The sequence below is a fragment of the Macaca mulatta genome, chromosome 17 (genome assembly GCF_049350105.2).
Source record: "Macaca mulatta isolate MMU2019108-1 chromosome 17, T2T-MMU8v2.0, whole genome shotgun sequence".
In the NCBI taxonomy this organism is placed as follows: domain Eukaryota; kingdom Metazoa; phylum Chordata; class Mammalia; order Primates; family Cercopithecidae; genus Macaca; species Macaca mulatta.
The window spans coordinates 96,102,565-96,679,280 of record NC_133422.1 but is presented as its reverse complement, the minus strand read 5'-3'; the positions used below and the strand labels follow the sequence as shown (position 1 = coordinate 96,679,280).

Genomic DNA, 576,716 nt, shown 5'->3' with positions numbered 1-576,716 from the left:
TCTCATTCATTGTTCTCTCCACAGAATGAGAAAACATTGTGACTCCATCAGATGTTCCAGCTGACTTGTAATGTGATGACTTGTCATGCTGCATTGAGTCAGCTCCCTCTCATTATGTTGTATCCCAGAGTCCTGGGCTTCTGGAGGGTACAGTCTCTAGGGAAATTGAGTTGTAGCCTCTACATTAGCGTTCTCTCCTTTTGTATCTGCTGCCACATCATACAATCTTCTCCTTTCCTGCTGTTAGATAAAATAGTGCATTGATCCCAGAAAGAAGAGAGGCACAGCTGTTGAAATCATGGCAAACACAGCGCTTGCATTTTCCTCTGCTGTGCGGGCCTCACTTTTCTAGGCTCATTCTCCTGAGATGCAGCATTTTGTAATGAATGGCTTTTCAGGCAGACGGCGTGCTGACACCATGCAATATATGGGCCCCACCTCTCCACACTGTACCTCTCCACGCTGTGAGCCGAGCTGATATAAAGTCTTGGTTTCATGTGCATTGAATTCCAATTGTGAAATTGTTTCAAAGTGTTTTGCTGAAACCAAATGATTCTTTGCAAATAATCCTTAAAATTGATATAAATGCTTTAGAGCCAGTGAGCATTCTTGCTGAATAGACATTGCATCCTAATATAACTCGGCGCCGGGCTCTCCTCTCTTTTCTTAAGCTTATGTTTCAGCATGGGTAGCTCAGATCTTGTCCTGAGAACAGCTTTACAAATCAGGAGAAAGTAATGCTGAGGTGACAAGCCTAAGAGTATAAGCCTTTTAAGTCTCTGAAATTTATGGTGTCACTGTGTGTGCGTGCATGAGTGTGTGTGTGTGTGCGTAAGCACAGGCTGAAATATTGATTTGAATGGGTCTGTTAAACTTGGTGTTCTTTTAAAATATAGAACACTTCTTTTTCTCCCAGGAATTGATCAAACCTAAGGTTTCCCTTGTCATGTGCCCCACTTTAACCACCACTTCTCATGATGATTCTATTGTAGAACTATTGTATTTTCTTTGTTATTTTATTTTACTTTATTTGCATACTGGTATATGGTTTTGTTACTCTTTGGCACACCATGATTTTCCATGGTTAGTTACGGTAAGATGGGATTCAAAATATTCTGGAAGTCAGAATATGCTTGAGATGCACTGAAAAAGTAACTGATCATGAAGATACTATAAATACTGGCATATGGATTCATGGAAAGGGATTCCAACTTTTAAAGTTTATGGGTAGGGTATTCAAGGATTTTCTTATTTCAAGGCATTTTTCTTGTGTCTGAGGCAATTCCAGAAAGTGAATACACAGTTGTGGTCAAGTGAAGTTTTGATTGTTGTCATGAAGTTTATCCTCTGAAGAGTCTTGGACCACAGTTGGCCCCTGTGATCTCCTTGTCATTGTTCCTTCTCATGTAGGTTTCATGAAGAAAACTTAGGAAATAAAATCTTGGTTGCTTAGAGGTGAAAATCCAGAAGGGATGAATAGGACATAGCTGGGATTGCTGCTGCCTTCCTCATGGTCCTTTCCTCGTGGACGACCTCCGTATGGTACCATCCTGGTATAGCTGTGACAGGGCACCTGCAAGGGTCATTGTTGTTCCTGAAGAGGAGTAAAAAGCCAGTGACAGTGTCAGTCCCCTGCCTGACTCTCCCCCAAACTGTGCCACACTGATATATGGGTGGCCCGCATAGTGTAGCCCGATTGGGTGTAAGCATTAAAGACCACAAACCGAATACAACCATGCAACAAAACATGCCTCAAAATAAGTCAGATTCTATACTGGGATTTCTCAAATGCTACGGAAAGATAAAAACTACATCATTGCTCAAAATACCTTAGGACCCTATTAGTTTTCCCTCCCATCCACTACGTTCACCTACTATGGCTGTTCTTGCACCTTTTTTCCAAGGTGTTTTATTTTTCTGTGCAATTCCTCCAGCTCTCATCCCTTTGCTTCTCTTGTTGCCCACTTTGTCTATTTCTTTCTGATTCTGAATCACAGAGCACAAGAAGTAGTCAGACAAACTCTCCTTGCAGAGTGGGAGAAGGAAGAGCCTGAAAGCCAAATAGAAACGTGATTTAGTCGGTAGTGAGAGAAAAGGCTGAAAGCAGTTGCATTTCAGTAATTTTGATTCCATCGTGGATATAAGCTCCCGGTGGGTAAGGTCCTGTGCTGCAGGCTGTTTGGTCTGAAGGGAATGTGAAGCTGTGTTTTGGAGTTTTGGAGTCAGCCATCAGTATCTTCATGTTGAATGTCAAGAGCAGCATATTTCTCACCTTCCCATGATATAAATTCAACATCCCCTCATCATTTTTATGATTCCCATGCCAGGAGGCTAATGAACACATTTGTAATGTTAGAAAAGTACAGCAATGGATGTTAATTTTGTTGTTACTCTTAAAACCTGGATGAGCAAATGAAAAGAAACCTCATCACCATTATTCCTTAATGTTTCATTTCTTTATAAATTGTTTTATTAAGAATTCGTATGAATAGGTTTGACTATAGATTTCTGCCATGGGCTATACATACCCTTTTGGCCTTAAGGAAATACATTTCTAAAGGTCTTATGGAACCCATTTATGGACTCAATGCCCTTCAAAGGTCCAAAATGAAGACTGCCAATATTGTTATGCTTTTTTTCCTGTTTTATGTTTTCATTATATCTTTATTGGGGTTTTAACCATAGTTCAATCAAATAAGAAAACATAGATTTTTGATCTTTAAGCTCTAGAGGAATGTTTACAGTTCTAATATCATAATGAGAGTGGAATGTTTCAAATTTAACTAAACTGTTATTAAATTGAGCATAAGAGGAAGAACTTTTAGTGAAAAAAGCGTGGCTTCCTAGTAACTCAAATCTGAATTATAATCCCCAGTACTAGCTGTACAAATGTGGGCAAATAATTTAGCATTTTTGAGCTTCAAATATCATAAGTGCATAAGGAAACCTAACGCATTGTGAGGAATAAATGGTGTGTAATGTGTTGCTAAGTGCAAACTATATTCTCATTATAATGAACAATTTTAATTTCATTTTTGCAACAAAAATAGTCTGTGCTTAGATCTTTTTCATGATCAGGACTCTAATTATAAAGGGTATGAAATAAGTATGCAGAAGTGGAGAAAAATTGACAGGTGCATATACTCTTTCTGGGTGGTTACATAATAGGACAAAGCACAAAATACTTCATAAAGCATAAATGTAAAACATTAACATTTCTTCCACTTACGATTTTTATGTAACTATATGGGAGGCATGGAAACCAATTTGATTTTGACTTACGTTATAAAGCTGTTGCCAACCATCCTGTGCTTAAGTCATGTTTCATGGGGAGACAGCAATGCCTAGTGCATTTTTATGTAACATGGATCTTAATTTTTACCTGTAAGATCAGAATGACAACATGATTTCATTGAAATTCATACTGAGTATTTGCTTATACCATATTTTCCATTGAGAATAACCTCAGGAGCCTAGATTGTTATGGGAACAAAAGTAAGACAATTACATTGAGGGGGAAAGCTGGAGGGAGGTTTGTAGCTGCTTCTCCCACAGACACCTTTCCTCCAGGCTTCCCTGAAGTCCCTGTGTGGGACTGAGGCTGTCCCCTGACATTGATGAGATAGGGATCGACCCAAGACATCAGTGAAGCCGTATGCCTGGACTCTTCTTGAAATGGGCTCCTACTGTTCCAAGATTTTGCAAAGAAGATCAGAAGTCATCTTAAGGCCCCTTCCTGTGCTGAAACCATGATGTTCATGCGAATATTTCCCCTGAATATGTTTATTTCAGCCTTCTTTCATTGCCTGGTGACTGTCTCAAGAAATTGACCTTTTCCTGTGCCTTTGTTGCCCTTTCTTTCTGCTGGCTGGTTGGTTGCAGCTATTTCACAACAATGATGCTCAAAACCATATCTACACAAACTGACCCTGTAGGGTCCCTGCCTCATCTTTGAAGGCATGTGGGGGCATGTCCTCCCTGGGACATTCATCTCTGGAACCTGGGGCAGACTGATTAGAAAAGCATATTAACTTTTACCACCCAAGAAGACTTTACAGAGTACATTTTTTCTTGGCTTTCAATAAGATTATCTAAAAACAAATTATCCACAAATATGCTTCTTTTACTAAAGTACATCATTGTTTGCAGGAATTTGGGGCTTCAATAAATAATGGTATTATAAATGAAAAATCTCTCATACAGTTACCTAGTGTTGCTAAAAATTATATTGTATACTTGACACATAATACTTTTCTCTCCTAAAAAGAGGAAAAGGCAAAGAATTATAGGAATTACAGCCTGCCCTTTTAAAAGCTCGTAGTCGCGCGGGAGTGGAAGGACCATAATATTTAAAGAGAATTAAGGTAATTTTATAAGAAGTATTTCAACAATAAATATCGAAGATTTTCTTGTCAAAAAAAAAAAAGAGAGGAATCTGTAGTTTATATATTTGTTAACTTGTTTGTTGACTGTCCCCCATGCAAGATTATAAACTCTATGAAGACAAGAACAATGATTTATCTATTGCTTACTCCTATATTCTTAGCATCCAGCATTGAGCCCAATGCATAACAGGGCACAAGACACAAGATGTGTTAAATAATGAACTGAATAATCTGGAGTCTTTTCCCACCGTTCTTACTAAATGGTTATTCTGGTCTCCCAAACATCAGTTCTGTTTCCATTTTGGCCCACATTCTATATGGATAAGTGATGGGAGTGGAGATAGTTCTGTTTCATAAATTATGTTATTCCAAATATTTTCAATTTTTTATCTTATAAAATCTCAAAGTCAACTTTTTTCTGTAGCTTCTGCTTTGGGCTAAGTTCTTCAAAATTATAGCCTGGAGGAGCTGTAATGGTTAGTAGAGGTCTTATAGTTAAATGTAGCTTAAGCTTTGAGTTATTTGTAATGACACAATTCATGTCGATCTACACACATGATACTATACTGGCTCAAGTCGTTTCATTTTTCAAATGCATTTATTTCAGAATATTTTGTTCATTGGGCTAGCTCTGGTGTAAGATAAAATATTTGTGATGTAACTGATCAGTAGATATAAGAGGGGCAGTTTATAAATATGGGGATCTAGTTAATGAGAATGAGATGGAAAAGTCTTGCATCCTAAGTTATATTATTATAAAAGGAAAAATATCTGATACTACATATAGCAACAGTAAGCTTACCAAATCAGCTTTTTAAACATAAGAACATCTGCTCTAAGTAGATCTGGCACTTGACTTTGAAGAAAGACACACACACAAGGCAACATGAGAGTCTCATTTCGCCCTCCTTTTTGAAGTGCTCGTTAGTTGATTTTGGGATGATTTCCAAGCCTGCGAAGTTACCATGTGTGCTGTGACAATCCTGTCACCATTGTTTGTATATAAATCAGGCATGTTTTATTTCTGTACTGATGAGCTGTGGATTTCTAGCATGCCCAGAGAGTGTGTTCTGCTGAGCCTCATTTTTAGCTGAATGCTCCTTCCCCTGTGGAGAGAAAAGGCACATTCTAAGGATAGCAAGACAGGTAGACTTGCAAAGCTCAGGAGAGATGTGAATGCTGTACACAAGATTAATAGGGAAGATTTTAGGTAAAATGATTCACGAGGCAAAATGTTAATTTGTTTATAGCTCCCAGTTTTTCCTTATTTGATCGTCAATTATTCTGAAAGAAGGGCATCTGTGATTTAAAGCTTTAAAAATGAAAAACAAAAAAACCCATATTCCCTAACATGAAGACTTGGGGTCAGTATAATACCTAATTTTCTCAGTGGCTTCCTCAATACATGGAGTATTTACTTAAGTGCCTAGAAGCACTTAATAAATATCTATAGAAGTGTAAGCATCTGAAAAATAGTAAGCATTTTATCAATGCTTTAGTCAACTCAGGCTGCTATAACAAAAATACCATGATCTGGGTACTTACACATGACAGAAAGTTGTTTCTCATTGTTCTGAAGGCTCAAAAATTCAAGATCAAGAGGCCAGCATATTTGATGTGTGGCGAGGCCTGCTTTCTGGCTCACAGATAGCACCATCGCACTTCCACTGGCGGAAGGAGGGAAATCAGCTCCCCTGGGTCTTTTTTGTAAAGACCCAGTCCAGTGTGAATACTAATTCCATTCATGACAGCTGTGCTCTCGCGACTTAATCACCTCCCAAAGGCACCACCTCTTCATACCAGCACATTAGTGACTAGGTTTCAATATAAATTTGGGGGAAGCACAAGCATGCAGACCATTCGGAAAGAAAGAGAGAAAAGGCATCAAAACTTCTGTCTTTTGAAAGACACACTTTTCTTTCCTTCCTCCCTTCTTTTGGGGTTTTCTAACAGTGACAGTTGACAGAGTTGTGTCGTACCATCAAGAACAGATAGCAGAGAGATTTAGGTGTGAGTGGGGTGAAAGGACACCAAATCAAAACCCAGAGGTGGCCACACTCTGCCAATAAAGGGTGATGAATAATCAGAGAACATAAACTTCTATTAGTTTCTCTCTATATAATAATAATTTAAAAAAGCCTCCCTAAGATTGTCACCTCCTTTGGTGTCACAACAATAATAGTCATTGAGAGATGTTGCTATGGGAACACCTGCAGGTTGGCCTGGAATAAATACAGGTAAATAGTGAAAGGATAACCCATCAGCCCAGTCAAGCATGAAGACACACACGTGCACCCACATCCAGATTCCAACAATGTCCTAAATTATTCTCTTCTCTAAAAGGCTATAGTTAGCAAACAAGATTATACCAAGTCAAGCAAAGGATGGATAGCTTAGTAAATAAGATAGCCATAAGCTAGAATTTTCTAAAAAGTTTTGACATTTCTCATAGATTTGAGAAAACTTACTATTTTTGACATTTCTTTTATGTGTGGAATGAGTAAATTGGAGGAATTCAAGATAGTTGTAACCTTTGCAACATGGTGTGTAAAGTATCATTAGAATTATATTTCCTGCTAGCCATTTGGGATAGTAGAAAGAGTATATATTAGAGGAAATTTGTTTATGTATCCCCTTTCTCCTCATTTAATATCCATTTATATTGAAAGAAGAAGAACATTTGTGACTTAAAGCTTAAAAAAGAAAAAAAAGTCCTCTGTGGAACTATAATGATTATAATATGTAGTCATTATCTATATTATATGTAATATATAATGCATATTATACTATTTTATAAATATATGTATGTGTGTGTATTTGTGTATGTGTGTGTCTGTGTGTCATGTTTCTTTTTATTTCTCAAGTTGAGTGAACCCCTGCTAATTAGGGAGTTGGTTTGCCAATTACTCTTACTAGAAAGTTTGATTTTAAATCCAACCTTGACTTGGGAATTGACTATGCCAAAGGAGGAAAGATAGCCTGGCCTGAGCATTAAACATATTCATAATTTACTCTTCAAGTTCCTAGTTATTCTGATTTCTTAGACAGCCAGTTTAGGTTTATGAGTTTACTACAGAGGGTAGAAAGCTCACATTGTCAACCGATTAACAGAATCTAAGTCAAGCTATTAATAGAATTTGTTATAAAAGTCTTTCACTGGGTTCAATTCTAAGTGAAATCTGGTTGTTACGTAGTGAGAAGCTTCTTTTCTCACTCAAAAGTGACCTTTAAAACAATTTTTAACATAAATAATGACTCAGAGTAAGAAAAAACATGCAAAATAAGGGAAAATTAAACTCTGAACCCTTTATATGTACTGCTCTACCCAGTGATATTAAGATGAAAAATAGTTTTATTTTTAGCCATTAAATACTCTCATTATTCCTGACCAGTTCAACTGGATTAAATGCGTTAAGAACTATAAAACTTATGTACAGAATATAGACGATAAATAATACAGAACACTATACTCAGTTCTGTGAAAAGTAAAATGACCAAAAGATAGCAATTTTTTTAAAAAGCTTATTTTAAAAAAATTCTACTTAATGTGTTTAAAATTTTTGAAGAACTAGAATAGGAAGAAACACTTACCAATTATTTCAATGAAGTTAATATTACTCTAATATCAAAATAAAAGTATATTACAAGGAAATAAATATATTAATATCCTTTATGAATATAAATGAAAAAGTTTTAATGAAATATAAAAAAATCTAGCAACATATGAAAAGAATATATACCATAACCAAATGGAAGTATCTATCCCAGAATGCATTGTTGTTACATACATAAATTCTTCGAACATATCGACATCAGACTAAATTATGAAAGACTGAATGATTTCCCCCTAGAATAGGGAATAAGACAAAAATGTCTGCTCTCACCACTTCTATTTAACATTGTATTTGAAGAAGTAAAATTATCTCTATTTACAAATGACACAACCCAGTATATAGATAATGCAAAAGAATTCACACACACAAACACAACTATTAGAACTAATAAATGAATTTGACAGTGTTACAGGATACAAGCTCAATATAGAACAATCAATTGTATTTCTATATACTAGCAATGAAAAATCTGAAAATGAAATTAAGAAAATGGCACTCACAATATCATCAAAAGAATAAACACTTAAAAATAAATTGAACAAAAGAAACACAATACTGGTTGGGTATGGTGGCTCATTCCTGTAATCGCAGCACTTTGGGAGGCTGAGACAGTCAGATGACTTGAGGTTAGAAGTTTGAGACCAGCCTGGCCAACATGAGGAAATCCTGTCTCTACTAAAAATACAAAAATTAGCCAGGCACGGTGGCACACACCTGTAGTCCCAGCTACTCAGAAGGCTGAAGCATGAGAATCGCTTGAACCCTGGAGGTAGAAGTTGCAGTGAACCGAAATCATGTCACTGCACTCCATCCTGGGTGATGGATCTGTCTCAAAAAAAAAAAGTACAATACTTGTTCACTGAAAGCTACAGAACATCATCAAAATAAATTATATAATGCCTATATAAATAGACATCCTATATTTATGGACTAGAAGACTTAACATTCTTAACATGTCAGTATGTCAGTAATTGCCAAACTTAAGTACATTTTCAACTCAATTCATAATTCATATCAAAATCCCAGCTGGCATTTTTTTCAGAGTTTGGCAATCTGATCCTAAAGGTTATGTGGACATTGAAGGGACTTATAGCCAAAACAGTCTTGAAAAATAATAAAGTTAGAGGATTCACATTTCTAGATCTCAAAAATTACGACAAACCAAATCAAGCAGTATGCCAGTATATAAGGCATAAGAGTAGACATATAATATATATAATATAATTATATATGTGTGTGTGTGTATATATATATATTCTGTTTTATGTATATGTATATATATACACACCAGTAAAACTGAATTGAGAGTCTGGAAGTACATCCTAACATTGATGGTCAATTGATTTTTGACAAGGGTACCAAGACTATTCAGTGGGGGAAATGATAGTATTTTAACAAATGGTGCTGGAATTAACAAATGGTGCTGTTCAGTCAATTTTAACAAATGGTGCTGTTCGGTCGAACAGCCACATGAAAAAGATTGAAGTTACACCTTTACCTCACACCATATACAAAAATTGAATCATCAACCTAAACTATAAAACTCTTAGAAGAAAAATTGGTATACATATTCATGACAGTAAATTAGGCAAAGTTTTCTTAGAAAAGACACAAAAATCACAAGTCATAAAAAATAAAATAGATATATTTAACTTCATTAAAATTAAAAATACTTATGTTCTAAGGGAGACCATCAAAAAGTGAAAAACGCCTCATATTATGGAAGGAAATATTTACAAGTCATGTATCTCATGAGAGATTTGTTTTCAGAATATATAAAGAACACAGACAACATTAAAAAGAAAAATAACCCAATTAAAATGGGAAAAGCATTTGAATAGACAGTTCTCCAGAAAAGTTGTATAATTACCAATAAACACAAGAAAAATGCTCAACATCATTAGTCATTATGAAAATGCAAATACAAACTACAATGAGATACCTCTTCCCACTCCTAGGATAACCGAAATTAAAAGTCAGACAAAAATAAGTGTTGACAAGAATGTGGAGAAATTAGAATCCTCATACATTGCTGGCAGAATTGTAAAATGGTACAGACACTTTGGAAAACACATACAGCTCTTTAAAATGTTAAACAGAGTAACTCAGGAATTTTATTTCTAGGAAAATGTTTATATACCTAAGAAAACTTTTTTTAAAAAAAACACATGTTCATGTAAAACTTGTACATAAATTTTACAGCTGCATTATTTATAATAGTGAAAAAGTGGAGACAACCCAAATGTTCATTAACTGATAAATGGAGAAATAAAGTGTGGTAGATCGACACAATGGAGTATTAATTGTCAATAAAAAGACATTAAAATATCTTGGTTTGGGACGACAGCTGTTCTCCCTTCAATATTCTTGTTTATCTTCTCCCACTGGGACCTCATTTAGATTCCCATGTTTATTGACACCTTGTTATTTTATTCTCCTCTTATGCATTATTTCAATGATCCTTATGCCAATGCCCTAAACTTGCCAACTGAGGCCTTGCTGTACCTTGACAGGTACAGTACTGACGTACACCCTGTTATGACATAAACGAACCTTAAACATTTTTTCTAAGTGAAAGAAGACAGACATAAAAGGCTGCATATTGTATGATTCCATTGATATGAATTGCCCAGTATTGGCAAATTCATAGAAAAAGAACATAGATTAGTTGTTGTCAGGGGCTGGGGAAAGGGAAGATTAAGAAATGATTGATAATGATTATGTAGTTTCTTTTTGTGATGATAAAATTTTTAAAATTAGAGAGTGATGATGTTGCCCAACTCCAACAATATACTACAGAACTCTAAATTGTACATCGTAAAAGGTGAATTTTATGGTATATGAATTGTATCTCAATAAAACTGTTATAAAAATAATTTATTAAAAGCTCTATTAAGAGCTCTATACCCTGAGATGTCTAATCTCATGACTTTTAATCAAGTGTGTTCTTCCCATTATTAAAAATCTGTAGCACTTTAGTTGGTAGCACAGTGGAGTACATGGAGGATCAAATTTGCCTTTAAGTTCACATATTGGTTTGCTTCTTACTAGGTATATAACCTTGAATAAGTGCCCTAAATTCATTTACTTATCTATCAAATGAGTTTTGAAAGGCTGATACTAGGGTTAAACTGTAACACTTTCTTTAGTAGACATCTGCCAATCAGTTAGACACTGCCTGGCAGTGGTGATCTGTTACGTATTTTGTGTGTGGCTGTGTGTGTGTGTGTGTGTGTCTGTGTTCGAAAATATTTTACTACTATTGTACAGTTTTCCTACCTGACTGTAAATTATTTAGAGTAGAGCCCTTCCTTTAACTTTGCCTTTGTCCTAGGGAGCCCAGCACAGGGCTTCACACAAGGTACTTCCTCTGATTTGTTAACAGATTGGGAAATTTTCTTAAGGTATCATAATGGGAAGTTACATTTAAAGTTTAATGGACATGGTGAAATCTAACACATTAAGCACTTACACAGAAGTCAATGTTTATTAATACAGAGGCTTTGTACAAAGATACTCTCTTTTTATAGTTTAAAATGGAACTGGCATATATTTCATTTGAATATTATTTTACTATGGTACAATTCTTAATATTTTGTGCAATTTCAAATATCTTAAATGAGTGGCTTCTTTGCCTTTCATTTGGCTATTAAACTGACTAAATGTATTGGCCATGTGAGACGGTGTCATCTATTTATGTTCTCTGGCATCCCTCCCATTAATTTATAATTCTCCAGCCATCTTCATACCAATTCAGCAAGATTGGGTTCCTCTGAGCAGATGGAGTGAGGAAAAAATAAAACAGTAACAAAAAAGGGAGGTTGATAATGCCATCTCTTTAAGCGAGCGCGTTTAGCTTGTCATCTCAATGATTCCTTGTTCTTATGACTCCAAGAGACTGAACAGCTTTGTGGACTTTGTTTTTTAAGGCCTGTGATTAGGGAATCTTCCAATTGCCCCTAATTTGCTCCCTCTCTTCTCATTTTCATTTAAACGGATGAGTTCTGGCAATACAAAGGTATGATGCCTGCTTGTCATTTTTTTGGACTTCCAGGAGAGGTAATGGGCTATGTCCTTTAAAGAACAGAGGGCTATTTCTTGCCCAGATTAAAAAGGAAGCTCTTTTTGACTGTTCACTAAGGCCATTGAATGCGAGGAGGGGGGTGCTGCTTAACAGCATTCTGGAAGTTTGTAGGAGGGAATCCATGAAGTAAGGTAGAACTAGGCAGGGTGTCTGCCCAAGTGGAAGCAGAGTAGGTATGGCAGTTCTATCTGGGGAGTCCCCGAGAATCATGACATCATTGATCCTGGGAACTGGAAAGGTAATCAGTGATCATCCAGTTAATCCTCACTCATGTTCTAGGTGAGGAGGCTGGGGTTTGGGGTTATAGGTAGTTGCTCATGATCTATTAGTGGAAGAGCTAAGAATAGAAGCCATGGCTCCTGCTTTCTTTTTTTTGCATGATCTGAAAAGAATATGCTGCCTCATGTGTCAGATACATGTATTAGGTCCCAAGGATGATGGACTAGGGAAACAGTTTGGTATTTCTGGCAGTGAGTATAAATTATCTCATCTGTGGACTCTTAGTCAAAGTAATTTCTCACCAAATATATGTTGAATTTAATTGATCAACAGTTTTCTCTGCTTGGTCCAGAGCAAACCAGTTTTCCATATCTTTTGCTGAGTGTCCTTCCGTTAACTTCGACTATGCCAGATACATGGCATCTCTGTCCTGTGACTCAGGGCTGCTGCTGAGTGACAGGCAACACATAGTTACTCATAAAGGGCGCCACCAGAAAGAGTAAGAACTAAGAAACCTGAGTTCCCCTACACTTCTCCCAAAGGGCTCTTTCTCCTCACATCACATTTCCCCAGGATTAGGAAGTGAGTTGCTCAAGATATATACCTTGAACTTCACTCCCAAAAATATATCATTGTTTCATCCTCCTATTCACTATCCATCTTCTGCTCTTCCTTTATCCAAGACTTTGGCACAAGACTTGCTGTCTTCTTAACTCTAAGTCTGCTTCCTCTGTAATGATGCATAATCTCTTCTACTCTGGGCCTTCAGTTATTTGGCGCCCTTATCTCCAGTGTTTTTCTTCCGTCCACTTAAGGCACATACACCCAATAGTCATACCCTTAGCTTGTCATCAAAACTATCCACTTCCAAAACCACTAATCAAATACCTTGTACCCTGACCACAACCTATTCTCCCTCTAACCTTCTTGTTTATTTTCTCCCTGTGAGGCCATTCTTCAGCCTTTTTTGGATCCCTATGTTCATCGACATCTTATTTTCTCATTCCCTTCTTATGTGCCATTTCAATGGTCATCATGCTGCTTCCCTAAACTAGCTTGACTCTGAGTATACATTGTATTTGTCAGGTAACATCCCATTTGTGTAGTGACACATTCAGAGTTCCTGCACTCTAGTTGTTAAATGCTGCTAGAGAAAGTCACAAACACTGGGAAAATGTTAATTTGTTATGACCAACCTCAATTGTACTCTTAGCACTATCCAAAATCCTGCTCCATTCTTTTAGTCATCTTACTTTTCCACTCTTCTGCTATTCTCTCTCTATTTTGTTTCCTTCCTTCCTTCTCTCTCTCTCTCTCTCTCTCTCTCTCGTTCTCTCTCTCTTTGTCTCTCTCTCTTTCTCTCTCACAGAGTTTCGCTCTTGTTGCCCAGGCTGGAGTGCAATGGTGTGATCTTGGCTCACTGCAACTTCTGCCTCCCAGATTTAAGCAATTCTCCTGCCTCAGCCTCCCAAGTAGCTGGGATTACAGGAATGCATCACCATGCCTGGCTAGTTTTGTATTTTTAGTAGAGACAGGGTTTCACCATGTTGGTCAGACTGGTCTCGAACTCCTGACCTTAGGTGATCTGCCTGCCTCTGCCTCCCAAAGTGCTGGGATTACAGGCAAGAGCCACCGCACCCAGCCTATTCTCTCACTCTCTTACCTCCTCCTTCTTGGCAATAATATGAGTCCAACTCTCATCCTTTTAACAGAAGGACAATTCTGCCTCTCCCAGCTCTGTTTTTAAAGTGTGCAGTTCTTACATAAACAAACAACGGAGCATACCTTCAGTACAAGTACAACATGGAGAGAATTTAATTACGGATGTCTCAGGATTCAGCACCTGCCAAAGGCTTGCTTAGAACATCTCATTTTGGGGAGAAACATTTAATCAGTACACTTTAAAAGTAGAAAAAGTGTGACCTTTAGAATCAGAGACCTGTTTGAATACCTGCTCCATTACTTACTACTTATGGAAATTTAAGCAAGTTATTACTTCTCCAATGGAGAGGCAGGGACATCAGCCTCAGGGTTATCCAGGGAAAGATGGGATGTTTACCTGTCATAGAAATCAGGGAAGTCAGAGGCAAGGCTGGCACTGGAGATGCTCTTGAGTGGGGCACTCAGGACCCCGAAAGTCTTAACTAGTAGAGGAAGGCAGGTGATTAGACACAGAGGATGTCCTGATTGTGCCTGGAAACAGGTCAGCAGAACCCCCGTGAATCATGACATAGAGCCGCAGAAAGCGATTCTTAAAACCCCACTGGCTGATAGGACAAGAGTTACTGATACTCTCTTCTGAGGAAAGTTAGGTGGACTCCAATTCACTTGGAGCTCAAGATGGTTAGGATGTGAGGATAGGGTTTGACCAACTGACTATATTCTCAAAATTGTCATGATTGTTAGGTTGGCTCATCACAAAGCTGAGCATATTGTCGTGATGCCTCGCAAAATGTCTTCATTGAGTTGAAACTTGGTGATTGGTATTTATAGAGGACTGATAGATAAGGAAGTGCTTTGAATGTGGTAGATTATAATGATACATATTCTCAGTCTTGATTGAGCATGCAGCTCATTGTGGGTATTTGTAAAATGTACATGTGCAAGCCCCATACTTGAAAGTTCTGATTCAGCAGGTCTGGAATGTTATCTGGTAGTCTACAAGTTCCACATTGATTCAGATGTAGCTCATTTAAAAAGAGCTGCCATATTTGAAAAATATTACTATGTAAAATGTTGCTAAGCCAGAGGAGATGAACAACTTAGAGACTTAAGAGGAAGAGTTTTCCAAGTTAGAGGAGCTGGATGAAGAGGCTTCAGGGATGGAGGACGATGGAGAAGAGACCTCAGGGCTGGCGGAGGAGGCCTCAAGGCTAGAGGAGAAAGAGGAAGAGGCCTCAGTGCTGGATGAGGAAAAGGAAGAAGAGACCTCAGGGCTAGAGGAGGAGGAGGAACAGACAGTGTTCTGTAAGGAACAGGACTCAACCTTTCAGGGTCATACTTTGGTAGATGCAAAGCATGGAGTTGAGATAACCAGTGATGGCATGAAAACTTTTCATTGACTCAGTAGAGGATTCTGAGTCAGAGGAGGAAGAGGAAGGAAAGGGCTGTGAAATAGGAAAGGTAAAGATTACCTCCCTGACTGAGAAATAAGAAGCCTCACATAGACAAAAATAAATACCCTTTAGTTATTTGGTTGGGGACTCTGGGAAGAAAATGTTGGTGAAACACCAGGTGGTGTACAAAACCCAGGAGGGAAGAGGAAACAGCTGTGCTCACATGTCAAGGAACTGGCACACCCTGTCTGACTTTATGTTTGGCCTCTCCCTCAAAGTCACTAGAGATAAGTTATGATAAGCATAAAAAGCATTTACATACAAATTTGAGTATTTCAACAGGAGTCACCAAACTTTTTAAGAAAACGAAGAAGAGAGACACAGAACTCTGCAAACAGAAGAACTAATATCCAAAGAAGCAGACTTAACACAGGAAACAGGATAAAATTTGAGAAGTATTATGATTAATAGCATCAGAGAGAGATACAAAAGGAGATTGGAAATTTGAAAAGTTCCCATCCAGGTGTGTTGGAAATTAAAAATTCTACAGATCATCTGAGTAGCAGAATGGACATACTTGAAGAAAGAATGAATAGTCTGGAAGATCAAATTGAAGAATTCTCTAAGAATACAGTCCAAGTGACCAAACAGATAATTAATAAAGAAAGGCAAAGAGATAGAAAGGATAGATCCAGAAGCTCCAACATTCGTTTGATAGGGATTCCAGAAAAAGGGAATAATGAGAATGGAGCAGAAGACATAATTAAGGAAATAATTGATGAAAACTTTGCAGAACTAAAGAAAGGTTCAAGCCTCGAGATTGTCAGTGCTTGCCAAGTACCTAGTAAGATTGATGAAAAGAGACTGACTCCTAGACATGTCTTGGTGAAATTTTGGAATTCTAATGATAAAGAGAAAATAATAAGGGCTTCTATAGAGAGAAGAGAAATAATCTACCAAGGAACAAGAATCAGATTGACAGCAGACTTATCACTGGACACACTGGATGCTAGAAGTAAATGGATTAATATCTTTAAAGTTCTTCAGGAAAAAGGCTTTAATCCTAGAACCCTATATCCAGTCAAACTGGCACTTGACTGTAGGGGTAAAACAAAGGTATTTTTTGATACTGAAGAATTTAGAGATTATGTTTCACATATGACCACTTTGAGTTAATTACTGGAGAATAAACTTTAGCAGTCTAGGATGACTATACACACAATATGCTTTTCTCCCCCAGCACACATTCAAAAATCAACAAGTAAAACTGGACAATACACTCTACCCAGAAGGATGGACAGCTAACAGCATACTTGGGGATGAGGAAAAAGGAATATTACAGATATTACTTATATGTTAATAAAGTTAAGGGTATGTTAAAAAAAATCGGCTGGTCTGAAAGTAGTGAGTTATTTCAATTGATTGTTCACAGTCAGTTACAGATAGAATTCCTTGTTCTACTTGCCCCCTGCCCCATCTCACTACTGCAGTTGACTAGTCTTTTTAGAATTTATACTGTCCTAGCTTGTCTAAGAGTAAACTTCCTATACTACCAGGGGGAGGGGTGCACCTGTCAATATAACCACTCAATGTAGCAGGAAAACAGGAGGAGACAGTAACAGAAAAGCACAGGGGGAAAGATGGCAAGGTTAGTTAAAATAGAAAAAGCCACTGCTGTGCTCAGTGGCTCATACCTGTAATCCCAGCACTTTGGGAGGCCAAAGCAGATGGATCACTTGAGCCCAGGAGTTCAAGGCCATCCTGGGCAATGTGGTAAAACCATCTACAAAAAATACAAAAAGAGGAAGAAGAAAGGATATTTCATAAATTTGTATCATTTGTCATGATGTGAATCTTGAATCTTTATATTAAATATTTTTCCTTTGGGGAAAAAAAAGAAAAATATTACTATGTAATCTGGTTCTAAGACCTATACAACACAGCTCACATTATGTTTAGGTCTATGTATTTGTATTACTTCTGGTCCAACAATAAAAAATTTTTAGAAAAATCAGCTGTAGCAATTCACTAATCTCAGTTATCTCACATTATTCCCTGTTTGTTCTAAGTGGCCTTGTTTAATTTTTAAATTTTAAAATATTTGTTTTGCATTATGTTTAAAATTTTAGAAATCCTTTCAAATTATCCTGATAGTAGGTTAGTTAAATTTTATAATACATATAGTCATATATATTGTGGTACAGGAAGAGAAAATCATTTGTTTTTGTAATTTCCCTAAGCCACAATTTTCTTAACCGTAAAATGGAAATTATGTAGATTCCAGTTAAATTACCTCCTAAGGTCATTTGGATGACTAAATGAACTGAAATGCTTAAAATGATGCCTTGGCGTATATTGGCCACTCAAATGGAAGTTGTTATTCATGAAAATAATGAATTTTGTTGTCTTTTATTGAGAAAGGATATTATGCCAAAATTCATACAATTCTCTTCCAAAGAGACTAATAATAATGCTCTAATCTCTCAGCTTAGTTTTGGGCACTAATATATTAAATTTTGGAGAGTATTTCTCTTGTTTTTTGCAATTTTTTAATAGCACAAAACTCACTGAAAATGCTATTGAAGCTGAAAAAATAAGTTTAAGACTATTTCTGGGGAAGAAATGCATATTTTGTTTTTAAGTTGAATTTTTTTTTCTATTTAGGTAACAGCATGCATTGAGCTTTTAATTTTATTAAGAAGGCTGCTTTAGGATCTTTGAAAAAATAGCACAGAAGGAGACAATTTTGGTCCTACCACCCTATCCTCCGAGTCTTGACCCCTTGGGGAGTTTACAGTCTGTACATGACACTGATGCATTGCCTCCATGTTTGATGGGCAGAAAGGAATGTGTGATGATTAGTCCACATATCCTCTCCAGGGAACACTTAGAAACAGCCTACCATGAGTTTTCACGAAAAGAATTTATTTTATAGTCTTTCTTTGTGTAGGAACAATGGTTGATAAGAAAAATTAATGTATAATTGATAGCATATATTTGTAGTGCTAGTCTTAAAGGTAACTATTTTTTTAATTCATTCTTCCACTATGGATCTTTTGACAATCAAGCATTTGCAAGCATAGAGCCTGTGACAATGTGAAATAAGTTAACAGATTAAAAAATATATATTCCTTTGGTGATACCAAAGCAGAACTTTTTTCTATTTAGACAGATGTGTGGTAAATAAAAGTATCTAGAAATGTAAACAAAGTCTAAATTCTGCTGGTGTTTCTCATTATAAATTATAGCAGGCTGAGCACAGTGACTCATGCCTGTAATCTCAGCACTTTGGGAGACTGAGGCGGGTGGATCACTTGAGGTTAGGAGTTTGAGACCAGCCTGGCCAATATGGTGAAACCCCATCCCTACTAAAAGTACAAAAATTAGCCAGGCGTTGTGGCACAGGCCTGTAATCCCAGCTACGTGGGAGGCTGAGGTAGGAAAATCGCTTGAACCCAGGTGGTGGAGGTTGCAGTGAGCTGAGATTGTGCCATTGCACTCCAGCCTGGGCAACAAGAGTGAAACTCCTTCTCAAAATAAATAAATAAATGAATTTTTAGCAGAACAGAAAAATCCTTTTGACTGAATCTAGACTTCAATCATATTTTACACATGTGACTTTTCTTAATTCTGATGCCTTCTTTCCCTTTTTTTTCCTGCAACAAAGAACCATGGCGATTAATATGAAAAAGAAAATAAGGTCGTCATATTTTATTTGTGTTTTTAGTTGTTCTCTATTATGAAATAATCATTTATATATGAAATAAATGACTTAGGAGTAGAAAATGGAAGACTTGTGTTTTTGAATAATCAAAAGTCATTTTATGTCTTTTTAAAATTCAAATTTCCAACTCTTGTGGACTGCATTGCATATCATTTTTGTTTGCTTTAGTTTACCTGCGATCCAAGTCAATGCACTTGCGATAATACTTAAAATATAGACACAATCGGCTGGGCACTGTGGCTCACGCCTGTAATCCCAGCACTTTGAGAGGCCGAGACAGGCGGATCACGAGGTCAGGAGATCGAGACCGTCGTGGCCAACACGGTGAAACCCAATCCCTACTAAAAATACAAAAATTAGCCGGGTGCGGTGGCAGGTGCCTGTAGTCCCAGCTACATGGGAGGCTGAGGCAGGAGAATGGCGTGAACCCGGGAGGTGGAGCTTGCGGTGTAGTGGAGATCGTGCCACTGTACTCCAGCCTGGGAGATAGAGTGAGACTCCGTCTAAATATATATATGTATGTAGAGAGAGAGAGAGACCAGAGAGAGAGAGAGAGAGAGACAATCTTATGACTTCCTGGCTATCTTTTATACTTAGCTTTTACCATGCACTATTAGGAATATGTCTGGTTCTGGTCAATCTATACATATGTGAAATTATACTGAATATTATAGAGTTGTTAAACTGGTGGGAAGAAATTCATTTAAAAAATTAACTAAAAGTTGCTTTTTGCATTATAGCTATGTTAGTCAACCAAAATTTTTAAAAGGCACAGAAGAAGAGATAAGAGAGTTTTAAGATCAGTGTAGTGTATTTCAGTACTCACTATTTATTTGTGATTTCGTCTTTCCACTCATCAGTTCAGGCACTATGAATAGTGATTCCAACTGGGCCAGGCTGCTGTGGTTCAAGTCTTGGCTGCATCATTTACCTGTTTGACTCTAATGTTCATTAACTACTCCGTACCATATTCTCCTCTTATTTAAAATGATACTTTTATAGATTTTTAATTTTTTTGTGAAGATTAAATTCATTAATACATTGAAAGTACCTGACGTATAGAAATCACTCATTGAACATTAGCTTTTGACCTTCCTTTGTGCTCTTTCTATTGGAAGACATCTTCTCTAAGCCTGATTATGCCTCTTACAAGTTGTTGGACTCTAAGCAAGTCCTGTCATCTCCCCATCCTAAGGTATCCTCAGTTTTAAAATAAAGATAAAATGCTTATTTGACACAATTGTCCTAACAATGAAATAAAATGTCATATATGATTGAGCCTACTAGGTAGTAGTGGAATATGAAACAAATAGACATGAGAAATAAACACTTCCTGGCAACCTTGCGCTTCTGAGATTGGGAAGAAGGCTGATTAAGCCTAGGAAATCACTTGTCGTGTTTCAATTGTCAAATTGTGCAGCCAATGGATTCTATTATTCAAGAATTGCACAATTCCTTTGGGTTTATGAATCTGTTTATAAATTCATGTTTCAGTGGGGAACATCTTAAATAGCTCCATAGCAAGACAGCAGATAGTTTGTGAGCACCTCAAAATTTGTGACAGAAACCTAAAATACAATTTGACAGTGTTTTCTTCCAAGATGATAATTCTTAGAAAACCTGTAATACATGCAATTAGTAATTTTCTTAAAATGTCTGTATTTTTAACATTTATTCTCATGGTTTCCTCACAAAAGCTTATGATTGATCAAATTTTTAAATTAAATTTTAGCACACCTGAGTAGGAAATACTACATGTAGAAGGCTGAGTGCATTTAATTTTTACATCATTTCCTTCTTTTTCTTTGCTCTTTTCTTTTCCCTCTCCTACTTCTTTTTATCTCTGGTGTTTTTTGTTTGTTTGTTTCTTTTGTGTGTGCGTGACAGGGTTCTGCTCTGTCATCCAGGCTGGAGTGCAGTGGCACGGTCATAGCTCACTGTATCCTTCACCTCCTGGGCTCAAGCAATCTTTCTGCCTCAACCTCTCAAGTAGCTGGGACAGCATGATTCTGTTTTAGTATCTATATTTTTTACTAAAATTGGTGAGGAGATGCTTTGAATGGGTAATTCATCACCTCATTAGCAGTCATGAATACCCCAGCTTGTATCAACTCCATTGTTGATCACTTGGCATCACTTTATGAGAATAAACAGAGATGAGATTAATAAGGGGGCTCAGACATCCAGAAGAGGCGGGTTTCATGTGCGAGCCAGTACTGGGCACGGATGGAAAGGCTGAAAATAGAGAGAGAGGCAGTGCCATGGGAGAGCTGCTCTCTATCCTCACAAGCCCCAGAGCGGGAGGGGCTCCTCTTCTCTTACCGTCTTCATTTTGTCAAGGTCCAAAAAGTCAAGACATTACATGACCACACAACTTTACTTTTATCTATTTAACTTGTTTTGCTTTTTTTTTTTTTTTTTTTTTTTTTTGGTGTTGAGACTTATTTCATTTCACTGCAAACAGAAATCTACTGTGAAAGATTAAGTTTTGGCGCTGCCTGTCCTTTATCAGCTGCCTCATGTTTGTCTAGCTATATCCTGCCAGTGACTAAAATGACCCCCAGATGACAAGCTTTGGCAGGAGCATGTGTATGAACCTTTCAGACACAGACAAAATAATCTAGAGAAAAATTCTCCAAAGGCCCAGACATAACAAAGGCCTGCTAGGAGATCTAGATTGTTACCAGAGAGTAACTACTTGTCACCATAGCATTAAAGACTTTGATTTCTCTTTCCAGACTCAAGCACAGGAGTGAGAAATATTATGATTATAATGACATTTTAATTTTCACAATATTCATGGCTTGTGAAGCTGAGATCATGATCTTTTCTTCTCTGCCCCTTCACCCCCACCCACTCCTTCTCTTCTGTCCGTTTCCACAAGGCACTGTCAGGTCACTGGATTGGCAAATTGATTAGTTTATATTTAAAATTTAGAGACTGTTCAAAACTGAATGTGATATCTCCCTTAGCAGCAGCATGATAAGAGACCATGGTATTTTACTCCTGTCTCTCGTTTTGGTCTACAAGCTAAACCTAGAAAAATCTCGTAAAACAATTATATTTGGGTAGCAAAAAAAAAAAAAAAAAAAATGAATTTATCACCACAAATTACCATTCATGAACAAAGCCATGAGTGATTGCTGAAGATGGATGATTTGCTTCATCTGTCCTTTAGTTAAGCAGTTCTCCACTTAATTCAGATTCTTGGAAAATATTTTCTTAGCAGATGGGTGAACTGGAGATGAGTATTTATAGAATCATCATACCCTGTCACATTGTTGCAGAGAACACTCTGAGAGCTGGATGACCAGAGACTTTGCACTTCTGTGGTTGCATTTCTGTGGTCTTTCCGGAAACCCTCTTCTAAGGACTGTCACTCCCTGTATGGCAAAACGTCTTCCAAAAGGTGTTCTGAAGTGATCCTGCCTGGATTTGTCTGAGCTGCTCTCTATGCGCTCAGCTATGGATCAGCTTCATACTCATGCAGCATTAGGAATAGACACTTAAATCTTATCGTTCTCCTAGGTATGATAAGAAAAGGGAAGGAATATGGATTGTAGGTCAGTTTTTTTAATATATTGGGTATATTTTGTTGGAAGCTTCAGGAGAGAAGGATCAAAGTATGTCATCATAGTACTTTTCTCCAGATTAGGAAAATATAATAAAAAGGCAGTTAATAAAATGTTATTATAACAATACTATCCTAAATGATTCCCAGAGGAATGCAATATAACAAAAACAATGTCTTCAAGTTTTTAAAATCATGTTCCCATGGAGATGGGACTCTCATCTTTTCATAAAGGGCACATCACTAAAATAATACACTAAAATGAACAATGGCATTATTAAAAATAGAAAACCTACTCTAAGTATATTCACTTCTTAAATTTAGCATATTCTGATTTATGTAGGCAATGTTAAGAGAACAAAAACTCACTTTGATATTCTTAAGTGTAAGTTTCTCCATGTTCTCTCATCCTTCATCCCTACCCACGGATGATTGAAATTGAGCAAGTGGCTGTCACTGTGATATACTGCCCCATTGTTTCCTATCTTTCACCATTCTGCCATTTGCTGGTTGCATTAGCTAAAATACAGTAATCTGGTCAGGAAAGCATTGTTATCATCTTTATTTCACAGAAGAGAAAGCTGAAATCGAGGGAAGTTAACGTATCCCAGTATTGCAGCTGGTAAGTGATGAAGCCAGGTTTTGGAATTAAGTCTCCTCAACTTTAAAACCTAGGTTTTTCCAGAAGCTCAGCTGTGATCACTTCCCTAGGATTGTTTAGCATTGACAATATACTGTGCAAATAAAGAAAAGCCTATAATATCATCTTTAAAAAAAATAAACACTTTATTTTTTTTTCTCAGTGGTTACACCAAAAAACAGGAATTCGATTCTGGACAAAGCTGATTAGTAGTGTTATTAGTTCTCTTATCTCTGTGGGACAGTCTTATCTCTGTGCTCTAAAATGTGGACCCAACCAGGCTAATGTTGTGCTCCAGGCTTCTTCCTCTCTCCGTAGAAACAACCCCAGCCTTTAAGCACTGGTGACATACGCTGCCATTTTAACTGTTTGGGTTGACGGTTTCACATCAACTTTATTTTCTGTTTCAAACCTGTTATATAATATAAAACCCACTGTGAGAGAATGTTCTGTTTCTAAACTAAAGTGAGGAGTTATGGCATTTCCACCATGCACCTAGTAAAAAGAGAATGGCTCATTTGAAGTGTGAAATAACTAAATAGGGCCCAGAGGTAACAGCAGTACCATCTTCTTTTTCTCTGCTCCACTGTTTCTTAATTTTAGAAGGACTTGATTCTTTCCTCCATTTCTCTCTAGGTATATTATTTTCATCATTCAACATTTAAGAACTTTTAGATCATGAAATTTTATAGTCAACCTTGGCAGGGTTTCTATGAAGAATTGGAAATATTGGCGGTCTTGTATCATCTCTGTATGGCTTTGGAAGGCTTAACTAATAACCTCTATATTTCTAAAACATGTGGGGAAGGAGAGGAAAAGAGAAGTGACAGTACTTTTGATTCTTTAGATTATTTCCTTTGGAAATCTGGTAACCAGTCTGTAGTTTACCTAGTTATAAATGAGTTGAATCTCTTATCAAAATTGGTAACACAATGACACATTAAAACAAGAAATAACTAGTTTTTTTTTTCCAAATATAATGACTAGTAATTGTGAAGATGTTCAGAAATTTTCAAGCTCATATCTTCATGGTGGATGTTTAAATTGGTGTAGACTTTTTGAAGGACAATTTTTAATCCTCATAAAAATATTCAGAAAAACATATTTTTGACTAAAATTTTATTTCTAAAATTATATTGTAAAATAATTTAGAACATGTGTATAGATACTAATATAAGTATGTTGATTACAGTGCACAGTGAAACCACAAACTCATGCACATCAAACTGATACGAAACTATTTCCAACCAATTAACAATAGGAGATTGATTGGAAAATTTACCAATGGAGTTAAATACCAGTTAGCCATCAAATATTATATTGTAAATATCTATTACCTTTATATCCACCCATCCATCCACCCATCTAAACTGTTCGCATGGAAAGATGCTTACTGTATATTACTAAATAAAAATGTGTTACAAAATATGATTTCAAGTATGATCTTATAGACATACACAATACACACAAGGACAAATGTACATGGTAAAGCCTGAATGAATATACAACAAGGTGTTAAATATGTAAAATATATGGCTCTTTCCCTAATTTTTAAATCTGTACTCTCCATTTGTTTTCTTCAAAGGATATGTATGACTTTTATATTAAGGGAGAAAATGTTTTTTTTTTTTTATAATTTCCTCCTCATAACCAACAAATATGCAAGTTGATCTACATTTTTAAATAGTCTTCTATAAATCGGAATGGATATATTTGATCTTTATTAAGGATATAATACAGATTTAGAATTGGTAAAATTAGATCCTATAACAGGAGTAACTAACAAATGACACTTTCTCAATCTTTGCCACCCAAAAATTAAATTGTGTTGTGATTAGACATCAGTTTCACTGTTCTTAAAAGTCCCTACTGAAAATGTGTTTGATTTATATTAAATGGATGAGTTCCCGTAACAAGTTCAAGAGAACAGCTGCTCACATCCTAGAAAACATGAACATTTACATCCATATTGATATTTTTGTTGTTCAAGAGAGCAATAAAAAAACATGTGGAAAGAACTGAGAAATATACCAACCATCTTGTTATTTCAAGTCTGTCAATTATCCTAATGTGTGACCCAAAGGCAAAGGAATTACATTACATTATATGACTGAATGTCACTATCATTGTATTTTCCCGGCGTAAGATGTCAGGTCTTTCTAGTGCCTGACCTATGATATCACAGTTTAATGGGAAGACTTATAGAACCCCAAAATGCGAAGATGCCTTAGGAAGAGCAGAATAGCACTTTTCAGTACTGAGGTCTGTTCATCAAATGAACAGTCAACAGACATGATTTTTAATAAAGGTGGAGTGACTTGAAGCGGTCTTTCCTCACACGAGAAATAATAAGAAATTCAGTAGCTGTGGATCAATATGTTTTCAAGACAGATATGCAGAAGATCATTCCATTGCTTTCAGGTAGTAAAGATTTGTGCCCTTCTCTAGCAGCCCAAGCATACGTAATAGATACACACCAATTAGATGATAGTTGGTAATCTGATTTTCCTTTATTTTTCTCTTTGCGATCATTATAGTGTTGTCTAATAAGATGGAATTAGAGGATCTCTAGAGGATGGTAATTTCTACCTGAATTACAAATAGGGATGCAGTGAAACAGAGTGATTCATTCTCACCTGTAGCCTGGTCTCATCCCTGCCTTGATTCTTAGTGCAATCTAAAGTTTGTTGTGTTATACACCCATTCCCTAGTTTATTTATTCTTCATCTGTTCCACTTTATTCCAACAAATAACAAAATGCCTTAGTACTGAAGAAACTCATTATAGCTTTCTCATTATTGTATTAGCTTAAAGACATCCCCAGGAGAACCATGTCCTTTAAATATAGCAATATAGAGTGAAAAGTTAATACCCACCTGTCATTATTTTGATAAAATCAGAGGCATTTTCACAGCTCTTCCCTTTTCAGAGTGAGCTCTTACAGGGATGAGCTCCTTGGCAATTAATATAAAGAGTTTGATGAACATCAGTTGACAAAGAGATGGAGTCACAGATTCCCTGAATGTCACCACCTGTTGGCCAGTGTCAGAGCGAGGTGGGACTCACCTCTCTTACCTACCCAGTTTTGATTCATGCTTTATTGCTCACTAACTAGGAGTCCAGAGATGTGCTCATAGTTCTACACTCTGCCCAGTTTTGTTTTTATCCTATTTCCCACATCTATACAATAAATGCAATGCATTCATAGCTTTTGATTATGAGACACATTTGCCTCAAAATACAACTTGCTAAAAATGCCTCAGACTTATTAATACTTGAACACATACACTATACATGAAGCATTATATTCAGTTTAGACCATTTCATGATCCAGAGGGAGATCATCACAACTGAGTTCATACCTTAGACCCTCGTTACTCATGAAAACCACTACTCCCTTTCCTTTTGTTACCTCTAAAACAAGTTTAGAGGACCATGCTAATTAAAACAGCTGCACTGGGGATTACAGTTTAAAACTTTGTTTATAAATGTGTTATATCCTTTGTTTTCTAGAAAATTGACTTCTTTCTGATTTATCAGTATTTGGCCACACTCTAAGAAGTAAGATTCTGTGACTCATATTTCAGTCTTTGGTGTTTTTCAAGGCCTTTGGTTAATTATTTTGACCTATTGCAGGTATTAAAAGGCCTGTGTCTTTCAAAATTCAGTTTGGTTGCTTTTGGTTAGGGTGTGCTTGGGTGGAACAAAAAAAGGAGTTACCTTTTAACAAGGGTCAGGAGTTTCTACAAAACTTCTGTGATATTTTGTGGTATTTGTAATATAAGTTTGCTTTCAGAGTCTCACTACATAATGACAACAGATTGAAAATAATTGGCCTCAAACTGAGGCAGTGATTTGCCAGATCATCCTTGTGGTTAACTGGCTGGCTTGTCCCAACGCCTCCAGTATTCGCCATCAGTATTGTTGATTGACAAGTAACTCCTGCTGTTCTTCTTCATCAGCTGTGTTTATTTATGCCTTATTGCTTTACAATTACACATGGATATATTTTAGTTCGCCAAGAAGATTTTTGTAACAATTATTTTCTTGAAATAATTTCAGGTTTACATGAAGTTGCAAATATAGTATAATGAGTTCCATATACACTTCCCCAGGTTCTCCCCTTGTTAACATTTTCCCCAATAAGATCCTTCTTGATGACAGAATATGTCCCATTTGTCTCTCGAGCCCCTTGTAGCACTAATAACTTGTACCTAGTACTTACTGATTATATTTGAATAAATTGAGGGTAGATAGACAATTGGAGAAGTGATTTCAGCTCATGTACACTTTACAGATAAGTAAGAGTGGTGGTTTTATTTATTACAAATACAATACAAACACCCTACATAATTGCAAGCTCGGGAACAAGCTCTCACTTGTTTTAATTTTTCTTATGACTTTTCAAAATGATTATCATCATGGCCTTAGTTATGCAAAGGCTTTGCCTAATTTAACTCAGAAATGCTTGAGAGATCAAAATTGGTCCATTTCTCCAAACTGATTACAAATTATCAGGAATAATATTTCAGGAAAGATTGACATTTGTTTCACGTATTATATCAGGTTTATGTGTTTTACTAGCTAGTTTTATAAGATTAATTTATATCATTGGACTTTTCCATGTTTTATTAGTGCTGAGAAGCCTTTAAAAACGTGTCATCTAATGTCCTTTTTCGGATGACTTTGGAACTCTCAGTGGTCATCTTTGTAAATATCATATTTGCTTGTGCTGATGTGCACTGAACTTCAAAAATCAATCAGAGAAACTTCTAACATCATTCAGAAGAACATACATAGCATATTAGAGAGATCCGTGAACTGGCATTGTTCCTGCTCTGTGGAAAGAAAAAGATGAAAAGCAATAAAACCTTGAAACCTAGTGCACATTAAATGTTTTGTATGGTGCTGGCATTGAACACAGAAATCTCTGTGCAAGTTTAAAAACTCCGATTTGCATAGAGAATGCTGTAATTCAAGAGCAAAATAGACATTTCTTGGGCTTATTTGCATTTGATTATATATCCATGTAGGGATTTTGATAACAGCATCACTGAAAGGATATGGTAACTAAAAAGAAGTCCTTTCTGTGGAAAACAGATACTAAAGCAAAACTTGCACAATTTGTATTAAAGTTTGAATTACTTTCTCAGAATAAATCCCACTAATACATGAAATCAAATGTCCAAATATCATCCATTGCCTGACATTCCTAATGCAGTCTCTTCTTTGGAAAGGAATTAATGCCTCCACATAAATGCCTGTGTGTTAGTTCATTTTCATGCTGTTATGAAAAAAATACCCATGCCTGGGTAATTTATAAAGGAAAGAGGTTTAATTGACTCACAGTTCCACAGGACTGGAGAGGCCTCAGGAAACTTACAATCATATCAGAAGGGGAAGCAAACACATCCTTCTTCACATGACAGAAGGAAGGAGAAGTGCCAAGCCAAGGGGGGAAAGCCCCATATAAAACCATCAGATGTTGTGAGAATTCACTCACTATCATGAGAAGAGCAGCATGGGAGTTACAGCCCCCATGATTTAATTACCTCCCACCGGATGCTTCCCATGACATGTGGGGATTATGGGATTCAAAATGGGATTTGGGTGGGGGCACAGCCATACCATATCAGCCTGTTTCTCCGAAGGCAACTCAGTCAAGATAATTACTGAGGAATAAGATAACCTCACATCCAATTCCAGTCAGTAATCAGGTTCATTGGTGCATGGAGGGACTATAACTAGAGAGAGGCATGTTGTCATGGAGAGAGAGCATCACTAAAGTTTTCACACATTCCAGTAAAGATCAGGTTGCTTTGCTACAGAGAATACTTTGGCTAAAGTGTCTCTGGTTCCAAAAGAAGGCTCTCAGTCACACTTTTGCATATGCCATGGCTTTGTCTATGTAACTACTTTGTCTATGTAACTATGTATGATGAACCTAGTACATTCCAGTCTGGTCTGATGAAACAACTGTTTTCTACTCCTGCATTGAACATAACATTCTGAAGTGACTCATCTCTTTTCTCTCCTCAAATGTAATCAAACTAGCAGAAAATGTCTAGAATTATTTCTAGACCCTTTTCAAGTAAAAGTTTATTAGAAATGTCACTTTCCCTCTCTTCTAAAGCCATTATATACCTTACCTTCAAACCTGATGGAGCAAATGCTATCTTGTTTTATTTGTATTATTTTGATTGAATAATGCTAGTCAATGCAGAAGCATGGGCTACAAGCTCCCTGATGAAATCTGGGACTCAGCAGCACTTGAATCAACTTGGCAACTTTCCTGTCAGTGGGAATAACATAGAGATAACTCTCTGGGGAAGTATGAGAAAGCAAGAGGGGACATTTGAGAAAACAACAAAAGCACCAGGGAGTTGAAAAGCTGGGATCTCTTCTCCATTTGATCACTAACTGAGTGGTGTCTTCAGTTTCCTTGTTAAGTTCAATGTCTATTTATTTTGGCTATATATATGGGCATTGAAAGCATTTAAAATATCCGCTAGTTCCAACTAGAGGATGCCGTTTTTGAAACCAGAAGAAAGCTGTCAAAGGAAAGAGGAGGCCTTGCTTCTTCAGGTATTTCTTAGCATTATGTGCATTTTCTATGTAAATTGTTCTCAATGCCAAAATTTTTTTTTAAAAAAGGTAATCCCTTGCAACAAAGAAACAAGCAAACCAAACAAAATGAAAACACCCAGACAACAAAAAAACTCAAACATGAGCTTGGTCATGATATCTTTGATGTAAGAAACTAAGCTTATCTTTGGCCTGTGGTCCCCAAATGGGAATATCCTCAGCTTAGTATTGTATGCTCATAGGAATAGATATGTGGTTCCTGAGACAGCTCATCCCTTACACTGCCCTGCCCACTATTAGGCACAGAAACACACATTTATAATCCAGTCAGCCTCATCAAATTTATTTCAGTTCCTAAAGGTGAATTTTTTTTTAATTTAAATTTTTTATTTTCTCATTGAAACTGTCAGCATTAAAAATTTACCTGGAATCCCATGGCTCCCTTTATTCACAGGGAGTATTCAATTTCCTCTGTAGTACATGGTCTTCTGGACATATTCTAAGCAATATATTTGTTAGCACAGTAGCTTCAACTGGGTAAAACTTACTGTCAATAAGACTTGAATTTAATTTGTTATACATTTCCAGTGATAACCAAACCTTACGTGCTTTAATATTATAAATTTTAATTCTCTCATTTTTTATATCTATGAATACTTTAATTTTCCAAGCATGACTATTCATAGAACACATTAAAGTAACTGTCTATACTAAATTTTGGAGTTTTTCCATATATCCACTCCCAAGCCTGTCATTCTGTGACTTTGCTATTAATTTCAGAAAACAGTATTGGGTTTATTAATTTAATGTGGGAAAGTCAACTGTAAGGACACAGCTGTAAGGAAAGTCAGCTTGATATTACCCATATCATCTGTTGGGTTTATTAGTTTAATGTGATTATCAATTTGATGATAAGCAGAATGCTATTGCTGATTCTGCAGTGATAGCATTCAGCAGTACTTGCAGGTCAGAATGAAATCCTTTTCCAAAAGAGTTTTAGCTAAGTAAGGTATCTTAGTAGTTATATTGCTCCTAATCACTTGATAAGGGCTCTTTAGCAAAGAAGACAAGATAGTCCTATTAGCGCTAGGTAATAAGGTGCAATAACGTGATCAACAGTCATCTATCGAATCTTAGAATCTGTTCCTGAGATTTTAAACTGTTCTTCAAGTAAAAGGGCAAACATTTTGGCAGCCTGCAGATTCCATTTGTGTTGAGAGCATTCAGAGCTCTCACAACTGACTTCAGATTTTCCATTGTATCATACTTGTTTGCAGCTGTAAGGAAAGTCAGCTTGATGTTACCCATATCACAGTAGGCTGCTTCTCCTCCACTTCTTCTGGACAGTTTTATACCTTTCCTCTTCAGGTTCAGGTTATACTCCTGCGAAGAACCGTGATGCTTATCATGTACAACAGCAGCAGAATTTCTCCAAAAGGAAAAAAACTGACTTGTCTTTTAGATTTATATGGGTATGGATCCAGTCTTCTACAGTCAGATTTTGGTAAACATCATTGGAAATTAACTGTGAAATGAGCCAATTTTTTCTTTTACTGTGCTTTTAAAGCCAGCTTCTGGAATCTTGAGGGGTTAAGAATTACTGAAAGCCATTCGCCATTGGCAGTGGGATCAAGGGTCCTGGGCATATTTTATTTCACTTTTTTGGCTCTTGCTGGGTGTGTGCACAGCTGGCATCCATAGGTTTTATATTTTATAGCCTCCTGTGTTGGGAATATACCATTCCTAATCATGAAATTGGATCCTCCCAAGAGCTAAGTGTAAGCTGCAGTGCCTGTAGCACCAGCCAGGGATGGTCCCAGGAGGTGTACACGTGGGACCTAGCCTCAGGGTCTCTGGTTCACACCTGCCACCTAAACGAGGGGCACAGGATACAGCATACCTCCCTTGGAATTAATCTTTTTGCTCTTCTCTTTCTCTGGTTTTCTTGGAGTGCTCTTCTCCTTATTTTTTATTCCATTAACAAATCCATTGGTTTCTAAGTTAGATGTTATTTCCTTGACAATCATTCCCAATCTACTCTAGATGAAATTAGGCCTTCATTTTAAGTGGTTCTATAATCACTTGTGATGTCCGTAGCATAGGACTTATGTCCCTACAAGGCACTACCATATAATGTAATATAAATAGTATATCTCTTTATCTATATTCCCAACTCTAGAGTTACTCTTATGGGTGTGGGATGCACCCATGTTCTTAGTATGGGCAGTGGACATGTGGATCATTTGATCTCCTTACCCTCAAGGGTCCTTAGCAGAGTTTAGGGTCTCATCCCTTTATTCCAGTAAAAATATTATATTTTCTGAGTGCCCAAGTATGAAAGTACATGATCCAAATGTTTCTTTGAGTTTAATGCTTGCTGGTTTTCCTGTCATAAGGCTTTCTTGGCGAGCATCCATCACTCAAAAATTATGTTCCTGGATTTTATCCCTCCTCTGAAACCAGGTATTATGCTTAGGATGGTTTTCCTTATTTCCAATCATAAAAGACAATGTATCAAAATGTTTTTAGTGTGTCCTCTTCCCAGAATTGTTCTTAAATAATCAATACAATATTTTTCTTATGAATCCTTTTAAATGTTTTCAATTTATTCTTTAATTGTTCTGTTCCTGCTGCTACATATATCATAACAACATTTAATACTCTAGATCTTCCTTCTTGGTTTCCATGATATCACCTTCGCTATTTTTGCTCTCTGTTTCCTGACTCTATTCTTCATCCCAACCCTGAATGATGACTCTCCCCCTAAACTCCAGCCTTGAACTTTTGTTCTATTCTCTACCCTTTAAGGGTTCCTTGGCTTTTGTTCTCCAGGATTTTTCTATCCTCAGTAAATAAATGACTTTCCATCTCATCTCCAGCTGAAGCCTTTCACTTATAGTTTCAGTTGAATATAGGACATTTCCATTGGCATTTTCTATCACAGCCAAATTGTAAGTGTACAAAAAGGAGCATTAGTTCCCTTTGAGATCAGAGGTGTAGTGAGCAGGTGAGCTGAGATCAGTATGAGCATTTGCATTTGGGAACACAGTGATAATGGGAATCAGGGATGAAAATTTAGGGTGACAAAAAAGCCAGGGATAAAGGGAGAAAGTCAAAAGTAATGAACTAGAAAAAGCCAGCTCAGAATATTTCCTTGCTGAAATGTTTCTCTGCTCTCCAGATATCTTTTGTCTTTTATAGTAACAAAAATACCTACTTGTGAAGAATATATGGAAATCACAAAACTATAAATGAGGCTAATTTACCTGCAATATTAGCACCTAGAGTTAATGGTCATTAATATTTTGGTGTATACTCTTCCATACACCCTCTTTACAAGTATTTGCATCATAATGTGCTTACTTTTCGTACTCTGCTTTTAAAACAATATATCATAAGCATTTTCACATGCCATGAAATCTTCTAGAACATTACTTTTTTTAATGGATATACTGTGCTTCAGCATATATGTTTTATATCATGCACTTAGAAAAGTCCCTATTGTTAAATCTCAGAGTTAAGAATACCTTTGAAGAAACCCAAGGAATTTGAGTGACCTATGGAGAAACCCCCTTTGAGTGGATCCTTAGTGGCAGAGATGGAGAAGAAATAGGGTGAACCACTAACAGGAACATAGCTTCAAGAGTCAGAAGATAAGGGCCTGGCACTTCACTTATCATATATATGATGGAATCCATTACTTCACATCTCTGAGTCTCTTTTTATCCATAAAATTAGAGTCTTGTGTTAGTTTACCTCTCAAGTCCTTTAGCTCTGACATTTTAAAAAGTCACTGAGGATAATGCGTGAAGAATAGTTAAGTGCATGGCATGAAATTATAGTGGAAGCCGAGAAATGTGGAATTCAGGTCAAAGCTCCTGAAAGGAGAATAAAGTAAATTGTCCCATTTCCAAAGCAGCCACCCACTCATGGATTCTTCTGTCCTCCCAGCCTCTCACCCCTATCTCCAGCAGGCAGATGCTTCCACCAAGAAGAGCTACTTTGCGAAATAGTTTGCTGCTTTTGGAGATCTGTGTGTTAAGAGGAGAATGGAATAAAGAAGCTATGAAAAGCAGAAACAGCTGATGCTGTGGGTGACCCAGACTACCACACCATGGCCCTCTGGTCTTTAACCGAGTCTCTACACATTGCTAGATTTTTTTCCATTTTCTTTTGACTCTCATCTAGAAATTCAACTCATGATTTAATCAATTTCTTTTGGTGTTTCTTATCACTTATAAATCTATGTCACCTTTGATGAAGATTTAAAAACGCACATTCTTCTTTAATGTCAAATTATAAAATGAATACTATGACTAATTACATAATAAGGTTGAGGTTTTCTCATTGATTGCTTTCTAAATAAATTATACCCCAATCTGCCTCTCCCTAGTCTTAGCATTTGGTTTTTCACTTGGAGATTCTGAGAAGCATAGTTTGTTTGAAATAATTTATAGAGTTAATAAATTAGATGAACCTCTTAGAATACTAGGGTTACATTTTTGGCTTATAGAGATTTTAGAAAGTATTTTGGAAAAGAAAAAAATGGGCGTTTAACAAGCACATACTATAGAGGAGGCACTGTAGGTGTTTTGTGCATGTGTGTAATCTTATGGGATAGGTATTATTCTTCACCACTCACCCCATAGGGAAACAAAGGTGCAGAGAGATCCAAAGCCACACAACTGAGTTGGCATGCAAACTACATTTTGACCACCTACAAAGTTCCTCCTATGACATCATGATCATATGCATACACCAACTGGGAGCCTCCAACCTATGTGCAGATGTGAGGATTTTCAATGTGTGAGGGTAGACTGGAACACTATTTGAAAGTCTTGCACAGAAACTGTAAATATATTTCAGAAATACTTCAGAAGCACAAAACAAAAACCAACTAATAAACAACAACAGTCTTTCAAGATCTGATTTTAACCTAATACAATTTTCTAACTTATCTAAGATGATCATACCCCTTTGGATAGTCGTATTTGATAGCTATTAACCCACTGTAACTAATAGCACCCCATTCTCTCCCAAAGAGCTCTGGTTTGTGTGATAAATAACTTGATCCTTCTATTTATATTATGTTTAATCATTAAATTTTTAATGGTCTTAGATCATAAATCAAAAAGGGCCCAAGGGAAAACATTTAAAGAGGAAATTCCCAGGGCCTTATACTGCATAATTGTACCAAGAAATGCTCCAATATTCTTTAATGTTGTCTTGAAAGTACGCAGAAGTCCTATGGTGCATTCTCCTTCTAAAGATATCTTTCATTTTTCCATTAGCGCATCAATGCTTTTTTAATATGAATTTAGTTTTTTTCGGGAAGTGTATTGCAACTGAATGAAATGGAATATGATATCCTAACCCAATTATCAAATCAAAAGAGTTCCAGACATCTTAAAGATTATATTCAGGATTTTTTGCTAAATGAGTAATTTTAGCTGCTCTGGCCACACACTCACAAAGGGGTGTGATGATATATTAATTTGCTTCACTATAGTAACTGTTTTGCTCTCTATAGGTATCCCATAACATCATGTTGTGTACTTAAATATGCACAATTAAATTAATGTAAAATTTCTGAAAAAGAAAGAAAACTTCAAAAAATGGTCTGAAATTCAACTCCAAGCCTTGGGGACAGATGAACAGTAATCCCTTCTATTAGGGGCCTACTATTTTGCCACCAAAATACTGCAACTTCTAAACTCCCAAACTCTGTACACTTCTGTCATGTTTATGCTACAATTATGTTATAGCTTGGAATGCAGTGGTTTTCAGTTTGGTCCCCAGACTAGCAACATCTCTATCACTTGGGAGCTTGTTAGAAGTAAATTTTTGGACCTGCCCCAGATCTACTGAATCAGAACCTCTAGACCTGGGGTCCAGCAGTCTGCTTTTAAACATGCTTTTAAGGGAGAAGTGATTCTGATCTATGCTTGAATTCTAAAATCACTGCTATAATGCCTAAAATCTGTAAAATCATGAGTCTTAGCATTAATAATTTTATTTAATTTAGTAAATAAGAAAGGACATAGTTGTTTTGTGATTGAGAATTAAACATGTAGTAACCGATCAACTTGAAAACTCTTGAAACTAGGATATCTGAGAGCTCCAAGTCCAAAATCAAAGCAGCATTCATTCATTTAGTTTTTATTTAAGACTCAGTGCATAGTGGGCACTGTTGTAGAAGCAGATGGTATAGCATTGTTTGTAAGTGAAACAAAGGCCCTGCTCTCATGGAACATTTTATTTTCTACCGGAGAAAGAGAGACAATAAACAATAAATGCACACATGTTGAGTAGTGTATAGTACCAAGACTAGTGGTGAAAACTGCTAGGAAGTGCTTTGAAGCCTAGTAAAACAGTGCCTGGCTGAGTGACCACTGCTAATTCAGCTGACTGCAGAAGCCCTTCTCATCAGAGGGTGTTTAAATAAAGTGAGAGTGAGTGGTGCCCTCAGCACAGGGAACAGCAGGTGCAAATGCCTTGAGGCAGGAATATGCCAGGCATCAGAGAGCACCCTTCCTACACTTGTTTTATAATTAGGGTGCTGGTGGATTCCGTTGGTTTCTATTGCTTCCTCTCTATGTTTGGAAGGTAGAGAAAATTGTTCCATGCAGCAGTAATTTTGTAAACCAACTTCCTTGATGTCACTCATAAGTTTGAAAAGAAGAGCAATAAAAACCTTAAAGGAGATCACTTGAAGAATCAGGAGTGCCTTTTATTTACTGGCCACCAATTCCTAACCTACTTACAAACTAGATTTGTGAGAGAGCTACTACATGAATTTCCAATGCTCAGCTCTTTATTCTCAGATCTGCCTCTCTCTGAGTTCCATTTCAGGGACAAGATTTCAACCATGCCAAGTTATATTTTATCTCATCTTTTTCTTTATCCATCCCCCAAATCTAATCTGAGTTTATCAGCTATATCTCCTAGATGTTTCCGTGATCACTTCTCTTTTTCTCCTCATCATTTTTCACCTGAATTACTCTAAAAGCCCACAAACCACTGTCCTTGTCTCCTTTCTGTAAGTCATCCATTTTGCCACTGGAGTCTGATTCCAAAAACAAGATAATTAATCATAACCCTCCTCAGAAAGTTTCTCCATCAACACAATGCTCAACACAATCTACTGAGCTCCAAAATCAAGGTCTGCCATAATCTGCCTCAAACTACTTTCCCACTCTCATTTTTCACATATCTGGCAATTTGTACCTATTCAAAACACAAAAAGCTTTCCCTTTTTTGTTTTAATATATTTTATTTATTTTTATTTTTAATTTTTGTGGGTACATAGTATGTGTATATATTTATGGGGTATAAGAGATGTTTTGATACAAGCGTACAGTGTGAAATAAACGTTTCATGGAGAATGGGGTATCCATCCCCTCAAGCATTTATCCTTTGAATTACAAACAATTCAATTATACTCTTTACGTTATTTTAAAATGTACAATTAAGTTATTATTGACTATATCACCCTGTTGTGCTATTGAATAATAGGTCTTCTTCTTCATTTTTTCTACTTTTGTATGCTTTATTCCTAACTCCCCGCCCCCCACTACCCTTCCCAGCTTCTCATAACCATTCTTCTACCTACTATGTCATGAGTTCAATTGTTTTAATGTTTACGTGCAGTTTTCAAAGTCCCTTTCATATTTCAAGGCCCAAATAACATGCCAGCTCTTCTATGCACAATTCCCTGATTTGAGACTAAAGAGAATTGTTCTTCTGTCCTCTTCTGTGGCACAGTAGCTTCATTTTTCTTTAGTACTCAGCCTTCCATTTCAGTTACATGTTGCCTTATATATTATCCCTCATTAGATTCTGATCTGTCTTGAAGTTAAAAATGAGTTTTAGTCATTTTTATATTACTCTAATTGGTGAGATAATGTAATGTACCTAAGTACTTGTTAAATTGAATTCAATTAAGTATTAGTTGAAATAGTGTACGTTATAAAATAAATGAGTTAGCTCAGCCCTAAGCAGAATATTTGACTCACCACCATACTCCTGTTTCATCAAAGCTGAAAAACAATTATTCCCCTTTTCCTGAATTGCATTACGTGCATACTTCTGATTTTGTGGTACCTGAGAACTTTTATCTTTTCCTTAAACCATGACCTTTTGGATTTAGGGCCATACTATGTAGAGAAATTCCTCACATAACCATCTTATATTGAGTGGCGCACACATAAAACACATGCATGCAAATATAATTCTTTCAAAGGGTGATGGAAAACCAAAAAAATGAGACTTTCAATGAATTTTAGAAAATTACTGCTCTTCAGATATTTTTATCATCACATGTAACGATTGATAACAGACATTATGATACTTTAACAATATGTTCTATTCAGATTGCTATAATTATTTTTATCCTGTGGTTAAGAAATAATTTAAAGTAGAAAAATAGGTGTTTATAATGGCCTTGCAGTTTTATTAGTATATTTGTAATTATTAGCCAAATAATGTAATGCATAATTATTAGCCATATAATGTATAATATAATATGCATTATATGTATGCATATGTAATGCCCAATTACATAACAAAATTTGTAATAGGACTGTAACATGTCTTTTGATTATGTTGGGAATATACTATAGAATGCAAGGCATATTTTGAATAACTAGGAAATTAACTCAGGGAGCTTAGATTTTTAATAAGGGATAGCATGAAATACAATTGTTAATTTACCAGAGTGTGTTTATATTAGCTCATTTTTAATTTCACATGCTACTCATCTTATTTCCTGAAGTTCCTATAAGTCTCAAATTACATATAATTACACAATTATATTACTCAGGAAATGAAATAAAAGTTGCACAATTTGTAATTCATGGGTTTACGTGACTGGTGGCTGATGATTTGGTAGTCTCTTGAGGACAAAACCAACTTACAACAGCACTCTGGAAATTGGAGTAAAAATAAGTAACAGCATTACACACAAAACATCTTGTTATTTGTAAATTTGAAGAACAGGTATTATCAAGATAATTGGTAATAAGTCCTCCAATAAGCCTTGAGATTTTTCAAAAGACAACTTAAAGGTTAAAATATAGGTTTTTATCAAGACCTTTGCTGTAAAACCAAATCTACAACAAATAAAATAGGTATATACTGACATTAATTAGTCCATTTATTTATTTTTCTAACTTTTTATTTTATCATGTATTGAACATGTAGGAAACTAGAATGAACTATACACTAAATGCCATATAACAATCATTTAGAATCAACAATCATTGAAAATTTTGTTCTCTTTATCTTTATTTGCACATAAACACATGCACACACACACTGGCTAAATCATTTGAGATTAAGTTTCAGACATCATGACATTTCATTTCTAAATTATTTGCTATGCATCTTTTTAGAATAAAGTCTTAATCCCATGTAACCATTATACCATTATCACATGTAAGAAATGAAGGAATTTCTTGATCTCATCTAATAGCCAACCTATATTTATATTTTCCCCATTTTTCAAAATTGTCTTTCATAGATTTTCTTTGCTGCTTTTCTCCATTTTTTGCCTTCTCTGTTTCTAACTGAGCATCCTATATGATCCCATTTTCTCTTTTCTCTGAGATTATCAATTATACATCTTTTAAAAAATTGTTAGTGATTGCTCAGGAGTTTGCAATATACGCTTAAAAGTAATGTTTATCCACTTTTAAATAACAGCATACCACTTCATGTGTATTGCAGGCACCTTTGAGTATTTCCAGTCTCTCCTGCTCATCGCTATTATACTGCTGCCATACATTTCACCATTTCACTATTCACCAGCTATGAATACCTCATATATTTGTTGCTAAAAATATTTTGAAAAATGTTATCTGTTAAATGAAAATACAAAAAAGAAAATATTTTATGTTTACTTATTATCTAATGCTCTTTCTTTATTCATTTAAATCCAAGCTTCTCACCAATATTATTTTCCTTCTATCTTAAGACCTTTGTTTAACATGTCTTGCAAGGCAGTTCCACTGGCAAAAAAATTCCTTGTTTTGTTACTCTAAGAGTCTTTATTTCACTTTTGTTTTTGAAGGATAATTTTTTAGGATATAGAATTCCAGGTTGGTAGTTGTTTTTGTTTGTGTGGGTTTTTTTTTTAAATCAATGCTTTAAATATTTTATTCTACTTTCTCTTTGAGTGTGTGATTTCTAAAGAGAAGTCTGGTGTAATCCTGGTCATCATTTCTGTATGTAAGGTTTTTCCCCACTGTGGCTTCTTTTGAGATTTTCTCTTTCTCTTTAATTTTCTGCAGTGTGAGTATGATATATTTAAGTGTAGATATTTTGCTATTTATCCTTCTTTGTGTTCTCCTAGATTCATGTCTGCAGTTTGACATCCATCATTAATTCTGAGAAATTCTTTTTTTTTTTTTTTTTTTTTTTTTTTTTTTTTTTTTTTGAGACGGAGTCTCGCTCTGCCACCCAGGCTGGAGTGCAGTGGCCAGATCTCGGCTCACTGCAAGCTCCACATCCCGGGTTCACGCCATTCTCCTGCCTCAGCCTCCCGAGTATCTGGGACTACAGGCGCCCGCCACCTCGCCCGGCTAGTTTTTTGTATTTTTTAGTAGAGACGGGGTTTCACCGTGTCAGCCAGGATGGTCTCGATCTCCTGACCTCATGATCCGCCCGTCTCGGCCTCCCAAAGTGCTGGGATTACAGGCTTGAGCCACCGCGCCCGGCCAATTCTGAGAAATTCTTAGCCAGTGTTACTTCAAATAGTTCTGTTCTTTTCTCTCTTCTCCTTTTGCTATTCCAAAAATGTGTGAGATATACGTTTTTAATTATTTCCCAATTCCTGGATATTCTGATTTGGTTTGGTTTTCAATTTCGGAAATTTCTGTTGACTTACTTTCAAGGCCAATGATTCCTGTCCATTTTAAGTTTTCTGATGGGTCCGTGAAATAAATTATTCATTTCTGTCAGTTTCTTTTTTTAAAAAAATCTTATTTTATAGCATCTACTTTTGATTCTTTTTGGAATTTCTATCCTTCTGCTTAAATTTCTCGTCTTCTCTTACATCTTGTTCACATTTTTTCATTCGATTCCTTAACATATTGTTCAAAATTGTTTTAAATTTCTGGTCTGATAACTCCAAATTATTTGTTATATCTGAGTGGAGTCCTGATTCTTGCTTTGATAATTCAGCCTGAGGTTTTTGTTTTGCTTTATTTTGCCCCTTAGCATGACTTTGTTGTTGTTGTTGAAAACAGATATGATGAGTTGGGCAAAAGGAACTGGAGTCAATGGCCCTTTAATATGAGGTTTGATGTTTATCTGGCTAACTTGCTGTGTTTACTATTTCCTCTAGCTATGGTGTCAGTGGCTAAAATTTTTGTGACTGGCCTTATTTTTGTCCCCCACCCCCCATCGCTTTGAGTTTCCCAAAAGACTTTTAAAGTAGTGTCTGAGGGCCAGGCATGGTGGCTCACGCCTGTAATCCCAGCACTTTGGGAGGCCGTGGCGGGCAGATCACGAGGTCAGGAAATCGAGACCATCCTGGCTAACACGGTGAAACCCCGTCTCTACTAAAAAAAAAATACAAAAAATTAGCCAGGCGCGGTGGCGGCGCCTGTAGTCCCAGCTACTCGGGAGGCTGAGGCAGCAGAATGGCAGCAACCCAGGAGGTGGAGCTTGCAGTGAGCCGAGATAGCACCACTGCACTCCAGCCTAGGCGACAGCGCAAGACTCCATCTCAAAAAAAAAAAAAAAAAAAAAAAAAAAAAAAAAAAGAGTGTCTGAGGCTTGTAGTTCTTTCAGCTATAATCCTCTATTTTTTATATGAAAGCCCTATTAATATGGTGGTGAGGTGTAGAAGGAAAGCATCTGTAGGCTTATGTTTAGGTCTGAGTATTTAATGGGCCTCTGCTCCTGGCCTGTGGCCTTTACAAGTACTCTCAGCTATCTGAGAAGAATCGAGGGGGCTGTCACTGGGTATTTTTCTTTCTTCACATGGGTTATGCTTTGGCAAAACCCTAATCAATTAGACTCTGGTGAAATAGCTGGCCTTGGGGGCATATTTCAAAATGGTCACTTTGTCCTTCTCCCTGCATGAAGGAAACACGAGGGGATTTTTCTCTGAGAACACGATGAAGCTGCTGGAGGTAAAATTTAAGAAAGTGTGGGCTTCTGCCAAGACTAGCCCCTTTCCTCAGATTTTTTAACTCTCAACCTGGTCCACATTGAGTCTTGAGTCGTTCACCGGTTACAGCTTAAGTGTTCCTACTGATACTGGCTTCATCTGTAGGACCCGGCCCTGGATTTCTCTGCCATTTACATGTGATTCTCTGTACCCACCTGTCTCTCCAGTTTGGGAACAGCCGTTGTTCCTATGATCTAAATTACCTGATAGATCTAAGCAGTGTTGTTGATTTTTAGTTTATCCAGCCTTTTTATTGTTATGAGAATGGGAGTGACAACTGTGAAAACCTTCTCTTGTCAGACCAGAAACTGGAAGTCTGTAATTTTTCTGTTTCAGACCCAGGAACTAATCACAGGCTACACATTTCAGTTGATATCGTTCCACTGTATTCTCCTTAATCTAGGAACAATCCAACTGAATTCAAACTTTTTTAAAAAATGTCATTGCCATTTCAATTATAGAACTTTTACACTGATTTCATCAGATTGTTTTGTTATGGAAGAGAAATCCTTTGGTGATATTGAAAAATAAAGAATATATTAAGTGTTTGGTGGTGATTGTTACCCAATTCAGTATTCTAAAAAATTATTGAATTATACACTTTAAATGAGTAAATTTTGCATAGTATACAAATTATATCTCAATAAGTTTATGTTTTAAAGCATGTGTTGGATATATAACTAATCTTGAGAAATTCATTTTCTGTGAAAGATACAAAACAAGTTTTTCAATTGCAGGATTAAAGAAGTGCATTAGTATAAATAGGAGCACATTAGTACTGCTTCTTTTCACTTAAATTTAGATTCAGTTGTGTTAGATGTTATGTTGATTTTAGTTAAATTACCTTTATCAACCCTCATGACAACTTTGTGGAGTATGTTTTATTATCTTAATGCTATATGTGAAAAACTGAGATTTCAGGAATAATGTAATTAAGATCACGTGGCTCCTAACAAGCTAGAATTTATTTAAACAATTTTTCTCTGATTATAATGTTATTTGTAGCTAATGAATGCTATCACTCCCGCATTTCTACAGAGCAAGTTATCTAAGTCAGAAACCCCAGAGACCTGTGCATCGCCAACCTGCTGCCCAGGCCTGTGAATGGGCCACCCCAAAGCCCCACACTGATGCTGTGCTAGAGATGGCCATTTTTTAGACCTCATGGTCAAGTCCTCCCTCAAGGACAATCATCCTTCAAAGTCAAGTAACTTTGAGGCAGTCACTAAGTAGAACTTTTAATATGTAATTGGACATAGATGTAACTTGCATTTAATTAGAAAAAAATGTTGAGTAAACATAAAGGATTTTGATAACCACCCATTCTAAGGTATTTAAAATTGTTAAAAATCATGCCGTTTCTTAACTACATAGGCCTGTGCCACGAAATTCTAATTCAAGGTTCCAGTTCAGGAAGAGCAAGCAGAATTCACCTGTGTGAAAACCCAATAAATCTGTAGTTGCTGTCTGTGGTTGTGTGTAAGGGATTGTGAGGCCAAAAGTGGTCGGTAACTGACGAATGATGTCTACCATGCTTGATGTTGGCAGTAGCAGCGCTCAGGCCCTGTGATTGCTAACCCTACTCAAAGTGAGAGCACGAATCATAAAATGTGGACAGAGATTCAATTAGATATTTTCTTGTTTGTGGGTTCCAAGTTTTGACTCATATTGTTTTATGAGCACCACAGCTCATATGATTTTGGAAAGTTATTTCCAAACAAAAAGTTGACAGACATATTTGGAAGAAATGGTGAGACAGAGCTCTTTTAGGGATAATTTATTAATCTCATAATAAACCCAGGTTGTGCTTGGAATGAGTAACACAGAGAACTTGGCAAGAATTTATAGTTCGAAGTTCTCAGTGAAATAGCTACAGGATGACATTCAAAAGGATTAAAAACAATGAGTTCAGTGAGGTCTCTAGCTCCTACAAAAGACCCTGTACTAGAGAACCTAGTTAAAGCCCCATAAATGTTACTGTGGAGAAAATCAGAAGGCTTGCTTACCTCTTTGCCAAGTAGTTTAAGACTAAAACATATTTATTAATTAAAAATATTACTACATCTATTAACCTAATTAATGTATTTGTAAGTTTTAAACCAACAAATTTGTATCTATATATGCGAAAACATATATGTGTGTCTCTATGGCATGGTCCATGAAAACTGTATTTATTAAAAGAATTGCTGTAGTATTTCATCAATCAGGCAATATCCCTGTCTAAGGGATTTAGGAAATAGTCACTGTGAAATTGACTAAGAATAGTACAGTACTTATGAGGTATAGAAAACATGTTATAATGTAGGAAACAAAATGTACATTATTCTTCTTTATAATCAACATAGAATTATCTACAATCTTTCAGAAAAGTGAAAACTCATGGATAATTGTTTTGCCTGTGGGAGGTGACTATGAAAGGCATAAAAATTCACTTAAAATTATATTTGTGAATTGGAGCTTTTAATACTTACAAATCAAAATTGTAACTTTTTATAATTTAAAAAGTAAAATTTACAAATAACAATATATCCCAAACAGAGAGGATAGTAAATTACTTGATTATTTCAAAACCCTTTAATACTCTCGGGCCTATACAGCTGTTTTGAAAAGTATATCTTTAGTGAAAGAAGTGATTATTAAAAGATTTTTTTAAAATCATGTTTAGTGCCAAAAAGATTGAAAAACTGAGGAAGGCTGGCAAGAATTGTCTGATAGGTATTTCTCAAGCAATCTGAAAATTCATTGTGACACATCCAGATCCTTAAAAGCAATTATGTTTTATCTTAGGGTTGAAGTCTTTAGGTACAAATTTTCTGTCTGGGAGTTAGAAAAAAAAAAAACAAATAAAAGAAACTCTACAACAACAAAACATTTATTTGTGTTAGGTTGAATATATCAGAAAATATTGCTTCATTTAGCGCTATCCATGGTGCTAGCCAGTTACCCTTTCTTCTTTCCTGAGCAATTTTGATGGACCTGCCATCATCCTGTGCTTCAGCTTGTTGGCTTCTTGGCCAACAGTGGTTGCCATCTGTTTCTGCAATTTCACTTTGCTATGTTTTGTTCATTAACATCAGGACTAACATCTGCTGATTTGATCACCATTTGTTTCCATCTCTGCTACAACTAAGACCCTGCTTGATGTGTCTTTGCTAATAATTCAGGAACCTTCTCACCTATCTAAAACTAAATTACTGTATGTTCCTATATAAACTTCATTGTCTCTAAGAGATTTACTTATGGCTTCTTATGCAGGAAATATTTATCTATGTATTTCGTTTGTGATTCTGGAGTGGTAATGAAAATACATCATAGCTATTCAGTCAACACTTAACACATGTGCCAGGATCAGTTGTGGGCACTGATTATATATCCATAAACATAATATATACCTCTGCACTCAGGATCTCATGCTCTGGTGGAGGGAGATGATGATCAATCAATGACTCAGGTGATGTGTACTATGAATTTTCCTTAAGAATAGTAATGAAAACATAATTAAAGACTTCTTAGAGAAAAACATATTATATCTTGTGTTCACATTGGTTATTTCAGTCATTCTTGATAGGATGCCCACATGCAGAACATTGCTGTGGGTACTGAAGATAACGTGCAAAAGAAAAGCAAACGAAGTTATGCTCTCTTGGAGCTAATATTCTGACAGAGGGACATAAAAATAAACTAGTAAAAATACAAACTTTCTTGTATAAATTATGTGATAAAAAAGATAAATTTGTAAAATTAAGTGCTAAACCTTGCTATGTTTTAGAAAAGGGGGCAGGGAAGTGATGAAACGAAAACACTTCAATATACGGGGGTCAGGAATAGCCTCTCAGAGAAGGCGACATTTGAGCAGAGACCTAAAGGAAATGAGAGAAGAGAAGCAAACATCATGGGAAATGGCGAGTTCTGGACAAAGACAGACAGCTGAGCAGGAGCACCAGTGTGTTCTCAGAACAGGGAGGGAGAGCAGTAGAGTTGGGAGAGGAAGACTGATAGGAGAGGGGGGTGCAGTCGCTGTCATAGTGAGAGTGTAATATTTTTACCTGGAGTGGGATGGGAAAGTATTGGAAGATTTTGTATAGAAATGTGATATAATCCAAACCTTGTTTTTACAATAAGATACTATGTAGAGATTAGATTAGAGGTGGAAAGAGTGGAATCAGGGCAAGCAGTTAGCAGACTTACACAGTAATCTAAGCCAGAGTCCAATCATGGCTTGGACTAAGGTGGTAGCAGTTGAAGTGGTAGGAAGAAATTAAATTATATTATGAAGATGGAGCTGACAGAAATTCATGACAGAATGGTGTGTGTGTGTGTGTGTGTGTGTGTGTGTGCAGATGCATGTGTGTGTATACATAGAGAAAGACAAAGAGACAAAGACAAGGGTGTCTCTAAAATTGTTGACCTGAGAAACTGAAAAGTCACTACTGGAACCGAGTGAAAAGGGGGAGGTTTAAACATGAATAGGTTTTGGTTGGGGGATATCTAGAGTTCAGTTTTAGACAAGGATTCGACACATCTGTGAGACATTCAGTGGAGATTTTGTGATGTGCACATGGATATGTAATGTGTTTTCTGAAGTATCTCAAAGATGCTACTTGCTCCTGAGCAAGGCTTGCTCTTATTAAAAATATTTCCTGGCCGGGTGCGGTGGCTCACACCTGTAATCCCAGCGCTCTGGGAGGCCGAGGCGGGCGGATCACAAAGTCAGGAGATCGAGACCACCGTGAAACCCCGTCTCTACTAAAAATACAAAAAATTAGCCGGGCACAGTGGCAGGTGCCTGTTGTCCCAGCTTCTCGGGAGGCTGAGGCAGGAGAATGGCATGAACCCGGGAGGCAGAGCTTGCAGTGAGCCGAGATCACGCCACTGCACTCCAGCCTGGGGGACAGAGCGAGACTCCATCTCAAAAAAAAAAAAAAAAAAAAAAAAAAATATATATATATATATATATTTCCTAAGCCTCAGTTTTAAAGTTCTTAGAAATTTGGCAATAAAAACAATAACAGCAAGACCTACGTAACTTTGACTCATTGTTTCCCTTTCTTACTTGACTCAGAAGACTCACTTTCTTTGGGGTTCCTATGAATATTTAATCAAATATCAGTATTCCCGGGGGCACAGCTTGGATATGCTAACTTGGAATGTCAATGGAGAAATATTCACAACTCCAGTGTAAGATTGCTGTAGATTCAACATATGAGAAAGTTACTGAACTATTATTGTGTCATAGCTTTTCAGTAGATATTGCCAGGAAGTAGAGCAGACCATCACAAACCAGAAAGGTTTTCTTTTAGTCCAGAAAAGGAAACAAAAGAAACCCAAGTTGAAAAACTTCTGCACTACTGGTATTATGGAAAATCCTCATGAATAGCTAGAAAATAATAAACAATGTCCAAAAATGATTGTACTTTTTCCAGGTAATAGTGGTTTATTAATCTTATAATAGACCTAAATAATAGTCAACTTGACATTAAAACAAACAAACAAGGATCCTTAAGTATCAAATTGAACTTACAGTGTTTTTTGCTCCAGGCAAAATTAATTTCTTAACCTTGACATTAGATTTTCATCTGTCTTCTGTGTGCATGTAGATCAGTCATTAAGAATCAGAAATGTAAACCCTGATTTTAGGTAGCAGTTGGATGTTTTCTGAACACTTGCAGATTTGGTAGGAGGGGTAAATATGGCATGGCCTAGTAAGAAGCTATTTTGATAAATTTTTTTAAGAAAATGGGAAACTGAAAGCTCACTTTATTCTACTTTTAAATACTTAAGCTGCATCAAAGTCCCACAGCTCATTCAGTTTATATTTTGGTTAATTTTTGTTGTAAGCTGAATAGCAATTATTGTTCACAAATTTATGCATAGCATTTTACAGGTTGTCACTAGGAGCTGGAAAAAAGAGCCAGAGATAAAGATGAAAAACACATATTTTCAGGTTTCTTTATTACAACTGTAGACTTTTTTTTACAGCAAAGAAAAAGCTATTTCCTTAGTAGATGTTCTCACACCATGAAGGACAGTACTAATGCATTAGGAATATGTCATCTATGATTAATGCTGATGATTCAGTGAAACACAGCAAGATACTGAAATAATGGGATTTTTCTGCCTTTTAGGAATGCAATCATCTTAACACATGGTTCATGGAACATTTTAATATGAGTGCTATGTTTTTTATTTTTAGTAGTTATTTAACATCATAATGTAATGAGTTATGCATAAATAATGAAACACACATACATATAACTCTTCTTTTTCTAAACCGAAATCACATACACATATGGAAGTTCAGCCAGTTTATTTAATTAAACTAACTTAGAAATTGCCAGTGAATTGGGAACTCCCTCTATACCTTAAGCTTCCGTTCAGGGTTAAACACCTTTTTGAAGATGATAAAAGTAGCCTGAGGGTCTGCTTCTAGAGGATTAGAAAAACTGTTTTCTGAAACTAATTTCTGAGATAATTTTTTGTTGCTGTTGTGCCAGAAAAGAAAAAAAACAAAAACAAAAACAAAAAAAAAACCTTGAATTCATGACCAGGTCCTTTATATGCTCATGACAATCCATATGGTTTTATGATGTAGTTATTTTTTCACATTTTAGGTTCTTGTCTTTCCTAATCTTATAAAATCACAGAGTTTAAACCATAGTCCAAGTAAGTCTTACAAAAAATTAGATTTTTAAGAATATTTTTGTGTTTTTCTTATTGTTGATTATCCAGATTCAATGATGCTACCTGCATATAATTGTAATATTTTCATGGCTCAAGCCTGTGTCCCCAAAAATACTTCTTTTCTTAAAATTTTATGAACACATGTCTTCAGTGTAATTTAGTTGTCATGATTTGTTTTTCACTTCACGTACGTGTCTTTGGGGAATACAGATCCTACCTGCCTCCTAAAATAGGCTAGTCCTACCTAGGAGAGTATAGCATTTTATGGAAATTGATAGTTCTGATGGACTTACAAAATAATGCTGGTTAAAAATGGTTAAATAAAAATACAATAATGTAGAATTGAACATATGCCTTCTTTAAGTATTCTTAAAAATTGCAGTTGGAAGTGAGTTTCAGTAAAATATATTTTATTCACTTATACATGAACAACTTTCAAAGAAGAGCAATTTGATGGGGTCCTCCATCTTAACAGATTGAAAATCAGGTACTAGATAGATTTTTTTTAAAAGAGAGTTTAAAAAAACTTGATTTATCAATATTGCTTAATGTTCATGGTTACAATTGATGGTTGAATTAATAAATGGTTCTTAGAAAATTTAAGTCTACTAAAACTGATTAAATGTGCATTTTCTTCATATTTTAGTATGAAATACGAAGAAGATGCAAAATGAAGAAACATCACAAGCCCAATCTTGGGATTTATTTACCAGGTCTTTTCTGACATCAACATATCAAGATAGTCACATTTTTTAGCACAAATTCCATAGCAGTTACTTTACCTACGTCTTGTTTAGTCCCCACAGCATTGGCAACAGGAAGGTGATATTATCTCTGTTATATGAATGGATAAATGAATGAGAAGGCTAAAAGAGAAGCTAAGTAATGTATTTAAGTTACAGAAATAATAAGTGGAAAACCTGGGTTTCGAATTCAGTTCTGACTCCAAAGTATGGATGGGAAAGTGTGACCAGTGATCCCAGATCATTAGGAAACATTGTTGCCTGCGTAGCCACTAGCACCCAATCTCTCCTCCTAGGGGAAGCCCAGCTAGTAAGGCAGTTCTATGTGCGTGTGAGCCAGGTAGACATTGGCAGGACCCATTTTTATCCAGGAAGGTGTTATCTTATTTTTCGGGTAGTCGATGCCTGCCCAGAAATCCCTCAGCATGGCCCTGGATTTGAGTTTTTTGAAATATTTATTCTGTCAATACTAACTCAAGGTCACTGGCGGAAAAACATGAAGATAGGTTGTTCATATCCTAAAGGTAAAGTATTCCAGCTAATGGAGTAACTAAGACCAGGAAAACAATGTGAATTGCACACGCAAGATGCCATTAACTGGCCTGCTCTTTCTACCTTAGTGGACGGATCCAAGTAATAATCAAAGACATTCAAATGTTTTCTCTTTTTTTCTTGGTTTGGATTCACTACTTATTGCATTCCTATTCATAACAAGGATCTTATTTACTTTAAATATTTAAAATGAGCTTTTGATACATGGCTGAGATCTGACCAACGACTTGAGTTTCAATTGTACAGTGTTGGAAGTATTTTAATAGTAAATGAATATGATAAGTCACAAAGACAGTTGAGTATTTATTGGAACCCTTTATAATTCTGATATAAAATATAGAATTAACCTATATGCTATAGGTTAATTCCTTTGTCAGGAATCCTGAATGCTTTATCAGGAATACTGAGTGCTGATTTGGAGAGATACAAGGGTACAAATGATCTGGGTAATAAGCAGCTGCACAAACGTTTTTTTATAGCCTAACATGTTAATTCTGAAAGCCTCTTTACCAGTTCATTTATTTATAACTCCAAAGAGACAATACACAAACAGCCATTCATATCAACTGCTGGCAGTACTCAATTGATATGCTTTTGTTCGCACATCTGGGTAGATTGTTTCCATGAGAACTTTTAAGTAGAAAGTTCATGCATAAAGGAGCTTCTGTATAGCATTAATGTATCCAAGCTTTTCATGTAGACCTTGTGTCTTAAGAAATACGGGTTTGTATAGGAAAACATTTTTTCCAGTTTTTTCATCTGTTTGCTGGAAGCCTAACTTGGATAAAATGATGCAGAGCCTTTAGAGCTTTCTTCATATTTATGCAAGATAAAATGTTTAAGTCAGATAATAAATAAGGTTTTATGTTGTTTGGTTTTGCTTTCTCCAGGACAGAGAGGTCAACTATCTTCACAGGGTACTTCAGGCAAAATGAGGATAGGGCTTTTTGTCTTTATAACCCAGTTCCTTACGCTTTTGTGAAACCCAGCATGCCTAGCTACCTAATATTTAAAATGCAAATTTGCACTTTTAGATAACGGATGAATTGTTGTGATCTATTTTATAAAGAATATCCTACAAGTTAGACATTCGTATAAAAGATGTTGCCTTTTAATGTATCAGTCTTAGGATGGCAGAGTGTGCAACACCTTTATTCTAGAATATGGCAGTATTCAAAGCTTTGCTGGCAATTCTCTTTTGTAGTTCTTACTCTGCAGCATTTTAAATACTTTTCATAGTGTCAAACCTTAACATTTTGAGAAACATAATGAGAAACAACAAACCTTAACATTTGAGAAAGAATTTTTGCAAACAAATACTTTTAGATCTAAACCTGCTGCGTAAAATAGAAAAGCATAATTTAAAACCATGTATTAATTAGAAATATATATTTAGCATGTTCTGTAACCGTGATGGAGCAGTTTACATCAAACAAGCTTTGGAATGAGAAGAATTAGTCTAGTCTTTTTATACTTGTTGTTCCACCATAATTGTTACTAGCATCACTTCTTAAAATGGTTCTCTTTGATTGTCAAATCTTATGGTCACCCTACTAACTGGTGAAATTAGAGAAAAGCATTCGTCCCCTCATTTTTCACTCAGTCACTACTCTGGACATTAACTAGGCTACATCATTTATTTTCCCCTGAGGTCCACCCTGTAGGCAGTATACATGTCCCTGGTAGCTAAGCCTATGGAACTCGGGGTAGTCTCCTTCAAAGGCTGACTTTGCTAAATTGGCCTAATATCTTCCACTAGCTTATCTCTTGCTGTTCATCCTTAGCTAAAGGTGGAGCTGATTTGTTTCATCTCTGCCCTTCTCAGTTTCTGTTTCACCAGGAGTCTGAAGAGTGTGTTTTTCTTTCATGGAGCCTTCCTAATCTTCAACAGACCCCTGAAGACGCCAATTTGAACTAAGCTGGAGAATCAATGGTTTATATTGCCTCTTCCCACCCTAGCATAATTTTGAGGGTTTGTTGTTGTTGTTGTTTAATTATGGCCACTTTCTCTCCTGTGGGTTTCATCTTCTGATCTTTCTCAAACCTGTACCCCTTACAATGCTGGCTTGCTTTACTGGCATGTTGGTTAGACCCCACCTAACTTTTCCATGTCTACTACATGTTGTCTTAGTCTATGTGGGCTGCTATAACAAAATACCCCAGACTGGACAGCTTGTAAACAACAATTTATTTCTCACTGCCCTGGAGGCTGGGAAGTTTAGGATCGAGGTGCTGGCAGATTTGGTAGTTCGTTAAAGCCCGTTTCCTGGTTCATAGATGGCACTTTCTAGCTGTGTCCTCACGTGGTGGAAGGGGCAAGGCAGTTTACTGGGGTCTCTTTTATTTTTATTTTTTTGAGACAGAGTCTCACTCTGTTGCCCAGGCTGGAGTGCAATGGTGCAATCTTGGCTCAATGCAACCTCTGCCTCCCAGGTTCAAGCTATTCTCCTGCCTCAGCCTCCGGAGTAGATGGGATTACAGGGGCATGCCACCATGCCCAGCTCTTTTTTTTTTTTTTTTTTTTTTTTTGTATTTTAGTAGAAATGGGGCTTCACCATGTTGCCCAGGCTGGTCTTGAACTCCTGAACTCAGGTAATCCACCCACCTTGGCCTCCCAAAGTGTTAGATTACATGCTTGAGCCACTGTACCCAGCCCCTGAGGCCTCTTTTATAACAGTATTAATTCCACTCCTGAGGGTGGAATCACCTCTCAACGACTCTACCTCCTAATACTATCACATTGGTGATTTGATTTCAACATAGGAATTTTAGGTAGACATAAACAACTCAGACCATAACACATGGCTTGGATATATTTGTTCCAAAAATCTATTCCTTCTGCATTCTGTCCTGTGCTGTGAAATGTAGGTGTAACATTAGGAGTTATGCTTTAATGTGTTAACCCTCCCTGATGGCTTGTTGGCACTTGGTAAGGGAAAGATGGTTTTCTATAGAAGATGCCTTGACCCACTGTAGTAAATGTATCGGAATATTGCGGAACCCATAAGAGATGTTTTCAAGGAGGCAGCTGCCTCTTCAAAGACCTTGAAAATTTTAAACAAATAAAATCCACACACTGAAATTTTGTCGTTACCAACTTCTCTCTAATGGAAAATCTATCAAAATTATTATAATGCTCTAGTTTAAATATTGTCTTTGTTTCATTTACAGTAGACTTCTTTTATGTTATTTCTCTACATATATGCAAAGACTAAAAAACACTCTCATAATTGAAAACCTTAGAATGCTTCCTAGCCCCGTTTTTTTTGACATTTTCCTGTAATAAATGATATTATAAAACTAACCACTGAATCGATGTAAAGTCCAAATAAAAAGACTAGCCTTTATCTGTAATTTTTATGTAGGTAACTTAAATTATTAGAACAAGTTACCTCATCATTTTGCAATTTTACTTAATTAAATTAGACTTCATTGCACATTTATCTGTTTATGAAATAGCAGGGCGTTTTATCTACTACAGAATGCCAGAAGTAATGAGATGGCTTACTTGTAGATAATTAATCCTTTCATTCTTTATAAATAGTAGCAATAACAGCATGAGTCTTGGCATTTCTAGGTAGTAAAAAGTGCTTAAAAATGGTATTGGTTGCCTCACTACTGAGAGTGGGCAGCTGTTTTCCTTGCAGCAAATAATTTAATGTTGACTGGCAATTTAGATGGGAATCTAGTGTTTGCATTTCTGATGCCTTATCTGGTTCTACTTTGCCCTTTGCTTATGGTAAATGGCTCTGTATTGTCATCAAAGTGAATGTCTACATTGTGCCTGGTTTTCTTGTCATTTTTTTTTCCTCGGTAATCAGTTCTATGTAAAGCTGTTTTGTTTTTGTTTTTGCTTTTGTTTTTCCATGGGGTGTACTAACTTTGATTATATGATAGAAATGAGAGAGACCATCCCCTTTTGCCTTCAACTTATTTAGTATTTGTCTTTATCTGCTGTATTTTAAAATACCTTCTTTCTATTTCAACTTCAGTCCTTTACCATCCTATCCCAGCTTCTATAAGGTTGTGCATTGGAAAAAATAAGCAAATAAACAACACTTCAGGTTTGGGAATGATGGGGACCTGATGTAAATCATGGCGCCCAGGGGAAGTTATTTGAACTCTCTGTTCCTTGGTTTTCTCTTCTGTAAAACAGGGCTAATAACAAGGCCTATTTTGAAGTTTGTTAAGGGAAATTCAGTGAGATAAAGGAAGTAAAACATCTGTTCCTTTCTCCTTTGTGGGAGCAATGAAAAGGGCAAATGTCAGTAAACAGCCATAGTAAATGTCAGTCCCATTTATTTGTTTACTTACGAAATGTGTATCATACTTGATATTGTTCTAAGCACTTTACATGTATCAACCTATTTAATTTTCATAACTGCCCCAAGAATTAGGTCCTACTCATTTCTCCATTTTTATGCTTGTGAAAATGGAACCACCAAACAGTGCAGCGTCTTGCTGAAGGCCGCATCGTTGCCCAGGTGGGATGGGAGCCAGGAGGTCTGACTCTGGAGCTCATGCCTCCAACCACACCACAACCCCTCCTTGCTGGACTTGCACTCTCTTTATTCCCTGCTTAGGGAAAGGGTTTAAGGTGACAAGCTCTCTTGTCTGATTCGCCCATGGCTGCCCTCTTGGCTATTACTCCTTTCCTTTGGCCCTCAGCTTTGGAATTCCATCACATCATGGCCATTTCTCCAGGAAAGCCTCTGTCACTTTGTGGCAGGTGTGGTGTGTGATATGTAGCAAAAGCTGGCCTTTGCAGAGCTAGGGAAAATGAATTCTCCTCTTCCAGGGAGGGCTTATCCATTAGAGGTACTGTCATTCTTCTGGAATCACTGTACCCCTTGGTGGCCTGATAAGAGGTAATTTATTCATGGCAATAGAGATACTCTGAAAATAGAACTGGCATTTACTAGAATTATCATTGTTTCCAGAAATGCTTAACAAATTTAAGTGAGGTTATCAGCATAGTAATATTGGAGATATATCCCTAGTCTGGTTTTGTACTTATCCTATTTTAATGCTTAGAAAACCCATTTGGTATTTAATTTAAAAGCCATCTCTTTGTTTTCACCACAACAAATGACCTCATTTTTTAGAAAAATATCATTTGCTTTGGCTTTTTAAAAGCATTGGCAAAAAATGTCTTTGATAACAGTGTTTTTTGGATGCTATTTAGTGACCCTTCTGGCTCCATGCAGTTATGATTAAAATCAGAATCTAGGATGAGATGTCAGGTCTCTTATGCAGATTAGGCAGAGACAATTAAAGAGTGTGATTATAGCAGGCTAGAAATGTCAAGAAAATGCCACATCAAATATCACCATTCTGCACATATTATAGATGAGTGGAAAACTTCATTAGCAAGACAAGGACAGCTAGGAAATTTAGCTTTGAAAATGCAACTCCATTAAAAGAGAATATTTGTCTGCTGCATCTGGAAGGTTTCACTAAACAGAATAATTTAAAACCACAAAAAAGCACCTGATTTTTGTTAACCTGTTTAAATCTCCCTGTTTTGGAAGAGATATGAGTGGAGTTAATCACAGAGTCCTAGAAAGATGAACCAATTATTGCAGAAGCTGGCTTGGCTGATTTTTCTCTCAAATGGAAATTTTAGTTCACTAGCATTTTCTTTCCTGTTGGGAAAATTATATGCTAGTTTGTGTGTGTGTGTGTGTGTGTGTGTGTGTGTGTGTGTGTTTTACATTGAGAAATGGCTGCTTTACATTACTGAAGTTTACAGTTAGCTGATATTTAACTGATCTTATGATTTAGTAAGCATGTAAGTTAAAACCCAAATTCAGATATACTCATATAAAATGGGAGTTTATTGGCACACATTAAGGTAGAGTCCAATGAAGATTCAGTGGTTCTAAGATGATACCAGGGAACATTTTTTGTTTTTGTTTGTTTTTCATTTTTGCCAATCTGCCGTCTGTGCTGTTGGCTGCATCCCAGGGATCGCTCGGTTTCCATGTGCAAGATTGCTGCCAAGAGTTCCTGGGGTCATCTGCTCTCTTGTCCAGCTCAGAGACACTATCCTATTAAAAACATAAAAAGAAAGAAAGCAAAGAAGGAAGAAGGAGGAGTAGAGAGGAAAATGCTGGGCCCTTTCTCTGACTGGGTCATCTTAGGCCATTTGACTACCATGGCCAGGAAATTCTATGGCACAATTGGTTTAGGTTCAGATAAGAAGTCCACCCTTGAGCCTTTAAACCAATTTGGGATCAATCTGCCCATCTTTATAGCTGCTTCACAATGTGGGAGAAGTAGATGATGATCAGGAAACAGTCATTTGTTTTTTTCACTGCAACTCAGAAATGGCAATGTTTCAGAAAAGTCCAGTATATTCATAAACAGTACTTTCCTGTTTAGGAATCTCATATATGATGTAGAAGTCAGGATTCTGGTTAACTTTAGGGAGGGAGGGGAGTAGTGCCTGGATCCTGGCATGAGGGATTCTCATGTGTATTGTTAAAGTTCTACTCCTTGATCTGATTGGTAGTTATGGGGATGTGTTCACTTTCTGCAAATTCTTGTATCTATGTATTCATGATTTACATACCTGTGTGTGTTAATTATGCTTCTATAAAGAAACTGCATGTAAAACTTAATGACAATAGGAAAGTTTCTAAAGTTATTTGTGTACAGTAATTTACATGGATTGTAGTGATAGTATCCAAGGTTCTCAAGCTATGCACTGAGGCACTGCAGGGTACCACAGCAAACTCAGAATGACACCATGGGCTACTTTAGAATTCTGAAGGAAACACAGCAGTATGCGATATCTGCTGGTCATTGTGTAAACTGCCAAGTTGGGGTAGTTTACAGCTTTTATATAAGATCATGCTATCTTCCTTTCAATGATATCCTAACTTTACTAATATATTTTTGTTGTTGCCATTCTTGGCAATTGCTGTGATAAAAACCAAGTGCTGAATGAAAAATCAGTGAGGAAAGGGAAATAAGGGTGATGGCACAATGTCCAATCTGATTCTAAGATTTAAGAAGTTGTGCAGATAGACATCGCAGACTACTAGGGTGGGGAAGGAAGAAGCCGGGTATGAGTGGAAAAACAATCTACTAAGTGCTGGTTCACTACTTGGGTACAATATGCCCATATAACAAACGTGCACACACCCCCTTCTATCTAAAATAAAGGTTGATTTTTTTAAAAAGTCAGTTGTACAGCACCCAATAGGAGCACATGGCCCATTTGTAATTATGGTTATTGAAGAATAAAACAAAAATATCATAGTATTCTTTTCAATCGGCTACTAAGTTGCTAGAACATCAATGCTTATTAAATTGCTTAAACAGAACTTATTAATAAGTGTTACTGTTTTATATTCCTTCTGAAATACAAAGCAGATAAGGTATAGAGAAAAAACTGAGACATTAATAGTGCTATGAATTGAGAAACTTTGGGAATCACTGGATTATACTATTTTGGGACTGATCAATTACCTTTCATTGAGGACTGAACAATCAGGTCAACACATTAATGAACTAAAAAAAATCAATGACATATTGTATAATTCTCTGCTTTCTAAAGCAGAGCACATTTAATAAATGAAACATTTTCATTATAACCCAGGCTCATGGTTCTGAACACCAGTCATCACCCTGGACTTTAATGCAGGCAAATGCTTAAAGTTCCAAATGCTTCCCACAGAACCAGGCCGTGGTTGGCAGGCCCTGTGGCCCTCATGTGGCTTTGTGTGGCTATTGACATCAATATATTTTAGGCTAATATTTTCTACTTTGTCTAAGTGGATTTTGTTTTCTCCTGTCACAAAAACAGGATACAGTCATGGAAGGGTCATGGGCTTTAGAAAACCTGCATTAGAATTCTGGTTTTCACACCAGCTTTTTTTAAATTTTAGTAAGTTCCATCTCCAAATCTCAGCATCTTTACTGTAAAAAAAGAGGCCAAAAAGGCCTATGTTTCAGCAGGAACGACTTTGCAAGAAACCTGGCAGGTGATAGACATTTAAAACCCTGTCAATACAATTTTTTTTTTTTTTTTTTGAGACTGAGTCTCGCTCTTTTGCCCAGGCTGGAGTACAGTGGCGCGATCTCTGCTCACTGCAAGCCGTGCCACTGCAAGCTCCTGGGTTCACGCCATTCTCCTGCCTCAGCCTCCGGAGAAACTGGGACTACAGGCGCCCTCCACCACGCCCAGATAATTTTTTTGTATTTTTAGTTGAGATGGGGTTTCACCGTGTTAGCCAGGATGGTCTCGATCTCCTGACCTTGTGATTCGCCCGCCTGGGCATCCCAAAGTGCTGGGATTACAGGCGTGAGCTATCACGCCCGGCCAATACAAATATTTTTGATGTAACTCATCTGTGCTCAAGCCCATGGAGGCTAAAACCGTGATTAAGACACAGCCCTGTGTTTAAGAAACTAAACCATGTAACAGAGGGAGTCGCGATGTCATGGACGAATGAGGCGGGAAGTGGAGGATGGTGTCTGGAGGTTTGAGAGTGATGAGAAGAAGGAGGAACATAGAATGCCTTCTGGGTGAAGAGAATGGAGAACGTGTTTTGGAGAAGGTGGTGTTCATGGTAGGGAGTCAGGCATGAGCACATTTCACCAGGTGAAGGTGGATCTGAAGGTACTGAAGTGAGGAGTCGAGGGGGTTAGTGCTGGCTCCCGCTGGAGCCTGCAGCCAGGCCTGTGGGGTCACAGCACAAAGTAGGAGGTGAAAAGAGTACCGTGAGAAGAGGCTGGAAACACAGCTGGGGCAGAGGAGGCTGGAGTTCGGGCTTCCGTCTGTGGTTGAGCGTTCTGAGCGGTACCAGGGAAGGTGTCAGTCATCTTGGAACGTGAACACCCAGACGGGCATTCAGGAAGCCAGGGCCACCTCAATCAACGCATCCCTTCATCTTCTCTCATCGTTTTTGCTTATTATTTTACTCTTCCCAGCCGGCTCCCCTGCCTCTCCGAGCCTCTCGTCTTTAGGCGTATTTCTGGGACGCATCTGTATTTCTCAGCTTCTACCTCAAGACATTTGGCTTCTTTACCCATCACATCATGCTTAGTGAGAAATCTCTTATTTCTGATCTGGGCCTGGACATACTTTCATTCAACAAGAATTTGTTGGATATCTGTTGTTACATTATGTGGGAATTTGATTTTGCATATTATCCAAAGAAAAATTCTTTTTGTACTACCTGCGGTTCACCAGTTTTTTTTCCACTGTCCATGAGATTGTTTTTTAACTGGTTTATCAGAAATCCTTGTATGACCAGGGCTGTCAGAGCGACCCTGCGAGCTCAGTGCAGTACTTCAAGAGGGATCATTCCTGTAGTATGTGATGGGGACAGTGGCCCCTGGAGTTGTGCAATGTGTTTGCTCTGCTTCAGAGAGCAGAAATATATTGTATTAGGGTAATTATATTTAAAATATTGTTATGCTGCATTGTAATTGAGTACAGGAATTTTCAGTCATGAAAGCTAGTTTATATTAATATAAACTAGTCATACAGCTAGTTTAAATGTTTTGTGTGTTTTATGACAAACTAATATGAGAGGTATGCTGCATAGTCATGGTCCTGGGGAGTCCCAGGTCTGCCACTTATTAGCTGTGTGACCTTGAACAAGTTACTTAATGTCTTTGAGCCTCAGCATCCTCATCTGCAAGATGAAGAAAATGCTACGAAACTCTGAGAGTTCATGCAAAGATTAGCAACCATAGATGAGTTATAAAGGTGTGACTGTAAGAGGATCTTCAAATGGTAACAATTCAAACTTTACAAGGACTGACTTATTTCTGTATTCCCTATTTCTAGATGTGGACTTATTCTCTCTTGACTGAGTAGTAGAGGCTAACACAAGTCAAAAAGGAAGAATAGGATACATATAATTTATTAACCAGATTTTAGGTTGTCAATAATACATCATTCAAAGATTGCAATGAATTATATTGCATGAAATATTTCCATTCTAATAAGTAAAATAAACATCAGACCTTTAAAGGAAGATCTAAGGAAGCAGATATAATAGTGACTAGCAAATAAACTGAACAACATCAAATTGAGATTTCTTTATTGTAATGGTTAATACTGAGTGTCAACTTGATCGGACTGGAAGATACAAAGTATTGATCCTGGGTGTGTCTGTGAGAGTGTTGCCAAAGGAGATTACCATTTGAGTCAGTGGGCTGGGAAAGGCAGACCCGCCCTTAATCTGGGCGGGCACCATCTCATCAGCTGCCAGTGCGGCTAGAATATAAGCAGGCAGAAAAATATGAAATGAGAGACTGGCCTAGCCTCCCAGCCTACATCTTTCTCCTATGCTGGATGCTTCCTGCCCTCAAACATTGGACTCCAATTTCTTCAGTTTGGGGGCTTGGACTGGCTCTCCTTGCTCCTCAGCCTGCAGTTGGCCTATTTTGGGATCTTGTGATCGTGTGAATTAATTCTTAATAAACTCCCCTTTATATATATATTATATATATATATATAATATATAAAATATATATATAGACTCGAAGACAGTAAAACACGAAAGTTATTTTCCACTATAAAGTGCTGTCCCTTACAAAATCAAGTTAGTAATAACACAGTGCAGCCAATACATAAATGTTTGAAATTTCACACATGTGTATTCTATATGGCAGGGCCTGAGCCATGTTGCCCACCACTGCCCTTGCCGTGGAGAGATCCAAATGGGAGCTCAATGCTTAGGAACACAAGTAGGAGGAGCCAGAAACACTGGGGGAATAACACGAAAGCTATACACACACACACACACACACACACACACACACACACACACACACATCTATATATAGATATATAGAGAGAGATATCTATATATCTATATCTATCTATATTCAATTACTTCTGTCCCTCTAGAGAACATTGACTAATACATTCATTCAGTGTAAAAGGGAAAGTAAAATAATTACTGTGACAAAGGAGAATATCTCCAAGCCAACCTGCATTATTTCATAAAATATTTATCTTTATACATGATGTTCAAGTTTTCCTTTGAAAGAATGGATATATTTTATTTAAAGGTATTAGCAGGTTTCCATGACTACGACCTCTGGAGGAAGGGGATAACTTTTTTTAAACCTTCCTGTGTACTACTCAGTTCCAATTATGTACCAAACCAGCTGGTTCAATGCATTCTCAAGAACTTTAAACATAGCAGTAAAGGAAAAAGAAAATGAAGCGCACTTTGTGATGTGCTGTCAGCTAGAGACAGCTATGAGAAAAGTGAAGAGAGTTTTCTTCTTTTTAAGTGAAGGAGGCTATGGTACTCAGTGGGTGTTTGTCCAATCCACCGAGCAAGTCAACAATATTTCTGCAAACAAATCTCAGACCTTCTGTTTATCACTTTCTTCATCAAGCTTATCTCTTTCCATAAAATCAGCTCTTTCTCATTGCAGCTGAAGCTCTCCCCCAGCAAAGGAAAATCCCTATGCATTAAATTCTTGGGTTTGGCTTACCTGAACAAAGTAAAATAAAATACATCCTTAAAAGAAAGTATTTACCAATAAGATTGCAATGAGCCATGAGGGTGAGAGGAGCATCTTTTTCTCTTTATCTGAAAGTGAGAAAAGAAAAACCTGGAGGCAATGATCTCTCAGGCCACTTGCACTTCCAAATATTTTGAAATTAGAGAAAATTGGAAACAGGGAATATCTGCAGGTGAGTCAATAGCAATGTGTTTTTCAGATTCAACTTTCCTTATGCCAAAATATGGTTGCCTCAGGCAAAATTGTCCATGACATCAGGCGCCAATCCTTACGTAACTACAAAAGTGAGACCTTTGTATTTATTTTAATATTTTCATGTGGCTGCTTTGAAACACTCTGAGTCAGGTAGTTATTCATTGTGCCTCATGAGAATCTGCTGTGGTACCAGCAACCTCGCTCAGCACTGGGCTCGCAGGTGAGACAGGATGGGAATGAGCTCTGTGCTGTCCTCACTAAAGCACAAACAGAGCACCCCGGAAAGCACGACCGTATTTATTTAAAGCATGTGATCTTTCGTTCCTCTGCCATTGTACTGAGTCTGATTCATCTGGGACTCGTGCTGGAAACTTAAAATCACATTGGTGGAGGGGCGGAAACATTTGTTTAATTCAATGTATTCCCAGTATATGTTTAAAAGTCATTCCCCCAGTGCTCCTGGCTCCTCCCACTTGTGTTCCTAAGCATTGTGCTCCCATTTGGATCTCTCCATGGCAAGTGCAGTGGTGGGAAACATAGCCCAGGCCCTGCCATATAGAATACACATGTGTGAAATTTCAAACATTTATGTATTGGCTGCACTGTGTTATTACTAACTTGATTTTGTAAGGGACAGCAACTTTATAGTGGAAAATAACTTTCGTGTTTTACTATCTTAGAGTCGAATACCAACTCTGACACATCTTAGGTGGCCCAAGTGGTTTATTTCTCTGGGTCCTATTTCTCTCATCTGTGAAATGGAGTGATAATAACTACTTCAAAGTTCTATGCTGAGGCTGGGTGTGGTGGCTGAAGCCTATACTCCCAGTATATTGGGAGGCTGAAAAGGGTGGATCACCTGAACTCAGAGGTTCAAGACCAGCCTAGATGACATGGCAAACTCCCATCTTTACCAAAAGCACAAAAAATTAGCCAGGCGTGGTGGTGCTTGCCTGTAGTCCCAGCTACTCGGTAGGTAAGCTGAGACGGGAGGACTGCTTGAGCCTGGGAGGCAGAGGTTGCAGTGAGCCGAAATCATGTCACTGCACTCCAGCCTGGGCGGCAGAGTAAGACCTATTTCAAAAAAAGAAAAAAGTTCTATGCTGAGACCTTGAAGAGATAATTTATATATCTGGTACATAATACACATTCAATAAATGAGCTCCCTTCCCCACTTTTTCCCTGAGACAACTTGTGTTCTTCAAACTTAGAAGTGTTATATAGCTTTAAAAATACTGAACAGAATTAAAACTTAATTTTGCATACAGAAATTTCTGTATCTCCTATTAAGTAACTGGAAACATCACTGCAAAAACCTATAAAATCAATATTTTGTTATTTTCTTATCTATCTAGGATCTATAGGGGTGAAGGGAACTTTCCACCCATCCTCTGAAGGTTTGATCTCTGTAATAAACTTGGTAACTTGATAGTAGAGAGATTAACAGAAGAAACAGCATACAAATTATTATGTGCATATGCATAGGAGCCCCCAAAAATATGAGACTCAAAGAAGGGCCAGATGGTTGACTCTTAAATACCATTTTGAGCTACAGAGAGAAATAGGGGCTTCAAGCCTCCTGGAGGGTGGTGGCGACAGGCTATGGGAGGGTTGGTGGAGGAAATGCACTATGAACGAAAGTTGTCTTATTACGCAGACAAAGTCTCTTAGGCAGCAGAATAGACGAAATAGAAGAATAGATGAAAAGTCTGTCTGCTTGTAGTGTTTTGAGTGGGGAGGTCTTTAATATGCTCTCCTGCACCTTCTCTGGTTAATTTAGATTCCAAGGAAGCAGTTTAGAGCAAATGCAATTTTTCTTCTAGTGGAACTTTCCTTATGATCAGATAGGGAAACTCCAAAGAAATGCCCTTCCTGTGCTTTAGAAGAGGCAGAGGGACAAAAGACACAGGACAGAAGAAGGTCAAAGCAACCTTGATTCTAAGTCTTCTTTAGTTGAAAGTACTCAGCATGTCAAAAAGGCAGGCCTTGGGGTATTGTTTTCTGAGGGAAGCAGATCCCAGGATCTGAATATTTGATTTATCTGCAATCCTGGAAAGTCACTCAGGGGATCCTCTAGACAGAACAAATTACAAGAGAATCTCAAAAATGTTTTTGGTTGAAGGAACCACATGTAAAGTACAAAATATATTGTGTAGAAGGGCAATTAATTTTAAACCCATACTGGGAATACATTGAATTGAATAAATGTTTCCTGTTGGGAGTTGAAAGATCTGCATACAAGGTCTAGATCTCCCATGCACTGTCTCAGTGAAGAACTGAAAAATATGTAGCCTCTCTGAGCCTCAGTCCCCTCATCTTCAAAATATGACACTTAAGTGGAGTCTCCCACAGTTGATAACCAATGGAGTGAATGAGCAAAAGTTGCCACACTATTACTCATTTTGAATAAAAGACAATCAAGAGAGATTAAGAGATTGCTATAAGGCAGATGACAATAAAGCCAGAAGAGAAAGCATCCAAAACGTTCTGACCCAGAAACTACCAACGTTTGCTACTGGCATGAATCATTAAAAGGAATGATCACTCAGTTTTTGCACTTTAAAGGCACTCATGGTCAGGATATGGGGTGTTTTGTGGACTAGAACAATAGAGCAACCTCCACCCAACCCCTCCTTTCACCCCAGTCATCATGACTCAGGGCCTCATCAAATAAAAATTCCTTTTTTCTAATTGGATGCCACTTTTCTACTCTAGGCAGCAAATTTTTCATATAAAATGTAACATAAGCCAAAATTTAAAATTGGTAGAAATATGCAAACTTTGAGTTCAATTTAAGGTGAAAGATAGTCTTATAAGCAGTCATGTGGACATAGTGTGTGCAGTGATAATAAGAAATGAGGAGGGCGACCACAAGGCTATCGAATAGGGTTTCACAAATGACTCATTAGACCCCTGTTCCTTCACCCAATTGAAATACAGTGTTTAGAAGGCATCAGGAAACTTCAAAGGCAGGAGTATTTTGGCTTTGCCAATGACTAACAGCCAGAAACACTAGACTATACCATTTTTTATCCTTCAATCCAGGGTCACAAGACCAGATGAAATTGTTTATTTGGTAACTTACCCACCCCTGATAAGTGACAACTATGAGCTAAGTGCTGGCACAGGTAGTTATGAAGACCTAGGCAGTCCACCCCTTCACAAAGGTGGATCTATGCATGACTCCAAGACGTGGAACCCACTGGCCAGATTTCCCTTACCTCCCCTTCCATTGACTGTCCTTGTTTCTTTCAACTAGTGAGTTCTATGCCAGCTGCAGGCTCTAGGCATGCCCTTCTCTTCTGTCCATACCAAGGAATTGTGGATGGAAAGCGACCTGGTGATAAAAACCCATCTTCCCGAAATTACCCTCCCTGCTTCCAAACCGCCAGCTTTTTTCACTGAAACAATGCCCAGATTAAAAAAAAAAAAAAAAAAAAAAAGGCTGTTGATGGAATGCATGATTACAGAACAAATGAAAAGTGAGTTAAAAGAGTTGTAGTGGAACAAACACAGTCTGGCAGCTGTATGCTCTCACACTTTGGTGGCCGTGACTTTTGTAGTTGAGGTATTCTTAAATATAAAATACAGGAAATATTAAGCTGTATTTTTTAATGTGTTCAGTAGCTGTTAAAATACCATTTTGTACATCCAACAGTTAAAATATTTTGTTACTGTTTGGTATCTTGCAAAAAAATACTTTTTAGACTTCTTGTCAGGCTTATGACATGCTTAATGAATTAGGCATAGCCATTACATAACAATTTCACCTTTATGCATTTATATGAATTTATCTTCATTTCTGAGACAAGATTTATTGACTTATAACTGCACTTTCACTCATTTGAGTAACAGAGGTTGGTTGTAGAATGTAATCAATTGTAGATTCCCCTCCAAGTCATCAATCATGCTAATAAAATGAAGACAATCATTTAAAAAATTATTTTCAGGTGTTAGCAGAGAGCTACAAATTTACAACATGACCATTGACCCAGTGACTCATCTCCATTACAGTTATGGGTGAACTTGCAATTTGGAAATAGAAAATGTTATCTCTGTTACCAGCATGTCCAAGCCATCACCCCATTTTATCCTGGGAGTATTCATGTATCAGATTTTCCTCCTTCTGATTAGGCAGCAGGAATTTATTGGGTGTTTAATGTGTCTAAGCCATGCAATAGGTTTTGTAGAGGATTCAGTAGAGGTTAAAAAGACATCAAGAGCAAAGGCATGCTCTCTGCCCCCTTTTTATGCATTTGTGTTTTACCACCTCCAGGAGACTGCCCAAAGACTCTTCAGTATCATGGAGTTGGTAAAGCACAGATGCATGAAAAATTCAATGTGTAAGATATCTAAAGAGGCACCTTGATTAGAGGAATTGATGAGAGGAGAACATTTAAAAACAGATGTGCTTACTTATGCCTTCCAGTGCTTCCACTGTTTTTCTTGCATCTTGCTTGTGTTATTCATTAGAAGGAATTAGAGGTTCCTCCTACACAACATAAATGTTCTCACTGCATGACCTTGAAATAATCATGCTTTGCTTATACTGCAGAAACTGATATTGGTACACATTTAGCTCAACAATTTTAACTTTACCACAATCAGAAGGAAAACATTATGAAAGCAGTCAAGTAAATATAGAACAGTGGTTCTCTTAATGTATACAAGGATTATCTATCTGAGATTAGTTTAAAAATGACTTTAGACCTTCTGACTCCATAGAATACCCCACCCTCAGACATTCTTATTCAACAGAAGAGGTCACTTTGATTCAGTAGGTTTGGGATGAGCCCTGAAAAATCTGAATTTTAAGGTTCATTCTAAGTGACTGAGATGCAGGAAACCCAAAACCATCCTCTGAGATGTTGTGCTACAAAACCTAATGAATGTCACAGAGATGCTAGCTTCGTGCTGTTTTTCAAAGAGCTGAACATAATAGCATTATGTCAGTCCTGGCTGTTCTTATTAAAAAACTTGGTTTAGGTAACTGCTGATGTTAGGTTTTTTTTTTTTTTTTTGAGACGGAGTCTCGCTCTGTCACCCAGGCTGGAGTGCAGTGGCCGGATCTCAGCTTACTGCAAGCTCTGCCTCCCGGGTTTAGCCATTCTCCTGTCTCAGCCTCCCGAGTAGCTGGGACTACAGGCGCCCGCCACTTCGCCTGGCTAGTTTTTTTTTGTTTGTTTGTTTGTTTGTTTGGTTTTTTTTGTATTTTTTAGTAGAGACGGGGTTTCACCGTGTTAGCCAGGATGGTCTCGACCTGCTGACCTCGTGATCCACCCGTCTCGGCCTCCCAAAGTGCTGGGATTACAGGCTTGCTGATGTTAGTTTAAACTGACAGACCAAATTCTTACATTCGTAGAGTAATATTCTTTGGCATTCCTTTAAGTTTCTTTCATTATATGAGCCAGAGTCCAGCTACACTTTGCCAAACAATAACGAACTATTTTATGATCCTTCTGTCTTCTGTCTTTCTAGGTCATCCCTAAGAAAGCATCAACAACTGAGTGGTTTAAACACAATGAGTTATTCTCTAACAGTTCTGTAATCTAAGTCCAAAATCAAGGTTTCTGCAGAACCGTGCTCCCTCCAGAGCCTGTGTTTGCCTCTTCCTAGTTTCTGCAAGTGGCCATTAGTCTTTGGCAATCCTTGACATTCTTTGTCTCATAAATCATCACCCCAATTTCTGCCTTCGTCTTCGCATGGTGTTCTTTTTGCATAAGTGTTTTTCTCTGTGTCTAAATTCCCCATTTTTATAAGAACACCAGTTATATGGCAATAGAGCCCACCCTAATGACCTCATTTCAACCCACTTACCTTTGTGAAGAACCTGTTTTCAAATAAGCGTATAGTCTAAGATCATGGAGTTTCAAACTTCAACTTATCATTTTTTAGGGAGTGGGCACAATTCAATCCAGAACATTTTCCTTCCCCTTAATTCTGTTGTTGGATATATTTAAGCACTCAGGAAAAGTTAGGTAGCAGGAATGGAAAAGTTGATTGTGGCTTGTTGACTGTGATGTGTGGCTACATCTGGCTGACTTCTTATAAAAGTATAAAATTACCAATTATTTTTTCTTTATGGAGTAACACTTTTTAGTTGTGCCCATGAAAAATGTTTGGACTGGACTGTGTTAAATGAAGGGAACTTGCTGTAACCTCATCCTGGGGTTAAGTCAGTTCCTTAAAATTGATTGCCTTGTATTTTTAGTATTCTTTTTTCTCTACTTAAAGTAAATTGGCTTCTTCTTATCCATCTTTTTTTCTTTAGGTTTTTGGTTTTTTCTTTCATGTTGCTTAAAAAAAAGACTAACACAAAATCCTTTTTAAGATCTCACATTCATCCTAACATTAGATACTGGAAAACAACATTTTATTCTCTCCTTAAATATTTGGATTAAAATAAAATTTGCCAAATTGTCAAGACTTAAAGGCAGAGCCTCTGATGATTCTCTCAGTTGTTCTTAATCACTTAGTTATTAAAAATTTTAAAATAAAATCCAAGTCAGAAAGTTAAGAATTTTTTTTATATTTGATGTTTGGTCAAATTTGACAAAATTTAAATTTTTCATAATTTTATATAGTAAGTGAGCAGACTGTGAAGTTATTCTGCCATGCAGTTCTTCACATAGCATTGACTCATGAAGATCTTTGTGCAGCTTACCACCTGTGAAGGCATGTGTAGGGTTTGCAATAACTTCATTCTGTAGTTAACTAAAAGAGGATTTATTTAGACAGAGTCTTGCTCTGTCGCCCAGGCTGGAGTACAGTGGCTTGATCTCAGCTCACTGAAACCTCTGCCTCCTGGGTTCAAGCAATTCTCATGCCTCAGTCTCCCAAGTAGCTGAGATTATAGATATCTCCCACCTCACCCAGCTGATTTTTTTTTCCTTGTATTTTTAGTAGAGATCGGGGTCTCCCCATGTTGGCCAGGCTGATCTCGAACTCCTGACCTCACGTGATTCACCTGCCTCGGCCTCCCAAAGTGCTGGGATTACAGGCATGAACTACTGTGCCCGGCCATAAAAGAGAAGGTTTTGAAGGAGATAATATGCACAAAAGCCAGAAGGAGAACCAGAATGAGAATGTGCTAAATATGAAAACAGAAAGCTAACCATAACTATTGGGAGTTTCTCTGTCAGGGAAAATGCATAACTATTTGTATCCTGAATAAAGGATAGACATTGGCTTATGAGGCTTGCCATTGAAAAGAAAGAAAAAAATGAAAGTAGAAAAGGAAAGGGAAATACTATTCTTTAATTGCTAGAAAAGGAAAAAAGGAGAATTACAGCAGAGAAGATGCCATCTAAAGAGTAATTATTTTTATTATTAACATGGTACTTCTCAGGTCACTGGCACATGGAACAGTCTCAATTCTTTCTCTGGGCTCAGTGATACTCTCTGGATGATGGCTTATGTCATCATATTTCTTTGTTCATGTTGTGTGATATCACAATGATGAGGCTGTGCTCTAAGGACAGGTGGCAGGCACTGTCACAAGACAGGATTGAAGTCCTCAGCCCTTGCGCAGCAGGCTGTTCTTCATGGGCTGGATAGACCCAGCTCCAAGAATGCATAGATCAGAAGTCGTGTTTGACAAGTTTTCATTAAACATCATCCTTAGGAACCTGTCTACATTTCGTATCCAGTTGTGGGTATACACATTTATTAGTATAAATAATATATTTTTGTCAAACAAGACATGACAACTTTTAAATACCCAAGTTAAAAAAAATCTTTACAATTAAAAAGTCATTGGGATAGGAATAATTTATCCATAGGAGAAATCCATAATTTAATATATTTAATACATTGAACTAAAAAGAACTTTCTTGATTGTTAAATACTGCCTATAAATGTCCAAAGTCAGACATCCAACGTTGACTTTCAGTGGTCTTGCTGAGGAAATCGTGGTTTTAAGATGGTCATGTTTCATGATAAATTCCCTTATGACTTCATGGTTTAAAAATAAATCATGTTTGAAAACCACTTCAGCATTTATTATTATATCTTTTTATTACATGTATATTGTCTTTCCTCACACAAAGTGTTTCAACTCCTCTTGCCTCAGTACATTACACTATTTTACTCTAAAATTGAATTTATGACATTCCTGCCTTATACTAAGTACTTAAAAATCCTCATAATATCAAATTTTCTATAACTGGAAATGTCTCTGTATGTAGAAAGTAGTAGGTGTTGATTAAATCTTTGTTGGATAATAAAGTAATCATTGTGAACACAGAATGAGTTCAATGATGCTATGGAAACCAATATGGCTACTAATAAGTTTATCCATACAGAAAGGTGACGGAATATAAATGCATTCATATCATGGATATTCTTGAAAGCCATGGTCAGGAGCTCATGCATTTATCTTTAGAAAATGGAGAGCTATTGCATATTTTGATTACTACTGTATCTTAGAAAAGCAAGGAACTTCCGGCAGAGGTGGGTGGGGCACAGTTAAGGATGGGGATGAGCATTAGTTTGTGACGTAGGGGGAGAAAAGGGTGAATGAGTGCCCCAGAAATGTCAGAATTAGAGAGACCATTTGTGGCATGTAGAAGGTGGAGAATGAAGGAAATGGAACAACTCAGTATACCAGTAGAGTCAGAGAATACAGCCAAAACAAGTGAAATTTGAACAAAGAAAGAAGAAAGGATGCAGCACTGCCTAGATAAATAAAATGGGGAATTAACATTTCTAGAATAGAAGAGTCACAAGTGTGAAAACATGAAGCAATCATCAGATGATGTAGGTTAGTTGGAGCAATGGTCCTTAGAAATGAAACCAACATTTCATTCTCTCCTTAAGTATTTGGATTAAAATAAAATTTGCTGAGTGTCAGCAGTTGAGAGTGAACAGGATTGAATGGCATGAAAATGCCATGGAACTTGATCCTGCCAGTAATGGGAGACTGTCAATGATTTTAAACGCAAGAATCTTGATCATATCCAAAGAAAGAAATCCAGGAAGGAAGCTATGGAAGTTCTGTGGAAGATGAATTGTAGTAATAACAGTTAATACTCAGTTCCACTTCCCACGTGCAAGGTGCGATTGCAAGCAGCTTACATTTATTCATTTAATCCTCATGCCAAAGGACACAGTTAGGGGCTCTTATCACCACCACTTTTCAGATAGCGAAATGGAGCAGCAAGCTGGATGCAGTTCTCTAAATTATTGTGCTATTTAGTCTCCAAACAATACATGCAGAAAAATAAACATGTTACATACAACTGTCATCATGAAGTTATCACATATTTTATATTCAAAATATAAAAAAATTAACTGAAGCTATTCATAAAGTATAGTAGAGCTCTGTATAATTTATTTTACAATTTCAGTGAAAATGAACTTTATCCTAAATGGATTTATGACAAATTATGTCTGTTTTTCAATAGTGGTTTTTTTTTTTCCTGATTTTCCCTTGAATGCCTTTGGTTTTGATCACAACTTTAGTCATTCTGTGGGTTACTGGGACACATTAATTCAGTTTATGTTTACTAATATTATATCAAAATTATAATCTGATTAAGAAGGGGGACACAGGATATACAAAATCAGTATGCAAAAATCATAAGCATTCCTATACACCAACAACACACAAGCAGAGAGTGAAATCATGAATGAACTCCCATTCACAATTGCTACAAAGAGAATAAAATACCTAGGAATACATCTAACAAGGGAAGTGAAGCACCTCTTCAAGGAGAACAACAAACCACTCCTCAAGGAAATCAGAGAGGACACAAACAAATGTAAAAACATTTCATGCTCATGATTAGGAAGAATCAATATCTTGAAAATGGCCATACTGCCCAAAGTAGTTTATTGATTCAATGCTATACCCATTAAAACTACCATTGACATTCTTCACAGAATTAAAAAAAAAAACTATTTTAAAATTCGTATGGAACCAAAAAAGAGCCTGTATAACCAAGACAATCCTAAGCAAATAGAACAAAGCTGGAGACATCACACTACCCAACTTCAAACCCTACTACAAGGCTACAGTAACCAAAACAGCATGATACTGGTACAAAAACAGACACATAGGCTGTATTAGTCCATTCTCTGCTATGAAAAATACTTGAGACTGGATAATTTATAAAGGAAAGAGGTTTAGTTGACTCACAGTTTCACAGGACTGGGGAGGCCTCAGGAAACTTATAATCATTCCAGAAGGGGAAGCAAACATGTCCTTCTTCACATGGTGGCACCAAGGAGAAGTGCCAACTAAAAGGGGAAAAGGCCCTCATAAAACCATTAGATCTCCTCATTCACTATCATGAGGAGGTAACCGCTCCAATGATTCAATTACTTCCCACCAGGTTGCTCCAACAACATGTGGGGATTATGGGAACTACAATTCAAGATAAGATTTGGGTGGGGACACAGCCAAAGCATATCATAGACCATTGGAAGAGAATAGAGAACTCAGAAATAAGACCAGACACCTACAACCACCTGATCTTTAACAAGCCTGACAAAAACAAGCAAATGGGGGAAAGAATTCCCTATTTAATAAATGCTGCTGGGAAAATTGACTAGACATATGCAGAAAATTGAAACTGGGCCTCTTCCTTACATCTGTTACAAAAATTAACTCAAGACCATTTAAAGACTTAAATGCAAAACCCAAAACTATAAAAACCCTAGAAGAAAATCTAGGCAATACCATTCAGGAAATAGGCATGGATAAACATTTCATAATGAAAACGTCAAAAGCAACTGCAACAAAAGCAAAAATTGACACATGGGATCTAGATAAACTAAAGAGCTTCTGCACAGTGAAAGAAACTATCGTCAGAGTGAACATACAACCTAAAGAATGGGAGAAAGCTTTTTCAATTTATCCACCTGACAAAAGTCTAATATCCAGAGTGTACAAGGAACTTAAACAAATTTACTAGAAAAAAATCCCATTAAAAAGTGGGCAAAGGATATGAACAGGTGCTTCTCAAAAGAAGACATTTATGCTGCCAACAAATCTATAAAAAAAGCTCAACATCAATGATAATTAGAGAAATGCAAATCAAAACCACAATGAGATACCATCTCACTCCAGTCAGAATGACGATTATTTAAAAGTCAAGAAACAGCATATGCTGACAATGCTGAGGAGAAATAGGAATACTTTTACCCTGTTGGTGGGAATGTAAATTAGTTCAACCATTGTAGAAGACAGTGTGCTGATTCCTCAAAGACCTAGAACCAGAAATACCATTTGACCCAGCAATCCCATTACTGGATATATACCCAAAGGAAAATAAATCATTCTATCATAAAGGTATATGCAAGTGTATGTTCATTGCAGCCCTATTCACAATAGCAAAGACATGCAATCAACCTAAATGCCCATCAGTGATAGACCAGATAAAGGAAATGTGGTACATATACACTATGGAATACTATGCAGCCATAAAAAGGAATGAGATCATGTCCTTTGCAGGAACATGGATGGAGCTGGAAGCCATTCTCCTCAGCAAAAAACCAAACACCACATGTTTTCACTTATAAGTGGGTGCTGAACAATGAGAACATGTGGACACATGGAAAGGAACAAATCACACTTTGGGACCTGTCAGGTGGGGGATGCTTGGGGAGGGAGAGCATCGGGAAAAATAGCTAATGCATGCTGGGCTTATTACCTAGGTGATGGGTTATAGTTGCAGCAAACTACCATAGGACATGTTTACCTGTGTAACAAGCATGTGCATACTGCCCATACACCCCAGAACTTATATCAATTTAAAAATGAAAGGAGACAAAGTAAACATTTATTTAAAGCAAATTCTCAAGGCCAGCTTATATGCTTAATACATACCACTTCTAGTAATTACTGAATTGAAAATAAAAATATTCAGGTTAAGGCAAGTGAAACTGAATTGTGTTAGTCAACAAACAGTTGGTAATTTGACATTTTAAATTCAATAAATGTGTTTGTTACTGTTACATAGATGAAAAGCTTTAAATGGTTAAGCTGACATTATTAAATTAATTTACAGACACCTCTCAAAATTTTCAACTTTAACTGAGCAGTTTGACTTCATCTTCAGATCCAATTTAGCAAATATTTATTAAAATTTTATTACATACCAAGCAGAGACCAGGCAGTCAACACAGAAAGGAGAAGAGAGACGAAGCATGATTGGAATTCTCATGGAGCTTCTATATGGAGTGAAGAAGTAAAGAAGAATATAAATCACTATAGTGCAAGATCAAATAAAGTAAATGTCAAATAGAGTATGAACAAAACACTGAGAAGGAAGTGATAGGCTTTGACCAGAGAAATCAGAGAAATTTGCTTGTGGAATTTAACCCGAGCTTTGAAAGGTAAACAGGGTTTCAGTAGCTGGGAGCCAGAGGAAGGAAACTCCAAGTTGAAATAACAGCTCAGCACGTGCAGCCTTGTGAAAATATAGTGCATGTTGAGGAAATACAAGTAGTTTAATGAAACGAACATGAGACTGAAAGTTGTGAAACAGAGGGCATTCAACATCACACTGAATTGTTAATGCTTTTCACCCAAAGACCACCAGGAATACACCTGTAGTTAAACAAATTTTGTTACTATGCATTGCAGTGAGAGAGAACATACACCGTGGGGAACTGTGGGGTATCTCGGTAGGAGCATGCTAGAAGGAACCTATTAGAGCAGGGTTTCCAACCCTGAAGGCCTGTTAGTAACGAAGCTGCACAGCAGAAAGTGAGTGGTGGCTGAGGAGCATGACCGCCTGAGCTCTCCCTCCTGTCAGATCAGTGGTGGCACAAGATTCTCGTAGGAACACCAACCCTATTGTGAACTGTGCACTCGAGGGATCTAGGTTGTGTGCTCCTTATGAGAATCTAATTAATGCCTGTTGATCTGTGGTGAAACAGTTTCATCCTGAAATAATCTGCTACATTAGAGGATTGAGGGTTTGCTTGGGTAATTTCAGGGCGATCTAAGGGGTGGGGAGGTGTGCTCTGAATGCTGTCAGAAAGTAATGGCAAATATCTGGGTATCTCAGTAAGTCTTATCTATAGGGAGGAGTGACTACATTGAGAATAGAAATGCAGTTGGTAAAGCCATAGCAATTGCTTTTGTTGGCCAAGAGGGGATGTTTAGTATTTTGGTGGAGGCACAGTGACCTTGATTTTGTCATTGCTTAGGCAAAATTATAAAATACCCTTGCTTTTTCTCACTTTATTATGGTCTCAGAGTGACTTTTATCTGAGGTGTGTATGTTCTGAGATTGTTTATACACAAGAGAATATCTGAGTGTGAGACTGGCTTCTAAATGACAGGGATGCTCTTTTTTTTCTCTGTCAAGACTAATAGTAGCATTCTGTATGTAGTCAAAGTCGAAGACTTGTCAGGTAAGAATTAATCCCTTCTGACTTCATTGTGCTTTGAAGATCAGAAAGTGAACTGTGGAGAGAACACAAGCCAGAAGAGCCATTGCAACAGTTCAGACAAGAAGCAAGGAGGCCTAAACCAGACTGATAGGCGAGCAGGACCACTGGGGTCCAGGAGGATACACAAGGGCTTTGGACTTATAAGTGGGACAGGAAGAAGTAAAGGAAAGTAAAGGAGTGATGAAGTGAGTTCATAATTTGCCAGGGGCTGGCACTCCAACATGTTTAACATCTTCAGATTCCCTGCCAACACTGGAAGCTGCCAATCATGGGTCACTTTTGATTAACTTCCCTCCAAGGTCATTCAGAGCATTGCTTCTGGAGGAATAGAAACACCTTCCTTTATAGATTGCCAACCTCACAGACACAGAACGTGCTTTAGAGAAGCTCTGTGAGTTTAGGAAAGTTCTCAAGTTCTCTGAAAGCCGAGTAGGAGGAAGGCATCATTTCCAACAATTAGATGTTCAGGTGAAAGTTGTTTACAGATGTTGACACGTTTGCCATAGACAGTGTGTTTTATTTACTATAATTTATAGTATATTTTATTATATTTTAAATCGTTATTTTCCTATACTATTTACTATATTTATTTACTCTATTTTAATTCATTATTTTGGACCCATTTGGCCCTTTCATTCCACGTTCTTCAATTTTTTTTTCTTGTCATAGATGAATAAGTAACTGCTTTTGAACACACATATGGTCATATATTATGTGGATTAAGACAGTGATAATGGTTTCCTGAAGTCATGCCACCCATCCTCCTTTAGAGTTGAGTCTCATATGTGTTTGCATATAAGCAAATAGTAGGCCTGTGTAAATGGATAAACATTGCCTATGGGAAATGATTTCCTGGTTCTGAGATATTAGGGTGGATGGAAAAGATGAGCTCTCATCATAATAGGCCAAAATGGATGGCTCTGAGTTAGATCTGCTCAGATGCTAATATGCATGTGAGTCACTTGGAAATCTTGTTAAAATGGAGAGTCTGAGCTGGTGGGTTGAATAAGATTGAGAATCTGTGTTTCTAACAACTTACTGACCAATGGCCATGCTGTTGGTCGGGGGACCACACTTTGAATAGCAAAGCTCTTTGTCTTTGCATTTACTTAGTTTGTTGACTATTTAATACTCTGTAAGCTCTGGTTCAGTTTCTCCTAAGGTTCTGTATTTTCTTTGTCTTATTCCTCTTATCTTTCTCTCACATAAATAGTCTCTCTTTATTCCTTTCTTCTACTCTCACCTGCTTTTCTTTCCCTAAAAGAACAACCTTAGTAAATTCACTTACTTTTCTACTTTACACTTAAAAAACACACCCAAGTTTGGAAATTAGACAAGAAAAGTGCAGCATTCAAGGGATGTTGATTCATATATCTGTATTGTATATTCTGTTTTGTATTATACTTCACATATCTCAATGCAAATTTGAGTTCCTGGAGTGAAACCTTGGGAAGATAGGCCCTCCTTGGAGTTCAGTATCTTCTTTATATCCTGGAAAGCATCTGCACTCATGAAGCAGATTCTTGATTAAATTTCTACATATTATCTTGAATATATTGATTATATTTAGCTATGGTCTTGTTATTCTCCTAATTAAATGTGTCATGGTAGTAAAAGCTTAATTTTCTACCTCTAAAATGAAATAATGAAATCTATACGTGAGAAAAAGAGGAAAAAAACAAAAACAGAGGAAGAACATCTCTTTTTCTTCTTTCCTGGGAGCATCTCAGCCACATGTCTTTACAGTCTTTTTTTTTTTTTTTTTTTTTTTTTAATACTTTATGTTCTAGGGTACATGTGGACAACATGGAGGTTTGTTGCATATGTATACATGTGCCATATTGGTGTGCTGCACCCATTAATTCGTCATTTACATTAGGTATATCTCCTAATGCTATCCCTCCCCCTTCCCCACAGTAGGCCCCGGTGTGTGATGTTCCCCTCCCTGTGTCCAAGTGATCTCATTTTTCAATTCCCATCTATAAGTGAGAACATGCAGTGTTTGGTTTTCTCTTCTTGCGATAGTTTGCTGAGAATGATGGTTTCCAGCTGCATTCTTGTCCCTACAAAGGACATGAACTCATCCTTTTTTATGGCTGCATAGTATTCCATGGTTTATATGTGCCACATTTTCTTAATCCAATCTGTCACTGATGGACATTTGGGTTGATTCCAAGTCTTTGCCATTGTGAGTAGTGCTATTATAAACATACGTGTGCATGTGTCTTTATAGCAGCATGATTTATATATATATAGTCTTGTAGACTTTCAGTAAACATACTTTTACTTTTTCTCTTCTTTTTTTTTTTTTTTTTGGTAAAGTGAATAATATCTGAAGATCAGGGAGCTTTGCATTTAAAGACCACCAAGAGTGACTCCTTTTGCAAATCAAATAATAGTTATAAAAGTTATTCTGTATGATATGTTACTACTTAAATAGCTTGTGGATATTATATTTTTACCTCATTAACTCTAGCAGATACTTAGGTCCATCCTCATTGTTGTTTGTATATTGTTGAGAACCGAGGCTCAGAACTAAGACATTTTTCCAGGGAGAATCTAGCCAGAGAGTGAGGAAACCAGCAATAAACTGCCAGTCTCCTGATACATTCCAGGCCTTGTATATTTCACCTCATGGAATAATCATTTCCAAATATAGATATTGGGCAAATTCAGATTTTTTTCTATTTGACTTAAAAATATTCACTACTATAATATGGTAGTGTAATCTAAAATTGGAGAGGAGTTACATGATAATATGAAAAGTCACATGTGTATTTTGTAAATAGAGATGTTAAGATCCATCTATCTATATCTATATCTGTATCTATCTATCTAAAGTTTAATATTCTTATTAACAGTGCAATTTATCACATGAACTTGTGAACCAATGGGCCATTTTCTTTACTTGGGTAGAGATTTTTCATGCAGCATGCCTCTCATGTGTGGGAAAATAGTGGAATTGACTTGTTCCCCCAGAGAGTTGCAGAGGTTGCAGGAAATATTTTGAGATGATGAAGTGACAACATTTTTATAGACTACTTTGTTTCTTCCTTAGATTTCTCTCTGAGTCTTCATCAATGAACCAATTTGCCAAATACTTAAATGAAAAGTGAAAGTGAAAACATGGGACTTGTTTCTTGCCTCTCTACTTTGTCTGGGTAACACTAGGCAGCAATTGTCTTTGGTTTATGTATCCATCTGAGGTTTATCTTTTTAAAAACTCAGTTAATGAATAAAAGATAACTTTGATGGTAAATAGCTCTCTTGGATATCCATGCACCTGTTTCTTTATCAAATGTGCCTTTCCTTTTATGTTGGAGCAAAGGTCTTGATTCCAGATCAATCTGTTAAGAAACATAAATGTTACCACAGTTATTTTACCATAGGGAATACCATCGGAATCAGCTGTCCACATAGTTTCTGGTCAGTATTGGACACTCATGTTTCACGCTTCCCCTCAAGAGACTTGCATGTGAAGGTGGCGTGTCATGCACATCCAATGCTGTCATCTATAACTTTGACACCTAGCTACCTATGCATTTTATAATTTTTTCAACTATCTTCCCATTTTATTGACATGAAGCAGTAGAATAAATCATGTTGAAAGCTAATTTTTATGTCTTTGTGAGCTTGTTTCCTTGCATCACGAATTGTGTCCCTTTGTATTTTCACAAGAAACTAGCTTCTCCATGGCTGACACAAGCCACAAATCATTGCCCCACTCACAAAGGCAGGGGACCTTCTGGTTGTGAGAATCATTGAAGCCACATTAGATTAGCAGTTTAGAAGCTAAACCCAATTGCAGTGTAGAATGATTTAAAGGCAATTGCCTACTAGTTCAAAGAGATTCCTGAAAACTGAGTTCCATTTGGAAAACAACTTTGGTGCATTGCTAAAATTTTCAGACAGTTAAAATGAAAGTGTTCTAGCTGAAGTGGCCATAGCTCATTCTGGCTTGCTAGATCTACCTACAGTCTCCAGCTGGGAATGCCCCCATCCACACTATTCAAGAGTTAGAGGCTTCAGTACAGGTGGAAGCTTTGTTCAAATGAAAGAACCGAAAACAACCTAACAGTTGGTAAAAGCCCCAGCAAGAGTTTCTCTCTAATTTTTATTTTGGAAATAGTCTTCATTTCAGATTGAACTTGGAGAATGGGGGATTATTAGTCCATAGAGACCATATTATTTAATCTACTCCTCCTGACTAAGACACTCTCCTCCAGGCTAAATCTGTTAGCTGAGATGCTTAACAGCCACATCCAATACTGATTTCCTTCAGTCTCTGAATTCTCATAGCTGCTAGAACTTATACTGCTATTTTGTTATCTCTAATGTTTGCTTATCTTATGGGCTGTGCATGTGCAAACACACTCGTGCACACACACACACACACACACACACACACACTGTCAGTGAATTTAGAACTGTCTTCGGCCGAGTTCCCTCAGGGGCCGTGGGAGCATAGCTCAGCCTACCCAGGTTTTATATGTTGGACTTTCCCTTAGCCTTTTATTGAAGAAAGAGGTCTACAATTAATAGAAGAACGAAAACCATTAATGTGTCTCAGATCTTTATTTTCAACTTCTTGCAAGCATAAAGGAGTGTTCTCAATACTGACCATTGGGCAGTAAATCCTAACCTGGACTTGCTTTTACATGTTTCTTCAAAAATTTAGAAGAGGGCCCGTCTTCTCTCAAGCCCATAGTGCTACAATGAATGAAAACTTTAGACCAGGGACATTATTTGAGCAGACTCTAGTTATTCCCTCAAATTCAAATACATTGTTGATGCTCCATGACTCTTCATGGACTGACTAATTTTACTGAACAGAACAAGTCAAGGTCAGGTCTGGTCAGGTTTTTTGATGTTACAGAGATGAGTCTGACATCATCAGCTTCCCTGGTGATTAGTTACACCTTTAGTTCTACAGGAATGTTCTCAACACTGACCATTGAGCAGTAAAACCTAATCCGACCTTGCTTTTACCTGTTTCTTCAAAAATTTAGAAGGAGAGTCTTCTGTCAAGCCCACAGTGCAGTAATGAAAGAAACTTTAGACTATAGACATTGTTCAAGCAATCTCTAGTTATTCCGTCAACTTCAATTAATCTTTTTTGTTGAGACATAGACAGAGGGTGATGGATGCCTTGATCTAAAATTTATAGTAATAGGTTGGTAAAAATGTAGAAAGCTGGCCGGGCATGGTGGCTCACTCCTGTAATCCAGAACTTTGGGAAGCTGAGGTGGGTGGATCACCTGAGGTCAGGAGTTCATGACCAGCCTGAGCAACATGGTGAAACCCCATCTCTACTAAAAATACAAAATTAGCTGAGTGTGGTGGCACATGCCTCTAATCCCAGCTACTTGGGAGGCTGAGGCAGGAGAATCGATTGAACCAGGGAGGCAGAGGTTGCAGTGAGCCAAGATTGAGCCATTGTACTCCATCCTGGGCAAGAAGAGCGAAACTCCGTCTCAAAAACAGATAAATATATTATATACATTATATATTTAACTATATTGTATATAATGTATATAATATGTATTATATATTTAAATATATATTTTATATATATATATGTATATAGAAAGGTAGCAATTGACCAAGTAACATTTCAAGCAGTAGAAGGAACCTTTAGAGAAGGGTGGTCCAGGAGTGAATGTGACACTGAGTTGGAGTCCTGAAGCCACCTGTCACTTTGCTGCCATATTTGTTCATTTCTGTCCTACCAGAACACCTCCCAGATCTCCTGCTGGGTTAAACACTCAGGATGTTCAGCTGAGTAGAGAGACTTGACAACTATGTGCAGGTGGTGGAATTAATTAAAAAGGAAAAGTTAAACAGAGAAAAGTCAGAAGAATATAAAACTGTTGGTGCACAGATGAACCTGAAGAAAAGATGGTTTTCAATCTGTGCAAACATAACAGATGAAGGTAGGACTGAGATGTTGACAAACTTTTCAAAATGACATAGAACAACTGTTGACACTTCTGAGATTGTAAAGTAATAAAGAAACTCTGACCAAGTAGTAGAGGGAGGGTAAAAAATGGGCTATCTATACAACTTTCCAAGACAATTTATTTATTTAGAGACGGAGTCTCACTTTTGTCGCCCAGGTCAGAGTGCAATGGTGCGATCTCGGCTCACAGAAACCTCTACCTCCCGGGTTCAAGTGATTCTCCTGCCTCAGCCTCCTAAGTAGCTGGGATCACAGGCACCCACCACCATGCCCAGCTAATTTTTTTGCATTTTTAGTAAAGACAGAGTTTCGCCATGTTGGTCAGGCTAGTCTCAAACTCCTGACTTCAGGTAATCTGCCTACCTTGTACCTCTAAAGTGCTGGGATTGAAGGCGTGGGCCACCACACCTGACCTCTAAGACATTTTAAAAATTTTATGTTGCTCCATTCATCAGAAATAGTTTAGGAATAGTCTAGATGAAGTTTATTTTGGTGCCAGGTTTCTTTGATAGGTGTCATTTGCCTGTTCTTTGCCATGTCAGGGAAAAAAAGAAAGAGCTCTATGAAGGCAGGCACTTGATATGATGCCCTTAACTACCAGTGGAAACAGCCACAGAAAAGTTATTTTTGCCAATTGTGTCATTTCATCATTCAGATTTATTATTCTTATGCAACAAACTAATCACCTCAGACAAAACATTTTTTTTTTTTGCCTGGGACTTTTTTTCTTTCAGACAATAGAGACGGAAAAAAAAAAAAGAGCAGCCAAAAATGGACGAAGAAGCAGTTATGAAGACAGCAGTAAAAGAAAAACAGGATCTAGAGAAGTCCTCATTTTAAAATCTAACTTCGTGCTGTATAACAAAGGGAAACATCTGATTATCATAGTGTATGGTAAACAAGCCAGCCTTGAATTTGCAGTGGAAAGACTTGGAATCCTTTCCAAGATCTACTGTACTCTTACAAGATTGTAGACAAGTCATCTTCTTATCCTTCATTTTCTTATCTATGAAATGGGATAATAGTGCATAGTTTGCATGCCTATTTCAAAGACAAAATTTTAAAAAATGAACAAAATGTCTTCCAGCATTTAAAATAGTAGGCACTTGACAAATGTTGACTGGGTTTAATTAAATAAATTGTATCACACTTATAAAGCACAAAGTATTAAACACAGTGGGGTCATTTTGTTAATATGATTGGAAAATTCTGTAAACACTAAAGTTGATATATTGGCTATATTCAAATATTTGATGGGTGATTCCAAGAAATTTAATATGATGTAGTATTCTCCTTCTGGTATTAACAAATTTAAGGATTGAAAAGAGTTAGAATAGTCTGGGTTATTAATGTTATTATTAACCATAAGAATGATAAATGATGATAATGATGCACTGTACACTGTGAGGACATGTCCACATAATTATTAATTAGTTTCCATTTAGAATTCTTGTGAAAATCCTGGTTATTATTTGAGAATGACATCGAATTCTGAATTGGTGAATCTGAAGGCTTGAAATCATCTCATCTGAAAATCAACAAGCTCAAGCAGTCATAAAAAAGACAAATAATGTTGAAATTCATCCATTTTAAAGAAACAAGGAATATTAATCTTCTTGGGAAATATAACTTGAGCCTAATTCTTCTACCCTGTTCCTTAATGTTTCCAAACTTCTAGAATTCTTAATAAAATCCCTAAAATTGTCCAATTTACAGATTATATAATTGGTTCTAGAAAACTGAAAAAAAAATAAATAAAGGGATTAAATTATTTCTCTTCCTCTTTCCACTGCCATGCTCTATGGTTAGACTTTCATGACCCTCTTAGATGGGTAAAACATCTGAACTTGTGCCCGTATTGCTAATGATACCTTTTTCATAGCGCAACTTTCTATAACATGCATCAAATCATATGAACGTCATTCTTTGACCACAAACTTTCGGCAATTTTCCATTTTCATTCCTGAATAAAGGACAATGTTCTTAGCCTGATTATAGGATCTTCAATGATATGATGGCAAAGAGCCATTTATCCCACTGCATTACTCTTGAAGTATAAATTTCACCAACAATTCATGCTGTTGCTTTAGTTATTTTCTTTAGTTAGAATTCTCATTATTCACCCCCACATTAACCCAAAAGCCAAAAACCCAACAGAAATTTCTAAACTAAGCTACTAGTAGTTTTACATACCAAAAACCTACCTACTCTTCAGAGCGCAGCCCAACACTTTTCTCTTCTTTAAAGACTAAGTAAGCATTTCAGGCAAAAATAACCCCTTTTTCTTTTTGGTATCATGCCAATTATTTTTTTAAATTTGAACACTTGAACCACCTCTGCAAACCTGTTCTTCTCCCATTAGCTTGAAAATTCCTTAAAGACAAAAAAAAAAAAAAAAAAAAGGTTTTCTGTTTAATAGGATGATCACATTTTAAAATTGGCATTCAAATGCAAAACCTGCTGAGAGCACAGGCCTGGCTTAACTAGCTTTTCCCTTTGAACGAAAGGGCATTTTAAAGTTGTGACTACACAAACATATCTTTGAGAGGCTGGTTTCAGTGATCCTAAGTTGTTTGACATTACTGGGTTGACAGTTATGCAAATTTTAATGGAGTATTTCTGAAGCATCTCACTCTAGGTGTCATGTTTAGAGACGGGATATTAAAAGACAATAAAAGGCATGCTTTCTATCACTAAGGACTTTACTAACTAATGAAGAAGATTAAAATGACAAATCAACACAATCAAGTACAGCTGTCCATGGAGGGCCTGAGTTAAGCTTCCCTAAGGATAACTAATGTTGCTTTTTATTCACACCTAGAAAATACCTAAGCGTATCAATTAGGATACATTCAGCTACATGTAACAGCGTAGTCAACTACTAGTAGCTCAGTTTAGAAATTTATGTTGGGTTTTGGTTGTTTGTGTAACTTAGAATGTCTGGAGGGAGGTCATTATAGGCTTGTTGAGCGGCTAATGACTTAGAAACCCGGGCTTTTTCTCTTCTTACTGGGCACCTGGTAGGTACAAGATTACTTCCATAGCTCTGAGCATCTCTTGCTTGTAAGGATGTCCCAAACAGAAAGAAATAGGCCAGGCAGAAATGGATTGTCATTTTATCAAGAAGAAAAATGAAAAAAAGAAAAGAAAAAGAAAGAAAGAAAACTTGCCTATCATCTCTTCTACCACACCCTACTTCCTGCCACCTGCCCAAGACTTGCCTTTAAAAAGCAACTGGCTCCAATAGCTGCACATATCTTCAAGGAAAGCAGCAGAAATGAATTTCTGGAAAAGGGAAGTGAGTTAGCTGTGGTTGGCTTCGAGCAGCTGTGTTTCATTCCCTGGAGTTGAGCACATTGTCGCAATGAATGAGATTGAGGTTCTCTCGACAAAAATGGATGCAATGCTGCTTGGTGAAAACTTAGTGTATTCCACAGCAAGCAATTCGAAATCTTTTACTAACACTTCTTTAGCTGTTTTTCAGTGAGTTAACGTGTTTCTGGGGAAAATATAGGCATTTGGGAATATGCATGAGCCCTCTTAAATCCCCATAGTACAATAACTAAAGGCCATGCATGTCTAAGAACCAATGTGCCTTTACTGAATTTCTTTTCTGTTTACTTTTCAGCAATTACCAAATTAATGGTATCTGCAAATGGCATCCATTTACTAAATAGTACCCCAGTGGCCCCAAAGAACTACTAGTTCAGCTCCTCAAGTTTCTGCAGTTCCACAGCCAAGCAGCTGTGAGAGGCACTCAGGAAGAATAGGAAAGCAACTTTCTAGACAGAAAGCACTCCAAGCAGTAGTCATCAGAACTGTGTCACCATCGAAGTCCACACTGGGCAGTGATCGCATTAGAAAGTAGGACAGAATTTTGAGTTACTACCAGGAAAGGTTCCCGGTAGAGAAAAATATTGGGCCACCTTTTCAATTTTGGTCAGATTTCAATCTCCTCAAAATGCAGTTTATTGACCATTTCATAGAGAGAAAAACTGAGGCACATATTTAGAAATATTAATCTAAATGTAAAATAGACAAACCACTGGTGAAAGGGGTTTGTGCCATTATCTTGTAGTTCATCACTCAGTTCCTGTTGCTGCCTATCTCCCCAGCCCCCGACACACCCATACAAATGGAAAAGAGATAGCAAATCAGTATTTTCTCCAAACCTTCAAATTCATACAAATGAGACCATCATAGTCACTTGAATTGAGCTTAAGATTATAGAACACTGATTTTAAAAAATAAAACATGACAAAACAAAAAAAAACTTGCAAAATTGAAGAAAGATTATGTTTGTATTTCAAAATTTCAAGGCAAAGTTGAGCTGGCATATGCCCTATTCTAAAAACATTTGATGAATGTATTTATTTTAAAAACTTTGGCAAATGTGAACATTCTATACCAAACTTCTTTTTTATTTGTTCTTTTCTTCATCATAAAAAAACTTTTTTATTTACCATTAACTTTTGCTTCTTTGTCTTTAATGAGGCTTATGTATTGGGAACCCATTTACTATCATTACGAATGAGCTCACTTTAATATCCACATTTGTGATGAAGCTGACTTCTTTAGAGAAGCCTAGAAGTCTGCTCTTCTCATAGTGAAAATGTAGTACACCTATTTCAACCATATCTATTCCCTCTTCTATCTCCCTCTTTCTCTTCTCTCTTTTTCAGTGGTTCCTATAGAATTCTTTAACAACATAATTCTGAATTTGCATTTGGCATGCTATATATTGGGCAAGGAAACCTGAGCTATTTTAAAATACATGTTGACGACTAACTACTACTAATAAAAAATCCAAAAGTAACATATAATATGCCCTACAAAGATATGACCACATATCTTTGCTTCACCTTAACATTTCCTATGCATCATTACTTAATTTCAGCATATTGAAAACACCTTTCGACTACAATGCTAAGAATTGACAAAAGACAAAATGGTAGTAGAAATGCATGCAAATCGCCTACTTGGACACCATCACCTCTCAGCAAAGTTTTTCTTTCTTTAAAACATGAAACTAAATTTTATTTGAATCAATATTCCTTACTTGTCCTGAAAGAATTGGTCTATTTTTGAAAGTCTTGTTTCTACCATTAAGTTGTTCTACATATTATTATTGCCTCTTACATATTGCTTTAATTTTTGGAAGCAACAATTTTTTTCTTCAACTTTTATTTTAGACATAAGGGGTACATGTGCAGGTTTGTTACATGAGTATATCAAATGATGCTGAGGTTTGGGTATGGATCCTGTCACCTACTTAGTGGGAACAGTACTCAGTAAGTAGTTTTTCAATCCATGATCCCTCCCTACCCCCTGTAGTAGTCCCCACTGTGTGTTGTTCCCATCTTTTTGCTTACATGTACTCAATGGTTAGCTCCCACTTATAGGTGAGGACATGTGGTATTTGGTTTTCTGTTATTGCATTAATTCACTTAGAATAATGGCCTCCAGCTGCATCCATGTTGCTGCAAAGGACATGATTTCATTCTTTTTTATGGCTGTATTCTACGGTGTATATGTATCAGATTTTAATCCAATACATCATTGATGGGCACCTACATTGATTCCGTGTCTTTGCTACTGTGAATAGCACTGTGATGAACATACAAATGCACGTGTCTTTTTGATAGAACAATTTATTTTCCTTTGGGTGTATACTCAGTAATGGGATTACTGTGTCAAATGGTAGATCTGTTTTAAGTTCTTAGAGAAATCTCCAAGCTGCTTTCCACCGTGGCTGAACTAATTTATATTCCCACCAACAGTGTATAAGCATTCCTTTTGCTCTGCAGTCTCACCAACATCTGTTATTTGTCGACTTTTTAATAATAGTTATTCTCACTGGAGTGAGATGGTATCTCATTGTGGTCTTGATTTGCATTTCTCCAATAGTGATGATGAGCATTTTTTTTTTTTCATAAGTTTCCTGGCCGCTTATATTTCTTCTTTTGAGAAGTGTCAGAAACAACTCGTGTTAAAGAACAATTTATCTTTAGGATTGCGTTATCAGAGAATCTCAGCATTAAGTGAGTAAAAACTTTGGGCACCGAAGAGTTCTTTCTCTAGATATAAAAATATAACCTCACTGGGTTCAATATTGTAAAAACTATTAAATCTCAGGTAGCCAAGTGTCTCAGGAAATGATCCTACCTCCCAAATCCAGAGACAAGCCCCAGTGAATTTATCTAATGTAATCTACCAGTGACAGACTTAGCATCAGCCATGTGACCTAGTCCTAGACAGTGAACTTGGAGGACTTTGGAGAAAAGTTTGTATTCTTAAAAAGTAGTCCCTGGGAGAGACTGTTTTCCTCCTGGATGTTACAGCGACTGTTCGTGGTGCCAGAAGCTGCTGTAATCATTTTACTATTAGCCTGAGGAAGAAAAACTAACTTCACAGATGGCAGAACAGGGAAACGGACAGACCGGAAGGGTGATATCTGAGAACATAGTTGAACTACTGGATCAACCATATGGACTGCATTGCCTTTGGACTTACCGCATGTTAAATAATGCATTTTGTTATTGTTTAAGACAGTTTGATTTGGAATTTCTGTTATCAAAAAACATCTAAACTGCTAGAGGGGGACTTGGGACGCAGCTTCTTTTTTTGTTTTTTTCATGGAGAAGCAGTGCTTTAATTGAATGAAATCAGAAGGGCAATAGAATAGGAAGTTGGGTCGATGTGGGGACAACAGGGAGACAGTGGCAGGGCACGACTGAAGATCTGTGGAAACTGCCTGAAAGAGTCAGCTCTAAGGCATGGGAGTCCTGAAGGTGAAAGAGAAAAGGGGAAGACTGCCCTTTGATCATATGAGGCTGAAATAATGAGATCTTAAACACGAGTGAGAACCCTATTGCCCCCACCCAAGGTGACTTTAAATCCAAGGTATAAAAGATTAGCATGGATATTAGTTTGAATAAGGGAAATGAGAATTCTTTATTTGAGACTGAAAAAATGAAAGAATTGATTTTTGATTAAGAATTGATTAAGGCTGCTCGATGATTCAGAGTGCAGGGATGGGAGACAGAATAAATTCCCTAGTGACCCATGTATAAAACAGTCTATAAACAAGAGAATGAGACTTGAGGTCAATGAAAGGTCATCTTGCCCATGCCACCATGGAGGGCAACAGTGCCACAACACTACGTGGGCATTAACAAGCACTGCATCCTTCCATTTCCTCCCCATGTTGAAAAGTGTGCCGTGTCACAGCAGCAGAGCTGCCTGGGCTTTGGCAGGTCAGGAACACACACTGCTAATGCTTTGGGAGGTAGGGATGGGGATGCTGGCCCTGGCTTTGTGGGAGTGCAGACAGAAGGAAGGCAGAAGGGAAACAGGCTGCTGGGCAGTGCTTGTAATATGGGGTGACCATGGCAGGGGGGCAGTAGCAGACACAAGAGTTGCTTTATCAGGCCAAGGTGCAGGCCCAGAGGTTCATCCTCTTGCCACGGTCCACCAGCATCCCTGCCAAGATAGAGGTCTCCCCCAACTCCAGCAGCAATTGTGTGTGGCTAACTGTTCTAACAGTTCGTATAAAATACAACAGGAGCAGAGCAATAGTGAAGACTTGTTTGTTTGGATTTTTTTTTTTTGCCCTTTTATTCAATTATTTTTTTCTTAAAATTGTGTTAAAACAGGCATAATTAAATATTATAACAACTTTTTTGTGTGTGATGGAGTTTCTTGTTGCGCAGGCTGGAGTGCAATGGCACGATCTTGGTTCACTGCAACCTCTGCCTCTCGGGTTCAAGTGATTCTTCTGCCTCAGCCTCCCGAGTAGCTGGGATTACCGGCCTGCACCACCACGCCCAGCTAATTTTGAATTTTTAGTAGTGACAGGGTTTCTCCATGTTGGTCAGGCTGGTCTTGAATACCTGACCTCAGGTGATCTGCCTGCCTTGGCTTCCCAAAGCACTGGGATTACAGGCGTGAGCCACTGTGCCTGGCCTGTCACCATTTTTAAGTGTACAGTTTTATGATGCTAAGTGCATTCACATTGTTGTGTAGCCATCACAACGATTCACCTCTAGAACTTTTTTTCATGTTGCAAAACCAAAACTCTGTACCCGTTAAACACTTACTCCCCACTCCATCCTGTGGCAACCACCACACCACTTTCTGTACCTATGAATTCGGCTATGTTAGGTACCTTACAAAAGGGGAATCATACAATATTTGTTCTTTTGTGACTGGCTTATTCCACTTAGCATAATGTCCTCAAAGTTCATTCATGCCATAACTTGAGTCAGAATTTCCTTTCTTTCTAGGGCTGAGTAATATTGATTTGCATGTATATACCACATTTTGTTTATCCATTCATCTTTTAAGGACATTGGAGTTGCTCCCACATTTTGGCTATTATTATTTAATGCTGCAACGAACATGGGTATAAATAGTGAGCTTTAATATGGTAATTAAGTTTTAATCTTTAATATGTATTTGATAGTCCAACTCAGAGATTGGCAAACTATGACCCTCCAGTCAAATCTAACCTGACATCCGTTTTAATAAATAAAGTTTTAGATAATAGGACAACATTGAATTTGGTTTGGGAAGGAAGGAATGTGGTTTGTGGAGAGTAGAGTTTGCATATAAGATTGACCAAAAGAAAAAAATAATGTGTAAATACTTTGGAGGACAGAAATAATCACTTTTAGGGATGTGTTCTGTGTCAAGCATTACAGTGAAATAATCTTTGCATTATTTCATTTAATCCTGAGGAAGACCATAGAGTAGAAATTCTCTATCCATTCCTCTTTTTCTAATAGATAAAGAAAACTGGGCTTGTAAGGTTTAAGTATTCATGCCTCTTTGGCGGTAAAACCTCTGCTCTTTCTGCAGTATGGCACTGTCTTTGAAAATAATCAAACAACTTCACAGTCTAAAAGCATTTAATCCATCTCACAACCATAATTGTCCAGTGAAAGTGGTTTTGTTTTATGCCCCCCCCCCCTTTTTTTTTTTTAGAAGAAGTTTCACTCTTGCCCAGGCTGGAGTGCAATGGCGCTATCTCGGCTCACCGCAACCTGCGCCTCCTGGGTTCAAGCGATTCTCCTGTCTCAGCCTCCCCAGTAGCTGAGATTACAGGCATGCGCTGCCATGCCTGGCTGATTTTTTTTTTTTTTTTTTTCAGTAGAGACAGGGTTTCTCCACGTTGGTCAGACTGGTCTCGAACTCCTGAACTCAGGTGATCTGCCTGCCTCAGCCTCCCAAAGTGCTGGGATTACAGCCAGCCTTTTGCCATTTTTAAGGGAGGAGATGGAGAGGTTTACGGAGTCTGTGCAAATGTCTGAATGCATGCAGCGGGTAAGTGGCAGAGTCAGGGTTCAAACCCAGCTTCTCTTACTCTACAGCAGCTTTTCTCAACCCCTGCAACAATTGATGTTTTGACCTGGATAATACTTTGTCATGAGGGGCTATCTTGAGCCTTGTAGAATGTTTAGCAGCATCTCTGGCTTCTTTCTACCAACTAGACGTCAGTAACACCTCTTCCCTCTTGTGACAACTAAAACTGTCTTTAGATTTTGCCAAATTACCCCTGGGGTGGCAATCACTTGGAGTTGAGAACCACTGGTTTATATCCATGTCTTTCGACCATGCCTCTCTGGTTTTCTACTCTGAAACAATTCACAATCTAGTAGATGGTAGCAGACACACGGTAAGTGTAAAACAGGAGAGTATTATACTGAGAGTCAGTAGGGAACCCAGAAGAGTGAACCTAGTAGTTTCAAGATTATAGGCTTTCCAGCTAGACTGCCTAGTTGCAAGATTCAGATCCCACATTGACTAGTTGTTATCCATGGACTAGTTATTAGCATTCTTTACTTCAGTTTCCTCATCTCTAAAATGGGAATAATACTAATACTTGCTTGACACAAAGTAAACACCATGGCTATGGCAAGCTGAGGCCCCCTGCTGTGCAGGGCAGAAAGTGGGGATTAAGAGGGGTTCTATTTTGAGCCCACTGCCTGGTTTTCATGAGCTCTGCTGATTGATTTCCATAATGCCAACCCTGAGGGCTGGAGCCTATGTTTCTGGTCTCATTAGGGAAGGAAGAGTTGTTTTATACAGTTATTTTCTGGATAGAGATTAAACAATTAACACCTTACCTGATTATACAAGTGTAGCAAAGGCTTTTAGCTCTAGTCTATCCTGAGAGAGTCATAGAAACACAGACACCAGTGTAGCAGTTCTTGGCCATTTTCTAGTTTAGCTACTTCCTTTACAGACAGGAGATAACTAAGATCAGAGTAAAATGATAATCTGCCCAGAATTGCAGAACTAGTTCCTAGGAAGCAAGAACTGATCCGGACCACTGATTTTTAGCTCAGTTTGTTTCTTTCACTAATTGTCAATGTTTTCTCAGAGAGATATAAATTGCATAAAATACACTCGAGAATGATGGTGATTGGATATTCTGCAGCTAATAGATCTGTTCCATAAATTAAAAAGACAAAATCAAATAAGTACTAAATTTTTAAGTGTGCAAATTTATTTCTTAATATTTTCATGTTCAAGAATAACACTAGTATTTTTTTCTAGATTTTATTTTGTTGTTTTTCCAGAATAGTTGCCTATGTTACAGACTTCTGCTCTATCTAAGGGAATAAGGAGAAGGCATTTCCTGAGACATTAAACAGGCTTTTCCTTAGTTACTCTATGGTGATAACTAGAGTAACAGTGTCCACTGCTGGCAAATCAGATAATTGCACCGCACTTTACACAGTTGCTGTATGTGAGGAATAACATTTTACTTTCACCAGGATGTATTTTCAGGTAAGGGTTTGAAGGCATGCAATATGAAAAGATGCCATTATTGTTTAAAAGAAAAATGTTAGTTTTATATTAGCCCAATAGTCAATTAATGACTGATAAGCAATCAATTTGCCTCTCTAAACCTAAGAATACAACGTAGTAACAATTCCTATTTTAAGATAGTTGAGGTTTAAAATATTAAGAAGGTAAAACATATAGTTTTACAAAATAAGGTTTGTACTTAATGCTACCCAATAAGCAAAATCAATGATTACCATGATGCAAGTAAATTTTGTCGTCATTTAAAACAATTATCAAAAATTTACCTGGATTTATTTATTCTTTTCAGGACACTCATTATAGGTGTGGAAGAGGAAAGTAGAAGACTATGGGAATGGGAAATCTTCCCTAATTTATTTGAAACACTTAAGGACATTTCAATTTGTTAAACTTTTGAAGCACATTTTGTAATCTAAGAATTTAATTTATTTAACTAGACAGTTGAACAAAAGCCTAACTAGAAATGGCCTCTTTTGCAAGATTTCTGTGTGCTTTAGAAAAGCTTCCTGGGTTCAATGCCAAAAACAGGCAGCAGAGGGCCCAGGAAATGTAACTCAGGAGACTTGCTGCAACTCAGGACAGTTTATTACTCCCCCTTTAAAATTTATCCTTGAAATTTGTGCTTGTAAATGGTGAAATATGTATTTTTTTCTTTGCTATAGGAAGAAAAAGTCACTAGAATACACGGATAAAATGATTTTATCACGTTATTATAACTTATGGAAATCTACAAATAGCAATTCTAGTTATAGAAATAATAGCTTGGCCAGTTAAGAGCTAGTGTGGAATCTTGCTGTTTACTTGCTTTGAGATTGGGTAATTACAGCTGTAGCTGGGAGCATACACTACACATGAAGATGGTGCATATCGATGACAATTGTTAAATTTTGTGAAAAGGTGGTGACTTCATCTATGCTCAGTGTGTCCTTGCTTTGTGATGAATCCCATTTCTTGAGATTTGGAGTTGTAGGGTCTGAATATTAGGACTGAGTAGGCCGAAAACATAAATCTCTCCACAACGTTGCTCTTTTCAGCTCATGTGTTTATTCTTCTATGACCCTTCAGGTTTTCACTTGACCTGCAGGATCAAGTCTTGTTTTTTTATTCTAAGTCTTAGAGGTGGCTCCAGAAGACTCTATCTGTTCTTAACATACTTTGTTTTCATTTTCTGTCTTCTAGATCTTTCCATATGCAAATTGCATTTTGCATATGAAAAATTTGCAATTGAATGAAAAATATTTTTTAAAAAGCTCTTTCAACAAATGTTTATTGAATTTTACTCTGCCGGGAGCAGGGAATAGAGCAATGAACAAAACCTAAGGGGCCCCTGATCTCGTGGAATTTACACTGTAGAAGAGGAAGACTAATCATCAAATGTATAAAGACAAAAATCAAAATGAGATATCATGCTGACAAAAGATTTAAGCAGACAAAGAAAATAGGTGAGGTCTAAAGAGTGCAGGTGGTTACTGTGGATTGTCAGTTACTTTAGATTGGATGGGCAGGGAATGCCTTTCTGAGGAGGTGATATGGAGTAGAAACCCGAATGAAAGGACAGGGTCAGCCCTATCAAGTAGTTCAAGTAGAAAAAAGCAATTTGTACAAAAGCCTCAAGGCGAGCACAAGCTTTTCATGTTTGAAGAATGGAAAGTAGGCCACCCTCTCTGCCTGTACTGTTTCCCATTCACCTTGGAAAGAACAGGTGTGAACAGGGGATATTTTTTACATTCTTCTCCCACTGGATAATTATGGCTCCATTGAATGCTTGAGCCTCCCTTCCTCTCCCTTGACCGCCACCTCTTGTATACCTCCAGAGGAAGAGGTGACCTTTTTTGGGAGACCTCCTGATCACCCTTTTAAGACCCTGTTCTGCACTTTTTCCTGGATTCGACTTGTATTTGACAGCCTGCCTATTTCAGTGTGTGATCCCTGAGTTTCTCAGTAGCCAACCCAAGACACGGATTCAACTAGGGATTCACTGCTTAGAAGGACTTGAAGCCAGATCATTCAAGACAAGTCCTCTTTTGTAGGTCAAGAGAGGTGACCTGGCCAAGGCCGTTTTGCCAGTTTAAGGAGAAAAGAGAAGCGGAGGATTCTGCATCCCACCTAGAGCTCTCTGAATTACCTTGTTCTGTCTGTTGTAATATATCCCTCTGCAAAATGTTGTTTTCTCCAACTACTTTTTTTTCCTCCTTCTCTTGGATATCATGGTTCTTTCACTTTTTGACACCTTCATTCATACTATTTCTTTCTAAAGCATGCCATTTCTTTGTCTTATTTTTATTTAATATGAGCTACTGGTGGTTTTGTCTTTAATTTTTTTCCCAGTAAACTAGATTAAACACAAAGAGTGTACGTATTGAATCCTCATGGTGAGACTAGTTCAGATGGATAATGCAGTATACAAAACAGATTGGTGTGTACCGTCTATGAATTAGAAACAAGGAGGAGGATAGAAGACTGCATATTGGTGAGATTTTTACAGAATTTTGTTACTCAAGATGTAAATCTAATAACCGTGGTCAGTGGTGCATTTTAGGGTCTTGCATTAACCCAACACCCTGGGGCTTCCTGGCCTAAGTGTAACATCTTCACTCAACCTTACTCAAGGTAGGAGTTAGGCTTACTGTCGGAGATAATGGACAGAAAGGATGTGCTGTAACTCTTGGAACCATGGGAAGTCAGACAAAAATAAAGTAAGAAATGGACTGAGATTGTTTAGTAAGCTGTTTATGGCTTGCGAAGTTATTTCTAATCATTAAAATGAGTTTGTGTAATGGTGCTGTTAATAACTTTAAATGCATTTTTAGGAGAGCTGAAGAAATTCTGCCACTAATACTCAGACAAAGGAAAGCAAGAACATTTATAAAACACACAGAATTGTATTGAACAATTGTTTCTCTGGAATGAGAAAGTATGACATAGGAAAAGTTAGAGATCAATATAAAACCTGAAAGTTTTCAGGTTTTTCCATCCTCAAACATTGAATGTTTGACTAGGGCCATCCTAAGTTATTCTGATGTTTCCAATCTGCTCACTCCATGCCAGGGCTCCTCAACCTTGACACTATTGGCATTTTGAGCTGGTTAATACTTGGTTGTGGAAAGGGTTGTGCTGTGTGATGTACAATGTTTAGCACATCCCTGGCCATCAGTGCTCATCCCCATTCCATTGTGATAACTGAAAAATGTCTTCAGACATTATCAAATGTTCCTTGGAGTGCAAAAATGCCCTCAGTGAAGGACTACTCTCCTTACTGACGGTATCTAATTTTCTAAAAAGGATAATTCTTAATTATCATTTATGCCCTAATTCCAGCAAAGAATTTTAAGAAGTTTATGGGGAAAAAGCAAAGTTTGGTACATTTAAATACTGAAGGTTAAATGAAATGTAGTGATGAGGGAGAGACACACACCCGTTATCTAGGCTGAGGACAACAATTATATTTAAAGAAGGTGCTTAGCTTTGAGATCCAAGAGGATACATTTAGAAGGAAAAATAAGTTGTATAATCCTCATCAATTTATAAAAGGGAAAAATAAATACTAATTTTCTATGAACAAAATTTTCTCTATGGCATGGATTTTATTGGGACAAACGTAGCAGAGTAGTATTTTGGTAGCCCTTTTTATTAGAAACTAAATCAATGTTCTTTCCATAGTCATGTCTAATATTAAGTTGAGATAAAAGCTGAGCGAAGAATTATAAACATTAATTTCATGAAGATATTCTCTACCAGATGTTCATCATAATTAATGTTAACCGTGCTTGAAAAAGAGAAATCATTCTTGGTAAATATTCATGACAGACAGGCCTTTCTATACCAATGGATGTTTTTTGTTGTGTATGAAGCAAAGGGTCAAATGCAATCTTTGCCTGCAAGGGGATGGTGCTTTTTATTCATAAGTGGATTTAGTCTCCAAGATGAGAGTGAAATCAGAAGTGAAAGCTTGATGGGTTGACCATCCCTACCCCCACTGACGTCGACATGGAAGCACGTGGCTGGCAGAACCCGGTGAGGACCTGGCCTCAGTGGTGTCCTGTCTGAAACCCGGTGTAAAGCCATTGCTTGTCTATTCAGTGCATGAAGGCAGGCATTCTTGATTTCAGATTTTTTTCTTTTAATAGGAGGGTGAGTTCATTTTCAAATAATGTGTTAGTTTTCTAAGACTGTCATAAGAAAATACCACAGACTGGGTGGCTTACATAACAGAAATGGGCTGGGCGCAGTGGCTCATGCCTATAATCTCAGCACTTTTGGAGGCTGAGGCAGGCAGATCACGAGGTTAATAGATCGAGACCAGCCTGGCCAATATGATGAAACCCTGTCTCTACTGAAAATACAATAGCTGGGCATGGTGGTGAGCATCTGTAGTCTCAGCTCCTTGGAAGGCAGAGACAGGAGGATCAAATCGCTTGAACCCAGGAGGCAGAGGTTGCAGGGAGCCGAAGTCATACCACTGCACTTTCAGCCTGGAGACAGAGCAAGACTCCATCTCAAAAAACAAACAAACACAAAACAGGCTAGCAGTCCACAATGAAGGTGTCAGTAGGGTTGGTTTCTTCTGAGGCCTCTCTTCTGGGCTTGCCCATGGCCACCTTCTCGCTGCATCTTCACATGTTTTATTTCTGTGTGTGCACAATCCTGGGATCTCTGTGTGTCCAGATTCCCTTTAATGTGAACACCGGTCAGATTACAATGGGACCCACCCGACAGCTTCATTTTTACTTGATCACCCTGTCATCAAATGCAGGCACATTCTGAGGTACTATGCTTAGGTCATCAACATATGAAGCTGGGAGGAACATACTTCAGCCTGTAACAAATAGCTTCCATGTTAGTACCATAGATTCCTGGGAATTATTCTGATACATTCATTATTCTCAATTAGTTCCACTAATCCATAAAAAGACATAGATATAAAGAGAGTTATTTTATCTACAGTGGCAGTGGGTTTCAAGTCTGAAATGTCCTTCAGGGCTGAGGCAGGCTTGGAGATGCTGTGACAAGTTAAAGTGCCATCCTTTTTAGCAAGGGGAGTTTGCATTTTTCACAGAGATTTTGAGTTGTATAAAATAATCTTCATTCCGCTGGTGTTTCAAACACCCCCATCCCTACCCTTTTGATCTGACATTTTTAAACAGATTTGCTCCTATATACTCATTAATTTTTCTGTCTAGGAAGAGAACATTCATTTGCAAATACCTTATGGATGGTAAATTAAGGCTTTGTAGCAATTGACTGAATATTCCATTCTGAGCGTATTCTCTCATTTATTCAGTCCTTCATTTATTCTTTCAGCACATATTATTGACAATATACACCATGGGCTCAGTATTGTGGGGAATATAGTGAACAATACCATTCATTGCTTGCTCTGGAAACAGGAAAAAATAAGAGAACTTCAGGAAGAAGGCAGCTAGCTCCCAGAGGATAGATTTCTGGTGCTGACTTGGCATGGTCGTCCTGCATTCTAAATCTTTTGAAGCAGGCACTAATTAAAATCTGTTATCCCATGATCCCCACAAACTGTTGAAATGTCCCTGAAATGCCAGTGTTTTCCTATCCACAGTCACCTGCCTCTCATAGTTACAAGGTTGGAAGACTGATACTGGCAACTGGTATTCCTGACTTGAGTTTTGAAATCAGTGGTGATTGTGACTTAGCAATGTTTAGGGATATGAGAATGGCCTCAGGTATGGACTTTAGGGTACCTGAAGGCAAGTGGCAGGATTTGTGCATCCCTCAAAACTCAACTCTTCTCAGTAAACCACTAATAAATCAACTGTGAAGCTCTTTTCGCGTCTTGACCATGTAAGTGCCCACAACCCTCGTGGGTCAGGCATTAAGAAGGAGCCCTGAGCTGGTCTCAGCAGACTGCAAACAGCATGACTGTGCCTCATCTGGACAATGGAAGGGAGAAATTCTCCTTTATAAAATTGTCTCAAGGATTAAATAAGATAAGGTATGTTAAAACTTGTTGCTGTGCCTGGCACTCGATACATATTAGTTTATACTTGATGTTTAAGACCATGGAAAGATCCTTTCTATGACTACCTTCAAAATTTCCCCTTCATTGACCTGCCATAGAACCACCAAAATATTATCCTTTTGGGATTTCATACTATGTTTAAAAATCTCTAATCAAGGATTAAAGCCTCTCACCTAAGCAGGAAAATATGATGTGTTTAATGCATCCTCAAATTAATCAGTCACAGTAGCTAGATGATAACTTAGAAGCTCTGTGGAGAAAAGAGACAATTTGCTGGATGGATAGAACATCTGTGTGTGTTTTGTTTTGGAGGGGATATGTTTCTTGGGATTTGGTTGGTGTATTAGTCCGTTCTCAAGCTGCTACGAAAAAATACCTGAGACTGGGTAATTTATAAAGGAAAGAGGTTTAATTGATTCATTGTTCTGCATAGCTGGGGAGGCCTCAGAAAGCTTACAATCATAGCGGAAGGCACCCCTTCGCAGGGCAGCAGGAAAGAGAATGAGTGCAAGCAGGAGAAATGCCAGACACTTATTAAACCATCAGATCTCATGTGAACTCACTTACTATCACGAGAACAGCGTGGGGGAAACTGCCCTCATGATCCAATCACTCGCCACCTGTTTTTCCCACAACACATGGGGATTATGGGAACTGGAATTCAAGGTGAGATTTGAGTGGGAACACAGCCAAACCATAGCAGTTGGGGTCAGCTTGAGAATCAGGACCAAGAAGCACCTAGCCGCTCTGTCAGCAGAATGTGAAAAGTCAAAATTGCCTGGTTAGTGAGGACTCAAAAGTGGATTCTAGGGGCCCCAAGTAGCTGCTGCATGTAGCCCTAAAGGGGCAGAAAGGAGGATACTGCTCTCACATCAGCTTGCTTACATTGGCCTAAGCCTCATTTTAGGAAATGATGAGCTTTCCTTTATTATTTCAACTTTAGTAAGAAATATTTTATTAAAATGTATTCTTGTAAATAATTGCCCTTCTTTTCTTTCTTTGAGTTCAACGTACTGTATAGCTCTACAGTCTCCTTTTATATCTCAGAGAGCCTAAAACAAGTTATGCAAGATGTGTAAGTTATAGAAGCCAATACAATATGTACAATATCGTGTCTATAGATAACAACACTGTATTATACACATGAAAATCTGTTAAGAGGGCATATCTCATATTAAGTGTTCTCACTGAAAAATATTTTTAAAAAATAGAATTGAGTTTCCTTTGTAACAGTGGGAACCATGGAAATACCCAGCAGACAGTCTGCAGCAGGAGAACATTCCATTCTCCTAATCTCCACCAACCATTAGGGGGTCTTCCTGTATAGAAAATGGCAGGGTAGAATGAGGGGCATTTGGGCTTCCAGAGAATCTGCGTGCCCTAAAATTGGGAGTGGGATTGATGCTTCATTTGAGTTAATGGTTTTTTTATGTTTTTTTCATGCTCATTTGGCTTAATGTTCTTATTTATTTTGAATAGCACTTTATTGAGGTCTAACATATACAAAGTAGATAGGTAAACACATCAATGAATTTTGACAAATGTGTAATCCCTGTAACCATTGCCCATATCAAGGCAAATAATATTTCCAGCACCCCAAAAAGTTGCCTCTTGATGCTTTCCAGTCAATCTCCCACCTCAGAGACAAAAATTCTTCTGATATCTATAGATACCACATTCCATTTTTAAAAATAGAATCATGATTGTGCTCTTTTGTGTCTGGCTTTGTAACTACTCAACATAATGATGTTGAAGTTTATTCTTGTTACTGGTATACCAGTGATTTGGGCTTTCTTTACTGATAGGTAGTACTAAAATGTATGAATATACCACTTTGTTTTACATTCTCTTACAGATGACATTTGGTTTGTTTCTGTTGTGCTTTGAAGAGTCAGCTGCCTTCACCTGCCACTGCAGCTTGCAGACTGCTTTCTGATTTAGCAACAACCACACTTATTTACCAAATCATTTAAATATTTCTTATCTTCCCATTATTTCCTTGCTAGGAAGAAAAGTCATCACTTAAAAATATTAACCAAATTGAATATAAGAGTTGATAATTTTATGCTCTGCCAACAAGGACAATCCAAAATAAATTGTGAAATTAAAATGTGTTTCCTGCTCTGAATTATACATATATATGTATGTGTGTGTGTGTATACATATGTACAACACATACACATATATAAAGTATGATTTGTCAAATATATATACATATGAGCAGTAATATTTAGAATAATATTTGGTTATCTAAATGTAAGAAAGATTAGAATAATATGTAAAATTTAAGACACGGATTAATTAGATAAATATACCAATATATTATATATATTTTTGTTTGTTTGTTTGTTTTTTGAGACAGAGTCTCACTCTGTTGCCCAGGCTGGATTGCACTGGTGTGATCTTGGCTCACTGCAACCTCCGCCTCCCAGATTTAAGTGATTCTCCCGCTTCAGCCTCCTGAGTAGCTGGAACTACAGGAGTTCACCCCCACCCCCGGATAATTTTTGTATTTTTAGTAGAAACAGAGTTTCACCATGTTGGCCAGGCTTGTCTTGAATTCCTGACCTAAAGTGATCCGCCCGCCTTAGCCTTCCAAAGTGCTGGAATTACAGACACGAACCACCATGCCCAGCCTGCCAATACATTATTAATAACTGCAATTCAATAGAATTCAACAGAAATTCACAAAGATAATTTGAAAATCTTGTACTGGATAACTTCTTATTTATTACTCTCTTAGTATTTGTTCTGTGAATGATGGAAGAACCTGTAACCTCCCATTATTCATAGAACAAATGGGAGTTAGAGTTAGACACAGTATGTCTGCAAACACAAGCAAAGAGGTCAGGAAAAGGGGCATCGATAACTTTGGTTAGTTTTAATGCATTTGTTTGGACTTGTTTTGAAGGATAAAAATAATTAAACCAAGTTTTTAAAACATTAAGAACCGAATATATAAAATATCACCCACTTTACTGATAATAATTCAGTCATTTTCATATTATGATCAAGTAAGAAAGATGAAGATAGAGTGAAAACTTATGACAAAAATAGACTATTTTGAAAAGAAACACACCTAGGAAGAAATGGGACTTCAGGGCATCACTGTAGCTCATGAGCTGTTTCGATTTTCCCCTCAGCTCCTATCTCCCATCTCACCAAATTTGATCTCAAAATTCATTGGATTGGATTTTTGTCTTTCTCTAAACTTGTCCACCATGTTAAACACTAAAGCCAAATAGATCTTGGCCTGGGATTTCAGAATCTGTTTCTGGTCCTCACAGTTTTTTCTAAGTGCTTTTTTTTTTTTTTTTTTAAACTGTAATTTTAAAAGGGAGAGGGATTTATCAAAAGTATATAGGGGCAACCGACTGACAAATAACTTCACTTTAGGAAACTTGCCTATCTCCTAATTCGACTCAGCCAGTAGTTACTTGTGGCTCAAGAAACGTACTACCCTACGTAAATCTGTAATTTTATTATCAATTTTTATGTTTTGTAATTTCTTTTTTTTTTTTTTTTTTTTTTTTTTGAGATGGAGTCTCACTTTTGTCACCCAGGCTGGAGTGCAATGGCGTGATCTTGGCTCACTGCAACCTCCACCTCCCAGATTCAGGCGATTCTCCTGCCTCAGCCTCCTGAGTAGCTGGGATTACAGGCACCAGCCACCATGCCCAGCTAATTTTTTTTGTAGTTTTAGGAGAGATGGGGGTTTCACCATGTTGGCCAAGCTGGTCTCAAACTTCTGACCTCAGGTGATCCGCCCGCCTCGGCCTCCCAAAGTGCTGGGATCACAGGCATGAGCCACTGCACCTGGCCTGGAATTTATTTTTAAAAAGCAATGAAAAGAGCACCATACACATTTTCCCATGGGCTCAAAATAAAGGGCAGACTGTGTTCCACTAAAGAACTCTGTTTTCTACAAACTAAAAGGAAAATTGCAGAGCAAGGCTACAGGTCAGCATATGAAAGAAATACATTTCCACAAAATATTTGAAAAGATATTGCCTTAATTTTAATGGAATGCCTGATCATTTATATAATATCTTAATATTTGTCATTGATCTTGGAGAGCTTTTAGGGAAAGTTCTTATAACCAATGCATTATTGGTTATAAGACCCACCCATCCCCAGAGAATCTTTTAAAAGTGTCCTATTTGATTCCAGTGGGCAGCTCTTTGGAGCTCTGCTGGACTCAAATAATAAACTAACTTCTAATAGGAAATGTGATGAAGAAGACTTAGGAGTGATATGCAGCAAGTTTAAAATGGTTCAATAGCATCCTTTAGGTGCTTTGTGAGGTACAGATCCACTGAAATACTTATTCCATTTTCTCCATGGTGTGCATTTCTGATGTGAGGCTTTCACATGGGCATCAGTATCCTGTCCGGCTCACCCAGAGAAAACCAACCTTTCAAAGTTACTCAACAGCTGTTCATTGAATCGCTTCTGTGGGGCAAGCACAATGCTAGCCTCTGAGGGTAGACTGGATATGCAGTGAACAAAACAAAGTCCCTGACTCAGGGAAGCTCAAAATCTCTCATGCCTTTCAAACATAGTGGAGGAAGAAAGAGGGGAGCAGCCAGTCCTAAAGGTTTTCAGAGAATTGAGATAATTGCAGCCTCATTTTGAAGTCTCTTGGTGTTGTGACTAAAGAGAACATCAAAATGTATATTCAAGAAGTGCCGAAGAAAGCGAATGCAAACTACTAACTAAATTGCTGGTGAAAAACCAAGAGACAGAAAAACGAGTGAAGACGTGGAACTGAGACAGTGTGAGGGAGAATGGAAGGGGCTGGGAAGCCAGGACCAGGAAGAACGAAAAAGATGGGAAGGGCTCCTTTGCATTACAGAGACAAGCAGAAAAAATCTACAGGGTTTGTGTGATCTCAGCAATAGCTCTCCTGGATGGGTCAATGTCAGTGAGGTCTCCTGAAACTAAAGGGACAGAAGTAAATAGGGCAGGTTTTGTAAGACCATCATATGGGCAATAAGAGAAAGATGACTGGACATTTAAGAAAACCAGGCTTTGGGGCCAGTTCTGAGAAGGGCATGCTAAAACTCAAGCCATCTGAAAAAAGGAGAGGGGTAAATTTGTTGGACTCTAAATCGTTGGACTGTTTCAGTGGAAAACAGACATCCTCTTTACAGGGTTGTTAGAACACTGTAGGATCAGGTGATTACAAGGCCCCTTCCTACTGAACTTTTGAGCAGAAGAATAAATGTGGATTTAATAAACTAGCCTCTGGAACTCTATGTGAAAACAGTTATTTTTATTTTCCTTGGCATACCTAGAGGGATTAGCAGTATTAGTTTAACTCTGTGTGTGAGTGTGTGTGTGAGTGAGCATGTTTGGAATCTACAATGATATGCAAGGATTGTTACAGCGTAAAATAATTTTCTTCTGTGAAGAAAATGAAGTTGAACTGTTCATACCAAGTAGCCAAGGAAAGTTGATGGGAAAAAATTTGCAACTGACTGAGTTCCTCTAGGCTAAAAAGAAAAACACTGAATGATGGTGTAACCACATAAGGAATGTTAAGAAAATGGAGTATTTCAGTGGCTGCGATTCATTTCTGTGTTTATCAATACAGCATTAACACTAGGATATGGGGACATGAGTGTGCTATAAATACAATGAAGTATGTTTACCCAGAAGCCAAAATATGAACATAAAGAGAGCAGTGTTTTACTGCAGGAAATTAATTTGGCTCTTTTTGACATAAGACCTTATACATACTCTCAATATATCTCTAAAAAGCTATACTGAAGATTGCAACCTTGATTTTTCAAGGAACAATATTTTGGTTTTTTTGTTGTTGTTGTTGTTGGATTTCTCGTTTGGTTTTTTTCAAATGTCTTATTGGAACAGAACTATTTCATGTCTTTGAAAACAGAGAAGGGAAAAAATTTGATGTTTAAGAATTAGAAATGCAAGGCTTTTGATGTCATATAAATAGAATAAGCTCTCACGTTAAAAGGAGTAATGGGATGAGTTAAAATTTAGAAGTAAAGCCCTCTAATCAGCTAGTGGATATCCACAGCTTGCTCCGCAGCTGAAGACATTTTCCTTTATGTATGTGTTAGCCCTTTTTTCTCTTTTCTATATGAACACCTATATTAAAAACAAAGTCAACCTTCTATGATTATGCAAGTTGCACATGCTCCTTGTGAAAAATCAGGGGAAAAGTGCAAAGAATAAAAAACGTAAAGGACTACAACCTACCACCTACTGAAAAGCACTGTTTATACTTCAGTCTATTTTATGTGAATGTGTGCATGTGTATATATATATGCACATATATGTATATATTTAATGATGTATAAACACATATAAACAAAGATGCCACATCGTGTGTACATTTTTAAGTCCAGTGACCATGTCTCACACATTAGTAGAAAAGCATGGGAAGAGGTCAGCATAAAAACAGTGAGATGACGTGACAATGCCCAGTTAATTGAGTGGGTCATATTGCAAACCTATATGGAAAATAGCTCTTCAAGAATTATTAGTTAATGTTTATTAGCTTAGCTGGTTCTACAGCTGATACGAATGTCCCCAGTGACATATGAAATTCCTAATTTGGTCACTGACAGGCTTTTTGTATCCTTTCCCCCGACACAGATTAGGCTGCTTCCGCTTACCTTCACAGATTAAGCTGTGCCCGTAACTCAGGGTTCCTCTATTTTGACATTTTCTGACTGCGATCCCCATACCCACCTTGAGGAGCTGGTGACTATCTCCCATCTTTTTAATCTCAGCTCCAGGTGTTATGTTTCCACGAGACCTTTCCTAACCCATACCAGGTGGAGCTGACTGTTTCCACTGTTCTTGCATGTGCTTCGCACACAGCATCTGAGACACTTAGGCACAAGTGCCTATGCTGCCATCTTCTCCACTGTGTCTGAGCCACTAGTGGGGAGATGCCTGAATGCTGGGTCAAGTCCAGTGGTGCAGAGTTAGCGCTCAATAGATGCATTAATGTAATGAATTATTTGATGATAAACAAATAAAGGTTGATCATATAAATCAAGAGGTAAATCTTTCTGAAAATTACATTTTTATGAATATATTGACCAAGGGAGGCCTATTTTGCAAACATCGGAGGTAGTAATTCATATCCAACTCAGAGTATTTAAGAATAGTATGTATATCTGCATAGAAAAAATAACGGACTGTGCTTAACAAGAAAAGAGAGAGGATAGTCATGTTCCAGAAATGTTCTGGAGAGAGTAGAATGGCCACTCTTCTGCACTGTAGCCAAGGTCTTCTGAGAAGTACAGAGCTGTGATGGAGAGGTCCTGGCACACCACATCAGGAGAGGAGGATTCAGGCTGGGAGCTGCTGCCAGTTAGTCGTGAGCTCAGCAAATTACCTAACCTCCATGAGCCTCAGTGTGTTGATCAGTAAAATTGCATTATTAGTTTAAATCATCTCTAAGGCTACTTCTTGTTCTAACCTTCAGCCTGGCAACAGAGCGGGACTCTGTCTCAAAAAAAAAAAAAAAAGGGAAAATGAGATAACAAAGTAAAATTTCAATTAAAAGCCATAAATGAATAAAATTGAGAAATATAATATGAAAATATGATTCTGATGCACAGTGACTTTCCCTGTTGATTGAAGTTAGCAAAAACTACACACACACACACCCCACAACAAGTTTAGAATGTTTTAAGTATACCATTACAAATTTCAAATTGTATTAGTTTTCAGTGATTTGAATAAAAGATGGTCCTTGATTATTATGTTAATATGTACTAAAATGTGTCTTTATTTTCATACTCATTATTATCAGTGAAGCAGAGAGCCTGCATTTGGTTGACTTTCTTCCTTTTCCTTTGCATATGCCATTCTCTTTTATTAAAATGTTAGGAAGATCTCCTGGGCAGCAGACCCTCCTCTTTCTTCCACTTGCCGAGTACCCAGCTTGTGGTCATCGAGAACTCCATAAGCCTCTGCCCACAAGGCCTCTTTTAGTGCTTCAAGAATAAAATTACCTTCTTCTAGAGAGGGACTATTTTTCTTTTTAGATCTTTTGAAAAGTTCTAGTGTCACCAGAGATGAAAGAGGGAAATGGGACTGAGGGCATGTGTCTTACCATTGGGTGGAGGATTAAAGACATCAGGAGCAGTCCAGAACCTGGAACTATTCCTTTCTGAGTCTCATCCTCCCTTGGACAAACACTGACTGAGTGCCTGTGGTGGGTCAGGCACTGCTCCAGGCTCTGGGGAGGTGGAGCCCCTGTGATCAGGAGCTGTGTGTTGGGAAGGCCAGGAGTGTGTAGGAGTCAAAGAAATGATCCCCAGAGAAGCAGGGAAGCTGAGAGTGTGTGCACATCATTGACTCACTGAGGGTAGAATGACCCTTCAAAGAGGCCAGAAAGGGGCACTTCCCAGTCCTGGAAATGAAGCCTATGACAAAGAGCTGGGAACTAGAGTATTTGAGTATCAGCTTTGACTCTTGCAGCAGGGCAACGAGGACTCAGATCTAAACTTTGTACAGTACAAACACGTTAAATTGCTGTCTCCTATCTGTACTCAAATACCCATGACATAAACGAATCTGAAACTTTTCCTGCTAGAACTAAATCTCTTGAGAGGAGCACGAAGCCCATTTCATGGAGAAATGAACACAAGCCTGTGAGCATGGCCAGCACAGGCCTCTCCTGAGCACAGCTGACTGTATCGATTAGGTGTCTTGGGGAAAAAATTCTGTTTGGACAGTTTATCCCTCCCTGTTGGGGAGAGATTCATTTGCTGATATGTCTTGGTGCTTTCAAATATTTTATGTATTTATACAATACATATAAAACAAAACCCGTCAAGTGCAATGACTGCTATTCCTGACGCACAGCCAAAGACTTCTTTTAACGATTGGGTACCCTCATCCCTGAAAGCCGTTTTCAAATCTCTGTAGAACCTTAGAGAAGGGCAAAGAGAGAAACAACACAAAAAGGCCAAAAGGGGTGAAGGAATGAGCAAAAAAAAAAAAAAAAAAAAAAAAAAAAAGACTGAGGTGAGCAGGGCTTGTCTCAGGGCCCTAAAATTTGTTTATTTAAAAATCTCCATGATGTTCTCTCTGAAATAATTATTTTTCCTGTGGTTCCTCTTCCTCTGTCCACATAAAGCTCTGGGAAATATTTCTGATTTCTTTGAAAATCTCTTGCATAAATGGTACCTTTCCGTTTGCAGTCAGTGTCAACCTATAGAGTTAAGGCAAATTCTTACCTAAGGAGCTAATCTAAATTTCTAAAAGGAAAGAGCAATTATCTACTTCCCCTACAGCTATATAAAAATGAAAATGGAATGGGGAAAAAAGACTTGCAGAATCTATTTCCTTCATTTGGCAATAGCCTTAGGCCCCAAATCTCATTTTGCAAAGCATCACATGTCTAGCTTTAGTTTTATTTAGCTGGATTCTATGGTCTTAAATCTCATGAAAGGCATGTTATAAACTCAAGAAATTAAATTCTTCATGGATTTGTGTGGGGCTTAGAAAAATGCATTCTCACAATCCATGGCGGAGCATAATGGTCCTATTTCCACAATCACTGAGAATTGCTGTACATTTTTTTCTGAGAGATGCAATAATTAAAGTCATAAGAAATTCAGGTAAGCAGGTGGTACTAGAGCAGTCCAGCAAATGACAACACGTAACACTGAGCAGGGAGTAAAGCAGCCGAGGAAGCAGGAGCAGGCAATCATTAGAGATTCAATCAAGTAAACAGCTGGTGTTTAAAAAATTATATTGGTAGGAAACAGGACTCTCATTTAAAAACTGGCATTTGAAAGCAGCTATTCTGTCCATCAGAGTGGCGTTGGGTGGGTGACTGTCAAATGCTAGGTAGGGTTCTGTTTCTGTGTGTTTTGGTTACAGGGTAGGTGTGGTAGACGGAATTGCCTCCCCCAAAATGCCCATATCTTTATCCCTGCAACCTGTGAGTATGTGAATACGTCAATTTACATGATTTTGCAGATGTGATTAAGTTAAGGATCCTGGGATGGGGAGATTCTCCTGGATTATCTGGGTGGGCCCAGTGAAATCACTAGGATCTTGAATAGGGAGTCATGAGGATCAGAATCAGTAGTAGGAAATGTGACAATGAAAGCAAGATGCAAGACATGGTCTGTGAGCCAGGAAGGCAGGTGGCCTCTGGAAGATTAAACAAACAAACAAAAAAGCAGAGAAATGGATTCTTCTCTGAAAGCCTCCAGAAGGCTAGGCAGACATCATGACTTAAATCCAGTGAAATTGATTTGGGACTGTCTACAGAACTGTAAGAGAATAAATGTGTGTTTTTAAAAGCAATTAAGTTTATGATAATTTGTTACAGAAGCAATATGAAACTTATACTGTAGGTTACTGAGAAAGACTCAGGGAAATAATTTAAGGATCTATATTTTTAGTAGTTACATACAAAGTAGAAACTAGGCTCAGGAATAAGGCATTAATTTAAAATTATAACATTTCCTACATGTGTGCACTTTGGAAATTACTTTCCCTTGCATCTTTTAGAAGTAGATTACAAGATCAGAGGCAAATTAATAGCAACTTTGCCAGAACTGGAAGGCTTCTGGTATTTAACTTGACTTTCTGAAACCCTGCACACTAAGGTATCAGTTGTTCCCAGAGATTAGAGCATGCAGAACCTTCAGGAGGAAGTGCCCTCTTAGTTGCAGATAGTTTTTGGAAGAATGTAGAATATAGTAGTCGCTGGTACACTTTCAGATCATATAATTAAAGTATATGATCTTTGATACACTGGCTTTTACTGCATTTGTGTCTTCTCAGTCACCAAATTGGGCCAAAAATATGATAGCAAATTTGTATGTAAAATAATGTTTTAAAAAACTGGAAAAATATTCCAAATCGTTTGAATGTTGGGATTAGAGGCAATTTTTATTTGTCATTTATTTTTATATTCTAGTTGTACTTTTATAGTCAGAAAATGTAGAATTGGATGTTGTGTTCTCATTCTTTCTTTGTCCTCCTCTGTAGTTGTGGGTTCTTATTCTTGCTTTGCTCATGGGGCTTTTTAACAATTGAATAAAAATTGTGAACCCTGGTGTTATCAACATGCACATGCACACATTCTTTTCAGCATAAATTTCAGGGGAATCACAGATAATCCTACACCCATTCTTGGAGCTTCTGCAAGTCCTTGGCTCCCATGTAAGAGTTCTTACTCTACGCTGGTCTCTGTGTCGGATACATATATTTCAAATAGTTGTCTGCTGGGTGGCAGATAGTGTGATAGAAAAGGCATGTGCTTAAGATCTGGTTCTTCCACTTCCTAGCTGTGTAACTTTGGCAATCATTTAACATGTCTGGGGCTTGATTACCTCTTCTATTAAAGAGAGATCATGATGTCCACTTCACTAGAACTAAAAGCTTTTCACAAACTATTATACACATATTATTTGGATGTTTTATAAACGGGGAGACATATTCTTGTTCCTATTTAAATAATTATGACTGAAATATTCTCTAATTTATTATTAATTTCCACTAACGATTATCCAGAAAATTTCGAATGTGAATGTAAAAGTTCTGTACTGTGAAGGTAGTAATGAAAACAGGTTACTAAGAGGCATGAACTGGGAGTATGAAAATGGCTTTTTTAAAAAAAATCACTATTTTAATTACTTTTAACAGAGTCAGAAATTTAGTTTTGTATTTTGGCACACATGCAGACAAGCGTGTGTGTGTAGATGTACAAGTTTACATATGTTTAACTCATGTATGCTAAATGCAAAGAACATAATCTCAATCCAGCTCACTTATTTCCTATGAAAGTGGTCATTCTAGAAATTATTAAAAAGAAACTCATTACAGTGCTAAATATGAAAAAGATTACATCACATGTGCACAGGGACTCTCTTTGCATTGAGATTATAAATGAACTTCCCTTTCTTAAACTTTCTTGGAAATTGAGTAATTTTTTTTTCTATTGAGGTATTCAATAGTGTTAAAAATTCACTGATCTATTATTAAAATGCTTGGTATTTTAATCTTCCACTACTGATTTAGAGTAGGAAAAGATATGCCAATATTCACAACTCAGAAATGACTTCTATGCGCATTTTGGATTCACTTTAGTATTGAAGGCTGGAAGCTACTGAGAATATTTTTTTCCAATGTATTAGCCGGATTAAAAGAAAATCACTAAATTTGTAAAGCTAAACCATCTGCTAGTATCAATCTGGTATTTCTTCTATAGGAAAGAATGTTCACAAGTTTTTAGTATCAATAGTTTCTACTTTTCCTTTATTGAATCAAAACATTAAGCAACAATAAAATTCCTTCCAGTTTTTTAATAGTAGAACTGTGTTGCCTACCAGAAATAAATATATCCAGCAAAATTAATCAACACAACTGCTATAACATTAATGCAATCACTTGGTTTTTGAAAATCTAATTTGGAATTATTTAATATTCAGTTAGATTATCCCTTGATTTTAAAGTAAAGGTCAATAATACTATCACAGAAAAAATAAAACGTGATCTTGAACTTAAACTGTAATGAGCAGATAAGCAGTCAGTCTTAATTAACTAGTTGAAAATTTGCCCCAAGTTAATACTAATATGACTTTTTAAATATTCTTCCAAATGAGTAAAAAATGAAAAGGGACATCAATATTGATTACTTTTCCAAAAGCATCTCAAACATTTTCAAATAGAACCCATTTATCGAGGAAAGAGATGAAAACAAATGCCGATATGTATCATATTTAATTCCACTGAAGCTCACCCCAATAATTTTATAATAATTGTGGGTTTATATCATAATAATTTTATAATAATTGTCGAAAAATAATTTTGGACTTTCATATTTTAGCTTTAATTTGGGAGATGTTGAAAAATGTCAAAAGTGATTCACAAAGGAAACCATGTGACAAAGCAGAGTGAGTCACTTAATGTATGAAAACGATCAAGTACACATCATATTTTAGTGATTATTAGATGCCAATACTTTTTATATATAAACACGTTTAAAATTCATATGCATATTATAATCTATAAAATAATATAGCTTAATAAAGTGTGTTTATTTCTTTCATCAAAGTACCTAAAATAATCTTAAAATTAACAGCTTCTTAAATTTGACAAATTTAGGAAAAGCAAAATAGTGGCTGTGACAATGGCAGAAATGAAGGAAAAGCAGTAGATTGTTAATTTGGAAAAATAACATGATAGAATTTAATATAGATATCAATGTACAAAATATGTTTTTTGGATTTTTTGTTCATTTGGAAGACAAATAAAATCCAGGCACGTTTTTGTTAGTAAGCCGCATCGAAACTTATCTACTTGGAAGGCAAACAATGTATGCAACAAAGTCATCCAGAACATAATGGAGCTCAGAATGCAATAGGAAAAACTTTAGTAATAAATTCAATTTCAATAAGGCTGCTTCTTTTTTATATACTCTCTTCACTTCGGGTTTATATACTTTTATATTTATAGATAACTTTAACAAATACATTTATCTGGTGTCAAATTCTATAATGGATTACATGATTAGATGTAGCAAGTTTGAAAAGGGGCATATTGTCAATTTATCAATCGACAACCTGAAAACAAGGAGGCAAGATAGAAAACTCTGTGTGTGTGCGCGCGCGCGCCCGTGTGTGTGTGTGTTAGAAAGTGTAAAGAAGTGGTGAATCACAAATATCAGAAGTCCTTTTTGATTCATGGAATCAGTCTTACATCCTTCAGTAAGCCCCAAGGGTGTCACTGTTGAAATTCAGAACTCGAACTGCTTGTCATGTTTGGTTGAGCCCAAGTCATCAAGCAAAGGCTAAAGTATTTTCTGTATATCCTATTTATGAAGTTGAGATTGTGTGTAATCCAGATAGAATTTTAGGTGTCTTGGTGCTTAAAGAGATCAAGGATCTCTTTAGATATCATGGGGTACTTCATCCTTGACAGACTGGGTTAAGCAAGATTTTCTGTTCCTCTTATTTGGTATTAACTGTCTATTTGTTCAGATATCCAATGTCTTTGTCCTTTCAATACACAAATCTTTTTTGAGCACCTACTTGCCTGGCACCATTTTAAGCACTGGATATGTGGCAGTAAACAAATGAGACGAAGTCTGTACCTTTATGGGCTTATATTTTAAACAGGGACGACAGCCCAAATAAATAAGGAAAGTATATAGAAATTTTAAAAGTTGGATGTGCTACATAGAACCATAAAGCAGGATAGCAAGAAGGAAATGTCTGTGTTTATAAGTTGTAATTTTAAATAGATGTGTGAGCAAAGATGTGAGGAAAGAATCAAAGGAGATGAGAGTCAGATGAAACAGCAAGTATAAAAGTCCTGTCGTAGGAGCATGCCAGGTGGTTTGGTGGACAACAAGTGGTAAGTGAAGGGAGATAAATAGAGAGGATGCCAGAGTACAACTGAAGGCAGAAGTGGGGCACAAATCACATGGGGCATGGCAGGCCACTACAGTGAGGACTTTGGTTTTGACATATAGGATTTTTAAGTTACTACTGTAGTATAATTGCCCAAAAGAAGATGGTGGTAGGTAGTAGTGGAAATGGTGAGAGTGATCATATCTTGGATATATTTTGCAGATAGACAGAATAGATCTTACACAAATATATATGGGGTATTCAAGAAAGAACTGACATTAATATGATACTAAAGTTTTCAGCTTGAGGAACAAGAATGAACTTGCCATTTCAGAAGTGGGGAAGATTGGAAGAACAGGTTTAAGAAGGAAGAACATAGCTTGGTCATGGCCATATTAAGCATGAGACACTTACCTATCAGACATATTTTTAGAAATATCAATATAGCTCTGTCTTTATTCAACAATTGCTGGTGTTAGTAGAGAAATTATGAAGTTTTTACAAGGTGCCTTAGATTCAGTGTTAATTAGGGGTAGGTGGTAAGAAGTTTCCCAGAGAAGATACCTATGCTGAGACGTAAAGTATAAGCTCCATCAAGAAAGAACCAAAAAGTCTCTTTATTTTTATTTAGAAATCAGTTGGCAAGGCATGGTGGCTCATGCCTTACTCTTTAGCTGCTGATTTTTTTTTTTTTAAATCACCAAGAGGAGTATGAGGATGGGGCAATAGAAATTTTCCAGGTAGAGGGAACAACATACTTAAAGTTGGAGGGCCAAAAGGATCATAGCATCTTCAGGAGACCATCAAGCACAGTGTACTAATTACCTTCCAAACCGATGCTTGTATAGTACTTTAGTGTTTTTAGAAGTACTCTCTCAGAGGCCCTCATCATAGTCTCTGAAAGGTGGAGAAATGTTTTTATTATCAATAATCAGTTGGTGTGAAAGTAGGCTCACGGGACTCAGTTCACAAATCTAGTCAATAATAACTAAGGTTTGAACTTGGGACTTATTTCATCAAAACTTAAAATAATTTTGTATGTTTCTAATTATTTAAAATTTTGTCATGAATCCACTGTGGAGGGGGTGAGGAAATATAGGAATACATATATTTTGATACTGAAAATACATGAAAACCTCAAAAGAATTTACAAGATAGAAATGGGTAGTCTGGAAGGTGATGATAATACAGTCATAGCTGTCATTTTCAATTATTTAGGGTGCGCCAGATGCGGTACTAGGATCCTTACATTTATTTACTAAATTTAATCTCACAACAGTTGAAAAGGAGGTTCTGTTTTCATCTCAATTTGAGAGATGAGGAAATTAAGGCTGAGAGAGACTAAAGCAACACATTGGAGGTCGTTATACAGCTAGGAAGTTGCAGAGTCAAGAAATGAAGCAAGAACCTCTGAAATGAGAGTTCAGGCTCCTGATAGCTTGGTCAGGAGCTACACCACCTGGGCAGTACTTTATTTTCCTCTTTATTACGTCAAAGGTGGAATTAACAACTCAAGGAGGTTCTGATGAGTGAGAAATTATTTTCTGAACTACAGTAACCTTTACATTTGTGTTCACCGGTCCTGAATCGGTTTTCACCCTAGCTTTGCACACTCTTTTATCACAGCTTAAGACAGCAGATGGCTCTCTTGCGTTTTCTTTCACTTACCTCCATTCGTAAACAACTAAACAGCGTTTTGGGGAGGTAAAATGAAAACGCAGATATTAAGCTAAAAGACCTTGATTATCCCAATGCTGCCCCCCTCTCCAAGCTCCCTTAAAATAGGAAGATATGTAGAAGAGAAATGACCGCTTGAGGCTCCTGAAATTCACAGCCAGAATAGATGCCGGGAGACTCTGGAGTCCGCTGTTTCAGGCGCTGCGCCAGGGGTCGGAACGCTCGAGAAAGAAAGTATCTCTCAGTTATGGAAAAGCTGAAAGGCTTTGTGCTCCAAGGTGTGTTATTAATGTCGGTAGAAGCTGTGAAGAATAATTTCTTTCCCACCTTGAGGGAAAAAAAGTGAGAAACTGCTTTTAGGGGAGGAAAGTGTCAGAGACCCTCACAGCCAGCGCTTTTCTCAATCAATCAGCGAACTTGCTTCTGCTGGGAGAGGTATGGCTGGGGCGGGATCCCTGTCCGCGGTGCTGAATGTCAGGCTGGTCTGAGGCTGCTGAACAACGGAGGGCTCTGAGAGGGCCAAAAACTGACCTCCTGACCCCCCAGTCCAAGGATTTGGGGGAAAGACTGCAGCATAAGAAAATACCTGCAAAAATATAGGCACAGCTATAAGAACAAGAAGCTTAATGTCACTCTTTTCAAATTAATATAGTTGGCACATACATCAAAAGGCTTAAAGAATCTTTAAAAATAAACTAAGTGTATTGGCTGGGGAAGTCGTACTAGATTTAAGAGGTCACTATACTTAACATTTTACTTTTTTGAAACACTCACTGCAAGAAGCCTTAGATAATAAACCTGGATGCTTTAATCTTACAGACACTTGCAAATTCAAATCTAGAACGTCTGAAATGTACAGATGGCCTTTCTTCAATAATGGAAACCAAGAGTAGTGACTCTTAATGTTCAGTAGGACTCATTTCAGTGAATTAAAACAACAGACACACTCAGTAGCCATTTAATTAGTTATTTTCCTCTCTCTATAGACGTCTTTCCCTTTTTAAGCAGGACTATAGCAACACAATATAAATGTACACTCACAAAAAAAAATGGAAGAAAAAAGACATATGAAACAGAAAATAAAGAGGTAAAGGCAGAGCAAAATAATTAGCATGCCCCTTTTTCTCACTTTTGCTATTTTATGAGTGACTAGGGATTGCAGGTTTCTAGCAAAACAACTCTGGCATATTTCTGTTAATAACTGTAGAATTTGTAGAGGTAACTAGCAAAGTATAGAAAATAAACTTCCACAAGTACACTTTTTAATATTATATATGACATACACATTCCTAAAGCCAATAATGCCTGCCTTAGATCTAAATCTACACATTCTCATCAGGTTGCATTTCCTTCCCGAAAGGAGACTTGTTGGTTAATATGGAGTGAAGGTAACGAACAGCAGCCCAGCAGTGTCTGCTTCCGTGGAGAAGCTGTGGATATGTTGCTTAGAGCAGAAGGTGCCCAGCCACCCTGTAATCTGCTGCACTTCCCCCCAGTTGCCTGGTGGCGAGTACTTTACTGCCTATTCCTGAGACAAAGAGAAAGTGTGTTTTGGTTGAGAACTGCTCCCAGGGCTGCCTGCGTAGTGTGCCTGCCCTCTTTCTGGCTCTAAAGCAGTCACTGGAGAAGAAGGTTCTTGCAAGTCTCTTGATTACCAAGTGAGTCTTCTTTCCCCCTTGCTTCACACTGAATTTCTAGAAGTCTAGTTTGAGCATTTCTTTTTCTTTAGCTGCCTGAGCTGATAGGCAAAGCAGTGTAAAGGGACGGGGAGAAAAGTAAGAAGCCTGGAGTCAGAGCTGCACTTGGTTCTGCCACTCGGGTGTATCCTAGAAACCACGGAACTGTATTCATCCAAGCATGAAGTGTTTCTCTCCCAACCCCCCAACCCCCCAACCCCCCCCCCCCGCTTTTTGTTTTTTTCGGGTGCCCTCCACTGCCGCCCTTTCTCTTAGACCTTCACATTTTCAGTTATCCAAGAGAGAACCACTGTCGGGACACAGACAGAAAATCAAGGGGAGACGGCGGCTGTTGTATTTGAATTTCAGACACAGTTCAGATGGCTTTGCTCTCTGACAGAGCTTCTCTGCCCAGGGACACCAGAAGACGACAGCTGAAATTGGAGTGTCCTGTCTGGCTGCTTTTCACTGTCCCTGGAATAGTGTGACATCCGCCTCTGCCCCTTATATTTCTGCCCTGACTTCTTCAATATTCTCCTGGGCATTTATCCTACCCAGCTGCTGTTCTGTAGCAGCTACTGCGGCAGTCATCTCCTCCTCCCAGGGCTGGGGAGCATATTTGGGAGTGGGGTCTTTCTATCTCGCATAATCACAGCTTCTCTCCTTCTCTTCCCTCCTTTTTGCTCCGTGTAGCCTTTCAAAATGACAAACCTATCCTTCCTGCAGCAGAAAGGAGGGTCCTGCAAGTTTGGGTGGACTAGGTGAGGAGTGGAGGCGCCTCCCTCCTCCCTCCACCCTGGGGTTGGGGGTGGCGGGGGGGCGTTGGTGCTTGCGGGATTAGCAGGGAGGGCGGAAACCACCTAGCTCTCCAACCGCTGCTGAGAGTTTCTGTGCACCGGGAACCACGTTAAGACCGAGAAGCCCCAACCAAGCCGCGGAAGCCTCGGGAACCAGCGAGTTGCATCTAAGAAAAAGCGCCCCGATGTTCCTTCAATTCCACCTGCTTTGGCTCGGCCTCTTAGCACCCCACCCCTGCAATCCATCTTAGCTTGCTTTCTTATTATTTTTAAATCATTATTATCTTTACGTTTTGTTTCTTTCTGAAGAGGTACATCAGGAGGGGGGACCACATAGGTGGAGGGGGTGTAGTGGGGTGGGAACGGAGCGTTTGATTAGAGATCTCAGGGGAGAAGATTGGTCTCTCCAGATGCTGATTTCCAAAGCACTTGACAATCACTGGCAGAAGCCTAGAGCAGGCAGCGCCGGCGGCGGCACCGGCCCGGGGGCAGCTGGAGCCCGGCGCTGAGTCCTGCCCAGCGCGACCCGGACCGACGGACACGCAGAGACCCTGCCGGGACCCGCCCTCCGGCCGGCCCCCGGGGAGCCAGCGGCCGACCGACTCTACCTCCCGCCCGGGAGGCGGGCAGGGCGAGAAGGCAGCGCGAGTGGCGGTGGCGACCCCCGCCAGCGTTCCGACAACAAGCGGTTACCGGCAGCGCCCGCAGCCGCGGTCCGGTTCTCCACTCGGACGTGGCCAAGCGGCGGCGGCCACGACCTCCGGCTTCCCGGGATCGTCTGGCTGCGCCCCGGGCGCATCTGCGCGCCTGGTCCCGCGCCCCGCGGAGAGGGCGATGGGTCCCAGTCGGGACTGAGCGCCCCTTCCCCTCTCCCTAGTCCCGCCTGGCGCCCCCTCCTGTGCCCCGAGTGCGAGCCACAGTCTGCGCCGCCGCCTTCCCCTCCGGTGCCCCCGGCTCGCAGTCCTCCCGCGCCTTCCCTCCCCGGACCCATTCCCGGGGCCACCATGGCCGCGGCCATCGCCAGCGGCTTGATCCGCCAGAAGCGGCAGGCGCGGGAGCAGCACTGGGACCGGCCGTCTGCCAGCAGGAGGCGGAGCAGCCCCAGCAAGAACCGCGGGCTCTGCAACGGCAACCTGGTGGATATCTTCTCCAAAGTGCGCATCTTCGGTCTCAAGAAGCGCAGGTTGCGGCGCCAAGGTCTGTGAGGGTCACGGTCGGGAAATGCACCCCGGGTCGCCCCCTCCCCGCCTAAACGGAGCTTCTCCAGGGTCCTTCCCTCCCTCGGTTTTCCTGGCCCACCTGGCCTCGGCCTCCCTTCGGAGCACTCCGGGCGCCGTCGCGGGGACCCTGGAGTCCGCCGTCGGGCAACCTGTGGCCGCCGAGAAGTGCAGTAGCCAGAGCTGGCAAGTTGGCTGCTCCTCCCAGGCGGCTCCTGCCCTCTGCGTCCCTGCGGGCTGGGCTCTGGAAACCTGTTCCCCCTGAGTCTCGGCTTCCCGGGAGGACAGGATCCGGCTCTGGAACGTGGGGTACCCCTTCCTGCCACACCCGGGGTCGAGCGGCTGCTCGCAGTCTGATCTGAGCTGGCGGGGGTTTCTATGGGGTGGGCCTGGCCTCACTCGGTCCCTGGGGTCTCCTGGAAACCCCCCCGGGTTCCCAGACCTTGGCCAAGTGTGGGGATCCTGGCGGTGCCCGCAGCGGGAGCTGCTGTAGAAGGAGTGGAGGATGTGTGAACTATGGCCCAGTCCGCTGAGGTTTAGCAGAAGGCTGCTTAGCGCGCAGCCCGGGGCCCTGCAGCCCTTCAATCAAATCCTGGGATGGGGACAGAGGCTCAGGGAGTCTAAAGAAAGAATCCGAATTGCGGGGAGCAGGGAGGCAGAAGTAAAAATCCCTAATATGTGTCAGTTTTAATTGAAAAACTGGCGAATTGCCTGAGACACAAGCCGTTACTATATAAAGGTGACTAGAATAGTTACCTTACTACAGGTATTTCTTTGAGAAACTAGTTGCGAGGATGACCTTCTTTCGCTGCCTTTGAAATGCCAGGGTCTGAGAAGGCATCCTTCTCAGGAGCCAGGCGCTTTTGTCTCTCTCCCTGCCTGTCTCTACATCCAGTTGCTAAGGCTGGTGGTTTTGAGAGCATGTGGCGTGTTCTGTGGGGGAAATGGGCATTGCTAGCTTTTCATAACCAAGTGGGATTGGTAGGAAACATTGAAGAATATATTTACGTTAATGGGAGAATATGTTTGCCCAGCACATTACATTCTCGGCTCCCAGCTGTATTTGTTTTAAATGCCCTGTTGTTCCAAAGACGGTGGATAGAAGCATAAGCTATACATGTGTTTCTCAGTGAGTGAGTGCGTGTCCTTACATTTGCAAATTGATGACCAAAAGTTTTGATGCTTTTTTTTAAAGGCTAATGCTAAATATTTTAAAAGGACAATTGCTTGTTGTCAAGTTTAAGAAATTGGAGATTAGTTGCTCTTATCATCAAGCTTCAAAGGCAAAGATAGGAAGAAAATCAGAGTGGAAGTTCTGTTATAGAAATAAAATTGTATAAGTAAAATAGGAACTTCTTGTTGGAGAATTTGGGATCAATCATACTTTCAGACCAGGGTAGAAGCCATTAAAAAAAAATGGATTTTAATTTTCCATGTTAGCCTAGAGCCTTATTCAGCCCACCTTTGTGTAACAAGACCAACTCAACTGCCTTAATCACTGTTGATAGACAGAGGATCAACCTATTATGACTTAAATTGTGCTTATCCTCTTATGCCATCAAACAGACTATCTTTTAGAACACAGTTTTCACCACATACAGCTCCGAATTGGCTGTCTACATGTAGTAAATTAACATACTATCTACTAAATAAGCTTATTTTAATATAAAGAATGATTAAAACTTGTGTGTATTTCTTAAGAATATAGGCAGTAGATTATTTTATAAATATGAACAATAAATGTTTTGTGCCATATTGGGTGGCGAAGGAGGATTTGCCTTACACTTAATGAATTTTCAGTTGAGGGTTTACTTTTTTGCCAGTATAGAAAGATATCTGAGTTTTCTAATGGTCCATTTCTCCATTTTCAACCCTGACTGCTCTGTTGGTATTCCTGATTTTGAAATGATAAGCAATCTTCAATGTTCTATAAGAAAAATATATTTTAGGTCACTTTTCTACCTTACTTTTGACAGGAAAGTAGAAGAGAAGATATGTTATAAGGAAATTTTATGAGAATTTTTTATTCTTCTTATATTTCTTATGTATAAGTATATATATTATTCAGAGGAGAAAAATACAGATATATCTCTTTAGTATCAGAAAAGGATTATTAGTATCATTAATTTTAAGCAAAACAAATATTAAGACTTTATGTTGTGTATATTATATATCAACATTTAATGATATGCTTTTATATTATATATAACAATATAATTATTTATTTAATTAAATATTATTTTAGGACATATTTTCAAGCATATTTCCCTTCTTCTTATGCACTCTTTACATAGGGAATGGCCCTCAGAAAATTTTAAAAAATCATATTTATTAATTTAAAGATACAACATTTAAGTCTGATGGTTTTATATGTCTTTATAGCTGAAAATAATTAATATAACAATTATTGAATCTTTCCAATCTGTTAGGCTTTGTAGCAGGTATTATGTATATACAGCAGTGAATAGAAGAGTTGAAGTTCCTGCCATCATGGAACTCACAAACATGGGGTAGAGAGTCATTGCTTATGGAAAGGAACAAATAAGAAATGATAAAATTCAAAGTCCTGTAAAGCATGAAGAGAGCTGGGATAAAGAATTATGGGGGAGAAAGGGGTGGGGAGAGGGATCTAATTAGATAAAGTAGTTCAGGGTGGGCAACACTGGAGTCCACAGGTTGAGAGCTGACAGGTAAGAAGGATGCAGAGATTTTAAGAGCAGGTGGAAAAAGCAATGTGTGTGCAGAGACCTTGAGGTGGAACAAATCTTGTCCCACTGGCAGAAAAAAAGAGGCATAGAAATTTTAAGCACATTGTCAAGTAGAATATAGTTTGATATGCTTGAAAACAGAATAAAGAATAGCTCCACATTTTGTGTTTTGGGGAAGGGTAATACACATTTTTTAAATGTAGGGTTTTTAAAAATCCTTTATTAAGTAGTAATTTATTTAATGTAAAGATTACCGAGTTGGAGCCCTGCACACACACTCTTTCCTATCTCCATCACCCCTCCCCCTATAGAAGAGCGATGTTTGTACCAGTTAACTTGCTCTTATGAAGGACAGAAATTTGCAAGATGGCTATTAATGGTGTGGTAGGCAGCATGACTGTAGCCCACTTTTCCAGATTCAGCTCCATCTACCCTCCACCAACCTCCACAGATTTCAAACACAATTCAGTGCTGCCCCCCCAAAAAATTAGTCATATGCTTTCAAATCCTTGTCCTTTTGTTTGTGCTTTACTGTGTGCCTAGCATCTTCTCCACACTTCTACATTCACCTGTTGAAATTATGAAATTCTTCTCATTTTGAAAAGCTGAGAGAAAATGCAGTCTCCTCTGAGAAGCCTTCCCTCACTGGATACAATTAAAAATAATTCTGTGGCATTTCATACCTCACCGTTGTTGTTTATACCTGATAATAATTCAGTATACATATTCAGTTGATTGTAGGTAAGAAGCAAAGTCTGTGTTTTCTGCATCTTCATAGGCTCTCAAATCTTGATAGAGTGGTTGCCATACACTGGGTTCTCCTCATTGCCCTTGGATTAGGGTGAAATATGGAAGGTCAATAGGCCCAAGCTAAAAAAGAAAGTATCCTTGAACCAGAGTGATCTAACTAGATAATTTTAGACATAAAAATACTTCTCAAATTTTATACCTTTTTTACTTTCCCTAAATAAATATAATTATATATTTTTAAAGAGAATTAGAGGGATTACATATTTGTGGATTATTCATAAGAATGCAAGAATATAAACAACCTCATTTTAAAGCTTCACTAATATATGAACATAGATATTTACATATATTGATTTAGTTAAAGGGGAATTTACAAGGAAATCAACAGTTTGCAAATAGTTTTATTATTTGGAATCTTAACAAAAATGAAAACTATAGTAGAAACTGATTACAATGATGTATAATGAACATTTTATCCCCCAAAGTGTTATGTTTTTATTATGAATTTTTTCAATCAAACAAGAACCATAATTGTTTACAGGATAATAACCTTTCTAAATCCTTGGCGTGGCTGCTAATGCAATTGTTTCTTGAGATTTACTTTTTTGGGGCTGTGATCATAAGAGCTATGGTATTACGTGCCATGTATGTTTAATCACTAGGTGCATGGTCTTCTTACTAACATTTTAACTAAAATAGATTACAGTATGTATAAGGAATGGAAAGTGAGATACTTAAAATGTGTTTTCAAGTTAATGCATAACATAAAAAGCAGAAAGGTATATACACCTATAGAAATAAAACTGCTTTGCTCCAGTGTGATAGTGAAATTCATCAGTTATCCTAAGAAAAGTGCCCTTCTTTCTTACAAGGTGCTATGTAAGGAAACAAGTGTCTACCCTCTCAGAAAATAATCCACAGCAAATAGTCATCAAAAAGCCACTGTTCCAGCTACTCAGGAGGCTGAGGCAGGAGAATGGCGTAAACCCGGGAGGCGGAGCTTGCAGTGAGCTGAGATCCGGCCACTGCACTCCAGCCTGGGTGACAGAGCGAGACTCCGTCTCAAAAAAAAAAATAAAAAAAAAAGCCACTGTTTTTTGTGCTACTGTTTTAGTGTCATTACCATGTGCTCACACAAAGACCATGTGCTTGTTTATTTTGGCTGTTTAGGTTAAACTAAAACAAGGGAACATTTTTCTTCAAAGCATTTTTTATTTTTTGGAAGATATTTTCTCTTTGATGTTGATTTTCTAAGGTACCCATTGGAGTCTTACTACATATTAATACTTGTTGCTAACTTTTTGATAATTATAATTTTATTATTTGTTAGTTGTATTAAGGTTAGATCAAATTTTGGTCTTCTAAATTAAAATGTTGAATTTTTTTGTTTTGTTTTTAACAAGGGACATACTATAAATGCAGTTTCTAAGCAGGGAATCTTATGAGAATATTACCAGATTGGTCAATGAAATAATGTTAGAGACAAAAAAGGCGTTCATTGATTATGCATTTTCTTCCTGTGGCTTAATTGTTATGATTTCACATCCATATTTGCTATAGGTTTCTGAAAATGTTTAATACCTCAGTAGTTCAGTAAGTGAAGTGTAAAATAGTGTAGCAGGTTAGGTATAATGTAATTAAACATAAATAACATGGTTTGCTTTGGGTTTAGTTATATCCATAGATTGAGTTGAGCTTACATCTATTAAAAAATACTTAATAATCTATGGCCAACTCTCTGGTGAAGACATCCTGTGACCTTTCCTAACAAGATTTCAGATACACCAAACCTTCTGTCCCAAAGTTACCATAATCAATTATAGGTTTCACTTTACATTTTGAATTTGAATACTTTTACATTTAGCCCCAAACTTGTGATTTTTGTTAGTAATTCCATTCTGTATAATGTTACTGTGAGAAAAAATATTTTCAAACTCAACAAGAACCTCCCTTCTCTTTGGTATAAAGTTATGTCTTCTAAATTGTATTTACTTAATTTTTTTTTAATGGTAGAAATTTAAAAGGAAAGGTTTCTAAATATGATTTATCCACTTACTTCTGGAATTCTATATTTTTCCTAGATATAATTTATATTAATGTCTCCCCAAATGGTGAGAAACTTTAGCCAAAGAGGACAATGATATTTAGATAATACAAATGTTATATAATATTTCAAATATTGTTTTAGCACCCAACAACTAAAACACACACATACGAATCCAAATCTCTAAGAGACCATTTCAGAGACGTCAATGCAATTTAAAGCCAGTTACAGTGTTTGCATTAGAAAACAACTTAAAGTATAATAATAATAAATAAATTTAAAAAAAATGAAAACAACTAATTTAGTAGTTTTTGTCTATAATGGTGCAGCATTCAATTTAGTAAACTCGGATCACATGAAAATGTCACCATTTGCTGTTTACCGGGGTGACAGGATAACAGTAGGGACGTGTAGAAATCCAGACACAGAGTCTACACCATTTTATGATAGGTACTACTTTGTCATTCAGAAAAATGTCTCCTTTCATAAAATTGTGTTTTGTAATTTATTTTGTGGGATGTGTGTTTCTCCTTTTGATTTTACGGTTTTTGATATTGCGATTGATAGGAACCCATATGGCATCACCATAGGGAAGGGCCACTTCAAAGTCACTGTCTCACCAGTGCTTGGCGTACAGCGAACACTTCAGAAGTACTTGTTGAGTGAATGAAACATACCACATTTGTCAGGGCATATATGCAGCAGAAGCATAGAATACCAATTGAGATCAATGAACACATAGCAATGGCTATAATTGGATAATTATTGATGTATTTAACAACTACCTGCATGACACTCTGCATCTGTTGAGTACTATTTAATCTTCACAACAAACCCATATGGTAGGTACACTACATTACCCATTCATTAATACACTAAATTATCCAGTAATGGATAATGCACTAATATTATCCATTCATTCATTTTACAAATGAGGAATCTGAAACAAACAAAATGAAAAGCTTGCATAGCTTTAAAGAGTGGGGCTGGGATTAGGAGAAGGTCTGCTAACTGGTTAGTCCAACTGCCTGCTTACTATTTACCTGCACTTACAAGGCTGAATTTGGCTGAAGAAAAATACACAGACACATTGGTACGACTTTAAATTCACAGTCAGTAACCTCAGGGGGCCCCTTGGTACATTTATTTTTTTTAATCCATTTTCACTTAACATGATCATATTTCTTAACTTACTTCCCTTCAAACATCTTATGTTTCCTCTCCCATTTCTACTCTCAGCTATGTCCTTACTTCTATTTGTCTGAGAAAGTAGAAATAAGAAGTAAATATTCACATACTTCACAACTGCTTTTATAAGTCTATCTGCAGATCTGTCCATTTACTCCTCCTTTTATTTTTTTACTGAACTGGGGGATAAACTCCTAGTGCTGTAATCTAAGGTCAAGATCTCCTCGAATTTAGCATTAGACCCTCTCTCCTACTCAGGGAAATCAATCCAATAATTTTCCCCTCTTCTGCATCATCCTACTGTATTATCCCACATCCTCCTGTATTATCCTCACCAGCATTTAAATATGCTCTAATATTTAGAGCATCTTAAGTAATTATCCCATCTTAAAAAGAAATCCCCTCTTGATCATGCATTTCTCTCTAGCTGTTGAATTAATTGTCTGTTATTGGAAAAACTTTTTGAAAGAGAAATTACAACTCTCCTTCTCCCATTCTTTCTCGGACCTTTTCTAAACAGGTGTTTGTCCGCAGTAAAAAAACTGGTCTTGTCAAGGTTACCCATGACCTGCAAGTGATCAAACTCAAGATTCTGTTTTCAATCCTTATCCTAACTGTATAGTATTTGGCATTCAAATTTCCATAATAAATTTATATTTTTTACTACGAAGTGGTAGAGTTAGCATCGAAATAGTTTTAACCTACCATTTACCCAACCAGTACACTTTATGTGATCATCTTTTTATAGTGACAATATATCTGGGTTTCTAATTGAGAGTATTAATACGTTAACTATTCCATGCGATTTGATGTTCAGCCCAACACTATTAGTACTAGTTGGTATTCGGGTACCATTAGAAGGCAATGCTTGGTGTTTCCTTACTTGGGAAGAATATTCCTTTCATCACATGTATTTGTGTTTGGACTGAGTGACTTGTCTCTATAAAACAGAGGAAGATGAATGGTCTTTCTGAGAATTAGTCTTTATATATAAATATAATAGATTTGTGATTAAGCAATGGCTGCTTTTCAGACTCCTTAATTACTATCATAGCAAATAATAATTGGCAAACTAAAATATTAGTTAATTTGCTTAATGATAAATATTACTCAAGTTTAAGCATTATATAGAAAGAAATAGTCATAAACTTTGGAAGGGCCATTTACCATGGTTCATTTTCTCTACGTGGAATGTTTTCATGGATAGATTTGCTCCGTATTTTTATGCCTAAGGTTTTCAAGTAGTGATAATATGTTCTACGTCTTCTTTATCTACCTATTACATAGAGAGACATAATTAAGGTAATGATTTTACATTTGTGTTTTTTTCTATGTTAATTTTTGTCAAAATGACAAACAGCTTCTAAGGTATAAGCAAATGGCAAAGAGCTGGCAATTAGAGTAGATGAACAAATTTATAGACAGAATAATATCTCTTCCAATGATATTTTCCAGGGGTAACATGTAACTACTGGGCTCAATAGCTAGACATGAATGCACTGTCTTTTCTCAGGAAACTGTTGCATGATGGATGGGTATTTGCTTGTTTGTTTTCTTCAGAATCCAACAATTCTGTTTCTTTTGAAAAAGTCTTTAAAATAGTCCAAATCTCATTGCTTAGTATCTTTTTATTCCAACACATGCCTCATTTTATCTCTTTGAATTTCTGTAAATAATTCCTGCTTATCCTTGGATACAACATGCCCTTTAAATATTTGTTCATGGCTTTTTTATTCTTCTCACCATTTGGCCAACTTACAATTGTTTAACTCTATTAATCTTTCTGCATAAGTAAATGCCACCAGCACCTTAATCATTTCTGTGGCTTAGATTGTTCAGTAGTTACCTCACCCTTATTCTAGCAAATGAGATGACTGCTGTTTTCATGAAGAGAATTTCATGCTGAGGCCAGACTTTGGGTAGTAGGGAAGACTGAATCCTTTTGCTGTCTCACTTCTCTCTGGGGTAGGATCTGATTTGAATACAGGGATGATGATATTGTACAAATCTATGCTAGGTAGAAACAGTCTTCTTGGTTTCATACCTGACAAATTAAAGGAAAGTGTAGGGAAAGTAACCAGACATCTTCACTGCATCTGCTCAGATTGGAAGTGTTGCATACCACATCTCATACTTCTCCCAACAACAGGACATAGTTGATATCATTTTCATTTCATGGATGAGAGGAAGTGAAGGAATTTCTTCAGGGACTCATAGTGGCCAGGTGTAGTATCTGAACACAAGTCTGACAAATATGTACAGTTTTAGAATTAACTCAATGAATCCTAAATCATAATAAAGGTCAGCATTATATTCTAGTGTCTTCCTGGATGCACCCCTAGAACAGGCTAGAATGTCAACCACAAGATTCCCTCTGTTCATTCCTACAATTTTATTATTATTATTATTATACTTTATGTTCTAGGGTACATGTGCACAACATGCAGGTTTGTTGCATATGTATACATGTGCCATGTTGGTGTGCTGCACCCATTAACTCATGATTTACATTAGGTATATCTCCTAATGCTATCCCTCCCCCCTCCCCCCTCCCCCCACCCCACCCCACAATAGGCCCTGGTGTGTGATGTTCCCCTTCCTGTGTCCAAGTGATCTCATTGTTCATTTCCCACCTATGAGTGAGAATATGTGGTGTTTGGTTTTCTGTTCTTGTGATAGTTTGTTGAGAATGATGGTTTCCAACTGCATCCATGTCCCTACAAAGGACATGAACTCATCCTTTTTTATGGCTGCATAGTATTCCATGGTGTATATGTGCCACATTTTCTTAATCCAGTCTGTCACTGATGAACATTTATTATTGTTATACTTTAAGTTCTGACGTACATGTGCAGAATGTGCAATTTTGTTACATAGGTATGCATGTGCCATGGTGGTTTGTTGCACCCATCAACCCGTCATCTACATTAGGTATTTCTCCTAATGCTATCCCTCCCCTAGCTCCCCACCTCCCAACAGCCCCAGTGTGTGATGTTCCCCTCCCCATGTCCGTGTGTTCTCATTGTTCAGCTCCCACTTACGAGTGAGAACATGCGGTGTTTGGTTTTCTGTTCTTGTGATAGTTTGCTGAGAATTATGGTTTCCAGCTTCATCCATGTCCCTGCAAAGGACATGAACTGATCCTTTTTTATGGCTGCACAGTATTCCATGGTGTATATGTGACCCATTTTCTTTATCCAGTCTATCATTGATGGACATTTGGGCTGGTTCCAAGTTTTTGCTATTGTGAATAGTGCTGCAGTAAACATACATGTGCATGTGTCTTGTAGTAGAATAATTTCTAATCCTTTGGGAGAACATGATGCAGAAGCTCCTGGGACAGTAATGTTACAAATGATGGCCACCCTGCAGAAAAGAGCCTTCTCCAGCTCTGCCTCCCCTTCTTTCTGTTCAATGCATGGGACAATAGTTTTAAAAGCTATACAGGACAGCAGAGTTCAGACACGTTTGTTCCATCATCTCTTAGACTTTCCTTTTGGAGTAAGCCACTAAAAAGGGTGAAGCAAAGTTGAAGTTTTCCTATAATATTTCAAGTATTTCATGTTTGTCCAACTTTTATTTTCTGCATCCTAATGCCTTTGCATTTTGGAAAATTATAAAAAGTTACAAAAGTTCCTGAAGTTTCAAGAATATGGCACTAATGAGCAAAGGTTTCCTGTTCCCATGCTACTGTTGCTGAACTGACAGAATTTTTATCATTAGAAATGCCCCGGTGTCCAAACACTCCCATAAATGTTATCATTTTTACTTTCTGCATGGTTTATTGTTGTATAGCCAAGTGAAACTGAGATGCATATTACAGTATTAAGTACTTTTTGCAACTTTCTATACTAACAAATCAGGCTAACCTGAAGGTAAAGGTACAATGTTTGTGTCTGTGTGGGTTTTCCTTTTGCTCTATGGTAGTAGTTATAAGGAATTCTTCAGCAGAATCTCCCTAGGAACATTCGTTTACAAGCTAAGTCTTTCTATCTGTTCACTTTTTTAAAAAGGAAACAGCAATTTGCAATATCCATTTTTTAAGCACTAACTGGTGTCATCATAACTGACTGGCCTCACACTACTATCCCTTCTCTTTTTTGAATTTTCTACACCATTCTCATTGACATCTCCAGAGACAGAGGTCTGTTGATTTTTTTTTTCTTAAAACATGAATGTAAGAAAATACCCCAAATTTCACCTGCATTGTGTCTCACACATTTCCATCAGTATTATTTACCACTATCCTTACTAGAGCCCAAAGGTCCACAAACAACTGCCACCCTTCATGGTGTGGTGGGTGCTGGTAAAGCCCAGGAGGCAGACACAGAAAACTCTGGGCCTTGTGCTCCCACAAACTGGCTGGAAAACTTGGGCAGATCTGTCAGCATGCAGAGACCTCTATGCAATGAGCCCATTGAACAAAACAATTTGATAGATGCCTCTCAGCTTTCACTTCTTCTTTTGCACGCTGTGTAGAGTCCCTCATGAATTAGATCTTAGAAGATTGAGGCAGAAGTGTGTTCCTTTGCCACAGGAATTACATGTTACATGAAAAGGCTATCTACATTGTGGTTTTAATTTGTAGGATGGATACTTTAAAAGCCCTGACTTCAACACTATGCAATCTATGTCCGTAACAAAATTGCATCTGTACTCCATACACTCATACACACAAGCAAACAAACAGAAAAGGCCCTCTGGAGAACAGGATTGTCCTCTGGATGCTGACAGTTTATGTTCAGTGTCTGTCTCCCTGTCTCTGCCTCACCCCCTTTCTTTAGGGTTGGCTTTGACTCCATGCTTCCTGTTGGCTGCTCATTAAATGCAGCCTGAAAATAGTTGGTTAATCATCTCTGTATATTCTATAGATTCTACATATTTGTGGCACACAGCCCTCCCTCCTTCCCTGTAGTCACCCTGCTCTATATTTAGGTATGTAAAAGCTATAATTCTCCTATATTCACAGGTTTGAATATTGAGACAGGAAAAAAAAGCCTACCCAAGTCTCCACTAAAAGTCTGTTTAATGCCTCCCAGTATTTATAGAACTCGATTCTTCCAGACACTTTTATTTGTTTTATCTTAACAAGTCTCATTATTTTCTTCTAGGGTTGGAATCTGCACAGAATTATTTTAAAAAATTACAGCTTGTGTACATAAGAGCAGTCACACTAGGTGCAAAGTTAAAACCCATTTAAAGAGAATAAAGCTTCAATGAGGAAATAGGAAATAATGACAAGCCTAGGAAAAGAGGTCTAACTAACATGCATGACCACACACACACACACAGACAGACACACACACCACAATTAGAGTCTCCACAACTCTGGTCTGTAACTTAATGAATGTCAAATTGCCTCACAGGAATTTCAGATCTTCAGTTTGAAGTTCTGGTAGGTAATATTGAACATATTCCTCAACAACAGCATGCATGCTTCTAAATAGCCACTAGAATTCATTTGAAAAGAGCAATACACACACACACACACACACACACACACACACACACACACACACACACACACACACACACACACACAAACCCAGAAAACTGGCAAGCTGATCTAGATGGCAACATTGGATGAACTAGAAAACTGAGACCACTGGATACTAACCAATTTGAGTTAACAGTATCAGCTAGCTTTCTTTGGAAAAGAGAGAGAGGCACTAAACAAGTGAGGTTCTCAATTTTAATAAGTTTCATTAGTCAAACATAGGACTAAAGCTATTGGATTTTTATTAAAAGTGCCTCCTTTGAAAGAAGGCTAGACTAATGTGTTTCTGATTAGCAATCAGCCAGTGAAATTTCAGATTCTCAAAACTATGACAGGATTTTGAGCAGGAAAAACATCCCTTGGTAAAACTCTCAGTAAATAGTAATTTTCCAAGTGAAGAAAATAATTATAAGTCAAGAGAATTGCTTTATGGCTTCAGGAAGTTAGTTATTCTGCACTTACTGGCGCTTACATTCAAGGTGATTTCATTTAGGTTGTATTACACACAGATGGTTTGATTAAACCAACTGAATTAATAGTGGCTGTATCAATATTGGCTGCATCAGTATTGGCTGCAAGCATCTTGTTTCAGGAGGAAAAATGGGGTGTGCTATAAACTGCATATCTTGACATGGTATTTAAAGTTCCAGTAAAGAAACTACATAACACACAGAAATATTTGGTATTTGTCTGTTGGATTTGTTGTTAAGAAATGTATGAGCCTCTTTCATTTAAATACCTCTTGACACTGTAAAGAACCTTAGATAGACACAACAAAAGCCAAGAAGCTTAAAAAAAGGCAGAGCATAAGGAGAGAAAATACTAACATAATAAAAAAGGGAGAGATAAACCTGTAAAATGTAGGTGCCAGAATTCTTGGGATGGAGGACCTTGCATGCTCTTGTCTATATTCTCATGTCAGAGTGGCTCTAAGTATATGGTCCTCTTTAAGCACTTTTCGCTTTGAATAATAATGTGGCTAAATTGATAAAACTGAGATATTCCTATGGTTTCAAGTAAAAAGAAAGCAACCAATATCTTAGCTCATCAAACTTCATCATTATATGCATTGAACTTCACAGAAACTTTGATGTGGTGATGCTATCACAAGTCTATGAATATGTCCAACTCATCAAAATAAATTGCATTTTTGTATGTTCAGTATGTCTCAGTAAAGCTTAAAAAACCATTTAAAGTAGACAATATTCTCCCTATTTTTCAAGTGAAAGAATGGAAACCGACAGATGTTAAGTAATTTTTCCTGGGCCATATAATCTATGGTAGTAGTAGTACTTTTCGATTTCTACTGCACAAACTTCTCGGGTTTCTGTTTGGTTGGTTGGTTGGTTGGTTGCGTTTTTTGGGTTGTTTTTTTGTTTGTTTTTTGAGACAGAGTCTTGCTCTGTCCCCCAGGCTGGAGTGTAGTGGTGCGATCTTGGCTCACTGCAACCTCCACTTGTGGGGTTCAAGCAATTCTCCCCCCTCAGCCTCCTGTGCAGCTGGGGTTACAGGTGCACACCATAACCTCTAGCTAATTTTTGTATTTTTAGTAGAGACGGAGTTTCACCATGTTGTCCAGGCTGGTTTTGAACTCCTGATCTCAGGTGACCCACCCACTTCGGCCTCCCAAACTGCTGGAATTGCAGGCGTGAGCCACTGCACCCTGTCTGAATTCCCTATTTTGATATGATTCCCTCTTTACTTGGGGTCTCTTTGATAACAAATAAGAAAAATGAACAGAGGGCTAGTTGCAAGAAATCAGATTTGGAAGTCACTACTTTGGAAGTGGGAGGGAGATATCAAGAATTATGGCTTTAGTTCATCTTCTCCCACCCCTTTCTCTCGAATGTTGCTATTTCAATAATAGGAATTCCACCATATTTTTTTTCAGAAAGACTTTCTTTATATTTTCTTGTTTCATAAAATTTGAAACACCATAAAATCCAGGAGACAACCTAAAAAAGTAAATGTTCTTCCCAACCTTTGAGAAAAATTAGAATCCTCTTTTGTCCATTCCTAGCTTTTATTTCTCCTCCAAAAGGCATTTCTTGTATTTTGATTAGAAAATCCTTTCAGTATTTCTCAAGCAAGACTAAAGCTGAACTAGAGTAGAGCACTTGGGCAGATTTATTAAATAACCTATATAGTGAAGATGATATGGAGGCCATTTAATTCTATTTCATAAATGTTATAGCAGTTTTTACATTCAAAATGGTATTTCACTTTCAAAATAAATATTATTGAGGTATAACAAGCACATTAAAAGAAGTGCAGAAATCACACGCAACTTAATGAATTTTTGCAAAGTGAATAAATACACTTGTGTGAAGAGCATACAGATCAAAAATAGAACACTACCAGTCCCCCAAGAAGCAATCCTCATGTGCTTTTCCAATCAATGAAACCTAAAAGCAGCCACTCTCTTGACTTCTAACACAACGTATTAGTCTTGCCTGCTTGAAAAAACTATATATCAGTGATGTTATGCAGCATGTACTTTATTGTGTCTGGTTTCTTTTACCTAATATTGTATTTGCAGGTTCATTCATGATATCTCTGCTAGTAGTTCATAAAATCTGTAGCGATGTCCCCCCTTTTTTTGATATTGACAACTTGTACCTTTTCTCTTTTATCTCATGCAGTTTTGTTTGGGTGTATTAAATTTTATTTAGTCTTTTTCAAAGAAATGACTTTTGGCTTAGCTGAATTTTCCTATTGTAATTTTTTTGTATTGATAAATTTCTTCTTAATTTTATTATTTGTTTTTAATTCGTTTAGGTTAAATTTGCTGTTCTTTTAACTTGGTGCAAGTATAAATTGTAGGCTTGTTGATTTTAAGCCATGGAAGAATTTAAGCATTCATGGAAAATGGTAAATCTACCTGTAATCATGGCTGTAGCTGCACTAAAAAGTAGCGCTCTGTTATATTTTAATTTTCGCTTAGTAAAATATTTTCTAATTCTGTGATTTCTTCTTTCACCTAGGATTATTTAGAAGTGCTTGTTTACTTGCAAAATATTTAGCAATTGTCTGGTTATCTTTTTACAATAATAAATTACTAAATTTCTAGATTAAATCTACCATAATCAGAGAACAAATAAAATAGCAAATTGAAAACAAAATGTTTATTTTACTTTGTAGCCAGATACAATATTCTCTGTATGACACTTACTTTAAGTTTATTGATTTTGTAGTTCTAATTTTTATTTTTTGATTTACTTTCTTTTCTCCATTTTTATCGGTTACTGAAGCAAACTGCTTTAAAAATCTCCCATTGCAATTGTGAATTTTTTTATATTTCCTCCAGACCTGTCAGTTTTTGCCTTCATTCTTTATAGGCTAATATAAAATTATTATATCTCACTGGTAGATATGTCCTTATGTCATAATATATTGCTTTTCACTTTCATGTTTACTTTTTATTTCCTATTAGTAAAATAACACCAGCTTTCTTTGGTTTAGTATTTGCATGGTGATTGTTTTCAATGCTTTTAACTTTTCTATGTTTTTATATTTCAGATGAACATCTTGTAAGTACAGGTTTATTTTGTTTGGTTTAGTTTTTGTTTTGAACTCACTCTCATAATCTCTGATTTTAAGTGAATTATTCAGTCTATTTACATTTAAATAAATTACTGATATAATTGAGTTTAAATCTACCATCTTAATATTTGTTTTCTATTTGTCCAATCTCTTCTGTGTCCATTTTACTTTGTTTTCTGGTATTTTTTTTATCAAGAATTTTTTTCACTCTCCTATTTTTCACCATTATGACTTGTGGCTTATAAATATATTATAATATCTTTAGCAATTACCCTAGATATTACCACATTTAATATTGACAATAGATTCTAATATAAATTTGAATACTTACCACTTTTTGTGAAAATATTGGGATCTTAGTTTTCTTTGTCACTTAATCTCACTATTTTTTGCCCCTTATCACCTATCCTGCTTTTGTTTTTACATATACATAAAGCTTATCAGAAACTATTTTTATTTTTTAACAGTATATTCAATATTTATTTAGTTATTTACCCTTTCCATTGCTCTTTATCCCTTCCTGGATTTTTGTGTTAACATTTGTGAGGGTTTTTTTAACTTCTGTCTAGATATTCATTCATTCATTCGTTTTAGTATAGTCTATTTGTTATGAATTCTGTCAATTTTGTTTGTGTGAAAATTTCTTTATTTTGCCTTTATTTTGGTGGAATAATATTTTTACTGGGCATAGAATTCTAGACTGGAAGTGTCATTCTTTTGTCCTCTATCTTCTTGGAAATTCATCTATAATCTTATTGTTACTCATTTGAAGTTAATACATGTATGTGTTCCTTTATCCCCTGGCTACTTTTAAGATTCTCTTTCATCTTTTATGTCTATAATCTTATCAACATGGTGGTTTATTTGCATTTATCTTGCATGAGGTTTGCAGCATATTCTAAATCTGGGATATAAGGTTTACATGTCACCTTCATGATTTTTTAGTATCTCCAAATATTCCTTCAGTATTACATTTCTTCTCTCACTTTTGTCATTCTAGACTTGAATTACATTTATACTGGTCTTTATCATAATGTCCCACATGTTTTTACTCCCTTTTTTAGATTTTATACATTTTTTTATGTTCTGTGCTTTCTGGTGGCTATTTTCAATTAAAACATTTTAAAATTACTTATTCTTCTCTTGCTATTGGACTCATCCATTGAATTTTCCTTTCCAGTATTTTTTTTTCCAGTTTTAAATCTTCCATTTGATTAATTCAGCTCTTTGGTTATGTCTCCATCATTTATTTTCTTAAACATATTAATTATAGTTATTTTAAAATCTGTGTCTGTTAACTCCTATATGTATTTATTTTTTTAATTGTTCCTTTTGGTATCTTTGGCAATTTTAGTAGTTTTTAATTGAGTGTTGGACATTTTAGAGAGAAAACTATAGAAGCTATGATTTTATCTTCTTTGAAGAGGATTTTTTTTCTTTTTATTACAGTTGGGGCAGAAGATTCCAGTTTACTGTAGTATGAAATATATTTGAAATTGGCTTTCACATGTATGTGTGTGCTAGCTTGTCTATTTCTAGTTTGATTTTTGGCTAACGTATAGTTTATAGGGGCTCCAACTGAAAACCTGGATGTTTACCAAGGCTACTCTTTATTGGCAAGCCCTAAACTTCAATTTTTGTCTCCTTAGCATTGTGGATTGCCAAAAGCTTTGCTCTGATTCTCAGCTTTTTGCCTTTCTCCACTTTCGAAGCAGCAAATTCTTGAGAGAAAGAGTAATGTACAACACAGTGCTCATCTCCATATGTTTTCCTTTCTTCCAAATGTTGGCCCCTTAAGTCCTGGTTGCCTTGGAAGCTTTCCAGTGCCATCAACCAATTTTCTTTCTTTTCTTTTTTTAAAATATCTAGCTTTCACATTTGGTAGGAGTGTTGGTCTTATGCTTAATAGTTGGTTATAACTAGCAGTGAAAATTTTAAATCATAATTCTCAGAGAAACTGGCTATTAGGAAATATTATTTCCATGTTGGGTCCCTAATTCTTAAATATAGAAAGACTATCAAATATCTTGACAAAAATAGAGAGGATGTTTTTGTCATATAAAACTCATGACCAAGTCTTCAGCTCCAATTTTTTAATGTAAATTTTTTGAATTTTTTGGAAGAAAAATATTGACTAGCTTTTTATCTGATTTGATCTTTCAGAACATTACCCACTGACTAAATCCATATTCCACTCTAATTTTTAATAAAATCTGAGGCAGAGATGGGTATTTTTGTCAATACTCATTTCTGGGTGTGTGTGTGTGTGTGTGTGTGTGTGTGTGTGTGTGTGTGTGTGTTGTATGTTTCATGCCTTTATACAGGTTGAGTATCTTTTATCTGAAGTGCTTGGGATCAAAAGTGTTTCGGATTTCAGATTTTTTTAAATTTTGATATATTCGCAGTATTCTTACTGTTTGAAGATCCCTCATCTAAAAATAGAAAATTCAAGGTGCCATGGCTCATGCCTGTAATCCCAACACTTTGGGAGGCTGAAGCAGGTGGATCACTTGAGGTCAGGAGTTCAAGACCAGCCTGGTCAACATGACAAAAACCTGTCTCTACTAAAAATACAAAAATTAGCTGAATGTGGTGGCACACACCTGTGGTCCCAGCTACTAAGGAGGCTGAGATGGGAGGATCACTTGAACCCAGGAGGCAGAGTTTGCAGTAAGCCGAGATTGCACCATTGCACTCCAGCCTGGGGAGCAGAGTAAGACTCTGTCTCCAAAAAATAAAAAATAAAATAAATTAAAAATAAAAATCCTAAATGCTTCAGTGAACATTTCCTTTGAGCATAACCATTGAACATCATGTTAGTGTTCAAGAAGTTTCAGATTTAGGAGCATTTTTGGTTTCAGATTTTTGAATTAGGAATGCTCAACCTATACTTATTTATCATTATTTATAATTCCAGCTGGTAGTATTTTTGTTGTAAAATTTGGGTTATTCTTTCACTTTCCAAGTACGTTTCCTGGCAGCAACGAACTTGTAGATTATCAAACCACCTTCCAGAAAGTTAAAAACCTATGAACTTACCTGAAAAAGTGCCTTATAAAGATTTGGGTGGGATCTAATTACGACTTAGCTCTTAAAGTTCACAAGAGAGGTTGGAAACAGCATATCTCTTACTCCAGGCTGCTATAACTCTGGGCAACGGATGTATTCTTACTCATAAGCACCCTGCAAAGACTGGAGTAGCCCTAACAAGAAATCTGAGTGTTCTTCCCTGAAGCCCATGGTTCATTGTGATGCTGCTAATAGCTTTGGCCACACCCCAAATAGACTTCTATTTGCAGAGCTCTTCCACATTAGGCCTGTGTGCTTTTGAATAAGTGATTCGGCTGCTCTAATCTTAATATTCTTATTTCTCAACTAAGTTTATAATTCTGTCTATTCTGCTTAACTCACAAGTAAAACTTGAATGAGATAACGCATGTGAGAGTGTTTGTTAATTGTCACGCTCTATGCGCATACGCTGAGAAGGGCAAAGGGGACCTAGGTAAATCTTTCCACATGTCTATTGATCAGAGCCCTTTTCTTCTCCTGTACACTTAATAATATATATCCTAGCATACCATGTTTCTAATTTAATTTCCAGGGATATTGATATAAATCAGTTTGGAAATGTGAATTGGGAGAAAAAGATAAAAGTTATTCATCATTTACTTCCATATTTCTTATCCTTATTCATGTTCTAGTATATTTTCTTATGTCTTGCCTAGAAGCAGTTTCAATGATTATCAGTTCAGTCATCTTATTTTGTAGATAAAGTTACCCCAAAACATAGATAAGGTCCAAAAATGTGAAATCCCCTATTATGGTCTCATGGTGAGTCATTGTCAGAGCCTGATGAGAAATAACTCCCCTAACTGGTTTTATTGATTACTGTTGATACAGTATTGCATCACTGCATCATTGTAGATAAAGCACACACACAGATATACATGTCTGCCTATGTGAGTGTAGGTGCACATATGTACTCCAAAAAATAGCTTATCTGAGACTGTAAGAAAGGATCTATTCTATTTTTCATCTCTTCCTTCATCCCTAAGTGACAGGAAAGAAGGGATTTCCTTTCCACTCAGATTCCCCTCTGTTAAAGCATTACTGTTTCCTTTTTGGAGCCTTTTGCTGCCTCTCGTTGTTTTTCTTCATTGTGGAGTAGGAGTCACACTATGAGAAAATCTGAATATTAGAAGACAAAAGTCTGTGGATATGACCCATAGGCTTGCTGAGGAGTGATGTAATAGCCAGGGAGTGATGCTAGATGAGAGGTGAGAGATGGAATGTACAGAGTGGGGAGCATAGAAAAGGGAGCTATGGGGTTCAGGCAAGTGCAATGCAAAAGCCACAGCACCTTAGTGTGAGTGCCGTCGTCTGAAACTTTGTCCTTGGTGGTGTGGGAAGCATTGATTTGGGGCAAGAAAGAGGCAAGATATTTAGCTGATACTGACGTGATGATAGGAACACAAAATGAGAAAAATGTTCAGGAACTGTTATTGCTGTACCTTATTAGTAAAAAGAAAGGGAAGGGAGGTTTTTGCTAGCTAACAAACTTTGCAAATGGATGTGAATACCCTTGGAGAACCAAGCAGTACATAGGTATGAGAACCCATAGGTTTATCTTTATGCAGTATCAATTTTAATTATGGTTAAGTAACTTTAAATACTTGATATCAAGCCAAACAGTTATTTAGTAGATTATCATTGTTAGGATATTTGAGTAGAATACGAGATTCAAAAGAAATTCTCGATTACCGGATGCTTTGGGACTCCATCCCTCAGGCTCACCAGCAAACATGACCATTTACTTTCCTCTACCATTGAAAGTACTTATGTAAAAAAATACTTGAGAATAGCTAGAGCATTTTTGTTACAGAATATGTCTAAGCACTCCATATAACTCTCACAAATCTCTCCCTTCATTTTTGTCTTCTAAATAGCAAACAACAGATGTTCCCTTTTTAACTTCCTAATGCAAAGTATAGAAAGTTGATTCATTGCAATTTATGCATTCTTTTCTTACATTTTAACTTTTTAAAGTTACTTCTCTCAGGCAGGTGTGTTTGCACTTCAGTGACCCTTCTGATGAGAGTAATCATCTTTCACATGGTTTTTAAAGGTTTTAAAATTTTGAGTGATTCTTTACTCAGTATAAGACAGCATGTTACATTCATGTCTAGAATAAGAACAAGTATTTTTATTGTGCAAAATTAACTTTGAATGAATGAACAGAAGTAGGAAGTAACTGGAGGAATGGAGAAGAAATACATAAAATATTTCTTTATGCTTTGCCTGGATTTATATACTGAAATTGACATCCTTACTTTGTACTTATAAAGGACTAAAGGCATTTGTAAGAAAATTACATTATCAGACTTCAGGAACTGTTGAAAATTCAATGATTTCTTTAAAAGTGTTACTTCATATACTTTGTAAAATCATCTTTCCCAAACAGTCATTAGGAATTTAATGGCAGGTAAGATCTCTGAAGCATATACCCACATTAACATGACAAGAAAAGGATGTACACTTTGACCTTTATTTAAAGAAGTCCAGAAATGGATATTAATATTAACAGAATCTCAAAAGTTGAATTACTGAGGATATATTCAGCAAATAATTTAAGAGTTCCAGATTTAATTATTTGAAACATGTCTCCATATTGGATGAACTAATATTCTTTATGTGATTCTTAAATGAGGGCAAAGAACGTTTTCATCTGTTTTATTTTGTTGTCTAAGGTTACAGCAGAATTAATATTTTTTTTCTTTTTCCATGCTCTGCTTCTCCATGCAAATGCAAATTGTGCTGGAAAGGCAAAGTTGAAGGTGGCTAATAAAGAGCAACAATACATTTGTCAGTTTCAATTACAGACACCATTGCGATTAAGTATATTTCTCCTCATCTTCCTTCCTTCTTTTTTTCTTTAATCTTACAGTGAAGGAAAATCTTATTATATGTCCCAAACCGTGATAGGAAGTTAGAGAAGCTCAGTTTCACATGTGATGCTCACTCTACATTAATTACCAATAAAATCTGTCAGTGGGTACATGTTAAGCAAGATAACAGGCTATAAAGAGCTCCTTGGCAGAAATAGTATGTTAAAATGGGAGTGGAAATTTCTTCGTCAACTTCGCAGCTGTAGCGCTGGGTGCGGGGCAGGACTTTGTGTTTCCGAGACCGCTTCTTTGTACTTAGGACAAGGATAAGTCTCAGTCAGGTCCCCCGACCGGGGGAGTTCATTGCACTAATAGATAATTCCTGAGATGCTATCTACCACTAATATTTTATGTCTATGGCCCATACAGGTGGTGTTTCTTCAATTAGAAGCACCAGCAAGCTAAACAAAGTATCATGACAGTAATCACACAAAGGTGAATTTAAAGCTTTACCTCTTCTCTCACCTACCCATTTTCATCTTTCTATCTTCTCTTCCATATTTGTATATTTGTAAGTTATTTTAATCATAATGTAGATACAGTCCAATCTTAGCAGGAGTTGTTAAATCTCAAATGGGTTAAGGTATATTAAATCACCTTTAAAACTCTAAAGCCTATTCCAAACGCAAAAGAAGCCTGCTATTATTGTCACTCTTTCTTAAATATCTTTCCATATCTCTGCAAGATAAGAAGTGTGGGGGAAAAAAAAAAGACAGGAAAGGTTGGGTTGGGCTGCTGTGTTCAGTGAAAGCACTTTCGCAAACACAGAGGACCTGCCCTATGATGATGCCTCTGGGAGTCAAAGAAAACACAGGCCCGCCCCTTGAGATGCTAAGAATCTCGTCAAGTGTATTGGTTTCTCACTGCTGTAACAACAAGTCATTACAAACTTCATGGCTTGAAAGAACATAAACTGATTATCTTATAGTTCTGTAGGCTAAAATGCTGACATGGATCTCACCAGGCTAAAATCTACTTGTCAGTAGGGCTCTGATCCTTTTTGGAAGCTCTAGAAAAGAATCAATTTCTTTGCCTTCTTCCATTTCTAGAGGTCATCTACATTCCTTGGCATGTGGTACTTTCCTTGAACTTCAAGGTCAACAATGTTGCATTTTTCTGATAATTACTTCATAGTCACCTCTCTCTTCCACTCTCCTTTTAAGGACCCTGTTATTATACTGGACACACCCAAATAATCCAGGATAATCTCACCATGCCATGGTCCCTAACTTAATCTTGTATGCAAAGGCCCTTTTGCCATGTCATGTAACATAGTCACACACTTCAAGTATAAGAATGTAGGTGCTTTCAGGGAGCCACTGTTCTCTCCACCAAAGCACAGCAATCACACAGACACATAATCACAATACATTATACTTAATGCTATAGCAGCACTTGGCTGCAGAATATTGTGATGGTACCACACAGGCTGACTTCATGCAGTTCAAGGTGCAGGAGCAGGAAAAACCTGCCAGAGGAGATCATGGACAGAGAGCTAATGACAGGATGAATAGGAACTAGCCATTTGAAAAGATGCAAAGACTGGCTTTCAATAGCAGGCAGCCCACGCAGAGAGCAAGCCTCCATTAAAATCCTACTATCCTGCCTCCTACATTACTCTTGCAATTATGTCCTTGTCATGGTCCAGCCTCTGAGAAAGGATCTGGCATCTATTGCAGGGTCATGGGTATGGCATCATAACTGCATGCATCGTAGCCAACATCCAGTGACCACAGCAATACTTCACCTGTCTACATATGATCTTGCCACTGCCTGCTTTAATCTATTGACCTCAACTATTCTTAGGATGCAATTCATTTTTTATATAATTAGCAGACCTCCCAAGATTTGGACACTTGGCCATGTTTTCCATCCTCATTCCATGGTGATGCCCCTCGCTTTATCTAAAATAACATATGAGATTCATGCGGCATCCTGTGCTGTCACTTGGACAGATATTGTTATGTCCACATTTCAGAGAAATTCGAGAGGTTGTGACTTACATTAAATCGCATAGCTCATTGGCAACTGAACCCCACTGTTTTCCCGGCACACTGTCGGGAGGCCAGCCTACTGTCAAATGTTCGATTTTGTTCCTGGAGATTTCAGGATGGATTTGGGACAAACTACCTCCTTGTTTTCTGCAAATTCATTTTCCCTTTAGCCATATAACACTGGATTTGGGGTATTTTGGGGACATGGTAGTGAGTCATGACAAGTTTAATTCCTTTTACTTCACATGTTCAGTGGCCCATGTAATTACAAGGCACAGGGATTTCCTCTCTGCTGTTAAGAGAATTATCAAGTTAAGAATGTCTTGATCTTAATTAGTTTTTACTAGGCCTTTCTGATGCCCAAATAATATATGTGGCTAAATGGTAAACAATAAGGATGAGGCCTATTTTTTGTTTGTTTGTTTCTAAAACACTTTTCAAAGAATGTACAGTGGGAACCTACAAGGAAATCTTCGTCTCAAAAGTTTTTTATATAAAAGTTTAATATAAGGCACTTTTCCTTATGGTAAAATTAAGAGTTTAGATAAGGGATACATTTTTAAATAATAAAAAAAGTAAAAAGACGCTTCTTTTGCATCTTTGGATTGTGTTGTGTTCAATTCCATATTATTTTATTTTCCTTGCTATGCAAACTCTAGACATCTTAAAAATTAGCTATTGGTAATCTTATCAATTCTCCTGTAAGTCTGCCACATAATTGGATAGCTTTTTTGTTTTTTGTTATGTTACATCTTCTTACCCCTAACATGTACACTCTCATTCTCTGTATTTTTTCATAGAGTTCTCATCTCTCAACTTCTGTCTCTATTTCTGATATCCTCCATCTGAAGCATGTATCAGAAGTTCTCTCTGTGATTGGTGGAATAAATTAAAACTGTGTGATTATTTCCTACTATATTCAGCAGCTTGGATCAAAAGCTTAGATTTACAACTTTCTAACTGTGTGAACATTATCAAATATCTGATTGGGTTAAGTTTCTAATTTTATATGTATATTTATATGCGTGTGTGTATATATATGTATATTTGTATATGTGTGTATATGTAGAAATGTAGAGATCTGTGTGTGTATTTACATAACTAAAATTAGTGCATTAATAATAGATCTGCATGGTTTTCAAAGGATGATGTCAATTAATGTTTATAAAATTCTTAGTAGTGTGTTTGACACAGTGAATAATGGCTAAATGATGGTTGTCATTCTTGTTACTGTTGTTATTACAACCAGCATGGTGACTGCATATGGGAAGATACAGAGCAGACTATGAGGACCAGAAAGAGAAGGATGCCTTCTTGTATTATTACTAGGCATTAGGTTGCTTTCTGCAAGGTGGCGGCTATAAAGTATTCTGGGATGGCACTATCTGAATGCTGAGAGCAAAGGGCCCATCTCCAGAGGGCACATCTGGAATTGGGTTATATTCCTCACAACTGGAGAGAGGGAAGGCCAATGTGATGTGAGGGCCCAGGCATTTGGAGCAAGGTAACTGGACTGCAGGGGCTTTTGTAGAAGAAGAGGTACAAAGCAGAGGGTAGTGAGTCTCCTTACACAAAGTATTCACCTCTCTGTATTATGGTTGCCAGTTTCACAGATGTGAACTATGAATTCAAATTTAATTTCCTGTAAAAGGTACAGTGAAAATAAATAGCAAAAGAAGAAAAAATGTTAACCTCAGCTTAGCCTCTGCTAAGGGCCACGCAACAGTTCTGAAACCACCATCCACTGGATCTTGGTGATCCTACCTTGATGGGGTAGACATTATTCCCCTTGTCTTCTTATCAATAAGAAAAAAAAAAAAGGCTCCTGAAAGGTGAGATACCTTGTCCAACTCAGGGATCTGGTGAGAGGGTAACTGGCTCCACCTTTGTCCCGATTTCAAGTTCTTTCTTCCTCCACCCCCAATCCCCTCTTAGCCAGAGTCAGTGCTGCAGATGTGTGAGCGAGGCAGGTAGAAGGACATGTGGCTCTGGGCCTGACATCTTGCTGTGTGTGGCATTGCCAGGGAAATGCTCAGCTACAGGACCCCTTGACCTGTCTGCTTCCATGAATGTACAGAAGCGTAAATTCTGCTCTCTGACTGTGAAACATTTTGTTCCCACATGGAGGTTGTGTGAGAGTAGAGCATTGTGGATACACCCCATATTGTTGTAACCTATTTTCTGCTGTTCTTGCTGAGATCTGAGGATTTTTATTTAAAGTTCTGCCTTTCTGGGTTGACCTTAGGAGCTATAGATTTCATTTTCCTGGAGGGACTTAGAGGAACAGAGGTCCCCAAATGGTTCTCCCTGGCTCACTGCAGAGCAAAGCAGACAAAAAGGTTTTTACAAGTCCTGGGCAGTCAGCATTAGTCTGTTTTCCAAGAACGATGTTTTTTTCAGGTAAAACAGGAAATGCTTTTCACACATTAAATGTAGAGGTGTGCTACAGGTGTGGACTGCCTAAGAAAGAAAGAAAGTCATGAGACAAAAGCACCCAAACCTCCTCAGCAAGGCTCTGAAATATGCAGAAAAGCAGTTCCTCTCTAGTATTGAAGCCCTCGCGTAAGTGAAAAATTATATCAGAACTTAACTATTACATTGTTTAGTCTAAAGGAGCTATGCCTTTTGTTTTGTTTTGGTTTGGTTTGGTTTTGCTTTTGTATTGTTTAAGTGAATTGAGTTTTAGAACTCAGCCAAGATGGTTTGGTACAATATCATAATTAGGGAATACAGACTGGTTCTTGACAGGAGAGATTAGAGACTATTTCATAAACGGGGATATTTAAGCTAAGGCTTGATATAGGGCAGTGTTTTGACAGGTGTAAAGGCATAAGAAATCATCTGAATAAAGATGAATGCGATAAAAATGCATGAGTGTAGGCTAAGTAGCACTGCAAAGCAAAGTACTCTCAGAGCCCGAAACGTGTAGAGGTTGGAATCAACTCTCTCTCTCATTAACCAGTCAATACTAAGCAGATGATGCCTGTTCTCAGATCCAGATTTTCTCCATGTGTTACATGGAGTAGGTTAAAGATGGAAATAATGTATGTTAGAAATTTCTAGGTTAAAAAGTACATAGTAAAGTTCCCTTGCTCTTTCCTTTATCTGACAAGACATCAGCTTGACGTTTTGCTTTGACGAGTGGTTTGCAATCTATTTCCCAATGTGGAGATGGATGGATTTCTTCAGACATGAGTTTATAAATATGTCTGGTTTTTTTTTCCATTTATTTATATTTCACATGAGTAAAACCAGGGGCATAAAATAGCTCTACAATTCCATTAAACTTAAAAATCTAGAAAATGTATCATAGTACTTAAATGTTGAGACAGAGAGTGAATATCAAATTCCTTTCATCAAATACTGTAGTGAATGAGAAAAGGCAAAAACTATCCTGGGAGCCAGGCATTACAGCTCAGATTTTTCTCATCATTAGCTACATAGTCCTCTGAAGTGAAGCCGGTTTTATCTCTAAATCAGTGAACATGGCAGTTGAACTTTATTTTTTTAAATGGCAGTTCCTCTATGAGTCTGCTGGGGCTACCTTAACAAAATATCACAGACTGGGTGACTTCAATAACAGAAATGTGTTTTCTCACAGTTCTGAAAGCTACAAGCTCAAGATTAAGGCATTGGCATGCTTGATTTCTCCTGAGGCCTCTCTCCTTGGCTTGTAGATGCTGTCTTCGCCCTTGGTCTACATGTGGTCTTTTGTCTGTAGTTGTCTGAGGTCCTAATCTCCTCTTCTAGAAGGAAACCAGACCTATTGGACTAAGGCGCAACCTAATGACCTCATTTTAACTTAATTACATCTTTAAGGGCCCTGTCTGCAAATGTAGTTCATTCTGAGCATTAAGACTTCAACATATGAGTTTTAGGGGGACACAATTCATTTAATAATACTTCCTTTGAGGCTTTCACACCATTAGACCCAAGTAAGAAGAAATGCATCTTTGAAGAAGTGTTTTGTTGTGCTCTATCAGAAGGTAATCTTGGAAACACGGGGTCCTTTACAGTTGTCTGCCTTTGAGTTGACCAGGGAGATGCTCATTTATTTAACTGCATGAAAACATTTCAGAAAAATGTTGACAGGGATTTAAAGCTTTGCTATTGTGTATTAATGATCTTGTTATATATCCTCCTATCATAAAGCTACAGAGTAAGCTTGATTAAAAATTAAATTAACCCCCTGTGGAAATGTCAGTAGGAATCATATTGAATTACCTAAAGTCACATAATGTCTTAAAAAGCCTCCCAATTCTTGAGCACAAACTTTAAATTTTACACACACACACACACATATTCATGTATATATTTATATGTATGTATATGCACACAGAAAATGCTACCATTATTCACAGAAAAGCTTAAAATTTCAGAAATAGAAAATTAGAAACACAGTGCAGTACTTTTTCAGGTTAAAATTTTAACATTTATTTTTAGCAAGCATCTGCTGTGTGAAGAATAGGTTGCCCCTACCAGCAGTTCCCAGTGTTCTCTAAAATGTGACTTTGATGGGTCACTTCTTGAGAAAAAGATGAGAAAATATGTTTACTATTTCTCTAATGTTCAGTGTGCAAACTTTTAGCTTGAGTTTCATGTGTGCCCAGAGCTGCCTGCAAACTGCTGTCAGCCTCACCTACCATTATCCCCAAAGCCTACAAATCCATCTCCCTTCAGAAAATACTTTGGACTTCCTCCCAAGAGGACATCTCCTTACTTGAAAAAGGTACTTCATTCTGTCATCCACATCTTGGCCATCTCTGACTCAATTTCATCTCAGTTTCTCTCCAAACCCTTCCACTAACCACCTGGATTAAAATGACCAGATGTTACAATTTGTATCTATAGCAAACATTTTTATGGTTAATTTTTTGATACATAATGATTGTGCATATTTCTGGGGCATGTGATATTTAGATACATAACTGCAATGTGTAATGATCAAATCAGGGTAACTAGAATATCCATTGCCTCAAACATTGTTCAATTTCTATGTGGGGAACATTCCAAATCTTTCTTCCTGCTATTTTGAAATATACAGTAAATTATTGCTAACTATAGTCATCCTAATGTGCTATCAAATACTAGACCTTATTCTTTCTATTTAACTGTATTTTTGCGCCCATTAAACAACCTTTCTTCATCATTTACCCCTACTCCTTCCCAGCCCCTGCAAACCACCATTCTGCTATCTCCATGAGATCAACTTTTTTGGCTCCCACAAGAGCATGAGATAGCTGTTTTTCTGTGCCCCTTATTTCACTTAACATAAGGTCCTCCAGTTCCATCCATGTTGCTGCAAATGAAAGGATTTCACTCATTTGTATGGCTTAGTAATATTTCATTGTATATTATATAAATTCCATTATATATGTGCATGTGTGTATGTGTGTATATATATACATATATATATGAAATATATTTACATACCACATTTTCTTTGTTCATGCACTGATGGACATTGACCCCCCCCCCCTTTTGGCTATTGTGAATAGTGATACAACAAACATGAGAGTACAGATTTTTTTTTTTCAATATACTTATTTCCTTTCTTTTAGACATATACCCAGCAGTGGAATTGCTGGATCATATGATGTTCCACTTTTTATTTTTTGAGAATCCTCCATACTGTTTTCCATAGTGGTTGTACTAATTTACTTTCCCACCAAAAATTGTATGAGGGTTCTTCTTTGTCTGCATCTTCCCTGGCATATGTTATTTTCCTCATTTTGATAATAGCCATGTCAACTGGGGTGAGATGGTATCTCATTGCGGTTTTGATTTGCATTTCTCTGGTGATTAGTGATGTTGAACATTTTAAAAATATAACTGTTGGCCATTTGTATGTCTTCTTTTAAGAATGTCTATTCAGATCTTTGCCCGTTTTTAAATTAGGTTTGTTATTTTGTTGTTGTTGTTGTTATTGTTGTTGTTGTTAAGTTGTTCAAGTTTCTTACATATTCTGGTTCTCAATCCCTTGTTAGATAGTTGGCAAATATTTTCTCGTTCTGTAGGTTGTGTCTTCATTCTCTTGGTGTGCAGAAGTTTGTCAGCTTAATATAATCCCATTTATCTATATTTGCTTTTCTTGCTTACACTTTTGAGGTCTTAACCCCAAAATTCTTGCTCAGACCAATGTCCTGAGACAATTCTTTAATGTTTTCTTCCAGTAGTTTTAAAGTTTCAGGTCTTAACATCTTACATTTAAATCTTTAATACATTTTCAGTTGATTTTTTAATATAGTGAGAGATAGGGATCTATTATTGTTTTGCATATGGATATCCAGTCTTCCTAGCACCGTTTATTAAAGAAAGTATCCTTTTCCCGAAGTGTGTTCTTGGTGCCTTTGTCAAAAATGAGTTTGTGAACAAAAATGTGTGGATTCATTTCCGGGCTCTCTATTCTGTTCCATTGGTCTGTGTGTCTGTTTTTATGCTGGTATTATGCAGTGTTAGTTACTATGGCTTTGTAGTATATTTTGAAGTCAGTCAGTGTGATGCTTCTAGCTTGTTCTTCATAGCAAGCATTTTTAAAGTTACTTCTAAAGGATGATCATCTTCCTTGGCCAGTGACATCAAATAAATTACTATTAAGTGTTTTTCAGTGCTGAGCTGTTTTCTATATAATCCAACCTGATGGTCACATAAAGCTGTAAATATTTTAAGGAAGAAAATACCTTAAACTTCCTAGTAGATTTGGATATTAACACTGTCTTTTCATAGAGCTGAAATTAAAGGAGGAGTTTTTATTTGGTTTTCACACACATGTCCTGAGGCAATAACCTGAAATTTTAAAAGTGGTTTCAAATGTTAGATTTTCTATCTGCTGTACAACTGTACTATAAAATTAAAGGAAACAAAAAACAGGCATGGGCATACGATAATTAGACGGTATTCCCGAGTGTGGTATTTTGAAGTTTTGCGTTTTGGTTTCCTCGTGACGTTCATTTGAAACCTGGTTCATTGAGGTCTAGCTGCAAACCTTCCAGATCTTGTCCTTCTTTGCAGCTCCAGGTTTCTCGGGCCTATGGTTCTCCAGGACCCTGCATTTTTTTTTTTTTTTTCCAGAGACCTGTGTCAGATTAGTTACACACACAAAAAAAGGCTTTTGGGTAAAGGGAAACTTCATGTACTGAGCAAGAAGCATGAATGTAAAAATATAGAACCCCTAGGGATAAGGAATTCAGTGGCTACCTATGCCATTCGAAAGGAGTGTGCCAAAATGTGAGCTGAGTAGTGCCTTTCCCAGCATTTTCTTTTTTTAGAAATTAAAAGTATGGGTCTGATGCCAAAGCTACAAACCATGCATCCAATTTAAGTGAAGGACTTAAATGTACATTTGGGAGAGTTGAGGGAAAGCAGAAAGAGGATCTGTTTCTGAATCACCTCGCCTCTTTCTCTTCCTCCCTCCCACCCTCCACCCTGAAAACATGTCCACACAGTGGGATTGCTTGTTAAATTAGCACACTATGACTATGTAACTATATTTGTGAAATAGAGTCAAATTAAAATTGAAAGAAAATAACTGAAATACAAAAACTATGAAAAGAAAGTTGAATCCATCATCTAGTGCAAATGTTCTTCCAGCTCAAACTACCTCTAAAATAGCCCTGGCCTGCCTACAGCTCCACATCTCACAGTTTGCTTTATGAAGTATCAAAATATTCTCAAACTTTTGACTACGATAGGTTTCCGTGTTTTTAAACTTTTGCTCCAATAAGCAAGGTCTGTCTGTTTTCTTTTAACAATTTTATAAGAAACTGTTTCCTTTTCTCCTCTCCATTCATTCACTCATGTCCACCCTTCCTCGCTTACTAATTATTCATAGTCCAGCCCCTAAGAAGAAGAAAGCCGCAGCGTTTGCCGTACTTAGTGTGTGTGTGTGTGTGTGTGTATGTGTGTGTGGGGGGGGGTGGTTGGGACGAGGTAGGGAGACAGGGATCCTAAACTAGTGCTTTTCAAATGGTAATAAATTTCCACTTTTTAAATAAAGTATGCTTTTTTCCTCAAGATTTTTTTCAAAGCAGCAATTCCCTTCCCAATTCCTGTAGCAAATGACCATCCAACTTCTTGAACACTTTCAGTAACAGGGAACGCATTACTCTGTGGTAGAGTTAATTCTTTCACAGGATAGCTAAGAGTATTGAACATTTCGTTGTCCTTTTTGATTTATTTATTCATATATTAATCATGTATTTATCGAGCACCTGCTATATGACAGGCTCTGTTCTAGGCACCTGGAATCTAGCAGTGACCACAGGGACAGCAACCACTGTCCTTATTTATGTTCCATCTTGGCGTCACTCCACTAATTTGTCCTAATTCTGTCTTCTGAGGCAAAACTAAATAATTCCACTCCCTGTTTTTGTGACAGCCCCACAAATTGTTGAAAATGACATTTCATCATATTCAGATTAAACATTTTCTTACACGGTTTTCCCCAGGCCCACCCTATCTGTTACTCGTGCCCCTTCATTGTGTGTTTGCATCAGGGGTGGTCTGAGAACACTGGGATGCCCACCTAGAGCAGAGCTGAGTGGTACCTGGGCAGCGTGAGAGGCCAGACCACAGGGGCTTTAACATTCACGCCATCATTTCCTTTTGTGTTGCTCTTGCACACATCACATAGTGACTCTCTGACTCCATTTGCTTATCTTTTTTTTTTTTTTTTTTCCCCAAGATGGAGTCATTCTGTCACCTAGGCTGGAGTGCAGTGGCGTGATCTGGCCTCACTGCAACCTCTGCCTCCCAGGTTCAATTGATTCTCCTGCCTTAGCCTCCAGAGTAGCTGGGACTACAGGCACGTGCCACCACACCCGGCTAATTTTTGTATTTTTAGTAGAGATGGAGTTTCACCATGTAGGCCAAGCTGGTGTTGAACTCCTGACCTCAGGTGATCTACCAGCCTCTGCCTCCCAAAGTGCTGGGATTACAGGTATGAGCCACCATACCCGGCCTCATTTTCATATCTTAAAGTGAGGATAATAATGCTACCTAGCTCAAAAAGTCACTTTGCATATTAAATGAGTTAGTATTTTTAAAAAGAGCACTTAGAGTCGTTTCTGGCCCAAAGTGTATGCTCAGGAAATGATAGCTATTATTCTTACTATTGTTATCATTAGTATTGGATATTACCTTTCTGTTTATACAGCCTCATTGTTTTAGGACTCACATCATGCTGTTGGTTTACTGATGATGTGGACAATTGACAGCAACCTGCTTTGGCTGTAAATTCCTCTCAACTCCTAGCAAAATGCTTGGTCAAAGTATATTTACAATAAACGTCTCCTAAAGGAGCAAGTTAAATATCTTGGCATTTGAAAACATGCTTAAACAAAACATAGACAGGATTTCTTCTCCTGTTTTCCAGTGTAAAATGATGTATTTCTGTGGCTGTGTTGTAGAATTCTAGAGACATATGTGTCATTAAGATTCATTAAGGGTGATGTTACGAACTGCCTTTCTAAAATTTTAAGCCTTAATAAATAAAAATGGTGAAGAGGCATCACTTCCTGGTGATAAAATATGCAGAAACTTAGGGTTTTAGAGATGCATATAAGTGGTTGCAACTGAATTCAAGAGCAAATGCTACAGTATCCTTCATGAAATGTTCACACTGATTTCCAGGAGTATTTTTTTCTTTCTTTCTGTTCATAACATCTGGTTGAAATGTTTTTCCTGTCTGGTTAAAAGTGTAGATGTCTACTTGGATTCACAGGTATCATATCTCTGAATGCCGCCTCTTTTCTTCTCCTTCCCTTGCTGCTCGGGAGATTCTGTAGGGAGGATTATTAATTAAAAAAAAAAAAAAAAAAAACTTTTATCACTCCTATCTCCTCCCAGAAGCAGCTAGAAGACAAATGTCTGGAAAACAAACTCAGAAGGGGACAGAGCTCAGATGTTTGCACCTTTCCTTAAATGGAAGTAGCTTTAAGGTGTTTATCACTATCATTTCCAACTATCTATCCATTAGGTGGAGGTCTCTAAGTAGTTCTAGATATGAACAGACAAGATGAGTGATATACTTGCTCCAAAATGTTACTTCTTAAATGCATGAGCCTCAGTTCTGGATGATGAATAGATCAGTCCTTGTCATGTGCAGTTATTTTCTAAATTCACCCACTGCTTATTTTTTAAACATAAAACATTTAAAGAAATGCTTCCTGGCTCTAAAGCAAATGTATGAAAAAAAATCCAGAAAATATATTTTTTCAGACAAAGTTCCCAGTTTACTGCTCTACTGTTTATCTGAAGAAATTGATAAAATGGCACATCTGGTGTAATTCTTGTTTTCCTGGTTAATGCAATATCCTGATGCAATATAACTTTTGCTGAAAGGCTTTTGATTCTGAATTTTATTTAGTAAAAATGCACTTTAATTTCAACGGATGTCTTTGGTTCTTTAACATCTACTTTTCATCATGCTAATTCTATATTTCAGACAATGTAATGATAGCTGAAGAACAAATTAATATGGTCTGCTATAGGTTTAACTGACTGTGGAAAATTCTGTGAATGAATCAAATAGCAGTTTTTCTTCAGATTCTTTAAATTCAGGGAATCCCATTTCTAGTTTCCGAAAGGAGAAGTGAATCATTCTTCATAGTGACTTAGCTGAATATGTTAAATCTGTGTATTAAATTTAACATAATACTGTATCTACAGTTAAAAATGAATCGTATTTAGATAACAAACTGAAATATCTCACATTTCCCTCTTTAGTTGTCAATAGCAATTAAGAACTTACATAAAATGCTCTTTGCTTCATAATCTGGGAAATATTTACTCTCTCAGCTGGCAGTGTATTCCTTTCTAATATTTATGTTAATAGAAGGACAAATAAAGTTCCTGAAAGTACCATAAGTATGTCTTTTAGTGTTTGGTGTCATTGACATATCAACAAGGAGTCTGAAGATGAGTAACACACCCACCTCTGTCAATGCCACAGATGATAACATTGATGGTGATGAATAGATGGCACTTGAGCAACACGCGAGCACCCCAGACAGAGCACACAGCTTCTTTGCCTGCGTGCTTGTGTTCTGGGAAGGAGCAAATGAAATCATTCACAAATCAGGAATCCCTGGCACAGTATAGAATCAGGAAAGCTTTTTCTAGATGGGATTGTAATGATGGATTGACTTGGATCCCAAATATTGTCACCAAAAGATACATGCTTTTCTTACTGAAATAGGCACAAGAATTTTGCTAATTGTTGTATTTTGCAATTACATAATTGATATTTAGGATTTAATTTTGAAAATATGTAATGACAACTTAATAAATTAGTAGGCCAAAGCGCACGATGTTTTATCATACAAGTATTCATCTTTGTAAGTGATGAATAAATAAGGTGGAACAATAGATCTGATATTTTGGCCATTTTATTGTCCGTTTCTGGATTATGTGGGTCATGAGAGCTACAGTGTGTTTCTAATATGTTGGAACTTTGCAATGAGAAAATTTCATTGGAAAATAGTGTTGGAAAGAGTGCTTCTCTGAGTTCTAAAGATTTCCTTCCTTCTGTAGTTTACATACACTAGATACTCAAAAAGCTAGTGAGAGTTCAACCCTGGGCTAGGAATCCTGAGATACTCCTGTTAGGTCTGCTCCTTGGAGATAAGGGTCAAGTGTTAAGCAGGATTCTTACAATCTCCCTTCCTTTTAATGATCTCTTCAAACATTTTCCCCAGAAAAGTCTTTGCCCCCAGTCATTCTCTTAGTATACCTTACCTAGAGGAAATGTTTTAGCTACAATAGTTTTTGGGGGAAAAGCTTAAAATTATTGGTGTTTCCATTTCAAAACCCACACTTATCTTCAGCTCAAGCATGCTTTTCTCCAACTCTTAAATACAATACAAAAAGTGCATTTTACCTCAAAGGCCATTTAGGACTTATATATAGATACTTTAAAAAACAAAACAGAAAGTGAATTCGGTTCAATAAATACTAGTTGAGCCCCTGTTCTGTGGCAAGCACAGTGATAGGTTATTTTGAGTGATATGCAAATTATCAAGGGATTTATCATTTATTTGCAGAGCAGAAAGACACACAAACTCACTAATTTAACACATGGCTAGTTGATATAAAGCCATATTATAGTTTCTTTCCTCTCCTCAACAAACAGCAAACTCTTTGAGGGCAAGAGCTGTTTGGAGTTTTCTTTGTTTGTTTATTTGTTTTTTTTATTAGTTTGTTTTTGAGACGGAGTTTTGCTCTTGTTGCCCAGGCTGGAGTATAATGGCACACTCAACTCACCACAATCTCTGCCTCCCGGGTTCAAGCAATTCTCATGTCTCAGCCTCCAGAGTAGCTGGGATTACAGGTGCGTGCCACCACGCCCAGCTAATTTTGTATTTTTAGTAGAGACAGGGTTTCTCCATGTTGGTCAGGCTGGTCTCGAACTCCTGAACTCAGGTGATCTGTCCACCTCAGCCTCCCAAAGTGCTGGGATTATAGGTGTGAGCCACTGTGCCTGGCCTGTTTGTTTTTAATGCAAGATACTATCTCTAGTGCCTGCAGACATAGGATTCTGATAGGCAGAGAAGTGGTGGAGAGATATTCTAGCCTGTGGGAGCAGTGTTAAAATTTAACACACATAATAGTACATTGGAATGGGACCCTGAGTTGGGTAAATCACTCTGAAGTAACTGGAACCAGGTTCCTAAGGGAAAGGGTTCTGGAGGTAGCATTGGGTCAATCCATGAAGGAAATTGAGTGTAATCTTAAGGGATAAACAGAGATAGCAAATTTTCCCATGCCTTTAATTTTATGTATCATTTTCTTTAGTGTCCCTATCCCACCTTTATTTTCTCCGTCCTTTGGATAAGTTCCTGGACATGGTTTATTTTTGTGGTTGGATTATATGATAATGTATATCTTTAAGCAAATTATTCAAATACTATTTTGGGCTCCTGGGAGTGCCAAAATCTAATTAGATCTGCCACATTTTTTTTTTCTGCAAAAATGTATATTACAAAGGTTGTTTTTACCCTATAAAAATGTGTGATTTTCCATAGCTAATAGAAGAGAACCTACGTTTAAGAACCTACACTGATAACCAATTAGTACTGAGATTTATGTGTGTATAAACATAGTTCATATGATGTATATACATTCATGTGTTTGCTACGGAAAAACATATGTCATAGTGTACATTTCTCCGTTGAAATCATAGTTTAAAATATATACACCATTTGATTGATTATCCTGATTCTTCTTTTGCCAGTCTTCCCATTGCATGAAAACCATTTATGACAGTGTTTGATTTAATTGAACCCACTTCTAAGAGAATGAGTGTTTTAATTAAAAATGTTGGGTATTTTCCCCCTGAATATGAAGGCGGTTGGACTGATTTGCATTTCTTTCAGTTCGGAGTGTTGAGGGTAATCTATTATGAAACATCTTTTTTCTTGATATGTATGCACATTAGTTTTCATTATTTCTATTTTAATTAATATCACAGATCGTAGTTAGCACAGAGTTTTGTGCAAGGGGTATCCTCAAAACATTTTTAGTAAAATTATCAGGCACACTAAATAGAAAATAAAAGACAAAACTGGAGGAAAAGGGGAATTAAGATAGGCAAAGAAGAGATTCTAAGTTTTGTATTTTCTTAAGCAGAGTAGGTATTCTGAACACAAATATTTTAGAAGAGAATAAAGAGCTCTAATAATTTTATGAGTTAAGAAGCATTTTGCATTTTTGCATGGCTAGCTAAAATATAGGTGTAGGACTTTAGATATTTATTTATTTTTCTATTATTCATTGGGAATCTGTATTGTAAGAGTTTGGGATACATCAGTATTTAAAACAAAAATACTTGTTCTTGTAGGCCTTATATTTAACATTTACTAGAAAAATATGCAAACCTTATTCTATAAGCTTATTTAAAAATGAGCATGTATATTAATACATGTTTGTATTACATGTGATACATGTATCACACATGTAATATTTTCACACTTTTATATCTGAAGCTATTATATGCATTTAGGATAAGGTTTCATTTTTTATCATGGTAACTATATTTCAGATTGTCTTTACATTTTCAAACTCCTTTGGCTAATTTCATGTTAGATTTCAATAGATCATCATTTGTTTTGTTATTAGTTTCTGTACTTGCTTTTAACCACAAAATCCATGTAAGAGAAAAGTCTCATCTTTGTTATTTGTTTAGTGTTTATTTTTGCTTATTTTATTAGTATCATGTCTAATCCTTATTATCTCTATAGGATTTCCCCACCTAAACTATTCTAACTTTAGTTAAACTAGATAATATAACTTATAAATCTACTTAACCCAGAACGCATAAATTGCTACATACTCACCTATGATACCATACAATTACCATAAAATTGTCCAAAGGAACAATTTGACCTCATCTGAGGTTTCAAGAAAGTGCTCTTGAGGAAATGGACGTGTTGATAGAACCAGAGTGGGGAGGAGGAAAAGGAGGCAGCTATGCAAAGGTATGTGCCTGTGGGTGCATACCTATACAGATGTGCAAAGGGGCATTCTAATGCAGGTGGCCATATTTGAGATAGATAAGGTTAAGGGAACAGGATAGATATGGGAAATTATGGAATATTTGTAGGTAACCCACAGTGAATCAGGTGAGGCTACTTGCAGGGGATGGGTAAGGGCTATAGTGAGCAGAGCCATCAGATAAGATAGGGCCTTACTACAGTAAGGTGCTTACGTAACTCAGTGGACAGTGAAGAGTCACTGCATATTTCCAGATCTGAGGGACTTGAACAGGAAAACTGCAGGTGGGAAGACCACCTAAGAGAGGTAATGAGGGGCTGGCAGTAAAAATAGAAAAATAGAAAAAGAGTGAGAGACACTGTGAAGATACTTCAAAAGGAATTGAGCAACTCATTGGTTTTAAACGTATGGTACTGAACTAGCAATTTTGGTAAGGTTTAAATGGGGCAGAGATGTATTGGAAATGTGGCCAATGGAAAAGTGGGATGGATCTGAGAAGAGATTTTTCAAGATCTTTGATTCTTTCTAACCTTTGTGTTGCTGCTTTGTAATCACAAATTCAGCTCTGGCTAGCAGGATTTGAGTTTAGACACAGTGGTGGTTAATCTTCAAAATACAAGTTGGTTTTGGTTTTTTAAACAGATTGATTTGCATTTTATTTTTAGTGTTGAAGACATTTTAGTTCAATTATTCCACTTGTAGAGGCTGCATCAGGTAGCAGTTAAGTGGGCAGGGTCCAGAGCCGAGTGATCAGATTCCAGCTATTGACTTACTGGTTATGTGCCTTTGGTCATATTGTTACTATCAATTGCTCTGTATCTCCATTTCTTCATCCTCTAAGTGGGCTTCTATTAAGTAAGGTAATGGTGAGGATCCAAGAGTTAAAAATAGAATGTGCTTCTAACAATGCCTGGCACCTGAGAAGAATAAAATCAATGGCGTTATGATTTCTAAAAAGGAAAAACATCGAACCGTATGCAACCAGATGAATCAAAATCAATTTGGTTGTATTTTCTTGAAGTTAAAGGAGAAAAACATAATTTTACATTTTATTTGTGCTCCCTCATCCAAAATGAGGCATAATCCCAAAGGGGTCTGTTTGTGTAAGCATGAGGGTGCGTGTGAGTGGGTGGGTAGGTGGCTTCTCACTGCCTCACCTGATCTAGTTAATTCAACTTCAGAAGACATAGTAGCTCAAATAGAAGATTGCTTAGGAATAAGTGATGTCAGAACATAAAGGTTTTACAGAAAAATCGTCAATCACTAATATTCTCAGTATTTTTTCTTGACAAGAGAATAATAAAAAATTCTCTTTTTCACAGTTTTTACTCTTTTTGCTTTTGTTCTCTTCTTTTCCATGCTACGTATTTTCAGGGAAGAGCATAAATAAAATACAGCAAAACTAAGAAAGAAGTCTTTAGTACTTAGCCCAGTCGCACACTAGTATTTTTTTCCGCTAGTGCATATCTTAGAATTATGTGATTTGGGAAGTTATATGCTACAGAATAAGGAATATATGTAACACAATCCAATAATCACATAGAAATTTATTTTTTAAATCCTACTCTTTCAAAAGCTTTCATATTCTAATGTGGCTAGTCATACTGATGTTGTGGTGCTCTGCTGTTCATGCATTCTTTTCCAAAAGGATTTTTCCAGTCTTATACCATCTATGAAGCAAGTCTATGTACAATGGAGTCATGTCTCAGATGATCAGTTTTAAATGATGTGCATAGAAATAGATGTTGAAATTCTTTGTAATTTCTTCAGGACTAATAAAGAGTTTAAGGATAGCTCTCAAAAATTTTTTTTTTGTCTTCACCTATTTGCAAGACCACAATTTTTCTATCGATTACAAGGTGCTAGGTTTCATTACTCAGTAACGTCCGACTGTTTTGACAGCCGGGTTGCATTAGCATGGCCTATTCAGCTGTTGCGGAGAGATGCCAGTTGCCATGGTGAAGATTATGATGTCCCACATCCAATCTGTCCCTGAGATGGGGATGGCTTTTGCAAAACCACATGCAAATATTTGTTTTCAAAGGTACAACTGACTCTTTGTGAAGCACTGGATTACTAGAGTGGATGTCTTTTCAATGAATCATCAAACGAGGATCTATTACCACATGATTTCCCTTTTTGTTTAAATAAACTTACACTGCCCTCTATCTCAATGCCCGTTGACAAAGAATCAGATTTCATATTGTATAATTTGACTGTCCTTTTTAGTTACACAAGTTAATGAGTTTATCTGTTTAACTTGTCTAATTTCTCTATTCGATTGCCTCAGAGCTGACCTCATATGCATGGGTTTGTTGTGTTTCCCCTAGCTCACAAGTAGAGTTTTCCATTTTCCTGTGGATAATGTCTAAGTAGCACAGATACTTCCGTGGAAATAACAATGACCCTTTGAACATCCAGGGGTGTTCTCTGAATTGGGGCTTTTCCTAAGAATATGTATCAAATGTTAGTATGAATGTTTTTAAAATATAGGTATTTTTTGTTTTGTTTGTTTTTAATTTCGGGAATACTTGTCAACTTAAGTAAAAGGAGAACTCCATTAAAAAACCTTTTAATAAAATTTCTGAGAGTCACCAGTTTGCAAAACTCTTATAACTGCCATCATGAGTGCTAATATTGGTTATATTAATTAGTTTATCGTTTAAACTAATAATTCAACTGACAGCTTAATTAGTTTAATAGTTTTCATTAATAATTTAAATATGCATATACTAGTTTTATAAAATGCCTGTTTCTGTGGCTTACTACTGCATTTCCTTTACCTTCTATAAATAGAATACTGCAGGTTTGATAAAGCACAGAAGAATCTGAGAGACAAAATAAAATGTGCTACTTGTATAAAATGTCCTCTTCTGAAAAAAGAAAGAGAAACAGAAAAGTAAAAGGAAACTTGGTGACACACTGTGAGGCTTATGATAACTATGTTTGCCTTTCAGATCCCCAGCTCAAGGGTATAGTGACCAGGTTATATTGCAGGCAAGGCTACTACTTGCAAATGCACCCCGATGGAGCTCTCGATGGAACCAAGGATGACAGCACTAATTCTAGTAAGTGACAACCTCAGGCCACCAGTTACACAGTTGGTAGAAGATACACTGCTACTTAAGTGACTTTTTAAGATTCATTTGCAAATTTTTGGTCATGTTGGTTCATCTTTATAAATGTTACACGCTAGAATGCCATTTACAATTTTATTTACACTATGTGGATGAAAATATTAATGGAGCAACCAAAGAAAACTGTGGTTTAAAGATGATTATGTTAAACAGTTGTCATACCCAGAAAAGTATTATTACTTTTAATCTTATTATTATAAAAGTTAAGTAAGTACACTAGTGTATTTAGGTAAAAATTAATTACATGTTTTCATTGGATGTATTATTTTATCAGGCTCTGAGGTTCTTAATGATGCCTGTGGAAACTCAAAATCTACAAGGAATAGTTTTGTTTTGTTTTGTTTTGTTTCGTTTTACATAGTAGAAATATAATTTAAAATTATTTGCATTTAACAAAAAAAAGTATAGAAAAAACATGAAGGTTGTGTACTTTGAAATTCATTGTGCAAAGTGTTTAACTACTTTATAGAATTGCATCTGTGATAATTTTTAATTAAAAAGCTACACATCTTCCATTGTATTAATGTCTGTGTTCTTTTTCCTATTTCTTTATGTATAACGTTTCTCCGTCTGGTGCCTCTCCTTGCTCAACTGTCTGTGTTTTGCTCTCCCATTTTCTGTTTATATTGGCATTCGATTCATTTTTAATTTAGCATATTAGTTCCAAAATAAGCATACTTTTTACTGTTTGGGGGAGTTAGTGAAAAGCAAAACTGTTTTTATTAGAAATATTTAATCATAAGAAACATTACTGGTGGATCAAAAGTAGATATGAATTTTTTAATTAATGTATCTCTTATTCTTCACATATAAACATCATTCCATGAAAAGAAGTGAGGATTTGAATAATACACATAATCAAATCAGAAGGCACTTCCTTTTTTATTTTTATTTTATTTTATATATTTTTATCAGCTCAATTTAAAATTCAGCACTTCCTTTTTTAAATTCTAGTGATCAAATTGCCAGTAACACTGATTCTGACAGTAGTTAGTTATACAGAATAGGTTATTTTTACGTGTGGTTTTGCCATGTAAAATATCACTATTTTTCCAGCCATTGTGTTCACTTTTTATATGTTGTGCATTGCTTCACTTTTTATTTTTTCTTCAATTCCTTTTTAATTTTTGTGTTTATCTACATTGTCCTCATCAATTCCTAACCTCTTTACTCTCTTTGTGTCTCATATCACCCTTTTTATTTTAAAATTTTTCCCTTTTATGTTTATTGGTTTACTTTTACTTTATTTCCTTTTTTATATAGGAAAAGAGAAGGTAAAACAATTCAACTACAAAAGAAAGGGGAGGCATTTTATGCCAAACATTATTTGTGCAGGTTTTGTTATTAGTTTGGACTTTCAAAGATAATTGGTACTTGACAATCTTTGACCAGCAAAAGATGTCAGTTTCTTGTGGTTCAGGCTAATACATGTATCTCTGCTCAGTTTCTTTTCCCCTTTAACTCCTTTTGCTGACAAAAACCATTTGCTGACAACAGCCATTTCCTTTCTCTTATGTGTTACTGTTGTGTAGGTCACAAAGTTTAGGGATTCATAATTTCTGATGTCTTCAGTGTTCTCAAATTTTGTTTGGCCTGGGAGGATTAGAACGTGATAACTGGATTCCCATAACTCTGCTCGCTAGATGAGCTATGACACTCTGAAAGATTCATCAGACTAAAGACTGATGCCGTCCATTTTATGACAAAAGTTTTCAAAACAGGACATACACCATAGCTTCATAAACATATTGCTTTATTGGACTACTTGAAAATAATTTCACTCAAAGGTTTTATGTGTTTTTTCTATAGCTTTTTTTCTTTGTGTAATTTTTGTAGTGCCAACCAAATTGGTTACCTCTAATGATAGGAATCAATATCATTTTGAGAAGTGTCTATTAGACATTGCCTTTTAAAAGTCATACTGCTTCAGAATTGAATAAGCACTTTCTAAATATGGAAGTGCAGATTTATTATGTGCACACATACAAGTCTGGTTATCTGAATAATTTTAAAGACTAAACTGGAAAGCTGAGATACTAAAAAACACTCCACCTTCTGTTCTGTAAATGTATGGGGATTTTTTTCCTTCTGTATCTGCAGTAGAAGGAGCAAAAACTCAGAACGAATCTTGAAATTTGTTCTGACACTCTAAATGCTAGTGAGACACAGTCCTGAGAAGGAAGATGAAACAGGATCTCCTTTGTAAAAACAAATCAGGAGAAAATCATGCTCACACTCAAGGGGCTCAAATTCCTATGCAAAGTTCTGGTTCACAGCTTTTCTGAGACATTATATTGCATTTCAAGTGCACTGTAGGCCAGTTAGTTTAGTTTTGTTACTATTTCAACATTTGCAAAGAAATAAAGAAAAACAGTGGGTAAAATAAATGTTCCCTCCTCAAAATGTTATACAAATTACATGACTATAAAATTTAATACAATTGGCAGAATCTTAGCAGATTTATAAAAGTAATGGAAATTACTAATTAACTTTATTTTTATGTACTCTGACCTATGTAAATTGCAAAACGGTGTTTCTTAGGATGAATTTAAAGACATTTTCTTTTCTCTGGTTCATTTCAGTAGTCTCATGAATCTTATGAAAGATGTAAGCACTGAAAAATTCTTTAAAAATAGGGATGTGCTTTCGAAAGGCTGTCAGGTCGTACTTAGAGTACAGCTCTTTTGTTGTGAGGAGGGAAGTGATGTAATAATGCTATAATCCTTCATAAAAATGTTTCCATTTTTTATAACTCCCTGAATACAAACCATAGGTTAGTTATCCATAACTAGGAAAAATAATTAAAAAAAAAAACCCTAAAACTCACCCAGATAGCACTCTAAAAGTCACTAAATAACAAAATTGAAGGCTTGAACTTTCATATCTTCATGATTTGAGTTCAGTTCATTTCCCACACTAAGTATGAAATTATTTAGAATGAAAAAAAGAACCATCCTGCTAAACTGCCTTTGTTAAAAATTTCAGATGAATTAAGAGGAGGAAAAAAAGGCCCACTGGTAGATGAACCTTGGTGCCTCTGTTCTCCAAGGGTTTCCAGTCTAAGATCTATAGCTCTCTGGGAAGGAAAAGTAGCACACAAATCATGGATGATGGGTAAATGGTTCTGGTGGAGAAAGTACTATAGCAAGTCGACTGCTTATTATTGACTACCATAATAATGGAAAGATCTTTCACAAAAGGAAGTGAGCACCTAGGTAACCTCGTAACCACTCTCAATTTCAGAGGTTTATTTCTTTAAAATTCTTCTAAACATCAGCATCCCCATGAACTATGGTATCTTATAAGTGGGTGATTTTTCTTTTCCCCCGGTTTCCTATTGGGGATGCCATGGATTTTTTCTGTGCTGTTAAACTTCATTGTTCCTATTGACAGACAATAGCTACTACAAGCAGAACAGGACTCTACAGATACCAATACGCTATTAACTATGGCAAAACGTCAGAAGTCCCTCTCACCTTAGAAATTCTCAACCTGGTAACTTGATGTGCAAAATACTTCAATCACTCAGTGGACACCACCCCACAGGATGTCAGTTCTCACCTTAGTTGTATGTTAGGGTCATTTGAGGAACTTTTCAAAAAAATTCCTTCTGTCCTAAACCCATTTCCAGAGATTGTGATGTAGTAGGTATGGGGTTGAGCCTGGCCACCCTATGTTATGAACACAGCTAGTTTTAATGTGCGGCCAGAGTTGAAAATCACTGTTATATGAAGAACTGGAGTGTTCCACGAATGAACAGAGTCACAAAAACTTCTTCGTTATTCTTACTCCCCTAGGCTTTGTGACATTGCCTTATAATTATGTAAGAAACAAAGAGAGTGGAGAAATAAAATTGTGTCTCAATTAATGTGGGTATCTGTGGTTTTAATTAGCACCAGTTCCATCATGGTCAGCTCTGAATGGTTCTCCACATTTTAGTGTTTATAAGCATTCACTTTCCACTATCATTCTGTAAATTATAATGCCTTGTATTTTATTTTTATTTATTTATTTATTTATTTTTGAGACAGAGTTTTGCTCATTGCCCAGGCTAAAGTGCAATGGCACAATCTCAGCTCACCACAGCCTCCACCTCCCAGGTTCAAGTGATTCTTCTGCCTCAGCCTCCCGAGTAGCTGGGATTACAGCCGTGTGCCACCACGTCCAGCTAATTTTGTATTTTTAGTAGAGACAGGGTTTCACCATGTTGGTCAGGCTGATCCCAAACTCCTGACTTCAGGTGATCCACCTGCCTTGGCCTTCCAAAGTGCTGGGATTACAGGCGTGAGCCACCGCACCCAGCCAATACCTTGTGTTTTATAATTCAGATCCCAACCAAAACCCAAGGGAAAAACACTAGTATTTTTTTCAGTATGATCATTTTAAACTATCTTGTATAATTTTTTGGTTCCCATAACCACATCATTTTGGTGAATTCATAATCTGTTTGTTTTCTATATCAAATATGTGGCACCTTCAAATATCATTCAGAGTGTGTGAAAGTTAGAAGAGGAAAGTTAGAATAATTATGTTTGAATTAATTAGGTTAGTGTAGCTCGCGTGGACAGGCATATGGTTATGGTTTCCCTCCAAAATTTTGTACATAAATCAGGAATTATTCTATGGTGCCCATTCTTTCAAGATGTAAGGGAGATGGTACAGTTCAGGTATTCTAAACAGGAGTGAATATAGCCATCTCCCACCAAGAAGGAATACTGAGAGTTGCCAACTAGCACAGGTAGCTCCCAGTACTCAACAACTCACATCTATATTTAATATTAAATAATGGAAATGAGGAAAAAACGAATTCTTTCATAAGAATAACATAATCCCCTAAAATCCTATAGCAGAAAATCTGATATTAGTTTACATAGTGAAACTAATATCCAAGTAACCATAGATGCCCCTGAGTATTTTTCCAGGGATAATATTCATGGCTCTGGCCTGAGGTTTTCCTTTTATATTTATGTAGCACAGACCTCTTGGGATCTTGAGAACTGTAGCATGTAATAATCAAAAGAAAGGGTGTAATTTTCTTCAACCTATTAAGAGGAAACATGTCCCTGAGAATTAAATAGAACACAATTTGTAAAGTTTGTTTTTAATTATGTACTACTTAGACCCTTGGAATGAAGTCCAAATTGCCCACATTTTTCAAATGATTTGCTTTTGTGCAATAGAGAGCTTGAGTTTGGATATTGTACTTACCCATTTATGCCACTATTTTAGTATTTTCATTTCCTGTTCTGTCCTGCTTAGAATTAGACTTAGTTAAGAAGGACTTGAGTAGCAGCAGATAACCTCACTGTAAATAATTAATAGTTATCTTACAAATGTATCTATAATAAAATCTCCAAAATCATCAAGCAGTTATCTCTAAGAATGATGCTAGAAGACCTACTAAACATTCAACATGTAACACTGCCATGGAAATGCATTAAAGGGATATTAAGTTTTTTAATGTTTTAACATTGCTATCTTGCAAAAATAGATAAAATGCTTTTAACGATTTATCAACAGAGAAGAAACAAAACATGGAAACACAAATGAGTAGTCTCTCTGACATTTGCATGTCATTCAGTTTTGATTAGTTCTTTCTAAATTTAGCTCATTGGCAGGTGCACATCTTTTCCTGGCTTTGCTGGCATATCATGTTGGTTCTACCACAGTCATTTAGTTTTGGAATCACCTTTTTAACTTCTGGCCTGATCTCATTGTGGTGACAAATCACACTTTCTGTGTAGAGGGTTAGAATAAACACTCAACTTGGACTTTTAAGATTCTGCTCTTTGAGAGACTTCACAGTTTATTTCTTTTAGTATCTAATGGTGTCAGAGACAATGTTTCTAGAGGCACGATTACAGGCTTGATTCTGTTTATTATCGCATCAGTTCTTCAGAATGCTGTCAGCAAGACTGCTAACATTTAAAGATTGAAGCTGAAGTACTCATTTTACCCATAGCAGAAACTTCTTACTTATAAAGCGAAATAAAAATTATTTAATTGGAATTTCTTGGAAAGTATCGGTAAAGATGATGTTTCTTAAATAAAATGAATCAGAAAGAAAAAATTACATTGTGCCCTGCTTCTTCCTGCCCACTCATGATAGACCATGTTTATCTTCACAGCGCTCTTCAACCTCATTCCAGTGGGACTGCGTGTTGTTGCCATCCAGGGAGTGAAAACAGGGTTGTATATAGCCATGAATGGAGAAGGTTACCTCTACCCATCAGTAAGTAAGACGCCAAAGATCTTGGCCATTCGTTCAATGCACGTAAAATAACAATGGCAGCAACAACAGAAAGAAAGTTCTGCATCTATTGTTTCTGCCAGTTTTTGCCTTAGTGTTCAATCTTTGCGAGAATGCTTAGAAGCTGCTTATTTATCATCATCAATGTTTAGTAATATGAGTTTATCTAAAGGAAGTGTAGTACTATGTCTTAAACAGTGATTTTGCCATAGTTTAAAAAGCAACCTAGTTTACACATGAATCGAATCTTTTGTATTTCTAGTTAGAGTTTCTTGTACATTGTTTTAAAAGAAACAATATGCATTCTAAAAAAAAAAAGAGAAAAGTAAAAGGAGAGTGTTTTTAAAATCAGAATTCAAAGTGTGTGGATATTTTATTGAAAAAACAACTACTTATAATATTGAAATGTGTATCTCTTGCAAGCCTCTGTGTTTTGTGGTAATATTTATTGGAAGCTGAGCACTTTTCTAACTATACGGCCTCTTCTGAAATATTTTCTATTTACAACTAATTTGCACTCAGATATGCTGTATTCATGCATATAATGTAGTTAGAATTCATTTCTGCCACAGGTTTAAGCAGTAAAGACTCCAGTTAAAGGTGCTTTTTTCTATTATTCCTTGAGCAAAAATTGATGAAGTCTTAAATGCATTAAAATATGCTCTTACGTGTCATCCTCATGTAAATTCTTTAAAACTCTGTCATTGTTAAATATCACCACCAACAAAACTATAGGTAAGCATACACACACATTTCGTGTGTGTGTGTGTGTGTGTGTGTGTGTATCTTAAACAGAAACATTCTCCAGGGGGCCTCCCAGAAAATGTAATCGATTTTCTTCAGTCAATTTGGGAAATCCTATGACATGGAAATGAAGTTTGAGCTGTGGATTCCCTTCATGGTGTGCTCAAAAGTGCTGGCTCTTCTTACTCTTGAGCCTTCAATCTGAGTTCCCTGAAGGGTGTCCCCGCATGCAGAACTGGGTCCCACATTATGCAAATTGTGTTCTCTAGCACAAGATAAATATGCAGCATGTTGCCAGCAAGATCAAACTAGAATTCCCTATGCTCCCTTTAGAAAAAATTAAATACAAAAAGGATCACTTCCTAGACATACTTTATTTTCAGATACAACTCAGTCTTGTTGATTTGGAATTTGCTCTGTTATTTTTGTTTCTTTATTTTCTTCCCAAGTAATATTTTAGAGGCCTCAACATTATTAGATGCAGTGTGTCTGCTGTAGCTTCTAGTTCTACTTTCTGTTAATAATTGCATCACAATGCTGTACTCTGATACATATGTTGATGACAGGGAAATTGAAATGTTTGTCTTATCTTTGTGCTGCTGCGAGAGTTGCTTTTCATTTTTTAATTTTTGTTTTTTGTCATGAGGTTGTAAATGTATGTTATTCTTTTTTAAAGGTAGGGTATATCATTCTGAGTATGTGTCTAAGCCTAAAATAAAAGTACTGATTATGCTTGGTGCCGGCTAAGCATCAGGAATAGAAACAAGAAATGCATTAACTGCCAAGTCCAGTCGCCTGAATTTTGAATACAGTTTCTGCACGCAAGAATCAGATCTCATGAGGGTCACTGAGGGCAATAGCATTTGCCCAGGGTGAGTCCCAGGAACAATTTCAGCTTATTACTGGGTGTGTTGTTCTCTCCTCTCCTCCTTCCTTCTGATTCTCCAGTTGCTTGGCTTCCAGGCCTCCCCTCGGTGTCTTTATTCTCTGACTTACAGATGTTGGTTTTCTCCTCTTCCCATCCTTGACTCCTTGCTCTGAACCCAAAGTCTGGTAAGAGACACAGTTTACTCAGCCCCTACCCTAAGAGATCTCCTCTGCCTAAGCCAGGCCCCTGTACGCCTTAGCCATCTTTAGAAAGAGGACTTAGATAAAAACCAAAAGCAATTATGAATCTGTATTAGTACCTCCTAATTAAACTGCTCTGTTTATTTCAATGTAAAAAATTTTGAACTTCAAATATTTCAGTACAAATAATGTTTATCTGCAAGTATTTATTCCATAATTTGTTACTGAGGCCCTACTAAAATAGTAATATAGAGCAAATATAGCAATTATTATCCTATATAATAATAATAGCTATACCTATACGATAACAATAGTGGTGATATTTGTACAATCCACTCTGCCTAGCACTGTTCTAAGCACTTTACCTGTATTAGCTCATTTAATTATCCCAATAACCTTTTATAAGCAAATATTATTAAAATAAGGACACTGATAATACAGAGAGTTTAAGAATCTGTCCAGAGTCTCTCGGGTAGCAGATAGAAAAGATAAGATTGGAGCATAGTTAGTATGACTCATTAGCTTACATTTTTAACTGTTTTATTGTACTGCTTTTATGTGCCAGACATTTTTTCATAACACGGTCTGACACCTTTTCTAACAAGAAGTTATAAACACATTATGATGTAATGAAAAACTTTAGGGAATTGTTACCTAGGGAATAAACTGTATTTCAGTGAAATTATTGAGAAGTATAATTTCAAACATAATCTGTTTCCGTTAAAGATTTTTGAGTAAAAATTAAAACCATAGAAAATTTGTCAAGAAAAAGTTTGATGTTGTATAAGGGGTATTAAATATTTTTGATATTTATTACATTTAACATTTGAGCTTTAAGTTTTAAAAGCCATGAGAAAAGTTGTTAACTCAACTAAGAAGTTTTGAACTAAAATGAGTACATTTTTGAAAAAATGACAACTCCAGTCAAGCTCAGATTTAACGAAAAAAGTTAGTGGAGATTTAAATTTGAGAAATAAATTCATCCATTTTAAGCTATGCCAATTTTTTAAAAAATTAATTTTTGTGCAGTGTAAACTAGTGTCTAATATGGAATTGATGTTTTTGAAGATCCATAGGTTTAGATGTAGTCGATAAAATACTAAGGTCATTTCAGTTGAATTCTGGTGAATGAATATCACAACGGTGATTTGACTTGAGGTGTATCTTCCTCTATTTTTATTTCAGGAAGTAACTTTCATAGTCCTTTGCTATCCAAATAAGATATTTAATGTGTCAGATAATTCCATCTTCTGGAGACAGAAAAAAAAGTACTTGACTAAGATGTAAGTTCCCATTTCCAATGCTAAAGGTGCCTGTTCTCTGGGGGATTTTTCTTCAATATGACAATAGTTATTTCTTTTGTGTTCCTAATGATTGCAATATAGTACTTGATATTGTGTTATAGGAGATTTAATGTCAGATACAAGCCATTTGATTGAAGGTACAGTGTGGGCTACAAGGACACAGAACAGAAACTGGCAGAGTAATAATTCTGCCAAAAATTAGATAGTTTAAAATGATATTTGTGAACAAAAATGTACTTTAACCACCTATAACTATTTCTAGTGCTGAGAGAAGCAGTCAAGTTTTTTGTTTGCTTGTTTGTTTTCCAAACCTGTGACTTTTGAAAGACTAACAAAATCCTCCATAGAAAGCCAAGGTTTGGAATGTAAATTGTAAACAATAAGGAAAAACTGGGAATGAAAGGAAAACGTCATTCGTCATCAGGGCAGGGATAAAGGATAGTTGAAGTGAGAATGTGTTTCTGGCATAAGAAAGATGGAGAAGAAAAAGAAGGATGGAAAAGAGACTGATAATACAGTGAATAAATCTCTAGGCTTTATTCCGAACACCTGGGTCCTGGATCTGACAACCAATACCTGTGTTAAAACTTCCTAATCTCTCCTAGTCTGTCCCCTCATCTGTCAGATTACAGGATTTCTCTTGAATCCTTCAAGAGTTTAGAATTCTGGTTTTAGTCTGATTGATTTTTCTGAATGATAAGGTAATTTTACATAAAATGCATAAAGATTCATTATTGGTATTTTATCACAGGCTGGCATTTATGAGAATATTATTTTCCTCCTGGTGCCATAAATGCTTCCATGTTCTAGGTGCAGGCATCTGGGTGGTCATAAGTGCCAGTGGTCTCCTGAAATTAGCATCTCATCTGGGTCTGTTGACCAGATTGTATAAGTGGAGAGAAAGATAATCCCTTTTCATGTTAATTTTAAAAATAAACAAGGAAAGTGCACGGCTACCATGTTTTGCAAATATTAGGGCTCATGCGAATCACCTGGAAAGCCAAGAAAAGTATAGATTTCTTGGATCACCCTCTAGATATTTTAGTTCAGTGGGTCTAATGGGAGGCCCAAGAATCAACAGTTTTTAAGGGTCACCCTCCCTCACTTCTGCTGGTTGTTCTAAAGTTACTATTTCAACCGTGGACAACCACACAACAAGCATTGCTGCAATGGTCTCTGGGGGAGATGGTGATAACGTTAGACCAAGGTGATGGTAACAGAGTTGGTGAAAATCAGTAAATGGACTACCCAGGCACTGAAACTAAATATTTGGATTTTCTAACTTTTCTACCACTGAGCTGAAGTTTACAGAAGTTTGAAAGCAGACCAGCATACTGCTTCACTTATGCAACAACCCAGAACTTCTGGAATAGGGGCTGGTCACCTCTGTGGGCTGGCATTACCTCTCCTACCTATCGATACAGGATGAATATGTATATATGCGTGTTACTTATTCAAGGAAAGCAAGATAAATGCTATGTATTCCTCAATAAGCATTTTCAAGGTCCTCAAAGTCTTATCCACTCTACATAAGATAGTGTTCTGATACCATATCTTTCAGGAGCATTTTCAAATGAGCGTCTTCTACAAAAGTGGTTTCACCTGCCCTCCTCTGTGCCAGCAGGCTTCTCTTATTGATGTGTCCTGAGTTGTGTTTCTGTCTGTCCTTAGCTTTTCAAGGGCACCCAGGCATGAAAGCATCCAAGCTACTCACCTCATCCTTCCATGAACTGTTCATCTTCTTGCAGGATCCATAATTCTAGCAAAACAAGGTGGAACAATGTTAATTTCCTCTTGACATTTATTCCTCTGTTCATTGCTCAAGTTTAGGGTATAGAAATACAACTGCTCTGTGTTATCAGTGTGGTACCTATCATCCTTCAGAGTCTTTCTATTCTTCCCTAAGAGTTACACACCCAAAGACATACATGTCCTTCACCTGTAAGTCCACACCCATGGGGTATTGCGTGAATTCATTGCCCATCCCCGGCACCTGTCCTGTCTCTGAGTAACACTTTTACACGCCTATTCTCATAAAAATGTCCGCTATTTACTCAGGCATTGGCAGGGCTTCCTATTCCTCCTCCCCCAGGTTTTATGTTTATTTGTTTTGTTGTTGTTGTTGTTTGCTACCAGGAAGCGCATGTGCTTAATCAAATAAACTGAGCTCCAGTGGCCATCACTGGCCATCAACATCTATCGCAGGCAAACCAAGGACCTTGGCAGCATTTGAGGGTTGCTCATCCTGGGGAAGAGCCTTTCATTCTCCCTGGGAACCCTGAGGCAAAGCTACACCAAGTTCATCTAGTTACACATAGGTGCCCCTTCAAGAATCGAAATTCCTCTATTCTTCATCTTTCATTCTTCATCTCTCTGAACAGGTTGGTTTCTTTATCATATTTTAAATTTGAGATGATTATTAATCTCTCCAATTATTATAATAATCTATTACACTATGCATGTTTTTCTGCACAAACAATATCTAACACTTTTTGAGGATATATATACACATATACACACATATATAATTCCTATATGTATGTGTATGTTTCATTGGAATTATGCATTCTGCTCAAATTATATGTATACTTATCCCATGATTATGAGTGTTTCTGTTTATATTAATAAAATGTTAAATAACAGTTTTAACATCTGCACATACTTTAAAGTTTTACTTGTTACGTTTTAAAATTTTTTCTTTTTTTTTTTTTTTTATAAAGCTTTTCTGTGACTTCTTTCACTTTACACTTCAGTTGGATATATCTGCCAGGTTGAAATGGCTATTATCCTTTCTTGGTATCTTGGCTAAGATAATTTATAGTAATAATAAAGCAAGTATGATACTTCACCTAATTCTCCCTCCAATGCTAATTTCAACATCCAGCATTCATGTAATTCCCATGACATTGAATATTGATGCACAGAATGTAATTGGTTATGTCCAAGAATGCCATTATCTACCTAGGTTCACTAACTGGAAAGAAAAAGAATTTGAGAAACAAATACAGCTAGTAAACTACATTTAACTAATTATAAATCATCTTTTGGACATCCAATTTTTTATTTGTTAGGCTGAAGCTAGATAGATTACTTTGATTACAGAGATTACAGAGATAAATTACTTTGATACTATCCAGATTCCAGTGACATTTTATGGAAAATAAAGAAAGAAGATACTTTATGGAATATAAAGAAAGACATTGGATAGTGAAAAAGATACGGACAGCCTAAGAAAAAGAAGAGGCAAAAGGATAAATATAAAGGAAAGGAGATAATAGAACAGTAGTAGTCAGATGCTTTGGCAGCATTGTGGAAAGAAAAGAGAAAAGAAGAGAAAGGAGAGAGGATGGGAGGATGAAAATGGAAGGAAATGAAGAAAACCCATCACAAGAAGAGAAAGAGAGACCTTGTTTTCCGCTCTCTCCACCATGTTCCTGGAGTCCACCTGACTCCTGATTCTAACTTTCTACATGGTGTGGAAAAACAAAACCATCCCTCTTAAAGCCCAACCTAGTCTCCTACCATACCAAAATTACCTTATCTGTTATAGATAGCTCTTTGGCCACATTCACCTATTTCCCCGTCCTGAAAGTCTTCTTCTAGAGTGATGGCTATGCTTGCTTCATGTGAATTTCAGGCAAAACAAAGAACAAACAAACAAACAAAACACTATGATCATAGTTAACTTCCAGAGGATTTCACTGGTGACAGTGAGAATGAGTGGAAAGGGATGTCAGCAGTATCTAAAATCTACTGCAATCGTCAAAATGAGGATAGGTGAAAACTTGAATTAAGAAAGCAAACTAAATAAGACTTGAAAACTACAAAACATTTGTCATTGTGCTTTCTTGTCTTGTTTTTGGATAATGTGTGTGTGTGTGTGTGTGTGTCTGTGTGTGTGTTGTGGGGACAGGGATTCTGTGTGATCTGAATGCCTTTAGGTGAGACATGTACTCCACTGCAGCCAAATGGTAACCACTCCTTAATTTTAGAAAGGAAGACACCACACACACAGGCTCCCTTTGTTTCTAAATATATGTTGACTTTGTTTATGTGCCTGCAGACACTAGTGTCAGCAACTCCTGAATTGAGGGGGTGGAAAAAATGAGAGATATTTAAAAGTTTTCTGAGGGACTGTGGAAAGAACTTCATGGTTGTCTGGGTTGGAAATAGCAGAGTCAAAGTTCACCTGGTAAGACTAGCTTAGAACTAGGTAAGCTGTGATGCTTTTCACTAAGAAAATAAAGCCCAGAAGCAGGATGGGGTGGGTGGATGGAGTAAGATGCTGTATTTGGTTAGGGACTTGCTTAGTTTGCCCACAGAACATCCAAGTGGATTATAGTCACAGAATGACTATTGGATGATGGTGAAGCTCATTGATCCTAGAAGGATCACGTCTCAGGGCTGCTTTGGGAAAGGTATGCAGATAGAATCACTCTGCGACAGATAGTAATTGTTGTTCTATTCTTCCTGCGTGTGAGACAAAGATGAACATGCTGGTTCAGTGACATCAGCATAAAGTTAGATATTACAAAGAAGTTTATTAAACGGCATGAGGCCTTGAGAAATCTTTCTCACATATTTTGATTCTTAAGTATATAGAATCTATATGGTCAATTTTGGATGCTGGATAATAGAGCAGAATACTAGCTGAATTAAATTCAAAACTTGTGTTTCTATAAAATTGATGCTAATAATATATGAAGGGGAATATCAGGGCTTCAGATCCTCTCATAGTGGTTCATAAACATCAACATCTATAAGACTTACTCAAATGGTTTTGCAAATGGCCTGATCTCAGATATTAACAAAACAGAATCCAAGACTCCAATTAAGTGGTTTCAACATGCCTCAAGAATCATAATTTTGAGGGCCAGGCACAGTGGCTCATGCCTATAATCCCAGTGCTTTGGGAGGCTGAGGTGGGGAGATAACTTGAGCCCAGGAGTTCCAGGATGCAGTAAGCTGCGATCACACCACTGCACTCCAACCTGGGCAACAGAGTGAGACTCCATCTCTAAAAAACAAAAAAGGAACCATAATTTTGAATATGTATCCCAGGCATGACTAGTGCTGGTGACTGAAGGAGAGTATCCTTTGCCAAACCAAGGTCTAAACTACTTTCCCACAAATCATGACTTTTCAACTGCCTACTTTTATATGTACCGTTGGTTATTATCAATGCTGTTATTATAATTTATAAATTCCTAGTTCAGTTCAAGCCCCTTGAAGTAAGCAGAACGACATGACCATACATAGATCTCACCTTTTCCATTAACCAGATGAGTTGGCCTTTGGGGAACTCATCTCTTTGTTTTCACTCTGCATATTACAAAAATGGCAACCAATTACTTAAATGTCAAAAAGGCCAATATATCATACAGTAAATGACAAATCGACGTTAATATTGAAACAACAATAGCCACTAAAATCTGAAGCAAAATTGTGCATCTTTAAAAATTATACACACATATAAGAGGACTCATGACTGAAATCTCAATATACCATCTATCCAAGTTGAGTTAAATTATTTTCCTTTTTTTAAAATAATTCTTCTTCTTCCTACTTCTGGGAGGGAGAGTGTATGGGAGCTACCTGTCAGGCACTGTGAGAACCCTGGGCTCTGAACAGATACTGGGTATTTATCTCAGTATCCTCAATGCGGCTCCAATAACTAATCCCATTTCTTAATCACTTTGGAATTATAAGAACAATAATTTATTTTAGAATTTCACAGAAATATGAAAAAAGACTTCAGTTTTCTTTTTTCTAGAGAAACAACTAAAACAATTCTTACTGAAAAGCCAAACTAAACATTTTTCTTCACATGTTGTATACTAAAATTGGCAAAATAACTCCCTCAGTACTTTCATTGTTTATTCTTTCTTATGCTATTTGTTTCTGCTGATTTTAAAACTATAGTTTTAAAACTGTAAACTGTTGAAGCAATAGTGTTTATTTATTTGACTGAAAATATTGGCTACATTTTTATTCTAATATGACCTGTCCACCAAAATTGATCTAACACATTCTAGAGCTAAGAGAAAAATAATGATGACAAAGATAGACGCAGATGCAGTCTTGTGAGACCTAAGAGTTTCTACGGATGTGAGTTCCATGCACACTACATTTTAAGTTTGACTTCACTACGTTATGGAAAGACATATTGTGTTCTGTGCTATTTAGGGTTTCACTAAATGTTGGTTGTTGGTGTTAAGATAACTCATCCAGCCTGGAATGCAATTTCATGGAAAGGGTGCACAATGTTCTTTTCAGCAGAAACACATTAGATCTCTGAAGGGTTTTGTCCAGGGTTAGACCTTTGTTTTAAGATTTGACCACTCCACCATGTTAAATAAAGAGAGATGAGTCACATGTTAATAAGCATGTCCCAGCCCATACAAAAGCACCATAATTGGATGCTATTTGCTCTTCCAATAGAGGTAGAGACTGAATGGGAATAACGTATTTTTTTGGGGAGGCTTAGGAATAACTAGATTTTTGTTCTCTGACAAGGTAGAAATATTTTATTTGGGCATTTATCCTGGCTCCTATCTATTATTTAGCAGAAATCATTATGTGGGCAAAAAAGATATATCATTCTACTTTACTATTAAGCTGACACTAGTGTCTAATGGTACTAACCCAATAAATGGTGAATATTGGTTTATTCCATGAGAAAAGCATCTGTTGATGTTATGAAATAAATTAACTGTGTGTGCCCTTCATGAGGAAACAATGACAAAGAATTGATACTTAATGACTCCCGGTTAATGTAAACATCTCCAATGAACTCACTTGCCTTTCAACTGTGGACCTTTTCTATTACTGTTTCTATTACCTACACCTTAGACCATGTGCAAAAGAGATGCCTGTCACAGCAAATTATTTTCTATGGTGGGCAATGCTGTGTTATGGTTTAAAAGTATTGGATTCCTAGCTGTATTTCAGACATAGCTTTGAAGAAATCAATGTCTTTCTTGCTTATAGGTAACGAAGAATAAAATTGTAACATGATGATATATTACCTTTGAGAGTTGTCTTATGACAAACGACTGTTTTATTAGAAGTGAGGTAAAATGCTTACAATGCAAAATGCAAATTTATTTGCGAGTGCCTTCTTTGTGATCAAAATGTGCTCATATTCTTATGGTTGTATTAAATGATAAAATAATGGTAACAAAATTATGCAACTCTGGAAGAAGTCATAACCTCGACCACATTATTATTTAAATATTGCCATTTAACATTTCACTTCCTGTTTTATAATCATAAATTGTTATCAAAAGAAGTAATAACATTTTTGTATTAAAATTATCAGTAGTAATTATTGAATAAAATTCTTCCTCTCGGTATATAGTAATAAATAGATATTACCAGTTGGATAACTCTGCGTCCCATTTAATGGTAGCCACTATGCCTAACTTCTACACTATTTTTCAAAAATATCAATTAGAAACCTATATTTCTAGCAATATTAATAACAGAAAAATCAACTTTTAAGCCATTCAAAAGTTGTCTAGACAATTTTTACCTAGAGGTGAAATAAGAAGCATTCTTTTAATGTCCATGGAGAAATAAACTCTAACTTGAAATATTATATTACAATAATAAAAATTATTAAGAAATTTTTCCACGGATGCCATAAATGGTTTAGCTATTTTCCTAATGCAGTTTGAGTCATTTGAAAGACGGTTTTACAGAGTTAGCAAAGCCAAATGTATACCCAGGAGAAGGAGCAGTGAGACTTTATTTAATTTAAAATTACATTATACAAGAAGGCTTGCACACTGAAGTGGATAGACAGAAGAATTACCTGGGGCAAGAGTTCCCCTGTGTTTTTTTAAAAAAAAAAAAAAACTTGTAGGAATTTGAATGCAGACAAAGGTATTATTAATTTTTATGCATCATTCATACAATAACAACAACCATAAGAAGAAAAGAAAACCATGTCAGCAATATGTGGTTGTTTAAATGCAAAGTATGTTCAATTATACTCTGGTCCTCTGAGCCACAAAAGCCAGTCTTTATTTTACTTTATGTTTCATGGTCAGGCCTTCAAGTCAATTAGAAATCCCTCAGACTTTTCAAATCATGAACTATCAGGTCCAAAATATGATGCTATTTTACATTTTTTATAAATAATAGCTTCATTTTGTTATGTTTCTAATAGTGATTAGAAAACACTGCTGAATGTGGCACATAGCAGGACGTAATTTCAATTATCGGATATTCCAACCATTTTCTTAACAAGAAAGAGACTTGCCCAGGGGTCTCCTGAAAAATTTCATATCTGGCAAATGATTAGTGTACACTAATTTATTCAGTGGTAGAACGTTAAAATGAACTTAACCATTCTGTTCAATGTCTAATTGCATTTTCTATTGATGTCAGTGTTTTACCTAGAAGCATTTGGTACTTTAAAATAGTTTTGACATTTAAAAAGTGATATGTTGCATTCTTGATTATGTGAAATGCTGACAGTAAGAACAGCAAGTTGAAGATGAAGACACATAAAGCCCAGGTTGTGCAAAGGTAGGAAACCCAAAGCCCAGAGTCACTGTTAATATATTAAGAAATTATTATTGTTAATGTCACTTCAAAGTGAGTTTGTTAAGGGTAAGTCTATAACCTGAGGAGTTGAATGCAGAATACATGGGTATGATACCACTAGAGAAAAGTAAAATTAGTTTATTAAGTATGTTGTGTGTGTGTGCATTTGTGTACAATTATTATATAATCGTGAACTACTAAGACAAAGTCTTTGCTACACAATGAAAAGGGTACACACATAAAATCTGTTATTCTGATATGTACTTATAAGTATTTTTCTCTTTGTTATAGTTAAGGGATTTTCCTGCACACTCATTTGTGGAGGCTATGAAAATGGAATCCATTCTTAGGGCTATTGTATAAGATCTATAATTCACAACTTCTGATATTTTTAACTCTTCAAAGGCAAATGACTTCTAGAATTCATTTCTTAGACAGGTTACAGAGTGGGATTGATAGGTGGACAGGTATCATGGGAGGAGAAAATACCCAGCTCAAAAGATTGAATGAGAGCTGGCAACAGGACCAGCACTTATTTTTAAGCATTTGGGCCTCTGAGTGACCTTGAGAATTCTGAATGACTTTTTACAACACGATGATGACATTTGAAATGCTTTCCGAGAAATGCGTAAAACACTCTATTACATTTTATCTAATCTTCAGATATTGTGATTACATTCTGGCAGAATGGTGGCATTAATTATACTAGGTCAGCAAACATCACCATGTCCATCATATACACATGAGGAACAAGTCAGAATTTCAACAGCTCTGCAGTAAGCCTGGTGGGTTTAGTGCCAGCGTCCAGTATTCTCCTCTCTCTGATAGTTCTTCTAATGCCATACAGAAATCTCAGTGATGAAACATCACTTTAGTAGGGAATGAATGAATGCTCTTTCTTTTCTCTTATATGCTTTGGGATCACTCTTAGAAGTCTTCGGAAGATTAAAATTATGATAACAGCAATAAGTATTTATATTTATGCGTGCATGCAGATACATACTTGCTATAATCTCAAATAAAGATTCCATCCAAACACATGATTCTTCTAAATTGTACTCACACAGTTTGAGTACCTGTAAGATATCTGCAAATGTGGTTAAAGGTAATAATTTCTAACATTGTGTTTGCCTGCGTTTAGGAACATATCTCAACAGTACTGTAAGGTAGAATAGATAGTTTAAATGAGCATTTTTATCTCATATCATATAATAGTGATTCAGCAAATATGATGGTTGTACAGAGATGTTTGGGACTGAAACCAAAACTGAGCCGTCAATGCATGTAATAATTTTGAGGTCACATAATGAGTTTGAAATAAAATTAATAGAGAATCCTTTTCTTTTGATGAGGAGTTAAAATATATACAATGAATACTTCAGTATCAATCTGTAATTTTTTTTTATTCCCCAAAGTGATTAGTAGTGAGGGCTATAATGTGGGGGAACATTTAAAATATTTATATGGCCACGCATGGTGGCTCACGCCTGTAATCCCAGTGCTTTAGGAGGCCGAGGCAGGAGGATCACTTGAGGAGAGGAGCTTCAGATCAGCCTGGGCAACATGGCAAGACCCTGTCTCTACAAAAAACAAAATTTTTAAAAATTGTCCAGGTGTGGTGGTGTGCACCTGTGGTCCTAGCTATTTGAGAGGCTGAGGAGGATCATAGGAGCACAGCAGTCAGAGGTTATAGTGAGTCATGATCATGCCACTGCACTCCAGTCTGGGAAGCATAGCCAGGACCTGTCTCTAACTTAAAAAATTAAAAATTAAAATAAATCAATAAGTAAATAATACACTAAAATAGTTTTGTGCAGATGTATCTGATATGTGTGCTATTATTGCTTTCACTATGAAGAGAGAATTTGTTGGTAATAGGCTAGTATTAAAGTTGCTTCTTTCGATGACTGTCAGTCCCTTTCCTTGCCACTCCCAAAGGGGTGATGAGGTCAGATATTTCCCCATGAACCAGAATAGACAGTAGGGTGACAGAAAGGTCATCTTGGAAATAGAATAAGAGAAACAAGGTGGCGGGCCAAGATTGGGTATCCTACACACCTCCGATAGTTATTTTAATCTCTTTATGTGATCATCCCAGGTGATCATATGACTGGGCAACCATCTCTCTCACTGTCTCATACACCTGCATCAAGCGAGGTGTCCCTAAGTCCTAAATATTCTAAATAAATAGCACTTTCCAAGTATCTGCCTATTTCTGTAGGATTCCCTCGAGGAAATTATTAATTTCCTTACCATAGTCATTAATTCAGCAGAAATTGATTTAGGGTAGAATTTGCTTCAATTGCTGGTGTTTAAATAGTAACCTAAATGAAATTGTTAGTTTCCTGTGAATATAATCAAGGACACCAAGCTTTCTGGCATTTAAAATATTTCAATTATTATCTGCTAAGCAAAACATCTATTTGCATATGGTGTTGGGAAAAGTAGGTATCTGTCATCATGGGTCCTTGTCTTGGGAAAGGTGGATCAGGTAGGGAAAAAATGAGGAGTTTTGACATCAAGTATTCTCCTTGTACGTCATTAGGCCTGTTGTGGATCTCTGAGCCCTGATTTTCTGTCCTGACAAAGATATTTCCTTTAAGAGGGTGTCATAAAACTTAAAGAAAGGATATAGTTAAAAGCACTTACCCCCAAATCCATACTCAAGTATTATGACTGTGTAGACAGCCCCATGTATGCAAAGGGTGTTACTGTTTCATATTGTCTTGTCATTGACTTTTGTCGGCAAGTAACTTGGGATTGTTTTTTTTTTTCCTTCAAGAAAAGGATAAAATAGTGTTATGCATAAGAAAAACCCCATATTCTTCGTATGGAAGGTTATTTGGAAATTCTACCATTAGAAATATTGTGATGCTTGTGGGTAATTAGGAATTATGATATGTATTAATGTCTTATTGGAAGGATTGCAATGATATGAATAAGGTTGAAATACATAGACCCACATTTTCTTGATGTCAGCTTTTCTTTGAACACTCATGTGTTTTGGTGGCTGGCATTTCAGAATTGCAGTGATATTGATACACACAGCAACCAGCCTGTGATGCAATTATTTTAGTAAAATAAAAATACCTCAGTAGCATAAGTGTAATTTCAAATGTTACTTTATTTTTGCTTCTTTTTTTTTTTTTTTTGAGACAGAATCTCACTCTGTCGCCCAGGCTGGAGTGCAGTGGCGCAATCTTGGCTCACTGAAAGCTCTGCCTCCTGGGTTCATGCCATTCTCCTGCCTCAGCCTCCCAAGTAGCTGGGACTACAGGTGCCCGCCACCATGCCCGGCTAATTTTTTGTATTTTTTTTTTTTTTTTTAAGTAGAGACGGGGTTTCACCGTGTTAGCCAGGATAGTCTCGATCTCCTGACCTCGTGATCCACCCGCCTTGGCCTCCCAAAGTGCTGGGATTATAGGCATGAGCCACTGCACCCGGTCACTTTATTTTTGCTTCTAATCCTCCACTGGGAAAGTCTTTTCTACGCTAGCAGATTATCCAAAGAAAAGCGGAATCTGTTCCTTGAGAGCCGCAGCCCTAGGCATGGCTGACCTGACCGAGCCTCTGATTCCACCACCTACAAACTGTGTGACTGTGGGAGGTTACTTCCCTTAGTGGATAATAATTGAAATATTTTAAATGCCAGAGAGCTTGTGTCTGTGATTATGTTCATAGGAAACTAATAATTTCGTTTAAGTCACTATTTAAATACCAGCAATTGCCTTGGTTTTCTTTGGTTTTAAATGATGGCTTTACATTGTGACTATTGAATGAATTAAAAGATTAAAGTAGTCAGAATGATGCCTAACACTTAGCAAGGGCTCTTAAAATGTTAGTAGTGATGAAGATGAAGAGGAGGAGGAGAGAAAGGCAAGGGGATGAGAAGAAGGCAGAGGTATAGGTTGAAGTCCCTTGCTCTTGAATTGCCTTGTTTAAAATCTTTCTTAAATCAGTTGCAATAGAATGTCACTTGATCGTTTTATATTATTTCCTTGTCCAGACTGTAAACTGCTTAAATGCAAGTGACTGGTTGTAGGAGTTTGCTAGGACTGCAGTAACAAAGTACCACAAACCTGGTGGCATAAGCAACAGAAATGGATCATCTCATAGTTGTCGAGGTCAGAAGCCTGAGATCCAGGTGTCAGTACACTTGGTTCCTTCTGAGGGCTCGGAGGGAGACATCTGACCCATACCTCTCCCATACTGAGTTTGCTGGCAATCTTAGGCATCCCTTGACCAGTAGAAGCACCATCTTGACCTTGCTGTCATGATCACATGGCAGATCCCACAGCACTAGGTAAATCCCCCTGTGATCCTGCCTCTGTCTCTGTGTTCATTGCCCCTCTTCATAAAGACACCGGACAGACTGGATTAGGGCCCACTCTAATAGCTCATTTTAACTTAATTAAAATGAGTGCTAAGTGTTAAGCATGGTTCCGAGTACTGTAATGTTTCAACCCACTTTAAAGACTCTACCTCGGAACATAGTCACATTCATTCATAGCTACTCGTGGTTAGGAGTTTGATGTCTTTTGGGGAAACACAGTTCAATCCATAATGCACATCTTATTTAACTTCCTACCCCTCACAAATTATATGCAACACCTTCCGCATCTTGGAGACTCAAAAACATATTGAAAGAAATGACTGAAAAAATGAAACAGTTTTGGTTAGAACGTTGCAAGTAAAATATGAAGAAGGGAAAAATTATTCTCATGACTTTTAGCATTTCATATTGAGCAAAAATCTATTGGGCCATAGTTCTGGATATAGAATACATATTTTATATATATTATATATATAATATGTATATTATATGGATATTATATATATAATATATAATGTGTATTATATGTATATTATATATAATATATAATGTGTATATATTATATATAATATATAATGTGTATATATATAATATATAATATATACATGTATATTTCCTTTTGAGACAGAGTCTCACCCTTTTTGCCAGGCTGGAGTGTAGTGGCACGATCTGAGCTCACTGCAACCTCCACCTCCTGGGTTAGAATGATTCTCCTATCTCAGCCTCCCAAGTAGCTGGGACTACAGGCGCCTGCCACTACACCCGGCTATTTTTTTTTTTTTTTTTTTTTTTTTGCATTTTTAGTAGAGGCGGGGTTTCACCATGTTGGCCAGGCTGGTGTTGAACTCTTGACCTCAAGAGATCCACCCACCTTGGCCTCCCAAAGTGCTGGGATTATAGGTGTAAACCAGCATGCCTGGCCAGAACAATTAAATTTTATATCCACTTGAGTCAGAATTTATTTTGCTTACATTGCATTTAGGTAATGGATTATTTGACCCTTCCTTTTCTTCCTGCCCTCCTCTCCCTCTCTCATATTTGCTTCTTATAAATCTCGTAATTTTTTTCTTTATTAAGGAACCACATTTATGAAAAATTCTAACTTGTGTGTTGAATTTGGAATAGCCTACAGTTGTCAGAGCTTTGGTGGTAGCCTTGTCCCACATCTTCCTTTCATGATGGTGGATATCCCAGAGGAGCTGAATGAGTCTTCTAAGTTCAGTGAATTAATTAGGGGGAGAGCTGGAGTTTGACCTGGCGCTCATGACCCCCAGGAAGAACATTTCCAGGAACTTAATTACCTCTCAACCATGCAGCGATCCGGCATGGAGTTCTATACCATCCCTAAAAGAAAGCTTGTCCAGAATACACCTAAACTATGCTCAGCCATATATCTCTCTTTCGTCCATTTCTTTCTTGGATCTAGGTTTGTCTTGTTTAATAATCATGTTTCCTCATATTTGTCTAGATTTGGTACACAGGTAAGTCATACATTTTATGTAAGTATCATTAAATTATTTGTTGAAAGATAGTTTGGATTCTATCTAAGTTTAAACATCCAGCATCTTCTACATCAGTGCCCCTGTGCCTAGAGAGGGAAAGTGTGGAGAAGCTTGAGTTGGAGACCTTCCTACTTTTTGTGCACAAGCGGTTGCCCATGTTTATGAAAATTAATGGTACAGAACTAGGGAGTTAATGTAGTAAAACAAAAATGTTCCTCTATTTAAATAAAATTATAAGCAAACACCTCCTGATTTTGTTATTTGTAAGCATTTGGTTTCAGATCGCTTATGGTGATCTTGTGTCCCTTACAGTTCTCAGAAAACCGCCTTTTCCCACTATAAATGCCGAACATATGTCAGGAGTTAGCAGAAACTACTCAAAGCTGCAATTTGTTAAAAGTATAGATGTGTGAATAGATTTTTCCACACAGAGAGACAGAAAAATTCTAACTAGTGGCACATGTCACATGCAAATAATCAGCACTGCAAAAATGTCCCAGTTTAAAATACAGGCTGGAAGAACCGAGCAGGGAAGAAAGAGAAGAAAGGAGGACAGAAGATATAAAAAACGAGCAAGCAAGTAAAAGAAAAATACAAGTCCAATACACTTTTTTTCATTTATACCAACATTTTTATTTTTTCAGGGTAGTTTGCAAAGTAAAGAAACTATTAACATTCAGAAAATCTTTTTGTATGAGTTTCTTTAAATTCCAAACAGATTTTTATTTTTTATTTTTATATATCTTCGAACTTACAGAAAAGTCGTGAAAATACTGAGAATAACTTCTGTATCCTTCATCAAGGGTCAGTAATTGTTTAATGTTTTGCCACATTCACAAGTACTTTTCTCTCCTTCTCTTCCCCTCTCTCTTTGGGTTTATATTAGTACTATTTTCTCAAACCATTTAAGAATTAGTTTGATGATTATTCCAGCCCAGAGTGACCTTCATTGTGATAGTCTCTCTTTTTCTGTTATCCGGTGGCTGGAAAAACTATAGTTCCTGGATTTACCAATCATCTCTAAAACGTGTAACAAATCTAAGTCTCATTCTCACTGAAGGAATGTGTCTCCCTTGGCAGTCACTCATTTCTTTTGACTCCTCCTTCCTCTTGTTTTCCATACTAAATTATTACATTATGCCCTTTTAGGTTTTTGGAACTTGGCATTTTATTAAATAGAAATGCAGTGGAAGGACAACTGGAGTAGGAGTCTATAGAGTTATGTTGTAATTCTGATGGTATATAAGATTACTGTTATGTTCTAACTGTTTTCTCTTTGTTCAACCTTTGGGTCTCTAAGAATACATTCATTCTGGCCGGGCACGGTGGCTCAAGCCTGTAATCCCAGCACTTTGGGAGGCCGAGACGGGTGGATCACGAGGTCAGGAGATCGAGACCATCCTGGCTAACACGATGAAACCCCGTCTCTACTAAAAAATACAAAAAACTAGCCGGGCGAGGTGGCAGGCGCCTGTAGTCCCAGCTACTTGGGAGGCTGAGGCAGGAGAATTGCGTGAACCTGGGAGGTGGAGCTTGCAGTGAGCTGAGATCTGGCCACTGCACTCCAGCCTGGGCAACAGAGCGAGACTCTGTCTCAAAAAAAAAAAAAATTTCATTCAATAGTATAAAAGGTAAAATGCATATCTTGACAGGGTTGATGAAAAGATAAAATGGCATAAATTTATGTATATTAAATATGCTTTATTTCCTTGATTTTAAAAAAATATGATCATAAGCCTTATAGGAGGTATAAAATGGTTGCCTCCCCAAATGAAATATGTTAAGTTTAGAATATTAATGTAGTTTTCTAACCATCTAAACCATTTTAAAAGTTCTTAGTAAAGATGAGAGTTCCCTGCTTGCGTTGACAAATAGACCCGTTTTCCTACCACATTTAATACTGGTTGTCTCCATTACTCTATTAAATGCAAGGTAGACTGCATTTTAATCATAATTCTCTTTCTCTTAGTTCTTTGTACTTTACATGCTCTGTTAAATGTTTCCTGTGATTGGGAAATGGCTTAATGTTGTTAATAGACTTTAAATTTCATTGGATTTCTTCAGTCTGAAATCAACTGAATTCTGCTTTTTATTATATGGGACTACATTAAAGAGATTCTTCTTAAGGTGAAGCCTATGATATTCTTCAATAACTGTAGATTTGAAGATGTATTAATAAGAATTGGAGTTTCTCTGAAAGGATTAAGTGTTTATTTCATTCATTTCAGAGTATGGCATGAAGTCTTTAACAGAAACTTGATTCCATCAGTCACCCCAGTACTTGGCTAATTATCATGTTTTTGTCTATACAGACATGCTTAATCACAAACATGCACACGATCATGTTCATAACAAAAAGAAAGATGCAGTTGTCTTGTTTTTAACATTTACTAGTTTATTGTCTGCTACATTTGTTCCCATTTCTGATTCAGAGAAAAAAGAGCTAAGTTATACTTGATGTTAACACCTAAAATTATCCTATAGCTCATATAAGAAAGGCAGAGAGAGTTGACACAGATTGAGAGTCTCAGTGGACTATAGCTAGGAGGGTTTTGATAGGCATTCAGCTGCCTTCAATCAGAGGCAGTGATCACTGACAGTGACCCCAGGCATATAAAACTACAGTTTCTTTATAAAGATCTCCAGAGACAGGGATAGTTTTACTAACTTTCTCAACCCAGGTAAGTGTTTCTTCTTTATTTCTAACCTAAATTCTGGTACTGTTTTCTAGGGAGGTCATTTTCTTTTGTTTGTCTCAAAGTTGGCTAGATAGAAGTGTTGAATTTTAGAATGGAAAGGAACATCATCGGTCAAATGTTTTAACTTCTTCAATTGAGGTATGAAAAATCTGAGGGTAAAAAAGGGTGAGGAATTTATCGAGGACCCAGTTGAAAAGGCAGAAAGATAATTCAGATTTATTTTCCATTATACTGCATGGCTTCTTCTCCCGATTAATTGACTATGAAAAATCCATCTGCCAAACTTGGCTCCTCTAAGCCCTCTGTCTTCCCACATAATTCTTTTGTAATGCTAATTTCCTTCTCCACTGAATGAACTCAATTTCCCAAACACTTTTGAAGCCATGAACTTACACTTACCTGGAGGCCTTTAGAGAGGACTTGGTCATGGCTAAAAACATTGATATAATAAATTCTGAAACAGCCACTCTGGCTATCTTAGTATGTAGACATAAGTTATGTCATCCCATCAGGGAGAAATCCGAATTTTAAGATGAATGTTGGTTATGCTGAGGTCATCCTATGTGCCCACTCCTTTCATTCTCCATCTTGGCCACAGCACCACTGAAGAAATCGAGGAGATTACATTTCAACAGAGAAGAGGGGAACATTTAAGAGTAGGCAAAAATGCAGTGAATTGAGGGTGTAGTCAATATAGACTGCACACATTCCATTCCAGAGAAAGAGTCAGTTTATGTAACTGGAAAATGTCTGCATTTTTAGTAGCTCTTAATATGCTGACATGCTACCAAGTAATACACAAATTTTTCTGGTTTTCTGAGTTTCATAAAGGCTTTGACATTTTTTTTAAAAAGGTGGAGTAATTTTTTAATGTAGTATTCCAATTAACAAAGTGAGATGCCCATAGGAAAAAAATGACCTGGAGCTTTGTGGTCAAAACGTTTTCTTTTCCTAAAGATGTTTAACTCTGTTCATTTCATTGATAGACATTAGTATTTCTTTATCTCAAGCCTCCACTAATTATTACTATTTTTTAAACTCAAACTACAATGTTAGGTATCATGGTAGCACTATTAATAAATTGTATATATTTAGCAAATACGTTAGACTTAATTTCTATGAAAGTAACTGTCCACTGGACTTTGAGTGAACAATATGACACAATATTGGAAATATATAGTTGCATGTTGGCCAGATTATTGGCACTTTGACCAGATATGTTCACTATACATATGACCATAGTTATATGCACTGAGCCCTGCCACCACCTACCCACTGCAAAGGAAAGTCATGACTCTTTTCTCTGGAATTCAAAGCTTTCTGTCAACGTAATCTATGGAGCCATTCATTCCAGTCCCACTACCCCTAATCCCACTGCATCTTAAAACAAAGAATGACTTTTCCTGTTCTTGAAATACTCTTAGCATGTTACAGTACCTCATTTATGCCTCTGGTGCCATTCTTTATTTGCTTATAGGCATTTGTTTACAAGTCTAAGATTATCTCCTGACTACCCTCTTATCTAGTCACCTTCTCTTTCTCTCTCATACTTCATTTTATTGTTTTCTGTCTCTCTCAGCATGCCTTCACTGTCGTGTCTCTGTATTTTCCATGTTGTGCTTTTACCACTGGTCCCAAGTCATAATTAGTTTCTGCCATTGGGTATTTTCAAGTTAATCATTCACCTTTACATTTGCCTTTGTAAATGGCCACATTAGAAGTCTGTTCTTTTCCATGCCAGCATAAATTCCCCCTACCCAGCTGTTATAATTAGAGGAATTGCTCCCCAAGTTTTCATAGCAGATCAGAACTGTTATTTGTTGTTTTGCAAGGTCTCTGCAAATAAAGACTTTTTAAGCAAAACATTTATGGTCTAGGATTAGAAATGCTTCGGCATGCAAACGTAGACTGTGATAGCTATTGTGACAATTTTTGAAAAACACAGCAAATTTCTAAATATCACCTACGATTTAATTTTTCAGGAAATTTTGCTTCACCGATGAAGGTGTACTGTATTACTGTCTATATTGTCTATTTTCTGAGTTGCTGACATTACCTGATGTTTACAAAGTACTAACAAAGGCATGGCATGGTGATTTATATCTTGTAGGACATGTCCTTCCAGGCTCAGGGTTTACATCTGAAATAGATGGTGGGGATTTATTATTATTCTACCAAGTACCAGAGACAGTCAGCTGAAATGAAACATTTTCTGGACTTAAACCCATCCCCATAAATTTCTACGATATCAGGGGACCCGGGAGTGTTAGTTTCTGGCATTTGCAGTGTAGTCTTCTAGACTCCGCATCGTAACTCTTTGCTCCTAGTTAATTGTTTTGGATTTGCCAAGGTATGCATGTTCAAGCACACACATGTACCCCCATAGAAATTGTTCCTAAGCAAATAGCTGTATGTGATATAGGGAAATTATATTTTTCCTAAACGTCAATGAAAATGTACACTAAGAATGTATGTAATGATTATATTTTATCACTGAGTATTTGGGAACTATAAAATGGGAAAACTGCACTGACCATGTTAAGCCCAGAGTATCATATATTATAAAATTGGTGGTTCTGTTCTGCAAGGGAAAAAAGGATTAAAAAAAAAAAAAAAAGCTCAACCATACTGTAAGAGAACTATAAAATACAATTAAATATGGTTAAATAGAATGCTAAATCCTGTAATTATATGGTTATTATGATAAACAGCCTTTAAATATATGTTCTTCATTAGCCAGGGTTTCAAAGCAGAATGATTTCTATGGAAGGTGATGCTCTTATGCACGGTCTTCAAGTCAGTTTCAAGGAACGATGTCTTGTGAGGTTGACAGTGCAACAAACATGTTTTCAAACAGTGAGTCTATGTATAAGTAGTATAATCTCAAAAATCACTGATTATACTACTTTTCCATGTATCTGGTCTTCCCGGTTTTAGTAAATCCCCCATTTGTTAGCAATGCAAAGATACATTTTTCATGATTTTAAGACTGTTTCATTTTAGAGGCTTCAGTTTGTGTCCTGATGTTTGTGGCAATAAATAGAAGACACACAAAAAAAGGCTTTTTGTAGTTGAAAGGACTTGTATCTTTGAAACTAACTCTGTCCTTTAACACATTTCATTTACATAATCACTTTCTATCTTGTCCACAGAAGGTCTTTACAGTATGACACTATGGATTAATTTTATGTCTCCTATTAGGGTTCTTTTTTCTAATGATAATTAAAAAATGAAAGATAAAAATAACTGACAATATTTTTTCTATTTGTAGGTCTCATGTTCTTACTGTAAATCCCACCGAGTTTGACAGAGTTCTCTTTACATGCATTTCACTGTCTTTCAATATGCTCTCCTCTGTCTCTCCCCAGGCCACCATTCATGCATTCACTGTCAGGAAAATTTCTATTCATTGACCTTAGATTAGGACAAAGGCCATGTTCACTGATCCCCTGAAGCAGATGTGGTTATTATTTCTTCCTAGTCCCTCTGTCCAGTTACATAATCCTTGTGTTCCTTATGATATAATAAGGATTTGTTTATGTTGCCGTCTTTTTCCTGTAACTAGAGTTAAGTACTCAAGTTAAGTATATATTTCAATTTTGAAAGTAGCATCATATTATGCGTAATTTACTCAAAGTCAACCACACATATGGACTTGAAATACGAATAAATGGTGGCAGAACATCTGAGCATGTGCCCAAAGTGAGCATCAGTGGGAGGCACTGGCCTGCCCTTCCCTGTCAGACTCAGCTCTGCGGATCCCTTATGCTGTAAGCATCTCTGCACAGTGACTACACTTTGCTGTATAGTAGATGTAACAATATGAAATTGTAATGCACATCGCCCCCTAAGTGCGTGTCTCCTACTTCTTCTGCAATACAATGAGGTGGGGGCAGGGCTTGATTGGTTTAATGCTATAGGAAAAACTAGATCTGTTACCTATGTTAAAATGATATATTAATCTTCAAAAAAATTATAGGCTCAAGAAGCGCTCAAGAATACTTTTGACTACATTTAACTTCTGTCCTGCTTGCTAATTTTAGAACTTGGTTATCCCCTAATTACAGATGCAACTCTATTATACACCCAGCCACACTACAGGTGCTTAATACATATTTATTGTTGAAAGCCTCAATCCTGTGTATGTTTCCGTGTAGATGAAAAGTCATTAGGATGATCGTTTGTCTTAGTTTGGCCGGGACAGTTCTGCTTCACACAAGTTGTTCCAGTATAAATATTAATAGCACCCTCTTTTATCCTCAAAGGTGTCCCAGATTGGAGGATAAATTATATAGTCACCCTAGCTATAGTGATATTTGAAATTATTTTTGTAAGTAATAAGGGAATTGGCATACATGATGTAATAGAAATAATGCTTCAGGCAAAAGACTAAAACCATGATGAAACATGCTTAGTGATGCCTCTTGGTCTCCGAGTCATGCTGCTCAGATCTGCTGGCTTGACTCTGTTCTCTCCCTCTCCTCAATTATCTTCTTTCCTCTTACTATTACTATTTGCACTAAAATAAGACTCTTTCTACAGCCCTTTTGTTTTCTCAGAGTAGTTTGAACATTCCTACCCAGGCGTCCAGTAGCACATATCCTTTGGCTTCCGGAACATGGTCCTCACATGTATTCACCAATCCTTTCTTTTCTGGGTCTGAATTTGACCTGTCAAAGCCATAAGCTCTTCTGCCTTGTGGGCTTCTGTGTTGAAGAGGATCTTTATTGCTCCATTTACCATTTGTAAAACTAATATTATACAGGCAGTAACACTGACAAGTGAAGCTTGACCTTCTGAAAAGGACTGCTAATGTGCTGAAGGGAGGAAAGTCCTAGATGTGTTATTAAGGTAAAGAGAGCAGAGGAAAAGAGAAGAGGCACAAAGATGAAATGAGGATGTGATAGCAACCACTGACGCCTGTTTTTGGAGGGCAGAGAATACTGGAAAAAGGACAAAAGAAATTTCGCACCCTACAGAGCTTAATCTCGTTTTTTTCTATTACCTGTATCTAAAATACTTCAGCAAAGGTTAGATATAAGCCTAAAACCACACCAAATGAGCAATAAATTCTGTAGCTGAGCGACCGTGAATAGATCATAACGTTGCCAAAGAAAATTTAAAATATTTTAAAAGTGAATACATTTAATTATATGCAAATGAGTCATATCCTGCAGGGTAATTAGGTAGTTCACATAAATGATTATAGTGAATGAGTATTCTTTTCACATGCAGAAAAGGTGAGCTCCTGCGGACTGCTGTAGAAAATGTGGGACGGGCAAGGAATGCTGAAAGAAACAAAGTCTTGCATTTGTAATTCAGGGACACAGATGATCAAAACACTGGACCAATAGAAAATCTGAGGCATGATTCAGAGAGAACACCGACAACAAGACAGTTTGTGTCTCCTACAGAAAGACGAGTCCTGTGAACCTGGCCACCCAGCAAATGTTTGAAGGTCAACCATTCATCTCCTAGTGACTATTACCATTCCAGTGTTCAATCAGTGCTGGCAACTGCTTTCCACCTCTGAACACTTTTCTTGCTAGTCTTAGGTTTCACGACTTCTGGGATATGAGACTGAATTTGTTTGCATTTACTATAATGGGATTTTGTATTATGTATACTCAATAGTAAATAATATGTATGCTTAATAGTAAGTTATTTTGGAAAAATGTCTATTATTGCTACAATTTAACTTAGGTTAACTCAAAGTTTCTTTGACTTGGTAAGCAGTTTAGATACTGGAAAAAAAATCAGAACAGATCTTTGACCTGGAACCCAGTATACGAGTATATAGAGATTATTTGTTTTAGTTCAATTAGTGGCCAATTGGATAATTTCCTGGTAAACCACTATCCCCTTATTCCGTGTTTACAGTGTATTTGGAGTGGATAACATAATGCAATGAGAAAAAAAAAATAATAAAATAACGAATTTAAATAGCTTTTTAATTTTTATCTCCTTATTGTATATGCCACTTAAGATTTTTTTAAAATCAAAGGATAACTACTACCATTGAAAGAAGTATTAATTTCCATTCCAAATACCAAGGGGATGCCAAACTTGGACTTCCTTGATTTCATAGTTTCCTTACAGGAAAACATAATTAATCCATTATATTTACCAAGGAGGACTTTTCCACTTAACCTCCACACTTGAGATTGTAAATTTCCCACACTTGACAGTATAAACTCCTCATTACAAAGAGACCTAGAGGACAATTGCCCTGATAATGATATATTTGTACCAGTTTATGTAGACATAAAAAGTTTAAAACTACTGAACTCAGTTAGACTATTTATTATCCATTGTAAAAACACTTATTCTTGATTTTCTCTAAGTATAAATAGGTTTGAATAGTTAAGATTATGATAAGAATAAAAGCATGTCATTTTAGGGGAAAGGACTCTGTTAGGTGTGCATGCTGACCTATGTGTTGCAACAATTTGGTTGATATACATGCACAAAATATTACATTTACAACACTGCATGAATGATTTAAATGCAGGTAGCAATGCCTTTGACTTCAATCCATGATTTATTTCAGTATTATTTCAATACCATTCTTTTCAATACCTTTTAACTCTTTTAACTATAAATTTATAAATGAGTCTTGTAGCTATTAAAGTTATATGATAGAGCCAGTCAAATTACTATAAAGTATATATTAATAAGTATATTAGTGAATAAGAGTTATTGTATATGCATCACTGAGGGAATTAAAATAACTGACACTAAATATATCTATTTTAAGTAACTGAGAAATAAGAAAAAGTTGTCTTCAAATAATCAAATAAGCTGTGAGAAATTAGGGATTGGTTTTTCATAATGTATTTTAAATGGGGGGAATTAATAAATATAAAATGGCCCCAATAATTTTTGTGAATCTGATAGAACAATAGGGTAGAATAACTGAAAATTAGTTTATAATTTAAAACAAATTTAGAATCCTTTTAAAATAAACGTACTCAGTATTTTCTTTATCACATGACATTCAAAATATCAGGTATCCGTTTTACATTGGAATTAATTGAACTGGTATTTATATTTCAAAATATTTATTTCTCATTTGCTAAGAAGAGATTGAGGCATGGTTTTCCTTCAATAATATCTTCATTATCTTCATTGGGCATTAAATCACGAGTATTTATTAAACTGCTCATGTTAAAGGGACACAAAAACAGGTGAGCTATTCTTCCTGAGTAAAATAGATTTTATTTTCTCCTAGCTCTCTTCATGAGAGTGAGTTCTAGCCTTATTTCTTTAGGCAGAAAGATCCTCGGAGTGAAGATAGACTTCTAATTTAGTTTTCAAAGAATAGAGGATATGTTACATTTTCTTCATTTTGAGTCTGTACACATGTTGTGATTGTCAAAATGATGTATCATTACCTATGCTTTCTTTAATATTCCATTAACTATAATTCAATTTCAGCAACAAAAAGAGCAATTGGAAAAACACCATAGATGTAATAAATAAGGAAACTCTATATTTCAATTACGATACCTCATTTTCCATGATGTGGTTATCATGCATTGCACACCTGTATCAAAACATCTCCTATACCCCATAAATATATACACCTACTATTTACTCACAAAAATGACAAATTAAAAAATACGTATATATATATATTTTGAGGCTACCCCAAACCTCCTTTCCAGTTTCTGTGGCCTTTATTAAGCCAAGAGCACTGGTAGTATTACTTTTTCATGAGAGTCATAATTGGCCCAAACCCAATCTGTCTTTTTATTTCTAAATATTGCCTTCAAGTACTAAATTCTATTTTTCCGTAAAGTCAAAATCCAAGACTTTTCTCAGGATCACATTTGTATGTCTGTAAATTAGACTTCACATGGGCCATGATTGCTAGAAGGAATCAAAGAGACCCTAACTTTGCATTCAACTTAAAAGTAATAAAAGGTTTTGAATAGAGCATATTAAAACTGGATGTTTCATCAGACATGGAACAGTGCAGTGAAATGGGTGTTAAAATTATTAGGTTCTAGATATTAGTAGAGATACACCATTTGTATTACATCTTTCATGTTAATTTAAAGAACTAGAGTTCAGCCTTGTCTACACCTTGGGCGACTTTTAAATTATATTGATGCCTATAAATCTGATATGATGGTTTGGGAAGGGGTCTGGGCATCTGTATCAATAATTTTGAAACCTCGCTTGATATTTATAAGAGATACCCTGGCTTCATCTACTTATAGTTCTAAGATCAGACAAAAATGTGCCTGAAAAGAAGTGGAAAATATAAGCTTCTGCCTCACTGATTACTGCTGTCCATTGGAATTTTTGCTTGGCACCAATTATGTATCAACTTTTTCATTATTGGGAGTTTTAAATAGGTATAACTTATTTGCATTAGTTGCTTCTCTTGAAAAACTTTTTTTTTTCCCCCTGAGTTAGCTGCCTAGCTCAAGGTCATATTACAGCAATGTTTATTTACATGAGGATTTTGTTTTCGGTCTACTTGACACAGTGCCAGAACTTCTTGCTTATTTGTGTTAGATCCTTGTAAGAACAGGAGGCTAAAAATGTGCATTTACTTTAGAAGAGTTCTTACGAAGGTTATGTGATTACCAAGTGACTAAAATTCTTTGCATAAGCACTCAGTTCTACAGCAATTCTCTTTCAAATATAAATTTTAATCTTTGGATAGTGACTCCCATGCACATTTTGGCTTCGGGATGAATCACCATGCCTGGAGCAAAATCTTTGTCAAGGATGGAGCCAAGCATCCTAAAGAGTGGCTGGGAATCACAGGGGAGCCCTCTGTCTCCAGGTCACCTCTTAGGGGAATAACAGGACATCACAGAACAAAACTGAGGGCTGCAGGAAGTTGCAGGGTCACAGATAAGACTTTTAAAATATATATATGTGAACAGGGTTAAGAAGAAGTCCCTATTGAGGACTGTATAAGTCAAGGTTCTCTAGAGGGACAAAACTAATAGGATAGATGTATACATAAAGGAGAGTTTAGGAATATTAAGGAATATTGACTCATATGATCACAAGGTGAGGTCCCACAATAGGCCTTCTACAGACTGAGGAGCAAGGAAGCCAGGCTGATTCCCAAAGCTGAAGAATGTGGAGTCCCATGTTCCAGGGCAGGAAGCATCCAGCACCACGGGAGAAAGACGCAGGCTGGAAGAGGAAGGCAGTCTAGTCTTTCTATGTTCTTCTGTCTGCTTTTATTCTGGCTGCACTGGCAGACTGATTAGATGGTGCCCACCCAGATTGAGGGTGGGTCTGCCTCTCCCAGTCCACTGATCAAATGTTAATCTGTTATGGCAACACCCTCACGGACACACCCAGGAACAGTACTTTGTATCCTTCAATCCAATCAAGTTGACACAATATTAACCATCACAAGGACAATTAGAATATATTTCAGGTTAAATTGAAAATTTCGGAAGTGATTATTATAGCGGGATCGGGGGAAAACCCCACCCCCGATATTTATCGTGGGTTCTTTTCTATTTCCTAAGCGTCTCGGCTGGCTTGAGAAATAAAGGGAGAGAGTACAAGAGAGAGAAATTTTAAAGCTGGGTGTCCGGGGAGGCATCACACGTTGGAAGGTTCTGTGATGCTCTCCAAGCCGTAAAACCAACAAGTTTTTGTTAGTGATTTTCAAAAGGGGAGGGAGTGCACGATAGGGTGTGGGTCACAGAGATCACATGCTTCACAAGGTAATAAAATATCACAAAGCAAATGGAGGCAGGGCGAGATCACAGGACCACTGGATGGTGCAAAATTAAAATTCCTAATGAAGTTTCAGGCACGCATTGTCATTGATAACATCTTATCAGGAAACAGGGTTTGAGAGCAGACAATCTGTCTGACCAAAATTTATTAGGTGGGAATTTCCTCATCCTAATAAGCCTGGGAGTGCTACAGGAGACTGGGGCTTATTTCATCCCTTTGGCTTCAACCGTAAAAGGCGGTCGCCTTAAGGGGGCTGTCTATAGACCTACCCTCAGGGTGCATTCTCTTTCTCAGGATGTTCCTTGCTGAGAAAAAGAATTCAGTGATATTTCTCCTATTTGCCTTTGAAAGAAGGGAAATATGGCTCTGTTCCATCTGGCTCACTGGCAGTCAGAAGTCTTATCTCTCTTGTTCCCTGAACATTGCTGTTATCTTGTTCTTTTTTCAAGATGCCCAGATTTCATATTGTTCAAACACACATGCTCTACAAACAATTTGTGCAGTTAACACAATCATCACAGGGTCCTGAGGCGACATTCATCCTCCTCAGTTTATGAAGATGATGGGATTAAGAGATTAAAGACAGGCATAGGAAATCACAAGGGTGTTGAATGGGAAAGTGATAAGTGTCCATGAAATCTTCACAATTTATGTTCAGAGATTGCAGTAAAGACAGGTATAAGAAATTATAAAAGTATTAATTTGGGGAACTAATAAATGTCCATGAAATCTTCACAATTTATGTTCTTCTGCCGTGGCTTCAGCCGGTCCCTCCGTTCGGGGTCCCTGACTTCCTGCAACAGATTATCATTAGATGATTTTAAGGAAGTTTGACTTAGGAGTTTGTTAGCCATGAACCCAGGTATATAGGTTGAGGGAGAGTTTATAAAGTTGCCTTTCTTAAAAGAACAATTTCTCAAAGATCAATATAAAAACCTTTAAAACATCATTGTTGTTAGATATACTTTTCATATACAAATGCCCTAGGGGCTTTATGATGATAGCCATCATTTATTCAGCACATTATGCAACAAACCTGATTGTAAGTGCTTTCCACACATTCTCTCATTTTATTCTCACAACAAACTTTATATTTTCAAAAGTCTGAGACATAAGAGAAGGCAGCAATTCCCTAGAGTTCACACAAGTAATAAATGGCATAGCAGAGCTCACATTTAAACTCAGATACACCTACATTTTTTTAGTTAGGCCAGAAGTGGCAAATCTGACAAATAATGAGAAAATAACTAGAGAATATTAAAATTTAGATAGCCATTCTAACAAAACATGACCAAGATGGCATATAAATACACACACACACACACACACACACACACACTCACACACATAGTACCAGGTCAGTCACACTTGAAAAATTCAAAATAAAATATTAGCAACTAACTCCAGTGCTTGATTAGATAATGAACATGACATGCCTAAGTAGGGTTTATTCTTCACATAGTTTAGCCCAACATTATATTAAAAATGTAAAGGAGAACGTTCCTCTCATTATATTCATAGATGCTAAAAGAAAATGTCTAATAAACTTCAGCTATCAATTCTAATTAAAAAATTGTAGGTGAAATTGAAATATGAGCTCTAGAAATATGAACTGTTAATAAAAAGGTCATTATTAAATATTACATTAACTGTAAAATGCAAAATCCAGTGGCATCAAAATGGTGAACTAATCAGGCATGATTTCTCTTCTGTCAACTCTCAAAACTCTTTTGCTGAATCTATTTAATGCAATAGGACAATAAAATAAAGTAATCATTATGAATACTAGAAATTAAAGTTTTAATTTATATGATACTATCATACACTTGGAAAAGATAAAATCCTTAATAACTAGGAACTAATAAGATATATGAATACAAGATAAATATATGCAAAATATGTATTTTTTACAATTTAGTTTGCTAAACAAGTCATGTAGGTGAAGATGAATTTATAAATCAGTCTTATTATTATTCTTCTACTCCACTTCCAATTGGCTCTACAAACTAATTATTGACTCCTTTGGTTGTTACCTCAGGCAAGTCCTCACTTTTTGTGCTTGTTCAGTCACAAAAACTTCCTGACATTTAAAATTTTGGTCCAGTATAGCACTAAATTCCAAATTCTTACTGCAACTAAAACATCTTTATTTATCTAATGTGGGCCTGTCTAGTTATTGCTGAGAAACCTGTAATAACTAGTGGCTATTTTGGATGGAGGAAAATGAGAGCATACAATCAGGTGGAATCTTACTTGTCTTAGAGCAGTCATAATCTCTTAGTCTTTTGTTCTCGGCAGATGCACATTTACCAGCTTGTCTCTTGTTCTCTCCGGTTCCCTCACTGGAGACTTCAAATTGCTCAGTCTTTTACAAGCAAAGTGCTAATGCCACAGTCATGTTCTGACTTACTGTCAGTCGCCTCAGATTAGAGTAATTACTGCCTGTTTTAGAAACATATCACTGCACCAGGTCACTATTCTGCTGCTTATCACTATTATGGATTCTGCATCTGGTCTATGCAAACCCCCCATTTTTAAAAGTACAACTGGCTCCCAACACAGCCCTCTCTCTCTTTTGCATTGTACTTCCAGGCAGCCTATAGCCTTTAGATTTCTTCCAGCAACAGTCAGACCCCATTGCTGTGGCTCTTAAATATCCAGGAACATATCTTAAGCTTTCTCAAGTTCTCTTGAAATCTTATTTCCTGCTTGACTTTATAATAAGGGAGGCACATCCACTTATTCCCATGATGGTAGGAGTGGGTAGTGCAAGCACAGTGCCCTAACCATTCTCTCGAGAGACCTCCATCTTGCCAGTCTCTCCACTTTACTTACAGAGCTTATTGTGTATTGGAGCAGAGCTGGTTTCTCAGACCCTCCACATGTCCTGAGGGGGGGTTAGCACTGCACGTTAGGACACGGGACCACTCTATGCCTATTTTACCCTTGATATTTGGCTACAGCTAAAATCATATCAAAAAAAGTCATATTGATTACCCTGCTATATTGGCAATAAGAAGATATAGTCAACCAATAAAATTGGAAAAATATAAGAGCAAGACACTGCAAATGGCATATAACATATTCAGGGAAATGAAAACTAAAACAACAATAAGATAACATGGTTTTTGTCCTTGACACAGGCAAAAATTAACAATTGAAAAAAAATGTGCAACTGTCCAGTTTCATCAAGTTTGTGAGAAATTGTATATTGAAAAAGAGAAATATAAATCTGTCTCTCTCTCTGTCTCACACACACATACAGTCTCTCTCTCTCTCTCTCTCTCTCTCTCTCTCTCGGTCTCACACACACACACACATACACAACCTCGAAAGGCTGAGCAGAAGCAGCACTATTACTTTATCTTCAAAGGTTATTACCAACTCCAGGTATCAATCTAAAGAGTAAATTTGAAACCTTCTTATTTTGAAATAATAAGAGAAGTTGAATGTAGATTTATCATAAATGATTTTAAATGCAGTACTATCCTTCGTCATGATTTACAAAATTATTTCTCTTGTTTCCAGATATCCATATGCCATCATAGTTAACCTCTGTTTCTCCCTGTGAACCAACAACAAATATGTTATGTCTAGTCCATGTGTGGCCTATAAATATAAGTAATATTTACATAATTTGCTTTGACTTGGTTAAGATTAGTAAGAAACTTATGGTACCAGAGCATCTTAACCAGAATACTTAGGACCCTAACACTGTATTCCTTGTATATAACTCTTGTGCTGGTTAAATATGAACTCTCATTCATATACATTTATTTGTGGCTTATCACCATTGACATCCAGGAGGTTTTGAGTGACTAAGTACCTTCACCAATCTGTTTCCCACCCTTTTTTTCTGGATTGTTCTGAAATGCAGAGGAAGAATTATGTCCCAAATGATTGTCCTGTTGAGAATGGAGATTTAAATGTATTCAGTTATTTTCCCAGGTCTCCCTTTGAAATCCTATTTTAGAATGATACTCAGCCTTCTTATTTCATGTTGAAAACAATAACACATACTACCTGCCACTTAGCACATATAAGTGGGTGTTTGGAAGAATGTTTTGACTATGTTTAATGAAACAATGCTGAATTAAGTAAAATCTTGTATCTTTTTCTCAGGTAGTGACTCTCTATAGCTAGGGACCACCACATATTTGCCATCCCTTTGCTGATGGTTTGATTTGGGATGTGTCATTTCGCTTGTGAAATGGGACATATTCAAGGTACCCATGTGCTCAAGTGCTTAGATTATAACAATGTTTTGATGCAAATGTGCGAAGTACTCAGAGATCAACACTATGGTCTAATACAAGGCCATAGCAAAATAGAGCAAATGAATCCTGTGAAATCAGAGAGAAGGCATAAAAAAAAGATGTACTACCTAAAGTGCAAAATCTACTAGGAGCACTTTGACATTTCAGTTCAAGTTCTACTGTGTTTCACTTTTTTTCAGTCTCTATTGTAGTCTCACTTGGAGGTGATTGCTTGATCACTAGAGGAATATGATATTATTCGTTTGAGAAATGAAGCAGCTTTGGTGTTCTCTTGTGAATAGCACTAGATATGAATTAGGATTATGATCTTGTTTGTGTAGAATGTTTCATTAAATTTCAGATATTTGTGTCAAGATATAACAAAGTGCATTCATCAGCTTAGGAGGTTTGCTAACTTCAGCATTCAGCATAAGTTTAGTTACCCCAAGTCTACAATTAAACAACAACACACAACAACATGCTTTGAATTTTAATGGAAATTGGCAAGATGCTGAATTGCAATTAAACCAGTGAAGATGAAGAATTACTTCAAATTTGAACTGTGTGCAAACTAGCCAACATCAAGCAAATAGTCTTTATGATTTCTATATATGTATGTACATACATATATACACACATATGCATATATATACACACACACCTATCTGTATGTATGTATGTGTATACACACACAGAGAGCAGTATTTCTATATAGTCCTTTAAAAAATGTAGGCATCTTGTGTCTTTGCACAACTTGAAAGAGATTATCTTCTCATTGTCTGGTTATAAACTAAACTTGTAGACCTTATTATTTTGTCTGAAGAATGAGAACGCTGTTTCCTCAACTTTGTATCCCCAAGCATTGAATAGTTTATACCCGTAACAACTATTCAGTCAACGCTGTTGAAAATATGTCTTAACTGAGAATCCACTCCTTTTCCCTCACAAGCTAAAAGATACATACAAAAGAGCAGTGAGGCTGATACATCTGACTTTTCAGAGGCACTTATCAGACAGAAACTTCCCATTCTGAAAAGTATTTGTGTATCAGACTAGTTCAGACTCATGGCTGAACTGGTTCTTTAAAAGCAAATAAGCTCTTAATGCCATGCCTGTTTAGAAAGGTGCAGAATGGCATGTGCACTGTGTGGAGAGACCCTACCTCCTACCCACCCTGGCCTGACGTGAGTGATAGGAAGAAGTGGAAACCTTCTCAGCCCTGGGCTACCCATGCTAGACCTCTGATCCCAGGACAGTGAACTTCTGCTTTTCCTGGTGTGTGGTTTCTTTCTGATTGTGGTGCCAAAGAGATCTGGCAAACAAAAGTAAATTCATTTACATACAATTGACCAGAATGTGTGAGGAAACCACAGGAGAATGGCAACCTTGGAAGTTCTTTTTAAACATATATATTCCAAACCCTTTTATGAATAACTCAAGTGCTTCTTTTTATCTTAATTTTGTGATATAAATTTATCCCATACTACTCCTAAAAACATTCCCTTGAGAATTCTTATGTCTTCCTATCTCATTACTGTTTACTTAAAAGTTCGTGTCCTTTTCACTCCATAATATCATTATCATGGAGCAGTGGTCCCACTGCCAGGGTACACGAAAGTGGGGTAGGGAGGGATAATTTCAGTCTCAGCTGCTACCTTCTTTCTACTTGCTTTTACTTCCACTCTGTTCTTGGGTTCTCTCAATTCTTGGGATTGAAAATGCCAACCATGCTGCAGGACATCGTGTCTTGTCTCCCCCTCCATGAAGTCCGGCTGATCTCTACAATTTCTTCAGAAGTGACCATCTCAAGCTTCTTCTTCCTAGATTTAATGACATTCCTTCTCTTTAAACATTGGAGTTCCCCACCTTTTTAATACTTCCAGTGCGAGTTTCCCGTGGCTGCGGTAACCAATTACCACAACCTTCATGGCTTAAAACAGCAGACACTGATGCTCACACATTGATGCTTCTCCAGGCCAGAGGTCTGAGATCAGTTTCAGTCTGTTTAAATCAAGCTGCTAGCTGGGCCGTACTCCCTCTGGGGCACTTAGAGAAGAATCTGTTCCTTTCCTTTTCTGTTTTCTGGTGGTTTCCAGCATCCCTTGGCCTGTGGACACATCACTTAATCTCTGCCTCTGTGGTCACAGTGTCTTCTCTTCTGTGTATGTTGGATCTCCCTCTGCCTTTCTTACAAGGAGACATATACGATGGAACTTAATTCTTACCCAGATGATCAAGGATAATCATCCAATGCCAAGATCCTTAACTTAACTGTATCTGCAAAACCTTTTTTTCTAATAAGGTAACCTTTACTGGTTCCAGGGATTAAGACCTGATATATTTGGTGTCCATTATTCATTCTACTTTAAATCCCAGTCACACACTCTCATGCCCAATATTGGCAGCTTATTTCTACCAATCCTTCTCCATCAGCACTGACGTGCTGTCTGTTTCTCTGCAATCTTAGATTTTACTCTAGCAGAGACCAGTTCTGCCTATTTGAGCCTGACAGCAGAATGTATTCATAATTGGTCTTATTTTAATCCAGGAATTGATCTGCCAACTTTCTAGCTCATTAACAGGTGATTTGAGGCAAAGATCTATGCAGAGTCTGGCACAACAGAAAAGTAAATGGTTGCTAAATGAGTGAATAATGAATTCTCAAATTCAGAACATTCTTGAGACACCAAAGCCATTTTGCATCTCCTGGGGAAATTCACTTTCCAATGGTCTAGGATTGTAATTTGGCCTCAGACCTACAGAATCTTCCTGAATGTATGTTGCAGTGTTTTTGAACAGAGATACTGGTAGAGCCTGGGTTTTCTACAACAGGAAATATTCATGAAGCGTATGATAGAAGATGCAATTGAATGGAATATCCTATAACTCTCTGGTGAAAATTCAATAGTAACTATAGGCTGGGTACAGTAGCTCGTGCCTATAATTTCAGCACTTTGGGAGGCCCAGGTGGGGGGATTGCTTGAGGCCAGGAGTACAAGACCAACCTGGCCAACATAAATAAATAAATAGTAACTAACATATGTAATACTTGTTAGACATCTGGTACTTTTCTAAGTGCCTGACATGCTTCATTTCATCCTCAAAAAATCATTTGGGATGGTAGGGTAGGCAAAATGATGTCTCCCACCAAAATGTTCATATTTGAATGGCAGAACATACCCTATTACTATGTTACCTTACATGACAAAAGAGATATAGCATACGCAATTAAATTAACGACCTTGAGATGAGGTTAACCTGAATTATCCAGGTGGACCAGATATAATCACAAGATTACTTAAAAATAGAAGAGAGAAGCAGAAGAGGATCAGAGTGATTAAATGTGATTTGGCTGCCATTTCTGGCTTTAGAGATGAAGGGAGGAGCCACAAGCTAAGGAATGCAGGCAGCCTCTAGAGCTGGAAAGGTGAGAAGGTAGACTCTCTCCCTAGAGCCACCAAAAAGGAACATAAGTCTGCCAACACCTTGATTTTAGCCAGTGAGACCCCTCATAGACTTCTAAACTGCAAAACTAAGATAAATTTGTGCTTCACTGGGCCCCCAAGCTTATGTTACAATGCTAACAGGAGTTAATATAGGAAAAATTAGGAAAATGAGTCACAGAGAGAGGAAGTGACTTATTTAGGGTCAAAGGGCCAGGAGGTGGTAGAAGCAGAGTTCAAATACAGGAAATTCGCTTCTTGAAGTAATGTTCTCAACCTTACGTTAATTTGCCTCTCAGCCCATGTACAACCAGTAACTAAATTTATTTCCTGAATTTAGTCCTCCTTGTCTCATACTGGAACGATTTGATGCAGCTGTAAAATTCAGGCCTGTCAGGGACCTGTACTTCCCAGGGCACTTGACAAATGATAGAACATCTGGTGCTGCTGACATAAACCTTGTGCCTTTCCTTCTTTCTATCCTTCATCACAAGAATTTCTCTATTATCGCTGTCTCCTCTCCCAGTCCCAGGATAACTATAAGAGCCTCTCCCAAGATGATGATAATGACGTGGAGAAAAAATCAAATGGTTGCTACTAGACTTCTCTAGAGCTACAAGTTTGCTTTCCTAGGTTTCTGCTGCAGTCACAGTTTCATTTAAAGCACCACAACTGTATTCAGTAGGCAGGGATGTTTCCTGTTACATACATTTTACATGTAAGAGAACTAATGCTTCGGGAGATTCAGTTCCCTGCCTAAGGTCTCCCAGGGAGAAAGTGGTGGGAATAATGGCCATCCCTTTTCTCGTCCAGTGCCTGTGCCACAATGAAAAGGACAAAGGTTTTGAAGCCTATAGACTTGGTTTGATTCTAAGTCATAATGCTCAGAAACATCATTTAAATATTCTGAGCCTCATTTTAAGCACCTAAAAAATGGAGGTGAAGAGCCTACCTCATATATTTGCTGTGAGGACTAAATAGAATAGTTGGCTGAAAAGTTTGCCTAAGAGTGAAAATTAATGGAATGCTAATAGAGTTTTGAAATCTTAACCTCTAGTGAATCTAGAGTCAACTGTAAGTCCCTGATGGGGTCATTCAACCAAGGCAGTTATTTCTGAAATTCTTCCAACTCGAACAGATCGTGGTATTTACTTTAGCCCTGGGTCATCAGTTTTCCTAATGAACCACACAATTTTTTTTTTTTTTAATGATGACGATGCTGGAAATGGGTTTTCAATAGGGTAAATTCTTATTTGTTCCCAATACCTCCAGAATAGCTGAAGAGTGAACACTTTGAAGAGTGATTGGCAATGCCAACTGGCTAGTGTATTCTTAGGTGGTGCAAAAGCAGTATAATTCACTACTTTTTAAACCACTATTAAAACTCCTGTTTTCAGGCTTTCAGTGCTTGTGATTTATACAATTTTTATTCTCTTATTATGGTTGCTGCTTCTTTGTAAATTAAACTCAGGAGGAACCTGTAATAACACATTATGATATTGCATAGACCTGATTTCACACAGATTCAGTCAAAGTTGATATTACCCTACTCTTTGACATCTGCATCTTTAAAGATGCTTCTTCCACAGGGTTGTCTAATAATCAGGCTAGTCGTGAGCTAGCTGGTTTCTTTCCCAACTTTATGTATGCTTTCTGTAAAGACTTTTCGATGAGAATAAAGTTATTCCTTGACTTTGCTTTTCTTTTTTCCTGGATGTCAGTGCTCACCTGCAATTAGATCTATCTCCCAGCCCAGGGATAAATAGCAAAAACTTGAATTTGGAAACACCAGAAACACCGCAGTTACAGACCCTGAGGGGCAGAAACCACAAATGAGTTTCCCTGACCTTGACTTTGATTGCCATCAGCGGTCTCTAACGCCTAGTGTGACATTGGTAATGAGTTTCTAATGAGATGACAGGAGAGGTGTGAGGGAACTAGGGTGGAGCTAGTTCTCTTTGTCTTCCATTTCTGAGTACGTATATAAAAATAAATGCAACCACAGCAAATCACTACACTTTTAAAAATACATGTTCCTTCCTTTTTAAAGCAAGAGATATTTTTATCTCAACCCAGCATGGATAATTGGAATAAAATTAGAGCATGTATGGAATTGAATTAATCCATGGATTAAACTCATATATTTGGGAGATTATGGTTATTACTGATCTAATCTAAACATCAGTGCTGGCCATGTGGATATGTGGAACCCAGTGCTGTATGAATGCTAAGAATACAGGATGCCTTTTCAATCTTCAATTTGGAAACTTCATCATGATAATATTGATTATCAGGTAAACTCAGAAACAGTACAAGGCATGCTTTCTCTCATCGCCTCGCAAAAACAAAACCAAAAAAGTCTGTTCTATTTTTAAAGTATTTGAAATAGTTCTATCAATTGTTCAACAATTAATGATTATCATGTGGTCATAGAAACAGTTACCAGGGATGAATATGTTCATTTTAAGTGACTTGGAGGCCGAATGCAGTGTGAATATTCAATTCTCGATGAACAGTCTTACAGAAATGATTTTCCTGCACTTTGCTTGACTTAGTCATGTAGAAGAATGGCATTTTGGATATATTGGGGTCTGCAAATTGACTTGTAATAGGTAGTTCAACTATTACATTACAGGAATTGCAAATCATCTATTCATGGTTGTTCTTTTTAAAAGAGAACAATATCTGTATGTGATATATATTATATATGTGTGTGCATATTTAAGATATATATATATGTGTTTTATTTGTAATGTATAAATTATTTGAATGACTTATACTTGGGAGATTAAAGTAGTAGATTTCATAATAATTCAGACATGATTTTGAAATTTATATCTTGACATGCCTAATGTGAGCAATACCAGTGCACCACATTTTCTTTTCTTTTCTTTCTTTTTTTTTTTTTTTTTTAAGAAATTAGCCACATTTGAAGATGATTTGCTTAAATTCACCTCTAATGATTTACGTTAATGACTGAGTAGTTGAAGGTGTCTTATGGTAGGAAAGATCTATATTGGCATGATTCAATTAATGAAATTAAGTAAAGCTCTGTGCTTTGGTTTTACTTAAGTTAGCAGTAATTGTTAATTTAATGTTTCATAATTGTGGTTTCCATGAATAGTCTTAATCTCATAGACAATCTGGGTTATAAAAAAGCCTGGGTTAAAATATGTTGTTTTCATTGTCAAACATTTCTTTATAATAAACCACAAAAATAATTGTAATAATTTTAGCGCATGCTTTCACAGGTATTTTATATATATCTTATGAATAGCCTTACTCTTTCTTGAAGTAAATAAGTATAAAAAGCATTTATAAGGAAATTTATAAAAAAGAAATCTTAGATGGTTTTAAATAAGGATGATACACTATACTTTAAAATACAAATATAAAAACTCACATTTATTTTGGAATACCAAACAACTGGAAGAGTTGGAGGTTGATATAACATTTTATTATCCTTACACTACTTAACAAGTGAGTGTTTGGCAATATACTACCTCTGGTAACTGTTTTGTCAATAACACCAAACTGTGCATTTTAAATATAAAGAAGATTATTTTCTCGTACTGTACAAAATCCATTTTTAAAATATGACATCTACTCTCTAAACATTAACTCTCTAAAAGTTTGCTTTTAAAAATGAAATTTCTATGTATGATTATATTATGTATTGATAAAAATAGAAATTGCTTTTCTAGCCGGAAGCTGTTATGTTCTTAAGAATGTAAATTATCATATAAGTATATCCTTTAATTTCCTACAAAGTAAGATTTACTATTTTAATAAATGTTCACAAGATTAAGTTACCTCTGTACCTATAGTGTCTTTAGTAGTTGTTGCTGTGACTACCAGGGCAATTGGTTATTTCATAAGCTAAATATTTTGAAGTCCTACATGTCAGAAAAGCCACAGTGCATCTACTCTGCATTGTTCGATTCAACTCTCAATACATTAGAATTGTAAATATTGCAAAATATTTTCAGATGACTGTTACATACAAATCTCATACTTAATTTTTAAATGTAGGCTAAATGTAGAATAATTTAAAATGTATTAGTTACATCAATTATCCAGCTTATTTATCTGGCATCAAATTATGTACACCATTTTAGGTACAACTACTAATTAATAGATTTTACTATATAAGAATGTAAGACATTTCTATTTATTTTAATTAGAAGCAAATCTAAGATGGTGCTGTGTACTTTCCATTCCACATACTACATTTTCATGAAAAGCAAATTGAGAGCTTTGGGATATGAGAAGCTTGAGGTGATGAATTCTCTGAAGTCAATATAAATTGACCAATACAATTGGAGATTTAATTGGGAGAGTTATTTCATTGGTTTTCTGTTTATGATCTGTCTACTCAAAATTTGATTAATATCAATGTGGGTATTTAGTGATAGGTTGAAACAAGTGAATCAAATTATAATCAGCCTCATAAATTTCTATAGAATGTACCTCAGGATAAAGCTTTATTGCTAGATGTTTCTGTGGATCAGGGGAGTTTTAGTCATGAAAGGGTATTTAAGTATGGAGACATTGAGAGAATTATAGAAAAGACTAAAAGATTAATATATTTATGACTGCATGTTTTAACTGTGAGAAAGAAAATTCTCATTTTTGAAATGCATAATTTCTATTCCACTTCCCTACCAAAGGCAATAGAGGTTTAAAATGATAGATAAAAGTTACACAGATACACATTTATGTATAAACTGAATTATAATTTGGTAAACAGGATGTGTCTTACAAATTTATGATAAAGACATTGCATAACAGTTTGACATGGTCTTATCAACCAATGTTAGAGGACTCCTTGTATTATCTTTTAGGGATATATGTGATAGGATTCTTATCTTCAAAAACTTTATATCAGGAAATATCAAATTCAACCCTCTTACAATCCTCATGGGATGCTTCTAAGGTGATTTATGTTTTGGGTGGAGCTGTCTCAAGTTAAGTGCATGATCATCTTACAAATAGCTTGAGACAGTTGAATCTCAATGTATTTTCATAGCACCTGCCCACCTACTTTAGGTTTTGTAAATAATGGATACATATTTATTTAGATTTTATCTTTTATTTGATAAATAATGCATTCTGATGATATTTACACCTTAAAATCTGATTCAGGATGCATGCTTTATATCAGAGTGGATTTTTCTGTAGTGCTAACTATAGTGATAAGTATTATACCATACTATCTGGTAAGATTGGAGGTACCACAGTCTATTCTAGATTTCTTAATAATTGGAAAAGATTGAAAATGTAGAGATGACATTAGTGGTATTTTCTTATAGCCCTACTATTTCAAGAATAGCAATTTAGTAAAAGTTACAGAGACAGGATTGTGTTGAAATCCTTGAGTAATAGGAAGAAACAAACCATTTCTTCTCTTACTATACTCTCAAGAATCTTTACTTCTGACACCAGATGTGATTTTCCTTACACACCTCCACTCTCCACTGGACACCAACGGGAGTCCTATAATTCAATTCAATTCAGACACTATCTGCCTGGAGTTAGTGTCAGATCTCACAGGCTAAGGGTTCAGTCCCACGAGACTGCCTCCCACTTTAGATGCTAATTGCAAGTCCCGGCCTCTGGAACTGCTGACTGACCAGCTATAAGTGGTGGCTTCCCAGCTCTTCCTCAGGTTCCATCATTTGCTAGAGTGGCTTACAGAACTCAGGGAAATGCTTTACTAATGGCCGATTTATTACAAAGGACATTTTAAAGGATACAAATTAGAGCCAAATGAAGAGATACATAAGGTGAGGTTCAGAAGGCACCCAAGTGCAGGAGCTTCTGTCCCTGGCATGGGGATGTATTCAGCAACCCAGAAGCTCTCCAAACCTTGTCCTTTTAAGTTTTCCTGGAGGCTTCATTTTGTAGGCATGATTGATTAAAATTATTGGTGATCAACTTAACCTTCAGCCTCTCTCCTCAGTTGGAGGTTAGGAATGAGGCTGAAAGCTAGAATCCTGAAATCACGTGGTCGGTTCCTCTGGCAACCACCTACCATCCTAAGACTATTCAGGAAGTTTCAGCCATCAGTCATCTCAAATGCACATAAAAAGATATTATTTTGTAGATATCAAGAGTTTTAGGAGCTGTGTCCCAGGAAACCTGGACTAAGACCAAATTTTTTTTAATCAAAAATCATACCTCAATTCTTCATTTTAGTTTTAATACCAAATATTTATTTACTTTAGATGAAAATGGCGTAGCAATTTAAAAAATCAAACCATAGAATTGCCATATGACCTAGAAATTTGACTCCTAGACTTTTACCCAAAGAAATGCAAACATAAATCCACATAAAAACTTATATACAAATGTTTATAACAGCTTTACTCATAATAGCTAAAAGGTGGAAACAATACAAATGTCCATGAAAGGATGAATGGGTACACAAAATGTAGCATATTCATACAATGGAATATCATCTAGGCATAAAAAGGAATGAAATTTTGACATATGCTGCATTATACTAAGTGAAATAATCCTGCACAGAAACCCAAATATCATATGTTGTCATGCATGTGTGGGAGCTTAAAAAAATAATCTGATGTGGGTAGAAAGTAGAATGATGGTTACCAGTGGCTGGGAAAAATAGTTGTGGATGGAAGGATGAAGAGAAATTAGTTAATAGGTACAAAAATATAGGTAAGTAGTAGGATTTAGACCTAGTTTTCAGTATCACAACATGGTGACTATACTTAAAATAATTTATTGTATGCTAAAATAACTAGAAGAGTGGCTTTGAAATGTTCCCGACAAAGAAATGATGAATATTTGAGGTGATGAATATTCCAATTAGCCCTGATTTGATTGTTACACAATGCATGCTCTATCAAAATATCACATGTACTCCATAAATATGTACAAATACGCCATGGTCATGAATTGGAAGACTCAATACTGTTAAGATGTTATGTCTCTTCAAATTAATCTAAAGATTCATTAGGATCCATGTCAAAATCCCAGCAGGTTTTTTTTTTCTTTTTGGTAGAAATTTACGAGCTGATTTTAAAATTTTTATGGAAATGTCAATGTTATTGAAGAAACAATTTGAAGTACTTACACGAACAGATCTCAAGATTTACTATGAGCCGATGTTGCAATAAGACAGTTTGTGCTTTTGGTACAAGTATAGGAAAATTTTATATTGGAATAGACTAGTACATTTTCCTGAATTATGGTAAAGTCTCTACTGCAATTCAGTGGATGTGGAATGGCCTTTTCCCTAAAAAGGTGCTTAATCAATAGCATATCTATATGAGAAAGAAGGGAGCCATCATCCCTACCTCCTATTACGTGTACATACATATTTGAAGTAGGAACTTAAATGCAAAAAGTAAGGCAAACAAAAAGTTTCTAAAAGACAACACAAATGACTATCTCAATGGCCAAAGAGTAGACACGGTTTTCCTACAATATATTAAAAGCACTATTCACTTAAAAAATAAGTGAGCAACTGAACTTTCTTAAAATTCAGAACTGTTCATTACGAGACAGCATTATGAGAGTGAAATGATGATATCTGCAATTCTTGTATCTGACAAAGAACTCATGCCCAGAATATTTAAAGTATTCCTATGAAACAATAAACAAGACTGACAAATTACTTAAAAATGGGCAAATAAATTGAAATAGTATTTCACAAAAGAAGATATACAAATAGCCAAGAAATTTATGAAAAAGTGCTCAGCATCATTACTCATTAAAATACCACAAAGTGATACCATTAGACTCCCACCAGAATTGCTAAAATTAAAATGGCTGAGAATACTGAATGTTGGTAATGTTGTAGAATAGAAAGAACTCTCATGTATTGCTATTGGGATGTCAGTTGGTATAACCATTTGGGAAAACATTTTGGCAAAATCTACTAATGTTAAACATACTTACACATTAAAGCATAGCATGTCCACTCCTGGGTATATATTCAAGAGAGATGAATGTTTCTACTAAAATTTCATGTACAAATAATGTTAATAATAGCATTATGAATAATGGCCCCCAAACTGGAACAATTGAAATTTCCATCAGTAGCAGAATGGATAAATAAATTATAACATATTCATACAATAGAATACTACACAGCAGTGAAACTAACACACTATTGATACACACAAGAACTCAGATGGATCTCACAGACATAAAAAGGAGCAAAAGAAGCCAGACACAAAAGAATAAATGCTGAACGATCAATATGTGTGAAATTTAAAAACAAGCAAAATCTAATCTTCTATGATAGAAGTCAGAATAGTGGTTACCTCTGGGCAGAGACTGTGGACTAAAAAGCACAAGTGAATCTACAGTGCTAAAAATGTTTTATTTATTGATCTGGTATCTGTGTGTGAGTTGTGTGTGTGTGTTGTGTGTGTGTATACTGTAGCTGTAGCTATAAATTTAATACTTGGGCACTTTAATATGTGTAAGTTATATTTCACTAAAAAAGAAAAAAAGGGGGTATAACATAGCATAAAAAAGAACTTTCAAGGTGCTTTTCACAATTCCCCTTGCATAGTCATAGATACTATCTGCATAAATGAAAATATATATGTAATTGTATTTTGATAAGCTTTTATATGAGAAACATGATATTGCTTTAATTCAAATTAATTTTTCTTCTTCAATATTAATTATGACTTCGCTGCACACATTCAACCCAGAAACACAGCCTGAATGTAAAGGCTAGTCTTCATCTTGGATATGTTAATTTTAGTCTGATTTCACAATTTTAATTTTGTTATCAACCAGTGTTTTTTATTTTAATCTGTTTTCCATCATTCTTAATTGCAGAATTATTAAAATTATATAGGACTAATCAATTCACTATTGGTGATATGAATAAAGAAATCTTGCTTTAAGTAGTATATCTGCTGAAAAGTGTTTTTTTTTTCCTTGTACAATCTCATCACAGAACACAGCATCATTTATTGTTATAATATGTTTTGTCAAGCATCAGAAACATTTGGTTCATTGATATATTGCTGCCACTGTTTCTCTGACATTTTATATCCTTTGGGGCCAATGAGCAAGTCCCATAGGCTTGTCCCTTGGTGGCTTTATATCAGTGTAATTAATTCTCATCTTAAATCTTTTTACCTGCTGTCAGCCAAGAAATAGCTAGGAAAGCTGATTTTCCAAAACCTTGTGGATCTTAGATGACAGAAATGATGAGTGTAATTTTGAGGCTCATGTACCATCCTTTTTTCTAATTACGCAGCCTTTTCCCTGAAATATCTTTCAGTCACTTACGTCAGGGATGCCCTCAACATCAGAGGGAGAAGTGCATGCCTGTGCAAAAGTGAGGATTTAAAGTCCCAAGACAGAAGACATCAATACATGTTTTCTCTTGTATCATAAGACATGTACTTGATTTATCATGTATCTTCAAAACTATTCTAAAAATCCATATTATAATAACTTTGGGAATGAATGAGTATCAATGCTAGAAAAGAGGAAATACCTTCTTTTCTGATGCCAGAGGTAAAACCAAGCTGATGATTGATGATGCAGTTATTTTGAAGTAACTTGAAAGATACAATTTCACATCCTTAAATTTTAAGTGCCAAAATTGAGCCATATAATTCCTTTTTATTTATTTGTAATTTTGGTTTACTTTTACATCATCGATAGGTAGAACATAATGGAAGATAGCTATCCTCTTACTAAAGCATCCATTTCTCTACTGTTCACACTGAGTCTGTGAACCCAATTTCAGTGCAAGATGCCCCACGGCTAACATGGTTATCATAGGGATCTCTGGATTAATTCATGCCCCATTCTGGGGCTTTCAGTTGAGTATATTTTATTTTTCATAAGAGAAGTAACTGTCTTATGAAGAAAATAATCTTGGCTGTTTTGCTCTCCTTTGCCTTTCCATCTTTTCTTGCTTCCCTTCTTTAGATGATTTAATTTGTCACAAATCAATTTTTAAGACCTCAATTAATTTAAGTGTTCTGAGATATTAGTGACTTCTCTAAGTTCCCTGAGCTTTAGTTTACTCTACTCTAAATTTGGGATAAACGATCCCTACCTTGTAAGCTTGTTATGACGACTGAATGGGTACAACAATTGAATTTTTACAGAAATAAAAGATTAAGTGCCGTTTCAAAGAATATATTGCAAAACCAAGTAATAGCATTAGAGATGATGAAATTGTGTACCTGAAGGTATATTGGACAGAAAGGAAAAAATGCAGTTTGACTGTGCTTTGCTTTTCTGAATAATCTGTCACATTTTTAAATTTGAAGATAAGTCTCAAAAAAGTGATCAGTGTTGACATTTTAGAGCAAATTTTGTATTTAAGGTTTATCCAGAGTTTTATTTCATGCTGTTTCAGGTATTTAAAGATTCTTTGTTAATTAATTGTAAGACAAACTTCATATCTATGTATTAAAGAGAAAAAAAAAAAACAGGAAAAAGAAGGAATCATTTCTTCAGCAATGATTATAAAATAAAGGAGAAGTAGCCTGAGCATTGCTAGTATTCCAATGCCCATTGAGAAACCAGGCCCCATGATCCTGGGAGATAATCACAGTAGATTAACTTATGCACATTTTTGGAAATTACTTAAGTTCTCAGAACAATCCAACGAGAGTGCTCTGTTAGTCCTCTCACAAAATTATTTAAAGAGGAGAGGAAGAGGCAGGTGAGATGTGGCCTGAAAAGTTTCTTTTGAAAGAAGAAAAGATTATTTTACTTAGCTTTCAAAACCTTCCTGAAATGGATAAAAAAGTTAGTCAAAATTGAGTTTTTAAACTTGAGCTTAGCAAAGTAACAATTATGCTTAATGTTACAATAGAGAAAATTTCCCACTGGTAACAGTGATTATCTTTCTGTTGTAGAAATAAAGTGATAATTATTTTAAAATTTACTTCCGTATGATTTTATTTTCTGATAAAAATAAATATTACAAACAATATTTTAGATTTCTCCTTTGTTTAACTAAGAATTTGATAATCAGATGTCTATATAATAGAATTGCACTTATGCAAGAGGGCATAAGAGCATCAGTAAAGAGGTAGAATAGCAAATTTTTTTATTAAAATATGCAAAAGTCATGAGAAGATGAGCTGAACTTTTTGTATCCAGTCCAAGTAAATTACTGCTTATGACATATAATTTTTTCAGATCTCTGTAGCTGTAGGGCTTTTCATATAATTTTGTTTTATTAAATCACAGATCAAAACAGTAACCCAGGTAATTATATTTTAGGGAACAAGTTGCTGTTTTCTTATTTGTTAGCCAATTGTATAATTTCACTTTTAGGTGAATTTTTAATCCTTCTCTTTCACCATGTTGGCGGGGGAGGGAGAGCAAGAAGTTACAAAAGTCAGAGAGATAAGCATTAAATAATACATTTAACCCTGAAATCTCCCTTTAGATTTCAGGTAAGCCAACTTTTTAATAGCCTTCACAATAATGCCAAAAATAATCAGAGTTTGAGTTTGACTGTTAATTTAGATGAAATTCCCCTTGTCTGTAGCTAAGAGGGCTTATTCCTTCTCTTGCTCATACCCATCACCCACCTGTCAGCACTACACTCCTCAGTTTCTTCCTCATGTCATTCTTGATTTTTGCCCAATCAGGCACTCAGAACCACCGAGTTACCTCTTGATAAAGTGCTTAGGAGAAATCTACATGAGGGAGTATTATCTCAATGGGCTACATCATCCTCTTCCAGCTGCAACTGGTTAGCACCTTGGGTGAGTTGAGGAGATCCCTTTTAAGTCATTGAAGGGATGCAGTCACTAGTGGTGGTGACTGTGATGAGGTACGATGAAGCCCTCACTTAGCTTCATTTATATTGCCTTTTGCCAAAGTATCTCCAATCCACGCTGCTCCCTTCTCTTGTTTTCAGTGCTTCTTAAAATATGAGGTTTAGGGCAGCCTGAAGAGCCTGGTCGCTGCCGCTGCATGAAAGCATTCCAGGCAGGCATCATTGACCTGGTGGAGGGTCTCTGTGATTAGACCTTTGGAGGTGCCATATTGTCCAGGCAATGAGCATTCTTTAAAGACCTAATACTTGACCACTCTGAGTAAGCCTTTCATCTTAACATTACCTCTTGAGTGCCTTTCCTCCTCTGCCTGTCATTTGTTTCCCAGGCTTAAGCACTCTCTCCACCCTCCACTTAACTCCTCCCACACCAGTCCAGTTATTGTAATTTACCAAAAACATGGATGCTTACTGTTGACTCCCATCTTTTCTTTCTTTCTACCAGCTCAGATATCAGTATCCAGTTCTAGTAGGAAGGTCACTCTTCCTCTAACCCTCTTGTGGAATTGCAGAACAACGTTCTTTCTTCCACTTGATAGCACAAAGCTCCCTCTGTGCAAGCCTAGATACCCACCTTGTTGGCACACATATACTTCTTGCCAGAATAACCATCAGGGGTACTAATAAGTCTCTTTGAGTCTTTTGTTGATGTGTTGGTTTATTTTATTTACATGTTACTTGTAAATCTGACTGCTAATTAATACTTTTCAAAACTATTGTGGAAATACAAAGACTTATATGAAAATGTTTATGGCTGTATTATTCATAGTAAGCCCAACACTATAAAAAACCCAAATATCCATCACTCGATGAATGGATAAATAAAACGTGGCATATCCGTAGAATAAAATGCTTACTCACTGATCCCTATAGATTTACCTCAAAAGCATTATGCTGGGTGAAAGAGGCCAAGCGTGAAACACTAAATATTATATGATTCCATTTATATGAAGTTTCCACAAAAGACACAATTAGAGACTCAGAAACCATGTCAGCCATCACTTGGGGGTAGGGATGAAAGTGAGGATTGGCTACAAAGAGGCAAAAAGGAATTTTTAAGAATGGTCAAAGTGTTCTAAAACTCAGTTGTGGTTATGACTGCATGATTGTCTAACTTTATTAAAACTCATTGAATTTTACCCTTAAAAGATAAATGTGATGGCATAAAATTAAACAGTAAGCTGTTAAAAGTTGTGAAGATACATTTTTGAGGTCACATAGCTGCTTTTGCGTAATTTTATTTCACATGTTTTTCAGTTACATTCTCTTTGTAAAAGTCTTTCTACAGTCTTTCACCCCCACCCCAACATGGTTTTTCAGCTCCAGTGTTCTTTGGACAAGGTTTCTTAAACCCTAATGTGCACTTGAATCACCTGGGGATCTAGTTAAAATGGGATTCTGATTCAGTAGTTGTGGGATGGGAACTGAAATTCTGCATTTCTAACCAACTCTCAGGTGATGCCGATGCTTCTGCTCTGGAAACCATGCTTTTCGTAGCAAATATTTAGTTGTCTGTCCACTTGCTGAGCCTGTAAGAGTAGCTTGATTTCCCCTCTAAATAAGTGGAAACATCCATAATTTCATCCAACAGCTTACAACATGGAAATAAACTGTTTAATGAATGAATTCTTTAGTTATGTCAGTACTAGGTCCTTTGCCCTTTAAAATGTTTGTTGCTGCTTTATACCACTTTCAGTAGTCATTTACATTAAGCCTGATGATTCTTTTGGTTTCTCAAATCCCCTATAAAAGGCATGTTGTTGTGGTTTTAGGAACAAGTATCTCTGTGAACAGAGTGTTCTGAAGAAAGAGATTACCTACATAAACTTCCATTAGAGGTAATGCAATTCAAATACCCGATGCCTTTATTTTAACTTTAAATACATCTGTTTCTGGAACACTTTGTACTGGGTCAATTTGAAATACTTTTTTTTTTTTCCTGCTCATACACTGTTTGAGGTTCAAATACCAAGGGCATTGTAAATGGTGACTGTCTTCATCTGTTTTTGCTACTATGACAAAATACCTGAGACTGGGTAATTGATAAAGAACAGAAGTTTACTTTTTGCCATTGTAGGGGTTGGGAAGTTCAAGATCCAGCCACTGGAATTTGGTGTCTGGTGAAGGCTTCCTGCTGCATCCTCTAATGGTAGAGTGGGTCAAAAGTGCCAAACAGACAAGCACTGTGTTCTCCCATGGCAGAAGAGTGGGGAGAGCCAACCCACGCCCTCAAGTCATTTTACTAGAGCCCCAATGCTATCCATGAGGGCTCAGTCCTCAGTAACCGCCTCCTAAAGCCCTCACCTTTTAAAATTATCACATTGGCCATTAAGTTTCAACATGGGAACTTTGGAAGACACACTCAGGCCATAGCAGTGAGTTGGCAAGAAGGCATGGCCTGGTGGAAAGGACACTGGTTTACAATACAGGAGATCTGGATGCAGGTAAGGGTTCTTTGGGTACCTCTATGTGCTACTGTAAGGATGTCACCATCTCTCATCACCTGTACACAAGGAATGTTTTGCCATGAATTTCACCTCTTTGGCAGTCTGCTTAAGTCTTTGACTTCAACATTTAAAGAAAACATTTTGAAATGCACAAAAGTATAGGATTGCTAAGGAAAGCAATTATATTGAAATAGAGTTTTAGCCAGGCATGGTGGCTCACGCCTCTAATCCCAGCACTTTGGGAGGCTGAGGCGGATGGATCACCTGAGGTCAGGAGTCTGAGACTACCCTGGCCAACATGGTGAAACCACGTCTCTACTAAAAATACAAAAATTATGTCATGTACCTGTAATCCCTGCTAGTCAGGAGGCTGAGGCAGGATAATTGCTTGAACCCGGCAGGGCGGTGGAGGTTGCAGTGAGCTGAGATAGCGCCATTGCACTCCAGCCTTGGCGACAACAACAAAACTCCATAAAAAAAATTATATATAATATATATACATATATATTATATATAGTTTTAAAAATATAAAAAATATAATGTGCTTTTTGAAATTAGCACATTAAATAAAATCTAGTGGCAAATCTAAGTGGTGATGATCATAAATATTTTGAGATCTCTGTAACAACTAAATATAATATAAAATATAAAGTTTATGGATAACAAGATATTAGGTTTTGACAATATCACTGTCATTTGCTGCTTATGTCTATAATTGAAAGAAATGCTGAGGTTTAATAAGATATTAGAGAACATAAAGACGTATTATTTCCCACCTTAGTTTGAATTTCCTCTGAACCCTGTTCACTCACAACTTGGGAGTCTATGGTCCTCAGATTAAGAAATCTGCACCAAAAATTCTCTGAAGTCTAAAATTTAGCAATTAACTGATTATTCAAGTAATAACATTTCCAATCCTGCAATATCTTTAAATAATTTAGAATACTATCTCATATCTTCCTGTGAATGACTCTAATGGGGAAGAATGGCATCTTTTCATCTCTTTTTTTATAGATGAAGGAACTTAGATATAATTTGAAGTGGCTTAGCAGAAGTCTTCTAACTGTTTAGTGATAAATCTTTTTGAAATCAGATATGACCATTTCTGGGACTCTTTTTCACATCATCCTTCAATTTAGGGAATTAAATAATGAAATTCACTGGTTCATCTTTCACTGTGTAATTTAAGCCTTACAAAATTACTTGTTAGAGACCTTCCAACTTTATACCTACAAGATAAACTTGAATATTTAGGTCAATTCTTTCCTGTTACAGATGAACCAGTGAGGCTCATTCAAAAAACAGTTTGCTACCACTACACACCTGTTAGAATGGTCAAAATCTGGAACACTGTCAATGTGAAATGTTGAGGAGCAACAGGAACTCTCAGTCATTGTTGGTCGGGATGTAAAATTTTACAGCAATTTGAAAGACAACTTGGCAGTTTCTTTCAAAACTAGACATAATCTTGCCACACAATCAATCCAGCAACCATGTCCCTTGGCCTCTATGCAAAGGAATTGAAAACATATGTGTACACATAAAAAATGCTCACAGATGTTTATAGCAGCTTTATTCATAATTCCCAAAACTTGGAAGCAACCAGCATGTGCTTTAGTATGTGCAGAGATAAATAAATGGCACATCCAGACAATGCACTATTATTCAGCACTAAAAGGAAGTGAGTTATCAAGCCACAAAAAGACATGGAAGAGTGTTAGAAGCCTATTACTAATTGAAATAAACCAGTCTGAAAAGGCTACATCCTGTATGATTTCACTATATGACATTCTGGAAAGACCACAGTGATAGAGACAGTAAAAAGATCCATGGTTGGCAGGGGTTATTGGTGGGGGAGGGGGGAGAAATATATTGGTGGAGCAAAGAGGATTTTTCACTTCAGTGAAAATACTCTGTGTGATAGTATAATAGTGGATATATGTCATTATATCTTTTCCCAGACCCATGGAATGTGCAACACCAAGAGTGAACCCTAATGTAAGGGATAGACTTTGGGTAATTATAATTTGTCTGTGCAGTTTCATAGATTGTATCAAATGCACCACTCCAATGGGGAATGTCGATAACGGGGGGCAGGGGGGAGGGGAAATGTGTGTGTGGGAGCAGGATGTATATGGAAAAATCTTCATAACCTTTCTCTCAATTTAGCTGTGACCTAAAACTGCTCTAAAAATTAAGTCTTTAAGAAAAATAAGTGAAACTAGTAAAAAGTAAGTGTCATACCCAAGTTAAGACCCATGCTTTTCCATTTTTTTCCCTACGGCATCTTATGGGAAGGACAGGAATCCAAGATTTCTTTGAAAATCCAAGACAGTCGGAAATATTTGAAAAAGCAGAATATTTTGGAAACTAAATAAAGGCCTTCCTGTCTGTAGGAATGGATTGTGAATCAGCCTAAAAGAAAGAGCTCTCTTGAGGGTTGGGTATTGATGTCAAAAATGTCCTATCAGGTTTAGAATACAAAGATGAGGCTGTGAGACAGAGACTGCACAAAGGCAAGAGAAGAGGGGGCTTAAGTTATGTGGGAGACTGGCAAGGACAGAGTCATCCAGTCCTGCATGTCAGCGAAGCCGGAGATCTCTAAGCAGCATGACATGTACCAGTGATATGGTTGTCAGCGTTAGATTGCCCACTAAGCAGGCTTCATCTAATGCATCAAATAGAGTATAATGTGAATCAGGGTGTTATCCTCCTGATATAAGTGATGGGAAGGATGGAACTGTGACGATTCTATTATTTTTAATTCAAAATTTATTTTAACTGTAAGTAAGTTCAAAGAAACCATTATAAAACAATACTATACACAGTTGTCTGCATATATCATAAAAAAAAAGTAAAAACCAGAATGCTGAGTGGGTGCTGGTGGTGAAAACTGCAGGGCTAAAACTTGCTCAACAGTGAACTAGAGACCACTATGGCTTAATGAACATGGCCCACCCCTCCCACTAATGGTTTTGTCAACTTTTGGACCTAGAAATTCTAATATGTACATTTGGGAGGTAATGATGAAGTGGGAGTTTTGACATCATGTCTTAGTACAATTGTGTACAAATGACTAAAAGCCACTAATCTGTAAATACTATAGGAACACAAAAATGATTAAGCTGTGGATTCTGTTTTCAGGATCTTAGGTAGCTAGATCAAAATCTTGATTCAAATCCAAACTCTTCCAGTTCACTAGCTAATTATCTAGTTGTGTGACCTTGGGGAGTCTCTTCCTCTATAAGATGTGAATTATAATGGGAAAAAACCTTATAGGGTGGTAGTGAGAATAAAATTAGTTTATTGGATAGCTGGCTTTGTTTGTTGGGTTGACATCTATCAGTCAACTCCATAACCCATTTAGACATGAGTTAATCTACACAACATTCAGAAACTGCAACATTTAGGAGTCCTATACAACCCTGTTTCTTTTTTTTCTTTTTTTTTTTTTTTTTTTTTTTTTTTTTTTGAGACAGTCTTGCTCTGTGCCCCAGGCTGGAGTGCAGTGGCGCGATCTCGGCTCACTGCAAGCTCCGCCCCCCGGGTTCACGCCATTCTCCTGCCTCAGCCTCCCGAGTAGCTGGGACTACAGGCGCCCACAACCGCGCCCGGCTAATTTTTTTTTTTTGTATTTTGTTTTTTTTAGTAGAGACGGGGTTTCACCATGTTAGCCAGGATGGTCTCGATCTCCTGACCTTGTGATCCGCCCGCCTCGGCCTCCCAAAGTGCTGGGATTACAGGCTTGAGCCACCGCGGCCGGCCTACAACCCTGTTTCATGCTCTGTTATGTTATAATCCTTTAATCAGTTATGCACTCTGACTAGATCTTTTGCCGTAGATCCAGAGTGGGAAATGTGGTGAGCTTGTTGCTGCTTTTCTATACGTCTGTTTCCCTGCTTAAGTCTGCCAGCCTGTGTCCTCTCAATTGGTAATAGTCCACTGTGCACATTTGTAGGGTAATTAGTCTAACTGTTTAGTGAAGCAGCAAAATGGAGTCCCACTTAACTATTGTGAGTTTTGCTGTTTTTAGATTTTCTGATAAACTCTCGTAGCCTGCACCTGGGACAGCCTGGAAGTGTGATAACATCTACAGATAGGACATGAGACTATTGACTGCCACCGTAGCTATTGGCCATCAGTGAAAAGGCTTAAGATTAAAGATTTTTAATCATGTGTTCTGAAAACAAAAATAATTTTCTGGAATCCAAATTAAGTTCTTTCTCTCTATATAAAGTATTTTTCTAAGTATGTGCATGTTTATCAACTTATCTTGACATATTATTTTACTGTAAAACACATAAAACAGGTGAAAATTTTTGCTTGAATTGTGAAAAAATAAGTTTTGCTGTCACACTCTCAATATAGGACACATATTAAAGTGAAATAGTACTGGATCAATTCCCCAATTTATCAAAAGTCAAGAACTCCCAGAGATTTAAAAGCATGGATTCAAATGTTGTCTGCATCCTGGGAACTAATTAGAATGGAAGAGAGTAAAACAAATTCAACAGTGGAGTGTCCAGGAGCTGCACATGAGGACTTACATTTCCCACATGATATAGGGAATTGTAAAATTACATTATGCACTAAATTACTATATTTTATGAATGTTTTCTATATTAATAATAAAGTGTTACAAAGTAACATAATTTACAGATATTTCTGTTTTATATCTAGACATTGTCAACCTCATTCAATATCTGCTTGAAGTCTTTGCCTGAAAAAAATGTCTAAAGTAATAGGTTAGCTCAATCTCTTATCTACTGGGACTCCTACCTCTCAGTATTCATTTCCAGTAAGTAGCAGGTATATTGTAGAATCACAGCTATCCAACAAGAGAGTGGGGCCAAATTATAGCTACCAAGTCATATTTTCATTACTAATAGCTCATTTTAGTTTTGTTAGAAAAGCTGTTTTGTCATTCCTTGGATTGAAGGTGAAGACGGTATTTCCCATAATTTATTTTAAAATCACAATTCACTATTGTAATTTTTAAAGATACAACAAACATTAATTCAGAGTTTTTAAAATTGGGCATAATATAAATTAATTCAAAGTTTTAAAATTGAGCATAATATAATTTGTATTAGATCAAAAATAATTAATGCATCATTTCATTTCTAAATAATGATTAGCAAATGGAGAATGATATAGGTAAAGAAGCACAGAAAGAGGAAGATGGGAGAAAGAAAAGATAATATGAAAAGGATAACAGAACGAATAGGGATAAGAAACAGAGAAAGCTATCTCTCAGAAGGATATTTAATAGATTCACAGATGCATGTAAGTTACATTAAATGGGTTTATCTTCTTTAAGTACTTAACACTGCAAATCACTTGAGCTATGAGTTTTTATTTGCTACTTTTTTGGAAATATTTATTCATTAGTTTTCTCATTCCATAAACATATATTCTACCTTCTGGACACAAACCACAGAGCTAAACTCCATGTGGGATAACAATATATGGTATATTTCTTGCTTATTAGCTATTATTTGCATCCTTCAACTGCTCCAACCTTTCAACCATTGCATTATCCACTCAGACACAAATCATTTCTGGGCTCTACCAGTATTATGCAGAATAATATCATTTCTGTACCGTATAAAACCCTATTGAGGGCCTGAGAATCCAGCATTCTTCTTACTTCAATGACATGTTATTATGGAAGTTATTAAAAGTAAAATTGTAAGCTCAAATCATTAAAATATCTCTGTGATGTGGCAGCATGTAACCATCTTCCCAACCACCCTCTATTTAAAACTGCAATGCCAGCCACTTCCTTTCCACTTACTCCTTTGTTTCAAAGTGATATAGATTAAGTATACCTTTCCTGTTATAGAAATTGTATATACTCAGCAATTATTTTCCTTGGCCTAAGGGTCAGGGAATGGTACCTACCCAGAGCATTTATTTTTTATTTTTTTCAAATTATAAAATGTTAGGTGAGATAAATGATGCTTTAATTAAGAGCTCAACACAGCAAAATGTACATATAATCCAAAAAACACTCCACTTAATAGAAGGTAGTAAGTGAATACATGTAGCATATTGTGTGGATACCTTTTAGCTTTCAGAGAGAATATTTAAGGTGAGTAGTCTTCATCCAGTTCCAGGAAACATTATAATATTATAGGGCCGCTGAGCCTTTCTACTTTAGTAGAAAATTCTACTCAGCCAAATTAGCAGCTGGAGGAGCATTTATGAATTTGTGGATTTGCTCAAGAAATAAGTTAAAGTACTGATGCAACTCTAATTCTTTTCAGTGATCAAAATGGGAATGAGTAGTGATTATGTCCAGAAACTGATACATAAAAGAATATAATTTATGCTCAGCATTGGTGGCTACTCCACTAAAAGTGATGTGCTGTCTGGAGTGAACTGAAAGAATAAGGTTACAGTCAATACTTTTCTTCATTTTATTCTTATTCTCTGTCTTGCACCATCCCTGCCCTTTTCCTTTTTTTTCTTATAATCTTCTCCACTTCTTTTTGTTTTTCAATTTAGTGTGCTATGTTAGGCTGGATAGATGTTCGCATAGAACGTTGTGAGGAGCTTTTATTCTAGAGAAGTGAAAAAAAAAATCACTCTAAGTAGGTATTAAATCTAATTCTCTTGAATTCGGAAGCTCTATCACTGTGATAGAACACCAAGATTCTTTTCAGGAACAGTAGTCTTTAATCGCCAAACCTAGCATCATTAGGTCCCTTTTATTTCAAGATGGGCCTAATGATGCTATTTGATGATGCTATTAACGATGCTATTAATGTTAGAAAGAAAAGTCTAGCTAGTTTTATTTTTAATACTTTGATACAGGCAAGTTAAATAACATTTTCAGGATATTATAGCACAATTTTATAAATTACTGTACTCCAGTACCTAAATGATTCTATTAAACTAGATTATTTTAAAGCTATATCTCTTTTTCATAAAATATAATTTGTCATTGACTCTTACATTTATCAAATATTTGAATGCCTAATAAATCCCAGATGCCAAGATGATTTTTAAATTATTTTTTGTTCATGTTTTGACTTGGAATGAAAATGATAATTTGTAGATTAATATATGTGTGCATGTGTGTGGGTATACACACATTAAATTAAATGAGAGTGTACAAGTGTTATCCCAAGGGCAAGTATCATGATAAATACAGACATAAACTTATTTGAAACCACATTTGTTCCCAAATTTTATCCACAAGCTCATGTGGATAACATATATAATTTAATGTCCTATAAGAAAGTTGCTATGTGTTTAAAAAAATCAGTACCTTATACCTTGCCATATAACAGTGAATAACAAATTGTATGACATAAAATTTATTTTAAAGACTTTTTTTCAGGCCAGGCACAGTGGTTCATGCCTATAATCCCAGCACTTTGGGAGGCCAAGGCAGGCGGATCACCTGATGTCAGGAGTTCAACCCCGTCTGTACTAAAAATACAAAAAATCAGCTGGGCGTGGTGGCGGGTGCCTGTGATCCCAGCTACTCGGGAGGCTGAGGCAAGATAATCACTTGAACTTGGGAGGTGGAGGTTGCAGTGAGCCAAGATCATGTCACTGCACTCCAGCCTGGGCAACAGAGTGAGACTCCATCTCAAAAAAAAAGAAAATGTTTTTCTGAATATATATATATATACACGTTTCTTTTTTTCTTTCTTTCTGGGACTACAGGTGTGTGTCACCATGCCTGGCTAATTTTGTAGTTTTAGTAGAGACAGGGTTTCACCATGTTGGCCAGGCTGGTCTTAAACTCCTGACCTCGTGATCTGCCCGCTTTGGCCTCCCAAAGTGCTGGAATTACAGAAGTGAGCCACTGCTCCTGGCAATATTTTTCATTAATGCTTTTATACATTAAATATTTCCATACCAGTGTGACACATGAATTATATATGTATATACATTATATACATATATTAAGTATATATATGTTTAATATACAATAATAAAACTGATAAATATATGTATATTTACATACATTTTTATACATGTCTATACATTTGTATACCTAAATTGAATATACATATGTCATATATATATCCATGTTTAATATGTACTAATAAAAATGATGAATTTACCTTGTTTTAGGAGAATTTTTTAAAACTCCATTTGGGCTTTTGTTTTTTGAAATATTTTTACTGAAGTGTTCTTTGACTTGGGTTGTGCAGAAGTTGGCATCATACATAGTAACAACTTCATAGAGTAACACTGAAGTTAATCTGCTTTGGGGGAGTGGTCAGAATTTTATACTTATTGTAAACTGGTTGTCTGTGCAATTTTGATAATAAGGTTGGTCATTCAAAGTTTTTCTTAAAAGGAATATTATGTAGCCACATTTCAGATTAGCAGAGACTGGAAGCTATTGCTTCCATACAAGTCTTTAACTTCTCTGTAGGAAGACGCCACTGCATGTTTGGTGCCCTTAATGGCCTTTCATTTGCCCCCAGAATTAACTGTCTGAATTTGTGTGTCTGACATTGGATAAAATGTTTATGTTTCTTACCTGGGAGAAGCTCAGAAACCCAGCAGTAGAAGTGAATTTCAAAGCCTTTGGAACCAAATCACAGTTGTCTATAGCTTTTATATTTCTTATGTTTTAAAAATACCACCATTAATAGAAATTTCTATAACGTTTTAGATATAATAATTTACCGATGATAAATATCTTTATTGACCTTCACATGATTTCCTTTGCATTTTCAACCTTTGTTTTCAAGATCCTCTCAAAAAGGCAACCACTAAGAGAGCTGTTTTAACTTACTGTAGCTGAGAGGTTCTCATCCCTATCAGGCCTCAAATACACTTCATACAGCAAACATTTGAAACTGTCCCTTTGCTAATTTGGCGTGAAATTTATAGACACTATCACCTGCTTATAGTCATAATTTTTTAAACTGTAATGTAATACCTTATTATAATATAAAGAAAATATTGTAGGAGATGCTTCCAAATTTAAAATATATGTATTTCAGCTGTGACTTCTCAAGCATATGCATTACAACAAGACACAATGATGCTGTATGTTTCCATCTTAGGTTGAATCATTATGAATCCAACAGTTACAAATGCAGATTGATGTAGGTGTGTTGCATTGGGTATTCAGGCATTAATGAGGGAACCATCAAAGATGTGATTTTCTTGAAACAATTCTTGGTAATGGTCAAGTAAAACAAAAAATAATCTTTCTTTGGTTTACATGGTAGTTGCATTTTTATAAGAACTAGTATATAGAATATACATTAGTGTATGTACATATGTGTGTGTGCGCGCGTATATATATGTATTTTGTATGTATAAAATACAGTTACCGGGAGGCCGAGACAGGCGGATCACAAGGTCAGGAGATCAAGACCATCCTGGCTAACACGGTTAAAACCCTGTCTCTACTAAATATACAAAAACTTAGCCGGCCTGGTGACGGGCGCCTGTAGTCCCAGCTACTGGGAAGACTGAGGCAGAAGAATGGCGTGAACCTGGGAGGCGGAGCTTGCAGTGAGCCGAGATCCTGCCACTGCACTCCAGCCTGGGAGACAGCGAGACTCCATCTCAAAAAAAAAAAAAAAAAAAATATATATATATATATATACACACACACACACACACACACACTATATATATACACTATATGTACTTATATATACTATATATACTGTATATACATATACACACAGTTACAATTTAAGTCTAGATAATTTAAATGTGTGTATGTGTGCTTGTGTATGTCTAATGGAGTTGTGATTTAAGTGCAGATGCTAATAAGTAGGTTTTTTATCTACCTGAATGTCCCACAAGGCATGGAAAATCTGTGCAGCATGCAGGATAGCTCCCTTCTTGTGTGTGGGACTATCTTCTTGTGTGTAGTAGTGTCTGTGACTTTTGTATGCTAAATACCAGCAGTACTTACCTTTACATACCAACAAATTTACAAAATTCCTTTAGGATGCATTGTAATCCCTCTTCATTACCATTGCTGTAGTTTTTTTCTTACTCCATTTCATTCCATCACTTTCTATCTACTCTGGAACCCACTTTAATGTGGTGTCCACTCTCCTTACACATCCAGCCCAAACTCAAAGAACTGTATTGAAACCACTCTCACTAAGGTCCCTAAGTACTGCAAGTTGTTAAATGCTCATAGCATCTAACTCTGAAGTAACTGTAGACACAGATTCCCCATCTGGACCACCTCAGTGATCTCCATGGTAACACATCCTTTCCATGCTCCTTCTTATTCTCTGGCTTTTTTTTTCTCTAAATAATCTTTAAATATTGTGGTTCCTTCGAACTTGATCCTATGCCCTTTCCAGCCTCACACACCTATTCCTATGCCTAAAATTTTCAACTAAATGCAAATAGCTTCTATATATTTCCAGCTTAAATTCCTCTTCTGAGCTCCAAACTTGTATATTAATTCAACAGCCTACTCAAAAGTTCCATATCGATGTCTCACATGCATCTGAAATGCAATATGTCTGAGATTGAATTCGTGTCCTTCCGCCCAAAACCTGGCTTCCTCCCGTGTTTGCTGGCTCAGTAAATGCAGCAACATCTGCCCAATTCCTCATGCCAGAAGCCTAGGTGCCATCCAGGACACATCTACAGGATCATATAGTCAATCTGTTACTAAGTTCTATATAGTCTACCACTTATTTTTTAAAATGCATTACTGTTTATTTAACTTTACTGTTTATTAACTTCAGCATTCTAAACATACAAAAAACAACATTGCGAATTATGTTTAAGCACAGAGGTTCTTGAACTTTGATTGATGCTGTGGCTCTTCCCTTTGCTGACAATGAACAGTTCTGCAGTTTGTTTAAGAACAAAGTTTCAGCTGGGTATGATGGCTTATGCCTGTAATCCCAGCACTTTGGGAGGCTAAGGCGTGAGGATCACTTGAACCTGGGAGTTCAAGACAAGCCTGGGCAACATAGTGAGACCCCCATTTCCATAATAATTTGTTTTTAATTAGCTGAGTGTAGTGATGCACACCTGTGGCCCCAGCTGCTTGGGAGGCTGAGGTGGAGTGATCCCTTGAGCCTGGGAGGTTGAGGCTGCAAATGTGCTGTGATCATGCTCCTGCAACAGAGCAGGACCTTGTCTCAAAAAAAAAAAAAAAAAAAAAAAAAAAAGTTTCAAAATGACTGCACTTAACTAAAAAAACTTCCAAACAATTTTCATGCCAGCTGACCCCCTTTGTCCAGAGCAAAGAATGGCAGCAGAATGCTATGTTACTATACACAGAAACAAGACAACCAAAGCTAAATGGAGGCGCATTGCAGTGGCAGCCAGTCCAGCCTCACAGTGCATACACTGAGCTCCAGTTTCTCCAAAAGCTCTTCCCCCACAGCCTCAACACGAAGCCAGGGGCCTCAAGAGTTTGTCTTTATTGTGTTCTTTTTACAAACGATATATATGTACAGTTGGCACCTCAGGATTTCTAGCCTGTAGCCAAATAGTAAACATCACCTTACCCATGTTTTTAAATGTCAGAAACATGTTTAAATGCTGTATCACACAAACAGCAAAGTGCACAGTGTGAAGAAAACACAAGATTGCCTTTTTATTTTTAAAAATGTTTGGAAATACATATAATTTTGATACAGTTTCAGGATGCTCCAGACACCCACGGCCACTTGACATAAACCACTGACAATTTCTAGACCACTTTGAAAACTACAATATGATTCTGATCAGATTTTGTCATTAAGCCTTGTGAGGGCAATAGACACTTCTCAAATAGATATGTCAGTTACAGCACTCCCCTTCTCTAAGGTATTCACAAAGAGACAGATAAAACTGTTGTTGTTTTTTTAATCCTCCTCCTCCACTTCCTCTTTGTCCTCTGCATCTTCTTCATCTTCCTCTTCCACCTTTTTCCAGGCAACTTTAGCGGGGTGCTTTGAGCCATCAAACTCTCCTTTACACTTACTATCAGCAACATTCTTCTCATCCTTCTCTTTCAGCTTCTCCACCTTAGTGATATCAGGCTGCTTTTTTCTGTCACTTAAGTTATTCCACATCTCACCTAGCTTTTTGCCATGGATGCCAGGATTTGCAGATTTGACCTTGAAGTGGACTTCTGAACGGAACGGAAACAATTCAGATGGCGACCTTTTTGGGACATTAGGGGCCTTCTTGCCTTCCTGAGCTAGTCATGGTCATTCATTTCACCATCAGAACCTACGTTTTCTGCCTTTGCCTTTTGTCAGATTTATACTTATCTTTCCCAGACACTGTCTTTCACCTCTCAGAGCACTTCTTGAAAAATTCTGCTAAATCGACAGGGACCTCTGGGTTTTTCTTTTTGTGTTCTTCTCTGCACATCTGCACAAAGAAAGCATAAGCAGACATCTTACCCTTTGGTTTCTTGGGGTCACCTTTAGCCATCCTGACTATACTGTTTGCTAATGTGGGCAGTGTAGGGCATGATGCCTTGGCTTAGTGCTTTCCAGCATTGAGCTAGCTGCCTCCATGAGAGGTCCCTCTCTACCACTTAAATAGCTCTTACGTCCATCAGATATTCTCCATTTCCATTTCACCATCAACACTGAAGTCTGCCAAAGTCATCGGTTCTTGCTGGGGCCTGTGTTTCAAACTAGTTCTTAACCAACCTGTTTTCTCAGATGCTTTTACTTCTTCCAATTACCCCCCTCTAAATAGATCAGTCAGAACTAGCTTCTAAAAACCCCCAAATCTCAGCACATGGGTCTGCAAGAAATGTCCCGTGGGCCAAATCTGGACAATCACCGATTTCTGTAAATCTCTATTAGAGCACAGCTGCACACTTTCTCAAGTAGTATTTTCTATGGCTGCTTTCACATTACAGCAGCAGAGTGAGGAGTTGCAAGAGACTTGATACTCCCCAAAGCCCAAAATCTGTACGGTCTCTTTAGAAAAAAAAAATTGTCAACATCTGCATTGAGCATATACTGAATACACAGTAAATATTTAATTAATTGTTTTATATCATATTTTCCAAATGCAGCACAGCTCTCCTTATAGACCCTAAGCCTCTATATGGTTCCTCATAGCTTTCCTTATAGACAAAGATCTTGTGTTTTCAGAACCTGTGTTCTGTTCAGATTTCAATCATGTGAAGAAAAGAATTATTCATTTAGCATCAATAACAGCAGATGCCAAAATAGTGATTTGAGATAGCTTTCAAGTTTGTGCTCTTTGAGAGTCAACTTCTAGGTAGCTGTTCCTCCCTCAGACACCTGCTTGCTGGCACCCAGTTTTAATATTTCTTTTAAAGAGAATGTCTGAGCATTATGTCACGTGTTCTGAAACAGTTTAACAGTCCTTCCTCCAGGCAGATTCATTATTAATTCATTATTAATACATAATGATAATAATGATATGAAGGTTCAGGATGGCCTGTCTTTTGGTTATGGTTGTGAAAGTTTTCCTACTAAGGTATGAACTCTATATCCAAAACTCCCTAGAACAAGGTGAAAATGTTCTCCGTAAAGCTGAGCTGTACTTCCTCGGATTGTCCTGCCATCTGTCTCCTTCAACAAAATATGCCAATCAAAAGTGTCTGGACACACAGAAAATAGGAATTGTTGATACATTTTATTTCAATTGTTGAAGTAGATACCTATTTTGTAGATGGAAACTTTTATTGCATTATAGTTAGAAGAAGCATTATGATCGGTTGCTGTTTTTGCATAATCGAGGACCAGAGTTTTAGATTCGTGCAAACGGCAAATGGATAAGTCCCTTTTGGTTTGACACACTTCATGTTTTTTTATTATATCCACTGTTATTACTATTATTTTATATGGATATTATCACATTATTACATATGTAACTTATGATTATCATATTTAGCAGTTAACTGTGAAGAATAGATGCCAATTCTCATTAGTTTTTATATTTTATATTTCCATATCATTTGTAAGGACATGAAATAGTCTTTGAAATATAAATTACTTCAATTACTTTAGGTAACTTGAGGTTACCCTCTTCTAAAATCATTTAAGTGACAAAGCAGAGGGCAGTCCCACAGGAAAGTAAAATACATTTTCAGCTGACACACAACCCATAATGATTTTCAGATACTCAATTTTTATTCGAGAAACTTCCTGTCTGCATATTCTAAAATGCTAACTCATTAAAATAAAAGGCCATTTTTTTTATGTCTCTATGGAGACATTTGTCTAGAGAAGTAGGTAGAGAACATTCTTTAAAAATTGACATTCCTTCTATGTAAAGTTTACCTAAAAGGCAATTTATTTGTCTGCACTAAGTCTGATAAAATCCATATACAATAGTCTGTATATGTTATCCTATAACCCTTCTTGTAATTTCCATGAAATCATTACTGTGGATAATTCCGAAGACTATTTTTAGGTGCCCTTTTCCCCTTGAGTTATTCGTTTTGAGCATTTTTATAAAGTCCTTAGTTCCTAATGTCCATTTGTATCACTGTCCTTCCATTGATCTTTTTGCTTTGGGTAGTCTTCCAATTATCCTAAGAACAGTACACTTTGGGATGGAGTGGGAAGGGTCTGCCGGGTAGAGCAGAATCAATGATCTTCAATCCAGACAGTGAGAAAATGTAATGACTATTGCAGACTAATACATGCATACTATATATTTATCAGTTTCCCCCAAACGCTTCAGCTGCTCACTGTTTCTGTCATTGCCACGCATTATTTAAATTGACCTAAAGCCATGTTTTGCTGCCTTAAATCCTTTATTTCCAGCACTAAACTATGCAAAGAGATCTTCTGCTGTGGCAAATCAACTCAGCAGGGCATTTGCCTACACTGCTTGCAGGCTCCCCTCTGCTCACCAAGAGAACAGCAGCTGAGTCTGGAAAAGGGAGAAGACAGGCTTCCGAGATATCACATCAATGTCACACGAAGGCACTGATGTGACTTCTCTATCCTTTGGGCTCATATATCCTATGAAACTTCAGGTTTGAAAGACAAAATGAGTATCAGAGAGAACAGCATGAATTTGAAATAAGAAAGATCAGACAGGGAGAAAAAAAGTCTCCAACTTCCCGTTCCCAAATGGACTTCAGGTAAAGAAAAAGCCAAATTATGCTGAGACTTGAGTAGATGTAGAACAATTTTGTGCATTCATGTTGCATAAAACATTCACTGGAAGTCATCCATATGCAGCAAATAGTTATTTTGTGTTTACCATAGATGTATGAGGCAATCTTTACCTTAGATTAACTCATTGCAAAATGATTAATGTTCTAATTATTTATTATTTATACATCTGCCGAGTAGCAGAAAACTGTATAGTTTTAGGAAACAACACTTCAAAATTGCAGTTAGCTCAGAATTTTGCAAATGTCATGCCAAGGTCATTGATGAAGCTGACTTTCTCACTGCTTATGCGAGGCTGCACAGTCATAAGTTTAGTGTACACACACACACACTCACAAATACACATCTCACTTCCTTAATCCTGCATTTCAGTGACTTAAATAAGCACATATCTAAACAGCCTTCCCTTAGACACAGGCAAATGCAACCCGTGATTTCACACAGCAAAAGTGGCAACTTGCAAGATGTACACAATTTTTAAATTGTATTAGCCTATTCATAGCAAGATTGTTCATTGGCCTATGTGCATATTCAATGTCAACCACATGCTCCCCAACCCCAGCCACCAAAAGACCCGTTAGAGATCTCAGATGTGGAAGAGTGCTATTCAGTTTAGATATTTTTTTCTCATCTATTACTTCTAGATGAACTATCATGAGTTAAAATGTCAGTAAGGCCACCTGTTTATCATCAATATAATTGAGCTATTTTAATCTCAAACTATTTCATCAAGATAGTTTTCAGTTCAGAGGCTGAGATAAAGTCCCAGCAAGTTTTCCAGGACACACATCATTAATTAGAAAACAAATTCTTACCTCCTTGTTCGTTGGTTTTACTTACATGACAGGAAACATCTCTGTGGAATTAAATTGCGCACTACATGCTCTTAATCTGTTTTGTTTTTATGCTTACTCCAGGGAAAACTGTGAAAGACAAGTTGAGATCAGGATTTGTTGTTTTCTTTTAATATAAAAACATAGCAATTCAAGTCAGCTTTTTTCTTGTATGAGAATGCAAAGTTCCTTAAGATCTAATATAAAGAAAATAGAGTTATTTAAAAGCACTGAAAGGATATAAAAGAGAAGACATTTTAGACTACAGCTTATCAAAGAACAGCGAGTAACGTTAGCACGTACTCTCTTAACTTTCAAATCTTACCATTTCCTGAGAAATATCATGAGTTTTCCTAATTCTTTCTTGCTGTCTTTATGTCTTTGAACAAAAGACTGCCTTTTGAAACAACCTCAAGACAATGATTATTGAACAAATGATTATTTGGTTATTGGAAGGTTCCTAATTTCCAAGCTAACATTTTCTTATTGACTCTCACCATCTCTGTTTGTACTGAGGTTGAACACACACACACACACACACGCACAGACACACAATTCATGACATTTTCTTTAGCTAGTGCCCAAGGTTGAAAATCTTCATTTTCTTTGGTCAGATAGTACATGTTCATAATGAAGAAATGGAGTGCACCTATGAAAGCCAGTACATAACACTGGAAAGCAAAGGCTGAAATCAAAGCTTGGTCAGCCTGCTTATATGATGCACTCTCTCTTGATGAATCACCTACCAATAAATATTTGTTCTGTTAGCTTTTACTGTGGCTCCTCCCTCGTGCCCAACCCCACCATTTATATTCTGTAGATATTTTATGAGAAAATTGACCCTTGCTTATGTGCGTCATTCTATTCACCAACAAACGTTTTTATAAAGGAGGCACAATTACATGTGACAAATTAATTGGTCATTTCATTATTTTGTGTCCAGAAAGTACTCTTTGGGGAATCATAGGGCAAGAGCTGTCCTAGCCACCTCGTCTATAAAGATAAATAAACTTAACCTGTATACTCCAGGATCCTGCTACCTAGAAGGAAAAACCAAAAGTATAAACAATCCAAAGTGATGTAGCATAGAGTATGTTGTAATTCAAGAAGAATGCATTCAGTAAGTTTACAAAGAATCAACAACTGTGTTTGCACACATACTGTCTCATGTTGTAAGGTGGGTATTATAATTCTAATTTTAAAGATGAGAAAACGAAGACTTGAGAGACTATTTCCCAAGCTGATAGGCAGCAGAGTTTGGCGCTGGGTCTGGCTTTTGTGATTCCAACCCCAAGCCCTGCACCACAGAGGAGAGAGGATAGTTATCCCTGTGGAGGGCAGGATTTGGAAATACTTGACCAACGAGGCCTTGATTAATCTGGGCATAGAAGGTAGAGCAATAGCTTGAATGACCTTGCAGGAGGGGACAGCAATGAGGATATTTTTGTTTGCTAGGGTTGCTGTAATAATGTACTACCAACTGGGGGGCTTAAAGCATAGAAATGTATTTTTTTTCACAGTTTTGGAGGCTGGAATTCTGAAATCCAGGTGCCGGCAGGATTGTTTCTTCTGAGGCCTCTCTCCTTGGCTCATAGCTGGCTGTCGTCTCCTGTGTCTTTTCATGGTCATTCCTCTCTGAGTGCTTATGTACAAATCTCCTCTTTTTATAAGGATACCTATACTATCGGATTAGGGCCTATCTTCATGATCGTTATTTGTCTTTAATTGCCCCTTTAAAGACCCGATCTCCAAATACAGTTGCACTCTGAAGTACTGGGAGTATGGACTTCAATATATGAATTTGGGGGGGAATACAATTTATCCCAAAACTGATGGTAAGAGGCCACAAAAACAAAATATGGGGGCATAAGGACCCCCAGTGCATACTCAGGCTCAACATTAGAGCAGAGTAGACACAGAACGGGGTGGAAGGTGAGCCCCAAGATAAAAAGGGACAGGGGAGGCAAGATCAGAGTGGACAGGTCTGGAAGGCTACAGCAAGGTTTTTTATCTAAGGCATTATTGCAGGTTCTTGCTAGAGAGTGATAATTGAGAGTTTAAAGAAGTGAATTTTGGCAATGGTTTTTGGCATAATCTGTTTTGTATATATTAAATGATGTTCACATAATTTAAAAATATTAATTTTAAGCTGTTTACTAAAGAAAAACATGACCACTCAGTGGAACTTTATATCTTGCCATTTCTAAAAATAGTATAGGTTATTTTTCTAGGAATTGGTATTAATTTGGGCCATTACTGCCATATACTTTGGACATATATATTTTTGTTAAGTGTCTGCGATTACATTCAGTATCTACATGTAACACACTTTACACAACCTAAATTATATCATATGTGGCATTTTTCCCTCAATTCGGCTGTATTTTCAGAGAAAACACACAAGATTACAGAGCTATTTCTATGCTTAATGGAATACTGTCTAATGATTTCTGCAGGTAGCAAAATCCAACTTTTATTGGCTACATGTTAATCACCCACTAAATATTTGCAACATGAATTTATCTGTGACTCACTTGATGTACTGTGCTTGTGTCTGCATCCTAAGATGTGATTCGTGTACTACGGTTGGTTGAGTAATTGTCATGGCAGGTTTGCCCCTCTAGTCTTGGCTTCTTGTTTTGCTTTGTGCTGCTTTTCTCTGCTATCTAGGCTGCCATTGCTATTTTTATTTTCTATTTCTGATGGTTCAGGAATATGAAGGCAAAATAAAAAGAAAGTGTGTGTTGCCTAACTGCCACTATAGTATGATATGAGTCAGGGGTATGGAAAAGCTGAACTTTTAAGGAGGCAGCAAACCTCACCAATTCAGGAGATTTAATTTCCCCTCCTCATATCCCAGAAAGTCTAAGTTACTAGTTAACTTAAACAAAAGAAATAATTAAACAAGGGAGAAGACACTATAGAAAAGTTTTCCTTTTCTTTTCTTTTTAAATACACTTCTTGTATATAGTCCTAAAAGGACTTTCTCTCTTCTTATAGCTTAACAATGAAACAACAGCTTAGGGCAGCATTTGGCAAACTGTAACTGCTGGTTAAATCTGGCCTGTCCCCTATTTCTATAAATAAAGCTTTATTGGAATGCAGCCACACTCATTCATGTGAATGCATATTGTCTGTGACTGCTTTGGCAAAATAGTGGTGGAGTTGAGTAATTAATATAAGGGCTTTTCAGCCTTAGAGCCTAAATTATTTACTATCTGGCCAACTCACTTTGTGGTTTAAGGTAATGAAATTTTAATTGCACATAATAAAGTACATATTTTAATATGTGGCAATAAACGTTTTGCTGCATTTATGTAGCACGTTTTTGAAATTGAAAATAAACTTGTAATAGGAATATAATTCTAAAGAGTTTCACCAGCTTGTAGATTTTTGATAACTTTTTCATATAAAGTCAATACATTTTTATAGAATAAAATATTTTAGAATCCATCTGGTTTATAGTAAAGAGCATAAACATCTGTTTTGATAAAGTTCCACTAATAAAGACATACCTTGAACACAAGCTGTTGTTTTGCATTTGCCAACTTTTCCATATCATAACTGTATTAAATTATTAGAGATGGCTTTTTAGTCAAAGACATTAGAATATTCAGTTGAATATAACATGGGCTTTGAGGCACATTTTTGTTGTTGTAGTGGTGGTGGTTTTGTTTTTAATTCTCTGCTGCCAGGTAGCACTAAATCCCCAAGGGACACAAAGATGGGAAACAGAAAAAAAAATTTCAGGCTTTGAACTGCTGCTAAAACATAGAAGCCCTGTCCATGATTGCTATTTAGCCCTAGAAAAAGGGACCACTGGCAGTGTTGTATATAAGAGGTCCTGCTTGGTTTGCCCATGTAGTATTTATCTCAGTCCCTTCTGATCAGGGCCAGAAAGTCTACCCAACAAGAACATTCTATATTGAGTAGCACCTGACTACTGACCAAATCAGATGTTTTCCTTTGGTAGATTTAAGAACCATAGAGAAGGAGCCGACTGCAAAGTGCTAGGAATGACTAGAGACTTTGAGAGAGAGCACAGATGCTTACAGAGAGCCTCAGTAGTTATTGGCAGGAAAGAGAACCAGGGGGAGAGAGAGTGAGCAAGAAAAGGAGGAGAGAGAAAGATGGAGAGGAAATAAAATAAAAACAGACGAAGCAAAAAAAGAAATTGAGTCAGAAGAATGACAGAATGAATATGGTCAGAAGCCAACTGCACCCATTTATGAGGACATAACTGCTTGAATTGCTGCTGTGACACTGGAAGTTTGTGTGTGTGTGACGCAGTGGCATTCCAATTCACCCTGAAGGTATTTACCTATCTCCCGTATATTTCCGTGTATCTGCAAGAAGCCTTATCGCCTATGACAGAGCTACAAACATCAGAGTCTCACTAATATATATAGCTAATTGATAAATTTCAAAATAAAATGTGGAGGGAATGAATCAGACAACAGCCCTATTTATAGTTTAGCAAATGATCTCAAACTCACATGTTTAGGACATCAGACGCGTCAATGAGTGAATCTGTTTGGGTGTAGGAAGTGATGGGTCATGTTGAGGGACAGAAGAGGCTGTGCACTGCTGATGGGACTGTGAATTAGTGCTGCCATTATGGAAAATTGTATGGAGGTTCCTCAAATAACTAAAAATAGAATTTCCATATGATCCAGCAATCCGTCTTCTGAGTATTTACCTAGAAAAATCAGTATGTCTAAGAGATGTCTGCACTCCCGTGTTGATTGTGGCACTGTTTGCAATAGCCAACTTACGGAATCAGTCAAAGTGTCCATCATCACGTAAACAGATAAAAACAATGTAGTACATACATATACACAATGAAATACTATTCAGCCTTACAAAGGGAAGAAATTCTGTCATTTGCAATAACATGAATGGAATTCATTACGCTAACTGAACATTATGCTAACTGAAATAAGTCAAACACAGACAAATACCACACATTCTCATACAGAAAAGTTTTCCTTTTCTTATCACTTACATGTGGAATGTAAAACACTTTTATTCTCACTTATATGTGGAATGTAAAACAATTGCACTCATGAAAACAGAGGGTAGATGGTGGTTACCAGAGGCTGGCGGGTGGAAGGAATGGGGAGATGATAATCAAAGGATACAAAGCCTCGGTTAGGATAAATAATCGTGAGTCTTTTTTATAGATCTGTTGCACAGTGTGGTGAATACAGCCAATAACTGAGTAATGCACATCTCCATATCACTAAGAGAGTAAATCTCAAATGTTTTTGTTGCAAGAAAATGTCAAATATTTGAGGTGATGGATAAGTTAATTAGCTTGATTTAATAATTCCACATTGTATTCAGAAATCATAGCATTGCTTTGTACTTTATATATATATATATATACTTTATATATATATATACTTTATATATATATATATAAACTATAGTTTGTCAATATACAAAAAAAGCCAATCAAATTTTTTAAAAAGTGAAAATAGGCAGGTTCTACTCAGCTCCAACTGATTGTTCTGTCAAGGACTATAGGGCCCCTTGCTAAATCTTCTGATTTTTCAAGAGAAGCTAGAAATCACAGCTTTATGTGAATTCTCCTGGTTTTTAAACGTAGAGTTAATTGGTTAAAACAACAAAAATGGTATGAAGGGCAAAGAAAATACTTGTGCACAAGATTTGTTTTATGAGGTTGGATTTACAACTAACAACAATTTTTATTTTTCACAGCCCTCTTGCAATGGCGGTGTATGTGGGGCATAAATCAATAACTCTTTTCTATGATTTTTTTTCCTCCAAGAAAATGGCCTTGCTTCTAGTGCATCTTGTGAAATGAGATTTCACTGTGTTATTCAGAGTTTTCATTTTTGCTGGAGGCTTGCAAGACCCACATCCTCAAGATAGGCAGTGATGAGTTGTGACATGTATCCTGTGCATCAATTGTCAACCTGAGTGACACTAAAATGAAGAGCTGTCATTTTGTACCAGAAACCTCTTAGCTTTATTTCCTGTTGTTTCAGCAATCCAAAGCAATGGTGGTGTTTGGGTGTGGACCAGGGCTGTTTACCTCAAATCTAAGGATTTTGTCTGACAACAGAAAAATAGCTACAGTTCACTGTAGTTGTTAATCTTTGTACCACTCTTGCTAATTTTGTTTTTCTTTCTTTACTTATTCTACTTGCATTTTCCTTAAACTCTACACTGTTAAGAAGGTAGTCTCTTGTTTGGATATTATTTCCTATTAACAATTATAGATCTTTTTACTGTAATCATTTAGATTTACATATATTTTCTCACTTGTCACAAAGGCCAAATAAGGCGTCAGTAACATTTTCTATTTATATTCATTGGGTAGTACATTTCATTGCATCATTCTCTAGGGAAAGTTAGTACTGTGTTAACTTTAGGCTCTAATGCCAATATATAAATACATCCAGTTTGTCATTTGGTATCCAGTGAACATTACTTTTCAAGTGGGTTCTCCCAATGAATGGGTTTGACTCAGTCATCTCATTTCCTTAATGCACACAAGTTTGTAGACACATTTTCACACTGTGGGTTTCAGTGAACATTTGTACATTTTACTCAAAGTTGGTCAGAAGAGTTGATATTAACAATAATGGGTGGAAATGGGGTAGGAAGGTCAAAGATCATCTTGAGTGATCTTGGCTTTCAGAAATCTGTCAATCTGCTGTGCCTTAGCAGTTGCAGAAGGCCATGATTGACTCTCTCCCTAATAATAATCTCCTTGCTTGTAAGGAAGTATTGGAGAAAGGAGTTGAAAATAATATTAGCAAGAAGCCTTTACTAATGAGTAGGCATGCTTGTAAAGTCCCTCACTTGAAACATTTGTCAAATGACTGTCCTTTGTCGACTGCTATATTTTGAGAAATTCCAGAAGAAATAAGGTAAGACTTCAGAACTTACAAAAAAAAATGTAATGTGAAGGTTAGAAGTGGCGAGTTGGTGAGTGTAGAAATGAGAGAATAAAATTGTCAGCTCATTAAGGCTAGAAAATCCAGCATACAATGCCTCACATGCCAAAGTATTCATGCCACCTATATTTCATGCCTGTTACAGCACCTTACAGTACATTTCATTTGAGCCTCACAACCTTTTGAAGTAGGAAGTGCCATTCACAGAGTATACTCAGAGAGGACACACGTTTGAGAGGTTTTGTGTTTATTCAAGGCCACCCAGCTGTAAAGGGGAAAGGACAGAAATAGAGCATGGGACTTCCTTGCCCACCAAGTGTTCCTTTATAGCCGCTCACAAAAAGAGCTAATGCTTGTGTGTTAGCAAATACGTTTCATCAACATTTTGCAAATTCTTTACTTCATCTGACTTACTGATAGAACAAAAGAAAACACAGCATGCACTTTCAAATGCAAGCACCTATATCTTTGGCACAAATATCGATACCAGATCCACATTATAGTTGGTACACATAAAAACAAATATAACGAATTGTAATGTTCTACAGATTTATGGCTAATTACTCTTCTCTAGTTCTTCATCTATATTTATCATAATGTGATCCAAGATCAAGTTGCATCAAAATCACCAGGATCCTTACATAAAATACTCATTCACCAACATAAGTCCAGAACTATTTAACCAACATCTTTATGGTGGACTCAGGAATAAGGCTTTAAAAATTTTCCAAAAAGGGACAGTGAGGCATGCTGAAGTGTGAAGAATTCACCTAGCTTTATGGAATTTGGTGTTTAACATCTAGGTGGTGTATTTATTTTAATAATGTACAGTTAATTATGGAACACACATAGATAGTTAAAAGCAAAGGAATAGTACCCAATGGGTAGTTTTTTAACCTTTGCACCTTCCCTCGTTACCATCACACAATATACCCGTAACAAACCTGCACATGTAACCACTGAATCTAAACAAAACAAACAAACAAAAAAAAATGAATAAAGCCAGCTAGTAAATCTACCCCAATTCTAGTTCTCTTCACTCAAATATAGTTGACTGTGCTCTAGACATTATTAGGAATAGCTTAGTTCCTACGTGTTTATGGCCGTTACTCTTATTAGATATAATTAGATAAACGAGGGAATGCCTTGACTACAAAATAAAAAAAAAAAAAGAAAAGTAGAGTGGATAAAAGAGGGTGAAAAGAAGTTACTATTTTTTAAAAAATAAAGCTTGGTAAAAGTGATATTTGGGGGAAATTAATGAAAATTGAAAAAAGAACCCAAAATACTAGAATTAGAACCTCACCTAGGGAACAAACTGAAATGATTATGAGATTTGAAGGTAGAGATAGGACCCAGAGGTAGAATCTGAGGTCTTAATTTCAGAAAGGCATTTAACATCTGGTTGAAGACCAAAAGCAAAGAGAAGAAGCCTCTTTCAGTATATATTATTTGCAAGAAAGAAAAAAATAAGAATAATGTAAGGGCATTATTAATAATAATAATATAAATAATAATAATGTAAAGGCATTTATTAAGGGGAGATTCTGAAAATTGTCTGACAGGCATAATAGAAGCTTTTTAATAACAGGTCCTTATTAATATATGTAAATGTTATTGGAATTTTAAATTTAATATACTTTTTTATCTTAGAAAACTAATACTATCTATCAAAAGTTTCATATATTCATGTTAAAATTTGTCTTCTCACCCTAGTTTACCTTGGGGTCTTAAGTCCTGAGATCCTTTGAATTTTACTGGAACCTTTTCAAGTGGGAGAACACACGAAACTCCGGTGCACGACAGCTTGCATTTTACATTTTGAAGTGATCCAAATGATTAGAGAAGAGTTTAGAAACTTGCATGAATGAACTTTATGATGGTCAGAGAATCTGTGAAATATGTTTCAAAAAGAGGATCTAATTTAGCAGAGAGTAAGGGGCATGATCTTCCAGGTGAGTCACAAATTCTGTTTTGGGCTGGGAAATGAAGATCAAATCTCACAGGACTAACCTGGAGATCAGAAACTGGGGCACGAAGGCACCTATGAATCTCCGAAAAGCTGATAACATTAGGTGCTTGCTGGCCTGTTGAGGAAGAGAGAACCCCTAATGGTTCCAGAATCACAAGCCTGGAGACGCGAAAGAGAATGTGAGTGGTGGGAAGCATGAAAATAGGGAAAATGATGTCTTAAGAAAGAGAGCTCCATTTCAGACATTAATTCTAGATACTGAAAAATTTGAAGGGAGAAATTCTTATGCATGTTCAAATACACCACAGTGGAAGAGAAGTAGAAAGCTCTAAAATCAAAGACATTTGTGAGTCATGGTGGTTAATAAATCCCTGAAGGGAGATTTGGAAAAGCAAATCATGGGTCCTTCTGTTGAAGGAAAGAAGAGAATCTTGTAATAAATGTACAGAGTAAGAATATATATATATATATATATATATATATTCCACAAAGGCACAAATAACAATAAAGGATTAGGATTTCCCTTAAATCAGGAAGTACTCTGGGAAAAAAGGGCAAAGAAATATCCAAAATCCTAACAAGAAGGGCTGTTGATGCTTCCAGAACTGAAAAGCAAATTCTTCTGGTTAATATCACCAACACAAACTAGAGAATTGCATAGAAAATACACTTTGAGAAATCCAATTAAATGCCTGGCTCTCCTCCACCTTTTATCTAGTTTTGAACTTGATCACATTCAAAGTAAGCAAGGAAGGCAAGCATGTAATGTCCAAGTCACATTAAAGGAATCGAATTTGTCTCTCTTACAACAACATGCTTTGGGTTCATAATAAATTAATTAATCCAGCATTTTATCTCAAAACTGCCTCTTTTTATTATACTAGCAGATATTTCAGGGTTTTCCTCAGTGCTTACATACATGTGTAAGTTTTCTGTAAGGATGATGCTGATTACAGTCCCCAGAATTAATTTTCCTATGCAAAGTCCTCATTATCATTTACTTGCTCTAATCTGACAGAGACAGCCTGGACAGGGAAGTCAGAAAGCAGACATTTCAACAACCTCAAATTAACTGGGTGGTTATCCCATATCACTAGGTCACCCAGCCCTGGAGTACCTGCACTCCATATCATGCTAGCAGAACTGCCGTATGATTTGAGAAAAAAAAAAGTGGGGGGGATTGGGGGGGCAGTGGCTCATGCCTGTCATCCCAGCACTTTGGGAGGCCCAGGCAGTTGGATCACCTGAGGTCAGGACTTCGAGACCAGCCTGACCAACATGGTGAAACCCCGTCTCTACTAAAAGTACAAAAATTAGCCGGGCGTAGTGACGCACGCCTGTAATCCCAGCTACTCAGGAGGCTGAGGCACGAGAATCACTTGAACCTGGGAGGCAGAGGTTGCAGTGAGGTGAAATCGTGCCACTGCACCCTAGCCTGGGCAACAAGAGCTAAACTCTGTCTCAAAATAAGTACATAAATTAAAAGGTAATTGAAAACAGCCTGGCATTTCTGTGTAGTTTAAGCTTTTCAGTGGACAGAGATGAATAACAAGGTGAAAAGAAACACCAAACCCAAGCACAGTCCCACACATTGCTGGGGTGGGTAACAGCAGAAGAGACTGAAAATATGCTTACATACCACTATGGATGGGTGGGGACTTGGAGGCACTGGGGAGGAGGACAGAAAAGAAGACTGCTACCTAGAAAGAAATGCAGCTGACATGCTCTGAGGAGAAGCAGTCAGTCATCAGAGAGCACAGTGAGTTTCTCCTGAGAACCATGTAGGGTTATGCATTGAGCAAACTGAGCTGCTTGCAGACACAATCCTTTTTTTTCCAGGGGTTTATAACTCAGTAGAAAAACAGATGAGTAAAGTTACAATTAAAATACAGTATAAGAAGCACTGTAATAAAGGTAAGTGGAGAGAGTTATGAGATCCATAGGAATGGAAACTAACTGGTTTTAAAGGATAAAACGGCAGGTCATCCATTCATTCATATGACAATAATCTTAAAAATGGACAGTGACAGCTATTCAATATGCTAGATGGTACTTTACAGCTTTCAACACACATTCATATAGAGCTTAACTTTATTAAAACACTATTTGAAATCAGGGAAAGTATTATTGGCTTAGTTTTATGATATCCTTTTGGACAGTGTGTTGAAGGATACATTATTAATTTATAACATGGATGATGTCACATTTTCTGAATTATAGTCCAGTGTTTTTTTTTTTTCACATGACCTATTAAATATTTTGAATGAGCACCTGGAAATAAAGAGCAGAATTAGCCTTGGATTCTGCATTTTAGATAATACATAGCAGAGTGGAATTGGGAAGACAAGACAGATTGTATATTAGAAGGTGGGACAGGATTAAATAGCAACATGACGTGAGTCATCAGTGTTGACCTCCCTGGCTTGTGTGTTCAGAAAATCCAGTGTGGAGACAGTTGGTTCTTTTTAAGTTTCTTAAAAGACACAACACCATCCAACTTCCGACAGCCTATATAAATTCTGTGTGGTTTAACTGTCAGCAACAATAAGAGAAAACACAAGAATCAGATGAACTGGAAAAAGAAAAGCATTATGGGTTCAATTCTGCCTCCTTCCCCTCAAATTGTTGAGGGTACGTTGCCTTTGAAGATGAGGCTTTTAACGAGGTAATGAAATAAAAATGAGGTAATTAGGGTGGGCCCTAATCCAATTTGATTGGTGTCCTTACACAAAGAGGAAATTAGGACACAGACATGTACAGAGGGAAGACCTGTGAGGATACGGGGGAGGATGGCCAACAAGAAGAGAAGGCTAAAGGAGGGAACAACCCTGCCAACACTTAGACTTGCGTAGACCTTAGACTTTCTTAGAGTGTGAGAAAATACATTTCTGTTGTTTAACTCCCCATTCCCCACCCCTCCAACCATGGTATTTTGTTATGGCAGCCCTAGAAAGCTAATACAAAAAGTATTTTCTCTTCATCATCAAGAATCATCAGAAATCTCTATGCAAATAATTAAGTCGTTGCCTACGTAAAAGTTCCTGTTCTCATAGAGAAATGGGAGAAAACAAAACAGAATAGGTAGTTCATGATGACAGACATACTTAGTGAAGATGAGTTCTTTTAGAATTCTGTGAGATGAGGTAGAAGGTGTGGTCTAATCTGTGAGCTGGTGCCTTATTGCCAGCACATCAGACCAGCAATGGGTACTTTGGTGGTAGTTGTGAGCAGCCAGCTCTGTTGGTTGGTTATAGAGAAAGGGTGACATCCAGTGGCTGGTTCTATCAGCCAGGCTCCTGGACACTGACTCAGGGTACATGCTAGATGGCAGAGAAGGGTCTTCAGGAGCATGGATGAATCTTATGTCCAGTTCAGTTCCTGGCAGGTAACAATGAAACCTGGGCAAGATGCAGTGATCACTCTATGTCCTAAAACATAGGGAGTAGGGTCCACAGCGTTATTATTAAAACATTAAGAATACACTGAGAGCAAAGAGAAGCACTATAAATTAACTTAATCTTCAATACTCCTTACACTTAATTCTCTCTATCCCATAGAAAAGACTCAAAAATGATTTATGAAAGGAGGGAAAAAATACCTCTGAACACATATGATACTATCGAGCCAGCTACCTTGATAATAGAATACGGTTACAGTATATAATGTATCTTACTTTAAAGATAGATAGATATTGATAATAGATGTTAGATAAATAGATAGGTGATAGATAGACATAGATAATGTATCTTGGTTTAAACTTAAAGTTTAATTTGTAGTACCCAGTTACTCATATCAAGAATGGCTTAAAATGACAGAGCTGCAAAACCTATATACATCAAGTTGCCCAGCACTTAGATAATATTGTTTTACTTTATAACTTCTAATTGCTTTTGCTTTTTTTTTGTTTTGGGTTTTTTTTTTTTAAAGGTTTGGGAGAAGCTAGGCTTTGAAACTGTGGAAATTTAAATACAGTCTGTCACGATCAGCTGGGGTTGCTAACCCTCACCGCAAATATTGTTTACAAAGCAGAGAGAAGGCATGCTCCTTGCCTTTGAATAATTTACATATCTATATATAATTTTAAAAATATTAAAACTAAAGGTATACCAATGTCACATCCATGTATGCACTGTATGTACATTTGGAAGATGTGTGCTTTTAATGTGGCAGATGTAATGACTGCACTTCTCATTCTACTCAAGTAGAGTATCCAGGAGACAATGTGAGACACTGAACGCGTTTTAGCAGATCTGGGGTTGGTTGCTTCCTCTTCACGTGGAGCAGTATAAATAAAGCTAGAAGTGATCCTGAGAACTATGCATGAATTAGATGTCTGGGGCCCTTTTCATGACCTCACTAGCCTACTCTTAAAACCTCCTTAGCATCTGATACTTCCGCCTTGCCGCACTTGACCCCATAGGTTGTGTGTACAATGATGTGAGTGCTGCACCAAAGCAAAGATCAAGTCTAGTTCATTCAACACTGTGTGCCTATTGTCTTAAATAGTCCAAGACACATAGCAAGTGTTTAAGAAACACATGCTGACCCTGAAAAGCCATGAGTAAAATTGACAAGTGGGACAAGAGAAAGATTAGATAGGAATGGGAAAATAGGTGGGAAATGGGAAGATTATATTCAGTATATGTTACCATTCAAACAGTGAAAAAGTTAAATAATCTTCAGAATGACATCAATTAAACTTTACATAAGACTAAAGTCTAAAGGGAAGAAAGGGTAATATTAGAAAGTAAGCAAGAAATTTGCTCCCTGGAGCACAAATATGTTAATGGTGTCTCCTGGAATTAAGCAATATGGCAACCCAATCAGAAATGGCTTCATGAAGGTGGGTCATAAGCAAAGCCTTATGGGATCTGAATAAATTGAGAGAAGGAAAAACTATATTCCCCAAAATGATCAGAATGTAGAAAATTTTCTGGCAGCAAAAATGCATAGGGCATATTTAGAAGCCTTCTCTGAACTGGAGGATATTAAAGAATAGTAGAAGTTAAGATCACAAGGTCTGTTGGAGCCACACTGTGGATAGCTACTAAAGCTATTATGTTCAGACTTTGAACTGTGAGCAGTGACTTGTTGAAAGAACTTTAAGGAATGCCAATTTGGCACTAATGTACCAGATAAATTATAACAGAGTTATCAGGAAACGAGAGATCAATCAACAAGCTGCTACAGGACTACAGTATCCAAAACAGCATGGCTTAGGTACAAAAACAGACACATAGACTGATGCAACAGAATACTGAACTCAGAAATAAGACTGCATACTTACAGCTCTCTGATCTTTGACAAACCTAACAACAACAACAAAAAGCAATGGGGAAATGATTCCCTAGTCAATCAATGGTGCTGGGATAACTGGCTAGCCATATGCAGAAGATTAAAACTGGGCCCCTTTCTTGCACCATATAAAAAAATTAACTCAAGATGGATTAAGGACTTAAATGTAAAACGTAAAACTGTAAAAACCAAAGAAGACAACCTAAGCAATACCATTTAGGGCAATGTCAATAAGGGAAAGGTTTCATGACAAAGATGCCAAAAGCAGTTGCAACAAAAGCAAAGATTGACAAATAGGATCTAATTAAACTTAAGAGCTTCTGCACAACAAAAGAAACTATCAACAGAGTAAACAGGCAACCTAAAGAATGGAAGATAATTTTTGCAAACTATACATTCAACAGAGGTCTAATATCTAGCAGCTGTAAGGAACTTAAAAAATTTACCAAAAAAAAACTCAATGCCATTAAAAAGTGGGCAAAGGATGTGGACAGATACATTTTTTTTTTTTTTTTTTTTGAGACAGAGTCTTGCTCTGTCACCAGGCTGGAATGCAGTGGTGCAATGTCTCAGCTCACTGCAATCTCCGCCCCCTGGGTTCAAGCGATTCTCCTGCCTCATCCTCCTGAGTAGCTGGGATTATGGGCATGTGCCACCACACCCAGCTAATTTTTGTATTTTTAGTAGGAACGGGGTTTCACCATGTTGTCCAGAATGGTCTCCATCTCCTGACCTTGTGATCTGCCCACCTCAGCCTCCCAAAGTGCTGGGATTACAGGTGTGAGCCACTGCGCCTGGCCAACACTTTTAAAAAGAAGGCACACATGCACCAACAATCATATGAAAAAAGGCTCAACATCACCGATCATTAGAGAAATGCAAATCAAAACCACAATGAGATACCATCTAACACCAGTCAGAATGGCTATTACTAAAAAGTAAAAAAATAACAGATGCTGGCAAGGTTGTGGAGAAAAAGAAATGCTTATACACTGTTGGTGGGAGTGTAAATTAGTTCAACCATTGTGGAAGACAGAGTGACAATTCCTCAAAGACCTAAAGACAGAAATGCCATTTGAGTCAGCAATCCCATTACCACAGGAATTACAAATTGTTCGATTATAAAGACACATGCAGGTGTATGTTCATTGCAGCACTATTCACAATAGCAAAGACATGGAATCAACCTAAATGCCCATCTATGATAGACTGGTTAAAGAAATGTGGCACATATACACCACAGAATACCATGCAGTCATGAAAAAGAATGAGATCATGTCCTTTGCAGGAACATGGATAGAGCTGGAGGCCATTATCCTTAGCAAACTAATACAGGAACAGAAAACCAAATACTGCATGTTCTCACTTATAAGTAGTAGCCAAATGATGAGAACTCATGGACATACAGAGGGGAACAACAGACACTGAGGCCTTTCGGAGGGTGAAGGGTAGGAGGAGGGAGAGGATCAGGAAAAATAATTAATGGGTACTAGGTTTAATTAATACCTGGTGGTGAAATAATCTGTGCAACAAACCCCCGTGACACAGGTTACCTGTGTAACAAACCTGCACGTGTACCTGTGAACTCAAAAGTAAAAACAAAATTAAAAACAAAAAAAAAACGCTATTATAGCAATCGAGGTGTGAGTGCATATGGATTTGAAACACGATATTGGCAGTGAAAATAGTAAATTTGATATAAGTGCAATATATAGACATAATTTAAGGAAGAATTAATAGGATATAACAATTATTTGGCTAAGGAATTAAATATGGCTAATGCTTACTGCCTGGGAAAGAAAATTTAGGACAAGGAGCCAGTTGGGGACACAGAGTAATACTGACTTTGAGGACATAACGAAAAGAACTCAAAGTGAGAATGTTCACTAGACATTAGGAGACAGGACTGGAATTCAAACTGAAGGTCAGTCATAGAAATGCAAAATTAAGGTTATGAAGTCATCAAAAAGAATGAGCTCTCCATAGACCGAAAAGAACATGTGCTGAATTTTAAGGGATACCTTTATTCAAGGGAAGTTGGAAAGAAGGAGAGCCAGAGAAAAATGAAAGCATAGTAGGCTTTATTGATTCAATTGCTGGTTTGGCTCTTTGCTTATATAAACATTCATTTAATTATTTCTCTTATCCCAGCTGCTAAATCAATTACCTTGTAATAATAACCGCTTAACTAAAAATCAACAAAGTCTGTAAACTCTCTAAGCTTCTTTAAAAACTATTTTACATCTGTGTTATATGGAGACAAAATCATCAAATTTGGAATCTAAAACCCAGGGCTTAAATGCTGGCAGTCACTTCCTAAGTGTGTATCTTTAGATTGGACAAGTTTAGATTGGACAATTTAAATTCTAAAATCAGAGGCTTCAGCTCTAAAACAAGAATGAAAGATACTCCGTTTTTTTTTTAATAATTAAATGAGATAATACAGTTAAAGGAACTACGTCAGGCCTCTGCCATGTACCATGCTAGTCCCTGACTCTTTCCTGCTTTTTTAGAAAATCAACAATTGAAAGTCTACTATTCGATATACATATGACACTAGTGTATTTATTTAGTCTTTGAGTTTCTATCATGGTCAGGCACTGCTCTGATGCTGAGAATACAGTAGAAAAAAAGACAACGTCCAGTCTTCCTGAGGCCAGAGACTAGTGGAAGAAAGACTAGTGGAAGAAACAGTGAACTGAAAATACACAGAAATTCAGGCAGTGATAAACTCTTTGAAGTAAAATAGAGCAGAATGAGAGAATGGCAAGATCAGTTTGGGAAGGCTCTATTTCAGATGTAACACTCAAGGGACACACACCTGAAATGAGAGAGAGAGAGACAGACAGACAGACAGACAAAGACAGAGAGCAGTGGGGAGCATGCCATGGAAAGATGCTTGGGGAGGGAAAGCATGCGGAGTGGACAGCAAGTGTAAGAACCATGAGGTGGCCATGAGTAGCAAATGCAAGGATCATTAGGAAGATGGACATGTGTGGCTGACGTGGCACGGGCACGAAATAGAGGCAGAGTTGTTGGCAGTGGGAAGGCCATGCAGGTGTACGGACTGTGGGGAGACACTGGAGCTCTTAGAGCAAGGAGCCGTCTGCTTCGGAGGAACGTTAGCGTTCCTAAATTCAAACCCCTGCATTGTGCTTCTCCATGCCCCTGATTTCCCCTTCCTCATAGCCTGTGTATCAGTGCTGTGCGATGAGTTCTGTTCTGGGTGAAATGCACAAAGTTCCTTCAAAGTTTGAAGGGAGTGGGAAAAAATTAGTGTTAAAGGTTTAATAAGGGTTTCTTAAAGAAAAAGAATAAAGACATGTCAAATGCACAACCCCTTTCCCCACCTGACTTCAAACAAAGAGAAAATCCCACTGTATGTCATTCTACACAGTGTCATTTAGACAAAGACACTGACCATGACAAGTCAATGGCAGAGATTTGGACTTCATGCGGAAGAATTAAAGTAGCAAAGACTTTAAGTTGTAGATTGGCATCTTTAGATTGGCATTGGCATAGTGACTTCATTTTTTAAATGCTGCCAGAATTTCTTAGAAAAAAAAATTAGAGCATATGGTGATTCACAAGTGCCTGCTGGAAAATTATAAAATCAGCAGCAGTATTTCTGGCTGCTGAGATCCTGTGAACAACAACTACCTTCAAAAGATAGAGGGTAGCAAAGGAACCAAGGGTGCCTTTCTAACTCCACACGGTGTGTAGTATTTTACAACTTGTTTCCCTTTAGCTGGTACTGGCAGTTCTATCACTCTAACAAGAGAGGCACCTTATTAATAATTATTTATTTTAGTCATATCTCAACTTTAAATAGTAAGTACTATGCCACCACCAGTCTATCCTTTCCAGATACCCAAACTGATGCTCAGAGATGTTAAATGAATTGCCCAGTGCCACTCAGTTAAGAAATAGCTGAATCATAATCTGAATGTGGGACCATCGTGTTTCAGAGTCTATGCCCTTGATACTTTACCACAGAACCACAGAGAAGGGAGGTTTTTCAGGGCATGATACTTACTGAAAATAAAAAGATACAACTTTAAATTTGTCCAAGAAAAAATGACTAGAGAAACACATAGCCCATGCAGTTTTCTCTCAGAGATTCTACGTGACATTATTGTTTGCTAGAAAGTAGGGAGCTAGTTGTTCCTTTTGTAAATATAACAGTCAAATCATGTTACCATTAGGACACATTAAAAACATCAAATTACCATTGGACCTTATGTGAACATATTAAGATAATAATGATAGTCTTCAGTGCAATATTCAGATCAATAGTTTAAACCCAAAATATTTATACCTTCAGATTAGATGTAGGCAAATTAATTCATTCATGTGTCTTTTATGTGTTGTTTACAGTTTGAGAAATATTTCAAAATGGAATTCATATAAGTTTAAACACATAATGGTTTTATGTAAAAATATTGTTAAATTACATTTTCCCCTGAATTGTTATTTCTTGGAAATGTGCCTTAGTCACTGAAATATTCATACATTAACACAATGAAAGAAGTGAACCTTACTAGGCTTTGACTATCAGATTTGCTGTTGGTTTTTGACTATTGTGAAACTATGTTCTGATTTCTAAATTAGGAAGAAACCTGTATTGTTAATATGGACACATGACATATTTGTCTGCCTGACTTTTGATCCCAGCTACACCCTCTGGCCTTTCCAAATGATGCTTTAATATCACATAAAGATAAAGGGAGGTGAGACAGCTAAAGGGGGTGATTCCGGATTAGGAGGTAAGGGAGGCCAGATAACATGGTGCTGTGACATCTTCTGTGACTTTTCAGTCACTTATTTCATTAAGGGATATATCTCACTAGAAGCGAGGTAGAATATAACAAATCCATGTTTGCTGGGCATATTTTATGACAACAGAGAAATTCACAGACTGGTCTTACCTGGCAGGGGAGATGGCATGATCATGAAAATGGTTTTTCCCAGGGTGAGCTTCCCCATTGCATTCTGATGTGCTGATTTCCGTGATCTCCCCAAATGTGGGAAACTCACTCAGCTGCGTCACTGGTGGTAGTGGGGGCTGTGTCATGCTCTCCCCTTGATGTCAGGGGTTTTTTTCCCTAAAAACAAACAAACAAACAAAAACAACTGGTCTCAGACATTTTGAACAAAACAAGTAGAAGCTGTTTTCTCTAAGAAATTACCAGCAGTGTCTATCTATAGATACATACATATTCACACATGCTCATAAAAACACACAACCATAGCAAAACCCATGCTATAATCTATAAACACTTTTTAGAGAAGAGGAGAGATTGTGTGGGCCAAAAGAGCCAGGTGGGGCAGAACCTAAGAGGACCTCGAGAATGACTAACATTTGATGGCGGCAAGCAGGAGAGGAGGAGAAGGACGTTACAGTCAGTGACCATAGCATAGGTAAAAGCAAAACGGGTGCCAAGGAGAACACTGTACAGACCATTCAGCAAGGAGCCCTTCCTGACTGCCAGGAAGAGGCTGCCTGCAGGAATGGCGTGGAAGACCATCAGCTGCAAGCTGAGGCAAGGCAATGGAGGTTTAGGTTTGCTTCAGTAGGTGAGCTACTTACACAAGGAGAAGCATGATGGAAGTGGTGCTGTAACATTCACATGGTGTGGGTTGTACTGGCAGGAGATGGATGATAGGCTGGCTTAGTGATGGTAACGGGCATCTTTAGATGAGAAGAATGTGCATGAGATTTCAAAAACAGGATCAACAGAATTGAACTGTATTGAGCACTAAGCTAGTACAGGCAGACAGTTCTAATTGGGTAGAATAACATTACAACCACTTCTTAAGTAAATAATTTGGCAGCCCAGACTTTCTTTTGCCTCATTGACTGAGGCAAGCATCCCAGACGTTTGATTTACCAGGCACTCTCATGAAGTACCTCAAGTATGTGCTTCCCTGCATATCTTTTATCACACTTTCATTACAGTGTGCTTATAGATTCTTCCCCTCTGGGTTTTATTTTATTCTATTTTGAGATGGAGTCTTGCTCTTGTCACCCAGGCTGGAGTGCAATGGCACAATTTTGGCTCACTGCAACCTCCACCTCCTTGATTCAAGCAATTCTCCTACCCCAGCTTCCCAAGTAGCTAGAATTACAGGTGCCTGCCACCATGTCCAGCTAATTTTTTGCATTTTTAGTAGAGACAGGGTTTCACCATGTTGGTCAGGCTGGTCTCAAACTCCTGACCTCAGGTTATCCTCCCGCCTCAGCCTCCCAAAGTGCTGGGATTACAGGTGTGAGCCACCACACCCAGCCAGATTCTTCCCCTCTGGGGTTTTAAAGGCCATTTGGGGTTTAAAGGAAGTTTAAAATCTCTCTCTAACCTTGAGATTAAATTAATGTTATTTTAGATTCAAAACTTTCTCCTGTACATAGCAGATAATTAATGTAATTGAAAGAGATTTGATTCCCAGATGTTTATGCATTTGTGATCCCAAATGCTTCCCTCAGGGAGCCATTCTCATTTGCAGTTAGAAACAAAATGGAAGGACAGCCTCAAAGCAGGCAAACAGTGTCAGTTAAATTCAGATGTCAAACCTGGGTTTTGGTGACAGCCCTGGAGTATAACATAGTTATGCTAGCTCTCACATCACCTTCTGAATTTTGCCAATTATGACATTCCCAAGACTGCCCAACAAAGGCTGACATCTTAATAAAAGACCATTCTTAATTGCTCTTCGTCTGTTACTCACTAGTGGCAGAATACAATCTTTTTATAACAAAAGAAGTTTGCACTGACTCCCATCGAGAGAAATCTAAGTAGAACAGGGGCTACAAAGCAATGGTACTCAGGGCCAGGAATGTAGAAGTTAGATGAAAAGTTAAGACAAATACTAAATACATGCCAAAGGCCCCACCTTCTAATACCATCCCCTTAGCGATGACTGTTTCAACATATGCATTTTGGGGGAATAAAACATTCAGATGATAGCACTATACAAAGCCTGAAAAGTTATAACACTTCTGCTTTTGAAATATCTGTAATTAGAAGCCAAATAACAAAGGTCTTTGGGAGGTGATTAGGTCATAAGGATGACACCTTCATGAATGGGATTAACAACTTCATTTTTTAAAAGGCCTGAGAGACACCCCTTGCCCTTTCCACCCTGTGAAGACACAACAAGAAGGCATTGACTATGAAATGGAAACCTTCACCAAAAACTGAATTTGCCAGTGCCTTGAACTTGAACTTCCCAGTCGCCAGAACTATGAGAAATAAATTTCTGTTGTTTAGAAGCCACCCAGTTCAAGGTATTTTTAGTGTACAAAGACTACCGAATGTACTAAGACAGTATTGCATAGAAATTACCAGGAGACACAGAAGAGTAGCTATAGAACATGCTTCATGCAACCGGATCTCAGCACTGGGATGTGCTTTGGAAGAAGCATGGGTTTTGTTCTGTGACTGGGATTTTCTTATGCTCTTCTTGCCTTTCAGTGACTCTAGCTGGAGCTGTGGCCTTCTACATTTTGAAGGAGACAGCGTTGAAGGCTGCCTTTTGCCAGCTGAGATCTAACACTGATTTGTGTAAATTGAGAGGGGATTTAGTCTATTGTCCCAGAACTGAGGATGGAGTCCCTGAATGGCAAGCTTCAGATGAAAATACAGTCCGATGATTATCCATGTGCGCCCTGTACGCTGCCTTGAGAAATGCATCCTAATGATGATGGCTTCAAGTTACGGTGGTCATCACAACACCAGGCAATTTTCATTTTGGCATTTCACAGAACGTCTACCTTTCCAGAGGCCAGTTCTAAATTTTAATAGCTTCACGTTCTGGCTGATTAGCTGACAAATGCAGTTAAATAACAAGCTTTCACTCAGAGAGAGATGATGCAGAAAGAAAGCTGCCCTCTGATATCCCCACTGATAATAATGTGAAGTGTGGAAGGCCTCAGATGTCTTTTCTGGATACCTGTGTATAATTTTCATCTATATTAATGGAACTCATAAATGCACCACGTGAATAAGAAAATGAATCTGTAGAAGGTAGTCCCTGTTGACTAGGCTGGTTTGGAATTTCAGAAAGTTGCGTAACACTTTCACGAATTTTTCTTTATCTTGGAAAAACATTGCCATGTGATAGATTTTATAATGACTTTCAAAAATACAGGGTTTCTAACTGAGAAGTTTGTGAACGTGGCCTGAACATTCTAGCTCATGTGTGTAATTGACAGCAGTGAATTATTTTAAAAAGTTAAGATGGGTCCACCTTGGCTCAGTAACTATTAGTATCAAATGAAAGCACACACTGGCATCAGGGGGAAACACAGCCTCCTCACTCTTCCAATTTCATTTCACATTACCTGCCGACTTCCAGGAAATCCTTTAGGCATAATTGCACTTATTCCCCTAGGCTCCTTACCCTCCTTTAAGACTTCCACTCTGCTATACTAACCTGCACAGGGACAGGGAAGTAACTCTTCGTGCATCTCTTTTCTTTCCTAAGATATGTTGCATAAATGTAAGGGAAAACTACTTGGCAACTCTAACACACACACACACGCACCCTAGAATTTCTCGGCTCTTCACAAGAGTGTGTTTTCTCTTTATGGAAAAGTTGATGTGGTTCCATTTATAAAAATAGCAGCTATTTAAATGGGAAAAGCTTTTTCTCATATCATCTGTGGGCCAAATGTTTTTCTAAAAACATACATTCTCTTTTTCTAGCAGAGAAGACAGATTCTAAATGGATTCAAGGTTCATCAAATCGCTAAGTTTTCTGTGGGTTAATGCATTTGACAATCAAGTTCACACAAGTGCCAAAATGAAAAGAAGTAAATTAAGAACTTTTCTGTCTAATTTCTTTATGCATTGTGTGTGTTTTTCATGTGTATGCATGATATTTATAAACTGATGTGATTAATATATAAACTGTGTGTTAAATCTGCAGTTATTTTTATTTCCTACATAGAATTTTATGTCATGATTTTTAGGAAGTTGAGACAAATAATATAAATCGTTTCTTAAACTCTGTTTTCTCTACTTCAGGGAAGCAAAAAGAGAAGTTCATATGTCTTCTTTCCAATCCTTTTTTTTTTTTTTTTTTTTTTTGAGATGGGATTTCATTCATGTTGCCCAGGCTGTAGGGCAATGGGACAATCTCAGCTCACTGGCTAATTTTTGTATTTTTAGTAGAGACAGGGTTTCACCATGTTGGCTAGGCTGGTTTTGAACTCCTGACCTCACGTGATCCTCCTGCCTCAGCCTCCCATAGTGCTGGGATTACAGGCATGAGCCATGGTGCCCAGGCCTTTCCAATCCTTTTTAAGCACATGTATTCATCGCCGCCTTCAAAAGTTCCAATTTCTTTTTTATTTTATTTTATTTTATTTTATTTTTTTAATTTTTTTATTATTATTATACTTTAAGTTGTAGGGTACATGTGCATAACGTGCAGGTTTGTTACATATGTATACTTGTGCCATGTTGGTGTGCTGCACCCATCAACTCGTCATTTACATCAGGTATAACTCCCAATGTAATCCCTCCCCCCTCCCCCCTCCCCATGATAGGCCCCTGTGTGTGATGTTCCCCTTCCAGAGTCCAAGTGATCTCGTTGTTCAGTTCCCACCTATGAGTGAGAATATGCGGTGTTTGGTTTTCTGTTCTTGTGATAGTTTGCTAAGAATGATGGTTTCCAGCTGCATTCATGTCCCTACAAAGGACACAAACTCATCCTTTCTCTAGCTTATATTCAGCTGAATATGACCTTGAATTTCACAGATTCACTTTTTATCCAATGCAAGATTCTGTCTATCATGCATATTCACTGCTGTTTAAACATTTCCACTAGTGATGACATCAGACTATGCAGGGGGATGGGGTGGTGTAGGGGTTGTGGTAGGCAGGGCTTCCAAACCAACAAGACTTCCCTCATTCCTTTGGCCACATTAAATACCTGTAAGAGCTAACTAAAGCATTAGATTGCTATGTGATGAATTGGTTCAAGATTAGTTCATTACCTCTGTCCGCCTCTAGCACCAAGGCTGCTCTAGGCTTTAAGCCTCCCAGTGAAAGACTCTGGATCTCAACTGGTTTCCAAGGATAGAGAGAAAATTACAGGATACATTCTAATTATTAATATTACAGATGTTGTCCTTACATTGAGACACACCTGCCTGGACAGTGGTAACCATCTGCTCCTCTGGAACTACATACAAAGACGGGTCCAATCCCTTAAATAAAATAGTTCTTCAGATATTTGGAGACAACTCTATTCTGCGAATCTTAGCTTTTCCGGGCTGAACTGTATCAAATTCTCTAAGTATTATTGGTAGCATTTCTCAATAACAGTAGTAATTGCTTATATTTCCACAGCACTTTGGAGTTTCCAAAACACTTTCACAACTGTAGGTTCTTAATTTTATAAATGAGAAAACTGGCACTCAGAGAGGATAAGTTACATTAGTTTAATAATTGATTTAACAAGTACTAATGGAGTGTCTACTGTATGCCCGGCACAGTGCAAAATCCTAGGATACAGGAGAGAATACATCAAGAATGGTGCCTCCCTTGTAGCTCTTATGATCTGGGAGTGGAGGAATACATTTTTAAAAATTACAGATGATACCCAGATAATACTCACAACTGGTTAGGACTTTAGCCCAAGTCTTCTGTCTCTAAACCAAATTAACAGGCCATTAATTTCAATACAGCAGACACTGCCCTTGGATTCATGAAACCCACTTAAACTAGTCTTTCGGCAACTAGTTGTCCTGGTACAAGCTCTTCTTAAGATGTACCTTCTTCATTCCATAACTAAATGTGTGAGGAGTCTGTGCATGTGTGGTTAACTTAGAGGAGAACTCTACACTAATTTCTATAAAATTGTATTTTGCCATTTTCTTTCTATCTCTCTAACTTGCCAACCTTCTTTTGAACTCTTATTTTATCATTTCTCACACATTAGATCTTCCTCTCAGTTTCTGTTCATCTGCAAGTTTTATGAAATTGTGTTTACCTAGATCACTGACAAGAAAAAAAAAATGCCCACAAGTGCTTGGTGTGAAAGAAAGAGCACACATTTGTCATTAGTCGCAAATTAGATTTCCTATCAGCTAAGTGACCTTGGGCAGATAGCATCCTCTCCCAGAGCAACTGGTTACTCATCTGTGAAATGAAGAAAGAAGGCTGGAGAATTTCTGGGGGATTTCCCTGTATTAAAAATTTTAAAATTCAATATGTTTTAAAATGCAAGGCTGAGTTTTAAAATTCTTCCCTTCTGAGTATGGAGAGAAGGAAATGCAGAATATATATACTGATATTTACTGATAGGCACTACCTCCTGCTTTACTAAAGGAAGGAAATAAATCAGCAAACATTGGCGCAAAATTCATACAACAGTGGCACTTAAGCAGAACAGCTACCACACCTTTCCTGAATCAAAAACAATGGCTTCATGAAGTCCCTGATAGTCTCTTTGCTATCTATATATTTTTTATATTTAGAAGTCAACAATGAATAAATTGATTATAACTAAGCCAAATAAATGATTAAAAATAGTTAATAATTTGGAGTCTTCAGTGAGCCCTCTCTTTCTCCTCTGTGTAGGAAAATTATCTTTGATTCTATTCTATAAGTGGTAGCCTTCAAAGGCTTCTTCCAAACATTTGCCTAATAAAAGAGAATCCGTATTTTCTAACCTTAACAGAATGCCAGAATTTATTTTAGTCTTTGAACTTGAATAAATTTGGGGGTCTTCTTTCTTAATATTGCTTCATTGCCACATAATGTATCTGTTTTATTCAGTCTTATGTGGGTTGCAATATGTGATATAATTTATTCCTGTCATTGTTTTAAACTTACCAATTAGAATGAATTCAAATTTAATTAATAGAAAATTTCACCCACATTTAACTAGAGATAAATGAGAAGTAATTATAGAAACCAAAGCTTTTCTAGCCTGAGAGAAAAGAAAATAAAGAGAGCATTCAACCCAAAACATAATTAATCATCTCTTCTACATGGAAAGTCTGTCCTGATACTATAGTTTAAAAACAGATTGTCTAAAATGCATGTCTATGTAAAGGTATGTTGCAACTATTTCATTTTTCTATTTAGAGACGATTTGCTATTAATTATATGAAACCCTGTGGTGGCTTAATTAGCAGGCAACAATGGATTGGCTTTTAGATTGTGCAGTTAGAAAATTCTGGCACTTTTCAGTTTCTAACTTGAAAGCTAGAATTTATTTTTGTCTTTGAACTTGAGTAATTTGTGGGTTCTTCTTTTTTAATATTGCTTCATTGTCACATAATGTATATGTGACATAACATAACTGTAGCCAAATGTTCTCTGGTCTAGGAAGCCTCCCCAGTGTCCTCCTGATCACAATAATTCATGTCCTATTTCAGCAATGCCTTTTCTTTCCTGTGAAAGTGAATGGCTGTTGTATTTGAATATATTACTTATGTATTTTGCTGAAATGTATCAAGGGGAGAGAGAAAATAACATCTGTTTGACAACATTGTTTTATACAAGTTTATGCACAGGAAAGGTGGTGCAAGTACTTAACTTCAGGGTTTGTCTAAACTCTCAAATTTAGGAGAAAAAGTTTAATCTCTGTCCTTTAAAGTGTGTATATTTTTATTTCAAAAATCATTAAAATGTGTTTCAGAAAAAGAATCTAAAACCAAGTACGCAGAATCCCTAGAATTCCACACAACTCGAGTGGAAAAAACTTCAGAAGTTTTACCTGAAAATGTTTGCAGCCCATTTCCTGAATTCATAGATCAGAAAATCAGGCTGTAAGTTATATATTATGGGCCAGATTAATATTCATTATTACAACAACCCTGATTGAGTAAGCATCCAGATGTGTATGTGCCTGAAATCTAGAACTTACTACAGATATAATTTCATTGAAGCTCTCAATGCCATATTTAAAGTTTTCATGTTAGTTGTGTGCATAGACTTACTACTCAGTAAAATTGGTCCACATGAGTAGCAATAATCTACTAATGCTTTAATCCTGATGTTTAGCCTAGCCATAAAGAGAATAAATCTTTTATCAGGTCAATACTTGGGTGGGGAGGCATTTTTCACATTGATGATTAAAGCCTTGTAATATGTTAAGTTAACCTTTCATGATGCGTCTCATTAGCCTCAATTTATTTGCCAAAGCTTTCTTCTACTCTCTTTGTGGGTGTTGAGATAGAATGCTACCACACTGCTAATGAAATATGGTGCCAAGTGGAGCTAACCCTGTAGGGACTTGAATCTTTCGGTGGGAAAGAATATGAAGACCCGTGCTGATTTGCACCAAAACATCCTTCTGCACTACAGATATGCTAAGATATTTACGCAATAGGCATCCTCTACAATATCTTAGATTAATTAACTCAACATTGATTATACTGGCTTGAAAATATTCATACACTGTTTTAATTTAATGTAGTTTAATATAATATAGTTTAATATAATTTTAAATCTGTGTGTTTTGTTTGTTTAATATAGTTTTAAGTCTGTGTGTTTTGTTACTATTTGTTATATATTTCCTCAATAAGTTCCTTGATAGTCCTGTCATTCTTTGATTTCAAATAATGTTCCTAGAACACTGCAGTAGATCTTTCAGTACTATTGATTAGGTTGTTTAGAAATGCAGTGTGTTGGCCAGGCGCGGTGGCTCATGCCTGTAATCCCAGCACTTTGGGAGGCCAAGGCGGGCGATTCACGAGGTCAAGAGATTGAGATCATCCTGGCTAACACAGTGAAACTCCGTCTCTACTAAAAATACAAAAAATTAGCCGGGCGTGGTGGCGGCACCTGTAGTGCCAGCTACTCAGGAAGCTGAGGCAGGAGAATGGTGTGAACCCGGGAGGCGGAGCTTGCAGTGAGCCGAGATCGCGCCACTGAGCTCCAGCCTGGGCGACAGAGCGAGACTCCGTCTCGAAAAAAATAAAGAAAGAAAAGAAAAGAAATGCAGTGTGTTCTGTCCATTTGCTCCAAATTAACAATTTTTAAAAAAGCATTAGGTGTAGTATCTATTATGCTAATGCATTTTCGCTTTTTTAGTTCTGTAGTTACAGGAATGTCATACAAGACAAGAAAACAATTAGATGGCTGTTTTGTCTTATTAATAATTTAAGTACTTTCAATTCTGAGCTGAGATAATAGGACTAATACTAGTATTTCAGGCTATTCTTTTTTAATGCGATATTTATTTTATTAATCATTAAATGAAATTTACTCTGTCATTCATTATCCAATTGTTTGTTTTAATGAATCCCACTTATAAAACGGTATTTAATATTTCAGTTAAAATGTTTGTGCTTTTTAGTCTCACTAATATACACAATAATGAGATAAAGATACAAATATATTGCAAACACAAGGAAATTACTAACAGCATTAATGTAACAACACACATTAGCCCACAATAAATGGTTTGTATAAAAACTACGGTTAGACTCAAACAATTCATAAGTGATTCTGCCATTATGAATGCAGGAAAATCCACAGGAATAAAATCTTGATATAAACGTACTTTAAAAAAAGACTTTATGTTTTTACAGCACTCTTAGATGCTCAGAAAAAGTGAGCTGAAGGCACAGAGATTCCCCTTATGCCCCTTGCCCCCCCACACATAGTGTCTCCTGTTACCAACATCCCCCACCAGAGTGGTACATTTGTGACAGTTGATGAACCTACATGACACATCATTAGCACCGAAAGTCCGTCATTTACATTAGGGTTTATCCTTGGTGTTATCCATTCTGTGGGCTTGGACAAATATATGAGGACGTGTATCCATGATTATAGTATCATACAGAGTATTTTCCCTACCCTAAAAATCCTCTGTCTCTGCCTATTCATTCTTCTCCCCACCCCACTTCCTGGCAACCAGTGGTCTTTTTACTGTTTCCATTGTTTTGCCTTTTACAGTATGTCATGCAGTTGGAATCATGTAGTATGTAGGCTTTTAAGATTGGCTCCTTTCACTTAGTAATACACACTAAAGTTTATTCCATGTCTGTTCAGGGATTGATAACTCGTTTCCTTTTAGAGATGAGTAATACTTCATTGCCTGGATGTTCCACAGTTTACTTATCCATTCACCTACTGAAGGCCATCTCGGTTGCTTTCAAGTCCTGGCAAATTATGAATGCAACTGTTATAGATATTTGCATGCAGGTTTTTGTGTAGACAGAAGTTTTTGGCATTTTAGGGTACATGTCAAGGAGTATGACTAGTGGATCACGTAGTAAGACAATGTTTAGTTTTATGAGAAATCATCAGGCTGTCTTCCAAAGTGGTTGTACCTTTTTTTTATTCCCACCAGCAGTGAATAAGGGTTTCTGTTGTCTAATATTTTCTTGTCAGTATTCAATTGTGTAAGTTTTCTGGATTTGAGATTCCAAATAGGCGTGTAGTGGTTGTTTTAATATGCATTTCCCTGATGACATATAATGTGGAACATCTTTTCATATGTTTATTTGCCATCTGTATATCTTCTTTGGCAACTTATCTGTTAAGGCCTTTGGTCCATTTTTAAATCAACTTGCATTGTTTTTTATTACTGGGCTTTAAGAGATATCTATATACTTTAAATCAGATATTTCTATTGCCAAAAAACTTCCTCCCAGTCTGTCACTTCTCTTCACATAATTTTAACAGTCATTTGCAGAGCAGAAATTTTTAATTTTAGTGAAGTCCAGTTTATCAATTATTTCTTCCCTGAAACATGCCTTTGGTGTCGTATATAAAAGTCATAGCCCAAACTAAGTTCATCTAGATTTTCTCCTAGGTTACCTTATAGGATTTTTATAATTTTACATTTTACATATATTTGTGTGATCCATTTTAAGTTAATGTTATGAAGGATGTATGATCTATGTTTGGATTTATTTTTTGCATGTGAACATACCAGTTGTCCCAATACCATTAGTTGAAAATCCTACTTTTTCTTTATTGTATTGCTTTTGTTTCTTTGTCAAAGGTCAGTTGACTGTATTTTTGTGGGTCTGTTTCTGTGCTCTTTCCTGTGTTCCATTGATCTGTTTGTCTATTCCTTCATCAATACTTCAGTGTCTTGGTTATGGTAACTTTACAGTGAGTTTTGAAGTTGGGTAGTGCTAATCCTCTCACTCTGTTTTTCTCCTTCAATATTGTGGTGAATATTCTGGGACTTTTGCCTCTAAAGGTAAACTTTAGTATCACTGTGTCAAAATTCACCAACTAAATCACTGGAATTTTGATTGGGATTGAATCAAATCTATAGATCAAGTTGGAAATAACTGATATCCTGACAATATTGAGTCTTCCTACCCATGAAGATGGAGTATCTCTTCATTAATTTGGTTCTTTGATTTTTCCATTAGAGCTTTATAGTTCTCCTCATATAGACCTTGAACATGTTTTGTTAGTAAATGTACTTTTAAACATATTTTCTTCCCACTATTTTATGTGGACATTCATCAAGCTTTTTTGTTTTTTGTTTTTTGTTTTTTTTGCTTGATTCAGTCTTTTCAGACAGAGTATAATGATTTTAAGGTATGTATTATTTTTAAAATAACAGATATTTTATCTTATGTGCAGTTAGAGACTTCCCTGTTGTCACTAAAATATTTACATGTTGTTGCTTATTATGGTTTCCTTTTATGTTCATTTTAGAAACAATAATAACTTAAATTATGAAAACAATGAAATACGAATATGGGCATCAAAGAGGAAAATGAAGAAGCCATTTCAAGCTGTCAAGAATATATTCTTAGCTCTGTATTCAAAAGTACTTCATTTGTATAAAAAAGTTAAATTCAAATCCACACTTTAAATTTTTTAAAAAAGTAATACAACTGTTTCTGTCAAAATATGTATGGTCAAATGACCACTTTCTTCCTTCTGTGTAGTTGCTTATTTTAGAAAGCTTTGTCCCAACAGGGTAGCAGAGAGATAATGATTCAACTATTGTCTTAAATTCTTACCTGCTTCTCTGCCACTGTCATCGAACCACTCTCTCCAAACTTTGGTCTGCTCTGCCCTAAATCAATAAGATATTGCTATCTGTCTGATGCAGGTTGTATTCCATTATCTTATCTTCCCCAGTTTGCATTGCAATAATATTGGGGTAAAATATTGCATGGGTTTATAAAAGGGATTCAGTAAAATACAAACACACATTTAGAGCTTGTTCTTGGATTTTATTTGCATTGTCAATTTAGTGCCTTCAGGAGTCATTTCACATTCTTTGCTTCAGCATATCTGCTTTTAGTAAAGCTTTGCTCTATATTGGTAGCTTTCAACCTGTGCTGCACTTCTGAAACCCTAGGGAGCTTTTAAAAACAGAATGATCTCGTATCACACCAGACCAATTAAATCAGAATCTCTGGAGGCTGGCATTCTGGCATCAGTACTTAAAACACCTCCCCAGGAGATTCTCAAAGGCAGCGATGGTGACAAACCACAGCTCTGTACAATAGAACAGGCCGCTCCTTTATAATTATTAATCATAGTGTATATTAATTCATCATCACATACGTGGCTAGAAAAAAATTTGGAACAAAAGGATATGTGATATGTAAAGGGCTACAATAATTCAGACTGCTTTGAGGAGAGCTATTATTTTATTGTTATTCTTATTCTATCTTTTGTCAATATAAATTGAGAGAATAAACAGACAAACATTACAAATGAGTGATAAATTGCATTTAAAGCCTAGTTAAGACTATTTAAGACTATTATGCATAATACAAGAAAACTATCTTTATTATTTGTGGGGGGTTCCTTCTGAAGGATCTGAAGGAGAATCGGTTCTATGCCTCTCTCCTCATTTCCAGGGGGTGCCTGGAATTCCTTGGCTTGTAGACGCATCACCCTAATGTCTGCCTCTGCCTTCACATGGTGTCCCCTGTGTTTGTGTTTGTGTCTCTGTGTGTCTCCTCTTTTTATGTGGATGCCAGGATGTGCTCTTTCCTGTGTTCCATTGATCTGTTTGTCTATTCCTTCACCAATACTTCACTGTCTTGGTTATGGTAACTTTATAGTGAGTCTTGAAGTTGGGTAGTGCTAGTCCTCTCACTCTAAACTGGTACAGCTTTATTTAAGCCTAACTAATTACATCTGTAAAGACCACACTTGCACATAAAGTCATATTCAGAGTTCCAGGTAGACGTGGATTTTTGGAGGACACTCTTCAGCCCAGTACTGCACTCATATTACTCAACTTCCCCACTGCTTTTGATGCTGTTCAACACTCTTCCGATAACTCCTTCCTCCCATATCTTCTGTGTCTGTTTTGCCTGTTTTGCTCCCTTCTGTCATAATGCCCCTAACAACATATTGCAAGAGTCTGCTAAATAAATATCTGCTTCCTCCCACAGTCTGTGCAATCCTGGAGGGCAGGGAGTTGACTTATTCAGGTCTGTGTGTGAACACCAACCAATTTTTGGCTCATGGAAGCCCTTAATAAGAATTGGAAAAAAGGAAGAGAGGAAGAAAAAGAGAGCGAAGGTTGTGGGTTCTGCCTCCATGGGCGTCATGAGGAAACACACACATGCCTTGACTTGATGGACCTATACAATTCATTTTTTAAAATACCGACATTTTGTACTCACATCAAATATCTTGTACCTGAATGATGTCATGCCAGCTAGTACAGTTTCTGGTTATAAAATCGTAGATCAGGACTAATGATTATTGAACCCAGTTTTCCAAATTATTGAGCCTCACAATTTTGGGAACTGTGATTTCCATAGATTTGTTTAAGAAGTAAAAGGCTGGCCAGGCAAGGTGGCTCATGCCTTTAATCCCAGCACTGTGGGAGGCTGAGGCAGGCAGATCACCTGAAGTCAGGAGTCCGAGACCAGCCTGGCTAACATGGCAAAACCCCTCTCTACTAAAAGTACAAAAATTAGCTGGGCATGGTAGCAGGTGCCTGTAATCCCAGCTACTCAGGAGGCTGAGGCAGGAGAAGCTTGAACCCAGGCGGCAGAAGTTGCAGTGAGCTGAGATCGCACCCCTGCACTCCAGCCTGGGCGACAAGAGCGAGACTCTGTCTCAAAAATAATAAATAAATAAATAAATAAATAAATAAATAAATAAATGGCTTCTATATACACAGAGGATTTGTTTTACACGTTGATTCTCCTATGTTATCTTCATTCCACAACTATATGAATCTGTAGCATGAAATACATATTTGGCAAGCAAAGATTCCATAAAGGAAAGAGTAGGAAGGTATAACGAACCAATTCTGAGACTTCCCTAAGCAATCAGTTCACCTGCTTGCCTCCATGAAGGCCATCTTTGTCTTCTAGCACAATTTGTGAGAGACAGCAAGGCATCTTTTTACCACTATTAACCTAATCCATGGCAGTGTTCCCAGGGACCAATGTTGTCAGTTGTAGAGTAATGCCATTTAGAGGCTGGATGGGTTTATTTACACTTGCAGCCAAGCAAGAGTCTGCATGGAATTGGCCCAAACAGGGAATTTTCAAGTAATTTCTCTATCTTCGTATGTGTGAGTTTTTTAGTAGTCAATTCAGTTTTCATTAGCTTGTCAACTCTGATATCTGACAACTGAAATATTAAGTAGGGAGGGAAAAGAGTAGAATTAAGAGAAGGAATATGTGTGCCAGAGGCAGAGTATTATCATCCTCCTGATGTAGTCACGATGACCTAAGTCATCTTTTGCTATTGCTTTCATATAAAGGTTGTAAAATATATGAACCAAATCAAAATGGGACAAGGAGAGTTGCTTGCTCACAAAATGCCTCTGATCTATTGTGTGCACGAAGCATGACTTTATGACAAACACATAGAGACTCTAGATGGGCAAGTTCCAGTCCGTGAGTGATTTTCATATTCAACCCAGTGGGATCACTATCATTTAGTGGTATATTAAAATGCTAATTATCATCCAATGTCAAATCCAACTCCATACAAGCTGTTTTAAAATTCAGAATTGGTTGCTTTATGAAAAGTAAATTTGAGACTATTTGGAAATAAAGACTATTTGAAAATGTCTGGCTTCCTTAACTTCAGTAGCTCTTGCCATTGGGTCACAACTTCCGTGTGGCGGGGGAGGTGCTATCTTCTGGGTAGAGACCAGGAATCCCACTAAGCTTACATTGTATAGGATAGCCCTACGACAAAGAATGACATGGCCCAAACGGCCAGTCATGCCAAACTAGAAACTGCTCAGAATAAGCAAGGAGAATGAAGAAGCAAGCTGATGCTCAAACTAGTGAATCTCATTTTGTTGTTAATCGCCCCTTTTCTGCAACCCTCATGGGTTAGGGAAAATAATTCTAAAGCAAGAGAAAAGACGGAGTTGGGAGATCACCAGTGAGGTTCAATTTTCCATCACATTCACCCTGCTCCACACCTCAGATAATCATGTGCTTAACTGTGCGATTTGCTTGACAATTACAGAACACTTTCTCGCCCATTACTACCTTTGATCCTCACAATTCTGTGGGGTAGTAGGAGCAGGTGCTGAAATTGCCACATGCAAATCAGTGAACTGAAGCTTAGAGACCTCCAGCAGGGGTTGAGGGTCAGTGGAAATTATCCCAGGGTTCAGTCAACAGGAAAGTGTATTGGAATCAGAGTATTAGAATAATAAAACCAACTAAAATTTACCATGCTTTTTATTTCCACTCTGTGCCACCAATTCTTAACAATGTCAGTGATGGAACCCTGTGCCCCAGGGGACAGACTTCTCACTAGCTTCTGCCACTTTGGTCAGCTGCTGCTCTGGGGAGGTTAACTTTCTTACTTCAAATTAACGCTAGAGAGGAAAAGGAAATGCATAGACATAGGATGAAATTTCACTCCTGATGTCTCCACACCCAAAGCTTCACCATGCCTATCTCAATCTGCTGCTCTGGGGAGGTTAAGTTTTTTGTTGTTGTTGTTGTTTGTTTTTTGAGACAGAGTTTCGTTCCTGTTGCCCAGGCTGGAGTGCAGTGGTGCAATCTCGGCTCACTGCAACCTTCGCCTCCCAGGTTCAAGCCATTCTCCTGCCTCAGCCTCCCAAGTAGCTAGGATTACAGGTGTGCACCATCATGCCTGGCTAATTTTTGTATTTTTAGTAGAGATGGGGTTTCACCATGTTGGTCAGGCTGGTCTCAAACTCCTGACTCTCAGGTGATCCACCCCTCTCGGCCTCCGAAAGTGCTGGGATTACAGGCGTGAGCCACTGCACCCAGCTGGGAAGTTAAGTTTCTTACCTCAAATTAATGCTAGAGAGGAAAAGGAAATAAATAAATATAGGACCAAATTTCACTCCTGATGTCGCCACACACAAAGCTCCTTCACCATGCCTGTGTCAATCTGGTCATTAAAGTAGTATTTCCTTATTAGGAAAAAAAAAAGAACTAGATCCTTAGAATATTGTTTATTCCATCCCATGGGTTGAGTACATTACATATTGACAGTGGTACATTCCAGCCACCAGAGACAACCAACCTTTTTATGTCAATCAGTGCTACAGAGAGCTCTCCTTGCCTTACAGCTGGCCTAACCACAGCTGGGGATGATTGACTGGAGAATGTTGTGATCTTTGACTTTGTCACAGGTAAAATGGTGTTTCTAACTGTAATCACAGGTCTCTGTGCTGTACCTTTCATTTCATCACACTCTATTCTCTCTAACTCCAGCCCTGCCAAACTCATTAGGCCAAATTTGCGTACTTCTGTGCATTCTATACACTTCCAGCAAACCCTTTGTTTGCCTTTCCTTGTGATGATAAAGAGAAATGGCAGTTAGTGGTCTGAAAGATAGCCTCTGACCTTTTTATGATGGGACTGAAGGCTGGACGCTGGAGGCAGAATGTGTGTTTGGTGCAGCACTGATATTCCCTATGGCTGTGTCAGAGCCTGCCTAAATACGAGTTACTGACTAGCATGAAAATACTCCTCGGGGCAAGAGGGAAAAATGTGACACCATGGGAGGTAGGATTTGACATGATACAGATTTGGAAAAATGAAATGTGACAATAGTTGATTCCATACAGTTCAAGGAAAACTGGCATATTTCAGATTCCCAGCAGGTATTTAATATTGAAGTGTAAAGAAAGGTGGCAGACTCACAATTATTTTGATTGTATTATGGTTATCTCCATTCAACTAAGGGAGCGTTTGCAGCAATGCTGATGGGCCAGCTGTTTTGGTTTGGCCATATTGTTTCATTTCTTGACTCATGTTACATAATCACTCAGATCAACAACAGCTGACTGAATTGTTATTATATTTATATGTATTACCTAAGTTTATATTTCCTGTTAGTCTTTCAATGGATAGCTTAAAGCAGATAGAGTGAGAAGGACAATTATGCCTTTGCTTGCTTTACTTGAATATAATGCCCCTGACAAAGGTATTTTTGGTATAATAAATGTGTGAGTTTCTTGTTTAGAATCTTAAACTTGGTCCAAAAGTTGGGATTTTGCAGAATGGGGTTAGAATAATTCACTGAAAAACTTATCCAGCTGAAGGCATATATTGCCAATTTCATATTTGTGGCTTACTATTTCAAAATATTGCATTGCCAGGCAAGATTTAGTTGCAGCATTCTGTAGCTTAATCCTCTTTCACATAGGCACACACCCCTCCAAGCTTTTCCAAAGCATGTTTAACAATACTGTTAGAAACCAGACATAATGCTCCTACCATTTGGATTTTGGCTTTACCAAGTTTGTTAAGTCTCTAGCAATGGAACAGGCTGCTCACAGCACAGCACAGTACCTCACATGGTTGCTACACAGATCATCAACATGTACTGTTTAGTATTCAAATATCGAAATCAACAGAAACAAAAAGGGCTGGAGTTAGCTGGTTCCTGTCTAATTCTAACTCCCTGGTGGCCTCTCTCTCAGGGACTCTTGTGTTGGTTTATGTTCCCAGAGATGGGAGCCTTTAATTGTGATTTTATGCCATTGGATTATGAACTGAATAATGGCAGTATTTAGGCAAGTTTACTCAATTGCCATTAGTGAGGACAAGGGTTGTTTTCTTGATAAATTGTAATGTTTTAATTTTTTAATTGACAAATCATAATTGTGTATATGCATGGGGTACATAGTGACGTTTTGATATGTACATAGTGTACAGTGATCACATCAAGGTGATTAGCCTACCCATCATCTCTAACATTCATTATTTCTTTGTGTAGGGAACATTCAAGTCCTCTTTCGTGCTCTTTGAAACTGTGTATTATTGTTCACTGTAGTCATTGCTGCTAACTTGACCAAGAAACCTAAATAAGCATTTGTCTATAGTCGACCTTTCTGCATGCCTCAGAACACTAGAAGGGGACTTGCTGACAGAGACCCATGGTCACGTGGGGTCCAAGTTTTGAACTTTCCCATGACTGGCCAAGTGACAGGCAGCAGTCACTGTGGTCTTTAACATACCCCAAAATACAACACAGATGGTGGTATAGCTTTCTCATCTGAGTTTTCCAACTGGCAAGAAAATCTCTATCTACGTGTGTCATTATCTCTCGTTTTTCCTCATTTTTAGACAGTATATAAGTTAAAGAATTTGGTTTGTGTTTTCTCCTGCCTATTCCATGATTTATTTGAAGGTTCACAAATTATATAAAACTAAAAGTTATTTTTACACGTAAACTAAATAGAATCACATAGCATTATTTTGCTGTTTTGCTATGACAAATGCCTCTAATTTAAGGCATTGGGCCTTATAACCTTTGTTAGTAAATAGAATTAGATAAGAAGTGTGCCAAATTAACGTTTTTGGTTTGAAACATAAGATTACTGTCTTAGAATTTTATCCAAGGACTAAATTTTTAATAGGGGATTTAGGTGAAGTAATACTTTTTTAAAAATCCTTCAGGAGAGTAATTAATTCTACAAAATATTAAGCATGCTGACTTTGAATATTTTAAAAATACTTTAGATTTATTAGACAAATGCTCATTGTCTACATGCTGTGTGCTACTGTAGGACTTAAATTCTAGTGGAAGAAGACAGACCACAAACAAATAAGTTTCAAACATCAGTGGGTATTGGGAAGAGAAAAATAAAGTAATGGAAGCAAGACAGGGAATACCAGGGAGGCTGGGAGGAATTAAAGAAAATACTAAATCAGGTGATTAGCATGCAATAGATGCTCGGTAAGCACTTGTTACCATTTGAATGAGTACATGGATGGATGAGGTGGTTGGTTAAGGCAATTTCAGAGTATCACATGCCAAAAGCATTTTAAGGGATGGGGAGCCACCGACGGCTTTTGATCAAGGGAACAGCATGAACAGTTCTTTGAGCACCTGAAACACTGGAAAGCCATTTTAAAAGTGCATTTTATGCTCACTTTTCCTCGATTTTGTTGCCACTTTAACTCTCCCTGAGACAGTCTTTGTGACTCTGAAAATTATCATGTGAATAGGCATCATTTAACAATAGCTATTGATAGGGTGAATATTAAGTCACCAAATAAGTGGAGGTCTTAGATAAAAGCCTTTTTAATAGAGGGTGAAAGCTAGACAGGAAGCAGTGAACATAGAGTAAGCCCCAAATAGATATATTTTATTTCCCAGACTCTAGGAACTGAAATGCTTTCAAAGAATCTGATAGGAATAGTCTTGCCTTTCATTCTCAGGTACTGGTTCATATTTCACTCGGGTTTGTTTCTGTCGAAAATAGTTACATCTAAGGATGCTTTGTTACCCTATGTGGTATGAAAAAGTAGATTTTCTCTTTAGTTGCTAGTATTGTATTCTGTGCAGAAAGGACCATTGGAGTCACCCCTATTTTTTTGCAGGCTCGGGGGTTGGTATCAGATGAAGAAACACAAGATTTCTCTGTCAGTTGGGAAATCCTTTTTCCTCTTAGGAGTTTATTAGGTTTTTTAGCTGCCACTAAGTTTAGCTCATAAGAAGAGATGGAAGCAGCTTCTGAAACTTCCAGGCTGATCCTTTCATTTATCTAAATTCCATTTCTACTTCTGCAGAAAAGGGCTAGATAATAAATCGGATCCTCTTTTCTCTACAGTAATAGCTCCCACCCAAAGACTATTATAAGGCTAAATAGGACAGGATCTTAAGGACTGAGAAGTGCCATAGAAAGCATTGCCTCCTCCCTCTTAATTTTACAGCTGAGCAAACTGAAGCCCAAAAGATTAAGTTATTTCCCCACGAGTCACATCAGTAGGAAGGTCATATGTAAAATTAAAATAGGTGAGACAGTTATTCATTGAACAATGTGAACCTGTCTTTCGAACCTAGGGAATAGAGGTTAAGAACTATAACAATGGGTTGACAGGGTAAAGGGCACTCAGAGAATCTGTATGAATGCCAGGCAACCAAGCTACAATGGGAGAGAAGAGAAATAGCCCAGCCAGACACAGTCTGCATGGGCTGCACCACTGGCACCACCTCTGCTAACTGCTCACTGCCCACTGATTCATTATGATCTTTAGCCATCTGGATCACTCTTGGATTCATCACTGCAATCTCAACTCCATCCCAGTTTCCCTAGTACATGTACATATATATGTGCCTCACCCCCTCATGATTCAGACTCCCAGTTGAGAGCATCTGATTGGCCACATAACGTCATCTGCAGTTCCCTAATTGCTGGGGTTAGTGGAAGGGGACAGAAAAGTTAGGGATAGGCTCTTACCTCTCACCTGTCTTGTGACTCTATCCAAGTCGACGTGTGTTTGGATGCAGAATTGTCAAAATGACAATACTCACGATAACTCTGCACCGTTGTAGCTCTGTTCTGCACTTGACTCAGAAAGCAGTCATAGTCACAGCTCTGGCATGCTCTAAACCAAGATCTGGCTAGAAATTTGATCTATTACGGAAAAGTTGCTTTTGTTGTTATTGTTGTTGTTTTCTCATGGTAGAAGCAACCAAACATCTGTTGAATCTTTAAATCAGATTGTCTCAAAGCATGTTGGAAACACTACCTACATCGGAATCATCTAGGGTGCTTATTAAAGCAGATACCTGGTGCCCCAACCCAGAACTGCTGAATTGAAATTCATGGGGGCTCAGATACGAATGCACACTGAATTGTGAGGACCGTTGATTTATACTCAGTCACTTCATATGCACACTGAATTGTGAGGACTGCCGATCTACACTCAGTCACTATATATGCTTCTGTAGGATGTTACATCCTTTCATGGACTTTTGCAATTCGTTGCCAATCACATAGAGAACTAGACAGTTAGGTCAAGAAATAAGAGAAAGTATTAGCTTTAGATTCCTGGGTGCCAAGCAAGCCCTGCAATTATTTAGTTATTGTGTCTTTATGGTTACTATATCTTTACTGTTACTAGGTCCACATAGTTACCATGTTATGCTCTACAAGGGCAGAAGAGTAAAATACATTAGGCTACTAGCAAGTGCTCATCACACTCACATTGAAGGAATTTGCTAGCAAAAGCCATATTTGCATTCTAACTTGGTGCAGTGATTGACAAAGTGTGGTCTCTAGACAAACAGCATCAGCATCACCTGGGAACTTGTTAGAAATGCAAACTCGCTCCTACTCTGTCCCCGACTTATATTTTAACTAGCTTTCTGGGTGATTCTGATGCATGCTAAAGTTAGAACTGCTGCTCTCAGCTTCCATTTCCTTGTCTGAATAAAACAATGATAATTGATCCTTCACAGTTTTCCTTTAGATTATTTTCTGTTGTCATTATAAAACTAAGATAAAGTACAAAAAGGCACTTAGGTCAAGGTAAGTGTTCAATAAATAGTAAGCACATTATTGAGCTTATATTTAATTTACAAACACTGCTCTTATTTTCTAATTGTTTAACTTCAAGGGAATCCACAGGCCTACAATATAAGCAGTCATATTAGACATTCTATGTATAAGTTCTCAATGGGATGCAGAAGTTGCAAAATTGTGATGCTTAACCAGGGAAATGGCAGATTTTTATTCTTCCATTTTAGAAATTAGGACCAGGCTACTTACTTTTCTACTGTCATTTAAATCCACTTTAAGTTATTCACGATGACTTTAACATGACATTAATAAGCTTAGTGGGTCTCTGAATTTCTTAATCCCAGTTTCCTGGGGCTAAATACAATAATCTGTATCTCTTCATCTTTGACACGCTGATAAAAATCCCTGAACCTGGATTTGCATTTGGTTTTCAAAATCAATCCTTTTGCTATTCAAAGGCAAGGCAGTTGAGTGAGGTTTGAGATTGAAATACGTATCAACCCCACTAGAGGGTGACCTTTATCTAAATCAGGGTGCAGATAAAGTAAGGGCATCTTCTGTAGCCATCTCATAAAATTGGATTGTATAACTGCTTACTCAAGGTGAGGGAGAGGCTGAGAAGTGACTCCTACATGAATAATTAATAACTTTCAATTTCTAAATAATCTAGTAGTCTTGTGGGAATATTTAAAACCAAGTTATTGCAAATTTCTCAGTTTGTATTTTAGGATAAAATTCCTTATTAATAAATTCAGCTCTGAATTTTAAAATTGTGTGTTTCAATTCCAATTCAAAATATATTTCCCCCCTTTTCTCTCAAAAGACACATACAACTAACCATATGAGAAAATAGAACCCCAAATTTGTTTCATAAAAACAAGCAAACAAAAGTCTATAGGACTTTGTTAAGTTTTATACGGTAACTTAAAAATAAGACAAACTTATTCTCTAGATACCAAAGAAGAAAAAGGAAATCCAAATGTTCACATAGTCAACCTTAAGAAATTAATGTTGAAAACCATATTTGGTTTATCTTTTCTAGTCCAGATTTAGAAAGTAAAACATTTGTGTTATAACTCCTCTGCTAAAATCTCTCGATTGTATATCAGAGTTCAATGTTATTCTTAAAACCACCTCAGTAAATATCTTTTTGTAGTATTTAAAATTTCGGGGCCGGGCGCGGTGGCTCAAGCCTGTAATCCCAGCACTTTGGGAGGCCGAGACGGGCGGATCACGAGGTCAGGAGATCGAGACCATCCTGGCTAACACGGTGAAACCCCTTCTCTACTAAAAAATACAAAAAAACTAGCCGGGTGCGGTGGCGGGCGCCTGTAGTCCCAACTACTCGGGAGGCTGAGGCAGGAGAATGGCGTGAACCCGGGAGGCGGAGCTTGCAGTGAGCTGAGATCCGGCCACTGCACTCCAGCCTGGGCGGCAGAGCGAGACTCCGTCTCAAAAAAATAAAAATAAAAAAAATAAAATAAAATAAAATAAAATAAAATAAAATTTCAACATAAAATTTGCAACAAGTATTATTTGTATATTCTGAGCGCTTTATATACTAATTTAATTTTTAAAAATTTGATCTTTAATAATGATTGACAGAAAAAATCTGGGCTTGGGGTAGTGCTGATTGTATGAAAACATGTAGATTCAACTGATATTTGCTTCTTTTCTAGGACAATTTTTTTTTTCGGCCGTAGAGGAAGGAGTCTTGCTCTGTCGCCCAGGCTGGAGTGCAGTGGTGCCATCTCGACTCACTGCAACCTCTGCCTCCTGGTTCAAGCAATTCTCCTGCCTCAGTCTCCCCAGTAGCTGGGATTACAGGCGTGTGCCACCATGCCTATAATTTGTATTTTTAGTAGAGATGGGCTTTCACCATGTTGGCCAGGATGATCTCAGTCTCCTGACCTCGTGATCCACCCATCTCAGCCTCCCAAAGTGCTGGGATTCCAGGCGTGAGCCACCATGCCTGGCTCTAAGACTATTTTAAAGAGTGTTTCTAGAACACTGAATGGATATCTTACAAACAAAAAAACCAATTAACCTCATGCAAAACAAGACTACAGCAATTAAATTGGATTCTCAGGTACAGATGACTTTCATTTTTATTTACCTCTACAAACCAGAAAAATACCATACTATAAAAATGCATTTCTATTAAAACACAAAGAAAGGTTTTATGTGGCATGAATTAGTCTACAATAAGTTTTTAACTTTAAGTTCATAAGGAGATACTAACTTTGGGAAAAGGTAAGTCTTTGAAGGACGAGTGGCTTTATCGTTATTGTATTTTTGAAGGAAGGTTGCAGTCTGCATTGAAATCTTTCTTCCAAGAAAAATCAGGCTGCTGTGGTCTCATATTAAAATAGTATCTGTACAATGGCATATGATTTTTATATCGAATTGGGAACAGCTATACTAATAACTTTTACAATCTCTCTTGTTCATGTATTATTTACCTGAGAATAGCCACTCCTATCTTTAAGATTAGATACTTTTTCCATTAATTAAACAACTTCCATTTTAAAACTATGGAAGGTATTCTTGAAAAGTATATGTGGGTTAAGAATAAGCATATACTCTTACCAATAACCCAGTCTAAACCTGACATGGGGCTAAACTCTGCTTTGCAAATTAGAGTTGAAAGAGAAAAAATGCAATTCAATTACTTCATGAGGAAGCCACTCAGACTTTCCCACCAGTTGCGGACTAATGAGATGACAAACATGCCTAATTGTCAACTGATATGATATGACAGTCCTGTCCATGTGGAGAGCAGTTTCTTCAATTCTTTCTCCAGTTTGAGATCCAATTACCCCCATTTTTCTGAATTCTTTGAAAGTTTGATCCAATTTGTTTTTAGCCAACTCTTTTGATCATTATTTTTTTCTTACTCATTTTTTTTTTAAGAGATGGGGTTTTACTCTGTCACCTGGAATGCAGTGGTGTGATTAGACCTCAGTGCAAACTGAAACTCCTGGGTGCAAGTGATCCTCCTGCCTCAGCCTCCCAAAGTGCTGGAATTACAGGCAGGAGACACCATGCCCCACCTCTGGTTCTTCATGTGTAACGTAAAGTTTAAGAGGCAGTTGACAGATATAAAGAAAATTGGAAAAGAATATACAAAGATTAAGAGGGGTGGGTAGTGTGAAGTGAGAATTGTCTCATTTTATTCTTATTTGTACATCTTTGTGAAAAAACCTAGATAACATGAGCTATTCTAAGTATTTCTAGAATGCCTTTTCTGCATTCTTTTGAACTAAACCCAAAAGTAATTTTAACCCAACCTTTTGTATTTCCAGACATTGTTATGATTATTATAGCACATATAGTAATGTTTCTGTAGTATTTGTTTGTATAAGTTTATATGTACATACTTAGATATTTACTCCTTCCTGTTTTCTTCCAACAATGTTGACTGATATGCCGTATAAGTTCTCAGGCAGAAAGATATGTTATTTAACTTCCATTTCTTTTAGGAAGTGTATTCTACTTAACATTTTAACCCAAGTTTATAGTTAAATGAGAACTGAGAACTCATTTTTTTCTCCAAGTTTAATAACTGTCATCTTCCTCTTCATCATTATTATGAGTATTTCAGATTTTCAGATTCTCCATTTATAGAATGGAAATCACAGGAATTGTTCAACTATTTTTGTTAAATATATATATATTTAATACATATATTTGTTAAATATATATATATTTTCACAAAGATGTATGTGTGTGTATATATATATATATATATATTTTTTTTTTTTTTTCTTTTTGGTGTGGGGTCTTACTTTGTCACCCAGGCTGGAGTGCAGTGGCGTGATCTCAGGTTACTGCAATCTCCACTTCCCAGATTCAAGCAATTCTCCCGCCTCAGTCTCCCCATTAGCTGGGACTACAGGCACATGCCACTATGCCTGACTGAGTTTTGTATTTTTAGTAAAGATGAGGTTGCACCATGTTGGCCAGGCTGGTCTTGAACTCCTGACCTCAGGCAATCCACCTGCTTCAGCCTCCCAAAGTGCTGAGATTACAGGCGTGAGCCACTGCACCTGGCCACTGGTTATTGTTAAAATGAAGATATACTATAGTGATATGGCTTAAAAACATTAGAAACACTGACAAAAATAGGGCAACAGGGAAAGATACTGTCTGAGCAGAGCTCCATGATAACTCTTGGCAACAAAGAAGAACCTGGCTTTTTTCTACTTTTTTATTAAGGCGGGGGAAACACACATGAGTGGATGGCTCCTTTGTCCCCACCATCTGCACTGAAACAGTGACCATGCAGCACCCTGGATCAGCCCCTAGGAGCCCCAGCAGCTGAGGCGCTTCAGGGAGCCAGAGAAACAGCCTAGGAGACACCTAACCCAACTCTAAACTAGGAAGATGACAGCATTTATCCTCAAAAGATTCTTAAGAGTAATCTAGCTAGCACGAAAGGTAAAGAAACAGGGCTATTCCAGGCACGCAGGCATACATGGTCTCCAGACTTGACTTCGTTCTTACTTTGTTTTCTATTTTGTTTTGTTTTTTTCATGGGCAGTGTTCAATGGCCTCATTTGGCTACTTTCTTCAAGCATAGGTCTCCCTGCCTGGCATTTAAAGGATGTTTTTTGAGCTTTTACTCAATAAAAGTACCAGAAACTCTCTTACACTCTTGAGATAAAGAAGGAAATTTTTATTGATTGATTGATTGATTGAGACGGAGTTTCACTCTCGTTGCCCAAGCTGGAGTGCAATGGCTCAATCTCGGCTCAGCACAACCTCTGTCTCCTGGGTTCAAGCGATTCTCCTGCCTCAGCCTCCAGAGTAGCTGGGATTACAGGCATGTGCCACCACATCCAGCTAATTTTTATTTTTAGTAGAGATGGGGTTTCTCCATGTTGATCATGCTGGTCTCAAATTCCTGACCTCAGGTGATACACCTGCCTCGGCCTCCCAAGGTGCTGGGATTACAGGCGTGAGCCACTGTGCCTAGCCAACAAGGAAATTTTGATAAGAAAAATATTGGCTTATTTACATTTTCAATGACCACGATAAAACTTCGCAAACCACAAAATCCAAAAAAGCAAATCAATATTTAGGAACAAAATACTTTAAGATTTTAAGATGAGAAGGTGGAACTAAAATAGAATTTAGGTCTTCTTTTACCACCGTTCAAATTACAGACTGTGTGCGTGTGTGTATGTGTGTGTGTATTTGGTCATATGTAACATGTGGATGTGGCATTACTGAACTGCATTTGCATGTCATATTTTTCATTAAGTCATACCATTAAATATATATCACTCATCTATTTAAAATGTTGCAAGAGAAAGATAAAGTTTACTTTACCTTAATTCTAAAAGAATTCCTTCACCCTCACTAACAGAACCTGCTTTTATTAGGGGGCCAAGTGTCCTAATTCTGGAAGTTGATACTGTTTGGTGAAAGGCTATTAAACAATGATCAAACCATGATGAAACTGTGATTAATATATTTCATTTTTTATACCTGTCATAGCAGCCCTACATTGCTTATCCAGCAATTAGTCTAGGTGTAGTTATGTGCCCCTGGTTCTGAACATTAAGATAAATAATTTTTTTTCGAAAGCTGCTGAGAAACTGTTCTTTTTCCAAAAAGCCATGTGTTTGGCCCTGCCCTCTTCTAGCCTACTTGGGATGCTACTCTATGAAAATGTAATGTTTGGAGCTAGAGCAACCATTATGTGTGAGAACATCATCAGTAACTTAGAATGGCAGAAAGGAAAAAATAGAACATGAGTTCCTGATGAACTCAGAGGCGCTGATCTAACGGAAGCACCAACGTTTAGAGACTTTCTGTATGAAAGGAGTTCACTTTCCTCTGTGTAAACCACTGCAATTTGGGTAATCCCAAATTCAGCTACAATTCCCTTGTTGCTAAAAGCATTTTGAAATGATACAGAGACTGACGTTGCCAAGTACTTTCATTTAATATTATCATTCATAGTATTATTTTTAGCTTAATATAATCATTCACAATATTAAGACTTGTTGGTATTTTATACATGTAGATTACTGTTCTTTAGTATTTTATGCAACTGATTAAAATTTGTATAGAATATGTTAAAAATTCATTTACATCAAATCCTAACTATTTCATTCTTCTCTGGTCAATCGACCACTGAAAAGATAAAGATGATATAAATGTGTTTTTGATGTTATTTCTAATGAAACAAAAACAAGCACTTCATATTTCTATTTTTCTCTGTAATGGTTGACATTTCTTTCATTACAGACTTCATTTAAAATGTGCCCATGTAGATTTACTGATAGGAGTTAAAGTGTATCAAAGGTGATAATTAAAAGTGAAATAAAATATATAGTGTAGAATGCTGTTTAATCAGCTACACAATTGAGTTATTTTAATGAATCAACATGAATACTTTGTTACCTCTATAGATCAGATTGAAAAAAAAGAAACTTCTCCACAATCATCTCTGCAAATCTCATATTCTCACAGGAATGTGTCTAAGGATGGAGTTTTTTTTTCACCCCCCCCAGAGAAGGTCTCCACATCTCAGCATTTTTTATATATGTATATATGAAACATTAGGGAATCCCATGAATGCTATACTTAGCCAATATGAACTAGAGCAGGAGTCAGCAGACATTTTCGGTAAAGTGTCAGTTAAGTGTTTTAGGCTTGTGGGTCAGATGGCCTCAACTGCTACTCCTCCTCTGCATCTGCACCTCAAAAGCAGCCTTAGGCAATATGTAAATTAATGGTCTTGGCTGTCCTCCAACCCAACTTTCCTTAAACAGTTGGCAGCCTGTGTGTGACCTAAGGGCTTCTAGTTTTCTCAGTCCTGACCTAGAGATTCCGTTTTTGCTTCATCAACCTGGGCTTTCAAATATGGTTCTTGGAAACTTAATGTATGTATTTTCCCTGATGCATAATTGCTGAGAATTCCTACTGTGGAACTTATTAAGACATTAGTTGGGCAGCATTTGTAGCGCCTGCAATAGTTCTGTCTCCAGACCAACATCCTCCTCCACCCTGAGTCAAATATTCTTTCTCTTTTAATTTTTTCAATTAATAAACTTTTAAAAGCAATTTTAGCTTTACAGATAAATTGAACAGAAAGTAGAGAGTTCCCATAAGCCCCTTTTGCTCCCATCCCTCCCTCCACCCATTTCACTCATTCACATCTTACATTAGTATGGTACAAATTTTATAACGAATGAGCCAATATAGATAAATGAATATTAGCTAACATCCATAGTTTACATTAGAGTTCACTCTTGGTGGTGTACATTCTATGGGTTTTGTCAAATGTATAATGACATGTACCTACCATTATAGTAACCTACAGATAGTGTCACTGCCCTAAAAATCCTGTGTGTTCACTTACTCATCATCCCTCTCTCTCTCCACCCTCCCCCTCTCCTCCAGACCTTGGCAACCACTGATATTTTTACTGTCTCCATTCTGCCTTTTTCAGAATATTATATAGTTTGAATCACACAGTGTATAGGTTTTTCAGACTGACTTCTCTTACTTAGTAATATGCATTCAAGGTTTCTCATGTTTGTTGATGGCTTGATAATTTTCCTTTATCACTTAATAATATTCCATTATCTAGAAAGTTTGTTTGCATATTCCCCTGTTGAAGGCCATCTTGATTGCTTTCAAGTTTTGGCAATTATGAACAAAGCTGCCGCGAACATTTACATGCAAGTTTTTGCGTGAATGTAAGTTTCTAACTCATTTGGGTAAACACCAAGGATCAAGGTTTTTGGATCATGTGGTCAGTTATCTTTTCTGGTGACCATACTAGCCGCATCGTTCCCAGTCATTGTTTGCATTAGTTTTCATTTTCTACGTCACATAACAATCACTCCTGTTATTCACAATTTTTTTTCCTTCACAAAGACTTCTCCCGCAGAAAAGAAGATGGATGAATGCTGTTCATCCCTCAAAATTGGAACCTTTCCTCAAAATATGTGTTTGTGTATGTACTACTATTTAAAAAAATTTTATAACTTGCAGTTTGTTTTCATCCTTAAAGGATATTGTCAGTTCATCCTGCATTTTTTTTGTCATTCTGTATGTATAGTGAAATATAGTCAGGTGCTCTATATCAGTAAGTCCGGAATGATCCATGCTGGCAGTTATATGCTGCGATACATAACACTATTGCCCAAGCCAGAGTAAGTGTAGAGATTGCTGTATCTTATTTGCGCTCTGACCATAGACATGATCTTATTCTATTCAGGCTGCTACATGAAAATAGTATAAACTATGTAGCTTATACACAACAGAAATATATGTCTCACAGTTCTGGAGGCTGGGAACTCCAAGATCAAGTTGCTGAAAGACTTGGTATCTGATGAGGGCTTTCTGGTTTAGGGACAGTGTTTTCTTAATGTGTCTTCACTTATTGAAAGGGGAGAACTCCAGTCTCTTCAGTCCCTCATAAGAGCACTAATCCCATTTCAGGAGGGATTCATCGTCATGGCCTAACCACCTTCCAAAGCCCCACCTCCAAACACCATTACAGTGGGGATTAGGTTCCAACATATTAATTTTGGGAGGGACACAAACATATCAGGTCACAGCAAACACCAGCTTTAGTAGTCATCTCTTTAATTATTTCACAATAGTTTATAATTTTTTTAACTATCTGATAGGAAGCTGTCAGTTGGACTGTATTTTTCAAAGTCCATCTGAAGAAAGGGCAAATAAAATTCTGATTTGAAAAGTAACAAATGTTCCCAGACGCAACATTTGCTAAACTGCATATCTTTCTATAGATTTACATAGACGGAAAGTCAAACATGTCTCCTAACCCTAACATACGTAGAGAACATACTGAATTCTGAACATGGAGGTTGTAAAATAGGGTTTATTTTCCTTTTGCATACTTAAAATTTCAATTGTGATAAAAAATATAAACTTTACCATCTTAACCATTTTTTGGTTCTCTATTTCTATATTTTTGTCAGTTCAAGAATGTTACATAAATGAAATGACAATATGTAACCTTTGGGATTGACTTTTATTGTTGTTTTGCTCTGTGTAATTCTCTAGAGATTTATATATGTTGTTGCATGTATCAGTAGTTCATTCCTTTTTATTACTGTCATATTCCATGGTATGGATATACCACAGTTTGCTTAATCGTTCCATTTTTAAATGTACGCTTGAATACTGTTAGGTATATTTACATGGCTATGCAACAGATCTCCAGAAATCTCACCCTGCAAATCTGAAACTCTTTACCTATCAAACAACTTCCCTTTCCTCCTCTACCTAACCACCAGCAACCGCAATTCTAATTTGTTTCTATGAATTTAGCTACTTTAGTTACCTCACATAAGTGGATTTGTATAGTATTTGCCTTTTTGTGACTGACATATTTGACTTAGCATAATGTTCTCAAGGTTCATTCATGTAACATGTATCAGAATTCTTCCTTTTAAAAACTGAATGATATCCCATTGTGTGTAGATACCATGTTTTGTTTATTCATTCATCCATTGATGGACATTTGGGTTGCCTTCACCTCTCAGATGTTGTGAATAATGCTGCTGTAAACATGGATGTGCAAATATCTCTTCAACTCCCTGTTTTCAATTCTTTGGGACATATACTCAGAAGTGAAGTTGCTGGATTATATAGTAATTCTATTTTTTTTTTTTTTTTTTTTTTTTTTAGAAACCGCCACACTCTTTTCCTTAGTGGCTGTAAGATTTTATAATTCCACACAAAATGAACACAGACTCCAATTTCTCCACATATTTGTCAGTACTTGTTATTATTTTTCTTTGTATAACTTAGGGGCTTTAAGTACTGTGTTTTCTTTATCTTTTTTTTACGTGGCTGTATTGTATAGTAGTAAAGTATGGGCTTTTAGTGCACATTGTTCCCATTAAAGAATTTCTTATCTGTCATCCCCCTCCTATCCTCCCATTCTTTCAATTCCCCAGTGTCTATTAATCCACACTCTATGTCCCTGTGTAGAGATTATTTCACTTCCACCTATAAGTGAGAACATGTACTATTTGGCTCTTTGCTTATGAGTTATTTCACTTAAGATAATGACCTCTAGTTCCATCCATGTTATTGCAAAATATGTAATTTCATTCTTTTTTTATGGCTGGATCGTATTCCATGGTGTGTGTGTGTGTGTGTGTGTGTGTGTGTATACATATATATGTAACATTTTCTTTATCCAGTCATCTGTTGATGGACACTTAGGTTGACTACCTATCTTTGCTGTTGTGAATAGTGTTGTTATACACATAAAACTCCAGGTGTCTTTTTTATATAATAATTTTTCTTGGGGGGGGGGTGTAAATCTAGTAGTGGGATTGCTGGATTGAATGGTAGTTCTGTTTCTAGTTCTTTGAGATATCTCCATACTGTTTTCCATAAATACTGTACTAAGTTAAATCCCCACCCACAATGTGTAAGCTTTTTCTTTTCCTCTGTATCCTCTCCAACACCTTTATTTGTTGACTTTATAATGATAATTATTCTGTCTGGTGCAAGATGATATCTCATTGTGGTTTTAATTTGCATTTCTCTTGATGATTAGTGATGTGAGCATTTTTTCATATGCTTCTTGGCCATTTGTATGTCTTCTTTTAAAAATTGTTCCTGGCTGGGTGCAGTGGCTCACGCCTGTAATCCCAGCACTTTGGGAGGCCGAGGTGGGCGGATCACGTCAGGAGATTGAGACCAACCCGGCTAACATGGTGAAACCCTGTCTCTACTAAAAATACAAAAAATTAGCCGGGCGTGGTGGTGGCGCCTGTAGTCCCAGCTACTTGGGAGGCTGAGGCAGGAGAATGGCGGGAACCTGGGAGGTGGAGCTTGCAGTGAGCCGAGGTTGCGCCACTGTGCTCCAGCCTGGGCGACAGAGCGAGACTCTGTCTTAAAATAAAATAAAATAAAATAAAAATAAATTGTTCCTTTCCCCACTTCTTAATGTGTTTTGTTGTTGCTGATGTCGTTGTTGTTGAGTTCCTTGTAGATTCTGCATGTTAATCTTTTGTTGGATGCATAGTTTGCAGATATTTTCTGCCAGTCTGCAGGTTGTTTGTTCACTCTGTAGCCATCCTAATGGGTGTGAGATGATATCTCCTTGTGATTTTCATTTTTATTTTAATGGTGATCAGCAATGTTGAGCATGTTTTCATGTTTGTTGGTCAGTAAGGTGAGTTTTTGTCCTTTTCTTCGTCATCAGCCTCATGTAAGTTTCCTAGTCTACCTGCAGTCTTGTCTCATCCCTTAACAATTAGAAGGAGAGTCATCATTTAAAGAACTTGCCAAAAGTAATTAATTAAATCTATTTGAATTTTTTAATTTTCAAACTAGCATTTTGTAACTTTTTTTCTGTCTAAATTTCCCAGTAAACATCACTTCCTTGAGGGCAGGAAATTATATCTTTTTCACTTCTGAATCTCTGACACTTATTATAGAGCCTGCCAGTTAATGGGTGCCTAATACTTGTTTGCTAGATGAATCACAGAGTCTTGATAAAAGACATTTTTTTTCCCCCAGCATCTATCATGTACTCATTAGCAGAGCTCAGTCACTAAATTGCCTTTACCAGAGGCTATTCTGAGGCTTCTTTCTTTGGCAGGTACTCATCTATTTCTTATTTGGGGCTCATTATCTAATGGAGAACAGCTTCATTGACAATGCCCAAAATATCACTTTCCTGCCACAAAATGCCTTATACACCATAGAGACTTTAGTTACCAGGCAAACCTGGAGGCAAATATCATAGTTTAGACAGTCTACCCAGAATGAAGTGTATTTTCCAATCTAATAATCTAATGTTTTCTGAGAGTCACAAGGTATAGAATGCTATTTCTTGCTGTAACTATTGCTAGTTTCCAGAAATGAATACAATTAAGCTTATAAAGTATAACAGAATTATGGCTAGAGAATGCATTATGATAATTTTAAGGGGTTTCCTATGTGAGTGTCCCATGATAGAAGGACACCATATTTCACACTGGACAATCTTGACTGCTTAAAATGTAAATAATCACTCAGGTTTAGTAAAGCACATTCCTGGTATTGATAACGTACCTTTTCCTGCCTCCGTGGTGTTTATCATCACACAAACTCTACCTGGCACTTTATACCGTTTGTCCCTCCCTCCTAAAATAAAGCAAGAGAAGGGAAAATAACCAGCTTCATCTACTTACCTAGTTACTTAGACCAACGATTCTTAACTGCACTCTCTAGGAGTATATGAACATATTGAAATTGCATTCGACATTGCATGAGTACTAAATTTTGGGGGGGAAGCACCACTAAGCTAGAGTTTTCAGTATTTTATAATAATAAATACTGTCAGTACAGAAGATGACTGAGAAGCATGTAAATTGGGACTGAGAACAAGAGAGAGAATGTTGTCTGGTGATTTGGGGCATAGATTTTGGTCTCTCCATGCCTTATACGTCATTACTTTTGAGAAGTTTCTATCTGAACTCGGTAAACCTCTTAGCATAATCCAGTTTCTAAGTGAATAGTTGTGAATTAGTGTCTAGACTTATAAAATGAAGAAATTGCACAAAACCTACTTATTAAGTTTCCAAATAATGTCAGCCACATTTGAGAGAGTTGGGCTCAGAGGAGTCCAATGTGACAATGTTAAACATTTCTAATTGCAGGGAATTTAAAATTTCTGTAACATTCAAATATCATACATAATAACTTGACTTTATTTTCTTCCTCCGTCTATCCTGCATATCTCCACTGAATTGATCTGTTCTTTCTTTCTATCACATTCTTTCTAGGACACTATAAATGAATCAGTCTGAAACCTACTTCCTTTTCCACTTTTACCTCCATCTACAATCCTGTGAACATTCTGCCCAAGCAAACTGTTCCCATCTTCATTCCCCTAAATGTGTTCTCAACCTTCCACCTCCACATGTAGGTTCTCACCAGGAAACCCACCTACACTCCACTCCACTCTTCTCTCCATACAAGCTTTATTCTTCAAGACATGGTCAAACCTACCTTCTTTGAAAAGTTCTTCCAAATCATCTACATTTAAAACAGTATCTACTAATGAGCTATCAAGCCATGAAAAGAGATGAAGGGAGCTTAAATGCATATTGCTAAGTAAAATAGACCTACTTGTAAAGACTAGATACTGTATGATTTCAACTGTATGACGTTCTGGAAAAGGCAAAACTATGGAGACAGTAAAAAGATTACTGATTACCAAGGATTAAATTAGAAGGGAGGAGTTGATGAATGTGTGGGACACAGATATATTTTAGGCAATGAAATTGTTCTTTGTGATACTATAATAGTAAGTGTGACATTATGCATTTGACAAAACTCATAGAATGTACAACACCCAAAGTCATCCCTAATGTAAAGTATGTACTTTGAGTGATGATAATGTGCCAGTGTAGGTTCATTTGTTGCAACAAATATACCACTCTAGTGCAGGATGTTGATAATGGGGAGGAGTTAAGGGTGGGGCAGTGGGTATATGGGAATTCTCTGTACTCTGCTCAATTTTTCTGTGAATTTAAAACTTCTCTATTAAATAAAATGTGTGTATATATATCCTTACTAAAGCACTCACAGAATAAGTGTTCTATGTAATTCACACAGCCAGCAAGAAAAGACATGAATAATCATTTAACTACATTCTTATTATTTAAGTTCTTACATATTAATTCTCTCCCAATTAAAATGAACCTCTACAGAATCAGTAGCATATAATTCTTTCTATTTTCTGCTTTCTGCCATTCTTTTCTTTCTACTTTCTGCCATTCTAATCATAATTCTGACCACATACTAGTGTTCAAACATTTATTTGACGTTTGGTGCCTTCTTTTTCTCACTACTGAAATATAAGGTCCTTGAGGGCAGGGGATCCAGCTTACTTTGATTATTCATGAATTCCAAACACCTAGAAGAGAGTCTAACACAAGGTAGCCACTCAATAAATACTAACTGAATGAACATAGAAACGTGTCAATAAGTAAAATGAAATAAACTATTTAAAGCATCAATTCTTAATAAAAATTACACGTTTGTTTTTGTTTTTCAGCTCTAGATGTTAAAAGTATACAATGGGGATATTTATACCCCCTAGCTCTTAGATTTGAAAGCTATTTCTTTTAGGCTGTATTCCCCAAATACAATCCTGGATGCTCAGAGAGAACATTTTTTAAAACCACTTACTCATTCATTCATTCATTCATTCATTCATTCATTTAATATGTGTTTATTGATCATCTTCTGTGCATTATTCTAGACACTGGAGATTCACTTGCAAGGGTGACTGACTAAGTCCCCACTCTAATTGAATATAATGCATTATGCTAAAATGAAAACAATGTAACTCACAAAAATAAGATGAATAGTGATTTCTGGATGTTGAGGAGGGAGATGGGAACCTACATAAGCCAGATGGTCAGGAATTGTGACAATGTCCCCTAGAATTGTATGACATAGCAGCCCTGAATTAGGTAGTAACAGCCCTGAAATAGGTAAAGTCTCACTGGATGTAGATCTTTAGGATTTTTATAAGGATTTATGGCCAGGCTCTAGCATGCTACTTTCAACATACGCAATAAAAAAATCACAAGCCCCCAGTGAAAGCATAAAGCCATAAGTTTATATTCCTAGTGTGCATTTTAATACTTTAGTAAAATACAAATGATTGCAAATGTTATTGAATTAATCCTCAACCATTTTAGCGGTCATAGGAACATGACCAGGGGTTGCTCACAAAATCATTTCAATTTTACAATGCGGCATTTCCTTAGGATACTTAACTCTTATTTTGGAACTTTTATTTTGGTTTCTATTCTAATTTCCTAAAACATGTGCAGTATATTTGTAGACAATTTTGAATTTAATACTATATTCAAATAGAGTGCTCTAGCTTTTAAATACTTGGTGCAATTATATATGTGTATATACGTGATTTGTAAACTCTCTTTAAATATGGTTCAGTTTTTAAGAAAATGGTATGAATATCTTAAATCTTTTAAATAAACTTATGGCAACAATATCTACAGATATGAATATGTTCAATATTTTCTCTTTCAAAAGAACATCAAACTTAAATATAGACAGAGCATAGACATTGCTTTGTTGTGTATGTTTCCTTATCTGAACATTCTATCATTGACAGTGTGAAGGCAAGAGAAAAATCATTTCTAAATGATTTTCAAGTGATACTTGCCTTCTTTATCAGTTCTTCAAAGAGAGGGTTTCACCCTCATTCAGTTTTTTATTAATATTTCGTTACAAATTAAGCAATCACAGATAACAATGTTTTGATGATCGTTCCATCCATAGCATCTTCCAGCAAAGAACAAATAATAGCCTTAAAATTTCCTCCTTAAACAACAAGCTTATGTTCACATTTGTGGAATTCCATGATTGGTAAACAGATCTGAATCCACTTTATTGATCTCCCTCACAATTATATGAATTCTGCTGGACAGTATTACAAATCTCTTCATTCTTAGTCTCTGTAAACCAAAAGGTACCTGAGACAGGTCTCAATGAATTTAGAAAGTATATTTTTCCAAGGTTAAAGTTGTGCCGGTGACAGCCTTAGAAGGTTCTGAAAACACGTGCCCAAGGAGGTTGGGGCAAAGCTTGGTTTTATGCATTTTAGGGCTACATGAGACATCAATCAATATGTGTAAGATGCACATTGGTTCAGCCTGGAAAAGCAGGACAACTTGAAGCAGGGAGGGGACTTCCAGGTCATAGGTAGATAAGAGAAATATGGTTGCATTCTTTTGAGTTTCTGATTAGCCTTTCTTTGAATGCACAATTTACAGAAATAGTCACTTATGCCTTCATCTGGTTTAGTGGAACAATGGGGCAGAGGAAGCTATTAGATACGAATTTGTCTTATGTGAACAGAGGTAGGACTTTGAGTTCTGCCTGTCCACAAGGAATTTCCTTGTGGGCAAATTGTGAGGGAGGTATGGAGCTTTTTTATCTTTGTAACTATCTTATTTAGGAATAGAATGGGAGGCAACTTTGCCCATGCATTTCCCAGCTTTACTCTTCCCTTTGACTTACTGACTTTGGGGTCCTGAGATTTATTTTTCTTTCATGTCTTTTCATCATAACTAAGGCTAACACTTATTGAGGGGACACTTTGCACCAAAAACTGCCAATTCTCATGAAATTCAATAATTCCATAGAGGTAAATATTTTATTTTGAAGATGGAGTGATGTTTCCAAGATAGTTGTTAGTAAGATGCTAGGGTGGGAAGCAAATCCAGGTCTATTAAGTTTCTAAATCTTCAATCTTTTTATTTTCTAAGTCTTTAATCTTAACATCTGCGCTATGCTTAGGGTTAGCCATACTCAATAATCACTGGTTTTTCATCTGTAACTTTCTTTTCTTGTTCATTCATTCTTGATGACTTTAATGTAATGTTACTGCATTCATTTATTTTTATTTTTATTTTAAGTTCTGGGATACATGGACAGAACACGCAGGTTTGTTACATAGGTGTACATGTGCCATGGTGGTTTGATGCACCTACCAACCAGTCTCCTAGGTTTTAAGCCCTGCACGCATTAGGTATTTGTCCTAATTACATGGATGAAGCTGGAAGCCGTCTTTCTCAGCAAACTAACACAGGAAGAGCAAACCAAACATTGCATGTTCTCACTCATAAGTGGGAGTTGAATAATGAGAACACATGGACACAGGGAGGGGAACATCACACACTGGGGCCTGATGGGGGTTAGGGGGCAACTACATTCATAGGTATTGATCTCTAACTCCAGCCACTTCCTGACCCCTCACCTGATTTAGTTTTCTTTCTCTGCTTTTTTCTATTATCCTTAAAAGTGTAGTGCTTCAGGGACCACTCATTCCCCTAGGGAGAGGCTCAGGGCAGCTATGTAAAAAGGTGTGCTGATACTTGCTAATTTACTTTCAATTTTTCCCCTTAGGGGGCCCGCCTTTTAGTTTGCCTTTTTAGTTGCAGCAGCAAATTGGACTGACCAAGAGAATAGAAGAACTAATCTATGAAACCAGATCTGAAAGTTTACACAATTTAATTTGGAAAGCTAAATGTGCCAAGAATAGAATCAAAGTATACAGAATAATAAAAGGCAGGGAAGTGCTCTGATGGAATTCTTTTTCTTCTTCTTCTTTTTTTTTTTTTTTAACTATAATAAAATGTGAACATAACAACGATTTTTAAAGGCTCACATGAATTTGTAAATGGTGGATTTGCCATTGACATCTGTAAGAACCATATCTCCTATATTATCCTGAAAAAGTTAAGAAGTTTACTTCAGCAGGGTTTTTTTGGTCTTTTGCTGATATGTTTAATGGATTCACTGACTAGCAGTAGAATGGTTTCCTATGGAAATAACATTTCTGTTTACTTCTCACCATTAGTAAGCTGATAGTCTCCTACTATAGTACTGCTCATGAGAGAAACCTTTTGCAGATTGATTGATTGATTGATGGATTGATTTTGAGATGGAGTCTTGCCCTGTCTGCCAGGCTGGAGTGCAATGGTGTGATCTCAGCACACTGCAACCTCTGCCTCCCTGGTTCAAGCAATTCTCCTGCTTCACCCTCCTATATAGCTGGGATTTCAGGCACCCGCCACCATGCCCAGCTAATTTTTGTATTTTTAGTAGAGACAGGGTTTCACCATGTTGGTCAGGCTGGTCTTGAACTCCTAACCTCAGGTGATCCACCTGCCTCAGCCTCCCAAAGTGCTAGTATTACAGGTTGCATCCAACTGGGAAGTCTATCATGGCCATTGTCCTCTTATGTTTTAGTGGTGATGTCGGAACCACTTTGCTTACTGACTGGAGACTTTTACAAAACATAAAACCATAAGAAATTTAAGGAACTTTTCCCCTCAAATTCCAGTTCTTTATCTTTCAACTTTATTTGCTCTGCAACTAACAATATGTGATTTGTCTTAATTATAGGAATGTGTGAAGATTTTGGAAGTAATTTGATACAGAAAGAAAAAATACATACCCACCAAAAAATAAAAATAAAAAAACAGGTTACTAAGGAAAAACTTAAACATGCAACATTGTGGAAAATTACCCTATAGATATTTGAAATGATATTCTGTAAAAGGACAGAAAGCACTCTGGAAACTTACGGTATACACTTATGCTTTATTTTGCCCAAGAATACAAAACTGCAATATTTGACCTTTCAGAAGCAGCAATGAACATGGACCAAATGTCATCCAGTTCCACAAGCTAGAAACCTGCACACTGCTTGACACTCTGTTTCCTCCGCTGCCATATACAATTACATAGTGCTGACTTTGTGACCTCCTAAATATTTCTCCAATCGGCCATGTTTTGCCCACCTCCTTTGCCAATGTCTTTGCCTACGCAACTGTTATGTTATTCTTTTCCTGTTACTATAATGGACAAACCAGAATTCTTATATCAGAATTGGCTCTCTTTTAGGCTTCACATTTTGGCCAGAGAAGCCTTTCCAAATTTGTACCTGCGTGTGACAGGCTCCTGCTTAAAACTTTTAATGTCTTCCCACTGCTTTTAGAGAACGATGAAAACCCTTAATGTGACCACTGGTTTCACTCATGCCTAATACCCAATTCCCAAATCCTACTACTCTCTGTTCGCATTCTGCATTCTGATTTCATTGTTTTCTCTTTTTCATTCAAATGCCTTGTCTCTCCTCCTGTCCTAGGGTCTTTGTATATTATATCACCCTTTCCCGGAATATTCTTCACCCTGCTCTTAGTCTAGTTAACTCATACTGGTGTTTCAGATCTCAGTTCAGAATTCAGTGCTTTTCCTTACCACCCAAGCTAGGCCAGATTTATCTATGTGATCTCATAGAAATCATTCCTTTTCTTATAAGAACCTTTCTTAACTTGTAATAATATGATCATCAGTGTAAACATTTGTCTCCTTATTAGACTGTATACTCCAAAAGATGTTAAACTATGTCAACTCTTCTTTATTCTAACCTCTCAAGATCAAGAACAGTGACCGCTAAATACTAGGATCTCACTAAATATTTACTGAATAAGTGAATGCATGAATTTTAGACATCATTAAATAAAGAATAGATGGAAATTTGTTTCCATGTGTTCGCAGTACTCAAAAATTGTAATTTGTTATTTAAAATCTGGTAGACAAATTTTAGCATTTGTAATGGTATATATACATACCATTACAGTGGGGTGTGTGTGTGTATATACATATATATGTACCTGTGTGTATATATGTATATACACACACACATACTGTTAGAGTGTGAGACTATGAGGTGGGAAGAATCATCTTTGTAATTGGTACACACACACATCTCTATATATAGATAGATATATACACACACACATATAAACATACCAAATGGCATATATATATACACACACATAATACACATATATACCAATTGGTATATACACACACACCGCAATTGGTGTATGTGTGTGTGTATATATGTGTGTGTTTACAAATACATTGATTACAAATATTATTATTACAATTACAAATATTATGATTCTTCCCACTTTATAGTCTCACACTTTCCACTAACAACCTGGAAAGTAAGACAATATAATTCATTAATTTCTATAACATTTCATAATATAATATGAAAATTCACTGCTGATTTCTAGAGTACAAAATCTATAGCATAGTGAACTTTCATGGCTCCAGCTTTATTAGTTAGAGTTATTTAACCCACAGGTTGACATTCTCCCCTCCTCAGGGGCTCTCTTTCCCAGAAGGTATTGCCTGTTTTCTTGCTTTCCTGGCCTCCCTCTTCAGTGTTTCATGTTTGTCCTTTTGTATTAACCTTTGGAATTATCAAACAAGTTGTTGCCAGAATCTGGGGACTCATGGCCAATGTGTTCCCAGCTAATAAAGCAAAACCAAGAGAAAATAATCCTCAGCATTGCATTTCAGAACTATGTGGGCTTCCTTTGTATTCCACAAATTCAGTGTTGGTGATTAATTTCCTCATATCCCAGTAAGATGATTTATTTGGTGCCCTCGGGAAAAAATTAAACCCCTTTTATCTGTTTTGTATTTTCAACATTGTAATCATTAATAAATATTTACCAAGTAGCAGCATGATGTAGGCGAAATATCACGTGGGTAGAAATAAATGCATCTTAATCCATTATGTCCTCTAAGACACAAAATCATCATCTATGACATGGAGATGGTGCTGTCTTTCTTCTTAAAGCATCTTTTACAGCATTATTGTATCAAATTTAGTATATGAGAATAGTCTTTGAAAATCATAAGGCTCAAGCCAAAATTATTATTATTTGAAGAATACAGTATTTTAGGAGAATTATAGAACCTGCTTATATTTCCTTCATTTTTCTATGAAAGCTTTCATTTTAAAGGTTGGCTAAACAGGTATTTTTGATCCTTTTGTTTCATTTCTATTTGTATAAATAAGTGTTTTTGATTGGGTATGTTCTTATTAGGAAAAGTTTACAACATATATGCTTAATATAAAAATGTTTGATATAAAGGTCTAATTTAAATTGAGGTTGAAAGAGAAAAAAGTAGAAAAATCTTATATACACATGTAGACATAGGCCTAAGGAGAGAAGCATATGGAATAGCAAGAATATTATTAAAATACAATTCAAATAGTAAAGTGTAGGAAAAAATGTGATGGAAACAAGTGGATTTTTATTCATAGACTCCAGCAGAGTAAAAAATCACAAATTTGTTTTTTTTTTTCAAACTATGTCATTTTTTATTCAATTATTCAAGACAGAACAGGCAGAGAAGTACAAGGAAATGAAAGAAAATATTGATAAAGGAAGATAAAGTAACCAGACTAGATTTTGGTAGGATATAGCAAGACATAAAATCAATATATTCTAACTACATAAACTAACATACTCCATTTTTTTGCACAGTAAATTCTGTTCTTGTTCTAACAAAAATTCTGTTGGAGTAAATTAAAACTGTGATCCTATCACTTTTTTGTTGGACATAAGAGAACTAAATATTTTCCATAACATCTGTTCCACTCAGGAGTATCTTTCTTCACCTCCACTCCCATGATAATTGCCACCATTAAAACTGTTATTACTAAGAACACAGGTTTTTGTTGTCTTTTTCCAGATTCTTGGAGTCTCTTGATTATGCAGTAATTTCTTAAATTATGCCTCCCTTTATCTTTCCTCTGTTTTTGGTATATGTAATATCTAACAAATTTAGACCAGGTAGACCGTACACACCAGGTCACATCGTAGGCCCAACCCAATGCTTATAAGACATAAGGTTAAAGTAACGAAATAAGATTAAAAAATAGAATAGTCAGTAAGACTGATAACTTTTAGAAATAATTTATCTAAACAAATTAAATAATCTTTAAAAATCTCATGGTTGCCATTGCTGTTGTTAAGCCACATTTCCCTCTTTGATTTCCTTTTAGAACTGTATTGGTTTGAGAACTGGTATAATTAGTGATTTAGAGTTAAAGCTGTAGACTCAGGTTGGCATTAGAACCTGCTCTGCCACTTACTAACTATGCAAACTCTCATCAAGATATTCAACTGCAACATGACATTCTGTTAAAAGGAATGCAATGAGGTAATGTGTGCAAAGCCTTTAGCATAGTGGTTGTCTTAGACCAATAAGTAAGTAAATATTAACCATCACTAATTCTCACCTTAGCTCTCTTTTAATTAGATGTAATGTATATTCATATCCAACCCCATGTATAATAGAGCAGTGGCCCTCAGACTACCTGTGGTGAAGGACAGTACTTTTATTAATTGCCAATCTTTTGTAGAAAGATAATATCATAAAATACAGTAAAATTCAATTAATAGGAAATGTAGAAATATACAAAATGTAAGCCCAGAGATTTTATTGTTATATTCGACAAATATAAAAAACACTCTGTTAAATTTCTATAGAAGTTTATAAATGTTTTCACATAATTTCTGTATTTGCTTTATTACAGAGGGGAAATAAAATCTATAGACAGGCACAGGTTCCTCGATCATACTTCCATAATGAAGAGTGTAGATTTTATTATTTTTCTTTTGAATAAGATAACCCTATTTCTAAAATATTCAAATGTTCATTGATATGGTTATGTATATATACACTTATGTATACAGACGTAACAATACATACACACATATATATATTTGGCTTAATGTGATATTTGTGTTACAACAAAAGTACGAATCACTGAGTCTGAAGTGTCCTTAAAATGGAGGATGAGGCGAAACTGAGCATCTGGCTCTGGGCTATCACTGATCTCTACTTTGATGCCTGAGTATTTGTCAAACAAAGAAACGTCTTGCATATTACTGTGTATATTTGTTCTCTAGTGACATGATTTACTCAGATAACCCAGAAATGTTTAAAAAACTCATGGCAGCACTTTCTCTTGATTTTGTTACATATGTACAGTTTGATTTCTTTCACATAAAGCGATATCAGGTTTACATTTTTCTTTTAGGCAATGTAATAAGGTAATAAGTTAGTATATTACCCTACACATGCCCAAAAAGTGTACCTTTTTTTTTTTTTTGAGACGGAGTCTCGCTCTGTCGCCCAGGCTGGAGTGCAGTGGCTGGATCTTGGCTCACTGCAAGCTCCCCCTCCTGGGTTCACGCCATTCTCCTGCCTCAGCCTCCCGTGTAGCTGGGACTACAGGGGCCCGCTACCTCGCCCGGCTAGATTTTTGTATTTTTTAGTAGAGACGCGGTTTCACTGTGTTAGCCAGGATGGTCTTGATCTCCTGACCTCGTGATCCGCCCGTCTCGGCCTCCCAAAGTGCTGGGATTACAGGCTTGAGCCACCGCGCCCGGCCAAAAGTGTACCTTTGAGAAGTTGATGTATGACCAAACATGTCTGATCTTAGAGCTCAATTTTTACTCATACCACCACCCACTATGACACCCTCATCCCATTCTACCCCTTCCTAGGGAGTTAATAACAACAAGGAGCTTTTTTTTTTTTTTTTTTTTTTTTTTTTCCCCTAGGTGGATAATTGGCAATCGAGGGAAGCCAACCCAATTTCTATTTTTTTCAAAGTTTCTTTAATTCATCAGTGAGGGGGAAAAGGTGGATACAGGTTGAGTGAAGAGGAGGAAAGATTCATTTTGAGTACCCATAAATTTTTTGGTACTTTCTTAAAAACTGTTCTTAAAATATGCTTCTTTTTCTTTACCTTTTTCCTCCTTATAATTATATTTGTTACCTCTAAGAGATGTGTCACCTCTGCTAGCGTGATAGGCTATATAATTCCTTACTGCTTTCACCTATATATTTTTTAATCTGTAGGTATAGAGGTAGATAAAAATCAGCAGCATAAAATACATATTTTCCATGTTTAGTTGAATGAGTGATTCAGTGAAATTGATAATTATACATATCAGTTATCAACTGTCTAATGAACAACCACAAAACCTGACATGAAACAATAAGTGTTTGTATATCGCTTGTGAAACTAAGACCAAGTGGGCCTTGGCTAGGTAGCTCTGTAGGTCTCAGCAGGACTCGATCACCTCTAGGAATAGGTTAGTTTTGATTGAATCAGCCTGGCTCTGCTCCCCTCTGTCTCTCCTCCAGCCAGAGTAGCCCAGGCATGCTCTCACGGCAGTGAGGAGGCACAGAGAGAGGGCAATCCCAGCTGCACAAGCACTTGTTAAGCCTCTACTTTCTTTATCTTTGTTCATAGTAAGAGAATGCTGCAAATTACATGGCAAAGGTCATTGGTTGGCAGGAGGAGGATGAAGAGATAGAACCATTTTTGCAATTGATCACATATCTTAAAAAGTAAATTCTTTCAATTGAACAATATGATAAATGAGTAGGAACAGTTAAATAATTATGTTTTTCTTGATGAAAGTAATGTACTTGGGCAAGTTACTTAAACCTTCTGTGCCTTGGTTTCTTCAGTTCTAAAATGGGGATAATAATAGTGTCATCCCATAGGATTATGGTGAGGTTTAAATTAGTTGATTATGTTGTGTGTACAGCAGTGCTTAATATAGAAATATGCATAATTTAAGTGTTAACTGTAGTTAGTAACATCATTATTATTGTTAATATTGAGGCAACACAGTTGAACACTGACAAATGTGTACAAATGATATATGGTTGTCTTAATACTTTCTTGAGCATATTTATTTTGTGAATTTTTGGCTAATATTTATAGCACTAGTGCCATCTGTTCATCTTACAAGGATTATTATTTTAGGAGTTTATACATGTGTATATTCCAGAGAAAACGATTTTACATTATAGAACAAGTTTGGACATATTTTTATTTATAATCTTAAAATGTCTTACTTATAGACGTAAATACCACAGATTTTTGTTTCCATTTTCTTGCTTTTATAAATTTTGTACTAATGTTAAGAAATGGTAGCAATCTTATGACTAATGTCAATTTAATTGATATTTCTTAAAATGTAATTGTGAATTGATTTGTTCTATGTAGCAATGAGAATATATGCCAATGCATCCCAATTTTAATGTGCATACAGTCACGTGGGACCTTGTTAAAATGCAAATCCTGATTCTGCAGGTCTGGGGCGGGCCTGGGATTCTGCACTTCTAACAAGCTTCCGGGTGATGAAGTTGCTACTGGTCCCTGAATACCACATTTTAAGTGTACGTGCGCGCGCACACACACACACACACGCACGCAGAGACATCTCCTTATGTATATTTAAAAATTACGCACACATATAATACATATTTTAAAATATATAATACATATTTATATTGAATAAGTGAAACATTAAATCAAATTATTTTATATTCAGTTATTAAAATAAATGTTATAAAACATGTAATAAACATAATGAAACATATAATACTTAATAAATTATTATTGTATCTAATGATGTGTTAATCTCTAAATGTTGAGAAATATCTTTACTGCCAAAAAGTGCTTTAATTTTCAATTTTGTTTCCCTGGAAACTACTTAAGAAACAGAATTTGGCCCTATAAATATAAGTTGCTGTTGAGACTGCTTTGTTGGTAGAAATATACTTAAATTCCCTGGGTCCTGTAATTAGGATAAAAGTTCTTTTTTTTTTTTTTTTTTTTTTTTTTTTTTTGAGACGGAGTCTTGCTCTGTCGCCAGGCTGGAGTACAGTGGCATGATCTCGGCTCACTGCAACCTCTGCCTCCCGGGTTCAAGTCTCCCGAGTAGCTGGGACTACAGGCACGCGCCATCACGCCCAGCTAATTTTGGTATTTATATTAGAGACGGGGTTTCACCATGTTGGCCAGGATGGTCTCCATCTCTTGACCTCATGATTTGCCTCCCTCTGCCTCCCAAAGTGCTGGGATTACAGGTGTGAGCCACCGCGCCCTGCCAAAAGTTGTCCCTTAAACTCACACAGAATTATGCTTTTGTTTGATGTACACACACAACCAAGTCACTAACTTTTTTTCTCCTGGGGGCATTAGTCACAGCCCAATATTATAAATATTCAACTACATACAACTTTATATAAATAAAGTACATTAGTCATCTTAATTTTCTGCTTTTGAGTGTTAACTACAAATATTTTGTTTCAACTTCAGGACTGTAAAATCTTTCTAAAAGTTCACAATATTCTTTCCTTTCTAAGTAATCTTAAGAGTGGTCTGCCTTTTTGTTTTAAAGAAGTGGTTAATGTCAGAACAGTAGCATTAAAGGATACAATTGATTTCAAAACTGTAAAAGATGAAAGAGATTGGGATAAATCTCTGCTGACCTCAGGATAAACTCTAGTAGATCATATCTCCAAACAGTAGAAAAGGGAAGAAAAAAATTGAGAATTCAGATTAAGTGGATCCGAACATGGGAATTCCCATCTAAAGGTATGTCTAATTAAGTTGAAATCTATTAAGAATAATTAAATAACAGCCTCCTTCATGGTGACAATCAACATTTGAGTTGCACTTTCAAACTGAATTTATATTGTCAATATAACTACAGACTACAACTTAATTTCTAGTTCACAAATTATTTTTCACCTCTCTTATCTTATTTGATAGTTGTAAGAACCCTTTGTTATTTAATATTATACTCAAAGTAAGAACTTGGACTTGGAGACCTCCTCCTCTAAGTTGAAGCCTCCTCTGAGGAGAGGGACTCGGAAGGAGTCCAGGATAAGGGTCCTTATTGAGCTGTTAATGGGAGGGGACTGAATTTTGGGATGACTCTGGAATACAGAGGTTAGTAAAATATTAGTAGCTATTATTTATCATGTATTTATTATGTACTATTGAGAGACAGGACTAGCTGGATTTCCTGGGCTGACTAAGAATCCCTAAGCCTAGCTGGGAAGGTGACCGCATCCACCTTTAAACAGGGGACTTGCAACTTAGCTCACACCCGACCAATCAGAGAGCTCACTAAAATGCTAATTAGGCAAAAAGAGGAAGTGAAGAAATAGCCAATCATCTGTTGCCTGAGAGCACAGCAGGAGATATAAACCCAGGCATTCAGCCAGCAAAGGTTACCTCTTTGGGTCCCCTCCCTTTGTATGGGAGCTCTGCTTTCACTCTATTAAATCTTGCAACTGCACTCTCTTCTGGTCCATGTTTGTTAGGGCTGGGGCTTTCCCTTGCTGTCCACCACTGTTGTTTGCTGCAGTCGCAGACCCGCTGCTGACTTCCGTCCCTCTGGATCCGGCAGGGTGTCAGCTGTGCTTCTGATCCAGTAGGCACACATTGCCGCTCCCAGTCGGGCTAAAGGCTTACCATTGTTCCTGCAGGGCTAAGTGCCTGGGTTCATCCTAATCGAGCTGAACACTAGTCACTGGTTCCACGGTTCTCTTCTGTGACCCATGGCTTCTACTAGAGCTATAACACTCACCACATGGCCCAAGATTCCATTCCTTGGAATCCATGAGGCCAAGAACCCCAGGTCAGAGAACAGGAGGCTTGCCACCATCTTGGAAGTGGCCCGCCACCATCTTGGGAGCTCTGGGAGCAAGGACTCCCCAGTAACACTATTTGCTACTGTGTCGAATGTCGTTGCTCTACTTCCTCTTTTTAAGTTATTTTGGAATTGGCTCATAATCTAAAAAATGTTGTGAATGTGTTCAGAATGCCTCTTTTATAGTTTTCCCTTAAGTGGTGGTGGTGGACAAACTTGAAGACATTAACAAAAACATCATTTTCATTTAGTCTTAGATAACACCAAGATGACACAGTAAGTGGAGTTGGTGGGCTAATTCCTAATGGAAGCCGGGGCACATAACAGAACGTAAAGGCTTTTCCAAGGATGAATCACTGGTGAAGCTTCTCCTTCAGGTTGTATATGTTTGCGTGTGTGAAAATATGTACAATCCAAGTTTAACTTGGGAATGCTTAGCTCCTTAGGAATTTGCTGTTGGGTTAATAACTCTTCCCTCAATTACCTAGGTTGGAAAGTCCTCAAATTTTACCTTAGCTCAGGATTGGCAAACTTTTGGCAAAGGGACCATATAGTAAACATTTTAGGTTTTGTGAGCCATAAAGATCTTTCTCCGCCACTCAGCTCTGAAATTTGTAGTGTAAATGCAGACACAGACAATATATAAACAAAGTGCCTGTTTTCCAATGAAACCTTATTTACAAAAACAGGTGAAAATTGCATTTGGCCTGAGAGCCAGTTTGCTGGACCACTGGATTAGATTCTCAAGGTCACTTTCAATTCTGAGGTTATGGTTTTGCCAGATTATCAGAGTTATTCATTCCTCATGAGTTATGGCAAGAGAACTCCTTTCATCTTGAAACCAGAAGTCTCTCTTTGTACATGCAAATGGCCCATCAGGGTATTTTCCTAAACAAAGGCATTTCCCTCAGAAGAGGAATTCTGCTGCTACTGTTAAGATAATAAGTACACCACAGATGGTGCTTTCATTTCAAAAACAACTACAACATAAAAAAGATATAACATTTCTGTTTAATTATTGCATTTCTCTATCCTATGATTTGATGATTTAGTTTGTCAGTGGTGCAAATTAATATTCAAGCTTCTGCTGGAACTCATCTGTTGTTGATTTTGTTGTGGTGGTGGTGACGGTTCTAAACATAGGCAGGAGGCAAGGTGAGAAAGATACATCAAACTTCTTATCGATCTCGTTTTGGCAGATTCAAAGAGTTTATATTTAAGCCTAAATTTAAATAAGCATTTTCATATTATCACTGCCAGTTTTAGAGTGTTTCACTGGCACAATAATTGTATTATCCAACTGTATAGGAACTATCAATTAGACGAGGACTGCTTTGAGAAGGAAAGTAGGGCTCCTCTTTGATTCTTGCTGCTTTGCATTGGGGTCTCATATTGAAGGCTCACAGGCTTCCCCGTGGCCCCTTGACCCACTCAATGTTGAAAAACAAAAACTAAGAAATAGTTGCCAATGTTAAAAGGAGAGTATATGTAGAAACTTACATTTCTCACTTCCTTTGAAAAATCAGATCTTCTAAAGATCTAAGGTTTTTATTTTCACAGGAGAACAATGTGAGGGAGAGCTGCTTTTTGAAAAACTCATTGCTTCTACCACTGTCTTCATCTCCTCATCACAGCGCCTGAGTCAGAGGCCATTTGTCCTCATTATGGTGCCATGATCATGCCAGCTTGCCTCACTCCTGTATCTGCCTGGTCATTTGAGGCATTTGAGTTTGTGGCCTGTGCTGTGCACATTATCCCTGGAGATCTCATCAATTACAATTATTTCCACCTACTGGACTTTAAGTAGTTCTACCTATTGGACATTTTCATTGCAATCTGTCTTCCTAAAGCATACTGCAGGATTGAAGCACAAAGTATGACTGTGCAATTACTCTCAAGAGCATTTTTGTTTATGTTGGTCAATGTCACTTTTTTAGGTCCCTTATAAGGAAATACCTTTGAAAAGTTCATGCCAAGAAACTTCATTTTCAAAAAGGAAAATATTTTCTTTCTTGAATAATTTTTATAGCATATAGTCTTTCTCTTTTTGTCCTGGCTACCAGAAAGTTCAGAAGTCAGTGTGTCATAATCCTAGTAATATTTCTCCCCTTACTTTGTGTGTTCTGGTTCTCTATTTATAATATTAATACTAACTATTAACATGAACACACACATACTCATGTTCTACAAACAACTTTCAGGTTCATCTTGTGAGAGATTAGGGTTGAAAACATCAGTACAGACATGTTCTTAACTTTTCGAAATCATCCTCCACACTGACAACAGATTTGTATTTATAAAATACTAATCAGGCCATATTATTATTCCCTTACCTATTCAGGAATTCAACATGTCTTCCTCTCACTTATAAGAGATCTAATTTGTTTATTAGAGTGTCCAAGACCCCTTACTACATTTCTCAAACCTATCTTCCCATCCACAACATTCTCCAATTCTGTCCCACAAAGCCTGTATCTCAGTGATGAACTACTTACAGTTCTCCAAATGTACCAGGCCATTTCCCACCTCTTGCCTTTCACAATACCATTTACTCCCCATATAATCACTCTAGTATTTATAGATAAGTCACTCATAACAAATATATTGTTCTGTCATTTTTCCATGAAATGTACGACTACTCTTATTTATCTTGGTATATTTCGTGCTGAATCCAATATTTTGTGTAAAACTGTTTTCATTGACTAATTGTGTAGCTGACTTTTGGTGAGATTTTCACAGAATTGAAGTAACTGATCAGGATACATTTTTTGACTATAAATAATGAGAAACTTTTAAAGAATAATTATTGAGTGCTTACTGTATACCAAGTTCTCTTCTAAATGTGTAATATGTATTCATTCACTCGATCACCCTAACTACCTTATTGCCCTATGATTTTTGTCCTCATTTTAGAGATGAGGAAACTGAAGCCCAGAGAGATTGAGTAATTTCCCCAAGAACACACAGCTAGACACTGAATAAATTGTCTCCTGCATGAGACAGCATTTGATAATTCACACTTTTATGGGAAATATTGAAAGGAAATTTCTACATGTCATTAGGTCATGTTCCTAATTACAGTTAGTATAAAGTTTTAGTTTTTAGCCCCTAAGGAATATTTTTCAGAATGGGTATACAACATTTTTAGAAGAAAAACAAAAGTTATTATTTTCTGCAATAATAAAATGTTAATTTTTATTGAATCATACGGTCTGCCTCCACAGGTGATGTTTATCTGCTCCATTGCTTGCCATTTACATGTTGAAAGTGTATCACTGATGACACCAAATAGTAACTAACCTCCACTTCCATTGGTTATATTGGTTCTACAGGAAACGCTGGAGTTGAGACTTCAATATTGGAGGAACAGATTAACTTCTCAAAGTCTTGAGAAAATGTATTAGACAATAACATCTTTGAATGTAACATGTGCATGTGTGTGTGCATTAATTATTTAGCCACAAACAAGAAGGCTGAAAATATACCAGTCTCCACTATCACAAGCAACTGAAGGCAGTAGTTCTCAGTTGTGGAAGATAGAAAGAATCACCTATCTGTGAAGTCACAGGCACAGCTCACAGAAAGGTGTTGTGGAATTGACTTCCTTAGAGTCCTAGGATGTGAACATTTCATCTGAAAAGATGTAGTGTCAGAAGTCCTTAAGGTATCCACCGAGAATAAACTGCTTCCTCTACATCAAGCATCTTTTTCTCTTTCATATTCAACATAGTGGATTCAGAATGGAGACAATACATCCCTAAGTTGCTGATGGTATTGCAAGCACCATTCATCATGTTTTGGACATTAAGGCAGTGATGATCAGAAGGGAATCCTGTGGACCTACGTTTCTGGTGTTTGTAGCAACAGGATGAGCATCAGTGAGCCAGGTTCTAGGCAGAGACACCTGAAGCCCAGGAGGCGGAGCCAGGTTCCTCTGACTTCCTCTAAGTTACCCACTAGGTTGGCTCTTACCATCTCACTCATAGCTGATTTTGAGATAGGTTTTTAACTAGTAAACAATATGCTTAGATGCCCTGGCCTGTCTCAGTAAAAAGACAAGTGAAATGCCAAAGTCTAATCCTTTTCTTTTAGAAGGTATAATTTCAACCAATATATTTATTAGTCTTTTGGGGAGAAGCCAGATTTATAGCTTTCCATTTTGTTTTACTCACCATAAATGCATGAACATGTACTGTTTTATCAATCTTTTTTTTCTGGCGCATGGCCTGGACATTGACTCAGTGAGACTGTCATTTAGTAGTGAGAAAACTAATAGGAGGATATTTGGAGATGCAGAACTCAGTGGAAAGCCAGAGCATTTATTTGGATGGGGTCTTATTCTAATCTGAGGTAGCATCATCAAGAAGAAATAATGATCTCCATAAATTGCTCCAGGAGAGGGCTAAATCTGTCATTTGGCTATTGCAATTTCATCGAATTGATCATTGTAACTGTCATCTTTGTCTTGAAAAGCATCTGCCACTAACAAAGCCTGTTCCCCTTGGAAAACTATTAGCTCTCAGTGAATTAAAGTTATGTAGACACTGAATAAATTGTCTCCTGCATGAGAAAGCATTTGATAATTCACACTTTTATGGGAAATATTGAAAGGAAATTTCTACATGTCATTAGGTCATGTTCCTAATTACAGTTAGTATAAAGTTTTAGTTTTTAGCCCCTAAGGAATATTTTTCAGAATGGGTATACAACATTTTTAGAAGAAAAACAAAAGTTATTATTTTCTGCAATAATAAAATCTGTTAAAGAAAAATGAAAACTTTGTGTATATTTTTTAGTCCAGTGGTATTTTTTAAAAAGATCAAGGACAGTAAGGATCTATTTTCCATCTATATTTATATACATATAGAATAGCACAGTGTTAGACCTATTTAAAACTAGCTAAGTGTCTTTCATGGTTTATAACCAGACAGGTTGAATTTCAAATTTACTTTTAATAGAGGACTATCAAAAATGCATATGTAGATTGTACCTTTATCAATTTTTTTATTAATGTTGCATGGGATTATATTCATTATTATTCATTCCAAAGTAAGAAGTATATAAAAATCAGCTATGAATATTTCTGACATTAATAATAGTTGTAAAGTAGCAAGCTTTGTGCTGCTCATCAATTAATGTAGTCCATGGCATTGAGCATAGTAGTATTTAACAAACTGTATGCTTTCCGAAAATGCTGGGTGGTTTTTCAGTTGGAGCAGCTTTTGATGTTTATCTTCAAGAGTTCAAGGTTTGGAGCCCCATTGAATTATTTTCAGCTCCTGTCACTATGACCAGCTAACATGACACCTGACCTCATCTGGTATACAACAATAGCTCTAGTGGCTGGCAAGTAAGCCAGCTGATTGTCATGGTTTTAGTTTGAGGTTTCAGTTTGTTCCTTTGGAAGTAAAATGTATCACCCTACGATTTCAGTGATCCAAGGAACAACTGGCAGCTGTTAAGAGTATCGTATCACTGTTCCTATGGAAACATGTAAAATGGATTATAAAATATCTGAAATGTGTATTTTATTTGGTTCACTTTATTGTGAATATCTGATGCTACTTTAATGATCCCTTTCTGATTATACTCTGGTTGAACTGTCTTCTGTTTAAGTTAAATCTTTAGTTTGCTCATGTCTTCTGTTTTCTTATGATATACTTTTGCTTCTGTATATTCTCAACAGTAGCAGATTCTTCTCAATTTATTGTATATTTAAAAAATGTATAGACAATTATTGTGTGCAGGAAGGGGTATATCCGGTCCTCCATGCCAAAGGACTCTTTCACCATGCTGGGAAACGTTCTAGAGAATGAATAGAATGTACAGTGAAGATCAAGTTCCTTCCTCTAACCTTTGTTTCCTTTTCTCTCCACAGGAACTTTTTACCCCTGAATGCAAGTTTAAAGAATCTGTTTTTGAAAATTATTATGTAATCTACTCATCCATGCTGTACAGACAACAGGAATCTGGTAGAGCCTGGTTTTTGGGATTAAATAAGGAAGGGCAAGCTATGAAAGGGAACAGAGTAAAGAAAACCAAACCAGCAGCTCATTTTCTACCCAAGCCATTGGAAGGTGAGTATTATGTATGCATTATTATTACACAGACTTATTACACATTTTATTTTTCAAATTGATAGGTCTACCAAGGCTATAAGAAACCCTCACAAATGCTGGAAATGTCATTTATTTTGATCTGGGTGATGCTTGCACAGATGCCTACTTAAGTTATTCATTTAGTTTGTGCCCCTTATATACTTTACCGTATTTGCATATGTATGTGTACCAGGAAAAATTTCTTCTCTGCCACTTCCAGTGTCTCAAATCCTCACTGCTACAGCCACTCTAACTCTTAGATAATTTAATTAATTAATTTAAAACAATTTTAAATATGTAATGATACAAACCTGTGATAAGTGTATTAGAAAAAGATAATACGTATATTAGAAAAAAATAAGTTTTGAGTGTGGAATCAAAAGTGTTTTCCATTTTGATAATATCTAGGTGAAAGTAATTACTTACTTGTGAATTATTGTAATTACAGAAAATTAAGAGATAATAGCTTGACTCTTAAAAAACTTGCTGATGTTAAACATCTGCTTTCAAACTGCGTAATTCTTCACTGTATACAGTTGTAGCATTACTTCTTTTACTAAAATAATTTATCCACATTCATTTGTGTACAGGAAGGGATATATCTGGTCATCCATGCCAAATGAATAGAAACTTCACATTTACTTCAATCAGATACCCAAAGAGCAGGCTACAAAGTTTTTTTAATTAATCAACAACATCTGCACCTCTCTCATTAATTATTCTGCCAAAAGTGTCATTTACTTTTATCTATGTAACATTTGAGAATTACAAAAATATTTGATTTTAGGCTATTCACATGTGTTTTCTATTCAAGTACTTTTGTTTACTCTTTTGCAGAAGATCAGATCTACAATAACTCAATAAATATTTTAAGCTAGCTTGGACAGCTCATTTTTCTTTTTGTGTTTTATTCCTACAGGAAAGACTTAGCCATCAAGAGAAAATGCATATTGTTTTCATAATGCATATTCTCTATATTGAAATAAAAAAATTAAAAAATTTGAACAGTCAATTCTTCATTATCTGTGAGTGTATAATTAAGTTTCAGTTTGCCTAAATTCAGAAAATCACTCTTGTTGGCTAATACTACTTTTATAATTTCAATGATGTTGACTTACTGTCACTCTTAATTATATTTTTCTGTAGAACAATTTATTGAAACCGAAACAGCCACCAGGGCCTATGTAGGAAAAGACAAATTATTCCATAGTCTGTAATATGAGTGAATTATCTCAGTATATAGTGGATCATAAGGATGATTAGAATAGAAAGAAGTTAGAGGATTTCCCTGTACCTCCCAAAAAACACATCAATGATACACTTTCATTGTTTTAAATAAATTTTGATAACATTGGACTCACCAATATTTAAATGCAAATAAAAAATGTAAAAATAAGGCCACAGATGCTCTAACAAGACCATGGTTTATTTGCCACCTTGCTTTATCTCTTTTCACTCATTTTATGTTTTGTTAACAGTTAAGAATTGACTAGATTTTTAGAACCTTACCTTTTAGCTGCATAAATGTAACAAAACCCAAAAGGGCTGTTATGTCATTTAACCGAGGTAAAATTTGGGAACCAGTTATTTTGCATATCCCATAGAAAATATCTGAGACAATAATGATGTAGTATAGAATGGTATTTGGTATTTCACTCATGTGTTTGTTATGTGTATATGAGTGTTTTGTGTGTGTATGTGTATATATATATATATATATATATATATATATATATATATATATATGAGAAAGAGAGAAACAACAGTTTTCATTTCAAAAAATTAGAAGTACTCTAAAAAGAGTTAAGGGGGTAGGTACTATAATGACAGAGGTTATCACGTTGTTTACTTGATAGAGGAAAATTAATTCCAAACTTTCAAAACCCATACCGAATATAAATTATGTTATTGGAAATGTTAGGACAAATTAAGTATCTGGTTGATTATTGGTACTCTAGGGTGTTCATATCTTTGATACAACTTCACTACATAGAAAATCAAGGTCAATGCTTCATGCTTTTTCTCCTAATTTAATTAATAGTAGGAGTGAGGGATTGGAATGTGCTTTCAGAATACGCATTAGTTCCTTTTGCTACCTTAGCAAGTCATTTAATAGAAGCCTTGTGTATATTTGCAGTTTCAAGTATGTGTGCTGATGAAAACTCACGTGCCGCATTGATACTAATGGCCACATTCTACCCCCTTGAACATAGAGAATGCATATGGTAGTTCATCTTAACTAAACCTAAGAGCTCTTTGTAAAATACCTTAAACTTTCCAAAACCTGAAAAGCAGTTTGGGCAGCTCGAATGCACTTGTATTCCTGATGGCAGATGACTTTAATCCCTAGTTTTCCCCAAGCATTAAGTCACTCTTATATGTCCTTTCCCGGGACTTCCAAAAATCATTTTGTAAAAAGCCACATGAACTACTGTGATTACGTCACCAGACACTATTTAGATAATTCCTCAGATTTTATTCAGGTAGTTTCAGTTGCTATCTTGCCATTCTGTTTCTGCCCCTATATCATGTCAATTATTAGATTTTTAATAACGTAGCAGAAAATGAGGTGTTGCCTTCGGCTGCTCAAGGGTCTCTTTCCATGATTGTAGGAAATGAACATTGAAATGATAATCTCCTGAAGGCTCTGGCTTATGGGAAGAGAGTTACTTGTTATTATTTTGTGTAGCTTTGAAGTTGACACTAGTATGACTATGTTGCTTTTGAACCACATGAGAGAAAGTAATTTAATGTTCTAGGATGTAAATACCGCAGCTCGCAAAGATTGATTGAAGTGAATGAGAAGTTCAGGTGTTGACATTAGTGTGCAGTGGAAGGGAAATCTGAGTTTTCTTTTTTGAGAATTAAGTTAAATGCCTGTCATTTTCCTATAGAGTGTGTGTGTGTGTGTTTTACATCATGGACCCACAAAGAAGCCATAGCTGCCATTTAAACCTTCTGTCCTACTCAGAAATCCATGCACACTCGTGTACATGTTTTAGGTATGCAGACCAGAGAATGTGAAGGGAGTAATGTCCTCTGCGGGCTGGAAATGATTGCTTTACCACAGGAATTCCTTCTCAATGGAATTGCTTTACTTCAGGGAAAACAGAAATGGGCAAACCGCAGTGGTCTGTGCATGTATGGATGGACCATTCTCACACCTAACCAAGCAATGTTTGCTTTTCCTCCTCCTTTCTTCCCATCACTAGTTGCCATGTACCGAGAACCATCTTTGCATGATGTTGGGGAAACGGTCCCGAAGCCTGGGGTGACGCCAAGTAAAAGCACAAGTGCGTCTGCAATAATGAATGGAGGCAAACCAGTCAACAAGAGTAAGACAACATAGCCAGATCCTCACAGGTGTTGTGACTTATTCGTCCTGAGCACAGTTGAGTGATTTATCCTCACCAGACATTCCTGCTCCGTGGCTGAAGAGCAGCAGGAAGTAAGCTAATGCTTACTCTTTGCTGTCTCCGAACTTCTCTGTTGCAAGTGGATAAATCTCAACCTGTTGCGCCCCCCACAACAAGAAGACACCTGGATAACCAGCTAAACTCAGACCATGGAATGCCCTACCAGATATGGAATGCCTTTTTAATATCTTTTCTGTGACTGTGACACTTCATGTGAATGACATACTTCACAAGTACACTCGATACCTTGCCTGCTGACAGCTACCCATAATCCTTTTTGAGTCCTGTTTCAGCGAAATCTATGTGTTTAAGTTCAATTTTGTAGCACACAAATAATACTGAGTAATTTCTAGTTAGACGCTGTAAACCTGTGCTATTATGGATTTCTCTTCTTCCCATTTTTACAGGGCTGCTCGCTCCACTGTCTGTGACCTTTTGCAGGGATTTTGTTCCTCTAAATCTTAAATGTTGCCGTTGGCTTAGGTCGGAGAGCAATCAGGGAATCAGGAAGCCTTCTAAACCTATTATTACAAATTGCATCTATAAAGATTAAGATTGTTGTCTCTGGCTCACGCTATGGATTAAACACACATATACGCTCTGTTCAGTAGCAGATACTGTGCTCCCAAGGTCGGCATTGCCTGGGTGGGAAAATGGCTCAAACACAATCCAGGGAAGCTCTCTATGATATGTGTTTGACATCCCCCTCTAGTTTCTTTGTGTGTGTGTGTTTTATACATATCACAAGCTTACTGGTAATGGTAACATTTGCCTTGCCCAGCGAGCAAGACCCACTGGTTTTTGAGAAAGTGGGTCCAAAGATTTCTGTAGGCCTTGTAGGCCTGATTAAGGTTCATTTTTCATCTATTAATTCTCATTATTTGGAAAAAAAAACAAAAAAAAAGGAAAACCAATAATTACAACCTACAAGAATTGCGCTACCTAAATCCATTTCAGATATACTCCGTCCTGTTTTTAATGAACCAAACTTAACGCCATCCCCGTTTCTGGCTGCGTTCCCCTCATACTCAGCAGAGCATGGGCAAGACGGCTGTTGTGTTCTTTCCTGCAGCAGCAATGCAAACGTTAGTTATAAATTAGACTTTAATATTTTTGGTGTTTAATGACAAGTTTTTAAACTGGACATATTAGGAAAAATATTTTTTTTAGCTCAGCATGCTGAGTCCGGTACTGTGTATTTCACCAGTACATGCCTCTAACTCAGCATTTGGGACTCCTGTTGCCCAGTGGCTGGGTTAGAGGTGCCTTGCCATGATCTCAGAATACAGTCTGTTGAATTATCCTAGATGAAAATAAAGGCAAACCAACACATCCATCCATCAGGATTTTGGTCCATTCCATTTCTTTCTTTCTTTTTATTTTGCATTCTTAATTTCCTTTTTAATTTAATACTGTTTGTTTGAACTCTGAGCTTAGGGAAGACAACTACCAAGAAAGGCCAGGAACAGTTGACTACACAGTGAAGATTCCATGCAAAATGTTCAATACTGGATCTAAAGGGGTTCATACTAAACTGTTTGGGAATATATTTGTTAACTCTGTGTACACCTAATAAAATTCAATGTTTTCTTCTCAGAAGAGTTCATTGAGACCAAACTGAACCTCATTTATTGAAAATTATATGTGGGATCAATGTACTGGCCTCTTGTTATTCTTTCTATGTGGGAGGATGACCCAGTCATCATTTTCCCCATCTGCACTGTATTTATTGGGAAATTATTTTGTCACTGCTTTCATAAATCTTCATGACAGCCCTTGCCCAGCATTAAAAAATTCTGGCCTGCTTAGCTGATTAAAGGTTTAGTATAAATTTAACTGTTTATGCTTATTTCATTTTCATATTGGATTCTACTTGAATAAATAAAAAGTTAGCAGAATGTTTGAGTAGATTTATTGTCAATGATGCTAAATTACAAATATAACAAAATGATTCCTTTGGTCATTTTTGATTTGGTGTTATGTCATTTTGAAGCCTATTGTTTTTTAACAGGATCAGTTAAAATAACTTCCATTAACCAATTATTTTCAGAAAACATATATCCCATAATATGTGGCCAACTATGAGTAATAAACTTGTAATCCAATCAAATGGGCTTATAGACACTACTTATAGCAACACATCACACACACATACACACACGTGCGCGCGCACACACACACAACAAACAGCCCCAGCTGTTTTTGTGACTGATAATCAGCCCTACTTGCTGGTTTCTTTGTCCCCTGCAAGTCTGTATACTGGTTTAAATTAAGATAAGATTTATTTTTGTAAATGACTGAGATTTATGTAAATGTGTATCTCTGTTGTGTTTTATATATGGGGTGTCTATAAGGGCATTTATCCCTATGAAGGATGTCAAATACTTTCTTTTAATATATGTTTAGACATATTGCAGAGGGGTCCTTGTTATTTGTAATTGAGTTAGGCCATTTACTTTGTGTCTGGTCTCACCTGTTGCATGGGAAGAGGACAGCACTGATGAGCTGCATGTAGTAGGTACCTGTGTATCAAGAACTGTTGGTATGTATTGCTAATTTGCATACAAAGAGTTTGTCTGCATTGTACAGTTTCTGTGTTTAATATCATTTGTTGTATTCACAAATACAACATATTGAATAAAATATTTATATGAAGGCATATTCAAAAACATCAAACAACTTTATGTAACAAAATGGCATTGCATTACCCACCAATATAGAGAAATGTCATGTAAATAAGTTGGTAAACTCAATTTCCCCCTTTACCATGCCAAAGAAAATTTTAGCTCTTTGATGATACCTCTCTTGCTATTTGTTTGGGATAAGACTTCACCATTTTTTCCCCTCAGAAATTAAGTTTGCTGTTATTAAGTAAGTGCAATCTGTCACTACTGATGTTCCGTATAGTAAATCTGATGGAATTCATTTGTATTTAAAGACCGTGTGTTTTGTACCTCCATGTGCATATGTCCATTGTATCAAGTCTCTATAATACTCCATTCCTTCTGCATGCATATCTGGTGTGGGAGGGTTATTTCTACTGATTTGTTATAGTCGCTGATTGCTTTGCCAGTCCCTCAACAATGCTCGGAAATGTCAATTGTTTTGATATTTCAAGTGACAACATTTTTGTTTTCTAATATAAGATTGCTTTTTAAAACATTTTGCTACCACTTTACTTGGAAAAATTAGAGAAGACATGCAAATTCTCCACCCTATGTAAAGAGCAAAATGGAACTGAGCATTATTTCATTACAAATCCTGAAGAATTTGGAGATTCCTGCTTAAATGTTTGCTTGTCCTGAATGTTTTTGGGTAGGAGTGGCTTAAAGAGATACACAATGGGTCCAAAGGACTCCTGCTCCAGTTCTTCTAATAGTTTGCCTCTTGGGGAGCAAGCGGAGATTCTTTATCATACCTAGCCACTTGCTTAATGCTTTAAGCACTAAAAGTTATTTTTATCAGGATAAACAATATCAGATTTGGTTGTCTTTAAAAGCAAAAACCAAAAACTTCTTATTCTTTAAGTTAGACATGTATCACTTCATTTAAAATTATCCCCCTAATATCATATAGATCATTAACATTTGATACATAATCAAGAAGAGACCACATTGACTAACATTCAGTTGAGACGAAGATGAAAAAATAATTGAAATTTTTTTTCCATTTTAGTTCAGAACAAGGCTATATCGAGGGAAAGCGATTGGGCTAAATCCTCAATATTTTTTTTCCAAAATGCAGGCATATCAAAATCCAGGATGTACATTGTCTTACTTTGAGGGAAATAGTAGTCATAGCTTAGGTTTCTTAGCCTACAATGTGGCACATAGGGCCTTTCACTCTCTTGAATACGGAGTAGGGTTTCAAAGTGTTGACAGTTGAGTCTGCAAACTAAGCCTGAGTTATATTTTAGTTTTTTTTTTTTTTTTGTCTTGGTTTTCACTAAGTCTAATTCCAATATCTACTGGCAGAGATTGTATTTGCATTTGAAGTACTGGAGGGCAGTACTTCCAAAGTGCTGTTGGAATCCAGATAAACTCAAGGAGCCCAGAAAGACAATGGGTATAATGGCTCTCCTCTCATGACTTAGCACTTTAGTTGACTTTTTTGAAAAAGTAATTGGGTAGAATACCTCAGTGATGATTTGCCAAACAAGCAGGGTTAGTGCCAACACCTTCTCTAAACTTGTTGCATCTCTTCCAATTGACATTAATCCCACAGCAGCTTCCTAAAAACAGGAAAAAGCCAATGAGATTTGCTTCTTTTCTCTCACCCATTACAAGTTTGTTCTTGCCCTGCTTGTTTTTAGGAGGGAGTTTCTATCGTAGAGTTGAAAAAGTACAAAATCATATTTAAAAAGGAAAGAGTCTATGTCTTTACATGTAACTATTTTATTTTTTCCAATCTAAATACAATCACTTCTTAACAGATATATTGGTGTTTGCATTGCTGGCATCAAAACCACACATACACACACACACACACACACACATACACACAAAGAAACATAGGGGATAGAAATAAGTAAAAATAAAATATTTCTATTTTCAAAGAAAAAGCATTCCTTAGAGTTTAGGTACCATGAAACTTATGCTATAATACAGTTCCAGTACTATGGTTTCCAACTAAATGAACACTAGAACAGAGCTGACTATATTTTCATCTTTGAACTTTTAGTAGAGATGGAGTTTCACCATCTTGGCCAGGCTGGTCTTGAACTCCTGACCTCATGACACACCTACCTTGGCCTCCCAAAGTGCTGGGATTACAGGCATGAGCCACCATGCCTGGCCTATTTTCATCTTTGTCCTAAATTTTAGATGAGTCACATTTTGAACTTTATGGTATGATAATTTCTCCAATATCTAAATTCTTTTTCTGAAAAAACAAATGCTGAGGACATTTTTGACACTCTTACATGAGACTATGAAAAAGAGCAGCACTTTTGTTGTAGTTGTTGTTGTTAATAAAAAGGATAATAACATACAGAGGATTATAAGAAAAATAAGACACACCTGAGGTTTTCTGATGAGCCGTAGAAAATCAAGGACAATTCCAGTGGCGCTGAGGCTGACAAAGTACTGCTCAGCTGCTAGCCAAATCCACCCTTAATTTGTTTTTGTACGGCCTGGGAGCTCAGAAGGAATTTTTATTTTTTTACAGCTTTAAAGTATTAAACAGAAACCAACAAAAAAGAATATAAGACAGGGATGTATGTGGTCCATAAAGTTTAACTTTCTGGTCCTTGATGGGAGGATAACCGCTGTGGTAGGGAAATCCAAAGGTCATTTGTATTACGATAGCTAGATAATATAATGAATTCCAATGTCTGTGCATCAGCAAATACGTCATCAAAATTGCTACAAAACAATAATAATAGGTTGTTTGCAGCTTAAAATGTTTAGGTAGTGAAGAGGAAAGAATATAACCTACATTATTTATTGACTACTTATATTTCCCTCATTTTACAAAAAAGATATATCAATTTACATAATAAGAGAACTACAATATGGTTGCACTCCTTAATCTCAGGATAGAGATAACAATTTTATAAATCTATTACATTATGAGAACATTGTTAGGACTATAAAACTCAGCATCAGTTAAATGTTCTCTTAAAATAATTTTCAATATTAAATTTTTAAGTAACTCAGTGGATGCATATTTTCCTTATTTTTGGAAATTTGACTTATAAAGTTTAAGCCATGACTCTAGAATATTTACATTATTAAAATAAAATTTCCAAGTAAAAATTTTCATTTTAAAGTAATACGGAAATGATTTTGCTACATTATTCTAGGATTTTACAAAATAATTCACCTTTAGAAAAAAAGTGGTTTTTTTAGCTCTAAACAATTACAGGTTGCCTAAACTAATGTGTATAAGTAGATTTACCTGTAAATATGTAAGGGAAGTCCCAATTATTGTACACTTTCATAATTCAATGTGAATTTCATACAAAGCAAAGTTTCACCATAAAGAAAATAAACATTTTGTTCCTATCACTGAGTGAATATTTGTAATTTCTATTTAAGCCATTTCTAGATTTTTTTTTTTGGTCCTTTGTGAGCTTCTGAGATTGGTGCCATTTTATCACAGTATTTCTCTTCTTGAATTCTTTGCATGACCTCAGGTTTCCAGTAAGTTATCCTTAGAAAAAAGAAAGTATTTTAAGGGAAATGGATGCATACTTCAGGCCCATTATATATGTAACTCAATATTGTCTTTTTAAAAGGCCACATTACCATGGAATAAATTAAAATAAAAAGTCAGATTTCTTGTACATATAACCCCTGCCCAGTTTTTAAAATGTGTTATTTCTAGAAATCTAAAATAGATCTCCCTAAATAACAATTCATTTTTAAATAAATTATCAGCAGGTAAATATATACTGACACAGAGTATAAACAACTTCTGTCACTATTTATTTAAAATGTTAAATTGTACATTTTTCATAATTTTTTTCTTTAAGAGAATCTTCTTTGATGAGTTTAAAGTGAGAGTAGACAAATGACTTAGTGGCTAAATGATTTCATGTCAAATGACTTAATGACCAGTTTTTGCCCTTGATCCAGCCCCAATCTGATATTCTACTTCCTGTGTGTCTTCATTGTCCCCATATTAAAATGTTGACTGATATGGAATTCTGGAAAAATCTGATCGATTGATTAATGTGAATATGCATGTTTTCCTTAGATTCTAATATGGTCTTTATTGTGTAAGAATGTGGATTTCTAATAGCCATATAATTCAATGTTTCTCAATTTGGGCGCCACTGACACATGGGGCTGGCTAACTCCTTGTTTGGGGGCTGTCCTGTGCACTGCAGGATGCTGAGCAGCATCCCTGGCCTCTACCCACCAAATGCCTACGACATACTTCCCCACCCCACCCAGTGTGACAATCAAAGTTGTCTGTAGATGTTGCCAAATGTCTTTTGGGTGGAAAAACTGCTCTCGTTAGGAACCACTTATGTTAATTATGGAAGAAACATTTTTTTCTAGTGTTATTTGCATCTGAATTTGCATAACTCGTTTCTAATAGGTACTCAGATTTCCTTCGTAATTCAGAATAGAAAAATATACAATGGTCTTTTTAACCTGTCCTAGTGGTGATTATACAGGATTTTCTTTGCATTTAAATGTTCTAATGGCCTAGAAAAAACAAGAATCCAGACCTCTCTCGTGTAATTGTTAAGGATATTCTGAGCCAAGCCAGATTTCACATGCATTTCCATTCCATCCATCCCAGCATTCACAGTTTCCACAGCTACAGATTCCATTCCCTGCAATAAAATACACATGGGTATCATGATCATGATCAAAACGTGCCAAATTTAAACATGCTATTATAAATCACAAGTGTCCACAATGAAATCATTTCATTCATCCTTGGTAGATTCTCTTACTGTGCAATGATGTTATTACTACATTTTATTCAGCAGCTGTGAGACATCTAATCTTTCAAACAATTAGTGGCATTTATTTGGTGCCACCCTTTACCGACCAGATAGTAACCATCGTGTATCACTCCAGCTAGGCTTTTAGGTGACATATTTTGTTTCCCTTATAGAGCAAGTTATGTCTGACTCATGAATAAATACTGAAAAACATAAAGCTCTTTGACATAACATGAGGCAGGCCAAGTAATCAGCAAAGAGAGTCTTATGTAGTAAGGATGGGCAGAAAGCAAGGGTCTAACTTAATGACGCTCAGAGTCATCTTTTACCTTCAGCTAGAGCTAAGGAGGACAAGTATACATGTCTCTGTTTCCTCTGTAACTTGGCAAAACAAATGAATTTATAATTAATTATGGGGGACTCAATAAATTAGGATAGCAGTGGCTATGACACGGCTGAGCCCTCTTTATACCTCTCCCCCATACACACATCCAGTTCCCTAAAAGCAACCAACACATCAACTAGTGGTACTCAGATTCTGTTTAAAAGAATATTCCATTCCCTATACCATGTTCAAAGTAAAATGTGCCAAGAAAATTCTTTTCTGTGTTCAATATATAACTAGATACATGTGAGTTTGAGGTGGGGAGGTTACTTTGTGGAAGTATTCCAAATAATCACAAAATTTAGCTTCATTGTCTTGTATTCTTCTACGCCCAGGAATAATGTGACGGCTTTTTCCCAAATGTCCACTTTGCCTTTGGTAGATATGCCATATTCACAGTTGGCCCTGTTGGTCCGGCCACCTAAAGCATTGCATGATGAGTGTCCCTTAGCTCTGTAACAAACTGTGGCATAGAGCAATTAGAAAAGGTTAATACTGCACCTGTACAAATGAGACCATCATGTTTGTCGCAGTCTCTGTCATCACAGTCACAGAATTCCCCAGAAATATACCATTCTTCAGCAGAACAAATGCACTTCCCACAATGACAAGAACCTGAAATTACAAATGCTATTACTCGCCATCACTGTATAACTAAAGGTTTCCATCTCAAATACAATCTCGTTGACACACTGACAACAGGCTTCTAATAACCCATCATCCAAAGGTAAAAGTTTATTGAATGGCTGGTTTCTCAGAGGGGAGCTTTACTTACTGTAATTCATAAAGGTCACCCAGGAAAGCCTTCATTATGGATCTAGACAGTTGCAATTAGCCTTGAGCAAATGTCCCATGGCCCAGTCTGGTTGAAATGTCAATGAGAGCAGGATGGGGTTGATTCTTATAGATGGTCTTCCAAAAAAGTATTCAAAAATAGATTTTCCCCCCTGAATTGAATCATATTTTTAAAGTGCCTCTTCTTTAAAGGAATTGAATAGGGAATTGTATTAAATTAGGTTGCATTTCTAATGAAAACAACTACTAAAGTATTGTGCTTATGATTTTGGATTTTCGTTTACATGATTTTCTCGGAGCAGGAGCACACCTGCATATTGGGTGGCTAATTAAAGTGCTAAAAGTGCACACAATCACTCAGTACATTTGCCTCGTGAGACCGTATCCTCAGGATGGTCATCATCTAGGATAGCTCAAATTACTCCCAAAGTTCATCTTTTATGAGACTCTGGATTCAACTCTTTTTCCCTCCACCCATTTCTCCTCCTACCTAATTAAAACACTTCCTCTTTGGTTATTTAAAATATCTTTATTTACTGAGTAAAAAATTTTATTAAAGATATATTTAAAATAAAAGAAAATAAATAAGATGAAGGGCATCCAACACAGAAGTAAGTTCTCTCAGTTTAAACAGCTTTCCATGACAGGCTAAAAACCCTTACATGGAAAAACTGCCTCGACGACAACAGGAAAGACTTTACAATGAAAAAGAAACAAATAAAAAGGACGTCCTTTTCCTTCTATTTCCTTGGGTTGGTTGTTCTTTCCAAACATGACTTTCCTTTACTAAAAGGTGGCTATCAGTAATTTTTTAAGTCAAAAGTCATGTTGAAAGATTGTGCAGTTGAAAAAAGTATTTTGACATATGTAACAAAACTGTAGAATTGGTAAGTTCAAAACACATTTAAAAGGGACAAGAATCAATCATTAGTGCTTCTTTTAAAACACAGTGATTAAAAATGAGTTAACAGCCTAGGTGATTAAAGTGATTATGGAAAAGGAGTTGCGGTCATCACAGATATCATGAAAGGATTCAGGTTCATGTGTCTCAACTACGTGATATTTCATATCAGGGAAACTGTATATGCATTTTAGCTGCAAAACTCCCCAAAATCCAAATTAAATGTTTGCCATTTCTTGACACACTTCTCAAGGTAAGAGTGCAGTCAGAATTATTTATATTGTGACAATTGTGTTTTCATTTATTTTTAACTTCTTGAGTAGCTATGGCATAATTCTATTTAGTCTTGACTTGTTTTCCTGAGGGTCCAGGTTGACTTGCATGCTCTTGAGCAAAATATACACATTTTCTCAGTTTTAATAACTGACTGACATCCCGGTGGTTTCTCAGGACCCAGGAAGGTGCTCCTCCCAGGTCAGTCTGCAAGGGATGCTGGTTCCCTTGTGATCTCATCAAGGTGAGGAATTTTCTGATTTTAGAGATTTCTTTATCCTAATTTTAAAGACTTTATTTCACATTTCTAGGCATAAAAATGTGCAGCACTCTACTGCTTAACAAATGGATAGTGATACATCTGCCAACAAAGACCACATGGAGTACTTCATTGACTATCAGAGTCGTTTCCTCAGAAGGCACAATACTTAGTGTTTTATTTACATGAGTGGAGGAAGATTATTTGAAATATTTGACTGTTTTGTTTCTAAAGTAGTGTCTGATTTTATATGCCCATAATATTCATATATACACCAAGGATATCATTTTATATATGTCACAATTCATGAAAAGATCTTATATTTCATCTTCAAACTTATCCTCTGGCCCTGGAACTATTCTAATCACTGCTCTTGCTTCTGGAATGCTTAGCTTCATGCCCTAGTAAAGCGTTTTCAGAAAACTGGTAAGCTCAGCTAAAGTTAATATGGCATATATGGATAGAGCATTTGATGAGTAAATTCCAGTTCTGAAAGTCTACTAGTCGCTGAAATACTTAGAATAAAAAATGAGGATTGATTTTGTATGTGTCATGAAACAGTAGCTTTTCTAGGTCAGCATTTTCCCAGCTGTGTTATTCTTTCCTGTTTGTCAATGCTCAATGCATCTTAGAGGTAGGAAATTCTTCTACTGCTTGTGAAACTAGAACTAGATAGCATATAGTAATAACACAGTGTGAATACTTATTAGGACCTATTATAGCACCTTCCTTGTAGCACGCTCTAACTGTTTTCTTCCATAGTAGGGGTCAAATTGTGCCTCTCTTAAACGGGAAACACATAGGGAGAGGGTTCCATCAGACAGACGTAGATTGCATGACTATCAAGAGGGGAGAAATGGTTCAACTCAGCTGGCCAAGACCCACTCACACCCCTGAGACCCAGCCCAGCCAGAGAACGGCTGGCTGATCTTGGCAGGAGTTTTAGGGCGGAGAGTTCATCACCATAGCACCACTAATCCATTCATTTTCTTTCTCAATATAAGGACCCTTAAGAATGTTCCCATCTCCCTTCTGTGCATTTTTGCTGGCTTCCTTCCCTGGGGAATCAGTCACATTTTCTCATGTGTCTTCAGGGCATCTTAGGACATAGAAAGGGGAAATAAATGAAATTTTACCTTCAAAGATGAGAATGGAAGAGAGAATAAAGGAAACTGCCCTGGACCTCACAGGCAATAAACAAACAGTTAACTGAAGACTTCACTCTGATTCAATCCACTCTTCTTTTTAGTGATCTGCCTATCTGTGATGTATCTCCCTGCAAAAACTTTCATATACAGTAGTTTAAAAATAAGCTGTTTCTTCCTGCAGGTCTGACTGCACAGACATATTGAGCGAGGCAACTTGAACACCAGGCTGAGGCTGATTTTGTGGAGCATCTTTCACTCTTTCTCTTTCTGGGGATGTGGGACAGGTCACGGGTGGGTGAGTGAGTGTATATGCTGGACTTCTTTGGGTGATGTGGGACCCAAGAAGTATCACTGAGAGTTTAAGGAGACAATTAATGACGTGTTTACAGCCATTGTCGCACAACAGCATCTGTAAGAAGATTGGATATGATTACCTGGATCTAGCTTGAAGTAATCAAGGCAAAGATAAAATTGTGTAGTCTGGGATCCAAATAAATAAATCCCCAAGTGAACAAAACAACCCACAATGGATTATATCATGTACTTTGCAAAGGTAGCTAAGCTTAGGGGAGACCCGGCACGGCACTAACCTCATCTCTCTTGGTTATTCACAAAAACTATTTGAGTCTGAGGGCAAGGCACCTTTGTCCGTTGCCCATTCCATTACTAATGTTGGACTTTCTTTTTCATTCAAGCCTGACAAAATGCTGCAACCTGACATCCCAGCAGGCAGTTTTCACTATTGTACTAACTACTCCATCTGTTATGAAGGTCACAACAATGTATCTTGTTTTAACTTTTTCTATGGAGTGATTTATTGTCTTGGCTATAAATTTGTAAAGAAATAAAACGCTATTTCTTCATCGTCTCCTGAGGTGATGGCTTTATTGACGCTCATGGGAAGTGCACGTTTCAGCCTTTTGGTGGGTACAGGCCACCAAGTGATGCGCCATGGTGATCCTGTGCCCACTGCTCAGATCTGTCCCATAATCAAATAAAGAAGGACTCTGAATATCTTTTGTGACCATCAGGGTGAGGGACTTCTTCCATTGACAAATTTGAGAAAAGTTATAGAATATTTGGACAAGTCCATGAGATTGATCAAGAAATACATGGCCCCCGTCAAAAAATCAGAAACAAGTTTTTCTTTTCCATCACCACGTTAAAGCCCCTTAGTCTATTTCATGCGTTACTTTTCCTGTGGTTCGCAGGGTGGGTTGTGGGGTGGTGCTCCCCACTGGAACCAGGAGTAACTGTGGCATCCCCATTATCCTCTGTGCCTACCATACATCACAGTTCCGTGATCCTGGTTTTATCCCCTTTCTTCATCGATAATCCAACAATGATGTCTCCATAATAGGAGAAAAGAAGGGAGATCACGATCAGCTGCTGCCAAAAGTCCGAAGGCCCATCCACTAACATGAATGTCAAAATGTGCAGCCTTGGGGCAGCTTTCATATTTCCTTTTGAGTTTAAAGACTCCCAAACTCTCTATCCATTGAAGGATAAACAAATAGTTTAGACAAATATGCTTTCAACCCTTCATTGATCTCTGAATATATTGCCACCACCCAAAGCAAACAATTTGCAAAGGTATTAGCTAGAGAGACTCTTTGGCTTTGCTTTGTTTTGTTTTGAGGAAATGCCTTTAAGTCAATATTTAGTCATCCTATTTTTTTCTTTGTATTTTCTACATTTACGATGCTGAAAGATGAGAATCTTTCCTAGGGCTGTAATGACTTTCATAAGAATGTTTATTTCTTGAAAAGAAACAACTCTTGTTGCATGACCTTCAGTTTAGGAAATGGAAGACTGCTATTTGTTACCCTGGAGGGTATGACTTTGTGTAGTCTTCCTGTACTCGCAGTTGGACGCGTCTTAAGGACGACCCGCTTATGGACAGTGTTCATGATTCAATAGTGAGTGTAGTAAACACATAAACACAAACACTAGTTGACTTTTAAAATAAACAAATATAAATAAGCACACTAGTGTTTTAATACATATGGGTATCCTCATTCAGTAGGGAGCTTCTGCGAAAAGCTTCTATTCTTATCCCAATGACAATGCTATTACAGAAAACCAAGTCAAAAAGTATCTAAACTTAAGTGCTCTATGTCTGAAGCAATGCTCAGAGGAAAAATAAATCTGATTCAAAAACTATTCATTCTTGGTATCTTTTTATACACAGATCATTCCCTTCTAATCTGATAACATCTCTTTTATTCCCTTCTACTTCTCTCTTGCAGTTTAATTCCATCACTGCCTCCTTTTCTGCTTTTCTTCATTAATCTCCTTCTCCCCAATTCTTTCCCTTGTTTTCTTCCTTTTAACCTTTCTTTCTTTTTGGTTCTCCCAACACAGCTTGAATTCAAGGTAGGTGTTTCTAGGGGCTGAGGCCCCCTGAGAACAGAACTGGTGGAAGATTTGTTTGGGGCTTGAAATTAGATTGAATTAATGAGAGAACAAACAAAGCACAAAGCGATTGCTTTAAACTCATTTTCCACCTGCCTGCTGTAATGGCATTAGGTTGAAGGCATGGCCTCCTTGCCTGAGCATTATAAACACAAGTGTTGAACACAGAATTCCTGGAAACCAAGGACACTGTCATCTGTTGAAGTGAACATGTTTGCATTCATTTTCATCCCCCTTCTTGGCACCACAGATAGTCACAGCATCCATCCTCTTTGATGTCTGAAGTTCTGCCAAAAAGGCTCTTTCAACCTGATAGCATTGGTCTTGCGTACGAGGCAAAACAAAAGCTACTGTTTAGGGGACAGAGGGCACATCTTGCTTCAGAGACCTCCTTCCCTTATGTGCGTGGCAGCCTCACTGGTGTGGTTCTTTGGCAACAGGATTCAGTGTCTCTAGTACACTTCTGCTTTGCTGTCTTCTTCAGAAAGTTATTTACATGGTCATCCTGACCAGCAGTAAATGAATCTTCAGCCAGAGCTGTGCCCTGTCTGAAAAAAAAGTGTGTCTGTTGTGTAAAGAGGATACTGAGCTGAAGAGAAGAGCTAGGAAGCCCCACAACTTCAGTTTCTTTGAAGCGCTGCTCCCCAGACATGAGGTGAGAATCTTTCAGGTTCCCTGTCTTCCCAGTCACTAGCAAAGAACAAAATGGCTTTCGAGATGATGCCATATGCACTACAATGGCAGGATTTTAAAGTCCCTTCAAGAATAGTATACAGAAACATCAAAATCAAGGTGTTCAAAATTTAATCTATTACTATTCTTTACTCAGGGTAAACCTCTTCCAATTTTTCTGTGTGTGTGTATGTGTGTGTGTATGTGTGTGTGTGTGTGTGTGCGTGCGTGTGTGTGTGTAGGATGGGAGATGGGGAAGGCTTGCTTTTTCCTTGAATATGTTTCTGTGGCAAATGTTTTATTGGGTTGGTGGCTTCTCTTCAACCAACTTGTAGGTTATAACGGTTTGGCAGGCTTTTGTTTTCTTTAATTATTACATAAAAATATATATGTGTGTGTGTGTGTGTGTGTGTGTGTGTGTGTGTGTATATATATATATATTTTTTTTTTGGAGATGGAGTCTTTCTCTGTCACCCAGGCTGGAGTGCAGTGGTACGATCTTGGCTTACCGCAACCTCCCCCTCCTGGATTTAAGCTCTTCCCCTGCCTCAGCCTCTCAAGTAACTGTAATTATAGGTGTGAGCCACAATGCCTGGCTAATTTTTTGTATTTTTTTAGTGAGTAGATTTTTGTATTTTTCACCATGTTGGCCAGGCTGGTCTAGAACTCCTGACCTCAAGTGATCCACCTGCCTTGGCCTCCCAAAGTGCTAGAATTACAGGCATGAGCCACGGTGCCCAGCTGAACAATCACCTATTTTCTTATATCAGGCTGCACATGTTCACTTGGAACAAATGGTGATTTTTAGGTCAAAGAAAATTCCTCAGACTTGTGGGATACTACCCTCCCCCATGGCTTTTCTTTCCTTTTTAAAAAATTAAACCAAATTAAACTAAATATTTAGTATCCTTTTGGTCTTCTCACACCTTTAATCCTCCCCTGATCCACATACAGCTAAATAATTGAGCCCCAGAAGTTCCCAAAGTCATACCTTTGGGCAGCTCAGATGCTAGTGGTTACTTTTCTGCAGTTCTGAGCGGTGTTGTTTCAGACATGAGCCCAAAAATCATTCTTTTGCCTTTTTCCCCCTTTTTTGGGTCCATTTAGTACCCGGTATATTTTGTTGTCCTAATTTCTTCATAAAAGTATTAATTCTATTTCATTCAGCAATAACTTTGCATACAAGGATATTTTTGCATGAATCTTCTCACATGCATTTCATTTTCTTAGATCCAAAACTTCATTTGGTTAATCTTCAAGCTTCAAGTTGGGTACAGCAGAGGACATAGTGGTTTGCTTTCATGCAAAGTTCAGTCTGGGAAAGACAGTTGCTACATGCTGTTCTACAAATCATGTGTCAGAACAGGAATCGAGTCCAGGCTCCAGCAGAGATACTCACCCTTCCCCGAGCACAATATGCCATCTGCTGATTCACACAGATTCTTGCTTTGTTCTTCCGTCATGTTACACTTCCGTGGATGTTGGCAGAGCTTTCCAAACCATCCTCTCTCACAAATGCAGCGACCACAGGAACATGTGCCGTGGCCTGTGAAGCAACCACAGGGAGGGAGTGAGAGGAGAGGACGAGGAAATTACCAGCTGAAGCAGAGAGTTTTAAGAAAGAAATGTGTAAACCATAGGATCTCATTTCCCATCCAACACATTTTTCTTTATGCATAGTCAATTTGGCATGTAATTGTTTAAAAGAACTTACAACAGAGTTCTAGCTTAACACAATAAATTGAATGTAGCATAGGAGATGGACTTGAGGGAAAGAAATCTTGCAATAATTTAAAATGGAATTATACCACCCTTTCTTGATAGAAAATACTTCTTCATTTGCATTTTTATCAGTATGGAGTCTTAGTGCTATTCTTCATTGCACACACCATGGCACTCAGACCAATTTGCAAGGCTAGTCACATTACCACTGCTGGCAGTATTTATTGATTGTTCTCCTATTGCTTACTAACAAAACAAAAGGTTAACTTTCATACAAATGGCATTTGGCACTATATTACTTTATCTGTATACCTCTCTGCTTACTAAAAACAACAGATATAAGTGGAAGTTATAGTGTCTCTCTATTATTGCATAAAAGTTGACATCAGCTTGGATTCATGTTTGGCACATTTTTTCTGGTTTGGTTCCTGACATTGGTTCCTGGTTTTTAAGATGTTTATCTTTTGGTGTACATGCAACATTCTATTTGTGACATCTATATAACAGGATGTACACCTGTTTACTTGCTTGCCACCAACATACCATTAGATTGCATGATACTCCATTTCAATTTCTTCCATTTCAGTTTCCACTCAACCCTTTATTCCTTTTCCTGATAAGTACATTGCCTTACAACAGGGTCTCTCTGAGTCAACTATTTGCCTAGCAAAGAGTTACTGAGTATCTGTTATGAACAGAGCATTGTGCTAGGCAATAGGGGATACAAAACCAAGCACCATGGACAAAGTGGTCCCTGCTCTTCTTGCAGGTACAGATACGCTCATCATTCACACTGATAAGCCTCTCTGAAGCTGTTGACACCATTCTCTCCTGACCATTCGCTCTGGCAGGACCCTCAGGAGGGAACCTTGCTCCATCTGCTCCCCCTCCATTCAGCTCTGCACAGGAAGGATGAGTAACCAATGCTTAATGCTTTGGAATTAATTATTATAATTATTTTTTCTTTTTTTTTTAGGAGTGATAGGATTTTAATTTCTACAGAAATCCCTCTAACAATTGAGTGGAGAATGAAATAGATGGCTGTGAGAATTGGGAGCATGTACCTGTGCAGATTGGTGGAGAAGCCCAGGTCCTGGCATGAGAAATATGGTAAAAAAATGAAGTAGAGTAAACGGAGTGAAGGACACTTGGGAGAATGCAGATTGGTAGGAGGTGGTGAGTGGCTGTGGTGAAAAGAAGGTTTCTGATCTCAGAGAGGTAAGCAGAAGCCTCCTGGAGAGGGTTTCTTGGAAAACTATTTTTTTTTTTGTTTGCTTTTTGGTGTTTTTTTTTTTTTTTAATTAAATAAGAGAGATTTTTTCCTTGGGTTATACCACATCCCTGCCTCACAGGTCATGCAACAAGTGCCTCCCGACAGCCAGAGAAGGTCTGGGAGAGAGGTTTTTTAATCCAGCAGATGTTGCTCCCCTGGAGAAAACCGGGATCCTGAAAGAAAGACAGGGTACTAGGAACTTCTGACATTCTTTTAAAGAAAATTCTGGGAAAAACATCAGATACCAACGGGGGACTATTAAATTTGCAAGAAAAATGTCGCTGCCATACCTTTAATGTGCACTCAGTCAGCAAGTGCTCTGGCACTTTCTAAGGCTGATGACTGTTCTTGTCACACAGGTTAGCAAAAAAGGAAAAAATAAAATAAATGAGGTAACTTTGGTCTTTTTCACCTAGCTTGATTTAAGTGCTAAGTAAAAACAAACAAAGAAACAAACAAAAAACCCCAAAACCGAAACCATTCAAGTTTAAAAGTAGCACGCATGTAAACATGTGACCGATAACTGGCTCAGCCTGAGGAGCTAAGGGAAGTCTACGAAGTGAAAACCCACCATGCAGTGTGACTTGGCTTTGCAGAAGATGAAATAAAGATATAAATGGAGATAACACGTGGCGATGTTTTAAACTTATTCTCAATACAACCTTGAAGTTTGATATTACCCATTTTACAGTCAGGCAACTGAGCTTCAGAGAGATTAAGCCCTGTAATTTGCTTCTCAATCACATAGTTCAACCACACAGTATCGGAACTGACTCTAGTTCCTCTGATTCCAATGTCTACACTCTTCCCAAAGTGTTGCTTTGCCTCTATATTTCACTTTAGAAAGTGAGACACAGCAGGCTTTTCTTAATTCTTGTCTCTTTCAACCACCACATCATTTGAAGGTGTATATTTGATATTCACAGGCACTTTCTCCTTGCAAGTCTCTTCTCTATTGGCATGCCACAAAATTCTCTTTGCCTCATTCAACACTCCTCCTTTGTCTCTGTTTATTCTTCTACCTTTGTTTTGTTTTGTTTTTACTGAACCAATAAGTGCAGGTTTTCACCCATTGCTTATCTTTAATCATCTTTTTTAATCTCTCCATAATTTCTCTTTTGAAAAATCCATAAATTTTGGGCTTTCAGATAACCACCAAGACCACAGTGCTGTATCTCCAGCCCCTGATTTTCTCCCACATTCCCCTCTCATGATTCCACACTTTGTGTTCTATTAGCATCCCCACTTAATACCTCCAGAGCTACATAGGCAGGGTCCGACCCGCAGACCCTGGCGGAACGACAGATGAACAAATGCTCCCAGACACAGGTATCCAGTGAAAGAGTGGGCTAGGGGACCAGGCTGCTCACAGACACCAGACACCAGACACCAAGGAGGGTGCTGTAAAGAGTCAGCAGCCGTGGCCCTGACAAGCTGGCACTGCGGGCATTTATTCAGTATAGATTTAATGACAAAGGCTTTGAGTCAATACATTTGTGGGCAATTTACATGGTCACTCCTCTCCCTGGAGAGAGTAGTCCTGCACGCAGAGGATTAAAGGCCAGGTTCTAAGGCCTAAGTTAATTTAGATTAGTTTCACTGGATAAGAGAATCTGGCTGCCTTCAGCCAAATCCTTTTCCAAAACTTTTGTAAAACCTTCCAGCCTTCCAAGAAGGTTTTCATCTTCTACAATTTCTCCCACCACCCTGACCGACCGATCTCCTACATCCATATATGATTTTCTTTCCAAAAGCTGCTTTTTTTTGTCTTTCTCATTTATTTTAATGTAACATCTATTCTTTCAATCAACCAGTTCATGATGTCTTGAGTCTTATTTGAATTTCCCTTACTGCCCTCATCCAGCGTGTTGTCAAGTCTTGTGGAAACCACCTCCAACATTCCCACTCACATCACCATCACAACATCGGAGAAACTTTCCTGTCATATCTCTCCAATACTCTGGCTTGTAGATTCCTACAGCACAACTTGATGCTCATCGCAGCCTTGATATCTAGTCCTGTATAACTCCCTGAAGCTCACGGCATACAGTTTACGTACTCTAGCCTTTGTTATGTTTTAGCTTCTTGAAACACAGAGTCCCAAGCTACATTTCCAATCATATTCCTTCTGTTCTCTCTTTAACCAAACTGGCCATTCGTTGTTTCCTGCACATTTGTCATGCTTTTCTGACCTCATTTTTGCAGAGGTAGAAGTACCTTTCCCTTACTATACACATTCAGGTTCTGAGTAATTTTCAAAGCTTAACAAAAAGTGACTACCCTTCTGTGAAGATTTTCCTAATATCCCTAAGTGGGACTCATTGTCTCTCCTCTAAATTTCTATAATATCTTATTTTTTACCACCTGTGGAACTTTTTTGACTTCCATCTCATGGTATATAGTTATGCATCAAAGGAATCCACTACTCTACTATGAATTTTCTGAGTATTACTTCTGTCATCACCATAGTCTTATAGACACCAGAGTGCCTAATGCAATGCCTGAGACACAGCGGGTCTTCAAAAACTTGGAGGAGATCGAGATTGTCTTTTTCAAAACATCTTTCTCATTTTTACCCACAAACCAAACTGTAGAGTACAGCCAAGTTAGAAAATGAGTAGACAGCCCCTTAACAGCTATCCGCTCAATGAGTCATTGTTAAATTGAGTACATCTTGACTTCTCCATGAAAACCAAAGTCCACTTAAAGTCCAGATCTCCTGAAAGAGTTAAGTAAAAAGTTGTCCATCTTTGGAGACAGAGAATCTGTTGTACGAGAAACCAAAAATAAAGAGAAAGAGAGCTTCTAGTACCAGCTCAATTGGACTATGAACTTCTCAAATGCTCATGTTTCTTACTGACCCTAGGTTGGTAAGAATTGTCAACAATTTGACGTAACTGAAATCATTTAATCTGTATTGCACAGAAAAATATTCTGTCTTTTTTTTTGTTTTCTGTCTTCTTTTTTTCCAAATTTAATTAGTGCTATATGGAAAACGAAAATACATCTTATGAAAACTTATAGGATACAGCAAGAGTATTATTTGGAGAGAAATTTACAGTATGAATGCAATCAGAAGCAACAAAAAATATAAAATAAATGATGTATTCTTTCACTTTAAAACACTAAAGAAGAGCAATATAAAACTATATTGGTCATAAGAAAAGAAATACAATCAATTCCATGACAAATCAATACAACTGGAAGTAGAAAATCAACAGAGCAAATCAATAAAACAAAAGTTGGTTATTTGAAAAGATCAATAAAATTGATAAATATTAGGCCAGGCTAAACAAGTAAAAAGAGAGAAGACACAATTGTTTAAAATGAAAAATAAAAGAGAGATCATTATATCTTACCTCATGGACATTAAAAGGATAACAACAGAATATTATAAACAATGACTTGTCCAAAAATCTGATAACCTGGATCATTTGGACCAATTCCATGAAAGACACAATCTATTAAAACCCACATAAAAAGAAACAGATAATTAAAGTAGACCTATAGCTACTTTTTTCTACAATATTTTTTATTATGGTAAAAGAGATATAACATAAAATTTACGATCTTAACCATTTTAAGTGTAGAGTTCAGTAGCACTAAGTATATTCTCATTGTTGTACAACCATCACCACCATTCATCTCTAGAATATTTTCATCTTCCCAAATTGAAACTAAGCACCCATTAAACAGTAATTCCCAATCCCTTCTCTTCTCAGCTCCTAGAAACCACCATTCCAGCTTCTGTCTATGTATCTGACTACTCTAGGAACCCATATAAGTGAAATCACACAGTGTTTTTCTTTTCATGGTTGGCTTATTTTATTTATCATAATATCTTAAAGATCCTTCCATGTTGTAGTATGTGACAATTTTTTCCCTTTTAAAAGTTGATATTCTGCCTTTGATTTAAGATATTATTGAGAATAATTTTATGGCACCTCACTGCAAATAATATAAAATGTTATGCAAGAAAATAGATGATTTTTTATTTTTTTATGTTTTTTTTTTTGAGATGGAGTCTCACTCTGTCACCAGGCTGGAGTGCAGTGGCAATCTTGGCTCACTGCAACCTCCGACTCCTGGGTTCAAGTGATTCTCCTGCCTCAGCCCGCCAAGTAGCTGGGATTACAGGTGCATGCCACCATGCCCAGCTAATTTTTGTATTTTTAGTAGAGATGGGGTTTCAGCATGTTTGCCAGGATGGTCTCAATCTCCTGACCTCGTGATCTGCCTGTCTCGGCCTCCCAAAGTGCTGGGATTACAGGCCTGAGCCACCGTGCCTGGCGATGATTTTTTTTATTATTAGCTAATTTATTATATCCTTCCACGAAGTTAAGTTGGTATCTAGCTCAGGCAATCATCAAAATACATTAATATTTAAATGTTTTGAGTTGTCATTTACATTACTTAAGAAAACAACAACTTTCAACACCCTCTTTTCTATAAACTCTAATAATTTAGTTATCTCTTCAAGAAATATTTTCTATGTATCAGGAATTGTATTAAGAGCTTAGAATAAACAGTAAATAAAATAGGCATTGACCCTGTCTTCATGGTAACTATGGTCTACTAGGGAAGAAAATAATGATAAGCAACATTTGAGTAACAGAAGACAAAAAGAAAATGCTAGTATATTCAACAGCGAGAACACTGTTAACTAGGGTAGTCAGGGAAGGGTTCAGTGACAGCCAAGGGATGAGAAGGAGCCAGACAGCCAATGTTCTAGGAACAGAGCCTAGAAAAACAAATGAAAAGTTCTTGGGACAAGAAATAGCCTGGCATGTTACAAGCAGTAAAAGAAGGCCAACGTGTTTGAAGAATAGTAAGTTAAAAACATTGAATAATGAAGGTGGAGAAATTTCCCTTCTCAGAAATGAGAACATAGCAAATGGTTTATTCTTGGTAAAAAATCTAAATTTATTTTAAGAGGATTGAGAAACGACAGAAGGGTATTAAGGAAGGGAGTGATGTGATAATACAGTTTACACTTTGCAAACTCATTTGGCAACTAGGTGGGAGAGATAAGGTATGTTGGGAGGAATGAGTATGGGGAAGTTAGAGGGTTCTTGCTGTTTTCCAAGTGAAAAGTGATAGAAGCTTAAAGGACAGTGGTGGCAGTGGAAACACAGAGAAGTAGATGGAAATCTGTTTTGGTGATGGTGCCTGTACATGTGGGACACAATGTTGGATTGGATGTGGCAAGTGAGGGAAAGAAAAGACAAGTTTTCTAGCTAGAGGAAACTGTGAATAATGATGCTGTTTATTGGGTATGGGCACTTCAGGAGAAAGAGGTTGAGGGCAGAAAAATGGCTCTGTTTTGAACCTCTTGTATTTGAGATACTCTTAAGACAAAGAGATAGTGAGGTCAAGTGAGCAGCTGGGCACAAGCTGGTGCTCAGAGAACAGGTTAGCTCTAGGCATGCACATGTTGGAGCTTACAAATGTAGATGACACTTAAAGCCCTAGAAATGAAGCAGCTATCTGGGGAGAAATTAGTCTTGGGAAACCCCAATATTTAGAGTTAGGTAACGAGAAAAGCCAGACAAGAACATTCAGTAAAGAAGGAGAAAACTAAGATTGTGTTGTCTCATGAAATGACAAAGGAGCATGTCCCATACTGGAGGTCTACTAAGTGGAATGTTCCTGGAAATTTGAGTTTAAAAAATAAGACCATAGAAGTAGTTTTATTCATCTTTTGTCTCATCGACACGACTGTGTTGCCACTTAGACCTGTAAGAGGAACACTCAGGGCAGAACTGTTAGAGAATCATCTACATAGACCATTCATTGATAATAACACCTGTGTTTAATGGTACAGTTGGGCCTGTGTTGTCCAGCATAATACAGTAGTCACTAGCCACATGTGCCTATTTAAATTTATTAAAGTAAAACTTAAAACTCAGTTTCTCAGTCTCACTAATCACCTTTCAAGTGCTTGATAGTCGCATGTGGTCAGTGGCTACTATGCAGAACACTGTAGATATAGAACACCTCCTCCATCTTTGAAAGTGCTATTGGACAGCACTCATCTAGATAATGACTTTTTTCCATGCAATCCATTGGCTCTGAGGCACATTTCCTTAAAACACTGTGATAATGAGTCCCAATAGGAAACTGACTTATGAATAGACATGGATTCAATCAGATACTACATATTGCCTATCCAATATCCTCCCTCCTTCTTAATAACAAACAATTCCTCATTTTTTTCAGGGAGGGGACACTATGCCTATCTGGGAAGTGACTAACCATGCTCTCTTTGACCTGAAAGCACCCATATGACATAGCTCTAATAAATGAGAAATAAGAGAAAATCTCCTGGGTGAGATTTCTAGGAAACTATTGCCTTCCAAAGGAAATGGGACAAACTCAGCCAGCACATGTCCTTTGCCCTTTGTCCTATTTCTTCCTATTTCTTCTTCCCTGGAAGAAGGACACAACTGGAGGTTGCTTATGAACATGATAATTGTATTAATCCATGTTCATGCTGCTGTAAAGAACTGCCCAAGACTCAGTAATTTGCAAGGAAAGAGGTTTAATTGACTCACAGTTCTGCATGGTTGGGGAGGCCTCAGGAAACTTAAAGTTATGGTGGAAGGGGAAGCAAATATGTCCTTCTTCACATGATAGCAGGAAGAAAAAGTATGAGAGTCGAGTGAAGGGAGAAGTCCCTTATAAAAGCATCAGATCTCATGAGAGCTTACTATCACGAGAAAAACATGGAGAAAACCAACCCCATGATTCAAGTATCTCCCACTGGATCCCTCCTACAACACCTGGGGATTATGGGAACTACAATTCAAGATGAAATTTGGGTTGGGACACAGCCAAACCATAACAAAGACAAACGTTATACTGGAAGGGCAGAGCAGGAGAAAGATATAGGGTTCAGGGACACTGTGGTGCTCAGGCAGTCACCTTACCATCCATCCCTGGAATAACAACCTGGAGACTCAGGATTTGTGTCCATCCCCTTCAGCCAAACGCAGGACTAACTGATCCACTTGCAAATTCATGAAACAGGTGTGCAATTTTAAGATGTAATTTGGAGACAATCACACTCTGACTGTATTGTCCATTTAAGAAAGGCTTAGTCTGAGTATGTGGTCTGATCTCTTCCTCATACAAGAAATCCATCAGTGCCTGGGAGTTACTGAATTCATACTCTCAGGTGGCATGATCTCCTTCAAATTGCAGCGACGAACTAGAGAACTCCCTGAAGAAATGTGAACTGATTGTGTAATTAAGAGGTGGCTCTTCATTATCCCTTCTTGTTTTTTAAATTGGACTCATGGGTAGCTATTCCAGGAGCATAGAGGAAAGAAGAAAAGCAATAAGCAGCCTAGTTCTTATTCTCACCCTGGGTATATGGCACACAGGAGGGAAGTCTCTGATTTAATTTATATTAGGCTAAACAATTAAACACACATGCACCAGTATGTGAATATATTTTACTTGTGTCATCTTAAAATAATATACCAATAAAATAAATAAACCTTAGGAACTATCACTGGACAAATCATGCTTTTTATAAATAGTGACTTATCTGATAATAAATCCATGCATGCATAGGTCACGTAACATTTTCTTTTAATAAAGATGTTTTGAGAACATCCACAGACAGTCTATGATGATTGAACATGACTCACAAGTTAATTAAATGAAGAATGATCTCACTTCATGCTGATTTTCTTTCTGCTAGTCATTTTCATGACTCTTTTTCAGGTTGTAATTTTGGTGTAATCAAAACTGAACTGTAAAAATTATGAAATTAGTTACATTCACCTTCAGGTACAATTGCTAATTTATCCAACCTATCAGAATTGGTTTAATCATCTTTAGGGTTATTGGTAGGAAAGGGGATACATACTATTGGCTCTTAGTTCTCATGCATCTGCTAATCAGTTAAGTTTATACATGTTTTTCATTTTACTTATTTGCTTGTTTGCTAAAATGCTAAGACAGTCCCTGGTTTTGGAGTCATGTACCATATTTCACTCTCTGGCCACATGTTGGATGTACAGATTTTATATCCTCCATGTGAAAGGCCACAGATCTTACGGCTTAGTGTTTGATGGAGAACTAAAAAAATTATCAAAATGAGTCACTCTCTATTTTGTTATCCTCTGAAGCGATAACAGAGGGATGGTGTCTGTGTGTTTCAGACTCTCATATTAGTAAGATTTGTTCTCCACTGGCGAGATGATGGGGGGACTAATTGCTTTGGAAAAACCAGCTGTGATTTCCTCCCTGAGGTACAGAGCGACTGATTTGTGTGAGTCCAACTTCCTTCCAAAACACTGCAGCTAGTGCTTGCAGATACCTGAGACAGATGTATTACTTTGTTCTGCAATGCAGACGGCCATTACAATCTTTTATTTTCATCACAGATACAGGGAATTCGTCAAATATATGATGAATATATTTGATGTTCTGCCACATAGTACCAGGCACATTTCCTTCTTTATGTCTCATTCTTATCATAAAGTCAAATGGATTATTATCCTTGTTGTGTATAGGAGTAAACCAAGGTAGAGAGGCGAAATAAATACATAGGTAAACCAAAGCAGAGAGGACAACCTGTTCAAGTTATTACAATAAGCAGGAAATAGAGCAAGAATTAAAATCCTGGTCTGTCTGAATACAGGGTTCCCATTCATTTTGCTGTACGGCACTGCCTCACTTAATTCCAAAGAAAATGGTTACTTCTTCTCACTTAAATCTTACGTGAAAAAATGAAACAAAGTGTACACCATGTACACTAAAGCAACTGAGGATACATACAATGTGGACTTCATCTAGACAAAATATCAAAATACCCAAAGAAGATTTATTTTTTGTTTCTTATTTTTTTGAGATGGAGTCTCACTCTGTCACCCAGGCTCGAGTGCAGTGGCACGATCTCGGCTCATTGCAAGCTCCTCCTCCTGGGTTCACACCCTTCTCCTATCTCAGCCTCCCTAGTAGCTGGGACTACAGGCGCCCGCCACCATGCCTGGCTAATTGTTTGTATTTTTAGTAGAGACAGGGTTTCACCGTGTTAGCCAGGATGGTCTCTCTCTCCTGACCTCGTGATCCACCTGCCTCAGACTCCCAAAGTGCTGGGATTACAGGCGCGAGTCACCATGCCTGGCCTCAAAGAAGATTTATGAACTTACATTTTGAAAATAATTTTACTCCTCGGAAATAAAACCTAGGAAGAAACACAACATAGTGTCATCATTTATTATTCTAGGATGATCAATTAATGGGTGATTTTTATTTTGTTGTTTCCATTTTTCTCTACTTATTTTCTTTAATTTTGAAAGCAAAAACATTAACAATATTTTGAAAGACCTGATATCTAAAGATGAGCCAAGTATAATAAATGAAGGTACAAAATATGTATTATAAATGACACGAGTAAGTAATCTGTGAAAAAAATCCTTTCTAATGACGGGTACAGAAGCAGCTGAGAAAGAGCTCTTGATGTAAAAAAAAAAAAAAATGAAATAGATACATTCCTTCAGTATCTAATAAATATCTTTCACCTTTGTGCTTTTGCTCTGCTTTTCCAGGCCTAAAATGTTCTTCACATCCTATTTCTGCACATCTAAATACTAGCTGTTCAAAGTTCGAATAACATCCTAACCTCAACTTGAAGAATCCTGTATCCAAAGCTGGAATAGTCCTTCCTTTCTCATTCTCCTTAACTTATTGTGAATCCTTTACTTGATCATTTATTCAAATAAAAACATTGAGCATTAACCTTTATCCTAGCTTTGACAATATGAGAATGAGAGAGAGATTGATTATATCCATGAGAATTGTAGACTTAAAGAAAAGGGACACTCTCAACACAACCACATCACACTACAATGCAGGTGGTGCAGTATAGAAGAAGTAGGACATCATTTCAGAAAGACTTCCTAAAGGAGATAATTTGGAAAAATCATGGAAGAATGGAAGGACAATGAGAAGTCATTCACAAGGAGAAGTGATAATAAGGACTAGAATGTCAGGGAGAGGGAACAAATATATCCAAGGGATATGTTCCAAAGGGAGCAACATATCCAAGTTTCTCCATTTCTGTTGCTCTCTGTGAAGAAATCAATTTTTCAAGAAATGGAGACAACTGGTCAAGACAAGCATAGTCTCCTCCACCATTCAATTGCTCAAACCAGAAACCTAGCATCACCCTTCATCCTACCCTGCCCCTCATATTGTGCAATCATGAATTTCCTTAAATACTGCTTGTACTCTGGGGAGGGAGCTCCAAGTTTCACCTAAGCTTTCTGGCTGACACTTGCCACCAGTCTCCTTCGAAAGCTGTGGGACAGGAGCCACATCTTACCAGCAGGGCACTGTCAGGCAACAGGATATACCCATGGGAGTCCTTGCAGGAGTTCATGAGGATGAACTCATATAATTGGGGATTATTTTTTCTTGGGATAACACAGCCCATATGCACAGAGATGAGATCCACACTGCACAGATGTTGAGGCTTTTCTGGCTTAGAAGAAGTCACACGCCCAACAGGAGCCAAAATCTTTCCCGATGATTCCGTAAGCATAGCTTTCAGGAAACCCACAAGGGACAAGACTGTTGGCAGAGTTATGACACTTGTGAAATCCAAAAGCATGATGTTCCCATCAGCTGCTTATAGTTCAATTCATCATCTCTTCCAAGGTAGTAGAAACTTATCAATCATAAGTCATCATGACCATGAACAATGTTGCTTGGTAACACTGAAACACACCATCTTCATCTGTTGCCAGGGAACCAGGGCTAGGAGTTTAACAGAGTGGTGGAGTCTCTTGCAGCAGGGTGAAGGCTTTTGTTAGCCTCTTGGCCACACTGCTTCTAACATGTTCTCCAACACATTCAAGATCCTCCACCTTTACTGTCTTCCATCCAGCTAAGGCACCTTTGTCTCTCACCAGGGCTCATCTCCTAACATCCAGATTCACCTACCAACCAACAAACACACATAGTCCTTGCAGCAATCCATACTCAACCTGACAACCAGAAGTGCTTTTTAAAATACTGTGATCACGTTTAAGCTCTGTTTAAGCCCTTCCTTTGGTTTCCTGTCACCTTTGGAGTAAAGCCCCAAGTTATCAACATGTTTACAAAACACATCACACTCTTTTCCCTTTGGTTTTCTAATCTGCAACCACACAGGGTTTTTCTCTAGTCCTCAAATGTTCCTGGCACACATCACACACTCTTTCCTCCCACACAGCTAAGCACAAGCTGCTCTCTGACTGCACCCCACTTCCCCTACCTGGCCAACTTCCATGTATCCTATTACTATCAAGTATTGTTGTGAGGTGTAGTTAATACTTGTAAAGCACATAGTCTGCATTACTTAGTTGTTATCCAGATATGAAGGCATTAGAGAAGCCTTTCTTAGTCTTCAGCCTATGTTAAATCCCCCTGTTATGTATATTCCCATTGAATCAAGTCTCTTTTCAGATCACTGAGCTCCTTTTCATTCCTTTCTCAATGTCCTCCCTTCACGCTCAACAATAAGCTCCAGGAGAGCAAATGCTCTGTGTTCACCACTGAATCTCTAGTGCTGGCAAATAGTAGATGCTCAATGAATATTTGTTTAGTTAATGAAGAAATAAATAATTACTCCAGTTTAAACCATGTATAATTTGGAGGATCCATATGAAAATATCTTATTAGAAATTGAAAAGAATCTAAAGCCAAAAATGACTGATTACTGATAAATCATTTTGAGAGCCATTGACCTAAAGATGAAAGTGAAAGATATTGAGATTACTCCAAAGCAACAAATAGGCAGCAAAAACATTAAAAAGCCATTCCTGGCCAGGCTTGGTAACTCACACCTGTAATTCCAGCTCTTTGGGAGGCCAAGGCAAGAGAATCCCTTGAGCCCAGGAGCTTAAGACCAGCCTGGGCCACTTAGTAAGAGCCCCCCTATCTCTACAAAAAATAAATAGCCAGCTGTGGTGGTACGTGCCTGTAGTCCCATATACTCAGTAGGTTAAGGCCAGAGGATTGCTTGAGCCTAGGAGTTTGAGGTTTCAGTGAGCTATGCTTCCACCACTGCACTCCAGCCTGGGTGACAGAATGAGACTCTGTCTCAAAAAGAAAAAAAAGAAAGAAAAGAAAACAACATTGGCAACAAGAGCAGAGACATGTAGATGGCACTTTTGAGGGGTCAAGCAAGCTTTTTATACATGTATATGTATATATGCATACATACATATTGCTATGAGAATTAAATTAGTTAATATATGTCACGTCCTTAACAAACAGAGTAAAACCTACATAGGTATTTCTTGTAACTAATACCAGTGAATAGAGGATTTAACCTAAGAATAATATTGACATATTGTGAAAACACTTTGGTGTCACTCTAGGGAAAACTGTGACATAAGGAACAATCTGTGAACTAAACATCAGAGCTGAAATTCTGGGCCTGCCACATTTTAGCTATGGGATGTTAACTTCTCCAATCTCACTCAATTTTTCATTTATGAAAGAAAAAATAGTAGAAACAATCTCTTAGAGTGGCTGCCATGACAATGGCGTAAGATAAACCACCCAGCACAACAGATATTTTATGAATTTATGCCCAGTATTCCATTATTGGAAAGCTAAGCATGTGGGAGTTATTTATATCCTACTGCTCAAGGTCATCACCAAGGTCTGACTGCAAAAATTCAAAAAATTCTAACCTCAGGCATAAACAGGTTAAAAGGGCTTTTCCCCTCAACTCACAGAGAAAGGAAAGAAGAAAGTATTTTTGTCAGGTTTCAAATGTCTTATCGTTGGTTAGAGAGAGAACAGGCATATAGATGATTGATATAGACAGATAATAGATAGATGATAGATAGATAGATAGATAGATACATAGATAATGATGGATGGATGGTGCCTCAGCCTTCCAGTAAGACACACATTCTACTAACCATTAGTTATTTTACCTGATCCTGTCCCTCATCCCACCCTCCACCATCCAATAGGACCTATGTAACAAGCCTACATATGTATCCCTGAACTTAAAATAAAAGTCAGAAAAGACACACACTCTGTTTGTTTCCCCCAATAATAGTGCCCACTGCCTCAAATAATTATCTTAAAGGGATATAATTATTGTCTTGTAATGTAATTCCATGTCCACCTCCTTTCATTGATACTGGAAACGTGGAAATATCTATAATTCACATGCACCAACCTCAGCGATATGAATTTTTTCAGGAATGCAATACAAGAATAATGTTGACCCACATTCCTGGCCATGGAGGTGCTCAGATCAGCACTCTACTCCCGGGACTCTCAGTTTTGCAGGTTACCTTTGCTCACTACCCTCTATCTGCCTCACTCATTCTCTAGACAGTTTATTAATGCCAGTGAGCTCTTCTTTGGGTACGAGAGGCATCATGGAATCTGAGCATACACCGCTTGTGATTTTTAAGTGTAATCTTACTCCATTTTTTCAAGTTTGTGGGTGATACTATACTTTCTCCTACCAGTGTTTATAAATAAAGTAATGAAAATCATGTTAAAATGCTGACCTGCCCCAAAACCTTTCACTGTCATAAAGTATCCTAGTACTTAGATGCAATGATCTTTTATTGATAGTGTACTGCGTACTTTCACATACCTGCTAAATCAAGAGTTTGGGGAAATAAAGGTCATTACAAACCTAATTGTATATTGCTTTTAGGTTCAATGGTATATTGCTTTCTGTTTATCTTATTTTTAACAGCAACTGAAAAAGCAAGAGTCAGTAGAATAAGAAAGGCAGGTAAAGCATGCAGGTAGCATACAGCTGTGAGAAAGGTTACCTCCACAGACCACACCATCGAGGTCTTCACAGCGGCGATCATCACACTCACAAGTCTTGCCATACACCCGGCGATCTCCTGGAGGGTAGCAGGTGCATTTGCCACATTCACATTTACCTAGAAAGTATAAAGAAAGTGCACACTTATGAGGAGAGTCCCAGAATCACTAAGGCTTTCAAGGAGGCAAGCACATTATTAAACCCAAATCTCCTAGAACAGTTCTAGTCTGTGCCTGAGAATAGTTACACAAATACACATTTCCAACTTCAAAAAGAAATTCTGTGGTGGTCTGGAGTGGAAGTGGCAGTCGCTGTCTCAGAAGTCATTCACATTTGCTATTCTCTAATTTTTGTTTCATTCATTTTTGCATAAATCCATTATAAAACTCTCTGGCTATTTCATATACAACTTAGCTTGATGATTCCTTGAACATAATACATTATATATACTGACATAATTTAGCATAATGTGGTCATTTTAAAGGGTTTTAATCTTGGATCTAACTACTCCATGAGAAAAAAAAGTATTCACAGGTATGTTTCAATGTGCTGTTTTAGTGATTATTTGTAATCAGTTTTATAATTCTTAGAACTTATTTTAGCACAGAACATATGTCAAAGCACATAATCTAAATATCTTTATTATCCTCATCTTAAAATTTAAAATTATAAATATTTTTGCAATGAATTTGGTTCATAGTTTGGGAACCCCTTAACTAGTCCCATTATGCTGAGTTTCATCATGATTTCTTGAGTGGTAACTATGTGTAAAACACTATAATTCCCCGCATGACATCAGTTCATTTTCCAGTACCACGCATTGACTAGAACCATTTTACTAAACAGGAAACCAAGATGTATAGAGGCCAAGTAACTTTCCAATGGTGAACCAGCTAGGAAGAAATAGATTCAAAATTTATATCCATTCTCATTAACCTCAAAGTTTGTGCAACTAACCATTAAACCACATTGCATCTTAATGTACACCTAATGCAGCACCAGAAGGCTATATGAGAAAGTAAATTTCTTTTGTTTGAGGAATCGCTACTGGTTTGCCAGAAATTCACTTGGGTGGCAGTGCTCTGAGACATCTGTTACTCTCTGTCATTAGCCCAACCATCATAATTACACACCCACTGAAATAATCACAAGATGCTTCAGGGCTGACCTTGCAATGTTGTTAGTCACTCTGTTGCTGAACTTGTATCTTGTTAAAGAAATTCTGAGTTGTGGATGATGGGGGAAAGAAAAATTAGTATCTAGGATCATATAATTTCAGAGCTGTAATTAAAGATAATCTAATGTAATGATTCATAATATTTTCTAGCTGACATGATGGGGTCACGATCCCTTTGAGAATCTGGTGAAAGACATGGCAGTACAGTGTTGTGCTGGCTGACCTTCGACTAATCTCTACTTGGAGGTAGTTCCAAGTTCAGCAGGAGGCAGGGGGTCCCCTCCTTCAATGATACTCCCTCTTCCTATACCCTGGCAGCAAGAACAGGGACACATCAGACACCCTTGGTCAGGGCTTTGATTCTTGAGGGTGAAAGCAAAGGCACAGCGTCCGTGGGCAACATGGGAAGTGCAACAGCATAGCAATGTCTGGGAGCCATGAAGCTCAGCATGCAGTGGCTGACATTCAGAAGTGATGGCAGCAGGAACTGGTCCTTGGCAGTGACTTTCTTCCCCAGGTTGCTGCAGGAGCTAATTGTTCAAAGTTGCATTCGGAGTCTAAAGCCTTCTAATAAAATATTTTTTATCCCTTTTAATGAAGTTGGTTTCTTTGTTTGCAATCAAGAACCATAACTGGCAGAACACAGATCTGTCCCTGGAAAGATATACCAATACACACTTTTTAGGTAAAATTTCAGAAGGATCCATGACTTCCTTCAATTTATTTAATAGATGAGGAAACTCAAGCATGGTGGGGCTAAATGATTTTTTCCCAAGGCCAACTCTCTATCTATTAGTAGTGTTGGTTTTAGAACCTAGATTTTCTGAACTCCAGTCACCTTCCGATGTGCATAAATGCTCTAATATTTTTCATGGGTGGATGTGCAAATGATTCCAATAATGCAGGCTGTGGGGAGAGAGAAGCAAACTGTAGTACCATCAGCAGTGCGGTCTGGATATGGTGAACTGTTCTTTCACAGACAGATGTGGGAAGCCATGATCATCAGTTGCATTATTCCTGAGCGGCAATGCATTCCAGTTACACAGACAGAATCAGTTTCTACGTTTCAGGGCATACGTATTTATGGTGACAAATTTATTCACATTTTAAGGCATATAATAATTTTCCTGAATATGCTTTATTGGCTTCTGTGCCTCTTCAGAAAAGATGAACTAAACACTGGCATATGTGTTCAGATTTCAACATTCCATTGTTTTCATTGCGGATAATTTCTGTCCTCTATTTTTGTGTAAAGTTATACAATAAAGTGTTAATATTCTGCATCAGCACATTTTCTTTCCTGATAAATTACAATCCACTATCTTTTTTAAATGTCAGAGAATATATTAACCAATGTCCAATTCTTTTTTCACCATGTATCTATTGGAGTTTTAAAATGACTAATATTAAGGCAACTATGAGATGAATTAACTTTTTGCATGTAATCCTAATATAGTTTATAAGATGCAGTGGCTTCTGACAAAAATCAAAAATAATGCATTAGGATGGGCACAAAAAATAGAATAAGACGTACTGTTTGGTAGCACAATAGGGTGACTACAGTCAGTAATAACAATTGTATATTTTAAAATAACTTACAAAGTGTAACTGAATTATTTGTAACTCAAAAGGATAAATGCTTGAGAGGGTAACCCATTCTCCATGGTGTACTTATTTCAAATTTCATCCTTTGTCAAAACATTTCATATCTCCCACAAATACATACACCTACTATATATCCACAAAATTTTTTAAAAATTTAAAAATTAAAATACAATGCATAAGGAAAGGCTAATTTATTGCAGACAGAGAGGTTAAAAAAAAAAGAGTAAATTCTTCATGCACTCCATATTTTTTTGTTTGTTTTTTTAGAGACAGAGTCTTGCTCTGTCACCCAGGTTGGAGTGCAGTGGTGTGATCTCAGCTCACCGCCTCCTGGGTTCAAGCAATTCTCCTGCCTCAGCCTCCTGAGCAGCTGGGACTACAGGCACAACCCACCGTGCCCAGCTAATTTTTGTAAGTTTATTATTTTGCTGCCTCAGTTCACAGCTTCTATTTAGCCTCTACCACGAGTCACTACCAATTTTGTTTCAGTCATTATCGTATACCTATCAGGTATATTTCCAATCATTCTTCAAGGTCCAAAGAAAACTTCAACAAATCTGTGACACTGACACCCTCTGACTCACACACCTTCACAAATTCAATAAAATTAACTATGTTTCTTACGTGTCCTCATATTTTTTTTTTTTTGGCAGAGTCTCACTCTGTCACCCATGCTGGAGTGCGGCGAGTGCAGTGTTGCAATCTTGGGTCACTGCAACCTCCGTCTCCTGGATTCAAGCAATTCTCTTACTTCATTCTCCAGAGTAGCTCGGATTGCAAGCATGCACCACCACGCCCAGCTGATTTTTTTTTTTTTCTATTTTTAGTAGAGACAGGGTTACACCATGTTGGCCAAGCTAGTTTCGAACTCCTGGCCTCAAGCAATCCACCTGCCTTGGCCTCCCAAAGTGCTGAGATCACAGGTGTGAGCCACTATGCCCAGCCATCATAATGTTTTGAATCAATATTTATTGAACACGTGCATTAAACAATAATCATATATAAATACTATAGAAATATTTACACAATACATGAGCATTAATGGTAGAAATTGAATTTGAAATAGTATATCTCTCCCAGAATAGATATTCATTTCCAATTGCCTGAATACCTTCATTTGTGTTTTCCATGGTTAGATCAATTAAATATGTCCCATGACAAACTCATCATCTGTATTCACAAACCTACTCCTCTTCTTGGGTCTTTTGTGAAATTTCACATAATCCACTTTCATAAAACATATGATTATGTAATTCCCTTGCATAAATCCCTCTGATGGCCCCACGTAACCTTCAAAGCAAAGACTAGATTCTTCAACAGAGTTTTCCACATAAGGTCCAACTTACCTTTCCAAGCATATATCCAGGAATTATTGCGCACTCATGTTCAGAGAGTTTATGTTCCCTATTTCCTCCCTCTGTGGTGCTCACCGCCATTTTCTCTGTAAAGTCCTACTCAGTGTCCCATAGCCAGCCCAAATCTAATCTCCTCTCTAAAACCTTCCTTGCCATCCCTGTTTGGTTACCTGGAAGAACTGTCACCTCTCTGATCCCACAGCCCTTTGTCTATACCCCTAGTAGAACACTGAATGCAAAGTTTAAACTAGATAAGCAAGTGCCTCAACCCAATTGTAAGTGATAAAATCACTATGGTCCACACTAACAGTAAGATTTGTATCTTGTTAGCAGCCAACTAAGTTCTCCCTTAATGTAGTAGAAGGACGCTGACATACATGTTTATTGACTTGATTTCAGATAAGAAATTGAGTCCAATCTTTTTCTTTTGTTTACTAAATGATATTATTATTATTTCAGTGATTGTTTTACTGCTATGGAGATACAACTGTGGCTTCTGAAATCGATATCAAATTAATACTCTCATATATGAGAAAGAAGGATAATGGAAATCTGCCTTTCCAGCACTGTGCTATTTTATACAACATATTTAAAAGAAAATGTAAAAAAAGAGACACCCAAAGAAATAAAAATAAAGCAAGTAATTTGCAAGGCGACAATTCAGTAACAGACAGAAAGGAGCATAGTAGTAACTGTGTGAGAAGAAATTAATTCAGCCAATATCATCAATATCATCCAACCAAACTTATCTGAAATTTACTCTACACTGAGTCTGCCTCCTCTTATTAAGTTTTAATAAAGTAGATAATCTTTAGGCACATACAAAATCATTCCAATGATATCATTTCATAAAGAACTGCAATTTTTATGAATTATATTTTAAAGCTCATTATAAGCTATCAAAGAAGAATAATGAACTAAGGCAGATTTTTAGAAGTTCCGATCAAAATAGATTTTACTTAAAAATTCAAACAAGCTCAGACTCTGAACTTGTGTAAAATACAGACAAATTATAAGTCAAGATATAAGCACAATTTATAGCTCTATGTGCAGGTAATCATTTTAATAAAAACTCATAATTTAAATCTCTTTAAATTTATATTTTCCCAGAATCATTAAGATATAAGATTCAGAAAAAGTGTCTATTTTCACCTTAGAATATGTTTTTTTCGTAAGAACTAGATTAAAATGTGAAAACCTTGATTCACTTACTCCAAAATATTTTATATAAAATTCAACAAATATTTAAGAATTTGTTTTGTATGAAATGCATGATTAGATATGGGAGTGCATTGTTAAATAAAAGATATATATATGCCTCTAAAGTCTGCGATTCTATAGCATTTATCTCATTTTACTGCATATTGACTACCAAAAATGTGGAGGAATGATTGATTATATCACCAAAATTAAACCCTAAATATTTTGACCAGCATTACTAATTTCATAATAAAAAAATGCTACTAGTATAAAACTAAAAGATCACAATATATTTAATAATTGCTTTATAGAATATATAGACAGCTAAAATTTACTAGGACAGGATCTCATTCTAACCTTAAGCCCAATCTTCTATATAACTATCTCAAAATATTTAAAGTATTCATTAAAGAGGAAGCTTAACATTTTAGAATGTTATATGTATTCTTGAATAGCATTTTGTATATTGAATATATTATATGTAAAACTAATTCTGGAAATAAAACTCTGCTCTTGGTTTATAAAATAGTTGCCACTTGAATATTTGTCTGAGGCCCTTCCAGACCTCACCTATAGACCACAGCACCCTCTCCCACTAGCAATGAACTGCCTTCAAAAATTATCTCAACATAATCCACATTATCTCATTCTTACCTTAAACCCAATCTTCTATATAGATATCTCAAAATCTTTAAAGTATTCATTAAACTGGAAGCTTAAAATTTTAGAATGCTATGTGTAATCTTGAATAGCATTTTAATGCTATTAGATTGAACATATTATATGAAAAAATAATTCTGGAAGTAAAAACTCTGCTCTGGGTTTATAAATCAGTCAGCACTTGAATATTTGTCTAAAGTTCTTCCAGACCTCACCTATAGACCACAGCACCCCCTCTGACTAACAATGAGCTGCCTTCAAAAATTATCTTGGCATAATCCATGAAAAATATATCACATTATTTTTTCTCTTTATATGGGTGGCATATATGAGAGATTAAACCTCAAAGGTAGCTAAAAAGAGAAGCAGGAGAATAAGGAGGAGGAGGAAAAGGAGGCTTAGCTAGAACTGCTTCATTCTAATAGGGGAACACCATGGTGGTGGTGGTTGCTGGGAGGAGTAACATAGGAACGGTGCAAAACATAGATGAGTAAAAGATAGAAAGCACCTTGTGTTGCAAAAGCATAGCAGCAAAGCACAATTTAAAGTAAACTTCTCGAAAAGAAGCTTGCTGTTGTTCTCTTAACTCCAGTCTCATCTCAACCCAATCCAATTATCTCAAGATGCTGCTATGTGACAAGTACTTCCTCAGCAACGTCTCCAATGACTCCAACACAGTGGCCAATGCTCTGTACCATCTTATATAACCTCTCGGAAGCTTCTGAGAGTTGACCTGGCCCTTTTGGGAAACACTTTCTTCTATTACCTATTATTAGATTATGAATTCTTCTTAGGCTATATTACTGGATTCTCATCTTTATACAAATATCTAAATCTTGGATTGACCCATGGCTCAGCCCTAAACCTTCTTTCCTCTATATTTTCCAAAATTTCCTGTTATCCCATGGATTAAACAACTGTCTTACATGATGAACACTGTCAAATATATCACAGGCCTAGAGTCATCCCCTGAGAAGACACTATTCTATAAAATTGCTTAAATAATAATGTCAACAGGTATATATAATAATCCTTTCAAAAGCTATCCAACATTATGTTTAACAGGGAATGATCTAAGTTAGAGATGGAAGATGCTTATAATAACCATTGCTATAGTTTAAGTGCAATTTAATAAAAATTAGATAAATAATATAATAAAGAGCCAAGATCATTATTAGCAGATGGTCTGTCTTTATGCCTAAGATTTTAAAAATTACGAATGCATTTAAAGTAATAAAACATTTTGGCAAGGTGTCTTGTGACAAAATTAACATACAGAAATGATAAAATTTTTATGTGTCAACACTAACCCAACTTAATGGAAAATTGTTTCATGTACAAAAATATCAGCAATGTAAAATAAATGAACTTATAAAACATTGCACTATAAAGTCATAGTGAGGGTCATAGGAGAAGACTTATAATTTTAAAAAGGACATACTTTCTTATTGAGTAAGAAAAGTGTCTGATTTTTTCCTGAATTAATAAATCAGTATTGTACCAATCAAACTCACTGAATATTTTCAAGTTGATGAAATGATTCTCAAATTTGTCTGAAATAACAAGTATGGTAATATTCAGGAATACTTTTAAAAATAGAGTCTGTGTGCATCTATGGAAGATAAGTGGAGAAATGTCATAACGGGTAAGTTGAACAATGTAAAATGACGCTTTTTATAAGTCAAAAATAGCCAGACATCACCAATTTTACATTATTAAACTAAATAAAATGTCCTCTAACTATAGTAAAGTGTTTTACTAGTGAAAAAGGAAGAAAGAGGAAGAGAGAAAAAAATGTTAAAGGAAATGCACACACTTAATAATAATTGGTTGGTGCTGATGATAAACATTTTAAAATCTTCCATTTGGATTAGGAATAAGAAAAAGATAAATTTCTCTTTTAGTTCTATTCAATATTGCACTAGGTATCTTTGTTGGTAGAATATGGTAAGGATAAAAAGATGACATAAAGAATTGAAAGAAGGAAACAAAAATTACTTAGCCAAAAACTGTGCATGTAGACAATGCAAAAACTACTAACAAATAATATGGATTATTAAGAGAGTATATTAGTTGTCCTATAGCAAACATATATACAAAAATAAATCACATATGTATATACAGCATTATACAAATGAAAACTGAGATTTAAATGTGAAGAAATACTGTATGTTTATTATTCAATATTGTTAAAATAACAAATGTCCCCTAATTGATCTATAGCTTCAATATAATTACAACCAAAATCTTACCAGGATTTTTTAAAGCTTAAAAGCCAATTATAACATTTATACAGAAATGGAAAGCACCAATAACCAAAATACTTATGAACAAGAAAAAGGTAGAAATACCTTTTGAAATAGATATCAAGGCTTATTTTAAAGGCATAGTAATTTTAAAAGTTGGATTTTGGTGGAGGTGGAGACCAAGTAGAATAGAATAGAGAATCCAGAAACAGCCCCTTGCATATACGAATACCGGATTAGAACAAGGTGACACTCAAAAGCAATAAAGGAAAGATGACCTTTCACATAAATGGTGCTAGAGTAAATAACTAAAAAAGAAAATATTAACCATTTGAATTATAATGAGGAGCTTTAGTACATTAGAAAATAAGAGAGTGAAAAGGTGAGCCACAGAATGAGAGATGATATCAGTGACCCACATATCTGACAACTGTCTCATATCCAAACTATTTAAAGAAGTCTAACGACAACAACAACAACAACAATGACAACAAATACATAAAATCCACTAAAGACATGGGCAGGAGATCTGAATGGGCACTTCAGAAAATGGGATTGTATGGCCAGTAAATGTATAAAAATACACTCCTCCTCTTATTCATATGGGAAATACAAACTAAACCACAAAAAGATTCCATCACAAACCAATTAGCATAGCAAACATTTTAAAACTGACCCTAATAAGCATTGGCAATGGTTTGGAAATACCAGACAAGTCTTTTGCAGAGGGCGAGAATATAAATTGGTAGAATATTTTGGGGATTGTTTGGCATTATCTAGTGAAGTTGGCATGCATAATCTAAGAATCAGCAATTCAATTCTTGGTTAAGTTCCCTAGAGAAAAGCATACACATGTGAAACAGGGTATGTTCCAGAATAATCATAGCAACATTATGCTTAGCAACTTCAAAGGAGAAACGCCTGAAGTGTTCATCAATTGTGGAATACTTGCATATCAGCTATATTCTTAAATGAAACACTACAGTAATTAAAAGAAAGAATTGCAAATACATGCAACGTACTGCCTGAATCTTAAGAATATAATGTAGAGTGCGATAACTCAGTCATAAAACAATGCATGCTGTTTGATGAATTCCAAAAAAGTCAAATCTAACTATCATACTGTCTGGGAATATATAACTAGGTGGAAAACTTTAAAGAAAGTTTTGGAGGTGATTACTATGAACATGAGCATAAAGGTTATCTTTTTAGGCAGAGAGTATGCTGATTCCAGAGAAGTGAGAATGGAGCTTTTGGGATTCTGGCATTCTTCTATTTCTGAACCTGGGCATGTGATTACTTTATAATGATTCATAATGCTATAAATTTATGTTATATACTTTTCTGGGCATAATGGATTATTCAAAAAATAAGTTTGATAAAATTGGTGAGTCATGTTTCAAAAATATTCATCCCCTTCACTTAACTCCTTACAACTAAATACATTTCCAGGGGTTTCAACATTCAAATTTAAAAGTTTAAGTCATAAAACTAGACAAGAATATAGGTGAGAGTTTTCATAACAGTTGGGTGAGAAAAACTATTCTAAATATGACACCAAATTAGAAATATAAAGGACAACATTAATAAATTTGACCATAAAATATTCAATATTCAATTTCTATAGAGCAACAAATAACCTAAGCAAGACTAAAATATAAATGATAAATAAGGACAAAATATTTGTACAAATAATACAGACACTAAGAAAACACTACTACATGTATGATCTAAAGTAAAAACAACTAATAATAAATTAGCAAAAGAAAAATGAACCAAGGACGAAAATGGGTTCTTCACAATAGAAGTAATATGCATTGATCATTATGAATATGAAATTACTTTTATCTTTTAGTAAACACCATGGAAATTAACTGCTAACTTGAAATAATTACACTTTTTTTGGAAAGTTACCACGTTCATTGAAATATTTGAAACTTCTGAAATCTTTGTTACTAAATTTTACTTGATATAGCCTGGAAGAAATTCTCATTCACAGATTTTTTGGAAAGTTATCCATAGGATACTGCAATATTTATATAAACAAAATACTATTATTTTAATACTAGAAAGACAAAGTCGAACTTTTCTTCTGCTTATAGGGTAAGTCAGTATAACTAAAGTGTAAGATAAAATGAAAAAGAGTAGCTTGTGACCTTTATAAAATGCAGATTGCCTCATTTGCATTATTACAAATAGAAAGATTAAAACTGTAGTAATTTCATTGGTTTACATCCTGATTAATTGCTGGAGTGCAGTTACAGTAGAAATAATCATTTAATCATTTCATAAAATCGGAGACAGACATAGAAGAGTAACGAAGGGTGATCAAGCCCAACTAGCTCCACAATTTACAGATGTGGAAAACTGAAATTCTGAGAGTGACATAATACGTGATTTGCTCAAAATTATAGAGTGAACCAAAGATGTTTAGGTCATCCCTCAAGGTCAGAGGGTAAAAGAAGAAACGGAAAGGTCATCTGTTTTTCCACAATCACTTATTTAACTATTGTCTGTCTTATTTTTTAATAGGTAAAAATTCTTGGATGAGTCATATTTGGAAGCATTGCCTTATGGAAAGGTGTCAATTTCTGGTAGAGGTTAATTTTCTAAAACTGGTATAAGGTAAAGATTGTGAAATTGTGAAGTGTGACATTTGTTTTTCGAGCTATATTCCTCTTCCTCTTTTCTCTCCCTCTCTGCCTCTTCTTGATCCTCTCTCTACACCCTCCCTTTCCCATCTGAGTATTCTCTCCCAGCACACACACACACTCACACACTCACACACACACACACACACACACACCACCTTCACTCCTTCCCTCTTTCTTCCAGGTTTTTCTTTTCTTCTTGAATTCCCCCTTTTTCATAATCTCAACCACAACCAGTATCTCAAGCCTTAGACTTTGACATCTCCTTCCCTCACTTTCTTTGATTTTCTCCTTTTAAGGTCTCATTTCCACAGGACACAGGCTTCAAACCAGCAGGGACTAAGTTTCTAGATCTTAGATGGGGAGATAAGAAGACAAAGAAGACAGACACAGCCGCCCACTAACCTCACGGATTAACAATCAAGAGAGTCCTCAGATAACTAATTCAGGAAAGTCATTCTTTATTCAGGACCAATTACATCTCTTCTGCATGACCACCAGTAACATTTTTGCACATTTGTGAAAGGGTGAAAATCTGCAAAGTCAGAAGCCACAGGGTAGATGCCTGGACTTGAACTGCTAGTGTTAAAAATTGTAATCATCTCCAGAAACTATGACTGAATATGCGACACACACACACACACACACAGAGGCACATGCACACACATACACACACACATTTCATCCCTATATGGTCACATTTAAAGTGTTCAGCTGAAGAATACTAACTTCCTTCTAACTACCCCACATAGAGAACACACATGTTCTTGCTCAAGAATAGGTTCAGCAGGGCTCACAATCTTAAATGTCTGCATTACTTTGATCATTCCCCAGACACATTTTGACTATCAACTATGGGGTAAGTATCATGCTAGATATTGAGATACAAAAGAAAGATGTTTAAACACTTTTACTAGCAGAGGAAATGAAGATAAAATGCACACGCACACAGGGCCGGCAGGGTTAGAGAAAGTTTCTGGCAAAGATAATGTGGGGTTGAGCCTTAACGTGTTTGTTTAAGTGTGTAAAAGGGAAATACATTTTGTGGCACACATAACAATTAAAATCGTGGGCACTAACTTTTAACAGGTCTGGATTTTAATCTTGGCGCATACACAACTAAATGTGATTCCTTGGAAGAACAAGTTAAACTTCATTCATTGTGGCTGCATAATGGGAGTAAAAATAATACCCATAGCACAGGATGATTTTAAGGGCTAAATGTTGCAATGTGCACAAACTACACAGTACAGGGCTTGGCACATAGTAAGTGTTCAACAAATATTAGATATTATTATCATTATATTTTGATAAATAAAACACAGCTGGGAGGCTTGGAGTTCAATTACTCACATACAATTTGTTCACTTCCTTTTTCATTGTACTTTTCTGTGCAAACAAAAAATAAGTGTATTCCCCGACCCAGAATGAGATGATTTCAGGAGACCACTGTATCATCAAATGCACCTGCTGCGGTGGTAACAGCAGGCACACTCTCCATGACCTTATTTTTTTTTTCACTTTTTAAAATGATAAAAACCACACTTGCAGTACATGCTCAATAGTTGGGGAGTAATTAGAGGCTCACATAAAACAGAAAATAGATGAGCACTTTACTAACACAGTCCTTCTTTGCCTAAAATAATAGGTTTGCCATAGCAACCTGATTGCACTAGAAAAAGCGCCTGCCAAATGCATCCTAAGTTCCCTTGCAATTTCTATGAGAAGGAATTAAACACTTGAGAACTATAATATTCTGTACCATTTCAGCTAAGTACAAATATTTTTGTGAGAATAAAGTAATCTTCCTTCAGACATTTGAAAGTGAAGAGGCACCTTCACCTTCCATTTCAAAACAGGCAGCAAAACTTCTTATAATGCAAGCCACGTTGACATTACAGATCAATCATTAGCCAAGAAAAAGTTGCTCATGACTTTAAAATGCAGATAAATGTCAATTCTTCTATTTGTGTTTTCTTAGTACACAAGGATTAAAGTAATTAATCATGGACTATGTGAGGAACCAAGACATTTAAGCAAATGCTGTACTAATATAATTTTCTCTTCTCTGTCTTAGAGTGTCTAAAATTGAAAATGGGAAGAGAAATACCAGGCCACACTCATCTCTAAAGGTTTTCTAAACTATGGAGCAAAATATGACAGAGGAGGTCATTTAGTACTCTAACAGATTATCTCGTTATTTGAACCTTAAGGTGGCTTCTACAACAACACCAAAAACTATTCAAGATTCACTTTTTTCTAACAAAAAGGCTATAAATTAGGCAGTAATATTATACTCACATACAAAAGTAACTTTGATACTGAGCGACAGGTCCAAGTTTAAAAAGTCAATGAATGACTGAGCTAGGATATGTAGAGCTGAAGTTCTTGACCAGTGTAGTCCACCATGAAGCAGCCCATGTAAATTAGAGTAAAAAATCTCCTTTTTTTCTAGCTGGCAAACCCCACTGATTGGTCATCAGGCAGTGCCCTGCTTCTGAAACACAGCTATGGATTTCTGAATACGTAAGTCCTATGAAATTCTGGCTGATCTTTGACATTGACTTTAATGATTTCATTCCAGACTGTAAACAAACACACTCAACTGTAATTAACCATAAAATTACTTTATGAGATAAATGCTGAAGGAGACACACAGGCAATCAATGCCATTCACCAGTGAAAGAAAGTGTGGTCATTGACATAATCAGATAAAGGTTTCTATAGAAAGTGTTTCTCGGCCAGGTGCGGTGGCTCACGCCTGTAATCCTAGCACTTTTGGAAGTCTGAGGCAGTTGGATCACGAGGTCAGGACATGGAGACCATCCTGGCTAACATGGTGAAACCCCATCTCTACTAAAAATACAAAAAATTATCTGGGCGTGGTGGCACGTGCCTGTAATCCCAGCTACTCAGGAGGCTGAGGCAGGAGAATCACTTGAACCGGTAGTCCGAGGTTGCAGATCACACCACTGCACTCCGGCCTGGGCAACAGTGAGACTCTGACTCAAAAAAAAAAAAAAAAAAAATGTTTCTTGAAGATGAGTTTATTTGGGGAAAGGAGAAAGGAGGAGTAAGGTAGAATCAGGCCCTAGTCACTCTGAACTTCTTGGTACTGACGCTTTAAAACATTAAAAAGTGGGCCGGGCACAGTGGCTCATGCCTGTAATCCTAGCACTTTGGGATGCCGAGGCGGGTGGATCACCTAAGGTCGGGAGTTTGAGACTAGCCTGGCCAACATGGTGAAACCCAGTCTCTACTAAAAATACACAAAATTAGCTAGACATGGTGGTGAGCGCCTGTAGTCCCAGCTACTGAGAAGACTGAAGCAGGAGAATTGCCTGAACCCAGGAGGCGGAGGTTGCAGTGAGCCAAGATCATGTCACTGTATTTCAGCCTGAGCAACAAAATGAGACTCCAATTCAAAAAAAAAAAAAAAAAAAGTGTCAGTGAATCTATCACTTCCTTAATACACATTTCAGATTTTAGGAGTGCTAATTAAACTGCTTTCTTCCCAAATATGCGATAATTAGCAAATATATCTTACAATTTGACCAATGAAATCAATAGAAAAATACATAACATACTTTCCCTCACAAATAGGCTAATCTTTTAAAATTAAGAAAAATTTACCATAAAACAACAGTTTCTTCTAGCCTATCTTTTATTAGTCTTTGTTTTTGACTCTACCAAAATATACTTCCCCAAGTCGCAGACATTAGAAAGAATATTGCATACATATGAGTTTACACATATGTGAGAATGTACGTGTATATGTACATGTGAATTTGGGATGATGCAAATTCATGTGAGCAACTTATCCTCAAATAGTTTATGCAAAAAAGCTCTTTGTACTATTCTTAAGTCTTCTTTCTAAGTTTGAAATTATTTCAAAATAAAAAATAGTTTATAATTTAAAAATACATAAGTAAAACTCTATACATAATTTATGTAGTCAAACGGTATTTTCAAAAATAAGGTCGTATCAATAATCATATATACACCTACTCATACATTTTATATCCAATTTTGGAAAACAGTTTTTAGAATCATATTCAGGATGTAAGCCGTTTTTATCTATGAAGCCGTGTCAAACATAAGCAGAGCCTGGGAACTGTATAGCCCCAAATGCCAGAAACATAATAAGCTTAAGTGTAAGGATATAGTAAATTTGCTTTAACTTTGTCATTTTACAGCACATTCATCATAGGTAGGATTAATAAGTAAGAGTTACAGAGAAGTAGAGTTTAACATACTATAATAAATAGGATTCTACCAACCAGAGTAGTCCTGAATGGAATGGATTAGCACAAGGGGAATACATTTCTCCTCACGGATAGAAGTGAAGCCAGGAAGTTCGTATTTCATAAAGGTTGATCGTTTGTGCTCTGGAGTATGAGAGATCTAGGAGAGAATTCCCTATCTACCACTTAAAAGCGCTATAATTTTAGGAAATAATGATCCTCCCTATTTCCAAAAATTCAAAATTAAGAGTATCTACATAACTGCCTTTAAGGAGGTTGAAATAGAAATCTGTTTTCACAAGTACTACTATTTGGATTTTCTGGGTACCACTGTGATATAAGGTTGTGGTACAGTGCCTGAACAGCTTTTGAAAATTCAAGGACTATATAACCTAAAGAGTAAAAGCCTTCCACAAATAGACCTACACATATTATATTTTATATTTTTGTATATGAAAGTGGTATATGGTTTTTTCACACCTAATAGGTTTCTCATTCTACAATGAATTTCTGCTTTCTTCTTTTTTCCCCTCTGCCAACAATATGTTTCAGATAACTCATGCTTCCTCTATTAAGTAGTGCTAATTCTTTATTTATATATTTATTTATTTAGAGACAGAGTCTCACTCTGTCACCCAGGCTTGAGTGCAGCAGTGTGATCTCGACTCACTGCAACCTCCACCTCCCAGGTTCAAGCAATTCTCGTGCCTCAGCATCCCGAGTAGCTAGGATTACAGGCATGTGCCACCACGTCCAGCTAATTTTTGTATTTTTAATAGAGATGTAGTTTCAACTGGAGTTGGCTGGTCTCCAACTCCTGGCCTCAACTGATCCACCCACCTCAGCCTCCCAAACTGCTGGGATTACAGGTGTGAGTCAATGTGCCCGGTCAGTAATGTTACCATGCTTCTTTAATTTAATGGTAATTTAAATAATATCTTAAAAGAATATCTTATACTGACATTATTCTTCAACAGACTCCTTTTGCACCTTGAAGTCCTATTGGAATTTTTGTCTCTATTGTAAGAAATAATTTTTAGATTAGCAAAAATCCAATAAACAGTATTAAGTAAACCCAAAGGCAACCAGGATTTAAGTGGCCAAGATACTAGAGAAAAGAGGACCATTGGAAAGTGACTTCTACCTTCTATCCAAATAATCTCTTTGATGCATTTGTCAATTCTGAAACTATTCGGGGCAAGAGGTTGAAATGCCAAGGACAAAACAATATCTAAAATATGAATAAACGAGGCAGAGCTTTTGGCTTTTCGCTCTTGCTGCAAATACAAGTTTAATAAGCAGAAGAAAGGAGAGAGGAGAGCAGCTGTCTCTCTCTTGCCAGAGAGAGGTGTCTGAAAAGGAAAGACCTGCTGGTGGACCTGCTGGATTCTATAGGCAAGCTTGAGAAGGCGATGTCTGATTTATGTAGGACCCACAGATTGATTGCATCAGGTGTGACATTTACGTTGTGTGTGGTAAGGCTGGTCGCCGCATCCTAATCTTATTAGGCCAATGGGCTTTCCACTTGGCCAGCGCCATCTTGTTTGCTCCTTACTCTACTTGTGGCTGGCAAAGGGAGGATGGAGCCGCCATTTTGAACATACCTATTCCCAGGTAGTTTCTTTATATTGGCACAACTGCCGGCAACAGGCTGCTGTTTGTAAGAAAATAAAATGATTTGGGGGCTGCTTTTCATTACAAGGAAAACTTTACTGAGGACTCCCATATTCTCACTGTCTGCCTAAGTAATTTCTTCTTAACTCCTGTATCAGAAGAATTCAAGATCCAGTCTAGGCTACAGATAGGTAATAAAAAAGAAAAAACAATGCACAGGGCCACCATCTAACAAGTATATTATAGTTTTTCTTTAGAAACATAATTTTTCTCTCTACAGTCATCCCAATCTTTACTAAAGATAATAAGACTAATTTGTTTGTAAAATAAGTTTAATTTTGTCAAATGTGACTGAATTATTTACATAAATGCAGCAAGAATAGTGATTAAACACATAGTAATCTCAGATTGGGCCCTTAAATATCTCTTGAGACTAAAAAGCCAAACCAAGGCAGTCTTCAGGTTTTGTCTGTAGTACCTATAAACAACTTAAATATCACATCTCAGTCAAAACCTTTGTAATATAGGCGATATTTCCAGTTCTACACTGTTATAAAGAGAGCAGATTCTTATTGAATTTATGCAAATATACTGCCATTAAAAAATATAAGAATACTCATGCAGTTCTGAATTTTGATGGGATCAAATAGGGATAAAAAGTAAATTTTTCCACTTTTGTTTACAAAGGTATACTTTACCAAATAGCCGTAAACTATAGTTAGCTTAAGAGACAAAGTTTCCTTAAATCTGCAACTGAAACATTTAAGAACCAACAATGTTTCAAATAAAAGTCATAAGACATCATCTTCATTAGTTATCTCACTTCATGTAATTAATTTTCATTCTGCTTGATTTTGATTAGCAGTTTCATGAATGTATCAGTTTCTTTATCAGAGTTCTGGAAATTTTTGGTTGGCCTACCGAGGTTAGGGTTATTAGAAACCTGTAAGCAAGAGTAGTTACCAGTCTTTTCTAGGCATATGAATGCAGATGTGTTTAGAGAAGAAACAAAAATGTAACTGTAGATGACAAAGATTTAGAATAACTATGGTTTAAAAATCTGATGAATTTGAACTCTGTAGAGTTCATTATGATAATGACACAATTGATGAAGAAATTCAGTTATTTCTATCGCATATAACATTTTAAGGTAACAACCAGAATGATGGTTGACAGCATCCAACCAGAGCCATCAGACTTCTATAAATTTTACATAATCTTTAGAACATTCACATCAATAACATATTCATATAAATATAACTTGAAAAAGATTTAGCATCACTCTATTATTTGACAATGCTTCCCAGACAACCCAACATATTAAATAAGCCTAATTCGTTTAATAACTCTTTCATAAGATGAGAGACACATCCTTCAGAATTTCCTGACTAGAAATTCCCAAAGTTAATTTGAAGTCAAAAAGACTTAATTTAGAACTTTGATACTGGGGAAGCTTGCCAAAGATATCAAAAGGTTTAAAACATTTAATTAAAACAGAATCACATGTCATCGTGAAATAATAGTTATTCACTTAACTAGAGTGACAAAAAATGTCAAAAATAAATACAGAAAATTACAAGGATGTAAGAAAACTTTAACTCTTTCAAAGCTCAGTTTTCCTCACTAATGAAAAATCTAGTAAGACAACATAAAGCACAGGGAATTATCTTGATAAAACACAAAATATTTGTTTCTTAGGCCCATCACCAAAAGGTTTAAAAACACACACAAATACAAACCTCCTGCACTGTGATTGTGTCTCCTTATGGAAGTCCATTTAAATAACCTGGAAGTTGAACCCAATGAAAAGATACCAGAATTCTCGAAGACACTGGAATTGACTGCCCGAGATTATGAGTGCAGCTGATATCATAGAAGTAAACAAGAAAACGAGTACCTTGAGCAGGGTAATTTGTGGCTCTTACAAAAAGTAAAAGCATGCACAATTGCCTCATTACATGGAACAATTCAGACACATCAAGAAAAGCCAAGAGAACAGAATCAAGTTATCCCAGAGGAAGACATTGCTCTTTGGGCCTTCAAGACATTTTCCAGTATCAGACCACAGAGGCAGAGTAAGAACTGGAGGGGGAAAAAAAGGCAGTAGCAGCTGACTAAAATGTTAATGGAGAGAGTCATGACTTTAACACTATGAAAAGATGTACCTCTGCAGGAAGAGAAGGAGGAAGAGCTAGAGGCCATCATGTGTGACCTGCAAATTATGTGCAGTGAGATACAGCAAAAAGTTGAACTTCTGAGACAGGAATCTGAAAAGCTTCAAGAGGAAACTCCATTTTGTGAAATTAAATTGGTATTTTAAAAGAAGAACGTAGCAATTTTAATCTGGAATTGGGAAAAATAAATAGAAACGGACAAAACATGCAGTTCAGAAAATGATCGAAAATTAAAAGAAAAAAATTTTACAATTAAAAATAAAAACTTTCTGCAAATTTCACTGAGAGCAGATCAATAATCCAAGAAAACTGTGTTGCTTTAAACACAGAGGACTAGATTCTGGTTTTGTATCAGTGTATTAATGTTCAATTTTAGAAAGAATTGTAAACAATTTTAACTTAAGCCAACTTGATTGCACACAAATTCCTTTCATAAGATTATACTTTACAAACCTTTGCATTCTCCTCAGACCTTTTATGACTTGGTTAAGCCTTCAGTTTTCTCCTATATTTTCTTCTTTTTAAATTCTACCTTAGCACAAACATTTATTTTTCTTATTTCCCTTTATCATTCTAACCACACAATATTATTTTTCATATTATTCACTTTCTGCTTTTAACTTCTTTACCTAAAAACACTTCCTCATAACCTTCTTTGCAGCCCTCTCTCTCCCCTAATTACTGGCTTCTTTTTGCTTTATTGTTACTTCTTTTAATACTTTGAAATAACCCTTAAATTAGACAAAATTATCCTTTCTTCCCTACCAAAATTTAAATATTTCCCATGTTTATGAGTTTTTTTTTTTAACAAAAAAGGTATCTTACTTCTCTGTACAATTTACATATAGAATTATATATATATATTAATTAAAAGGTTTAACTCTTTGTAGCTTTAATTTCTAGTTAAAGACTAGGAGGTAAGCATTGTGAACGATTTGTCATATACCAACAGCTTATGAATATATATCTTATAACTTCTAGGAATGTGTGCTTCCTCATAGAACAAATTTTTAATGTGAAACATTATATAATTTTTAATAGATCCAAATATATTGTGTTTTCCTACAAAATTTAAGAAGCCAAAATTAAATAAATATGAACTTTTGATCAGAAATTAATGTTTATTATTTTATCTTATTTGGAAAAATCCAGTTTATGAACATTTATTAATTCAAAATAACATAATTTTAACATCTGAAAGTACACAAAAAGTTAATTTATACACATTTATACCATTTACATTCAACTAACCTATTTATTTTAAACAATTACACCAGATTACTCATGAAAACTGAGATATTAAACAAAGCTAGTTCTCATTTCAAGTTGATTCTCTGTAAACTATTTTTGTAGCCTGTGAACATCAGGTGTTCATCACCCAAGAAAGAACCTGAAATACATGGGCATTTTGCCAGTAACTTGGAAAACAAAGCTGTTTTTCTTAAATCAACAATATTAGTCTTCTTTTTTAAAGAGCTACACAAACAAAAACTATTTTGCTATTAAGCTGAATTTATTTTATTTTATCTATTTTTTAAGATGGAATTTCACTCTTTCACCCAGGCTGCAGTGAACTTGCATGATCTTGACTCATGGCAACCTCCACCCCCTGGCTTCCAGTGATTCTCCTGACACAGCCTCCTGAATAGCTGGGATTATAGGAGGCCACCACCATGCCTGGCTAATTTTTGTATTTTTAGTAGAGACAGGGTTTCACCATGTTGGCCAGGCTGGTCTTGAACTCCCGACCTCAGGTGATCCACCCGCCTTGGCCTCCCAAAGTGCTAGGATTACAAGCATGAGCAACTGCACCTGGCCTAAACTGAATTTATAGTTTTATGACAGTAAAACATATAACAGAGATCAATGTAATCCTGTCTAATCAGCAAATCCAGGCAATAAAATGTAAGCTAACAATTCTGAACCGAATTTTTACTTTACCAACAAATTTAAAACCAATTTACTTACCAAAGATTCATTTGAATCACATAAGGTAAAAGGCATTTGGGTTTTTTTTTTTTTTTTTTTTTTAATACCTTTAAGTGTCATTTACATATCTTACTTCTAAGCCAACTTAAAAAGAATTCCTTAAGGGATTTCTGGCCAACTATGCCAGATTTTATTATGTATATACAACATACAACATAACACATGTATGTGTGTCTGAACACACATAAACACATATAAACACACAGATATTATAGCTTTCATTTAAAAATTTTAGTCATGAGACAGTAAAATAGTAATATAAACTCAATAGTTTATAAGAAGAAAATTGAATCCAAATTAAATTTCTGACACAATGGGAACTGTTCACATGGCTAAACTTGAGATTTTCATTTGTCCTGATAGGTAATATAATGAAGGCTGTGCACCAAATTTTGGGTAAAGCAGTTTCTCTAGCAATTTTGTTTTAATAAGTCCCTTTTATCTTTCTTTTCCTTTTTTTTCAGTGTTAAATTAGATTAAGGATTAATTCCTTGCTCTTTATGTTTCATTGAAATGCCATGAGAAAAATAATCTCCAAGCAGACTTTGACCTATTTTAGTTTCAAGAACAATTGCAGCAGTAAATTTCTATTCCACTACAAGCAAAATAGTCAGTAGATTCAAATAGGCAGAGATAAAATAGAAAAATAGAAAACTTAAAAGATTACATGTTAGCCCTCTAGTTGCACTTTTCTAATTCATTTCTGAGAAAAACAAGCTTGGAAGCCTGAAATAATCTCCATAATGGCCATACATTATTCTTGGTGTAATCTTCCCATCAGTTAAAAAAAAGTTCATGAGAATGGGCCATAAATTTTGAATGGATAGCAGTCTGAGGGTTTGGCATGCCTTATAATTTCAGATGTCATTCAGTTTCTTATTAATCTCTGGAGAGCAACAGAAAATCCTATAAATGCTGTCAAGGAATTTTAAGGATTTGGACAAATCGTTTTCTTTCACAAGTGTAAGTGGCACAAAATTCCTTTTTTTTTCATAATTGGCAGATAGCTTGTGCCCTAATTGTTTGACCTATGACCAAGTTTCCTTCATTGTGTAGAATTTTTCTTGGAACCGACTGGGTTCCTGAAGGTGACCTTGCCTGTCCATAACAGTTGATCTTGACATGGGAGACTTTTTCTTTGAGACTCTTACTATTAAGGTGCCACATAGATGGTGGTGACTGCTCTAGTGACTTTCAGTTTGCCATCCCACATCCACTGTTTACAATGCCTATTTTTGCTTTCAAAGATGTTCATAAACAAGAGGGAGAAAAACATAACATTGCTAAATCATTACAGACACATGTAACCAAACAAAAAATGAAACAAAATTTTGTGCTCACAGAAATTTTAAGCCAGTGGTACAGATCAAACAAAATATTAAATCAAGCATGCAGAAAAAAACAAAAGTGAATTCACCAGAAAAAAACTTGCCTCATAAATAACATAAGTTCTGCAGAAATCCAAGAACTCTCTGGAAAGATACTTGTCCTTCTATTAAAAATAACTTGCCAGAGAAGACAGGCTCACAGTTCCAAGAGGGATGCAATATCTTCTACTTGAGGCAACCGGGTAAAGCAGTGCGGTCCCAAGTAAAGTCAAAAGAGCTCACTAAAAAGAGGAAGTCCAAGAATTTAAGAGGAGAATCACCAGGGCAGAAAAGGAGACTCCTGGAAGCAGAGAGTGCAAAGGGTTCAGTTGGTACTGCACTTGCTTCCAGGGGCTGCCCAGCTGTTCCAGGTGAGGTTACTTCAATCCCATTTCTTGATACCAGATTATGTCAGTCTTAATGTCATTAAGCAATACAAGCAAAAAAGTCAGTAGATTCAAATAGGCAGGGATAAAATAGAAAAATAGAAAACTTAAAAGACTACATATTAGCCCTCTAGTTGCACTTTTCTGATTCATTTCTGAGAAAAACAAGCTTGGAAGGCTGAAATAATCTCCATAATGGCCATACGTTATTCTTGGTGTAATTTTTCCATCAGTTGATGTCATTAAGACTGACATAATCAATGGACAGAAAGACAAACATTCTCCAAAGATAATAAGTTTATCTGGCAGTGGGCATTACAGCGTGGAATAACATAGGATAGTAAACTACAGACATCTTCACGGGAGGAAAACCAAAAGACAAGGGTTTCTGAAGGTAAAAATGAGCAGGTTACAGAAGCTATTTTGAGATAATTATCCCTGGCTACAAGGATCAATAACAAAGCCAGTGTCTATCCAAGGTTAGGCAGGCAGATATCCTCACATAAGTATATATATTTTTGTGTGTGTAAGGCTGTGGTGGTCTTCGTGCAACGCTGCGGTTTTGGCAGTCTCTTGTGATAGTTCCTGTTATTAGGCAATCGTGCATAAGAACCCTCCCTTCATATTCCCCACTTGGTTTTGTCAGGGTTTGACACACGTGATTCCATTTTGATTCTGGTAACTTTCACAAAGCATTTTCTCAAAGACTGGGAGCAAGACAAGAATGCTCACTATCACTACACCTAACCAACATTATACAGAAGCCATAGCTAATTGCCCCAAAGCAAGAAAAAGAAACACAAATAGTACAGAAAGGAAGAAATGCTACAGTCATTTTTCACATATGACATGATTATGTAGGTGGAAAATACAAAAGACGCTACATACAATTAATAAGAAAATTTAGCAAGGTCCCTAGATATAAGTGATTAATAATTTTAAAATTAGTTATATTTTTATATAGTAGCAACAAACATTTAAAACGTAAATTTTTAAAATTATGTCATTTATAATAACAAAAAAAACAGAAATGGGAATATTTATGAAATATATCAAGACCTCTATATAGAAAACTACAAATTATTAAGTGAATTAAAGAATATACAACTAAAAAGGAAAGCTATAGATTAGAACATCAATGCTGTCAATTCTCTGTCAATTGATTTATAGATTTAATGCATCCACATCAAAATCCCAATAGGTTTCATGTTAAGAAAATTCACAAGTTTATTCTAAAATTTATACATAAATGCAAAGGCATACAAATAGCCAAAGCCTTGTTGAGAAAAAAAAATGGGTATACAGATTTCAATATCAGATTTTAAAACATACTGTAAAGCTATAGTATTTAAGAATGTATTGGCTGGGCGAGGTGGCTCATGCCTGTAATCCCAAGGCAGGTGGATGACCTGAGGTCAGGAGTTCAAAACCAGCCTGATCAATATGGCAACACACCGTCTCTACTAAAAATACAAAAATTAGCCAAGTGTGGTGGCGGGCACCTGTAATCCCAGCTACTGGGGAGGCTGAGGCAGGAGAATCACTTTAACCTGGGAAGCAGAGGTTGCAGTGAGCTGAGATGATGCCATTGTACTCCAGCCTGGGCAACAGAGTGAGATTTCATCTCACAAAAACCAACCAAACAAGAATGTATTGCTAGTACTAGATCAGACAAATAGGCAAATGAAACAGAACAGAAACATCACAAACAGATTCATACACATAAGGTCACTTGATTTATGGTGGGCTAATGTTACAGTGCAGTGAAAAAAGATTATTTTTCAACAAATTGATCCTGGATCAATTATATATCCCAATTGCATTTAAACAGTATTGTTTAACCCTTACCTTACATTATAGACACAAATAAAAATAAGTATAATTAAACAATATTTTTAAAAGAAACTATATAAATATTTTTCAGAAAGTTATTGCTGCCCTTTACAATTATTATAATAGAAATCTCTCAGGTTACCTGTAAATAATTTGATTCAAGATTTCCGAAATCATACATTTTGACTATTATTCATCATGGAAGTCCCATATATTATGTCAATTTAAATTGATTAATTGGATGATGCTATCTGATCTGACACTCTGTGACTTTATATTAGGTGAATAGAAATGTTAAGCTCCAAATTCTCCTTCTCCTCATAATTTTTTTCTGGAATCCAGTTACAAATGTAACACAAAAAACTGCTAAGTTAGTCCAGTCCACTGATTTTCAGAGCCTTTGTATTTCACAAATAACACTTTTCAGAACATTAATTTGATAAAGGGCTGCTACCACACTACCATTTCAATGTTCACATGGCTAATTTTTGACATAATGATTACACTCAATCTGCATGTACTTTATGTCTGCTGACCTCAAGAGCATTTTGAAATTATTATGACAATAAATCTGCTGTTTCTCGAGAGAGAGAGAGAACATTTTAAAACAGCATTTCCTCTCTCTCTTTCCCTTAGACCACCTTGAATATTAATGTAGTTCAAGTAAGAAAAATATTTTGTGGTGTTCTTTCTTGTTCATTGTTTTTAAATTGTTTTTTCAATCACCGGGCAAGTTTTAGTGTAGTGTTTATTTTACATTAGTAGTAACAGAGACAAAATCCAAAGTGTACACATTTGTTTTCTTCCTGGAGACAATTAATTAGAGAATTTAAGTACATAACTAATACTCAGGATGCCTTGGCCTCAACCACTATCTTATCTGCTTTTGAGTGGGAAGCCTTGTATGACAGTCAAATGGAACATTACTTCAATTTGGATTATAAAATATAAATTTCAAGTTTATTGTAAGGATATGAACAAGAAATGGTAGACAGAGTGGAATATACCCAGGCCTTCTGATAGGAAAGTAAGAATTGACACAAGAATCAATGGTTGGTATGGGCCAAGCACTGTGATGGCAGCTGGAAGGCCCATTTTGGTGACAGTTTTCATTAGCTAGCCTGGATAAGCCACTTTTGCTTCTCAGATTCAGTTGCTTGTTTTCTGCACAAAGAGATTGGATCAAGTGATCTCTAACGTGTCTCAGATGTAATAGAATTAGAGATTCATAAAGCTACACCAGTTGTAACTACCAGTCCTGTTTTCTACTTAAATGTTCCAAATATGTACAGTCAAGTTATATAATCTATTAGACTCCGATAGCACCTATCATAGTATTATTTGCATTTTTCCCAGACATTTACTATTATTAGTATGTAACGTAATTATAAACATCATACGCATTTATTCAACTTCTATTTAAATATTGAAATTATCTTTCATCACAGATAGAAAGCAAGCTGCTTGTGGTTCCCTTCAAATCATCTTTTTTTCCCTAAAGAAGCTAAGATAGAGAAATGCTTTCTGCCATTCACTAGTAGTTAAGTATAGAGGTACAGTCCCAAATAATGGAATTTACTGGGGCAGTAAGTGATCCAGAACTATGAAAATTAGATTGATAACTAACATCCTAATCGATATTTTCTACAAAGGCAAAAGCGAATAGTCAAAAAGTCATAGAAATTGTTCAGACACTGTGGGAAGACATATGAAAAAAAATTTATTGACTATTGTTTTCACTATTCCAAGATAATTAAAAATGTAACCATTAAAAAGACCAGAAACTTTCAGGGACAAACTTAGGTACCTAGAAAAACTGAATGGTGATCAAATAAATTAGGGTGCCCGATTTTCCTCACATTCTACCAGATAAGAGGAAATATTCCACTTTAATAAGAATATCAAAGTGGAAGGGAGGGAGACAGAGGAAGAGAGGGAATATGCTTCCAATTACAGTAAAGAGAAAGGGAGGGAGGCTGTTGGAAGAGTAAGAACCACCAAATGCATGTGATTATGTCTTTATTGACAATGGAAAAATATCAGAAAATAGAGGAATTTGACATGCAGGTCCTACATGCAAGCCCTCATGTATCCCTGACTATAGAAAATGTAGAATAAATAGTATTTTCTTGAAATTGAAATTAAACTTACTTTGACTCCCATCATAGGAGTTAAACTGTGCTTATGTCTCACTCATTCAAATATTCAATAAAATCAAAAGAGCTAATATGGAAGAATAAAAACAAAGTAAAATTTTAAAATCACGTGTAAATGCTAATTGTCAAGAACATTCTTGACATTTTTGGAAAGCAGTGTCTCATTGAAGTAACAGGAAATTGCCATGAAATGACTTTTGCTTTCACCTGATGGTTATCAAAATAAATAGACTATTCAATCAGTCCAAACAGTGATAGTTAACATCATACTGCAAAAGCTATTCAGATAATGAAATGAAGGCAATAAAGGAGAACAAAGAATGCCTACGAAATTCAATGCTTTAAACAATGATAAGATCTATGTCACATAAAAAGCGATGTTGGAGGAACCCTGATTACTTTTGTCTTGAATTATCTTTGGCTTAAATACATCTGATTGCCTGAGAGTACAAAGGATGTATTGCTTGCCCATAATGTATTATGTAATGAGTCACTGCATTAATTCCACTGGGAATTTTAATTTGCAGTTCATTTTTATCTGTTCAGAAAATGACAATTGCTTTTTCAGAAGTATAATTAATAAACTTTCTAAACCTAGTCTTTTCTAAGTTACTCGTTTATCTCCCACTTCATTTTTACTTTTGAAAAAAAATAGTGGGGGGTGATGTGATCTTAAATGTCAGTTTTTAGTAACTGTCACATTCTGAAATAGCATGATGAAAGATGTATTACAATGAAGCACACAGTATATGGGCTTTAGCTTCCAGCAATGCAAAGACAAAATAATCTATTATACCAAATATCAATTGTTTATTTTATTACTGGACTTATAGGAAGTAACATAATCCTTCAGGAAACCCAAAAACAGGAGCTATAAACTGAAGCAAGAGAAATAAGCCATAAGCTCGCATGAAAGCAGCCCTGTGGGTAAATTCCTACATTAGTACTTCAGGCAATAAAGGTGGAAAAGATAGATGCAAGACTACCGGAGTAAGCTAGGGAGTAGGTATCATGGAATGAGGAGTGAAGAGGTACAAGATCAGTAACATTCTTCTCAGAAATGGACAAAAATGCTTATTGGAAAAAAGGGTCCTGAATTTAGGTTTCAAGATATTCCAGAGTTTAGGATAAGCTCGAACTGAAGACCAAAAAATACACACACAAGGAAGTAAACCACCATGAGTGAAAGTCAGCAAAAACAATATTCTTTGAGTTATCTGTACTTTAGACTGGATATTGTCCAATTACCCATAGTGCCATTTTTTTTTTACTATGTTTGTTATAGTTATTTAAATATCTGTATCTGTTAATTCCTAATAACTGGGTCATTTATGCATCTACTACTATTGTCTGTTATTGTTTCCTTAGTCCTGTTTCGTATTTCTTTGACTGAATGTCAAAAGTTGTATCGAAAAGACTGTACAGCATCTGGATGAAGTACTATCCGCAAAATGATTCACCTCTTGGTAACAAATAGAGCAGTGTTTTTTGCTTCTCAATCCCAGACAACCTCCCACGCATCCCAACCACCTGCCTCCAAAATGCCAGACATTTGACAATGTTTGGGGGCATTTTTAGATATAACCATAGAGAGGTCCTGAAACTGTCTTGGCAAAATTATGAAAGTAAGAGAAATCTGACATGGTTGAGTCCATCTTGCTTCTAGACTCAAGGGTGGCTGTCTTCACACATTTTTGGGCATGGGCAAAGTTAACTTAGGGAGAAATTTAGTTTGTAGTTTAAATGATAACAGCCCTTCCCAAAAACTAAACTGCCCTTGTAAAACTAAAGAAAGTCCACCAGGTTAGGAGGATGAGAGGGGCCTGAATTCTGCTAAGAGGCGAACATAGTTACATAATTAACAGCCATTATTCCAGAGGTCATAAGATTTGCAACTTCTCCAATTTCTCCTGCAGATATTTTTGCTATTGTAGAACCTAAGATTGGCCTTTTGAGATGTCTTTTCAGGATTTTGCATTTCTGAAAACTGGATGGCCCCACCAGCGTTTGCCAACCAGTCCTGAGTCCTGTGGCCCCAGGAACTGGCTTAGTGCAAGAAAACAGCTTCAACTCCCTATGTATTAATCTCTGACCCAACCAATCAGCACTCCCCACTCCCTGGGCCCCTATCCACCAAACTATCTTTGAAAAAACGCCTAACCTCTGAGCCTTTGAGGAAATTGATTTGAGTTACAATTGTCTCCCACGTTCTTTATTAAACTCCTTCTTTACTGCAATGCTATGGTCTCCATAATTAACTTTCTTCAGTGGGCAGGAAGAACTTGTCTGGTGGTTACAGTGCTACTGGCATCTAGAGTGTGGAGGTCAAGGATGCTCCTAAATACCCTACAATGTACAGAAGAACAGTCTCCAGAGTAAATAATTAGTTGGTCCAAAATGTTAGTAGTGCTGTTATTGAGGAACCCGGGAATGAATGAGGGTCGATTACCTTAATTAACCCTGTCAGTGATTGAGCTCATCTGAGGCTGAGCTGCATTTATCTCTTGCTTACCCTCCCCTTCCTCAGAGGTCCAAACACACTGGCATCTGCACTCCTACACACGTATACATACATATGCACAGATACATGGTTGTTTAAAAATTACCTCACCAGGCTGGGTGCGGTGGCTCACGCCTGTAATCCCAGCACTTTGGGAGCCTGAGGTGGGTGGATCAGGAGGTCAGGAGATCAAGACCGTCTTGGCTAACACAGTGAAACCCCGCCTCTACTAAAAGTACAAAAAATTAGCTGGGCATGGTGGCACGTGACTGTAGTCCCAGCTACAGAAAAGGAAAGGATGGCCAATTAATCAAGCTTAAAGTAAATTAATCTGTATTTGAAATTCTGTCAGCAGGAAGAATTCAAATGTGTACTTTGGCTGGTACCAAATATATATGCTCCTTTTAAGAAACAATATCATATTTGGGGATGAAGTTTAATGCAATTTAAGTATTGAAAAAAGGCTACTGGGAGAATGATCTTAATTAAAATAAATCATTTTCAAAGTGTTCCTAACTAATATATTTGTTATAATGTTAGATGAAATTATATTGCATTGTTTACTCATATCTGGAAAAATAGGTATAGTTAAAATACTAGAAGAAAATCTATTGAAACATTAACAGTATTTGTTCCTAAAGCTATGTTTAATCAGGAATTTTCTGTCTTCTACTTATGTGTTTTAAGTAGATTCAGGAGGCTGAGGCAGGGGAATCTCTTGAATCCAGGAGGCGGAGGTTGCAGTGAGCCGAGGAGCTGAGATCGCCCCACTGCTCTCCAGCCCAGGCAACAGAGCGAGACTCCATCTCAAAAAAAAAAAAAAAAAAAAAAAAAACAACTGGCCGGGCACGGTGGCTCAAGCCTGTAATCCCAGCACTTTGGGAGGCCGAGGCGGGGGGATCACGAGGTCAGGAGATCGAGACTATCCTGGCTAACATGGTGAAACGCCGTCTCTACTAAAAATACAAAAAACTAGCCGGGCGTGGTGGCGGGCACCTGTAGTCTCAGCTACTTGGGAGGCTGAGGCGGCAGAATGGCGTGAACCCGGGAGGCGGAGCTTGCAGTGAGCTGAGATCACGCCACTGCACTCCAGCCTGGGAGACACAGTGAGACTCCGTCTCAAAAAAAAAAAAAAAAAACAAAAGCTGGAGGCATCACGCTACCTGACTTTAAACTATACTACAAGGCTACAGTAACCAAAACAGCATGGTACTGGTACCAAAACAGAGATATAGACCAATGGAACAGAACAGAGTCCTCAGAAATAATACCACACATCTACAGCCATCTGATCTTTCACAAACCTGAGAGAAACAAGAAATGGGGAAAGGATTCCCTATTTCATAAATGGTGCTGGGAAAATTGGCTAGCCATAAGTAGAAAGCTGAAACTGGATCCTTTCCTTACTCCTTATACGAAAATTAATTCAAGATGGATTAGAGACTTAAATGTTAGACCTAATACCATAAAAACCCTAGAAGAAAACCTAGGTAGTACCATTCAGGACATAGGCATGGGCAAAGACTTCAGGTCTAAAACACCAAAAGCAACGGCAGCAAAAGCCAAAATTGACAAATGGGATCTCATTAAACTAAAGAGCTTCTGCACAGCAAAAGAAACTACCATCAGAGTGAACAGGCAACCTACAGAATGGGAGAAAATTTTTGCAATCTACTCATCTGGCAAAGGGCTAATATCCAGAACCTACAAAGAACTCAAACAAATTTACAAGAAAAAAACAAACAACCCCATCAAAAAGTGGGCAAAGGATATGAACAGACATTTCTCAAAAGAAGACATTCATACAGCCAACAGACACATGAAAAAATGCTCATCATCACTGGCCATCAGAGAAATGCAAATCAAAACCACAATGAGATACCATCTCATACCAGTTAGAATGGCGATCATTAAAAAGTCAGGAAACAACAGGTGCTGGAGAGGATGTGGAGAAATAGGAACACTTTTACACTGTTGGTGGGATTGTAAACTAGTTCAACCATTATGGAAAACGGTATGGCGATTCCTCAAGGATCTAGAACTAGATGTACCATATGACCCAGCCATCCCATTACTGGGTATATACCCAAAGGATTAAAAATCATGCTGCTATAAAGACACATGCACATGTATGTTTATTGCGGCACTATTCACAATAGCAAAGACTTGGAATCAACCCAAATGTCCATCAGTGGCAGACTGGATTAAGAAAATGTGGCACATATACACCATGGAATACTATGCAGCCATAAAAAAGGATGAGTTTGTGTCCTTTGTAGGGACACGGATGCAGCTGGAAACCATCATTCTTAGCAAACTATCACAAGAACAGAAAACCAAACACCGCATGTTCTCACTCATAGGTGGGAAGTGAACAATGAGATCACTTGGACTTGGGAAGGGGAACATCACACACCGGGGCCTATCATGGGGGGGAGGAGGGGGGAGGGATTGCATTGGGAGTTATAACTGATGTAAATGACGAGTTGAGGGGTGCTGATGAGTTGATGGGTGCAGCACACCAACATGGCACAAGTATACATATGTAACAAACCTGCACGTTATGCACATGTACCCTAAAACTTAAAGTATAATAATAATAATAATAAATAAATACATTTAAAAAAATAAATAAATAAAAATAAAATAAAAAATAAAACCGTTTTATGGACACTTGTAAAAAACAAAAACAAAAAACAAAATTACCTCACCAAAATTTACTTTTCATCTTTTACACTGATCATTTTCACCTCCTCTAAGAAGCACTGCCTACCACTCCCTCAACCTCTGTAACCAACCACCACTCTAAGACCTGATTGAGGGTCACTATAATGTTTAAGATAGAAACGTGGTAGTGCTGTAGTCTAACAAATATTGATTTATCTAAAATGTACTCTATGGTGTCAAAGTTTGTTTAATATATGTATATTTTTATTAAATTTTTAAATTTATTATTTATTACTATTATTTTTTAAAAGCTGACTTTCAATAGATAGTAGTGAGGGAGATACTCTGCTACTTAGGAAACCCCAACCCAGAAGCAGGTTGTCTGTAAATGATTTAGCACCAAGTTCCTCACATTTTTGCATTTAAGCTGCTCATTTACATCTTTCATTCAATGCTTGTACAGGTCATTAGCACTTTTATGCCATTACCTGAGATTCCCATCCACTACATATTTTTAAAATGTATTATCCCAGTTTAAAAAATCACTTCCCTAATTGCCAATTCAAAATTTTGATGTAAGTATATAAGACACATATGCATATACATGTATGTATACACATACATGTATATGTACTAACATCACCTTTTTAGATTATAATTTAACTGATTTAAAAGTATTATCAAAGCAATACATACATAATATTAAAGCAATACATGATCACTTTAATTTTTTTAAAACACATAAGTAGAAGGCAGAAAATTCCTTATTAAACATAGCTTTAGGAACAAATACTGTTAATATTTCAATAGATTTTCTTCTAGTATTTTAACTATACCTATTTTTCCAGATATGAGTAAACAATGCAACATAATTTCATCTAAAATTGTAACAAATATTTTAGTTAGGAACACTTTGAAAATGATTTATTTTAATTAAGATCATTCTCCCAGTAGCCTTTTTCAATACTTAAATTGCAGTTGAACTTCATCCCCAAATATGGTATTGTTTCTTAAAAGGAGCAAATATATTTGGTACCAGCCAAAGTACACATTTGAATTCTTCCTGCTGACAGAATTTCAAATGTAGATTAATTTACTTTAAGCTTGATTAATTGGCCATTCTTTCCTAGTGAAGAGAGAATGCAGATGTAGTGACTTAAATCACTAAGTAGACCATTTTGGGGATAAAAGCATCCATCTTTCTACAGAAGTCTTTTAAAATTGCTCATGAACTCTCTCAAATGGGCTTCTTTCTCTTATGTGCTACCCAAAGGGTAAGAAGAGCTGTGAGGGCCGGGGACCCTTGCTCCGCCCGCTTCTTTCAGGACTACTATAATGCTAGATTATTAAAGAGAGGTCATTTGCTCCTTGCTTTATTACTTGCAGAGACAGTCATTAATATTCATCCACATGTGCAGCATTCTAGGTATTTTACAGAACATGTAGAGTGTTCAGAATGTAAATCAGAGTTTATGAATAATGATGGCCCCATGGGGGGAATATTACCCTGCAATATGAAGTCCAGTTTCAACAAGTAGAAAACCAATCTCAAAATATTTTGTAACTTTAAAAAATCTACAACAACACCATTAGAGTTTGGGCATATTTAGCTAATTTGTAAAGAGAATCAAATGTAATAAAACAAGTCAAAATCAAAGAATGGGACCCAGATAAAATGCAGAATGGGACTAAGATGTATCAAAAGGGTTTTTTTAAAAAAAATGTTTGATGGGCACTTAAGGAGTCAGGTGAAATTATACCCTCTGTATATGTGTTATCATCAGACCACTTACCTAAAGCTAGCATATCATCTTTGAGTAAAGAGGGAATATGTTTGATAAAAGCTTAAAACAATGAAGTTGAATAAAATATTAATAATAAATCATTTTATCAAGAAGCAAAATAATTTTTTGTGCAACTTGAATTAAAAACTGATGATACACTGGGTTAAGCACAGTAAAAGTTCATTAATTTAATACAACACATATAGTAATTATATTCATATTCAAACTTACGACACAATATACATTGTATAAGCTTCATTATGTTTAATGAACACAGTCTAATTAAATAAAACAACACTATTTGAGCTAAAGAGGAGCCTGAATATATATTTAAAATGTATTTTACTGACAAAAAGAAAAATAAGTAAATAAGGAGGATGCAAAAATAGATGAGGTAGACTTGGAGCTGCAATCAATGTATTACATACTCTTGAAAGACATGTTTGATAAAGATTAGTTATCCATAAATGAAAGAAAAATATTGCCACCTATTACAAACAAATTAGAATATGAGTGGATTCTGAAGGAGTAGAGTGTTAAGTGGGTGGTCCTTACATATTTTTTAATGAAAATGCATCATATTCTCTGAATATTAAGGACTAAGCTCTGAATTTTTTTTTTTTATCTTGCCCAAGTTCCTGTCTAAGTGGTCTAGAAAGTTATGCCGTATAAACCACAAATTCTCATCAGATGGATTTTATTTAACCCTATATATTGTGACTTACTTTCCAATCTGACTCAGGCACAACATTATAAAACAAGGAAGAAAATAAAAATATTTTACCCCAAAACATGTTTCTCTGCCATATCTTGAAATGGCCCTGCAAAGCTGTTCGTTGTGGGGGGAAAACTGCATCAGTAACGAATCTCTACTAACGTAGCTAGATCTTTTTCTCTCAGGTCCTCCCAATCCTGAAGAGATTAACTAAAAGTCTAACACCTTTTAAATATCTGAATAGGAAACCTTTGACATCTTTTGTCTCTAAGGGCAGCCACTATAAAACTTCAAAAGAACCTTGGTCTCCACAGTCTTTTATCTTCATCTGAACATTTCCTTTCTATCTATCCCAGGTCTTTAGACAAACTCAACCAATTGTCAACCAGAAAATCTTTAAATTTACCTTTAGCATGGAAGTCCCTCTCCCCCCCTCACTTTGAGTTGTCCCACCTTTCTGAGCCAAACCAATGTATTTCTTAAATGTATTTGATTTATGTCTCATGTCTTCCTAAAATAGATAAAACCAAGCTGTACCTTGGGCACATGTTCTCAGGATCTTCTGAGGGCTGTGTCATGGGCCATGGTCACTCGTATTTGGCTCAGAATAAATCTCTTCAAATATTTCACAGAGTTTGACTTTTTTCATCAACAATATTAAGGCTTTCATAGCATCTCTTTGGGCATTGCCAATTATCACTTGTGGGAATGGCCAGCATCATAAGATCTGCCTCCATACAATCAGTTCAGGTACCACAACACAGCACATCAGAGAGTTGTGACTACCCAATTTAACAATGGAGAAGCAAATCAATGTTGTCAGGAAGAGTGGATGCTTTAAATGTCAAGAGATAAGATCTAGTATTAGCTTCATAGAAAGGGGAAGTGAAAATTGGTTTCACAGACAGAAATAATAGAAAGCATAGAAGGGAACTTGAAATTTTTAATACTTCTTTTCTTTCACACCAGGTTGTTCTCAATTCCAATACTGTGGTTCCCCTGTGTTATCAATGCTTTAATTACATTTGTAGAAATAGGAAAATAACTACAACAGGGATTGGCATTTTCTGAAGATAAATTATTAACGCATAAATTTGACTAAATTTATCTTGTCTATCACCTCGCGATTCAGTACATTTAAATGTGCATGTCTGGCAACTGCTTTTTGAAATATGTCCACTCCTCCCACATAAGAAAATAGAGAGATAAGATAAAACAAAACAACCATTCTGTGCCATCAATCTAGTTTCAATCTAGCAGTGCGGTGAGATTTCAAGGGCAGGGTCTTTGGTGCTTTGATGAATTGATTGTCCTCTTTTCCAAGATCCCCGCCTTCATGGCACACTTTGCTTTTAAGCAAGTGCATCATTCCTTGCATCACTTTCACCTCAATCATCTTCAGAAATCCAAGTCTCCAGATTGCACCCCACCAAAAGGAAAAGTGACACTATTCTGATCTATTCCTCATGGCCCCTTCTCCTCTGCATTCCTTTCCTAATGTCTGTGAAATTTAATCTGTCATCACCAAGGTCATCTATACCCATACACCTTTTTCTTGGAACACTGCTTTTATCTTTTTGATCTAACTGAAATCTGCCTGTTCCTCAGCACTGCTTTGACCCTTTCTTCTTGGTTTCCAGGAGGTCTCTCCTCCCAGACCTGGAAATGTTGCTTTGTCCCCAGCCTTTCCCATAACTTTGTAGACTTTCTCCCTGGGTGGTTGCATCCAGGCCCAGAACTTTACACCAATCTGCATTCTGAAGATATCACATCTACATGTCTAACACAGACTTCTCTTTTTACTTTCAGATGTATGTATTGAACTTCTCACTTTATATCATAAGCACCTCAAATGTAACATGACCAAAGGAGAACCACTGATTTGCCCACACCACCATCAAATCAGCTCCTCAATGCCTTCTGTTTCTCTGTTAATGACATAACTCTTGAGCCAGAAACACAGACCAAAAATGACCTTGATTCCTCCCTTTCATTCATACTCCAAATCTCAAACCTTTGGTAAAATGGATGTCAAATGGAAATTATGATACCATTTCCACTGCTCCCAGTCTAAGCCACCATCGTCTTCTACCTGAACTCCTGTTATGTTTCTTAGTTGGCCCTTGTCCCCACCTTTGGCTCCCTGGAGGCATCCACCACATAGCAGTCAGGGTGATCTCTCAAAGGAAAGAAAAGTATGTCACCTTCCCTTTCTAAAAATCTTCCAAGGGTCTTCATTAATTTAGAATAAAATCCAAACTTGGACTTCAGGGCCCTACATGGTCTGTCTCAGAACAAGATCTGAACTCATCTCTCTGTTCCTCAGCCTCAGTTATGATCATCTGAACACAGGGATCCTTTTCATTCCTGAAATCAGCAAACTTGGCATTTTTTTATTTGATGTTACTTCCACTTGTAAAGCATTCCCACCACATTTTGTTCACTGTCTTGTCATTTATTTCTCAACACATAAGTCATCTTAAGAAGCCTTCTCAGGCCAGGCGCAGTGGCTCATGCCTGTAATCCCAGCACTTTAGGAGGTAGAGGTGGGCAGATCACGAAGTCAAGAGATTGAGACCATCCTGGCCAATACGGTGAAACCCCGTCTCCACTAAAAATACAAAAAAAAAAAAAAAGTAGCTGGGCATGGTGGTGCACACCTGTAGTCCCAGCAATTCAGGAGGCTGAGGTAGGAGAATCGCTTGAACCCGGGAGGCAGAGGTTGCAGTGAGCCAAGATTGTACCACTGCATTCCACCCTGGCGACAGAGTGAGACTCTGTCTCAAAAAAAAAAAAAAAAAAGTCTTCTCTACCATCCATATTCATTTCTTACAGTGTGGCCATAGTTCATACATAGCACTTGCCAAAAGCATGTATTGTCTTGCTGCCTATTTACATGTTCTTGAAGCCCTCTCCTTACGAATTGAAATGTATGCTACTTAAAGTCAAAGATTCTATTTTGAGCACCAACGTAATTCACATATGTACCTAACATGTATTTGTCGACTAACTTTTGTTGATTGATTTTTGTCATGTTTTTAGTGCTGCATTTACTTTTCCCATTTATTCTGAACCCTTCATGATCCCAGAATTCCACTTTTCTTCCTTCTTACTCTTAAATATAATGAATCTGATAAAATCAGTGACATCCCAATATTCACCTGAATAAATTCAGAAGTATCTCTTATATGGTCAATCTCCTTCATCTCAACACTAATAACAGGCTTTTCCATCATAATACTGGCCTCAGTTAATCAATAGCACAAGTTTCTTTCTCTCTCTTTCTTTTCTTTCTCTCTCTTTCTTTCTTTCTTCCTTCCTCCCTTTGCTCCCCTCCCCTCCCTCCTTCCTTTCTGCCTTGCCTTGCCTTGCCTTGCCTTGCCTTGCCTTGCCTGGCCTGGCCTTGCCCTGCCCTGCCCTGCCCTGCCCTGCCTTGCCTTGCCTTTCTTCCTTTCTTTGAGACTGAGTTTCACTCTTGTTGCCCAGACTGGAGTGCAGTGCTGCAATCTCAGCTCACCGCAACCTCCACCTCCCAAGTTCAAGCAATTCCCCTGCTTCAGCCTCCCGAGTAGCTGGGATTACAGGCATGCGCCACCATGCCTGGCTAATTTTGTATTTTTAGTAGAGACGGGGTTTCTCCATGTTGGTCAGGTTGGTCTCAAACTCCCGACCTCCAGTGATCTGCCCGCCTTGGCCTCCCAAAGCGCTGGGATTACAGGCATGACTACCATGCCTGGCCGCTCAAGTTTCTTATTCTGTGATGATCACTATATTGAGGTAACTTTGGTGAGTCTATTTCCTTCTCGTGCATTTTGGGTGTTTCTGAGGAGACACTTCTTGAACCTTCTTCCAGTCTTCCCCATCTAGAAGTTGATAGGTTTAAATAATTGAAACAAAGCTCTTGTAAGGGAGTAGATATTCACTGATACCTTCATTGTCCTTAGACAAAAAATTTGGATTTTCCACGTATGGGTTCGAGACCTGGGACTTCTGAAAATTTCCTGAAACCACAGGTTTGCGAGAAAAAGGCCTGCCCTGAAGCAACTGTGTGACTATGACCAGTCAACTATTTGACTGGCATTGTACTAAATATTCCTTGTCCACTGTTTGATTCTTCTCCACCATGACCCTATAAAGAGGGTTCTGGTTTTATTTGTTTTTCAGACGAGGCACATGGACTTACAGGGTTTAGGTAACTTACATAAGGTCACATGGCCACCCTGTTGCTGAAAAAATCTAAAAAATTAACTAGGTGTGGTGGCATGCACCTGTAGGCCCAGATCCTCTGGAAGCTGAGGCAGGAAGATCTCTGGAGTCGATGAGTTTGAGTCTAGAATGAGCCATGAATGCACCACTGCATTCTAGCCTGGGCGACATGGCTTCTTCGTCTTTTGGCTAAGATCAAGTGTAGCCTGAACTACACAGTGAGATCTTGTCTCTAAAAATAAATAAATATATAAATTAATAAATTAATTAAAAAATAAAAAGTCACATGGTAACCAAATCAGCATGTTACTGGTACAAAAACAGACACATAGACCAATGGAACAGAATAGAGAACTCAGAAATAAGACTGCACACCTATAACCATCTGATCTTCAACAAACCTGACAAAAACAAGCAATGGGGAAAGAACTTCTTACTTAACGAATGGTGCTGGGATAATTGGCTAGCCAAATGTAGAAAATGGGAACTGGACCCTTTCCTTACATCTTATATAAAAATTAACTCAGGATGGATTAAAGACTTCAATGTAAAACCCAAAACTATAAAAACCCTAGAAGAAAATCTAGTCTATACCATTTAGGACATAGGCCCGGCAAAGGTTTCATGACAAAAATGTCAAAAGCAATTGCAACAAAAACAAAAATTGGCTAATAAGATCTAATTACACTAAAGAGCATCTGGAAGTAAAATAAACTATCATGAGTGAACACACAACCTACAGAATGGCAGAAAATTTTTGTCTTCTATTCATCTGACAAAGGTCTAATATCCAGAGTCTACAAGGAACTTAAATAAACTTGTAAGAAAAAAAAATTAAAAAGTGGGCAAAGGACATGAACAGAAACTTCTCAAAATAAGACATTCATGCGACCAATAAATATATGAAAAAAAAAGGTCAACATCACTGATCATTAGAGAAATGCAAATCAAAACCACGATGAGATACCATCTCATACCAGTCGGAATAGCCTTTATTAAAAAGTCAAGAAACAATAGATGCTGGAGAGGTTGCAGACAAAAAGGAATGCTTTTACACTGTTGGTGGGAGTGTAAATTAGTTCAACCATTGTGGAAGACAGTGTGGCGATTCCTCAAAGATCTAGAAGCATAAATACCATTTGACCCAGCAATTCATACTGGGCATACACCTAAAAGAATATAAATCCTTCTACTATAAAGATAAATGCATTCATATGTTCATTGTAGCACTGTTCACAATAGCAAAGACATGGAATCAACCCAAATGCCCATCAATGATAGACTAGACAAAGAAAATGTGGTACACATACACCATGAAATACTATGCAGCCATAAAAAGGAATAAGATCATGTCCTTTGCAGGGACATGGATGGAGCTGGAATCCATTATCCTCAGCAAACTAACACAGGAACAGAAAACCAAACACTGCACATTCTGACTTATAAGTGGGAGCTTAACAATAAGAACACATGGACATATCAGTGGGCTGGTGGGGGCAGCGGAACACATACTGGGGTCTGTCAAATGGGGGACATGGGAGGAGGAAGATCATCAGGAAGAACAGCTATTTGGTGCTCGGCTTAATACTTAGGTGATGGGTGGATCTGTGCAGCAAACCACCACAGCACATGTTTACCTAGGTAACAAACCTGCATATCCCGCACATGCACCCTGGAAATTAAAGTTGATTAAAAAACAAACAAACAAAAGAATTCACCTGGCCAGCAGATGGGGAGCCAGAACTTGACCCAATTTTTGTATTTCTCAAAATTTGCATTTTAAATCACAGGTGATACTTATTTTTTTATTTTGGACAAATGCCAAAGAAAAGTAATATGTTCAGTTACCATACATGTTTTTATGCTTTTCAAAATGAAATAACAGTCATGTTATAAAAATTTCTCTCCATCAAAGGAATATACTGGGAAAATATATAATACAAATATTCAAGTATTTACCATAAGGTACAAGAAAAAAGAATGTATATCATCTCCTTACAAACACATTTGCAAAACGATTATTTCATTTAAACACAAACTAACCTAATATTCTTCCTAAAAGAAAGTAAAATACATCTCCTAACGCTGTTAGTATATATCTGAGAAAATATAAGACCACGGTGCAGGGCAACAATTACATTTACTTTCGTCAAAAAGTTTTTGGGCATTTTAGAATCTGATGAGAAAGTTGAGACCCAGCAGTACCAAGAGCATTAAGAGGACAATGCATTTTTAGAAAAAACAGCTAATTACCTCTCTCAGTCTCTCTCTTGCTTTCATTCTTACTCTCATTCCTTCTCACGTGTCTTATACTTTGTTGGGCAGAGCAGACAAATAATCCTACATGTTATAACACAAGGTGGTAAGGATGTGGGAAATGTAACTAGACACAGATATCTGATTCCAGCCCTGAGAGCTTCTTGAAAAGGTCACACTTTCACTGAGGTTTGAAGTTAAACTAAGAGGGTATGGGAGAAGAAAGGAATCTAGACATGTCCTAAAACGTCTTCATAAACTTTAAGCTGAAAAATTAGAAAATAAAATTTTGGCCAGGTTATCTTGACTGTAGTGTGGTGAATGCATAAATCAAAGTGTACAAGATGAGTAACAGGCTGATCAGTAAGAGCAGCTGAGAGGCTCTTGGGCAATACAATTGAGAGATGATGATCCTTGCTAAGCTTGTGACAGAGGCATCTAGGGGATCAGACATTACCTCATTGGACTGGAAAAAAATATCTAAACAAGTATAGATTTCCATGAGAAATCTATTACGCAGGTCCATTACCTTGACAATATTTTTAAAAATCTCTAATTCAAAATGTAGCTCTGCTATTCACACTTTCATTTTTTTACTCATTGATTTAGGAACCCTACTTACATTGACCTTATAGTCTAATTGAGAAAGACAGAAATCCACAAGCAGAAAAGGAAATATTTAATATATTTCCTTATGTAAACAAGCCACCAGTGCAAGTTGCTGATTTCAGGACTTTATTGTACTTCCTCCTCATAAATAAGAAGAAACATCCCTTGTGTTTTGAATGATTTCTCAGTTCACAACAACTGTCTCATTTCAGAGTTGACCATAAAAATATGAATCAGAGAAACAGATGTGTTTTCGCATTTAAATTTCAATAAAAATTGAATATCTGTGAACCACAAAAGTGAGCAGATGTGTAAAAGCCAACAAGACTCTAAAACTAAAATTACCAATTTCTTGATTCATATGTATACTCCTCTTTATTAAGAATAAAAGTGTGTTAATTATAATTTTAATTATGGTCCTTCTTATCACTCTTTAAAATCTTATGTAGATGTCTCACATTCCTAGTATGTCAATCTTAATATCACTTATCATGCATATACAGAGAAATGCACAAATCATGAATTCATGACTCGATGAATTGTCATAAAGTGAACAGATCAATTTAACACCCAAGTGAAAGAAAATAATGTTACTAACACCCCCAGATTTCCTCTTCTGTCCCCTGCCAACTCCACCACTAACCTAGCTTCTATTACTATAGACCCATTTTTGAAATTTTTGTAATTGGAATTATGCAGAATATACTCTTTCATGTCTAACATTGTTGCTAGGATAGTTGTACAACTAATTTTTTCTTATATTCTTATTTTCTATGAACTTTATTAATAATTTTAATGCTTTTCCAGAAATTATGTCATTGGTGAACAATAACAGTTTATTTCTTCCCTTCCATTTGTTATGTCTTTTTATAATTTTCTTGCCTTTATGTACAGACTAAGTTTACTAAAACAATGATGAATACAAGTGGTGCTATCAGCTATCCTTGCCTTGTCCTCAATCACTGGGAGAAAGCTTTAAATATTTCATCATTAAATATCTATCTTTTATTCGTTTTGACTAATTCTGTCTTTTGTTATGCCCAGTCTGTGTTAAACCCACTACTTGAGTTCTCGATCTTAGTTACTGCATTCTTTTATTGATTCTAAATATCTTTTGAATTCTACACCTTGTCCTCTCTTAAACATAGATCACACATATTTGATAACTCCATTATCTGTCTCACCTGTCTCTTTTTATTATCTGTATTTCCTAATAATCCTAGTTTGTTGTTGTCTGCTTTTTTGTTTGGACATATTTTTATGGAATGTAGGACACTGTAGAAGCTCTGAACGGTGTAATAATTCTCCTGAAATAATTTATCCTATTGTCTGGCAGTCATCAAAATTAGGGGTAGATCTCACAAGTCCAATCAGTGACTGAGCTGATGCCAGGTAGGTGGCAGTCTTTGCTAGGTTTGATCTCTCTAATTCACCAATATTTCCGCAGGCTTCTGTAAGAATATGAGGTCCATGCTTCTTCGTGGATGTTGAAATTCAGTGTTTGTTTTCCAAGCACCCCAGGGCTCCCGCCAGTTCTAATCAGTTTGTTAGTCACTTTCTTCTTGGCTTCTTATTCCCTAATCTTTCACTGTTCTTGAATTGACAAATGCTTTGGAGAAAAAAACTACAGTGGAATAGTTGGCTCACTTTTTTGCACCTCCTTTGTCTCCAAGGTCATGATCCAAAAGGGCTGGTGGCTTTAAAAGTCTCAACCTTCTATATTTTCTTCCATCCCTGTAAGAACCCAGAAAGCTCTGACATCTTCTCTTCTAATATCCAAGTTATCTGCTAAACTTCTTACTCTCTTTCCCTGCACAGGGTAAAATTCAGCAATGGCCTGAGAGGGAAGCATTGCACACCCAATTCAGCTTCTTTTCCCTATGAGATCTGGGCTTCTCAAGTGCTGGTTGCCTTAACAGCATTCCCATTCCTTCAAATAGATTTTTTTTGTTGGTATTTTATACAGCTTTTCTGGTTGCCTTTGTCAGTAGCATTGGTCTGCTAAAACTATTTCATCGTAATAAGAAATTGAATCACATATTAATTTTTTAAATGTATTAACAATAAATTTTTTCAATAAAAATCTTGTATTATAAATGAATTATATACAAATATTTTCTCATCATAGATGGTTCTGAAAATGAAATATATTAATTTGGATAACTATTTCTATTACTACTGAATTACTTGCTTGAGGTTAATTAATTTCTATAATTGTGGTAAACAGAAGTCTAAAAGTCTATTCTCATGATTATGTGGCATTTCTGTCCTCATCTGTCCTAGAAATAGACTTCAAATATTTCAGTGAATAATAAACATCATGCTAAGATATTTAACCACATTTTAATGACTGAATAAATACAGATTCACTGTGTAAAATTGGAAAATAAAAAAAGAGAAGAAAACAAGAGTAATACATAATTGTACCACTCAGAGTCTATTACTTTTACATTTTTGGCCTATTTAATTTCTATTATTTATCATGAACAGATTATGTACGATATGTTATAAAATTCCAGAATTTAGCTTTTGATATTTGAATTTCTTTCTCCAACTGAACTTCTCTTGCATCTTTGAATCATACTTATTTTACGTATTATATCAGTAACATCTCAAGTCTTTCAATATCCTTTGAAAAGTTTTTTCCTCTTTGTTTTGTTTTGTTTTAGTGTGGTTCAGCATTCTACTTATTTAACCATTTAATTCTCTTATTAGATTTTTAGGTTGTTTTCCTTTTTTCCATATTAGAAATTAAATTTCAAAGATTATATTAATATATATAGAAACCTTTGCATTTTTTAGCATTTACTGAGGTAGACTCTGTAAAATAAAACTATTGGGCAAAGGCATATAGATTTTTAAGGCTCTTTAATTCACACTGACCAGTAACTCCACAGAAACGTTATATCCATATTCTTCATGTTGAATTCTTATCAACCCTGAATGTCACTAAAAACATCCTTCCAATGTATAAGTAAAAAAGGTTCATATTTCCAAATTAATAGAACTTTTACATATACATTTTAATTACTTTTTTTTAACTTTGGGTAAGTTATTTCTTAAGGTTCTTTGACCATTCGTGTATATAATTTGCAATCTTAATGTATTTTTTAGGCTTTTTCACATTATTATTATTATTATTATTTTTCACTGAATTACAAGGTAAAATAATCACACCTGGTGGCTCTCAAAAGGAAACACCCATTACTATAAAAGAGGTTTATTCACAGAGAAACTCAGTGGAATGGTAGGATATGTGAGAAACTGGTGGACTACAAGAAGCATGCTGTCCTCAAAATGGTGCCTGCAGTTCACACCATTGCAGATGCAAAGAAACAATGGAGGGTAAAAGCCAATGGAAACACATCAATCAAAGGTGGATACTGTCCAGCAGCTCTGTTCCTCCCTCTGAGCACACACTCTTTGGCATTAATCATTATTAATTGCTTTCATTAGGCAGAGAACAGCATTATATTGCTCCTACAGCAAAAATGGAGACCGTTTCTGAAGTCAGGTGCAAGAGAAGTTCAGTTGGAGAAAACAGAAAATTCAAATATCAAAAGCTAAATACTAGGCTTTTACCCCACTTAATTTCCCAAAAAAAAAAAAATAAAAATAAGTAAATCATCCCAGAAAGCAAAATATGAGAAATGAGAATTTACAAAGCACATTTAGCCAAACTCAGTCTCTTTACCACAGGTCCCTCCTGTGTGAGACAGTTATGGGGCATGAACCTCATGCTATGACCATCCCCGAGCTTTTCATCTTCAGTTCTCAGAGCCTGTATTCAGATTCCCTGTCTCACTCCACGGCTGCTTACCTGACTCACCCCAGAGAAGGCTTTTGCATAGAACCTGCAAACTATGCCTCAAGGTATTGATTATACTTAATTTCCCCGAATGAGAGATAAAGCAAGGAGAATGCTAGTTGCCGATACAAGATAATGACCCCCTTATTTCTTAGAGACAAAACTTATTTTTTTCAGGTTTATAACGTGCCCAAATACAAAGCTGTATTCCAAGGCTCATTCACAGATAGGCATAGCTATAACCTGTCAAATGCAATGAAAGCCTATGAAATATAAATGAATGAAACGGAAACAGAAGCCACTGAGTGGGTTCCCGAAAAGGTGGCTTTAAAGGCGTCAAGTTCTTTATTTAAAGAACAAGCAATGTTGTTTTGTTTTCCCTTGGCATTTTACCTTCCTCCTTTCTGAGACTCAGGGATGAATCTAGGTCCCTGCAGATATCTTAGAGCATGAGGGCAAGTTTGGTTCCATCCTACAGACCACAGAGCCAAAGCAAGCCTGGGTCTGTGATAACATGTTGCACAGTGGTCACACCAGCCCTAACCTGCCTATCTTTACACTTCCTCAAAATAAACCCTCCCTCAAAATTTGTTTAAACTGCCATTTGATTGGGAAGAAGGACGTCTGTTATTCAGAGTCAAAAGGTATTCCTGAGTGATGTGATTCTCCAATTTACCTATCTGATCTCCATTTTCCGTTGCTGCTTATTTTGCTGACATTCTTCTTCTATCTAAAATCCTTTGATCTGAAACTGACAATATTTTCTCTCCCAGAATCTAGTTCTTAAGGTATTACATGAATTAGAAATCCTTGCTTTATACATTCTAATATTTTCATCAGGTACTCCACATATCTAATTTATTCCTTTATTTGTCAACTGCTTATTCACATAAATGAGTAAATATTACTCATCTAAAAAAGAGTTACTGGATTTTTCTTAGATAAATTCAGAGGCATAGTTACATTTTGTTCAAAATGGTTACAGTGCATTTTGAACAAAATATAAATGTAAATATAAGGATGACTTCGCTTTTCAAGCATTTGCTGAATCCCTGAAGAGGAATTTAAATCTTTATTTGGCAGATTTTGTTTACTTTTTTCAATGGAAATTTGATGAACTTCATTTTCCTGCTGTGATCTCACTGTGAGTGTAGAGTAGTTATAAATCTGAGGATATCTTACTTATCCAAGGCGACATCAGTGTCCACAGGCATCGCAATCATTTGATCTCACCATTATCTGAGGTGGACATTAGACACTGCTTCTAATATTTGAACTGCTTTTGCCCTCTCCATGAATATCACTCGGATTCCAAATGCAATGAAAAGGATAAAATCGAGCCTAACCATCTACATCTACTTTATATATAAAACTCCATTGTTTTATATTCTGGTGGGGAAAGAACAAACTCACATACCTACAGCGACCAAAGTAGTTTTTATTGAAGGTGCAGAATCAGTGTTTTATTCTCCGTTAGACTGTACTCAACAAGTATGAGGGTAACTGGAAGCTCCCACTAAGGTTCAGGTAAGGGAGCAACAGGGAGGGCCAAGCATGCATCCTTCAAAGACAGCAGCCTCCCAGGTGGCATGGCCAGCCAGGGATCTGGGCCAGTGTTGCCAGATCTTCCACTTTTCAAAGAGTTTGCAGAAATCTGGATTTGGCTCTAAGTCTGAAATGGAGCTAACATTGTGTGGGCCACTCTGGAGGACCGCCAGTTTACAACCCCAGAAAGAAGAGAAAGAGATTGGTATTTATTGAGAAGTTATAGCACTTCTCATTGCAAAACCAGAAATGCTGAACACAAAACTCTAGGGGACACCTTGGAGTGACTTATTTATAAGAACTCAGGTGAAGGGATAGAGAAATGAAGAGATCAAGCGACTACCCTACAGTGGATCCAGCTGGTTCTCAAATAGCTCCCCTGTACCCTGTATTGGAAATTTGAGGGGATGAAAGCAGCTCATTCTCACTGGCGACTTAAAATTACATATGAGAAAATGAAGTCCTAGACTTTATTTTCCACAAACCGTGTTCTGTGATCACAACGGACTTTATTCCAACGTACTAATGCAATGGAGAAAGACACATAAAGGCAAGTTATGAAGGAGTATACCCCAAAATTGAGAATAAAAACCACAATGACATAGACAATCAAAAAATCAGAGAGGCTTTAGAAAGCACACATTTTAACTCCTTTGTTATATAGACAAAGAGGAAATAATTTAAAATATACAAAAAATAAAAAGAAATATACATGTATTTCTTCACCTTATTCATAAACTGACTGGCAGATTATTAAAGTAATGCATTTATTTAACAACCATCACTTGACACCTACTGTTGCACCCAGACATTGACTCATCATTCCTTCATTGCACACATTTACATTTCGCTGCTCATCTATGTCAGCCATGATAGAACTCAAAAGATGAAGCTATTGCAAGTTCCTGCCATCAGCATGTTTGCATCCTAATTAAGAAAAATAACCCATATATACACATAAAACAACTGAGGAATAATTACACTGAGAACACAGGCATTAAAAAAGACCCATGAAGTCCTGCAGTGCAGATTTCAAAACCTTTAGTCATAAGTGTCATGGTAGTAAAATGTACACTAATACTAAATAAGTAATCATGGATATTTTTCATTCCTTCAACGTTAGTCATCAGCTATTTATTAGGACACTGGAGTACTTGACATGCTAATGTACTGCTCTCAGGTTCTCATTTATGAGTGGGAGCTAAACATTGGGTACTCATGGGCATAAAAGTGGGAACAACAGACTCTGGGGACTACTAGAAAGGGAGAGAGGGAGGGGACAAAAGCTGAAAAACTACCTATTAGGTACAACGCTCTTTGCCTGGGTGATGGGATAATTCCTACCCCAAACCTTGGCATCACACAAGGTACCCATGTAACAAACCTGCATGTGTACCCCCTGAATCCAAAACAGAAGTTGAAGGTTTAAAAATAAAATAAAATAAATGCAAATTAAAGACATAAAGACGACAAAGGTAAATAAGAAAAGTGCGCATTCTTCTGTAATTTTTATCCAGAAAGGTAAAATAGACTTCTAGAAGTAAAAACAATATATATGCTGAGATTTCAGGTAGTAAAAAATGCACCCAGGTAGAATATAGAAGGGTATGGGATAAATCAAGAGAGTACCTGGTGTGATCTAAATTGAGTGGTCTGGGACTTTGTATTCTTCTCCTAAAGTGAAAGTTTCATTTTCTATCAAACAGACTGCCTTATTTTAAAATTTAACTTTAATCCAAGAAAATTTACATCTGAGTAAACCAAAGTGTTATCATGAATAATTGATTTTCTTCAACTTGTGATAAACAAGTAATAACTTTAACTTGTGATAAACAAGTAATAAGTTGAACCCTTAAATCCTGAATGCTTTATACTCTGAGATAATTTTTTTTTCTCAAAAGCAATAGAGTACACTGATTTTCATGGACTTCTTGTCTTTCTGAAAGTTGATTCAAAAATTAGTGTGTAAAGTTCTTTCTTGTAAGTATAATCATTTTCCCTTGTGAATATGAGCAGGGAAGATTATAAGTTGTCAAGAATTTCCAGAGCTTCTGCCCATGACAGAATGATGGGTCCACATGCTGTATTTAAAATCCAGCTGAATGGATAAAAATAGTATTTAACTTTCATAGTCATTATGAGCTGAAGCAATTTATTGAACCCTTCAATCAGTAAAGAAACAAAAGACAGGAAATGGGTGAATGACTCACTTCTTCATGTGTTGTCTACATAGTGCTATTCTGATAATTGGATGATCTGGAGTTTAAACGAAATTGCATTAAAGCATTTTAGAGGAGAGGCAACCACAAAATATTTCAAAAGCAAAACTAAAATGCCCTAAAACGCTGAGAGAACCCAGTGAAACATGGCGTGTAATTGGAAACACACAAGATGGTGTGTAATGCAGAAGAATAAAGGCATACTAAAATAAATTAAAAATTAAAAGTAAGGAAGACAGGTCCTACTTATACCTAAAGATCCAAATTGAAATCTTGCATCTATTCAATGTAGTATTTTGTTTTAGAATAAATCTTAAAAGTAAATATTTAATTTATTCTTACATATATTTGAAGGAATTATAATTTCAGAAATATCTGTGAGCTGTAATTTAAATAATGGATTTGATTATATTTCATATGAAATAACTTGAAGATGACTCACCCAATTCCAAATGACAATTAGATATGTGTATCTTCCATTCTTGTGCACCATTATCGGTCTTTCCAAAAATTGATTGTTCAAGCAATTATTCTATCTCATGAACTTCAGAACAAAAGAAAACTTTGTCTCAGGGAAATATTGGCCATGAGTAGAAAATATGGTGTAGAAAATCTATGAGATGTCTGAATTTTTTTGTAATTTCTAGATAAGATATTTAAAGCGAATACTCTGAATACTATCTTCCAAATGTAAACAGCTATTTTAGGTCTTGACTTCAGGTAGGGAAGGTTGATGTGTAGATGTGGGTTCCTAGAGATGAGGTAGGAGACAGGACTGGGGCATTTCTGAGAGAAAACTATGTGCTGTAAACCACAGCATCTACTTGCCTATAACACTGTTCATTTCCTTTCTCTTTTTTCTTAGTTAGTTGTTACTTTTTACCATTTCAAAAAATTAATAATAAATACAGTTAAGCAAAACATTCAACACTATGACTGTTCATGACTAAAAGCCAAAACTTATTTGTAGTCAAAATGCAATATTAAATAATATTCATTTCAATCTCACTTTTGCATTTGATAATAATTACTCCAAATAATAGTGATATGGTTTGGCTGTGTTCCCACCCAAATCTCATCTTGAATTGTAGCTCCCATAATTTCTATGTGTTGTGGGAGGGACCCAGTTGGACATAATCGAATCATGGGGGCGGTTTCCCGCATACTGTTCTCATGGTAGTGAATACATCTTATGAGATCTGATGGTTTTATACAGGGAAACCTCTTTCGCTTGACTCTGTTGTGGAAGGTGGAAGGTGCCTTTCACCTTAACCATGATTGCGAGGCCTCTCCAGCCATGCGGAACTGTGAGTCCATTAAACCTCTTTCTTTTGTAAATTGCCCAGTCGTGGGTATATCTTTATCAGTAGCATGAAAATGGGCTAATACAAATGGCTTTTTTTTTTTTAAGAAAGAAGGTAAATATTGAAAGCCTAATATCTGCCAAGCTGCGTGCTAGCTCATTTAATCCTCAAATCAAACCAAGAGGTGGAACAGTATGCTCTTTCCTTTGACCTTCAAGTGCTATCCCTTAAGGGCAGCAGCAACTTGTCATGCACATACTATGTAGCAATTGCAGATGTAATGTTTTTGCTTTTATATGGCATGAATTACCTTTCATTTCTACAAAATCCTCTGTAAAATAATGGCATTGACTCTCTTTGAGGAGGAGGACTTGAGCTTCCAAAGCATGAGAAGTATCCTTTCATTAGAGCCTCTCAAAAAACTCTGCAATTGTGTATAATGACATGTAAAACTTTACTTGATATATTTTACAACAGATCCTTCCTTTCTTCTACCATCACAATATCTGGTAATATATTTTATAGTGCAACAAGAATATTCCTTTCAAGTAGAGTATTACTTTATTTTATAAGAGTTTACTCTTCATAATCATTAAATGGGGCAATAGAAGTAAACGAAGATTTGTTTTTCATTATAGATCTAAGCCTTACTGCACAAAATCAACTAAATTCAGCCACGAGCTGCTAAATGACCTCTAAGATTGAGTGTTAGCATTGTTGGATAACGTGAAAGTGTACTGCTGACTCCTGGAGAATTTCTCTGTAGCCAGATATGCTATGCCCATGTAAACCAAGGGTAAAAGAGATAGTTGGCTTAGAGTGATGGCAGTATTTCTGTTGGTGTGATGGCAGCCAAGATGTCAACAATTAATGTTCTTAAAATTATTGTTCTGCCGGGCACAGGAGCTCATGCCTGTAATTCCAGCACTTTGGGAGGCCAAGGCGGGCGGATCACGAGGTCAGGAGATCAAGACCATCTGCCTAACATAGTGAAACCCTATCTCTACTAAAAATACAAAAAAATCACCAGGTGTGGTAGCACGCACCTGTAGTCCCAGCTACTCGAGAGGCTGAGACAGGAGAATCACTTGAACCCAGGAGGCGGCAGTTGCAGTGAGCCCAGGCTGCGCCACTGCACTCTAGCCTGGGTGACAGAGTGAGACTCTGTCTCAAAAAAAAAAAAAAAAAAAAAAAAAAAAAAAGACAGTGTTCCAATCATTTTGACTTTGTTGTCCCCAGCGCTGACTTAATTTCAAAGCAAATGCATGCACATGTACATTTCAAGTATGGTTACATATATACACAACTTTCTTTGTGTATATAACAAACATTGAATTGAGGTACGCTTTCAAATTATTTTATTTGAAAATATCACCTCCAAGTCATTGAAAGTGCCTATATATATGGAAAATTAGCAAACTTGTTCTACATAACTTTGATGCATCTTCCCACTTTGTTATTTTTGGTGATACACACATGAACAATTAATAACTATAAAAATAAATTGTCTAATTAATACCCATAGAATTTTCTAGATGTAGTCAATTTAAACTTCAGCCCCAGTGAAGAGTTGCTTTCAGAATTAAGTGGATGTGATATTTTGATATAACATGTAAAATTAATTTAATTAAATTCCTTCATAAAAAATTTGATGTGATGAGCTAGAACAAAATTTATCAAAGCAGTAGACTGAGTCTTTGGCACCCAAATAAATAATATGAAATAATATATTCAGAATAAGATATAGCAGGATCAATATCAGAAACTTTAGAGATGATAGAACGTATTTAAATATTGAAAATCATCAGGACCAGTGTATTACACACTGTAAGTGAGGAATAATTATTTTCTTTAGCTTCTCCTTCTCACTCTGCAAAGCACAAGCTGCAGCTATTTTTAAGTAGTTTAATACTATTAATCTTCTGCTAACCTAGGAGTAGAACTTGGTGTCTCCAATGGAAGTCAATAAGAAGGTTCCAATTAATTTGTCAATAGTCCTGTTCATGAAAAATACTGAAGAAATATAAGTAACATATTGACAAGCCTATAGTCTATACATATTTTAATAGGCTTCTAAACAAATATGGAGATTTTATATTGATCCAGAGTGCCAATTCCTCCTGTTAACCCTTGATTAAACATGTCGTAGTTTTTGATTTGTTCAGAATGAAAATGAATATTATGATTAAATGATAAATATAGGCAACTTTCCCACTAAGTTGATACATGTTTGAGTGTTAAAGGAATAGGTGACTCTTGGATCCTTGCCACTGGCCGATTAGAAAGGAGTTTTTCCTCCTGAAAGTGTTTGCAGTAGGCTGTTGGTGCCCAAAATCAAATTTTTAGACTTAAACATTCTTCTATTCTGACTTGCCATTGGGAATCTCTTGACTAACATATAGGGACAAACATTCTGAAATCTCAAAAGTGTATTGCATGAAAGAATAAAATACAAGGAAAAGTAGTAAATATGGTCTCAGTCTTTTGGGATAAAAAAGTTCTCATCACTGAGTAAACAATTAATTTGCAGAATTGTTTATGTTCTTTAATTTCTAATAGTTCACTGGAAATTAAGTCATTTAAAACAGATATAACTTGGCTAGGTAAACGGTAATTGTTTCCTCTCAGTTTTCTTTAGACACTGATTGAATTATGCCACAATTAAGTCATGGTAAATATAAATGGTGGATGCAATTTATGATCTGGATTTCATTCAGTTCCATATGAGAGTAGAAAATTAGCCCATATACTCTTTAAAGTATTTGAAGTGACTTAATATGCCCATTTTTATGCATATATAATTACTACCTCCTCTATGGTTTGGGTCTACATTAGTCACTGGGGCGAATCCTAATGCACAAAGAGCTGCACATTTAATCTACAATACCTGAGTGCAAACAGATTAAGAAATGTATCTTCTGTCTTCACCATGGGAATCAGCAAGTATTTACACAATAGCACTCACTGAAATATGGCCACATTTCACATCTATGAGCAAATAATACAATTGTACTTCCTTTAATAAGCTTTGAGACTGATTTTTTAAACCTCACACAACTACATGGCATGTAGTAATATCACTATGACTAACGTGAATTATTTGTTTATGACTAAATTGGAGTCTATTTCAAAGAGATTATATTCTTACTCATTCTATTGAAATAGATGTTATTTTCAGTTATTTGGTTTATTATGCAGATATTTAACATGTGTTTTATTTCCTTCTGTACGACATTCTATTTGGAGGGAAGGCCGGGGTAGAAATAACTCAGTGACTAAATCTTTTGCTCCACAGGATATTTTGTGCCACAAAAGCTTGAGAGACTCTTATTCGCCGAGGCAATACAGATAATTTAGGCAACCAATTTTTTTTTCTAAAAGTCTGTATGAATGATATGAAAGCTTCCCAGATAATTGTACATTCTCATTTTCTTTTGACTATATAACATACCATTTAGCATGTTTCCAGCATAGCTGTTACAGTTAAGATACGCCTATAAGGCTAAAAAAAAAAGGAAATTCGAATTGAAATTGAGCATAATTGCCAATAAAACTAGAAATACACATGCACACACCTTTTGCTTATATTGAAAGTATATCTATGCTTCCTTAATTCATTCGGGTCTTAGATATAACATTGGTTCCTCATCAACTCCCTTTTCATTCACCCCATCTGTCCCCCTTCCTCTTGCAAATACTATTCCTGCCCCTTGCAAATAGCCAAACTCAAACCCCTCTTCCTTTATCATTTTCTTCATTGCACTTGTGATTTTAAAAATGAATTCCTTTGTTTCTTGTTTATTTCCCACTGAAATGTAAGAGATCTGTGAGAACAGGATCATTTCCTTTTCACTGCATATGACACACACCTGGCACTCTTAGCAGTGTAGGTCCACTGTAAAAACGTATTTAAGGAACAAATGAATGAAATATTTAAGAAAGCTAGTCCCAAATGACTAGTCCAGTGGATTCTCAAAACTTTCCTCACATAACATCTTTATTGAAATCTTTCCCATCTTAATGGGAAAGAATCGTACTTTGCATATCCCTAAACTTAATCGCTTCATTAAAACCAGACTCCTAAGCACAAAACTTGGATGTCAAGGCCTTTTATTATGTCTCCTATGAAGTTTTCATTTTCTGCCTCATTAGCAACCAAAATATCAATGATCTGTTACATTCTCATGTTGACTTACTTGACTAAACATTTCTTAACTAGGCTAAGGTCATCTCCCCATTGGAGTCTATCATCTTCCACTTTCAAAGACCAAAATCTCAGTTCATTTACTCCAAGAAAGCTAATTAAATTGTACTCCGAGTTTTGCAGAGTAGAAATTTTTAACTGGAACATTTTGCTTTCAGTTCTTAAAAATATATTCGATTGAATTTGAATGAGAAAACCAATTCTGATGAAAAGGAGTTTCTGCTATTGTCTATAATTGCATTAATTCCGTCCATTGTTTATAATATTATAATTAAAAGGTTAAACCAATACTATTTATTAATAACTTTTCTCATTATATTTGTACAAAATCTTATTTACTCATATTTCATAATTTTACGCATCATCACACCACAGTACATTTGAAATAAATCTTTTCCCAGAATTAGCGTTGTCAACTCTCTGTAAACCTTTTCTACCCTATAATTTGAGAAAAATTATGTAACCATTATTGTGATGACTAATGCAAATAAATACATAATCAGCCTCGCCCAATACCTGACACCAGGTACGAGATCTAGACTATTTGTGGATTTTTTCTAGATTTTGCCACAATAATAACCCCAAAGTCTCACTGAGATACAATTATTTATTTCTTGCTCAGGTTATGTGTCAGCTGCAACTCTTCATATATTTTTCTTACTTTGGCCGAAGGATTAGTCACTATCTGTGACGTGTCATTCTAACTGCAAAGGGAAAAAGCGAAAGGGTTGAGAAGCCACCTGAGGCTCTCAGAGCTTCTGCTCAGAACTGTCAAATTCACATTCCACTTGTTTTTTTTTTTGTTTTTTTTTTTTTTTTTGGCTGACAACTCACACGAATTTCACAGCAATAGAAGTCACAGGGCAACATGCATGGATGGAAGAACTGGGCACAGTCATGAAGCCACCATACCATTCAACCTATTTCAGGAAATCAACGACAAGGCTTAAGAACTCATACACTTTTTGGAACCGTTAACGCCAGGTCAATTAGAAGATACAAAACAATATGCAGACCCTTCTTAATCTAGCTCATTGTTTCACTATTGCTTCTCCTCAGGTCAAGCAGAAAGGAAAACGGTCAATGTGGGGCAAAAGTAGATACATTCATTATGGAGGTGCCTAAAATGGCTTAAAATGAACTCAGACAGGAGTCCCATCTGTGATATGCCTGAAAGGGCAGGCTTCACCACGCTCTGATAACCATGTACTCTTTGAAATGCAAATTGTGAAAAACCATTCTTTTCAGCCCTTCCAATTCCAACAGAAAGTTCATTATCCAGAGCACACATCTGTCCTGGACCAGCAGTGCCAGCATCACCTGGGAACTTGTGAGAAAAGAGACATCTCAGGCTTCACTCCAGTCCAGCTAAATCCGAAACTCCAGCAGATCCTCATGCACGTTAAGGTTTGAGAACCTCTGCTTTGCCATTCACAGTAACTATCTGATCAAAGCAGTATCATCAGGTGAAATTAAACCGAAGACTAGACTTAGTCTATGACTCAAAAGTTCTCCTCTACTGAAGTGATGTTTCAGAAGACTAACATTCTTACTTCTAAACTTGAAAACCTGATAGTCTCTTTCAAGAAAAACTCAGGAAAAGAAAGAAAATGTGTATCTTTCCCACAAAATAAGTAGGGAGTTTTGATGAATGGAGATAAAATACAAGCTATATAAATAAATCCATATTGTTGTCTTTATCAGTAATTTGTTCCTCTTTATTATTAATATTCCACTTTATGAATGGAATAACTGGTAAGTGGTGGTTCACTTGCCAATATATATTTTTTGCAGACTTTTCTGTTGGGTTAACACCTATGTGACATTGCTAGGTCACAGAGTAGGTGTGCACTTTCTCCAAAGCAGGTGTTCCATTTTATACTCCCAACAGCAATGGATGAGAGTTCTGGGTTTTACAGCCTAACCAATATATTGGTGTTTTCAGGCTCTTTAATTTTCTCAATTCTAGTGGTTGTGTAGGGATAATTCATTGGGGTTTTAATTTATATTTCCCTGATGATGATACTGAGCACCTTTCCAGGTGATTACTGGCCAAGCATATACCTTCTTTTTGTAACATCTGATAAAGTCCTTTTCCTATGTAGTTGGGTTGTTTATCTTTGTATTATTTAGTAATACAAGTGGTTTATATATTTTAGGTATAGGTTGTCAGATATATATATATATATCTGACTACACATATGTGTGTGTGTATATATATATATAGAGAGAGAGAATATTTTATCCATGTGTGACTTTCTTTTTCGTTCTCTTAAGAGTCTGTCTTGATAAGCCAAGTTTATTGTTTTTATTATAAGAAATTCAATTTTTATGGTTTTTGTTTTTTTGTGTACCATATATAAATCTTCATCAATTCAAGATCAAAAAAATTGTTTCCTATTTTCTTCTAGATTCTACTGTAGACTTTTACATGTGACTGTGTATACTGTGTGGAAGGGGTCTATTCATTCTTTTTCAAACATTTATGGCATTGTTCCAGTACCATTTGTTTAAAAGGTTTCCTTTACTCATTAACTTGCCTTGGCAACTAGCTGTAGTTGTGTAGACCCTCTCGACTTTCATTTTCCAGATACTTCTGTGTAAATATCTTTTCATATTCTATGTAGCTGTAAAATAATGGAGCAGAATTTTCATGATACACAAAAAATGAGTCATTGACACTTTGCAATAACCCTCTCTCGCACACAGTTCTTCAATTAGCAAATGTAGGCAAAAACATGACTTCACATCCTCTAATTAGCTCATTTGACATATTTTAGTAATCCTTTGCAAAATGTCAACATGATCTATGGTAGTAGGACAGTGTAAATGTGTTTGCACTTTTCTTTTGCAGTTTCTCTGTGGAGGTGTCTGAAAATGTGTCTATACAAACTCATTGAATGCCTTTCCTCCTCATTTGAAGAACTATGAGATATAGACTTAACATCTACAAATCGTTTTTACATTGCAAGAAAAAAAATCACTGGGAAACTGCATCAGAATTTCTTTTCATTTGTAAAGAAAATGTAATTAAATAGAAAATCAAATAAATTAGCCTTAAAGTGAAGATGAATATTACTGTATAATTATAGCAGTGAAAGAATTCCCTAAGGTATTTACTAACTATAAGATGACATATTTTTAACCATTTGTGGTCAAATATGATTTCATGAAACAGTAGCTCTGTAAGGTGTTTCATGGGGAGAAAAGTTCCAGGATCAATTAATTTCAGGAAATACTGGTTGGACGGAGTTAAAGAGTTTTCTTACTACAGGATATATCAGAGTCTTTAACTAACCAACAACTGCTGAACATCTCCAAGAAGAGCACAGAGGGATCAACATATGTCTGATCAGTCGGAGCATAAGATAGAGCTACAGAACTAGCAAAGCGACAACTCGAATTCAGAACACATGCTTCTAAAATTATTTTAGCAGAAACACTAAAAGAAGTCTTTGTCTTTACTGATTGCAGTAAAAGATACGGCTTCAATTAAACAATAACAAAAACGCCATACAGAGAGGCAACTAAGATTACAAGGGAGCGGGTAAGAAAGAGATAACAACAAAGAAAATAAATGTACACTGGTAAAATTAAATTTGCCATAGAAAACAATGAACAGCAGCACTTACCAGGGGAGATCTAACAATGATTTGGAATACAAACTGAAAAATATTTCAAAAATGCAGAGAAGGCTGGGTGGGCGCGGTGGCTCACGCCTGTAATCCCAGCACTTTGGGAGGCCGAGGCGGGTGGATCATGAGGTCAGGAGATCCAGACCATCCTGGCAACACGGTGAAACCTTGTCTCCACTAAAAATACAAAAAATTAGCCAGGCGCGGTGGCGGGCGCCTGTAGTCCCAGGTACTCGGGAGGCTGAGACAGGAGAATGGCGGGAACCCGGGAGGCGGAGCTTGCAGTGAGCTGAGATTGTGCCACTGCACTCCAGCCTGGGCGACAGAGCGAGACTCCGTCTCAAACAAAAACAACAACAACAACAACAACAAAATGCTGAGGAAATGAATAAGGGAAAATCACTGGAAGATGACAAGAGATGTAGAACTAGCCAATCTAGGAGTTACGGGTCTTCTCTAAGAAAAATCAAGTGCAACAGTACCAGATGTGAGGTTGAAGAAACCATTGAAGTACACATTTTGTACCCAAAACCAGGTCTAAATGTGAAGTTAGAAACAACTTACCATGCTCCATGGATAAATCAATTAAGAGATTCACATCATGACAGAATTTAAATATTTAAGTGGGAAATACATGTAGACCACCTACAAAGGATCAGATTTCTTACAATTAAAACAGTAAAAAATGGAGCACTTAGACAGAAATATTGTCATTCGAAATACTGAATGATTTGTCATTTATTTTATTTTCAAAATAAATATTGAATGACAATACTTATTTTGAACCCCAAAGGTAAACTGTGTTCATGGCTAGGGCAAAAGAAAAAAGTAATCTTAGGTATTCAAGGTTTTAGAAGACAAATTGCCCAAATAAAATTCTTTAAAAATTTACTTTGAAATTTATAACAATAATAATAATAATAATAATAATAATAATAATAAGGCCAGGCACAGTGCTCAAGCTTGTAATTCCAGCACTTTGGGAGGCTGTGTGGGTGGATCACGAGGTCAGGAGTTCGAGACCAGCCTGGCCAACATGGTGAAACCCTGTTCTCTACTAAAAATGCAAAAAAAAAAAAAAAATTAGCTGGGCGTGGTGGCACACACCTGTAATCCCAGCTACTCGGGAGGCTGAGGCAGGAGAATCACTTGAATCTGGGATGCTAAGGTTGCAGTGAGCCAAGGTTGTGTCACTGCACTCCAGCCTGGGTGACAGAGCAAGACTCCATTTCAAAAAATAAATAAATAATTAAATAAATGGGCTCAAAATATGGGAGAATTGGCAAATGGGACTGTCTATATTATGTTAATCAATTCCTATAGTAGTTAGATTTAAGGACCACTATAAATATGGTTATACAACTCAATAGAAATGTCAGAATTAATGCTTAAAACAGAAGCAGTATAAAATAGTTAATATTTTATTTTATTTACCTAGTTATAAAAAGCAAAGTTTATACTAATAATTTCCAGTGAGAAAAGATGGGAGGAAAATTGAAAAGATGTTGGATCTTTTATTTTAAATAGATGAAGAACAAATGACACCATTAAATTTGAGACCTTGATATAAAATAAATACTGACAATGTTTTTAAAATAACATAAGGTAACCATTAGGATAAATAAAAATATATATTTATTTGCAAAGGATTGGACATTAAACTGTATGCAATGTATTTTATAAAATAATTGAAAGAAGACACAGAAAATTAAAAACAGCATGAAGAAAGGATAAAATAAGTTGGCAGGAATAAAATCAAATATATCAATTGTAATAGTAAACTCAAATATTTTAATTCCTACCCTCTTACAGCAAAGATTTGTAGATTAGGTAAAAAATTAACAAAATTATAAATCAAAGTGTATGTTGCTCACAAGTGGTAAATCTGACTCAAAGTAATGAAGAAGAATAAAATTTAAAGGGTTGTCAAAGATTTATCAAGCATATAGAAAAAATGCATGGTAGCCTAAATTTCAGACCCAGCAGAATTTAACACAAAACAACTAAACAAAACAAAAAGGTCATAAGATTTTCTTTTTCTATATTTTGAATGTTAACGAATATGTGAAGTCATGAATTTTTGGTCAGTATCACTCATTATCAAGATATATGACATAAAAACTGTTAGAAACAGATGAGAAATTGATTACTATTATGAGAAAGTCTAAGCAGTTATTACATAGACTCAGAACAAAATAATTAATAAGAATAATTTAATATGTCAACTTCGCCTCTTACTCTAATCAACCTTCTCTAAACTATCGACAGAACATTTATCAAAAATGGATATATCCATCATATACTAGATCATGTAAAAAGCATTGATTTATCAAGAGAGGGCTTGGCATGGTGGCTCACGCCTGTAATCCCAGCACTTTGGGAGGCCAAGGTGGGTGGATCACGAGATCAAGAGATCAAGACCATCCCGGCCAACATGGTGAAACCCAATCTTTACTAAAAATACAAAAAAAAAAAAAAAACCCCAAAAATTAGCTGGGTATGATGGTGCGCGCCTGTGGTCCCTGCTACTCTGGAGGCTGAGGCAGAAGAATTGCTTGAACCCGGGAGGCAGAGGTTGCAGTGAGTGGAGATCATGCCACTGCAGTCCAGTCTGGGTGACAGAGCGAGACTTTGTCTCAAAATAAAAATAAAAAAAAGAAAAGAAATATCAAGATAACAAAAAGATAAGTCATAGACAAGGAGAAAATATTTGCAAAAGACATATCTGATAAAGTTGTTATTTTAAATATACAAATAACTCCTAAAACTCAACAATAAGAAGAAAACAATTTTAAAATGGCCCAAAGATCTTAACAGATGCCTTACTGAAGAAGATATACAGATGGCAAACAAGTATGTGAAAAGATATTCCACATTATATATTATTTGTCATCAGGCAAATGCAAATTAATACGATGAAATACCACTATACGCTTATTAGAATGGCTCAAATCCAGAACACTGAAAACACCAAACACTGGCGAGGATGTGGAGAAAACACAGACTTTCATTCATTGCTGGTGGGAATGCAAAATGCTACAGCCTCTTTGGAAGACAGTTCAGCAGTTTCTTAAAAAAGTAAACATACTGTATGATCCAGCAATCACACTCCTTGATATTTACCCAAAATAACTGAAAACTTAATGTCCCCATGAAAACCTGCACACCAATGTTTATAGCAGCTACATTATAACTGCCAAAACTTGGAAGTAACCAAGACGTCCTTCAGTAGCTGAATAGATAAACAGTGGTACATTCAGACAACGCAGTATTACTCAGCAATAAAAAGAAGCGAGCTCTCAAGCCATCAAAACACACTTAAAAAACTTAAGTGCATATTCCTAAGTGAAAGAAGCCAATCTGAAAAGCCTGCACACTGTATAACACTCTGGAACATGCAAAACTATGGTAACAGTAAAAAGATTGGTGCTTGCCAGCGGTTGCAGGGAGGGAGGGGTGAACAGGTGGGGCACAGGAGATTTGTAGGGCAGTGAAACTGCTCTGTATGTTACTGTCATGGTGGGTACGTGTTATAAAATTTACCAAACACACAGAAAATATAATACCAACAGTTAATCCTAAGGTAAATTATAATAATTACTTTGGGGGATAGTGCTGTGTCAATGCAGGTTCCTGACTTGTAACCAATGGACCTACTGTGGTGGGGTGGGGGATGACGATGGGGGGGCCATGCATGGGTGACAGCAGCGAGTACATGGGATCTCTCTGTACTTTCTGTTCAATATTACTGTGAACTTAAAACTGCACTAAAAAATAAAGTATATTACAAAAAACATTAAAATATCATATGTTTTCTACAAGCTACGTTCTGTGGTCATAATTCCAAAAAACTTGTAAGAAATATAAAGAAATTTACATGATAGAGGAATCTTATAACTCAGAGTACTCTTTGAGAAGCAGTGAAAATGAAAGTACAACATGAAACCTGTTACAGAAATGAGTGAAACAGAAAACTCCCAAGTTTTAATCCTTATTTAATTCTCACAAGTGTTTTATCTTTATTTGTAGACAAGATAAAGGAGTCTCCAAAAGGTGAAGTGACCTCTGCAAAGTCATACAGTCTATAAGTGTCTGAACCAGGATTTCACTGAGGCCTTCTGCCTCCTATTCCAGGGCTCTTTTTAAGATATACCACTGTCTCCCTATTGAAGAAACACTAGGATCAAAATTGGAAAACATTTAATTAGCCAATCCCTTGACTCTAAAACGTTGTTTTCATATTTTAAGGTTTCTGAAATTAGAATCAATTTTAAAATGATTTCTTTACAAAAAAGATGTACTCCCATTGTCTGGGAATTGGCATATTAACATCAGTAAAAGTATCGACTGATTAGATTTTCTCCACAACTAAATTATCTTTAATAATAATGTGTGCAGCTGGATTTTAATTTAAATTCAAATCCTTCATTTGTATTAAAAATATCTTTAGAAAGCACTGAAAAAGGCCATCATATATACAAAGGACTGTCACAAGCAAAGCGATGCAGATAAAGGTAGTAGAAACTGCCACGTTTCCTGGAGTAGATGGTAGTTTTTAGAGACAGATGAAAGATCTGACTGATACAGCAAAAGGACTATCTCTCCAGGACTCACATCAACCAGTCCCAAGCTAATTTCTAAGGTAAGCTGCTTATTTTGGAGAAAATTGTTATTCACTTCCTATGACATTTTTCTAAAATTAAAATGTCCACAAAACTCATTCTTTTCTGTGCCATTAAATTGTAGTATAATTTTCAAAGTGCTTAATAGATCAAAGATGATGAGAAAGGCTATAAAAATCCATGGGTGGTAGTGATCCTCATTTTAAAATAGCAAAAGCATTCCAGAAAAATCTATAGGCACTGTCTATAAAGAAGACTACAAATTACCTGGGATCTCTTTGGAATGCAAATTCTGATTAATTGGGTCTGAAGTTGTATCTGAAATATAATTTGATGCTGATACTGTTAGTGTAAAAACCACACTTTGAATAGCAAAGGTACAATGGTTAAGAGGTCCGTCAACCCAACTGAGTCAAAGTTCTACCATTTATTAGCCATGTGATCAGATACAAGCCATTCCCTTAAGTTCTACTTTCTCCCTGGGTAAAAGAGAATATCTACTGCATTTTTAAAATACATTATAGGGTTGATGAAAAATATATGTGCAGTCTTTAGAACAGTGTCTAACACATCATTAAATGCTCAATAAAATTAGCCATTACTGGCTGGGCGCAGTGGCTCATGCCTGTAATCGCAGCACTTTGGGAGGCCGAGGCAGGTGGATCACCTGAGGTCAGGAATTCAAGACAAGCCTGGTCAACATGATGAAACCCTGTCTCTAATAAAAATTTAGCTGGGCATGGTGGCGTGCTCCTGTATTCCCAGCTACTCGGGAAGCTGAAGCAGGAGAATCGCTTGAACCCAAGAGGCGGAGGTTGCAGTGAGCCTGGATCATGCAATTGCACTCCAGCCTGGGCAACGAGAGTGAAATTCCATCTCAATTAAAAAAAAAAAAAAAATTAGCCATTACTATTATTAGAAACAAAATAGTGAGTGGGGCCTGATGAGCCCTTGCAGCGCAGTGTAGTTACACAACTATCGAGCTACCACTGCAACACTTAACCTACAGAAGAAGCAATATCATCCCTTGAAGTCAAATTAAGTCTGTTATGTGATTTGTACCTGGCCAGTTGACTTTTCACTGGCAAAGCAAAGACATACGAAGTCTTAACTGGCAGGAATATAATGAATTTAGAATTTGAGGTCTATGAAGAATCCACCCATTTATAACTAAGAAGTTCCTCAACGGCTAAAGTCTGTGCCAAGAGTGTTTACTAAGTCAATCTGTACACAGCAGGGCTACTGTCACGGGGCTTATTTCTGTCACTTTGTGACACCAGTGCTCCATCAGGCATGATGATTACATCTACAACCTTTCATCTGGTAAAACAGGAAAGGTAATTGCAAGAGTTGCAATTGCATCACTGAATGTCTTTTGCTTTAAAAAATAAATATATTGCCTTTGCCTCTGCATGTATCTACCGGCCTGGAACCATTATACAGTGACAATATTCTGTTTCAGAAGCATTATCTCTGAATAATTACCTGCTCCTTGTCTCCATGGAAAGCTGTACCGCAGAACCTCTTTTAATTTGGTATATGGCAGGATTCACGGATGGTATTTTATTACTATAAAAAAAATACCTTTCTCCACCCCCTACAAAAATGAACTGTTGACCACGTCGTGAATGATGGATGCTGCAGTTTGGGATGTTTGCAGCCCGCTGATGGACAGGTTCTCCTTCACCTTCCGCAAGCACTCATCAACAAAGGGTGTCTCTAGCTGGTTGCAGGGACCAGAATTTGAAGGGAGAGGAAATCCCTGATGCTGGGCCCTCCTGCCTGATTCTCCAAATGGTGACAGGGATAAAACACAGAGGGGTAGTGAGCCCTGTGGCAGGACTCAGCAAAGAGAAAGCACAGATGTTCACTGAGCTCTTCTCCCTTTCATTTTATTCTACCTCTGTTTTTCTTTTGGTCTCAATTCATGAGCAACCCCAGGTCAATCTGTATCCTGAGTCCTCACTCACCTCCCTTCCACGGACAATTACTTCATTTCCTTTGGAATTACAGACTATTTTAAAATGCTTTCAGGTGAACACTTCAAGGCTCAGAGCAGGGAAAATAAAAAGAAGTGTAGTTACTGGGGCATACAATGTAAATGTTTATCTAGAGAGGAGTGGTTAGGAGGGAGGTGTGATTCAGGAAGTAATGGTGTTTACTTTCGCTAAAGCAACAGTTTGCACATTTGCACGACAACAGAAAGAAATCGGCAGAAACGTTTTATTCTAAATGAAAGTATTAACAGATCCATGCTAAATAAAACATATGTAAGTGAATTTGCCCAGAGGAAGCAGTGGGTAGGGTAGGTAAAGCTCAACAAGCCCAGATTTCCTCTCACTCTCCAACGCAACCTCTCTAGTAAACCTCTAGGAATATCTCCAGGAATTCTAGTGGATTTAGGTCACCCTGTACAAATCACTAAGCCACATGAATATAAGATATTGTATACATTGTAAACTGGGCAGGGGGAGATGTTTAGCCAGTCTAATGGAAAGTTTACAAAATTGGTTCTTTCAGCTGTTTTAAGCAATAGGGTTTTTAAAAATGGGATTTAAAACAGACCCAGAAGGCCAAAACCAGGCCTAGAAGGCCAGAATGTATACTCAAAAAAACTTTCATTCCTTTAAAATATTCTAAAGTCAGACTGTTTACTACACTGCCCTGATGATCTCACCTAATGTGAAGAAGAAAGGTCATTTGTTAATTGTCCACTTTTAAATCATGAATCTCCCTTTAAATTTGTGCTCTGTGAAGGTTAAGTGGATTACAACAGATTTCTTCACATTTTTGAACTACAGTGACTCACGGTGAACCCACTGCCTGTCTTCAGATGAAAGTCAACAGGAGATTTGGGTTTTATAATTTTATAGAATCATCTTGCCAGGAATCTGTATGGGAGCCACACGTGAAGGAACAACTGTTTTATCAGCCTTTTATAAAAATAATGACATAATGCTTCTCCACGTGTAATGAGAAGTGTATGTATCTCATAACAAAATGAGAACTGTATATGAGATAATTGGGTAGGAATAAGAAACTAATTTCAGTATACAAAAATATGAAACTTGATTTTATTTCACAAACATTTTTATGGCTTTTAGAGAAAAGTGTAGATAATTTTATTACTGTGGGCCTTAAGAAGTAATCTCTGAACATTTCTTACAAGTTGTTGATTATATAGTCAATATTAACTTACTCTGTCATGGGATCAAGCTCGATTATAAACCTCAGATTCCATTACCATACTAATATTTAATATTTTAAAATTTGTAGAAAAGTATTTTTAAAAGGAAAGATCAAAACATACAATTTAAATAGATAATAATATTCATCCTAGTAACGTTAACAAGTGTCAGTGATTTCCAAAAATCACATGTTATTAATGAATTCAAGTTGTTTATCTGCAAAATATAATCTAATCTCAATTAGAGAAAAGAAGCATAAATAATGAAAAGTTCTCATATTATCTGTAATTGTCTTTGATATTACATCACAACCACAGGAAGACACATGCACGCGCAGACACACACACACACACACCCACACACATCCCAGCCTCATTTCAGATTCAATTTTCTTTTCCCTTCCAGATCACTGCTGGGGAACCTAGAAGTAACTGAATACTAGGCTAGAGGCGTCGTATTAAATTAAATAAAGATTTTCTATTTATGGATCTGTAACTATGTAAGAATCCATGCTAAGAACCAGTTCTGTAATTACTGGTACATGATCATTTATTCAAAAGAAGAAACACTGGATTCATCTGTGTGCTCACGTAGTCACTCATTTCACAGTCAATCATTATTCTTTACTCTGAGTCAAATATTTGCTAGATTCTAGGTTTTAGAAATACAAAGAAAATCAACACTACTCATGGAGCTAACAGTCAGAGAGACCAACATCAACAAATAATTAGAGTAAATGGCAAATACAAAACTAAAAGTGTGCACCAGTTTAGCTGGAATATGGAGGAAAATGTGATCACAGCTACATGTGAGGTTGCATTTTTTTAAACTTACAAGGTGTCAGTGGTTATTCTAGACAGAGAGAAGGGCAAAATCAAGAACCTGGACTGAATTGGTATTGATGGAAATAGGAATGATTAAATTTATATAGACAGAGAGAGAGAGAGAGAGAGAGAGAGACGCTGGTGTTACTAGCTGTGTAGGGATAATCATGATACTATCATCATCATGAGGTTGATGAGATTGTTAAATGACATATGTCAAACATTTAGAACAGTGCCTAGAACTCTACAAGTACTCATTTAATGTTAACTACTATTATTCATTAAATCTTCCATCTAATATTAGAAACATTGCTTAAGAACAAAAGTTTAATCATATAGATGGATTTTTGGATATGGAGAAAGGTTAAGTCAATCAACAAGCCTCTAGTAACATACTGAGGCTCAGTGCAGGCAAAGGAAACACAATAAATAGAAACCCCTGCCTGCTTATTTATATACCACCATCTTAAATGTTTTAAAACATTTCCTCCCATTTCTTTCTGTTCTATTATTTTTCTTTGCTCCCAACCAGCCTCAGCTCTTGACCTGAGGGTGTGCATCTTCACTCAAATCTATGCTGCCTCTGGCTTATTTCCTTGTCTGATCCAGGCTTTGGAGATAATCGGCCATATTTTTCCATTTCCTTATTTCAATTATTCCCTCAAAACTTTAATTTGTCATTGCCAACAGTCTCATTTCCTTTTGACTAAGATAAAGGTCTGCCTTTTCCCAAGAGAAGTCTTTCTGAGACGAACGTTTTTGAAAAAGCTTTCTTTTCGTACTGTCTTTGTTTCAATGCATTAAGACTGAAAAATCTCCTGTCTCCAAAGTCTTAAGAATTGAGATGGACAAGAGCATTTTAAAAGGTGGAATAAAAATTCTAGAGTGTGGGAACCTTTTTCAATGGGTATGCAAAGCTCATGTTAGGCTTAGCAGCAATCTGGGTGGGTTAGTTTCTTTATCCCTTTTTAAGTGGGAGAAAAAAAAGAAGGGCTCTAACTCTGAGTTTCTATAATAAAAGTCTAGTTTTTCATGGACAGTGAAACTAAGGCTCAAGGTCATGTTTTCATTTTGCTGGAATGTCTGCAAGGGGTTCAGGTGAGAAGCAACACTCTGTATGACAAATAAACAGAAATGGAAACACTGAGGCCCCAGGCTACATGCTTCCAGATTTTTAAAAAATGTGTCTGAAAGCTGATAAAGTGGTAGATGTTTCTAATTCCATACACACCCAGGGAGTGGAAGGATGCCTGGGATGGAGACGTCCACTTGTACAAAGTTATTTATTCAAACAGATATTTTCCTGTTAATATTTCAGAAGAATGTGTATGATATTAGCATCAAGCAGCAGAAAGCTGCGTAGGTACAAAGGTATCAACAGTCCTTTGGGAGACCATCATAAACCCGGGCAGGCTTCACCTTGTCTGGTGATATAAAGACAGACTGAACCACAGCACCTGCTCCATCTTCGCAATGGATGTGCTTGTTATTCTTTTGGAGAGGAAAGGTGGAAGGTCAATGACAGTCACGACACAGAAACTCACTGTTCTCCACTTTGGGTACAGCCCCAGGTGCAGTTGTTCAGTATCAATCATCAAAGAGACAGGCACATTCGCCATGGAACTAACAGCAATTCATCTTCAGATTTCCTCACTGGTGGGAGTCTCTGGCACTGGGAAGGACCATGACAATAGATGGCATACATGTTTTAAATTTTTCCAAAATAAGAAATTTTGAGTGAATTAAGATCACTGACTCTCCTTCTATTCCAACTTTGACTCAGCCACATTTCCTTTCATGTCCAGTGGCTCTGGAATGACTCCAGGTACTTCTGAGATTCAGCCAAAGAGAAGGTGAGTTGAGGACACATTCATTTTGAGATTAGTGGGGTACCATCACTTCTGTGGCTTTTCAGGGTATAGAAATGCCTTCTAGAAATAGTGCTGTAGACCTCTTGGGTCATGACAATTTAAGACCAGAGATCAAGTAATAAAATTGTATGCATCCTCTAATGCACAGCCCACATTTAGGAAGTTGAGAAGGAACAAGTTTTGAAGTACACAGAGCCACTTACAACAGATGTGTAAGATTATAATTACATCTCCATATTCTAGATCTTGTGAGGTTTATGGTATTTGTCTGATATAAAAATGTAATTTGTGTTGATTGCCTTTTCATCCTAAGTTAGTATTCACCTTAACTTCGTACTTTTGATTTTGAATTCATTTTATTAAAAAGGACTCCCAAAATGTAAACCCTGCAAAATATTAATCTACTTATCTATGTTAGACAAAGACATGCATCCCAAATTGCAATGTAGAACTGTGATGTAAAATTAGTAAAAAAAATTTAGATCATAATATTAAAATATTGTAATTATGTTCATGGACTATTTAAATAGAATAATTGATTAAATGACAATATAATGCATATTATGCTTGGTCAAAATATCTTAATATAATGTATAATCATTAAAAACAATGTACCAAGATTATATTAAAACATAAAATAAATCGTAAGATTTCAAATAGGTGCAACAGGTAAGCTATAAAGTTGTGTTTTAAAACTAGTTATAAGAGAACTGGTTTCATTTTAAGACAAAGCAAGAAAAAAGCCAAGAAGAAAATCATATCTCAACTAATCTATGTTTACACCTATAGTTGACATACTCTCAGTAAAGAAAATAATCTTTTATACATTATTCTTTTTCAGAATTTTTGTAAAGAAGCTTTTCAAAATACATGGGAATACATAATTCAGAAATAGCTTCTGATGTATATTCTGTTGACTATGCCAAAGAATATGTTCAAAGATCACTGTATTCACTTCCTAGTCCTGCAATAACAAATTACCACAAACTTTATGCCTAAAAACAACATGCATTTATTATCTTACAGTTCTGGAGATCAGAAGTCTAAAATCGTTTTGCTGTGCTTAAATCAAGGTGTCATCAAGACTACATCCCTTCTGGAGGCTTTAGGATCTCTTTCCTGGCCTTTTCAAGCTTCTAGAGACATGCTGCATTCTTTGGCTCTTGGCCCCCTTTCTCCCTCTTCAAAGGCAGTAGTGGTAGGTTGAGTCCTTCTCATGCTGAATCACTTGATTCTGACCCTTTCGTTCCCGTGTCCACTTGTAAGGGCCCTTGTGATTGTATTGGGTGCACCCAGATGATCCAGTATAATCTTTTGATTAGCAATCATAACTACCCTTTGCCATGTAATCTAACATATTCACAGATTCAAGAGATTACAGGGGTGTCTTTGATGGAGGCCGTATTCTACCTACCACAATCATCAATGAATTCTTTTGTCCCATCATGCTGTCATTTGGTTATAAGTCTGAAAATAAGCTATGTACCATCTTTGTTACACTAAGAAGGTTGTACACATAATCAATGAACCTCAAGATCAATATCAACCTGAATGCAGTTGTATCTGCTGAAAACTGTGGTCTGCTCAGAAGGACTCCTTAAAGTCTTACAGTCTGGCATCTCATTCCCCCAATTCCCACCTGCCCCCAGTGGTGACCCAAGTTTAGAACACTATCATCCCTCTATCATCAGTGATTGGTTCAAACTTGACCATTTCATCCAAGCAAAGTCAATCCGAGTTTTTCCCCTGAATTGTTTTTCTCCCTTAAACTGCTAAGGAAAAATCTATAATCTTTCTTGGTCAGAGCATAGTAAAACTATAACCTTAGATGATGCTAAAATTCATGTTCCTACTGTATGGAGAAAAATCCATCTGCAATAGACAAGATTCAGATTAAAGGGCTGATAAAAGCAGAAATGTGTGTGTTGGAGGCTGCTGTGTAAATCCATGTGCATGTATGTGTACATGGGTGTAGGTGTGATAGAGAAAGTGAAAGAGTAAGAGAGTCCATGTAAGGTTGTCTAAGTCTCTTTACCATTCTTCCCCAAGGTCATCTGTACCCCTGTCCTTTTTGGTTGGTGAGCACATAAATCATGTGTTTGTTTCTGGTTGTTTGAATTGGGATTCTGCCACTTTCATCTAAGGCCTTTTAATTAAAATAGATGCTGTATAGTTTTCTTACATGCTCAGCACTGTAATTAATGACAAGGGATTTTAAAACATAATAAAGAAAGCTAGAATTCTTTTAGGACAAAGAAAACAAAGAACAACTCTATATGTCCCAAACTGGAGATCGCTGCTAAGTGTGATCTGGTACCGGCAACACCATAGCTTTTTGTTGCTAAGTCTTTGATCTATAGTAGAAATCAATCATGGTCTCCTGAACAGTTTCCTAATCTATTGCCTATGTTGAACAAATAAATAGCAAATATTCTCGCTAAACATAATTTTCCCCCATGTAGCTAGTTAATAGCATAGAAACAAAGTCCATGGAATCAACCAGAATCTATAAGCAGCATATGGAGAGAGGTAAATAGTAGCAACCCAAATTATTTCATTAAAATGAATACTAGGAAGATTCTCTCGTCATCTTATATTGCCAATGTAACTAATCACATTGAGTGAATGATTAAGTAAATGAATATATAGTGAAAAAATAGTTCTAAGCCCAGGAAGTAGGCCCTGGATCATTCAATATCAACAAATCACTGTTACTGCTGCTTCATGATCCATTAATATGTATTCACTATTGTCTCCTCAGGTTCTGGGTGCTCTGCCACACTGAAATTGTCTTTGACAATTTAGCCATATCCCACACATTCACAAGATTCATACGGATATTCACTAGCCAAAGTTAAAACCATAATAATATGGCTGAAGGTTGAGTTAGCCAATCTATAAACTGGCTAAATATTAGGTTAGAGTCATGTAAGAATTGCAAAGCACCAATTATATTTTGTTTTAAATTTCTTTATTTTTAATAAAAGACTATTTTTACATAATGAGATGGGTCTGCTTAAAACACTTTCAACTCGATTAGCATAGAAATTAAAATTATTTCTCTTCTTGTTTCTGTATTCCTATTATTTCTAAAATGCCAGGTTGTACTCTTATGAGCATCCAGTGCTTCCACATTTATTAATCAGAATAGAGATCCTTCTCATGGATACATCCTAAAACCTAAGGAATTATGGAACAAAAGTCACTCTCTTATGAGAGTAAAACAGGAGAGGAGTTCTTTTCTCTGCTTCAACTTTTGCTTGTTACCAATTATTCTAAAACGAAACTTCAGTGACAAATTCTTTTTTTTTTTTTTTTTTTTTTTTTTTTTTTTTTTTTTTGAGGCGGAATCTCGCTCTGTCGCCCGGGCTGGAGTGCAGTGGCCGGATCTCAGCTCACTGCAAGCTCCGCCTCCCGGGTTTACGCCATTCTCCTGCCTCAGCCTCCCGAGTAGCTGGGACTACAGGCGCCCACCACCTCGCCCGGCTAGTTTTTTTTTGTATTTTTTAGTAGAGACGGGGTTTCACCGTGTTCGCCAGGATGGTCTCGATCTCCTGACTTCGTGATCCACCCGTCTCGGCCTCCCAAAGTGCTGGGATTACAGGCTTGAGCCACCGCGCCCGGCAACAAATTCTTATCACTTACAGTAAAATAATTTGGGGCTTGGTCTACCTTTTGATTCAAATATTTTTTAAAGCAGAATCAAAAACTATAAATAAAACTGGGTATCACCAGGTACTTCTATGTTTGACTACCTTTTGGATAATATACTAATTTACTTAGTAAACAATACAGTACCTAGTTAAAGTGTATGTAGCTCAAAATATGTCCCTTAATAATCTATTGTGACAGCTAAAAGTCTTTGTTTGATTTTATGCAGAGATGTCTAAATCACTGCCACCTTTGTTGATATTATGGAGCCCTTTTATAATCCAGCCAAAGAAGCTATGGACTCTTTCTGCACAAAAATATTAAAAGGCAAACACAATATATTTGTGCCATTTTAAGGGGTTCTCATTGTCTGATACCCAACCATCCTCTGGGTTGCATGAATTCCAGGCTAAGAGTCCCTGGATATGGGATTCCCCAAATCCCTCATTACAATGCATATTATTCTGGCCAAGGAAGCACATCAGAGAGTAGCTCTCAGAAAACTAGCTATGGGCGGCATGCAGTGGTGCATGCCTGTAATCCCAGCACGTTGGGAGGCCGAGGTGGGTGGATCACTTGAAGTCAGGAGTTTGAGAACAGCCTGGCCAACATGGTGAAACCCCATCTCTACTAAAAATACAAAAATTAGCCAGGCATGGTGGTGCATGCCTGTAATCCTAGCTACTTAGGAGGCTGAGGCAGGAGAATCGCTTCAACCTGGGAGGCGGAGGCTGCAGTGAGCTGAGATAGCGCCACTGCACTCCAGCCTGGGTGACAGTGAGATTCAATTTCAAAAAAATAAACAATTATAAAAAGAAAATGAAAGAAAACTAGCTATGAAGGCAGAAAACAGATCTCAGGGTTCTGAGCAACTGAGAACCACAAAAGGAAAGTTTTATGAAACAGATTTATACCCCCAGAATTTATGCCTAAATACTTCATATTCACACTGGAGATCTACTTACAAATAAAGACTCCAATCCTACCTTGGATATACATAAGCTGGATGAAACAATTACCTGAACTTATCATATCCTTTCATCTTTCTGTGCTTCGTAATGGGATTTCCTGTCTTGGACATATTCTTCCCCATTTCTCCAGGAGCAAACTTCTGACCATTCAAGACCTCCCTCACCCTCTCAATTTTGCAGGCAGAGATCGCCTCAAATATCTCCATCACAGCATTGACTACATTCTACTGTAATGATTTATGTTTTTCTCTTTCTTTTTTATGCTGTATCTAATTGAACTTTGATACTTGTCTCTTTCCATTCGAGCTGCTATAAAATATACCATAGATGAGTAGTTCATAAACAACAGATATCAAGCTTTTCAGTTCTGGAGTCTGGGAAACCCAAGATCAAGGCACCGGAAGATTCAGTGTCTAGCGAGAGTCTGCTTCCTACACATAGATGGCACCTTCTCACTGTGTCCTCACATGGTGGAATTGTCAAGCTAGCTTTCTGGGGTCTCGTTTGTTATTTATTTATGTATTTTTATTATTATAATTACTTTTAGAGACACGGTCTCTGTCACCCCGGCTGAAGTACAGTGGTGCCATCATGGCTCACTGCAGCCTCAAACTCTTGGGCTTAAGAAATCCTCCCACCTCAGCCTCCTGAGTAGCTGGGACTACAGACATGCCCTACCACAGTTTGGGTTCTCTTTTGTAACAGGACCATTCTCTTTCATGAGGACTCCACCCTCGTGACCTAATCACCTCCCAAACACCCCAACTTCTAATATCATCGACTTTGGGGCTAGGTTTCAACATGTAATTTTTAAGAAGGGCACAAACATTCAGACCAAAGTAATGTGCACAAATCAGCAAATAAAGTAGTATATGGTGGATAAGACATTTATTTTCTGAATAAGTATCTCTGGTGGAAGCAGGCTTGATTTCCCCTAAGAGGGTATAATCAGTTGAATAGTGTTCCTCAAAATTCATGTCCACCTAGAACCCCAGGGTGTCACCTTATTTGGAAATAGAGTCTTTGCAGAGATAATTAAAGACTAGAGCTGAATCATCCTGGATTTAGGGTGGGCCCAATTGTGCTTATGGGAGAAAGGAGAAGGAAGCTTGGACACACAGAGAGGCAGGTAAGACAACCTCTCTGAAGGCTGTCTCTGAAGAGAGAGGCAGAGAAGGGAGCGATGCTGTCACAAGCCAAGGAATGCCAAAAGCCACCAGAAATTGGAAACAGCAAAGCAGGATTCTCTTCTAGATCCTTGGGAGGGATCCTGACATTTTTCCATTTCAAATTTCTGATTTCCAGAACTGTGAGAATAAATTTCTGTTGTTTTCAGCCATCAAATATGTGGTCATGTATTTTTGCAGCCCTAGGAATCTAACCTGAGGGCAGGAGTGGGGTATACCTCCCATGTGAATCCCAAGGGGTCACCTGCAGCTAAGAGGGAAGGGGTGTTTCAAAATCGGGTTCTTCAAACAAGCGCTGTGCAAATGAAGAGTTTCTGGGGAGCATCTGAGGACAACCTAACTTTCTCTGGGCTATTTCCTAGCATTGGTCCTGAAGAGCCTCTCTCTGGACAACGTGCAATGGTTTTACTGCTAACCTAGCATTGGCTCATTGCTCCCCCGAGCATGCGCCTCATTTCTCGGAAGTGTCACCTCTCACCATAACTGCGAAAGCCCAACCAAAAACCTGGGGACAAAGCAGACAAGGAGCCAGCTTAGCAGTGGACCAAGCAGGAAGGCTGGGCTGGGAACAGATCACAGGGAGCTGATATGGATCCGCTGGTCATTTCTTTGATTAAATAATGGAAAATGTGCTCAAACTGCACCTACTCAGACTCATCCACAAAATTCTTAGTTTCACTAACAGGGAAAATATAATCCTGAGGAATGCCTCTCCTCAACACATAAATAATATGCATGGGAAAAAAGACAACATGGAAAACGATTAGTCCTCTTGTGGTAACAGAACTAAATAATATTTTATTATTAAATATCACCATGGCTATTCTAGGAAAATGAGTAGCTAAATACATTCCTCCATATTATTTTTCAAAGCAGAAATTATCTATGGTGAAAACCCAAAATGCATTTCTGACAAAGCCCCTTTCCTGAACTCTTTGACAATTCTATCTATTCAGCCAATTATCTTTCATATAGAACAAATAGTCATTGTTCTGTATGTTGATGGTATTCAAACATGCCTAAGGTGGATCATTGTTCAAGATCTCCTCTCTCTATTTCTCTCTATACCCCTACCAGACCCATCCACCGCTCTTTCCGCTGACTCATTCCTTTCCCTCCTATCCTTATTCAACAAAGCTTTGGGAAAGGACACCACAGAGCAATAGGTTTTGTGCAACTTTTAAGCACTCCCTAAAGCCCTGTTTGCACAGTGGGAAGTAGGGCAAAAACTAAAGTGTCCATCCCGCTGCAGGACCGTGCCTATTATACAACCCTACAGAGTGGTGAGTCTTCATGTGGCTGCTCAGCAGAATCACCCAGAGAGCTTTTAAAATCCTGGATGCCCAGGCCATCTCACAGACAAATTAAATCAGGTGGGAACTCAGCACTGGTATTTTAAAAATACTTCCGCAAACTCTCCAAGTGCTCTCATCTCCTCTATGAATTTTTTAAGGATGAAGCCCACCTGACTTACATCTCCTTCTGGAAAACTTTATCCCTTGAATCTGAAATTGTTTTCCTGTTTCCTCTGCCATCTTCCCTGAGTTGTTATTCGGTCCACTTTCAATATTCCAATCTGGCCAAATATGACTTCCCGGGAGAGGGCCCCTGCCCACCGTACTTACAGCAGCCCCCAGACTGCATCTTGGCCACGCTCTCACATTCTCTTGATTTCCCTTCTCAAGAGAATATGGGAGCTACCCGAAATTACTTGTTTTCTGGTTTAACTTATTTTCCCAAACTCTATGACATCAGTTGCCTCGTCTCTTTTTTTCTCAGCACTGAGAATGGTTCTGGGAACACAGGAGGACCCTGGTAAATATATGTTGACTGGGTGAGTGAATGAAGGAATGAATGTTGACCTTGTTTTCTCTATTAAATTGTATGCCCCGAAGGTCATTTGTATGCTGTCTACTTAAATCCCTTGTAAGCCTTTACAATTGCGTATTAAAGTTAACAAAGAAGTTTCGTACATACTATTTCAAGTGTCTCTCACAACATTTGAAAGAAAACATCAATTGTTATAATGCCATTTTTACAGATAACAAAATTAAGGGTCCAAAAAGTTTTTTCAAAAAATACAAAACTCTACAGAGTCGCACAGATAATACATGGTGTGAGACATTAGCTCTGTGACGACGTCATGCAGCCACATGGCCATCTCTTCCATCCCTGCCCCCTCAGAGCACATGCCCTCACAGTCAGTGCCTGGCTGCTTTGATAAGCTACGGACGCTGAGGGAAGCCATGGCATGGGCAGCATGTGTATCTTTCTACCCAAACAGGAAACTGATGCCTGTTAGGAGTGTTTCCAGGGACCATGCCAGTGAAGAGGGGAGTATCACTGATGAACAGATGAGCAGGGGTGAATAGTGTCAGTATGTGTTCACCCTATCATACCCTTGTGTGGTCACAAGACTCCAGGCCTCCTAACACATCCAAAATCTTATTTACTAAGAAGCCTAACCTAAAAACTGCAATCTCTCTGGGTTTTTCTCTCTACGTAGGGTTATCCAGAATATATCTAGACTCAAGCATATATTATGTATATTATGTCACTTGGATTTTGCTACCACCTTTTTAAAATAATTATATTACACTACACTCGAGAGGGTGAGTTTTGCAATTCTCTCTCACCATTGCAACTATAACTCAACAGTATCATTAACCATACCCAGACTTCCAGCAAATTAAAGGAAGCAGTAGGAGAGACTTTACCAGGCACTACATACTTCATATTTTCTCTTTTTTTTTCACATTCCTTTTAACTTCCTTTAGTTAACTATTATACAATACAGGGATCCGGAAAGAAATCTTGGCAAAAGAGTTAACGTCCTTATAAAGGACTTTACACATGACCTCAAAATATTTGCTGTTTCACCCTAGAGACTACCCAAATCTTAAGCAGCTTACAACTGTACCATGCCAGGCCATTTGGCATTATTTACCAACATCCACATAGCATGAATATTTTGAGCATCGAAGAGACCAATATTATTTATAAACTTAAATAGGAAGCCAAAGAATCCTGCCTTTTTGCCTTTATCCAAATAGTAGGCAACACATGAGAAATAAATATTTATGGAGAACCAAAATCTCATCCATCTTAAATCATTATATTCCAAAGGAAAGAATGTCATAACTGAAGAATATATTAGTTTGAATCCCAAGCAGATTCTTGGTAGAAAGCAGAGTCTGAAAGAATGATGGGTTAGTCACATGGTTCTCATGAGACGTAGTCGGATCTTAGTCTGTCTATAGTTAGCTACGCAAAACCAGATCCAAAGTCTACTATGAAGGTGAGTCAGAAATGACAGACATGGTGTCCATTGAGTAGATATAAAATCTAGGGGTCCAGATGAGTCAGAACACAGTGTCAAATTCACTTATTGCAAAGAGAGGTGAAAGAGTAATTTCAGGGTCACCGAGAAGGGTTTTGCTTCCAGTTCAGTGTATGCCTTGCTGGGTCACACAACTGGCTAGTGACTGAACCCAGACTAACTCAGGGTCTACTCACCTCTATCCCAGTAGCTTACTGTTCAACTAACTGCTGCAACATGTCCCTTTGCCATTTTAAACATGTAGGCATCTATATACATACCCAATATCTAGATAATAGCAATCTCATTCTCAAAATACAAATTTAACTGCTGACAGTTGTCATTTTAATACTTTGCTGATATGAATGCCTTGGAATAAAACAATTTTGGATTTTTGCTTGTTTTCTCATCTTCTGTCAGTAGTTAAGTAAACATGATACGAGGTACAGAAGGGCACATGAAAGGATGCTAAAGTATTTGTCTTGTTCATGGAAAAATTTGAATCTCAGTAAATTCAGTTACATAAAACTTGGCATTTTAGCAATGACCCAATGGATGGGCATGAAACAACGTTAACCTGGCATTTCTGTGACATCATTTTACTAACAATTAACCTCATAAGACAATTATGACATAGAGAGCTCTGCAGAGAAGTGGCTTTTTCTGTCTGAAACCTGTCAATCACACAAGAAGAAGTTAGGTAGCTGGGGAGAGACATATTTCACCCCAGGCTGTCTCCCACCATTTTCTTATTTTTTCTAAATCATCACAAGTATGCTTCCTGTTCTTTACACGTTATTCCCATCATAACTCAGAGTTTCTGCCCCTGCTGTTCCTCCTACCTGGGATGTCGTTTTTTGTTTTGTTTTGTTTTTTTGATTTTTTTCTAAATTATTATCTGGCTAATATTACTACTCATCTCTGCAGACACCCTCTAGGTTCACTCATTTCATGAAGCCATATTTGCACCCAAATTGAGCAAATGTCATCTTCCTCTGATTCTCAAGACACTCAGTCCCTTCTCCCAACATATCTGTCACAATTATCACAAATGCTTAGCTCAGTGGTAGCAGGCTTTTTCTGTAAGGGGCTAGATGATAAATATTTCAGGCTGTGTGGGCCATGTGCTCTCTGTGGCCACTACTCGACTTTGCCATTACAGCAAGAAAGTAGCTACATGTAAACAAATGAGCATGGCAATGATCTAATAAGACTTTATTTACAAAAAGACAATGCAGGCCTAGCCCTAGTTTTCTGACCACTAGCTTAGCCCAGAGATACATGGTGGTAAGATCAATAAATATTAGATGGATTAACTATGATAAGCAACATCATTTATGAAAATATGATGTACATGTTGTCTGTATGCTGTGGGTATAGAGTATCTGTATTCATTTTGCAACTATAGCATAATGACCAGCCCTATTAAATTTTGTGTATCCTAAGAGGGGCATCACAGGTTCTGATCAGCTATGTGACTCTACAGGCTACACAAAGGGACAACACTCTGCCTCACTGGTTTTCTATTAGAAAGAACATCTGCTGAGGCTGATTCTATGAAGATTATGGCTGATAACCAGAGCAAATTGTTTCCCATAAAAGTATCTGGTTTGCTTGTTTATATTGAATGAAATCAGGTAAATAACTGCTAAAGCTCTCCACTACAATCTGCACTGTAATTTTAGTGTTTTAATAGAAATAAATATATAATCATAGTAACAAAATTGTCCTAGCTGTCACACATGTATTTTAAGCTTGCTTAGAGAAACTGGAATTAAATTCAAGTCCAATTTTCTACTTTCATTTCAAATAGATTTTGACAATATTGGTTGCAGTCTTTACTAGGAAGTTATCTTAGCCAAAGAATTTTACTGGTTTTCAACTTACAGCATAAAAATAATGTAAAATGTAATGAAACTTGTCTGTTTATTTGGATCAATTCCTGTCTTTGATACAAATTGTTCTGTTGCTGTAGATAAAGATTGTTTATTTAGAACAGAAAAAAAAATACTCTCTCTTACTTGGTAGTAATACAGTTTTCAGGACTATTAGTTAGAAAAACCTCAGTTAATTAAAAAATATTATGTTTCTTATTTTCCACTGAATTATTTTCTACCATCTCTTAAAAATAAACAAAACTATTAAATTCAGCTTCTGGATTCTTCTTTTCTCTCTGTTCTGTTGAATATAAAAATAGCAAGATGAAAGGCAAGATCAAACACAAGAGGAGAAATAAGGAACATAAATACCCACTGCAAAGGGGAGTCCCTGAAAAATCAACTTGCATGAGATTATCTCTTCTATTTAACAAGGCTCTTTCCCATTCCCTTTAATAATTTCCTTTCACATATGCAGATTATGTCATTAGCTTAGTAAATGCTCCTTCATCATATGACTGAGAGATTTAATACTGGATTTAACTAGGACCTTCAAGTAGATGACTACTCTGAGCACCTGCACCTTTGGCTGCCTCTATGAGAATACACAATGTCCCAACACAGAGAAATCCAAGTGCACCGTAAAGATAGATAAAGGATACCAGAAGCGCCCTATTTAATTCTCCCTCGATCCCAGTCTTCTCATATCAGTACTATCCTTAATAACCTCTTAATAAATAACAATTACATGCCTGAGGTGCTCTGAAATGTAGGATGCATATACAGTTTAAGATATCATAATGAGTACAAAGAAAGCAAGTGATAAACTGATTCTTTTATTTCTACATATAATATTACTATTGTGGGCTATTGCACGGTAATAGAGCATATACAAGCCGTAATAGGGGGCACTGTCAGTTCGAAGTATGCTCAAAGGTGCATGGAAGACTCCCTGGTGGTGTGCAGGCTTATTCTTGTCATTTAATGTCCATAACATGACAAAGTCCAGGCCTTTCCTTCTGAAACAATTCACCAATTCATTTACATTTCTCCTCATTTGATGCACACGAAAAGCACAACCATTCCTCTTGGATAAGAAATAGTAAATAAGTTAATTTTACAGGGTCATTTATTTATCATCTTTGGCTACAGTTTATAAAAAACTAGGTTTCAAATGGCATAATTCAGTGCATGACTACTCCAGGGTCCTCTAGTACTGGCAGAAATAATGAATCAATCTAGCAGAAAGCTCAGAATGGAGTAAATCTGAACCCCACTTGCTTTCTCAAAGTACTACTGGAAGAACACATTGGGGTTCCCTTGTCACCTAAACACTCAGCACATTTCCTGCAGCAGTTAACTCACGATAAGATGGTTAATTAGGCCACAAAGGATTTTAAAATATAATCAGAATCACTATATATGGTATGCTGCCTAACTGAAAATGTTTGAAAGACTTCCCATTTTTTTAAACTTTCTCTTTGCTCCAAATAAATAACCTCTCTGTAAACATGAATAAGAAAGGTAATGATTCAATTGTCCAAAACTACAAAGAGTAAAAAACAGACAGGTTAAAAAAAAAAAGGAAAGAAAACATGTATCATGAAAACTTCTCTGAAAAATAAAACAGGAAATTAAAGATGGGCTTTGCCAATAAAAGGGAAAGATAAATTGTGACTTCATTGAAAAATATCCAGATGGTGAGAATTTGGCATGCTATTATTCTTTGAAAGTATGTTCCTAGGTAAGGGAATTGAAACAATTCTTAATTCATTAATTAAAGCATGTTAATTGATAAAAATGAGGACATGGTTTCTATTTTCTAGAAGTTACAATATTAAATAATTAGCCTCCATCTATCATTCTTCCTCCATTTCAAACCTTCCCTTATGGGGGTGTATGGTTACGTGTTTAAGGAACTAAAACATAAGCAATACCTCTTAGAACAAGTCTGATAAAAGAAAACCAAAGGGCAAACCGGACAGATAAGAAAAGCACATGGGATTGCAGTATCAAACAAAAGGATGACTTAGACACAAGGACAAATGATGATCAAAGAAGGCAAATACTGAAAACACAAGCCTCTGAATAATAATGCCTGCAGATAAATCATTCGTTTTGATGATTATAGAAGTCAATGAAAGAAGTTTGATAAATGGCAAAAGTTTGTAACACCAACAGCAAAATACATTGAGAAGAGCTAGCAGATTATTTAAATTGTCACTACTAGCGGGTGAAGAAGACTTTTCTTATGCCCCTGGCAGGAGAGCATACCTGTATAATCTATTTTAGATTTTTTCTTCAAAATAGTTTTTACTGTTTTTCATTTAAAACCTATGTATTCCATATCCAAGAATTAATACTAAGAGATTTGTACATGAATCCTGCTGCAAGAATATAAATTATGGCATTTAGAACTTGAATAAGAGAACATATAGATATCTAATAAAAAGAGGATTGATTGAATTATTTTGCTACAACCATATAATGGAATATTATGCAGCCATTTCAATGACTCTGCAGAATTACATGTGTAACAGGAAATATGTTTAATATATATTGTCCAATAAATTGGCATGTAACAAGAACCTGTAAGTTCTCCAAAACAACAACCTTGGAGTCAGAGAACATGTATTATTTTTTTTTAAACTTGCACCACTGGAATTATGTAAAATGGCAAACTGTTCAGATATCTAATTTCTTTTTCTGCAAAAAGAATAATAATTATACATCTTCCTACCTCATTGTGTTTTTAGGAAATTTTAAAAATGTATTATTCAATGTTCTTATTTTACCTGTTGACTAAGTGCACATAAATGCTGTTGATAGAACAGCATAAATACATCACTTATAAAATATATGCATCTTTTTTAGACCTATGTATTACATATCCAAGAATTAATACTAAGAGATGTGAACATGAATCCTGCTCCAAGAATATAAATTATGGCATTTATAAATTATGTATATAATATAAAATATAAATTATATAAGTATGATTTTTGTTGTGTTTGCTTACCTTGACTTAACCATATTCCCTACATTTTATATGGGGAATCAGTTATCATTCAGGAGTTCTCCTGCAATAACACCTCCCTCCAAAATCTCACTTGTTTAAAACAACAGGAGTTTCTTTCTCACTCACATCATAGGACCTTGGTGGATCAACAGAGATTTCTGCTACCCATCCTCATTCAGAGACCCAGGCTAATGGGTCAGAGACGATCTCAAGCACTGCAAATCCTCATGCCTGAGACAGAATGGCAGATTTTTCACTGCCTCTTATAGCTTCTGCTCAGATGTGATGCAAATTAATTTTACTCACTTATTTTTTTTTAAGTCAAAGTCAAATTCATGCTCAGGAGAACATTGATAATAATAATGATGTATTCTTAAATCAGGAAGAATGTAAAACTAATGTTTAGCCTATCATAAGCCATTACAGTTTTTGAGCAGAACACTAGAAGACTAGATAAAGTGTTTTCCCACCTTTACTCCCAGGAACCGAAATTAGGACGAGTGTCTTTATATCTATATTGGCTACATGAGATACATCTCATTACATGAAAATATATCTACAGCCAATATGGCATAGAAATTAAGGAATCACAGGATGCAGAATGTAAGATATCATATAAGTTATTCTACCTTCAAGACATAATGATCACACTTAGTCACCACCAACAGAAACTAATAATTTAACTTAATTTCTGATATATTTTATATATTTTATATATATCAGATATATATAAAATTATAATATATAATTATATATGTAAAATATATAATATATACAAAATTTATATATAAAATATAATATATATTATAGATATATATGTAAATGCATTCACCTGATATTTATATAAAAAATATATAAAAATATCTGATATATATATTTAAAAATATATAATATATACAAAATTTATATATAAAATATATAAAATATAATATATATTATAGATATACAATGTATATGTAAATGCCTTCACCTGGTCCCTGACAAACTTCAGTATATTCTACTAGGATTTTTTTTTCCCAGCTTGTGAGCTAATGAGGCCCTCAGGCTGGAGAAACTGATGGGTCTTATAATTGCTTTCCTAACTCATGTAACCACAGCTGCAGTTTTCATTCATAAATTGCAAAACGAACTCTTTGAAAGTTTTCATACTGGTCACGTGCCTCAAAACATCCAGTGCCAAAGAGTTTGCAGATGTAGCACTATGAGAAAGAAAGGGTACCTGACCTTGACCAAAAGCACTCAACTGGCCATCATAACTTCTTGGTTTTCGTTTTCAAAAATCTTACATAGTGTCATGATTTCCCGCGAAATCACTTTGCTCGTGTAAGGAAACTGATAAACTTATTTAGTTTCAAAGTACTTCTAGAGGCTGAAATGAATTATAAATAATTTTAAAAACCATAATTCTATACATTTATTCAATACCTTTTTAATAAAATAAAGTTTAAACATACTCTACTGCTTAAAAATGGTAGCTAAATAAGTCAGTGAATCTCGAGAAAGGCAGGAAATACGCATGTCTGAGGAAAAACCTAGTGGAGTATATTAAGTCCCCAATAATTTTATTTGACTTGTTCTACATATTAAACAATTTAGAGACAAACGAAAAACCATTGGTAAAAGTATATACTTACAGTGATTTTCTCTGTTTGAGAGCTATTTTGTGTGCTTTTCTTATTTTTCCATTATATGGTTTGACATTTTTAACTTCAAAATATGAAAGCATTTGTTAAAAGTATACATTTTGTTCATTTTTTTTGTTTTAAAATGTAAGTGTATATCCCTATTGGTTTCTGTTCTGTTTACTTCTACTGGCGACTTAACCATTTGGAGTTTAAATAATTTTACTGAATGTGAACTCTTTAACTTAAATAATGTTTTAAGATACCAGACCTCCCTTTGCTGTGTTTACCACTTTAAGATAACAGCAAAAATCACTGTACCTAAAGTTCTCTAACTTAAATGTAACTGAAAAAGATTCCTCAAGATCAAAAATCTATTTTTGAGATAAAGTCATTTTCTTTCCCTCCCAAGGTTTTCAATTTGAAATGGAATTGTCCCGAGGATTATAATACATTTTTGAAAAGATACACAGATTTTTTTAAAAGACACTGGTTAGCCTTCCTATGTTCATTTTTTTTTTTTTACATGGTTGGGCCCAATAGGTAAAGCTTTTTGTAAATGTAAAATAATAATGTAAAATTATTTTTTGCTGTAGATTACAAGTGTTGGTAAATCAGCAGTCTGAGGGATATGAATTTTAATCTTTGTTTCTTTAAAAGCATGATGGCTTATGCAGCACTATAATGACAATATTACAATGCAGATAGAACAATGGTTCCTGTCTGGGGTTACTAGTGAAATACAGGGCTAGTCAAAAATATTTCTGAAATTAAATATATATATATATATATATTATACCCATATCCTAGTCCTCTACTCTTCTACCTACAACCATGAGGGGAAAATGGATATGAGAAAATACCTATGCTGCAAACAATCTGAGAGACTTTATGGAGTTTTCTTTATAAAGAATACTGTAAAAAATCAAAAAGACAGACAATACCAAGAAATGGCAAAGATGTGGAGAAACTGGAAACTCCACACGCTGCTGGTGGAATGTAAAATGGTATCGCCATTTTGAAGATGGTCCTGCGGTGTCTCAAAAGGTACAACAGAGTCACTCTAAGACCCAGCAATTCCACTCACAGATACAGATTCCAAAGAAATTAAAAGACATGTCCACCCAAAAACTTGCACAGGAATGTTTGTAACAGCATTACTCATAATGGCCAAAAAGTAGAAACCCCATGTCTAAATGCCCATTAACTGATGAAGGGTTAAATAACTGTAGTGTATCCATACGACAGGGTATTATTCAGCCATAGAGGAATGAAGGACTGACATATGCTACAACTTTGATAAACCTTGCAAACACTTATGCTAAGTGGAGAAAGCCAGATGCAAGAAGATCACATATTTTATGATTCCATTTGTATGGAATATTCAGAATAGACAAGTTCATAGAGACAGAAAGTCGACTGGTGGTTTCTAGGGGTTCTGGGACAAGAGAATGGGGAGTGGCTGCTATAGGCTAACAGAGTATTTTATGATGATAAACATTTTTTTTTGGAATTGGACAGTGGTAATGGCTGTGTAATTATGCTAATATATTAAAACACTGAGTGGTATGTGAATTTTATGGTATGTGAACTATATCCCTATTAAAAATACATTTAAAAAAAATGCAAGGTAAAATTAAATTTCTGATCTAATGTTCAAGTGAAGAAACTCTTTCTGTTTCCTCTTTCTTGAACAAAATTGGTAATAGTGTCAATTACGAGTTCTTCAAAAGTATACTTCATATTAACTTCGCTATTGTCATGTGAGAAGTGAAATTGCATTTCTTGTTTTGATAAATCAAGAGGAATGGAACCTGTGTTCTTCTAGATGAATTTGTCCTTCTCCAATTTGTACTGATCTGATACCAAGAACACACCTGAGGCTACATGCCTTCCTTCTAAAATGACAAAAGCTTATTCATACCTATTTGTTTATACAATGAATTTTCAAAAGCCAACACTGTCCTCAAAATAATGTTACTGGGTTTCATAAATGTCAGTGGACAATTAGATGGTCTCATTCAGAAAGCTTTAAGCAAACGTCTAAACTGTTTCTTTTTTTGATGTCACATTGAACTGAACTGAACTGAAACTGAACATACCTTAAGGCTAAAGTAGACTGACAGTGAGTGAGAGAGAGTGTCTGTGTGTGAAAGATATATGTAGAGAGAAAGAGAAATATATTTCTCCGTGTACTTTCATTCATGGAGATTGGATTTATTATTAGTTCTAAAAAGACTAATAGCCCCTCATTCAGGGATCTCAGCTGTTTTTTAAATTAAGATGTGTGTGCATTGAATTCATTTGAATCGTGATGGAAAGGCCGTGGCAAGCCCTGAGAGACCTGACTTACCCCTCCCAGAGCAAGGCAGATCAGAGCTTCCCTGGCACTTCCTGATGCTCTCCTCAGGCGACAGAGTGCAGGACTGTGGGTGCTCACACTTCTTCCCGTACCAGCCTGCTTTGCAGTCACATCGTCCACAATTACACTGTCCATGACCTTCACAGTGAGAGCGGCAAAAAATAAAAATGTACATGAAGATAATGAGGTCGGAATTAGTTTTCATTCTAACAGCAAATGTCACAAATGAGTCAGGATCTCGATGAATACAATATAACACATTAAGGCAAAGGCATATTTTTCTCAAATTCTTAAATAACTGATTTATGTGAATTGATCTTGAGGGGTAAAGGAAAGCAACCACTACAGATAAGATAAACAGTTTAGTAAGGCTATAAACTTCAAGCTGTCAAATTCCAGGAGCATGTGATTGTATTGGTCTGCTGGGGCCTTAAAGGAGTATTTGGGCTGGGCACTGTGGCTCACGTCTGTAATCCCAGGACTTTGGGAGGGCAAGGAGGGCAGATCATGAGGTCAGGAGTTCAAGACCAGCCTGATGAACATGGTGAAACCCTGGTCTCTACTAAAAACTACAAAAATTAGCCAGGTGTGGTGGCATGCACCTGTAATCCCAGCTACTCAGGAGGCTGAGGCAAGGAGAATCGCTTGTACTCGGGAGGCTGACATTGCAGTAAGCTGAGATCACGCCACTGCATTCCAGCCCGGGTGACAGAGTGAGACTACATCTCAAAAAAAAAAAAAAAAAAAAAAAAAAAAAAGAAAAGAAAAGAAAAGAAAAAAAGGGAAAAAAAAAAGAAAGAAAAAACAGAAAGAAGTATTTGGTGGATTTGGCAATTAAATCACATGGAGGGGAGTCACAGGGAAGGGCAATCAATATACTTTTGAAACAGGATTTTTTTTTTTTTTGCTCTTTAGACTCTATTTTTTAATATATAAATGTTCCTTTCTCAGTAATTAATGCAATAAGTGAAATTAAAATCAGTATGGATGTAAAAAAATGGACATTAACAGCCAAGTAGACATACTTAACATTTATAGAGCATGTTACAAACAATATCAGAGAGAGTACATATTCTTTTAAGACTTAGGTTTTTTTTAGAGCAGTTTTAGGTACACAGCAAAATTGAGAGATACGCAGAGATGTTCCATATACCTCCTTCTCCCTCACGTGCATAGCCTTCTCCATTACCAACAATCCCCACCAGAGAAGTACGCTTGTTATAACTGATGAGCATACATTGACACATCACCATTACCCAAAGTCAATAGTTTACATTAGGGTCCACTCTTAGTGTACACTGTATGAGTGTGAGTAAACAAATAGTGACATGTATTCACCATTGTAGTATCATACGGAGTAATTTCAGTGCCCTGAAAACCCTCTGTGCTCTTCCTAGTCATCTGTCCCTCTCCCACGCCTTTCCCCAATCTCTGGCAACCTGATCTTTTTACTGTCCTCCATAATTTTGCCTTTTCCTCAATGTTATATAGTTGGAGTTATACAGTATATGTAGTCCTTCCAGTTTTTTTTTCAGTTGGTCATATGCATCTAAAATTCCTCTATGGATAAACACACTGTGGTACATCCAAAGAATGGAATATTATTCAGAATAGGATTTTTTTAAATAAACGATTTAATGTATTGCTATTTATTAAGGTCTCACAACCACAGTCAAATTGGGGGTCACAAACTGACAAAAAGCAAGAAATCTAGAATTCAGAAGAGGTCGCTCTTTTTTCCCCCAGATTTATTGAGGTATAAATGACCAAAAAAATTGTAGATACTTAAAGTATGTAATATGATATTTAGATATGCATATGCATTGTGAAATGATTACCACAACCAAGATAATAAATATATCCATCACCTCACACAGTTACCTTTGTGTGTGTCTATGTACAGTGAGAATATCTAAGATCTACTCTCCTCATATTGCAAGTAGACAGTATTACCAACTCTAGTAACCATGCTGTACATTAGATCTCCAGCATGTATTCATCTTATAACTTTGAAAGTTTGTATGCAAAGTCTCCCCATTTCTCCTACCCCTCAGCCCTGGGCAACCACCCTTCTACTCTGTTTCTAAGAGTTCGACATTTTTAGATTCCACATATGCGTGAGATCGTGAAGTGTTTTTTTGTCTACGTCTGGTTATTTTACTTAACAGAATGTCCTCCAGGTTCATCCATGTTGTGCCAAATGAAAGGATTTCCTTCTTGAGGGACGAATACTATTCCATTGGGTATGTGTGTGTATATATATATAGATATAGATATAGATATAGATATACAGATTGATGTAAATATATGCATATTATGCATATGCATATCAAATCATGTTACATATATATCTATATATAGATATCTCACGTTTTCTTTACCCACTCATCTTATAACAGACACTTGCGTTGTTTTCATATCTTGGTTATTAGGGATAATGCTCCAGTGACCATGGAGTGCAGACAGCTCTTCAAGACAATGATTTCATTTCCTTTGTACATATATCCAGAAATTCCTAGATCGTATAATTCTCTTTTTGATTTTTTTTTTTTTTGAGGCGGAGTCTCGCTCTGTCGCCCGGGCTGGAGTGCAGTGGCCGGATCTCAGCTCACTGCAAGCTCCGCCCCCCGGGTTTATGCCATTCTCCTGCCTCAGCCTCCCGAGTAGCTGGGACTACAGGTGCCCGCCACCTCGCCCGGCTAGTTTTTTTTTTTTTTTTTTTTTTTTTTTGAGACGGAGTCTCGCTCTGTCACCCAGGCTGGAGTGCAGTGGCCGGATCTCAGCTCACTGCAAGCTCCGCCTCCCGCGTTCACGCCATTCTCCTGCCTCAGCCTCCCGAGTAGCTGGGACTACAGGCGCCTGCCACCTCGCCCGGCTAAGTTTTTTTTTGTATTTTTAGTAGAGACGGGGTTTCACTGTGTTAGCCAGGATGGTCTCGATCTCCTGACCTCGTGATCCACCCGTCGCCCAGCTAGTTTTTTGTATTTTTTAGTAGAGACGGGGTTTCACCGTGTTCACCAGGATGGTCTCGATCTCCTGACCTCGTGATCCGCCCGTCTCGGCCTCCCAAAGTGCTAGGATTACAGGCTTGAGCCACCGCGCCCGGCCACTTTTTGATTTTTTAAGGAAACTTCATAATATCGTCCATAATGGCTGTATCAATTTACATCCTCACCAACAACATGGAAGTTTTCCTTTTCTCCACATCCCTGCCAACATTTATCTTTTGACTATTTGATAACAGCCATCCTAACAGGTGTGATGTCATATATCATTGTGGTTTTGATTTGCATTTCCCTCATTAGTGATGTTAAGCACTTTTTCACATACCCACTGGCCATTTGCATATCTTCTTTGGAAAAATGTCTATTCCGGTCATTTGCCCATTTTTAAAAATCTGGTTATTTGACGTTTTTGCTACTGAGTTGTATGAGTTAGATACAGTTTCAACGTTTGTCCTCTCCAAATCTCACATGGAAATGTATTCCCCAATATTGGAGATGGGGCCTGGTGGGAGGTGTTTGGACTATGGGAGCAGATCCCTCATGAATGGCTAAATGTTGTCCTTTTGGTGATGAGGGAGTTCTTGCTCTGGTAATTAACCTGAGATCTGGTTGTTTAAAAGAGCGTCCCACCTTCTCTCAACCTCTTTTGTTCGCTCTGTCTTCCTCTCTCTCGCCATGTGATGCACTAGCTCTGCCTCCACTTTCAGCCATGATTAGAAGCTTCCTGAGACCTCACCAGGAACAAAAGCTGGTGCCATGCTTCCTGTACAGGCTGCAGAAACGTGAGCCAAAATAGACCTGTTTTTGGTTTTTGGTTACTGATTTATTTATTTTTTTGAGACAGAGTCTCACTCTATTGCCCAAGCTAGAGTGCAGTGGCACGACCTTGGCTCACTGCAACCTCCATCTCCCAGGTTCAAGTGATTCTCATGTCTCACCCTTCCCAGTAGCTGGGACTATAGGTGTGTGTCAACATGCCTGGCTAGTTTTTGTACTTTTAGTAGAGATGGGGTTTTACCATGTTGGCCAAACTTGTCTATAACTCCTTTCTTCAACTGATTTGCCCACCTCGGCCTCCCAAAGTGCTGGGATTACATGCATGAGCCACCATGTGCCTGGCCCAAAATAAATTTATTTTCTTTATAAATTACCCAGTCTCAGGTATTTCTTTGTAGCAATGCAAAAATGGACTAGAACTCATATATTTTGAATAGTAACCCCTTATTGGATATATGGTTTGCAAATATTTTCTCTCATTCCAGAAGTTGCCTTTTCATTTTTGTTGTTTCCTTTGCTGCTGTAGAAATCTTTTAGTTCAATGCAGTCCCACTCATTTCTTTTTGCTTTTGTCATTTGTGTTCTGGTGTTACATCCAAAAAAATCATTGCCAAGACCAGCAGCATGGAGCTTTTCTCCTATGTTTCTTTGAGTAGTTTTAAAATTTCAGGTTTTACATATAAGTCGTTAATCCATTTTGAGTTGATTTTTATACACAGTATAAGACTAATTTCTTTCTTCTGCATGTGGACATCCGGTTGTCCCAACACCATTTATCAAATAAACTGTCTTTTCCCTATTCTGTGTTCTTGTCATCTTTGTCTAAAGTCAATTGGCTATAAATGTATGGGTTTATTTCTATGCTGTCTATTCTGTTCCATTGGTCTATGTATCTGTTCCTATGTTAGTACCATACTGTTTTAATTACTATAGTTTTGTAATATAATTTGAAATCAAGAGCTATGGTGCCTTCAGCTTTGTTCTTGCTGAAGATTGCTGGGTAATTTATAAAGTCATTTGGGGTATATTGTGGTTCCATATGAATGTTAAGTTTTCTTGTTATTACTATGAAAAATGCCACGAGAGTTTAAAAATTGTTATATGTACATATTTATGGGGTAGAATTACATGTTTTGATACATATATAGGTTGTATTATGATCAAATTAGGGTATTTCACATGACCATCACCTTATGCATCTATCATTTGTGGTAAGGGCATTCAAAAGCTTCCCTAATTATTTTCTAATTATAATATGCCATGTCTTACTGTTAACTGTCCTCACCCTACTGTGTAATAGAAGTTGAACTTATTCCCGCTATCTGATTGTAACTTGGACCACAGACCAACCTTTCCCCATCCTCCCATCATCCTCCTCCCGTCTCTGGTAACCACATTTTAAACTCTCTGCTTCTATGATCCCAATTTTATTTTTAGATTCCAATTTTTTAGTTTTTGAAATAAGCTCTTTCTGTGTCTTATTTCACCTAACATGACGACCTCCAGTTGCATTCATACTGTTGCAAATGACAGGACTTCTTTTTTTAATGGTAGAATTATCCATTCTGTATATATACCACACTTTTTTATCTAGTCATCTGTTAATGGCCACTTGTGATTCCATATCTTGACTACTGTAAATAGCGCTGCAATAAATAAAGAAGTACAGATAAATCTTTGACATATTGATTTCGCTTCTTTTGGATATATATCTAGTAGTGAAATTATGGAATCATATGCATATTATAGTTCTATTTTTAATTTTTTGAGGAACCTCCATACAGTTTTCTATAGTGTTTGTACTAATTTACATTTCACCAACAGTGTGTCAGTGTTCTCTTCTCTACCTCCTTGCCAACATTTGTTTTCTTGTCTTTTTAAATTATAATTCTATAACAAAACCGATTCTAACTGGAGTGAAGAGTATCTCACTGTGTTGTTGATTTGCATTTCCCTGGCAATTAGTGATCTTGGTCATATCTTCATATACCTGTTGGACATGTGACTGTCTTCTTTTAAGAAATATTTATTAATGTATTTTGCCTATTTTTACTTGGGATGTTTTCTTGCTGTTAAGTTCCCGATGTATTCGTGATATGAATCCTTTGTCAGATACATAGTTTGCAACTATTTTCTCCCATTATGTAGGTCTATTTGTCATTCTTTTCGTTGTTTCCTTTTTTGATCAAAAGCTTGTCAGTTTGATGTCATTCTATTTATTTTTGTTTTTGTTGCTTATGCTTTTGAGGGCTTAGTTTAAAAATTCTTGCCCACAGTAAAGTACTATCCTATGTTTTCTTCTAGTAATTGTGTAGCTTTGGGTTTTACATTTAAGACTTTAATGCATTTTCAGTTGATTTTTGTATATCATGAGAAGTAGTGGTTTAGTCTCATTCTTCTGCATATGGATATCCAATTTCTCCAGCACCATTTATCGAAAACATTATCTTTTCTCCAATGTGTATTCTTAGCACTTTTGTTGAAAATCAGTTGGGTGTCAGTCATTGGACTTTTCACAGAAATTGCATTGGATCTGTAGATCACCTTAGGTAGTGCGAACATTTTGACAATATTTATTTTTCTGATCCATGAACATGAGATATCTTTCCATTTATTTGTGTCTTCAATTTCTCTCATCAATGTTTCATATTTTTTGGTGCAATAATCTTTCACATCCTTGGTTAATTTTATTCCTAAGTATATTATTTTTGACACAACCGCAGATGAGATTGTTTTCTTAATTTCTATGTTGGTTACTTCACTAAAGCAAAACGTTATCTTATGGAGTCTCCATACTTTATTTTCACACACTTTTAAGCAAATACTAAATGTTTAGCCTAGAGATCCTTAGAGTAAAACCGGTAACCTACATGGAGTTTACAATCCTTGAAGATTAGCCTAGTGTATACAAAAGAGGTCAGAAAAGACATTAAATTTTTTGACACATGAATATACAGTTTGCAAAGAATTGTCTGAGAAACAGTGGTATGGTTTAGCAAAAATCGACCTACGTTATCAATAAAATAATGGGTTCAAATCCTGGTTCTGCTTCCTACAAAGTGGGGCTGGTCAAATGACCACCTCTGAGTTTCAGTTTCTTCATTTTAAAAAGGAAGAAAATATATTATCAATCCACATTTATTGGGAAGTATATTAAACAGTTTAAATGCTACATAAAAGGGAGCTACTATTACTTGTATTCATCAGATCCACATTATAAGCAGGTAGAGGAAAGCACAGTTTCAATGAGCTTTCTGTAATTCCTAATAAACATGAAGCTACTCATCGCTGCAGATGCAGAAAAAAGTAGATTTCTATAATTGCTGCAAAAATGCATGAAGATTTTTAAAAGTGGAATTACACTATTTAGAAGTACATATAAATGTTAATGGATGAAAATGCAGACTATCTTTAGCATCTGATATTAATGTATATCATCCAATATGAAAATTGGCCTCCAGTGAAGACTAGTCCCTTTTACTAATATTCCTTGAGGTTTGTGGTTCCATCTTCTGAATTTGAAGAAACTGGACAATACACGTATGTGGAAGCTTTTCACCATTTATTTAACTAATTTTTATTTTTAAAAAATCACAAAATCATAAATCAAAGTGGAATGAGACATTAGGGATCACTGAATTTAAATCTCTTATTTAACCCCAAATTCAGTTCAATTCAGATGCTCATTTGTTGATCATCTGTATGTAACAGAGTCTATTTGACAAATTGTTGCCATAATTATCTACTCTAGACCTCAGTTGGAAGGAAAAGAAAATTGTTATTATTAATAAACATACATGACATACAAATATGATTATTTAGACCTTACATTACGGGAATTTTTGTAACAGTTTATGCTTATTAACAATTATATTTCATATGTTGTTGGGTTCTATGGCTTTTGCCATTCATTCACCTCAGTTTAAGAAGTTCCCATTGGGTGTGGTGACTCAAGCCCATAATCCTAGCACTTTGGAAGGCCGAGGTGGGCGAATAACCTGAGGTCAGGTGTTCAATACCAGCCTGGCCAACATGGTGAAACCCCATCTCTACTAAAAATACAAAAATTAGCTGGGCGTGGTGGCACATGCCTGTAGTTCCAGCTACTTAGGAGGCTAGGCAGGAGAATCGCTTGAACCCAGGAGGCGGAGGTTGTAGTGAGCTGAAACTGTGCCACAGCACTCCAGCCTGTATGACACAGGGAAACTCCATCTCAAAACAAAAACAAACAAACAAACAAAAAACAAGGAAGTTCCTATCTTTCTTTATTTTCAGCCCTCAGGTAAGGTTAAGGACAAACATTGCAAACAGATCTGCACTGGAAATGCATATATAAATAATGATTTTAACACATATATCTTTAACATTTAAAGTGCAGTCAATTCTGTTGTTTCATAAGAGCCAATGGCTTTGAAATTCTTGGGGACAAGTGGTTTTATTTCAGAGACAGTTATATCTGTTGTGAGGAAACTGGGCAAAGTACAGAACATGCTGACATTTGTGAGAGACTTGTTGACACTGGAACAATAACATCGCTTGTTGACACTTTAACAATAACATTGAAAACCAGATTGAAGAGGGAGAAAAAGTTTCTCTACTCTTGAAAGTTTAATTGCTGTGAAGGTTAGAACAATACATCTAGCAGATGCAGACCCCGGGAAATCCCTAACTACCCAACAGAATGTCCCTGCCACTACAGCCCACCTGAATTCACAGGCAGTGATTCCCCCACAGGAGGATTCCCTCCGTGGAGAGGGAGAATAAAGTAGAAACCTTGGGGGCAAAGGCAGGTACAGAGGGAGACCCATGACTGAAGGGAGAACGTTCTTAAGTTGCATAGTTGGAATCCATGTTCAAAAGCAACCATTATTCTCTATCTGAAGTCCATTCACATGTTGACATCAATTAAAAAAAGAGGGCAGAATAAAACTAATCCTAAAGACAGAAGTTATTCAAAAGAGATTTTTAAAGTTAGAATCCCATCCAATTAGTAACAAAAGTCAGATTAGTTGTGGAAGCCTTAATACATTTTTTTAAGTTCAGATGCTCTAGACCTGCAGGAAGAAATCATTGTCAGTCGTTTACCTTTATTCTCTCATATGCACGTTCTGTTTTCTTATCATTTTATTTTTCTTGGTCAGTTTTTAATTCTCTAAACCTTTTTCCCCTTACATAATTCTATTATTGCAGACTTATTTTTATATCCCATTGCTATTTCTGATGCTCTTCTACAAATATGAGGGGGAAATAGAGCCTATAAGCTCTCACACCTCTTTTCCTGTGTACTTAATGCAGCATCATGAACATTCTCCAGGATCATGCTTCTAGCTGCATGCTTCACCTCCAGGCACTGCCAACTATAGCAAAGCTTGGAAGAATATATATGTATCCTTACTTTGACATGTGTGTGATGACTCCTTAATAGCCTTCTCAATAACACACCTGCAGCCAATTGCTTGCACACTGGGATGAATTTAAGAGATTGTGTCATTGCTGCGATTGGCTGAAGGATAAAAGACCTTAGCCCTAAACAGGAAAATATCAAAGTGGGAGAATATTGTTTAGTTCAAGATGGCCAATGTTCCTCCTCAAATCATCCCCTGATATGTCTTCTATGCTATAGCATCAGGATTTGATATCAATTGAACAAGTTCAAGCTGAGGAAAGAAGAGGCATTTAAATATGAGTGACATACGTAAGCCATCCATAAAGAATGAAGCTCCTGAAAGTCAGTGAATGTACGGTAACCAGTTTAAGTGACAAAATAGTGGCACAGAAAGTGTTTGATGGTTTTATTGTTTGGGGAGAGTAGAACTGGTTTTATTGTTTGGGTAAAGTAGAATTTTCTAAATAAGATATCCAACTGTATTTCATAGAAGAAGCAAGCCTAAAAGTGCATGGATAAAGTTTCTATAATTCTAGCCTACTATAATAAAAAATAGTATTGATAACAGTATTGCCTAATTTAAATGTTTATTACAGATTGACAGAAGTTAAAACATAAACATAACTTTTGCTTTTTCAGTAATAAAAATTATATCCTACATATTTCAAGAAGTTAGTCATGTGCTTTCAAAATATATTTTAGAATATTAGAGATATCACTTTAAGTGAAACTGTATATGTCCTATAACATCCTTCATGATATTTAATTGGTAGAGTTTAAAAATCACTTAGAAATGTCAGGTATTGGTACCAGATTCTCAGGCAGGTATTGGGCTTTTCAGATAAGACAGAAAATTATAAAACAAAATTGCAACTTTTCTTGTGAAGTTACCAGTTTCTCAATTCCAATTTTAAAAGTTATGCCAAAGAAGGAATCATTTGGTAAAGTCAAGAAGATGAAAATGTTGGGTTTTGCTATATAGAAGAGTTTAAAGATAATGACATCTATTTAGCATGAAAACCCTTTAGACTGCCAGAACTTACATCAGGGTTTTTTTTTTTTTTTTTTTTTTTTTTTTTTAATAGACAAATCGTGAAAAGGTCATAAAAGAAGAAATCAGGAGACTTGTGTCCTTCATCTAGATGTGCCGCTATCTTTTCTGGGCCTTATCTCAAATTGCTTTATCTTTCAAATGAAAGAACTAAAAGAAGATAAATTTGCCGCACGGGTCTGAAATGCGATGCTTCCATGCTAGTTTGTCAAATTTATGTGTATGTTAAGCCTGCAGGTTTTAGTTTCATTACTTCTAACCAGTATTCCTTTAAACTGTGTAGGTAGAAGATCATGAAATAGAGATGAAAGATTCAGAGTGGTGCTGTTTGTCCCTGATATCAAACATCAGAAGAATTCAAATAAGAGAAATGCTATATAAAGACCTCTCTGTATGTATATACATATACACATGCACACACACACACACACACACACACACACACACACACCCCCCAATGGCAGAACAATACAGTGCTTGGTGTTGGTATAATCTACCTACCATAAAAATGACTGCAGCCCAAAATACCCATATGAAAAGGAAGATTTGCAGCAAAAGCAGCCACCAAAGTGGCCCGAAGACCATGCTGGGAAGGCAGGAGTTATTAAGGCTCTCAGGCCGTTATAGGAAAAGGTGTTAACCAAACCTTTTCTTGTTTATTTGTAACTATTGTGTTCTTTGGAGTTATGCTATCCAAACTTCAGAAACAGGTGCAGGCATTTCAGGACAAGTGCAGTTGCATCTATTCCAGACAAACACTTCTCTGTTTTAGAGGATACTTCTTTCTTTTTAAAGGATCAAAAAATGCGCGTGAATTTGAATCTGATGTTAACAAGCCTGTTAACATGCTTCCAAAGTAACATGAAGACAATCAATAGGGAAAAGCCTTGGGGAATAACTTAGTGCTTGCTATTTTTTTAAATTCAATATATTAATGTTTCCTTTCAAGAAAATGCAGTCTGAATATACTTAATCATTTCCTTTAGTTTCTTTTCTTAATGCTTTGGCAATCCACAGTGACAAATTTCGCCACATAATAACGGTTCTATCAAAAGATTCCATTTTCCAAACTAATGTAACCCTAAGCCAAAACTTTCCTTATATTTTCATAATTTTCTTAGGCAGGGGAAGCTGAACGATAAAGTTTAAGGTCACATTGCAGCGTATTTTTTCAGTTAAGGGATTTGGGGAAATAGACCTGAGTGGCAAGCAGCCATTAGGAAAAAAGCAGTTATATTAGAATCAGAAAGTAAATTGGGTGTAACAAAGAGGACAGTCGGGACACACCAGGATGCCTGTTCATGCCCTGATCATTTCAGTCACACTCAAATTGGGTCAACAGTATTATCTTTGAGGGGTGCATGTATGTGTGTAGTAAAACAGTCATGTTGGTGCATGGGCGAATGAACATACAAAAACACAGGTATTTTGTGGATGATGAACAACAGATCGGATTAAAAGAAGTAAATAAAATTTATTTATTTGGTGGGTGCAGGGACCGTGTTTCAACATATTTGTGTCCCCTATATTCATGATGTGTTAGGCATAAAATATTTACATTTAAATGCATTACTGAATAGATAAATGGAAATAATGTGAATGAATGAATAAAATGGGAATGTCAATTAAAAGAGCTAACTTAAACTAATCCTTCCAGAGATTTCCTTGGACTTAACTAAGACCAATACTCTCAGGATGGCAAGAATAGGAGCTAAAAATAAAACTTCATTTCATCCGAGCCTTATTATATTCTAGTCTTGCATGAATGACTAGAGAATATTGATGTCATTGGGTTACTTCTATCTCAAAACACAAAGGTATTAACATGCTCAATAATCAACTATATGGCACTCTTCTTACACTGCAACTTAGACTGGTAATTAGGAAAAATTTAAAGACTAATAATTCTCTAAGCGTAATACCATACAGCATATAGAATTCTACAGATTCTGTAAGAATGATAAAATACTTCAGAGATTGATGTCTGCTACAGATCATAATGATGTTCAGAGAAGCTTAGTTTCATTTAAAAAAAATAAATCTGAGTACCCAGAGGACAGTTCTTCCTCAGAAAAATAAAGTAAAATTGGAGAATTGTATTTGCATCACCTGGAGATTAAGTTACATGAGTAGTCAGGCTATATGTGTTTACAGATGACACTTTAATGGCAGTATGAACTTTATCAGGTTACTTAATTTCTCTGAACGTATTTTCTCCTCTGCTAAACTATAGACAGTAATGCCTCCCTGTCTGAGTTAGTGTGTAAATAAAGAACTCAGTAACGGTACAATAGAGTAGGGTATCTGTAAATATGAGTTTTTTCTTCTTTCCTCAATTCCTCATTCTCAGTGTGGGAGCCAAGCTGTGGAAAGCTGGCCACGTTCAATTCACTTCAACCAGTGGATCATAAAATCACAATAATAGATTGATGTCTTCTTGTCCAAACTACAGTCAATTGTGCCATCACCTCTTCCTACCCCTACCTGTCCATACCCACTGGGTGGAGTCTCATAGGGTACGGAAGAAAGGAAAATGTGAGAAAAAAGAAAACAGGGAAGAGGGATTGGAGGGGAATAGGGTGAGGTGGAATATTAGATTCCAAGGCAGCCTCCTTAATGACACTTCACCTGCTCAGCCTAGAGTAAGCACTCCAAGACTAAATGACTCACTGCAGGAATTGCACACAAGCTTACACAAGGATTAAAGTGTCAATTCAGGAGTCATCACCCATCTGCACCCCATGACCCCACTCCCTCACAGTGAGATGCACTGGCTCATAGGGCCCTGAATTATCACTGTAAAGCAGTTAGTTTGAATTTTTCAACCCAGTCCAAAATCAAGATCAACATCAGAATTATGGATTTCACAAGAAAGTGAATACTCATGGGAAAAAAGGGCTCCAAATCAGCAAGTCACACACTTACAATTTTAACATATAGCCTTTTATATGCCTCCCTTATTTTAAAATTGTGTCAATTCACATTTATCTCAAAGGCAATCTCAAAATGACACTGTGGCCTGGCGCAGTGGCTCATGCCTATAATCCCAGCACTTTGAGAGGCTGAGGCGGGCTGATTATGAGGTCAGGAAATTGAGACCATCCTGGCTAACATGGTGAAAACCCATCTCTACTAAAAATACAAAAAAATAGCTGGGCGTGGTGGCGGGCGCCTGTAATCCCAGCTACTCGGGAAGCTGAGGCAGGAGAATGGCGGGAACCCGGGAGGCGGAGCTTGCAGTGAGCTGAGATAGCGCCACTGCACTCCAGACTGGGTGACAGAGCGAGACTCCGTCAAAAAAAAAAATTACATTGTCATATGGCATTTCCTGAATGCCAGCATAGTTTTAACTACCAACTCTATGCTTACAACTTGAAATTCTCTTGGTTTAGCCCTGACCCTGACTCACATATTCAACAGGCTTGGAAAAAAAAAATATAAACTTTGGCTTACCCTTTGTCCTCTATGCTGGAGATGTCTAGAAACAAACTTGACAGCTTCCTTCCATATTCCCCATTTCAGTAAATGGCACCAACATTTTCCTAGACACTCAGACTAGAAATCTGATAACGATAGCACTCTACTGCCTAAAACCATCATTAGCTCCTCATTGCCTTTAAAATAAAACCTGGGTCTGCAGGAAGGTAAAAAAAAAACCCAGTTCCTGTTTCTTAACCAACTTTACCTTTTACCACATGCTTCCTTACTTGGCATTCTGGTAATTTCAAACTGAGTCTGGTCCCATGCACAGATTCTATCCCTCTGTTCCTTCTGCTTGGAATGCCCCTCTCATCTTTCTTTACCTGCAAACCTATTTTTTTTTTTTTTTGGATGAAATCCACATGCATTATGATCCAATAACCTCCTGCAATGCACGAGCCCTACATCGCCACCACTGTGAAGAGCCATATCACCCTAATTAAAATGTCCAAGAGCCCTCTTCCCCACGATTCTCATCATCTCTTTGGAACATAGGCGCCACTCACTAGTCATGAGCTCTTTTATTACCACTGTGTTGACAGCAACGATAATGAAGAACATGAGCATGTATAATGAATAATAGAAAAAATGCCCTCAAGAGAGTAGTGTTCACAAAATGTTTAGGAAATCCTCTGGAGCACAAGACATTATCAGAAGAGGGAAACCCTTCTACAAAGGGAAGATTTAGCAGCAGGCTTTCCCCAGTCAGTCTGGAGAAGGCTTTGAAGTTGCACACTCATAATTAAATGGGGCAGTTCTTTTATCTCCCTTTGCTGGCAAACTTTCAGGAGACCAGAGGAGTTTGTATCCATCTGCATGCACCAATCAGGCAGTCAAGCTTAACAAGATGTATATATGTATGTCTCTACCTTATGGATTATCAAATAGAACTGGACTGAAAATCTATAACTCCATTTTTGCTAAATGATACCTTTTCAGATAGATTTCTGACTACTTTCTTTTTCTTTGTACTTTTAGACATCCTGGACTTACGTATTTTATTTCTTTGCATTTAGATTGCAAACTCCATGAAGTCAAAGATCATGGCTGTCTCCTGTCTGCTACTGGCTTCTACCACACCAGTAGCCCAGATGTCACTCAGTCCCTAACAGACAGTATCTGCCCCCTAGTATTTACAGTCAAAGATTTTTGAAACTACTAATGGATATTTAATTATAGACTACATTGCAGAATAACTTTAGTTTAAAGCCTGTCAAAAAGTTAATGCACAAAATAACCCTGGGCATTGTATTATCCTGTTTTGTAATACATTAATACAGTTGTCCTGATGGCAACTATCCTGTTCATTGTCGACAGCTCTGCGAGTTTTGCAGTCTCAGAGTTGAACTGAGTAGCTATCTAGAGCTAATGGTTCTCCTAGGTGAGGAATTAGACTAACTTGAAAAGAGTGGGTGCCCTCTCATCTCTAGTCTTCGCCAACTTCGGGGATTCTCTGGAGGTTTTCCAAGTCACTAGTAGGAGCACTGCAAATATAAAATGCTTTGGAATGCACATTCAGTTTCTTTTACAGGGTCTGTGAGAATCAGAAATCTTAAAAACAGGAAAATATGTATTTATTTTTATTCATTACTTTTCACATTTTTGTGGTTGAACTGAGTCGCTGAGTAGCTATCTAGAGCTAATGATTCTCCTGGGTGAGGAATTAGACTAACTTGAAAAGAGTGGGTGCCCTCTCATCTCTAGTCTTTGCCAACTTTGGGGATTCTCTGGAGGTTTTCCAAGTCACTAGTAGGAGCACTGCAAATATAAAATGCTTTGGAATGCACATTCAGTTTCTTTTACAGGGTCTGTGAGAATCAGAAATCTTGAAAACAGGAAAATATGTACTTTTTTATTTTTATTCATTACTTTTTACATTTTTGTGGGTACACAGTGGATGTATGTGTTTATGGAGTACGTGGGGTGTTTTGATACGGACATGCAATGTAAAGTAAGCACACCATGGAGAATGGGGTATCCATCCCCTCAAGCATTTATCCTTAGTGTTCCAAACAATCTAATTATACTCTTTACATTATTTTAAAATGTACAATTAAATTATTGACTATAGTCACCCTACTGTGCTATCAAACAGTAGGTCTTATTTATGCTATCTAATTTTTTTTTGTGCCCATTAACCATCCTCACTTCCCCCTCCAGAAAAATAGGAATTGAAAGAGCCCTTACCTGAACAGAAGTCATCAGAATATCGGTCATAGACAGCTCTACAGTCCCTTTCATCGCACTCACAGGTGTCCCCATGAATATCTCCCCAGTCCCCAGTTGGATCAACATCGTGACAGGTACATTCACCACATACACAAGTCCCTAGGTGGGAAGAAGAATTTTATAAGAATCCAGTCAAGAAAAACCATGAAAGAAAGCATTTCACATATTTCTTATTATTTTCTGCTGCTTACTTTGTATTTGAAAAAAAACCACATATATTAGATAAAAATATTCTAAAAAGGAAAAGCACCATCTAATATTGGTAATAGAGATTCCTTAATAAACAAAAGTTATTACATATTCTATAATTATGTGAGTTGGTAGAATGTGTCATTAGTATTGTGTTAGTTTCCTTCAAAGATAACACTAAAACAATTTATATAAGATATAATCTTTTCCCTCAAGAAGCTTGCAATCTATTTGGCAAAAAGAAAGCTAATAAGAAAGAAAAATTAGCAAACACTAAAAACAATGTGTGACTATTTTGTAAACTAAGACATGAATGCTCTAAGAATTTGGAGAAAGAGGGTCAATGAGGGTTGCAGTAATTAGCAGTGGATGGATTGGATAATACGGATTAGAGGAAATGTTCTAGGAGACATTGGAGGTAGAACTAAGAGAAAGTCAAGAAGAAAAGACTAAGCAATGAAGGGTAGGGATGGGCATAGGGACCCTGAGGTGCATGTTAAAAAAAAGACTAAGAAGTAAGGTTTGCTAGATCAGATGAGTCCAGATTATAAAGAATGTTGGAGATGAGATTGAGAGATATAAACTTGGTCATTTGCAGACTTGCAGAGGGAAATACTCATCTGTAAATCATATTTACTCTGTGTGGATTATCAGTAACTATCTTTAGGGCAACCAGCTAATCATTTGATAGAGACATAAAGTTAAATCCTTTTCTTACCTCTAACAACAAAATAAGTACCAGTTGGATTAAAGATTTAAATGTACAAAATAAAACTGTAGAATATGAACTAAACTCTTTTTATTCAAGACCCCCAATGCACAATTACTAAAAAAGGAAATTGAAAATTTCCAAAAAAAATTGAAAATTTTGGTTGGAAACAAAACACTATAAAAAAAACCAGACTGATAAAGCTGAAACAAGTGGTTAATATGTCTGTAAAAGACAAAGAATACTTACAAAAACATATAAATAAATCATAGGATTGAATATAGAAAGGATTAATATGCCCAAAGTGAAATAGACAAAACCAAAGAATAGGAAATTTCATACAGAAATAATGATAGATAAAGATGAAAAATGTTTATCACTCAGTTGACCACTACTAAGCGGGCAGCAGTGGAAGAGCTTCAAAATAATCATGATTGGCAATTATTTCAGATGTCAGATTGTCAGAGGTGGAAAATATTGCTTGGATCCAGACTTGGTAAAGGTGTGGGACAATGGGTACTTTCTGGCCCTGAACAGAATGTACAAAATGGTACAACTTTCTGGGTAGGGATTTTACAATATGCACTTTTTATATCTGTGTTATTATTTAGACGTATAGCTCGCTTTAATTAATGTACCCAACAGAAATAAAAAGTACACACGAGTATATGTTCAGAAATATAAAATATAGTTATATTTATATTTTTGAAAAATTACTAGTGACTGAAATATTGATCAATGAGGAATTAGCGCAGTAATGGTACACACATATGGACTAGCTGGCAATCACTGAGTAATAATTAGGTTTTTGCTCCATAAATATGGAAAGATAAATAACATATATTACAAAATAAATAAAAGTGTAAAATTACAAATCAGCATGTACAGTATGATTTGATATTTTTCTTTAATAAGAAGGAAATACAGGGATAGGGCAGCCACACAAGTGAATTTTAACAAATAAATACGGACTGAAAGTTCATGTGACAATATGTAAAAGGAGGTTACACCTGGATGTTAGGTTTATGGGTCATTTTCTTATTTTTCTGTGTACTCTACTTTGTTATCTAGATTTTTAAAAATGAATATGCATTGCTTTCATAAGAGGATAAATGAGTTTGGTCAAGAGGAACAGGGACTAGGAGCACGCAGATGTGAAAAAGCAGCAGCTTCTCAGCCATGTGTAAAGGGGTCCAATATGAAACTCAATAAACTGGGTGGGCAATAGAGGACATTTGTTCTATTAATGGCTATGTCTGCGACATTGGGTTTTTGGCCCCTGAAGATGGGGAAAAAGGAAGACAAGATAGGTATGTGCAGGGACCAGCGTCTTTCTATTACCTATGGATGCAATGGCACAGAAACGCTTTCAGGGTAGTCAGGCGTATAACCTTTTTAGAAAAAACAATGACTCATCTCAGCACCCACTTCTGCCCTGTCTTCATGTACCTCTGAGTCTCAGAAGCGGTGAGTCTCATTGAGGCAAGCTGCTTCCTATTATGCCTCTGCCAGATCTCCAGGTCAGAACGCTCCCAGCACAGCAAAGTGGGAGGCAGGTGGCTTAGCTTATGTTTCTGAAGGACGCCGTCTCTCACAGCCAACGTAACTCTGCTGTGGAACCTGACCTTAATCCACGGCCCAACCAACTCCATTTTCCACCTCTCTCTTTTTGACAGCTAAATAGTCATTTTCCACAGTACACAGTTCAAGCTTCATATACTTATAAATGGTAACTGTGACCCCTACTGCATAAAAGGACCCATGCAGAAAACACATCCTTATACATAAAAAGAAACCATAAGGTTAATTCGTATGATATTGTAAGATTTAATCCTCACAAAGAGAGGATTTCATGATTTTGTTCCAAGTTCCTGCCTTTTTATTTATTTTCTCTATGTAAAGAAATGTGGCACATTTTGTTCCTCTATGTCAGTTTCTGAAAGGCGGTATGCTACGGTTTCTGTACTAGCATTATCTATTACAATGCACGTATAGAAACGAAAAAGAAGTTTTCCACCTATCTGATTTTTTTAGTTTTAAAGAAGTATAGTCACTTTTTAATGTCATCGATAGGCAATGAAAAGTTTAGGATGGCTCTCTTTATCATTATGACAGAGGTAATATTAAGTATTTTCAAGGAATTTTAAAACTATGTTTAAACTGTTTGATTTTATATCAAAAGTTAGTTAACTACCTTTAAGTTATAGTTTAGCAATATTAATATATTTGTTAACTTCCTTTGTAAAGTCAGTGTACATTTCATATGGCTATTGGATACATACTTTGTAAATCTATTGCATTCAATATCACATTTTTATTATTGCACACAGAAGTTAAATTAGTCCATATAAAATCTGCATTTCAACCAAGCCTTCCATTTACTCATAATTAAGACAAGAGGGTTTTCTGAATGCTCTCTGGATAATTAGATGCTCATGCTGTAGATGGTTCTGTTAGTCAAGAGACATTTAACAGAAGTATCTACAGGAATTGCCTTTTAGCTGTACTGTGCTATTTCTGGAGGGCTGCCAAATAAATTACAGTCCCTAAGTTAACTGTTTATTCAGTGAAGCTTAAAGAATGACAGCAACTTTCTTATCTTTCTCTTTTCTACTCAATAAAAAACAAGACAGAAAAGACTGTTGATATAGTAAATGTTGATTTACATCAAAGTAAATGATTAGAAGATAACTTCCTCCCACACTAGAGGACATAGAGAAGAAAAGAAGTGTTAGCAATTAAAAGCTTTGTTTGCCTCCCCATTATGTAGTAACATGTATGAATGACACACCTCTGTTACTGCAGATTTTGCCATCTGGAGATGTGCATCTTCGCTTGCTTTCCCAGGGGGTGATATCGCACTGGAATTCACATTTATCTCCATGCCAACCAGCCTTGCAGTAGCAGTTTCCACAGTAACACTTCCCATGGCCTTTACCCAAAATGAATTTTATACAGTGAGGAAAAAAGCAACTTTCATAAGCAGAATTAACTTTCTATCTTTTTGTGATCACTTTTGCCTTCTGAAATAATGTCACAGTTCAACATTCCTTGCCTAAAATCATCAAATTATACAGCTTTCTCCAAACACATCATGGTTGTGCCTTTACCTGCTTAATTACACAAAAAGAGCAAAGTGTCCTTTAACTTGGCCTAGACAGAGAACTGACTGAAAGTATTTTTAACGAAATGGCATGAATGACCACGAGAGTCTATTACTTTTCCATCTCAAATGCACGTATCAAACCCAAATATATATGAGCATTCACTCTAAGGACGTTTCTTGAATTAGTTATTAAAATATTTCATTTGAAATCAACTATTGAGAAACCAATGGTGCATATTTACCTAGATACACATTATGAAGGACCAAACAACTCTTTAAAGCAGAAGAAATATTTCATCTTTTCACTCAACTGTGTCCCACAAGCTGTTGGGTTCTACCATGTGAAAGAGGTTTTCAGCCTAGTCCATGTTTAATCCTCATTTAGACAAATAAAATACCACGGGCCCTCGGCCTCACGATCAAACTCCCTTTCGACTTGTCAAGGGGATACCAATGACAGCTAAGGGCACTCATCATTTTGTGTCCAGATGCCCTCTTTCAGCTCCTACCTCTCTGTAACCTGTCACCTGCTCATCTGCACTTGCCTCCAAGCCATCTGTAGTGAATTAACCCATCATTGCTTTCCTCATCCACATCTAGCAATCCTTCTGCAGATTCCCCAAAGATGGCATTTATCCCAAAATTTACTTCTTGTACTCTCATCTTTGTGGTTATATCACCTAAGCATAAATGTAGGTCCTTGCTCCTGTTTTGTTTTTAGTCTATTCTTTCTGTATTATAGGAGCTTGTGTTTTATCAGTCTATGGCTAAAGTCTTTGTCCTTTCCATCTCCCTTCTCTTACAGTCAAAATCCCCCAAAGACAATGCAAAACTGATTATGAGACTACTTTTCATTGTCTTATAAGCATATTTATCATTCTAACGCTACGGTATCTCTGGCCAATGGCAAGAACTTTAGTAGGACCTGTAAAACTCACTTAAGAAGCAGGAATTACAATAGAATATTCTGGTCTCCTATGCTGTTCACATCCAGCAGATGAGGCTTCCATCAAGAAGACATACATGTGAGAGACAGAGACAGACAGATAAGGAGAAAGAGTGCTATCGTGAGACACAGAGAAAGAGACAGGGACCCAGTGCCATGTTTTCTGTCTAAATAAGTTATAATTGGGATATTCAAAGAAAATCACTTCTTAACCTAACAATCAGTGACCATTTCCATAAAGAATCTGAATTTTAAATTTGTTTACTTAAGCAAGTGCAAAGGCTGTCAAGTGATTTAATCGGTACAGAAGATATCATCTATATATTTTATTTATGAACTTAAAACGGTGTCCACTTGCACACACAACTAAATCACATCCTAGTGATATATCACAGGCCTCAATAACTCAAGGATTACACTGAAGAAAAGCAATAGTGTATATTAATTGCTTTTCTTAGGAGTCAGGTTTGTAAGACGCAATCACCTCTTTAGACTACAGAATTTATTTTCTTTGTAATTTCAGAAAATTTATACAGAAGGTGCTACATACGTAAGGCTTACTATATTAACAAATAATAGAAAATCTATATTTCTCACATCCAAATTCTTTAAATATTTATACAAGTCAGTATCGAATTTGGGTTCTACTAAGAAACCTTTGAGTTAGAGGTAAATAAGGAAGCAAAAATTATGTAACGATACACATCTATGCAGATATGGAAAATTAAACAGATATCCACATAACTCAAATAAAAATATTGAACAAGACACATCTGAATAATTGAGATTAAAATGTGTGCTTTAGGACAATACATATTCCACACAATAAACATAATTCTTTGCTTTGTGCAAACTGATAGAGCAAGAAAATCTCTATTTGTACTGCTTCACTGATGAACTGTAGAATCATCTCTCAGCAGATTGGTTTCATGTGAATGACACATGGAAAGATTTACAATCCCAGGCAATGTCACCCCCAGAGGGTGTTTACTAGAGTGCTGGTGTCCTTGTTCAGAGACTTTGCACCATGAAATTGCTTAAGCCTCAAACAAATGGAAATAACAACTAGAAAGTTTGAAAGTTAAGCATTTTCTGTTGTGTTAAGTTACATGTTTCTATGTATACATGCAAATAGACTTTGCTTTGTTGGTGTGTGTCACCACACACTGGCCCCAAAGCATGTTCCAGTCTTCTTTTTTTTTTCATCTGTAATAATTAGAAACTAAACTTGAAGAGGACAAATACATATATTTTTGGATGGATTTGTCTAATTGATCTAATTATTTTGGATTGAGCCCTTTAAGAGAGACTTGTCTGAGCAGCATCTTGCTTAGGTCATTGGCTTGGAAAAATGAAAACAACAATTTTGTGTTTGTTTGCTTTATCCAGGTGGGTTGTACAGCCAGGAGATCAAGGAGGAAAGGCCAGTCAGGCCTAAAATAAGTGTATTTGTATGACTCATAGGAATTTAAGCTACCAAAATGTAAACAAAGGAACAAGCTTGTCCTATGCTAGCCACACTTTCTCAGGGGTCTCTGGTTCCACCTGGCCCCATTGGGTCCTAATCCTTCTAGAAAAACAATACTTCTAAAACTACTATTTCTGCATGTGGGGCAGTATTCCTTCAGCTGGAATCCCATCAGATAGGAGTCAAATATAAGTTTAATCATAGCAGAGAAGAATTTACCTAAACCGAATGATTCTCTCTGCTTTCTACTTTCCTTTTCCTATGCCAGTCAAGGTTGCAAATGGAAACTCTGGGCACAGGCTTGCAGGTTGAGCAGAAGAGATGAAAACTACAAGTGGTGAGGAGAGACCCCTCTTGTGGAGCTCTGAGCTCTGAGGCACTGATGCAGTCGGGAGTGGTGAGGCGTCAGGAACACAGACACGAGCCCAAATTCTACTATCATTGGTGGACTGACCCTGGGTTCATTACCTAATTTATTCAAGTCCCAGGTTCCACATCTATCTATGAACATAAACATAATTCTTACCCTAGAGTGATGTTGTGAGAGAAAATATAATGAATGTAAAGCACTTATTGCAGAATTTGTCACTAGCAAACATGCAAGAACTGCTACAACAGAAAAATGAATTCAGTAATGGTGGTACATAGAAAAGGTCATTGGAAATGTTATCTAAGTGTGTAGGGACGTAGATGGAGAGGTAAACTCTAGGCTAATAACCCTATTGACCTTCAGTGTCCCCAGTAGGATGTGAGACGCATGTTTTAGGAAGGGAAAAACAAAGAAATGAAAATATACACTTAAGAGAGTAGGAGAAAGGAGAATAAAAGTGGCTAAGGTGAGCAGAGGAGATGGTATTCTACTAGGACTACTTCAGAGCTATGCAATTGGTCTGTTGCCATAATGACACAGCTCTCCTCAGGGGATAATTTGGCTTTGCATCTAAAAAGTACTAGTCTACTCTTAATGCCATAGTCTCACTCTCCTTATGTGAAATGTTTTCCAGATAAACATAGGTTTAAACTGAATTAGTACACCTAGAGCAGAAATTTATGTAGAGATAAAAGAACAATGTAATAGGTGAAAAAACAGGTACTTTTATTAATTTCTACAGAGCCAATATACATACCTCCACATATTTCTTCTGTTTCATCATCTATGCATTCTCTATCGTCACACTCACAAAATTTACCATACACAAGTCCACTTCCATCTGAATTATCACACTTACACCTGCCACAGTGACATGTACCTAAACCATGAAAACAAAAAAGACTATTTGTTACATGCATATAAAATTATAATTAATGGATTTTTATACCCGTTCTTTTAAGAGAGTAGATAATCCACATCGATTTAATATTTCAATTAGATATTTCTGTGGGCATGGTGAGGTAAAGTGCATGCTACTCTTTCTTGAGGTTACTGTAGCATGGCAATTACATTTTACATCACACAACTATTATTATTGACCTCTAATGGTTTAATGAATGTAAATTTGACCTCTTCAAGCGCAGAGCTACTTTACACATAGCCATCCAACCAATGCATGAAGGTCTTCTGATCACACCTGGGTCTGAAGGGAAATAAAGCAGGAAATTCTAAGCTTTGGGAGGGAAACAACCTTGCTTATCTTCCTCACCAGTATTTATTCAATGCTTTGCACAATGTTTGAACATACTATTTATGTAGTAAATATTTGCAGAAGTAATTTATTATCAAATGCATAAATAAAAATCATATGTGCCCTGATAATTTCCCCTCCTCAGCATTAACTTACACTGATACACATGTCCTTACAATAATGGAACCAGAGTGGATTTCCTTAGGCATGGATTGCTGGGACCTCACCACATTCTCAGGGGACCTCAGAATTAGAGAGGCATGGTAGTTATCTGGTGTACCACGAGCCACATACTCACCCAAGTCTGAAGATTCTACCACATCCCCCAAAAGTAATTTCACCAACATTAACATTGCACTCAAATAATATTGACAGGTAGAATGCCCACTTGAGAAATTCCCTTTTTAATGCATCTCTTTTGAGTTTTAATGCTTATCACAGCCATCAACATGTATCCACCGAGACTTGATCACTCACAAGAAACCACCCCGGACTCTGAAAATCCAACAGGGATCAAGTCAGCCATAACCCTCCTCTCAGAGTTTTATATGAGCAAAAACCAATGTGATAAAATAAATACAGAAGTGCAAAGTGTTGCAGAAGCACACAGCAAGGGGATTTAACTGAGACCAGGAGGTCAAAGTCAGAGTCCCTGAGGAAGTAGTTGAGAACTAAAAGCCAAGTGAAAATGCATAGTTAAGATAAGTGAGATGGCAAAGAGGCTCACTTCCAGCACGAGACAATAGCACAGGCTCTGCAATAAAAAAGGAGGTGAAGAGAAAACATCACATGGGATTGAGGTATACAGAACAGCGTGAAAAGTGGCATGAAATGAATAAAGCAACCCGAGGTGCAGTTCATGGAAGTCTTATAAGTCATGTTAAAGATTTCCAGCTTTAATCCAACAACAAATGGAAGACACAGAAGCAAGGGAGTCCTGTGATCACATATGAATTTTAACTAGATTACTCTGGTTGTCAGGTAACAAAAACTAAATGAAGCAATAGCATAAGAATGCATGAACTAAAATGAGGCAAAAGTGGACACAAAGAAATAGGTTAAAGGGCTGTTAGATTTATCTGAAGGAAAGAAGACAGTGGCTAGATACATGACGTGTTAAGTTTAGAAAGGACCAAATGCATTCGGAGATATTTTTAGGAGACAGTAGAGGGCATTTGGTGACTGACTGTAAAGGGCAAAGGATGGTGAGGAACCAAAGATGCTGTTTATAATTTGGTTTGAATTACTAGATATTGGCAAATCCATATGTGATGTATTAGAAACAGCATGAACTTGTGAGTAAGGTAGAGCTGTAGCTGAATTCAGAGTTTTAATCTTCATGAGCTATGCATTTTTAAAGGCATTGCTTTCATTTCTAATTCCCAGATTCCATATCTGCAAATAATCTCTGCTTCATAGAACTGCTGCCAATACCAAGTGATGAATATGTACCCAGTCATGTTTCTAGAAGCACTGCTGAACCTAGTACATAGTAGGATTTGAGAAAATTCCAGGTTCTTCCTCTTCTCCCATTAAGATACAGAGTATATTCGTCATACTTCAAAACATTTTCTCCAGAAAATATATTTACGGACGCTGACAATATCCTCGTTTTCATATCCTCTGTATGATTCTGTTACCCAGATCACTTGTAACTCACTATTATCTATAAAATTTTCTCTCATAGTTACATACAAATGGTGATTTTGCCAAATTTATTTTTCTACCTTGCAAATACTCATGTGAATTTTCCTGCTATTAAACTTCATTTTATTGCATTTTTCCCTAAAAGCTATCTCAATTCATAAAAGTAATTTGAAATCTAATGCTATAATTTATGCTATTGCTTCATCTAGTTTTTATTCTCTAATTATCACCCTCCTTTTTCATTTTCACATTTATTCATTCTGTCTCTCAACCACCCACATATCCAGCCATTAAGCTTTCTTGTTATCTATTATGCTATTGGCAAGGAACTAGGTGCTATAGAAAATAATGAGATGCTTAAAATTAAGTAAATCATAGACCAGGAAGAAAGAGATACCCTATTAATACATTTCGTATAGCATTTGCCACAAGTCTATTGCAAAAGTCTTTCTGTCATATGTTTTCTTGTTTTATAAATACAAATATAAACCTATATAAATATTATACATGTAACAATATATAAGATGGGTCTCTCATATGCAGTATGAGAACAGGAAGTCACTTGGTTAGGGTTGTGTATGGGGAAGTTTTTCAGGAAAGATGGGAAGGAACAGCCTCTGTCTCCAAATTCTATGACTCCTCACTGAAGTCCCCCATAGGCAGCTTCCTCTCATCCACACGTCAGAACCATTCCTGGCTGATGTGGGAAGTTTACAACAGCTCAGAGACTTCCTGTCTCACCCATAAAACAGAATTCACAACTGAGCCTCCAAGACATGGCATATGGACACCCAGGCAAAAGCTCCAGACTCCTGTGCTCATGCTATGACACACAGCTTCTCTCTCGTGGTTGCCAGTTATTTCAGCTTCTAGGATTGGTCTTCTGCCTTACACTAGATTATTTTAGCCCCTATTTCTCATAGTGCCCAATAGAGCTGACTCTCTCTAGGATGACTGACCAGACGTGTACAGCAGCCCACACCCCTGTGCAGTGGTGCTGGGGCCTCACTCTGCTCTGCACACTAGACCTCTCTTCTAGTTTTCCCAGAAAGTAAGCCTCTGGAACACTTTGGTTCCCAGTTCTATCTCATCCTGCCCTTCAGTCTCATTCCCCAATCCATTTAACTCCTCTTCCCCTTCTGCTCCAAACTACTCGAGAAAACCACACCGTGATATGAAAAGGAAAGATTAATAGAGAGACTTCATAGGCTAATACGATTTGGGGGAAGTGGTCCTGAACTCGGATGGTGGAAGTGGGTATTAAAAGAAAGACAGGGAGAATGAGATTGCCAAAGTAAACATGAAAGGCTTAGATATTTAGACAAGAGTAAATGAGACAGAAAAGATTAAATGTAACACTGAATACAAATGTATCCTTTGGCCAATTGCATTTCTGGTAATTTGCCTTGAATATACACCTCCAAAAATATAAAAATATCTGTACACTAGATCATTCTGTGCAGTATTATTTACAATCCAAAATACTGACAACTGTCTAAATGCTCAAGCATAAGAGCTCAATTGAATAAATTACATTGCGTACATAGAATCCAGTCTTATGTTTTTGAAAAAATAACCAGAAGGATTTCTATTAACTGATTTGGAGTGAATTCCAGGAGATTATATTGAGTGGTAAAAGCAGAGTGCAAAAGAACACATGGAAAGCACAACCATTGCACAGGAAAAAAAATGGGAAACAATAACACACAAATATTTCTATTTATCTTTACACAAAAAGAAATACATGCACAGAAAAGGAAGAAAGCGATAAAGTTGGTTATCTATAAGGTGAGGGTAAGCCAGGTGCAAGGTTTGACGAAGAGAGTGATGATTCTCTGAGTATGCTTTTCTGCATAGCTTTGACTTTTAGAAGCAAGTTAGTGTACTATACATTATAAAATATATTAATACAGATGGGAAGGGATTATAAAACCTAAAGTTGAAAGTGATATGAAATAAATAAGCCAACTTGTATTTCAAACAAGTGCCGTAACCACGTGAAAAGAGAAGAAAATAAAATAAGTCTGAGTAACTTATAACACAGTATTCGATTACATACCCCAATCTTGGGCATGATTGAGGTACACTGAGTGGGGGGAAGTGGAGAGGGGTGGACTGCAAATCCTAATCTCTTCTGGTAGATTTTCTTGGTCTAGTGGTGTGTCTGCAGCACTTCTAGAAGTAACTAGAGATGTAGTATAGGATTGAGCAAATAAGTAAATATGTTGGAGGTATTGGGATACAGGGTTCTCCCTGTGAAAATGGGACATGCAAATATGGAATGGAGAAAACAAGAAGTAATCCTGTGAGGATGGACTAGAATTAGATGTATTGGTGTAAATTCATGATTTCTAAAATATGCATGTATGTGTACATGCATATGTTTGTGCAGGTATGCGTATATGTATTTGTGTGTATATGCACAGGCATATATTTACTAGTGTCAAGATAAATTAAAATGGAGACAAGGCCTAAAGAAGCCCTGAGCAGACTAAGCCATTGAGGCCCCATAAACAATCCTAACTTTGCCTGATACTCAAAAATAAGTGAAACTTACCTTAAGTTATATCTTGTAAATGTCTACATTAAAGAAGAACAGAACTTACGTTTAACCAGTCAGAAGCAACCAACAAACTTATAATTATATAACTAGGGACTTTCCAAAAGGATAGACTAAATAAGGCAACCATATAATGTTAGCCAATCAACTATTTTTCTTTGCTTTCTTTTTCTGTTCACCCTATAAAAGCCTCCCACTTGCATTCCCTCAATGAAGCTCCTGTACCACTTCTGATTTGGAGCTTCCTGATTCACGAATCATTGTTTGCTCAGATAAAATAAAAATTGTATTATGATTCAATCTACCTTTTTGACACAAGCCTGTTTGCAGAAAGGGCCAAGAAGCAAATACACTCCAGTGGAAATAAGCATTCCTAGTGCTCACAATTTTTATTCAAATACCATTTTCACTAAAAGGAATCAGGGCTATTTGGATAAGTGGCTGATTCCAAAGGTGTGGTGAAGCAGGTCCAATATGACCCTGGAATGTGTTATTATGCCAACAAGAATTGCAAAAACAAACCAAAAACAAAAAAAAAAGGGAGGCATGTCACAAAAACACAAAAGCTAGCCCGATGGGCTCTAATACCTAATCTGGAAAACTCTGTGCACCAGAATAATTTTGTACAAAATGAATAACAAATCACTGAAATAAGAATTGTGCTTCTAGACTGATAAGAAGTCACTAAGTAAATGAAATATCAAATAACTGGTAAATGAGAGAGGATTCCTGTTTGTGATAGAATGCTGAGTGCCAACTAGTCCATTCGGAGAGAATGTTACAGTTCTTAAATCATCATTTTCCAGTCATCATTGTCAATACTGTATCAGGTTATTGTCATCAGTGGATGATAAATCTAGGGTAATTTTAGTGAGGAATGTGATACATGTATGTTTTTAAAGTGTTTCCTCATAGAATGCACATTTGTGAAGAGGGTAAGTCAGAAATAACACAGTTGAGACACCAGCCAACACCTTGACCATCTCATCAAAACTGACATCACCACTATGAGCATATGGACATCATGTGCTTCCATATGAAACATTTGGAGAATATGAAACCATTTCTCCAATGTTTTACCTCAGAATGTGTATGATGAATCTAATCGTGGGAGACATAAGACAAATCCAAGATAAGTACACTTTTCTTTTAATAAAATGGGGACAACTTTCTTCACAAGTTTCAATGCTCCAAAGGTAAAGTCTGTGGAAATGGCCCAGCTTAAGGAAGACTAAAGAGAGATATAAACATAACATTTTCAATAGACTGAATCCTGCAAGGAGAGAAAAATGCTATAGAGGACACTATTGGGTCACTTGACTAAACCAGATTATGAATAAAGGTATTGCATCCATGCTTAAAAAATGAGAGAGTACAGATGTCCTAGAAATGCATTTATATTGTATTGAATATGTTTTATCATCCACTGAAACACTTCTGTATGTTTTCTCCTTTAAGATATGTTAATGTGGTGAATTACATGTTTAGATTCCTTAATATTAAACATCTTTAGAATCCTAGACTACTGCATTTGATTATAATGTTCTTTAAAAAATAAAACCCTAAATTTGATTTGCAAACAACAAATAAATAAATCCAAAAATAGATTTCAAACCCAAAACAGAATTCAGGTCTTGTTTCTGAAATAAATTTGAAAAGAATTTTTTCAAGATGAAAGACACTATGGTGTGTGTGTGTGTGTGTGTGTGTGTGTGTGTGTGTGTGTGTGTGTTTGGAGGGGTGGGTGTTATGAATTGGAAGTAGAGGAATCCTACTAAGAAGAAAGAAAGACTGAAGTGCTAGAGAAATATGATGAGAACATCATGAACACAGAAAGGGACCTAACTGCTAAGACCATTTGTCATGACCCCTGACGGATCCACTCACACCTCGCTTTGGATATGGTCCTGATTCCTATCAGCAAAACACCTTTACTGAGCTCAGTCTAAAACACACAATCTGTTGCAATCAGACTGTGGGGAGTTCTCAGCTCTAGTTAGAGGTGGGCCCTACCGACAATGTGAGCTTCGGGAGGAAAGGTACTCATTCGTGAAGTCAAATCCTCACCTTTAGCATTTAGAGCAATGGGTTGCACACTCGATCTATATTAAAATCACCCAGAGAGCTTTAAAAAAACCACCAAAGTCAAGGCCAGACACCAAAGCACTTGAAACAGAACCTCTGCTGTACTACACGAGAACTGACGGTTTATTCCTTTCCCCTTGGGATGCTGATGTTCAACCATGGTTGAGAAAAACTGATTTTGAGGTTTCACCTGCCCAAATGTAAAAATAGTATTTAATTTAGGTAACACTCACTAAATACCATTGAAACCTAAACTGCAACTCTTTTATATGATTTTGCTAATCAATTTTAATAGCATCTCTATAATTTTGTAAAAAGTATTTTTGAATAACTTCTATAAAACAAAAAATATTTTGATCAAACAAAAAATCTTTCTGAGACTATATCCTTCAAGGAGTTTATAACCAGTATATCTGAAATTTCTATCAGACTTAAAGTATTTGGTTCCATTTTGTGAAGGTAAAAATTCAAAGCACCCTTGATCTGTAACAGAAAATAATTAAGTCGGTTTATATAAATCCCTTTTAACAGATGTAATCCGGTATTCAATATCATGGCTCACAATTTACGTAAAATGTTGTTGGGATGTTGTTTCCAGTGAATATCCTGCTAGAAGGAGGCATTTGGAACAGCTGGAAAGTATCAGACTTGCCTGTCTCAGCAAGATGGCATTTTTTTCTATTGATTTATCTGAATTTCACTTCTAAAAAACACACTCAAAAGCAGACTCACTCAGAGATTCGACATTTCTCCATGCCCACATATTTCCATTAAAAACAAAATTTGATTATTTCACTTAAGCATTTTCACAGGGTATACTTCTTACCTGCATTAGAGCAGATGATGTCTTGTGAATTCTTGCACATTTGGTTACTTTTCTTCTTTGTCAAGTCACAGTGAGTTGGGTACTGGCAAGCATCCCCATACCATCCCTGGTCACACTTGCACTTGCCACAGTCACACTTACCATGGCCTGAGGATTGAACAACATCTAGTCAGACTCAAATTGTTTTCCAAAGATAACCATTACTATAACACATACTCTTAACAGTGACATTGATTTGGGACTGAGCTGTAATAAATTGAAACTCATGTATATCACAGTGGCTGAGGGGTAACGCTATTATATAAAATGCAATGGAATGTGAAAATTTTATTTCAATAATCAACTGATAAATGATTGTGAAAACATTAATTTATGAAGACATTAGGATAATACATTAAAAAGCGTAATAAATCACATGGTCAGAAAATTCAGCACTGAAAAAACATTCTATCCAGCATCTCAGTACTTAAGAGACAAAAGTCCAATGAAAAAATACTTCTACTTAACTGTATTTTACATAACACACTAAACCACAAACCTTGAATGAAGATTCTTACATGAAACTCTACTAAACACTGGCCTTACAGTTACTCGAATTAAGCATGTAATGAAATTTATGGATATATTATATACCAACTTCAGTAATATGGTCATAAAATATGTATATATTTTGTTTCATATTCATCCACCTCCACAGAAATGTCTCAATCTTCAATGTTCTCAATAGTCATTTTGCTTTAATGAATGTTGTTTTCATTGTTGTGATCAGTAACGTTATTAAGTCCTGCTTGATGAAGCCTACTAGTTTTTATTGATTGCACATTAGTCTGACAGAAGTACAAAACATGTGCAGCACTTAGTCCTTGTCCTCAAAGAACTTATAAACTTCAAAGTCAAGGCTAATATACAAAGAAGCTGGTGTGATTTCAGCCAGAAGTGATTGTCACCTCGAGTTAAGTTGAGCGATATAGTCTATGACCTATAGACATAATAGTAGAGACTTTCTGGACTTCCTTGATGGTTAACTGGCCCTTGAAAGTTGAACAGATTTTGAATGAGTTACAGGAAGAGTGTACATACATTACTCAAGACAATACTACTATGTCTAAATGTCTAAGATTCACAGGCCACATGAAGTCATTGATCCGATTCAACGTGGTAGCTGAAATCCAAGGGATAAGGTCCAGATGGTTGGTCAGTATGAATGGCTTGGAAGCTGCCCATCTGGGCATGTTCGGCAGAGTCTGAATCTGTGATTGGCTGTGATTTTAAAACTGCTCTTTATGTGGCCCAGTCCATGTAAATGTTCCTATTTCTGTTGCATTTATAAAATTAATTATTCTATTGTATAAACAAAACCTTGCAAGTATCTTAATTGAAATTCATTCTATTCGGCACACATTACTTCGCCAAATTGATTGCATCATTTTGCATTCCTACCTGGCCTTACAAGATATTGTCAATCTTGGCCAACTTGGTATCATTTATAAGCAAAAGTGATCTCTCCTGTCAACCACCTAGACTATTTATAAAAGCATTAAGCCAAATTCCTGCAGTGGCTAAGGCTCTTTGATAAATCAACTATCTTGGAAACTGTGCTGACTCTTTAATCACATTAGTGTATTAGGTTGAACCATATGGAATTGCCACTTTCATAAGTTGAATATCAGCTGTTTCTTAAGGTTCCACACCAATAAACAGTCTTCATATAAACATTAAAGAAAATAGAAACGATTTAGAACATAAAGCATTATGGTAGCAATAATTTGGTGAATCAAGAATGAAAGACTACTTAATGTGATTTTTAAAATTTTATATTGAATAGGACATCTTAGATCCTAAAGTATATACAATAGAGATGGGAAGTAATTTGCAGGTCAAAGGTAACATCTTTTTAAAGGTTAGAAGGTTAAAAATAGAAAGATGGGGGAAAATAAACAAAATGTATACAAGATAGGGAGAGATGCATCCCTTCCAAACTGACCCAATGAAGCATCAATAGAAGAAATATTCTAAGTAGCTTATCCCCTGAAGAGAGTTCATGAAGGCTCAGTTTCATGAAACTCTCTTCACAGAAGATTCTAGAGTAAAATAAACACGGAACAGACTCTGCTATCTTCTGTTTTAATGTGTCATGATATACATCAGCACACTAATGAGCCTCATATGTCCTATCATGAAAAATATTTTTAATTTTTTTTAGCTTAGAATTTGCAAAACTTTGGCTAGGAGGCCCCATTTTCTCATAACCCATATCAGCATCTTAGGCACATGCTTAAACTAACACTGTGTCAGACACTGTAATGTGTTTTCAGCTTCTTCCTTAGCATCTGTTTGGAGGCAAAGATGACAGCTAATGTCAGACAGGGCCATCTGCCTTTACATTCTTTCTAAACCTTATGCCCAGTAAGGGTTCCATGATTCATTTTCTTCCATTTAGGAAAACTCATTGAATAGGAATTGATTTCTGACTGTCAAGAATTATCAAATAGCCTGTGTAACCTTGTTTAAAGATAAATATATCTTTAAAAAATAGTATTCAGACTATCTTTTACAATGTTTTCTAAGGTTAGTAAGAGCTTTAGCAGACCTCAGAGGATTAGGTTGCTATATTATTGTGGCAAGGTAATCTATGTTACAGTGTTAATAATATGGCTTCAAAAAACACCTCATTTTTCAAAATAATTTATTTGTTATGTGTTAGTTTCCTGAATCTTCCATAACAAAGCACCACAAACTCGGTGGCTTAAAAAAACAGAAATTTATTCTCTCACAGTGATGAAGGCTAGAACCTGAAATCAGGTTGGTTAGTTCTGGAGGACCTGAGGGAGAAATTGTTTCATGCTTCTCTCCCGGTTGCTGGTGGTTGCAGGTAATCTTGGGCATTACCTGGCTTATGGCAGTGTAACTCTGCCCTGATGATACTGCATATCCTTTCATATGCTTATTTGCAATACATCTATCTTCTTTTACCCATTTTTGTATTGAAATTTCAGAGTCTTTTTTTTTTTTTTTTTTTTTTTTTTTGAGACGGAGTCTCGCTCTGTCACCCAGGCTGGAGTGCAGTGGCCGGATCTCAGCTCACTGCAAGCTCCGCCTCCCGGGTTCACGCCATTCTCCTGCCTCAGCCTCCCAAGTAGCTGGGAATATAGGCGCCCGCCACCTCGCCCGGCTAGTTTTTTGTATTTTTTTAGTAGAGACGGGGTTTCACCGTGTTAGCCAGGATGGTCTCGATCTCCTGACCTCGTGATCCGCCCGTCTCGGCCTCCCAAAGTGCTGGGATTACAGGCGTGAGCCACCGCGCCCGGCAGAGTCATTTTTATATATGAATATATAACATATATAATTATATATACATATGTACACATACACATACAAATATACCTATATTTCTACATATATGTTTATAAATTTATATATACATGTATATGTATGTTTATCCTGGATGCAAGTTCATTGTCATATATATGTATATATAAAAACAATATATGTATGTCAACATATATATGTGCACATATATATATCCAGGATACATATGTATATACACACATAAACTGTTATATATACATTTATGTATGGATATATATGTATACACAATTTGTATACATATACATATATATATATATGTATGTATATCCTGGATAGAAGTTCATTGTCACAAATGTAATTTGCAAATATTCTCTCCCAATTTGTGATTTGCCTTTTGTTCTATTAACAGTATCTTTTGAAGAGTAAAAGGTTTTGATCTTAATCCAATTTATCAAGTTTTTTCTTTAATAGTTGTTTTGTGGTATCTACCAGAAAAACCTTTGCCTAACTCCAGGCTTATTCTTCTGCTACAACCACAGTCTTGATTACTGTAATTTATAGTAAATATGGAAATCAAGTATTCTGAGAACTCCAACTCTGTTCTTTTTAAAACTTATTTTGGCTTTTGTAGTTCCTTTGATTTTCTATATAAATTCTAGAATCAGTATGTTGACATCAGCAAAAAGGCTTGCACAGATTTTGATAGGGATTGCATTGAATCTATAGATAAAAGTAGAGAGAATTGCCAATCTTAACAATATTTAGTCTGTGAATACAGTGAAATACATTGGTTGAGTTTTTAATGTTGTATCAGACTTGTATCTTGAGACATACCTCATTTGGTTGTTAAGTATTATATTTGTATGTATTTATATATTGGATTCCATTTACTAATATTCTATTAAAGATTTGGTGGTCTATGTTTATAAATCACACTGGCAAGTAGTTTTGTTTGTTGTAAGGTCTTTGTCTACTTTTAGGATAAGGAAAATGTTGCCCTAATGAAGTGATTTGAAATGTATTCTCTAATCTTCTAGTTTTTGGAAGAGGGAGTATAGAATTAGCATTATTTTATCCTTAAGAGTTTGGTAGAATTTGCTAGTAAAATCATAGGAGCCTAGAATATTCCTTTTTACAAATGTTTAACTATGATTCACTTTGCTTGACCAATATTGGGCTATTCAAGTTATCTATTTCTTTTTAATTGATTTTGGCAGATTGTGTCTTTCAAGAACTTGGCCCATTACATTTAAGTTCCTGAACTTAACAGGCATAGACCTGCTGATATCATAAGCTTACTATCTTTTTAACATGCATAGTGTTGGACATTATGTATGCTATTTCATGCTGATGCTGGTAGTATTTGTATGTCTTATATGTTTCTTGATCAGTCTGCTTAAAAATAAATCAATTTTATTGTTATTTTCAAATAATCAGCTTTTGGTTTTGTTGACTTTCTTTATTGTTTTTCTCTTTTCAGTTTCACTAATTTTTTCTCTAATCTTTATTATTTTTCTTACTTCTCCTGTATTTGGATTTAATTAGGTCTTTTTTCTATTTTCTAGGGTAGAAGTATAAATTAATTTTAAACACTTATTCTAACATAAACATTAAATTCTGTAAGTTTTTCTGTAAGTACTATGTTAGCTGCAATCCACAAACTTTTGATATGTTATATTTTTATTTTCATTCAGTTAAATATTTTTATTTATAAATTATTTTATTTTCATTCATTAAAATATTTTTAATATCCCTTGAGATTTCCTATTGACCTACGGGTTATGTAGCAGTGTGTTGTTTAAATTTTTTTCAGATCTATTTCTGTAATTTCTAGTTTAATCACATTATTATACGATCATACAGTTTCTTTTAAATTTCTGAAGGCTTCTATTATGACACAGAAGATGATCTATCTTGTTCAATTTTCCTTATGCATTTTAAAATAATGTATCTTCTGTTGTTCTATAAATGTCAATTTGGTCAAGCTGGTAATAGTTTTGTTCAGGTTTTCTATATCCTAATTTTCTATCTACTTGTTCTGTCGACTATGATAAAGGAGCATTGACATCGACTACAATTGTGGATTTCTTCCCCTTTCAGTCTGTCATTTTAAAAATTTATGTATTTTGAAATGCTTTATGTGCCTATATATTTAGCATTTTTAAACTTAGGATATAATTACTTTTTCATTGTGTAATATCTGTCTTTATCCTTGATATTATTTCTTGTCCTAAAGCCTACTTTGTCTAATATCAGTAAAGTTGATCCAGTTTTCATCTGATGGGTGTTTGCATAGAATACCTTTCCCATTCATTTATATTTAACCTGTCAATGTCTTATCTTTAAAGTGGTTTCTTATAGATTAGTCATGCCTCAGTTTTTATACAATCTGACAATCTCTACCTTCTAACTGGTTAATTTAAAGAGGTCACATTTAACATGATCTTTTACATTGCTGGATATAAATCTACCAACTTTCTAAGCAATTTTCATTAGCTTTATCAGTTCTTGTTTTTGCCTCTTTTTTCTGCTTTCTGTTTTGTTTATTGAGCATTGTTTTTTATTCTATTTCCTTTACTATTTGTATACTTTGATTTTTAGTGGTTGTCCTATTGTATACATTACATATCTTTAATCAACCAGAGTTTACATTCAAACAATATTGTACCACTTTACATGGAATTTAAGGAATTTAAAACATTAAATTCCAAGCTCTTTCCTCTCATTCTTTGTGCCATTTTACTTATGCATAAACACACACACGTTTCCTATAGACACACAATCTACTGCCATTAATTTTGTTTTAAACAGTCACTTTTAGAGCAACTAAAAATAAAACTATAATGTTATTATACTTTAATTTATTCCATTTCCATTGCTCTTCATTTCTTTGTGTAGATTCAAATTTGTCAAGTATCGCATTCCTTTTGTCTAAAGAACTTCCTTTACATTTATTTAGGGTAGGTCTGCTGTAATGAATAGTCTCATAAAAATCCTTAATTGTTTTCATGTTTGGAATATACTTTTTGCTGGATATAGAATTCAATGCTAACATCTATCTCTTTCAGGCCTTCAAATACATCACTTCATTTTCCCCAAGCTTGCATGGTTTCTGACAAGAAGTCCCCTGTCACTACTATCTTTGTTCCTCTGCATATGTTTCTTTTTCTGTAACTGCCTGTAAGAGTTTGTTTTTGTGTTTGGTAATTTGAAAATGATAAGTCCACCTCTTTGTTTTTGTGTGATACGTATTCTTTGTTATTTTTCTATGTCGAGCTTTCATTTATGTATGTTCCTGTTTCCTTCCCATAGCTGCCATGGATACTCACAAGTGCTCTAAGAGCAAGAAGATTTATTACCCTTCCCCCAACAGTAAAAGATTTTGTTTTATAGGGGAAATAGGTACCAAGTGTCTGGATAGTTTCATGACCATCCTGGAGGAGTTGCTCCTCTCTTCCTTGAGTTCCCCACTTCCTGGATCTGTTTTCAAAAGCATCCTCCAGTCCTTTCTGTGAGAGCTCAATGGGATTTATAGATACAAATCTGAAGAGGATGTGGACTCTCTCAAATTCTGCAGCACCCCGGGGCTTCATGCTCATTCACAAGGGCACGTTTGGCCGCTAACAACTTTTCCACCACCCTTCTCAGCGCCTAATTGTGTCTACCCAGCTAAGCCCGAGCTCATTTCTCTCTCTCCCTTCATCTGCTTATCTATCTCCAGATTTTGGGCCAGTTGCTTTTCCTGTGACTTCAGATCTTGGATGAATTCACAAACACATGGGGATTTTTAATTGTCCCACTTTTCTTCAATGTAAGAATGGGAATCACACTTTGTAGCTTTCTACATCCCTAAGTGGAAACCAGAATCTTACAGCCACTTTGCAAATAAGTTCATTAAAGATAAAGAATAACTAGAGCTCACATCCCCAACACCTGTGATGCTACACAGCCCTGCATTCACATGTATACTGGAAATAATCAATTATAGCTCAGAGATTGTAAATACAAAAAAAGAGATAACTTGAGTTACTTGTATTTGTCTTTTTAACCACTTGGAATGTTTATTTGTTTTTACATTTTAAAACAGCATACAGAGGGATGTAATGTGTAACTTTTGATGTAGGTGTAAATTTTTGTTCATGTATAAATTATTTAACTTAATTTTATAATATCTTTTAAAAGTAAATGTATTATTCTATACACATTATAATGTGTTTTAAGACTAAAAACAACTTTTAAAAATTTGATTGTTAATTATCTTTTCACGATTACTACTGGCAACAATTTTATCACATAGAGAAGGACAGACATTAAAAATTTATTCTCTCTGTGCATCAAAGAAGCTAGGTGTACCACTGCTATAGCCTCATGATAACCTTGAAATAGAGGTATTTTAATTTGAACACTTAGTTGACTCTGCCAGCTAAAATCCATTTGCTTTGTTCAAATATGTAAATTCCCAAAACCTGTTTTGTGTCCTATTTTCCAGGGTATTCAAATATGCTCAGTTTATAATAGATAAACTCAATTTTTCTCTAGTCATTTTTGAGCCACCATAGATTCCTAAGCCTTCTCTAGTAATAAGAAACAAAGAAACTATGTCACATTCTAAGAAAAAATTGTGAAATAATTATTTATCTGATATTACAATTATTTCATGATTTGAGACAGAAACTACACCATTTTTAAGACAGGGCACCAGTCCCTGGCTTGCTTCTCAAGCTGAGGAAAAAAAAAAAAAGTTCCTTAGATATTTCTGCTTTTCATTCCTGAGAACACTTTCATGTGGACAATGTAAGAATACAGAAGATTCCACTGCCTCGAAATTAAAAGGTCTCTACTCTTGTCCTGCCTGGACACTAACTAGTTATATAATCTTGACAGGAAAATAAAAAAGAAGAGAAGAAAGGGAAACTAGTAATTATTGGCTTCCAGTACTATGATGAGTACTTTATGCAAGCTAGTCTGATTTTCATAATGAGCCAATAAGATGGGCTTTGTTTTTCCATTCTACAAGTGAGAAGACTGAGCAGAGTTTAAGTGTTTGGTTTGGCTCAAGGTCATATAGCTGGTAAACTGAAAAGCTACATTTTTCCCATGACAGCCAACATTATCTGTTTAGTTCTGGAATTTAGCAATGGACTTGAAAGGACTCTTTTGCTCTAGGAAGAGTGGTGCTAGCAAAAGCTATGGATTGGTTGTTTGATAGCACTGGTTTTATTTTTACTGCTTCCTTTGAAACACACACGCTTAGAACTGGATTATTCATAATGCTTGGTGAAAGAACTATAACAGTCAAGTTATTGAACTTCACCATTTAAAACTGAATAATGCTAAAACTGGTACATAAAATAATTCAGAAACTAGTCATGAAATTTTTCTTGAGCTACCTCACTGTGCTCATGTGCAAAATTAAGAGATTGGATTGAATAGCCCCAAGATTCCCTTCATCTTGAAAATCCCATATTATACCCTCAATTATTTTCTTTTTCTCATAACAAAGTAGTATTTTCAAATTGGGCACTTAACCTATTAAAACAAAGGGGTGACAGACATCAATTTATTGTGATCAGATCTTGCTTGCTACTAAAATCAATGATAACACAGTTAAAATTCTATGTGTCATTCAAAGTATCCATTAAAATATTACAGATAATCAAGATATGTTTATTGTTAAGGTGCATTTGCATTCATACTACTAAAACTGGGGGCTGTAAATATTAGAATTCTAATAACCTGTAACTGAAGGATGAAGCTGAAATTACAGTACGCAAAATACAATATTTTGGCTGAACTTAGAAAATTTTATAAAGTCAAACATATATTCATGTGTATCAAATTCATGAAAGTTATATAAACACACACACACAAATACAAATACACAAACACTAGTTTGGGATTCAGGAAACCTCTAGGTGTTAGTATAGATGATGTCACTGCCAGCTCTGTGGACTTCAGCCAGCTGGTTAATCTTTTAATGTTTCTGGTCCCAATAATTTTGTCTGGTAAATTAAAAATGTATACGAGATCAGAATTTCTTGAGAGAGGCAAGGCATGTCCCTTTAAGAGGGTATCTGAATTTTTTCTTCCTCTGTCCTGTTCCATCCACATAAATCCCAAAAACTTGGTGACGCTTTCCCTACCAGAGAATCCATGATAATAAAAGAGAGTATGGCATATCTCAGGTGTCCCGAGAAGGGAACGAGAGAAAGGGAAGACCACTAGATTTGATGACAGACATTCTCCGTTCTCTTTGTCACCTTCTAGCTTTCAGTTCTAAGACTCTATTTGTCAGAAATCTTTTTTAAAAATTTTAGATTCAGGGGGTACCTGTGCATATTTGTTACGTGGGTATATCGCCTAATGGTGGGGACTGAGCTAGTGCACCCATCATCCAAATAATGAACATTATATCCAAAAGGTCACCTTTCAACCTCCACCTTCTCCCTCCTTCCCCCTTTTTGGAGTCCCCAGTGTCTATTACGTCAATCTTTATGTCCCTGTGTACCCATTAGTTAGCTCGTTCTCTTATAAGTGAGAACATGCAATATCTGACTTTCTGCTGTATCAGAAATCTTTAAAGATTCCTCCACCTCTTTTGCAATAAAAACAATCCTCACTTTAGTTTCTTCCTTGGTCTTTTGCCTTCTCGTCGTTGGGTTTTTTTTTTTTTTTTTTTTTTTTTTTTTTGAGACGGAGTCTCGCTCTGTTGCCCAGGCTGGAGTGCAGTGGCCGGATCTCAGCTCACTGCAAGCTCCGCCTCCCGGGTTTACGCCATTCTCCTGCCTCAGCCTCCCGCGTAGCTGGGACTACAGGCGCCCGCCACCTCGCCCGGCTAGTTTTTTTGTATTTTTTAGTAGAGACTGGGTTTAGCCAGGATGGTCTCGATCTCCTGACCTCGTGATCCACCCGTCTCGGCCTCCCAAAGTGCTGGGATTACAGGCTTGAGCCACCGTTTTTTTTTTTTTTCTTAAGACGCAGTTCGTGGCGCTATCTCATCTCACTGCAACCTTCGCCTCCCGGGTTCAAGCAATTCTCCTGCCTTAGTCTCACGAGTAGCTGGGACTACAGGAGTGCACCACCATGCCTGGCTAATTTTTGTATTTTTAGTAGAAACGGGGTTTCACCATTTTAGCTAGGATGGTCTCAATCTCCTGACCTCATGATCCGCCCACCTTGGCCTCCCAAAGTGCTGGGATTACAGGCGTGAGCCACCGCGCCCAGCCCCTTGTGGGGCATTTTATTTAAGAGAGTCTGTTAGCATCAGATACACCAAATGACAGAAGCCTCTCAAGCTGGAGAACTTAACATCTATTAATATTTATTGGTCAATGCAAGTGAACTTGATAATGAAACAAGAATACAAGACTCTTGAAATGTTGTATCCAGAATAGGATACCCGAGATAAGTGAAATCTCCCCAGTTGTACTGAAAAAGAAAAATGCAGCTTCACAAATCACTCTTACTTCCTCGAGGCCTCACTGTAGAGGGAGGAAACTATGTCACATCTAGAATTCTAAGAAAAGATCATGAAAGAATTCTTTATCTGATATTATCATTATTCCATGGTTTGAGATAGAAACTTGACCATTTTTAATACAGAGGCACAAGGAATCTGGCTAAATGAATACAGGCACATTTATGTGTGCATATATGTGTCTATGTATTCACATATGTACGTAAGTATATGCACAGGAGATCAGCAAGGCTATAAACTTTATCTTTTAAATGGTGACTCAAAGTAAAAGCATTGCATAATGAGATGATATTTAACACTCCTCCCAATGTTGAAAATGTTTTTCAGAACTCTTTGAATGTGCATCTTTGATAAACATTAATAACATTCTTCATCTGACAGTGCTGCTGTGTTCTTCATCCTGAGTTCCACTGGTTGCCTAAGGAGCAATCTCTGCCCACAGCCTTATTCCCCATTCCCCAGCAGGAGCTGTGCATCAGCATGGCACCGCTCTGTCTGTCCCATGAGGAGGGATAGGCAGGGCTGTGGAGTGCAGGCTCCAGTGACAGACTGCTTGACTCAGATTCTGCTTGTATGACGTGCTCACTATGTAACTTTAGGCAACTATTTAATCCATCATATTAGTTTGCTAAAAACTGCCATAACAAAGTCCCACAAATCGAGTAACTCCAGACAACAGAAGTGTTTTGTCTCATATTTCTTGAGACTAGAAGTCCCAAACCAGGTGTGAACAGGATCAGGGTCTCTTGAGACTCTGAGTAGAATCCTTCGTTGCCTTATTTTGGCTTCTTGCAGTGACCTACATTTCTTGGAGTTCCTCAGCTCGCAGTTGAATCACTCCGATCTTTGCCTCTCCAATCATTCCAATTACATGGCCTTCTCCAGTCATGTCTCTGTGTGTCTCTTCTTCTTCTTCTTCTTCTTCTTCTTCTTCTTTTTTGAGACGGAATTTCCTTCTTGTTGCCCAGGCTGGAGTGCAATGGCTCAGCCTCCCGACTAGCTGGGATTACAAGCATGTGCCACCACCCCTGGCTAATTTTGTATTTTTAGTAGAGACAGGGTTTCTCCATGTTGGTCAGGCTAGTCTCGAACTCTTGACCTCAGGTGATCCGCCTACCTCGGCCTTCCAAAGTGCTGGGATTACAAGAATGAGCCACCATGCCCGGCCTCTTTTCTTCTTCTTATAAGGATACCAGCCATATTGGATTAAGGGCCCACTCTACTCCAGTATGATCTCAACTTAATAAATTATCTCTGCAAGGCCCAATTTCCAAGTAAGATCACATCCTGAGGTACTGGGTGTTAGAACTTCAACACATCTTTTGGGCAGACACAATTCAACTCATAACACCTCTCATGATCTCTGCTTCTTCCTATGTGAAAAAGGAGCTAATAATAGCACCTCGCTCAGAGAGCTGTTAAAGGTACGGAATGAGTCAGTGCCCACAAAGCACTTAGAACACTGCTTATCAATAAAATGATAGCTATTACTATCCACACTGAAAGTGTTTGGAGAGCAGGTTGCCCTAACACAACTGTCCTGACCATCACAACCCTAAACTTAAATAAAGAAGTACTTTTGCAAAATGAAATAAAGGACATTAAGTGCAAATTCTGAGTCTGAGTCCTTCTCTCATATAGCACACAAAAATCCCTGATCAAATACTAATAGTGCATCTGGGTTACAGAGATATGAAAATTTCCTGGAGAATGTCCATAAAACTGACAGACAAATTACTAAGAGATGAATTCAAAATCAACTGGAGCCAAATAAGAATTTAAAGACTTTAAAGTGCTAACCAATGTTTTATCTATATAAAAACATACACACACACATAAAACACTGAAATACATGCACATATATTTTCTTGTGTGTGTTGTCAGTATATTATTTTAAGGTTCCTAAATGCCACCCCTTCCCATATCCATATTATACCTTGACATCAGCTGCCTTTGGAAAAGCAACAGAAACAACCAACAGCAAAAATTCATTTTTCTGTGTTTTTCATCTTTAGAGCAAAGGTCATGATACAAACTGGTGGTTTCCAAATGTAGGGCCCTCACTGAGGGAGTTTAAAAAAAAATATTTGGTATACAAGAAGAAAACACTGGAATTAATACTTATGCTTATTTTTGTTTTATCTTTAAAAACGTTTATTTTGCACATTTTATGTGCACAACATGTTGATGTAAAATACGCCTATATAAATTATAAATGAATATGCATATATGTGTAAATTTCACTTCTGATGTATAATCAAAAAAGTTTTGAATTGAGGTAAGCATAGGTTTGCAAAGCTATAAGAAAAATTCCATTTTTTAAGCTGGGTGATGAACACACAATATTAATATCGTTATTTTTTATACTTTAGGATAATATTTCACTCAAAAATTTTAAAAAGGAAAAAACATATGTTACAGTCTTTCTATAAGCAATAATATTAAAGATGTTGTTTAACAATGATGGTGTTTTGGGATTTCAAAGATATCAAGAGATCTTACAACTCATAGTATCCTGACATATTCGCAAGTCACTGCCTGGGGAAGACAAAGTAATACTAATCTTTGCAAGCCGAGGGGCTGTGAAGAGCCAATAGAATGTAACTACTGACTATTTAAATGAAAAGGACACTATTATTCAGAAAAACGTTATGCCAGTATGAGAAATGTATAGAAAAGCTATGAATTGTGTGGCACTCCACAAAAGGGCCCTGTCCCCTGCCCCACCCCAGGAGGGGTGGAGTACAGACAGGGAAAGACAGAGCCTGAAGTCCAATCTGCACATCCCTGGAGAGGATTTGCAAATTTTCTCTGAATCATCTCAGAACAATTTCAACAGAATAAACTTGTGGCTGTTGAGGCCACAAGTGCCTGACCTAGGCCACCAAGTGTCCCACACACCCAGCATGGCTCAGGAGAACAACCATAATTGCTTCAAAGGAAGGTTGCTGTCCAAAGAGGGCCTATGGTGAGAACAAGTAGATGGGCCCACAAGGACTGCCAACATTGACCACATGAGAAATACAGATGTCATCGTGTAAGACAGCAACTAGAGAAATGAGACATAAGCAGGGACCAGGTAACAGTGACAAAGCCCTGTGAGCAGTTTACTCCCAAGGATTATTGTCTTGACTCCAGGGAAAACCCACATTGATTGAGAGCAACCTGAATGGAATTTAATAACATTCTGTTATGAGCGGACTGAGAGCTGTTATGGGCTAAATTGTGTCCCCCTACAATTCATATTTTGAAAACTTAAACCCTAGTATCACAGAATGTGACCTTATTTGGAAATAGGGTGGTTGTAGATAGAATTAGTTGAGATCACACTGGATTAGGTGGGCCCTTAATATGATATGACTGATATTCTTATAAAAAGGGGAAACCTTGGCTGGGCACAGTGGCTCAGGCCTGTAATCCCAGAACTTTGGGAGACCGAGACAGGAGGATCACCTGAGGTTGGGAATTAGAGACCAGCCTGACCAACATGGAGAAACCCTGTCTCTACTAAAAATACAAAAGTAGCCGGGTGTGGTGGTACACGCCTGTAATTCCAGCTACTTGGGAGGTTGAGGCAATAGAACCGCTTGAACCCGGGAGGTGGAGGTTGCGGTGAGCCGATATAGCACCATTGGACTTCTGCCTGGGTAATGAGAGACACGCTGTCTGAAAAAAGCGGGGGAGGAATCTGGACACAGCAGCAGGCACACAGAGAATGCCTTGTGAAGATGAAAGCAGGGATCGAGGTGATGTGTCTACAAGCCAAGGGTCATCAGCTGCCAGAAGATCCCAAGGGAGCATGGAACAGAGCCTCTCTCACAACCCTCAGGAGGAACCAAGCCTGCCAACACTTTGATCTCAGCCTTCTGGTCTCCAGAACAGTGTGACAAAAAAATTTCTGTAATTCAAAACCATCCCATTTGTGGCACTTTGTTATAGTAGCCCTTGCAAACCAAGGCAGAAGCTCAACATACAGTCTTCAAAAATTATAGGAAAATGAAGATATACTATTTTGCATTTCTGAGTTTACAGTTTCAAAAAGTGATTGCCACACATTGACATATTCAATGCATTTTAATCTATATGCTTAAGAGGTGACCTCATAAATGAGGGTTGAAATTTATATGAATCTTGGCAGAAATAATTACATCTGAATATTGTACCTGGGATACCCAGGGCCATCCTGAAAACTACATCAGAAGGCAAAAACTTCTGAACCAAAGTATATATTTCTCCTTGCTAAAGTGTGTCTAAAGGCAGTAGGGAAAAAAAGCAATAGAAATCTCCCATATAATGAAACACAGCTGAGGCAATCACTAAGTAACAGGCCAAATGCCTCTCTATGAGTTTTCTTTCTACTTCTACTTGGGATTCCTCCATTCCCAAAAGTTTGTTGTCTAAAAAAACAAGACCACTTTCTTTGTCTGAAAAAAATGTCGGTCCTCTCCTATTAACAACCCTGCATCACTAAATTCCAGTGGGCTGTGTAAAGAATCCCCCACACAAAGCTTACAAATTATGCCTGAGGAGTAGATGTTTCATAGGCAGAGAGAACATTTTTACTGCTCCTTCAGATAAATTTGTGACATGGCTAAAACAAAGATTACCAATAATCACCTTATGCTCTACAAATGTTATGATCACTCAATTCTTTGGAATGTTATTTTCTCCTCACCCAACTGGAAAGGAGAAGAGGAGAAGATTGCAATAATTTATTTTTCTTTCCTTCTCACTCAGTTCAAAATTAACAAACGTTTATATTTTGAGTTAACTTTATTGTAAATCCTCTAATTGCAATGACTTTTCTATTAACTCTAACTCCCTAGGGAACCGTCACTGTACGCTGTTGTAAAGTGGGTAGTTAATAAACGTTATTGACAGTTTGCTTGATCTGACTTAAAACAAGGCAATTATTCTCTTGAAAGCCAACAGAAGGACTTGAAGGCATGAGTTTTCCTACAAAACAAGATCAGCTATCTCAAAAACATCTGCGCTTGGCATGGGGACTAAAGTGAGTTCATTGCTATTTATTCTTAAAAACTTCGTAACTCGTGAAGTAGCTCACAAGATTTACAAAGCAATTCATGGACAAGGGAAAAATATTTCAAATGAGTTGTCCCTTTTGATTCTATTTTTAAAAAACACCTAGATCAGTAGACAGAAAAATTAAATTGAGAATAAATCCATAGGCCAAGCAATATTTTGCAGGATGTGATACCCTCTCTCTGCTCTGATGCCCCTATCTCATTTCTTGAGGACTATAAACTGGACATAGTTCATTCAACAAGTAGAACTCTCATAGAAATAATGTATTTTGGTAAACGGACTGAAAACTCTACTCAGGTGTATAGTTAAGGCAAGGTTGCTACAGTAGCCAGTATGCACAGATGTTTTGAAGCCATTTAAAACCAAGGCACTTGGAGATTGAGGAAGGAGCATGACAACAGTGGTAGCAATCACTTCGACAAAAAGGAATATCTTCCCATGAAAATATGATCAGTTCAAAACTCACCACCCCCATCAAGGCTGCCGTCCCTGCTCTTGACCCATGGGCTACATCACCCCCATTCTGAAAGTCTGTCATGATAGATAATCTTCACTTAGTTTTACATTTACAAAATATCTCAGTTTTAATCATTCTAATTAATACATCTTGTCTTCCTTTTTGCATTGGCATACCAATATTTACTTTGGAAAATAGCTTTACCAAGTTTATAATGCATAAAATAACATACATATATGTTAATCTTCTGAGTTACAAATCACTCTGACTTGCAAAATGGCACGAAAAACAGAAAACATAATCATCCTCCTCACTTATAGAAAAGGAAATTCTTGGTGAATGTCTTTTCATGAGTCCTCCAAATTTTTAGCCAATCTCTCAAGTCACTTGCCCAGCTCAGGTATCCTGGAGCTGAGGAGCAAGACAGAAATCCCATCCCTTCCTGAACTTTCTTCCTGATCCATCTTGCTTCCTTTTCTCCGCCCCTAAGGCCATGTCTAGGTCCATTCCTTTCAAGGAGCCTTAACTTCTTTGCCTTCTGGTTCTTTGGGTCCCGAATTCCTCTCTCTTCTCTATTTCAACCTCAGCTTCATTTTTGATACCTCCCCTTAAACCATAAAATTAAGCAGTGTCTCCTGTTCTTTACAAAATATAATCAATACTATATTAGGCAAAGGTAGGTTTCATTCCAAGTCTCACCTTTTATTTATAATCAGATTTCACCATCCTACTGACATTTCTCTAAGATAAACTAATACACTTTTTACTGCTTGGTTCAATTGCCTGTTAGATCCTTACCTCATTGGTTGCTTCTTTGTCTTTTGACAACTTCTCCTTTTCCTCCTACCCTCCCCGTCCTAATCTGTATCCTCACCCCTCTCCATCATGCCTACATGATGACAGGGCGTCAGCAAAATCCATACACCCCAATGGATCCAAGAAACGATGAAGCAAATAAAAGAACAAGACTGGAACATGTATTCTGAAGAAAGTTAATTACATCTAAAGATATTCTTCACATGACTGAATCACACTAAGTTTTAAGTAGGCTTGAACTAAGTTATGTTTTATTAAGTTTTGTTCTATTTTTTTTCCTGGCATTCAGTGAACACTTGGAAAATAGGAAGAAAACTCATGAGAAACATCAGAGAAAATAGAAAGGAATTAAAAGAAATATTTTCTTTGCATATTGAAGATAAAGAATGTGAAGTTTAATCTTCCACAAGCACACACTTACCAGTTTTCTTAAATTTAGTACTCTACCACACATACTGTTCTGAGCCTTGATTTATTTTTCCACCTAAAATATATCTTGGAGAACTTTTGTTGAGACCTGTGAAGGGGGACTGAGATTAGATTTCGCCTTACTTTCAAACTAACAAAATAGCCTGCCACGGTTTCATGGATTCTGGCAGAAGACATGAGACTCTCGAATCAGCATCAAGGGGTTTTATAACAGCAAGAGCGGTAACTGGAATATCAATTTGAGCTAATTATCGAGCTTTACTTCCCAAGGGGTAATACAATGAGAACCAAGTGGTGTTTGAACATGCAGCTGGTTGTGTTCCAAGAGAGGAACCCTCAGGATAGGGGGTCCCGACTCTTTCACAGTGGGCAGTAAGCATTCCTGAAGGAGTGCTTTGCCCCAGAAGGAGACAGTGGTTTATTATATTAGGCTATAAATATACTTTTTTTTCTCCAGAGGAAGGCACCACGTCTGTCTTCTCATGCTGTTCTCTGAACAAACAGCCATGAAAAGATAGTCTGGAACAAAATTAGTCAGGGCCTATGTTGACAAAAACATGCAAACACAAGAGTCCCATGGAGAATTTTCTCCCAATATCTAAACATATCTATATCCCAGCTCACAGAAAAACACTTCTTCTTTTGAATAGATGCATAATTTGTGACTGTATGTAGTATATAGCCATAATCAATTAGCAGACCTTTATTAATGTACATTTAACTAGTTTTGACCATTTACTACTACAAATTATATCGTCATAAATATTCTTCCCTACACGAGCATCTTTGTGCAGAAGTATGAATAGACCTCTGGGATCAATTATTATATGTGGAATTTACCAATAAAAGCATATGTATATCAACACATTGTTAATAGATATGGCCAGATTTGTTTTCAAAGTTATATTAAATATATTTTCACCAACAGTGTGTAAGAATACACTTACCAACACATAATAAAAAAATTACCAAATAACTTGTGTCAATCTTGGCATTAAACATTATACTGGATATTTTCATGGACATGTGTCAACTGTGAATAAGATTCAAAATCTTCTCATTGGTTTACAAATCATTTTTGTTATATAAACAAAAATCTTTAAAAAAATTTTATTAGAAGTTCTTATATATTTGGTTTATTTTCTATTGAGTCTTGAACATTTTTATTATTTTTACGGGCATTCAATTTTGTATGTTGTTTTCAGCCTTTTACTTCCATCATGTTGCAGCTATTTTTCAGTTTATTTTTGGTCTTTTTACTTTTAATAAATGGCATTGTTCCATAAAATGTTAATATTTATTGCTTTAAAATTATTTAATTTATGAATTCTAAGTTTTGTGACATATATAAAGTTGCTTACACTCCTAAATCATATGATCAAATTCTCTTATGCTTTCTTCTTGAAAGTTTGGTTTTATGCATACATATGGAATTTTTATACTGTAAGAAGTATGGTTACTATCCATATTTATTTTTTCCATATGGCTAGACAGGTTTTTGAAGGAGCATTAATGAACAACTTATTTAATTAAAATGTCACCTTTGTTAAATTCTACATTCCTGAATATTTATCTTTTTCTCAACTCTATAATCTTATGTTGATGTCTGCCAATCTCAATGTATGCCTGAATTCATGTGTGACTGCCAGACTTTTAAATGTTCAAGTGTAATAATGTATTTTTTTAAATAATTGGTAGATCTGATGTCCCTTTTGTATTCTTCATTTTAAGCTTTTATCTTTCAACTCAGCTTATTTAATACCAAAAATAAATCTTGGAATTTCTTGGAGAGGGTAGTTAATCACATTAAACATAAAGATTAATGTAAGGTAAATTCACAGATATACAATAATTTATAATATAGGAACAGTTTGCCAATTTCAATAAATTGTATACTATATTCTCTTATTACTTCTAAAAATCCTTTTGTTTCAAATATTTTGTTTTCTTTTGCTTTAGCTGTATAATAAGATCTTTATCAAGTTATTGATCATTAAATAGTTAACTTTTTACTTTTTTTGTTATTTCCCCTTCTACATATAAAACAATGTTTAAAATGGTAACAGAAATGGATATATGTTTCTTATTCTTCACTTAAATGCACTAAACTTAATGCTGCTTTTTGGGGAGACTATGATATGTATTCTTTTCATATATAGAAGTATTCACCCATTTTAGTTTATTGTCATGCATTTAAGGCATAAATTAAGTTAAATTTTATTAAATAGCTTTTCAAGCTCTGTAGGAATGATCACATGATTTTTAAAGTAGGTCAATCTACCACTATGGAAAATGATATTAAAAGATACTAAGATTAAGCCAGCCTTCCCTCTTTTGTACTGACACCATTGGTAATAGTACAGTATCCTTAAACATGCTGTTATTTCTATTTGCTAAGACATTATTCAAAGGCATAGCAATTCAGTGAGTTTGGTATAGAGTTTTGTAACATCATATTTATCTGGGGATATAGTCAATGTTTTGCAGCCTTGAGGAATAAACTTCAGAAGTTGACCTTCTTTTCTACATTCTAAAAGACTTTAAGAAATAATTAAACTTATTCTTAAAAGTTTTATAATATTTATCTGTGAAACACTTTGTCTTTTTTCAGCACTTGGTGGTGATAGAAATTTTAAACATCTAAAACAGTAACTGTGGTTAATAGACCTCTTTAGAGTTTGCTTTATCTCTTTGTGTGTGTGTATGAATATATATATACAGAGATATATACATATATTTAATGTAAGAAAGCATTTTTTCATTTTCCTTTTAATTGTTGTGGGTGCATAATAGGTGTATGTATTTATAGGGTGCATGAGATATTTTGATACAGGCATACAACGCATAATAATCATATCAGGGTAAATGGGGATCTATCACCTCAAACATTTATCCTTTCTTCGTATTAAAAACAATCCAACCTTTTGGTTATTTAAAAATGTACAATACATTATTTTTTACTGTAGGCATCCTTTTGAGCTGTCAAATACTAGATCGTATTCATTCTATGTAATTATATTTTTGTACCCATTAACCATCTCCAGTTCCCTCCCCACTACCCTTCCCAGACATCCATTTTATCTAGGCTTGCTTTAATATTTACTTGTATAAAGATTTTTTATTTGCAATACTTTCAGATCTTTTTGTATACTTCCAAAGAGGTGTTAAAGAAAAAAACTGTCTTTTAAAATATTTTTCTTACTAAACAAGAAAAAATAAAATTAATCTTTTAATTAAAAATAAAGTCACTAAATATCAATTCTAAGAAAAGGAGGACTAATTAAAGATGATAGCAGAAGTTAATAAATTAGAAAATAATCACATGAATATATGAGCTTAACAAATTCCATAGCTAGTAAAATGACAAAGTCATTAACTTTCACAATAAAGTCAAAAAGGAGGAAGATAGGTATACACCAAACAAACAAGAAAAAATTAGCAATAAATTCTAGAAGGAAAATAAAGTGCTAAGTAAGTCCATAAAAGATATAAATAGATAGGTTCTGATATTCAGGATTTTCATTATTTTTGTAATCTTGGTGGTCTGCAGTCTGGGTTTGACTTTTGTTGCAAGATTTCGAAGAGAGATTTTTAATAATCAATAGGATTTTATTTTGTGTTTTATTTTCTCTAGTTTTATTATTCTTTTCTTTCTAAAATTATAGAGATCTACTGATACCAAAATATTTGAGAATTGTTTTTCCTTCACATTGCTATGCTATTTTGACTTCACTTGGTAGCATCTTCAGTAAAATACTAAAAACAGTTGTGATTATAACCCACCTTGTTTAATTCCTGATAGTTTACCATGTTCTATCTCTTTAAAACAGTTGTGATTATAACCCACCTTATTTAATTCCTGATAGTTTACCATGTTCTATCTCTTTTTGAGTCAGATTAAAAAATATTTCTGGGAAATTGAGATTCATCTAAATTAATAAGCTTGCTAGGTAAAATTTGCTTGCTGTATTCTTAATTCTATGCTAATTCTATAGTTAATGTATACAGTTTCATTCTTAATATATTTACCTTTTTTTTTTCTTTGTTTTTCTGTTAGGTTTGTTGCTTTTCACTTTTGTTTGTTTTGTTATGGGTTTGCTAGTTTTTAAAATTAAGTTTGCAGGAAGACTGTACAAAGACTTAACATTTGCGTTTTTAAATTCTTTCCATCATTTTTGTTTTCATTATCTTTCTTTCCTTTTCTAGGTTTATTCTGTTCTTTTCTTACTTCGATTTTGGACCCTTAAAATGTTCATTGGTTTCATTTCTGCTATGTGAATTGTTTTGTTACACAATATCATGAACACTAAAGTGTATATATAAACCCTATCTATGGTTTAACACCTAATAATGAAATTAAAGCCATGTAACCACCACCTGGACAATGAAACCAAAAATCACAATGAATGTCCTATGTGGTCCTCTGCAATTGCACCAACCACCCTGAATTTTATGTTTATAATTTCTTTGCTTTTCTTTACAGTTTTATTGAACTTGTAAATATGCGTAAGTGGCCAATTTAACTTCACATATGTTCTAATGTTCATAAAGGAATCATACTACATGAACTCTGTCACTCAAAGCTACCATTTTTATCATAACATTTTACCCAATATTATGTTTGTAATATTTATAATATTGTAAGATTCATCCATTTGGTTACTTGCAGCTGTATTTCACTCATAAATACCTTAATGTATTTCATTGTATGATTTTTTTTTAAAATTATTGTTTATTCTGCTGTGGGACTTTGGGGATTACTTTCAGTAGTTGTCATACTAGGAATGTAATTATAAACAGGTATGATATTCAAAAAATTTAACTAGGAGTAACCAATCTGAACACATGTCAGTCTACAGGCTCACTGCTTTGCTCTGCCTTCACCCTTTAGTTGTTGAATCATAGGCAGGTCCATGAGTCCCAGGGGAGGGCCCCAGTGGAAGAAAGGCTGGAGAATCTTAGAAAACGTGGGGCAACATTTTCTCACCAATTGCTAGAGAAGTATCACAGTATTAACAGTTATTATAATTTAATCAGCACATAACAGCTGAATATCACCCTGGCCAATAAGCATTGTTGAACATAGTTTTGTTTTTTTTGTTTTTTTAATTAATTATTATTATTATACTTTAAGTTCTAGGGTACATGTGCATAACGTGCAGGTTTGTTACATATGTATACTTGTGCCATGTTGCTGTGCTGCACCCATCAACTCGTCATCACCCATCAACTCGTCATTTACATCAGGTATAACTCCCAATGCAATCCCTCCCCCTTCCCCCCTCCCCATGATAGGCCCCGGTGTGTGATGTTCCCCTTACCGAGTCCAAGTGATCTCATTGTTCAGTTCCCACCTATGAGTGAGAATATGCGGTGTTTGGTTTTCTGTTCTTGTGATAGTTTGCTAAGAATGATGGTTTCCAGCTGCATCCAAGTCCCTACAAAGGACACAAACTCATCCTTTTTTATGGCTGCATAGTATTCCATGGTGTATATGTACCACATTTTCTTAATCCAATCTGTCACTGATGGACATTTGGGTTGATTCCAAGTCTTTGCTATTGAGAATAGTGCTGCAATAAACATACGTGTGCATGTGTCTTTATAGCAGCATGATTTATAATCCTTTGGGTATACACCCAGTAATGGGATGGCTGGGTCATATGGTACATCTAGTTCTAGATCCTTGAGGAATCGCCATACTGTTTTCCATAATGGTTGAACTAGTTTACAATCCCACCAACAGTGTAAAAGTGTTCCTATTTCTCCACATCCTCTCCAGCACCTGTTGTTTCCTTTTTAATGATCGCCATTCTAACTGGTGTGAGATGGTATCTCATTGTGGTTTTGATTTGCATTTCTCTGATGGCCAGTGATGACGAGCATTTTTTCATGTGTCTGTAAACAGCATGGTACTGGTACCAAAACAGAGATATAGACCAATGGAACAGAACAGAGTCCTCAGAAATAATACCACACATCTACAGCCATCTGATCTTTGACAAACCTGAGAGAAACAAGAAATGGGGAAAGGATTCCCTGTTTAATAAATGGTGCTGGGAAAATTGGCTAGCCATAAGTAGAAAGCTGAAACTGGATCCTTTCCTTACTCCTTATACGAAAATTAATTCAAGATGGATTAGAGACTTAAATGTTAGACCTAATACCATAAAAACCCTAGAGGAAAACCTAGGTAGTACCACTCAGGAGATAGGCATGGGCAAAGACTTCAGGTCTAAAACACCAAAAGCAATGGCAGCAAAAGCCAAAATTGACAAATGGGATCTAATTAAACTAAAGAGCTTCTGCACAGCAAAAGAAACTACCATCAGAGTGAACAGGCAACCTACAGAATGGGAGAAAATTTTTGCAATCTACTCATCTGACAAAGGGCTAATATCCAGAACCTACAAAGAACTCAAACAAATTTACAAGAAAAAAACAAACAACCCCATCAAAAAGTGGGCAAAGGATATGAACAGACATTTCTCAAAAGAAGACATTCATACAGCCAACAGACACTTGAACATAGTTTAATGTTCTATTCTCCAATTTATTTTTCTCTATACCATTGTTTAACTAGAATATTAGCTAAATGAGAACCAAGTTAGTTTTGTCTTGATAACTGTATCTACAATGCCTGGGAAAGGTGTTTATTAAAGGGGCTCATCTGTTACTTCTTTGATAGAAACTTTTTCTCTCATAGTTTCCCCAAAATGCTCTGAACAGGATATTCTTTCAGTTCTTCAATGTGTGAAAATATCTTTTGCGCATATATCTGATTGATTGATGGCTGTTTACTATAAATTCCCTGCACAAGATTTTTTTTTATTGTTTATATCTAGCTTGGTTCTCCCATTAGATTTTTTCCTTATCTTTCAAATCTACTAATTTTACCATGGAAGACTTTACTGCTGAATTATCTGTTGTTGCTTTTTTTGAATTTTTGTTTTCCTCCGGGACTTATTTTTCCCTGCCTACAGATAAAAGTGTACATCTTTTCAACAAGTAATCTTGAATTACATCTTTGAAAATTGTTCCATGTTTTCTGTTCTCATCAGTAAGTGCACCAATTACGTTTATGTTGGATCTCCCTTTTTTCCTTCTTTGTATATTATTTTCTCTCTACTCATTGGTCTAACACTTGGTTACACTTGGTTACTTTTCTTTCACTTCTACTAATATTTTTAAGCCTGTGTTTCTTGTTCCCAAAGGGCCTGGGTGAATCTATTCTTCTTGCACTACATTCATTCTAATATTCTTCATCCTTAGAGTATTTTTATGTTTTCCCTATATTTTCCTCCAAAACACTGCCAGTTCATCTTACTGTTTTAGAAGCAGCACAGCATAAATCTCAAAGTCAAAACTCCGCAACTGTACCACTGATGGCAAAGCTCCACTACATGGATTTGCTGTGTGAACTTCAGCAAGTTATTTAACCTCTTTGTATATCACAGAATACTCATCCATAAAATGAGAAAATGGTAGTATTTGCATTATAGAATTTCTATGTAAAATAATAATTATAAACTGCTTAAGAGTGCTTGTCACATAATAAACACCATATAATTATTTCTTAAATCCTTTTAAAAAAGAATGTCTCTCTGCTTTCATGTATTTTTTCCCTTATGTGCCTGACATTTCTCCTTTGAGCTCTTATTTCCAGGAAGTAACATATCCATTAGCTTCTTAGAATGAAACACTTTCTTTTTAATTTTGTAACATAAAATAATTGTTCATAATTTATAGTTCCATAGTGAGATCTTTCAGGTGCTGATTTTTTCTGGAGTTTTGCTTATTATGTTCATGTTATATATTTTTAAAAATCAATTTCTAAAGGTAAATTAAAAAAATCAAATCTTCATATGTAAGTTTAATAGATATGGCCTTAAAGTTCTTTAAAATGGTTATAAGCAATTTTCATTTCTACCAACAACTGTAAGTCAGTGTTTCTTCTTTTTTGTTTACTACTTGAAAGGTTTCTTGACACTCAAATGGGAGAGGAAACTTTTCTAGGGCCCCCAGTATGCCTCCTCATATTCATTACTTCTAGTCCATTAGCATCTCTTTACATGGTCCCCCAGCCCCAGTAACTGTTTCCTTCTTCAAAACTAAGAATTCATCTTCTTTAGAACTACTTGTTTATGGGCACACCATTGATAAATAGCAAAAGTAGAATATGAATCTAGTTTTTGTCTCTACAAATCCTGTTTTTCTACTACACATTTCCTTAGTTATACCAATATAAATTTTAAAACTTGAGTCTAGGTAAAAAACCTGTTTTACATACATGAAATTATAATTGTCCTTCAAATGACTCTTATAAATAACGTAGTTATCCTAATACTGATAAAATTATGATGTATGTGTACATAGACATTAATAGGCTTTAATTAGTGTGAAACTTTAAAGCATGATCCAAACGTAGTTTTTATCTATGTAACCAAAGTTTGACATAGGATTAACAGTTCTTCATGAAATTATTGTATAATTATTTAAGTTGATTAAGCTGCAACTAACCACCTGTCAATAATCATGACTAAAACTCAGTTGATCTTCATGCAAACAATCTTAGAATCCATTAAACAAAGCTAAAGATATAGACTACCTGTAAGGTTCATAGTAAGATAAAAATGACTGGGAGTTTATTCAAGCAATTTAATACATTGTAATCCACATGACAATTTTAATTCCCTGGGAAATGTGTGTTTTTAAATTAACAATTTAGTTTTGTTAAGATGATTGAATCAACCTTGAATCTAGGAAGTTTAGTGAAGGTACCATACTGCTCCATGCTAAGTGAAACAAACTACCTGTCATTTAAAATGTATACTTTCATTTTAATTTGACCTTTTCCAAGGCCACAGTGAGCAACAGCATCCCAAAATTGCCATATATCCTTAGGCTTCATGGCTGAGTTCAAAGCCTTCCTTTGAAATGTTAAGTTTTTCTAAAGATTAAGTTTCATATAAAATTATTTTAATATCATCTATTTGTCACTCAAAATATGTATTCTATTTTAAATATTTCCTAAGTTACTTGACCAAAATTTGTTTTGGTTCCCAGTTTTCTTCTCAAATAAGATGTAATGGCCTGGAGAGCCAATCTCTGACTGCTAAGATGTGGTTTGAGGCAGTTAGAGCTGAAATAATTTTCTTGTGTCAGGACTTAAAACATACAAGTTGATTAGAATATGATGAATTTCACATGTCTCAGGAAGGTGATCATGGAATGTTAGAGAAGGGACAACTTTAACCTTGTCACCTCTATATGCTTACATATGTTTTATCATAATGGGGAAGAGAAACACTGGGTGCTAGCATAGGTTTAGGAAATAGTTTATTTTAAAATGTAGATAGTTTTCATCACAGACAAAAGCATCCTTCTCAAAGTAGAAATAAGCTAAGAATATCTATGTATTAAGTTTATTAAATGTGATACATTTAAATTAAAACTTTAAATGCCATTCATTTCTTAAATATGTACCAGTGACATCTGCTCCATATATTTTCTGGAAATAATTATTAGTATGAGATTATAATAAATTAATTTAACCAGAAATCATCTTCTGTATTGAAGGGTATTATTTGCTAGTGAGATAACCATAGGGAAATAATAGAAGGCTTGCATCAATTTACTCAGAAGACTTTATGAAGCAGATTTTAAATCCTGAGGGTAAGAAAGGAGTACCTATTGTACCTAGGTCCTCAAATTTATTAGCACAATGAATTATTGGCCACAACTTATGAGTTGAGAATGAGAAAGCCAACATTTAAAACTGGGAGACCAACTGACTTGCCTCAAATCGTAAAGTTGTACTCAATCTTAATATCCACAATCTTCTCTTTTCTACTATACTACTCAGCTTCAACAATTGCTCTCACTTTTGCCTCTTCTCAATATCACTTTCAAGAAAATGAATGCCTTCATGGTTATTTATTTTACAATTATGTATGTTTAGAAATTATGCTAAATAATCTTTCCTCTATTAGTTACTCTGGGGATAATGGATGTTGCTTTATGTATTTCTCTTCTGGAGACTGAAAGCTTCTAGAAGTTTTCAAAAAAAATGCAACTTGTTCTATTAGTAAGCCTGACTTCAGGGAAGCATAGGGCACAAATATTGTTTTTAGAGGAAACGAGTATATCCTAGTCTTCTGATTATTTGCCAGGCAGAGTCCTTTTAAAAGAAAAAGGCCACCAACCTTTCCCAGATATTTATATTTAAGGTAAAGAGAATATATTGAGGATCAAATACAAAATCTATTTCAAAAGCTAAAATACAGAACTAACCATGAGAAATATACTTCAAAAACTCTATTTCAACACAAATTAAGCCAATTATCAATGTTTAACTTATAGTTCCTAAGAGCTATATGAAAACTTTTATCTTGGACTTTTAAGAATGATTATGAAGAAGACGTTTGACTTGGAAAATCTTGCAAGAAAATGGTTTTTTTTTTTTTTTTAAGACTCTGCAAAAGTTTTTGGAATCAAATCGTCTTTGAAGAGCTTAAGAACATATTGGAACAGGTTGTTGTTATTGTCATTGCTGTTGTTTGTGAAGATTATGTCAATTAGCTTCAACATGTTTTCAGTTCTGAAATATGAACTCTCAACTTATCCTTAAGGAAAGAGTCTGGACCTAGATTAAGTTTAGATAAATTTGCACAGGGACAAGCTCTGAGTCAGCCCAGATTCCCTCAAGTCAGAGGAATTTTAGAAAATCTTCTCTCACGATTTTAATAGGGATTCAAAGATGTTTTGAGAGACGCTGAAAGTTCAAGCTAAAATAATTTGACCAGGATGTCTCTGGCAGCTAACATCATGTTCTCCAACTAAGGTCTAGCATTAACTCCAAGCACTCCCAGAAGAACACAGCCTCCTGGAGCTCTGAAAGAGTGGGTGAAGCCTCATCAAAATGTAATGTCTGGGAAACATCAGAGTACACTTTTCCTAGTCTTCTGCTTGAGTAGGTAAAAGTTTGCTTTTTTTGAGTTAATGAAAACATACTTAAGATTCCTAAAATATCATCTGTGAAGATTCACCTTTAATTGGGCATTATCACCAAGTAGATTGAGCATAATGCAGGTAAGGGCTAATGACAGCAGAGAAAGAAAAGATTGTTCTAATCTCTTTCTGGGGTCAATTCAGGAAAGCCAATCCCAAGTGGAGTAAAAGCAATGATGCTTCTGATGAAGAAACTGTCAAGTCAAGAGGAATATGGCAAACAAAGCTACAGAATGAAGGCAATAAGCGTGGTAGTCACAATCATCTTTGACAAATGCTCCATCTCTCTTTGCCGTAGCACCAACAGAACGACTGATGTTGCACTATTTTATTCTACCCTAGGTTAATTTAACCATCTCTCCTCTTCATCTGGATTAATAATTACTGCTGGAAAAAAAGTCACACCTATGTGCAGATTTATGGAAAGAAAGCCATGGTCTCCAGATTTCTCTGAGCACTCAACACAGCTTAATAAGCCCTTTATGGCCTTAAAAAAAAAACCTCCAACACCTTCCATCAACTTTTTGACCTTTCTGAACCTTTAACACCCCCTTCTTCGTCTTCATCCTTTTCAGTCCTAACAGGCTGCCTTTTTTTATGCTTCATCAAGAAGATGGAGGCCATCATGAACTAAGATTTATTCTCACTGGTCCTGTCGGTTGTGACTGTCCAACCTCTGCACTGACCCTTTCCAGGGTCTTTCCATTTTTAGAGGAAACAGGAAGCTGCCTGTTGATTCCTTACTGGTGTATGTGAATCTTGGAGTCCTTTTTCCTCCTGGATTTGAGTCCATCTTTCTCTTACACTTTTAAATTGTCATATCTTTTAGTGTGTTGCCCTCAACCTAAAACCATGCCTATCTATTTCTTCTTCTTCTAAAAAAAAAAAAAAAAAAAAAAAAAAGGCAAACATGAAAGCAACCTTTCTCAACTCTAAGACTTATGTACCTATTTCTTGTTTTATCCTTTCCTTCCCAACCCAAGCTTCTGGAAAGAGTAGACTATGCCTACTGTTTCTCCTTCCTCCCCATCCATAAATGGTTCTCCCCTTCCAAACTTTTGCTCTCATTACTCCTTGAACCTATCCTTTTCAATGTTGACAATGACATTTGTGCTGTGGATACAAGAACTGTAGTCTATATTTGTATAATTAGACTGTGCTGATTATGATGCTGTTGGCCAGTTACTTATTTTTTCTTTGAAAAACAATCTTTGTCTTGCCTGACACACTATTTCCTGAATACCTTTCTGTCTCTGATTATTTCTTCTTTGTTACCTTAGTGGCTTCTTATTTTTTAACTTGGAAAACAGGCAAAGATTTGAACAATTGGACCATTTCCTACTTCACTAATTTAATGTTTTTAATGGAATATTTAATCTTCTTTGATTTCAAGGTGTCCAATGTAGTAGCCAAGTAGATTGTTTTTATTAGAAAAGAATGTTTTATGAATCATATTAGGAAATCACTAATGTTAGGCCTTAGCCAAGATGCTTAGCCAAACTCTTATTGCACTTCAGCATTGGAAATCATAATACTCAATTACCTGCTGCAAAATCTTCTCTTTTATAAAGTTTAATATCATACCAAATCAGTTTCAGAATGTGAATAATATGAACAGAACTTAGTGTTTGGATTTACACTCAACTTCTAATAAAAAAGTTTTAACCATTACATTTAACATTTATTTATCATCAAATATAGGGAAGGATGCAGACTTTAAGGATTATGTTTCTCAATGAAGGAGTAAAGCATCAAGAGAATTTGTGGAAAATATAAGAAATCATGTTGCAATTTTAAGTCTCCTTCTAAAAATATTCAGAAACCATTTCTACCAACACTGCGCAGAGCTTTGTTTGAAGACAGTGTGTCTAGTCCCTGGGTTGCAAAGGAAGTAAAGTATTACCTGAATAATTTTCTTTGAGAGAAGAAGAAAAGCTTGATAATGTTGTTACTGCAACACGACCACTAGCAGTAAGCTATACTGGCAAAGGTTGGTCTGGCTCTTCCAGAGACCCAAGTTGAAAGTCAGTGTCCCTTTATAATGGCAAATGTGCAGCAGGGTCATTCCAGAAATAATCACATGGCAGTGCTGAGGAACTTTCACCCTATATTGCAATGCCATGATTTTGAAATTTGACCATAAAACCTTTTAACGATAAAATTAATATCATTAAAGTGTTAGTCACTTTCGGATACACTCTTATAATCCTAGAAGTGTGTCCTATGATGATGACATTCAGCTTTGGCCTATGCTTAGTTTGGCTCAATGTTGATTTTAACACCCAGCCGTTGGAAATATGGCCCCTTTATTATGTATTGTTAATTGTGTTTCCAACAGTAGTTCTTTATTTTCTATTCTGATAATCCTAGGTTAGTTTAATTGCATGTCTTTGAACAACCAGGCTATAAAAATTGAAACTAATATTAGGAGTTGGGACCTAATGCTCTAGGCTTCCACTGATAATTACAATCATCCTTATGGCAGTGAAATGCTATTATTTAGAGTTGTTACTTTGGTCAATCTTTTCATTTTATCAAAATAGTGTTATGCAAAAGAAGACATTTGCAAGGCAATGGTTTAAAATTCCTTTGCATATGTACAGTTTCATTTGATAATTTCATGTTCAAAGAAGAATTTCGTTTGTTCAGTTACTTTACTTTTTTCTTTCTAAAGTACCAGAGAGTGAAGAAGACTTTACCAGCAGAAACACTATTTAGAACATCTGCAATAAGAATAATGTTTATAATCCATGGAACTTACATTTTAGGAAGAAAGATGAACTTGCAATTAGCATCTAAAGATGCTCATGCTGAATTCCAAAAATATATATTAATATATATTTGGAATCTGCTAAAATATAGTTAAGCATCTATTAAGCAGAACAATTATGAATTTGATGATTTTTAATTTGCGGTGAATAAACACACTACTTGACAGATAATGTACTGAATATTTACTCTGTGCAGGTTAAGATAGAAATTACCTTCTTAGATAAGTAGAGAATTACTGAAAATGATTTTGTGTACTTCTTTACATATTTTGTTTTAAAAATTTATTCAACAGCAACCATAAGATTAAAAATAATATCTTCAAATAAATAACTTCTAAGGAATAACTTGGAAAAATTCGTTCTTTAAATAGAGGAATACAACTTAATTTCAAGATGTGCATGTTGAATGTCTTAAATGTTGGAGAGTAAATTAAAAAGTATAAAACTGGCCGGTGTGGTGGCTCATGCCTGTAATCCAAGCACTTTGGGAGGCCGAGGCGGGCAGGTCACGAGGTCCGGAGATCAAGACCATCCTGGCTGACACGGTGAAACCCCGTCTCTACTAAAAATACAAAAAAACAATTAGCCGGGTGTGGTGCCAGGCGCCTGTAATCCCAGCTACTCAGGAGGCTGAGGCAGGAGAATCACTTGAACCCAGGAGGCAGAGGCTGCAGTGAGCGGAGATCACGCCACTGCACTGCAGCATAGGCGACAGAGCGAGACTCTGTCTCAAAAAATAAATAAATAAATAAATAATAAAACAAAAATAAAACTTCAAGAAAAATCAAAATCACTAATAAAACCTAAATTACTTAAGAGATAAAGTAAATTCCCCCCCAAAAAATACACTATGAAGTTAATTGGGTGCAGCAAGTTCCAGAAACCAATCACCCCTGTTTTCGAGTGCAAATATCTTACTTCCAATTCTGCAAAATCCTACTCATTGACCTTGACCTCATACTATATTGTTAATGGCTATTTTTTAAATCCTTTCCAGAGTATTGCTTTAAAACAGCACAATATCAACTCATAAAAGTAGCAGGACTTGGATAAATATTTAACAACTGAATAAGTACATGAATGTTAATGATTAGCAAAAACTGAAACTGAAACTTTAAGTTACAGTTAAGTTAAACTGCAGTTCAGTGTAGTAGCAACAGAAATATCAGAGCCCTGAAAACATATCATGTAAACAATTGTTTACTTTTTCATATTCCATAACTTTTAAAGTCATTTAAATTACATAAATATTAACGATCTCTGATTAGAACTAACTAGTATAAGCTTTTTGTAAAATCAACAGTTACAACTAAGTATATAGTATACCCATTTCAGTTAAATTTCATAAACTTAGCCATTATTGAAAGTTTATCCTATATACCTCCAAAGTTTTTAAGATAAAAAATAATCCTCCAATATTTCTTCCTATATTGCAGCTCTTCTAGTAGTTCAAAAAAAGAGAGACAAGAAACCTCCATGGACTTTCAAACGTGATTTTACTTTTCTTAGTGATTTTTTAAGATGAATCTAGACCCAACCAGACACTAAGTACATGTGTAAGCTTGCAGAGCAAAAGACGTTGGACACAGAAGAGTACAATGGACATTTTCCTTTTATATTACATTGTAGGAAATGCAAACTAACTTTTAACAACAGAAATTAGCTCAGTGGTTGCCTATGGGCTGATGGAAGGAGAGATGAATAGTCAAGGGACATGAGGAAATATTTTGGGGATGATGTTGTTTTGTATCTTGACTGTGAAGGTAGAATCAAACATGCATGTATGGCCAATATGCACTAAGGTGTATACTTTAAATGGGTGTGATTCATTGAATTCAAATTTTAGCTTAAGAGATGTGATTTTTTTAAAAAGAGACAAAAGAGACATAACTAAATAGGGTGTCTGAATTTTGGTTGGCATAGAATAAAAAGGAAATTCACTTTAAAAATATTCTGGAAACAATGGGAAAATTTTACTTTAGATATTATATTATATAAGAAATTATTGTTATTTTTCTTGGGTATGATTATGGCATTGTGCTGATAAAGAAAATGTTCTTATTTTTAGTAGACGCAAGCTGACTATTTAGGGTTAGAGTGCCATGATATCTGCAACTTACCAAATAATTCAGAAAAAATTATAAGCAGATAATACATAAATCTATGATGGCACTATAGATGAATAAACATAAAAACATATAGAAAAATGCTAACTAGTGTTTAATTTGGGTGCTAAAGGTGTTTATTTTACTTTTCTTACAGACACACACACACACACACACACACACACACGCACACATACACATAACTCCAATGCTGATTTTTCAGATTTCAAAATCAAACCAAAAGAGTGCCTAGAAACTAGCCTTTGGCTTTCTGTTCCTGTGTTAGTTTGCTGATAATGATTCCAGCTTCATCCATGTCCCTGCAAAGGACATGAACTCATCCTTTTTTATGGGTGCATACTATTCCATGGTGTATATGTGCCATGTTTGTTTTATCCAGTCTATCATTGATGGGCATTTGGGTTGGCTCCAAGTCTTTGCTATTGTGAATAGTGCTGCAATAAACGTAAGTGGGAGTTGAACAATAAGAATACATAGACACAGGGAGGAGAACATTACACACCAGGGGTTTGGGGAGGGATAGCATTAGTGGAAACACCTAATGTAGATGATGGGTTGATGGGTGCAGCAAACCACCATGACACGTGTATACCTACGTAAAAAACCTGCACATTCTGCACATGTATCCCAGAACTTAAAGTATTTAAAAAAAGAAAAAGAAAAAAAGAAACTAGCCTTTGGCTCCAGAGTTCTTACTGCCACAGTTTCAAGTAAAATGTTTGTATTTGAAGGTAGAACAAACTAAAGGTAAGAATGAAACAGACTTCTTGATGTGAAGCAATCAAAATAGGGTTGTTATTTTTCAAAAGTAAAAATAAACAAGTATATCAGAAATATTTATGAACATATACATATACATATGAAAATGTAAAATTTATGATTAACTGATATTGATTTGAAAAAATACAGAGAAGAGAGTTGTGAGGTACCACATATCAAAACCCATAAAACAGTCGAATACGTACATATGCATATATATTTAAATGCTTAATAATGACTAGAGGTGTTACTGCTTAAAGAGGGCTTTAATTTTAACTGTAATACTTTAATGTTATACAAATGAGAACGTTTTCATGTGTGTACATATTCCCTACTTTTTATAATAAATAAAAATTAAAATAGAAATAGTAACTGTAAAACATCACTGATTGCTATTATTTGTGCTTTCTATGGGAGTAACGCATTTCTCTTCAAAATAGTTAACATTTATTAGAAAACAGACATGGAATACATCTGGAATAGTGGAAGAATAAGAAAAAGAAACCTGATTTTTTTCCACAGTAAAAAAAGGTGCCTGTGTAATCTAATCAGAGTAATCTAAAGCCAGAATAAGGCGGCCAAGAAAGAGATAGGAAAAGAAGCTGACAAAAATGTAGGTTTGAGTCACTTCTATCTTAGTTACAATAGATAAGATGACCCCAATTGACTTTTTATACTACTCTTATTTTTCCATAATAAAATTCTTTCTTAAAATAGTTTTAGCCATTTGTAATTAACAACAAATCAAGTTTTGTGAGCAATGCTTCAATGAAAAGGAATGAATCCCAAACAAGAAAAGCCCATTAATCAGGATGTAAATTACATAAAGAAGGTTGTCCTTTAATATCAGTCATTTTTCTGTATACAATTATTTTATTTTTAAATACTAAAGTCTATATATGAACTTGTATCAGTTCAATAAAAGAAATAGCTTTGTAATATCCAAGACTGCTTAAAACACACTGAGCACCCTTATGAAGGAAACTTTTTCTCTATAGCTAGAGGTACTCAAAAAAGTTTGGACAAGCACTACAAAAAGAAATTGCATAAAATTTCAATAATAGGTAGTTATTCATCCATCCTTTCACCAACAAACATACAAATGGAGTGCCAACCATGTGCCAAGGTTGTGTGTGGCCCCCCAAAAGCAGTGCTGAGTCGATGCATCTGTGATTACCTCTACATATACCTGATACTACAGTAGGAGAAACAGATGTTAATTAAATAATTACACAAACAAATGCAAAATTACATCAGTAATGACAGCTATACAAGTATGTCAGTTGGCATCATGACCACCAATATCTTTCCCAAATAAATGTAGATTCATTTTTTTCACAGTCTACTCTACATATCAAGCCCTGGTGTCATTTTTAGTTTTGTATTCAGGAATACTTGCCAAAAAAAAAAAAAAAAGAAGAAGAATACATTGAGTTTTACAATCTATCTCTCACCAGAAAAGAACTTATTTCTTTTATAAAATAAATTAGGAGAAGGGCAATGTGAGATGATTAAATAGAATCTGAAGCACCTCATGAGTGGCATTGTTTTTTGAAAGGCTATGCTCCTAACGAGGAGAATTTCTAGCAAAGGAGCAATTGTTCCCCTCTTTCAACCTTCTGCCAGAATAAGTTGTTTAACCTGCAGTGTAGAGGAGAGCTAGAAAAAAAAAAAAAAAAGTTTGTTTCTCCCCTTAATCTCATTAAGAAGACACAGATTAATCACACTGCACTGCAGTAAAATGGTGCCGTCACCTCTCGTTTGCCCACTTACGGCCAGAGAATGACTACTCATTTGGCCAGAGTCTACAAGTCTCTCAGCCATCTCATTTTGCCTCTACAAAAACAGACATGGTCTGAGAAGCAGTGAGTGAAGCTTTTGGAAAAGTCATCCTGGACCACACAGCAGTTGCTTATGGCAGCATGAAATGTCCATCCTTTCTACCACCTGGTCCTGAATCCCTGGAAGTGACACACACTGCTTCTGAGACCAAACTGAGGATTACTACGATGGAGCAACACATGAGCACATGATTTGATTTCCTTTCTACAGTCACAACCCCTCCAAGAATCGGCTTGTGTGCATCCATTTTAAGTTCAAAGTTTTGTCAAGTGAATAAAAATAAGTCATCTTAAATGTGAACAACATAAACTCCTCTAGTGAATAAGCAACATCTTTAGTTTTGACGTTTTGGAAGTCATCTGCACTAATAACAAGCTTACGGGTTTTTTAACATGAAAAACCAGCAGTCTAGGATCAGCATTACTCCAGAGCAGAAGGTTCACTGTCAATAAAGGTACACATATTTTTGTCAAAATATGCCGTATAGATAGCAAAACCTCATTAATTTGACATTCAGTTAGCAAAAACACTTTCAGCTCACAATATAGTGGGTGGTGAACTGCACGCTCCAGGACATCTTCTAATCCAACTTGGAGCCGGACTCTCACAAAGAGGATGGTTTGCCAAAAAAAGGGAACTCATGGGAAAAATGAAAAGGCTTCTGTGTTTGTTATCCAGGCCTGGCTTTCTCTTATGAACAGGTAATTTGGGGTCATTCACAGATTACTGAAACATGTCCAGCAATAAATTGAATTTCCTAAGAAATCCAGGAGCTAGGGCCAAATATTTATTTCAAGGACAAATGGAGCTAGGATGGACAAATAACTTTTGTTTCATAGAACAGATATGTACTAAGAAAGGTAGCTAAAGATTGAATTTTCATAAAGCAGCATTATTTCCATTTGTCTACATTTTTAATTTGCATAAAAGAAAAAGCATCCCTGAGCGATCTGAGGTGAAATCTTTGGACGCGAGAGGAATGCATTTTGAGATGTCTGTCCATTTGGCATTATTTTGCCCGCAGCTATGTAACCAAAGGCTTTCTTGTCCTTTGTAGACATTGCTTCATTGTCCTAACTCCAAGACTTTATTCCATTCCTACTCTCTGTGCTTGCACTTTGCCTCTTGTCTGCTTGGATCAAAACAACATCTTGTGTCTGGGTTTAAAGCTCCTCAAATCTGACTTCTCATCATTTTTATCAAAGGCAAATAGCATGAGCACAAAGAGCCCTGACTTGCTCCTGGCACCTAGAACTGGATAAATGTGTTACAGTAGATACAGGCACACCATAGACACTCAGTAAATACGTGCTGACTGAGGAAACCTCTGCCAAAGTCCCACATAATAGTCACATCGGTGTTACAGTAGATACAGGCACATCATAGACACTCAGTAAATATGTGCTGACTGAGGAAACCTCTGCCAATGTCCCACATAATAGTCACATCACATTTTTCTTAGAGTACTCTAAAATCTACTTGATAAGTCTCCCTTCTCCTAATCTTCCTACCTCCCACAAAGCAGTTCATGTTTATCTTCCTAAATCATGGTTCTGATCAAGGTATATTTCTCAGAAGGCTTAAATGACTCTTCACAGATGAACTCAAATTTCTCTATGATATGTGTTAAGAGTAACAGAAATCATAATCTCCAGGGCTGGCCCAATGGAGGGAGGGAATAGTAACAGTGTCTTTCCTCTTCTTCTTTTAGTGTAGCTTTGTGGATGCAAAGTAACTAGTCTGTAAGGTCTTTAGTATAATATAAAATTTTTTAATGCTACAACTTTAGTTCATATACTATTATGGGCTAAATTGTGTCCCCCCCAACATTTATATGTTGAAGTCTTCACTTCCAATGTGGCTGTAAGCAGAGACAAGGCCTTTTAGAAGATAATTAAAGTTAAATGACATCATAAGATGGGGCCCTGATCTCATAGAGCTGGTGTTTTTATAAGAATAGGAAGACACCAGAGCACTCAACCTCTTCTCTCCTCCCTCTCCCTCTCCCTCTCTCTTTCTCTCTCTTTGCCACTGTGAGCATAAAGACCATGTTGCCGACACAGCAGAAGGTGCTCTCTGTAAGCCAAGGAGAGATGCCTCACCTAGAAGCCAATCCTAACAGCACCTTGATCTTGAACCTGAGCCTCCAGAACTATGAGAAAATGAATTTCTGTTGCTTAAGCCAAAAAGAAAAAAAGCAAGAAAAGGAAAGGTAAGGAGAAGGAAGGAAGGAAGGAAGGAAGGGAAGAAGGAAGGGAGGAAGGGAGGGAGGAAGGGAGGGAGGGAGGGAGGGAGGAAGGGAGGGAGGGAGGGAGGGAGGGAGGGAGGGAGGGAGGGAGGAAGGAAGGAAGGAAGGAAAAGAACTAGTCTAGAGGGTCAGCTGTTGTGATCTTACTTGTGCGGATTGCAAATGGATACGTTAGGAAAGGGCAGGGTGCTCTTCTGCACTCCCGTGGGGATCACACAGGGAACAAGGCCTTCTCCATGCTGCCCAGGGTGGAGAAGCAATCCTCCTCTGTCCAGGTCTTGAGGCTCCACGGTATCCTCTGTCCCCACCCATCGCTCCTCTGACGTCATCTCCTCCCACTCTCCCTCTCATTCCCTTCGGTCCAGGTACACTGGTCTCTGTCTTGTTCCCTGGACACAAAAGTGAGGTCCTTTGAATTTGCAGGCCTTCCCTGGCCACCCAATTTAAAATTGCTGCTCTCATCAGCCCAACAATCCCTGATCCTTCCTCCCATGTAATTTTTCTATAGTATTTATCACCATCTAACCTACTTTATTTTTTACTTCTTTTCTCACTCATTGTCTGTTTCCCATATTACAATGAAAGCTGCATGTAAGCAGAGATTTTCATCAGTTGTATCTGTTACTATGTCCCCTGCTTCTAGAAAAATGCCTGGAAATGAACGAAGAAGTGAAATAATGAGTGAATAAAAGGATGAGGAATAACTTTTCAATATTATTTCAGACTGTATGCCCCAAACACAGCTCTTACATTAGCAAAGTTCTCTTCTTTTGAAACTACCCAGAGTTTGTAAATGTACTACATATTTTTACATTTCAGCACTTTTTATCCCTCTTTCACTTGGTAACCCTTTATTATTTTATTTCAGTCAAAATCCTATCTCTCAGTTGGCATTTTGATCTAAGACAGGAATCAGCTACAAAAGGACTATGTTCAAGCCGTCTGAAGGATGTGGGTTAATACTGCATCATCCTGCTTATGACTCATTACCACTTCCTTCTGAGGCCCTTGCCACCAATCGGTTAGAATGGAAGCCCATCTGGCCTCTAACATGGTGCATTTCCACCTCCTTTAGGCCCCATAGGTTCGTGATGTGTCCAGCACTCCTCTGGCTTTTCTCTTCTTGTTTTGGCGTCTCAGCAAATGACTTGCATTCTCAGCTCAAACTTGCTTTTCTTTCCTAGCATTTGCTAAATCCCATGGTTCCAGCGAGGCAGCCTTGCAGTGGCTCACATCCTTCCAGTATTCCCCATGGAGACAGCAAGGTGCCCTGAGCAGAGCAGTGCTTATCCTTTAAGAACATGATTGGATCCTATCACCTCCATGGAACTATGGCAACAGTGCAAGATGGAAGTCGATACATGACTTAGTCATACTGACACATACGTCCAAGCCAGACGATTACTTCTTCCATTTTTATTCCCTAGGAATACTGGATTTTCTCTATCATCGGCTACTACTGCGCTCATTGAAAAAACTGGGCCTGAAACTCTCTCACTGCAAGGTTAAACAAAATAAATGCCTCTCTCTAAAAAGCACTGCTAATAATTGGTTAAAAAAGAGATGCGAAAAATAATCTCATCTGGAGTTTTGATCGTACTTAACCACCGATTCTAATATCTTATTTATTTATTTTGTATCGAAAAGTTGTGAAGAAATCCCCCCAAATTTATGTTTTTCATTAAATCTTACAGTCTTTCATATTATTTTTTATGGGAACTATGATAACACAGAAAGAGAAGTAGATGGAAAAAGAAGACAGGAACTTGAGTACAAACTCTATGTGATCTGCAGCAAATCCCTCTCACTAAATTTTCATTTTATTACTAGTAACACAAGTCTAATATTTCAACCCTATACTCAAAAAGCATATGGACATGCTCAAACATGAGCAGTTACCCCATACTCATAAATCACTGTATACACACATGGCTTTACTGACAGAAATTATATTACTACATCAATGAGTAAAGATCTGACTCTTTTTACCACATGAGACACTGATGTAGAAATGGGGACCTCCTTCTATCCCATTTGCTAAATGAATACAGCATTGGTATCAGTATCACCATCATCATAATCATTATCATTACCAATGGATCATCATTTACAGCAGGAAGTCTACTTGATGCTTTACATATATTATCTAATTAGCTCTAAAAAATTACCATCAAAAGGACCTGTTATTATTTGTCTCATTAATCCTAAAAATAATGATATAAGTAGGTGTTGTTATTTACTGTTTGCATTTAATAAGGAAAAGCTCATGCATTTACTCAGATTATTATTAAAAAGTGAACTTTCATTTGTCTGTTCCAAACTTTATGTTTATTCTCTTTATTGGAAAGAAGGAAGAAGGGAAGACAGGAAGACAGGCAGGCAGGCAGGCAGGAAGGGAGGAGCAGTGGGAGTAAAGGGAGAGAGAGAAAGAAGCAGAGTAAGTGCAGATTATCCTGTACTTTGTAGTACCATAGCTAATAGCTACATATGACTACTTAGATGTAACCTAATTAAGGTTTTAAAAATTAAAAATTCAGTTTTCAGTTTGCACTATGCTTATTTCAGGTGCTCAACAGACAACCATACTGGGCATTACAAATGAAGAACATTTTCATCACTGCATATAGCTGTATCAGGCAGCCCTGGGGTAGACTATGGTGCCCTTAGTGCAGTATTCTCATATCAAAAACATTTTTGAAGAGACCTGGGTACTCTCTCTCATATTACCCCCGAAAAGGTTTATTTCCAAAATATTTCCAGGCTCCCCTTGATATTCCACTATGGATTTGAACATATGTATTTTTAATGCATACCACTAACTTTATTTTTGAAGTTTTGTACCTACTAGAAAAAGGAGTATTTTCTGCATGTGGGTGTGCATGTATCTGTCTTTACAATAATTAGTTTAAAACATCAAGAACTGCCTTCAACTTGTATGTCTAAGTATAATGGCTGAAAACATACTGCAAGTCCTAACTGTGGTAACTAGCTGAGTAATTGGAAAAGTGATTTGAGCAATTTCCTCAACTGTGAAATGGAGATAAAATAGTAAATATCCCCATGAGATTATTTGATTAAAGAAGACAATGTTTACAGTGTACTAATATGGTCTCCAACATATAGTAAGAACATAATTAAATTATTGTTACATTGATAAAAACATAAATGCCATTATTTGACTTAGACTTCGTATGACAAAATTACATTTTCTCAAGGCCAATATTATACATACCTGGGGGATCCCTGTCTAAGACAAACTGAGATGATATACTCAGTAATGGTGCTAATCAATATACTGTTCTTTTTCTCACCTTGAATTGGCTTTAAATGTTCACCAAGTAATTAATCCAAATCAATAATTAAGAAGATTCAGAATTATAGGAGCAATAATGCTGATTGGATTAAGATAAATACTCCGGAGTAGACATCAGTTGATGCCATTTTAAATGTGACTCTTACTGTTTAGACAGATGACAAAAGTACCGTAGGAAAACAGAGATGAATTAGATTGATCCAGGAACATAACAATGTATGCGTATGAACACTTTATGTATTATGTATGTTCACATAAAAATTGATGGTAATATACTTTTTAGTGATTATGTTTAATCAAATTATTGCATGCTAAAAAAGTTCCTTCAGGACAAAAATGCATGATTTTATGGTTCCTTATAAATGAAAAAAGGAATTTACAAGCTTTTCCTTTAAAAAGAAGAGGAAACATTGGTTGTACTGACCAGGAGTCTCAGTTTAATGATTGGTTCCTTTCTTAACATTTTCATCTGAGGTCAAATCTCTGAGAAATAGCAAACATGTAGTCATTTTCTCAAGTGTGGGGAAGACTGAAGAGGAAAAATTTTTGAGGGACACTTCACGGCAGGTACACGCCAGCTTACTTCATGCCATAACATGGCATGGGGGAAGGAAAATGTCCTGTAGGTGGGGTAAAGGGGCAGTGCTGTGGGGACTTGGGCCACCACTGACCCGCCCTCTACAGACGCCTTGGTGCACATTTCAGCAAGGCTAGCACAGGTAAGTAGCCACCTAGGACAGAGTCCTTTCCAGCCCTACCCCCAAACACTGTATCATCCTCTAAACCCACTGAAATTCACTTGCATTCTTACGGAAAGGAAGAATCCTGAATTGGCCAAGATTAACTCTTCACCACACTGGCTGAATTACAGAATTTGGACCACACAACTCATAATCAGCTTGTATTTCTTGAACATCTGGATTTGCAGTCTAAGATCCTTATCCTTTACATACGTCAGGATGTAGAATTATGATATCATTTAGTGGTCCTGGTTTACAAGACATGGTTCTCAAACTTTGAGTGCTTCTCAACCCATAGTGTAGTCACAGTCATGAGAGAGAGCTTACAAAACTACTGATGTATGGTTGAATCCCAGTCATTCTGATTTAATTGGTCAGTGATGCAACCTGAGTATTAGGAATTAAAGAGCACCCCTGGATGAGTGTAATGTATAGCCACAATTAAGCACCAGTATTCTAAGTTAAATTTCATGTTTGTTTTTTGTTTGAGAGGCTTTAAACTCTTGAAAAAAAAAAGCATCAATAGCTTTAGATAGGAAGGTCTCTGGGTACCATTGGTGGCTTTAGGAATAGGTACTGATGTAGGATTTAAGAGCTGGGTGATGCAGGTCCTCTCCCTCGCCACTGTCTCTCCACGTTGGGAATTCAGTTTTTTGGTCTCTTGCCAGAAATGTAAATATCAAATATTGCAAGGGGCAGACAGAGGCAAGGTGAGGTTGGCATATCCTCAAGTCATTCTTTTCTTCTCATACCCAGAATCAGTGAAGAGAAAAGCCACATTTCTCCCTAGTGACCAAGGAAGCTTAATGTCACCTTGAGTGCAAGAATATTGGCCATAGAAACCTTTGCAAATAAATGTCAGGAGAAGCTTTTAAGCTGAAGTTCATTCTCTGCCAATTTGATTTCACACAGGCTAGATAGGAATAAACTTTCTCTCTAAGTGGTAAATACGTACAACTGGAGTGGTATCTAAGCATGCTGAATTTCAAAACTAGAGCAATTATTCAGGAAACTTAGGAACACAAATCAGTTTACATGGAATTGTGTGAACATACTAATTAAAACATTTCCAGGTACTTTTTATTCCTAGACAGTATAAACTTAGAAATAATATGACAATTAACAAAGATGTTCCTGAATAAAATCTATCTAACCCAGAAAATTTGCCTTGCTTGTTAATTCGAAGACTTCTAAGAGGAACATAATAAAATTAGCTTGTGGGCTATGATAATATACAATCACTATCAACATTGGTTGTTGCATTTTTTTCTATCTTTTCTTTTGCTTGTGCATATTTTTAAAATGCAGTCAATTACTAGTTGTAATATTGTGGATTTCCTTGAGCAGAAATTGAATGCAAATGCCTGGAGAATATTATCAAATCAAAATCCCATTGAATCATCAGGACAAACTGGACTGGATTTGTTACTATGTGATTCTGAATAAAACTATTTCAATTTCCAAAATAGATTGTATACAAAGATAGTTTTATAACCACATTTCATTTAGACATGATAATCTAACCCTAGAGATTAGAGTGCTTTTTAATCACAATTGTCTCATGAAGAGAAAGCAAAGGATGGGACAGAGGAGGATTTAAATAAAGAAAGTCTGCTTTCAGAAATACTGTTTTAAAAACACGTACCAAAACATAATTCAAAACACTGCTGTAAAACTATTTCAACAAATACAAAGTACACCAAAATTAGCTCATTTTTATTCTCTTTCTCTAAAGAAAAAGTACAATCAATAATTCTCAGACCAGAATAACATAATGGATAAAAAAGGGGAACAGATTGTTTTATTTTCTTCTGCAACACAATATTGCAGTCTCACAGTCAAAAGACAGCATCTAGGTGTGGGTGTATAATTGAGTTAGTTAATCAGGCCTTCCATGTTGTTATCCTCTTTGAGGCACTTTTAAGTGCAGAAATAATAAGTAATGTGTTCTAGAAGAAAAGCAACTGAAAAAGGTAGACTGGTTAAATGCCATTTTCAGTTACTGATGATAAATGAATTGTAGTTTTAAAAGTACATCCCAGAGAAGATCAATCTGATGACTTATATGAAATATTTCACCTAGATTCAAAGAGTTCCTAAAGAAACTTCAAAGTTTGTTCCACTGTCAATTACAACAGTTTCACTATCGGCTAATCCTACCCTCTACTGCATAGCAGAAACATGTCTGCGTAAATAAATACTTTGGTCAGCATTTGGTCAGTACAAAACGAAACAAATTACCATCAATAAAAGAAAAAGAAAAAAATGGCAGATAACTTTGCTGCTTCTAAAACCCTGAGAGGTATCCTGGCATGTCTCAGTAACTGCAAACGGTTCTTGGCTAACACAACCCAACAGGAACTAGTGGAAAGACTCACCAAGGAAGCAATTCTTTGTTCTTCTCCAATGGAACTATTTCTTACTACCAACACACACTTAAAGAAACCCTACCATCTTGTTGTCTAAAGTTTTGTGTACCATCAAAATTCTGGGATAAAAAAAAATACCCAGAGTTTTAATTGAGGATTATTTATATAGCTAGCTTGTGATTAAAAAAAAAAAAAAAAAATTGTACTCCAATGACTAGAATCAGTTCTATTTTACATCATTCATATATAAATAATGGATTTACATCCAAATTTACAAACATTAATATTTCAAATGTGGAACCACCAATTATTATTATAAGTCTTACCATAACCTCCAAAAACAAAGACAAAACCAAACATAATTTAATAACTTTATTTTAATGACAGTGTTGAGTATCCCAAGTTTGTTCATTCAAAGTATTTTGTATAAGAACACAATAGGTTTGGAACAGAGAACTATATCATAAATTCCTACAATATTTTCTATTTGATGGTGAACTTTATGTTAGTTGCACTTTGTATTTTCATACTTAGATGGAAGGAATATGGGAGCCCTCTGGTGGCCAATATTAAAGTGCTTATTAGTACAACCCAAATTCCCCTACCTGGGACCTCAGGAGCAAGGATGGAAGGAATGGAAGTCATCTAAGTTTGAATAAGTGAGGGTATACACATGCCACACCTATGTGTCTTCCAGTTTTTAAGACAATATATTTAGTGGTCATTTCAGGTTCAAGGTTAAACTTTCATATATGAGAGATAACAAAGGAATTGAAATTCAGACAATATATAGATGTGATTTTGACAACAGCCAGGGGGAGAAATATGGAAATTTCATAATATTAACAGATATGGTTATTAATAGATATTAATTTGTTTTTATATTTATCATCATTTGTAGAGTACTTAGCTTATTAATATCTCTCACTACACAAATGACATTAAAGAAGAAATGAGAGACTTTAGGAAATAAATTATCTCCTAAAAATGATTCCTAACCAAAAAATAACAATAATAATTCAATGTCATTCATCAAACAGCACCTTTGTGACTTAGAAAAGTTTATGCACTTCTAAAATGATTAGCTTTTTCCAAGGGAGATAATTATTCCCTCTAAGGTACTAAGTCATGGAAATTTCAATGATGAAACTTAGCAAATTTTTAACAGATGTCAACATTCTGACCGCTTTCAACTGCAAGTTTCCCTTTATCTTCCATCAAGCAATGAATTTATATCTAACTATTATATTAGCATACACCAGCCAACACACCTCCTCATACAATGCAAGAATACGGGGATGTTTAGGATAGAATATTTAGGATATAGGTAATTTTGTCTCACTTTAGAATGTGTCTCATTTATAGATCATCAAATGGAAACACAGATCATATGTTTATGTGTTTAGAAATGTTTTAACTATCACAATACAAAGCCACAATAATGCAGAAGATAATAAATTTAGGGCATTAACTTCATATGATGAAATTCACATTGAATAAATGAATACTATATATATATTTGTTTATATATGCCCTTCATTCTCGGTTACTGTAGAAAAATAAAAATAATTCTACATTACTAAATTGTTCTTTGAGATCAGGAGTATTGCATGTATGATATTTTCCAAGATCATTTAAGTCTAGAATATTATTGGTGCAAAATAATTACTGCAGATGTGAATAATGCATCCTTGTTAAGAATTCATTACTTGTAGGTCAATTTCAGAACTTGATTTCATTGGGTCAATGGTTCTTCATTAATTTGAAGTGTAATTATTACTGACCATTTTAAAGGCTTTAGACTTAGAAGTGCAAGAGCATTATAAAGGCAGAGAAATTGTAGCCATAAGTAATTTTGATTAATGAAAATTATTTTAAGGAGTATATAATTTCTCTTTTAAAATTGTAACATTCTCTTAAAGACATAATACATTGGATAAAATTTTTTGGTATTTTGTCTTATCACGATCATCATGATCAACAACAAAATTTTGGCACCATGTAATAATTTTCTTAAATTTCAGTGTACATAGGCATCACTTGGGAGGCTTATTGGATCCCCAAGCTCCATACCCAGTAATTCTGATTTAGTCTTACTGGTCCTACTTTGTACCTGCCTTATGCCATAAGCAGTTGCACACCTACCCAGACTCATCAATATCACCTTCACAGTATAGCTCACATCTGTCACATCTGGTAGGCATTTGTTACATACTATGGGGGCAACACTTTTTCATTTTTATTTTTCAATATCCCTCTTCACACTCTCTGGAGTATCAGGCAAGTCCCAGGTTCCACTGAAGAAAAAGGAATTACACAAAACCATGACTCATAGAGGGTTCCTTAGGGGTGTGTGCCATAGTACTGTACACTCAAAGGCTGTTCCTTTAGAAGTTCTCATTGATAATGCCTAAATAGGTGGACCCATAGTTTTTGCAAGTTAAAGTTGTTAACAACATGCTTGCCAAGTGAAAGAAAGCAAGATTTTCAGCAAAGAAAGAAGCCCCAGACAAAACAAATCCACCAGCACAAACAAAAGAATTTCCTGACACACAAATGGGCAGGACACCAAACCACTGCTATGTCCTGGTACAGGAAACACCCAAGCAATCTTCATAATTTATTCTGTTATAATATATTCTGAATCTCAGCTTCCGAGAATGAGGCACAGATGCGGGACCTGGGTGAGGCTTTGGCATGCAGATTGACTTAAGGGAAGGTAATCATAGATAAGAATCCATGTACCTCACAATGTTCAGAACAGAAAAGACATCCTCCAGTCAAAGAATAACTAGATTTCCTTGCAGTACTCTGGCTCTCAAAACAAAGAGTCAACCATCCCATGGGAATGGTCCTTGTGCTCACTTACAACCTATGAATTACAATCCCACAGTCCTAGATCTTGGATGAGGTATTTAAATAAAATCTGTATCCAACTACAGTGAAAAGCTTCATGTCCACTCAAGGTTACACAACCATTTGTTCACTGCTTCTCAAGGAAAATAAGTAAATTTGTGAAATATAAATCTCACAAGGCAAATAGACCTAAATCCACATTTCTAAATTTGAAACATCATTCAGAAAATGGAAATTCTTAAGTAGAGGTAAATCTTAAAAGAGACATGGAGACAGAAATTTCCTGCATAGTGAGTGGCCTGAGGAGAAGCATGAGTGGACCCAGAATGGGAATAAAAATAGAAATAAGTGAGAAGTGAGGAAGAAATACAGAAATAACCAGGCAAAGGCAAAGTAGAAATAACATGCAGAATAAGAGAGCAGATCATTAAACACAAAGGCAAGTGGAAGAGGGATATCCATCTGAGCTTGGATGTAAAACGACGTAAATGAGGATAGAAAAAATAGGACGAGTAGTCAAATTACAAAGAAACTCAAAATCCATAGGAGTAACTGCTACTATTAGTCAGAGGGGTATTATTTCAAGAAAACTCTCTGACATTTTTTAATCAGTGTCCCTTTATAAAAATAGTCCACAAAGAAAGAAGTACAAGGAGTAACATACCAGTTCTTCAGACATGAACATCATTTCAAATTAGAATGACAACATTCAGATTAATCTGCAGACTGAAAAAGAAATTGCACATTTTGGTATGTCTGAGAGAAGGCATGCTTCCTCCCTTAGCTGATGCCATCAAGGAGACCTCTTGTTTTCATTTTCCATCGTAGCATAACAAATGACCACAAACAAGATGCTTAAAGTAACATCTATTCATGATCTCACAGCTCTGCAGATCAGGAGTTGGGGCACAACTTAGGTGGGTTCTCTGTTCAGGAAGCTGACATGAAAGTGCACGTCTGGCTGCATTCTCATCTGGAGGCCTTTACCTCCCAGCAACCACAGGTTGTTTGTGGAATCCATTTCCTTGTGACTGTAAGATGTATGAAAACTTGCTTCTTCAAAGTCAGGAAAGGAGGGCGAGAGTCTCTGCTGCTTTGAATCTCTAACTTCAGGGCAGGCCTGGCTTTTCCTAATTTAAAGGGCCTACCGGATTTGGTCAACCCCACCCAGTAAAATTTCTCTTTAGGTTAGCTCAAAACAAAAGCTAGGGACTTAATACTTCTGCAAAAATCCTTTCACCTTTGTGTATAAGTTAACAAAATCACGGAAGTGACATTCCATCACTTTTGTCATATTCTAGTGGCTAAAGGCAAGTCTCAGGTTCTACTCAAGAAAAAGGAATTATACAAGGGCATGACTCATAGAGGGTTCCTTCGGGGTGTGTGCCACAGTACTGTACACTCAAAGGCTGTGTCTTTAAGAGTTCTCATTGATAAGGCCTAAATAGGTGAACCCATACTTTCTGCAAATTACAATCATCTCCCTTTCTACTCCTGAAGTTTCGTTTTTTCAAATTAGAGTAGAAGAGAATGATTATTCTAAGAAAGAAAATAATAAATTAGGAAAATTGAATGTAAGGCCTCAAACTATAAAGTTCCTGGAAGATAATCTAGGAAATACCCTTATTGACATCAAGCTTGGTAAAGGATTTATGGCCAACTCCCTAAAAGCAATTGCAACAAAAACAAAAATTGACAAGTGAGCCCTAATTAAACTAAAGAGCTTCTGCACAGCAAAAGGAACCATTAACAGACTAAACAGACAACCTACAGAATGGGAGAAAATATTCACAAATCATGTGTCCAACAAAGGTCTCATATCCAGAATCTATAGGAAACTTAAACAAATCAACAAGCAAAAAACAACCCCATTAAAAAGTGGGCAAAAGACATGAACAGACACTTCTCAAAGGAAGGTATGTATGTGATCAACAAATATATGAAAAAATGCTCATCATCACTAATCATCCTCGAAATGCAAATCAAAACCACAATGAGATACCATCGCACACCAGTCAAAATAGCTATTATTAAAAAGTCAAAAAACAACAGATGCTGGGAAGGCTGGCAGGAAAAAGAGAACTCATACACTCTTAGTGGGAATATAAATTAGTTCAGCTACTTTGGAAATCAGTTTGGAGATTTCTCAAAGAACTTAAAACAGAGTTACCATTTGACATAGAAATCCCATTACTAGGTATATACCCAAAGGAATATAGATCATTATGTTGCACTCATATGTTCGTTGCTGTACTATTCACAATAGCAAACACATGGAATCAACCTACATACCCATCAATGGTGGATTGGATCAAGAAAATATGGTACATATTTTCACAGAATACTACACAACCATAAAAAAGAATGAAATCACGTTCTTTGAAGCAACATGGATAAAACTGGAGGCCATAATCCTAAGTGAATTAACACAGGAAGAGTAAGCCAAATACCATATGTTCTCACCTACAAGTGGAAGCTAAACATGGAATACACATGAACATAGACATGGATATAACAGATGCTGAGGACTACTAGAGGTGGGGATGGAGGGAGGGAGCACTGGTTTACAAACTACCTATTAGGTACTAAGTTCACAACCTGGCTCCAATATACCCATGTAAAACTCCTACACATGCACCCCCTATATCTAAAATAAAAGCTGATATTAAAAGATAAATTAATTAAAGCTAATACTCCTAAAAAAAAAAAAGAAATTGGATTTCTTTTTTGTAGTATCTTTTGTTCTTTCAAGGTCACTCCATAATTTATGTCTAGGAAGGCACACTGTTAAATTAAGTAAGTTAATTGTTATAGTAACCAATAATATTTTTTAAAACATTGGAGATTTGAATTCTGACATGAAGTTAATAACAGGAAACCTGAGAAATGGTGTTTTTCAAAGAGATTAGACTAAAGGAGTTTATTTGATAGGTTAAAACTTTAAAAAGACTATAGGAAATCATTTCTGTTCACTCTGGAATCAGACACAGAGGATGACTGGCTTTGTGCATCACTAAAACCAAAATTTCCCCATTCATTTTTTCTTTGGGAAGTCACTATGATCAGTTTCAAACCTGAAATTAGGTCCTTGTACAAACCTAACCATACAACAATAATAATGATATTGAATATCTGTTAACATTGAAACAATCACAACATGTGCTAAGTAAACCGGGTCCAATGGTATTATTCAATTTAGAACCTGGATAGAATATTAATTCATGTTTGTTAATAAAATCAAAATGAGGGATGAGTGTTTGAATGTGATTTTCAGACTTGCTTAATGCTGGTGCAAGAATAAACAGATATAAAAGACTCTATGGTTTGGCTGTGTCCCCACCCAAGTCTGATCTTGAATTATAACTCCCACAATTCCCAGGTGCCATGGGAGGAATCCAGTGAGAGGTGATTGAATTATGGGGGCAGGTCTTTCCTGTGCTGTTCTGGTGATAGTGAAGGCGTCTCATGAGATCTGATGGTTTTAAAAATGGGAGTTTCCCTGCACAACTCTCTTTGCCTGTCACCATCCACATTAAGATATGACTTGCTCCTCCTTGCCTTCTGCCATGATTGTGAGGCCTCCCCAGTCATGTGAAACTGTAAGTCCATTAAACCTCTTTCTTTTGTAAATTGCCCAGTCTTGGGTATGTCTTTACCAGCAGTGTGAAAATGGACTAATATGACAGATATAAAAGTTTTACTTTTATTTTATTTTCTTTTTTGTTTGTGATTTATGTTTGGCTCCTTAGCCAATGTTTTGTATTAATATGAGCCAATGTTCATTACTAATAGAAGCCAGTTTCAAATTTGGGAAAGGAGAAAATTTTTTTAAAAACCTTAAAATACAGTTTATTACAATAAATTTGATTTAAAAAGTTTCTCAAAGAGTTGAAATATTGAAAAGATCAAAGAATCAAATATGGAATATTCATCTGAGCTCTGGACAAAAACTTTCTTAATAATGAGAGAAATCACAAAGAAAAAATCAATTGATTTCACTACATATAAATTTAAGACTTCTAACATAGAATAAAACAATGTAAATTTTATATTAAAAATATGATCAAGCATAAATATCCATAATATAATAAAGCTTAATAAATATTTATCAGAAAACACACCCTCTAAGCTTTAGTGAGAAAAATTAGCAAATACTTAAATATGAAAATATTCAATTCCAGTGATGATGTGATAAAATGGAAGCTCACACTTTGCTGGCAGGAAGGTAAATAGAACCATATTCTTATAAAACAGTTTGGCAAATATAAGATGTAAGATGTTCCATACCTACCAATTCAATAACTCTTATCAATCTATCTTATGAAAATGATCAGAAATGTAGACAAATATTTTTATACAAAGATGCTTATCATTGCAGTTCTTATAGTAAACTGGAAAGAAACTAAATGTATAACTTTTGGTGAATTGATATTATAAGTGTGTATAAAATACATAAAGCCCTGGCAAAATGTTAGGTACTGAGGATACAGTATTGAAAGACAAAGTTCTTGCCTTTATGGAGCTTACATTCTAGTAGCAGAGACAGCCAAGAGACATAAATAAATAATTACAGATTGTCAGTAACGCTACAAAGAAAATAAACAGAGTAATAAGGTAGAGTCACTGGGAGAGGCAACCTGTGAGTCAGTGAGCAGATAAAGTCTCTCATCTCACCAGAGGTGACTTTTGAACTGAGGCTTGAAATATGTCAATAGGTTAGTTGTAGAGCCAGCTGCAGAAAGAGAGGTCCAGACAAAAGAAAACTACAAAAATCAGTACACAAGAAAAGGTTTGGTGCATTAAAAACTACATTTCCCATACTCCCTTGCAAGCAATGCCCTGTGTACAATCTAAGTTTTATGAACACAACTTGGAAAGAGAATAGGATAAACGTGAAGTTATTTCCAAAAGCTTAGTCTGAAAATCTCTGCCTTCAGTTATTCCAATGGCTCTGTGACCTCATTATATCTATTTTGCCTTAAAGTTATTTCCAAAAGCTCGATCTTAAAATCTCTTCCTTCAGTTGTTCCAACGGCTCTGTGACCTCATTATATCCATTTTGCCTTAAAACATCAGCCAGAAAGGACGCCGTATAAAAATGATGTATACAAAGAAGACAAGAAAGACTACATAAAAGAATTAACAGTTTCCTAACGTCGATGATATTGTGGGTGCTTTGCTGCCTCACATTATTCTATATTTTAAAAATACCAAATAATTTATATATTTTTATCACTAGGAAAGGTAAAAAAATCATTCTACAAAAAGGTATTATTTGAAGCAGGATGATAGGTGAAGAAAAAATCTTTTTGGTCAACACAATCACAATAATAAAAGCATTTATTTGTAAACAAAAGCATTTATTTGTAAATAAGTAAGTCATTTATTTGTTCAAGTATTTTCTGGATGTCCATTCTACCACTCTACCACTCTACCAAGCGCTGTCCTTGGTGCTGGGGTAAAGCAGAGAACAAAGCAGCCTGTCCTCCTGCCCCCATGGAACTTCTGGTAGGAAAAGCAGAAAGTAAACAGCTCTGAATTCTCAACAGATAAATGAGGAATCACTATCTTCCTGAATATTTCATGAAGTTGCAAGGAAAAGGGTTGACACTACATTATGTGGGAAGACTTTACAGGGGCGTGGAGAGGGAATCTTCTCTACATGTATTCCTTTTTCTACCAAATGTCTTCTTCAGCTCAGCAACCAGGCTTTTCTTATTTCCTCTTCCTCCACCCCGACAGTTCTTCTCCCGGATCTTCCCCAATGTCTCCATATTTCCTTTCCTCATACACAAAAGCTTACCTCTTCCAATTACATCTTCAACCCCCTCATCTCCACTGAACAAACAATGACTCTGAGATTCACAGTTCTTGGAAACTGGAAGCATATTTTGTTTGCATGTCACAATGAGTAATCAGTTTACAGTCAAGAGAGATCTCAGGAGACAAGGATCCTACATGTCACACAGGTCAAAGGAAATAAAAAATAAAATGCAAGTCACAGGAAAAAAAGAGAAGGAATTCTTTAAGCTGAAGAAAATTTTATCTCAGTAACAATACTTTTGTGTTTCCTCAAGAGTCAGGAATCATTCTTCATATGGAAATGTGTGCAGCCTGCAGGTGACAGTGGGTAGAGGTATGGAAGCAGGGCAGGGACAATTCTGGCTCTGCCTACCTGGCTGTGCCCTGATTGCCCACTTGTGTACCTGCTACTTCACCCTGAATACTTGGCATGTCTTCTAAGCATCCCAATACCTTGCTGCATGTGGTCTTTCCAAGTCACTATGAAAAACAATGCCTCCCATCAAAACCACATTGCTCATCTGATACACATGACTCTAGAAACTTATCCCAGAATGAGCAAAATAGAGAGATTAAGACATTGTCTTTGACACATTTTAGTTTTGTCTTTAACAATCAAACAAATTTAACATTTCTTCTATCTTCAATGTCACAGATACTAGATAAATGTAGAGAGATATGCCTCCCGGTCTTTTGTCCTAAATCAAACCAAATTCCAAAATTCGACACATCAGGAATGTCTTGTTTGGCTCAGCAGTACATTATCACATTTTAGGACATCTGAAGTATTCTTGAATGTCCTTAGGTTAGTTCCATAGTGAGCACATAGTAGTAGGCTTGCCATCAAAAGAATATTCACTTGGTAGGAAAGCCCACCTCTTCAGAAGCAGCTGAGCCTCTTGCTAATAGATCTCTTTCTCATGTCACTACTGCACTGTCATCCCAGGGCCAACATGCAGCCAAAAAAGGGAGCTCAGATGCTGGTGCTCTGCTACTGAAGCAACTTTCAAACCTGCAGGTCTAGTCCCAGCAAGCTCCGCTTCTTCTCTGTTGCCGGTTTAATAGTTTGTGAAGAGCTGGAAAGCTGCCACCCAAAGTTGTCAGTGTCCTCCTATTCAGTGGCCAGTTCAAACAGTGGTAGAATTGCTTTGGGGAGTATTAGCAAGCAGGAAGAGAAAGGGAAAATCGGCTATTGATGGTTTGTCAGATGGAGAGAAAGCCTTGAGTTCGTTGGCTGGCAAGGAGGGTAGAAACCTCAGATCTTTTGCAGTTCTTGACACTGCTCTCTTGTCACCCGTGTATTCCTAGCACCAAATACAGTGCCTGATGTACACTGAAGCAATCAATAAAGATTGAATAAGATAATAAATGTTTTATCCATTTCAATAAAGATTGAATAAGATAAGGAATGTTTTATTCATTATTACTCCCCTAAATCCTGCAGGCCGAGTTAGCCACACCTGCTTAGGGTCCCCAGGGCAAATGAACATCTTTCTCTCCAACATTTCATCACATTCTACTCTACAGATTATTTATTTACATCATCTGCTAGATTATGAGTTCTTCAAGAACATGCACATCCAGTCCACAGTAGGCACTCAGGAAATGTTCATAACATAGGTTAAAAAAATTCCATTTACATGCACACTTCTACTACAGGAATCTTCATCATTCTGATTGTCAAAGACAAATGACATGGAGAGAAGCACAAATATCCTTTGAGACAATTCCACTGACAATCCATCTGACAGCAGAGAAATCTCATTCAAATACATTTTCCTTGTGTGAATGTACTCACCGTTAATTTTGGCCTTTTGTAAAGGTCTCAGCTTTAAATGTTTATAATAAATAAGTAGGCAGGCTTGAGAGATGGTAACAGCTTAAAGCACAGCATGAACACCCAAAATGCCTCAGTATTAAACACTTCCTGGAGAGATGACCTGCTGAATGTTCTATTTTGCCCTTCCCTTCTTCCACTTAGTTAGAATTATTCCTAATTGTACAAAAAGGCTGTGTGATGATGGTTTTTTTCTTTGACATTATGTGAAGATTTCATTTTCTCCAAGTATGGTGCAATGCACATTAGAGGAATTTGCCAGGTATATTTTCCCCCTAAAACACAGACAAGACAGAAGCAGCAGCTACCAAAGCAAGTCAAAGCAGTGAGTCAGCCAGCCAGCTTCTTTATCTTTCCACAGAATAGGTACAAAAGGCTAAGGCAAGACGCTCATGAAACGGTTCTGACTTCACTATTAATATTTTCACATAAAATATATATATACAGGCTGTGTTTTAATTTACCTAAAATTAACTTATTAAAATGTTGGTTGTAAATATTAGTCATGAATGGATAATAACATTTTGATGTTCTTGATGAATAATTTGATATAGACATGGAAGGAAATGCACAGAACATTTGCTTTATTAGTGAATGGTATTCTACTTGGCCATAAGGTTATGATGCACTCTTACTATCATCTTATTTAATCTTCCAAGCATTTCTGAGAATCAGTTAGTTAAGAGTTTGGACTTGGGTGTCAGATTGTCATTTTCAGGTTCTTTGCTGGATCGTGACTCTGAGAGGCCATGATTCCTTTCCATCCACTTTGTATCTCTGGTGGCATGTGTCAAGCACAGAAGGGATTAACAGTTTTATAAGAAAAACAGATCTTTAGGCCGGGCGCGGTGGCTCAAGCCTGTAATCCCAGCACTTTGGGAGGCCGAGACGGGCGGATCACGAGGTCAGGAGATCGAGACTATCCTGGCTAACACGGTGAAACCCCGTCTCTACTAAAAAATACAAAAAATTGACCGGGCGCGGTGGCTCAAGCCTGTAATCCCAGCACTTTGGGAGGCCGAGATGGGCGGATCACGAGGTCAGGAGATCGAGACCATCCTGGCTAACACGGTGAAACCCCGTCTCTACTAAGAAATACAAAAAAAAAAAAAAAAAAAAAAATAGCCGGGCGAGGTGGCAGCGCCTGTAGTCCCAGCTACTCGGGAGGCTGAGGCCGGAGAATGGCGTGAACCCGGGAGGCGGAGCTTGCAGTGAGCTGAGATCCGGCCACTGCACTCCAGCCTGGGCTACAGAGCGAGACTCCGTCTCAAAAAAAAAAAAAAAAAAAAAAAAAAAATACAAAAAATTAGCCAGGCGAGGTGGTGGCGCACCTGTAGTCCCAGCTACTCGGGAGGCTGAGGCAGGAGAATGGCGTGAACCCAGGAGGCGGAGCTTGCAGTGAGCTGAGATCCGGCCACTGCACTCCAGCCCGGGCGACAGAGCGAGACTCCGTCTCAAAAAAAAAAAAAAAGAAAAGAAAAACAGATCTTTAACTTTTTAAAAAATAAGTGTGTGTATCCTAACCACAGTACCTTTGATAGTCCTCCTGGAAATATATGTTTATAAGGCAAAATAATTATTTTTAACAATTATTCCAACATTTAGCAAAGATATGTCTTCATTTACAGTTTATTTTTTAATTGCCTTTATCTTTTACAGATTGAAGGACATGCCCATGTTTAAGCCACAACCTGAATTTTTCATGTAATCTTTACCAAGTCAAATTAGCCTGAAACCATCAAAGTGAGAATAATGATTACAGGATTTGGAGAAAGCCAGATTTGAATACTCCCTGTCTTCCTAGTGACAACCTGCTCCAGTCTATCACAGGCTGCTATTTAGTTATTGGTTGCTCTGATGTCTCAAGATATCATCATCTTTAACAGCATCCATCATCTAGTCCATCATCTTTAACAGCAAAGAAGGAAAGTCTCACCTCTACCATTCATCACTTCCCCGCAGTTTTAGCTATCGAGACTGAAGGAAGATTCTTCCCTTCCAGGGACTAACCCCTCCCCACAAAGAAAACCAGTTCTTTCTGTTGTCAGTGGTTCCTCATTTTTCGGGAAACTCAGGGTGTTCTCCCCTAGGGGGTATGTTGGAGGTCATTTCAGGGGTGCCTACCAGAGTCACTTCTAAAGGCATAATCTCCAAAAACCATGAACAAGCTCTGCATGGATCCAGCCCAGGTGAGTTTCTGGCCCACCTGGGGGCCCTTTCTTGATCCCAGCCCCCAAGGTAGGAATGTGGTCTCTTTTCCTTCATTATTTCAGAATAGTGTTTCCCATTCCTGGAGTCTAATTCTTCAAATTCTTGTTAGCATTTTTTCCACAGGTTCAGCAGCCCCTTCTGTAGAGTAGACACCTCCTGAACCCCTTAAATGGTCATGCCAATGAGAGCCTCACTCCCTGACCCTGAGTACAAACAGTCCGAGGAACAGAGGGTTAGGAAAGATGTGTATGACACTAAGTGCGCAACCATATTTCTTCAGGTGATCCAGATCCTTCTGCCTCAATCCTAATTTTACCTCCCTAAATTTCACAGTATAGGAAAACTTGGAGGACTTTAAAATTGATTTCCCCATATTTCTTTTACCAAATATGACATATGGCTGGTGGAAAATAGCACTTGCTTCAAATTTTGTGTGACTTTGAACAAACCACTATCAGATTAATGCCATTTTATTGGGTACACATAAAATAAGTTCCCAAGAGCACTGCATTTGAATTGGAGGGAGGAAATTGTTGGAGGGCACAATCTGTAGATGGAGGGGCATAATGGAAAAAGACTAAGGAACAATCCAATATATCTTGCCTCATTCTCTCTTCTCTCCAAGGGAATGACTGGTGTAGAAAGAAACATATCCTAAATCTTTTTTTTTTTCTTCCTGAAACCAGGCACATGAGAATTTAGGGGAAAAGGGCCTCTGGCATTCTTACTAGTAACACTTCCTTTGCATTATGTTTGGATAATGTATAATCATTGTAGAAGCAAAGACTGTGGTTTACTCGTATCTCTCATAATTATCAAACAAGGCATTAAATATTCAAAGTTAGCAATAAAAGTAATTTAATTAGTAAATGTATGAACCAGCCTACCTGTACCCAAGTAAACAGAACAACCATATAACTAGCAGTTTTTGAGAATAAATTTGCAGGCCAGGATAATAAAATTAATTTAGAATGATATCTCATACACCTAAGAGGCCATTCTGAATGTTTCAGATGGAAAAGATTTGACATATGCCAGGTGCACCATAATGCTTGTTGAATAAGTGAATAAATAAAGGAAGGAATAGGCACCAAGATAACGATCTCTTTTGAAGAAAGAGAATGGGAACAAACAGGATGGGACACGGGGCTCCAGCATGGCCACAAACTTTAATTTCTTAGCCTGAGTAGTGGGTGTAAGAATTTAACATTCTGATAACTTATTATATCATACTGTGTGGTTTTCTTAATATGTGTTTTATTTAATGAAGCAAATGTTTTAAATTGGAAAATAAAAAATAATAATTTGCATAAAAATTAAAGACTTAACAGCTTAAACTATCTATCTTATATAAGGTTTAAGCTATCAAAGAGCTTTGGTTTTTTTAAGTGTGTACTTATTTATCTATGATATCCATTAAATCCCTAAATTAGGGTGTCTGCTTGAGGTCCAATACACATTCTTACATTTTGTTTTGTTCATATCCCACTTTCTTTCAATGATGAGGCTCACACAAAATGCCCTTTCAGGTAAGAGGGAAGCCTCTGGGGAAAAGGAACTGGCTTACATGCGACCTGGTCCTCAATTTCTCCATCTTTATGATAAAGGATTCCTAAAAATTCAACCATGAGCCACTTCAGGAAGCTGGTTAGGGAGCATGTGCTGCACCTGTCCTAGTCTGCTCACCACTGATCTAAAAGTTTATCCATTAGGACAGACCTTGGAGATGTTCTGACCTTATGGGAACACAACAATCAACATTACAATATATTCTGTAGAACAAAACTGACATTGCTAGGGAGGACAGCCTAAGGTCATACGGCCCTTACAGATCTTTCTATCAAAAAGTAGGAGTGGTGAGGGACTTTAAGGGCTATCATGGGGCATTACAATTCTCTGGAACTACTATAATTCTCTGTTCCAGAGAATTGTAGTGGTTTCCTTGCTGTGTAATATCTGAGAGTCATTTTTCTTTTTTTACAACATTGTATTTTTGTTTACTGTAATCAAGGTATTTCAAGCGTCATTGCGGATGTCGGTGTCAGCTGCATTCTCAAAAGGAAAGCTCTTCCTTGGTTTTGCCTGGAAACTGAATTGACAGGGCACTGCACGCTAGGACTCCCATTCCACTGGGTTCCTGGGAACCAGCAGATAAGGTGGCAGAATAAGTCCAGCCACGCCAGCAGTAGATAACAGGACAATCACTCTCCGTACCATGGTCAAACATTACTGCAAGGATTCTGCAGAGGAGTGTAATTCAGGGAATTCCGGAAGCCTAGGCCACCAAAGAAAGATCAGGAAATATGGGAGGAATTCTTATCATCTCTTCATTTCACCCTGCCTTTCCTGAAGAAAGGTCATCAGATTTAGGCCAGATAGCCTGCCAATCATCAATTAAGCCAAAGAGCAGGAGCCAAAAAGTGAACCACCTATCAAACTAAACTCTACCCATTGTGAAGCAGAGCAGGAGACACACAGTAATAATCAGAATAACAGCCACTAATATATATATATCCCTTTACTGTTTTAAAATAATTGTCATTGTTATTTCATTTACTGTCAGGAGGAAACAGGAAGAGCAATTAGGTTAGATGGACGGCGAGTACATTCAGCTAGGCAACGAAGTTGGGATGGGATTCCAAGTTTAATTTGCTTTTGTCCTGAAATGGTTCAAAGGCACCCTCAGACTGGATATTGCAGTAGACTCAGATCTCTTATCTAGACACAAGCCTCACAAAGGACTCATATATGTAACCAAACAGTTTTCATTCTTATTATTTTTGGAAAAACAATCTGCTTAAAGGCTGTAAAATGCTACTTCCAACCAGGATGCCCTTCTGCATCTCCGACTGACTGACATGAAAGTGCAGGAAAAAAGCAATTGAGTTGTTACTGACCAACCCAGTATCGGAGAAGGGGCAGTTTCCCTTTACCAATGGGTAAATCTGCTCAAGTTCTTTCTTTTTCTGAGAAATTTAGGAGGATTAATTAGTAAATGATTTTTAAATTATATATAATTTGAAAGAATAATAATCTCTGAAGAATTTTGTAGCAGTTGGTTAATATTCAGAAAGAACATTTCACTCCTAAGAAAGGATTCACACAAATATAATAATATAGCATAATTAATCTCATTGACAAAGAGCAACATGACATTTTTAACTTGGCAATGCTTTAATTGCATCCTTATAAATGAAACTTTCATTTCCAATATCAGTCAGCAGGAATTTCACTACATTAAACTCTGTTCTAAATGGGAATCCAATGGACTCCACTCATAACTATTCAAGAAAACAATTTATAAAGAGATACTGCATAATATATTTTATTGGACTTTTTTTTTTTTTGCTGGCTCATGGGAGCAGGCAATGATCAAAAATGATCCTAACCATGAGGAATTAAATAAAGTGTATTCTGGATTTACTGTCTTTATCCTTAGGTGTTATTTTGTGAGACCACAGAAAATGCAAGGGTCTAGTGGCCAGTTTTAATAAGACAAACTGATGGTGGAAGATAAACCAACGGCCTTCAGTGGGGGGAGGCATCAGATGAAAGGAGTGGTGACAGGCCCAAGGCCAGCCAGTGGCCACACCTGGAAAGCCACACTGAGGTTCACGAGGTTGAAGAGCCAGTGGAAGGAGGCTGACGCAGCAGACAGCAGGAATGTCCTTCATCTCAGGGGCAAATTAGGGGACACAGGCATCAAAGCCCTGAGCCATCTCTTATTTCTTGTTTCTCTTGTCCCCAATTATTTTAATCAAAAATTTTAAATATAGAAATCTCTTTTTTTAAAGTCAGAGTAATCCATTAAAGATTCCTATGAGGATATGTTACAAATAGAAAAATCAGTTGCCAAAGTCTGTTCATTTCTATGTGACTCACACTAAAGCGACAGGGAAAGCATGAGACATTTATTTGCCCAAGCAAGAAGTGGCAACTCTAGATCACTTCTCTTGTTCTCTTTGCTCCAGTTCCAAAATTGAGTCAGGGCATTTTATAGTGAAAGTCAGAGTCAGGAGAAATGAACTTAGGAGAAGAATATCTGAGGGCTAGCAAACAATTTTCTTTATCCATATAAAACCATAAAAATTTGTACTGCCTTCTACTGTAAGGTAATCTCTGCAGCCATCTATGCTGCTGATACAATATATTTTGTACTGAGTACCTCTATGTAATTGCAGTGTAAAGACATGAGGGAGGGACTGACAGAACGAAAGAAAAGTAGAAGCCAAATCAGAAATATCCAGCAACACCTGGTCTTTGATAACTAGGATAAAATTTGTAAAGCATAATAAAAGGATATGTGGCAAATGCAGGAGTCTGAAACTGCTTTTTATTTTATTTTATTTTTGCAGATAGCCAGGAAACAAGCAGCATGAAGTTAGCGCACAGATAATGCAAGGCAAAATTGTGCTTGAAGAGGACATTCAGAAACTGATATGGTTTGGCTGTGTCCCCACTCAAATGTCATGTTCAATTGTAGCTCCCATAATTCCCATAAGTTGTGGGAGAGACCTGGTAGGAGATAATTGAATCATGGGGGCAGTTTCCCCCAGACTGTTCTCATGGCAGTGAATAAGTCTCATGAGATCTGATGGTTTTCTAAGGGGCTTGGTTCTCATTTCTTTCCTTGCCCACCACCATGTAAGATGTGCCTTTTGTCTTCCACCACGATTGCAAGGCCTCCTCAGCCACGTGGAACTGTGAGTCCATGAAACTTGTTTTTCTTTATAAATTACCCAGTCTCAGGTACATCTTTGTCAGCAGCCTAAAAACAGACTAACACAGAAACCTAGGTAAAATCCCCATCTGTGGCCATTCGTGCTATTAGGCTCTAGGAGAAAGGACTGGAGGTTTAAGCTGAGTAATACATCGTACACCTATATACAAGTAGACAACTAAACAAATTATTTAGGTCACCTGTATTTTTTTAAACTGAATGTTTTATGACATTTAACCTCTTCCTATTTTTTTCTTCATAAAACCATAAAGCCTTGAACAAAAATTACTTGAATTCTAAACTAACACTACTACAGATCTCTAGATGCAAGCTGACACAAGTATCACCCCTTACCATCTGTCCTGGATAAACAAGTCACCGGTATTAACTTAAATACAAAAGAAAAATTATAATATGTATATGTATTTATGATTAAAAATATGCCACATATTTCTACCCTAAGACAAATCATCATAAAAGACTATTTTAACAGTCTTGGATGTACATCTTACTTGACAAGTTAAAAACAAAAAGCTTGCTCACATCTGCAAGGGAAATACATTCTAATCAGGCCATGTGGAAAGCAAGGCCACTCACTGGGATTTCAAAGGAAATGTAAGTTTGAAATGGAGACAACTCCCAATAGAAGCTATATGAGGTCTCAGAGAACATTTCTTTTGGTACAAAATTTTAAAAAAAGAAAAAGTGTAACAGAGATTTAAAGTGAAAGGTCAGATACATGAAGATGTGCATACCAGGAGTACCAAATCATAAAACTGAATGGAAAACCTTACTGACTGAAATCCCAACACAGAACCAGGCACTACTTTTGGAAAAACATTCTGATCAGACAAAATCTGCCCCAACCTGTGCTGAAACTGTCGACGTATTAAACTTTGCAGAAGGAACACTCATCTTTGTTTTTGTTTTTTTTTTGTTTTGTTTTGTTTTTTGTTTTTTTTTTTTTGAGACGGAGTCTCACGCTGTTGCCCAGGCTGGAGTGCAGTGGCGCGATCTCGGCTCACTGCAAGCTCCGCCTCCCGGGTTCCCGCCATTCTCCTGCCTCAGCCTCCTGAGTAGCTGGGACTACAGGCACCCGCCACCGCGCCCGGCTAATTTTTTGTATTTTTAGTAGAGACGGGGTTTCACTGTGGTCTCGATCTCCTGACCTTGTGATCCGCCCGCCTCGGCCTCCCAAAGTGCTGGGATTACAGGCTTGAGCCACCGCGCCCGGCCTGGAACACTCATCTTTGAATCCAAAAGCAAAGAATGTTGTAGTGGCCCAAAAAGGAAAAAAAATTATCAGCTTAATTATTGTACTGAGAAAAGAAGAGACAAAAGGCTATTTGCCTCAAGAGCCCCTCCACATCAAAGTTAATTTCCAGAAATCTTCCCTACAGACCATTTGGTCATCATCTGGAGAGACTGCCCTTGAGGAGTGTGACATGGTCACTTGGGGAGTAAGGACTGAGAACTTCCATCTCAGGACAAGTACCACTAGAGACAGTGAGCACCTTTGCTCAGGAACTGCTGGTGGCCAACTTAAATTAAAACACACCAAGTGGAATGAAAATTTGTCTTTCATTTCTAGCTTCAATTTTTCACTACTCTGCCCAATTACATAGAACTTTTCAGACTCTGGCTCCATGGTTTATACGTCCTGGTCCAACTAAACAGGAAAAATTGCAATTATATATTTTGGAGATGGCATACAGACTGTGGGGTAAGCAGAAGAGAAAAGAAAATGTCATTCCTTATGTCTAAAGCCGGCTCCATCGCCTGCTACTCATGTGCCTGGGATCAAGTTTTCAGAACTCTCTAGTACCTAGATCATCAACCTACAATGTAGAGACTCAAAAGGATTTACTTAAAAGGAATAATGTGAGGAGTTAAATCATCCACTTACAGTACTTATCACAGTTCCTTGCACATTTGTAGTAGTCAATGAATGTTAGTTATAATAATTAATATGATTGTCAGGTAAATTTACTAACAGAGCCAGAAGGCTACTTTAGAGGGCCTCAATTCTAGCTTCGCTCATCCTGTAAAGCCAACTCTCCCTCTCTTTTCCCTCTGACCTCAGAACCTCCAGGTGGGTCAGCAGGCCCCCAAGCCTCTCGCACTGTGGGCTTTGCCCTCTGCTATGCTCATTCTGGGCTGTCCTGGCTCCTTGACATCCCCTTCACTGTGATCTACATGCCTGATACTACAACATCCCAGGCTGTCCACAGGCCCCTGTGAAACAGATCCTATTTACCTAATTCCTCCATGTTCATCTCTGGATTTTTAAGGACACCTTTATTCAGGATATGGCAAGAAGCTTCCACCAAAGTACCTTTATTGGATGAAAAGGAAGGATATGGGAGAGGACTGTCCTACCTGAAAGTGAGAACAGAGAGAATTCAGTTGTGCAGGAATTAATATTCAACATAATGGTCTCTAATATATGTGTGTATTTGTGATTACTGCTATAATGACAGAGAGCAGTGGAAAGAAGGAAGTTGAGGATGGTAAGGGTAAAAGGTTCCAAGGAAAAGTCAAAGGCCATTGATACTGATTATCGATATTTAAAAAACCAGTAAGATGAGAAGTGGAAAGACTTAAAAACAGATTTTTTCTCTGTAGGAGTAAAACTAATTACAGCCATTCACTGTGCCCCACTTATCATGCATGCCTAATTATCATGCAAGCACAAGCACAATTATGTCTATTGTTAAATATTAAAATCCTAGAACCAGAATTTTTAAGCTTGGGGAGACTTTTGAGATCATCTAGGTCAAGCCACTCCTTTTACAGTGAGGGAATTTGAAACACAAGAATTTAAATGACTTATAAGATCAGAGATCCGTGCTCTGGCAGAGAAAACCCCAGCCCAAGTCTCCCAACAGTCAGCCCAGGGCTGTATCCCTGCTGAACACTAGCCTGCCAGGGAGCTGATCCACCTCTGGAGTACATTGGATTGGGGTGTGAAATTCTATACTGAACACTATCTGTTGTCTTCCAACAAAAACAGGTTATATATTAGCAAATCACTCAAGTAGAAATATTCTGTAAGGAAAAGCAACTCTGGAGAAATATAGACTGGAATATATGTATCTGTCAGAAGGGGTGGGTATCTGCATGTAGATAAATTGTGGAATTTGAAGCTGGTGGGAAAATTAAAGAATATTAAGAAAACCAATATAAGACAAGTAAGCTTTCAAATGTCTTACTATATTATGAAATACACAATGTAAGATATATCAGTTTCTCAATGAATTGCTTTTACCTAGAATTGCAGTATTATTTTTCCTGTCTTGAGATAAAGGAAAGCTATACCAGCTATGTAAACTGTAAATTTACCTACACGAACGGGAAAGCTTATTCCTTACCATGTCCCAGACAGACACCATGAAACCTCATACACCACCCTCGTAGCTCCAACTAAAGACCCCTCCTAATCCTCTTTTAACTCCCCTACTCATGCCTATCCTTCTGGGAGGTAGGCCCTTCATATAGAATGATTGGAAATGTACCAAAAATCATTTACTTAAAAAAAAAATCCCTTTTGCTAGTTACCTCTTTGTACAAAAAAACAGTGTGGACCCAGAAGATTCCTATACAAATGGCAATCCCCCTGTTGAGGAGCTGCATGGATTAAATCCGGTGAGTCAGTGAGGCAGACAGTCAAACCTTGAGAGGATGAGATGAGAACAAGCACATTTTCATAAGAGGACTCTACGAAGGGAACAGAAAAGCACACCTTGTGGAGGTGACCCTGTGTCTGTCTGTGGAATAGAGACAGAGCATGATCTGTGTGGGGCCTGGGAAACAAATGTGAATCAGTTCACAGCTACAATAATGGCCAGCTGAGATCCCACCATTTCCAACACTTCCACATCAGACATTTCTAAGTAATGAACACTAGGAGTTTTGCCCCAGCCACCATTCCTGCTACTTATTTTGGAGCCCATTTAAAGTCAATAGTCTTTCTGGACAATTACTTTGGAATATAAACTACCATAAAAGTTAAAAAGGGTTGGCAACTTCCATGCTCTTGCTGATCACTTGATGAACATGAAGAGCTAACTGAGAAGGATTCAAAAACTTCTACCATCAATTAAGAATGTCAATTATGGGAAGTAGAGAAATATAGCACTTGTGTGATATAATCACCATCACTCTTTGTCTAATGCATTCCCATTCTTTGTTAGTGGGTATCATACTACTGTAATCCTGGTGTGTTATGGAACCAACATTAACTTAAAAATATAAAAGTAGAAAAGCGCTTATAATATCATCAACCTAACACTAAGTATTTCACAGACTTTTACATTTTTGTCTCATGCATGTATACTTTTCATATAGTTGAAAGGAAAGTGAACACAGTGGTTTTGGGTTTTTAAACTCAATTGTTCATCATATTTCCATAAATTGTCTTCATACTCATCATTTTATTGACTGTAAATTACCACATTAGTTAACATGCTATCATTTATTTTATATTATTGGATACACAATTTGCCTACAACACTTTGCTATCATAGCCATCATATGTATAGCATTTTCCTTCTTCTGGATTATTTTCTTACGATAAATCTCTGGAAAGAGCTTATTGTTGCTGAAGTTAGAGCTTTGTATGTGAGAAAGTGCATATGAAGCATATGTAATAAAAATATATTTATTTGTATAGAGGTGTGTGTATCTTTGAATAGTTTTTTTTCTGACTGCAGTATTATATTTTAGTCTGTTTCCAATGTTTACTAGAATATAATTTTTACAACTGTTTAAAGATTTGTTAATCAAAGAATCATAAATAAAATCTGAAGAATAAATGGTCACCAAAACTTCAGTTCTGTAGCTGATCTAGAACATGAAGGCAAATTTCATCTGAAATATGAGCTAATTTTGAGACTTTAAGTAAGCTGCATAACCTGAGTTTCAATTTACTTATCTAAAACAAAACAAAACAAAAATAAACAGGAACCTCTAAATCCCCTGTTTGCTTTTTGGCTGTCTATTAACAGGCATGATTATTTGGTGACTACCAAATAAACACATGCCGCATGTAATGTCTTACCACAGTAAGTGGCAGGTAAACAATGTGTCTCCTCAAAATGGCTGAATAGTGAATTATTCTGATAAATGATACTGAAAGGACAAACCTAAGTATGTGATCTTGGGTTAAGTACGAAGAAATAGAATTAGTTAAAATGTCTATATAAATCTAACCTGGCAAATCTCTTAAATGGATCTGAAATTAGAAACTAGCAACAGATGGCAACATACTTTGCACAAAGCCAAGTTTCCTATAACCTTGAAATTCTGAAAGGCCCCCAAAGAAGAAACATCTGATAGCCGGGATTGTCCTCAAGACAGATGAAGCTAATGGACTTGTGTCAAAAGAAAGAAAATGAGATCGATGTTCTACAGGCTTAGGTCTCCCGGGTGCAGGGACATTTTGTCATCAGGCATGTGGAATAAATCTTCGGGTGAACGGGAGGACAGATGTGGAAAAAATATTGGCAGGATGAACAGGTGATGAAGGTGCAAGTCACATATCACTCAGGAGGAGAGCTGTTGTGCGGCTGAAGCATGTCCCGGACAAAGAAAATCTTGATGCTGATGTTATCACTCCTCCCATAGATCAGAATCACTCCAGACCATAAAAGTGAGTGCAAAATGTAACTTCAATCAAAGCACTGCATAACACAATTTACTGCAATATTGAGAATCGTAATAAGAGTACATGACATGAGAATTATTAAAACTATGTAATCGAAATAGCTTTAATTTTTTTTTCAATAAGTGACACAGTTGGTATCTTCTTAAAGATACCCAGCCTTCATTCAGTTCATCATCCTTCAGCAAATCTTTGGGATAGAGGATGAAAGACAAAAATGAAAGAGCTCCATTTCTGCTAAGAAACTCATACAGTTCAGCTGGCCCTTTATTTATGAAATAGTAGCAGTGTACCTAAGCTCTAAATATCAGCTCCTTGAGTAAAGGATGATTTGAAATCTACTCATTCCACAAAGTTTGTAATTTCCACCTCCCCTCCCACCCATTAACCCGTGGATTTATTTATACAATAAACTTTTTACAATATCTACTTTGTAAACTTTGTACAATATCTACTGTGTGCTTAACAGAGGATTTACTACCAGAAAAGTTCTGGGAGTAAAGGAATTCTTAATAAATGCATTTTATCCTTAGGCAGGCTGAAGCTTTCTCCATTTGAACTTGGAGAAGGAAAGGGAGTGAGGAAGTTTAGGATTATTACAGAAGCAATGCAAAGAGAAAGAAAGAGTTAATATTTGGCTTTGGGAATTCAAAAGAGGATTGTACAGTGAGAAAATATACTTGAGAGCCAAGACAAAGGATTGTCTAAATTCCTCTGGTAGCTACCATTTATTCCACCAACAGCTGAGGCTGGTGAATTACATAATGGAATTCCAGGGAGGGCAGCAAGGGAAAGAAAAGGAAAATCTCACTCTTTCAAGCTCTGAGGAATTCGGGAAAAGAAAGGCAAAGAAAAGAGGGAAGAGAGAAGGAGAGGCAGAGGAGTAGACCCACAGAAGTGAATCCAGACCACCCTCTTAGGTCATAGCTCCAGCTTCTGTTCCAGCAACACAGAAGCTGCCATCAAAAACTTGAGCAGGAAATTAGTATCCACTGTAAATTACCAAAAGGTCCTAAAAACTGCAATAAACTGTGTCAGCTCCATTGAGCCAAATGGATTTCTGGACTCTAATAGCAACCACATTCATTTCATAGCGCTGTTCTCAGAAAATAGCAAATCACCTCCTAAATGAATAACTGCTGAGCAGAACCACAAATACCGTCATATATTGACTTAAAGCCTTTGAACTTTCAAAAGAAGGAACTGCATTTATTCCAGACACCTCTGTAAGAAAGCAATGCACTAGATCCTTGAGGAATCACTACACTATCTTCCACAATGGTTGAACTAAGAACCAGAAATACCATTTGACCCAGCAAACCCATTACTGGGTATATACTCAAAGGATTATAAATCATTCTGCTATAAAGACACATGCACACGTATGTTTATTGTAGCACTATTCACAATAGCAAAGACTTGGAACCAACCCAAATGCCCAACAATGACAGATTGGATAAAGAAAATGCGGCACATATACACCATGGAATACTATGCAGTCATAAAAAAGAATGAGTTCATGTCCTTTGCAGGGACATGGATGAAAGTGAAAACCATCATTCTCAGCAAACTAACACAGGAACAGAAAACCAAACACCTCATGTTCTCACTCATAACAATGAGTTGAACAATGAGAACACATGGACATAGGGAGGGGAACATCACACACTGGGGCCTGTTGGGGGGTGGGGGAACTAGGGGAAGGATAGAATTAGGAGAAATACCTAATATAGATGACGGGTTGATGGGTGTAGCAAACCACCATGGCACGTGTATACCTATGTAACGAACCTGCACATTCTGCACATTGTATCCCAGAACATGAAGTATTAAAAAAAAAAAAAGAAAAGAAAAGAAAAAGAAAGTAATGCTCATCCAGGTGACTCGAATTTTTCACCTTATAAATCAGCTTAAAAATCATCAGAAGAATGTGTGGCGTAAGAAAATGACAACGTATGATGGAGAAGTTGTTATAATTTGGGAGGCCACACAGGCTGTCTACCATAATGAGATGAATTATAAAATTCCTTCAAATGTAATAATCTGAATAAAACTTCACTACTTATACCTGCTAGATAAAGTTGCTCATAATGATAAACGATTTTCAAAGTAGGTTAATTTGGAAGCTATCTGCTTTACAGGGTAAGTTTTGTAGTGATGGTAACGGACAGAAGGTCTAAGGAGGGTCTGAGGATGGAGTCTTTAGAGAGTGCTAGAACTGGGCCCTGATATATCCTACCCCCTGACCTTGCAGAGGAGAATGTAGGACAAAAAAGACCGATGCATTTTATTCATAATCTTTAATCACAGACAGAGAAGCAGATAGTTTCATTAAGGACAAAATTATTCACAGTAATTTACATAGTTACAGGTGGGAGATATATAAGCACTTACAAATTATATTGCAGAAAAGTCATCAGAACCTGAAAAAACCATTTCTGTAAACTTTTAAGTGGTCCACCAAAAACCAAAAAAGACATTACACACACAATGTGTGTCATACCACTTATTAACAATGGGACCAGTCTGAAGATGTTCTAGAGGTTCTTTACTAAATGTCAATAAGTGTCCGTGGCCCTTGGGCAACCCTAGGGATTCCCAGCTAATCAAGGGAAAAACTTGTTATTCAGCGATGATTTCTCAAATGAACAAGAAACTCTGCCCCTTCTCTCTATAAGTCTGTCAGACTAAAATTGAGCAGGAAGATAAACAGAGCCAGAATTACTGCATGTGGCTTTGCCTACATGTGTTAGGTTTGGCATATTTTGTCAAAACACTTATTTGAAGTTTAACCTCTTCTCTGTGCCCATTTCCAATTTCCTATCTTCAGAAGCTATACCATCTCAAGGTTACAAATCCCTCTCAGTCTTCAAGACTCAGCTCAAACAGCACCACCCGCAAGATAATCCCAGGCAGAATTAATGGCTACTTACTATGTGTGAAAAACACATTACTCACAGCCTTGTTAGTAGTATTATTTTAATCAGTCTTGTCTTCACTGGCTTCAGGGTTAGACTGTTCTTTATTGCCTAAGAGGACTCTGTATAGTAGTTACTTATCAAGTGTGTCTTAGTCAGCTAGGGCTACTACAACAAAAATACCATAAAAAGGTGGCTCAAACAATTGACATTTATTTCTCACAGATCTAGAAACTGGGAAGCCCAAGAACAAGGTGCCAGAAGATTCAGTTCTTGGTGAGGGCTCTCTTCCTGGCTTGCAGATGGCAGCCTTCTTGCTGTACCCTCACATGGTGGAGACAGAAAGCTCTTGGTGTTCCTTCCTTTTCTTATAAAGGTACTGATCCCATTATGGGGCCCCACCCGCATGTACTCAACTAAATCTAATTATTTCCAAAAGGCCCTGCCTCTAAATACCAACGCACTGGGGGTTAGAACTTCAACACAGAATTTTTGGGGTAAACAAACACTCGGTCCATAACAAAATGCTAGTAAAAATTAATGGAAAACACTACTTACCTTTATTAAATGCTCTCATCACTGCAACTAAGTTCATGAGACAAAGTTTTAAGTAAAAATATTTTGTTTTCTACTTGTTCTAAAAGCTAGCAACCATCATACCAAGACCTTTAGTCCACCTCTCACTGGTTTCTATTTTTCACCAATGAGTCAGACAAACTGAATGCTATTTTATCAGTTTGATCAGTATCGCAGCATGCTCTGATATCAATGACCTCATCCCTACCAGGACATTTAGTTGCTTTTTTTCCTGTACTGTGAAAAATAAAATAAAAGTTCCCTAACTCTCTTCTTTCAGAATGGATCTTACCAAATGTTATTCAAAAGCATGCTTCCCTGGAATTATTTACATTCACTCTTTTCAGAAAACTAATTCTTCTGCTACAGATGCTATGCAATATTTTTCTAACCCTAAATCTGATATATATTCATCTATGTCAGCTGCTCTCTGCAAATCACATACCGAAGTATTGAAGAGGAACTAAATTATACTGAGCCCCTCCTGTATGCTGTGTATTAATAGACGAGGAAGGGTTCCATAAAAATTTAATGGGTGTGCTGAGGTGAAAACTGTCGTTTCAAAGCTATAAACAGTTTACATCTCAAAAGAAGTAGAATTTGATTTCTACTTTGGAATGATTTTTGTTTGATTTTTAACACTGCCTGAATCAGACCTCCATCTACCCACGTGTTTATCCATCTATCAATCCTTTATTTCACATTATTAGAATAGACTGGAATGCCAGGGCTATATGAACTAAAATTTTATCTGCGTACAAATTCAGTAACCTTTAATTGTTGGATCTGTAGATTGACACGATGAAAGCTGTCTTGTAACACATTTTAAAACACAGTAGTAGTAATCTAGCCACCCATTACAGCTTCTATACTTAAAAATATACTTTAGAGATAAATCACATATTTTCATTTGGAGACATTAGCATCAAGAAATATATCTTACAGAAAAGGCAAAATAACCACACCTCCTAGCTTCTTTAGTGTGGTGTTTTGGCTCCTACTGGTAAACAGCCATTAACATTTGCAGCTGGGCCACTTCCATGGGATGCAGGAAAAAATGGCTTCCTGAAAACACCAAAAGATGAAAATGAACAGCCACAAATGAAAGAAAAGGAATATAACTCCCTTTTGTTGAGAACTGGGAACCTAATATTGGCATGGCTTTAGTCTTCTTTAATCTTTAATGAGTCTAATCTCATTATCACTCACACATAAACAAAAAATTCCATGAGGAAGATGCACAATTATTGCCGTTGTCAGAACATAACACATGTCTCCAGAGGTTGTAGTGGGGGGCTCATGAATAAGACATAGGGTACTTAGCACAACTCCTGAGCACACGGTACATGCTCAGTAAATAGCACTTTCTATTAACATGTTCTGTTCTTACGCTTAGACAAGGAAACTGAGGTGGTTAACAGCTCTCTCAAGTTAGAGTTGACAGTTAGCTTAGGTCTTTCCTGGTTCAAAGCCTGTGACCAGGAAACTCTTCCACTGTCAGTTCCTGAAAGCACTCCAGTTTTACTCCCCTCAATGCAGTGAACGTAGGAAAACTAAGCAGGCATATGCCTTAGTCCACTTAAAGATAAAGAAATGAACTTGGAAATGCCATGCAGTCCTCTCTGCCATGATAGTTAGTTAAATGTATATATAAACCTAAAAACTAGACTCCCTTTAAAGTGATAGCAGAGGATGAACAGATTGCTCTGAAAAGGCTGTACCTTTAATGTAAAAAGCAATTGCTCCTTTGTCTTCAACCTCATTTGGAATTGTATACTCCCTCGAATGTCAGTGCTAAGGCTGGCTCCTGGTTTAGAAAAGTATGAGCTATGAAATCCAAACATCCTTCAAGAAAAACCAGTATCTGTTTACTGTAGGTCCCAATCCCTGCCATCCTCCATCCCTTCTCTCCCTTCTCATCACGAGGGAGGCCCATTTGATCTCCTCCTCCAAACCCCAGCATTCTTACCAACACCACCTCCTCAGCCTCAACCTCCCTGCGTGGCTGTTTGCAGTCAGGCCCCCCCTGTGCCAGTTTCACACTGAGCATAAACCTAGTTAACTCTCCTCTGTCTTCTGAGCATCATTTGAGTTAGAAAGATTAACCCTTCTTTCTGACCTTAATGAACTGTAAGGAAATAAAGCCTACAAGCTGAGATTGAACATACTTCTATGAGTTCTCTGCATCCAATTTCTTAAAAAGCATGAGAATTCCTTACTTTAGACCAGTGTGTTGCCAGTATATCTGATCAGGAGATTCACTGAGGACACTGGCTAAACTGCACATCTATGGAATACACTTCAGAAAAGGGGCTTAGGAAACTATATTGCAGAAACACACCACAGGAAATGCTTATGATCACCGAAGCTTGGAATGCATGGCTTTAGGCCATCAGTGATAACTCTATATATTCCTGAGGTAGTTTAACTAAACATCACATTAATTTATATTAAATAATTATTTTGTCAAATATAATTGCCAATTTCAGCTAAATTTTTGCTACCAGGATTTCAAAAATTACAACCATATTTTTGAATCCTAAGTTTCTCTTTTTAATGACATTGTGTAAACCTCCAATATGGGTTTTACATTTAAACAAGAGGGTTGGTAATGTGGCAAGTTTGGTATTACTTTAGGTCACAGGACAAGGACAGGCTGTTATCAACAGGTTCCATATAATTTCCTGTGTTCCTCAAACATCTCCCAGCAACAGACCTGATATGATTTAAAATTAGCCTGAGCAATTTGACAGGATCACAACACCTGCCTTGGAGCTGTAACTACACATTTCTCTTGTGAAATGTAATATGCCTGGTAATATGCTAAGCCTGAACATTTATACCTAATAAAGATATAGTAACAAACAATAAGATAGGCTATCAAAATCACTATGAGAACCTTGAAGCAATAAAATAAATCCAAGGTTTATGAAGAAGTATTACAATTTTTTTTTATTATTGACCTTACGAATGTATTTAAGTAGTTCTTTACATATTTTTATAAGTCTTCCCATTTGGCTGATGCAATCTAGAAAGCATTAAAAATAAGAGCTGACATTTAATACCTACATAGGCATTTTTGGGTGTGTGAAATTAAACCAAATAAAATACGGACTACTGGATGTGTGCTTATGTTCCTTCTAGCGTTAAACAAACATGCATTGACTGAATACATGAATAGTAATATAGCCACAGAGAATAGCAATTAGCATGATTAAAATTACCATTATTTACAATACTAAACATGACATTTAAATAGCATCATGAAGTTTTAAAGCTGCAAGAGGTATAGACTTTTAAAATACGAAATCCATGTGGCAGATTTGCATTATTTACCATTTTTGCCTATTTCTCAAATAATCCTTATTTCCCCAGTAACCTACTCTCCTATGCTTTCCCCAATATCTTTTATGACTTATTTTTTGATGGGGGTCTTATTTCCCCCATATTCTTTCCCTCTGATTCTTTTTAATTTTAATTTTTATTTCAATAGTTTCGGGAATCAGGTGAAGTTCTTTAGTGGTGATTTCTGAGATTCTGGTGCACCCATCACCTGAGCAGTGTACACTGTACTCAATGTGTAGTCTTTGGTCCCTCACCCACCTCACACCCTTCCCTCTCCCAAGTCCCCAAAGTCCATTATATCATTCTCATGCCTTGGCATTCTCATAGCTTCGCTCCCACTTATGAGAACAAATATTTGGTTTTCGATTCCTGAGTTACTTCACTTAGAATAATGGCCTCCAGCTCCAACAAAGTTGCTTCAGAAGACATGATTTCATTCCTTTTTAGGCTGAGGAGTATTCCATGGTATATATATACCACATCATTTTTATCCACTCATTGGTTGATGGGCACTTAGGTATTGTGCTGCTATCAACACGTGTGTGCATTTATCTTTTTCGTCTGATGATTTCTTTTCCATTGGGTAGATACCCAGGAGTGGGATTGCTGGATTGAATGGTAGTTCTACTTTTAGTTTTTTAAGAAATCTCCACATTGTTTTCCATGTGATTGTATTACACTAATTTATATTCTCACCAGCAGTGTAAAAGTGTGCCTTTTTAAAAAATAGATGCCTACCAACATCTATTGTTTTTTGATGCTTCTTTAATTATGGCCATTCTTTTTTGTTTTGTTTTGTTTCGCTTTGAGACGGAGTCTCACCCTGTTGCCCAGGCTGGAGTGCAGTGGCATGATCTCAACTCACTGCAAGCTCCGCACCCCGGTTCACGCCATTCTCCTGCCTCAGCCTCCCGAGTAGCTAGGACTAGAGACGCCTGCCACCATGGCCAGCTAATTTTTTGTATTTTTAGTAGAGACGGGGTTTCACTGTGGTCTCGATCTCCTGACCTCATGATCTGCCTGCCTCAGCCTCCCAAAAGTGCTGGGATTACATGCGTGAGCCACCGCGCCCCGCGTAATCATGGCCATTCTTATAGGAGGGTAAGGCAGTATCTCACTGTGGTTTTAGTCTGCATTTCCCTGATGATTCGTGATTTTGAGCATTTTTTCATGTTTGTTAGCTGCTTGTATTTCTTTTTTTGAGAACTGTCTATTCATGTCCTTTACCCACTTTTTTATGCAAATTTCTCTTTAAAAGACATGTGAATAAAAGAAAAATGCACCATATATATTCACCCATGTAATTACCATTTCTAGTTCTTTTCATGACTTTGTGTAGATTCATCTTTCCACTTGGCATGATTTTCCTTGTGCCTGCAGAACTTCTCTAGCATTTCTTCTAGCTCACATCAACCAGTAATGATTCTCTTTTGTAAGCCTGAAAAAAGTCTTAATTTCACATTTGTTTTTGAAAAGTATTTTGCTGAGTTTAGACTTCTAACTTTACATTTTTTTCTTCAGTCCTTTAAAGATGTTGTTTTACTGACTTTGAAATAAGAGAAACCTGCTATCATCCTTATTTTTCTTCCTGTGTATGTAATATACAGTTTTTTTCTCTGGATGCTTTTTAAGATTGTCTCCCTGTTAACGGTTTTGAGCAATTTAATTATGACATGCCTCAGTTTAGTGTCTTCAGATTTCTTTGTTTATAGTTCAAGTTTATTGAACTTCTTGTGCTCATGGGTATACAATGTTCATCAAATTTGAAATATTTTCATTATTATTTCTTCAAATATTTTACCGGTTCCTGTCCTTCACAAATTAAATTATACCTCAATTAGATCATTTAAAATTGTTTCACAGCTAACTGATGTTCTATTCATTTTGAAAACCTATTTTCCGAATAGTCCTAGGATATGATTACACTAAAAACCCAGACTTCCCCCACTATACAACATATTCATGTAGCAAAACTGCACTTGTAATCCTAAAATTTATACAAATAAAAATATTTTTCCGTTTTAATTTGGATAGCTTCTAATGCTCTGTCTTCAAATTCACCATTTTTTCTTCTGTGATGTGAATCTGCTGTTAATCCCATATAGTATATTTTCATATCAAATATTGTGGTTTTCATATCTAGAAACTCATCTTGGGTCAATTAACAATGTTGGAATAGAAAAATGACTGCAAATTCTTAAGAATTAAATAAACCGTGTAGAAAACCTACACATAATCACTGATAGGATAAATAAAAGTAAGTTCATGGCAGGAAATATTTGAAACCAGAAATCATTATCATTCAACTCTAGGTATTTTATAATTCCCTTCATGTTTTCCTAGGGTATTAGAGAAGTAAATTTTTTATGCTGATGGGTTTTTACCTATCCTTTTTAACCACAAAAAATAAAAATAAAACTTAGGAAAATACTAGGAAAAATTAGCTAACATGCTGCTTCTGGAAGTTTACTTTTTTTTTTTTGATATTTGCAAAAGTATCTACAATAAGCAATATGTAACTAGTTAGACAAAAAGCAGAGAAAAAACAAATATGCCATCCACCCAAAAGAATGGAGATTGATGAAAAAAATCATGACAATGCTCCACAGAGCCTAAACTTTGAAGTACTATTTTTCCCTTTCAAGACTATCTGCCGTATCTGAGGCCCTGCTGTGTCAATGAAGGATTTCTGATTAAGGCTAAGCTTCCTTTTAAAAAGTTAATTGATACTTTAATTATCTTAATGATGACAAAGCCTTTATTATCCTTTAATTATCTGAGTTATTTAAGCCATTCCACTTAAAGAAATATGTGATAACAATCAGATTAGATTTCTAAAATATGTGGTAAGATAGTAAAATGAGAATAATTTTTACATTAAGAAGGAAAAAATTGAATTTTATAAGGAAATACATATTCAAATAAATGTTATTTTACAAACATCAAGCCTATCCTCCACACTAGCCCAAATAGCCCAGTATGAATAGTGTAATCAAGATTATGAAACTAAAATTGCCCTCTAGGTAATAGGACATTGGAAAGTGGGACTGTGCATTTTCTGTGCAAGTGAATATTTTTCCCCTTCTCCAGTCAAGTGATTGACTTCTAGAGCATCTCTGACTTTTTTTTTCCATCAATAACTTCAGTTAAATAAATTTTGGCCTGAGGTTGTCTTCTGAAACAACTGAATCTTTGCTGTTTGTGACATATTGCTGATGATATTCTACATCATCTTCTCCTTCTTGTGGCAATGCCCCCATACTAAATAATTGCAACCTTGGAGGTGGATGATACAACTAGAATATGACAACTAGAACATCCTACTCACTCAGCATTGTGATTGGCTAAGGGATAAAGATAATCCCTGAGTCAGGCTACCCAGGAACATCAGGACGACTCTAGGTGAGATAATTTCTCTGTCCACTGGACAGGGTGCTCTGATGATATGTATCTAATGCTGTCGTTAGCCACCATGTGAATCCTGGATGTGGAGCTATCCCACTGCCTAGCAGAGTCCACATTTAGATCCTGGTGGTATCCCTTGAACCCTAAGTTAATTTGTACCCAGGGACAGATCCAGCCCTACACCAGTGTTTCTTAAACTTGACTGTGGAAGCATCGGAAGCTGGAGGACTTGTTAATGCACAGGCTATTGAGCCCCACAGCCAGAGTCTCTGATGCTGTGAGTATGAAACTGAGAATTCACATTTTTAACAAGTCCCCCATTGATGCGTGTGCTGCTGATTCAGCCTCCTGAGTAGCTGGGACTACAGGTGCCTGCCACCACGCCTAGCTAATTTTTTCTATTTGTTGGTAGAGCCTGGGTTTCACTGTGTTAACCAGGATGGTCTCAATCTCCTGACCTCGTGATCCGCCCGCTGCGGCCTCCCAAAGTGCTGGGATTACAGGCATGAGCCACCATGCCCGGCCAATTCATTGTTTTAAACTGATGACAACACTGATTGCAAAAAATGAACTAACAAGCCAAGAGAAAACTAACGTAAATGACAAGTTAATGGGGGCAGCACACCAACATGGCACATGTATACATATGTAACAAACCTGCACGCTGTGCACATGTACCCTAGAACTTAAAATATAATTTAAAAAAAAAAAACAGAAAACAAATAAAAACTCTACACTTTAACATCATCCACCCACTTTTTAACTTTTTATTGTTTCTATTTATGTTATTATGTCTTAAAAAGTTATTGGAGTTATTATTCTTGATACGTTCATCTTTTAGTCTTTCTACTCAAGATATATTTTACAAACCACATTACAGTGCTATAATATTCTGTATTTGTCTGTTTGCTTACTATTACCAGTGAGTTTTGTACCTTCAGATAATTTCTTATTGTTTGTTAACATCCTTTTCTTTTAGATGGAAAAACTAGCATTTCCTGTAGGACACATCTAGTATTGACAAAATCGTAAGCTTTTATTTATCTGGGAAAGTTTTTATTGCTTCTTCATGTTTGAAGGACATTTTCACCGAATATACCATTGTAGGGTAAAATTTGTTTTTGTCCCCCTTCCTTCTCCCTCCCATCAGCATTTTAAATATGTTGCACCAGTCTCTTTTGGCCTGTAAGGTTTCCACTGAGACGTCTGCTGCCAATGTATTGGAGTTCCTTTGAATGTTACTTGTTTCTTTTCTCTTGCTAATTTAAGAATCTTTTCTTTACCGTGGACCTTTGGGAATCTATTAAATTCCTTGAGGTAGTCTTATTTGGGTTAAATCTATTTGGTGTTCTATAACTTTCTTGTACTTGAGTATTGATATATTTCTCTAGGTTTGGAAAGTTCTCTGTTATCCCTTTGAATAAATTTTCTATGCTGATCTCTCTCTCCCCCTTTTCCTTAAGGCCAATAGCTCTTAGATTTGTCCTTTTAAGGCTCTTTTCTGGGTCTTATAAGCATGCATCATCCTTTTTTATTCTTTTTTTCTTTTGTCTCTTCTAACTATTCAAATCACCTGTCTTCAAACTCACTAATTCTTCTGTTTGATCAGTTCTGTGGTTGATAATACTGATGCATTCTTCAGTATGTCAACTGAATCTTTCAGCTCCAGAATTTCTGCTTAATTTTTTTTTTATTATTTCAATCTCTTTGCTAAATTTATCTGATAGGATTCTGAATTCCTTCTCTGTGTTATCCTGAATTTCATTCATCTTCCCCAAAACAGCTATTTCAAATTATCTTTGACAGGTCACATAACTGTCACTCCAGGATTGGTCCCTGGTGCCTTATTTAGTTTGTTTGGTGAGGTCACAGTTTCCTGGATGGCCTTGATGCTTGTGGATGTTCATTGGTGTCTGAGCATTAAAGAGTTAGGTATTTATTGTTGTCTTCACTGTCTAGGCTTATTTGTACCTATCCTTCTTAGAAGGGATTTCCAAGCATTCAAAGGGAATTGAGGGGTGTTATCTAAATCTTTGGTCATTGCAGCTGTGTCTGCATTAAGGGGCACCCCAAGCCCAGTAATGCTGTGATTCTTATAGACTTGTAGAGGTATCCCCTTGGTGGTCCTGGGTAAGATCCAGGAGAATTCCTTGTACTATCAGGCAGACTCTTGTTCTCTTCCCTTACTTTCCTCCAAAAAAATGTAGTCACTCTTTTCATGCTGATCTGCCTGGAATTGGGGAAGGGGTAACACAAACACCCCTGTAGCAACCACTTCTGGGACTGCTCTGGGTCAACCCCAAAGACAGCATGGTACTAGGTCTCACCCAAGGCTCACAGCAACCACACTGCCTAGCTACTGCCAATTTTATTCAAAGCCCGAGGGCTCCTCAGTCAGCAGGTTGCAAACTGAGCCAGGATTGTGTTCCTCCCTTTAGAGCAGCAAGTTACCCCCCGGCTCTGGGCTGGTCCAGAAATGCTGTCCATGAGCCAGGGCATGGAGTCAGGAAACTTAAGAATCTACTTAGTGCTCTGTTCTGCTGTGACTTGAGTTGGCACCCAAGCTGCAAAACAAAGTTCTTCCCACCCTTCCCTCTGCTTTCCTCAGTCAGAAAGAGTGTCTATCCATGGCCACGACCACCCCAGGACTGGTACCAATGTTCACTCAAGCCTCAGCTTGTGGTGAATGCTACCAGGCCTTGGTTTCTCCCTTCAGGGCAGTGGGCTTCCCTCAGGCCCAGTGTGGATCCAGAAATGCCATCCAGGAGTCAAGGCCTAGAACTGTAGAACTGGGGACTCCAGGGATTCACTTGATCCTCTATCCCACTGGGCCAAGCTGTAAGACAAAGTCCCCTTTACTATTCCTTCTCCTTTCTTCAAGCAAAAGAAATCTCTCCCCATGGCCACCACCCCTTGAAATATGTTGGATCACACCTGAATCTAGCATGACCCTGGGTCTCACCCAAGGCCCACAGCAAGTACTGCCTGGGTACCATTGATATTTATTCAAAGCCCAGGGACTCTTTAGTCAGCAGGTGATGAATTCTGCCAACACTGGGTCCTTCCCTTCAAGGTAGTGGGTTTCCCTCTGGCACAAGGAACTAGGGCCTGGAATGGAGGCTCTGGTACACTATTTTATTGTGGCTGAGCTGGTATCCAAGTTGCAAGACAAATTCCTCTTTACCCTTTCCTCCTGGAGCTATGAGTTGCAGCTGCCTAGGGTCAAAAGAGGGGTGATGCACACACTCCCTTGGCTGCCCTGGCTGGTGTCTTATGAGGTCACATGCATCCCACATCCAGTGGCTCCAAGCCCAGTACAGAGCAGGACTTGCCCAGAAATCATAGTTCTTATGGTCTAGACTGTCTTTCAAGTTTATTTAAGACACCAGAGTATTTTAGTCCACAGTGGTGGTGCCTGCCAGAACTCAGGCTCCAACTGCTGGAATGGATGATTCCTCTCTGGCTGGGGCTGATCAAAATGCTCTGTCTGTGGGCATCAGCTGAATTCTGCCCCTTGTTGTACAGGGCAAAACTGAGTTCCGATCCAAAGTTCCACAATCACTGTTCCCCCTCCTTCAAGCACAGAGATGGTCTCTCCATGCTACATGGCTGCTGTCAGTGGATGGGAGAGGCATGGAGTGGTGATTCAAGACTGCCTTTCCTACCTCTTCAGTGCCTGTTTCTTTGACACGGTAGTGAAACCATCACAGGCACTGTGATCACTCATCTGGTTTTTGGTTCTCATAAAGGTGCTTTCCTGCATGGATAATTGTTCAATTTGGTGCTCCTGTAGGGTGGATGATCACTGGAGGGTTCTGTTTGGCTATCTTGTTCCACTTCCCACTCAAGAATCACATTTAAATCTTTATAACCTCTGCAGCTACAAATACAGCATCTTATAAATAGTAGTTGCTTAATAAATAACTGTTGATTGAACAAACAACATAATTACACACACAACATAAATATATACAACTCTTATATTATATCAATATATAAATCCTTGGCTCCATATATGAGAAAGTAGTCCATTTTTAGAGTTTTAATTCTTAAAGATTGTGTCTATTTGATATGGATAAATATGTTTGTCAAATATATCTATACAAATATGGATATCAAATCAAAATATATCTTAAATTTCAAAATGGATGAAACTTTATGGAAATACTAGATCCTAAAGGACTTAAAGTTCCTCATTAAAAATATGAAACAATCCTCTGCATTAAGTTAATGGACTTCACAATAGCGTTGTCAGTTAATTTACAATAGTTGACTGGCTACCCAATGTCTGTGTGACAGCTAACACCATTTAAAACCATTTACGCTTTCCTTTCTTCTCAAGTAAGTTGAGTTATATGGTTTAAAAAACCCCAAAACAGAAATTTGAAAAATAAATATGTTGACTGCTTCCAACACTCTTGAAGTTCTCAAGAAACTCTTAAAAGTAGCTTATTCAAAGATCTAAGCATATTATCCTACATAAAATATTTTAAGGTAGAAAAAGCATGAAAATGTAACAAAAAATAGGTAAGTGACTTACTGAATGTGCATATGAAAACAGACAACTATTGAATCTGTCTCATAATTTGTACCAGTAGTTTGGTTGTAATCTTTGCTGTGCTTTATGGGATTTGTAACACTCATTTTTACTAAGAGCATTTGGAAGGTGCCATAAAGTGGCATATTGGATATATTTCAGTGCAGTGTTCTTTAACTCATAAGACATTAAGTCTACATTTAGGAAATTAAGGATTTTTGTGAAGGGACATGAACATTTTTAAACAAGTAAAAATATATCCAGAAGTTAATACATAAGAGAGTTCACATCAATCTCATAAAAATGAATTCCCTAAACATAGACCTAGTGTCTTATGATGTCAATGTAATTTACTATGTAATTATTAATATGGTTATACTTAAAATAAAAATAAAATGTATTTATTTCCAAATTAAATTTAAATGTCAGATATTTACGATCATGTCAATAAATTAATTTCACTGAATATTTGAATATCCTTTCTAAATCCTACTGATGGTATTACTGCTCTGAGCTCCCCACTCACTCCCACCATGCCACCATGCAGAACAGAGATCTCTGGCTTGGGCCTGGGGCTCCTTTTGCCCAATGATATTTGGATATAAACTGCAGGTTATTGGTTCAGAGTCAAAGCTTTAAGAGATCTCAAGCATTTCCTCTCCCTTTCCAGTGATCCTGTGATCCACAATACCGAAAACATAGCTTGGGTAGCATAAAAATAACAGGCAGTAGAATGCAGCCAGCCTTCAGGCTGAAGTCCAGGCTTGCCTGGCTGAGTCGTAGTTCATTTGCACACCCAAGAGTGAGACATATATATATATATATATATGCAATGTATATGCACACACACACACATATATTTGTATTGCCTTTTTGTAAGGCACTAAATGTTGTGGGGGTCTGTAATGAAGCATTCTTGAAGCAATAATATCAAAGACCTAAGAGAAAACCATACAGAAAATCAGATACTATTCCTGCCCTTGAGGAGTATATAATTTAATCATAGTTACACGGGCATGGCCTGATAATACTGATAACAAAAAAAGAAGCTGTTGCTGAGGATTTACTACCTGCAAGGGAGTTTTCTCAATAATAACACTATGAGATGAGGAAACAGAGGCACAAGCAAATCAACTAACTTCCCAAAATCAACAGTTCACAATAGGCAGAGCCAGTTTTGGAACTTGTATAGTCTTTCTCCTTCAATCTCCTCAGGATTCTGCCTCTCACACTTTCACATATGAAAATGACATTTAATTATGGTAGATTAATACTGCATGTGATTATTCAAAATTCAGAAAAGAGATTTAATACTTCTTGGGGCATTCATTAGCCGATGTCACTGTGCTAAATGGTGTAATAACAAAGTCACTGATGGCACAGTCTTTATGTCAGACAACATGTGATCTTAAACATTTTATTTAATCTTTTTGAGGTTCATGCTTTTATCTTTAGAATGGTAAGATGATTTATCCTGCTATTTGTTTATTGGGAGAATTTAATACCACACAAGAAGTATATAGAAATTCTAAACAAATGTTAGCTGTATTATCATTACCTTATTTCAAATTCATAATAAGCATATAGGATGATTCTAATTAAATAGATTTTTAAGGGCACCCCATAGAATGTTGTCCTATTAGAAAAGGAATTATTTTTCCAGACTATTGCTGTTCTCTTCTAAACACCCCTCACACCGCTCCCACACACACCTCATTCGTTAGTTGTTCTTCAAAGTCATGGCTCTCTCGCTAGGTTGCCCAGTTGACTTTCATATAAAGGGCAGTAGAGACTATCACGGTCTTTGATAACTACACACCCAGAGGGTAAATGTTGAGATGCACACAAATATCATTACTTCGCTGTGCTTTAACAGACCGTGTGCATATAGTTGGGGAATTAAAGACAAACACCAAGTCTGCCGTATAAAATAGTAATGCCTAGGCAGGGGAATCACTTGAACCCAGGAGGTGGAGGTTGCAGTGAGCCGAGATCACGACACTGCACTCCTGCCTGGGTGACAGAGCGAGACTCCGTCTCAAAAAAAAAAAAAAAAAAAAAAAAAAAAAAAAAAAAAAAAGAAATAAAATAGTAAGTCTATATTATAATACCTTTCAAGCACTGGACATGCATTAAATAATTATTCATGGATATGAAAGTTCTTAAATCCTGAAGGAAAGCAGAGCTTCCAAGGTTAGCTAACAGAATATTTTGTTTTAGCAGTCAACTATAAGAAAATTATTTCCACCCTTTTATCAAATCTGCAGTCACTGGATTCAGCTCCTGTTGCCTTCTGATGGCTGAAATCTCACAGCTAATGAAGCTAGGTCTGATCATAAGATTTCCCTGTTCTTCTCTAGACATCCTTTTGGAGATGTTTAATAAGTGCCTTTTGAATTTAACTGAACTGAGACTCAGAGAAGTTACGTGATTTGTGCAACATCACACAGGCAGCAGCAACAGTGGAGAAAGATCAAATGGCTTTGTTTTTTAATTTCAATTCCCAAACATTTTCCAGAGCATTCTACCTCTGCATTTTCATCCTACCCAAACCTTCCTGCTTAGTTTTCCTAAGGAAAAGATTGTTAAATTCAGTAAAGACTGACTATCTTTTAATAAAAGATCAGTGCATTGCCACTCGTAGGTCTTAAAATTCAACATGTTTTGTTTGTGTGTGTGTGTGTGTGTTTGTTTCTTGTTTTTTGTTTTTTTAGATGGATAGATGGAGTTTCACTCTTGTCGCCCAGGCTGGAGTACAATGGCATGATCTCCGCTCACTGCAACCTCCACCTCCCCCTCCCCGGTTCAAGCAATTATCCTGCCTCAGCCTCTTGAGTAGCTGGGATTACAGGTACCCACCACCATGCCCAGCTGATTTTTCTATTTTTAGTAGAGACAGGGTTTCACCATGTTGGCCGGGCTGGTCTCGAACTCATGACCTCAGGTGATCCACCTGCCTCGGCCTCCCAAAGTGCTGGGATTATAGGCATGAGCCACAGCACCCAGCAACAACTGGTGTATTAACAGGGATATCTAAAATATTGAAAGATCACAATATCCAGAATCCCAGGTAGGCAGGATGTCCCCATAAGCCTTCATATTATGACCCATGGTCCACCTGTTCATTTCCAAGGTGCAAAGTGAACCTACATGATGATCCAACCAAAACTGTTCAGTTTTCTATAAATGCCTTTCTTCTCTCTCTTTGCAGTATTGTTGGCTCACATTGATTTCATCTCAAAAAGGCTATACATATATTAAAATCTGTATGTCTTTAAATTTTTTGAGCTCACTTCATAAAAATTAGTTTTATAAGAACAAAAGAGAATCTCTGATGTGACTTATTCATAATAGCCAAAATATGTAATACACAAAATAATATAAGGTAATGCCCAAGGAAATAACAAATATGTAGAGTCAACTCTCCTACCTTCCTTTTCTTTCACTTTTATAGACAAGAAAAATTAGGTTATGGAGGAGTTCCTTCAAAGGCTCACTCAGGAGGATCTTCTTATTTGGATATGGTTGATGTTAAATGCAATCTCTCTAAAAACTTCAACTACAGCTGAGAAAATGCTCATTATCAGTACAAGTAATTTTGCCCCAGTGATTTTGGTTATCTCAATTTCTTTAACATTAAATGCATAAGGGGTTCTTTTGCCCAGTACTTTCTTAAGATTTGAGCTTTTACACGCACTCTCGAAGACAAAAGTAGGAACCAAAATCTACTTTTCCAAGAAAAAATTCAAGAGAAGTTATATTTTTAAATGTAAATAAAGTTTCTGAAAATTATGCTTTCATTTTAGTACTCCAAAATCCATGAAGAAATTATCCCCACATATATGGTTTTAGGATAACTTTATTATAGTGCTGAAGAAAACCCTTCTATTGATTTGGGGTGGGAGGAATTTCTCCTCAGGCTTACTTAGCACAATAGTTGGAGAATAATTGTTTTGACTATCTCTTAAAAGTTATTACAAAAATTGAATGAATTCATATGTATGAAAATATTTTCTAGGATAGTATACTCAAATATAGGTAGATACTCCTCTTATTCATTTGTATTACGAATGTAGCGTTAATTTCAAGGCTTAAAATTATCCAAACAAGCAACTGAAAGTAGTCTCTCCAGTACACGGTTAACAAATCAAATATTTTCTTTCTTCAAACAAATGAATTATTTCCACGTCAAGACAGCTCTTAGAGCTTATATAACGAATGGTGTTGCCCAGAAAAGAAAAGAAAATAGAAGTCTATAACAAAATACAAGTCTATAACTTGTCTTTTGTATTTTGGAGAGGAAACCGCTTAAATGTCCAAGACACTTTGTTTATAAAAATAACTAGTTTTTGTCTAACTATTTCGCACAGCAGAAAATGATAGCTTTGAAGGAGCAGTAATGAACAATTAGGAAATACATTTACCACGTTTTCATTTTCTGATTTTGGCTCCTTACTCTACCCCACTGACTAAGTCGTGAATTTACAGTTAATACCTTGCCATAGGAGAAGTTTTTAAGCAATGCCAAAACTCATTGACCTCTTAAAAAAAATTAGCCTACCTTTCCCTAGGAAGTTTCCAGATAAAATAACAGAACGGGAAACTAGAGTGGGTAGGTATTCACTTTGAATAATTCGGTGTTTGAACTAGTGACTATGTACAAACAATTAAAACGATAGGGCTCTTGGCACAGGGACTGACTTTATCGTATACCCTAAGAGTGGGGTCGTACAAGGTCAAGTCAGTAAGCACCCTTATAAAAGTCTTATTTTTCTTTTCTCTTTATAAAGCCCTCATTCTTATACCCACCCTTAAGTAAGATGATTTAAAGTAGATGGAAGAATGACTTCTATTACAAAATATAGTTTCTTATTTGCCAGGAAATGTGATTCTTGGAAAGACAAAGCACTCCTTTTCCAAAGAAAATGAGATTTGCAACCTCCATGCAGCTCTCTATCTTTATCAATTTAGAAGTTAATAGAAAATAGCTTGAGAATGTATCCACGTAGAGTCCCAAAAACGCCCTGGTAAATTCCCCTGATACTCTCAGTCTAGCGGTGCCAGACTTTTCCACCTCCTTAGACGTGATTCTTGCCTTTAAATCTCAGACCAGGTTTGGAAGCTAAATTTCCCAAAGAACAAAGGCTTCAATATCCCCGTCCCACTGATGTGAGGTTTCCCTTGGCCAAGGTCAGCTAGTAGACCGGCTGCTATGATGCAAATATTGACCCATATTTTGGAACCTAATCCCCAATGTGACAGTATTAAGAAGGTGGGTGGGCCTGTAGGAGGTGAATAGGTCATGAGTGCTACACCCTCATGAGTGGGATTAGTGCCCTTATAAAAGAGGCTTGGTGGAGCTTGTTCCCCCGCCCCCCCAACATATGAGGATGCAGGAACCATCCAGGAAGCTGAAAATGAGCCCTCACCATACACTGAATCTGCTGGTACCTTGATTCTAGACTTCCCAGCCTCCAGAACTGTGAGCATTAAATTTGTCCTCCTTCTAAATTATTCAGTCTAGGGTATTTTGTTACAGCAGCCTGAATGGACTAAACCATCTACCCTGCAACAAATTCTGGAGTCCTTAGGGTTGACATAAAAGGACAGTAGACAGTAATTCAAAACCACACAAAGCAAGTTCCAGGAAAGATCGATCTGTATTGTTTACTCAGAACTGTGCTAAATACCTTTTTTTTTTGTGCTAAATATGTTTGTTTTTAGTTTCCAGAAAAATATGTGAGATGGTGCTAGTATTCAGAATATTCGGCATATTTGTGAACATAAGAAATGTGAAATTGTGAAAAATGTGTTTGGTGTAGACCATATTAAGTGACAGTGGTGTTAAGATCTAACTAGACAGATGGGAGCATACAGGGTGAGAAAGAGGAAACAGGGTCAGCATGCCATTAAAGAGGAATCAGATTCTAGAATGTCTTAATGGCCAAGGAGATTGGAAGCCAAAGTTTAGAAAGATTGGAAGCCATAGTATATACCCTGCGTGTGTGTTCATGAAGTAAATCAAAGCAGGGGTACAGAATAAGTGGCCAGTATAAACGGTTAGAATGATCTTTAAAGGGAATTTGTAAAAGCACGGATACTTGACAAAATGTCACTTATGGTGATTCACCAAGTAGTGGTACACAGGATAGACAGAATGGAAGACAGCCTGAAGCCTGACGTGATAAGAACTTAACTATTATTAATGTTCCTTGTCAAGGGAAATGAAGGCTAAGCTAAGGCACTAGCAACAGAACAAAATTCAGCAGAAAATTAAGTAAAAACATTAGCAATGTTGGCAGAATATGAGAGCAAATGAAAAGGATGAGTCAAAGTTGGCCATGGTTTACTTGGATGACTAAGAAGATCCCCATCCCCTCCAAGTTTTCTTGGCCTTTCTGACTCCACGTCTTCATTTTGGTTGGCTTGTCAACTGTTTATCAGTAACATCACTACCTCTGCTCTTGAAGTTATGAGCGTCTTTATCCTCTACCCTCTACATGGTTACCACTATCCTCAATTATTAATCTTTTCAGATGCCTTTACCTAAATATTTATTCCACAGCCATGATGGTAATTTAAATAAGCTGAATCTCATGTATTCACTGAACATATATTTACTGAGCCCCTACAAAGTGCCAGTTACTCATTGCAGGGATCCTCAACCTCATGCCTTCCCTTTGAAAAAGTCAGAAGTACTATACCAAATATAAATCGGTGACTGAGGCTTAGGTGGATATTTTTGTTATTTGCCAAGATCACATAGTGGATCACATAAGTGGAAAAGTGGATAATAGGGCCTGTTTCTCCTGTCTCCTAATTCAGTTATTTTTCCATTGGTGCAAGCTGCTTCTTAAGGCAGAAAGTCTTAAATCCAGACAAATCTAAAGCTGATTTATCACATTATTTTATTTCCTTTTTTCTTCCTTCTGAGATGTGACTACAAAATTCAGAGTCGTTTAGCAAAGAATAGCATATCTGTTCATAGAAACCATAATTTATTATTAGAATCAAAATAATACAAGCAGGTATTATTGCCTCAAAGATAGAGAAAATTTATCATTAGTTTTATATTTTTAAGACTAAAATATAAAACTTTGCAGATGTCTAAAGGTTTCCAGCAGAGAAAAAGAATGAAAATTCCAAATTCAAGGACTAATTACACAGTTCTGAGGGTAGGGTTCTGGAGCGTTCCATGAGATCAATTATAATGGTATAAATCAGAGTGTAGATGTCAGGGACAGGAACACAAAAGGCAGGTTCTGAGACAAAGACATATACAAGACTCAGAAAGTTGGCAGTGCGGTGAGTTGGGGCATGATGCAGTAAGCTCTACAGATTCCTCATGCTGGCCAGGGCTGAGGGCACACCCAGCCCCGGCACTATAGAGCAGGCAAGCTGGCTGGGATAGAATAGTTCAAAGACTACCAGAGTAATTCCAAGACATGAATTTAGCACTGGAGGAAGATATAACGTGGAAAGAAAATTGCTTATTTGAAAATAAATATCTTAGGACCAGGAATTCAGCTAGGGTAGGAGAGGGGTGTCTAGCATATTTAAGCATAAAAACTCCAGTGATTTGTTAATCACTCGTATGTGTTTGGCACTGTCATTATCCCTATTTGGTATTACTATTGCCCTCTTTTCAACCATAAGGAAACGGAGGTTGTCACCTCTTGGGTAACCTCCCCGTAGCACCACAGTGGGCAAGTGACAATGTCAGGCACTGAACGCAGGCAACTGTTGGGCTTTAAGTCCCTCTTCATGCTTTAGAAAGACACTTAGTGTTCCTTATCAGAAATGGTGTGGAAAAGGCCAGATGCCATGGCTCACACTTGTAATCTCAGCACTTTGGGAGGCCAAGGCAGGTGGATCCCCTGAGGTCAGAAGTTAGAGACCAGCCTGGCCAACATGGTGAAGCCCTGTCTCTACTAAACATACAAAAATTAGCCAGGCGTGGGGGCGTATGCCTATAGTCCCAGCTACTCAGGAGGCTGAGGCAGGAGAATTGCTTGAACCCGGGAGGTGGAGGTTGCAGCAAGCTGAGATTGCTCCACTGCACTCCAGCCTGGGCTATATATTTATATATATATAAAATATGGAAAAGACTGGGGCCAGAGCAATTAGATCATGTAGATAACCTCAGAAAAGAAGGAAAAGACTCGGCCCTTGCATCACCAATGGAGCATAAAAAGAGCTAGACGTGAATGAGTTGGAACCTCTCCCTTGCCATTCACACATGCAAAGTCCCCTGCACTTTATAGGAGGGTAACTATGCTGAGAAGACTATGGGCCCTTCAAATATAGCCATACTCTTGCTCCTGAAACCTGTAAACATGTCACCTTATGGCAAAAGGCACTTTGCTGATGTGATGAAGTTTATGGGTCTTGGATAGGAAGGTTATCCTGGATTATCTGGGTTCAGTCTAGTTAAAATAGTCCTTAAAAGTGGAGTTTGTTTTCCAATGGTAGTAAGAAGGGACGTGACAATGGAAGAGGCTCTGGGAGATGACAACCTGTTTCCGGTTTTGAGATTTGGGAGTGGGGTACTTACTTGTAAGGACCCAAAAGCAGCTTCTAGAAAACAAGAGGAACCCCCACCTGACAGCCAGCAAGGAACTAGAGACCACAGTCTTACAACCACACAGAACTAAATTATCTCAACACCAATAACCAGGAAATAGATGCTCTCCTAGAGTCTCCAGAAAAGAACAGAGCCTATCAACACCTTGGCCCGGAAGTCCCATGTCAGAAGACCTTGAGACCTATAGAACTCTAGAAAAGACATTTGAGCTGTTTAAGCCTCAAGGTTTGTGGTAATTTGTTAGAGCAGCAATAGAAAAATAATACAAGGGCAGGATATGAAGCTTTGCAAAATGTCTTGTCTTACTTCATAAGTTTGCAGACAGGGAATTCCCTGAAGAATGATAACGGGGTTCTCTACTCCCAGAGAATTTTTTATTTTTTTGAGACAGGGTCTCATTCTCTCACCCAGGCTGGAGTGCAGTGGCCTGATCATAGCTCACTGCAGCCTCAATCTCCCGTGCTCAAATGAGCCTCCTGTCTCAGCCTCCTGATAGCTGGCACTACAGTCACCCACCACTGTGTCTGGCAATTTTTAAAAAATTTTTAGTAGAGAGCAGGTCTCACTATGCTGCCCAGGCTGGTCTTGAACCACTGGGCTTCAAGGATCCTCCCACCTCGACTTCCTAAAGTACTAGGATTACAGGCGATGTGATTCACTACACCCAGCCCCTCCTAGGGCATTAATCACCCACCTCAAGAACATGAACATGCTGAGTCATAAGGTCAGATGTAACAATGTGTATCCGAGGCCCAGGGAGCTGAGCAGCTTTTGTGGGGGTTTATGATATCAAGAACATGGGATGTCAGTTTTAGCATCGTATTTCAAAATATATTGAAGACTCTGAGAACCTTATGAGGGAGGTTTATGTTTTGCAAATTTAAAATTTGTAATACAAATAAATTTGTTTCCATATGTTCCTTTCTCATTCTGGGGAAACTTTACACAGAAAATAACTCCTGAACTTCGCACATTTATACTATTTTATCTCAATACCACAATGCTATAAATATGTTCCTCTAGATCATCAAGGTGCAGGGATGACCTAGTCCAGGGCAAAGTATATCTGTCTCTGTGTGATAGAGTTTGGATGTGTGTCCCCACCAAATCTTATGTTGAAATGTGATCCCCAATCCTGTAGGTGGAATCACGTGGGAGGTGTTTGGGTTATGGGGGCGGATGCCTCATGAACGGCTTGGTGCCCTCCCCAAGGTAATGAGTGAGTTCTCGATTTGTTCACAGGAGAGCTGATTGTTTAAAAGAATGTGGTGCCCCTCCCTCTATCTCTTGCTCCTTCTCTTCCCATGTGACATGCCAGTCCCCCCTCACTTTCCGTAAGTAAAGGCTTCCTGAGGCCTCACCAGAAGCCTAGCACATGCTGGGGCCATGCTCGTACAGCCTGCAGAACTGTAAGCCAAATAAACCTCTTTCCTTTACAACCTACCCAGTCTCAGGGATTCTTTTACAGCAACGCAAAACAGACTAAGATATTATGGTAGAACTGCAGAGCCTTGTCCAGATAGAGCAATTCAACTGAGGAAAATTGCTGTGCACATTTGGCACTTTCTTTTAGAATGAAAACATTTAACTTTTATATGTCACTTGGGCTAAGACGATATGCATTTATCCAACACAGATGAATGTAAGAAAGCAGAGCTCCTGAAAAATGGCTACACGAAGTAGGTGAGCTACTGGTGGAGAACTCCTGAATGTGTTTCCAAAAACTACCAGTGGTGTGAAGACCATGAGGAAAACACAGGAAAGACGCAATGTGAAAGCCAGTCTGTCTGTTCAAGACATTTATTTACTGGTGAAGGGGATTTAGGCAGATAATGTTCTTATGTGCTTGGTGCCTCTGACTCAGAGACAAGGAGGGGATATTTTGTGAAAGAGAGGGGGTGGTAAATCCAAGGTGGGCTAGATGGAGGTAAAGGAGTGGGCAAGGAAGTCAGGATGAGGATTGAAGGAAGGGAGAGAAGATGAAAAATAGAAAAAGACTAGTGAAGAAAAACCCTGAGTGAATCCACAAGTAGTCTCGGAGGGAAATCGTTCAACAATCTAAGAAAAATGCAATTGGAAGGGAAAGGCAAGTCAAACAGTCCTCAGACAGCCTCAAGAGCCAGGAAGTCCAGTTCTCATGAAAAACCACATATAATTCCCATACTATTTACTTCACAGTGTAAAAGTCAAATATCTTCAAGAAAAAAATTCCTAATTTTTACATATTAAAAATGTTTCAATGTATTCTAATTATTTTAATTGTGTTATATTGTTAATGTTTACACATAAAAATCAATATTTACACATAAAAATCAATGTTTATAAGAATGGCTTATATTTATTTTTTTATTTTTATTTTTTATTTATTCATTTAAAACAGCACCTCCCTCTCTTGCCCAGGCTGGAGTGCAGTGGTATGATCATGTCTCACTGCACCCTTTGCCTCCTGGGCTCAAGCCACCCTCCCCTCTCAGCTTCCCTAGTAGCTGGAACTTCAGGTATGCACCATGCCCAGCTAATATTTGTATCTTTTGTAGAGACAGGGTTTCACCATGTTTCCCAGGCTGGTCTCAAACTCCTGAGCTCAAGCGATCCCACCTACCTCAGCCTCCCAAAGTGCTGGAATTATAGGTGTGAGCCACCACATCCAGCTAAGGATGGCTTATAGTCTGAATAAATGTATAAGTGTATAAAAGATATGAATATTAAATAAATTTATACATATATATATATATCATGCTCAGTGTCACCAAGAATATAAAGTTCTTCATATCCATAAGGATACTGTTGCAGAAAAAGGCACTAAATATCAGGTAAATTAAAAAACTGGCTCAAGGTTAACAGTACAAGCAAGTTAGCCCACGTTAACAATTCAGACAAGATTCCCATCCTGCTCCAAATGTGCTGGTCAATGAAATAGGAATCTCTTTCTGCTAGCATTAATTTTTCATTTTCTATCAATTCCACTTAAAAGAACTATAAGTCATGGATTTGGTTATCTGATTCTTTCCTGTGATTTCTTGATTCCATCAGTTCCATCATACTTCCAATCTAGCAGGCTTAAAAACCCAGCATGAGTTTTAATTCATCTTACTCACCCTTGGGCACTAATTCATATTGATTCTACTTTTAAATGGTCTTTAAAAATAATAATAATAATTCTGTTCTTATTGTCTCTCCCATGGAGTTCCTCCCCATTGGTTCTCTACTTTAACTTGCCATGCTTTGGGGCACCATACAGTCAGCCCTCCATATCTGCGGGCTCCTCATTGGCAGATTAAAAATACTCAGAAAAAAATAACAGTGTAGCACAAAATAATACAACTAATATATAATAGTTGTATATATAATATAACTATTTACATAGCATTTACATTGCATGAAGTATTAGATGTAATCAAGAGATGATTTAAAGGTTACTGGAGGATGTGTATAGGTTACATGCAAATACTACACCATTTTATATCAGAGGCTGGAACATCTTTGGTATCCACTGGTGGAGGAGGCTCCCTGGAACCAAGCCCCAGCAGATACCAAGGAATGACTGTATTTCTTTCCATGAATCAGAGCACTAATGATCGCTCCCATATTTGAACTCTTAATAGCTCTTATATGCTGTTTAATCAAGAACAAACTCTCTACAATATGATCAACTGTAATTCTCAACCTATCTATTATTACTTTCCTTACAGCTCTAAGATCCAGCCAAGCCAACCCTTGTAGCCTTCACTATTTCCCAAACATCCACATGTTTTTCTGCTTCTACACCTTTGCTTAAGATTTTCCTTGCTCAGAATTCCAACAGTTCACTTTTTGGATTAAAAAATCTCCCAGTACTTAAGTGCTTATGTCAAATGCTACCTCTTTCTCAAGAACTTTTAACCATAATATATAACCCCTGGCTCAATGGAGCCCTCACAAAAATTTGTACAAATGATATCTTGCATTGTATTACAGATATCTGGTATTTCTCTTTGTCCCCCTACTCAATGGTCAGCTGCCTTCTATCCCTCATCTTTACACTCCCTTCAACAGGAGAGAGCCTAGAAAATATGCAGTGCTTCACAAGTGTTGCTAAATTGAATTATATTAGCTCTTCCTGATTTACTAAAACCGAAACTTTTTTGGTGATGTATTTCAACAGCAATTTCAAAAGATTTCTAAGAAAACAATATATTATTTAAGTGTCATTACAGCTGGTCATGGGGGCAACCAGGAATGCTTTGGAAATATCAACTGAAAGTTTCTTTCTATGCAATCAAACATTTTGCCATTCTTTCTTTTTTTCTCTTTTCTTTTCTTTTTTCTTTTTTCTTTTTTTTTTTTTTTCCCCGCAATGGAGTGTCGCTCTGTCACCCAGGCTGCAGTGCAGTGGCACAGTCTTGGCTCACTGCAACCTCTGCCTCCTGGGTTCAAGCAATTCTCCTGCCTCAGCTTCCCGAGTAGCTGAGACTACAAGGCGCACACCACTACACCCAGCTAATTTTTGCATTTTTAGTAGAGACAGGGCTTCACCATTCTACCAAAATTATTTTACCCTTTAATAGACCATCACATCCATAGGAACACTCACTTGCCTGGATCTTTGTGCTATAATAGTCTGAGGAAGATGCATGTGCCATGAACAAGTGGACAATGGAAGAAATAGACTTCTAATGGCGAGAGCCTAATCACTTTCAACCAGCACCAACTATAATAAGTACGTTTCTTATGATTCACAGTATAATAATCCCAATGGACTTAACTTTAAAAGGGCATAGTGTATCTAATACAGCTGCCCTGAGGCTGGGCCAAAATAATTATCCTTACTTGACCTTTTGGGCCTTGAATCAATAACAAGCCCAGACTACGTGAAGAGAACTAAATTGCTCTCACTGTATTAAATGCCCGACAAACACCAGGCCAGCTATCTATCCATCTGTCACCTCCATCCACCCGTCCTTCCATCCATACTAGCCCACCAGTTATGCGTCACTGTAATAATATGTAATGTATATATACATGTTAATATGTACTGAGCACTTACTTTGTGTCAGATGCTAGTCTAAGTATTTTACGTATGTTAAACCTTACAAGAGTACTGTAAGGTAGGTACTGTTATTCCCATTTTACAGATGAAGAAATCAAGGTGAGAATGTTTAAGTAACTGCCCAAGTTCATGCAGCTATTTTTTTTAATTTAGTTTTTATTATTATTATGCTTTAAGTTCTAGGGTACATGTGCATAATGTGCAGGTTTGTTACATATGTATACTTGTGCCATGTTGCTGTGCTGCACCCATCAACTCGTCAGCACCCATCAACTTGTCATTTACATCAGATATAACTCCCAATGCAATCCCTCCCCCCTCCCCATGATAGGCCCTGGTGTGTTCATGCAGCTATTGAGTAGTAGGACTAGGATTTGAATCCTAGAAATTTTCTCCCAGAGTCCACACTTTTTCTTTTTTCTTTTTCTTTTCGAGACAGTGTTTCATTCTTGTTGCCTAGGCTAGAGTGCAATGGCATGATCTCAGCTCACAGCAACCCCCACCTCCTGGATTCTCCTGCCTCAGCCTTCCGAGTAGCTGGGATTACAGGCATGTGCCACCATTCCCAGCTAATTTTTTTGTATTTTTAGTAGGGATGGGTTTCACCATGTTGGCCAGGCTGGTCTCGAACTCCTGACCTCAAGTGATCCACCCACCTCGGCCTCCCAAAATGTTGGGATTATAGGTGTAAGCCACCTCGCCCAGCCAAGTTTATTTTTATTTGTTTAGAGACAGAGTTTCACTCTTGTTGCTCAGGCTGGAATGCAGTGGCGCAATCTCAGCTCACCACCACCTGTGCCTCCCAGATTCAAGCAATTCTCCTGCCTCAGCCTTCTGAGTAGCTGGGATTACAGGCATATGCCACCAAGCCTGGCTAATTTTTGTGTTTTTTAGTAGGGATGGGGTTTCACACCACGTCAGCCAGGCTAGTCTTGAATCCTGACCTCAGGTGATCCACCCAGCTCGGCCTCCCAAAGTGCTGGGATTACAGGCATGAACCACCACACCCAGCCCAGAGCCCATACTTTTAATCACTCCATGATATAGTACTATGAGAGAAGGATTTTGTTTTCTTCTTAGAAGTTGGGGAGGTCTCTGGAAGTTACTCTATTTCTGGAAAGCACCTACAGGAAATTTCACGGAGGTGTGCACAGGTGCACATAAACATAGAAAACCTGCTATGTTTCCATATTACAGTGATAAAATTGGAACTATTTCTTAAAAATAAAACTGAGAAGCTAAATTTGAGGCACGGAATACATTGATGAGCTCGCAAGGCAGCCCTGTGTGCTACTTGTAGGGATCTTCACATGGGCCTCACAAACGTGGTCAGGGCATTTGCGAGGACAGATTCTGCTCAAGGCCCTGTAGAGTAGGCCTTGATGGGCATCAGTCAGCAAGATGAGAATAAAAAATGAACTTCGTTATTCCATTCAGTCTTAAAGAGAAGCATTTCATCTTCTATAGAAGTGCATGCATAACCAAACAAAACCATGCTTAACTCAGTCCTGCATTTTGTATCAGGAAGGAAGGAATGCAGTGACTAAGATGCTATGAGTAAACAACAAATCATTTTCTATGGGAGGGGAAAAAGAACGCTGTCTACCACAGCATTCCTTCTGCATAGTTTTGGGGAGAAAAGCACCAGCCTAGGTTCTTCAACAGAGAAAGTGAATCTGATGGTACTCAGAACTCTCCCCAGTTAAAGGCTGCATCTTACCTCTTATGTCTGTAATAAAACAAGAGAAAATGCCCTGGAAAATTTGTTCAAAATTCATGATATTGAAGAGGGTTTGCCAGAGGCCATAAGTCAGAGAAGCCAAGTAACAGTCAAATTCGGAATAAAATATTAGGCGATAACTTAGCTTTCATTCCAAAGGGCTACCCTTAATAATACTGCAGCTTGTAGGGCTACAAAGTTAAATAACAAGTTGTGGTGTTCAATATTTTCATTATTTATTGAGATGAATTCTCAATCTCTGTCACCCCGGCTAAAGTGCAGTGGCATGATCTTGGCTCTCTGCAACCTCCGCCTCCCAGGTTCAAGCAATTCTCCTGCCTCAGCCTCCCAAGTAGCTGGAATTACAGGCACATGCCACCACACCTGGCTAATTTTTGTATTTTTAGTAGAGACTGGGTTTCACCATGTTGGCGAGGCTGGTCTTCAACTCCTGACCTCAAGTGATTCGCCTGCTTTGGCCTCCCAAAGTGCTGGGATTACAGGCGTGAGCCACCCCACCCAGCATCCAGTATTTTTAAAGGGTTGATTCACAGCCTTCACAGGGAAAACAAACAAAGTAGATGCACCTGCGCCCCTCCAAATTTCTTCTATGACTATTTTTGCATTGCCAAGCAGCCTGCATGTTAAGTAACCTAACTTACACACTACTGGGCCCAGGTTCCAAGAAAAAACTATTTTGCTATAAACTCATTCTTGATCTTTCTATGTTAGTGTTGGCTGACTTATTAGTCTTAGCTACACTGAGGGTAAAATAAGTGGCTAGTTTCTCCTACAAATTTGCCAAACCCTGTCTGGAATGCATTGTGTTGTGCTTTCACTAATGGAGTTCTGTGTCACTCACAAGGCACTAATTGAAGCTCTTGGCCTTAAGTAAAATGACACATTTATCTGAAACAGGTGAAGAGGTTAAGGGTGTTCTCTGGGAAGGAATTTTTTGACCCTTTCCAATATCAGAACCTGAATCACTCCTTAAAAATGTGCAAGGAAAATGAATGTATTTTCACTCCACCCTTAAAAAATACCAAGTTTCATTGCAACTCAAAAATTCAAGCAGCTAGAACAATGCAGAAACAGTCGCTTCTAAGTAAATATGTGCCTGTTTATTTTTTTCCTTATTATCATTTTCTGATACGCACTCCTGCCTGTGAACTATATTCTAATGATGAGAGGGCTAATCAGGCTTCAAAGGCAAAACCTGCCTCCCTAGAATGGAGGAAAATAATACATTCCCCCTCCCACTGTTTCCTATGTAAAATAAAATACAGGCCTAAGATCTACAAATATTATGATTAACATTCTTGATAGGGATAGGAGAACCCAGTAAAATAACTCTATTTGTGAGGACATTGGGGAATTTAGTCTGTAATGAGGAACTTCAGAGGCAAGTGAGATTTTAGAATTAAGCAAATGACGGCCAGGTGCAATGGCTCACGCCTGTAATCCCAACACTTTGGGAAGCCCGGGAGGGAGGATGGCTTGAGCCCAGGAGTTGGGGACCAGCCTGGGCAACATAGTAAGACCCCATCTTAAAAAAAATCATAATTACAATAAAATATATAATTACAATAAAATATATAGTTAAGTGAATGAATTTTTAAAATATTACTTCAAGTTCGGAGCCTGGGGGATTAAAGTATTGTGATAAATGATGGCAGAATTAACTAGCCAAAGTGTGACAAGTGCGGTAACTTAATTGGTGCTTATGTGAAAGGAGGCGTGTCCCCACCCTTCACTCTTCTAGGGAGTGGCAGAAATCCCAGAAGAGGAGTTCCTACCTCCCGAAGGAGGAGACAGCGTCGCCCCCTTACCTGCACAGGTGCTCCCGTCGTAGGTCTCGCACACCCATTCGTGGCATTCACACAGGGGCCCGAAGAACATGCCCGGCTCAGTCACATGGCAGATGCAGACGCCGCAGTCGCAGCGGCCCCGGCCGTGGCACAGCGCGGCCCCCGGAGGCTGCCCAGGTGCGCGGCAGCGGCGCTCCGACTCGGCCCGGGACAGCCTGCAGGCGGCGCCCGGCCAGCTCCTGCGCGGGCAACAAGCAACCGGCAGGCGGGGTCAGACGCGGACACCGCCCCCTGCTCCGAACCCACGTTTCCTCCCCCGTGTCTCCTCCAGGTGCAGACGCACAACCCCAAGAACAGGAAGTCTGAGGCCCACATCTCTCTGCGGTCCAAGCGCTGCCTGGAAGGGCTATATTTTCCCAAGCAAGCAGGTACCACCCACCAGAGAAATGACCAGGGCCCAAAACGTGTAAGGCGGTTACCTGCCCCCCGGACACAGGTCCTTTCTCCAGGTGAACAGAGGTGATCTGCCCTGCTCTTTGGTAGTTTGTCACTGAATCTCATATGCACATTTAGATTAAATACAAAGTAATCCAAGGTATGGCACTCAGCTGACTTTTCAGTTTTCCTTTAAAAAATGTCCCACTGCTATCTGATGGCCAATGGGCAGTTATATTATGGAAGAGAAGAGGTGAATATATAGAAAGAATTAGACATGTTATGATAGCATCGGGCATAATTTGCATTAAGCAGTCTTTAGGAACTCTACTTTTAAAAAGTTTAGTTTCACTATTGCAATGTGCCTCCGTCTCTTTCCGAATGTGATACAAAATGTAATATAGACCTGTTGCTGCTGTTGGGAAACAGAGATCATTCTGCTTTATAGATTGTGAGAAGATACGGGTACACATAGAATTTTAACTCGTGGCAGAAATTCCTCCTGATATATATTTGCAGGAGTATAAATTATATTTTTATTCACTGATTGCATTTTTCCAAAGGAAAAGCAAAAGGACAGACATGAGGCAATGCACAGTGTAGGTATAAGGAGAGGGAATGGAACAGGTTGAAAACAGTTTATCCCGTGTCCAATTTAGTAACAACTCTTGGCTTAGTGCAGCCATCCTGCAAGCTTGAGCCCTGCCACATAAGCAGGGCAGGTCTCTACTGAAGAATAACAAACCAAACTTACCTCAGAGATGGCGAGAAGCTTTGAGGAACAGCTGACAATCCAGCAAAGAGAAGGGAGGACGCCAGCAGCAAGAAGTTCCTGAAGCCTGGGGGATGCATGCTGAGCTCCTGGGCTGCTCTGGGCGAGCTGCACTTCTGCAAGGTGGGGTTCACCAAGGGAGGCGGCAGGAGGGAGAGGTGCCACCAGCAGATGGCCGGGCAGACGGACCCACGGACACCCAGGCTTGCAGGTCCGGGACTCCAGCCGGAGTTGCAATTGCGTTGATGAGCTGCCTGCGAGGATTTGGGCAGCGGCACTGCTCTGGGCGGGGTGCTGGTGCCAAACCCCTCAGTGGAGAGTCTAGGCAGGGAAGTAATTAGAAACAGTTGTACAAGCAGATGGTTTATTTTGACATTAAAAAAAGTGTCCTGTTCACAGATTTGAGAAAATCATTTCTTTCTTCAAGTACAGGCCCCAGAAATATTTGACAAGAGAATATTTGGACTGGCCAATATTAAAGAGACCTTTAAAATAACCCCTGAGTTGTGAAGAAGAAGGGTGAGACCAGTGACTCTGGCATGAACACTTGGGTAGGGAATTAGTTTCACCACACGCTTTTAAAGAAGATGCACTCTTTTAGAGTTTGGGCTGGGGCAAGGGCAAGGAAATCTGGCAAATACAACATTTTCTTGCCTTTATTATCCTTTGATTTAAACTGGATATTTCATTTCTTTAGTCTTTAAAAAGTGTGTCATGCTTCCAGCTGTTGAGGCCAGTAGCTTATCACACCACATTTTTTTCTTGACTTGGACAGTTTAAATTGTAGTTGTCTCAAATTCACCCCATTCTCCCCATATGTCAAATATGAGAAAAGAAAATTAAATATTTATAGCATAAATTGCACTGAGAAACAATCGGTGTCATTTACTAAGCACCTATTATGTGCCAGTCATTTAGTATGTGTTCTCTAATTATGACAATAATCACACATTTATTTGTGCATTAGCAAATGGGGATTTAGCATCTAGCAGGTGCCAAGTTTTGTGCAAGATAGAATGAATGTAACAGGGAACTAAGCAGACATAATCCCTGCTCTCTCAGAGTCCAATGAGCTATAAAGACATTAATCAAAACAAAACCACAAAAACAAGGACAAACGGTTGCAAGTGCAATGAGAAGTTACTTCCAGATGAGATACAGGCACGTGATCTAATCAAAGATGGTAGCATTTGAACACAAAACTGAAAATGGCATCAAATTAAATTGGGTGGAAATAAGAAGGAGATGGAAGAGAACAGGGAGGCGTTCTTACTCCCATTTTAAAGATAAAGAAACTGAGGGCAAAAAGGTCAACTGACTTGCTCAAATTCATACAGGAAGTTAGTTGTATTTCAGCTGAAATCCAAAGCACATACACTATCCCCTACATTTGTGGTCATCTGAGAAAAGTGTGTAGAGGGTTATATGGAAGGAGGAAAACATTTTTCATTCACCCTAAGAAGAGCACTATAGATGCAATGCTTCCTCATGAAATAGAACTATTCAAGAACCGCCTGTGGTCCCAGATCCTTAAAATCAGGGATGAGTCATAACAGGATGGGATTTCTCCCTGTCATTTACATAAGTAGGTATAAGGGCAAGACCAACACTACACTTGCCTGCTGGAGCAAGAAAACAGTGAAGGTCCTATAATCATAGTCCATTTATTTTCTGTTTCTACTCCATTCTCCACCCTGTAACAGGGGAGGTTTTGCATGGGGCACATCTGTGTGTCCCCCTACCCCCCAACCCCTACCCACACAACTTAACTTATTTCAAATAGCTGATTTTCTGCCCACTCTTAGATACAGGTGTGTACACACTGGTGGAGTCTTCTATGGCAAGGACAGACTGGGGACAGGTATGCACAGTTTTGGGAGGATGTCTGGACCAGTAATTCTGGGGTCTTGGATACCCAAAGTGTGGCTTAGAAAAAAAGGACACAGGTTCTGAGTTGGCAGGTTCCCTAAGTCACAAGAACTACAACCTGTGGGGGAAGGGTCTGTCTAAAAGAGGGACAGAATGGGAATTACTAAGTCAGTTGTTGTTAAAGTGTGGTCCATGGACCAGCAACATCAGCATCATTTGAGAACTTGTGGAAATGCAAGTTCTCAGGCCCCAAGCCCAGCTCTAAGGGATCACAGAGTGCATTTGAATAATATCCCAAGATATCTATTTTTACATAATAATAGCTTGAGAAGACTGTAAATCACAGGGCTCAGGGCTGAGCCTGAGGGTGCCTGGATCTAAGAGTGGAACTTCCACCCACCTTTAGTACAAATTCTAGAGTTACATTTTATCCTGCCCACATGTGATAGTACAAGGACACAGGAACAGGCTTTCCTGTCAACATCTAGAAACCTAGTGACTCAGAGAATTTGGTAATTATAGAAGGGAAGTATCTATTCCAAAGCCTGACTAGGAATTTGCAATAAAAACATGGAAGCTTTAATAAATGAGTCATGTATTGTTTACTCCTTGCATATTTTCTGAGGGAAAATTTGTTATGAAATAGGGACTTGATAGTTGAACATTTTTAATGAATTTAAGTGATTTTTAACCTGCAGTATTTTCATACAGTGTAGTATTCAATGAACAATATTATCTTTAATATATTATTCAGCTTTGAAGTGAAGTTAGTATGTACTAGGTGACTGAGAAAATATAAATGTTCAGATCATTACATTACTGTGACTCAGAAATAATATTCCTAGTCAGTTGTAACAGTTATATTGTGGCTGACTTGGTGACTCAGCCGAAAGTCTTGGATCCACAGAAAGTCTGTCAAAATGAAAGGTTAACTTTAAATTTATGCCTTTTAGCATTCTTTTTTTTTTTTTTTTTTAAACCAAAGTATTGAATGCCTTGGAAACACCTACTCCTTCCATTTTCCCAGTTTTCAGAACCTCAAGGACACACATGTGCCAAGAAAGGTCCTGAGTTTCTCACTTCTGCTGGCTGGGGACACAGCAGTGGGTTGGATGCATAATGAATGGTGCCCGAAAGGACCCGGTGCATCTGGAACTGAACTCAAAAAGACTGAAAACACCCTAGTCCTTGAATGTAGTCCTTCAGTCCTCAGGTTACACAATCAGAGAATTTCAGCATTCAAGGTATTTTTTAAAGGTTGTCTAGTTCAAAACTAAATTTGTTGATAACATACCGTATATTTGCCAAGTAATTAGGTGGCCATGGTAAAAAAAAAAAAAAAAAATTAAGAGGACCACATTCTTTTCTGAGAATTGCTTTGAAGGTTTCACCCCTTGGTTCTGGGTCTACTCTAAAAAGACATTTAAAATAATATTCTAGCCACAAGCCTTGAATCAAATATTCAATGATGTAATAGTATATTCCCCAGTCTATATTACCCCCAAACAATTCTACACCCAAACAATTCTACACTTCTTAAAGATAAATATTTTCATTGCCTTCACCTCTTCCTTATGTATTATAACTTTAAGCTTTCAATGCCCTGATTTTCTGATTTTGCTTTTTCTGGGATGGATGCCTTTTGGAAAGTATGATGTATACAATTGAAACCATTTAGTGGCCTAATGGATGTGGAATAGATCAGTACTTTCAGTATTCTTGTTTCATATGCTATATTTCTACCAATAAAACTGAAGGTCATATTCGCTTTTTTGAATGCCACGCTGTCCCAATTGTGTGCTTTTATAAGTGTATTTTTCCCCAAACACAAATTGATTTATTATTTTTCATCTAAACTTAGTTCTTTTATCCAGTCAGTAAAAATAACTATGGTTACTTGTGTTATATTTATTTCACCCTCTCAAAAGTAAATATGATGAACACACATTCTGTACCTTTATTCAAATAATTAACAAGATATTTGAAAAAAAATTAGGCTGAGGACCAAGTTTAGATACAACCTTTAAGACAATATTAGCCTCTTAGCACATATTGAATAGGCCATCCAACCACTTACAAGTGTACTGAGTTGTCTGATATGAACTTATTTCTTCATTTTGCCCAGAAAAATATTTTGAAAGATCCCATCAGTTGCTTTGCTATTCTTAGTTTACCATGTAAATAGGCTACCACTTTTTTTGCCATTATCTAAAATAGTGCCCAATATATATTACATTCTTGATATATATTTATGGCAAAAATAAATTAAATGATATACAACACGAATAATAAATTTATGAGTCAACAAAAGATGCAGGTGATATAGTGGATTCTGGATCAGTTGTCAGATGACATTTTGGCCTTAGGTATCCCCTGAGATGACTGTGGATTCAACTTGAATCTATATAACACCAGATCCTTTTCCTATATTCCCAGTTTTTGTTAATTATATCATTTTAACTTAATCCCTGTAGACACAATTGTGAGAGTTACCTTTGGTACCTGTCTACAATTCATCTGGATTTTCTGGTAAATCCCTGAATCACATTGAGCCCACCTCCTAGTAACCTAGCCTTCCACTTCAATGTATTTATTTCAGATCTTCATATTGTATCTTGTACACTATTGCTATAGCCTCCCAACTGTTCTCTCTGCATTTGTTCTTATCTTTTTGTGTCTACATTTATCCTGCTCCCTCGGACATCTTTCTAGCATGCAAATTTCATCACATCCATTCCCTGTTGAAAATATTTTAGTAGCTCTCCATTCATAGTATAAAGCCCAAATACTCTCTGAGTTCATATAGGATGCTTTGTGTTTGGACTCTGACTGTCTCCCTAGTAGATGTTGTGGTTCCTCCCAGATCACCTCTCCGGGGCCCATGCACCCATCCATCTAGCTGATGACACTAGTAACTGCTGATAACTCACAGCTGCCCCTCTCACTGAGACTTTCCCTGTGCATAAGAGGACAGGCTTCCCGGAGGCTGATCACTCAGATTCGAGACAGTTCCCTAATCTCTTCCTCCAACAGTATTGACATCATTAAGCCTCTCATATTTGGAAACTGTAGAGCTGGACAGCTCCATCATTGTGCTTCTTTCAACAATGCAGAAAAGACTCAAAAACTCAAAAACTGAAAGCGATAAGATGTGTGAGGTGTGAGGTTAACAAGAAGATTTGTACAAATACTTTTAGAGGAGAAATTTGACCTCAGATCTTCACCTATGATCTTTCAGATAGGAAGTTACCTCTTTACTAACTCCATTGAGACCCCAGGCTATAGACTCAGGAATACTGGACACAGCAGAAGGCAGTATGAAATCAAACAGGAATTAAGTGAAACTGAACCATCTGAACAGTGATTCTCACCCCGTCTCCTTACTTGGCCTATACCAGTCTTATTTCCCTCAGGGGCTATTGATTAAACTGTTAGTTTTTAGAAAACTGAACATATATATGTAAACAAACAATGGATGTGAATGTGAATATTTGAGGCTTTCGTAAAAAAAAAAAAAGCTATGATGGAGCTCACCCTCAATAGGTCCTACTAACATACTGTGAACTTACACTCTTACTTTCAAAACCACACTTTTCATAAAAAGATCACTAAGGATTACTAGGCACCAGAACTTCAAGGAGCCCCTCCAAAATAAAAGGTGCAAGTCAAAAGAAACAAGCAACTAAAAAAAAACGCACAAATGAAAGAAACTCAGATGACATCGATGATGAAGGCAACAGGAAGCAACTTAAGTAAGAAAGTATAATCCCTCTTCTCAGAGATCTGAGAAGATCTGGGCTTGCAAAAATGTGCAGCCGTAAGAATAGGACAATCAAAAACGAATGAAGTGCCCAAAAAGTGAATTATAAATTAGCTGAAAAGAAGCCACTAAAAGGGTTGAAAAATAAAGGAGGAAAAGTTTCCTAAAAATGAAAGCCAAAACAGAGATACAAATAAAGACTAAAAAATTAAATGACTGATTTATGAGATTCGACGTCTAACTGATAGGAGTTCTGGAAAGGGAATAGGAAAAATAATAAAGGGGATAAAATTATTGAAGAAAAATTCAAGAAAATTTCCCCAAACTGAAGACCATGAGTTTCCATATTGTATAGTCTCATTTAACAGGTAAAAAGATGAATGAAAAGGATGGAAACCAAGGAACATCTTGGGGAGATTTCAGAATGATAGGAAAGTAATTTTTTTTTTAACTTTCCAAACGAGAATAAATGATCACATACAGAGAACCAAGAACTAGAGTGGTATTGGATGTTTTAATAGTAACATTGGAAGCAATTTTTAAAAAATTCAGAATGATGGTGATTTTCAGACCATAGTTCTATTTCCAACATACAGGCTAATTAAAATACTTTCCAATATATTGGTTTTTAAAAATGTTTCATGCTGGCACTCTTCCTGGGAAGCTGATAGAAGATCTGATTCACTAGTCTCAGGTCAAAAAATCAAGAAAGGAAAGACAGGAGATACAGGAATTCAGATAAAACTTGGAAGAAAAATGAAGATAAGAACAAATAATGAAGTTAAGGGGAATTTCAAAGGCACGTTCTATGTTGCAGAACAACTAGTCTTGACCGCTGTATAACAATGTGCGGCTTTAGAAGGCAGATCTTCAAGAAAACAGAAAACGGACCTACCAGATCTCACCTGATAAATTTGACAAGTAGAAGTAGTGGATTAAGAGGAAAACAAACCATATGTACATAGACAACCAAGCAAATAGAAAATGGGTAATATCACCAAATTGGGAAGCAGGGGTACAGAGGAAATGGAATGGTAATATGAGAGAGCTAAAGTCTTCTCTACCACAAATCAACTACAAGCAGCACAAACACATACTTAGAAACATGGAGGTAAATGCCACTGGGGAGAATGGCACTGCAATTGATTCAGGGTAGAGAAGTTGAATGTTCTTGCCTCAGGGTAGCCACACTGGAGGAGGTAGGAGGATGGGACAGGGGATTCCTACATAAGTCTATTAGTAGTGCATCATTTGGCTTTTAAAACTGTTTTCAAGGATCATATTCCTTTAAAAATAATGAAATTCATATGTGTACCAAGGCCACAGAGTGATGAGGGATGATCCAGTTCTTAGGGCATGAATTTCTATTCAGTGAAGTCCACTCTGCACGGGCAGGGCACTACCCCTACCTCTTCTCTGAGGGTGCTGGGGTCTTCTTCCTAGCATCACCCAACAGTCTCTTGTCTACATGCATCAATTAATAAACTCATTGTGCAAACACCCCCACTACATAAAGCATTCCCATGACTCTTCCATTTCAGGGGCTGAAATGCAAGCGTAAGATGATAAATTTCCTCAAGATTTTAGTAGGAAATGACTGGAAATCTTGGTAAATCCAGTCTTTGTTGCTTCATTTCTAGTCATACACTTCTATTCATCATTGGAGATCAAAGCTCTTTCTAGGCTAAACCCTTCCTTTAATTATGGCTTGTCTGGATATAATCTCTCTTTTCTTTTACTTTAAAGTGATGCCAAGCTTTAAAAGCAAGCTGAATTGTGAGATATTAGGCATTATTATTATAACTTCTCCAGCAGATTATTCGGGAGAATATGACAGTTTGACCTCCTTCAAGCTTCTCCAAGGACTGGTCTGAGACTGCAGAAATGTAAATGTGAACCAACATGACAGCAGTTCTTACTATCAATCAAAATGTGGGTGTGGATAAAGATCCCTCCAGGACTAGAAGATCTTAAATGATCATACCAAGCCCTGTTGTTCACTTGTTTGCTTTTTTTTTTTTTTTTTTTTTTTTTTTTTTTTTTTTTTTTTTTGGACACTGACTTAGTTGGTTTGGTCATTCAGAAGGATTTTTGATAACATCAGCAGTGTCAGGTGGTTCCCAACAGAGGGACAAAGGAGAGCTGTAAGTTTCTGCCCCACAAACTATTAGGTATTTATCACAAAGAAAGCGAGCCTCAGACCTGAAATAGCCAAACACGTAGGCATTTATCAGCAAACACGTAGGCATTTATCAGCAAACACGCAAGAGTGGTCACACAGCCTATCTGGAAATGTAATATCCCTACCCCTCTGTCTTCTGATATACCAACCTGAGCTTTGTATAGAAGCTTCCCTCTGAATCTTCTGAAGCATATTCAGTGGCATTTTTACCACCCACAGGATTGGCAAATCTCTTGTGGTCAAGGTCTTTAGTGAATATAACCAGAACCCATGGCCTCCAGACCTCATGTACCTCAAAGCTGGTGTAACTGATGGGCTGGCTGGTTTTAACATTTTATTTATGCAAGAGCATCACTCCAAGCCAACCCCTTATCTTCAACAACATACATCCCACCAATTAAAAATGGATTCTAATATTCATTACACTGATAAAGCACATCTAAAGTATGATACCAATAAGGATCAATGTATGGACACACACCACACATTATACACATGTTGAAGCAATTCAAAATAACCACGAATACAGCTAGTACTGGTTAAAGCAGATTCAAATGTGTGTTTCTCTTTTTGTGAACTTGCTTCTGTTTTCCAGCTGCCCCCTCACCTATTGTATTACCTATATAAACTCAGACCAAGGTATGCCATGCTCTGACCATGACTATCCTTGGAAATGGCAGAATATTCCTGTTCAATTCAGTTCTAGGTACTTGTAATTTCTCTGCAAAATCAGCATTTGTATCTTTACACAATATCTCCCTTCCTTCCTTCCTTCCTTCCTTCCCTCTCCCCTCACTCTCTTTCACTGATTCTTCCTCCCACTATTACATTGCTCCATAAATTTCTGTTGATCACTTACTTCCCAAATCCTACAAAGCCTTGTGCCATGTGGCTCTGTCAGCCTGTCTAACCTCATCTCTCATTACTGTTCCCCTTACTCACTCCTCTCCAACCATTCAGAGCCTTTCTGTTTCTCACATGTTTCTAGAACATCCTAAGCTTGTTCTTTGCCTCAGTGCCTCCTTTGCAAGGATCCCTCTTCCCCAGGTCACGTGCTGAGTGGCTTCTCTTCGAATGCCACCTTCTTAAAGAGCAGACTGATCCCCGATTGTGCTGTCTAAAGCCACTCCCTTGTCAAGCACCCTTTATCCCATTTTATTTTAGTGATAGTACTTACAAGGATCTAATATTACTGTTTCCATTTCTTTATCTACTTGTGAATAATCTACTACTCCCCGATTTCAACGTAAGTTCCATGAGAGCAGGGACCATCTCTCTTGTTCTTTGCTGTAACTCCAGTATCTTGCACAGAGTAAAGCCTCAACAAGTATTTGCTGAGAGAATGAATTACAAAATAAGTAAGTAAATAAATGGTTTTAAAATTTTGATACATTTTGATTAAACTCAACCTTTTGAACTAAATGAGAGTATTTCAAGCTTAATGGAAGGAAAAAATCAACGTACAGTAATGAGATGAATTTAGGCAATTAAAATATAAAAATCAAACAAAATTCTATCATGAAAAACATCAAGAAAGTCAATCTACAGTTAGATAATAAACAGCACCTACTGAACTTGCCATATATGTGCAGCACTAATTGTTACAATCACTTACAGTCAAATGTGAAGTTTAAAAAAAAAATCTCAATTTCACTCAAAACCTACTTGAATAATATTTTCACTCAAAGGCACCTTCCAGGTTTTCCTTTTTTTTTTTTTTTTTTTTTTTTTTTTTTTTTGAGGCGGAGTCTCGCTCTGTCGCCCAGGCTGGAGTGCAGTGGCGCGATCTCGGCTCACTGCAAGCTCCGCCTCCCGGGTTCCCGCCATTCTCCTGCCTCAGCCTCCCGAGTAGCTTGGACTACAGGCGCCGCCACCACGCCCGGCTAATTTTTTTGTATTTTTTTTTAGTGGAGACGGGGTTTCATTGTGTTAGCCAGGATGGTCTCGATCTCCTGACCTCGTGATCCGCCCGTCTCGGCCTCCCAAAGTGCTGGGATTACAGGCTTGAGCCACCGCGCCCGGCCCAGGTTTTCAAATAGTAAAAGGCACACCAAAATTTTCAGGAAGGCTAAATATTCCCAGGCAGCAATAAAAATAAGTTTGCATTTCCAAGAAAAAGAGCTTCTCAGCTGAGCCAGATCTGTGGAATTAGGAAAAAAAAAAAGGTGTATAGTTAACAACTTTTCCAGATGTTAGCACAGAACCAGAGGGCTTTTTTCCCTCCCACATAGCAAAAACACCTGGAAATATTAGGAGTCTCTGGGATGAGAAATATTCTTTCACTCTTCTGAATATTTCTGCAGTTCTAGTTGATGCTTGAAGGAAATTTTAAGAAAAAAATCTAGGAGTCATTTTCATTGACTTCAGGGGAAAAGAAATTTATCACATAAATATTATTTTATGCCAATGAATAGACTTTTAATTCTTAAAGTGGTATTGAGCTGTTAATAAGCAGGAGGATATAACTAGGTACACAAGTGGCATGGAGACTTAACTGTTCAGAGATGAATTCTGCTGCTGGCTTTGTCATCCAATAGCTGACGGCCTTGGCCAGGTTTCTTAACCCGCTAAATTCCAGTTTCCACAATGGCATGCTTGAAGGGAGTACCAGTTTTCTCTAATGCTGAACTTCTGTGATATTTTTACTATGTATTTGTCCACACTGTCTTCTAGTAATAGATGAAGAACAGATACACATACACACACATATGTACACATGTGTGCACACACACATTATATACACATATACAAACTTATGCATATATACATATGTGCATGTTTTATATATTTATATAATTTATATATAAATTATATAAATATTTCATTTTCAACTCTAATATGTATGTAGGTTTTATATATGTTTTATATATATTTTAATATATAACATAAGACAAAATATTTTATGTAATATTAAATATATATTACATATAATATATAAAATACATTATATAAAATATATATTATATATATTTTAAAATTTTTATTTTAATAGGTTTTTGGGGAACAGGTGGTATTTGGTTACATGAGTAAGTTCTTTAATGGTGATTTGTGAGATTTTGGCGCACCCATCACCCAAGCAGTATACACAGAACCCAGTTTGTAGCATTTTATCCCTCACCCCATTCCTACTCTTTCACCCCAAGTTCCCAAAGTTTATTGTATCATTCTTATGCCTTTGCATCCTCATATCTTAGCCCCCAACTTATGAGTGAGAACATACGATGTTTGGTTTTTCCTTCCTGGGTTACTTCACTTAGAATAATGCTCTCCCATCCAGGTTGCTGCATATGCCATTAATTCATTCCTTTTTACAGCTAAGTAGCATTCCATTGTGTGTGTGTGTGTGTATCATAGTTTCATTATCCACTCATTGATTGATGGGTGTTTGAGCTGGTTCCATATTTTTGCAATTGCAAATTGTGCTGCTATAAGCATGTACGTGCAAGTATCTTTTTCTTATAATGACTTCTTTTCCTCTGGGTAGATACCTAGTAGTGGGATTGCTGGATCAAATGATAGTTCTACTTTTAGTTCTTTAAGGAATCTCCACACTGTTTTCCATATTGGTTGTACTAGTTTACATTCCCACCAGCAGTGTAAAAGTGTTCCTTGTTCACAGCATCCATGCCAACATCTACGAATTTTTATTGTGGTCATTCTTGTGAAAGGAAGGTGGTATTACATTGTGGTTTTGATTTGCATTTTCCTGATCATTAGTGATGCTGAGCATTTTTTCATATGTTGGTTGGCCATTTGCATATCTTCTTTTGAGAATTGTCTACTAATGACCTTAGCCCAGTTTTGATGGGATTGTTTGTTTTTTTCTTGCTGATTTGTTTGAGATCCTTGTAGATTCTGGGTATTTGTCCTTTGTCAGATATATAGATTGTGAAGATTTTTCTCTCACTCTGTGGGTTGTCTGTTTATTCTGCTGACTGTTCCTTTTACCATGTAAAACCTCTTTAGTTTAATTAAGTCCCACCTATTTATCTTTGTTTTTGTTCCATTTGCTTTGGGGTTCTTGGTCATTAAATCTTTGCCTAAGCCAATCTCTAGAAGGGTTTTTCTGATGTTATCTTCTAGAATTTTTATACTTTCAGGTCTTAAATTTAAGTCCTTGATCCATCTTGAGTTGATTTTTATGTAAGGTGAGAGATGAGGATCCAGCTTCATTCTCCTCCATGTGACTTGCCAATTATCCCAGCACAATTTGTTGAATAGGGTGTCCTTTCCTGCTTTACGTTTTTGTTTGCTTTGTTGAAGATCAGTTGGCTGTAAGTATTTGGGTTTATTTTTATTCTGTTCCATTGGCAGTTGGCTGTAAGTATTTGGGTTTATTTCTATTCTATTCCATTAGTCTGTGTGCCTATTTTTATGCCAGTACCATGCTGTTTGGTGACTATGGCCTTATAGTAGAGTTTGAAATCAGGTAATATGATGTCTCTAGATTTGTTCTCTTGCTTTGGTTGTGTGGGCTCTTTTATAGTTCCATATGAATTTTAGGATTTTTTTTTTGTAGTTCCGTGAAGAATGATGGTAGCATTTTGATGGGAATTTCATTGAATTTGTAGATTGCTTTTGGCAGTATGATCAATTTCTCAATATTGATTCTACCCATCCATGAGCATGGGATGTGTTTCCATTTGTTTGTGTCATCTATGATTTATTTCAGCAGTGTTTTGTAGTTTTCCTTGTAGAGGTCATTGACCTTCTTGGTTAGGTAATATTCCTAAGGTTTTTATTTCTTTATTTTCATTTTTATTTTACAGCTATTGTAAACGGGGTTGAGTTCTTGATTTGATTCTTAGCTTGGTCGCTGTTGGTATATAGCAGAGCTACTGATTTGTTTACATTAATTTTGCATCCTGAAACTTTGCTGAATTCATTTATAAGTTCTAGGAGCTTTTAGGAGGAGTCTTTAGGGTTTTCTAGGTATACAACAGTATCATCAGCAAACAGTGACAGTTTGACTTCCTCTTTACTGATTTGGGCACAATTTATTTTTTTCTCTTGGCTGATTGCTCGGGCTAGGACTTCCAGTACTCTGTTGAAGAGGAGTGGTGAAGGTGACCATCCTTGTCTTTTTCCAGTTCTTAGAGGGAATGCTTTCAACTTTTCCCCATTATTATGTTGGCTGTGGGTTTGTCATAGATGGCTTTTATTACATTAAAGCATGTCCCTTGTATGCCGATTTTGCTGAGAGCTTTAATCATAAAAAGATGCTGGATTTTGTCAAGTGCTTTTTTTTTTTGCATGTATTGAGATGATGATGTGATATTTGTTTATAATTTTATGTGGTATATTACATGTATTGACTTGTGTATGTTAAATCATCCCTGCATCCCTGGTATGAAACCCACTTGATCATGGCAGATCATCTTTTTGATACGCTATTGGATTCAGTTAGCTAGTATTTTGTTAAGTATTTTTGCATCTATGTTCATCAGGGATATTGGTCTGTAGTTTTCTTTTTTTGTTATGTCCTTTCCTGGTTTTGGTATTAGTGTGATGCTAGCTTCATAGAATGATTTAGGGAGGATTCCCTCCTTCCTTATCTTGTAGAATAGTGTCAATAGGATTGGTGCTTTGTTTATATATTATATACAACAGATTAATAAACATATATTATATATATCCTACATACATATTAGAGTTGGAAATGACGAAAACTAGTATGAGTCTTCTGCAAATAGGCATTCATGTAGAGCTATTTTATATAGCATAAGTTTCCACAAGTTAAAAATATATTTCATTCATGTGTATTTTGATCTGAACTCTGTGCCAATACCTTTCCTACTACACAGTGGTTCACTAGGGCGACGCTCGGGAACCACAGGCCATGAACTCTATACAGGTTCCATAGGTGAAGAGAGATGCTCATGAGGTTGTGTGCCAGTGCCAGGGTCAAGAGACTCTGTCCTAAACTGTGTAAGACACTAAAACGTGTTACGGGAATAATAATCACAGTATGAAAGCCCATATGAGAGCCTAAGCATTTTCCTGTAATAATATTCAACTTACAAAACTGACATTATATGGATTTTGGTGTAATTTCTTTGGCCATAAACATTGCCTTATTGTGATGAAAATTGCACACAAAACTTTTTCATTTTCGTAAACAGAAAATGATATTTAGTCATAGATATTTTTATTTGATATAACAATCTAGATAAATTACTAAGAGCAAGATATGAATTAAATTTCTTTAAGAAAAAAGGGAGGGGTAATAAGACCAGTCACAAAAAAAAAAAAAAAAAAAGAATAGAGTAGCTTGAGTGAGAAAAGTATTGAATGATAAAGCCAGCAACTTGTTACCTCCTCTGTGGGTAGCCCAGTCAATTACCACTTCTCCTATCACCTTCTGCTTTCCTTTTGACCAGGCAATACAATAAATTACACTTGCCTTTCAAGCTCTAGTTGAAATGGTCAAGCAACTTGTTCCTTTAGTTACTTTAGCTCCTAAATCAGTTTGGCATTGTGGAGTCAAATGAAGCTTCACATTAAACGGTTCTTGAAAACCTAAATATTCTTAGAAGTGTCCAGATGTACTGAAAGACTGTTTAATACAATGGGAAAAAATGCAGTTCATTGTTTTTTAATTGTCATGTTTTAAATTAACTGTCTTGCTAGGTCTATTTATAATTGATTAGATGTAAAAGCAGAAAAAAAGAGCATATACTTCTTTCTGTTAATGAGAAATCTATATTATGGAACAAGAAGATAATAATTGGATGGTTTATCTTCTATATTTTTATTTTCATTGTGTTTGTTATTTTAAAGAATTCTTTATAATGACTTTCCTAAGTTATTCAAGATTGGTAAGTAACAACTAATAAAAAAATCAAGTCCATTCACTTTCATTGAGAACTTATGATATATCAATTACTTTCCATGCCATATTTATCAAATATAATCATTCATTGAGAGATTTTTCATCATTTTATGTACCACTGTAAAAGAAAAAAAATGTGCCTAACTAAACTATGACACGTGTTCTTATCAGATTTTAGCTTTGTATTTATTGAAAGAGACCTTTTAGGCTTATTTAGAAGTATATTTTTTTCATATCTCCCTATTACAGTTCTGCATTGCTTAACAACAGAGTCGGCTCAGAGACATGCATCACTAGGCAATTTCATCACTATGTGAGCATCACAGAGTGTACTTAGACACACCCTGATAGCCTACTATGCACCTGGGCTGTATGGTGTAGCCTATTTCCTCCAGGCTGCAAATCTGTATGGGATGTTACTGTACTGAATCCCGGAGACAACTGTAACACAATAGTAAGTATATGTATATCTAAATGTATGTAAACATAGAAAAGAAACCTAAAAATATGATTTTATAACCTTAATGGGATCCCCATCATTTGGGTCCCTTGTTTACCAAAACATTATACTGGTATATTATACAGAAATAAAAAGAAAAACGCAGGTGAAATAAATTAATTGAGATTTTCCTAAAACTCCTTTGGAGATTCCAACTAGTCACTTTTCAACTTGGAATCGTACGACTGTGTTTTTCATCCTCTGATGATATATTGTCCTTAAGTGCAGGTGATGCAGTTTTACTTAAAACAAACTATAAAAGAAGCCAAATCCCTTTGGTGCTGAGTTCTCTGTATATTTCTATAGCTGGCCAATTTTTTATTCCAACTTCTAGAAGTTTTCTGAACTCAGTTGAGTCACCATGGCCCACTCATACTCAACACACTCACTTGCTCGGCTACTGTCTCGGAATTTTCTTGCAAGTTCCTGACACCACTTTTGCAGATTTCAAAGTCAGAGCTTTGGATGTTTGTACATCATCATGACTTACCAACAGAGATCGTAAAATGCCATTCATTGCTATTGATCCAATTTCAAATCTGTCAAAAATGTGAACAAAATAATTGCCTCTTGGAAAAAACAAGATGTGATATTTTATCTTGTTTAACTCTTCATACAACAACTTCATGAGGTGGAAACATGATGCTCGCAAAAGTCAGGCATACAAACCAAGATAATCATGCTAGTAGATTATAGAGAATGCATTATGCTTACAGTCAATTGCTTCTTTTGGAACGGAATTAGCCTTAGTTCGAAGAATAAAGATGGTAAAATTTATTCTGCACCCATCTGTTTTCCACTTCAATTACTTCTTTCTCCTTCCCTGCCACCTGCCACGTGTTCTCAGGTAACTCAGTTTTCTTTGATTCAGCTGGAACACTGGATCATCCCCATACCCTTCCCATAGCAACAAGTACGTGCCTAGACTCATTCAGTTATTCTTTCAAAAGAAATTCAGTGTGCATCTATTAAGTGCTATCAAGACTGACACCAGGTGTGCAAGATGATGAGAAATACACACAAGCAGGACAGACGCAAGGAATATTTCTCACAATCTGTAATATTTCTTATGATTACCAAGGTGGTTTCTATTCCATTACAAATAGTCTATAATATTGTCTCACAAGCATTCACATAATTTCTGACATTTTGCACTTAGCTAAGAGAACAAAAATAAAGCTATATAGCGTAGAATTCCCTTCAGAAAAATACTTGTTAACCAGCTGGGAGGAGTAGGGTAGACTGAAAGCCACCAGCTGTTCACCCCTTCAAAGACAGGTTTGAGTCAAGGTCACACTACTCTCAGGATGGTCTGTCTCTGACTGTACAAAGCAGTGATCTGAGGGTCCAGCCATTTGAGCCAAACGTAGTATCCTCTTAGGGCAATCATGGATCAAGGGCCTCCCATAGGGCTGGCACAGAGGCAATGTGAGGTCAGCACAGAAGTCTGATGGCTCCCCCTGCCCAATCTTGCTTCTTCCTTTTCCCAGCAAACCTTGTGTACTCCTAATTCCATCTCAACACTTGTTTCTTGATCCTCAGAAATCTTGCTTTTGCATCTACTTGAAATGCCCTTACTTCTCCATGTACTTATATCTTTCACATTTTTAAAGACCTA

General features: G+C 36.8%; 2 protein-coding genes and 1 non-coding gene across 3 annotated transcripts; 2 read left to right on the top strand and 1 right to left on the bottom strand.

Annotated features, from left to right (window-relative positions):
• The first annotated feature begins 116,476 nt into the window (after positions 1 to 116,476).
• Positions 116,477 to 312,159, top strand: FGF14 (fibroblast growth factor 14). The gene is made up of 5 exons (XM_001093573.5): positions 116,477 to 117,627; positions 158,764 to 158,874; positions 165,072 to 165,175; positions 306,629 to 306,827; positions 310,061 to 312,159. The coding sequence occupies exons 1-5, from the start codon at positions 117,435 to 117,437 to the stop codon at positions 310,195 to 310,197; spliced, it is 744 nt and encodes a 247-aa protein (XP_001093573.1). The 5' UTR covers positions 116,477 to 117,434; the 3' UTR covers positions 310,198 to 312,159.
• Positions 252,098 to 252,263, top strand: LOC114673638 (U1 spliceosomal RNA). Its single transcript, XR_003724408.2, has one exon. It is a non-coding gene; the product is annotated as a U1 spliceosomal RNA (small nuclear RNA).
• A 2,483-nt stretch (positions 312,160 to 314,642) lies between the features above and the next one.
• ITGBL1 (integrin subunit beta like 1) lies at positions 314,643 to 560,406 on the bottom strand. Its single transcript, XM_028837273.2, has 12 exons — positions 559,939 to 560,406; positions 558,771 to 558,988; positions 459,028 to 459,174; positions 451,415 to 451,537; positions 447,559 to 447,699; positions 443,828 to 443,968; positions 427,933 to 428,079; positions 341,321 to 341,437; positions 325,914 to 326,060; positions 318,553 to 318,666; positions 317,445 to 317,552; positions 314,643 to 316,417 (listed from the first exon to the last, which is right to left on the bottom strand). Exons 1-11 carry the CDS (start codon positions 560,034 to 560,036, stop codon positions 317,461 to 317,463), a joined length of 1,485 nt encoding a protein of 494 aa, XP_028693106.1. The 5' UTR covers positions 560,037 to 560,406; the 3' UTR covers positions 314,643 to 316,417; positions 317,445 to 317,460.
• Positions 560,407 to 576,716: the final 16,310 nt, after the last annotated feature.

What these genes read in the sequence shown, in the direction of transcription:
- ITGBL1 (XM_028837273.2), bottom strand. Translation starts at nt 560,036, where the DNA reads ATGCATCCCCCAGGCTTCAGGAACTTCTTGCTGCTGGCGTCCTCCCTT. An exon ending in CATCATCTGCTCTAATGCAG is followed by an intron (nt 451,538 to 459,027) that starts GTAAGAAGTATA and finishes TTCATGGTTTAG; the next exon opens with GTACATGTCACTGTGGCAGG. An exon ending in TGATGGTCTCATTTGTACAG is followed by an intron (nt 317,553 to 318,552) that starts GTGCAGTATTAA and finishes ATTTTATTGCAG; the next exon opens with GGAATGGAATCTGTAGCTGT.
- FGF14 (XM_001093573.5), top strand. Translation starts at nt 117,435, where the DNA reads ATGGCCGCGGCCATCGCCAGCGGCTTGATCCGCCAGAAGCGGCAGGCG. An exon ending in GCGCAGGTTGCGGCGCCAAG is followed by an intron (nt 117,628 to 158,763) that starts GTCTGTGAGGGT and finishes TTTGCCTTTCAG; the next exon opens with ATCCCCAGCTCAAGGGTATA. An exon ending in TCTACCCAAGCCATTGGAAG is followed by an intron (nt 306,828 to 310,060) that starts GTGAGTATTATG and finishes TCCCATCACTAG; the next exon opens with TTGCCATGTACCGAGAACCA.